The sequence below is a fragment of the Lates calcarifer genome, linkage group LG20 (assembly GCF_001640805.2).
Source record: "Lates calcarifer isolate ASB-BC8 linkage group LG20, TLL_Latcal_v3, whole genome shotgun sequence".
NCBI lineage: Eukaryota > Metazoa > Chordata > Actinopteri > Centropomidae > Lates > Lates calcarifer.
In genome coordinates this window covers 3,606,935-4,114,827 of record NC_066852.1, presented here as the reverse complement: position 1 = coordinate 4,114,827, position 507,893 = coordinate 3,606,935, and the positions used below count along the sequence as shown (strand labels likewise).

The following is a 507,893-nucleotide window of genomic DNA, read 5'->3' as shown; positions in this document are numbered from 1 at the left end:
CCACCACTGCACCACCCTGCCATCCTTTGACCCTTGAAAAGGAAAAGGTTAACCCAGAAACCCCTTTAACAGGGAAACAACACAACATTTCAAAAAATGCAACAAAATTTCACGAAACACAAAACCGTTCACAAAACACAAATATTTAAGAAAATGCAACATTTCAGAAAACACATCATTTTGGAAACAAACACAACATTCAAAAACCCCAACAATTTTAGATTATAAGAAAGGGTGGGACAACTTATTGCTTGTGATTGGGCAGAAAATCAATACCAAACCCAAATCAATAGTTTATTTGTGTATGACATCAGCAAAATGCAGGAAGTGATTTACTACATAGGAAGAACTATCAAAGGCTCTCAAAATGCCCGTAGTTTGTTTATGGTTGTTCATATTGATCAAACCAAGAAACCACAAGGAGCTTTTATCGTGTACCAAATTTTTTTGTTCATAAGAGGAAAATACAAGAAATTGACACAAAAATGGCTTGTGGACCTTAACCTGTGGTTGGGAGAAATAAAATTGGATAATGCTAGTGTGTGCAGTGACTACTTTATCAAAGGTAACATAACTTATATGGCTATGTTTATATAGCTAAGTGTGTCCCTACCTTGAAATTTTTGACAAAGTGGTCACTGCACACAGGACCACTGTAGTAGTGCTGTAGGTTACAAAACTAAACTGACCAGAGAGTACATGTTTAGCTGGGTAAAGGAGGTAGGTAGCAGTTTCAAAAGCCAACACTAGCATAGATAGAGTGATTTGAATTTGTTTAAACCGAGACTATCTGCGATTCAACATAAAGCTCAGCTAGTTCTGCAGAAGAGGCCAATTTTGTATCAAATCTATTTTACCACCGAAAAAGTTGAAAAATCACGAGCCATAAAGCTCAAGCAGCTAAAAGTGGGCTTCTTTTGAATAGATTTAGTTACAGTGTCAAAAAGAAATCTAGGATTGGATTTATTAATACTGATTAGTGCTGAGAATATGTTGCTATAGCAGGGGACAGAGCACACTTTTATTTCAGTATACGCCAAACTCAGTTTAAAATTATTGATATTTTCATTGTTTTCAATGCTGGTTTTTACTGACTTTTAAGTTAACTTATCTACAGTTCAGCATTACTCTTGAACTTGCTGGACCTAACTCCAACAGTTGAAACTGCAGACTGTAAATCACTTATGCACTTCATGTTGGAGATTGTACCTGCTAACCAAGGGTATGTAGTGCACGAACAGGGGTTAGGCAGGCAGAGTAAGAATGACAGAGGCAACATATTACAAGTCAGTGTACCATCAAAATCATTCTGAAGTTGTTGTCTTAATGTAGCTTTGAGTCACAGGGCCTACAGTGAATGATTATCAACAAAACCAAATCCCTGCTCACTATAGTACCAAGTCAGCCAGTGCAAGCCATCTGTACATCTCATCATTATCCTGCATGAGTAAGGCACCAAAGATAATTAATCGATTCGGACTCATTTTTCTGATAAACTCAGGCATGCTAAGCTTTCTTAGCAATTTGGTGACGACATGGATTATAATATTACTCAAGTAAGTGGTGGAGTGTGGCTGTGTTCCCTATTTCTCCTTATAGCTCCCTAAGATAAGTCTCTATGTCAGAAGATCTGGCTCCAGGTAGACAGTAAACAGTGAATGGCAATACATCAAAACTGTGCGTGATAGAGTCCCTTATTTCTGGCATGTATTGTTTAATCCTGTCGCTAAAGGGGGAGACAGGCTACAGGACTACCAGTAGAATCAGGAGTTGGACTGCAGATCAGGCAGCAAACCAAATTAGTTTAGATATTCAATTCAATTCAATTTTATTTATATATCACAACAAAAGTCATCTCAAGGAACTTTTCATATAGAGCAGGTCTCGACCATACTCTTTAAAATAGGTAATTATAGAGAGAGATATAAACTAATTAAATAATAACAACTGAATAATAAAATGAAATGCTAACTGGTTAACTGAAATATCAAAGTTAGTCAAATTTGACAAGGGGCTATGAGATTAGCTATTAATGCAAGAGCTGCCACAAAGTGCTGTTTCATTTTTTCAGTGTTCATTTTGTTTTGATCAATGAATCAAATTATTTCACACCATATGCCAACACAGTGTACCTTGGGCCTTTGGGCACCCCGAAAATCTAGGGTCCCAGGGCAGTTGTCTACTTTACCACTTTGTCCTGTTAGAACTCCAAATCCAAATCAATGTCACAAACCAACACAGTCTCAACAAAACAATAAGCACAGTGGCAGCACAGTGGCAGTGGAAAAGTACAAACTCTTTGGGTATCACATGCTTTTTCTGGACCACAGGACCATCACAGCCCATGTTCAATGAACATATTGTCCTGCCCCAGGGTTGGGTATGCCTGCCACAGAGAGACACAACACGGCAGGACAGGACCACTTGAGCCAGTTTCTTCAACTGCTGGACTATTGTATATTTTGTTGTTGATTTGATTCAGTTTCTGTCACCACAGAATTATGTTCCTTTAGTGTCATTGAAACAATGACTTAAATTCTACTTTACTGAGAAATATTGACACCCTGTCACCTATGCATTGTAAACAATGGATTAAAAAAAAGAATTTCTTCTGTAAATTTTGTGTATCAAAACTGATGGCAGTGCCTACACATAAATCAAAACTCTCAACAAAAACTCTCAGAGAGCTGTCTGCTCATGAATGCTGGGCCATGACTGGCTTGCTCATCAGCATTATCATATCATTAATAAGTATTTGGCCAATTAATAATCTGAAATGTTTTATTTGAAAAACTTCTGTTGACCAGCTGTATTATAATAATACAATAACAACAGAGTAGGAGGCGTGTATTGTCATTACAGTTGTTGAGATAATAAGATGTCACAAATCAAAACAATCAGCTGCAGTAGAACGTTTTTGCCATGACTATGAAGTCCTGTTAATTATATCAAACATACACTGTAATCAGAGCTTTTGGAATCATGTATAGCTTCATGTCTCCATTCTCTACCCCTGCATACACTGAAGTGTTAATGTCACTCAATTTGTATCACCACTCAGTATTTAGAGTGTGTGTCTCAATGTGTCACCACTTTGTAGATCATCTTATTACAAAACAGAGTTAGTCCCAAGAGTGCTGAGACATTCTCTGTTACTGCCTCTAATGGTCTCATCACTCTTGGCAAAAGCATGCATACATGACTATTTATTTCATCACCACAAAGCTCATTCACACCAAGTCCTATTTAATTCTCACAAGCAGTGAGTCAATACGTAAGGGAAATATGCAGTCACCCGATATGTGAAGGTGGTGATATTTAAGCACTTGAGCTTAGACACTTGCACCATCATAAAGAAAATGTTTACTTATTTAGTTATTTAATCATTTAATGCAATTATAATGATGATAATAAGAAATATAGTTTCAACATTATAGTTACAGTTAATCTTATAGCTAATTTCAGCATACGATGCATATGATTTACTGTAGCCATTTTTAACAGTTTTCCTTTCCTGTAACAGCTATACTGCTCAGGCAGATAATAAATCCTCCTTTGAAGAATGTATTTGACATGTATATAATGGCTATGTCAACAAGGAGGACAAGTTTATACATGGATACTCTCTGAGGGACACTGAAAATGATGCAAAGACTTGGCTGCTTGTATGCTTGCCAGGTGATGACATTTTAGCCAACAAAAGCAGAGAGCCTTGCCCTTTCATTTAGTCAAAGACGCAAAATTATTTGTGTGCCACTCAAAATGATAAAGAGAACTCGGTGTGACAGCATCCAGTCTAGATTGATTTCACCCTAGATAAAAGATGCTCAGATCTTTATTCTGTTGAGAGAGATCGTCACTGGTTTTTACCATAGTATTAACCAAATATCACAGCTTTGTTGTCCTCTGTGACCTTATTCAAGTGGTATACTTAATTTGTCAGCCACAAGGAATATGAAACATTTTGAACTATACATCACACCTTATATACAAAAACTCCCATGTGAGGCATCATGCAAATATAATGACAGCTGTATAATTGTATGTATGCATAATTATAAACAATAAATAGTATATTCAGGATTTAGTTTTACATCTCATTGAGGTGGCAAAGTGGCATAATGATTCTGAAATATATCAGTGATTTAGTGTCAAACTAAAAAAGTCCATTTAATATACACGCAGGAATACCTAGAATTGCAGTTGGATTCATCATTTCCTCCAGTGCAGTTTTACTTCAGAAAAGTAATACAAATAATCTCTGTGACTTTGACCATGGCATGATTGTTGGTGCCAGACCAGCTGATTTGAATTTTTCTGAAACCACTCATCTCCTGGGATTTTCCCACACAACAGTCTCTAGACCAGAGGTGTCAAATTCAATTCACATCCCGGGCCACACCAGCACTGTTGTTGACCTCAAAGGGCCAGTTGTAACTATAAGACTATATAAATGTACCTGCTCAGCCATTACATAATTGCCTTTGCAATCAATTACTATTAGTTTTTAAAAATAATCAATAACTAGCTTTGAAAGGTATGTTATCAGGGGGGCGTGGCAGTTACTTTTTTCCTCTTCCACCAGTCCAATCAAGCCAGTTCTCTAACCACCACTGATTATAAGCCCCACCAACTTCTCCCAATTTCATTTTACTTACGTACTCCACCTCACTGAAGATGTCCTTCTCCCTTGTCGTCCCATGCATGGTGGTCACATTAAGAACTCCTCACTGACAGACAAGTCTGTCTTAATGCTATATAAAAATGGCTAAATACACTGTGTCAGTATTGTCAGTGCTTTTGTAAGCGGCTAATGAAAAAGCCAGATAACTGTGCACCTCCTCAGTCAGCAGTGTCGTCAGATGTTCTGCTAGTTCCCTGACTCTGCACTGTCATAGTATTTCGTGACAAGCTAACATTGTTAAAAACCTTTCTCTGGTCACATGCCTTCAGCATACACTGCTTTTAACATGCACCTTCTGAAAAACAATTTGAAGCTCGGGTGATTTCTTTAGCCACAATAAAGCTAGTTTTCACTGCTGCATCATTTTTTTGCTGTAACTTTTGCTAACACATTCTTCTGCGAATTCAGGCTGCTTCTTAATTCTTAGAGCTTCAGTTTCTTTTTCTTGGTGGCTAAGGTTAGCATACTTAGCTCCGTGCTTGGTGTCTAAGCGTCGACGAAAATTGTATTCCTTGGACACTGACACTGCCTCGTAGCAAAGAAGACATGCCGGCTTGTCTCCATTAAGCACAAACATGTATTTGCTTTCACAGCTCTTATTAAATTACCTTCCATCTGCATTAACTTTTCTTGGACATTTAAGACTACGTTTTCCCCCAATTCCATAAGTGACTAAAACAACTGCTATCTGGTTCATAGTGAAACACTGCCATCCAGTGGCTAGATGCTGCCCCCAGCATGATAACGCATGATACTTCAGTGGCCTCCTTAGTGGCCTCCATAGTCCTTAGTGTATACAGACACACACACACACACACACACACACACATATATATATATATATATATTCATTGACCATGATAACATCTTGGTGGACCATCAGCTCTTCAAGAGGTAAGAGGTAAACCCTTGTCAGCAATCACTGCCAACAAGCGATCATGGTAGTTCACAATGAGATTTATGCATCTGGTAACAGGTATTTTGGCCAATTCTTCCTAAGCAAACTGCTCTAGCTGTCTCAGGTTTGAGGGCTGCCTTCTGCACGCTGCATTTTTCAGATCTTTCCATATATGTTCAGTAGGATTAAGATCAGGGCTCATAGAGGGCCATTTAAGAATAGTCCAATGTTTTTTTTTCCCCAGCCATTCTTGAGTGCTTTTAGCAGTGTGTTTTGGGTCATTGTCCTGTTGGAGGACTCATGACCTGCGACTGAGGCTGAAGTTTCTGACACTGCGCAGTAAGTTTCTCTCTACAAGGCCTTGATAGTCTTGAGGTTTCATTGTGCCCTGCACAGATTCAAGGCCTCCTGTGTCAGACACACACCGCAAAGCAGCCCCAAAACATGACTGAGCCTCCTCCATGTTTCACATTAAGAATGGTGGTCTTTTCTTTTAAAGCTTCATTTTTCCTTCTGTGCACATAAAGCTGATGTGACTTGCCAAAAAGCTGTTTTTCTTTCAATAATGGAGTTCTTCCATTAAGCCCATTGTTGTCTAAAAAGCGATGGATGGTGCAATCAGATGTACCTTGATCTTGGAGTTCAGCTTTGGATGTTTTCCTTGGCTCTTTGTCTACCATCTGCACTATCCTTCTGATCAATCTAGGGTTGTATTTCTTCTTGCAGCCACATCCTAGGAGGCTGACTACAGTCTCAGGGACCTTATATTTTTTAATGTTTGCAACTGTAGTCACATTAAGATCAAGTTGCTTGGAGATGGTCTTATAGCCTTTACCTTTAAGATGTTTATCTACAATTTTCCCTCTGAGCTCCTCAGACAACTCTCTCCTTTGCTTTCTCTGGTCCATGGTCAGCCTGGTGCACACAGTGATACCAGTGGCAGGTTTACTCACTTTAAATAGACTGATTGGCTGATAAAACGATTGAAGACACCTGTGACACTAATTAAGGTTAACTAATTAGTTTGAAACATGATTAGAATGCAATGATTCATAATCTTTTTTAGGGGTACCAACAAATCTGTCCAGGCTGGTTTAAGCATATCTTGGTAAAAACAAACAATAAATCATTTCTTTTCACAATTTTAGCAATTTTCTCAATCACATACTATAGACAGGCAGGTATATATGAGACTATTGCTTTTAATCGAATCACCTTTCAGGAGTAACAAAGCATTGTTTCAAAAAGCTGTAAGGATACCAACAACTTTTGTCCTCGTCTGTATGTGGCGCTTTCACTTGGTTTTTATAAAATCTGTATTTGAAAGACAACAGTGTTTGCCTGTCAATGATGGAGATGGGTTGGACAAAGTGTAAGGGAAGGACCACTGTAAAATGATGTTCCTAAGGAAAGTGTTTGGGTGAGGAGATTAAAATCACAGTGCTATGTTGTTTGCCAGTTGCTTTGGTCAAACTAGGGAAGAATCTCAACAATGATGAAACTAGCTATTAGCTAGCTCAAGTTGTCTATGAGTTATTCTGTCATCTCTATTCTGTCAGTGCTTTTGTCAAGAGAATGTATCATCAGAGCAGTGAAGGAATACGAATGAATGTCTTGAGGAGCAGAGAGTCACTGTTCAGTTGTTTGCGCTGGCAGTGTCAACAAGGTGTTTTATACAGAAAAACCCCAATGGTCCAAATCCAGCATTCAAAGGTGTTGCTTGAACACACCTGAATACTGGATTTGATATTAAATCATAGTGGCTGCTGAAAATTTGAAGAACTGATGAGAGATCTCTCTTCATGTGGTGGGAGTCCTGTGACCAGGAATCAAAGTTGAGGGATCAGGTAGAGGGCCGGCAGCAGCTCGCAGCTCCACCAAGCAGATTGCCTGCTGCTGTGCTGACTGAGGATTGCCACACACAAAGCATGAAAAGTGTGGATTCCCGGGGCTAAGGGTCCGTTTGGTAGGGTTTGCACTCCCCAACCAGCCCGGGGAGAAAGGAACAGCTCAGTCAGCAGGCCAGGGCCACTGGAGCGATGAAAAGATAATTCTCCCCCCCTCACTACCGCTGGACCTCATGCAGCGACAAACCATTTGTGAGCAGTGACAGAGCCAGATTGGACCGAAAGGATATGAGTGGGAAACTTCAAAACCTGCTCATGTTTCTGCGGATGTGAAAGGATTTGTATAACACATTCAGATTTGATGGACTTTCCCATGTTCGCTCCGGACAGCCCTTTTTTGTTGACATGTTCAAATAATGAATCTCTTATGTGTGGGATCCCTTTTCCCCCCCTGCTCCTGAGTCTTGTTTCTAGTTGTCAGGTAGTGATGCTGTGTGGACCATTCCATCGTCTGTCCCAAGCTTATGGAGTACCGCTGACTTGCTGGCTTCCAGGAACCAGGGTGAGTGGTTCTACTCCTGCCTTTTTAACTCAAGCTGTCAGGAGCAACACCATGTGCTGTCAGAACTAGCTACAAACTTGGTGCAATTACTCCTTTAATTTAGCTGTTTCCTCAGGACTAAGAGTCTGTATATGTGATTGACAACAATTATGCGATAAGAGGATTTTACAGGACAATGACGTGTGCACACAGAGATAAGCCATTATACTTTATAAAAATGATTGCAGTTATCATTGCATCATCCAGCATAATTTCTCAGCACTTTGATACCAAAGCTGCAGGTGTTCAAATATAATTCAATGTGATATTTGTCTGCTTTGATTCTGTTTAGCAGGCATTTGAAATATCACTGAACTCTTCTGGGGAAATCTTCCCCCGTCACATTAGCACATTTGCAGAAGAATATCATGGGTTTTTCTTGGCAAAATAATTAAATATATGATGGATTTCATTTTCTGTTTTCCCACTTCTCAAAGCTTATAAGTGACAGATGAACTGCATTGAATGGATTTCTTACATTCAGTTCTTGCTTTGTTTCAGGTGCTGAAATGGAACATATATATTTGATTCTTTTACTGTTAAGCACAGTGTTATCAGCTGGAGCTCAGTTCAATGGATACAATTGTGATGCAAACTTTCACAGCCGCTTTCCCGGTGAGGAGCTTAAAGAAACTGACACAGATTTACACTTTTTGTCTCTGAATTACAGGGTGGAAATTATATATGAATATCTTATTGAGGGAAAGAGTGCCTCAGATTAGACACATATTCCAAAGAGGAGATAATAATTTTATTTCCATGCACCAGTTCATAACTGAGTATGATTTGAATAAAAATTTGGTTCTAGAGTGTAACCCCAGATCTGCACTAAATTAATAAATTAAATGTCCTAAAACATAATTTCACTGAGACACAGTTTTAGAAATAAAACCTAATGTGACCTCATAACTCACTCAGATTAAAGATTAGTAATTTCTCTAAAAGTCTATAAGAGAAAATGACCTTGGGACGCATTTTACTGCACCTGTATCCACCTGTCTTTGTGTGTGTCTCCTGCAGCGGAGAGGGACATCAGTGTGTACTGTGGGGTGCAGACCATCACCCTCAAAATCAACTTTTGCCCTGTTCTCTTCTCTGGCTACACTGACACTGACCTGGCCCTCAATGGTCGCCATGGAGATGCCCACTGCCGCGGATTCATCAATAACAACACCTTTCCCACTGTTGTAATCTTTAGTATCAGCCTGGCATCACTTGAGTCCTGTGGGAATTCCCTGGTGGTAAGAATAACTGAAGTGGTAGAAATAATTGTTTCACTCATTTTACAATACTGTAAAAGTTTACTGACAAATACAGGCAGAAGTACAAGTACGAGCTGAAGCTGAAAACTTTAAAAGCAGCAAAAAGGCTCCCAGCAATTCCTAGTAAAAAATCTGATGTGTCTTTTACTTTAGCAGGCTGTCTCAGGGCTGCTGTGGAATCCTAGAGGCCCTGTCAGGATGATTAGTGAAAAAACAATTCTTAAAACAGTTTAAGGGGAGTTTGAAGTGAATCTTTGCTGAGCAAGCTGTCACTCACACATATTTTGCTCCAATTTTGAGCTGGATAGCGCTGGACATTTCCTGATATCAACCCCTGTGCCCACAGTAAGCTAATGGTGGTCGGTTTACGAGTCAGAAAGAGGATTGTTACTCACACTGATGTTGTTCACTGCAGGTCTCCACGGCTCAAGGACCCAATGCTTACGGTAACATGTCACTGGTGCAGATTGGGAACATATCAGGGTATATTGACACGCCTGACCCCCCAACCATCATCAGCTACCTGCCAGGTCTGCTGTACAAGTTCAGCTGCAGTTACCCGCTGGAATACCTGGTCAACAACACACAGCTTGCCTCGTAAGACTCACTTATATGATCATTTCCACTTTTAACTTGGTTTGAAAGTGCTTTAGTGGGGGACTACAGAGAGCCAGCAAGCCTTAAGATGAAATTGGTAGAACTACATGTTGATGCTCTTAGTTTTAGAAATCTTGCACTATAGTCTGCCCAACATGTGGGGCTAGGTAAAATTTTGGAGCGACATTTTGACAACTAATTCTACAGTATAATGCAATGCAGTGAAAAAGGTGCTGTGATAAAGTCAAATTTTGGTAAGACAAATAATAACAAATGTAAGAAGAATGTAAGAAGAAACACAGCAAATAATTAATGGTGTGCAACACACTACTGAATATCTGTTATTTTGTCTCCCCAGATGGACAAAATATTTTATAAAAGTTTAATACATACAGGGACATCACCACCACAACATGCGGCAAAAAAATAAATAAATAAATAAAATAACCGTGGTGCTGAATCAACATGTCTCTGACAAAAGAATTTAATAATTTTCATTTGATATGTTTTTAATTGTGACTGCCTTCTGTATATAAAATTTCTAAAACCCCCCACTAGACATGATGGGAAAAAAAAAATCACTGTGAGCTAAACTAAATTTGCAAATATTGATATGGAAACAGAGATTTTTGAACAGAATTTCAAGTTGACGATTATAAAACGTTACCTAATCTCGGGACAGTGTGATTCAGCTATGATGTAAAGACGATGTGTATGTCAACCACATATATTAGCAATAAAGCACAGTGAAAGGTTTTAAGGAACAAGTCGGTACTTCTTTATTAATGCTGTGAACATTAGAAAGTAAATTAACATTAGTGCTTAGAGAGTCATTTTCAGACTCAATAAAATATTGTAATGTTCAAAATGTTCTGATTATTTTTATCGTTACTGAAGGTCAGCAGCTGCAATCTCAGTGAAGGACAGCAATGGTACTTTCATCAGCACACTGAACCTCCTGCTTTATAACGTAAGTTCACATCATTCCAGTCTAAATATCTGTTCCTTGCTGCACAAGGGAGCTGAAGCTGTTGTGGTAGAGACAAAGTCATATAGCTATACTTAGTCAGAATGCATCAAAGAGCATGAGAAGCTCTGCAGCTAAGTAGTGTTAAATCTGCACCTTTTACGTCTGTAATTGCAATGATTTCTGAGAATGATGATCCTTGTGCAAAATGGAGAAGATACCAAAAGCTTAGAAACCCCTGTGTGCAGCTCAAGTAGGCAGCAAATTACCTACTAATCCTGTAATTTGAGAAGATTAAACTGAATTTACCCTCAATTCATTTCAAACCTTCCACTAAATTAACTTGTCAATTTGAACCAAACACTAGTAAATAGGCTTATGTGGAAACCAGATGATAGACATGCTGGTATTCACAAAGTGTAGTAAAACTGAAGAAATCACTGCCCAAATTCTTTTGTGGTTTATGTACAGGACTCCTCGTATATTCAGCAGCTGTCCATCCCTATGGCAGGACTGACCCTGAAGACACGGGTGTTTGCAGCTGTAAAAGCCACTAACCTGGACAGGAGGTATTGTGTCAACATCTAGCTGTGTTCCATGTTTATTTTACACCAATGCTACATTTGGTTTCCTGAACTTAGGCAGACTAGTTTATCATTATCACTTTATGTTGTCCATTATCATTTGTCTTATTTTAACCCAAACCCACAGACAGTGTCAAGTGGGGCAGGAAAGTAAAAACGACACATTTGCTACAAGACAAAATGAACACCAACACCACTGATTCATAATTAGGCACGTCCAGATCAAGTGATTATTTTTTATTCTTATTTTTAAGAAAACCAGTGGAAAAAATGGCTACACATGAGTATGAGCTTTGAAATCAGCATGATCTATAAAAACTCTGGAGACTTAGGAGGCATTAGGCTGTTAATTGTGCCCTTTTGCTCACCTGAGTAGGACCCTTTGTGTTCTACAGCCGGCTGCTCCTATTGATGATACATGGCAGGGCTGAACCATGTGAAAGTCTAGGCTGTGTCCCAGAAAGTGGGTTTAGTGAAAACTCTCTTGTTAACCCTGAGACGAGGGGAACTCTGGGTTCTCTGTTTAGAAAAAATGTACGAGAGAGTTTCTCTCTATCTCCTCCTGCTGAGCCTGAAGAGGCTGTCCAACATGGCTCTTCATTTTCTCATTCGTACAGTAAATATCAAAGCACACATTGGAGTGCAGAAGTGTTTTTTTTTCATGTTGGGAGAAGATTAAAATGCTGATTGGACATTAGCTTGTTACCCAAGCTAATCTCTTACATTCAAATATTCCACACAAAGGCTTCATTCTCAGCTCATAATAAAATCCATACAGTGTCAGTCTTTATAGCAGTGTGACTGACTCTGTGGGCCATTTTCTCATCTTCTGCTGCATCAGGAATTTGTCCTCATCAGGTTATAGCTGAATAAATATATTTATACATTGAATCTAACAAACAGTAGGATTTCAGCACACAAATTCTGCTAAAGTCTGTTAAATAGGCTAATGCGGTCTACTAATGCTAATGCGGTGGACTCTGCTGAGTAAAAAGTAATAGTGTTAACTTATTGACTCTTTTCTTCAACTCAGGCTCTTTGGCTGCTGGTGCTCTTGTTTTTTAAAGATAAATGTGCACTAATGTCACACATTAATATTTCTGGCTCCACTGGATTAAAATGGAGGGTCTGCTCTTTATTTACCTGTTGCCAAAGTGAATGGCAGTATCAGCGCTCCATGATGGCTTTTTTTCATTCACCAGGGGCATGTTCAGTCTCAAAACAACGTATATTGTTTTGCTATGGTTTCTGGGCTGAATGATATGTTTCCTTTAAATTATGTGAAATGGACTTAGAGGTATGTTTTCTCATTTGATTGTGTCAGAGGTTTTACTCAATCAGCAGTAACAAATCACCATATTAAAAAGGAAGTGTACGTGTGAAACACAACAGGGTCTTAAACACATCACCTTTTGTGAAAAAAAAAGATTTTGCTGCGTTTTGTCCAGGCTGAACATGCCCCCGTCATGTATTTAACTCAGAGTGACCATCCTCAGAGTTGACTGAACTAACACTGTCCAGCTGTTCTGGAACTGAAAACTCTGTTTACAGTCTCTGTTCAGGGTTAGGCTCAGAGTTTGTCAAACCTGTTCTCTAGAACAGGCCTCAGGGGCCTGTACTATAAAGCATGATTTGGGGTCAGTGAAGTAACTTATGGTTTAACCCTGGGTTTTCAGGTTTATGATGGTGGTTCACTTCTTACAGGGGTAAATCCCCATGGTAATTTATGTTGCACATCTTTCATCTTTTTTTTTACATGAGAGAAATGGATTCTGATTGGAGGGAATGACTTCACTGTGTCACCTTATTGGGCCATATGTTGCAAGTGTGATACATTTGAGTTGTGCACATGCAGAATGTATTCATCGCCTTGTGTTACTTTGCTACGGGTACTTTTATATACAGTGCTATGAAAAAGTATTTGCTCCCCTGCAGATTTCTTCTGCTCTTGCTTTTTTGTCTGTGATTAACCACGTTTTTTGGAAAGCTGAGTTAAATTTCACTGTAGAATCAAGTTATCACTTAAATAGAAGCTGTCTGACAACATGAAGTAGGCTAAAAGATCTCAAAAAGCAAAACATCATGCCCCGATCTAAAGAAATTCAAGAACACATAAGAAACAAAGTCATTGACATCAGTCTGGAAAGGGTTACAAAGCCATTTCTAAGGCTTTGGGACTCCAGTGAACCACAGTAAGAGCCATTATCTACAAATGGAGAAAACCTGGAACAGTGGTGAACATTCCTAGGAGTGGCCGGCCTACCAAAATTACTCCAACAGCACATTGACGACTCATCCAGGAGGTCACAGAACCCAGAACAACATCAACAAAGCACTGCAGGCCTCACTTGCTTTAGTTAAGGGTAAGACTGGGCAAAAATGAAATCCATGGGAGAGTTCCAAGGAGAAAACCACTGCTGACATAAAAGAACACAAAGGTCTGTCTCACATTTGCCAAAAAACATCTTGATAATCCCCAAGACTTTTGGAAAAATATTCTGTGGACTGACGAGACAAAAGTGGAACTTTTTGGAAAGTGTGTCCTGTTACATCCGACACAGCATTTCAGGAAAAGAACATTATACTGACAGTCGAACATGGTGGTGGTAGTGTCTGGGGCTGCTTTGCTGTTTCAGGACCTGGACGACTTGTCGTAATTGATGGAACCATGAATTCTGCGCTCTACCAGAAAATCCTAAAGGAGAATGTCCAACTTGGGTTATGCAGCAGGACAATGATCCGAAGTCCACCTCTGAATGGCTTAAAAAAACAAAATGAAGGTTTTGGAGTGGCCTAGTTAAAGTCCCTACTTAATGCTTGAAAACCCACCAATGTGACTGAATTAAAACAATTCTGCAAAGAAGAGTGGGTCAAAATTCTTCCACAGCAACGTGAAAGACTCACTGCCAGTTATTGCAAACGCTTGATTGCAGTTGTTGCCGCCAAGGTTGGCACAACCAGTTATTAGGCTTAGGTGGCAATTACTTTTTCACATAGGGCCAGGTTGGTTTGGATAGGTTTTTGTTCCTTAATAAATGAAATCATCATTCAAAAACTGCATTTTGTATCTACTCAGATTATCTTTGTCTGATATCCAAATTTATTTGATGATCTGAAACATGTAAGTGTGACAAAAAAAACAAAAACAAGAAATCTGAAAGGGGGCAAATACTTTTTCACAGCACTGTGTATGCTGTGGGTAATGCAGAGGGGCAACCTGTATTATTGCAGAGGACACAGCATGAGTTCAGTCCTGTGGAGGAGGGCCCCTTCCTGTCTTCATTGCTTTTTTTCCCCCTGTTGACTGCAAGCAATGTAAAAACATTTCACTGTAATTTCTTATACAGATTTTTCATTCACTCTCACATCTGTTTGAAGACACCAGGGTTGCAGCTGAGAGAATGACTACAATTGTCATGCAGATCATCAGAATACATCTTAAGCAACACATTTCAAAGCTGTCCTTCCTGCATTTGGCAGCTGCAACTGTGTTGCTTTTGGGCTGGATTATATAAACTTAATTGTATTTGTTTAGTGTTATAGTTGCTCTGAGTTTGTAAAATATGCCACTCTACTGCCAGTGGACATTCCATGTTTGCATTTGGTCATATGCTGCAAACACTGCCCCTTTTTATGTGAATGTGTAGGGTTGACATACTGAGTTGCACCCCTCACATTCTAATAATAATCACAGCAAAATGAACAGAAAAAAATACTATGACCACTATGTTTTCCCTGTGTGTCTTATTAATGTTATTTTCTCTAAATCAAGCAGCAACACATTTCTGGGAAATCACAGAAGCAGCAACTAAACTTAGCCCATGCTCATCTCCAGCCCTGTCTACTGGCAACCAATCCAGGGTGTACCCTGCCTCTTGCCCAGTGTTAGCTGGGATTGTTTCCAGTTAATGGATAGATGAATGAAACTGAAATTGAAATGACATTTTTCTTAATTATTTAATTAATTCTTTATTAATCTACACTCAATTATCCATAAAGACAATGAGGATCAATGAGAATGAGGAAACAGACAATGAGGAAAAATCACAAATTCTTATTTACAAAAGTATTCAGATGCTTTGCTGTGCATCCTGATTGCTTTAATTATTCTTAAAATGTATCTAGAATTTGAGTCCTGCTGAAATCCAAGTGTGCAAACCTTGTAGAGACTTACTGACAAAGACTCATAGATGTTATTACTGCTAAAGGGGCTACAAAGTAGTGAATTAAGGGTCTGAATATTTTTGTAAGTAAGAGATTTTGTCTTTGATTTTAATGAATTTGCAAAAAATCCCAGTCCTTTTCATTTTATCATTATGGGTTATTGAGTGTAGATTAATGAGCAAAAATGTTATCCATTTATCCAATTATACTGACAACAGAATAGTGCAAAAAGTAAAGGGATCTGAACTGAAGCCATGGTGTATATATTGCTTCTTGCACTAGAAAAATATTGCCAGGGGACATAATACAGGCAACCACTACATTTCCTTACAAAATGTGACTGGGAAAACAAAGCAGTAGTATATACATGTAATTTCTAGGTTGTAATGCCATGATAATTCTATTTCTTGAAAACACAGAGGTAATTTTGGTGGCAATCTTCACCTACACGGAGAGGAGATTAATATGCCACCAAAATGTATGATTATCCATTTACATCTACATGACTAGATTTGCATTTTAAGTCCCTGAACTCTGGATTTACTATTCCTTAATGTTAAATAGATGGAATGTTCTAATGGACTACTGTTACACCACGCCCTCTGGAAATCCTAATGATGACCTCCGCTATGATCTTTTCTTTAGGTAACTCAAATTTGAAAAACAGATTTGTGATTTTGTTTAGTTTTGGTGTTTCTCTTGCTCTCCTTTCTAATAATCCTTTCTAATTTTCCTTCCCTGGCCCAGCTGTGAAAAAGACCCCCAGACCACTGTCTTCGAGAATGGGAAGAGCCAAATGGGCCGCTTTGCCTTTGAAGTATTCCGATTTGTAAAGCACAAAAACCAGAAGATGTCCACTGTTTTCCTGCACTGTGTCACCAAGCTCTGTCGAGCGGATGACTGTCCGATGCTCATGCCAGTGAGAATAACTCAGTGCACTTACAGACCTAACTAGGCAAACCATCAGGATAAAATGCAAAACACATATTTTGTCAGTAGCTCTCTTACAGTTGTGCTTGAAAGTTTGTGAACCCGAATTTTCTATATTTCTTCATAAATAGGATCGAAAACATCATAGGATTTTCACACAAGTCTTAAGAGTAGATAAAGAGAACACAATTAAACAAATGAGACAAAAGTAGTATGCTTGATCATTTATTCTTTAAGGAAAATGATACAATATTACCTATCTGTGACTGGCATAAGTATGTGAACCTTTGCTTTTAGTATCTGGTGTGACCCTCTTGTGCAGCAATAACTGCAACTAAACCTTTCCAGTAACTGTTGATCATTCCTGCACATCAGCTTGGAGAAATTTTAGCCCATTCCTCCAAACAGAACAGCTTCTAAAACATTCTTCTATAACTATTGTTTGGTAGAACAACTTGTGTGCTTAAGTTCATTGTCTTGCTGCATGACCCACTCTCTTGAGATTCAGTTCACGAACAGATGTCCTGACATTTTCCTTTAGAGTTCACTGGTATAATTCAGAATTCACTGTTACAGCAATGATGGCAAGCCGTCCTGCTTGTTTCACAGATGGGATAAGGCTCTTAAGTTGGAATGCAGTGTTTTCCTTTCTTCAAACATAATGCTTCTCATTTAAACCACAAAGTTCTATTTTCATTTCATGCACCCGTAAAACATTTTTCCAGTAACCTTCTGGCTTGTCCATGTGATCTTTAGCAAACTGCAGATGGGCAGCATTGTTCTGTTTAGAGAACAGTGGCTTTCTCCTTGCAACCCTGCCATACACACCACCGTTCAGTCTTTTCCTTATGGTAGACTCAAGAACATTAACATTTGCCAATGTGAGAGAGGTCTTTAGTTGCTAAGAAATTACCCTAGATTCTTTTGTGACCTCATCAACTATCAAACACATTGCTCTTGTCATGATCTTTGTTGGTCAACCACTCCTGGTGAGGATAACAGTGGTCTTGAACTTCCTCCATTTGAATACATCTGTCTGACTGTGGATTGGTGGGGTCCAAACTTTTTAGATATGGTTTTGTAACCTTTTCCAACCTAATAAGTGTCAACAACTCCTTTTCTTTCCTCAGAAATCTCCTTTATTTGTGCCATGATACACCTCCATAAAGGTGTTGTGAAGATGAGAGTTTGCTAGATAGATTTTTTAAAATAAAACAGGGCATCCAGTCACATCTGATTGTTACCCAATTGATTGAAAACACCTGACTCCATTTGCACCCTCAAATTAACTGCTAATCCTAGAGGTTCACATACTTTTGCCTTTTACAGATACATAACACTAGGTCATTTTCCTCAGTAAATAAATGATTAAGCAAGTCTCATTTGTTTAATTGGATTCTCTTAATCTACTTTTAGGACTTAGGAAATCCGATGATGTTTTCTGTCATATATATATGGAGAAACAGAGAAAATCCGAAGGGTTCACAAACTTTCAGGCACCACTGTAAATCCATCTACAACTTCATTTCATGAGGTAGACACAAAACTCCAGATTTCACTTATATTTGTTGTTCAGCTCTCACATATTGAGTATTTTTATTTCCTGTAACTTAATACTTCTACTCCACTACATTTTAGAATATTGTACTTTTTAATTATTCATCTGATACTACTTATTATTGAGGTACTGATTTTGTTGCAGATTAAGATATAACACATAAAACATTTTACCATCTCATTAAAAATAATGTATTTTTTATTTTTTTAGAAATTAAACTGCCAAACAGTATTTAAAAGCATTAGCTCCACCTTGACCAGCTACTATTAAAATTATTTTTAAACAATAAAAACATAGATTCACATTATTTCAATCCTTCAAATAATAGCCAGGTGCCCATATAAATGATGAAACATGTTTTGCTAGCTGTTATTATTCCTCCTTTTCATACTGATCCTGCTTAAAGCAATTTCAGTATAAATGATGCTGGACAAAATCCTTACACTACACTCCAAAACTTAAACTAATGTGAGGCTTCAGCAATCTGAAGTTCAATCTTTAGTTTTAGCACCAAATTACTTCTTTGTGTTTCTGTCCTTCTACCACAGCTCAGGTTCACTGTCCAGGAAAACAAACAGTAAGAATTCTGTACTAAAAAGACAGTAACTTTGGAAGACACACAATTGATCTGTGGAAGCACATTATGAAGGGAATACAACAAGCAATCCAACAAGTCCTCCACTCTAAACAACCATGTAAGTCATTTGTCCCTACCCTCAAATACAACCCACAGGACTGTACCTTTATCAACATGATCATGATTATATATTAAGGCTGTGGAATGGTCACAGTACATATTTAGTGTTTTGGATTTACGTTGAAATGATACTGCGAGACAATCCGACCACTGAATGGTTCAACTTGAGCAGCAGTTCCCCGGTTTGACACGGGTGACTGGGCAATTTACTGTGTATCATTCCCCTGCTCTCTCTGCCCACTGTTTCCTGTCAAACATCACGTCAACTATCAGATAAAGACAAAAGTATATGAAGTGGGGTGGGGGATTCTGTGTTGCAATAAGCTGCTGCAGACACGACCAGTGGGCTTGTTTTTTATAGGTTGGTCTCAGCAAAACCTGTTTCATTGTACATTTGGGCACCTGACTATTGAAAAGTTGAAAAGTCAGAGCAGTTGCATAATACAACATGTGATCAGATTCTGTTTCTCTATCTTCAGTCATTATACTCTCTGTAAAGGACACAGCACTGTTCCCTCATTCCTATCTTATTTTTTTCTTACAAATCATTAAATATGAATAATTTATAGAGTAGAACATGATTCAAATCACAATGAGACACCCAATATTTACTATTTAAAATCAAAACACACATTCACAGACAACATGTTATGAGTCACATAAACTGTCCAGGTCATGTGTCTTGTGAATAACACATCATGTAAAAGTGGCAGCATCAGGGAGGGTTCCATTCTGCCACCATATCTCTCTGCCATTTTTTCATAGATCTGCGGAAGCAGGAAAAAGAGAGACGTCTCAGAGGGAAAAAAAACAAACAAAGCATCTGGAAATGCTGTCCTGACTGCCGGGCCTATCATCACTCGGATTGGTATAGTTTGATAAGTCTCCTCCTCTTCAGTTATTCCCTCTCCTCAGAGTCTGTTTTCCACCAATCAACCTCCTCCTCCTGACTTTATCCAAACAGCACTGTCACTGTCTGAAGAACATTTTCCTCCAACCTAAAACATACCATAGTACTGTACACAATAACATAACACAGCTCTGCTTTGGAGCTGTGTTATGTTATTGTAATTCTTTTACTCTACAATGTTTCTGTTTTTCTGTGATTAACAACAGTTCTTCATCCTGTTTAAATCTGCAATGATTCTCATATATGATAAAAGGTATTTCAATATATCAAACTCGATATTTGACACTGAGATGGTGGCTGATGGTAAAAATTTGTCTGGGTGATCTAGATAGTCAGAGGGAAAAGGCATCCTGTTGATTCACATGCTGTACGAGAAATGACATGCTATTCGACAGTAAGGTATATTGTATGGAATATAGTGTATTGCTGTTACCCTTATATTCCCTTGTACCTTTTTTGTTATTTTCTTTAACAGATGAAACACCAACCAACAACTCTCAACTGGGTAAGCCTTCATATTTTGTCAGTCTGACACTTTTAAATGTGATATTCCTTTTCAATCATATTGAGGGAAAATGTCTCATATGCTCTTCTATTCTGTCTTGTTATCTTGTGATGTTCAATGTGTGGCAGGAGTTAGGTAGTACAATTTTTACCCCACCTTTTCTAATTGCACTTCAGTGGGTTATTTTGCTACACAACAGTACTGAAACAGTTTGAATGGAATGACTGTTGACAACTCCCCCAGAATTGCATTTACACAGGTGGAGAGAGCAAGAGAAATTGATAGCAATTAAGCGTAGTATGAGAGCATGTTATTTATTTGAGAAAAAGCTGTAAATGTAGCATGTCCTGTATATTCTCTATATGTATATTCTTGTCTATTTGACTCTAAAGTCAGTGAAAAGATCAGTATCTCCTTTGTTATGATGGATTTTTCCTTTCCCCTGATTGTTGAATGTTGATGCTCTCAGGCTCTTGCTGTTTTGGATTGCTGAATCATTTTCACTTATCAAACACTAATGTAGCATTAAACATTGTGCAGTTTTTCTCAGGAATAAGAAAAACAAACCATCAAATAAATTGGACTGAGAAATGATCAGTGCATCCGCTGTAGCTCTTACTGTATGGAGGATTTGATTGTTTATTTTTGCTTGTACTGCTTTAGCCCATCTGAAAGCTCCAGTGTTTCAGATGAACACAGTGACAAGCGCACTCATCTCAGGCGTGATCATCTTGGGCATCATGAGCGTTTGTTTCTTCATCTTCTCCCTAACTCTCCTCAAAGGCAAGAGTGCTCCTGTAGGCACCCTGTCTGGAATCCGCAACCCAGCTTTCAACTAAGTACCAGAACTCAACTCACTGCAGACACTGCATCAATGTTATAAGCGAGAGGAAAACAACAGATGTGACACAATGTTTGTGCATGTAGTCATTTTACAGAAGAATAAAGCTAAGTGTGATTTAGATAACTGTTAACAGATCTGTACAATGAGCATTAGTGTAGAAGTAAAGCAGGATTTTTTTATATGTTGTTTTGTGCTTGGTGTTTCAACCATGTGGCAGGTCTGGCCTCAGCCTGCATGTGATCATTCGGCATGCAGCTTTAACACAGACAGTGGAGACACTTTTAATTCAATACCTCTGCTGTATAGCTTTCAGTTGCAGGTAAAGGATTAATTACAAAGCTCACAGATTATCACATTATGACATTCTGTAATCTGCTGGTAAAAGCACTTCCTGCTCAGAGGCTGAAATACAAGAACACCTATAACTTAAGAGCATGAGAATGAATTTGACTGTATGAAATTGAAAGTTAAAACTGTGGTTAAGTGAGCCAACAGAAAGCCTCAGGGTTGGATGTTAAGCTTAAATTCTTGAAATAAAATCTAAGAGTATATTGATATAATAATTGGAATATTGAATTTTTGATTCATTAACATTGCTACATTCTAGGGTAGTAGTTTTATGACCCATCAATTGAAGAGGTCTGTTCCACATAAATATCTAATTCACTCACTCACATCAAATATTCTATGCAATGTGGAGGCCAAAAAAAACCCATTTTCAGTCTACACATTCTCACTCCTAACTCATCACATTAGGGTGCTTGGTCAGCAACCCTTAGAGTCATTTTTCAATGTGTAGGGTACACTACAGCATTATTGATAGTTTTTATGGTTATGTTTAAGCACTCACAGCACTTGGTTAAGGTTAAGGGAAAATTGTGGTGTGGTTTAATACAGAAAAAATTCACAGTGACTTAAACCATAAAGCAGTCTCACCCTGTATAAGTGTTGCAGTTTGCTTGATTCGTGTCATTCAAACAAAACATTGGCAGTCTATCTGACCACCCTACATGTTGAAAAATCATGCTAAATGGGCATCAAGGGCCTTAAAATGTGATGGCAAGAGGTCCTGACCAACAATCTGTATGTGATGAGTTGGAAGTGAGACTGTGTTTGTTTGTTAAGTCTCACTTGTATATGTACCCCCTGTAATTGTGTATAAACTGAAATGTATTCTTAAATTTCTGTTGATGATCTGTAAGTGAAATCTACAAAATGTGTACAATGGCGCATATTGCAAATATTTGTCTTCCACTTGTGTGGTGTCATATTTCTAAAGATACAGTGTGAATTTCTTCTTAAACTTGACTGGAGAAGTTCAGTCAACAAAGGGGAGCTGACAATGAAGTCTGTTCTTTAATCAAAAAAGAAAAAATGAAGATGCAGTTATTTTGCTTGCATTAATCTAGCAAATAATTTATTATCATGATAGAAAAAATGGTTGTTGTGCTTAATAGCAATTTGGCATTGGACTAAATATTTAGTTTCCTTAATAGAGAGACATACTTAATGACTCTGTCATTTTAACTGCAAAGAGCTCTTTGCGTTATCTTCATTATCATCTGATCTTTAAATAAAAAAGACACTGACTTCTATTTTTACCCAAAACGAATGCACAGCAGGTGACAATGCTTTTCTTATCCCTGAGTGAGGCCTCCTCTCAGGCAGTAAACCTGTAGCAGTAAAGGGCAACTGTTGCCTGAGGGGTGAAACCCAGGGAAAAATAATTTCACAAATCACTCACTGCTGTTTGTAAAACTTAATTGCTGGACACTGTATCAACATTTTTATGAACTACTCTCATCAAGATCATTGACATCTGTACAGGACACTGTTGGTAAAATGAAATGGTGGTAAACCTCATTTAAATGTTTTGATTGCCACTACATTCTAAAATAAGCACTCTGAACTCATACCTAGATCACTCTTTAAGTGCCTTCCAAATGGCCCCATGTGACGATAACAAGAATGATTTCATATGAGCTTTACCTAATGGTGTAAAGTTTGGTGGCTTGGTTAAGTTTAGGCAACTAATTTACTGTTAAGCAACTTAATTAAGATTAGGGGAAAACTGTGATCATGTTTTCTGACAGTAAGAAACAGTAAGAAAAAGGATTCAAGCAGGAGTCTCCTTTGTAAATATCATACAGTTTGTATCCTCAACCATACACACCAACCTCCCTCTGAAGAGCTATAAGAAAATCATGCTATTTCTGCTTTAACTTCTCAGAGACAAGAGTCATTATTTGCACAACAAATGGTTTGGTGGAAGCATTTTACCCAACATCTAATCCTAAATCTAACTATACTGAAGCCAGACAAATTTATCTTAAACAATGAATAGTCTCCATTTAATATATTTCTCATTGGCATGTTACTTAATCCACCTTCGAGTGTGTTTTGCATCACATTACCAATTATGTCAAAATTCATTTGTAGTGAACAGTATCCAATAAGAATTAGATACACAATATCATATTATTATTCTCTTATGATCAAAGAATTAACAGTTGGTTTCAGAAAAAGGATTAATGTATTCTCACTGCAATTAAGAAAAACATGGTGTCACCTCCTAGGCTACTTTGTTTTTCATTGGCACAGCATATAAAGACTATGCAGAGATTTAGACTAATAGGCATACACTAGGAGTGCCCTGGTGGCCTTGGGGTTAAGGTAGTGACCACAGACCCAACTTCTTAATGTCTAGCTGGGGACCTTCATTCCTCATCTCTCTCTCTCTCTCTCTCTCTCTCTCTCTTCATCTCTCATCATATTCAGACTCTTTTCTCTGACATTTACTTAGCTCAGGTGCCTCCCAATTCTCTGAATCAGAGATCCCATCTGGAGATGGGAGAAACTTCCAGAGGGACAAGCATCATGTACAGTTTCCTCCAGACATGATGCTTAGAATTGAGGCCAAACTGTTCAATCTTAGTTATATCAGACCAGAGAATCTTGTTTCTCACAGTCTGATGGGCCTTTAGTTGCTGTTGTGCAAACTATGATGTAAAATGTAAAAATAATTCAGCATAAGGCTGCAACATAACAAAATGTAAAAAAAAAAAAAAAAATGAGGGGTTCTGAATATTTTCAGAAAACACTGTATTTTGCAGTGCTGTGTAAACAGTTTAAAAACATGACAAAAGCTCGGCCACAAAAATTTGTAATGATACAGTCATATCAAAAAAAAAAAAAACTGAAAAAGAAAAAACTCTTCAACATCAAGAAGTGGAGAAATCAAGCCAACCATTTGAATCTATCTATTCCAAATATAAATCAGAAAACTGAATCAGCTGCCTATGAAATAACACCATAACAGAGATTTTTGTGGTGTCTTATTTGCTCTGCTTCAATTTTGAAATTTCAATAAACATACACAAAGAAATTAAATATAATACCCTCGCAGATCTGAAATAATCTGGTGGTATTTCTTGTGAAATCATACAGTATTGATATTTTTCAATTTGCGAAACTTGTCTCAGCTTCACATTTTTGTTGAACATTGCATGTGTAATTTAGGCCCAGGGGGAGAATGGTTTTAGATTCTGTTTTGAACATCCTCCCTTTGTTGTGTATAAGGTAACTCATCTCCACCATGTTCTTTATACATATGATATATCAAGTTCCTCCATGAAATTTCAAAGGTTATATAAGTACTGTGTTTACAACATATCTGTTTGAAATTTCTGTGAAACAGTAAAATCTTTTTGAGAAGCAGAATGTGTGTGCCTTGGAAGTCCGTCCTCCCACCACCACCACCAGTTTAAGAATGTATGAATGGATTTTCATGAAATTTGGTGATGACAGGCAACCCTGTCTCCTAAAAATTACATGTTTGTATGACTTAACTGCAACAGCTAATTCATTTTGTAGGAAACATAATTGCGAAATATTGTTAATTTACCTATTTGGTAAATTAATGTATCATTACATATTTATTTTCCACCAAAATATCTTATCTTGCAGCACAATATTCACTTATAACTAACTAGTAACACAAGTGTTCATGGAGATTGTGCTGTAGGAGTTCATTAAGGTTTGTTTTCATAATTTGAGAGAGTCAGAAAATAACTTCACAATTCAGAACAGTCACAGGATAACTTCTGGGCAAGTCATCTGCAAATTACAGGCTGTCTTCAGGTGGTGGGCAGAATGTGTGTGCCTTGGAGGTACATTATTATATACAACTTTGTCAAAACCACGAGACCAGTAGCAGGGTAATGGTCTTATATTGATCAGCAATCTCTAACGCTGGAGAGGAGGAATAAGCTAACCAGAACCACCTTCTTTCTCTAACCTTAACCAGAGGGCTGTTGTTGCCTAAATGTAGCCACAGATAGGACTGTGAATACACACTTAATATATAATAAAGTTATATGTGACAAAAGAATTTCAGAGAAGCCCCCATTCTGATAAAATAATTCAAATTTGCATTTTGGATCATGTGAAAAATGTCTTTGCTCAGGCTGTACTGAGCAACCTTAATCTCAATAAAAGTCAGACATGTTTCATGTTCCATTTATATGAAGGAAAATGTGAAAAGATGCACTGAGTAATTTGACCCTCAATTTCTGTTGTTGAAGATAATAGGTGGGTGTAGCTCATATGTGTGTAGCGCTTATGTTAGTGACCCTACCAGCAGATAGGTCAAACCAATTCAGTGTCCTGTTCTTCTGTGGCCCCATGAGGACTGCTGTCACTGCATGTTCTGTAAAATATTGGATATTTTTATTAACCTGACTGTATAGTTAAAACCATGAATGTTATTATATTTATTCAGTTACTCCAACAGAATAAAAGTCCACTAAATCTACAAATAACATCACAGCTGAATAATGTTCATATTGTCTTAACTTTCTCTCATATGTTTGAAATACCAGACTTCACTTAGTCAGCCATCAACTAAAGAGAATACTCTTAATTGGTGTAGTGACTGTGGTGTATTAGAACTTGTGAAGTGATCTAATCCAACAAATGATGTGTCCAGATTGCTGAAGAAAAGTCAGTTTATACAGAACAGCAACATGTAATACCATTCTTGGTCGTCTACCTTCCATTCTTGCTGTCTCCACATTGTTTGATTGTTCATCTGACACATATGTGATGGAACATATGGCAATCCAGTTGTCTGCAAAGGCAGCATAATGGCTTGTGTTTTACTTGCGCTTTACACATGTCATTGGAAGCATTACAAACTCAACGCAAAAGTCAGTTTCTTCTGATACCAGCTCTCATACGTACTTGCTGTCATCAACACTACTTTTGTCTCCTGGGCATTTCTCTCTGCCACTGTCATGTTACAACATATGTACAAGTTGGCTGGAGTTATTTTGATTGAAATTATTTTCAGAACATATAAGAAATCTCAAATTATGAAAGCAAACCTTAATGTATTTCTATAGAGCAATCTCAGTGAATATTAACATTCATGTAACATTCAAAGACACTCAAGTCACTGGAATTCCTTTCCCTTTATTATTCCTTTGTTGTTTTTCTTTGTTAGACAGACAGGAAAAACTGTCTGTCTCATCTCCCAATACCTGTCTCCTTAGTTTATATTAAATTAAACTGCAACAACAAATATGTTGTGTAGGAAACAAAATTATCATCATGATCATCAAGTAATGTCTGATTTTTGTGGGTGGACATACAACAAAGGTCCCCAGCTGGAGTAACACAAATACAGTATCAAGTACAAGCGTCAAGTGACATGTGTCCCAGATCACTAGGTCTTCATGCAGCATACTTTCCTCTGTTACCGCCGCATGAAGACCTACTTACTTTGGAGATACAAGCACTGTACCACTCATACCAGTAACCCTGGTTAAAAGACCCTGCTTACTTTGTATGACTGATTGTAAAATCAAACAGTGGTGGACATCCTCCACCCTGACAATGTCAACAGCTTTACAGCCTTGACATATGGTCTCTCAGTTGTGGTGGTGTCACTGACGGAAAACAACAAACAATGAGTCCATAGCAGTTGTTAGTGACATGGAGCAACAGTCAGTCAACATTAGTTTTCATTAAGGGTTAATAATCTCAGAATTAAATCCTGCAGTCTGTGTTGAGCATAAATGCAACATTTTAATTTAACTTTGTGTTACTCTTATTCCAGTGCAAGATATTGGTGAACCACCAGTTAGAGGTCCATAAAGATTCTTCCAACGAATGTAAAGTGCAGCTCTCTGTGGAACATGGAATTATCCTACAGAATCTTCTTTGGGTCATGATAAGGGATAATGCCATTATTGTTAATACACAGACTCTCACCTAAAAAGGTCATTCAAGTATTGAGTTTGATCCCCAGGGATTTAACACTTACCTCATTAAGTCTCATGTTAGCATTCCGAGGGAATCTGTATCTTACAGAAACTATTATTTCTGGTCCCTCATAAAGAGTCTCTCTGTGTAGGGTTTCACTAATTCTTTTGTACAGGGATTTCCATGGCCCATACCTTAATACCCTTAAGGTATGGTCCATGGAAATCCCTGTACAAAAGAACTGTTCCCACACTGAGAAGTTAAAGTAGACACACCAAACTACATTGACCTTGTTTCTGTCCAATCCTAAGAAAGAGTCGTAGTCATATATAAGAATCTCCAACAACTCTATACAGTGTTCAAAGCAGAGAAAGTGGACAATGATGGTGAGTAAGTTAATAATAATAAAATTATTGTACAGAAACTTAAGTGTCTTTTAATTCATACCTATATCTTCTTATTACAGGTGTGTCCATACCAAGGAAGGAAAAAAATGAACCTTCCTAGCTTTCTCATTTTGGTAACAATGGTGGCGAAAAGCAGTCAATTAACATGCCAAAGCAGCTTTCGACGTCCAGGTACAGTATGCCTGTTTCAGCTTTTTCTGATGTGTTTATCTTACTTCTCAACTTACTATGCAGGTCATGAGAAGACATTTATGTTCTCCTCCATGATTTATGTCAAATATTTAATTTTGACCTTAGGAACTCTAAAAGGAATGCACACAGGTGTAAACAGCAACACAAGAAAATTGAAATAGCACATTTAGAACTTGTTTTTTTTCCTTCCAGACATGAAATGTGATTGTGACCGAATAAGATTTCAAGTGACAATTGCAAAGAAAGCTATGTGATGTACCTTTCACTCTTCAGAATATACTGACATCTCAGTTGAATGCGGCACTTCCTCAATTAGCCTGGCTATCCTAATCTGCCCTGTCGTCTACACTGGCTACAACGAGTCTCTTCTCATCCTCAACCATATATTTGACAAGCCAGAGTGTAAAGGAACCTTGGATGAATCGGTCACCCCACCTGTTGTCAGGTTCACCTTTCCCCTCAACATGACCAATGCTTGTGGCAGCACATTTGTGGTTAGTAGAGGTTGGAGGAGGGGTAAAATGGGGGAGAATGCATAATGTCAAATCATGCTCTCTTTTTTTTCTCTGTGCTTGACTCTACCATTAATGTTGCCTCCAGACCACCAGTGCAGCTGGCACGGGGATCTTTGCTGACTTCTCCAACATTCAGACAGTTAATGTCAGTGGTGTCGTGCGCTCTTATGATCCAACCACGGGAGTAGTCACCTACAATGCTGAGCTCAAATATTATTATTCCTGTGCTTACCCTCTGGAATATCTCATCAACAACACCCAGGTGGAAGTGTAAGATTTGTTTGTATCCCTCCAAGGAATTTTTTGAGATATTTACCTTACATAACCAGACATGTTGTTCCATGAGGAAAGTGACAGTAACCATTTAACCATTCTCACTGTAGCTCACTGAAGTTGTGCTTCATAAGAAATTTTACCAACAACTTACTGCTGTTTTTCCAACTTACTGCTATTTTCAAGCAAAAATCTAGATGCCCCTTTTCTTTTTTGAGTGTGGTTTAAAAGCATATTAAATATGTAATATCAAGGTAGGCTTAATCCCTGGTTGTGTATATGAGCAAGCCATAGCTCTTGTTAAAAAAGTAGGGAAATAGACAATCCACACATAAAAGCTGGTTATTTTACTACTATAGCAAAGAAAATTGATAACAACACTTCCTCCTTTTGTTTACATGGATATGACACAGCACAAATAGGAAAAAGCTGCAAAGTTCTTCAAAAACCAATGTATTTTTTATGTCTCACTGTTGTGGCCACTAACACAACTGTAACCCAGTGTGTGATACTTGCCTGTGTTGATATACATCTGTCCTGATCAAATTCTCTCAGAAAATAGGATTGGTTGGATTTTCAAACTGTAGCTAAGAGTAGCTGATTCTCCCCTGTTGGTGGAAATAATCCTCTGGTGTACAGTAACAAGTGGAATGCAGCTAGATGTCTTTCATTCAGCTAACTCTGCTGCTTTTCCCATCTAGGTCAGCATCTTCCATTGCAGTGAGGGACAACAATGGAAGCTTCATCAGTACTTTGAGCATGGAACTCTTCAGTGTAAGTTGAGACAAGATACCCTGTTTGTTAGGGTGATGGTTGTAAAGTCTGTCTAACACTGCTTTGATTCATTAAAACTGTTGTTTGTTTTGTTCGTCTTGTTCTATCTGCAATTTCCCAGTGTAACTGATTATATCTACATTTAAGAAGTTGCATTTCTTGTTGTTTAATATTTATAGAATCCAGTGAATTTTGTTGCAGATGTTAAAAAGAGTGGCATTCATGAAAAATATTATACTGTGAAATCTAAGTGCAAACATTAAGTGTAAAAGACATGTAGTTAATTCTGGCTCATCTATTCAATTCAGATGAATTCAATTCACTTTAGTTCAGATTAAATCTAGAATAAAGCTCGCCAGAATCAGCCAATGAGGCCTGACAAGCTTCCCAAATAAACAAAATGGGAGGAATAATCAGTATTTACAGCTAGACAACTAAGTTTCTGTTTACAGGATGTCAACTACACTACTCCTCTGGTCATACCTCCACTGGGATTAGAATTGAGGACCAATGTCTATGTCCAGGTCCAAGCAGCCAACCTGACTGATCAGTAAGAGCATCCATTCACTGACTCTGGTCTTGTGTGTACAACTAGAGATATCACAAATTTCATGGAACATTTTCTTTACCAGAATCTCAGATGTTCCCACTCCAGGGACAAAATGAATGAATATAAAATAAGTACATGGTCTTAAATGTAAAGTATTGTAATACCGCCTCTGATGCCCCTTGTTCTTCTCCCACCAGGTATCACGTTCTCATGGACCGATGCTATGCTTCCATCTCTCCTCATCCCACAAACTCCACTTTCTTCAACCTGTTTGTCTCGTAAGTCTTCAAATCTCATTCTAAAGAGATAGTTGATGTTAGGTCAACACTTTTTTGTGATATCAAACAGGTGCTCTAAGGACCAGATGACCACCATGCATGAGAACGGGGACAGTCACCACGCCCGCTTCTCCTTCCCAGCCTTCAGGTTCCTTGAACAGCAGAACCAGACGGTGTCCACTTATTATCTTCACTGTATCACCAGGCTTTGTGAAATCAGCACCTGCAATGATTTTAAGGTGATGAAGGATCAGTAATGAACAATACAATCAGCATGTTTTATCCCAGGGAATTCTTTAGTTAATAAGTTCCATTTTTTCTTCCATCACCTACAGCAATGTAACAACAGGAGGAGAAGGGATGTTCATTCCACTGGTATATCAGAAGCCACCACCCTAACCACAGCTGTGCCTATAGTCACAAGAAATGAGAATTGTAAGTATGACTGTTTGATAGCATCAGACATTCAACATTGATTACAAGGCATTACAGAGCAATCTGTTAAGGCACTAGTCTTTACTGAACCCAAATGCAACAGCAGATTAGTGGTTGAAAGCATAATTTATTGTGACATTGAGTCTGGTAGCACTAGGAGTAGGGCTGAGGAAACAGGATTCCACAAATCCAGGGCAAGTGAGTCTGGTAATGGTTTGATGAGCACAGTTAGGGGGTCAGAGGCAGATTCTGGAGACAGAGGAATCAAATAGGTTTGAACAAGTTTGAACAAGTTTCAAAATATAAGCTGGAAAGAGACTGACTGTTCACTGAGTCATTTACAACTGAATAGACTGAGGATGGAAAGCAGTGGCAACCTGGCGACGGTGCACCTGAGCCCCCTCCTGTAATCAGCAGGAATCAGCAACAGTAAAAAGCTGACAAACACAACCACAGAGAGAGAGAGAGAGAGAGAGAGAGAGAAGGGGAGGCTCAACTACGAAACTGATACAGAGGGACTGATGTGATCAGCAGATCAACAAAAGTAAAATAAAAACAAAAATATATTACAACAGCACTTTGGGTGTTAATGTAAGGTGGTAGGATTAAAAACATGCCATGGACTACATCACAAAGTAGATGCAATTGTAATTAACATACAGGTAATATTAACTGGTAATCATTTAAAGTTTATAACACTGGGCTTCCCTGTTAATCCAGACTTCCTAATTCTGGCTATTCACTCTTCCTAATTCAGACCCATAATATGAAATATAGTGTTATAACAAGGAAATATTGTGTTATTATATCTTGTCTATAAAGCGATTGAAGAGAATCAATTCAAGTAATAAATCTTTAAAGTGCTGAAGGCTTTGGCCTGGGTAACAACCTCTGTCACTGAGTTTCCTAAAGGTGATTTATACCACTACACTTAACTTACTAGCTTACTTACTAGTGTACCTCAAACTTTAACTAAGTCTAACTTAAATGTACAGAAGAAAAGGAGCTACTTTTCTGGTACAGTGTTATTTTTCATAGCTCAGAAATGGTAATTACAAAATACTGATTGCTTTTCTTCTTGGTCTTTCTTTCAGTACTGACATCCAAGGAGGAAGGTATGATATTGTTTCATTCCTTCTGACGTATTTCTTAGTAGTTTATCAAATTATGAAATATATAAATTCCAAATCTAATCCACCTAAGCATTATGACTATGGCAGTGAAATTCTTTACTAATTAGTGAGATTATCAGTTGTATTGCCTCAATGCTATATCTGCCTTATGGTGTGAACAGTGCTTTGTGAATCGAAGTGTGATAACCATGTTTGTACTCTGGTTATGTTGTGAGCAGCTATGTCCAGCAGTGACTCGGACTCCAGGATGGGTCTTGGAATAGCTGTGGGTGTCCTTGCTTTGGCTGTCACTGTGGTTCTAGTTGCAGCAGCCATCCTCTACAGGAGGCTCAGACACTTTTAAAGGGGAGGAGACCTGTCTACACGAGCTAAATTGCTGGACAAATTGGTATAGCAACTTGTGGTGTAGAACTGCGCTCAGCATAACATCTGAAATCACTGTTAATGTGTTTTTTCTCATGTAGCATATGTATGTGCACTTTAGTGGTCTTTTCCCATGGCTGCAGTTATACTAGAAATGTACTCTAGAGACTAATTTGAAGTGTAAAGAACTTCGGTAAAAGAGTAATACTTTGCTTGTCTTAGCAGAATTGTACATTATGATGAAAAGGTTAAATGTTATACACTCATGCGCTTTGGCTTTGGAAAAGCATAAAAGGGTAGTTTGTATTAAGGATAACAAAATTATTTAGGCCCTGTAGAGATATTTTATTAGCAAGCACCAATGTACTAGTACAAATCTATGAAAAAACTGTAATGTATATAGTGTTCTACTGAGTTTTATGAAAGTCAAAATAAATCAGTTCATCATTCATTGTTGTAGGCTCACACAAATGTTACAGTTTTTTACAGTTTGATGTGGAAGATTGTTTTGAGTTTTTAGGGTGAAGCCACTGTTGCATGATTTTAGATTAAGTTACAAAGGAACTGTAGTAAGACAGCAATGTGGGTGTACATAAAACAGAGAATAAAAAGTTAATCATGTTGTCTCCTCCTCTGCCAGCTTCTCTGAAAGTGTATTTTTGGTGTTATATCTTTTATCTTTTATGAAAAACAAGACAAAGAAAAACCCATTTCAGCATTGGCATTGCCATTATTCCACTGCAAATGATGCAGTGCCAGGGAAACTGATTGAATTTGATGAACAACCCCTCCTTTTAAAAGAAATGCATTTTTAATATTATATGAATTGTGGACTTTTCTGAATGGATGAGTATTTGCTACATACATTATATGTGTGGATTAATATAGAAAAAACAAAAACCATATCTTACATTTGCCTGAAGGAAACCCTCCTTCAGAGAAGTGAGTCATCAGTAGTTGGATGATGCAGAATGACAACAGGTTAGGACTCTAGGGTTTGTTCTTGAAGAACTCGTTGAACATGTTGGCCCCTCCATGCTCCTCCATAGTTAGCTCAAGTCCATGCAGCACTTTATGGCTTTAAGTTAGAAATAAAAGTGAGTCAGTGAATCACACTTGGCGCTACAAAGTCAACATGGCATGTTGTATTGTAGGGTATAGATTTAATCAAGGCTCCTTCACACACTCCTTGTGATGTCTGAGATTTCAAACCTTCAGATTTCTGGAAATTCTTACTGTGGTGAGCGATGCAACACAACAGTACTAAGTTAGGAGTGTTTTACATAGGCCAACAGTCTAGCACTATACCACAGATGTGACATGAAAAATGCTGGAAATTTATAAAGTGAACACAACTGAGGCACCAGAGAAAACTCAGTCTGAACAGAACAGAGAAGTGGTTCTACCAGAGCAGCTTTACCAGCTCCTCCAGCTCTAACTAATGTTAGCATTCTTTGCTAGGCTAAATAACATCAGACCACAGGCCAGCTACAGCTCAACAGCAGCTGTATTATATTAACAATCTTTTCTGATTTCCAATTCAGTTTTCCAAGCACAGGGACTGGTCAACCGAAATTAACGTTTTGGCTCTAGGTTTTGGTAGTGGTAATGAGCCATGGCGTTTGGAGACATGCATCTGACAAATGTTAATGTAGCACAAAGTAATGTGAGCACGAGAAGCTCACTCTGTACTGTGGAGGATCAGTTCAAACTGCTGCTAAAACAGGTATTAAAAAGTCCCCGTTATATTAAACCAGAAGTGACTAACGTTAGCTGACAAAATACTGTGTGTATCCTCCTGCAGTATTTTAGTGTGTCAGCTTAGCATGTAACATTAGCTAAACAATCCTAAACATAAAGACAGGTTAATGAGTCAAACAGTTATCTTGCTGTTACGATCTTTTCAGGACACAGTAGGAATTGACTGGAGTTGTGATGTATTTTTTGTGAATATTGACATGTGGGTGTGTTCATGTCAGGACTCTCATCATCACTGTGAAATTTGGGGCTGATTGAACAAAGCATGGGTGAGTTACAGCAACTTAAATGCAACTTCCTGTTTCATGGTGAGTCATCAAAATATGAGGTGCCACCACGGCCACACCCTTCGACATCAGCAAAATCTTTTGATAACTTTTAATCACAAAGGCCTCGAGAGTATACTGACCGAGTTTGAGGTCGATATGATAAAATCTATAGGAGGAATTTGATCAAATGCAACGTCCCCGATCAAAATGGCCGACTTCCTGTAGGTTTGAGGCCATGATGTCAAGAGACATGTTACATCATGCCTCTGAATTTTGTTTACCTCGGACAAACTAAGCCCAATGGCAGGGAGGTTTTGAAAATTTCTGGGGGGCACTATGGAGCCATTTTTTGGCAACAATGAACAAGACCCCTATTAGATGTAAATTTTCACCAGTTCTGATATGTGTGTAAGTTTTGTGAGTTTCTGAGCATGTTTAGGCCCTCAAAAAGATGATTGTACCGTCATGAGAATAATAATAATAACTCTTAAAATTACAATAGGGCCTTTGCACGCTAGTGTGCGGGCCCTAATAATAATAAAAATCCTAAAGTAATAACCATGAATGATGTTACAAACCAGAGCAAGTCAGAGTGATTGAGGACATGTATCCATTCTTGTTTGTATTATCCATGACCCCATTAAAACCTAACCCTTTAAGGCATACTTGTATAGAGGATGTATTTAGTTTTACAGCAGGCCTAAGACCACAATGGAGGTTCACATATCATTGAAACCAGACTCAGTCACTTTCTATACAATCTGCTCGTTAACTTAACCTTTGTGAAAACTCATTAACACAAAAAAATCACATACAATGAATACACTTCAATACTGTTTTTTTTTTTTTTTTTTTTTTTTTTGGAAATTGAATACCACTCACTACAACAACAGCTATTCAAACAAAGATGGTGGGAAAACCCTGAATAAAAGACCAAAAGATCACCAAACCTCTACCTCTGTTTGGAAACCAGAGCAGCAGTCTGCTAGTGATAAAACATACCTTTAATTAGTGCAATTTAATGCTGAGCATTCACACTATAGTTCTTCAAATCTTTATTATCATTCTTCCGTACGTTTTTCGACATCTAACTTGTCCCGCATACTTGGTGCTATTAAAACCATTCAGGTATCAAAATGTTCAGCTCATTCAGGACATTCCTGCTTGTATACAATTTATTTGTACTATTATAATTTTTGTAATATTTAGCTTTTTCTGCAAAATTCTTCTCATTCAAATGAATGGACGGAATGTTCAAATTCTCCAAAACTTCAGCCTCTTTAAACCTTTACTACGTCAGCATACTTTAACATAGAAACTTCATTTAAACTTTAAACTGGTCACAAGAATGCGAAGCATTCACACGCATTTTCCGCAGGAAATGCATTTAACTTAAATGCACAACAATGGTACTGGGCATGTTTAGGTGCTGATAGTTGTGTACTTTTTTGTGGCTCCACATTAGAATACAACTGACATGATGGTAACAGATAATGATAACTATGGAGGGAGGCTGCCTTATCCATGAGCAATCAAATGAATACACAGAGAGAAAGCTACTAAGTGACAAACTACAATTGAATGAATTTTGATAGCACCACTGATCTGAGAGTCTTTAGTCACAGCAGTTGTGCTCCTTAGCTTCATTTCAAGAATGACTTAATGGGATGATGTAAGGATGATTTCAGGTATGTTATTATATAGTATGAACAAAACATGTGATCTCAGTGACTTGACTGTGGCAAGATCAGACAGACTGAGTATTTCTGAAATGGCTGATCTCCTGGGATTTTCACATACAACAGTCTATAGAGTTTAGTCAGAATAGTTCAAAAGACAAAAAAAAAAAAAAAAAAAAAAAAAAAAAAAACATCCAGTGAATGTCAATTCTATGGACAGAAATACCTTGTTGATGAGAAAAGTCAGAATGGGAGACAGGTAGCTACTGACAGAAAGGCTACTGTAACTCAGACAACCACTCTTTACAACTGGGGTGAGCAGAAAAGCATCTCAGAATAACAACTCATTGGACTTTAAGATGGGTGGGCTACAACAGCACAGGACTACATCTGTTTCTAGTCCTGTCAAACAACAACAGAAATCTGAGGCTGCAGTGGCCACAGGCTCACCAAAACTAGGCAGCTGTAGACTGGAAAAATGCAGCCTGGTCTCTGTACAAAGTCGTCTCAAGCTGTCGTCACATGACAATCCCCCAGTCATCAGATCTGAATCCAACAGAACACCTTTGGGATGTGGTAGAACAGAAGACAGCATGAATGTGCAGCTAAAAGATCTGTGGAATTCATGCCATGAAGAACTGATGCTGTTTTTCGACCAAAGAGAGGCCCTACCCAGTATTAGTGAGATGTTCCTAATAAAGGAATACAGGAAACATTTGTGACAGACTGTGTTTGTGTTTGTGTATTTGATTGTATTTTCTGACTTTGCTGATTTTTTTCTAAATATGTTGTAAAATTGGTGAGGATAGTTCTTTGTTTGTGTTTTGTCTATTTGCATGTGATTTTTGAACTCGCAGTGCATTGATCTGTCAGGGCCACCACAGACTGCAGTATTATTCATTTTTTTATGGTTACATTAAGGTAACAAAAGCACTTGGTTAAAGTCTCTAAAGACTCTGCAACTGATCCAAAATGCTGGAGCACAATTATTGACAGGAACTAGGAAAAGAGACCATATTTCTCCTGTGTTAGCCTCTCTACATTGGCTCCCAGTCAAATCCAGAATAGAATTCAAAATCCTCCTCCTCACTTGCAAAGCCCTTAATGGTCAGGCTCCATCTTACCTTAAAGATCTCATAGTCCCCTACAATCCCACTAGGACTCTGCGTTCCCAGAATGCTGGTTTACTGGTGGTTCCCAGAGTTTCCAGGAGTAGAATGGGAGGCAGAGCCTTCAGTTATCAGGCTCCTCTACTGTGGAACCTTCTCCCAGTTTCGGTCCGGGAGGCAGACACCCTCTGTACCTTTAAGAGTCGGCTTAAAACTTCCCTCTTTGATAAAGCTTATAGTTAGGGTTGGCTCAGGCTTGAACCATCCCTTAGTTATGCTGCTATAGGCCTAGACTGCTGGGAGATCTCCCATGATGCACTGAGCTTCTCTCTCTCTTTCTCGCTCTCTCACTCTTTCTCTCTCCCTCTCTCTCCACTCAATATGGATTCATATCCCATAAACATGTTACTAACTCAGTATCCTCTCTTTCCTGTAGTATTGTGCTCTTCTGTCTCTCTCTCCTCTTCTGTCTCTTTCTGCAGGTATTTCTGCCTCTGGAGCTGTAGAGTCTGATCTGTGATGACAAGTCTCCTGCTGCTCCTACAACTCCACTCAACACCTGCTGCTATAAATTGCCTGTACTGCTATTAGTTTTATTGCTATGTTATCAGTTAATGGCCGCCCACCCTGAGTCTGGTTCTGCTCGAGGTTTCTGCCTCTTTAAAGGAAGTTTTTCCTTGCCACTGTCACATAGTGCTGCTCATGGTGGATTTGTTGGGTCTCTCTCTGTAAATACCTATTTTAAAGAGTATGGTCTAGACCTGCTCTATATGAAAAGTGCCTTGAGATGACTTTGGCATTGTATAGATAAAATTGAATTGAACTGAATTGAAAGATCCCCATCTGATGGACATATACATACATTTATACATACAGCATTCAACCAAAACTACGATCTTTCCTGCACCCACCATCCACCCCAACTACCTCCTGATAACTCTGCTGCCATTAATAAATGTAGTAGTAGTGTATAAAAGTTGATTCTGAATGTAATCAAGCCAGCGATCACAGTACCACCACAACATAACTGGGAAAACAGTTCAGTAGTATGTACACATAATTTCTAGGAGACAAGGTTGAATATATGTTGCCTGACAACGCCACCTGGGGAACCGTTGTCAGGGGAGGAAATAGTTAAATAACTTAATAAGGAGCAGGTCAAAAATTACCACAGGGCAAGAGACGGTTAGAAAGGAAATACTCAAATTAGCATTAAACAAATAAAAATAATGCCACGGGGGACGAGTAGAACCAGAAAAAAGAAAGAGAGAGATGGCGCACAAGGTATGACCACTATATATGTGGGCACAGCGCCGTTTCGGCAATCAGTGCACCAGAGGACTAGCACAGCGCCTACTGGGGGCGGGAGTGAACACTATGTTTTTAAAAAGTCTTTTGATCACTGATTGTATTATAAAACCAGGAAACATATTTGTGCTGATGACATGCAACCGGAACGAAAGGGATTCTAGGTTATAGTTACAGCAGTAGATAGACTAGATTGTGAGCCCCTAATTCAGTGCAGTGAACTGTCCAGACTCAACAAACAAATACAGCTATTAGCTGACAGTATTTGACCTTTGAGGCTAAATGCAATTACATATAAGACAAATTTAAGGAAAACAACTTTTTTACAAGTATGTATATTTGAATTATAAAGTGTTTTGACACTGGGTTGCTAACGTCAGTCAACCGGGTCCTTGTACTTGTGCTGTGTTTGCAACTGACTTTCATCTACATGACAAGCATTGTTTGACTGTCTGGAAATAATAGGATGGAATTTCATTTTCAGTTCTGCTGAACTGCACCATGGATTCAAAGGGAAACTCAATCAGCAAGATGCTCAGTTACTAAGAGGGAGAGAAACTGGAGTGCTGTATCACAAAGACAAGAGTATCACTGAGACTTTGAACATGTCAGTAAGCAGAAGTGGGCAGCAGTGAGGCTTCAAAGAGTACTGGCTGTTACACAGACACACACACTGCATGCAAATAAACAGAAAAAGTATCAGTTCAGTTATTATCATTATTATTCAATAATGTTTGGCATCCTCAAGATCTATCTATCTCTATATATACAGCGGTGGAAAAAAGTTTTCGGACCTTAGAATTTTACACAATCTCAAATATTATCATGAAAGGAAGAATCTTTTTTGTGTTTCAAAAGGTTAGACAGACACAAACAAATACAAATTATATTTTTTTTGTTTATTGTTTACAAGAAAAACTAACAGAACTAAATTCTTGACAGTTTCAATATGTCAGTTCTCAACGTTGTCTGTATCAAGGTCAACAATTAACAGAGAATGTGTTCAACACTGAACAAAAAATAAACCATCACATCATCAAATTAATATTTAGCAGTCCTGCCATTAGCACGCAGTAGAGCTCTAATCCTGGCTGGCATGTTCCCCACGAGCCTTTCACACTGTTGAGGGGTAATCTTGTCCCATTCTTCTTGAATTATTGCTTTTAATTCTTCTACATTCTTTGGTTTACGCTTTGAAACAGACCTTTTGATAATCCACCACAAATTTTCTGAGCTGGGCTGGCCACTCTAAGACCTGGATACAGTGCTCCTACAGCCAAGTTCTCCTGGCCCTGGATGTGTGGCAAGGGGCATTATCTTGTTGAAATATCCAGGTTTGACGGACTGCATCTGTACTTCCTGGCTATACCCTTCCTGTACCCTTCCTGGCTGAGAATCTGTATCTTCAGGCCTGTTTCCTGCGTTAGGTTCCTTGTTTTAGCCATTTTTGTCTCTGAAGAACTTTCAAATGTGCTGGCTTCATATAGACATGAAGCACGGCAACAAAAATTGTGTCTTTTAATAAAAAGCACGACCTTCATTACTGGATCACTGATACCAAAATGACCCAATACTCAAAATTTATTTGTATTTCTATGTATTTTTATTGAACCAATCAATTTTAAGTTATTAATGGCTTTTTTGGGATTTGTTTAGTATTTTGGCTGTGACTGTACTCAAAGAAATTGCACTTGAACACCTAAGAGTGATTCTTAATGCAGTATTTCACAAATGCATGGTGTGCACTTTTTTCCACCACTGTATATGTCTCTTAATTATTTGGACAGAAGGATGTACTGTATGTGATTCATGTATAGACATTTTTTTTTCTTTTATTGTAATTCCTCAAATCAGCCAGTAAGAGGCACTTTAATCACTTGCCTCTGTTTTGACCCTCTATGATTCCACACCTGCTGAATGAATAAGTCCCTAAATAAGTGTAATCAATACACAGATTTATTAGTTTCCAAATATAAACAATTATATTAGACTCCAAACTCATATAAACATCAAAATCGATACCGTAGCCTTACCACTAATCATGTTTATCATGAGTGAGAATACTATAAACTACAAACACTTCTTTGGTCACAGTTATGATTATAGGGTTAAAAAATGTTAAAGTTTGATAAAAAAACATACCTTTGCTATTACTACGGTCATAAATTTATGTGTATTTCCACGATATGGCTGTTTGATCCAGATAAAAGCAGCTCAGTTCATCTAACCAGTCTCTATTAATTTATCCAGCATCAATTGTAAAAATATTTTACAAGTTTCCAACTTGGAATATTTCCAAAATTCCCCAGCTTAACTTCCCCCAGCTTAACTTCTGGAAATTTACCCCTCAATATGTGATGTTTGTGTTGTCTGCATACGGTAACATTTTTGATTCTGTTCCTGCAGGGGATGTTATGTTATGTTATGTCCTGATCAATTAATAAGGTGAGGGGTTTGGCCGCCAAGCTGTATATTTGGCAGGAGAGGGGACAGCCCTGCGTCACTGATCTTTGAATCTGAAAATTGCCTGTAGGATGACCATTGCACTTAATGCAGCTGTATGTATATTATGCATTGTTGTAAAGTCATTTGATCCAGTTGATGAAGTTATTGCCAAATCCGAATTTCCATAATACTACCCATAAATAATTCTGCTTTTTCTAAATCTATTCCATAGGTAAATGCCTCCCTGTTTTGTCATTTAATTAATCGTTTTTTTTTTTAACTGAAACGATTGTGTCTGCTATGTCCCTCCCTGGAATACTGCAAGCTTGTGACCAGTTTACTATAGATATTATGACTGATTTTAACCTGTTTTCTAGTGCTTTTGCTAAACTTTTGTGGTCTGTATTTAATAGCCTTGGAGTGCAACCTCTACTTTCCATGTCTTTGTATATGTTGAGTACGATTGGAGCCAATGTGTCCTTAAATTCTCCAGTTATGCCGTCTGTTCCTCTGTTTTTGTTTTTATTTAAGTTGTTTATTGCATTTCCATTTTCTTTTACAGTTAGAAGAAAGTCACACCACTCTTTACCCTCCACTGATATTTTGTATGCTGTCTATGGTCCTTTTCATGTGCTCTTCTTCTATTTTGTTACCAGTGAATAATATTTCTCGTAATCTTGCCCTGTCTCTAATATTTCTTATTTCCTGATGTTTCCTTTACAGTCATCCCCCACCCCCCGTTTTTTCAATTTGAGCTGGCACTGGATGACTCGTAAAATACAGGTACAAAACAAGTCCAGTGTCAACCAGAGTTACAGAAGCAGCAGTTCCTTCTGCTCATGAAAGATGGCCATAAAAAACTTACGGCACCTGGTATTCCCAGGCAGTCTCCCATCTCTTCAAATCAGGCACAGAAATATAGGCTACCATAGACTAAGCACATAACATTAGCTTACATTACAAATCAAACATTATTTATTTTCCATCTAACATTTTGATGATCCCATTCTTCACATCTCATCAAATCCATTACCTTCACATATAAACTTAAGTTTTACATTGCATTTAAGTATATCCTTAAACAAAGCACACACAGATTCACACACTTCAGTTCATAATAGATGGAATTTCTTCTGATCATAATCGTCATCCTCACACAACTAAGAAAAAAAAAAAAAAAAAAAAATGACTATGTGTGTGTTCACTTTATTGCTCCTTTGAGTTACTCCACACAACATAAGCTTTTACGGCACAGCAGTGTTTCCAATGTGTGCTCCACATTTATCTCTTAGCACCTCCTTAATTTTTTCAAAGAAATCTGTCAGCTCTCAAAAAATAAGTGCCTGAACTTCTCTGTAGCCCTCTTACACCTGTCACACACTCTGGTGATACTTATGTTAATATCACTACTGAACCATTCAGGTCAGATGAATTTCTGATGTAGATTACTCAATATTTGATTTTGTGAGATGTCACCATAAGCATTTTTCCAGACTAAGACACCGGACACTTTTAACCACTATTCACTATTCTTTTAACCTGTAGCCAGTACAGATGTTTTGTTTTCAAGTCCCCTAGAGGTTTTTTTCTGCCATTCACCATCAAGGCAAAAACTACATCTTTACTACCATTTATATCTTCAGTTGACAGTAACTGATTCCATGTCAATGGTAATCTCTCATTGTCTTTTTCACAAATATCTTTAAAGTCCTACAACTCTCTTGCTTTCTTAAACAAGCTATCCCCATCCACCAGACCCTTACCATTAATAATATCCGTGATTTGACACAGACCCCAATCATCCAACTGCTTGCTTACAATAACTCTTCCATTTTATGTTATTTTTGGATTCCTGAAGATTTTCCAATCATATGGACTATATCCTCAAAGACAGAAGTCAGAAATGTATGAATGAAATTAGTTTTACACTCTACCAGGTATAATTTCACAATGCATGATTAAACCTGCAAGCAGCATTGATCAGGCCCTCGCAACTCAGCACATCGCCTGTCAGGTTGCTGACGGGAGCCAGACAACGCAGCCGTGCACTTTCGTGACCATCGTGACATCTAAATATCAAATGTACCTCTTCACAGAAAAGAACAATCAGCTTTGATTGATGCAGTCTTGATGTGTGTGTGTTTAACTAATATGTGGAAACATCAGTGAAACCACACATGTGGGCCACTTGTGTGAAATGACAAACTTTGTTTTGGGGACAAGGGAGGCTGGTCTGTAAATGCACTTAACCTGTTGTAATCCTAAATATTTTTAATGGGCAACAATGCTTCTGTCAAACACCAGCTGTCATTGTTGTGAACTGCTCACCTCAGTCACTGCTCAGTGCCACTTACATAGCTCCACATTAAACGTACTGATGTGAAACAGACAGAGGGGAGGTTCTGAAATCTTTCAAGACGTCTCCAGTGATAAACTGACACAGAGACTTGGGTCAATGGGTCCCTCCCTCCTCCCTCCCCAGTTGCACAATGTCCTCTTTAATTGAATAAAAATGTAACTATTCTTCTTTTATGCTTGCCTGCTTCATTTTACCTAATGTCTTAGAGTGGATGGGAATGATTGACGCAGCAATGCAATTATGCAACTCATAAAGAATGGAAGTACTTCCGACACGGCCGCTCACCTCACTGCACCAGCGTTCAGTCAGGGGGTAATGCCGGACTTTATGGCACAGTGGTCAAAAGGTGTTTTTGTTTTGTTGAACAGGAGGTCTCACTCTGACCCCTTTTGAGAGACTCCGCATGAGCAGAAAACTTTGCACATGAGAACTGAGAATGTTGTGGGAGCGGGCAGTAGTTAAATGGACACTGTGTCTGGGTTGTGTGCACACTGGCATTTTTATATAATACCCTGTGGGAATCATTGAAGTATGAATGCTGTGTTTCAGGGCTTGAAGTTTTCTTGTGTGTGCTATCCAATTTGATAAGGGGGTGAGAGACTAGACTAACTCCTCTGTTGAGGCTGCTGGTGTACTTGTATTCTACGGTGGCCCTGAAGGTTAACGCACAACAAGAAGTCACAAAACACTACAACATTTGGACGGCTTTCTCCCCGAAGCATGTAGTGCGCAGCACCCAGGCTGCTTATAATATCAATGTTAAGTTGATTATTAGCTAACAAGGCAGCACGAGTTGCAGTAACTACATTAATTATATAGCCATTTATTAGTCATTAATAATGAGAGTGTAAATCAGTCTGGAAACTGGGCAACACCACCACAGAGAGAGCGAGACATACAGGAAAAACTGGCCTTCAGCACTCATGCGCTGGGCGTTGTGAAGCAGTGAAAGGTGATGCTTCATGTCTTACGATGAAGTATAGTCTGACAGTTTCAGCTGACAGTTTTGAACATTAAAAACTAGTGTCACATCCGCATCACATGTTACAAAGCTGTGTGCGAGCTACAACACGAGCAACACACACAATTAAGCGTCATGGCTGCAACAACCTGTTGGGCTTAGGTTATATTTATATTATGTCAATTAGTTAACAGAACATAATATGAAGGCCAGTTTCCCATGCACATGCCCTCTCTCTCTCTCTCTCCAGCTGCAGCAGTTTAGCGAGTTATAGACACACAGATAAAGTGTGAGAAAGCCAGTGTATAGACTATAAACTTGTGTGCACAAATTAATCAAAACATAGGAACGTAATAAAACGTACCCTCACTGTATAGCCTATACACTAATTTTTTTCCTCTGTGATCATTCTGACGATCGTTTCACTTCTATCAATTCTATCACCCACCGATTGTGAACACATCACTGGATAAACTCTGAACTGACAGGGATTCTGTCCAATCACAAAGAAGAGCTATTGTCCCTACCCTTTCCATTTTGTGAAATGTTGTTTTTTCTGGAATGTTGTTGTGTTTTCTGAAATGTAGTGTTTTGTGAAATGTTGTAGTTTTTTCTCAACAAACACACACTCAGCAAAAGCATCATTTATTCAAATCAACTTCTCAATAATCTGGTGTGTCTGAGTTGCTGGATTTGTTGGCTCTCTCCTGGGCGACACTCCCCTCTGCTGGGAAGGGGGATCAACTGCAACTTCCTCCCCTTCTCCCCTCCACTCCCAGCCAAGGGGTATTGCCCTCTGCTGGCCAGGAGGCTCAGCTGCAACCTTCTCCTTCCACAAGCATGGAAACCCCACCTTTTCCTGAACAACAGGAGAAGGAAATGGACAAAACAAATCTGACATTACTGGATATAGATCATGGACCTCTGGCCCCTCTACTGTCATAGCATCTAGATAGCACTAACATACATTTACAACACTGAGGACATGAAAGTTTTGTGAAGAAATTCTGAATACCAGTTGTAGTATAATATTGTTGTGATGTGATGTGATGTGCTTGCTGACTAAAGGGCAGTAGAACATTTGAACATGACTGTCAGTACTTACAGGTGGTGGGATTTTGGCAAATGTCAAATAAAACAATTGTGTCTACATTATATTATGTCACTAGGGACATTACCTGGTCTATGAAAGCACTGGAGACAGAAATTGTAGATTTGAAATTTGGTAGCTTCTACTGGAAATCAGAGGAGGCTTAACGTCTAAAAAGTTGCTTGAGTCAGCCTGCTTAGTGTTACAGCACAAGGAGCTCTGCCACAACTTTCTGTTGTTGAAGATGAAACTCGAGGTCCTTGGAGGAACTGCACACTGCTCTTAAAGGTCTGGAGAACAAGAAGGCTCCAGGCGTAGACGGGCTATTTGTGGACTTTTATAAGGTTTTCTGGCCTGTGGTGGGTGAGGAGAGACCTGCAGGAGTTGAAAAACTGGAGAGTGCTTTGCTCTGACTATAAGATCCTCTCCAATGTCCTGGCCTCTAGACTGAGGGATGTGATGAGCTCAGCCATCCATCTGGACCAGACTTACTGTGTGCCAGGCAGGTTAATTAGTGATAACATCACTGTGATTCAGGGTGTTTTGGTGGTCTCTGGTTCATTGGCTGTAGGTACTGGTCTGATGTCTATGGACCAGGAACAGGCTTTTGATCAGTCTGGGTTCAGCTCAAGTTTCATATACAGGTTTAAAAACATGCTTTAAATAACTAAATCACAACATAATCACAACAACAACTAACTAACAACAAAAACAAGGAGAGTCGGGGCATCTTCACTCGTCCTTCCCAGCTGTAATCTGACTTACCTTTCTCCCTTTTGTTGTAACTCTTATAGTTATACATAGCCAGTTTCAAGTTTGGCATCAAATGGCTCCCATAAACCATCTTCAACTTTGACCATGTCGCCATCCTCTGTCAAAAGTGTGCAGATGCCTGGATGCTCAATGACAAGGTTGACTGTGAGACACTGATGACGTACGGAGGAGAGTCACTCGTCAGAGTGTAACAATAATGTAAGAGTGGCCCTCCTTTACTTTACAGGCTAACTCCTCAAAATGTGTACATTTAGACACAGAGCTGTCACCAGTCACTGCCACCACCACTGTTTTTCTGAAAAGTCCAAGATAACACCCTGCTCTGCTCCCTTACTGCTGAGGTAGTGGCTTAAAAGACACGGTGACGGTGTCTGGAATCCAGCCAGTGTCTGGAAATTCCTCAGGGCCATTCTGAAATGATAAATACACAGACAAAGTTATACAGATCAAGGCTAACATTCGGCCTGGATGCCACATCCCATCTGCAAACTTCTCTCCCTAATACCATATTTCTGTACATTCTTGTCATTAAGACAGTTTTCTGTTTTCTTGCCTTTTTGGACTTCCTTCACAGACATTTATTGGACCACTGGCCTTTAGTTTCATGCTCATGCTTTCTATTTACTGTTGCTTAACCGTCTAACTAAAGTAATCCAGCGGTTTTTGAAAATGAATTACAGTTTTTCTGAATTGCCAAAACACATTTTGTGAAATTTACTCTCCTTTTCTCAAAACAGCAAACTCCAAAATTCAAGCTACACTCACAAAGCCTTTAACTTGTCTTGCTCAATCAAATAAACAAGCCTCCCTGGCTTTGTTGGCAGCTACAGTGTTAGATTTAGCCTCTATAGTATTAGATTTGCTTCACTCCTCTTCGGTGAAATACGATGCTCTGGCCATTATGGCACACCTCTCTGCTTGCATTGCAGAACATGTCCGTTTTATACACACGCTAATGCACACACAAACTTTATTTGTACCGAGGATGAGCTTTTAGATTGTAATCGTGCCTGTCAGGGAGTGGTGGGGCGGTGGAAAAACCCAGATTAAGCTTCTCTGTCAGCAGCACAATCTCAGTGTCACATGTGACCTCACCAGATCTGTGAGAGATCTGGACACTGAACTAGCCTCTTCTTTGGCTTGAAGAGGACACACACACGGAGGAGGCTGATCCACTCTCTGCTGTCAGGCACAGGGGCTGAGCTAGGCTGTGGATTTTTACTCCTCACTCTTCCGGGCTGAGTACCAAGGGAATGAGGAGCTGCGGGAGGAGTTCTACAGTGGACAACTCCCAGTTAGAGCACTCCCTGTTCAAGAACTGCAAACCACCCTACAGAGCATGCAGGGTCAGAAAGCCCCGGGCATCGATGGCCTCACTGTGGAGTTTTAGAAGACTTTCTGTAACATTTTATCAGAGGACCTGTTGGATGTCTTTAACAAGCCATCATCACTCTCCTGCCAAAACTTAATAACTGGTGCCCCGTGTCTGTCCCCTGCACCGACTACAAAATCTTCTCCAAGGCCTTGGCCATCTGTCTGAGAGGAGCTATGGAGCAGGTCATCCACCTGGACCAGATATACTGTGTGCCCGGCAGCTCTATGGTAGATAACATCTACCTCAGGACCTCGGGACAGTTTGGAGTCCTCAAGTTCATTGGCTGTAAAAACTGGACTGATCTCATTAGATCAAGAAAAAGCATTTGACCGTGTTGAACACTGCTTCCTCTGGAAGACACTAGAGAGGTTTGGGTTCAGCACTGGTCTCATTTTAAATAAGCTGGTAGCTTCTCTGCTGTGGCACTGACTGGCCTGTCTGGATCCTCCATCAGGTCTGTTGTTACAGATCCCAGAAAAAATTGTGAACTTCTTTGGTTCTGATTTTATGCAGAGCTGAGGGGGCCAGGGCCTGGTCCACCTGGTCTGTAGAACAGCCACATTCAGGTTACAGTTTATCCAGAGGTTTCTGAAAGGTGTGGAGGAGTTTGGCCTCCTGTAACCTGAGAGGTAAGCTGGGACTGGATGCTGCTCTGTTTTTAAGCAGCCACCTAGGTGGGCTGACTCTTTTTATCAGGGTGTCTCTAAATCCTGTTCTCTTTTTAATTGGAAAAACTCTCAGAAGAGTCACTCTGCACTGGTTGTGGATGGAGCCTTTAATCTGCAGGGTCAGACTGGATGTGAGCTGCAGTGCTGGCCTGGGCTAATGGGGTGCTGTGTAGGTCAAGGATCATATCTTGGAAGCAGCTAGTAGATGCAGTGGAGCTGGCGCTCCCTGATGAAGTATTTTTAGAATTAAAAAATCTCTCTTCCATCTACAAAGCATTTGGAAAGTATTCATACCCCTTTGCTTTTTTCACATTTTGTTAAGTTGCAGCCTTATACTAAAATAAATAAAACACATCTGCACTCAATACCCTATGATGACAAAGCAAAACAGAATGTTAGAAATGTTTCAAAATGAATTTTAAAAAGGAAAAACTGAAATATCACATTGACATAACTATTCAGAGCCTTTACTATGACACTCAAAATTTGGGTCAGGTGCCTCCCATTTCTTTGGCTCATCTTTGAGATGTTTCTACAACTTCACTTTGTTATTATGGGATACTGACTGTAGATTTATGAGGACATTTTAAAATGTTTTTTTTAATAAGGCTGCAACTTGTTTCTGTTTACATACAGAATCAGAATCAATAACTTTGAAGAAGTAATGACCCACCATGACAGGCTCCTCAAATACAGAACAACCGCAGGCCTGAGAAAAAACAAAAATTTAAAAGATGCATTGGTCAGGGCCAAAGTCTGTTAGACAGGAAACTAAAGATGTCAGTGACAAACACTGGGCCTTTAAACCTAGGAAGTTCCAATTTAAGCCACATGGTGGAGCTGGTGCCCCAGGTATAGATAATATTTCCCTCTCAGGTCAAGATCTAGTTTGTCATGTAACCTCTTCTAGATAAGCAAAACAGGATAAAACCCTATAAACAGACTGAAACAGCACCTCTGTGGTACTGGGGAGGGCAAACTGAACACCCCACCGTTGCAACATTTTCAGACTCACCTGGTCCAACATCATTCTATCACTGTTCACTCCAAATGAACAGATTGTGGACAGAGGGCCATCAAAGGATACAAGAGGGTCTATGGATACAAAAACTTAAAACTAGAGTCAAATAGTTATAAAATATGTTCAAGTGTTTGATTCTCCCACAAAGAAAAAGAAATAATAAATAAATGAATAAATAAGCATACCATGTAATACTTACCTGCTGATCTGAACACTACCACATCTGACCATCTCACTTGGGGACTCCTCTGGATCCTTTGAGACTCCACCATCCACCATGTGACTTCAGGCCCACCAAGGCTTCTTTACTGTCCACTGCCCCTCAACTGTGGATGTGTGCATTGTCTGGAGAACTCTGTGGTGACATGTTGGCCCATGCTTAGCCTTTGGCTCTTCCCGCCAAGTCATGTCAGCAGATGTCACAGGGTCAGTCACACTACCCCTAATGGCTAACACCGCATTTGGTATATAGTCCTTGAATGACTGAGACTGAGAAATTATAACAGAACTGAACAGTTCTGTTATAATTTGGCAAAATCAGTCCAAAACCATGGACACCATCAATCAGAAAGCTTTGCAGAGGGCAGGGCTTAGCATTAAACCTGCCACACACTTCTGAAAATAACAATAAAATCAGACATACCATGCAACCTGGATCAAGCTGAAAAGAGCTTAGCATTGAAATAGCATCTTCCACTGTATTTATTTATATTGTATTTTATTCACTTTTTATAATTCTTTTGGGAGGAAAATATGAACAAACAGCAGTAAAATGAGCAGTAAATGTTTTTCATCAGACTTGTCAATTGTAGAAGCCAGCCCTCTATTACATATCACATGTCATTATTCTCTGTAAATTCAATTCCAAGATCTGCCCTGCTAATCCACAGTAGTCACAGCTGATTAGGAATAAATGTGCTGCAAGCACTTATACTATTGGAGCTCAGCTGAAAGGCAATCATAGCACTTCAAATGAATTTCAGTTCGAAAAATAAAACCCCCACATGGTGCCTCACAGGTTCATCTTTTCCTCACACTGAGACCTTCTTAGCCAATACATGATAGCACTGTGGTGAACCGTAATTCTGAAGTGTCGATATCTTCAGGAAAACCAGTGTAGGTTTGCAGTTGTGTACTGTGGTATCAAACATGATCTGACTGAATAATACATTATGCTGCTACTACACAGAGGCTGTCTGTCTGGAATCCCTCTGTGAATGTCACTCATCATGCTGAAGTTTGCCTTATTTTTTGCTCCTCTAATATTGCTGCCAGCTCTGTAACAGGCAGATCTTGTGAAACAAGGGTTAAGCAGCATCGTGGCTTTCTGCCAGCTAGCCTTCATTTAGCCCCCACACACCCAACTCTGAGAAGGTCTGGACAAGCAGTGTTTTCAACCCTGTAGATTTGGGAGTTACCCTTCCATTTTCATTCCATGCTGCACAGCTTCTTAAATGCCGTCTTTCCATCTTTGTTGTCTGAAGAAGCTGATTGAGGAAACCAAATGAACAGGACTGAAGTGAAATCAAAGTGAGGCTTATTCATCACTAAGCAGTGAAGCTGTCTTGCTCTCCATCCAGTGTGTTTGATGATCACAGAGGTGGTTGTAAAATAGAGTGTCAAACCAGACTTACTCTGTGGAGGAGGAATTACCTTTGGTGAGAAAAAAGTAACAGTAAATTTTTAAGAAAAAAGATTCTCTGCAACTGACACAAAAGCTCCACAGATGTCAACATTCAGTCAAATATTAACAGTAAAAACTTCAATCCGCTCTTTGTCAATAATAAGTGTAACATATTTCTTCTAAGCAGTGATTTCCTCTTTGTGTTGAAATGTTTTACTTGACACTTTACAAATATTATTTTTTACAGCTCATTTTCCACTCCTCAATTCAGTGGAGTGTCTTTGAGCAGCAGAATCTGGAGGCAAACACACATCAAGAGCTGTGTGGAAAATGTCAAAGTGGACAAACACATCTGGGTTTTTCCAAACCAGAAACCCTGAATGATGAGGGACGTTCAGATTCTGATCAAGGCCTGCAACTTAGCCTTCAGAACAGGAGACAGCTTGGAGTACAACACTGCAAGAGCCAACTTGACAAGAGGCATTCAGCAGGCCAAGGAGAGCTATAGAAGGAAGACTGAGGGCCACCTCACCAACAACAACCTACGGTAGATGTAGAAGGGCATCCAGGCCATCATCCACTGTAAAGGCCACAGCCCATCAACCACCAGTGGCAGCAACATGCTGGCAGAAGAGCTGAACAGCTTCTTCACCCATTTTGAGACTGACAGCCACAAGCACACATTGCCCCTCTCTAACTCTTCCCTACACTCTTCTTCTACACTCTTCCCTCAGGAGCATGAAGGATGCTGAGGGCAGTGAATCCCAGGAAAGCTGCCGGACCTGACGGCGTTCTGGGCATAGTAATTAAAGCATGTGCTGACCAGCTGACAGGTATCTTCACCAAGCTGTTCAACCTCTCCTTGGCATGTGCCACTGTCCCTCCATGCCTGAAATCTGCCTTCATTCCCATTCCCCAAAAACCTGCCAGTAACTGCCTCAGTGATTACAGACCCCTCACGTCTGTAGTCATGAAGCGCCTTGAGAGGCTGGTCTTAAAGTACATCAGAGACTGCCTCCCTCCATCTTTTGACTCCCACCAGTTTGCTTACAGAGCGAATCGATCAGCTGAGGACGCCATTGCCATAGCTCTTCACACAGTCCTGAACCACCTGGAGCAGAGGAGGAGCTATGTGAGGATGCTATTTGTGGACTATAGCTCTGCATTTAACACCATCACTGTATTAATCAACAAACTGTCAGATCTACAAATCCCCTTCCCTAATTGTGCCTGGATAAAAGACTTTCTTACAAACCAGTTTGTCAGACTTAGCCCTCATCTCTCCTCCACCCACACACTCAGCACAGGTTCTCTGCAGGGCTGTGTGCCCTGAACAAAGTTCTCGGATAACACCACCACCGCCATTAGGCTCATCTCACATGGAGATGAGACTCCCTACAGGGACGAAGTGGAGAAGTTGTCTACCTGGTGTTCAGAACACAACCTGATTCTGAACACCAAAAAAACAAAAGAACTCATAAGACCCCGCCCCTGTGTGGAGATGGTCACCTCCTTCAAGTTCCTGGGCACCCACATCTCAGCTGATCTCTCCTGGACCACAAACATCAGAGCCATGGTGAAGAAGGCACAGCAGCGGCTGCACCTTCTGTGAGGTTTTAAGAAGAAGAAGCTGTAGAAGAAGCTGCTGCTGGCCTTCTACTGCTCCTCTGTGGAGAGCATACTTACATACTGCCTGTGTGTGGTGTGCAGGTAACATGGTAATATTCTATTCTATTCTATTCTTTAGGTCATAGTGATGGAAAGAAAAATACCACGAGAAGATTATTGAGGTAATGAAATCATACTCAGACACCTGGTCGTAGCCATGGCAACAGAAAACTGATGAGTCTAATTAAAATAAAAGCACTGTCTGTGAGTCCCATCAGGCCCCTGAGAAGATGACGTCAAAGACAGGACTAAAGTTGAGCACAGTATTGACCAGCACCCTCTGCTAAATGAGCCAAGTTCAGGTGAACACTCGCTTCACTGTACGAATGCAGGAAGCAGCTGCTTTAAATAGTGCAGCCACGGGCTGGTTGCTGGTATTTCCAGCTGTGAGGGTGGCGGAGCACAGAGAATAGGATCCATTTGGAGTTTAGTGGCTTCTCTATGACTAGTATGAAATTCAATTAAATCTCTATGCAGTAACTAATCCATGAAGAAGTGGGTTAGAATAAGCCTGTTCCATGCTCAAGGCTTAAACTGGAGCTTCACTAATGCAAGTGGGGATGTCTCCAAAATGAGCATAAAAAAAAACTCTGTAACTGTAACTATGTCAATGTTTGTCTGCAGTCTGTATGTCAGGACCCCTTTAAATCCAGAAACCAAAAAGAGATGTTTTAAATATTTTCTTATGTGGCATCTATGATTACAAAGTCTGACAGTTAAATGAATGTTACCAGTTTGACTCTAACCTCTGACTTTTTAAATGAAGAACCAGGACTAAAATCATTTCTAGCTCTGCTCACATTGAATAACTCATTAGTTATTGCATGTTTTCAAGTTTCAGTGAAAAGACAATGGACAGCATCATCTTTTAGGGAAGATTAAGATACAAGGTTATGACAATGACATTTTGTTTGATTAGAACAGACAGAGCAGATTCTAAGACCACTGAACAGCCTTGTTCTTCCATGAGATGAAACTGTTATTTCCATGTTTAAACAGATTTGTAACAGAAGCCTATAGAGGATACAAAGGACAGGTATTAGGATCATTTGTACATAGAAAGCTCAAAGTAAAAGAGACCTTCTACAAACACCCACATACCTATCCATAAACCCCCTCAGGATACCACTGTTTGCATCTGTTTCCCCGAGATAAAGACCAGCTCACCACGTCCCACAAGCTCAAAGTTGGCTTGTTATAATGTGCCAATCCAGGAGCACAGCAGCAGGAGAAAACAAAGGATGTGGAGGTGGTGGGGTACGGCTCAAGTTGTCTACTGTGCTGTCTGAGTAATTTTTCAGTGTCCTAATTACACCAGCTTTCTATGGCATTTTACGCTACACTTTGACAAGCACTATTGTGTGATATTTATCAGAACAATCCAATCCACCAGCAGTTACATCTGTAAGAGTGACACTTTGCTTCCTGTGTTAGACTGCATGGTAATTCTTCACAAATATAATTGAATTTGGAGGAATCTCCCTGAACCCTGTTGGAGATCAGTGAATTACCTCAGTCATTCTCAGATTTCTCCTCATAGAAGGTGACTTCTGGCTTTTGCGAGCTCTCGCAATGTGTGGTGGGGAAAAAAAAGGACGAAGCGGTGTAGACCGGTGTTGTTTAGTTGTGTCAGAGCCCGGTTCACCTTTGGTAAAAAGAGAGTCATGGAGGATGATTTGGAGCGTTTCCTGCATTTGAGAGAAGTCCCAAATGAGGACATTATGTGGATGAAGAGAGACAAGTTGGGCATAAAATTCATTCAATAACTTAATGTAGCAACACAGAGAAAACAATAACTTTCATTTATTTTAAATTTGCACCTGCTTGACTGTAATTAAAACATGTTTGACCTGAGCTTTGTTGCCAAGTAACATGTTAGTGCAGGAACTTTGAGTGAATCATTATCATTAATGTTCAACTTGTCGACTGTATAATGTTTTAATGACCATACATGATCATGTTAAACAATATGTAATGACTAATTACTGACTTTTACTATTATTTGAAATCAGCTCCCTGAAACCTTCTTACTTTTGGAAAAATAATACTGTACTGTAACCAAAGACTAGCTGACCCTGCTTGTCAAATAATAACAGTATACCTCTGTAAGCATGTCATGTAAATGATTAAATCCAGTATCAGTCACTCATTTCTGCAATATCAAAATCACACAGCACAAATGTATATTTTTGGCATTAAGTTTTAACAGACTTGCTAATAATTTATCACAAATTACAGCCAGACCTTACCTTCCTCTCTCTCCTTACTGCTTCTCTGTCTCTGCTTCATGCATAGGCTATAGCTTCTATTTGGAGTCAACACTCTTGCTAGAGTAGAGAAACATCTATTCTTTTCCCGTCAGTATGTTGTATGTAATTACCTGAATTAATGCAATGAAAACATTGATTGTTGTTGAAAATCAATTGTGGCATTTATACTGGGACACAGCTCATTTATACTGGCACGTGTGCCCCAGTAAAGGGGTCTGGCAACACCTGCCACTGCCTGTGTTTCATATAAGGAAACCCACCCCCACCCCACCCCCATCATCATTATAGACTTAGTTTATAGACTAAACTTTTTTTACAATTATTATTCTTTTATTTATTATTACACTTTATTGTATTTATTATCAGCTGCATATGTGTGCTTGACTTTTGTGTTATAGAATGGATTGTTTTATTGGATTGATTGATGGATGTTTCATGGATAGTGTTAAGGCTTCCTCCTCTTGGGTGTGGGTGCTTCTCTGCAGGGGCGTGATGCTGTGCTGGTTGCTGGTCTCACCTGTTCTCCATCAGCTCATCACGTCTGAATGTCTACCCCAGCTCTCCAGTCACAAGCTGCCAGATCATCCCAGTTTACCATGTGGTAATGCTCCTGGCTGCTTTGTTTACTGATCAGTAATCAGAGTTTAGTCTAGCGTTTTTGATCTTCCACTTACTATGCTTTTGTTTCCCCGTGTTCTGTCGCCAGTCTCCCCGGTCTCTCTACAAGCTACCTTGCTCTCCCCGGCTCCTTGGCCCGGCACTCGGCCAACCCCACCTGAATCTCCGCCCTGACTCCCCCCCTCGTCACCCAGCCTGATTCCAACCCTCCTCCCTTTCTAAAAAGAAACCACGTGGATCAATAAAATATCAATGTTTCCTCACCTGAACTGTGTCTGTATCCTGGGTCTGTGTTTTGGGGTTCAGTTCAGTGTTAAGCTCGATCATGACAGATAGCACTTTACATTTTGTTGTACTAGTTTTACCATGCATGATGACAATAAAAGGATTCTATTCTATTTATGCTAAACACTGTATGCAAATGAATTAGACAAATTAGGGCACCAAATGGTCACCATGTCTTTATGATTTCATACCATTTCATCAATGAAGTGCTACAATGAAATGTCATGTTACATTACTACAGTTCTGTTGTCATCATCAGAATTAAACTAGGTGCAGACATCTTCCCTCTGACCATGTGCTCGATATATTAAAATAACATGCCAATCATTTGTGAACAGTGTGACTGTTGTTTAATCAGACACTGCTTGGACTGTGCTTGTTTAAAATTATGTCTGGTCATAAAGGCTGATGTGGATCCAGAGCTGGGCCCAGACTTTTGTCTGGCCCCGTTTGTGTTGTGGTTAAGGTGCGGTGTAGCACACAGCTGAAGGGGGACATGGTCCACCATCCCCCATCTCTCTGCATACACTGACACATGATGTTAATAAAGCTCAGTCAGAGTGCTGCCTGCTTTCCTGGGGGAAATCATCAGCTACTAATGAATGTAATTCCTGAAATATACTACTTCTTCTCATCAGCAGCACATTAGGTGTTGGTACACTCATGGAAAAAGCATCTAGAATCACTTCTAAGCTCATGAGGCTTCATTTGGTCAAACCTCATGAAGAACAGTCCAGAAAGATGTTTTATCATCAGTTTGGATGAAAGTCATGGATTGAGATGTTAAGACTTTCTGGGCAAGTGTCATCAGTTTCTCTCGGGATGGCTATTGGAGAGGAAGCACAGCATCTTCTCTTTGGTGAAAGAAGAAGTAGTTATATGGAAACAGCTCTAATCTTTGTGCAGTAGTCCTGGTTCCCCTTCAACAGCCACTATATGCTCATTTTACTTTAAGATCACACATGAATTTGGTGAAGATGTAAGAAAGGCTTTTAGATTTGGACAGTAACAAAGGTGTAACTGAATCCTCATCACTAACTTAGCAGACTGTTATCTCGTCTGTCTCTGCTGAAAAGCCTCGTCATGCTCCAGCTTTGAAAACAAGTCAATTTTATAAATACAGAGGGCAAAGAAAGAGGGAGTGTTTTTACTGCTACAAACCTGGACATGTTGTCACTAACTGTCCAAACCTGAAACACAAAGAGCAGCGTAAGTCTACCCAGAGTGCACTGCAGCCAAAAGGCTAATTAAAGCTGAACCGTGTACAAATGATTGTCTTGGTCATAGTGAAGCTCCAGATGCTTGTTTCATTGTTTAGTATTGTTAACTGGTGAACCTGCAGATCAACACCCGGAGACACTGGCGGTTCACAGTCCATAATCCCCACTGGAATTGTTGGATTACCCTCAGTGCAAACAAAAATGATGATGTCCCTTCATCTGACAATGTGCTCATGTCAGCCTTTTCAGAGGAAGCTAGAATGGATGAAAAGATGGAGATCACTGCTGCGTCTCCCCCTGATACTGCTGCCAAGCTGGTGAGCTCCATCAACCCAGACACATCATCCTCTGACTGCACATCTCTTCTGGTAACCTGTAAACACCTGTGCACCCCTCAGAAGGCTGACATGATGCTAAAGAAGTACCTCTCCAGTGTGCCCAGTGTTGACAAAGCAAGTGGTGAAAAGGTAGCCTATTGCCTTGACAAAGATATTTTGGTGCGTTAATGGTCTCCTGCAGTTGCAGTGATTGGAAAGCTGTCTACCAGATAGATGTTCCCTCTGTTAAACCATCAACAGAGGAACAACTGTGTGTCTGTTCTCTTTTTTCCCACATTTGATCTCCTCCATGTCATCCAAGCTGACTAAGGCATAAATTTTCAGTCTAAACTTTTTAAACAGGTCCTCAAAACACTGAAGATACATCACAGTTTCCAAAGTGCACCATCACACAAGGTCACAAGGTGCCTTAGAACAGTGGCACTGGACCTTGAAATCCATACTCCATAAGCACTGCCTCAAAACTAGAAGAAATTGGGATGAGGGAATTCTGTTGGTGTCTGCAGTCTAAGAAGCCATTCAGGAGTCCCTTGGATTCACTCCAGCTGAACTCATTTTTGGACACGCCTGTCTCATATCTTTGCAAGATAAATTCTTGTCCTCTGAAACTTCTGCACCCAGTGTGTTAGATTATGTTAGAACGTTCATGAGCGTTTGTATCAGGCCAGCTCACGTAACAGAGAGTCTCTCTTCCTCTCAGATGGTAATGAGGCATCAAATTGACCGCTCAGCTGTCACACGACTCTCAGGTGGATGATAAAGTTTTGATGTTACTGCTAAAAGGTTGTTTCTGGCAGCTCTATGCTGACTGTATCAGAGACCCCTAGCATGTCTGACGGTGATGATGATTTATTGAGGTGTTATTCCTCACATCACAGTGCTTAGTTACCAGATTCTGAGGCGTTAAAAGTCACTGCTGCTGTAGTAATAAATTAGTCCATTTTGCCTGTCTCTTTAATGATGTCCCAACTAGAACCACTGTTCTAAAGCATGAAATTAATGTTAAAAATGTGAGACCTATCAAATAGCATCCTTATCGTCTTAATCCAACAAAACATGCACCAATGACAAAAGAGACAGAATACCTTTTACAACATGGTTTAGCCATATCCAGTTCCAGCCCCTGGAGTGCTCCACGTCTTCTGGAGGCTAAATCTGACAGTTGCCCTCGTTTCATAAGTGACTTTCCTAAAGTTAATGCAGTTACCATCCCTGACTCATATCCTCTGCCACAGGTAAGACTGCAGCAGTAATTTGGGCACCGCCTAATACTAGACTCTCAAAGGCTTTTGACAAGTACCATTAACAGACCATGCCTACAAAAACCTCTGCACTCGTAATTCCAGGGGCCTCATTCATAAACACCGCGTACATACAAAAGGAGGTGTACACCATTTTCTAAGTAAACTGATTCTCTAAACACCACAGTTCTCTTTTCCGTTTTCCATTGATGTCAAGGAAAAGCGGTAATGACTCACATAACAACAGAGTGGGTTAACGACTCTCAAGGGCCATCTCCTAGAAGGTAAGTACCTGGGACTCCCCAACTAGTTTTCAAAACTGAGGAAGCCTTTTGGCACCTTTTGACCTGGATGACTGAGAACCTACACAGAGATATGGTGGTGTGTTGACTGATTGATGATGAGATCATTGTTTGTGGCTGTGGCTCAGGAGGTAGAGTGGGTCACCCACTAATCGGAAGGTCAGCGGTTCGATCCCCGGCTCCTCCAGTCCGTGCTGAAGTATCCTTGGGCAAGATACTGAACCCCATGTTGCCCCCGATGTTTGTAACATCGGTGTGTGAATGTGTTAGAGCGTTTTATAATAGTGCAAGCGCTGTGTGAATGGGTGAATGTGATGGGTAGTGTAAAGTGCTTTGAGTGGCCGATATGACTAGAAAAGCACTATATAAGTACCTGTCCATTTACCATTTGCTAAAATATGTAAAAAGATTTCATTAGTTGATATTGGTAAATGGACTGTACTTATATAGCGCTTTTCTAGTCTTTTCGACCACTCAAAGCGCTTCACACTACAGATCATATTCACCCCATTCACACACATTCATACAGCACATGTTCTATATACAAAGTGCTTTTCTATACACACATTCACACACCAATGCGATGCACACATATCGGAGGCAATTTGGGGTTCAGTATCTTCAGTACCGACCTTCTGATTGGTAGGCGACTGCTCTACCTCCTGAGCCACAGCCGCCCACCAATTAGAAGGTCGGTGGTTCAATTCCCGGCTCCTCCAGTCCGCATGCCGAAGTATCCTTGGGCAAGATACTGAACCCCGCCCGCCACTAATTTCAATTAGTATGATCAGAAAATGTAAAAGATCTGATGAAATGCATATATTATTTGATATTAAATAAAAAATTGAAAAATGTATAAATCAAGTGAAATTATGCTTGCTTACTTGATGAGTTTACAGTATTTAAAATGTATGAATGCATATTTTTCTGATGTGTATATGAAGCAGCATATATGGCAGTGTTTAAACCTTAAGGAATAAAAATAGAAAAAAGGATGAGCTGTTTTGTCATTGAGTGAAATCCAGTTTTAAAACTCTGGGTAGATGAACAGTCCCTTTCAAGTGGGGAAGCTGCACAAGGTCATAGCACATGGTATTATCATTAAGCAAAACAAAGACAGACTTGTCTTCTGTTAGAAAGAAATGGTTGCTAAGCAACAACATCCTTTGTGTTACATCCAATCATCATAGCTGTTTGGAGTTTGGTGAATTAGACAGATGTAAGACTGACTCACAGAATGTGTTTTATTCCCATGGAATTGTTCCTGTGAGTTATTGAGGAACTCTGCTATATTCAGATTCAGTTTTTGAATTGTTTGGTTGTTTTTTGTTGTTGTTGTTGTTTTTTTTTGTTTTTTTTTTGGTTTATTATTATTATTATTATTATTAGTAGTAGTAGTAGTAGTATTAGTATTATTTATTAGTTAGTTAGTTCTGCATCTTGGGAGGCCAGCAAATAAAATCATCACACCATATTATCTTCACATATGTTTTTTTCTTCTCTTTCCTCCAGTAGTTTTGTTTTTTGGAGGGACTGGAGTAGATCCCTGTGGCAGTAAGTGATGCAAGTGTTAGCTCTTAGCCGTACTGGGGTTATAGGAACCTGTGCGGTGTCTCTCAACAATTCACAATGTGCAGATGGAACTAACTGTTGTATAATGTGGATTAAGAATGTGGTAGATGTGTATCAATCATGCTGTTCAAACTGGGTGAAGGTCAGTAGAGGGGCCTGATAGCTGAAGGCCCTTCATCCCATTCTACTCCTGGAAACTCTGGGAACCACCAGTAAACCAGCATTCTAGGAGGGCAATGTCCTAGTGTCAAATCATAAGACTTGATATAGGCTTAGGTTTGTATTGTCTAGTGTCATGTCATATTGATTACATGTTGTGAGACATTGCTGTCACTACTGTGTGAAACTTCACAAAACAGAGGTGCACATTACACTTTATACACATCACTTTTGGTGTTCCTGCGCACCCAGCAACCCTGCATCTTAACTTGTTGTCACACATTGTTGGCCAGTGTGATGTATTGTCCGAGCGGACATCCTGATTTGTCCCTGCTTCTTCTGGTTCTCCTCATACTTTTCGGAAATCCCTTCACTGGTTCACTCTCTCTTCTGGCTTTCTTTTTTGGATCGAGCAGCCTGCATGTCGCCACTGCCATGTCTATCAAATGAAAGACAAGGCACTTTTTTGACCTGACATTGATGCAATACAGTACAATCAGTAAATGCAACAAGTCAACTTCAAAATTGTGTGGAATGCTATCTGATCTAGCAAGGACTAATATTTTAAAACCCCATTTTCTTGGTTTACTGGATACGTACTGCTTGAATTTGCTTTTGCCCTTAAATGGCACCATTTTCTTGTACAGCTCATCATAATCACCCATGTCTCTTGTGGGCTGGCAACTGTTGTTGTTAATATTGAGAAATCTTTTGATGGGCTCCCACCATGCAAGCGGCATCACATCAGCAACAAGGAACTGTTCAAGTTCTTGAACAATAAGATTGAGTGGTTTTACAGGATTGCACTGGATGCTATACAGGTTTGACTCATGAACAGTTAGCTCAAGGAGGTCATCAGAGAGAAGAGCTTCAAAATACTGTTAAGGAGACAGAATTTCACTAGCTGATGGAGCAATATGTGACCATTCAGGCTGTACTTGGAAGGCAGTGCTGTAACATGTTTTCCATCAAGGGGTTTTGAAAGAACTGCTGTCATCTTCATACGGATTGTCATGGTTATCTTCTTGTTCATCTTCACTGTCATTGTTATCTTGAGTGTCTATAAAAAATATATAAAAAGTAAGCTCTCAATGCTAATGAAAATACAACCAGAACAACTACAGCTATTCTGTCTGCTTTATGAAATTAAAACCCTATTTTTCTGTTCTGCTCAAACCTTTCTCTCCACTCCACTCTTCGTCGCTGTCATTGCTGTCTATGTCACTGTCCTCACTGTCAGATGGGATTTCCCTAACATGGGGATCCTGCTCTGTCCTCCCGCAGAGCAATCTTACGTCCATTTTTCTGTCAAGGGAATAAAAATACTATTGCATTTATAGAACATGAAATAATACATGATTACATTCAAACACACTGTTAGCAAAGTCTCCCTCAAGAAGACAATGTTGCCCTGAGGCAACGAAAAGAAAAACTGAATTTCTGAACATGCAAAATAAAAAATACTTCATAAAACCTGACAAAAACCCTCTCTACAACTTCATGCACACACATGTATTTTTTTTATTTACAGTTGATTGAAATGTGATACTTTTTAAAACACTCTGATTGGTTGGCATTGTGGTATATTAGATGGACAAGAGGCATGCTTGTATATCACCATAATCTAAAACTGCCTTCAAGTCTTTACAGATGTCTGCACTAGAAATAGTTCTAAAAACAAATGGGTCCCTACGTGAGTCAGAGTAGGATAAGGGAGTCATGGACTTAGAGCTCCTTCGCCCCATTGCATATGGCCAGTGATATCATGTTTGTTCTTAATCGCAGTTGAATTTATCAGTTACCAGTTTACCAGTCCATAGCATCAATGCCTGCTGACACACTGCAGCCACATGAGGCCCAGCATTGTCATGCATCAGAAGGAACCCAGGGCCCACTGCCCCAGCATAATGGTCTCACAATGGGTCTGAGGATCTCATCCCAGTACCTAATTGCAGTCAGGGTACCTCTGGCTAGCACATGGAGGGCTGTGTGACCCTCCAAAGAAATGCCTGCTGGAGGATGTTGCAGGCAGCAGAACATTCTCCACGGCATCTCCAGACTCTGTCACGTCGGTCACATGTGCTCTGTGTGAACCTGCTCTCATCCGTGAAGAGCACAGGACGCCAGTGGTGAATCTGCCAATCTTGATGTTCTCTGGCAATTGCCAAACGCCCTGCACGGTGTTGGGCTGTAAGCACAAGCCCCACTTGTGGACGTTGGGCCCTCATACCACCCTCATGGAGTCTGTTTCTGACAGTCTGAGCAGAAACATGCATATTAGTGTCCTGCTGGAGGTCATTTTGCAGGGCTCCGGCAGTGCTCCTCCTTTTCCTCCTTGCACAAAGGAGGAGGTAGCGGTCCTGCTGCTGGGTTGTTGCCCTCCTACAGCCCCCTCCATGTCTCCTGGTGTACAGGCCTGTCTCCTGGTATCTCCTCCATGCTCTGGACACTGTGCTGACAGACACAGCAAACCTTCTTGCCACAGCTTGCATTGATGTACCATCCTGGATGAGCTGCACTACCTGAGCAACTTCTGTGGGTTGTAGACACTGCCTCATGCTACCTCTAGGGTTGAGAGCACTGACAAAATGCAAAAGTGACCAAAACATCAGCCATAAAGGATGAGAACAGAGAAATGATCTGTGGTCACCACCTGCAGAACCACTCCTTTATAGGAGCTGTCTCGCTAATTGCCTCTCATTTCCACCTGTTGTCTGTTCCATTTGCACAACAGCAGGTGAAATTGATTCACAATCAGTGTTGCTTCCTAACTGGACAGGCTGATTTCACAGAAGTGCGATTGACTTGGAGTTACATTGTATTGTTTAAGTGTTCCCTTTATTTTTTTGAGCAGTGTATATGACATATAGAGCAGGTTTAGACCGTACTCTTTATCTTCCCAACAATTCCCACCGATGAGCAAGCACTAGGCGACAGTGGCAAGGAAAAACTTCCTTAAGAGGCAGAAACCTCAAGCAGAACCAGACTCGGGGTGGCCGGCCATCTGCCTCGACAAGTTTCATTATTACATATTTTTCCAACAGGAAACCATATTTAAAACATAAAACTATATTTCTGACTGAATATTATTTACTCTGGCACGGTCACTCCTTCTTTATTGTTACTTTAATGGCTCAACTTTCTCAACTTATTTACTTGTATATTCCTTTCATGTTATTATATTATTATTACACTTTTATTATAATTATTATTATTATTATTATTGAACTGTAGCCTACAGCACTGAGTTTGTCGATGTCCTCAATGTGTTATAAATAAGGTGCAGTCAGATTCTCTAAATAAATAAATAAGTTCTCTTTCCTAGTTCCTTATCTGTTCTCCTTCACATCTTTCCTTGACCTCATGATGTTTCCATCAAGGTCAAGGAGAAGTGGTTAGGAAAGGACTGCAGCCTTGGTGAGGATGACATCACTGAATACTCTGACCTGGCTGGAGCCAACAACTGTCCAGCACTGTCAGACAGAGTCAGTTCCATTATGTCACACATATTGAGAAGAACTGTGCAGCACATCTCAGGAGTAAAAGCTTAATAAAGCTGCAGCTCCACTAATTGCTGAGCTCTATTTCCTGTTCAGTGCATAGCTCGTGAATAGATGATCTGTCTGTCCATTCAGCATCTGCATCATCATTAATGTAAAACAGCAAAGAATGCAGTGAGGTAAATGAGAAATCCGAGCATACTCGGTATTTAATAGCTTCAACAGTTAAACACAATCATCAGCTGAATTGACCTGCAGCAGGGTCAAATCATATGGCCCCTGTGTTTAATTCAGCTACAGTATCTGTCCTCCTTTTCTCTCCCTCCTTTCCTCTCCATTTACTGTCCTAACAGCACAACAGAGATTTGTCACAGCAGATGGATCCTTTGATGAAATGCTGAACTACACCATTTGTTATTGAGTTTTAAGTTTGACCTATTCAGTATTTCAGTTGTGTGTGTTTTAATTTTAAGGACTTACAGGTAATAAAGTAACAAGGAGGCACACTCATGCCAAGATCAATGATAGAGGTCTAGCTGCTGCAGCATTCCAGTTTCCAGGTTCATCATGCCAAACACAAGCCTTTAAAAGGCAGACTGTGCCAGATGTAATGACTGAAAAGGGGCACAGGTGGATTCTTTGGGTGCAGGCTTTCAGCGGAAGGCTTCATTAGTGATTTTAGATAAGCAGTCCACAGCTAAACTTATTTTATCTGATGACTGTGGTTTCATCTGCTGTAGTGCCCTTGATTATTAACAGTGACACCAAAGTGATTGGGCTTCATTGGTCTGCTGTGGTTCATTGGACCATGTTGTCTGATTGGCACTTGAGCAAATATCAGATGAGAAATGTAACCTTGTAGTAAAACATTGTTATTAGTCTTTACTCTTTAAGCAAATCATCTGCTCTTTAGACAAGAATCTCAATCTGAATCCTGAATCTTAATGTTAAATCATTATTCATGAGTGATTCTTTTATCATCCATTCTTTTATCATTATGTTCATGCCATTATTTCCCTGTGTATCACCTTCTAATCTGAAGCACAATTTCAATATGTGTTCTATAAATGAATCATGGATCATCCTTCTGACCTGTAACAATTTTGATTGGGAGAGTTGACATAAACCTGACTGCAACAAAATCTCTACAGAATTACAATACGAAACATTTCATTCAGATTCAGATGTTTTGCTGTGCTTTACACCTGTAGCTGTTTATTCTGAGGCTGTGACTGCTTCTAAAACACAGGTGACTACAGCTCAGTGCTGTGCCTGAATGCCTCCTGTGCAGACACACACACACACACTAGACCTGCTGCTGCTGTGCTAACATGTTGCTCACACTGCACCTTCTGTGTAGACAGTGCCTATCTGCTCCTTGTGAGATGAGCTTTACTATCAAGCAGGTCCATGTTGAGGGGACACAGCCATAAGATGAGTTTCTAATCTTGTCCTTACATAAATTCTCTTATCTATGACCTGCCACTCTGCTGCTCCCTTACCAAACAGACTCTGTGTCAGATCAGATTCCTCTGTATGCAGGAGAAATAAGCCAAACATTTCTGCTGGTATTGTGTAGAAGGATCCATGTGCCATCATTTATGGGGTATGTTTTTCTTTGCCAGCAGTTTTGTCCTGTAACTGACTCCCACAGGTAATAGACAGTCTTCAGGCTCTCAGGCAGATCCTGGAGATCCTGGAGACAAGAGGTGAGAACGAGGGAAAATAGACAAAGGAGTGTAGTGTTATTTCAACTCAACTTAATCATTACTAATACTAATCATTACTACTACTGCTACTCCAATGATCTGATGAGTTTGGGATTCTCATAAAAACTGAAGAAGATGCAGGACTTGATTGTGGTCATTCCACTGGATGCTGAGAAGGCCTTTGACTGGGCTGAATGGGAGTTCTTATTTAGCAAATTAACACAATTTGGATTTGGATCAACCTTTATTAAGTGGATCAAAATACTGTATGAAAACCCAAGGGCAGCTTTAATGACCAATGAGATGATTTCATCTCTCTTTGACCTCACCAGAGGAACTAGACAGGGCTGTTCACTCTCCCCTCTATTGTTCAACATTGTACTCAAGCCACTGGCAATTGCCATTACATCAGATGCAAACATCAGGGGAGTGGAGGGAGGAGGGAAAGAGCATAAATTATTACTACACATGGACAATATATTTAACAGTGATTAGAGGCCTTTTGAATTCTTTAGCACAATTAATAACAGCAATTCAGTCTTACTCTATACTATACATTTCATTCAAGTTCAGTGTCAAGTTTCAACTTCAAATGGATGGTGAACAGTATGTCATATTTGGGTATCATCGAGGACATGCCTATTTTTAATTTTGAACCTGCACTACAAAAAGTCAAAAGTAATTTAGACAAGTGGGAAAAATTGAAACTTACATTATGTGATTAAAATGGTTGGTGTGCCCCAGTTGAATTTAATGGCTATGATGTTGCCAGTTGCCATACTGCTGCAGATTTTTAAACAACTCAATAGTTAAAGAATTTTTATGGGAAGGGAGGAAACCAAGGATTGGAGTGAGCAAAATGTGTTTCCCTAAAGATAAAGGAGTTCTGTGTCTACCAAACCTGAGGCCATATCATATTTCATTTGAAATTGCCAAACTAGCCAAACACATCGGATTGAGTTGGCACTGAAGGTGAGATGTGTTCTCCATTTACCCCTGTAGATCGTTTCTCTCCGTCTCAACATGAACCTGTCTCACTTGAAAGAGGTTTGGACCACAATACATAAGATATTACAGATACATCTTAGGCAACCTTACCTTAAGTAAATTCACCCAATACAAAATAATACATAGGTACTACTGGACCCCAACCAGACTACATAAGCCGGGATCATTAAATAATAACTTGTGTCGGAAATGTCCAAAAGAAAAAGGAACTTTTACATTGTATTTGGGACTGTTCACTTGTTTGATCCTTCTTCATGTGAGTGAGTGACATATGAGTGAGTGGCTGGGTAAGGTGCTGCCAGTGTCCCCGAGAATGTGTTTATTCGGAGACAGATTACAAGTACATAACATATCCAAGAAGAACTCTCAGTGGTTGTGACTGGGCTAACTACAGCTGCTAGAACAGTACTCAGTTACTTGAAATCAGCCAAACCCCAAGAAATGAGAGAATTGGTTAACTACATGATAAAAAAAAACATGTCATATGAATCCATGTTAATCAGGAGGACTGATAGAAACCAGACTAACAGACTAACATGGGGGGATTTTTGAAATTGTATCACGTTGGCTGAAAACCCAGATTCATGAATGTGGTTCTGTTTCTCTCTCCCTGTTCTCGCTCTTATTTATGTATATCCCTAAGTATATGGTTTCAGTATATTTACCTATATCTGCTTTTATTTAGGTTGTTGTCATTACTATTTTTTATGATCATTTTTAAAATCTCTTTCATATTATTGATTGTATTATTATTTTTTCTCACTTATTTAATAATTTGTTTATTTAAATACTTGAGAGTGATTATTTCCTGTGCCCTTCTATCTCTTGTGAAGGATCTCATGGTCCTGTAGTCAGCAGATTTTATTGTTGTTGCTGTGAGAATGGAAGATTAGCATGTTATGTACTAACCCATTTAAAACAAATAAAAATAAAGTAAAATAAAAAAATAAATAAAAACTAAAAAAGTAAGTGGGTTGTTGTAGTATTGGCTCAGAGCCAACGGGACGTCCTGTGGCCCAGACCTAGAAGTTTACTCAACAGAAGAGGGTGGGTGAGAGAGGGGACCCTAACAGCCAGCACTAAACCTGAGGACAGTGGACTAGCTGCTGCTGAGCTTTACAGCAACACACACTGTAGCAAAGTCCAAGCCCCCACATTTGCCTTGTGGAATATAGACCACTGTTGCTCTTTTACTGCATGTTACTGCACTTTGGATAAGCGCTGAGCAACTCATTCACACTGCCCCTCTGTGTTCTGTTTGCAGGATTTATCCATTATAGCATATGTGCTGTGTTTTCAGGAGATTGGTTCATGTGTTCCAAATGTACCTCTTGAATCAAAGTGCTTTGTCAGATTTGCAGATTTCTCTCTAATGGATTTGAAACAAAAGGTCTATTTTTTCTATTCCTCTCTGTCAGGATTTGGGGTGATTTTATTTTCAGTTTTTACTCTTTCATTACTGAGAAATATTGCAGCCAAGCCACTATCACTCTTTAATTTCAGAGCTTTGGGAAAAGGAAGAAATTCACACTTTTTGCCTGGAGAGCTATAAATTCACATAAAAAGGTAATGTTGGTTTAAAATAGGGCAACTGTAAATACCAGTCTGTGATGCATCAATGCATCTGGGTTCCTTGCCTGCCACCTGCCCTGCAGGGCACTCAACCCCAGTGACCATCACCAGAGGTGGTGGGCCCACATGGTAGAGGCAGCTTGGTGGCGTTGCTCCTTCGCATCAGTTGAGGTTGTTCAGACATCTTAGGATGCCTCCTGGGCGACTTCCTCTGGATATTTTCCAGGCACGTCCAACTGGGAAGAGACCTCAGGGTAGACCCAGAACTTGCTGGAGGGGTGATATTTCCCTTCTGGCCTTCTGGATGGATGGATGGATGGTTGGATGGATGGATAGATGGATGGATGGGTGGATAATTGAAGATACTTAATGTTAAAGAAAATCCTTACATAAAAGTATGTATAAATTGTATGTATGTATGTTTAATAAAAATAATTCAGTAGATTAAACAGAAATCACACCTTTAATATTTGCAACTAATGAAGAACAGTAATGATAAATGGACTGCACTTATATAGCACTTTTCTAGTCATATTGAGCACTCAAAGCACTTTTGGGTTCAGTATTTTGCCCAAGTATAGTTCAGCACATTGCCTGGAGGAGCCGGGGATCGAACCACCAACCTTCTGATCAGTGGACGACCAGCTCTACCTCCTGATCCACAGTGTTAACAGTAACAGCAGTGACAGGAGAGGAAAACGTTTCAAAGCTCATCTGCACTCTTTACTTGACTCAGTGCACATGTTAAATATGAATGCAGCTCACATTTCCTCAAACTGATCTCCACTGCTGAGACTGAGATAGAAGCAGCAGGGTATGAAAACATTTCTTTTGTTGCCTCTGTCAGTTGCTGTGTTAGAGACCACTGACAATCACAGTCTCAGTTCCTTTCATCCTCCTCAGTGCATCAAAGTGTGAAAAACAGAATGGTCAAATATGTGCAATGTTTCTAGGTGCCAAACATGAAATGTCTTTCCCAAATCAAAGCTGTGTGCTGTGCTTTACCATACATCCTTGAGGTACTGCACTGAGCTCCAACTGTAAGCCAGCATTTTTCATGCATTTAAATACTGCAGGACAACTTACCATGTAAGTGCAGATGTTGCAGTCTGACAGTGTTATACAACAACCATACCAAAAAAAAGTATGACAGAGATATATACAGTCACTGGGAGTTTGTGGCCATCAGATGAGATCTCAGCAGAGATTTCGGAGATTTCATGGCACAGCCTTTGTAAGACTTCCATTACACACATGGTTACAGTGCAGTGAATGAACAGACTGGTTCCAAATCAGCTCATTATTTCACCAGTGATCATAACTATCATACAGATGCATTAGTTGTCATACACCTCACAACACTGAGCCAAGGGCACATAGAGTGATGTTTCTAGACATTCAGTGGTATCAGTGTTTTCCATTTCTACATTTTCATTTGAATTCACAAGTTTCCTAATCTCAAAAAGTGTATTCACTTATTGACACACACAGTTATATGATCAGTCATCCTGCTCGAGCACATCCTGTTCATCACTGCAGATACAGGTTGAATTATGTTGCAGTTAAAAGATACGTGAGACCACTTTGATCACACCCAGATGTGATGCAGGTGGAAACACAGGGATGTTTACTGTACAGCTGTATCAGTGATTCAATCTTCAACCATGCACTTTTAAAGACTGTTTTACCTAAATAAACAGAACTGCTGTGGAGGACGGTCAGATACAAATATTTGTTTATTATTACTATTACAAATGCTATTTAGGAAAATATGACAGCACAAAAAAATATTGGATTCAGTGTTTTCATTGAGAGAAAAGAAAAAAAATGTAGATGTCAGATGTAAGTTGCCTCCTCTCTGAAAGGGCACAAACCAAGGTTTAGCCTCCTGCTACTGCTGCCATCATTCCAACACTGAATAATGGCACCGTACACCACACTACATGACTGGCTCTTTCTGATACTACTTCCACAGACAACGCTGCAGATTCAAGTGTGACTGCTGCATACATTTCCTGCAGAAACTGCAGGAACTGTATGGAAGAAGAAACATTCTCATAGTTTGGTAGATGGAATCAGTTTGTCAGAGCACAGGTAACAGTAGCTGACACACCTGAATGAAAAGTATGAAAATTTTCATGTATTTTTTTTTTTTTTTTTTTTGAGTTTCTGTGCACAAATTGCATATTCACCTTCAATTAAGACATTACATAAGATGAGATGTGGAATTTGATGTACTGTTACTGGGAAGCACATCACTCACAAATCTTAAACTAAATAAAGATGATTATTTGATAAGACAGAAGAATAGATCGTTTCTATCTTAATAAATGAGTGTTGATGTAGAACAGTTCTTTGATTAATGAGTAAGATGGAATAATGGATATAAGATAAAATACTGCCTTATGACCAGATGGTTCCATCACAGATACTGCATTAACTCTGAAATAAACATTTAGCATTTGCTTTTGAAATGCTGCAGAGATCCCAGACTTCCACCAGATTACCTGAAAAACATTTGACCTTCAACCTGATCATAGATTTCCTCAGCATGCTAGTTGTTGGTGTGGAATTAGAAAGAAAAGCTCCTCTATATCTGCCACCTATCACTGGGTGGCTAGATGATGGGAAAACAGGACCAGATGGGGGTTTATGCCAGAATTGTTACTTTTATTCTAATACAGTCTCCGTCTACATCTCCCCCACTAAGAACTCATTAGTCAATGATGCTAGGCCTGTTGTTGCTATAGATATGAGACTGGAAAAGGAAAGAAATTTACCAACACATTTATTAGGACAATAAAAAAAGGAAATGATGACGGAAGTAGACCACCTGATAAGCCCACTGATGTATTCTTATTTTCCTGTGATGATGATAATTCTTCTTCATTGTTGTGCAGTGATAATATAAGTCAAACACATTTGACAATGAAGTACTTTTATCTCTTCCTCAATACACACACACACACACACACACACACACACACACACACACATCATTGTGCTGTGTTTTTTTAGCAGACTTTGTATGCAGGGAGAGTGGCTGAGCTGTGGGGCAGACAAAGCACAGCTAAAATTGGCCTCAGAGTCAACCACAAGAGTCCAGATTTCTTAGGGGTTAGAGAGGGATAAAGATAGCAGGGCTGAGTGGTTCTGGCCTGCTTTTTCCTCTCCATGCCTGAGGCTGTATGAAACACATACATTAATAAATCAGCACCAGGAAAGAGGACATGCACTGAGACTGTAGGGTGCCACAGTTTGGGGGCTCCAAGCTCCATGTAACAGTTTTTATCCATACAAAAACCACCCCTCACATTCCTGCTCCCTGCCTGACACAGTTTAATGACATAACCCATGATGGGAAGAACCAGAGCACCAAGTGTCAGGTCAGACTTAAGGTTATGTAAGAAGATTAGGGACTGCCTTTAAAAACATGTGCATTGTCTGTGTTGATGTTATTCACTGTTTCTATACATATGGGCTCTTAAAGAGGGCCTGTTGTGCCTTTCCTTATTTTCTGTTCTTATTACATTTATTTTATACACACACACACACACACACACACACACACACACACTCACACACACATATATATAAAAGCAAGTAATGAGCGTTATATTTACTGAACAGAGACATAATCTTTGTTGTTGTGAATGTGTTCAGCTCCTGTCAAGGGGGGTAGGACTGCAACATAAAAGTACAAAGGAGGTTCCTAACCTGGTCCCCAAACCAAAGTCCAAACACTGATTTATGAATGAGGTAACGTCATTACTTCAAGGTAAACCAAGGCTAAAACAACTAGCAGCTTACTAACCCTAAGTGAAATAAAACCACACAAAAGACATTTACTAAACCTGGCTCCATAAAATAAAGCAAAAAAGGAGAAAAGAGATCAAAACGAAATGTCACTTCAAAACTATGACACTATATTCATGCTGTCTACTGTCATATTCCATACTGGATTCAGTCTTGAACATGCACAGGTCAATTTGAGAAGCTGTCATTTCCAATCAATCACGAGGTCTGATCACAAAGCTCAGAGACTGCACCTGGAGCAGATAAAAATACCAGATTTGAATTTGGCCACCATCCCCTTTAAAGTAGTCACTTTGTACAGTGATACACATCTCCTGCCACATTTAGAGCATCCTAAGAAAGTTTCACTGTGTCAAAACAAATACCCTTTATCTTTAGTTTCAGTTTGAGGAAGAAGTTGCACATAGTAGTCAGGTGGGGAGTGATGACTGTGTTGGTGTGGCCACAAAACCAGAGTGTAAAAACCAACTGTGAGTGGTCACGTTGTCATGATGGAGCAGCCAGTCACACCACCATTCTGGTCCTCCCTCAGTTGCCTCAGATCGGTGTTGACAGTCTAATAACAGTCTAACCCTAGGGGATAAACTCAAAGAGAACAGCCCGGTAAAGGTCAGAGAAACAGATGAGCATGATGTGCCATCTTGGAGACTTTGGGCTCTTCCACTGTGAAACACTTCCCTTGGAGAAATCTTCCCCGATTTCAAAACGCTGTCTGAGGTGGCACTGATAATTCCAGCCTCTGGAGCAGCAGAGTGCGGGTTCAGCCTTCAGGAGTAAAAGGCCATGAGAAGTCATCTGTCCAAGGCATTGTTGTGATTGAATTGTTTTTCAAAATTCAATAGCTATCAATATATTATAACATAATTTTTGTCTGTCAGAAGTGTAATGCAACCTCTGCTCTACTCATCTTTGAGTTGAAGCCATCATCAACCCTGATTCCAGTATCAAAAATCAGGGTTCAGCTTTGACATGCCTCATTTAATTGAAGTGACAACAGCATTTAATTTAAGCTACTATTGTGTATTTACAATGAGAATATGAGTCACTGGCCTGGGTTTGGACAACATTCCTCAAGTCTTGATGACTGTAAGCATTCAGAAGGTTTTTAGTGTGTGTGCGGAGTCTTGGGGATGGAGCCATCTCAGCTCTCTGACAGTACTTTTGTGCTCTCATCTCTCTCTTCCTGTCTCTTTCTGCAGGTATTTCTGCCTCTGGACACGTAGAGTCTGATATGTGATGACAAACCTGCTGCTGCTCCTACTACTACTACTATAATAATAATAATAATAATAATAATAATAATAATAATAATAATTCATCCATTATCTATACCGCTTATCCATAGGGTCGCAGGGAGGCTGGAGCCTATCCCAGCTGACACTGGGTGAGAGGTGGGGTACACCCTGGACAGATCAGCAGTCCATCACAGGACTGACATATAGAGACAAACAACCAGTCACATTCACATTCACACCTACGTATAATTTAGAGTCACCAGTTAACCTGCATGTGTTTGGACTGTGGGAGGAAGCTGGAGAACCAGGAGAGAACCCACACATACACAGGGAGAACAGACAACTGTCTGCCTTGGGTCAACGTTATCAGTAATAACAGCAGCAACACTAACAGCATCAATTGATAATAATATTACTACTATTACTAATAATAATAATCAATTGAATAATGATGATGATGAGTGTTGAGTAGTGTTGACAGAGTCAGAGAGAGCTGCAGAATGAGGACAGAGAGGAGAGGCACTACAGAAGAGAGAGAGAAGACACCAAGTTAATGACATGCAGTAATGTGGTATAAATGCATGGAGAGCGAGAGAGAGAGAGAGAGAGAGAGAGAGAGAGAGAGAAGTGCATGAAGACGTGTTAAATTCTAATTTGTGAGACAAGCAAAGCTCAGGGTGCTATTGTGATTCTTGGCAGTAAGATTACATTTACTGCTGTGTTGTGTTTGCTGACAGCTACTAACTGGAATCTGATGTGAAAAATAGACAGCGCCTCTATGTCATATTTCAGTGATCACATTTGCAACTGTTTCACTGACTGATGAAAGCCATAGTATTTCTATATTATAAAAGGTGGTGAAATTGAGGAGTCTGCATTGTAAGTAATGGCAAAGAGCAGAAAGAATTGAAGACATTCTATCTGAGGCAGCAATATAGTTTTTATTCAATGCATTCAACTGACATTTCTGCGGTCCTCCAATCTGTCTTTAATTATTCATCTCAGGGCATTTGTTATTGTATTCACTGGGAGTCCCTGCCTTTCCCTTCTCAGCTCCATGGAAATTGAATCTTCTCTCTGTTAATGCGCGCAGTTCAGTTCCTAATGGATTGAGTGCATATTGAATGCTTCAGCTGCTCCTCAGGGTAGGTGCAGCTTAGTGAAGGAATTAGCCCAGTGCCTTGAAAGGTGAGAAGGCAGAATAGTGCCCAAATAGAAAAACTCCATCTTTGTTCCTTCCAATATTCCTCCCTATTTTCTTTGGCAATTTCCATCTTTTCATGTCTCTCTTTCCTCTTTATCACCGCAGCCTTTCTACACCACTCACTTGCACTTGCACTCAGTTTTAGTGTTGAAGGACTGTAACAGGCTCATAGGACTGCATTTAATCTAAAGAGTATGGTCTAGACCTGCTCTATATGAAAAGTGCCTTTTGTTGTGATTCAGTGCTATACTGTATAAAAATGAAATTGAATTGAAATGAATTGAATTACACTGCACCCATGGAGAATATAGCAGAGGTCAGGATGGATCTATGCTTTCATGTAATTTATACCACCTGGCATCTGCTGTGGTCTTCTGCTGCTGTAGCCCATCTGCTTTAAGGGGGCTTGGTCTGCAACAATTAGAGATGTGCCGATACCATGTCAATTTCATGATATTGCGATAGCAAAAGCATCTTATTAGGTGCATTTGACTTTATACACTATAGTTTTAACTTCCAGATAGAAGCTGTCCATCAGTTTCGTTCACGAGTTTGTTATTGGAGAAGTAAAGCCCTTATAGATCATCCATTATATTCCACCTCTTTATGCTCTCCTGGCAATGTGGTGGCCCGTGATTTTCTTCTCAAGTCTATGGTTCTTAATGAAACAGAATTTGAAGTGATCTCCCCAGAAGCGTTGCTCTTCATGTGTAACTTTTCCCCCATACACCTGAACACATCGCCGTAGATGTTTCATTATCATTAACATCCTAGATGTTACTTTTATTTTTCTTCTTGATACGTTTCTTGAACGCACCTATCATCAACTGCAGCTGGCTGCACATGACTTCCAGCTGACTGCTGGGATATGACTGCAGTCAAGTTGGACACACTTGTTGTTCTGTACTTTTTATTTAAAAATATGACTGTTCCCCTCAACATGTCAGACTGTTGTAAAGCTATATACACACTGTTTACTCAGCCAAAGATATGTTGTTCTAAACATTTGAGGTCAAAAATGTATGAAGAAGAAAAATAAAAGTATAAAAACATCTAGAGCGATGTGTTCAGGTGTATGGGGGAAAAGTTACACATGGAGAGAAACACTTCTGGGGAGATCACTTAAAAAATTCTGTTTCATTAAGAACCACATACTTGAGAATAAAAAACACAGGCCACCATATCACCAGGAGAGCAAAAAGAGGTGAAATATGAAGGATGATCTATAAGGGCTTTACTTCTTCTCCAATAATAAACTCCTGAACTAAACTGATGAGCAGCTTCTATCTGGAAGTTAAAACTATAGTGTTGGTGCACAGATGTAAAACATGAGCTGTCAGGAAGAGGAGATCAAATAACTTAGATCAACTTAGAAGAGAAAACCACAGGAGATAACTGCTCTGAAGTTCTTAGCATTAAAATGTACTACATGTCATGTTGTCAATGAAGGTTTGAGCCAATCAGAACAGTGCTGTCATCACAGAGGTGGCTCCATGTCAGTGCAGCTGGAGAAAAACAGGCGCAGCCAGCCGCAGTTGATCTTGAACACACCTACTCCTAACAACATCCAGGTGAATGAAAGACCTGTGAAATCTGTTTCAGTTGGAATTCATGAGGTCAAATTACTTGATTTTAATGTGTGACTGTATTGAACTTTTTGGGTAGTAAAAAACCTTTAAGCAAAACTAATTTTACCTGTTATGTTTGTCTTAGATCTTACAATGTAATTTGTACATTTATATGTCTATTTCAGCTTGGCTATTTGACAAAATCTATACTGAACAATTAATGTTCAAAAACCAACATTTACTGCTCTGCCTTATTCAAGACCTATATGGAAACTACTGCCAACTGCCATTTCCAAGGTCCTTCATTCAGCAGAACATTGTTGAAATGTAGCTGTCAGTGGTTTAATGTTGTGGCTGATCGGTGTGTGTTGTGGCAGCAAATGGTGTGCTGAGGGTTATCAAGGGCTGCTGGCTCTTGGCAGTAACTCAACAGTGACAGAGTCCAGATTCAGGTTAAATGACCATGCAGGTGATGCTGGTCCTGTGGAGAAGATTCTGGTCTAGAGGGGACCTTCCCCTTCTCTGAAGTTGGGTTCTAGTTGCAGGAATAAAATTTTCAATTAAAGAAAAAAAAAAAAAAATCAATCTACCATGAGACATTGGCCCTGTTCAGATCAGGCATTAACACAGACTCAGACCACATTCAGAGGTGGTCTGGGCCACAAATGGCCACATTCTTTAAGTGAAGATGTGCCCTGGGCCACATCATCCTGTGGCCTGCTGCAGTTATACTGAGACAAAAATATTTTTACTCCTCTCAGTATTTCCCATACAGTGATTTATTTGTGCCAGCCCCCCATCATATCTTTGCCACATGTTGATTTTCTATTCTTTGTATGAGTAAAATCTTTTTTCACTGTAGAGCTGTGTGCAGCGCTTTGATTTGCTCAGATACCCATGGACACACAAACACACTGACCACAGTGAAAAACAAACAAAAACAAAATGTGTCTTCACTGAGTTCCTGTGGGTTTACTCTCTGCCACCTCCCAATTCCAGTCTATTTTTATTATGAAGAAAATCTCCTTTGCTGAGAATCAGGAAGAGGTCTGTTTTGAATACCAGTAATCCCAAATGCATGAAGCTACTGAACTAATGTAAACTGATTCAATATGTCTTTGTTGTACGGAGACTAAAGGATAAGAGGCATGTAGGAGAAGAAGCAGGAGACCTGCCTACACAGGTGTCCAAGTGTGAGCACAGAGACCTTTTTGTTCCCTCTGTGTTCAATCATTTGGCCTTTGTTATTAGAATGAAATTCCTTTTATTTCTTGGGGGAGATGAGAACAAGGTCTGGCAACCTGTCAGGGACTAGATATTTAATCGCTGGCCTTGAGTAAGCGAAAGGAGTTTTAAAGATGTTTTAATGACCTGCCTTGTCGCTGCATCGTTCACCCTCTGACTGTTGGAGCCAGGGAGGACAGCAGGCTAATTGAAGTGTCACTCAGTAGAGAATTGTATTTTGTCGGCCTTTCTCTTTTTAGTTCCTCTCACTTTCACTGTGGACACAGGAAAAAATCTCTGAGCTTTTTAAGAGACATCCACTAATTATGTGCAATCAGAATTCAACTTATGGAAGGAATATCATCCCAAGGATGAAACATCATTAAGGTACATTATTACTCATGTGACAGCCTTTTATAATTTCCTTTGAATGAACAACTGTCTCTGGCTCAGTAATGTTTGTGTTCCATTTGGAGAATTAAACGAAGAAGTTCACAGTCTACCACAGCGGAAACCAAGGTCATAGCAGTCTTTGATGACATAGAGACTAAGCATGTAATTTTACAACAATTGATACTACAATTAAATATTGTTACATGTTACACAAGTACACATATTTTAGACTCATTATATTTGTTAAGGAACCAAAGAATTTCCACAGTACTGATAACTGATTAAGACCTCTGTCAGGTAAACATCACAGGTTGATCTACACCTGCTCCTGGCCTGACATGGCAGGAAGGTGTTCAAATTTGTAAGCTACAGACACTTAAACCAAAAGGTCTTGATGAGGGCCATTCCTTCTGTCACATTCTATAATTGATGAATAGTTGTAGGTGAGGCCTTTCTTTCACTTTATTTAGTAGTATACAGGAGTCAAAAATCATCAAGCCTCTGGATTATCTAGATGATGCTGACTTTAGTGATAAGGTCAAGTAAGGTTTGCCTTTACCTCATAAAATACAACTTGTTCTTGTAACACAACCAAGTGGTATCTTAATGAGGAATCAATCAACAATGCTGTGTATACTCATCTCAGTTTAGTTCACTTAGGTTTGTCAGTTTTTTCAATTGTTTTGGCTGTTCTTTGAATGTGGGAATGTTATGTACAGAGATGCCATCTATACAGGACCCCAAAGACAGGTTAAAGTCACAGATATAATAATGACAGGATAGGGACAGAGAAACTAGCGTAATTCAGCCTAATACAGATAAGATGTTGTGTATACTCTTGTCTTAGTGTAGCTGATTCAGGTTTGTAGTAAAGGACAATCTGTGAAATCTGTTTCAGTTGGAATTAATGAGGTCAAATTACTTGATTTTAATGTGTGACTGTATTGAACCTTTAAGCAAAACTAATTTTACCTGTTATGTTTGTGTTAGATCTTACAATGTAATTTGTACATTTATATGTCTATTTCAGCTTGGCTATTTGACATAATCTATACTGAACAATTAACGTTCAAAAACACTTACTGCTCTGCCTTATTCAAGACCTATATGGAAACTACTGTCAACTGCCATTTCTGAGGACTGAGTGTCTTTATATTTGCAGCATTTTCAACTTCACATATGCTCACATGCCCAGTAACACTGATCAGTATATGGAAAATATTAAAACAGCAAAAAAATAAACCTTTGCTGTTAGGTGCCAGCACAGATCAAACTCTAACATTTGTCAGCACTTACAATCTCAACAAATTCCATAGAACCAATTGTTCAAAGCCAGGAACAACACATGTTCATTTTCTGGACTGATGCACCTCAGAGTTCACTGTAACATTGTACAATGATGAGAACTTCCAAGTATTGTGTAGTACACACCAAATCCACTTCTTACTCCAAACAGACTTTATGCATCACACACAATATGATATGAACCAATGATTTGAAATTTTGACCTTTCTTTTCCATGGTGTTCTCATTTGTACAACATTTATGTTGTTTTTTATTTTTGTTGTGACGTATTAAATGTACTACTTTGGATGCAAACTTCAGTTGGAATAAGAAGATTGCAGATTGAAAATCTGCTTAGTGAATACTTTTACACAGATTGACAAAGCATTTGAAGAAATACAGTGTGTTACATGTTGAACAAAGTAGCAGTTACTTTACAGTTATACAAGATGCTTAGCCAACACAAATGTGATGTGATGATATTACATTAAAGGCTCAAACTGGAGCTAAGTGGAGTATCAGAATATGACTCCACAGACAATGCAGTAAAGTGGGATGACAAAGAAAAAAAGCTTTGAACACAGTTTAAAAAAGCAGGAAAACAGATGATTCCACTGATTAGTTCTCCTACCTGTGGGACTTAGCAACAGTTAGGTTAGTGCATGCTGGAAGGTTAGTACTAGAAGGGTCACCCACCACCTGAATGCAAGTAAAAAAAATCATTGGCTACCAACCTGTCATGCAAGAAAAAATGCAAGAAATCTAGTCAGAAGAGTAATCCAAGAGCCAAGGACCACTGGAAAAAGAGCTCCAGAGAGATCCTTGCATCCATCCATTATCTATACCACTTATCCGTTAAGGTGCTGGAACCTATCCCAGCTGACACTGGGCAGTGGGGTACACCCTGTATGGATCGCCAGTCCAACACAACAAAAGAGACAAACAACCATTCACACTCACATTCACACCTACGGGCAATTTAGAGTCACCAATTAACCTAACCTGCATGTCTTTGGACTGTGGGAGGAAGCCAGAGTACCCAGAGAGAATCCATGCAGACACAGGGAGAACATGCAAACTCCCTGGGCTCGAACCAGGCATTAAACCCTTCTTGCCTTCTTGCTGTGAGGTGACAGTGCTAACCACTGCACCACTGTGCCGCCCACTCCAGAAAGATATGTAATGTAATTAATGTAATTGTAACAAAACTTTCAAAACAACAAAAAATTCAGAATCAGAAATACTTTCTGTTTTCCACATGGTATGGCACAAAGTACAGTCATTCTGAAGAATACCTAAGCTCTGTAAATTCCATTTCCGCCCTTTAAGCATTCTATGCTCACAAAAACAAAATTACCCATTAATCAAAATTGTATAGAAAATATCTATGAATCACATGGATCAAGATTATTATTATTAGCAGATTCATTATTACTGTCATATATGAAGGATCAGTGTAACACAATTATGTGTGATTGCAACAAAGCATAGAATAATGAACTATCAACTTAAACATCATCATCATAATGAAATGGAAACCAAAATATCCAGACATTTGACTGCTACTTGCTATGCTGACTGCACTCTAAGAAACCTACAGAACCTAACTAGTGATCTTTCTCTGTGAGGCATTAAACAAATCCCTGGTTGCAAATCACACACAGTCCAGTCTTCACTGTGATCCAACATCCCCGTATTACTCTTCATGTTTGAAATCATATGCAGCTATTGTCCAACAATTTTGTAAACCAAATAATTTTATTAAATTTTTTATTTAATAATTTTATTATTCAGTGAAAACCTGAGATTTCTATGATATTCCTAAGATGAAATGTGCAATAATAATAATAATAATAATAATAATAATAATAATAATAATAATAATAATAATAATGTGAGGATTCAGTCCAAACATCTGTCATAGAACCGTACTACCATTTAATGCTGTTTGCAGAGTTTGCAGAGGTTTTATTTGATGGCAAATCTAACACATTCAGTCAGATTCAAATTTCTGTCTGATCCTAGACACACACTTTTTGAAACAGAGCAAAGCAAACTGAGGTTGTGCAAGGCACCAGTTATTAAAGTTATAGTGTTGTCATCAATATTATTAATGTCCTGCTCTGATACCTTATTTACTGCATTCCTTAGATCACAAAACAAAACATTTCATGAAATTCACTGACAATTTCCAAGGTTCCTAATTTGGAAACAAGCAAGACTGCTTGCATACACAGAAGTAAAGATGCAGGACTTTCCAGAATTTTTTCAGTGGTATCATCATTCATGGTCACATTATCCTGAAGAAGCATGAGAACATCATTGTCAGTAACATTTGACTCCAATTCAACAGCTATTTCACATTCTGCCAATACCTCATTTCCTCTTTATTGGACACTAAGCTACTTAAAATCTGTTATAGTAGTATTTGAGATTTGTGTGATAGCAAACCAAAGAAAATGTATAATTTGAAGGAAATTTCTCTGATCTTCAGATGGTTACCTAGATTAGCAATATATGCCTTGAGCTATCTTATTAAAGTCACACAAGGCACAGTTTACTTGAAAGCCAACAAGACCACCAGAAATCCTCTATGACCCTGTGATCTTTCAAATGGACCATCAGGGATTGCATAGATCAGAAATACTATGCACAGTCTGTATATATGCAGGGAAGGGATGATTTCTTCTGTAATATCTGTGGCTATTTCTGCAATGTTCATTGATTCTCTTACAATGGATGGAGCTCTATTCAACAACCCAGCTGGCCAGCTTTGTCCCTCCTTAGTCCACCTACTGGCCTCTATCTATTGCATCTGTAAACAACTCCTCACTCCACATGTTTTCACCACCTGACCCAGTTTCACCAACTGGTCTTTACTAAGCCTGGTCCTAAATGCTAAGTTGGTCTTTGTTAAGACCAGTCTTTACAATTGACTTTAGGTTAGGTGGGCCAACAGGCGTAGGTAAGCCTCATCTTATCTTAGCCACACATTCACATTCATTCATTCACACATTATTGCTGTTGTCTTACTACAATAATTATTTCTCATTTTCAGTTATTATGAAAGTGGAACTGACAGCAGATGGATTTGTGGATGCAGATCATGTCTCCAACTGGGTTTTGAAATGTCTCATTTGGAAAAAAATTAATTGCAATTAACAGCACAAGTGACAAGGCTGCACTGTGATCCAACACAAAATATAAGTATTAAGTTGTAGTCAGAACAGCAAGTTATACAGTTAGCAGTGCTGTACACCCAAACTGTACCTGCCTTCCAGTGTACCATCAAGCTCCCTCAGGGATGATGCTATCTACATTTTACCCAGCTAACATTACATTGCCACACCCAGGATCTCAGCTAGTCAACCCAAATGAAGTTCTGCCAGTGTACCAACCACAGCTCCGAGAGTCAACTGTAGTACAACAGCTAGGATATCAGTCCACTCCAATGACTCAGACAGCCCATTTATATTGACTGGATTGGTACCTTAATCCAACAAACATATCAGCTTTCTCTGATGCCAACATACTGACACCAGCTCCATTTATTGGTCCCCCCAGGACTGCTGGTGGAAAACATAACAGGAGATGTAGCCATACAAGCCACATCACAGAGGAATACACACTAAAGAAAACCTATAGAGAAGGCCAGAAAATACACAGTTCTTACTGTCATCAACAAAGCAGGTTCAGAACCACCATTCACTCCATCCAAGCAGGGTGGAAGGGTTTACCAGTAATTGTGAGCCATAGAAAAAAAAAAACTACATACTCATGCAGTCTTGGACAATGGAGCAGAGTGAACCACCATCCATAGTATACACAAAACAAAACATAATGGTCAGATAATCATGAAGTAATGAGGGACTACTCAGTAACTACTCAGTGTGATGTGGTACTACTTAGAGGTGCAGAGAGAGAATAACTAATGATGAAATAATGAGTTGTGGATGAGTCATTAGCTGTTGAAGTTCAATGGCTGATTCAGAATTAATCAGAGACGACTTATGAGGAGAGTGGCCATCAGTCCATTTCACAGATAATTATGAACTATTCATTAGGCTAATGATTCATTAACATTCTGTCTACCTGCCTGTTCTGTTTGTAATATGTATCTTTGTCACCAGACTGAAAGGCAGCTTCTTTTGGCTCTGGATAGAGTCTTTGTCCGTACCATGTCATCAACACATTTACCCATGTATGATTTCACTTCAAAATATGAAAAATACAATGTGTTTCTAAAGTCTCTTTCTAAACTCTTGTTTAGAGTGTCCAGCTTGGTTAAATTGTGGCTGATCTGAGCTGTGGCTCAGAGAGCTCAAAGAGCTTGTGCTGATGTCAAATATCCATGATACTATCAAAATGCCTCTCCTTATGAAACCCGGTCTGGCCATCGTTGGTTGATCGCAGACCTTCATGCGCCTCCTTGCAGCCATGCAACTATCTCTGACAACAGGAGTGACTGTAGCCAAAAGATTAATTCTGAGGGAGTGGAAGTCACCTTCTCTCCCTTCCTTTCAGAGGTGGATGGCCGACATGACATTGTTCATACAGATGGAAAACTCAGACTCTTGAGAACCAATATGGATATATTAGAAAACTGTAAATACTATTGACTTGACATAAAAGCAGTGTATTTGAGTTCTTGAATAATCAGCATGTTTGTGCATTCTGAAATGTGTTTGCTTTCACTTTGATAAATTAGTAAATAAATAAATTTTCTCCAGATGGGAAAATAAACTTTAGCAGGAGATCTAATACTAACAATAGGCTTTTTATAAATTTCTGTATCACTTTTCACTGTGTGTATCAAATTAAATAGAATCATTTTGAAATGCAGCTTGGGTAAAACCTGATCTGGGGACACACAGACAGACTGGAGTGTCCGAATTTCTTTCTTTGGCTTTGGTTTGTTTATCCTTAAGGAGAATTTCCCTCCTTTTCCCCCAGTGTCACTTAATACTTTTAATTATTTATTTGTGATCATTTATTCATCTCATCCAGTCAAACTGTTCGTATTTAGGAGCAGATGACAGATTGACAGACATATATTGCACAGGACAACTGTCAAGCTATTCCTGTTATGTGTTTGGTCTACATATGGTTCAGATGGTCTTTTCCAGCTCCAGAAGGAGAAACAGTGTAGCTCCACTATCTATCCACTTTTCCGACATGTTGAACAGGCTGCACAATACAAGTGATCAAGATTGTCAAAAAATCACAATTATCATGAATCATACTACGTACTACATAACTACACTGTGTGTGTACTTTTCCTTAAAACACACAAAAAAAAACACAAATATAATAGTGAGTAGGGATGTTTCAATCAGAGTAGCCATGTATCAGTTTCTTGAAATCTAAAATCAGGTCATTAAAAAGAAATGTCTTATTTAAATGGGATCTGACATTTAAAAGTACCATGTTGAGGGTCCAAAGTTTTCTTAAGGGAAACACAGTGATTTATGTGTTCATATGGATCTGAGATTATTGCCTCTACTCTCTTTGCAAACTGAGGAGAGCACGAGTCCCATCCCCCATCATGTGCTCCTTCTACTGGGGCACCATTGAGAGTATCCTCACTGGCTGTATAACTGTGTGGTATGGAGGCTGCACTGCCTGCAACGCACTGTGAACACAGCCAGCAAAATCATTGGTGCCCCTCTGCCCTCCCTCACAGACATTTTCCACACCCGCAGAGCCATCAGCATTGCTGTTGACACCTCCCACCCCTCACACTCTCTCTTCAGTCTTCTGCCCTCAGGGAAAAGGTACTGGAGCCTCCAGGCCCGCTCCTCCAGACTGCTAAACAGCTTCTTCCACCAGGCTGTCAGGATACTAAACTCTGCTCACCACCTCCCCCCTCTGCCCCCTGCCCCTGTACTGTAACATGCCCATTACACAAGGTCAGCTGCTACCATATTGCACTACTGCCTCTGTTGTATATAGGTTGAGCTACATATTTTGTATATTCTATTTTTTATACATTTTATGTATTTTTATTCTTATTCTATTCTATATATGTTATGTGTATATATATATATATATATATATATATATATATATTCTATTCTTTCTACTAAGTGAGAGAGAAACATTTTTTTCAATTTTTCTGTATGTCCTACACATAGAGAAAATTGACAATAAAAATATCTTGAATCTTGTCTTGAATCTCTTAAGTCATTATTAGATTATTCATTCGTTAAATTCATGCTATAAGTGTGTTTGGTTGTTGCTTGGTGTTATGTTTGGTTGTGATAATGACAAATCAAAAAATCAGTTGGTCCAATTCCAGCAGAGCATGTATTAGTGATATAGTGGTAGTGTGGTGGTGTAGTAGTGTTGTTGTGGTAGAAATAATGAATGGGACCTGACAGACTGGTTAGAGAGTTATTTATCATGTTTCCTCTATCTTAATGTTATTAGATTCCCTCTTACTTATACATGGCTTTAGTGCTTCTTGGGAGCAGCACAGTTGGTATACATATGATGAGGAGATGGGTGGTGTGTGATCGACTGTGGTGGGTTACTCTGGCTGGAAATGCTGGGGCATTTTTTTTGTCCCAGTCCAGCCCTGAGGCTGATGTTAAAAACAAAGAGAAGGACTGTGAGTGGTCAGCTCGAGGTTTATCTTTCTCCACATCATTTAGGACACAGTACGATGACAGCTGAAATAATGTAATTTAACCTCAGCATCTGGAAAGTGAATGTGTGTATATTCAGTTCATGCATGTGGTTCAGCCCACAAGCAATGGCTCTGCAAAGGTGGTACTCTGTAGCAACACAAATCATTAGAATTGTAACTAATGAATATTTTCCAATGTTGACATTCAATCCACCAACCTGGCCTGCACAGGCTTATGAAAGTGATGAGGGCCATTATTTTACTGTAATAGGTTTATTAATGTGGAAGCTCTAGAATGTTCACCTTTGATATCACTGATAATTCTGAGATTTATAATTCACAAGAAGAAGAAGAAAAAATATATGTTGTCTTTGGATTGACCAGGTGCAGGAACTCAGTTCCACCTGCGTCTTATTATCATATGACATTTAGTATTATTAACATTATTTCAGAAGCAGATGCCAGACTTAAAAAGATTAAGTCTGGCATCAGGAAATTGTAATCGGTCAATCAGCAATTTGACTGATTGCAATTACAATTATCCATTTTGTGTTCAAGTCCACAGTGAGGCTGGATTCTATTGTGCCATGCATTGTGCTACAGGTAACTTCTATATCTCTAACTTTAAAGTTTCAAATACATACAGTGCATCTGATCCTTGGACATTTGGCAAACAAGCACATCCTGAAGTTTCAGGTGCATATGCTGATCCACAGAACAGACATTGTACAAAAAATAAGAAAAAGATAGAACAAAATTCTTGATACTGGATGTTTGCTTATGCATGTACAAGGCTGCACTTTATTCAAGTGCTCAGTCAAAGTAAAATAAATCCAAAAAAGCTTTTTTCCCCCTGAGACAGTGAAACTGCTAATAAGTGTCAGCACTGACTAACAATAATAGTGTTGTGCTGTTTTTCCTCTCGTTTGAGAGACAACAAACATCGCATGTGATCAGGGAATATGCTTCAGCTCTCTCCCTTTGATGTTTCTATGGCTGCTTGTTAAAATGCTGCTAAGCTACGAGTAAAAGAATGTTGTTTTTAAGTGGGTACACTCACTATAACAACAGCTGTCGCTCTGCTCCTGTAGGTTCATTAAGCAGCATTGTTATACTGTAAACAACATACACTTTTGCAGTGTATGACCAAACCAGAGACTGGGAGGTTATGAGTAATCCCCTGGCTCTACTGAGAAAGAACTGGAAGTCAGCAGACCTGTGGGTAGAAGGCATCAGTCATGCAGAACAGCCCAGCCTTCCCAGGGACATCCACAGTGTCTGGTGTGCAGGTTGATGAGATGACCTTAGCCCTGCACTTAACTACGCTTTCTGAAGGCATCAGAATGCTGACTGATGTGCCTTCTCTGCAACAGAGAGCAAAGCACTGTTGATGAACTCATTTCCCTTCTTTGGGTTAGTGTGGCACACCATCCTCATTAGATGGTTTTCACAGAGGTTTCCCTGATGAGCTGTCCATATTGTAGGCTAAAGTAAAGGAAGAGTTAAGGACAGGATTTACTTGTGAGATAAATGTCAGGGCCTGTCCACACATTTTTGTGATTTACTTTATATAAATGCTGATGAAAACACAGAAACAGTAACTGCCCCCTGCAGGACTGAGATCATGCAGTGATGCAACCAAATGGCAGAGTTGACTGTTTGAGGCTAAAAAATGATTTAACAGAATGTCAATAAATTGTACACAGCATGCACACTTTTGGGTGTATCCTATTACAGGATACAGAGATCTAACACTGTCGGTCTGACCTCCACCAGGCAGATTGTGGCTGAATGGGTAATAATCTGAGTTGGCGAAGATGAGTTCCTCAGTGTCCCCTGGAGATGTGGACTGATCTAGTTCCAGACAGGTGTACTTTTACATTGTTAAGTGTACACAGTGATTGTTCACTCATTCTCAAAGTATAGATCCTTTTTTGCATCACTCACTGCTTCATGATTTTCATGATTTTTACTTTCCTTCCCTTTTCACATTTCTTGTCTCTAAGCCTAATAGACTGTGGGAAGTAAGCTTCCCTCCAGAGAGATTGCAATGCTGCCCCTTTGGTTTGCCATATCAGATGACTATAGTATGCAATCATCAGTAGTCTGACAACACACAATGATAACAGAGTATTGTTGCACTACATTCTTAACTTTTGCTCTGTCTGTGGCCACTTCATCGCACACACATTCCACAGTGTTATGTTATGAGTTATGAATAATATCCTCTGCAGTTGTACAGATTGAATGATCTACTTTTTCCAGGTGGCTCCATATTGAACTGTTGTTGACAATATACACTGTTGAAGAAAGTTTCCCTCTGGGAAATCTGCTGCAGCCAAAACTCAGTGGGTCTTTTCACACCTCTGCTGAGTGTGATTTTGAGTTTGTACTGGAGAACAGAGTGCCCTATTGTTTTCATACAGTATCTTCTGTAAGAACATGCACATACCCCTTCACTTTTTAAAGATTTTGTTATGCTTTAGCCTCCTGCTAAAATTTTTTACATTCATAAATGCATAGTGAATAAATGCACTAAATAATAATTAGAAAATCCAATTTACACTCGTTGAATGGGACACCATTGTCAAATTCTGTCACGTAAATCAGGGATATTAATTTTGACATCAATATTCTTTAATAATATCCACACAGTAAATTTTAATCAGTCTAATATCTAAGATCGTGAATCCTCGATTCATTGATCCAGCTCACAATTGCAAGGAAACACACAAAACTGCTGGGTCTACAGGTGTATTTACAATTTACTGATTACTAAGGTGAAGATATATGCAGTGAAAACATGTGAAATAAAATATAAACAGAAATGTAAGGATGATCAAACTAGCATGATGAAACAAAGATAGGTAAAATGAGCAGAGTGATCTGGTGGAAGCAAATCGTTATAGTCTGTAAACTACAATCTATTTGTATTAAATTTTGAGATGTCTATCAATGGTGGAAATTAAAGTTTACTTATTTTATCATCAACCCTTGTCACGAGCAGAATGTTAAGACCAGCGTACTGTGAGTTGCGGCAGCTGCAGACTTGGCTGGAATCTAAGCGCCCGAGGTTGCGGTGGTAACCATGGAAACGCAGGATCCAGGTGGATTCTCCCAGAGGCTGTGTCTCGGGTTAACATGTTGACGGATTCTGCCAGTGTCTCAGCGGTTCAGCATTAGTTGAGTTTACTCGCAGACTTTCTGTCTCGGCAAACTTAGTTTCTTGCAGGTTTCTTTGCAGGTGGTCATGCAATCTGCGGGCCTCTCTCATGGGTTGAGGAAAAATAAGCTCTTACATAGTCTACTTAATGTTTTCTGGATAATTTACTCTTCAGAGTAAAACTTATTATTTAAATTAAGTTTTTAGTATTCAAATACTTTTGTTACTTTGGCTTAACTTGACGTTGCTTAGTTTAAGAAATAGAGAAAGTTACTTGCGTGTCTAGTTTAGAGAAAAAGTTACCTGCAAAGCACGTGGTGAAAAAGAGAACAAAGGAACAGAGAAAATTAAAGTGCAGTGGCGAGTGGCTGTGTAGCTTGGAGTTGATTTCAACCAAAGCCGTTGTCTTTTTGCAACGCCAGAGTTTTTATTCTCTTGAGGATAATATCAGGTTTACAGATGGAGTGAGGTGGTCTCAACCAATCATGGTTCATTGTCCTCACTCTCTTTGTCTCAGAACGAAATATAATCTCTTAATAAACTCTAAACTATTAATCTGAAATACTCGTGCGCATATTGCATAAATGTCTTCCACCATGATCAATTATGAGATTGTATAAGATGAGATATAACTTGTGGCACTGATACTTAAAGAAAAACAATGCGTTAATGCACACATTACTGGCAAATCTTAAGACAATTTAGCTGATTAAGTGATAAAGCTGTTAAAGAATAAATTGTGTTCATTATTAGCAATAAATGAGTGTCATTACAAGACGTGAAGCATAATGATTTGATTCTAATACCTGAAAAGCATTGCGTCTAACTTCTATAGCTAAGCTAAGACATGGTCAGAGGATGGAAGTATGGTTCCATGGTGAATATTTGAATTAATTCCTCATATTACTATCTTAGCTTAACAACATCGTAGAGAACTCAGATTTTCACTGAATTACTCGTTAGCATTTGATTAATAGAATGGTGTGCCTTACAAAATGGTCAGACAATCATTTCATATAGCTTCAAACTAAGGGAAATGTGGACAACTGTTCTGGAGATAATACAGGAATGTGACATTATTTCTGACCTCTATCTGGTGCAGAGAAAGATAAACAGTGGAGGTCTGTAGATCACAGAGAGTCCAATCTGCATAGTTCTTTGTCAGGTTACTTCCTTGATAAAGCACAGTTGAATGTTTAATGCAGAGACAAAGTTTGTTGCAATAGAATGAAGATTTGAAGTGTTCATTCATAAGTTCAATATCAGCTGCTGTCCATTAGAATAGATTCGGGGCGGCTGTGGCTTAGGAGGTAGATACTGAACCCCAAGCTGGCTCCGATGTCATCAGTGTGCGAATGTGTGTGTCTGTGCTAGAAAACACTATTGTATAGAAGTGCTGTATGAATGTGTGTGTGAATGGGGTGAATGTGATCTGTAGTGTGAAGCACTTTGAGTGGTCGAAAAGACTAGAAAAGCGCTATATAAGTACAGTCCATTTACCATTTGAATGGGCCATTTGACCTTTGACCCTGGCTGGGAGGAAGAGTTCTGTATCTGCCTCTTATCACAGAATGTTGGGGAGGCTGAAGAGAAGATGGGGGTTCAGGTTGTAATTCTCAGTGACCATACTTTACCTTGGTGCAGTTCTGGGAATACATTCCTGTTTTTTTCTATGAATTGTGTGATAGTCTGATAATAGGTGCCAGACTGACGTCAGGCTGATGCTCGATGTCGCTACAGAAGTGTTTAGCCTACTTGAGCTGTCTTCTCAGCAGGAGCCATACTGACTCTACAGTCAGTATGGCTGACACTCTACAAATAATAATTATGTACAGTACCAATCAAAAGTTTGGACACACCTTTTCATTCAGTGAATTTTCTTTGTTTTTATTTATTTTCTACATTGTAGATTAATACTGAAGATATCAAAACTATGAAGGAACACGCACAAACAGAATATGTTTTATAGTTTAGATTCTTCAAAGTAGCAGCTGCAGAGTCTTTAGAGACTTGTTGGGGCAGCCTGATAATAATGAATTACAGTAGTCCAGCCTGGAAGTAATAAATGCATGGACTAGTTTTTCTGCATCTTTTTGATTCTTTACAGTGGAGCTGGGAGCCAGGGCAATGCCGTCTAATGGATCTAAATCATTAGAAAATTTATTTCTGATGTGTTCAGGACCAATTATAATGACTTCAGTTTTATCTGAGTTCAGTAGTAAAAAGTTGCTTGTCATCCAAGTTTTAATGTCCCTAAGACAAGCCTGGAGTTTGGCTAGCTGATTGGTTTCATCAGGCTCCATTGACAGATAAAGCTGTGTATCATCTGCATAACAATGGAAATTTATGGAGTGTTTCCTGATAATATTGCCCAAGGGAAGCATATACAAAGTGAAGAGGATTGGTCCAACCACTGACCCTTGTGGAACTCCATGTCTAACTTTTGTGTACATGGAGGAGTAGTTGTTAACATGTACAAACTGAAGCCTATCAGATAGATAGGACTTAAACCAGTTTAGTGCAGTTCCTTTAATACCAATAAAATGCTCCAGTCTCTGTAAAAGGACGTGATGGTCAATCGTATCAAAAGCAGCACTGAGATCTAACAAGACAAGTACAGAAACAAGTCTGTTGTCTGATGCAATCAGGAGGTCGTTCGTAACTTTTACAAGCGCTGTCTCTGTGCTGTGATACAACCTAAATCCTGACTGAAAAACCTCAAATAAACTATTGTCCTGTAGAAAGTCACACAACTGTTTTGCAACTGCTTTCTCTAGGATTTTGGAAAGAAAGGGGAGGTTAGATATAGGTCTGTAGTTGGCTAATACGTCTGGATCTAGAGTGGGCTTTTTTAGAAGAGGTTTGATTACAGCTGTTTTATATGACTGTGGCACATAACCTGTTACCAAGGACAGATTTAACATATCTAATACAGGACTGCAAATTAAGAGCAGAGCTTCCTTAAGCAGCCTAGTTGGGATGGGGTCTAAGAGACAGGTTGAAGGTTTAGATGCTGAAATAATTGATGTGAGCTGGGGGAGGTCGATGGGAGAAAAGGAGTAAAGGTTAGGTTTTAAAGCTGAGTCTATGGATCCTGTGTTTTGACATAAATTAGTGCTGGTTGAAGGCAGGATGTGATTAGTTTTATCTCTAATGGTAGAGATTTTATCATTAAATAAGTTCATAAAATCATTGCTACTGAGGGTTATAGGGATGTGTGGATCTATAGAGCTGTGACTCTCTGTCAGCCTGGCTACAGTGCTGAAAAGACACCTGGGGTTGTTCTTATTATCCTCTATTAATGATGAGTAATAGGCGCCTCTTGCATTATAGAGGGCCTTTTTATATCTTTTGACACTATCCTGCCAGGCTAAGTGGGATTCTTCCAGTTTGGTGGAACACCACACTCTTTCAAGCCTATGTGTTGTTGAACCATGGAGCTTGCCTCTTTCTCTTTATTATTTTCATTTTTAGGGGGGCAATGGAGTCTAAAGTTGTACGTAGTGAATCTGCAAGGGGGGAGTAGCTTCTGCTAAATTAAGATGAGGCACTGGACTTAAATTAGTGGGAATCATCTCCTTAAATTTAGCTACTGTATTATCAGAAATATTTCTAGTCAGGATGTTTTTTGCTGATAATACATAATCCAGCAATATGAATTCGAAAGTGATTAAAAAGTGATCTGATAGAACGGGATTCTGTGGGAAGACTGTTACATGTTCAATATCAATACCATAAGCTAAAACAAGATCGAGAGTTTGACTGAAACAGTGAGTGGGTTTATTTACACACTGAGAGAAGCCAATACAGTCTAGTATTGAAGAAAAAGCAGAGCTAAGGCTGTCATTGTTGACATCAACATGAATATTGAAGTCGCCTACAATAATAACTTTATCTGTTTTAACAACCAAACTCGACAGGAACTCTGAAAATTCAGATAAGAAATCAGAGTATGGACCAGGAGGACGGTACACTACAACAAATAGAACTGGCTTAAATGTTTTCCACCTTGGGTGGGACAGACTGAGAACAAGACTTTCAAATGAATTATAATTGAGTTTAGGTTTAGGGTTAATTAATAAAGTGGAGTTGAAAATGGCTGTGACTCCACCTCCACTGGCCAGTGTCTCGGGGAATGTGAGTATTAATATGACTGGGGGGGGGTTGATTCATTCAGGCTAACATACTCATCCTGACACAGCCAGGTTTCAGTCAGACAGAATAGATCAAGATGGTGATCTGATATCAGATCATTAACTAGTACAGCTTTGGATGAGAGAGATCTGATATTGAGTAATCCACATTTAATTATTTTATTTTGCTGAACATTTGAGGTGGATGTGCTGATTTTTATTAGATTATTGTGACTAACTCCTCTTTTGTTGATCTTTGGTTTAGTTAATTTAAATGGTCGGGGGGCAGACACAGTCTCTATGGGGTAATGGAGGGGTGACTGCTCTAAAGGAGGCACAGAGAAGCGTGTAAGACTGCAGCTCTGTCTCCTGGCCTGAACTCTGGATTGTCAGGGCTTTGGCTTCCTAATAAACTCTGTCAGATTTCTAGATATGAGAGATGCTCCATCAAAAGTGGGATGAATGGACAGTCATGTAAACTGTACACAAGTGGGGGCAATGAAAAATACTTCTAATGCTTATGAGACCCTGTTGAAGACCATAGATGCAGTTGACATGCTGGTATAAATACAACAGGTTTAATATACTCACACAAAAGGCTACTTTTTGGTATGTTTTGGGATACTGATTTATTGATTATTATTATTAGATTCCCACATACCATGGTAAGTATCACCAGAGACTGAGGTTGGTGGAAATAATAGAATATATGCTAGGTAACCCAATATGACTATTTAAACCTAAGTAAAGTAGAAGCAATTAGTAGTAGCAATATAAGTAACCAGCCAGAGTCTTCTCTTTTGGGTAAAATTATATTCAGGAGCAATATACACGCTCTGGTTGTTTAACCAGTAACATAGCCACATGTAACAATGGCAGCTCCCTACTAAAGGTAAGAAGTAGTGCAGTACTGTTATTTATTCATGTATTTATTGTTTGGGAACGACACATATTAAATAGCAGTCGACTCTAAACACCAGAAAAAGAAGAGAGGACAAGAGAAGAAAACAACACACATTTTCAATAACACGTATTTTTAAAAAATAATCAACAACTCCACTTTGATATAGCAGTGTTCATGCTGAGGGATAACTCTTGGTATGACTGATTCTGAAACACTTGACGTGCCAAGGATGTTTTCACTTTATGAACATTTAACTGAAACCACAATCTTTCCCTTACCTTAAATATAGTGCTTTTGTTCTCTAAATGTAATTACACGCAGGACTTGATTTGCACTTTGTAAACACACCATCCATACTGACCACTTTCCTACCAATTCTGTGCAGCAGAAGAACTTGACAATTCTCACTAGGGAACTGAGGAGAATGTGTATTCACTTAACACTGCATTCTGACAGCAATACTACTGTGAGGACTGTGTGCCACAGCACTCTCCGATGTGCTCACCAGTTGCTCTCACCAGCAGGATCAGCACCTTGGAGATTGCCACAGCACACAGTTCTGACAAAACAGGCCCAGCACCAGGATGAACATGCAGTATTTAGGTAGGCCTCAGGAAGGCTAAATACCAATGACATGAGTGCTCAAAAAATAATTCTAAATCAGCAGGGGAGGGGCACTTCTTTACTAGCATTTAGAGTGAAAAAAATACACTCAAGTTGTCAAATCAAGTGTAGCAGAAAGATAAAACAAAAACATACAATCCATGAGAAACATTTCATTTATCACATCAAGAACCCAGTGAACTAGTTCTGCATTCATCAATTTCAACTGAAGTGGATTTTAACACCTGTAAATAGTTTAATGGTTAGAAGAGAAAACAAAAATAATCTCAAAAGAATTTTCATATTTCATATTTCTTTATGTACTGATGATGCCTCTTGCCTTCGTTGAATTTATTTTATATTTTACAAATTTAAATTTTGTAAATTGCTAAACATTATGTTACTGTCTCATTAAATGATAACATATGGCCAATCATTCAGCAGTTTTTTTTTCCTTCAGTCTAGACCATCTAAATGGCAGAGGCAGATGAGCAGGCAGACAAAGGGAGGAGTCAGCCTCTTAGGCTCTTTCCTCACAGACTGTACCATAGAGAGAGAGAGAGAGAGAGAGAGAGAGAGAGATGCAGGGAGGAGAGAGGGAGCCAGTGAACCAGAAGGCAGAGTCAGAGCGAGCGAGCATGGGAGCCGGAATAGTAAAGCAAGCCTGATAACTGCAGCATGAACGGTGAGGAGGAAAGCAGTAGGAGCAAGAGAGACGCCCAGCACTGAAGACTTAGGACCAATTCCCAGAATCAAAGGAGACACAACAAGATATAGTCAGACTGAATGAGGAGCAGCTGAGGGAGGAAGCTACAGTGTCCCAACTCCACACACTCTTTCTACCCCAACTGTTTTTTCTGCTTCAGTGCCAGCATCTGACAGGAGAACACTGGCATACTCATTTGCAAAGATGAATTCCTGGCTGCTGCTTCTTCTTCTCTGCTGCTTTGCCAACACGGGTGAGTGAGCAATGCTTTTGTTCTTCCTATTTCCCCTGTCATGGTCCACAAGTTTGGATGCAGGTTGAAGCCTCTGTGCTGGAGCTCTGAGCAACAAGCCATTTTTCAAGTCTTTGTGTTTTGTGGCATGATGTAATATCAACTAAGCTATTGGTGAAGTGGTCATGTGTCCTTTTTTTCACTCTTCCTCTCTTGTCCTGCTCAGATGCCCTCTGGGCTGAAATGTCTCACTGGATTCTGTTGCATCTCCTTTTTGGAAAGTGATGTCTCAGTTTGTGTTCAATGGGGCTTTATTGGGAAGTTGTTTCATGACCCCCAAGTTTTATTCACACTTCATGAATGCAATTGAAATGTAATATATATTCCTCAGTCCCTGATGATGCATGTAATTGCTACTCATGGCTACAGTGTATATGTGTGTAAAATTCTATGAATATTAGATCATCTAGTTTGTCCTTTTATTTACACCAAATTGCATTTACATTATACAGTTAGTCTGTTTGACTGTCTGTGCTATGTTGATGCTTCAGATTGTAAAACAAAGGAGTAAATGAAGTGAGAGTTGAAAAGTGCTGATTGGAGAAGCTTTAAAAACTCTGACTGATCTTATTGATTTTTGTTGGCTCTGTATGGCTGCTAGTGATGATTTTACATTTGCCACTTCTCAAGTCCATTCAATGTATCTGAAATTACTGGATTCATAGCTTTCATCTGGGTTTACACTGCAGAATTTTTCAGAAATGTGACAGAAACATGTTGTGACAGCTGTGATTATTGTTGCTCTATGTACTTGTTCAGGAATCAGAAAAGATGTAAATGTTCCTGGACATTAATTCCTTTCTATTATTTTTGTCTGCTCTGCAAATGAGCACAATCTGACTTTGTCTTAGTTACTGAAAGCTGCAAGTTACAAACAATCCAGTACCAAATACTGATAGCTGTGGCTTCCCTGCAGCTGTGTGGTTGTACAAAATGTACACTATGAGATTGAAGAGGAACATTTCTAAGCTAAACTTAATGTTATGGTTGAGTGTTTGAAGTCAGCTGTGTATAACTTGTAGTAGAAAACCTGTATAGTCAGGCTGAATCCACACACACACACACACAGAGAGAGAGAGAGAGAGAGAGAGAGAGAGAGAGAGAGAGTAGGCTGTGGCACACCATCACTAATTTGAATCTGACACTGGCAATAAAGCCTTTAATAAGGCTCTCAGTAGCTCTCTGTCAGGCACTGTACATCAGCTCTCAGGAGGACAGCAGCTTTATTGCTTAGTTTTATGAGTGTGTGAGTGTTTGCTGGTGTCAGAGCAAACTGAGTCGCCTCTGCTTCCTTTTTGTAAGTGCAAGTCTGACTTGCCACAGTTTCCAAATGACTGCCTCATCTGCAGAAGCAACACATTATAGCATGGTGCTCCCCAGTTCACCACATGGATGGGTTTTTAGCTTAAAATTCAAGCAAGTTCCCCTCTGCTTCAGCTGATCTGCAGCATGTAGGAATTCAAAGGTGAGATCAACTAGCCTCAGAGTAAGTGGTATTCTCTAATTGGAGAGGCAGCACATGTATTGCTCAGTCCTTTGGGTTGTTGGAGCTGTAATCCACAGAGGGCTGGATCTTAGGTAAGAATCATACAAGAGCAACACATCCTCCAAGCTGCAGCTGTCAGACCTTGGACAACCTCTAGCCCTGTTAATAACTCTGTCACTCTTTAGGGAGCTTGCATTGCAGGTGAGCAATCTCTTTATACATGCAGGTGGGCCCAGGGCACATGAATAAACTGCTACCACTGCTACAGAAATGATCAAGTATGATGATTTACACTTCTTCGTGGTTCATAACACATTCAAATCACATTCACCTGGTTGTAGACAATGGGACGTTGTTCTCTGATGCAGCCCCATGTCCTGACTTGTTAGAAAGAAACATTTAAATAAGTCTTGTGCAGGACTGTGTGTCGACTTTAAAGGCTTGGCTTTTAAGGAATGTCCTGAAACAGTCAAAATTGACTAAACTAAGTAAAAGAGAAGAGAATATGGGATTGTACAAAGAAAGAGCACAGTGATGGCCAAATAAATGATTCAATAGCTTTATTCACTTCGTAATTTGAAATTGGTCTTTATTTTTGCAGTCATCAAGGACAATTTTGGTTCTTCTAGCTAATGATGGAAGAGAAAAATGGAGGTGTAGGCTTACAGATTGTGTATGAAGTAAAGTGAATGGGTTTGCTTTCCTGTTTGGAGGCAACACAATGGTTTAAGTCTTTTTTCAGTTTTTAAGATGGAAAATATTAACAACCCATCATGTAGGGAATATAGTTATATAGTAATGTTAAAATACATAATCTTGACATTATTTTGCAAAATATTATCTTACACAATGTTTCTTAAGACTTCTCAGAAAGAAATTAAATACATTCAAGAGTTTTAACAGTTTTATTATGTTTTTATTAATTGCAATGGTGCACTACCTGTTCACTTATATACTCTATGGTTTTGTCACCAATCTTATCCTTAATGAAGGAAACATCTGTGTCTGTGTGATCAGCCTGCTTGTCACAGGATGACCATTGATTCTGTTAGGGTCATTATTTGCATATCAATAATGAGGATGTAAAAGCTTCACATTCATACCTAATGAACTTAATTGTCTTTCACACTGACTTTATCTTTTATCTTTTATTCTCTTATTGGTTTGAATATATAAGTTAATCAAAGTGAGATCACAAGCTCTGGCATTTTTTTCCTAATCCTTCAAAGATGAACATGTTTCAGTCTTGCATTAGGTTATTATAAACACTATTCATTCCCAGTACCTAGTGGTTGATGAGCAATCAAATGCTCATTAGCTATTCAGTTGATTATATGATGAGCAATCAGTGCTGAGTTAGGTGCCAGAAGATCACCCTGAACCTGAACCTGCCCTGTGGCTGATTTTAACAGAACATGTAAAGACAACTCCATCAACTGAGATGTGAATGAGCGTCTTACTAAATATGAAATGTTTGTGTAGTGTCCAGCAGATAGGAATGGTGGATCAGGATCTGTGATGTGGGCAAGGCTTCAAGATGGGTCTACCATTGCCTCTGTGCTCAGCAGACCCCCACAGCTTTCTTGGGGATAGAGGGACAGCTGACCATGGGATGGGCTGTGAAATCCAGGGCAGCTGGTGGGTTTGGGATGGCTGTAGAGACTCTTTGGGTGGAAGTTATGAAAATAATAATAAAGCATTTCATTAATTAATAACTCATAGAACATTCATTAACAACTAATAGAACAAAAAAAACAGACATTAATACACATTTAAAAATTAATGCACTAATCTATAACTTATCTGTGATTAAATGTACAAATTAATTATTTTATAATTTAATAAAAATAGAAGGATGAATTATAAAATGAATTCGCAAATGACGTGAATGCATCAATAGTTCTTAGTAATTAAGAGGGGTATTAAAAAAAACAACACTGCTGATTTATTTATCAAGAAAACAAAACACTAAGGTCAAAAATGCAGGGAGGCAAGGTGGAATAATTTGATGGATGTGAATGTAAACTCAGACTGTTGTAGGGAACCAAAGAAATCGGCAGAAACATTGACTCCACTCAGCAGGCAAGAGGGAGAGACAGGTGTCTTGGGCGTATGCTATTCATTAGGGGAAAAGGGGCTAGCTTTGGGCTAGTTTCCCCAAAAAAGGAGGAATATTATTGCACAGTTTGGGCCAAGAAGTGTGATGGTTCTAGAGTGAGACAAGAATGATCAAATTAGCAGTTGGCAAGTGGGGTCACTAATGGGAAAAACAGGAAGCCAGAGAAGAGAGATGAGGTAAAATTAGCCAGACTGGTAACTGATGGATCTGCAAACAAGAGGAAGTGAAGAGAGGTGACGGTAGCTGAAGGAATAACTGGCAACCAGTTGTTGGCAAGTAGAAATGTCATCAATTTGCCCAAATGAGGAGAGAGTAAGGAAATGATTGATCTGGCAACCTACTGCTGAAAAAACCAAAAGCTACCTGGAAGCCAGTCTAAATACTGGTAGAAATTGGTCGTGAGATGAGAAAAGCTAATGTCAGCATAAGGTTACTGAAGTGAGAAGAGAGTGACAGAGTAACTCTGATGGTCAGAATTATGGTCAGCCTGGTGCTGCCAGGAGAAACAGCAGGAAGCTGATGAGATTAGCCTAGTTATTATCTGGCAGTCACACTAGAAGTTAGAAGAATTTTTTAATATTGCTCTGTGGAACTCAAAATTAGCTAAAAGTAAGTCAGATTCAAGCTGCTATATTAGCTGTTTGAATCACAACAGTCCCATTAACTGTGACATGAATAGTTACAGTCTATGCAGAACTGCTCCAGTTTACCAGACTGCCATGACTTCATGGTTCATGGTGGTTAGCTGACTGTAGCTATCTCATGGTGAATCCTGAGGTCACATCTGTGAGAGGGATAGACTGAGAGAAGACTCGGAACACTCATCTGAGCTGTGCTTGTTGAAGAGGTATTATATCTGTTGCTATGAGATGCCAGGCAGTGAACAGTGTACAGATTCTACTTTATTCATCTGCCCCTGCCATGTAGCTATTACTAGCTAACCAGCTGTCTCCAGATATCAGGTTGACATCCTGTCAACACAAACAGTGCAGATGAATTATAGCAGACTTTCATCTTGCCTTGTCTGTGCTCATCAAAGTGATCATTATAGTGGATGTTACTAAGTGGATGTTACTAAGAGTCCATATGTAGCCATATTGGATAGTATCTATTTTTTAAAATATGCATACTGTGTCATATTTTAATCTTTTTTATAAATGGGTAACATGTTTACACTCTAACCAATGATCTGTATGTAACACAAGGTCACAAGTCACAGAAACAACAGTGTTGCTGACTTACTGAAGAAATATGTACAGTTACCAGGATAAATGCTTAGAAACACTTAAAGCAACATTGGTATTAAACTAATGTATTGAAATTATCATTAAAGCACTGAATTGCAGTTAACAGTTTCTGGACTTTGTGAACTTAGATTATAGAATCGGGAGACTGAGGACAAGGACTACCAATAACTGGCAACCCACTGCTGTAATGGAAACAGCAAGAAGTACCTGAGGAGAGATGAGAGTAGCTGAATGAGTAACTGTCCCGCTGGTGCCTGTATTGGAAACAGCCAAGGTTGATGGAAAGAGGAGAATAGCCAAAAGCACTGGTACTGGTAGATGAAACAGTGTGAGGAAAGAATGGCCGAAAGAGTAACTGACAACCTGCTGTTAACTGATAACAGATACAACATGAAGTTAAAGAAGTGAGGCTAGAATAGTAGAACCTGGTGCTGCCAGTGGAAACAGATGGAGGCTACTGAAGTGAGGTGTGATCAGCATTTACTAGAGACAGGAAGGGGTTGTTTGGATAAATGAGGGAGGTACAAACCTGGCACCAATAGAATTCAACAGGGAACTGAGTGAGAAACTCAAGGCTTATGGATACATTTTTGGCAACATTTTGCTGGAAGAAGGTGTTTGCGACCGTGCAGTGATGTTACACACAAGTGATTCTTATTTTATTTTGGAAAACTGAACTGTGATCTATGGGAAATAGTGAGATCACATAACTGTTTTGTTGTTCACGGTGGCACAGTGGTGCAGTGGTTAGCACTGTCGCCTCACAGCAAGAAGGTTCCAGGTGCGAGTCCCGCTTTTTAACATGTTCTCCCTGTGCCTGCGTGGGTTCTCTCTGGCTACTCTGTCTTCTGTCTTCCTCCCACCATCCAGAGACATGCAGGTTAGGATAATTGGTGACCCTAAATTGCCCATAGGTGAATGACTGTTTATATGTGTTGGCCCTGTGATGGACTGGCGATCTATACTGGGTGACAGCAATTCAAAAACCAAGAGTCCAAGAAATCCAAAACTGGGTAGGGAACACAGGAGTCCACACAGGAACACAGGACCAAAGCTCGTGAGACTGAAAACTCAATACTCAAAAATCAAACAGAGAACTGGGGAAAGACAGGACTATATATACACTGGGGAATGATTGCCAACAAGACACAGGTGAGGGCAGAAAAAAGGAGGGAAATGTAAGACAAAGACCAGAAGTAAAACCATACTATAAACCAGGACAGTAACTTCAAAATAAAAGTACACAGACAGAGACAAAGGAAAAGGAATATCAAAATAAGACCAAGGACTAAAAGGAAAAGTACTAAATGACAACAGAAACTAAGAATTACAGATGCAATCCAGATGCAGACATACCGGATAGCTCCCAGGCTAACTGTAAATAAATCCAATTTAGGAATCAACATGCCAATTAAAAAACTGAAAATAAATAAATGAATAAACAAATAAATAAAGAGTCATTAACTTTTTTATCCCTGCCCCGTGGTTAGCTGGTCAGCTGGAAGAGGTGAGTTAAAGTCTGAAGAATGAACGATCTGAAAACAAATATGGTAATTTAACTGGAAGAAGAGTGTTGGTGTGGTCCTGCTCCTGAGCCTTGGCTAGAATTCAATTAGTGGTGGTTGTTGTTGTGAATAGACAACAAGATTGGTTCAGTGGTCTGCAGGACTTGATGTCCATAGCTGTCAGACAGATGAACACAACATGACACAACAACTGAACCTTGTGGTTGCAGAGAAGAGGGGACATGCGTCACCTCTTCAGGACACAGTGGAGCATAATTGTGCTTGTTAATGCCTCATCTGTCTGAGTAATTGACATTACTGAATCAGCTTAGTCTTCTGTTTGTGTTACAGTTACTGTAAATGTTCTAGTGATTTTAACACTGAAGTAAAACAAGGGGTAAATTTACCCCTTAATCCCTTAATCTGTATTTATACAGATTATGTCACCAGTGGCCTGTTCCAGAAACAGGCCTGACAAACTCTGAACATAACATTGAACTGAATTGACCTTAATTGGAAACTCAGATTTTTTGGACCCGCACAACTGACCCAGTGGTTAATCACTACTCATCATTGTCCCTGTTTGAAAAAAAAAAAAGCAGTTAGATATTTTCTCAAAATCTTTCAGCCAAATTCTTCAAGCATATCGTTCATTGGTGACTCTACATTGCCCACAGATGTGAATGGTTGTTTGTCTGTATGTGTTGACCCTGTGATGGACTGGCGATCTGTCCAGGGTGTACCCCGCCTCTTGCCCAGTGTCAGGTGGGATATGCTCTAGTCCGCCCACAACCCTTTAACAGATGAGTGGTATAGATAATGAATAAATTAATGAATAAATGAACGTTCAGCCCTTTGAAATGAAGTGCTGTGTCAGAAAGGTCCTCTGTCTCGGCAGGAGGAGACAGAGAGAGGTGCAGAGAAACTCTGTGTCTTTTCATTATTCAGATAGTGGTTAAGGTGTCATGGCAGACCAACACCCGCTCTCAAAACAGCTTACAGGCTAAGATGTCACTGTATGCTTGTGTGGGTGTGTAGCCATATTTCCTCTTTTCCATGGCTACCACCGCTCAGGGGAGCACAGGTAGTGGCAAGGGTAGGGATATCATGTCCTGGCTTGACCAGCTGCCTGTGAGTTCACCAATTTGAGGAGGGACCCCCATCCCCTTTGCCCTGATTGCATGGTCCAAACCAGAAACCAGCTCTTTGTATCTTGGACCTTGTTACAGAGGGAAGGTTCTGTCTCACCAGTGTACCACGTGGGTGGTAGAGGCAAATTTGGAATAAGAGAGTCAAGAGTTACAGCCTGTTCAGGGGCATTTCAGTGAGGGAAATCTGCACTGCCACTAGTTGGGCATCCGCATAGGGGCTGCATGCAGGCTGAAACCGGGTTACCCTGGTAACCAAGCGATAAAATTATCCTGCTCCCTGGAATGCAGCCCAGCAGACATGTTTGTTGTTTCCGCCTTGTGGCCCAATTCCACTTCCTCTCAGACAAGATGCCCAGTGATGATATCTTAAAATCAGCTGATTAAAGAGAATCTTGAAAAATGAAGGTAAAATACAATGTGGCATTGTAATGTAATTATATAATGTGTATTCAGTGGCTACTGTATATAGGTAGTAAAAAGGTTGGTTTCATCCCAGGCTTTACTGAAACTGAACAAGCTGCAGAGTATAATCCGTCCTTATCGTTGATCAGACAGGCGAGTAACTTTTTAGTAAAATACTGTATTGGTCCAACCCTGCAGCACTGCCCATACTTCCATCCATTACTAGAAACCACAGTTCAGAGGTACTGTGACTGTGCATTTCATTAGGCTTTGAAGAGAAGTCATGTTGAAGTGGCATTCTCAACCTCAAAGCCAGTTTTATACCATTCATCATAGAGGCTCCTCCTATGAATGTTTAAAAATTATGGTCATTATGGTTTGACCATATGGAAATTATGGTCAAATAATATTTGTGTATAAATAGCCAGACACAATGAACACTGACCCTGAGGATTATCGCCCTCATGTCCTCAGCTAACCCAAATACAGTATTATTGGCAAATAGCACATTTTAAAGCCAGCAGTAAGCATTTTACAGAGCTGTTCACTGTTGATACATCCAAAGGAAAAGCACAGCTCTGTCAGTCTGTTAACACAGCACTATGCATATTCATCTCCTCCTGATTACTGATGGACTAATGACCTCAGAACAAATCCATTCATAGGAAGTTAAAGATGAGATGCTCTCAGAGTGTCTTATCACAGCCATTAACCTCTCCCTTAATGCCAGCATAGGAGTATATAATGACAAGACAGTCAGGTTATTACTTAATATCAACCTGATCAAACGGAAATCGGTACACACTGATCAGTTGATTTCTTTTAAGGGTCATTGTGATATACAGGGATGCAGAAGATTGAGCAGAAGTGAAAGTTACAGTAATTATGTGGCATGTTTGGCTTTCTGAGCTGCAGCTAATGAGAAACCCCTGGTTAATGATTGATGTTGCACAGTTGTAGATTGAAATGTACTGAAATTGGAAAAGAAGCTGAGGACAAGACGTAGACACATTTTATGGCTGTCTAGGTGGAAGGCCTGCCAACCTGTAACAATCTATAAACAGGGAGGTGCTGCTTGTTTGGGGGAGCATCATTATTCACGAGTGTTGTGTGGGTGTGTGCATGTACAAGTCCACTTGTGGGTGATCACAAAACACACTGTATCTTCTATTTTTTGTATGATTTGAGATTTTGTCTTCTGCAATGATTTCATCATTCAGTGGCCTATGCAAAGCAGTGTGGGGGTGTACAAAATTCAACATATATAATATCCTACGGTAGTGCAGACATGAATCATGAATTGCTCTCTGTGGCTGAGCTCCTTGGCCATGATGCACTTTGCAGTTCCACTGGTGTTTCCTGGCACTGCTCGGAGGCTGCCTAGGGTAAACAAATGGCTGCAGCTATTGACAGAGTTGTTGTGCACAGGCCGATGGGTTTTGTGTTGCTGGATGGTAGACATTTTGAAGAATTGAACTGTTAATTTAATATGTGGAGGCAGTGTTTACCTACATTTTCCCAGAACAGTGCTATCTACCTGGACAGAGCTGACTCTCTACACAGTTGATGGAGATATGTATATTTCTATTTTATCTCTTTATTCAGAACTTGACTCATTCACAGGGTTTCTGTTTGCATTTGTATATATGTGGACACAAGTATGCACAGGGTGTGCCTTTGTGCAGAGGTGCATGTTTGCATGTGGATCAGGCTCCACAACACCAGTTACAACCCTTTGCCTCACATTCATAATATAAACGTAAACCAGCCTTTTAACTTGTACAGACGAGCTCCTGGAGGGAGTGGGAGAGAGACATGGAGAGCAGGAACCAAGAACCCTACCTCCAGATAATGATGCTTTTCCTTACCATTATCATGCAGTCCATCACAAATGTGTTATGCTACCTCAGTAAAGTAGTACACTTCTTACTTCCCAGGGGACAGTTGCTTAGTGCTTATGTTGTTGCTGCTTTCTCCATGGTTTGCTGACTGGTCCAGCTATAGTCAGTAAAATAGCCCAGTCAGTAACTCACTTCACTGACCAGTGTCTATGTCCCAGATTTCCCGGTGGCATCGTGATGTTCTTGTCATTAATACTTTGAATTTTTCTGTGACCTGATGCCCATGAGGTGCAAACCCATCTGAGTGTGCACCATGTAATTTTCCTCCATTATTTGTCTACACTGTAAACTGGAGGTGAGGACTGGGAGCAGAGGAAATCATCCCAAGAATATAATACATGTTTTCTTCTTGTCTTCTTTGACCCCGTCCACTTCAACCTCTGCAGCTCTGGAAGGCTGTAGTCAGCGCCTACCCCTCTAATGACATTCCTTCTTAAAATGGTAAAATGGTAAATATGCTGTACTTATGGTGCTTTTCTAGTCATATCAACCACTCAAGGCACTTCCTACTACAGATCACATTCACCCATTCACACACACATTTATACAGCACTATACAAGTTAAGTGCTCTCTAACACACACACATTCATACACCGATGACACATCGGGGGCTATTTGGGGTTCAGTATCTTGCCTTATAAAGTTTGCCTCTGAAGTGTTTGGTTGAATATTGCACATGGCTTCAGACAAACTTAGCTTCTTCAAAGTCAAGCCTCCCTGGCTGTGTAAATAAAATTGATTGATAGCTGTGACATTCATCCGTCCTTTGAAAATGGTACTCAATACCTGCCTGTCTCCGGCTGGTTAATGAACAATTACTCCTGTTCTGCAGCTGCTGTCTACACATAACAAATTCCAGCAAATCCAGTTATCAGTGAAGACACAGGAGGTACTTTAATTTTTGTTGAATGTAAAAGTCCAACAGCAGTCCAAAAATATATGCTAAATTGATGGTTTGCAATAAATTAGCAGGTGCAGATTGGAGATCAACTTGTTCACAAAGGTATAAATTAGCGACTGTACTGAAGCTAACATCCATGATACTGATCCAAAATTTAATGCCACACTGCAAATTCTAATTAGTTAACTTCAAAAAAGATTTTTTTTAGGTTAACTGGAATTTACAACCTGCAGTTTCCAGCCAAAATATATTTTGGCAACATCACATTAATATGAAACTTGGTTCCATAGTTTGCCATGTCCCACTGAAGCTCTGTGCAAAAATTGGCACCAATCAGCGACTAAGTGTGATCTCCATGAAACTTTGCATGTATCAACTATATACTCACAATTTGTTAAAAATACTGATACTCCAAAAAACAAACAACCTATACTACTTTTTGGGCCCTTACCAACAAGTAGAACTAAAAATATCCACTATATATTTTGGTTTAAATAACAATATTTACTATTTAAATGATATTCTTCACTTCTATTAATCAATTATTATTATTAATAAATAAATTATAATTGTCTTCCCTGGCTTGTATCATAAAGTGAATGGGGAGAGATGCTCTGCTTCTTGTGCAGAATTCAAAATCACGGCATGGCAACCAGGTTTAGTACAGTTAAACTCAGCAGTGAAAGCCAGTGACAAGGACTGCAGACATAATTAGATTAATGTATGGCTCATGTTTTTCACCATCTCTGTATGCATCGAAAAAAAATTGGATATTTTGGGAGCATTTCTGCTTTGTTTGATAGTGACAGTGGAAAGACAGGAAAGGCAGGGGCAAGAGCTGTGGTTAGGACCCAAATGCATGTACACCTTATTTATGTGTTTTTTTCCTTGACTCATCATAAATATGCCAGGTCTAATACTTAAATGACTCGGTTTTGGAGATCATGTCATTGGAGCTGGGCTGGTAACTTCATTCTGCTTCACCCTGACAACCCCTGTAGCCTCATTTAGACACTCATTAGCAACACCTTTTTTAAGACACATAAAGACTTAAAAAATAACAAGTGAGGTATTTTCTGTCATATTTTATGTCATAGAATAAAAAGTGAAAATGTCGTAAGATTGTCTTAAAACCACAGACCTTTTTTTCAGGCATCTAACCAAGTGTTAACATGCTAACTTATTTCCAGGTTTTAGGACTCATTTCTGCATCACTCTTCTTCTTTCCAACAGAATAAGCACAGTTTAGTAGATTATTTTGTCTCCCATCAGTGTAGTAATGTGAGTGGTTCCTTTGTTGCTACTTCATTGTTTTAAGTGGGCTTCACTCAGAAACAATATGTAAATAGTTTTCTTCTTCCTTAAAGTTAACTAATTTATGTAAATCAGGGACCGTTTACAGTGTAGCAGCTATCAGCTTAAGTTATTAGAAACCCTGTCCATGAACATTATACTTTAATATCAATGATAGTACCTTTTATTGCCTATGGTAACATTAGCTGTCAGGTACAACTTACTGTGACCAGGTGCTTTCACTGTGAAACTATGAATTATAATGTTTGTAATAGAAATTAGAACAAACATCTTTGAAGCCTTTCATTTTACTATATCAAAGGATTTTATATGCCATTTATCACTTGTCCATGTCAGCATTTGCTTTTGAGTCTTCATGATGGGGTTTCCAACCTTGATATGACATTAATCAATATGGCCACCATCTGAATAAAACAAAAGGACAAATGCCATATTGCACAAATCTGTCTGACTCACTGGGCTCATTCACTTGTGCCAAGTCATAAACAACCAACATGACCCCCCACCCCCTATCCATCAGCCTGTACCCAGCAGGCACAGAGTGGGCATTAAATATGCCAACTGTTTCTTCATTAGGGGACAACATGAAAAAATTACAAACAATGGTTGCCTTACAAAGACAAGCTGAGACTTGGTCCACAGGCTTTGTCACAGTAGGTAAGTTGATAAACGAGGTTGAGAAGTGAGGCAGCCTCTCAGGGCATGCTGGGGGAGAGTGGAGGTTGATAAGCAGTGAAGTACTTGGACTGAGAGTGTAGTTTATTATACCCTTATCTAAAGGGATAATGGCACCACTGAGGGCCTAATAATGAGGGGGTGAGTGGGAGGTAACCTTATAAAGGGCCCCAGTGTCAGATCAGATAGCTTACAGAGAAAGGTGGAGGGGCACACACTCTCACTGTGAAGTGGTAAGGGAGAAAATAGCAGAGTAGATTTGGGATGGTGGGATTTGTGAAAATGATGCTATCTCTGCAGCTGTCTGGCAGCCAGATGGTGAGATGCTCTGGAAGAGCTGGGGAGACAGCTTCACTGAAAATAAACAGAGTACCTTTGCTAAAATGATGGGATGGAGAACACTTTCTCTCCCAGTCGCTATTTTCCATTTCAGATTTATGCCATTTTGTCCGAGTGTAAAGAGAGCAGTGGAGTGTTGAGGCTAAAGAAGAGTGGGTACCAGGCAGATGGATTTTATACAGATCCTGAGGCCTTCCAGTGAAGCCTGCAGCACTGCTTTTTATTCTTTAAATCTTTAGACCTCAGATGTGGTACTGGAATCTGCTGGAACCACTCTCCCAGTCTGGGGGTCACAGCCCCCAGTGCTCTGATTACCACTGACACCACTGTTGATTTTACTTTTACTTTTCAAGCTAGAAAAGATGTGGAGATGTTGAGAATTGTCACCTGTCTGTATGCACAATTTTTGTGAGGGTAAGACCTTTGTTTGATTTAGGTCTTGAATGTAGGTTGTTGGAGTCAGAAGAAAAATATTGTCTTCCCTCCAGACCCCTGCATTATGTTTACAACTCAAATGTAGGTTCATCTGTTAGGATCCCCATTTGCTGTGCCCCAAAGCACAGCTAGCACTGTCTCACATACAGCATATTAACTAGATGTCTCCATAATCACAACATTTTAAGAGATTAATTGAGCTTTTTTTTCTTGAAAAGTGCTGTTTCAATTTATCATCTATTATGATTGTTTCTCTTGGAAGTGTAGAGCCACACAGTTCTAGGTCTTGGCAATTGAGGGTTGTTTGTGGCTCTTAGCAAGGTAATTCGTCAATCATTGGAGTTTCCTGTGGTTTGCCTTTGCATGAAGCTCTGCTGGATTTCTTAAGAACTCCTTGTCATTATGTTGAGTGTCCAGAGGCATGGGCAGTGCATGGGCAGTGCTCAAGGTCAGAGCCAACCTCCATTCAAGGCTACTTCCTATAGGCCAAGTCAAATGGTTAGAATGAAAACATTTTGATGAGCAAATCCATGGCTGCTTTGTGAACAGTGAACTGAAAGAAGGGCAATCTGAAAAAGTGTGTGTGAAAACAAAATACAAAAAAAGCTGAAAATAAAAATAATATGACATAATATTTATCAACCGGCTTTCAGGTGGTATGAGTGCAGGAGAGGTACTTTGGGAGGAAAGCAACAACAAAAATGCTGCACTGCCAAGGTGCCACATTGAGTTTGTCAAGAGGAATGCTGAGTAGGAGGGGAGGGGGAGTGACAGAGCTTTGGCAGGCCTGGCATCTCCTGGGGGTGCAGGAACTCTGTCAGTCTGATCAGCTCACATGCTAAGCTAAAGTTGGGAAGGGAGGGGAACCAAAGAATCTATGTGTCTTTGAAAATCACAGTTACATAGATAGAGTGGTATATTACAATAAAAGTTTTAGAGGTGAACTAACTTTACATTGGCCTCCTATCTTTTACTACTGGGCCAACAAAACTGGTCTCATTTAAATGTTTCAATTTGCCTATATATTTCCTCCCTTCTTCTTTGTCCTTCCCCTCCCTCTCTTGCTGCCTCACTATGCCTCCCCCCTTGCACCCTGTGGGAGTATGGCACTTGTCAAGCCATGTAAAACTCAAAAGTCTTGACATAACAGACCTGCAGTGACTCACAGTCTTTGAAATCATTAACAGACAATGGCTTGGTGAGTGTAATGCCGCTTAATCCTCCCCAGTTCTGCAGTTCACAATCTCTACAGCAGGAAGTCTTTTGATTGACAGAAAACTGTGAGATGCAGGAAAATGAAGATGTCAGATGCTTGTTTCTTCACCATAGTGGAGAATGTGATCATTGTTGATAGGGCTGTGCATCTTTATTGATCCCACGATTTCACTATGATTATGATTATGCTGTCAAAGATTCAATTTGATATCACAATGCATCATGATGTGTTGCATTCCCAATTTTCCATATTATTGCATATGGCAACTTTTTCATCAATGAATAAAAGCAGTCAGATATTTGTGAACTCCCTTTTTATTATTTAGAAAAGGGCTTTAGAAATCCATGTCAACATAAATGCCTTTGCATTATAAACCAGAATAAATAAATTGTATAGGTCTAGCCAAGCTTTATTTGTGTGTGAAATTGTTCCATCCTGAAAAACCAAACTAATCCTTCTGCAGTTATTCTCCAGCTTCTAGCAGCTGTCTCCTGTTTTAAGAGGACATTTCCTGAATGTAGAGAACATCACAAACACGATGGACATGAGACAGTAACTCCTCCAGAGGAGTACTGTATGAGAAATAATCTGTCAGTCCTCTCTGATATAATGAACCATTAGACTCTGCCATGACCGAAGTCCAGGAATCACATGTTATCACTACCATGTCACAACAGCGGCGCTTCAGTTCTTGACTGGGCTGGGTCCACTGTTTCCTTTAGAGTGGCAAGTGTTAGCTTTTCAGGATGAAAACGCCTAATGTGGCTACGTCTCATGCGTCGCTAACAGGAGGTTATTTTGAACTTCAGAACTTCATTGTCCAGCCGAGGCCCAGAAACTCACCAAGTCTTCTTGTGTTCCTTGAGCCAGAGACTCAGAATAACAAAGTGCTTCACTGAATGACACAGGAGGTCCTTCCTTCCTGTGGTCATCCATATCCTTTCCTCTCTGCACATCCCCATCTGCTGTTAAACTACTGTTAATTTACTGTTGAGCTACATTATACTTTTCAGTTACTGTTGCATATTACCATTATTTCACTGTTAAATTACTGTTAAGCTACTTTGCACGTTTCCAGTTCTGCATTTTTGTCCACACTATGGTTTTACCTTGCATGCTACTTTTTACTCTCTGTAAAACTGCATTTGTGTATGTTTCTGTTCACTTACTGTGAATTTATTATTATTACTATTTTAAAGTAGTTTTTAGTTTTCTTCTTATTTACTTTCTCTTTCCTGTTGACCTACAGGGGATCAATAAAGCTTTTCTTATTCTGATTCTGATAAAAGTATCTATGTTGCAGGTCATAATTGGCTGAATGAATCAAAATCTTGATGAGACACTGTTGCAGACTCAATTTGTGATTACAGCAGCTGAAATGACTTGATGACTGAAACATTAGAAAAAAAGCTGGCTATGCCTGATGCTTTAGTTATTGCTATTAAGGTATATGTTTCATGCCTCATCATTGCAAGGTTAGTGCTGCCATTCCTCTGTCTTTTGGATGCAGAGAGCTATGCTTTTATTGATGATAGGTAAAGTAATCTTTAGTGGGTCAAGTGTATTTGACACATTGGGCCATACAGGACATAGGCTTGTATGTTATGACCTTCACAATCACCAGAGTTCCAGCACTGAAGATCTCAGTAAGATACAAGGTATCTCCTTTAATATTTCATTGGTAAACAGTGACAGATGATTTTTTTTAACTGTCATGTATCACGGCAGAAATAATGGTTATTTGGGTTTTTGTCTTTGTCTTGCTGTTTATGAGTGTGCATCAGACACAGAGGTGGTGAAGATGTTCAGTCATTGTTGGTGAGTCTAGTCACTGCTGTTTTGGTTTGGATATTCCACTGTTGACTGTTTATTGAAAGGTTACCTGCTGGTGAGTGACCATGCCAGGTGATGAGGCACTTGCAGACTCAATTTGTGATTACAGCAGCTAAAATGACTTGATGACTGAAACATTAGAACGAAAGCAGGCTATGCCTGATGCTTTAGTTATTGCTATCAAGGTGTGCGAGTGAGAGGTGAAAAGTGAACATGTGGATGCCTATATTATGAAGCCATTCTTTTCCTCCAGTCCCTGAAAATGTATTCTTTGATATCCACAACCAGCAAATGTGCTGTCATCTCATTATTTTTCCTTCCTTTTTCCATCAGGAGATACAGTGGTTGTCCTTAACAGTTGTCCTGTTATCTCCTTCTAGTCATAGACAGACCTCCCTTGCCAATCATTGGCACTGCAGACACAGTGTCAAATAGACACTGTTAAACTGAGCTTTTGAAGTGACAAATGACAAGTGTGGTTGCAGTGATCCCAGCAGTGAGAGGGAAGGTCCCTGCAGACAGACAGACAGAGATAAAGAAATTACCATCCATGCTCCACTCTGAAAACACCAGGGGAGCTTAGATTTTACTGGAAAATTGATTGTTGCTATCAGACTTCATGATAACAATGTAACCTGTTTTTACACAAAACCTACTGTGTGCTCAGGAATTTGTAGGATAACATGCTTGTAGAGCATCAGTGGAGAATTGATGGCAATTGTATTTTGGGGCATGAGGGAAAGGAGCATGAATGAACTCAGGTCCCCAAAAACCTTTTGTGCTGCTAACCAAGAGGGCATATGAATCATTGAGAAACACTGCACTCCAAAAAATCCAGACAAGCTCATAGGATGTGTGGAGGCTGCAGTTGTAACAAAGGGACTACTGCTACTTGAAAGCACATTAATTATGCACTGTTACTATAAGCTTCAGCCACTTTGGGGCAGAAAGGGAGTTCACGCCCCCAAAAACAAACCTTTTGCACTGGTCATCCAAATGCAATCAGTCCACACGCATGAATAGCTTTGTTCATTTAAGCTCATGCTCTATCAACAGAAACTGTCTAGCTGAAGCATCAACCCTCCTCATATGAAGGGTTATCAGTCACTCCTAGCTTGCTTTTCATCCAGCATCAGTGCTGCCAAAACTTCTTTTTACAATGACAAAATCAGCAGTACCAGAGACACTGAAAGTATTTTCCACCTTCAAAACATGACTCAGTCCTCCATCACATTCATCAATCACAAACCTCTCAGCTGATATTTTTGCCTCCTTCTTTACTCAAAAGGTGGAGGCCATCAGCTGCCAGCTCTCTGAACCACTTAAAATAAATTCTCAACTGGTTAAGAGCACATCACTCTCCATGGCTGGCCCTCTATGTGAGGGCAGCAGAGCCCCATTCCCACCAACCTCCTCCAAGCTCAAACAGGTCTCAGAATTCCTCTCACAGAACTCCCTCCTTAATCCAAATCAGTCTGGTTTTAAGCAGCCACTCAGAAACCCTAAGTGCAGCTCAGTCCTCAGTTCCTGCTTGCTGGACCTATCAGTATTTTATCACCTATCCTGCTATCTGTATTATTTGGATATCTAGAGCTAATCACTTTCTTTGTGACAAGAACATCATCATCCCCCCCCCCAAAGGTTGGTACCGGGGCCCCTTCTTCTTGCAATATACAGAACCTTCCCCTATTTCCTGCATTAACTGCAGTAATGCTCTCCTGGCAAGCCTCTCTTCATACATGGTGAAACTGTTACAGATGGTCCAGAATGCAGCTAGATGTGGTACATTTACTCTATTTTTATATTTATGTGTGCACATAACAGTGTGAGTGGTCAGTGCTACACTGCAGACATGTTTTCGTCAGCTCTCTGCTTGTTATATGCTTTGCATTCTTTCTCTTTTTTGCATTTTCCGATTTTCTAAATATTCTTCCAAAGACAGCTGTTACTGTTAAATTGCCCTAACAATAATGACTATAGTGGCAGTAAAGTGTGGAAATAAATTTACTCTCAGGACACAGTAGTTTCATAGTTTGGCCACAGTCTCAGCTGCAACCAAGCAGCCAAACCATCCCTGACTGACAAAAGACAATGTTAAAGCTGCTATTTCTCCAAACCCTGCAAAATCCCTGAACTGCACCAAGCATGAACAGTGGATTGAGTGGATAACCCAGCTTAAAAAGAAGATAGAAACGCTGCATCAAATATGTGAGGATGAGAAGTTCATTGACTCTGTAGCAAACTGTACAGGCACAGCCACCAAATGCTAACACAGAAAAACAGATTTGTTTACAAGGGATAACATCAAATACAGAGCATCTTGTAACAGACCTGGCTGACACACTCCCCTGGATGTGTCTTAACACCACTGGATTAGCTGTGGAGGCTTTCAAACCAGCCCTCCCCAATAACTACTCTTACTGGCACAGCATCAGCACTAAACATAAAGCAACAAACAGTGGTCTGATGTTGTCTCTGGCAAATCCATTAAGAGATCAAATAAGAGACCACCAGCATTTACCCCGCCATCTGAACTCTCACTGCAAAACAGGTATGATCCACTGACTGTGAATGACACACACAGTGGCATAGTGCAGTCATTAGCACTGTCCCCTCACAGCAAGAAGGTTCCAGAGTCAAACCCCTGTTCAACCAAGGCTTTCATGTGTGGAGTCTCTGTCCCAGTCAAGGCTCCAAAGACCCCCTCCCCCTGTTCACTGCACTCACCATACAGGATGGGTGTGGTGCAGGGTTCACTCAGGGACCTAATGAGATCGATGAAGTCTTAATAATAACCACAGACATCATCACTCATGAGATGAGACAGACCTGCTTCCTTAAACATACCAGTCTTAAACAGCTGGTGGCATGGTTCAAAAATATCTCAGCAGGATGGACAAAGTCTTCTGAAAGCACACAGCTATTTATAATCTATTGTATCTTTACTCAAATTCAGGGAATATCTCCTCACAGTCAACTAGCTGTCCCTTCTGTGTGTGTGCTGAAATAAAATCTGGTGTTTCTACACAGTCCTGGCTCTAGAATTGGGATATAAATGAAGTGGAGTGGTGCAATCCATTCCAACCAGTCATGGCGTTAGTGCTCATGCACAGGAGGTGGGAGGGTATAAGGAGGGCAGTGGGAGCAAGAAAGATGGGAATATCTGGTGCATGCTAATACCACAGAACAGAGACAGGGTAATGGCAGATAAACAGCCTAGGACATGCTCTTACAACCCTTAACTTATCCATACTACATACAGTAATAAGGATTTCCTCTACAGTACTTTGGCAGAACCTCTGGTGTCTCCTTCAGAAATTGCTCTTGATTGCTCCTGGCTGTTTAATTATTGCATTATTAATATGAACATACAAATGACAAAAAAAACTGGAGCAATTTAACTTCCCTTTGTCACTATCATGGAAATGTCAAAGTTAGTAAAGTAGTTACCAATGGCAGAGTGCAATCTGCTGCTGATAAAATAAGCACTACTTTGGCATGCCAATGAGCAAAAGAATGCATACACAACCATACATTTAATCACTGCCATTGTTCCCTACTGCCACATTAACATGATTTTGTATTCATAACCTAAACAAGGAGATGCTTTCTGCACAATAGACCTGCCCAGAAAATAGATGTGCAAATCAACTACAACAATACTTGCTTCACTCTAATCTTTTGTAACTGTTATATTAATTTTGAAATCATGCTGCTATTGAGCGCAGACAACATTCAAAGTCCTGAACATTAATTACTAAGGTAACACAGAGGATAAAATTTGCTGCTTATTGGAAAATAGATAAATACCTTACCAGTGTGGCTCCGTTTGGTATGGAGTAAGAGAGAAAAATCATTTCAATTCAGAAAGGGTTGATGAAATTAATCATCATCCTGTGCTGGTCTATTCTCACTGATTGTATTTCAGTATGAGTGCTAAAAATGTAATTTTATGACTCAGTTCAGATTCACCTGTTAAATGATTGTCATAAAAAAGCCTATAATCCTAGTCCTGCTGAAAAAGAGGCTCTTTAGTCTGATGCTACATATTCAATTTATACCAGAAGTGGAGTGATTTATACCTCTCCTAAGCCCCTTCAACACATAAAACAGCAGTGTTCATCACACACTTTTGAACTCACTAGTTCAGGTAAAGCATTCATGATTATGATTTTTCAATCCTTTATTCATATTTTGGAAATGTATATTTCTATATGTGGCGATACGAGGGGGACCCTGGGAATTTCACCCAGAGAATTATAGACTGATGATGGTAGAGTCCATAAGGTGCCCAGTCCCGTCCTACAGATAGAGACGTGGTTCCAGGTAAGAAAAATATACTTTATTACAAATAAACAAAAACACTAAAACCGCCACACATGCACTGTAACAAAGTGTGTGTGTGGGTGGGGGGACAAATCAGGGCTGAGGCTTACCGGTGGAGAGAATGGGTCACAGTGGGGGTGAGCAATCCCAAAATAAACAAAAAAAAAAACAAAAACAAAGATCACCCCAGTCTCACGTGGCAAGCTCACACATGCACCTGGTAGTGAAGGGGAAACCAGGAACCCAGGAAACGCACAGCACACAGGAAGGGGACACCACCACCTCAGACCTCAGGACCACCACCTTCAGCCCTCAGCACTGAAAAGGAGGAAAGAAACCAAGAAATGAATAAAAGGGGTTGTACCCAAAGGAAATCAAATAAAACAAAACTTACCAAAAGAAACAAACCCAAAATATAAAAAGGTGGGCGGGACCACAAATTATAACTCAAGACTTCAACAAAATCTGCTGCCCATGCCCATGCCGGCTATCGGCTGCGAGCAAAGCCGTCAGATACACAGCTATGATTGATCTGGTGCTGGAGTATATAAGTGAGCTCCTTACACCCTGCTGTCCCAGCAGATAGTCTGTGTCTGATAACTGTTCCAGAGTCCAGGTTAAAAACAAAGGGTGGTGGAGCCTTTGCAGTACTGGTCCTCAGCTCCTCGGCTCTGGAACAGCCTCCCACTGAGCATCAGCTTGACCTAACAGCTGATAGACTACACTTGACCTATTTCTTCCTTTGAGAGTTTATATCTTTCAGTTTCTTTCATTGAGACTTTTTGTGTACATATGTGTTTGGTTTTGCATATTGATTTTATTGGATATGTCGGTCTAACCATGACTGTTCCACAACCTTAACTATATCTTAATTTTTGCAAACATGGCAATGAGGGTCCTCTAACCTCAAGTAAGTACTTATTTTAACCCACAAAGCTTAGCGCTCTTGATGCCTTATGGGCACTATTTCAGGAGACGCTCCTTTTGGTTGTATCAGAGGATTGGGAGAAACAACATAAGTGGCCATTAATGCTGGAGAACTTGTTGGAATTCCTCGGGGTAGCAAATTTGAAGGAGGTAATTATCTAGGTGGTAATGTATTGGGACTGTACATCCACCACCCAATTACTCCTACTGTAAAGGAACAGATTTCTTGGTGCCTTGTTCAACAGCAAACACGAATAATATTTGCTCAAGGTCCTGGAATGTGACAACAAAGTAAGTGCAGGTATTTCACTGGTGCACAGTGGCAGAAGAGATGGGAGACAGAGAGAGGAGGGGTTTTCATGTGGCCATGGCAAGACTCTAGACATGAAATGCTGCTGACCATTTTGATGGCCCATAACTCTGTGCTCAATACACACATCACACATCACAAAAATCACCATCCTTGTTGATGTTCTGGCAGCAGGTAGTGATCAACCTATTGGTTTGTCTAAGGTTATTAGAAAATATCATGGGTTTGGGCAGGGTGGCAGCAGCATTCTCACAGAAACATCATGTGCAATAAGCTGTGATCAGAGGGCACCTTCTCCTCCCCTTCCTCTGTCACTCTCTCTCATACACACACACTGAGAGGAATATGCATCACCAAACTATAAGTTAACCTACAGCTGTCACACATCTCTCTGCACCCAGACTGTAGTTTATAATGCATTGTGCCAGGCCAAAAGAGGCAGTGTAGACCTGTACATGTAGGTTACTATTTTGTTACAGTTTGTGTGTTTGTGTGTAAATTTTGATGACCATTTGATGTGGAAGTACCCTAATGAAAAGAAGGAATTCATTTCTTACTATATTGTAGTTATGCTAGTTGTACAAAAACAGTAGGCTTGGCTGAAATTGAAAGGAACTAAAAGATCCTTTCTGTCCTGTCTATCTATATAAGCGCTGGTCCTATCAGGCTTTTTAAGGAAGAAAGATGTTTCAACTAATCTGTCAGTATCAAGAAACTAAGTGTGCAGAGTTTAAAAATATAATCACTATAATAGCTAATTAGAATTTTGAGTTGCCACTGATAGTGTGGACACAAATTTCAACTAGCTGGAAACAACCCAAAAGTATATTACAATCTCTAATTAGTATAAGTCAAGGTAAGAAAATGCAGTTGAAATACTTGAACCAAGCTATTCCCTATCAGCATATAATGGAACATATCCATTCACATTTAAACCCTGCTATTTGAGAACTGAGCTACAGAGACCAAATACCAGGAATGACAACAGGGTCAAATACCACACCACCAACAGCACTACACAGGTTAAAGCCTTCTCCTCTCCTCCTCTCTTACCCAACAATGAAGGTCAGTTCCATTTGTGCTGTATCTCTTGAAGAAGAGAATCAAGAGGAAGGTTTGGTGGTGTAATGTCATTATTTGAGTGTTTAGTGTCTATTGCTGTTCTATGCAGCCTCATTTTCCACTTTTCCACAGTGACCTCCTTCTTCATTCCCCTTTAAGAAACTTGTAGGATAAGGTAAGGCATCAATGGAGAAAAAGTGACAATGCAAAGGGGGATAACTGTGCCAAAATCACAGCCATGTGGTCTCATTTGCTACTCAGAATCCCATCTTGTTTAAATCCTCCCTATCTACCATACTCAGTCTGTAATGCCCTTAATCCCCACTGCACCCACCAACACTGCACAGCATTAGCTCTGCAGCTCCTGGCTCCTTTCTCCTCCTTCACTTCTCACCATTCACTGACCCCCACAAATCTATTGAAACGAGCAATGCAGTGAGCTTTAAGATTACTTTTTGTTTGTTTTATTATGTTTTTTTTTACATACTCCCCAATCATGGAAAATAATACCATGTAGAACAGAGTGGGAAAAGTGCGATAAGTAGGACAGTAAGCTTGGAAAATGATAGATTATGAAGCACTCTCTTGCAATTGCATCATGTTGAGGTTTTAGATACAGAATGTTACCACTTTGAATTCAGCTGCTCATTAAATTTTTTTGACAAGGGATCCAGGCTGGGTTGAAGCCCTGAACAAAATGAATGCTTGTTTACAGTAGTGAGTCTTTTGAAGCTCACATGTGGAATGTACAGAAGCATTAGTGCAACATCTTCTCTTCTAAATGGCTAAATGTGACTACACAGTGCAGAATGAAGTGCAACTCAGTCACAGACAGATGACTGCTGGCACAGGACTGCCTGGCAGTATAAGAAGATATTTTTGCTACTTTTGTAGATGTGATGCCAGTTTGATGCTGTTAGACCTGTGTGGTATCAACAGAGGTTGAAGCCAAGGTCAAAGTGCCAAGTGGCAATGGGCTCCAGAGGAAAAGGCAAACATCGTTCCAGGAAACAACAACGGAAAGAATAATTCCAGTTATTTTCAACATAGAGCTCATTATATTGGTTTCAAACAAGCTGATCACTAATCAAATAGAAATAACTGACAGTAGGTACAGTTTTGCCTGGACTGGATTTAAAAATATGAGACTGAACCCATAGGTTGTTTGTATAAGCAGCTTATTATGAATCTTGGGTACATGTTATTGGAGCTGTAGTATGATGTGAGCAAAAGAGGACATCAGGTGACATGGTGTAAAGAGGGAAGGAAGAGGGAGGGTTGGGGTGGATGGGTGGGTCAGCAAAACACAGGATTTTCACTAGTGCTCGTTTCCAGTTTGAACACAAAAGTTTTTTTTATTATTTTTATCATGAACTTTCCACAGCCGACGAGGGTCGTCTAACCTTAATAACCCAAACCAAATCTTTTCCTAAACCTCACCAAAAGCTTATTGCATTATTACTGTAACCAAAATGATGGAGGTGTGGTATACTCTGCATGTTTCTTATTGTAACCATGACAACAAAGGTCCAGTGTGCCTGCTAGTTAAAGAGACCCTCCTTATATCAAATATCATATCAAATGACAAACAACCTAAATGGTTGGTTCATGTTGAATATGTCCATACAAATAAAAAACTGCATCATTTAGCCTAATTCAATCCTGACACTATAGGTACAGACCAGCCAAAAAATAATGACTTAGGTTTTTTTTCCCAAGAAGACAACCATATTACCTTTGTCTGACTGTAGTTGGACTTTGTTGTAACAAAAAGTGACATAGCTTCATCCGTGTTGGCTGGCTATCCTGTATCATTGGATCTGAAACCAAAATATTCCCAAACTGGGAGTCATGTATCCCCGCCAGTGCTCAATGTCTCTCTCAGCTGTGTTCTGCTAGTTGTCTATATTACGACCAACCAGAGTTGGAGTATGTTGTGTAGTACAATCCATCACATTTAAAAAAGGTTCTCTGTATCACTGTGACTGAGAAATGCATGCTTTTGATGGTATTGAAAGTCATACCTCTGGAATTTCAAAATATTTATATGTATACCTTGATGCCATGATACTACCTAAGCCTGCTGTCTGTACCTGCTCAATGTATAATTTATACAGTTTTTATACAGCAAGACATCCAAGGCACCAGCCAACAGGAGAACATGAAGAACCAGATCACTAAAAAGGATAAAATAAACCAAGGTTTTGAGGATTAAAAATGTTCTAAAATTCATGCTAATAAACATTATTTGTTTGTATTTTGACATCAGATCTATTTAGTTGAAATGTATTTACCCCCCAAATAGGTAGGACATTTAAACTTTACATCTCTGGAGTGCAATTAACTTGTGTGAAAGGAGAAGATGGGAGATTGAAATCGTAGCTAGTTAGTTAGTATTTACAGAAGTTTACACAAGTAAAGCTGATGGTGAGTAAAGAGAGCTGGTTGTTAAAAAAGGGTTACTAATTCCTGTATTCAGGTACAGGTGTGCACTGTGTCATTACAATGACCCTGAAAATACTTTTTAAATCTTTGAATAGCTTAATCTTCCTTTTCCTGCTAACACCAACTCTTCACTCCAACTGAACCATTGCTCAGAATATCATGTTCTGCATCCAATTTAGCACTCTCACATAACTGCCTGCCAATCACAACTGAGGAGCCTCTTCATGAGATGTGGTGTCTATTTCTATTTTCCTTGAAAAAGCATACTGCTGTTCAACTGTGCTGCTTTCCTGAGGAGCAGTTGTGGCAGATTAGTGGGTGGTCTAAGTGTTCCATACTTTGTGGGGACCTAAATCTGTTTACAGTCATATTATGGGGACCTGTCTTCCTTATAGGAAGAAAAAACAAGTCACCATGACATAAATCATTACATTTTAAGGTGAAGATATGTTTTAAAGGTAGGGTAAGGTTTAGGGTTAGGAAAGTAGTAGTTAAGGTTAAGGTTAGAGGAAGGTTAGAAGGAAATGAATGTAAGTCAATGTAATGACCCCTGAAGTCATGGAGACAAGACTTTGTGTGTGTGTGTGTGTGTGTGTGTGTGTGTGTGTGTGTGTGTGTGTGAGTGAGGCTGAGACAATCTTTTTCTTCCTCCATTAGGCAAAGCACCCATTCAGTTCAGTTTATCTACACAGCAGGATCTAACCCTTCTCATCAGGAAAAGGAATTAAAGGGATAATCTGCAGCATGTTTTGGTAACACCTTTATTGCTATGCACTCATCACTGTGGTGTTTCAGCCACCTGCACTTCCAGATATTTCTTGTCAGTCAGACAGTATGGCCATGGTTGGATGGTATTCCCAAAAAATGAGAGATGAAATGTTTTGAAGAGTGGAAAAAAATAACTGTAACTTGTGTCACTACTGAGTTAAACTGTATATTCTGGAGAAAGACAAACAATGAGAAACAGTTGTTTAAAAGTGTCACATGTTGCTTTTAAGTGAGTCACCCAAGTTATTTCCTGCAATAATATTAATGCCTGTTCTATCTGATTAAAAAGTGAAAGTATAAATTCAGCAGCTGCTCTTTGAAAATACCTCATTTGCTGGTGTACTAAGCTGCAGAACACTTGCGCATGTTTGTGTATAAGGAAACTAGTGAGCGTGTGTATGTGTGTGTGCATGCATGTGTGTGTGTGTGTGTGCGCGCACATTATGGAACAGAGTGGAGTGACAGGAGTGGGTACGGGGGGTATTTGAAAAAAGCCAGAGTTGCTGAGGAAGTGGCACTTCGCTGTGATGAAGGAGATGAAAGCCAAAGGCACGTTAATTATGCATCTGTCTCCAATGGATAACACTCAGAGGAGACATGTCCTGATTCATTTGGCAGATTATTCTTCACTTCTGCTCTGGGATTTGAAGGAGATGATTTATTGATCTTGTTCCAACTGTGTCCTGTTGTTCTTGCTGAATTCTGATTTGCCTCTGATTATGGACTGCCTCAGCTTCATAAATGAGTGCAGCTGGAGAGAGAAGTGTGCACTGTAGGACACCAGCAGTATCTGTTTTCTTTCATTATGTTTCACCTGAAAATGTGCTTCAAGTAATCTGCAAAGATAGCAAAAATTAATCCTTAAACCCTTTTTTTTTTAACTTTGCTTGTTTCTGTGCAATTTCAGGTGTCTCCAGATCATTGACATCATCATCATCTATCATGAAACACATTGCTAAAATTCTTACTTATGCTTATTCTGCTTGAAAGCACATCCTGCTTTGCAAATCCAAAAGCCATAAACCACCACACTGACTGGTGTCTTCTTGTGTTTTAATTTAATTTCCCTCAATAAAGTCAGCTATCTGTTAAGTCTTGTGTTTTGTCTATCCTGTATGGCTTTCCCGTTGTTTTCCACCTCAGAGTCTAATGTGTCCTGTGGGGACAATATTTTATGTTTAATTTATAGTTGTGAATATGTAGTTAGCAAATATTGTGGATCATCCCAGAAGGCACTAAAAAGAACTCACTAGTGTTTTTACCACAGCTTGTCAAAGCAGAATACAATCTGGGCAGGGAGAGTATAAAAATAAAGTATGGTGAGGAAAGCAGCCAGACAGTGATGAGCAGAGATATGTTGACGGTGTTCAGAAAAGATAAAGGGGAAGCAAACTAAAACCTAGGTTTGTCAGGTTTTATCTTCAGGGAGCAATATGTCCAATACAGAACCATGATATTTGTGTCTGCATTGACTTTTTGTGAATGGTACGAGATGCAAATTAAATTTACCTAATGGCTATGCTCGGTCATTTAACTGGGGTTATATTCAGTGATATACAGCAGCACATTTATTCAGTAATCTCAAAATTACAGTTAAGACTGCCAAACTGAGATAAAGGTCAGATAAATTAGAATAAATTATTTTATTTTGATAAGTCAGGGCTGAAAGAATTCACTCTGATTCTCCTCCATTGCAGTAAAATATTGTTTTAGTTTGTGGATACAGGATTAGTGTAGTATTGTGTGTGCATCAGCCTGATATAGTCTTACTGTTTTTACAGTTCAGGTACAGCCATTCACCAAGGCAGAAAAGTGCAATGAAGGTACCTTAAAAAATGAACAAAAAGAGCAGCAGGTGAGTAAGATTGGCAGGAACAGTTGTAGGCAAAAATACACACACAAATCAGGAACATGAGGTGCAGGTGAGGAGAGACCAGGTGACTGCAGGGCTGAAACACTGGAGAGAATACACACAAAGACAGGAAGTAAAACCAGAATGGACACAACAAGGTTAGTGATTTCAAAATAAAACAGGAAACAATAAATGTGAATCCAAGCAAAGAGTCCATCAGAGGGGCAGGTCTCTATATCTGTACCACAGAGGTCTGTTGTTCTGTTGCAGTGGTTAACACTGTGCTATGCTATGCAGTAAACAGTAAATATTCCTGCAAAATATTTAGTGCAAACAATTTATTGCTTTAACATGCCAATGCATATCGTACTGGTGCTGATATCATTTCAACAATACTGAAATGAAACCTTCTTGTTACCTAAATGTTGGACTTTTTAGATTCATCTTCTGTTCCTTTCTCTTTCAGTTTGGCTCTGCTACAGTACAACTGTCAGAGCCTTCATTCATGTTGGATGACTGATGACTGTCTGCTCTTTAATAGTAGGGCTGATGATACCTCTTTTTACATCTACTGCAGCATATCTAACCAACGGTGGATGAAAATCTTCCCAGTGAATGAGGAAAAAACTAGAAATAGACTGATATGTTTTTTTCAGTTCCAATACCGATACCAATTATTAGTAGTCAAGGAGGCTGATAACCGATATTTGGAGCCGATATTCATTTGCAGTAAAAATATTGGCGTTAAATTTTGAATAATACAAACTCCAACACTTAACTTTGTTTAAATGCCTTTAAGCATATGTTTATTAAACAGCTTTTCAGATTTGCAACACGTTAAGAGTTTTTTTTTAATCTATAGACAACTTTGTTTTAACATTCTAACAAAAAGTGCAGGGAGCTCCCAGGCTCAGCAGCATGTCTTATAAAGTTAAATGAAAACTTAAACAAATAAATAGCTCCCTAAAGTTTTCTACAGTAAATAAAGTTTTCCAACATTTCAATATAACTGAAATGTTATTTTATCTTTCACTTATCTTTGTTTTAAGTTCAAACAAAAACAAAAAGTGCAGAGAGTTCCCAGGCTCAGCAGCATCTCTAAGTTAACTGAAATTTTAATTAAATAAATAAATAGCTTCCTGAAGTTTTATAAAGTAAATAATACAAAGTTAAATAAAGTCAGAGGTCAGGGTCAGCTTCCCTGACCTCTGACTTCCCTTTAGTGGGGAAAATTATCATTCCACTGTTAGAAGAAGCAGCCTAGTGGAAAATCTGGCCTGATCCCTACTAACCCCTTACCAAAAAAGCTTCTCCTCAGACCATCTGAACTGACTCCTCCTGTAGGGGTGGGGGGTGTTCTATAGGTGGTCTGACCCTCAACAGGCTGGCCATCTCTGCTGGGCCTGATGCTGACCTGCCCCACCTCAGACCCATTCTGGATCCTCAAACCAGACAACGCTGCAAGTATTTTATTTGTTGTCTGTGTCTCTTCCCCTTGTGCTTCTTTTCCCTTTATTCCTTTGGTTAATACTATCTCTACCTCTCTCTCTCTCTCTCTCTCTCTCACACACACACACACACACATATACAATCCTAAAGACTGAGAGACGTTAGAGATTCTGTCTAAAAAATCCAGTAGACTTCTACTGTGATCTGACAGGGCAGAGATTTTTTTTTTTTTTCATCCTCTGCATCAACATGTCTCTTGCATCTTGTGTTTGTATATAGCTTCTTCTTTTCCAACATTCTGCAGAGAAGTGCTTTCTTCGACACCCTGTGCTGTTTGAGTTCTGGCTCACTGAACATACTCCAAAGATACCAGTAGTATCTGTGAAATATGCAATACCTAATTAGCATAATAATTTCACTGGCTTTCCCCTACGGCACAAATCAAAACAGGGCCACTGTAATCTGGTCCTGTCATGGCAATCGCTGCTTCAGTAAATTTCAGATCAATTCTAATTACCAGGCTGCAGATTTTTCTCCACTGTTTGCAGTGATTTATGACCAGCCTCTGCTGTGTTTTTGCTTTCTGCATGAGCTGTTACTTGGCTGTGTGTAGTTGTGAACTTCATGTCTGAATACCTCAGCAGACTTTCAGTGCGCATAAAACAACTGGCCCAGAAAAATTGGGAAGAGTTGTTGTGGAATACAAACCAAACAGTAACTTGACTCTGCTGCATGACTGGGCACGATTTCATATTCTGTTAAAGAGTCATTTTTAGGTTGGCAACCCCAGTGAATGAACTTGTCAGAAATCTATTTAGAGGGTGTATATTATATGTGTATATTTGTATATTATATGTGTATATTTTTAAAAAAATGCTGCAACATTAGCAGAAATTGGAAAATGAGAGTATTACATCACGAGGGAGATGAGCAAAGTCAAGTGCAAGAATAGAAAAGATGGAATCCTCTGCCAGTTTTGTTGCCTATTTTGGTGGAAATATATGCTCCAAAAAAATATGAACCACAGGTTTCACCTGTTAGTTGTCTAAAATACTGAAAAGTGACATGGTCTAGAAGAGTGAGCAGGATAAGATCAGAAACAGAGAACCTGCAGTGAGCTGGATAGATGTCTTCGTGAGTGAATGTTACTTATTTCATCATAAAACTGGTCAATGTTAGCAGCAGTGACTTACCATACATCTTTTATATTACCCTCAAATGGAATTTGTGCTGCTCTGTGACATAGTAATGCCAGTCGAAGTAAAGCCTGCCACTGTGTTACAGAAAAATAAATACTGAAATAGAAAGCAGGTCCTGAAGAAGTCCTTTGAAGGCAAGGCTTCACCAAATGTGGCAAAAATACAGAGAACCTTCATATACAAACACTTGATCAGATCCAACAATGGTGAATGTGTGGGCTTTGTGTAAACCTCCCTGTATGTTGAGAATAAACATCTCATCATTCAAGAGGATCTTAGTGGCTTTCTTACTGTTGATTCTGGATCACTTCACAGCAAAACGACCCTTTGGAGATGTGTCTCACAGTGAATAGGAACATGTCCTGGACTGTTGCCATCAGGGTCTTCTGCAACACTGAAAACCCCAGCAGATAAACCATGTGGGAGGACAGCAGAGACAGCTTTGCAGAAAAAGCCTTTGTCTTGTACTTGTATGTGCTCATCTGTTTCAAAGACACCCACGCTGTTGAGAAAGAGTATTGTGAAGTCTAGCCCTATCATACTGGTATTAAAATATTTGCATTTGAAATACCAAGTTGAAACATAGCAAACTGAGAACTCTGAAAAACTGGAGATGAAAACCAGGGACTCGTGTTATTTTATATTTTCTGTGTACTGTGATGTCCAAGACTTACGGATTGTATATCATTGGTTATGGACAGCAGCTCCAGGGCTAGGGTTAGGGTTAGGTCACTTCCTCAGACTTATTTCCTGGTAGGACACTGTTGTCACACACATCAAAGACAGAAGCGGCGTGATTTTCAAAAATATTGAACATCAGAAAGCGGGAATTGTTTAGATGCAGTAACTGATGTAGTGGTTTACTATGCTTGTAGACTTCACACAGAAATGTGTGAAGGAGGTGGAGGTGGTGATGGAGAGCAGGACACACAACCCTGTCTGCTAGAAACTGTGTTTACATAAACTGAAAAAGTAAAGAGGTTTTGAAAGAAGCAGAATTGTGACGGACTGTATTCTTCTAATGTAAACAGCTGATGTTTAGGCACTCACAGTCAGGTCTGCTGTGGTTCTAGCTTGTTCCAGGGACAAGGTGATCTCCAAAGGCCCTTACATGCGCATTTTATAGATCCATATACATCTGTCTCAGGTCTCTCCAATAATTGATTTACAGAGGAGTCATGACCAATAATCTCATTTCAGCTCAGAGAGAGAGACCAGTGACCATAATAATAATAATATATGTGGGTGTAATGGTGTTATCAGTAATAACAGCAGGAATGATAGCAGCATCAATTGAATAATGATGATGATGAGTGTTGAGTAGTGGTGACAGATCTGGATTGTGCAGCTCCAGAGTCAGAGAGAGCTGCAGAATAAGGACACAAGACACCAAGGTAATGACATGCAGTAATGTGATATAGCAGTAGAACTAGGGGAGGAATGGTTCAGGTCTGTTCCAGCTCTAACTATAAACTTTATCAAAGAGAAAAGTTTAAGGTGACTTTAAAGTGCAGAGGGTGTTTCTGCCTCCCAGACCCATACTGGAAGAAGGTTCCACAGTAGAGGAGCCTGATAGCTGAAGGCTCTGCCTCCCACTCTACTGCTGGAAACTCTAGGAACCACCAGTAAACCAGCATTCTGGGAGAAGAGGGTTCTAGTGGGATAACAGGGAACTATAAGCGCTTTATGATAGGATGGTAATCATTAAGGTCTTTGTAAGTGAGGAGGAGGAATCTAAATTCTACTCTGGATTTTATAGGGAGTCAATGTAGAGAAGCTAACACAGGAGTTCCTGTAAATAAGTGTGCTACAGTGTTTTGGGTCAGCTGGAGTTATCATCTGGACCCTTTGGGCCCTCTGTTGACCCAGGGCCTGGGACAACTGACCCATTATTATTAAATAATGTATAAATTGACCTGGTTTGCAGCCAGTTTTCAAAGAATACATGTTGGTGTCTAACAGTGCTGGAAGATTTCATTCTTTTAAAATGACAGAAATTAGACAGAAAAAATATTAACTTCCACACTGCTAGAGGTAAAATGAGTAGGGGAATCTAGACAGAAATTTAGGGGTGGCCAGGTCAAGGCCAGTCCTGATTTTAGGATGGCGCAGAAATTAGAATCGTTTTCTGTTTTTTTTTCTATGTGGTGGGAGCTGTACAGATGATGATGTACAGATGATGTTTAGTTATGGTCAGAAACTGTGTGTCTAAATCATGATGGGTGAAGTGAGGTTGGAGCATTTTGATGTGAAACTGTGTGCCAAATGTGTGTGTCTTTGGTGGGTCTGTGTGACTGGCCACATGATATACCACAGCCAGCTGTCTAGATGTGCTTGCCTATAGACCAAGAGCAGCAATATAGCACAGTATGCATGTGTTTGTATGTTTTTTTGTTTGTTTGTTTGTTTGTTTTTGAATGTCACAAAAAGCAATAGAACACTGCAAAGATAAATCCAGATACAGTATAACTCTAATTACTATTAAATTAATCTGAGGGCCAGTTCAGACAACACAAATTAGCCCTATTGTGACACAATGTTGTTGTGGCAGAAAACTTTCCAGCATCAGAATATGAACAACACACAGGTCTTGTAGTATTAGTGCCACGTAATCAAAGAACGGTGATGTCTTCCATGTCTGAATTTATGTCCAGCCGAGTGTGATGTTTCCTACAAATGTGTTCCCTCACCTTGACCAATAGGATGACAGTATGCTCTCTGGCATAAACATGTCATTAGAGTTATATCGCCACCTGTTGGTTTGACATGCTCTTGACAGCATGAGTAGAATTCCTTGACCCCACCCTCCCCAACAACATCCATGGATGTGAATGATGATTGGTTGGGGTCAAACTATAATTGTCTGACATGGTGAGTGTTGGGAAAGGCAGTTATTCTATTAGAATTTTACTGTAACAGTTACAGCTCATACATCAATGACCATAACCTGGAGCTTTACATGTGGGCAATAATCTTTGGTGAAGCAAGAAAATCAGTATTGGCTATACTTATGAGCAAGTTACATCACAGTGATTTTAAGAGTTGCTACTTGGCTGCTAATTTCCTCGCTCTAGATGCCTGCATGTACAGTTCAACAGGTGGCACAGCGGGTGAAATGTTCTTCTGAAACCAAAACAAATTAGTAATTACATTGCTGCAGCTATACAACACTCAGTTTGCTCTGAGGTCAGGGCTCTGCTCATTCTACCAACGACAAACACAAGAAAACGAATATATCTACAGACTACAAAGCATCTGCTAATGCAATATGCTTATGTCACTAACCCCTGATTAACTCACATGAGTTGAACACAACTCCACTGTCCTGCATTGTACTAACCCAGGTCAGAAAAGCAGTCAGATGCTGAACCATTGTCACAGTAGTCAACAGGACTCTGTTCTTTTAGCTGACATCATTGGCTGTAGGAATATTATCACATTAGCACATTTTGTGAATTATGCTCTTCTGCTTATACTGAAGCTGGCATCAATGGGAAACTTCAAGGCCTGCTGGGCAAACTATGTGAGGGAGAAGCCCAAAACACACTCTGCTACAGGTGCCTATTCCACACACGTGCCAACAGGATTATGCACTTTCTCAGACTTGCATTCCTATTTTACCTGCAACCCCAACACCTAAATAAAGTAGTAAATCTAGGATGGATGACTTCATAAAACTCATTGTAAGCCCATCACTGAAGCTAAATGCACAATAAGGTTGCTTATTAGAACTGAAATACAAGGAGTTTTTTTTTCCTGCTGACTGCTGGTGTCTGATGTTTAGAGAAATTACTATGCAGATCCCATTAAGATTGTATTACTTCACCATTCACTGCATCAACTGTTGACATCTCATTAAGAGGCATTGCTACTTTTCTGAAATTGACTTCAACCGTGAAAGATAATGTTTAACATAGCTATCACTTACAGTCAAGAATCCCATTAAAATATATTTTCCCCAAAGTTACAGAAATGTATTCATCTAAATAACAGATGACATCTTTTCAACATCATTCTACCTTTTAAGAGGCAAAGGAAGACAAATTGCAGCCAGTTGTTTGAATTATATCTTTGCTCATCCACTGTTGTCAGGTTGCAGAGTTTTCTTACTACCTTTTCTCTCCCTCTTTTAATTTAGATTTACCGATGCAAAATATTGAGGGTGAGTCACACTGAAGTATAACTGGGTTTACAAATTTGGTTTTATTTTCTTTGGTTTTCACAGAGAGCGAGAAGCAAGGAAATAAAGTTGTATAAGTATAAAAAGTAACACAAATCCTTATTTACAATGAACTCAATTTCAAAAGAAGCACATGCAGTCTCTTTAACTCTTAACATTTGTATATCTGCTGCAATTGTGTGTATTATTCATGATGACAAGAAAATATATTTTAAAAGATACTCATAACTGAAAAACTGTAAACAATTTACATGATAAAATGTGTTGTTTAGCTTTTATCTTCTTTCCATTAGCTCACACACATTCCCCGCTGCAAAACAAAGCATATTGTCAGTATTAATAATTCATATGAATAAGCTGTTTCATGCATGTGCATTACAACAGTTATTACCAAGCAGGTATTAGTCTTTATACACAGGATATTCATACAACATTCAAAGTTCAGTTACAGTCTTATTGGATGTAAACTGAACTACATTTTCTTCATGAAAATGTCACTCAGTTGGCTAAAGACAAATGTCATCATCTCATTTCTCCATCAAGATTGGCTGTTAGTAAGTTTAAATATTGAGAACAGCCTTTCAGTAAGAGTAATGACCCAGCAGAGATCACAGGTGATGAGACATTACACCATTTAATAAATTTGTGGCTCAGCCAAGAGGGGAATTAAGTGTAAACAATCTCTCAGTCAGTCAAGGCTTGCAGGGTGTTTTAAGAATGCTACCCTGCCTTTTTGAATTGAAGTGCTGGGCATGTTCTGCTTGTTACATTGGCTATCAAAGCTAAGCATCCATTGTCAGTGGTGGTGCTGGATAATGAGAAATAATCCATGTGGCTATGTTTTTGCTCGGAGGATCAGAGGAAGTCAGCAGTGGATCAAATCAACTAACTGGGTATAATTGGACAGAGGAGTGTTCAACCAATCACCATCTGTGTCTAGAGTCTAGACTTTTGTTTTTGACTTTCTTTTCATCTTTTATTTGTCCTATTCATGTATATGTCTTTCATGTAGTATGTAAAGCACCTCAAATTGCTTGGGGAGCCATTGGACATTATGTTTTTTGTGTAGCTGGTAGGCAGGCTAGATGTGAATAGCTCAATAGCTGCCATGCAACTATTTTCATCCAGGGTGCAAATCGACATTCTGTTGTTTTCTGTTTCTTTGCAAATGTGACAAAATCATGAATGCTGCAGTGATAAATCTGTGGTGAAAGCTCTTCAACCTTCCAGCACTGTAGAATGTCCAGTTCACTGAGCAGCAGCGCCCTCTGTAGCCATCAGTGGAAATGAATTGTGTTGAGTTCTGAGTCCGAGTAGCTCAGTGCTCTAGCCTATCTATTGACTGGAGCTCCCACACACTGAACTGAAACACGGCCAAATGATGTATATTACCCATGATCCCCGGCTTCCACAGCAAGTGCGGTCACTGTAACAAACAGACCAAAACCTGTTTAGAATTCTTGATGACTTCTAAGTCTTATTAACTGATCTACAGTTCAGCATTACTCTGGAACTTCCTGATTCCAGCAGTTTCAGCTGCTTACTATCACTTAGAGGGAGATCGTACCTGCTCACCATAGTTACATAGAACAACAACAGGTGTTCATGTCATGAAATGGGGGTTAGAGACACAGGAGTGAGACCCAAATGCAGACATGGAGACAGGCAGACTTCTCAGGAGATTAATTTAACCAAAAACAAACTAAAAAGACTGAGAGGCAAAGTCCAATGTTCAAAAACCAAAATCCACACAGAAGGAGGTAGAAGAACACGGGGATAAACAAGGAACTTACAGAACAGAACAAAACAAATACACAAAGACTCTGACAAACTGAACAGGGGAGACAGGACTATATATACACACAAGGGATAATTACTAACAAGACACAGGTGGGGCTGAAAGAATACCAAAGACAAATCAGGACTAATAACTTCAAAATAAAACAGAAAGTACATAGACACCAGAGACATGAGGGGAAGGAATACCAAAATAAAACAAGAACACAAGAAATATAACAAGAGAAGAATTTCAGAATTTCCAAACTAAAACCATAAACCAAGAGTCACTCTGGGGACAGGTTGTAACAGTTGAGGGAGCAGAGCAGGAGTGACAGAGGCCCCATTCTCCCTGATACAAGTCACTAAACCATCACAGTGATTCTGAAGCTGAGAGATTAAGGTTAAATAGTTACATCATGTTGCTTTCATTTAAAATCTGTCACACAAAGTTAAAATTTAGTTTGTTATTGCACTAAAAGTGGATTCAAATCTGATAAAACACCATTCCACCCCCATCCCCAGAAACCAAAAGGCACTGTATTATTCAGTGGCATGGCAAGCCATTTTGGCCCATTTTCTCCAAATGTGGGTTGTGTTTGTTTCTTTTGTTGATTTGTGTTTTTCTTTTTTTTTTCTTCTGGTCACTGTCTATTAAATGCTGACTGTGTACTGGACTTCAGGATATCTGGAAGATTTGGGCTGCAAGTACTAAGGGTCACTGATTATTTGAGCTTTTGAGTAAAGTAATCCAATCTGTGTAATGTGAGAGAAACAATCAGATTTGGGACACATTACATCACAAACAGGGATGAGTCATGAGTGGTAGTGTGCCAGGTCTGAGACAGGTTGCACAGGTAAGCAGTATAATCTGATGCTGGGAACAGACATGCTTCCTTTCTTTGGTATTTAAAGGATGGTCAGTGGCTGTAGAGTTACCTCTAAAGTATTTTTAGGTGGTGAGTTGAAAACTTGTTGACCATTGGTGCCTGGAAGTTTTCCCACAGAGAGGCATGAGACAAAGGTAAAATGCAAAGCACCAATCATGGCATATACAGACACCATGAGACAAACCAACACCAACTAACACTCAAAGCAACTACCTCCCTTATATAGTTTATATGAACTGCTACAGGTAATTGGGTGGATAAGACCCCTTAGGTGGGACCACAACCATATAAAATAAGAAACATTTTCATAAAACTAACACCACACAAAAACATGCACATTTACATAAATACAAGTTCCTATTGATAAATCATCATCTTGATTAGTGCTAATCATACTTAACATTGCATGCTGGAATATACCAGTAATAACAACAGAAATTCAGAGAATGGATAAAAACTTACTGGTGCTGTTTGTCATTGGTTGAGGCTGAAACACCATTGTTCTAGAGCTATGCCTTGTTTGCTCATGAAAAGAAAAAAGTTAATTCAATGGAAATTGCTAGTATGATGCTGAGCCATTCTTTCCCCTTTACAGCTACAATAGATCCAGGTCTTTCAACTTTTCACAGTTATTTACAGGGCCACAATGATGCAGAATTTTTTGTCTCTACTTTTTTCCAACTCATAGCAAATTGAACGACAAAATAAGATGGTAGATATTCATTAACAGGCCATGCACATTTTTAATCTATCAGTATGACACTTGGTTGCTATCACTGCATAGCCAGCATTAACGTTAACAGCTGTTCACTTACCAGTCTTAAAGAAAAAACAAGTTCAGCATCAGATGTAATTCCTTTATTCACCAAGAACTGTCTCCAGATTACTTCTTCTACTGAAGTTAGCGTGCTAACCAGCTAGTCCCACTCAGCCTATTTCGTCACTTTCTGATAGCAACTAATAGCACAAACACAGAAAGGTTATGGGTGGTAGTATTTAAAAAAAAAAAAAGTGGGCAAAACTACAAAACTAACTAAATGTGCAGGTTCCATTATGTATGTCATAAGAAACTAATGAACGTAAAATGCTAAATCAGTTGTGTTGTTTTATAATTATATGAACAATGCCTGTAAATGATGAACCTGAGTGTGTGGAGATTTCAAATATGAGGTGAAAGTGAGGATTAGTGGAGGTGATGACCATATTTTTCTAAACTCAACAGAAGTTTGAAAACAGAGTACAAAGTGTGAATAATGACAAAAGCTGAGGTTTTTAATGAAATCCAAACTGCTGTATCAGAAAAGATTAGAAATGACTAGAGTGAGGCATCACAAGGTATGTTGCCAAAATAGGACAGTTGTATCAAGCAGACTGTGTAACATGCAGTGAGATAGATCACCCATCATGGTCCAAGGGCAGCTGACACTTCAAATCTGCTGTGTAGTAGAACATCAGGAGTTTCAGAGATGTGTCAGTTATGGATTCTAGCACATCCAAGTCTGATAAGACAGTGAGAATGTGGTTATAAAAAGTTATGATTGAGTCATGTACAGCAAGTCAATAAAACTATATTTACTTGTTGACTTTTTTTGCTACTGCCTGTCAGTACTCCTCCTAAAAGGAGTAGTATTTCTTCAGCTCCACAGGTTGCCTCACCCTCTCCCCCTCTTCGTGTCCTCTGTAATTTAGATGAACCTTCCTCTTGTGGGGATTGATCTGGTATTATTGACTGCAGTATATTTAGCATTTTAATCATAACTATAGTCAGTGTCAGTGTATTTTATCACACAGCAGCAAGAAAGCGTTCTATGACACTTATATCCAACATGACACATATGTATCATAGAAAAACAAGTTGTCTAATGGGAGAAAGAAAAGATCCTTCTTCCCTCCCCTCTCAGCTTCTTTCACACAGGTTATGGCCACATAATTTCTCAACCAATGCGGATGTCAGGGCTGCTACATGTTATTATGGGCAAAATGTGGAAAAGATTACAGCCATCAATATAAATTTGGATGTTACATACACCTCTGCAGAGAGATGTGTGTGTGTGTGTGTGTGTGTGTGTGAGCAGGAGGGTAAGTGTTGAGCTCAAAAGCTCTGGGCAGAGCTCAGACTGCATGGTCAGAGGCTTCTTTCTGTCAGGTCAAATGCAGACTAGTCTGCATCACTCCTCCATTCAGGTGTCTACAGGTGGCAACCTGTTCATAGCACTGACGTATCATTTATTATCATTATCCTGTCAGCAAATATTATTGATTTGCTTAGGGTGTGAAAAAGTTAGAGGTGTGTATAGGCAGGTGATACAACAATATAAGTCACCACGCACTTAGGTGAAAGGTTGCAGACAGTCCTGTTTACTTTGTTAACCCCATTATTTTCTGATGATAGTTTCACATTATGCTCCTCTGAAAAGTGTCAGTTATCTAATTTGCATTTATGTCTCAGCTGCACTAATAATATGAATCCTGTTAATGTATGAATGATACGAGCGATGCTGCATTATGTGCATCTCTATCATTATCTCTATTTCTGTCACTGTCCTAACCCAGAGGATAAGAATATTTATCAGCAGCTACAGATGGGCAGACCGGTTGGTTGTTGTCATTTAGGTACAAGGCAACCTTTCTAAGATGATATGACAATAATAGAAACTGGCATAAAACAGTTTTCTGTAAAGTATAATTATTCCTCTTGCTCTGCTTGTTTACCTCATGGTGACTACAGCTGGAGGCTATGGTTGAGCCTTTTATTTTTTCACCTCTACATGATTAATTACGTCCCAGTAAATGTGCTTTGAACATAAGCAGTGTGTGTCCCCTGAGCTGAGGAGTAAAGCTGCAGGAAGTTCCACACTTCAACTTTGATGACAGGAAGTGACAGTTGGCTGCCATTTACTGAGCACTCTTAATGTTCATGTTGTGATCAACATTCTGACTGATGTCTCTGAAGCAGACACATTGATTGGGGTCCCAACAGTCACTGAGATGAGCTCCTTAGCTCATTCAGTAGCAGCTATTTCTCTGATGTTCATGTCAACAGTAAATTGTGTGTTAGTCGAGATCTAAACACACCTTCTTCCCCAATACAGTAATTAGCCACCCACTTTTTTCGGTCTGGCTCTATTTTCCTACCAGCACCTTTCTGGAGAGCTAAGAGGTACCAGTGTGGGTATGTGAGGAAGGAAGACGACAGGGCAGTGAGAGCTGATAGTGTTAGTTATTCGACATATCGAAATGATATTAGTCGTCACTGATTTGAAATGCATCTTTGTACTGGTGCATAGCACCAGCACCAGCAGTGCACTGGTGCTGTGCATGTTATGTGTCTGTTTCCTACTCCTTCTCTAAAGCTGATGCATATTTGAATCCAAATTATATCTGGATATCAGTGCTAAAGGTTGCGTGGGTGGTGTGTGAATTTGCTGGTAAATGGAAGACAGAGCAGCTATTAGAACTCAGTTTGTATAACATTCTTTTTGCTTAGAAACCCGAAAGCATTGTGATATTATTTATTCTCACTAACAATTTATTATTTCATTCTGTTAAACAATTAGCATTTCAATCCCTGAATATGGGTTTTCTTACAGACCAAAACAGGAAATAATAAAGAGCTTATAGTAAGAGGCAAGAACTGTACTGGACTACTCATTTCAGACAGCATTGTACATAATTTTGCATGACCTAGACTAAATTATATCTGACCTGCTTCATTTACTGAATAGCTCATTGAAAATGAACAGAGCTGATAGGATTATTCCTACAATATTGTTCTCATTTGGCTTAATGACATTTAATGTTTGTGCAAATTCATCATGAGACAGGTGAAAGCCTTTTACAATTACCCCTTTTTTATTTCACAAAGATCACATTGACATATTTTACACAACATATCTATATTAGTATTTAGAAAAGTTCTCCTTGAGTAAGACCTTTATGTCATGTTGTTGCTAGAATCCTTGAATTTGAAAATATAGTCTTTGTCATGAATGATTTTGGTTTTGGAAATTATGTCTTGTGTTTATAGTGTTTTTTGCTTCCGGTTTGATTTTGTGTTTCTGGTTTCTTGGTTTTATTTTCGATATTCCCTCCCTTTGTGTCTCTGGTGTCCTTTTTGGTGTTGCTGCAGGGAACTCAGTGTGCCAGGGTCATGGTCTGAACAGGAAGATACATCAGAATGTCATCTGCATAGCAATGTATAGAAACACCATAACTACATATGATGTCCCAGGGGTAGCATGTACACCATACTCACTGAGCAAATAAACAGATGTCCTGTTTGACAGATAAGGGGAAAACAACTTTAACGTTGTACCAGAGACACTCACCCAGCACCTCAGGCTGTCTATTAAAATACTGTGGACAACTTTGTCAGGTCCAGCAGTACCAGAATGGAGCCTGCATCACAAGCCATTAGATCGCTGGTAACCTTCAAAAGAGCAGATTGAAATCTGGCTTTCATGAGTTAAGAAGTTGCTTAGACTCATTTTTTTGTTGTTGTTTTTTGAAAGCAAAAGGCAGCTTGGTAGCAATTCTCCAGGATGGTGGGATCTGGCCCAGATTTTTTAAAAGGTGGTTACACATAAGGGGCCTCATAGTTATCAGGGACACAACCAAATAAATGGTAAATGGACTGTACTTATATAGCGCTTTTCTAGTCTTTTCGACCACTCAAAGCGCTTTACACTACAGATCACATTCACCCCATTCACACACATTCATACAGCACATGTTCTATATATGTAATGTGCTTTCTAAACACACATTCACACACCAATGTGACACACACATCGGAGGCAATTTGGGGTTCAGTATCTTGCCCAGGGATACTTCGGCATGCAGACTGGAGGAGCCGGGAATCAAACCACCGACCTTCTGATTGGTGGGCGACTGCTCTACCTCCTGAGCCACAGCCGCAATGAACAGAAAGTAAACAGTCCAATAGATTCACACTGACACTGAAAACTGGACTGGAGGACTCTCTCAAGTGACACTTGAAATATAGAAGTTCATAGTGACTCCACCTTGTCAAGAAGAACTGCTGTGGACTGAGCTCAGAGAGTCGTTCACACCAGACATTCTGAGAATATATCTGAGCTGAAGCAGCTCTGTAGGAAGATTGGTCCAAACTTCCTCTTGGACATTGTCCAGGTCTGATCTGCAAATACTGGAAGAGCTGGTTTGAGGTCAGTTCTGCCAAAGGAGGTTCAAACAGTTATTAAATCCAAGGGTTCGCTTACTTTTTCCACCAGCACTGTGTGCTTAATGGCTGTGTTCAATAAAGACACAAATGATTCTAATTGTTTGTGTGCTACTAGCTTGGTGCATCTGGTAAATTCACTTTTAAAAGACACAGTTTCTGCGTACTCTGAGATTTATTAAGCATGAAGTGCACTGCACAGCCTACATTAATTAGTCATTCATTACAAGAATGTAAATCAGTCTGCAAACTGGGCCACACCACTTTACCTGTGCATCTACCTATACTACAGTTTTTTAATGTTAAAAAGCTCCAGCAGTTGCAGCAGGTGGGTGTGTGTGTGTGTCCACACCACTGGCATAGCTGCTACTGCAGCCCAATCTCTGATAATGGCCATAATGAACAGAATGTCTCTTTCTCTCTCTCTCTGAAGGAGAGTGTAATGAAATTGAATCAATCAGAGAGAGAAATGCTGGCCTGTTCTGTTAAGGCTCTGCTTCACCTTATGCTGACGAGCACCTGGTTGGCATTGGCTCTTCAGGTTCTCTTAAGGAACCTGATGATTTGACAGAGCATGTCTAGTTTTCAGGATGGCAGCTAAAGTTGTGCCATGATGCGATGACATCACTGGGCAAACTTGAATGTAATGTGTAATCAGCTTAGAATAAGCTAAATTAGAATGAACTGAGGAAGTGATGGTAGATCTGGGTTATCATAAAATCAGGCCTGTGCTACCGCTTGATTAGTGTGATAGCACAGATGACTGAGGACTGTGACTTGACACACTAGCAATAAAGCAGCTCAATTTACTTTTTATTTCATGAATTTCAAAAAATATTATCTGTGGTATGAAAATTAAGTGTCAAAAAATGCAAACAAACAACAACTTTGGATGGATCAGACTGAATTGGAAGTGAATGGAGGCCTGGCTTGTAGGTAAGGTATCATGTGTAAACAAAGATGTAATGTATGAGCTGTGATCACCCTGCTGAAGCATCATCACACAAAGTCTCTTCTGTCAGAGTATCAATTCCTGTTTCTACAACACAACATTAAGAAACTATACAGAAAGCATTATTCCAACCCATTACCAACCCAGCATGTAGTCAAAAACAAGTATACTGTGATTACACACAAAATGCAGACTCCACAGAGAACCGCACTGTGCAGTGTGGTAATAGCCTTGTCTTGACAGACAACTGCTTCAACTGGGCTGCTTTCTGTCCCATGTTTGCTCTCTGCCACCACATTAAAATAGAAACAAGTGGGAGACATCATTGTCACTTAAATGGTAAGGCTATGTCTGTGACTACACACTGAGACTCAGATAATGACTCCTCTCACTGCCACTCTTGTGTACAGACACATGGAGCTTGTTTGTACACATGGTAGCACTGACTGAGTGATTTGGGTGATCTCATAAAGTGACAAAGGTCACCCATTTTAATGCTTTCCCCATCTCCTCCAAATTCCTTCAATAAGTGTGTATTCACAGGAAGAGAAAGGTTATGCTATGCATTATATTCCATTGGAGTCACCACCTGGGGAGCTCTGCTACATGAGTACAAGTGTGGTTGAGCAGCATTATTTTATGAAAACTAAATGTAGTCTTGTTAATGGAGGTGTGCTCTCACCTCTCTCAGTCCCACAGTGGAAGTTGCTATGAAGGCTCTCAGCTGTGTTCTTATTAATCGGTTGGTTCAGTTTTTTCCCCAGAGTAGTGGTACTTCCTGTCTCAGCAGCCAGCAGATCCATGTTTGGTCAGTGGACTGGAGCACAGAACAAGACCAACAGTGGCCTGTTGGGCATTACTAGGTGTAATGCTTTATTCATTATTGTCTATCAGACAGGCTATTGGACAGCTATCTGTTTGAATGTGTGTGCATGTACATACTCAGATGATGCCAATGAGATACACAGCAATGCTGCCACTGCACGACAAAATCATATGTTTCTGCTTTATCACAGGTCTCATCTTCTGTTTCACTCATATCCCAGGATCCTACGTTTCTCTGTTATACTTCCCACAGTGAAGGGCTTCATCTGTAATATAAAGTGAATAATTCAGATTTCACCACATGGATCCACAGATGTTACAGGAAAGTTGTTGTTACCGTATTTTCCGGACTGTAAGTCGCTCCGGAGTATAAGTCGCACCAGTCAAAAAATGCATAATAAAGAAGGAAAAAACATATATAAGTCGCACTGGAGTATAAGTCGCATTTTTGGGGGGAAATTTATTTGATAAAATCCAACACCAAGAACAGACATTTCATCTTGAAAGGCAATTTAAAATAAAAATAGAATAGAGAACAACAGGCTGAATAGGTGTATGGTATGCTAACGTAACACATTCAGCTAACGTTACATGACGCATAAACAACGAACTGAGAACGTGCCTGGTATGTTAACGTAACATATTAACAGTTATTCAGATAACTATAGCATAACTATAACTATAGCATTATCTATGGCATAACTACTATAGCATAACTATAGCATTCGGCTGCATATTTCACTACTTGCAGCTTGTAATCTGCAGAATATGATTTTCTTTTCAATGCCATTTTTGTTCAGTCCTTCTCAGTTGTTTTTATAAGTTACCACTAATGTTGAAATTATCAATTTTCAGAGGTACAGAAGTAGCAGGTACAGATACACAGGCCTAGAGCGCCCTCTTGCGGTTGTCAGTGTGAAAATAACGTGAAATTATATAATAATGTGTTAATAATTTCACATATAAGTCGCTCCGGCGTATAAGTCGCACCCCCGGCCAAACTATGAAAAAAAATGCGACTTATAGTCCGAAAAATACAGTACTGCCCATTCTTCCTTTAAAGCCTCCCTTGTTTGGCAGTGTATTGTTACTTTTCTTCATTAATAGCCATCTCTCAGTCTGAGCTCAGATAAGGGATGCTTGAAATGACTTTCCCTGTGGGGTTGTCTCTCTCCTGTGAAACTTGGGCTGGAGTTTGCTCTCATTCTTACAGCAAAGCTCTCTGACCTGCAGGAGGCCTGCCTATTTCACAGTCAGTCAGAGGCTGAGTGACATCCAGACAGGCATGTGCAACAAGTGACTGATCATTGTAACTTACTCAGCACAGGAGAGCATCAATAACTAATATGTGAGTGTTTTGTCTGTGTTTGTTGGCCACAGCCAATGTAGAGTTTATGTTGTTTATACCTCTCTGCCTTTCCTGCTGCTTTATTCTGCTGGTAATTCTATAAGAAGTGACAGGCTGTTGCAGCCTAATGTTGCTTCTTAAAACCTATGGACATCTGCTGTGGTGTCCAGGTGTTTCTATTATTTTGTTCACCCTATTCATATCAATGAAGGTGGGCTCAATAACAGAAACATCTCTCTACACTACATCCTCCACCATACAGGTCAATCAACACTTCTCTAAAACAGTTTCAATATAAACTGAACATTATAACCTTCAAGAACAGGGGGTTTATTGTTAGACAGTTGTATTAGACTGCATTAGTTTTAGCTGGCTGTACCTAATAGACTGCCAACTGAGTGCATATTTTTTAAGTTATACTGTATGCACAGGCTACAAAGTGATGACTGGAATGTATTGGTTGCTTTTAGTGAGGTTCTCACCTGGGAACTGGGTACATATACTGTATATGCAGTGAAATACCAAAGCATACATGCCTGGTAGCTGTCATTTTACTTATACTTGAGTAAAATATTTCCAGTATTCTCTGCACTCTGCACGCTTGGCTCTCTAAAGGATTGAATCTGAAAGTCTTACCTTATGGAGGAAGTAGAGTAGAGAATAGCGAGAGAAGAACATAGCATAACACGGGTTCCATGTAAAAAATGTAAAGTGATACCAGTAATACAGTAGTAGTAATGATAGTAGTGATAATTAAAGTATTAATTGCAAAAGTAGCAATAACAGTAGTAGCAGTACGAGTTGTAATTATAGTGGCAGGTGTTGAGTGGGGTTGTAGGAGCAGCAGGAGGCTTGTCATTGCAGATCAGACTCTACAGCTGCAGAGGCAGAAATACCTGCAGAAAGAGACAGAGGAGGAGAGAGAGATGGAAGAGCACAATACTACGGGAAAGGGAAGATATTAAGTTAGTAACATATATCATGGGATATGAATCCATACTGAGCAGAGAGAGAGAAGGAGAGAAGCTTAGTGCATCATGGGAGATCTCCTGGCAGTCTAGGCCTATAGCAGCATAACTAAGGGATGGTTCAAGCCTGAGCCAACCCTAACTATAAGCTTTATCAAAGAGGAAAGTTTTAAGCCGACTCTTAAAGGTACAGAGGGTGTTTCTGCCTCCTGGACCCAAACTGGGAGAAGGTTCCACAGTAGAGGAGCCACTACAGGTAATGCTCATTTAGTCATCTAAGGATAAAATGCCTCTTAAATCTGCCTTGACTGGGGCATCTGATGATCAGCACAGTATGGGTAAGGTCTCCTGCCAGGCCTGAATCTTGTCCCTGTGAGAATTAGACCATGTGGACAGCATACCTATAATCACACAAGTGAGTTGTCTCCACTGGTAATTAACTGTAGAAGGGAGCAAAGACCTGTTTTTATTCTCTTTAGAGGAAATTCTCCTGAACTTTACATCACAATCCCAGAGACTGCATAGGTCCGAGGCTGATTAAGGGGAGCAGTGACAGCAGAGCAGACTGAGGGATGTGTGTATGTATGTGTGTGTTATGTGCTCCCCCCTTCTGTGTTCTCTCATCTTCTCTTGTTCAGGTGCTCCAAATCTGCTGATTATGGAATGGCCCTGTCTCCTGTTTATTTAAGAGAAAAGGAGGGGCTCTCTCAGAAACAGCCTCCTGGTATCTTTGATTAAGGAGGTCTGGTAGTTCAGCTTTCTTTGTCAGGTTAGTTTTGGTCTTTTTGGCCAGACCTCCTGACTCCCATAGTTTTGGTTTAATACTTGTAACATTTGTTAATAAAATAATTAATCTCTCTTTACAACTTAATCTGCTGGTGGCATCCTCTTTATGTTGCAGATCACTAGAGTAAGCTGAATTTGTAGTAAGCTGTAACAGTGTGTGTGTGAGAGAGTGTGTCCATGACAGCAGGTGATACCACTGAGGATCCTGGGTAATCAAATTAGAGTAATGTCCCTTCTACCCCTGTGATATGTGGTACTGATTTGGTGCTGTGGAAATTGTCTGTAACAACATGGCTGACTGGACAGAGCAGGGAGGTGTTATTGGATGCTGAGCTAAACCAAGCACAGTCAGATGGTCCATTGTTATGTACAGAATAATTCTATATTCCATTTGCAAATGAAAACAGCAAGTCATGCAGCACAATTTCTGACATTACCTCTGAAGGCAAGCAGACAAAGACCACATTCTCCTTCTCAGAAAGAGATCAGTGGTGGTGGCGGCCAGACTATTATGAAACACTGAGACACAATACTGAAACTGAGAAGGTAGTAGGGTTGTGTTTTACAGGAGGTGGTTATATTGTTTCAGAGATGTTTGTGCAAAAACTGAAACACATGTTGCAATTGTTCAAATTTCAGCATGGCTGTCATCTCACTAAGCCATGTATCATTTTGCATCAAAACTTTGAATCTGTTAAATAACTGGGGACATTGTAGAACAATGACAGATGAAAGATCAGATACAGTACTGAACAGTTCTGATAAATTAATGATACGAGTGACATGACATGAAACAATCAGATTAACTGTACTGATTCTCCCCTGGGATTTGTTGTGGCTTCCAGGTCACATCACTGGGAACCTTTAGCTTGATGTCTTCTCTCCATTATAAAGATATTAACAAAAACATTGTGGCTCTGTTGTAGCAAGTGACCCAGCTGACACCTACCTTTTTGATTTGGTCCATTAACTAAATCAGTCATTATCTGCAACACTAGTAAGCATACATAACATAAAACTACATAATGTATAATGAATTGCTTTGTTTGTTTCCCTCCTAAAATAAAATGTTCCATTTTGAGGGTTTGTGTAGAAAAAGTAAAATGAAACAAAAGTGCTAATTTATGAATTCAGTTATCTAAATCAAAGAGGGAAACAGAAGATGAGAGTATAATTACACTGTAAAAACACTGTTGTTTTTAAACACAGGTGCAATTTAATAAAAAATAATGATAAGATCAGCAGTAACAAAGACACAAATTAGACAACCAGTCTTTTCTGTTTGCATGTCCCCTGACTCCTCTGGTCAGTAGCTCACCACCTCCCTCACTCAGCAATGCAAGGCTTCAAAAAATGTAGCAGTCCTACCACATGTTCCTCTGTTTCCCCAGGTCAATGACACATCATTTCACTCATTCCCTGCCCTCACTGAGAACGACATCCTGACAGGTAACCGTCCTTCTACATGTGCACTGAATCCCATTCCCACAAATCTCCTCCAAGCTATATCTCCTACCATTGTGCCAGCACTCATGAAATGGACAACACACGTAAGAAATATTTCACTGCCATTTCCAACCACTTTCAAAGTGGTTCATGTAACACCTCTGTTCGAAAAGCCTGTTCGAAAAGAGAACTATCATCCTGTTTTGTTACTTTCATTCTTACCTGTGATTGAAAGGGTGGTCCTCAAACAGATCTCAGAATTCCTCTCACAGAACTCCGAGGGCAAGGTACACATTGTATTATTAATAAACTGTCATGTAACAGTGTTTGAACCAGTCATAGCTTTGTGTTAAATACATAATATACACACATTCATCTGTGTTGCAGTGCAGTAGTCATTTCAGGCAGGTACTTTTTAAGTTTTTTGCAAAAATTGCCTTATATAAATCTGAGCCCCTGCCTCTCTAACCCCCTCTGTGCGTCCCTGCTTTTATTTGTTCTCGCCTCAACTACCGTAATGCACTTTACTCAGGTATTAGTCAGGGCTTCTTCCACCATCTCCAGCTGGTACAATATGCTGTTGCTAAGCTTGTCAAGACAAAGAAGCATGGACACATCACCACTGTACTTGCCTCTTTACATACATTAGATTTCATACCGATTTTATAATGTCATTGCTTGTGTTAAGCAGCCTTGCTCCTAAATGCATCTGTAATCTATTGACCTAGTATGTTCCCATTTGACCACTCAGATCTGCTGATGAAGCCCTGTTACTCATAGTTTATGACAAATTATTACTGCTACTTATTACTGCTACTACAGCATGCAGAAACAGAGAGTGTGTGAGATGTGTTGATGCATAAAGGACACCATCCCACCCATGGGACACATTGGCCCAGACAAATTCTACATTATTTGAAAGTTCTATGTCTCCTGCCTCTATCTTTGCGAAACATTTTGGGATCTCCATGTGAGTGCACCAGCTGTTGACACAGAATTGTTGACAGACTTGTGGCTATGGCTACAAAGTGTTCTCCACACAAAAGGTCAAAATTCTACCACATCCGTGCCTCTGTTACTTTGGTTTGGTATCTCTAATACTCATTTGACTTTTTGGATTTAAAGAGTCACCCTTTAAGAGCAGACCAGAGCAACAATTGTAATCAGAAAGGTTGAGCGACATTAACCTTTACATTTTGGGTACATTGTTTTCAGTCTGGTAAAAAGTTAATCAAGATGTTAATCATACTGGATGAAAAAATCATGAAAAGTCCTGTTGTGGAAATTCTCAGCTGCTGGTGAAGAATGAAAGAGACTTCTGCCGACTGGTTTTATTTTCCTTGCAAAGAAAAGGTCAGTCACCACCCAAACGGTCAGAATGGCAAAAGACCCTGAACATTGGGAGATCTAGACTTTTATACCTGAGGAACGCCCCGCAAGGTGAACAAAAGCGTCATTGATCTTGTTGCCCTTTGGCATCCCTTTGTCTGCCACCGGAAGTGGCACTACACCCCTGGGGTGATCTTTCACACTTGGGGTATCCTACAGAATTTACATCTTGATGAGAATGTAAATAAGTAAGTGGACTAGATGTCACAAACTGTCACAGACAAAGAAAGGAATTACAATTACAGTCCTTACCACCAATATAATTCCTTTTTATTGGCTATGTGTATATTCTAATGCTTTTGTAATAAAAGTGATTTCTTTTGAAGAGCACGCTGTGTTGATTTTAGAAGGAAAGTGAGTGGGCACTGGTGGGATAATAGTTTCTGATAATGGCACCACCCATAATATCAATCCAATATACTAACTCATGCTTGATAAGAGTAAACTGTTCTAAACAATGTTATTCATTTATGTGTAAAGATTGGGGTGGGGTAAATATTCAGTCGGATTTAGTTGTTTTAAAATGACAACTGGCATAAAGCTTTCAGCTTTTAAGTGTTTCAGCTTCATGAAATACCAGCAACACATGAATGATTTTTCTTTGTCATCACCATCATCAGTAATCATTGTTAAATGCAGACCTCTGCTAAAAGGTTTACTTTACAGAAGTTGTGGGATTCATTGTGGTGGTGAGTGTGCACTTTTGAATTGTCAATCAAACAGTAAGCGCTGGACTGGTTTTGACAGAAAGACGGAAAAGCAGGCATCTGACAGGCTGTTTCCAGACCCACGAGTTTCAAGACATGAGACAGTATAGGAGAAAACTCAGTACAAGCATGCCCTTAGCTGAAGATGTTCATTCTGAATGCTGGGCTTCAGGGAGAAATACTTAAGAAAGTGCATTTATGGGTAAAACCTCCATAGAGCAGTCAGGCTTTGGAGGGTAGCCACTGAAAGGTGAAACACTTCAGATCTGATCAAATGAGTGAAAGTGAAAAGAATGTAGCAGAGGTGGCTCTTTGGATGGTGCCGGCTGTCCTTTTAACTTATTGTTGGAGACCGATGCATCAATGCACAGAACTAGATAAAAGAGCTTTATATCACTTATACAGAACTGTCTTTATTTGGTCCAAATAGAGGAATGACTGAGGCATGACACACATTTTCTGCCCAAATCTGGGAATCAGTCAGGAGACTTGCAATATTAAAGTATTTTGTCCACTTGGTAAATATCACACAGGGAAGGCTCTGGATATGATACATTACATCACCAGTGTTACCATGGTAATGAATGCCAAGAACACTTTTTCAGATGGATTTAAAGTTAATGTGCACTCCTGTCCCAAATGATTTTGTTATTGATTAATGATTTACATTTAATTAACAATGACAGTTGTATTGGTGATGAATGAGGATTGTATCTGTGCACAGTGCATTTGCCATCTACATACCTGGAGCAGAAGGCTGAAATCCCTGGATTTTCAGAGTAAATCAGCTGTGACTGTCTATTTTGCTGCTATTGTCTTCTCCTCTCGGATTTTGTCCTTTCATGTATGAATTTTTGTGACTTAACCAGAGATGACCCAGATGACCCAAAAATTCACGCGCAAGAGGGGAAAATCTGAATGAAGTTTTGCAAGCGCACAGGAGTAGTTTCAGTGCGAGGAGACATTTGAGTGCAAGCAAACTAAGGAGCAGACCAAATTTGTGAAGGAAGTATTTGAGAGATAGGAGAGAGTTTTAAGAGAGAGCATTATGCTCTTGAATAAAGATAGGAAAGTAACGCCCTTGCAACCCCTAAGGATAAGTGGTATAGATAATGCATGGATGGCATGTGAAAAAGCATCCAACCTCTCCTCATTTTTTGTTCCTGGTGCAGGAGAAGCTGTTTTTGCTTTCTGAAATGTCAACCCAGCCCTAAATCCAGTCAGAAAAAGAGCTATATTATACACTTTACCAAGCCCACTTACACCAGGGAAGCTACATCAGAAAGAGTAGCATCTGCAACAGGTGCATTTTCACCCTCTATGAGGATAGACAAAATCTCTGTGTGTTTCTGTGTGAAACACTCAAGAAAGATGTTAAATTTCTTAATCACCAGGCTTCTTTGTTACATCCTGGCTCAACGTTCACAGATAAAAAACTCAAATAAACAGTGAGGTGTGTAAGTAGGAGAGTAGTCAGTCCAATAAGCAATCAGAAAACCAAATAAAGGAAGATGGTTGAGGAGGGTGTAGCAGTCCAGGCTGTAAGAGACTGAGTCTACTAGGAGGGCAGTCCAGTGCCTTTTGGAAGCTCTGCCCAGATTGAATGGTATATGCAGATGACACTTCTATCCCCACCTACCAGCTAACTCCAGGTATCTGCAAAACAAGTACCAGACCAATACAAGCAATGATCCATCAGGAGTCTGCCTTTGCACTATATAAACTGAGAGGGAAACATTATGAAAAATACTTGCTCATCAGCTGAAAATACTTGAACAGAAACATTTGATCACATCTGTAAACAGACCTGAGAGGATTCTAATTAGATCTGAATTGTTTATCTGTCTCTTCATTATAGTTAAAATATTCTTTGTGAAGTTTTGAGAAAGAAATTGGGCATATTGTCAGAGAGTGTTTGTAATCAAATCCTGTGATATTATGTTGCTGCCATACATGGTTTAACAGCCGATTCCCTGCAGCTTTAAGAGCTCTATTGGTGCCATATTGGATAGAATGCAAAAGCTGTTATTGTGATGCCGAATGTTTAAAATTATTTTTATAATATCACATAAGAACTTAAAAATACCATTGTTAAACTGGGTGGGACAGGGTAACTACACATTGATGACAATGAAACTGATTTATTATTGTCCTTCACCAGATTGCTTCAGACAATCCCAGTTACCTTTGTCTGTTAGGGGGCACTGGCATTAAAGCAGGATGACACAGATTCTCCCAGAGCCCCTCTACTTTTAGGCATGGTTCATTTTTTCTTATTGATTCTGGGCTGCTTGTCCTTCCACAGAAAAGAAGCAGAGCATATTATCAAGCCAAGATTTTGGAGTACAGAGGAAAATAATAAAGTCAATCGTCTTCAGAACTTCAGTTCTGCCCCGTTACAACAATGGCAGAGTAGCCCAAACTCTGAGATCCTTTTATGGAATACAATAATGATTGTGCATTCAAATCAAACATGTTACTAATGGGTGTTCTAATCATTACACCCAAATATTTCATCCCCTCTGTTTCTCAGATAATTACAGCCAGTCCAAGGTCAGTGATATGTGTTTGGTGGTGTGGAGGTATGGCTTCACTTGTGGCACTGCCAACTGCTTCAATAATTTCTAAGATGTTTGGTATAGAATATAATGGAATCAGCAAAATGTCACCTGCATACATATTCATATACTATGCTTTTAACTAATGAAATAGGTTTATGTTTGCTTGAATCCTCCATTTACTTTGAATGAGAAATTATCACAGTTATCACCAAAAAACCCTCAGGATCTGCCAGTTTGACAGCATCTGAAATGTTGCTTACTTTCTCTTCATTAAAATTGCTCTTTAATTCTATATTTTCCTCTCAAATTTTCAAACCACCTCTGTCACTGTCCTTGAGAGGCTCTTGCAGCAGCGGCAGTGAGGACATGAGAGAGGTGAGTCCTGAATGCATGTGTTTCATGATGAATGGGCTCAGGTAAATCTCATATTTAATGGCTCACCAGCAATGTTTAGTTGTTAGTCTTCTCCTCTGCCCTCCCTCTCTTACTTTGCTAGACTACACACAGAAATGAAAGCTTGGCTTCCCTAGCTCTAGTTTGGCACCTAGTTTTGAGCATACTGTACAAATCCAGCTAAAGCATAGGAAAAGAAGGTCAATGTTAATTGATAGTTGGCTTGTGAGGGGAAAAGCCACACTGTTCTTATTAAAGCTTTTGATTATTCTGTCAGTGGAGTGAATTTTTGAAGATCTCTAGAAACTCATTTTTAAGTTCACTCAGGGCTGTACTGAGGTGAAATAAAGAAGCTGTAACACACAATATGAACCATATTACTGTGTGAATGGAAATTGTAATTGTGTGCCTCAAGAGAACACTGAAATCAATATGATAAAAATGGCACCTGTCCAGCTACAATACAGGTGAACTTTAAATAATAAGGGGCAGAGCAGGTCACCTTCTAATCAGAAGAGCAGTGGTTGGATCCCTGACTCCTTCAGTCTACAAGACAAAGTATCCTTGGACAAAATACTGAACCCTGAATTGCACTTGATGTATTATTGATGATTGATTAAACATCATTATACCTCCAGTCAATTCTCTTAATCTACTACTTGTTTTAACAAAGCAGTGAGTGTGTTATAACAATAACAGACAATATATCCAGTAATTGTCTGTTTTGTTATTCCAAAGGCAAACACAAGACTAGACTACAGCATAGTTCTTCTCTATAATTTAAATTTTTATTCACATTGTGAATTTCTGTGGTTCTGGCAGACAATTCAATTAAAGTCTCCCTAAGAAACACAAAAAAACAAAAGCAAACTGTAGAATGTGTTAAGCATATTTCAATCATGAGAGACTCATGAGAGGGACACAATTTCATGGTGCTGAATGACAGCTCAGAAGTAAGTTTGCACATACAAGGAATTTGTCTTGGTATTGACAGCTGAATGACAGAGAAAGAACACACACCCACTTAGATGTGGTGTGTGCAGGGAGATACTGACTGAATGTTCACTGAGTTCATTACATCATTTAATGTGATGTCAGAGAACTGTATACTCCTTACACCTATATCTATCCCCACTGGTAGCTGGTTGGTGCCATACTGGGGCATGATGGATTGAGGGAGGGTCCCAAGCCTTCTCATTTCTAATCAGTTTGTACTATTTTATGTCATTTTGCTCCAGTTCTGTAAGATAAATAGACACCTGAATTCTGTCTCACACTGAGGGAATGGATACCACTACACCAGTGCCCTAAATTGAGATTTAGAGCCATACCATGAGCATTGTAAATGTAATAATAAAGGCTATCAAACCATGATGGTATTAAAATGTAAAAGCAGTGCATTATTGGTTTGCGTTTGTGTAATTACCTCCACACACAGAAAGAGAGTATTTGAGGTGCATGCAGTATAAGCCTTCTGTGCAGCCTGCTCACATGAACAAGCCAGGCAAACACATTCGCAAATCTGTGTCAGTGGAGTGACAGAATCAGATTCAGTCAGTATAATATCTGTGATCACTCCCCCTGGTTTGTATTCCCAATACACATCACTCTCCCTCTTGAACTTGATGACATGTGGCAGTGCTGGCACCTCTCTGTCCAAAAGGATCCATCATGTCACAGAGACAGACACATGCATGCGCGCGCACACACACACACACATACCCTCAATGCTCTTGCATAAATTAATTTGATGTGGGAGTGATTGAGTTATAGTGCCTGAATTTATCCTCTGTGTGACATCTGGAGGACAGCTCTTCAGCTCATGGTCTTAAAGCCAGCTTTAAGACGAGCAGAAATAAAAGGTCTCAAGAATACTAAAATACTCAAACTGCACTGCACAAATTTCATTTGTTTTCCACCAAAATATCTCATCCTGCAGCACAACTTCTAAATGTAATGACTCCATTCGTTTAATACAGAAAAAAAATTAGCGAGGCTCAGGAAACAGCCCCACAAACCCCCACTACCAAGCGTTTTCCTCTCTAAGGCTAGATCGATCGTCCACAAAACAGATGAACTGGAGCTACTGATGGCAAGTTACCAGATCATTCAGGACTGCTGTGTCATGATTATCATGGAAACATGGTTGCACCCGCTCATCCCAGACACCGCTATACAGCTACCAGGCTGCTCCACCTTCCAGTTTAACAGGAACAAAAGCTCCAGTATGAGCAGAGAGCGAGGTCTCTGCATCTATGTACATACAGACTGGTGCAATAACAGTAGGGTCATACGCACTCATTGTTCCCCCCACTTAGAGACAATAACTGTTTTGTGCAGACCCTTCCATCTTACTTACTTATTGCCATCTATATACCACCAGATGCTAACATCAGCGAAGCACTAACCCAGCTATATACCACCATAAACAGCTGCAGGCTCACCCAGAGGGCACCTTCACTGTTGCAGGAGACTTTACCCAAGCTTGCCTTTAGTCTGTGCTTCCTCAAAACACACTAGACCACGTTTACTCCAACTTAAAGCAAGCATACACAGCTGTACCCCTCCCACACCTGGGTATGTCAGACCACCTCTCACTGCTCCTCACCCCAGGTTACACACCTCTCAGAGAGAAATCCAAGCCAGTCATAAAAACCATCAAACAAACATCTTGAGCTGGAGGAGTATGCAGAGACAGTCCTATTCTACATCAAGACCTGCACCGACAGTGGTACAATGAACAAACAGATCCATCTATTCCCCAACCAAAAACCCTAGATGACCATGAAGGTATAGGTACTTCTGAGGGTCCGTAACCCTGCCTTTAGGACAGGTAACAGTGACCAGTACAGAGTGGCGAGAGCAGTGGGGCAGCATGTGGAATCTGTTGCAAAAGCATGAAGTATTCTAAAATTACTTTCCCAAACTACTCCTAGGTGATACATGCAAAGTGTCATGCTCATCACACTTACAGCCTCTGTCCTGTCATCATCACAAGTTAGTTAAAAGACTTTTGATACTCCAGAGGAAAACATTATAAAGGGAAAACCTGTACTATAAAAAGAAAGTGATTCCATAACCTTACATACTGTAGGTAACAAAAAACTTGAGTCACCTGTATCAGGGGCCTGCTGGTCAGACTTGAATTGCCTCGACAGACTGCTGTCGGGTGAGGAACGTTGGACTCAATGAATACTTGCCTGTAGGTCTAGTTATTCCCCTTTCTTCCTATTCTTCTTCTTTCCCACTACAAGTATTTGTGCAGCAAAAACCATAAAAGTAAAATTCACCAAAATCTGAACTATTTTCTTCATGTCGGTCCTTCAGTTCATCTGTATCTCTGCTCCACTGATCTTCAGCTCTAAAATGCCAAGTTTCCATGCCATTATAAAAAGACTTTAAGTGAATGTAAAACAAACTAATCAAAGGCTTCGCATCTGTTTTCAATTTAATTTGGTGTAATTCATCTTCAGACAATGCTCACAAAAGGTTATCAAAGAAATTTTGATCCACCGATCTGTTTCTAAGTTACACTTCAATTAAATTTGAAGGCATGGCCCATAATGACTTTGTGACCAATACTGTATTGTATATTGTAATAGTCCAAACGTAACAAAACCGGACTTGCATAATTACTAGAACATTCTTTAGACCCATGTAATGGAGACAACGTATAAATATGTTACTTGGTTTGATATATTTTAAAAAATATAGAATGACCGACTTCAGATTTACATTTACATTTACTCATGTAGCGGATGCTTTTATCCAAAGCGACTTACAAGTGATGAACACTAATGCTTCAGTGCAGTAGGAGACCCTGAAGTAAACGTTAAGTACTAATCTATAAAACAAGGTGCAAGGAGATAAATTAAGGAAGTGCACCACAAGTGCATAGTAAGTGCTGTTTTAGCATGTTAGGGTTTTAGAGGCATTAGAAGAGGAGGTGCTCTCCGAAGAGACAGACCCTCCTGCTCTGATAGTGTCTGGTAGCTCGTTTCACCATCAGGAAACCACAAATGAGAACAGTCTGGACAGCGAATGCCTTGTGTGCAGGGATGGTGATGCCAGATGATGATCCTTGGAAGGACACAGTGGCCGAGAGGGAGCATAAGCATATATGAAGATATGATATGAAGTTCAAATAGATGGATGCAGACCCAGAAGTCTCTGTAGGAAACACTAGTGACTTGAATTTAATTGGGACAGCTATTTGTAACCAGTGGAGCTCAATGAGCAACAGAGTGACATGCTCTTTAAGGCTGATCAAAGACCAGATGCGCTGCCATATTTTGTACCATTTACACCAGTTACACTGCCTGTACCAAGAGTTGGGTGGTGTACCGAGACAGATAAGGTCTGATTTTTCTCATGCTGTATAGTGCAAAGCAGCATGACTAAGTGACAGATGCAACATGGTCAGAGAACAAGAGCGGGTCTTCAAATATGAAACCCAGGTTTCTTGTGACCTTGATTGGGGTGAGAGATGGAGAGGAGCTGCCTTGCAGTTAAGCCTGAGGGTTTTAATTGAAAGGGATATTCCTTCATCCATGTGGATATGTCTGAGTCTGTAGTTTGTACAGGGGACATATTTAGATGTATAAGTTCTTAAAAGTTATTATTAATAAGCTACTTTAATGAATCTTCACCAAATATTACACATCAGCTGAGTAAGAATGAATCCATGTAGCCAAGTATAAGATTTTGACTTTTTTTTGCATTCGTTGTGCACCCTAGAGGTTGAGATAACTGATAACTGATAACTGTCAGCTTTGTCAACATTTTATGGGAATCAGATGGACAGTCTCTGACTAGTTTGTTTTTACTTTCATTTTAGAATTTTTGAAAATGTTGGGAAATTTTGATTTAAAAATCTGATAATGTAAACTCGATTATTACAGTGTCACCCTGAGGTCAGTGAGTGTTTATTTTATGCCTGAGTAGTGGGATAATGGTTAAGTCTGTTCTTATGTTTTTTGCTGAATCAACACTTTTACTGAAGAGGAAGAAGAAAAATAAAAGGAAAAAAATGGGCTCCCACAGTGAGTGATGCTGCTTGGATTCTTAAAAGACAATAGGACCAATAATAAACCAGCACAAACACACCCTTTGGGGTTAAAACCCTAATGATCTGGAAACATCATAAATGCATTCCGTACTGGACACAGCAGCTCAGTGAATTTCTTGATGGGGAAGAGGATGTATTTTATGACCGTCACAGTCACACAGACATGATCATGTTTCAGAATCCATCCCTGGAATCACACTGGAAGTGAACCTAGGACTAAAAACATTTCCTCCTCAGAGTTCACTGTAGCAGGAGAAGGGAGCAAGAGAGTGTGACATTGATTTTATTTTTATCACACTCTCAGCAGTAGTTAAATTCATTATAGAGTAACATAATTGGCCGTATCATTTGACTCAGTATTGTCCAAGTCAGCTCCAATCACATTATTTTTACAGCTTTGATGGTGGCACTTCTTGCATACCTTGTTGTTATTTCAATATGAATATATTATTGGGATGTCTACAGATAATATGCTCTGAACAGACAGAAAAAAAACATTTAAATTATTGCAGCAATATTCAGCCATACAAAAACAAACTGACCAAAAACACAGATGTGTACTCATTACTCAAACATCCAGAGACACGTTCAACAAGCTTTCACCAGCTTAGTTGTTCAGTTTGAAATAAAGCTGACTGACATTTCTCAAGTGTTATTTTTACCTCAGGAATCAGGTATTGAGGACTTACTTTTTGTGTTTGTGTGTGTGTGTTTTTTTTTAAGTGATATGGCTCATTGCAGTTGACTTGTTTTTTTCCCATTCCATTTCTAGGACCATCAAGAGTTACACTGCTTTTATTTGGACTCATCTTAGCCTTACTTTTTTGTTTGTTTTTTAATATATCAATTTTTTGGGTCCAGGTCAGAGTACTTCAGTATAAATGTGTGTATATGTATGTAGATGTACAATTTCTGCAACTCGTGTCAGGGATCACATAGTAAAAGCAGGTCTTAAGACAACATCCGCTGTTCTTATTTTGACACTGAGGTTATTCCAGAGTCTTGGCACTTCCAGTTTTTACTTAAACAGTATCCTCAGTGTTAACAAAGAAACACAATTATTATTTCAATTATCAATTATTTCAATTATTATTAGTGTGGCAGGCTCCAAATACTGCAATAACCAGGAGCCAACAACCAGGAGCCACTTGCTATGGAGAAGAAGTCAGTCCATCAGTCAACATCATTGTTGCTGAATTCATCCAAAACTGACCCTGAAGCCAAAGTAAATAGATCTGAGGTGCAGATTACAGATTACATGGTCTGTTTTATCCACAGCACAATCTTTAGCTCTCATTCACAGTCAGTGCAAGTTTACCACCAAAAATTGGTAACTGGATATTTTTTAACAGAAAGCACCTTAGTTAACTTTTTATGTCTACAGACGTGCACCTTTGACTCTTTATAAAACAAGCAGACGTTCTCTAAACAGTTTTTGAACAGTGCATTTTGTTCTGATGATAAACCAGGAGTTTCATACACGATCCAAGCCTTTTGAAATGCTCCAGCTCTTGCTCAGCACATAACATTGTATATGGGAAAAATAAATGAGTTCATTTCTTTTTCATATGGTATCTTTATCTAAGTTGGTTTACTTAGACAGTTATCTGGGAGCTAAGAGAGGGAGAATTCACACAATCCAACCGGAGATCTCCCGTAGCCTATTGAGCTGTGGTTAATCACCAAAATGCTGCACCTAATTTGTTTATTTGCAACCCCTATAGCAGACCCCCAGTCACTTATTTCCCCCTTACCCCCATTTGCTTCCTCTAAAGCAAGCATCCACCCTTATCTGTTGTTTCTGGATATAGCAAAGTAAAATGGTAACCCTCCAACAGAGATTCCACCATTGCATCTGTACCCATGGTAACTGTGCATTAATAACACAGTATAACTTAAATTACCGAGAAATGTCAATAATTACAGACAGAGGAAATCAGCTGTGTCATGTTAATAGGGTTTTAGTAACAGCAATGAGCTTTTGGTGCAGAGTCTTCGGAGAAACAAGGAAGACATGTTGTTCCAGGCAGTGCAGCTCCTCCCTAACACCTCCATCCAGGCAGCCTGCAAGCTCCATACTGGTTGATGTGTCACCACTGAGGATTGTTTAATGAAGCAAGGGCAGGCTCACTGACAAGCACAGTTACTGAGAAACTGACAAGTGTGGTTATGACATGACTTACTAACCTTGTGGGAGAGGAGGGCAAACTGACTTTTGTTGTGTTGTGCATGTGTGTTAACAAGCATGCATACATGGTTCTGTGTGTAATTTGTGGAAAGGAATGACTAGGGAGAGGTGGCTAAAAAGTGCAGTGCTTACAAATCCTGACATTTCTGTTGAAGACAGCCTGCTCGGAACTGGCCAGGTATGTCAGGTTGAATGGCGCCTGTGTGCACCTGCTGACACTGAAAGGTCACAGCACAGCCTTGTCTCATTTCATCTCAAATAACTCAGCCTTGGACTTACTTGTGTCTGTTTATTATGGAACTGATGTGAAAAGGTTTCCATTATTATTTGTTCCCATAGCTCTCTACATTGGCCTTTTCATTAGTGGGCAGTGAAGAAAAGGTGTAGAATCTGTTTTCATTGACTTTGAAAAGACAGTGATGAAACTGAAGAGTCAGAGAGCAGACTGCAGCTGCTCACAAACAGAAAGATATTAGCCAAACAGGAGAAATGTGTACCATTTAAAGAAAAACTGACATGGAAAGGATACACTGCATTTGACTTTTTCAAGAACAGAAGCACACAGTGTAACCCTCTTGCATGGGCTGGATTGAGATTCTGATTGTATGATAACCTTAACCAAAAATATAATGGTTTCATGGTAGCTCTAAAATGAGTTATTTTGAAATGCCTGGTAAGAAAAAAAATATGTCCCTTAAGTGAGCCTAAATCTGCAACAAGCTCAGAACATAAATACTTCAATTGTTTTCTGTAAAAAAAAAAAAAAAAAAAAACTCTTGACAAATAAAATTCTAACTGCTACTAAAGACTTTTTTTCTGGTAGAGGATTGATGACAATTGATGTTTGACTGGCATTTATTTCTCCCTTAGCCACCAAAACACCATGGAAAACAAACAATTAAACATTCAAGCACACATATATTATTGTTACTCGAATACATTGTAAGACTAGAATACAGAAATATTACAGGTGTGAAATTGCTACACACATAATTTCCCAAAGTTGCCCTGATGCTCTTCACTGTTAGCGAGCAACTCTGTGTCTTCTGAGCTAGCTTCATGCAATGCTTACTGCTCTCTTTTTCATTAACAGTTGGTCATGTGAACACAGCATACCCATTCAAGGTTATTCACATAATTACCAATAGGGATCGCTATTGCCTAAGAAACTAAGACACATTTGCAATAATAGTCCTCACAATGCATGATCCACAGATACATTTTCCCTTCTGCAGCAGCAGCTACGCAGTCTTTTACATAAACACAAATATTTGAACATAAAGAGTTGGCAAAGACATACAGAGTAACATAACTTCATCAGCAGCTACAAAAATGAAAGTCTTTTTCTTAAGTGAGCCTAAACATGCAGTTCAACAATTTCTGTTCCTCTCTGCTATTCAGCGTAACGTTAGTGTATAAACTAGCTGATGCTAGCTAGTTAATTGTTATCTGCCACAGTACCAAGCCTGTAGTATTTATTTCACCAATGCTAGACATGCTAACTCTCGTAGCTATTGCATACTTTCATTTCAAGACAGCATTACCTTTAATTTGGTAGAGAATGATGGGTGGTGCTTCCGGAAATGTGAAATCAGGTTTGAAGTATTGCTGCCTCATCTGAAATATTCCCACATAGCCAACTGCTGACTGCACGCATGAACCAGAGGGGGAGAGGTTGTGTCAGGCTGTGCTGCACACGACCCAAGCGACTCCTACATTCTCTGTCTTTGGCAAGTCATTTTAATGTGGGAGGAAAATAGCTTATATCATAAGAACAGTATGACAGAAAATATTAGTGGCTTGACTTCAAGCTGTGGTATACCTTGAAACTGGTAACCAGCCCATGCCTACTTGTTACAATATGATATTTATCCGCAAAGTAGATTTGGACCAGTAACAGAAAACCCTATGAATACAGGAGCCTGGGATCCTGAATAGCAGTAAAGAATGAATTACAAAACTCTATGTTTACATGACACCTAAACTAACAGACTAAAATAATAAACTCCATGCATCTCAAGTTCTGTCAGTAGATTGATTGTTAGGGCCCAATTTGTGTCAGTGCAATAGTCTGTCCTACCACACTAGGAGGCAAGGAAGGAAATCCATCTTCAGGAAGTTAACGGTCCACTGTCCTGTCTGTCAGTGCTTGTAGTGTGGCTTGCCATCCAGTATCTGTAGATTCTGTTCTTCAGTGGACATGATCATCATGTTGGACCTGTCACCAAGCCCTCCATTATACCAAAAAAACCCTTGACCTATAGGCAGGCCACACATCCAGAAAGTCACATTCACACATTTATCAATTTCACCTGTATCTAACTACTCTTAATGTCAACACAACCTATTGAAGTTTATGTTCAAAGTTGTAGTTCAAATCTTAATTGACTGTTGTAACATATTGTCAGAATCTCAATTTCCACCATAACTTTACTTGGGATACTCAATTATAACCTTGATTTAAGGGTTGGAGAGCTGCTTCACTGTTCACACACACAGCACTGCAGCAGCAACAGAGCCACAGGCTGTAAACTTTTCAACCACATCTTGTCTTAAAATGACCAAACCACACAACTAACTTTAGAGTTACTTAATGAAAACGGGGCAGAACAGCAGTGTGATGCAGGCAGTGAGACTCGCTCTGATTCGCTCCAGTGTCAGGTGAGTTCTACCTGCCTGCTGACAGCTGCAGGCCCGCCACGAGAAACCGCAAACGTAGCATCGCGATAAGACAAGTTAAAACTAGCTGACAGTGTCTGCGGTGTTTTCGCTGTATACATTAAAGCTACAGAATACCTGGTTGAGCCAAGAGGGAGAGAGAGAGAAAGAAAAAGAGAAAATGTTAGAATTAACTAGCTAATCTTTCTTCTGCACAATCACAGAGCCATCAGTGGGGCTTTCCTCTGGATTCATTTTGCTGTTTTTATTTGTCCTAACACAACGTCTGGCCTCACACTGTTATTAGCCTCACTCTCACTCACTCGCTCTTGCTGGGTTTATTTGAGTTTCTGCTGCTCTGAATCACATTGTGTAATGACACATTGTCATTGGCTGAGGGAGATAGGAGCGTTCGTTTTGATGCAGCGGGTGTCCCTGATGAAAACGCAGCAGAATCGTTGTCATTTAGAAATAAGATCGCGTAGAGCTCTGAATCAAGATCGCGATTTTAATACGATTAATCGTGCAGCCCTCCTCATAACAATCTTTTTCCACTACATAGCATGTGCTAATCTTTTTAGCCTAAGTCTGTAGCTGACCTCACTGAATAAACTAACTTCTGCTCCATCAAGTACAAGCTAACGTTGTTAACATAATTCTATGGTAATTTACATTGGAAAAAAATAGCCTATGTTCTAGCAGACCCCTCACTCTGGATGTTTTTATCAACCTCTAACAATTCCCTTCTTACTCACCGCTGAGCATTCCGAGTGAAAGTGTCTTCCAGCAGACAGCACAGTCGAACCAGCCTATTTGTGTACTTTGATCTAACTAAAGTTTGAACGGGGTTTGTAACATCAATACAGTATCAACGAGAAAGCAGTCTGCTGCACACCTGGCTATCAGTAACTAACAAGCTGCTGAGAATCTCTTCTGATTTGCTAGGCTTTACCAGAGCAGGCCATCTAATTGGCTAAATGTCAATCAGTTGAACAGTTTTAACCCTTTGTATGCTGATTACAAGAACGTTTTTCATATTATTCTCTAGCATGGGCTACAATAGCCTGAACATTTCCTATTCACAGCAAAACCTTTGCAATTATTTACTAATTATGTTGGCATTTTCCTACGCTTATCCTCCTGTAAAAGTGCAGACATAATCAGTGGTATCATATTTCATGATATCAAACCTTCAGTGTCACCATGTCATCACAGTGCACACTGACTGCTGCGCTTGTCACCTCCAGTTTTGTTTCACACCCTCCCCTTCAACCTGTCTATGTCCCACTGTCTCAGTGTGGAGGTGACAACACAGATTGCAGTTACGTTAGTGCTAATAGGGTCAGCCATTGAGCAGCAGAGTATCTTCCCTGGCTTGACCTCTCCAACACAGATTAACTCCACACAGGACAGCCATGCAGTAGGGCAGTCTGCCACTACTGTGCTACTTTCTAGTACTGAGGAATGGAAGTGGGATACATAAAGGAGGAGGAAGCCCCTGAGCACTGATGCTCTGTGGCAGGCAGAAATAATGAAGTCACATCAATTGTGCATAGGCCTCATTCTACAGTATGCCTGGATGTGATTTATGTGTCACAATGAGCCAGTGTGAATTTCTCTACATCAGCAGAGAGCATCAACTTCACCTTTTTCTTTGCTGAATACAAGCATGTGTTTTTTTTTTACAAATGCAGTGACAAAGCCATGTCACTGTAGATAATGAAAGACATACTGTGGTTAGTATAGTGAGCAAAATTCACAGATTGATCAGACTGTGTCCAACTTTCACTTCTGACTCATATTTGAAATTGTCCATATTATGCTTTTTGGGTTTGTCTCCCTTTCATTTGGAGTTACAGCTTTTTTGTGAATGTAACAGGTCTGCTAAGTTACGCAACCCAAAGTCCACAACAAAGCTAGTTATTGTCTGTCACAGGAGACACTGTTCCTGAAAGGTTTGTACTCAAGACTTTTCCTCTGTAACTCAGTGTAACACATTCACATGATGCCTGCCTGGATTTTACCATGATGTAGAGAAATTGTGCAGTTATAATATTACATCTGATATATATAAGAGAGCTACAAAATTAACCCTTTCATGCATGAATTATGAAATCCTCAGTCAGGATTTGTTGTGTGTTTTAAGTGTTTTTATTCTCCTTTAGGCATGAAAAAAGTTAACTTTTTTAAAAACATTGTCTCAAGCAGTTTCTCACATGTCCACTCAGGTGGACTGCATGCGTTTGAGTTTTCAATTGAAGAGCTGTGTGTTAATAATATGAATTTCTAACAAACTGATGAAACTAAACTAATGTGTTCACATATTTTAATACTGTTCAGCACTATGTAAAAACATTGAACCTTGCTCCTGACTCCTTAGATTCTCAGCATCCTCAGCTCCACTGTCACTACTGTTAGCATTTGTCAATACTTCTTTTTCTGGCTGCCATTCTTCAACACCACCATTAGCATCATCCTCATCTGACTCAGATGGTATTTGCTTCACTATCCTGTAGGCCTTTCCATCATGCGCTGTACTTGAGCTCTATAAAATATGAAAGACACTAACTGTTGCTTTCAATGGAACTAATCTGCATAGAATTTTGTTTTTGTTACAAGAACTGGAAGTTACATTCTAATAACATGAAGCAGTTGATTCAGAGCCAAAACAGATGCTGCAGATGAAGTATTTTCAAGAACAACTAAGTCTGCACTTTAATCCACTGACGAAACAGCTGCTTATCAGTCACTATGCAATATTATTTCAAACTGTGCAATATTGCTATACAGTTCAATCTGTTTCTCTGTATATAGTCCTGTATATATTGTTCTTTTGTTTATATTTTTATTATATTGTCCTGAGTATAAAGTTTTTTTTGTTTATATTTATATAATATTGTTGTTTATATCTTGTTTGGTACTTTACTCTTATTTATGCCCTTTACTATTTTTCACCATTGTTACCTGGCTACACCACTGTTTACAGCTGCTCAGGAATCCTCTTGGTAAGGAGCATGACATTTGTGACACACTCTAAGACCAACCACATTAGAGTAGGCCAGAGGGCCAGTTAGAGCAGACTGGACTTTTTGGGAAGTGGGCCTTAAAGAGACAGGAACTAAAACTATGTGTTCCAGACAAGGTGAAAAGAGATGCTACAGGTGGTGCTACTCTGGATTTTAATGGGGACGAACTTTCCTGCAGTTGTTTTGCAGCTGTTTGATTGAGAGGCTCACTGCTGCTGCTAACCTGGCTACAGACCTGTCCTTAGCCTTGAAGCCTGAGTGAGCAGCTGATTGAATGTGGATATGTGTGAGAGTCTGTCTGCCTACTTAGAGTTATCTGATGATATTTACTGACATTTTGACATTTACTGAGGAGATGAGGAAGAAGAATGAGCACTTCCTGCGCCTGCCACCCAGACTAAGCATATGTTGTGCTTTGTGTCCTCTGTCTGTCTTGGTCATTGAGTGCTCCACTGCACTGCATTAGCAATCAGTGCAGAGGAAAACAGGGACAGAGGCAGCAGGAATGAGAATGAGGGAAAATGGAGAAGATGAAACACAAGTGCAGTGTTCAGAGATGAGACTATCACAGGTAACTTGACTCCTCACAATACCATCCACCAAAGATTTCACAAGTAGCCAAAATTGTTTGCCAGCTATTTTTTTTAATGTAACTTTTGCTAGTAAAGATTGCTGTTTACCACACCTACATCCACATTTTGATTCCAAGCTTGTAATTTGTTGTGTGTGTGTAATATGTCAAGCCGACATCTACACTTGTGTTCAATTAGCTAATTAAATATCTATGTCTCTTCCTCATAGACCAGAGAGAGAAAGTGTGTTAATGGAACTTTGTGCCCTTTATTGGGTCGGTGTATGTCTACTATTGTGAAATTGTGAGTATTTGCCTATAGGTGGAAGTCCTGGGGTCGGGCTATATTCTTAAATCTTAGACTTCAGGTCCTGCTCCTTTCAAGTGTTAGCACCTGCATACTTTTTTTAAACCATGATGGTGAATTGAGTCCAAATATGTGCCTGTGCTTTAGTTCACATACGCCTGATTAAACCCATGGCATCAAAATCTCACTCCAGCCAGGTAAACAAAGTTGGCAACCCCGACTTAAACACTGTCTGAAGTTTCCCAGAATACAAATGCCACTAGGTTCAGTGGCAGAAAGGTCAACCCTACTCTATTCCCCATGTATAATACCCCAGTATCTGAGTCTGTTTCACACCTTATTCCTTTAGGCCTTGAGAATAGGTTTCATTCACTTGAATATTATTCAGCATGAAAAACTGAACCAACTGAAAATCCTGGTAATTCAAAAATCCTGATTTGATGATGTTATTGTCTCATCTGAAGCATGATTAAAATGCTCTGTGAGGGACTCTGAGGTTGCCTTGAATGATTATAGCCTTTTCAAAATGGATAGAAACTCAAGAAGAGGTGGTGTAGCCATTCATGCAAAGCTTATTTCATTTAGACTCTTACACTCTTAATGTAGTTGAAAAATAACTTGAATTATTATATGCAATGTTCACATCCAGAGCCAAAGCCTCAGTTACTGTGGTTTCAGAGTACAGACCTCTTCTGCTCCCTTAAGCCAGATGATCTTTTAGCTCCATATAAAAATGTTGATTTTATCATTTGATGTGATTTAATTTGATTTAATTTAATGGGATCTGCCACTGATTATGTCAAACTTAACAGACTCCTCTAAGTCAACTTTGATTGACTTACTTTTAACGAACAGAAATGGCAAAAATACTTAATTGAGAGCTTGGTTTTAGTGATCATTGTCCAATAGCTTGTATTAAAACATTTTGTTGAACAAGCACTTCTGTCCAATCTCTCTCAAATTCACAGTTGTGGTACTTCTAAAATCCCTGATGCTGACTTAGACCTGGACCTCTTTTGTTAGACAGTCACACAGCTTTAACAAGGAAGCCTAAAGCTAGTTATTATTTGCTTTTAATTCCAAACTCATATTGAAATCCATCAAAACTCTGGAAGGCAGTTGATTCTCTTAATCCAGAGTCGGCACTCTCATTTCCTCCTGTCACTTTAGCTGACCGATCCTCAACATCAGATCATTTATGTTGCTTTTAATGAACATTTTCCTCTTTAAAGAATCTTGTACAGGACCCCCTTTGCCCACCACTGACTCTGACTCAGCTCCTCTGGCCAATGCCTCACTAGAATTAGCTTTGAAAAAATCATTTGGCAAGGATAAACTATGATCTTTTTACTTTAGATTTTTAACCTTTCTGGTTTGGAAGGTTGCTTATGTGACTCCATTACATAAAGGTGCTACACAAACATTTATAAGCCTATCTCTAAACTGCCATGCCATGGGAAAATACAAGACAGTCAAGTAAATGACCAACTTTCAATCATTCCTTTCAGCACAGTCTATGTTAAGCGCAGACAAAAGTGGACATGGTGTAAACCATGGCCACGTGGCTGTTGAGGCCTCATAAAGTTATCAGACACTGATGCTGTGGACTGCACCAAAGCCTTTCCTCTGGTAGTATAATGTGTGTCTGGGTCTATTCACACTTGCCTTTGTTGCCACCATCTTCTTTGCCATCAAGATAATGGGGAGCTGCTGTGAATATGCTCTGTTTAATGAGTTTGGCTTGGCCTCTTTCTAGACACAGAGAGCTCAACATTTTGGAGCTGATGAGTTGCAGTGAAGAAGCTCAGGAACACATAATAAACTCATCCACTTTCATTTCGAAAGCAAGCATCATGCAACGCCATGATCCGACAACAATTTGTGGTATGTGGTGGTACGTGCCAAAGTAACATCCAGATGAATGAAGGATCCATTGTAACCAGATGATCAGTGTTATACACGTCACCTGTCAGTGGTTAATGTGGCTGATCAGTGGATGTGTCTGTGCAAGTGTACGCATGCACAAACTAGCATGGTTCTGCATGTGTTTCAGATCTACTGCATTAGTTAACCATTCACTGAGAGCTGAGGCAATCTAAAGAGCTGTAGAGTGGCCTTTGGCAGTGCCATAGGCAATATTTCCCTTAAGGACAGAAGGGAGAACAGAGCATGCAAAAGAGACACAGGAGGGGGTAGATAAAGAGGAACTGTGGGAGAGAGGATGCAGGAGACAGGAGACAGGCGGAGCTCAGGGAGCTAGGTTTTCCTGCAACCTCAACTCTCCTTCTCCTCCTCATTCTCCTTTTCAGAAAGTACAAAGGTCAGACAGAAGACCCAGAAAAGAGCCCTTCCACATTCTTGTTGCCCGTCAAAAGGCCCATGACATACACGCAAACAAATGGAACACTGGAAACTCAAAATAAGCCAAGACTAGAGAAACAGACAGCCTTTTAATCAGAGAGAAAGAGGGAGAGAGAGTGACAGAGCAAGACAGCAGGTTGAGACTGTTGTTGAGAAATTGCTGATTCCATTCGCTGCATCACAACCAGGTGGGGGTCGAACTGCAGTATTTGATAAAAGCATTCAGAGGGAGCTGAGTGCCACTGAACAGGAAAGAATGACTGAATGTCCCTAAAGTTTATAGCTAAGTGAAGCTGGTGATACAGTGTTCCAGCCATTTCTCTTCTTTTTCTCATCACCTCTGCATGTGTGTGTGTACTACTGTGTTTGGTGGAACAAGAAAATGGAGTTACTGCCACAAGACACACCCATGGTGTAAAAGCAGTTGCCTTGAATGTGTTCGGGGTACATTTGTGATTTCTCTGAATTGTCTCCACCATGAACAAAGAGAAGAAAAGACATCAATAGTCAGAGTAAATTAAGAGTTATTTCATTTTTTGATTAAAATGTTTTTAAGTCTGCTGAAAGAATGTGATAGTCAACAATAAAGTAAGCTGCTGCATATAGTTGGAGAGCTAAATATTGAATTAAACTGAATTCAACAGGGATTAATTTAGTCACATAAACAATAAAATGTGTCTCTATAATGAAAACTGTAACCAATACATAGAAAACATGTAAAGAGAGCCAACTAAAAATGAGTTGTCAGTGTACTGACTGAGGACAACAAGGGAGAAAATGTGTTATTTGTCACTTTTAACAGGATAGAAATAATACCAGAGGTGATGTGCCAGACAGTCTGAGACCAAAACTTGCTTACCATTCATATGGTGCTGTAATATAACCAATTTACCTTGTAGGATGAAAGTGAACTTTGAGTCCCATCCTTTCAGTTCCAGCCCCAACATTTTATCAGTCATGCTGAGTGTTAAAGCAGTACACAATACAGCAGCACAGTGCTACATAATCATCAGTGTAAAAGAAACACCCCTGCCAATGAAACTTCATAAAGAAAAAGCAAAACATTATTCATATTTTCTGTTGTTGTTTTACAGCGTCTGTGAATATTTCTCACTCACTGCCATTCACCATTTGTTTTCATTTTTCCATCTCCTTCACTGTAAGTCAATTATGTACAAGATATTTTAGTATGAATACTGGATCTTTTTAATCACTTTGACACAGTCTGAACCATGGAGCTGAGGAACAGCTGTAGTATTTTACTTCCATGCTGTATGCTTATAGATGCACTTAAACAGCATTAGCAATGTGCACTAGTGGACACATGCACTTAAGACAAAGTCAGGGTTCAGTCATAGCCACCAAATTAACAAATCTTTGTAATGTTTTGGTAGCAGACATAGCAGACACAGACAGGGTGAAAGTGGATAAGGTAGAGGTTTCAATGTGTGTAACAGCAGCATAGGCGCAGGCAAGCTCTGGAGCACAGGAAGGCACACATTAGAAAATGCATAGGAAATTCACTTGAGATAATAACTCAGACAAGCAGTGAGCAGGCCAGATAAGATACCACACAAAGGATGGAACAATCTGGCAATGAGTGAACGATGGGCTCTTATACTGCAAACACTGATGAGGAATGAGGAGCAGGAGAGCAGGATGGCCGGGTGATCAGCACATACACACACACGCACAGAGACAGTGGAGAGAGACTAAGGAAACAGTAGGGATACTGAGAGTCACTGGGCAGCTGTGACCTGAGTGAAGAAGGGTGACTGATGGCATACAATACTCTGTGAATGCACATGATTGATTACTTAGTTGTATCTGTCCTTTCAAAACCTTGCAGGTTTGCAGTTAAATGATGTTCAGGGCCAGAAGCCATTTTAACATATATTTCATTCACAGCATCACCACATGATGTTTGTGGCTGCTGAATATCATTTAACCACTTGTTGGATGACAGAGGCATTTTTATTACAGGTCAGCTGTGTAATGTACACATGTATGTCACCTCCATCTAAACATGAGAAAAACAGTACCCTTGGTTCTACTGTGATGATTAGAAACTGAACAGGATTTATATTAACTCTCATCCAGCTTTTATCAACACAGAGTGAAAATATGAACAAGAAATGAAACAAATAATTGGATACGCCTTCTTGAGAGGTGACAGCAAAAACTGTCCAATGCATATAAAACTGTGGACAAATAATATTTGTTAGTTTTCAAGCTTTTAATTAAAGTGGCAGTCAAAAAAACTCAAGATTGCCTTGAAGGTTGCTGTGTTGTTGATGCAGTCACATTTAAACAATAGATAATGTTGTGTTTGCATGTTCACTACAAAGAACATTGTCATGGTCTGTCTTACCAGTTCTAGTATGTCTAGTTCTAGTTAACTGCAAATCAAAAATAGTCATTGAATTATTATTATTTACACCTTAATGATGAAGAGGAGGTGGCAGAGCTATTAGCAGCCCTGAATAGTATCTGCAGTGTCTTCCATGTAACCTGATGGTGAAACCCAGGGCAAAGTCTACCAAGCACTGCCTGCTGCTGCTTATACACATTCTCTGCTGTGACAGAAATAACTGAAGGTGATGTGGTTGAGCGTATCAGCAATTCTATCAGCTCCTTTGTTCTTATATCTGGATTACAGCACTGAAAATTAACCATAACTGTACAAGGGGGGAAACAAAAATAGGATTTTGACAACTCGATTTGATTTGATTTGCTGTGATATGATCCTGCTGTGACACTCTGTGGAATCCATTATAACTGACCTGATCACAGCCACTGCTTGTTAAAGCCACCTTTCAAGTTCACTTTTGGGTGGAGTATTGCTTTGAAAGAGCAGACAGCAGATATTAACTGAGAACTACGTCACATTTAAGTTGAGTTATGGCGAATGATTGTGTTCTGTTCAAAACTAAGTGGTTTCCTATTCAAAAATGGACAAATTTCATAAGCGAATGCAGGAATATGCCTGAAAAACAACTACAAATAACCTAAACGTGATCCACTTCAATCACCACCACCACCTGCCACACCCCCATCCTGCCCAGAAAGTGGAAAAAACGCACCATACACACACCTCAGTTTTGTTCTGTGCCTTAGCCTGTGCTTGCAAAAGCCTTTTGTTCACAGGAGAGGGATCAATCCATGAATCAAAGATTTTCTACATCAAAATTTAACCCTTCATCCTTGTTGAAGCCAGGGGGGACATATTTTTCAGTGTGGGGAACTGAGAAACTCAAGAGACCTGAAAGGAACGTATCTATTTACATATTGTCTTTTTCCTAAACCCAATCTGTTATCTATCAAGGCCTGTCTGCAACATACAGAGACAAACAGTTTCATTTTTCATAGGGAGACCCAGGGGAATGAAGTGCACAGTGTTTTACATTTGTAACATTTTTTTTATTCTTTGTCATTTTATAGAAGGTTAGGAGGACTCGACTGTTTCTTTTTCCCTTCTCAGCAGCTTCCAAAGCTGCACTGGTTCATATTCCTCTACACACACTGTGAATGTGTGTGTGAAATCCACTGTAAAAACCCTGATGAACTTCTCAAAGTAAGACTCTGCTTCTCATCTAACAGCAGTAATAAGGCACTGGCAGGAAGAGCATCTCCAAAAGGAGAAATGAGAGCAGCATAACAATAGATAACATTACACAGCAGCACTGCAGGATCAGGAGTCGAGAAAGATCTGGAAAGTACTCTGATATGAAAATACCCCATTACAAGTAAAAATGGGGGGAAAAAACAACTGCAAATGTTGGCACAATTTACTAAAAGTACAAAAAGTAAGTAAGCATATAGGAACATATTAACTGATTTAATTATTTTTAGGGATACATAAATGTGTAAGCAGAATTTCACTACTGTACTTGGTCAAGTTGGAGCTAATTTTAATTATTTTATATAGGCTTCTATATAAAATAATAGGCAGTGTAATCTACAGTAGTGCATCATATATTATCAGCTTATTTGTATTTAAAATGTTTATGAGACAAATGGTAACTGAAGCTTTTACATAAGTATAAAGTATAATATTCCCTCTAAATTATTGTGAAGCAGAGGTATAAACTTGGTACAAGTTAGTATCTTTGCTTTAGACTCAACTATAGTACTGATGTACAAGTTACATTCCTTCAAATCAAATGTTATGTAGTTAACAGTGGCCAGAGAGAGTGAAACAGTATAACTACCTACCAAGACCAGAGTTTTCAATATCATCCTATGACTTGGGCAGAGTGCCCTAAACAATTTGTGCAGCAGCTAAGCTGAATAAATGGAGAAACCTACACTGATAGCAAGCAGTCAATCACACTGCAGTTTCTTGAGGAAATGCACACTAAATATTAGTGTGGTTGCTGAAACATCTTTATTGTGTGATTGCTACCAATGCAGTAATCGCACTACTGTTCTTCTGCTTTTCTACATCTGTGCTGATCCTGCATTCATCAACAGAAACAATTCAGATTCAAATTGTTCAGCGTTTTCAGGACACCTATGCTAATTCTCTTAGTGCTGATATCTACAATGGGCTATTTTATATGACTTTAAAAAAAAAAATTAAAGCTATTTAAACATGAATTGGAGATCAACTCAACTTTCTTCAAACCAGCTCAACTTTTAAGCTTATAAATCTGGTATAGTGCAGCCACAGACTCCATTTATGGTTAAAATATTGCCTTATCTTTACTGTTGTACCTTTTCATCTGCTGAAAGTGACTAGTTTAGGAGATTTGTACCTTTTTAGTGAAGGCTGTTACAGCTTGTTTGAGGTTTTGTCACTGTGTCACGAGACCAGCTAGGGGACCATCAAATTTTATATTTTCATGCTTAGCTACTCAAACACTCACAGAAAATACTAAAATCACAGTTGAAGAACTTTATTCTGAAGTCAGTGTACTGCAAAGATAGGTATGTCTGTACCCTTGGTTTTATCATCATGATTAGAAACTAAACAGGATTTATATTAGCTCTTATCCAGGTTTCATCAACACACAGAGAACAAGACATTTTCCAGCTGCTGAACACTGCACACAACACAACGCTGCTTCAGTCTGTTACTTTGTTTGTGTTATTGTGTGACTTTGAGCAGTGGAGGAAGTATTCAGACCCTTTACATAAATACCACAAAATAATGCAAACTAACTAACACTTACAATAAGAATCTGAGCCTGTCAGTGGCAAAAACAAGCACTTTTGTCGATGTACTTGGCCACAGCTGTTCTCCTTCAATTGACACTAAAGCAGCAGACACAAGGCTGGTGTGTCTAACTCATCTGTAATGTACTGTGTTTCTCCATCACTGTCTTTATAGTTAGGTACATCTGCCCTACTGCCCCACAGACTCCAGTTTTAACTGACCTCTCCAACTTGTCAGCAAAAACAAAAGTGTGGCCCCTTTTGAAACTGACATTACTGGAACAAGTTAAGTTTCCAGATGCTCACAGTAAAAAAAAAAAAAAAAACTGCTTTCAGAGGATTTGACTAAAGAGCAGAAGTTCCAGAGGTGTGCTGAGCCAAATCTGGGAGTCTCACTCAGGTCAACCTAACTGGAGCTGCCTATATTTCAGTTCAATTCAATTCAGTTTCATTTCTATAGTGCTGAATGACAACAGAAGTTATCTCAAGGCACTTTTCATATAGAGCAGGTCTAGACAGTACTCTTTAGATTATTATAATTACAGAGAGAGACCCAACAAATCCCACCATGAGCAGCACTAGGCAACAGTGGCAAGGAAAGACTTCCTTTTAAGAGGCAGAAACCTCGAGCAGAACCAGACTCAGGGTGGGCGGCCATCTGCCTCAACCGGTTAGAGAGAGAGAGGAAGGAGGAGAGAGAGGGGTAGAAAATAGTGACAGGAGAAGCACAATACAGATTCAATGTAAAAATGTAAAGTGGTATCAATAATACAAAAGAGGAGAAGTTGTAAATGCAATAGTAGCAGTAATACAAAAAGCAATACTAATAGCAATACTAATCATTTCTAAATATAACAGCAGGTGTTGAGTGGAGTTGTAGGAGCAGCAGGAGACTTGTCATCACAGATCAGACTCTACAGCTCCAGAGGAAGAAATACCTGCAGAAAGAGACAGAAGAGGAGAGAGAGACGGAAGAGCACTGTCACGGGGTTCTTTCTTAAACCTCCCCAAAATCCAAAAATGGTGGAGGTAAGGGAAAGAAAAAAAGAAAAATCCCGGGAAAAACTCACAGGCGTAGTCAGAAGATAATATGGTGCTCTTATATGCTTTATTTTGCCGGCCCCCCCCCAAAGTGCAAGTAGTGATAATTTTTTTACAGTGCGAAAATTAGTACCAACCAAAGAAACAATGCAAAAAAAAAAAAACATCAAGAAAAAGTTAAGCTGAATAGAGTTCTACAGTAACTCAGTAAGCATGAGAGGAGGTTGTTACCTCCTCTGTAACCAAACCAGCACTCCCTTCCCTGGGCCACAGCAGCCCCTTATAAACCCATAGCCCCTCCTTCCAGCTCCAGAATTAATAGGAAAACACATTTTTTCCTCTAACAATGCCTCTAAAGGCTCCACAACACAAATATAAATTAAACAAAAATTAACTGTGTTTTTTATAAATGCAGTTCCTTTCATCCACAATGCAGGACTGGAAAATTTCAGAGAAAATAAACGAAGACCAGAAATACATATATCAGCTTGGTCACATGACCCCGAAACCCCGCGAGAACATGGCATATAATAGCGGCAAATGCTATGCCCCCGTTTTGCCGCCTCATGCTCCGCAACCGGAACGACTGATATGCCGCCGGTGAGTAACATGTGTAAATGTATGTTTGAAGAGACATAGAACTACCAAGTGTGCACCCCTGGTCGCTCTACTTCAACAAGAATGGGAACATGACTGACTGATTGGAAAGTTCGTTAACTAGGGAAAACGGGATGGATCAGAAGTTTTATGTGTGTGCGTGTATGTATGCCGGTACATGTGTGTGCGCTCCCCGCCGTCAGTGACGGAGCCGCTCCGTCACAAGCACAATACTACAGGAAAGAGAAGATACTGAGTTAGTAACATGTATTTATGGGATATGAATCCATACTGATGGAGAGAGAGAGCGAGATCTCCCAGTAGTCTAGGCCTATAGCAGCATAACTAAGGGATGGTTCAAGCCTGGACTGAAACTGGGAGAAGGTTCCACAGTAGAGGAGCCTGATAACTGAAGGCTCTGCCTCCCATTCAACTCTTAGAAACTCTGGGAACCACCAGTAAACCAGCATTCTGGGAGTGCAGAGTCCTAGTGGGATTGTAGGGGACTATGAGATCTTTAAGGTAAGATGGAGCCTGACCATTAAGGGCTTTGTAAGTGAGGAGGAGGATTTTGAATTCTCTGGATTTGACTGGGAGCCAATGTAGAGAGGCTAACACAGGAGAAATATGGTCTCTTTTCCTAGTTCCTGTCAGTAATCGTGCTGCAGCATTTTGAATCAGCTGCAGAGTCTTTAGAGACTTGTTGGGGCAGCCTGATAATAATGAATTACAGTAGTCCAACCTGGAAATAACAAATGCATGGACTAGTTTTTCTGCATCCTTTTGAGACTAGAGAATATGATGGACATTTAAGTCACTGTGAGGTAATACACAGAAAATGTGTTATTAACCATCCACTAAGTTTGAATGATTGAATAAAATTACTAAATATATAAAGTTAGGTATCATTAAAAAATAAGGAGCTCTCTCTGCACTGAGATGCTCAGGGTGTGTCCTGTGAATGCGAATGTGAAACCACAGCTACTTGGGGTATGTTTTAGGGTGACTCTTAAAAGTGCAGAAGGTGTTTCTGCCTCCCGGACCCAAACAGCTGAAAGCTCTGCCTCCCACTCTACTGCTGGAAAGTCTTGGAAACCACCAGTAAACCAGCATTCAACTGGGTTCTAGTGGGATAACGGGGAACTATAAGCTCTTTAAGATAGGATGGTGCTTAACCATTAAGGTGGTAGGAGGGGGTGAGGAGGGGGATTCTAAATTCTCTGGATTTAACAGGGAGCCAGTGTAGAGAAGCTAGGAGAAAAATGATCTCTTTTCCTAGTTCCTGCCAGTAATCATGCTACAGCATCTTAGATCAAAAGCATTGTGTCAGTAGTTTTCCTAAGCTTTATTTTCTACATTTCAGCTGATTTTTAATCAGTTTTTAGCCATTTACAGTTTTGCTTCAGCAACTTCCTTCAGCGCTCAGCATTCGCATTTTATTTTTCATTTGGCACCTAGCTAGTCTGCCATTCGTCATAAAAACTCAATTTGATCATCAGAACCTGTGCCCCGGTCAAGAGAAGAGGGGAAGTATATGTGTCAAATTATTTGTAAGAACTTCTGAAATACTGAACATTTTGTTGGAAATTTTCCCATGGAAATGAATGGATGTAATATTAAGACATTATGCTGGGTGACAGTGGAAGAAAGTTAAACCAGTAAAACCGTTCTGGGAAATTCTATGTAACTTGTCTTCATAGCCACAGATTTCACTTTTCACACATAATTTTTCCAGAATCCAGATAAATTTGTCTTCTTTCATACAGTAGGTCGACCAAAGCAAAGTGACTTATGGAATTTAAACTACAAGCCTCAAAGCAGGAGTACCATCCAGCTGCCAAATAGACTGCAATACAAATTAACAACCAGACTTTCAGAGAAAAACAGAAACAACACTTTATTAAACTAAACTGTTTTCCATATTTTTCAAACCAGGAAGACAAAATTGCACAGATATATGCAGGAAAGTCTTGGAGCACTCACAGATAAAAACTTTTTTTGACTGAATAGCTTGAGAGTTGCACCAAGTCAAATCTCACCAAAGTCTGAATCTCACTTTTTTTTTAGAAACGCAACACTTAAAATCACCATGGCAACCTGTGAGTGCAGTTGGACACAAACAGGTGATTGTGATCAGCTGATTAGAGACTTCTCTGATGTCTGTGGTGTTTATCAAACTCTTGACTGACATCAAAGTCCTGCGACAAACTGTCTCCACACCACATACAAGCCACATGGATTTACACATACAGTCATTCAGCTGTCAATTGCAGTTGGTGAGAAAACATATCGATTTTCAAAGTAAAATCTCAAAGACAAGTCTCAGGGCTTGACAGAGACAGGCATATAAATGCACAGAGAGAGAGAGAGAGAGAGACTTGCTCCTACACACATTAAAAGAAAATAACAGAGACCTTCATAAAAAAGCAGCAGTGCAGTCAGGAGCTATGTAAGAGCCAGCAGCAGCTATGTTCTTTGCAGTTACTTCAGGAATAGTGTAACGAAGTGTAAACATCTAACTGAGCTGAGGTTTAAACCTTACAAATAACCCACCATCACATTCTCAATCTCTGCAATAGAAACTGCAAGCTGACTTTCTCCTGCTGCAATGTGAACAGTAAAGAGAGCGTTTTAACTGTCTTCTCATGTACATATGGCACTGCTGAGTCTCTATAGAGCTCTGTGAAAGGAAGGTGCAGTCTTGTTGCCATAATGAGACTAAATTATTCTCTGCATTATTGTGCTAAATTGCTGAAACTGTTCAAGGAACACATTTCCATCACCACAGTAGATTTCTCACAAATCACCATGGCATTAAGCTGCTGAATTCCAGCTGCCCTTGTTTCAGTCTCCTTGGCAGGTAAGGGAATTAAGGGACCCTCACAAGCTTAATTGTGTTTCAGGAAATCCACAAATCAAGAATTGCTTTCTTATCACTGTTATCAATGTTATCAATGTTAGGGTTAGGGTTAGTCAAGGGGATTGCTCTTCGGTTTTCTAAGGATATGCACACATGTACTGTAGAGTTTACTTTCTAACAGGCAACCTTACTGTATTTTCCATTTTCCCCTCCGTAAACTCTACATCCACAGGTTTTATCATAACCTGAAATCATTCTCTCCACATGTACAACTCTTCACGAGGTGTGAATTCTAGCTACTGTTCTACTCTACACCTTCAATAGCATCAACTTTGGACAACAGCAAGTGATATTTTCCATTACTCTTACACAGCTGTAAACTTGAGTCACATTTGAGTACCTCTGCTTCAAGTGGCTCCTATGTTTAGTAAAAAACAATTCTGACAACTTTTATCTCTAAATTGCACACATCTAAGTTGTCATCAGTGTCTGCATCAACAACTGGAAAAGAATTTCCACACCGGTGTAACTGCTGTTTGTGTCAGCCACCTGTACAATTTGGTGGCTTGAAATCAATGTTTAATGGGAGAGACCTCCAGCTAAAAGTGAGGTGAAAATCTCAGCAAAGAGATTGTTTACTTTGATTTGACTGAGACAGTTGCCTCCTACTGAGAAGCTGGGAGATGCAATGATGAGTTTCATTTGTTCTAGTCAACCTCCCATTAGAGCATGCCCTGCTGTGCAAATATTCTGTTTGTGAAGCACAAAACAAGGTTAGATTGTCATATTACACTGCTCCCCATAGAGCTGTACAAACCCTGTTAGAATGAAGGAGACAGAACCCCCCCCACACCCACCCACACACACACACACACACACACCACTGGCACTGTTTGAATCTTCCATGATTATCATGACCTCCTACATTCTTTTTGTGTGCTGGACTCATTTTTGACTTGATTGTTCAGATGTATATTGAGAATGAAAACCATGCACAAAGCTCATCTCATTCTAATGATGCTTACTGACGTGTGGGCAGACTACTTTATACATCACCAAAGAGTATTGTACAGTGTAACATTCATTTTGCTGCAGAATAAAAATCTCTGAGGATCCACTTGAAAAAATGTTTTGGTTTTGCAAAAACAAGACAGCCACGCAGATGCGAGTCACCACCACTCTATTCCTTATGTAAAGTACCATTGAAAAGGAACACAAGGACATTGCACATTGGAACTCGTTCCTCTCCCTTTCTTTGTCTGAGTTGTAAAGAAAAATTACCTCCTATTAGTCTCTAAATTATTTAATTTGGAGTTCTTGCATGCAAATTATACAATCACCTTCCACCATGATCAGTTAAAATGTTACACAAGGTGAGATGTGGAACATGATTGTGCTATTCCTGGCAAGAAAGAATCAATGAATGAATACAAACACAGATCGCGTGTCAGCACATCACTCACAAATCCTAAGCAAAATAAATCTGATTAATTGATCAGACAGAAGAATAAAATGTTTCTAGCACTATTAATAAGTGAGTGGTGATATAGAACAGTTCTTTGATCAAGGAATATATACTACATATATTTATATATGCTGGATCAGATTGGGATCCACATCAACTAACCCTGTGTCTGTTACAATTAATCCCACCCTTGGGGTAAGTTGTAATATACACTTTCCATCATTTCAGTGGAAATAGTACATTAACAGTAGAGGTACTAGAAATCTAAGTTCAAGTCTTTTTTGCAGTAGAGATGTATGTATTGTTTGTGTAAAACATGATTATTCCAGCTTAAATAATTTTATTCAGAATAGACTTAAAAAACTGTGTCATACTCTCCCCTTCACACATTAACTCATTAATACTGGTTGCAGGGGTGGCTAGTTTTCTAACCAAGCTACAACAAAACAAAACATCTTTTTTATAATATTTTACTTTAGAGAGACAGAGCGTATTGTGTATCTTTTAAGGAAGAATCTGTGAAATAGCCTTGTTGCCTCTTGGTTGCAACAAGACTGAAATCACACAGATGTTGCAGGATATAACATTTGATGTGATGATATGGTGATTTCCATGTATTCATGTATTTCCATGTAAACTTTTTAATAATGTCCATGTGTACAGTCCTTTCTCAGTAAACAAGCTTTGGTATGTTCTTCTCAGAAAGGAGAGATTAGTGTACATCTGCATCCGAATTATAGAATAAATAAAATATGAAACACTGTGATCCCATAATTGCTCACAGTTTGATGTAGAAGTCTTTTTGATGCTGGACTGGTCCCATGTTTAGCTGATCTTTTTTTTATCCAAGGTGTCAGCAGAGGGATCGCACTGGTCATCAAATATCACAATCACTATTACATAGATTGCCATGAAATCTGGTACAGATATCAATGGCCCCCACCAGATGAAACCCAAAGAATTTGGAGAATTTTGGTGACATTTGTGGTCTCAACAAATGTTGAATGGTTCACCATTCAATTTGATGGAGATCTTCATAGTCTGTGAACTTCTCGGTTTAGTTGTCATTCACAGTGGGCGTAAGGAATAGTCAAAGATGAACCAGAGAGATGGATTCACAACTAGAGTGTGAATAGAAAGTAAATTGCATGTCCTATTTGAAGTTAATGCCATGTAAGGGTAAAGTTGCCCATTCTGAATGGACACTGACTTTTGTGTGAGTTTGTGCAGTGTTTTTGCTGATAAGATTTGTGTATACTGTTTGCTTGCTTTATGTCAGATGGTGTTGGACTGATCAGTTTACTCTTTTTTGCCCTTCCAGGAAGCTCTGCTGTATTCACCCAAGAACCAACAGACTTGGTGGTGGTGGCAGGCCAGCCGGTCACTCTGCCCTGTTCCATCCCTGGCTACCATGGAATGGTGCTATGGCTGCGTGATGGCATGGCCTTGGGTGTTAACAGGGATCTGTCAGGTAATAGCAAATTCACTTATTTGATCGTATTAACTGATAGGAATAAAATACTGATTCATCTACAAGTCAAACATTCAAGATTTAATTTAAATCATAAAGATATAAAGATTGTATTACAGATGTTGTCAGTTTTTCTACTCAAGAAAAAGACAAGAGCTAACATATATAAAGGCCTGTGGGTAATTTTGAGTCACCAATTAACCTGCATGTTTTTGGTCTGTGGGAGGAAGCCAGAGTACCCACAGAGAACCCACACAGGCACAGGGAGAACATGGAAACTCCACACACTGGGCAAACTGGGGTTCAAAACTCAGAACTCTCTATGCCAACTATACTTTTACTTACATTAGGTTATCTGCAGCAGAATGTGAAAAGCAAGCTCTCTGAGCTTTACCAGTTCATTTACATCAGAGTAGAAGGGTCCACACATCCTGTGGCCAGCTCAGTGCAGTGGATATGTGTTCAAACACAGTGAAATAAGTCTTAACCTCAGACTCAGACATAACGCAGGAACCCAAGAAATGTTTTTACTTCAAAAGCAAGTGCAGAGTCCAGTAGAACTTGAACTCAATTGCAACTCTTAACTGTTGCCTTTAATAGCTGTCTCTGAAATTCCCTTGCTCTTTGCCGCTCCTCCTTTTCTAACTGGTTGTGAGGAAAAGGAACTTTAAACCAAGCAATTCAACTTAGAACCAGGAGTGGATTCAACAGAGGAAGGATCAAACTTTGGCAGATTAACTGTTTCTCAGCCAAAAATAAAAAAAAACTAAATAATGCTTAAAGCATAAATTAACAGTTTTACTCAAATGCTTCCCAACCACCTGGTCCATAAATGGATGTGTTTCTGATAGTATTTGTGGTTCATAGTTTATAGCTATAAAAGCTTCTCCCTCAGTTTATTAAATCTGCCTTGTCAAAGCGCAGTGTCATTACACACAATCATCCACCATCTTTATCTTGATTAAATACCATGTGTATGACACGTGGCGGTTGCTAGATTACCCCACACAACTCTAAACACAGACTGGTCAGTTTGCCATGTGGGAGCCATCGAATTACCAGAGCTCATCAGTCCTGACCATTCTGACCCCTCTTTCCATCTGTCTTTGAAGTTTCAGCAGTTCATGTTTTATTCTTGAAAGGCCTTACATTGCTATACCACATTTTGCAGTTTGATGAATAAATGATGAATTTAAAGTCTCTCTTCTTCTCCTCAGCTGCATAATTCTGCAAAGTCTATAATAATGTTGCACATTGTAACAAGGAACATAAATTAGTATGTTTAACTTGTAAGTAAAGTAATCCAAACATGTAATGTGCACAATAATGAAAGTTACACTTGACTGTAATTGGCTCTGCTGTTTCAGAGCCATGAGACCAGTGGTGTGGCTGGCTGGCTTAATCACCAGACCCTCCCATCTGTATTCCACCTCATCCAGTCCTCTGCACTTGGGCTATATGAACCAAACACAGTCTGTGCAGCCAAGAGCACTATTTATTTATGGGGAAAATGCAGCTGCCTATTGGGACCATCTGAGGCAAAAATCATATGTTCACATCTGTAGTGTGTCTTGTCTTTTGGAAATGTTAACTTCTGCTGTCAGAAGGGTCTGGGGAATGGTTGGAGAAATACAACACTGTATTTAACAAAACACTGATTGTCACTGATTCTCTGTGAATTTCTCTGCAGCTGTTTTCATTAACATTTGACCATAATTTACTTTGTCAGACAACATAAAATCAAGATTTGAGGAATGTGTCAGACAGCGGTTCACTTGAATCAGGCTACTTTTGTTAAGTGGTTAGAGAAAGGAAGACATCTGTGAGTGGCACATGCTCTCATGTAATTTCTGGTTTTACACACAGCCAACTTGGTTTTACATACATGGTTTTGTGTGGACTATAAAACCAAGCTGTAAATGTCTCAAATGAAATAATTGCTTAACCTTCCTTTTGTGTTAGCCTTCTGTTACTATCTCCTATGTTAGCGGGTCAGTTTTGACCTGTGTCTTAAATCAGCCATGAAATACCCTAAAAAAAATTATTTATCATCCAATTTGTTTCTTACCTCTCTGTTACCTTGTTATGTTCCTTACCCATGAAAAGATTGGTTTAAATATTTTTGATTTGGCCCCCTGGGCCTTTCATTTGACAGCATACCTCTTGTTTTCAAATTTTGAAAAAATGGTAAAATAAACCTAAGAAAATTATTTTAATAAATAAAAGGTTGTTATGTTACCTGACTATTACTGTGGGGTATTAGAACACATCTCTTAAGATTTGTTTTATTTATTTATTTTTTATTTTTTCCTAATATTATGAATCATAGTAACATTTATGGTGTTATGGGTCAATTTTGACCCACACATATTTTCTTCAAGAAAAAGGCAAAAAAGTCCTTTTTTGTGTGTGTGTTTAGATGCATCAGTGGCAAAACGTGACACTTTTAGTGTGTTCTTTGCAGAGATATTTTTTGCACTAGAAGCATGATGTGTTTGTCTTTCTGTCCTTGTTGCTAGGGCAGAGACCTGGCACCTCTTTCTTTTAGAATCAGGTGGCCTCACTGGGGTTGTGGCTGTGGCTGTGCTGGTTGATGTTGAGGTAGGGCTGGCTGTGGAGGATGCTGGCGCTGATGCTCTTTGTGATGTTGATGGCATGGATGGAGTGCTAGGTGACTCTGCAGCTGTCTGACCAAGGAGCAGCTAGGTCTCAGGGCACCCGTTCCCTTCGTTCAATGTGTGCCTTGACAAGGGAACTTCCTAGTTCCTCGAGAAACATTCTCCGCTTGTTTTTTTTTGATTGAGTTCCACCCTTGGTGGATGTGGGTCCACAACACAAATGCATTGCATGCAGACACATCTAGCATGTTATAAAAGACAACCATTGGCCATCTCCTGGTCATCTGCTGGCAAGTGTAGGTGGCAGTCAGCTTGTCCACTCCTCCTTTGTTTTTATTATAGTCCAGGATAATTCTGGGCTTTTTGTCACTTCCTGATGACACAGCTGCATCTCTGTGAAAAGTGGACATGAGTACCACACCCCGTTTTTTTTTTTTTTTTTTTTTTTTTTTTGGACAATATGACACAATAGTGGTGGTGTCTGTAAAGGCAAATTTTGAAGACAGCGGGGCCCTGTCCTTCACCTGAGAAATTGCAGCAAGCAGCTCAGGTTTGTTTTTTTTTTTTATTGTGCCCACCATTGTAAGTTTCCTCCTAAGAAGTTCTTGTCCAAGGTCATAGCTGGTGAAAAAGTTGTCACAAGTGATATTGTGACCCTGCAGTCCTGCAGTCATATTGAGGACTACACATTTTCCTTGGTTTTTCTCAGGGATGCCACTTGCAGATTTGTCTGTGTAAATCTGGAGATTCCATGCATAGCTCATTTTTGCGTCACAGGCAGCCCAGATCTTTATACCGTATTTGCCTGGCTTGCTGGGCATGTATTGGCGGAAGGGGCATTTTCCATGGAAAGGGACAAAACGTTCATCTACTGTCACCTCTGCCCCTGGGTTGAACATCAGTGGCAGGAGCTTCACCCATCTTTCCCAAACATCCCTGATGGGAGCAAGTTTGTTAGATTTTTCCCTTGTATCTCTGTTGTCAAATCTGAGGACTCTTGATATCATATATCACATCCTTTAGGCCAGTGGTTCCCAACTCCAGTCCTGGAGTAGCCCCTGACAGAATTGTTTTGTTCCAACCCAAATGTAAGACACCTGATTCAACTAATCAAGAGCTAGCTCATTATTGTAGTAGTTGAATCAGGGGTGTTAGTTCTGGGTTGGAAAAAAAATCTGTCAGGGTGTACTCCAGGACTGGAGTTGGGAACCACTGCTTTAGGCTATTCTGATTCAGCCCTCATTTGTGGTACTCTATGAAGCAGTTCTTCTTCTTTGAGATGCAGAGGTACATATTGCACTTGAGGCACTTGATGAATGTTTTTCCACTGCATCCTTCTGCTCCGCACCTGAAAGTATTGGGGTTGTCCATCATCTGTGGCAAATGGACAGTTCCACACTTTCTCACGTGCTTATCTGGCTGGGGCCCAGATGCATCACTGGATGCATCTGAGTCAATCGGATCAGTTTGGCCTGACTGCACCTGGGCAATCAGTTCTCACCCAAGAGCAGTTTGAACTCAAGGTATTGGAGAGTTTTCTTCATGGGTCGTGCCAAGGCCTCGCTGTCTTCCTTGTACTGCAACCAGGAGTTGGTGGTGGCCAGATCAAAGAAGTGTAGGATTGTGTGAACAGTCCACTTCCTAGTGCGGTTGGACAAAAGCTGAGCTCTGCCACCACTGCAGGTCTTGACACTTGAACATGCCTTTTGTCTTTCTGTGACCATCTGGTGTAGGTATCCTGGGGCTCTATTCCATGCACTGTGGATTCCATGAGCACTGGTTTATTGTCAACCTATTTTGTCACAGCCAACTCAGCAGGCTTCCTTGTCACCATTACGGAGGATCCTCTCCCTTTTTTCTGCAACTCTTCATCAGATGTAATGTTGCATTCCATTGGGACTCTATTTTTCATCAGTGTTCCACTTGCAGGCAAGCCCTTTTCCAGCAATTTATCCAATAGTTTGATCAAGGTGAAGTACCTAGACAGACATGGATACAAAAAGTTCCATAAGTGCCATATGTATTTAGGGAATCATCATCAACACCACCAGGGTCATCGTCATTGTCATCATCATCATCATACCTCTCAAAATACATGTGAGTTCCTCTGGGAATGGACTCAGCCAAGCGAAGAACTGCATTTGCTCCTATTCCAAGTCCTGTGTCTCTGCCAATGAAGTTTTTCTTTCCTTGATAGACAAAAAAATCCAACACGATTACATTTGGAGTAGCAAGAACAAACACCTTTAATCCGGTCGGATTTGGCTTGCCGGGAACGAATTGACGGACTGGACATCGACCGGTGAAGGGAACCATTTGTTCATCAACAGAAACTTTTCCTGGCCTGAGGAGGTTTAGGCAGCCTTGTTGCACCTTCTTCAGAAGTGGGCTGACTTTCCAAAGCAGGTTTTGCTTCTTCTCTTCTTCTGCTACATTAAGATGATTGGTGATTTTGAGAGAACATCTGATCTTGAAAAAGCGATCCCTTGTCATGGACTCAGCAACTACTGACACTCTTGAGACTCCAAAGAAGGTCTTAATCTCCTCAGGTGTTGTATTTAGATTTGAGCCTGACACCTGAAGCTCTCTCTGGTTTTCCTCATAGGTTTAACTAATGCTGAATCAAAATCATAACACGTCAGTTACTGTTTGTTCTCCACCAACCACCAAAAAAAATCTGCTCCACTATGTTCATGACTGGTCTCTAACTCTGTCTGTCTACAGTGGGTTTATCAAAGCCTATTCATTGAAAAGAGCTTACTGATGCTGTTGTCCTGTCATTATGCGAGCCTAGGTGTGACTCGTTGCTCCACCCTGACCTCATGTGAGTTGTTAGGGTCACATGTCTCAAGGTGTGAATGGGGGTTAAATCACCTGGGCAAGGATCTCCGGACTGCATTATAGGTGGCGGAAAGTTGGTGTCGTAGGCCACCACCTCTGTTTAAAGATGTAGGTTCTGGGCCTCTTTTACTCCTCTCTCAATCCATCTGTCCTCTCTATCCAAAATGTGGACCTTGTTGTCCTCAAAGGAATGTCTCTTCTCCTATAGATGTAAATGAACAGCCGAATCTTGCCGTGATGAGCTGGCTCTCCTGTGTTGTGCCATGCGCTTGTGGAGTGGTTGTTTGGTTTTTCCTATGTACAGGTCCAAGCACTTCTCACAGCATTGTACAGTGTACACAAGGTTACTCAACTTGTGTGGGAGTCTTGTCCTTGGGATGAACAAGTTTCTGTCCTTTAGGCCAGTGGTGTTGGCAGGTCTGAAGTGCACTGGGATGTTTGGAGAAAATACTTTTGAATTTCTCAGACAGTCCTGCCACATAAGGGATGACAATGTTGTTGCGTCTGTTCTCCTGTTCCTCACCAGTTGATATCTGTGGCTTGTCTTTTTGCTGACTTGATGAAGGCCCACTTAGGGCAACCACGTTTTAAGTGCTGTCTCGAGGGGTTAGTGCTGCTGGTGGGCAACACTCCTCATCACATCTAGAACTCCATAGATTTCACCAACAAGGTCCGGAGACTCAAACTGGCTCCAGATGAAACCATGGTGTCTTTTGATGTCACCTCACTTTTCACTTGCATACCCACAGCCAAAGCAGTGGAGACTTTCAGGAAATGTCTACAACAAGACAACTCCCTACACAGCAGGACCAGTTTCACCCCAGACCAGATCTGCACCCTACTAGACCTCTGCCTTACCACCACATATTTCAAATACGACAAGGGTTTCTACAGACAAAAGCATGGATGTGCCATGGGTTCCCCACTGTCACCCACTGTGGCCGACCTCTACATGCAATAGGTTGAGAACAAAGCTCTGAGCACCTTCAGAGGAACAACATCCAGCCATTGATTTAGGTAAGTGAATGACAAAATCAAAACCCAGGAAGTGGAGGCCTTCACTGCACATATCAACTTAGTGGACAAATACATCAAGTTCACCAGAGCGGATACCAAGGACCATAGGTTACCATTTCTCAACTGTGAAACTGTGCTCATCGAGGAGGACGGTAGCCTCAACATTGAAGCAAGCATGATTACTTCAAATATAACCTCAGCTATAGAGATAACTATCAATATCCAATGGTAATGAAGTCACTTTGGAATTTCCATCAATTTGCGTGTGTATTTGATATAAAATAGGTCATACCAATGTATTAGTCCTGTGTGAGATGGCTTTATTCGTGAGTTAGTTTTTCCCTTTCCATTGATACCTAAGAAAAAAATAAATAAAAATGTATAAAAGAAAATATTTTATGATGTTATTTAACTAATTTATGTGTATTTGTTTCAGCTCAGTGTGAGAGGCTCCTCCGAACACTTGTAACAAAGAGTTGATACAAAAGCTTGAGTTTTATAAGTCTCTGTTAAAATGTACACACACACACACATCACACTTCCCATAACAATCATCCTAGGAGAAGCACTGCTCACTGCTGTGCTGTGGTGTTGTCAAAATCCTAACTCAAAGACATCAAAATAGCTGTTTAGTGCCAAAAAGTTGTGCAGCTGTTTTTCAACAGCCTTTTCAGTGTTTTTAATTAACTGGAGATTTGATACAGTCTACACTGGCTTGATGATGACAGTTTTCCAGGTCTTGTGAAACCTCACAGAAGCAAATTTGATACCCAAATATTGTACTTCCATTGTGTTGCAGGTTACCCACGATATGATATTGTTGGAGACCACAGTAAAGGAGAATATCATCTTTTGATCCAAAGAACAGAAATTCAAGATGATGCTTTCTTTGAGTGCCAGGCCATCCAGGCAGCTATCAGATCACGACCTGCTCACCTCACTGTGCTGGGTAAGTCAAAATTTCACACTTCATTGTTGTTGGATGATAATGTATCATTAATGTGAAATAAGGAAACAGATTCATGTAAGAGAAATAACAATACAACCAAGATTATAATAGATCAGGCAGAGATAAATCAGTAATACTGTATGTGCTTAAGTCAGAGGCTATTCACATAATGACACCCTCTGGATCTATTAGACAGGAGTAGTTTGAAGGAGGAATAATCATTTCAATCTAAAGTGTTATATTTAAAATAATTTGTAGAGACACTGACAAGGCCACCACCACTGTTTCAACCCCTAAATTGGATGAAACAGCATTATCTGTGGAACAGTCTGTTAAAAACATAAAATGTAGGCAGATATGTATATATCTATAAATAAAAGATTTATTAGAGAGAGCTCACATTGGGTTACGACGTGAACTTTCTTTACTAAATTATTAGTATTGTAATGATTTAATGAAAGACATTAGCTAGGATCTTTATTAAGTTATTAGTATTGCTATGGAAATCTCTGCAAATCACCACCATGCCATGGTAGAGGGATTTGCGTGACCCCCTGGTTGGGTCTCCCAAGGCAAATTGGTTCTGGGGGAGGGGCCAGGCTAACCCTAATGAAACGGCAGATTTGCAGTTCAGTCACTTGCCTGGAATAGGGAAACTGGGGGGGAAGCTCACTGGTGAGTGTCTGGTTGCCAGGTTTGCACCCATGGAGCCCAGATGGGCTCAGCCTGAATGAGCTACATGGAGCCAGATTGCTGCCCCAAATGATGGAGTTTAAGTATCTTGGGGTCTTGTTCATGAGTGAGGGTATGAAGGAGCTTGAGACTGACATGCCTTCATTTGGAGGTTTTCTGGGCACTCCCAACTGGGAGAAGACCCCAGACCTCCAGAACTCGCTGGAGAGATTATATATCTCATCTGGCCTGGGAACGCCTTGGGATCCCCCAAGAGGAGCCGAAAATTGTTGCTAGGGTAGGGATGTCTGGAAAACCCTGCTTAGCCTTTTGCCATCATGACCCAACCCCGGATAAATGGAAGAGAAGTGGTGATGTTGATGGTGATGATGATGTGTGGACACACATGCATTCCCCAACTATTAAAGCCCCCAAACAAGAAGTACAAGCAGACAAGCTAGCAGAAAGTCATTAAAGGATTTTCGATACATCAATCCGTTCTGATGTTATGCTTTTTTAAACTTGTGTCTAAGTACAATTTTACAAGACCATGGTCAGCTCTACCCTGTCACACAAGTCTAAGCCTCATTATCAACCCTGGAAGATGTTGGATGTGCACCATTGTGCAAAGGATGTGCAAACAGAATTAGAGGACTAATGCTCAGATTTATACTTTCATATATAATACTTTTATATTATATATTTCTGCTTTTCTAAATTCATTCATTTGTACACTTTATTATGTTGTAGATTTAATATCAAATGCATCAATTTGTCACTTTGAAGTATGGTGGTGGCAGCATCATGCTATGGCTGGGCCTCTCAGCAGCAGGGACAGCGAGACTGGACAGAATTGAGAGAAGGATGAATCCAGCTAAATACAGAGAGGTCCTTGAAGAAAACCTGCTCCATTGTGCAGGTGACCTGAGACTGGGGTGACAGTTCATGTAAATGTTTTAGCTCAAGAACTGAGGCAGGCCAACTTAGTTGTAATAACTGACAATGTACATTTTGCTGTATGTGGATGATATTGTGTTAATGGCAGAGACAATTATATTTTGAAGTATGGTTTAACACCTTAACCCTCATGTTGTGTTCATTTCATGTTAAACAATTTTGTGCTCCCGGTCAAAAATGACCGTTCCATTAAAACTCACCATAAAAACCTGTAATAATACATATTATCACTACTTGTGTTAGATTTTTTAATTAACTTAGGTTCTTATGACTATTGCAAGTTTTGAACCTCTATATATTCATAGTGGCCTGTGTACCTCATTGATCTGAGCTTATACACATGAAATCGAGTCCTAAAAAACATAATTTCCGGGTTATTTTGACTATAAGAAATAATCAGATGACACATGGTATTCTGTTAATTACAGAGTACTTTGGACGACCAAGAGTTACTTCTGCTGCAGAGGATAAGTTCATTAGAGTTACCAGCCTCAGAAACCACAAATTAACAGCACCTCAGATTAAAGCCCACATAAATGCTTCACAGAGTTCAAGTAGCAGACACATGTCAACATCAAATGTTCAGAGGAGACTGTGTGAATCAGGCCTTCATGGTTGAATTGCTGCAAAGAAGCCACTACTGAAGAAGAACAACAAGAAAAGAGTTGTTTGGACCAAGAAACACAAGAAATGGACATTAGACCATGGGGGTGGCTGTGGCTCAGGAGGGTCACCCACTAATCAGAAGGTCAGCGATTCCCAGTTCGATTCCCAGCTCCTCCAGTTCATGCCGAAGTATACTGAACCCCACGTTGCCCCCAATGTTTGTAACATCGGTGTGCAAATGTGCTAGAGCACTTTGTAGTAGTGCAAGCGCTATGTGAATGTGTGTGTGAATGGGTGAATGTGACGCGTAGTATAAAGCGCTTTGAGTGGTCGATACAACTAGAAAAGCGCTATATAAGTACAGTCCATTTACCATTTACCATTTAACCAGTGGAAATCTGTACTTTGGTCTGATGAGTCCAAACTTGAGATTTTTGGTACCACCTTCCATGTCTTCGTGAGACACAGAAAAGGTGAACAGAGGAGGTGTTATAAGCTATCATCAAAGCAAAAGATGCCTACTTTGAAGAATCTAAAATATACATATCTTTTTATAGTTTTATATCTTGTTTTCTTTATTTCTTCATATATATGACATAAAACATTATCAGATTTTCACACAAGTCCTAAAAGTTGATAAAGAGAATCAAATTAAACAAATGAGACTAAAATATTATTCTTGATCATTTATTTATTGCAAATATATAGCAAAATGATTCAGTATTAAGTGTGAACCTCTAGGATTAGCAGTTAATTTGAAGGTACAAATACACTCTGGTGTTTTCACTCAGTTGGGTAACGACCAGGTGTGACTGGATGTGCCCTGTTCTATATATAAAACAAAACAGGGATCTAGCAAACTCTGATCTTCACAACATGTTTATGGAGGTGTATCATGGCACAAATAAAGCAGATTTCTGAGGGCCTCAGAGTTGTTGACACTCATCAGGATGGAAAAGGTTACAAAACCACCTCTAAAGAGTTTGGACTCCACTAAGACACAGTCAGACAGATTGAGTACAAATGGAGGAAGTTGTAACCATTGTTACCAAGTTTTGTGACAAGCCTCCTGCTGCTCCTACAACTCCACTCAACACCTGCTGCTATAATTAGAAATTACTTACACTGCTATTAGTTGTATTGCTATGTTAGCAGTTAATACTTTAATTATCACTACTATCATTACGACTGCTGTATCATTGGCATCACTTTACATTTTATATGGAACCCGTGTTATGCTATGTTCTTCACCCACCCCCCCCTCCTTCTTAATCCCAACCAGTCCAGGCAGATGGCCGCCCACCCTGAGTCTAGTTCTGCTCAAGTTTTTCCTTGCCACTGTTGCCTAGTGCTGCTCATGGTGGGATTTGTTGGGTCTCTCTCTGTAAATACCTATTTTAAAGCGTATGGTCTAGACCTGCTCTATATGAAAAGTGCCTTGAGATGACTTTTGTTGTGATATGGCACTATATAAATAAAACTGAATTCAATTGAATTGAAATGAACCATGCCCAGGAGTGGTTGACCAACAAAGATCATGACAAGAGCAATGTGCTTAATACCTGATGGGGTCACAAAATTTCTTAGCAACTAAAGGCCTCTCTCACATTTGCAAATGTTTATGTTCATGAGTCCACCATCAGAAGACAGACGTGTGATGTGTATGGCAGGGTTCCAAGGAGAAAGCCACTGCTCTCCAAAAAGAAGGCCACCATTAAATACATTACAGCCAAACTTTGAATGACTGCTTCTATAAATGGAGAAACACACGCATGAGAATACATATAAGTAAATGAATCAGTTATTTGATTATTTCACCGAGATCACAACAATTCATAATCTTAATGGAATGATCTAGAGGAAATCATTCTGCTTGTTACCTTCTAGAGTATATTAAATGTATGAGACTTAAAATTTAATAATCATAAAATTACTTTACTCAATTTATAAACACTTGTGAGTACTACCCCTACTTTCAATAAGTTAGTTAAGTTGGGTACCTCAGAATGGATATAAACTCCCTCTGAAATATAGGCTCTCTGATTTTATCTTTTTATATGCTCTCACTCGATTCCTTACCTCCTTAAACTATTGCATTGATATATAAGTTGAGGACTACAGGAAAATGATAAAGCCTATATAACTTTTGTTTCTTTTTTTTTTTTTTTGATTAGCTATCTAAGCTAACTATTAAAGATATAGATGCAAACACCTCTAAGGGCCGCTCTTAAAATCCTGCAGCCCAAGGTCTTATATAAAGACCCTAGCACTCATGCACAGTATTATGCATGGGAAACTGTTGACAGCTACCATAGACTATTGTTGGCACCAATGGAAGTTGTGCAAAGTCATGCAAAGGCCCTATTGTAATTGTAAGAATTATTCTTGTGACACTAAAATTGCATTTTTAAGGGCCTAAACATGCTCAAAAACTCACAAAACTTTGCACACGCATCAGAACTGGTGAAAATTGACATCTGAGGGGTCTTGTTCATTGGCACCATAAAATGGCTCCATAGGCGCCCCCTTGGACATACTTAAAACCTCCTTGCCGTTGGGCTTAGTTTGTCCGAGGTGAACGAAATTCGGAGGCATGATGTAACATGCCAAGACGCACCAAAAAGTCTCTTGACAACATGGCTTCAAATCTACAGGAAGTTGGCCATTTCAATTTTAATTTTAAAATTTTGCTCATTTTTGGCCCTAAGTGTTCCCCCCAATGGACTCACACATACTCTCACCTGCATCCATCCCCACTCTGGTTTCAGGACTATCAAAAGAGACTGTCTAATGAGATTTGGATTTGTGATATCTGATTTTTTTTTTTTTTTTCTCTTTCTGGATGCTGCAATGTTGTGTTTCATTATTGATGTGAAAGAGTTGAATTAATACAAGATATATATTGCACATTTATCGGTTGGTTTTTCTACTGTTACTTTAGTAGCTAGGATGCAAGCACTCTCTAATTGAAAGTTATTCATAAAAACAAATTTGACAGGTAAAGGTGGGTTAGTTTCTACCTTGCCTGTCTGGCACCCAACAACCTTATTCATTTCTGTTACAGAGGCGCCTATGTTACAAAGTACATACAATAAAATTATGTGTTTTGCTCTGGCCAGAGGTTTGATTAGGTTGTAAGGCCCCTTTCAGTCAGTTATTTTGGTGTGTTCTGTTATTTATGGTTATGGTTATGGTCCTGTATGTTTGTTTGTCTCTAAGGTAGCAGGATCTCCCCTCACATATTTCACTTAGTTTGGGGAAAAGTTAGTCCACAAATTAATGAAGGACTGCTCAGTTTTTGATTTGTCACACTACTTTTTGTTAAATCTAATAACATCTGAATGAATTGAAGGAATTCTTAGATTTACTGGTTCTAAAACAATGCCTTATTGGACATAGCTCTAAACAACACAGACTGTCAGTTTTTCAGAACTCGCCCTACAAATTTATAATACAAAAATATTTGGATAAGGCAGAATAATTTACATAACACACACCCACTGTGAGTAACTATTAGTATCTAGGTTTTCCCCCCAACTAATCAGCATGTTCATCTATTTTGATACAGATCGAACTTTACATTCGGATTAAAAATTTATACAATCTCTATGAATATTTTAGAGAACTGTGCACGCTTGGTAGAGGTATGTGTGAGAGGTTTTTTTTTCTTATTTTTGCACCTTGCACTAATGTCTTGGTATTAGTTTTAAAACATATATGCTGTATTTCATCTGATGTTAATCAATCAAGAAATATAACAGGATCTAACATCTAACTCCTCCACAGTTCCTCCTGATGACCCTGTGATAGTGGGGGCCCCAGTGGTGAGTTTACGGGCTGGTGACTACCTTAACCTCACATGTCATGCAGACAATGCCAAACCTGCTGCGTCCATCATCTGGATCCACAACGGTCTAGTCCTGAGTGGAGCCATATACTCAAAGGTATGAGACTAACGATTAGTGGTTAGAACACTGCATATTTTTATCAGTTTAAAATTCAGATGTTACTGCAGGGCTAACCTAAACTGAATGGACTGAATTTTATGGAGCGCTTTTCCAGTCACTTAAACACACACACACACACACACACGCACATACAAAATGCCTTCCCCAAGGATACTTTTGCACACTGGCCTGGAGGAGCTGGGGTTCGAAGCACTCACCTTCTGGTTAGTGAATAACCCACTCTGCCTCCTGAGCCCATAAATATTCAAATACACTATGCAAAAGTAATATTTGCAATGTTTTTATTTAAATATTCTAATTTATATGCAGCCACATTTGAAAATTGACAATTTAAAACTAATCTTCTCAATATGTGTGGAAAATTGGAATTGGATTATGTAAGGATTATTATTGGATTATTATGAGTAAGTAATCAGACCCCTTCACTTTTTTTTTTTTTACACTTTATTGTATTAGAGATTTAATTTCCAATAGATAAAACTGCCATTTTTACCCATCAATCTAGATTCAATAATCAGTAAAGACAAAATGAAAAAAAAAGTTTTGCAGTTCATAAAAAATCAAAAACTCTAATCTGTCAGTCATGCACACACCAAAAAACAGCTCAGAGTACCTGGCCTTCCTGGAGTCTCTGGGTGGTGTCCTGGAAAGGGTTCCAACTGGGGACTCTATTGTTCTGCTGGTGGACTTCAATGCTCTCATGGGTGACAATGGAGAAACCTAGAGGGGCATAATTGGGAGGCCTCCCTGATCTGAACCTGAGTGGTGTGTTGTTATTGGACTTCTGTGTTAGTCATGGATTGGCTAGAACAAACACCGTGTCCCAGCATAAGGTGGTTCATAACTGTATTTGAAACCAGAACACCTAAAGATAATGACTGATGATCAACTTTGTGGTTATATCATCAGATCTCCTGCTATACGTTTTGGATGTAGATGGCAGGAGAGGCTCCCAGACAGACCTGGCAAACCAAAACGATTAGTGAGGGTGAACTGGGACTGTCTGGCAGAGGCCCCTGTCCGTGAGGTATTCAACTCCCACCTCCAGGAGAATTTCTTCTTCAAAGCCTCCATTGCAGATGTGGCAAGTAGAAGCTGTGGTGAAAAGGTTGTTGGTGCCTATCAAGGAGGCAACCAAAGAACCAGCTGGTGAACACCAGTGGTGAAGGAAGCCATCAAGCTGAAGAAGGAGGCCTTTTGGGCATGGTTGTCCCAAGGGTCTCATGAAACAGCAGACAGCTATGTTGAGGCCAGAGGGGCTGCAGCTTTGGCGTTCATGGAAGAAAAAACTAAAATAAGGCTATGAAGAAAGACTTTCAGTTGGCCTCAAGGGGGTTCTGACAAAACATTCGACAACTCAGAAAGGGAAAGTAGGGCTTGGCTCAGGCTGTGTTCAGCTGTGAAAGGAAACTGCGGACCTGGACATTGTTGAGCAGTTCAAAGAGCACTTTGGGGAGCTCCTGAACTCTACCAATATGTCCTCTGTGGAGAAGGCAGAGGTCTGATGACTCAGTGGAAGCCTCACCCATATTCCTGGCAGAGGTCATCAAGGTAGTCAAGAAGCTGTCTGGATGAGATCTGCCCCAAGACTCTGAAGGCTCTGCACATTGTGGGTCTGTCTTGGCTGACACACCTCTTCATTGCTGCATGGAGGTCGGGGGTAGTACCTGTGGAGTGGCTGACTGAGGTGGTGGTCCCCATTTTCAAAAAAGGGGACCGGAGTGCAGCTGATAAGATCGGTGAGTCAGGGCTGTCCCCTCTCCTCCCAGGTGTACAGCTTGGTAGCTGAACCCCTCGTATTATTAATTGATCAGGACATAACATAACTAGGGATAAACGGATTATCGGCTGGGCTGATTATCGGCGCCAATATTCTGCATTTTGATGCATATCGGCATCAGCCTTTTTTTAATCCGCCGGATTTGTTATTGGTTCCAGTCATTAGCAATAAATCCATAAATCCATAAACCCATAAACCTGTCTGGCTGACAGCCAGATGGCCAGACATTAAAACATTTTCACCCGACGGCTTGGTAAATGTTTCAGGTCACGTCACTGTCACTTTATATATTGTTATAATGGCAATCTTAAACCAGATAAGGATTTTTGTCATCTGACATCTGGATCTTCAATTATCAGAGACACAAGCTAAGCAATCAGCTGCTCTCAACGTTCCATGTCCACATTGCGGAAAAACATAGATTTTTTAATTATGAAACTGCTTTACTCAATGAGGCCTTGGTGGATAATTCAGCCCCAAGTAAAAACCTCCTGAACAATGAACACTGAGGGAATCCTGACTTAAAAACAAGCTGAGCATCTAGAAACAGTGTGAGCTAACGTTAGCGGCAGCTCAGTTATCAGCCCGCAGACCCTTACTAAACTGATTTTGATTGTGAAACTACTAACAAATTAACCCCTCACCCCCCGCCTAAGGCCATAATTTACTTCTTTTTATTGCTGATGTCTGTTCCAGCACTATGCGCAAGATGCAGCAGAGAAGAGGCACTCGGCAGAGAGAGAACCATAAACATTAGTTCCGTGTCTTTCTTCCCATCTCCACCCAATTAAAAATTGGTCAAATAAAAATTTGTTGATTCTTAAGAATAGTTTTTGACTACATTTACTGTGTTGATTAATCAACTACTCGATTATTCATGCACATCCCTATTCAATACCATCATCAACATCATTCAACAACTCAAACATGAACAAATTTCAATACAGTAACAAAGTAAGTAATATCAAATATCCCATCCATTCTCACTTCTACTAGTAGTATCTTTATTAGTAAATTATTACCAAAATTTTTAAAAAGTTTTTCAAAAAGTTTAGAGCAACCATTTCGTGTCAATCAGTACTCTAATCCAGAATTATGGGACTCGGAGAGACAAAATCCTCCACTACCAACAACACATTCCAATCCTTGCAGTTGAGCAACAACATCATGAAAATCACAAACTCAAAAAAAAAAAAAAAAAACTCAAATCAACTTATTTCCACCTCACATATGTCATTTACACAGCAACAAAATGGGAAAACGACTTGGCTCTCTCTCCCAACCCTGAATTCTGGACACAAAAACATCTTCTCTATGACTACTAACACAAGTTTGCAACTTATACAATATAAAACTATCCATATAACTGATATCACCAAAAGTAAAATGTTTAAAATGGGATGGGCTGACACAGACTTCTGTTCACAATGCACTCTGTATAACAGTAACTGAGACACTCTCCACTATCACTCTGCCTGCTGGTGTCCACCAACAGGTTCTCAGGTTGCCACTTCGACAGGCCCTGATGACCTTCTGCCCACAGCTCCTAGCTGCCTAGGAGGCCTTGAACATAGTCCATTCAGACTGTATGTCCTCGCCCCAAGGGATGTGCAAAAATTCTTCCAGAGGTGGAAGAGGAGTTGAAGATCAGATCTCACAGACAGGGGCCTCCGCCAGATGTTCCCAGTTAACCCTCACTACACGTTTGGGTTTATCAGGTCTGTCCAGCAGTCTTCCCTGCCACCTGATCCAACTCACCACCAGATGAAGATCAGTTGACAGCTCTACATGATTTAGTGACCCTAGGGGGTTAGGTTATCTCAGTAAGGGGTTCTTAGGATGTTTACCGCATTCTCTGAATCCACTTACCCAGGTTTGTCACTAAATTGTGTACTTGGAATACCCCACTATACATTGTCACATAAAAATAGCCTAATGGTTTATCTGTTCAGTAGTCTATTATACAGTGTATTGATATTATATTTTCCCGAGACCTCCTGAATAACAGATGAGGACTTGAGATTACTGCAGTGGCAGATGGGAGTACCCATCAACTACTTAGTAAACAGACCCCCTGACAAGAGAGCTGGAGGAGAAAACAATTGTCCTCTTAGATGTGGTTAAAGCCATCAGGTAAATGCAAAGGACTTGACTGAATTAAGAAAGTATTATGGTATTCCGGACAAGAGTAAAACTGAATTGATGTTAAGTATTTTAGTTACAGATTAAAATGGAATATAAACATTTACATAAAGGATTTAATGGACATTACAGTTTGCTGTAATAGAATAATTTGATTTGATTAATAGTTTGCCTTACCTTATCACCCTCAGCCTTTATCCAAACCTCAGAAATGAACTGAGGGAAATCCCCTCATTCTCAATGCGAAAGAATCAGATCACTTGTCTTTGATGATGTGTGGTTAGAAGTTGGACAGTATGCTATTGGCAATTGCTCTTTCTATACAGACTTGCTTGACATATTTTTTGATCACCTCAACATCTGTATGTGGCATCTGATGCCTGGATCTGGCAATGGAGTTAAGTTATTAAGTTGTTAAGTTTGACACCAACCTCCTCCACTTCTTCCTCAATTAAAAACCTTTGTCAGTCATCATAATTCATCTCCAATCTTAAGGTAGCCACAGCGAATAAATCCTTGCAGTAGTTCTATGATATTACACTGATTAAATATCTCCTTGTCTGAAACTGTAAATCAAGCTCCTTTAAAATAATATGCATTAGGAGAGCCAACTATGATAGCCTTACTACTAGTTTCCAGACCACTGTCCCAGGACAGACCAAGCAACACACCAGTAATGAAAAGAGGAGTAGACCTAGAGCCCACAGCATTAATGCAATACTCTGAGGACACAGGCAATCTAGTGTTCCCATGTGGTAAATCTTCATGCTCCACATCTTGGCACTTCACCAGGCAAGATCATCATAGAGAGGGGGGAGAGTACAAGCTATGGACTTTTGTAGATCAAGTGCCCATCAAAAGGCAGCTTCAATGACAGTCCCTATCTCATGAAGAAGGCAGATACAAACAAAAAATCTATTAAGTGATTGATAATTCTTGTCAAAGATTTTATCTTGTCACATTTTAAACATGTATTTGTCAGCCACTTGGAGGTATTCCAGGTATGTGGTTAAATGACTAACCTAGATGAATTAACTCAGAGTAAGCAGTAAACCCTAGAGTCCAAAGGCTTTGTTTTGTGAGGAGAATGAAGTACCCAGTTTTGTCATTAAACCATGTATTAATTGTACTGTTGTGTTCTTGGTGTTATAATAGTGTAATAGTGTAACAATCACAAATGTGTGTACAGGTTTAGATTTGTCTAATATAGTTAATCATGAACCACTGTGTTCTGATTTGCATGTAGACCTTTTTGTTGGGGATTTCTGACAGACCGTAAGATGTTCCCTTCTTTGAACAGGGGCAGGGAGAGTAGCTATGGGACTAAAATACTTGGGAGTGAGCCACCTGTTCACAAAATGCAAAAAGATATTAACGTTAGAATTTGTCTCTGTCTTGCAACCAACATTACTAGTGTTAAAGAGATACATTATTAACAACATTTCCTCAGTATGTTAGTAAAATGTAATCTGGTGGGCATTCATGATTGAAGTATTTGCTGTTGTAAAGGTAATTTCTAGGCAACAGTGTTGTCTTAAGATGAAGTATATCCAAACCTTAGACATTTCTGAGCAACTTTGCCCATCCCCAAGACAAAACTTAGTAAACTACTTTGTAGCCCTAAGCCACAAATAGCCATTCACAAAGTACCAGTAAAAAGTTGACACAATGATTGGACTGGAGGAAATGTCATGTCTGAAAAAAATGTGTTTGTTTACCTTACCTTCAATTTGTGTTGCTTGATTATTACACCAGAGGAAAGGTCAAAATTATTTTTTTCCTCCTTGATATTATGAATGTGCTCATGTTATTTCTTAAAATCTTTAATCGTTTATCAGTTTCTTATTTACAATGACAGCCTGGCAAGTGCCAGAAGACATGTGTTGGGGGGAAGGAGGGGAGGGGACACAAAAAATGTAAGACAAACAAAGGCTAAGAAGAGTGACTAATGAATCAAATCAAACCAAAGTAAAACATTTACATGTATCATTAAAATATACACAAGTAGGCCCTTTAAAAGCAGTGACTGAGATAAATGTATCCAGTCTTAGTGTTTTCTTTTTTAAACAAATGGTAATCATTAGTAGCAGCAGACTGGCATGACAACAGACCTAAGGATGTATTGTATTTAGTGGCATTTACTCTGATGAAAGAAGACTGTTTATTGTACTTGGCCACCAATATTGATTGCAATAACTAACTAAAATGGGGGATAAACCAGTGTACCAGTGTATATCATGAGGTGTATGTAGAGTGCCATTTGACCAGAGAATGCAGGAGTATGTTATGAAGGAGGGTTTCAGAGGAAATTGAAGGTTTTGAAGTGTTCCTTTGCAAGAATTGTGTCGCCACAATCACACAAGTAAAGCATGGTCATTTGAATAATTATGCATTTAACAGCAGATGTATTAGAGCAATAAGGAAAACCAAATTTTCCCTTTGCCTTTGACTGCAGCATGGTGACATGGTGAAAGAGGGACAATACACTGTCTCCTAGGTCATGTTTTCATTTATTTCCACTGTTTGCAGTATTTCCTGTTTTATTCTGGTGTCACTGACCTTCCCTCTCATTTCAGAGCCTGCTTCCTGCCCTCATGTGTTTCCTGCTGCTGTGGTTGTCTGGCCTGCCGTAATGTGTTGCACCTGTGTCTCCCAGTGTATCTAGTCTCTGTGCTCCCTTCTCACTGTGCCTGTTCATCTTTGTTCCTCCATGACAAGCATAGCAACCTTCATTCTCAGTGTTAAGTCTGGGTCATGAATGCTGTTGTTAGTTTTTTGACCTTGTTTCATCTTCCCTCTTCCCTTTGGATTTTTCTGCCTGAGTGTTTTTGACTACTTAAGTAGTGACTTGAAATGAATGAATGAAATGAATAAAGAAATTAAGTACATTTATAGTATTTATTTATGCTTCATGAACTCAAGGTCAAACAGACCATTACTAAATGTGTGTTTGTTTCTATGTTGATGAAATTGTGCTCTTGTATGGATAATACATGAATATGAGTTTTTGAATCTGTTCTCTCCTTTGTCCTTGATTCCTCAGACCTTGTTGCGGGATGGTAAGAGGGAGAGCACAGCCAGCACACTCTACCTATCCCCCTCCAACATTGAGTCAGGTCAGCAGATCACCTGTCGAGCTTCAAACAAAGCAGCCCCCAACGGAAAAGATGCTTCTGTCACAATTGACATTCAGCGTAAGTAAAAATTACCCAAATTTTAAATAATTAAATTTCCAAAAGGTGAAGTATGTTCATATCACTTAATTACTCGCTGCACGGCAAGGGCCTAAAACTGTATTTCATAACATACCTAATACCCAAAGGATAATGTGAAAACTCTCATTAAGTTTTTAAATAACCAAAAAACACCATAAGAAATCAGTGTCAGCTTACAGTTAAATCTGCAGAGAAGTAGGGGCAAGCACATGAAAACAATGGCACAGATAATTAGTCAGATGAGGATTACACATGTTACATTATCAGCCACTGACAGTGTGTAATTTAATGAAAACTGTGTGCTTTGCTCCTGCCTTTTTAAAAATTTCACTCTGCCTCTTCATCCAAACACAGGAAAGAGTGACCCCCTCTGTTAAATTGTCAGATTATTTAATCACAAAACATACATACTAAGGATTTGGAATATAAGGGTTTTGCATTTCTCTTGAATGATCTTTTATTCCTCTCTGCATTGTTTTTCCGATTCAGTTTTGCAGTCCAAAAAGAATGGAGTTCATGGGGTATAGCTTGGAGAGACTGACATTGTGAGCTAACTGATAAATGGCTGCCACGCGTGTTGTGAGAAAGACCCAAATCTTTTGTTGTGCAAAACAATGGCAGCTTAATTTTCCATAGAAAATCAAAAGTTGAAAAACAAACACTTCTGGTAAGAGGTGTGAATCCACTGACAGTGCTCCAAATACCAGGAGTCACTGAAACGTGCCTATTTCAAGAAACAACCAATCCAGTTTTCCTCCACCAAAGTGTTGGGTGTTTGGCGTAATGGCACTGCCATCAGTTTTTCACTTTAGACATGCTCGATGTGCCAGCACTAAAATGTGCTCTCTTTATTAGCAATCTGCTATATTTTTACCATTGATAGATTACTGTGATATTATGTATATGAGTGTCAACTGAGTATCTAAAATCCATAGATAAGGTTTATCACAGTGCCGAGATTTGTACCATTTTAGCACACATCACCGTAAGTTGTTTTGTTCGGCTGGATAGCTGACTCTTGCTGTCTGCAGGTTAACTCACTGGCTGACATTTTAACTCATAGGGCCATTTTAAATTTGCCATCCTCCTCGTTGGTCTTTATGAGTCCTGCTTGGGAAAAAGGCATTCAGGTTTGCTGCTCCTACTGCTCAACCCTTCAGATTTCAAACTGAAAGAACAGAAGGAGAAAATAATGATAGGTGAATTTAAAGAAATCTAAGATTCTGGAGAATTGGAAACTTCTCAGAAATGGTCATGGTTTTAAGTAGTTCACTGGTGCCTTGCTTATTTTACTTAACCATCTGCTGCATAAATGCATATAATAATCATTGGAAAATCCAATTTACACTTGTTGAATGAAGCACCACCATCCAATTTTGGGACGGAAATTGGAAATATTAATTGTAATGGAACAGCTTCGGTGATGATGGCTGGCTGTATATATACCGGCCTAATCCTCCAGTCAGAGAAGACGCAGCAACTTCTCTCCTTTAGATGAATTTCTTGACCTCTATGCAATGAACAAGACACTGTAGTACACTGTAGTATGTGTGGTTTGTGATGTCTGCAGAGGACAACAATAATAAACAATATTAATTAATAGAAATACATGAATTACAATAGACACGAATAACGTATCATACTGCAAATCACCGATATGGGTCAGTGTAGGATCATTAACACAACGGCTTGGCCCAACAGGCAGGTCATGTGACCAAGCTAAACTGAAACAGCCCCGTCGGCTACCAGTCCGGTCAATTTGACACACTAGCATCAATATGATTGTAACCTCAATGAAAAACAGCTACACAGCTAAATAGACAGTGGTGGAAGGAAATAAAATGTATGATAATTAACTGAGTTACATGCCGGGCCGTCCATGTTTCATGAGGTTCAGTTAAGACATGCTAAATGCAAGCTAACAAAGCAAAACGAGCATATTACCCTGGTAATATTAGTAGCTCTCATCACATACGAAATATAAACAATATCCACTCATCACGTAACTTACATCATCACCGACGCACACTGTTGTACAAAGGAATAAAGAAGGACACTGACGATCGATGGAAGACTCAACTAATTAACTACACAGAAAGTTTTTTGAACAGTCTGATATCTAAGATCATGACTTCTCGATCCAGGGATCCGGCTCGCCATTGCAAAGAATCTCACAAAACTGCTGGTCTACAACTATTTACAATTTATTTTGCACCATTAGCTTTTGGTTAGGCATTCTTTGGCAGTTATGCATCCTGTGTGGCTTTCATTATGTACTGAACTTAACTGAATAACTTTAGCCAAACCAAATCACAGTAAGTCACCAATTCCCTGTGTGTCTGCACCAGATGTGTAAGAGTTTACTGCTTGACTTAACAACTGCAGCACTAGCCATGTGTCCCTTAGCTCAAGAATATACAATGTTAGCAGTGACCAGGTAAATCTAAAGGTTTTCCACCATGTTCTTTGGTCATCCCTGCATTAATCTGGATTGTTCTACGGGCACCAGTCCACAAAGTCCTGTGTCAGTTTTCTGTACTCCCTGTCATCCTCATTTGTGATGAGACTGATGACTGCAGAGTCATCAGAGCAAACTGTGTCAGACACACAGTCCCATATCCTCACATACTGTGGCTGGTTTGTAAGGTAATCCAGAATGTAAGGTGCTGGTCCACCCCCATGTGTTCCAGCTTGTAGTGGGTCCACTGACTGTCTCACCAGCTGCTCCAGGGTCTTCATCAGGTGGGATATCAGCACCACCAGCCTGTAGCTGTTGAAGTCCTTGAGGTGGGGCATCTTCGGCATTCTGCTTCAACTGGTCCTCCATCCTCATCCTGTAGCTGTTCTTCCCCTCCCTGATCATCCTCCTCAGCTCCTTTTGCACAGCCTCCAGCTCCTCCCACATTTCCTGACCTAATGAGCCTGATGAGGCGATGAGCTGACCTGATTAGGGGGGTTGAGCAGCAGAGGTGCAGGGGAATTGGCAGAAACCAGGAAGCCACACCCAGCAGGACACACACATACACACAACAGACATGGACAAACAATACACACACAGGAGGGGAAATGCAGAGGGAAATGAAAAGTAAAGGAAGGGTTGAACAGCCTAACCTTAACTCAGCAACATTTTAGATTGCTAAGCATGCTGATGATGTGGCCGTAACTGGTCTCTAACTGGTCAAAAAAAAACTAAGGCCCATACAAAGGCTTTTCAAACATTGTGCCACATTAGCCAGCTGAAAATAAATATAGCAAATAATTACTTACTTGTACTAAACAAGACTTTAAAATAGAGCCAATTTCAGCAGACGGCCAACATGTTGAAACTGTGGAAAGCTTTTTCACTTTTTTTATTTCATTTATTCATTATTAAGGACAACACGTTAATCAACATTTTTGTAAATGTGCCAGTGTTAGCCCACTGGCTAATTTTCAACTGCAGTGCTTTGGCAAGATGTTTTGAAAACCATCTTGCTTTAAATATCTTGGCACAGGTTTTAACTTCTAGGCAAGTTCCACTAAAAACAGAATGTATCTTCAAGAAATACTCACAGAAATCTATCTTCTCCGATGATTCGGCAGCCTTTCTGTCAGTCGGCAAATTTCATATTAAGTGTAAAAAAAAGCTCTTGTTAAGAGTGTTTTAACTTTTTATCTTCAAGGAAATAATAAATAAATAAATAAAGGATTGTTCTGAGGGCCAGTAGAAGAGTTGGTAAACCTCAAAGGTCCCTGAGAAAGGACAACGAGGAAGGCAATGAATATCCTGGCAGATCGCTCCCACCCTCCTTTCAGTCAGTTTGAACCTTTCAGCTTCAGAAGGTGCTTCAAGAGTGCCTTTGGCAACTAAAAACAAAAACAAAATGTATTTAAGAAGTCATTAATCCTAAGTGGCATCAGTATTCTTTGCAAAGTAATGAGTGAGATTTAAGCCACTGACATTCATTGTTTTTTATGTGTAATGTAAACTTGATCGAACATGATTGTTAGCACTGACTGCTTTGTTACCTTTGTTTTGTAAGAATCACAATGCATCTGTGTTTTGCTTTTTTTGTGAATTGTAGACAATAGTCTACCCTGGTTGGGAATGAATAAATGATAGGATTACAGATTTGAAGGTAGAGTCCATATTGAACCATCAAGTTTGGAAAGACTTGTGAAAGATTTGTAAGTCTTCTGTTTGTAACCACAGCCACTGATGAATTTGAAATGTTGACTGAGCAAATGCTGCTTTGTCCTTCATCCTCTCATGATCCTTCCCTCTCTCAGACCTGCCCATTGTCAACCTCACCGTTGAGCCTCAGCCTGTTCTAGAGGGAAACCTGGTAAAATTCCATTGCGCTACTAAAGCCAACCCACCTGTCATCTACTACAGGTAAGTTTCACAATATCCATTTCACTGTAATGGTTTGTATGCAGTGTAAAAACAAACATTTTTTCTCCCTACTTACACTCATATTCCCTTTGTGTTTGTTGATTCACAAATCCAAATCCAAAGTAGGGAGCTCACAAAATAACCTCTCAAACTAACTATTGTAACTGTGCTTACCACCCCAGTATACACTGATCAGCCACAACATTAAACTACTGACAGGTGTAGTGAATAACACTTATCATTTTGTTACAATACAGTGATCTGCTGGGAAACCTTGGGTCCTTTATTCTTCTAGATGTTACTTTGACATTGTACCACACATACCACCAACATTGTTGCAGACCAAGCTCACCCCCCATGGCAACAACACTCTCTAGTGGCAGGGGCCTCCCCCAGCAGAACAGTGCTCCCACCACACCACAAAAACTGCTCAGAAATATCTTGAGGAACATGACAAAGAGCCCAAGGTGTTGACCCGGCCTCTAAACTCCCCAGATCCTAATCTGATTCAGCATCTGTGGGACCTGCCTAATATTGTGTTTTGTCTTTATTGGCTTTGACCTTTGGTCTTTTCACTTCACATACACTTAAAGGCACAGTAATTAAATATTAGCTTCAGAGAAACACAAAGTAAGTCCAATGGACTTGTTGGCCAAACACAAGCACAAAATCACTTACCACAGATGGGAAACACAGACCCCTAAAACCTTAAAATAACTTGTGGATCCACTGAATGTATATACCAGCTATAAACACAGTGCCAAACATACACTGTTATACATTACATTACATTACAGCAACAAGTCTGTGCAGTGTTCCACATTCATCATAGCAGCCACAGCATGAGGATAAGATGAAAAACAAAGAAAACAATGAAACATACTAAGACACATGAAGAACACTGGCCACCCTCCTCACAGCTATTGGTAGTCTGGTACTTGGAGTCCCGATCTTCAAAATAAATGCCTCCAAAAATGAGAATGTTGTCTTCAGCTGGTATGGGTAGGCAACTTTGTAAATCTGATAAATCGATAAAACACCACTCACACAGGCAAGGAACTGTCCACCTCCCCACTGTCCATTATAATTTCATGCATAACCATCTGGACACTGACTTAAGTGCACTCACTCAGTGGCTTCTATCACTGCTGTTCAGGATGACAGTTGGTGTTGGGCTCAGTGGTCCCTGAAACAACACATTCAGGGCTTACAGCCGTTCTCTACAAGATTTAGATGTTTTCAGATTACTATCTCAGTATGTTTTGTTCATATACCCCTGCAATTACCAATTTAATTTGTTGTTGTTGTTCAATTATTTTCTCAATTAGTTACTAAATTATTAAGATTTTATGTCTGTTTCAGCTCAAGGTGATGCTAAAATATTAAGTGTGCTATAATGTAAAACAAGGAAAATTAAAGCTTCAAGCAGTATTGAATGGGCCCTCACACCCTGTGCCCATCAGGGGACTGACAGTTACGGGGTCATTACAGGTCGTACGACATGGTTCTGCAATTACATGACCGTTGGACACAGAATGAAAGAGTTAAAAAAAAATCATTTACTGTGCCCCTCAGTTGCATATTTGTTTCATGCATGAAGGCAGTCACCTGCACAGTTTGAGCCTGAGAGGAGCTTAAGCCGCTGTCTTTCTGCCACCAGACTCGACAAGTACACTCACACACTTGGCTGGTTTTAACTGTAATAAGCATTTCTGACCTGATGTGAAATGCATCTTTGTTAACCTGCTTGAAGGAATATATTAATGTGAAACACATATCATTTCCTGTTTCCAGTAAGTGCCGCTATGACTATGGCTGAATATTGGCATATAGATGTGTTCAGTCCATGACACTTAGCAAACATGGGACGTTTGGGGCAGATTGGACAGTGCATATGTGAGTTACAACAACTTCAATATTCGCCATGCCACCACGGGCACGTCATTCAACGAAACCTGAAAAGCTTCATAATTTAACACCACAAGGGTCTTCAGATATCACAACCCAGTCTCAGGGCAGTTTGTGAAATAGTCACAAAATGTAACGTATTGATTTGTGCCCACAGACAACTTTCAGACTATTTCAGTTGGAAATAACTTTCATGTCCTCGCCACATATTTTTTTTCTGTCACTTGGGACTCAACTGTTTTGTTTTTTCTTATATGTTGTTAATGTATGTTTACATTTGTATATTCTATAGCTGTTCTCTATCTTACATTTCAGTGATTTATATCAGTTTTGTTTTGGGCTCAATAATACCCATAATCCTCAACTGTTTTGCTATGGAGAAGACGCACGTCCGCTTCGATGATTTAATATTGCCTATGCCACCAAACTCTTGAAAATATAAATTTCCACTAGCCATTATCCATCTTACAGTCACCGGCTATCAAACACCATTAGTTGTTAACAGAGACAGTAGTTTTTGGACTGCAGCAAACCAAGGGCAATTTGAAATGGAATGTAGCCCATCGACAGCGGACAACCCAAAGGGATATAGAATGCACCATGTCTACCCGCAACACAGTGGCCGTCCCCAACCCCGACCTACCTGCCTTCACACTAACTTACAGCAAATCTAGTAACATGGCCACATAAATGGCACAAAGACAGGGTGACACTATTCCCTGCAGTTCTCCCTTTTATTTAGGTTATTTCATAAAAATTAACTTTTCAATGCTACACTGCATTCGACCTCCATTATATATTTATTTGTTCATTCATTCATTCAGTCTATGCTTTATTATATGAATGTTTTGTGGGGTTTTTTTTCTGAGATGAAAAGTGATTTAGAGCAGTTGGTGACAGGCCTATGCATATCTACCCCCTGGGCATCAACCCAGCAGCAAGACTACTATCTGCTCTTTTAAGTTTATGTTTAATTGTATGTCACATGTGACTTCAGAGCAGCATCAATGCAGTGACGACAGCTGGAGGAAACCAAAACAGTCAGGCTCCTGGGGATGACATATGATATACAATATTTTCTTACACTGTATTAACCCACTTTGCCCTGCCACATGAATTACGCTCTTAGGCTACTGTAGGTGAACATAACAGTGAGAGCAGAGTACAGTTGAACGTGAGGGAAAAACTACTGAGTCTCCAGTAGCTAGCTTACACATCATCTGACTTAGCTAGTAACTCTTAAAACATGTAAATACAGAATAAATCTGTCTTGCACATAAAGACACAGTTAAACATGACAAACTATCACAGACATATTGTGTATCCACAAGTTAGCTGTATTTTAAGGATGCCAATTACCTTAAACAAAGGGAAAGAGTAGCGGGAGAAGAATGAGGATGGCAACACAGCTCTCGCCTTCACTTGTCTGTATTGAGGCAAGGAGCGCGATCCCCCCACCCCGCTGAAGCCCCGAGGCATTACCAATAGAACAACAGAAACTTAACTCACACAAATAAGGATCTGCATCATTCTCTGGCACATACTTATTCTTGTCTGCCACACACACACATTCACAAAGAAATGACTCACACTTTCAGCTTTTCTTAAGCGGACAGAAAATTAACTTTGTCCTTCATTTGTGGAAACAGTTGCTCACTCATTATCTCTATCATCAGAACAAGTGTAGATCTATTTCATTGTCTGTGGCAGAGAAACTGTTTTGTCACCAGTGTAGCCTAGGTGATGCGAGTAACTGTTAATTAAACCAAGTGGTAAATGAGGAACCGAGAGACCAAGTTCAACAATATAACAAAAGGATTTTATTTATAACCACAAACCAAAAACGAACTGCAACGCAGCTGGTAAATGAAGTAAACAAAACTCATCCCCAGGCTTGAACATCAACAGCTCATCAGTCTCTGTGATGTGGAATGAAGGTACCTTAAAAACACTGTTGTATCCAGTTTGTCCATATATGCAGTGTTATCTGCATCCAATGAGTGCTGATGGTTGGTGCAAGAATTATCTCTCCTATTTGTCAAACCGTAAGATAGAGCTGCAAAAACTTATTGTCCTTTTCAATCTTGGATCTAATGAGGAAAGTCCAGGTATCTCTCTCAGGTATCAGAAAAGTTCATTCTGTCCATAACAAAACGTCCTAAACCGTTTAACTTCCTGGATTCTCATGGTTTTGTCCTATGCAAGGCCTTGAAAACAGACTTCAGAGCAATCCCCTCAAGAAAATCAAGCATTACATCTATCTAGTGGTAGAAAGTGGTAACAAGATTTGGCATTCTATGGTCTGTTTCTTTCAGTTTCGTTGTTTGTCGAAATTTTGCGGCATTGGCGCCCAAAGGGTTAAGACACCTGTTATGTTCGTTTGCCATATCGAGCATGGCCCTTGTACCCTGATTCTTCTCTGGGGCTCCTCCAGCTTTCCAGTGTAAACCTACATGCATAGCTGGTGTTTTCATCACATGCTGCCCAGATTTTTATGCCGTATTTAGCTGGTTTGGAAGGCATATATTGCCTAAATGGGCAGTGACCTCTAAATGCCACTAGCCTTTCATCCACTGTGACATTAGGGCCTGGGTTATTGAGTAGTGGAAGTTGGTCTACCCACATGACACACATCTTCCTTCTAGATCACTCCTTTCGATAATGATTTTCTGTATTGAATCTGGCATGACCAGCTCAAAAGCTGACTTGATGTCTGCCACACGAGTCACTGCCATCCTTGTGGGCCCTGGCACTGTCTTTATTATGTTTTCTGCAGTTTTACCTGACCTGTATATTTTGGGATGAAGACCACTGTATTTCACCATTTTTGATGTGAATGTCTTGCTTGGAGGAATACGAATAGCAGGTTCTTCATTTGGCTCATAATCAGAACCATCAGACTCAGAATTGACCTCAAGATGGTCTTCATCTTGAGACACATCCTCTGCTATTTCACTGTCATGATCAAAGGTCAGTTCCAGAGCCTCCAGAGGCCTGGACTATGAAGCGAGGTTACTGGCTTATCAGGGTAACTTCAGGAGTAACTTAGTGACGTCAGGTGTAACCTCCCAATTAACCCACACTATGAAAGGTGGATAGGTTTTACCTGGGGTCTGCTGCCATGGTAATTTATGCAGCGTCTCTAAGCTGCTCCTCCTCCTAAACTGTAGGAGGCGTTATTGTCCTGAAAGACGATATAATGCGACAGGCTGTTGTAACTGTAGACTACAGACCAAAACATGCAGCATTAATGATGGAAATATGAATGTGTAGCACTTTTTAGAAGGTTTCTATTTGATCCAGGTTCAGATTTCCACTGAGGCTGGAATACTGTTAACATGAAGTTCATACTGAACGTAACAACATTACATTCATACATATACAGCCTGAGTGTTCCAGGCAGAACATCATTAACAGTGAGAAACATTTTCAGAAATGTGATCCACCTGTTGACTGTAATCCAACTATCCGAAAAATTATCACATATTTTCCGTATCTTTACATCTCATATTACAGATTAAGAATCCAGAGAACATTTCACAAGTCTCCCTGGCTTTGTTGGCGGCCGTGGTTTTACATTGCGTTGTTAGAGTTACTTTAAATTACTCACAAGCCAACAGAATTAACGTGCGCTCTTCATCTGAGAGATATGGCGCACGCCCATTTTATGCACACGCATTAACTTTGTCAACCCTGACTTTCCTTGATAACCCAGAGTTAAATCAGAGTAGGTTAAATTCCCTTAGTAGTATAGGCCTCTGGGCTGTCAGCTGTTTACTTGTGCTGCTCATTTTGTAAGGCTGTGACAGAGTATTTCACATGTAGCTGCAGAGTGTAATGTTGACAGGACTCCCTTGCAGAGAATCTTTATATGTTTTGTCCCTCCCCTGCTGAGTGTCCACTCAATGTGGGTGGAGTTTGCCCATGGGAACAGAAAAGGTTACCATCAAAATGCATAATAACACCTGCATTCATGCACTGTTGCCAACTTGGCGACTTTCTTGCTAAATCTGGCGACTTTCCAAATCCGACTTGGCGACTAGCAACAAATCTAGCAACTTTTTCTGGTGTTGTTGGAGACTCTTCTGGTGTTTTGACATGAAAGCACGTATCATTCTGCGGTTACTGTCCTCAACAAGCAGCAGGTGCTGCCATGAGTCCTGCCCCTGTGTCAGAGTACTCACAGGCAGTCAGTCTCACAGTAGCTTGGCGCAGCAGTCCCAGCTGCAGTCAGAGCAGAGAGGAGACCCATACCCAAGCTAGCAATTCCACCCCATATAGCAGTCTTTTGATTAAATTTGATATTCTAACATTTAACAATAAAGGACAAAATGAGAAGTGATGGCCTATTTCAACGGCAAAACTTGAACCAAGAATCAACAGAAGAAAGTCCATTTGTAGTTCTAAACATATTCACTTTTTGTCTCTCCCACAGCGTAATTCCTCTGTTCTACAGCATCCATCATAATTTACATGTATATTGACAATTATGCAAATTAGGCAATGATGTCATTTAGCGACTTCTAGCAACTTTTAGGACAGCCAATAGCTACTTGCCTTACTAAGGAGTTGGCAACACTGCGTTCTCGCATTTAACAGATGAGGTCAAAAGAATAGGGAGAGGGTGTGTGTGTGTGTGTGTATGTGTGTGTGTGTGTGTGTTTGTGTGTGTGTTAGAGAGAGAGAGAGAGAGATTTGAGTGAAATATGTCTCACAGCTCCAAAGAAACAAATAGTATTTGACACTTCTGACCCCTTTTTAGTAGAGATAGACCGATATGGTTTTTTCAGGGCCAATACATATACAATTATTAGTAGTCCAGGAGGCCGATAACCGATATTTGGAGCCGATATTCATTTGCAGTAAAAGTGAAAATATTGGCGTCAAAATTTTGAATAATACAAACTCCAACACTTAACTTTGTTTAAATGCCTTTAAGCATATGTTTATTAAACAGCTTTTCAGATTTGCAACATGTTAAAGCTTTTTTTTATCTTAGACAATAAACATCTTTGTTTTAAAATTCAAACAAAAAGTGCAGAGAGCTCCCAGGCTCAGCAGCATGACTTATAAAGTTAAATGAAAACTTAAACAAATAAATTGCTCACTAAAGTTTTCTACAGTAAATAAAGAAATATATCTGCTCTCCGGAGCTTCTCCACCCGGCAAAACTTTTTCTCCTCTCTACCATGTGTGAGAGCACTGTGCATGCACAGCTTTCACTGCTGATTGGCTGTTACCTGTGCCGTGGCTCTGCGTGTAATCAATCAGATGGTGCTGTGGGTGGGACAATGCTGGTCTATCCCTACTTTTTAGCCTCCACTTTGACTGCCGGGTTCAACAGTTTCTTTGGGTAAGTCAGAGTTTATGATGAACTCCACCATTTCTTGGTGCTTATTTTCTTCCTTCCTAATTTTGATGATAGACTTGTCAGCGTTAGCATAGCTTCTCATGGGTTGGTTTTCTTGTGGAACGCTGCAGGCACTAATAGTATGCCTCCATCAAAAGCCTCACCTATGTAGGCGTGCTTGTAGTCATTTAGTTCAGTTTCAACCAAATAGAAACATCACCAACTGTCTACTGCTGTGCTATTATCTGTTAAGAGAAGATGAAACTTATATGATTACATTAATATCACAGACTGATCAGCCACAACATTAAGACCAGTTAGACTAATTGGTGTGTATTCAATGGCAGCAATTAATATTAAAGTCACAATGATTCTTCTCCATATTACTAACTGAATCAATTATTTTGGTAATGATTTCTGTAAAAATAGTGATAGATAACTATTGCAAGTTTGTTTGACTTGCTGCCTTGGGACGGCTGTGGCTCAGGAGGTAGAGCAGGTCGCCCACTAATGGGAAGGTCAGCAGTTTGATTCCCGGCTCCTTCAGTCTGTGCCAAAGTATCCTTGGGCAAGATACTGAACCCCACATTGCCCCCGATGTTTGTGACATCGGTGTGTGAATGTGCTGGAGTGCTTTGTAGTAGTGCAAGCGCTGTGTGAATGTGTGTGTGAATGTGATGCATAGTGTAAAGTGCTTTGAATGGTTGATATGACTAGAAAAGCGCTATATAAGTACATTTACCATTTACTTTGTGCTGAGAATGCATACACAGCTCTCACTTTGGCTGTACAAGGACCGGATGGCTCACATCAGTGGCCCTGGTACCCCATTGTCCTGCAGTACCCTGTAGTCTCCCTCAGTAATCCTGCAAGAGTAAAAGTCTGTACCACGGCCAGGATGAAATCCACATTGTTCCTCCTGAATCCAGGGTTCGACAATCGGTCTGAGCCTCCTTTTTACACCCTGGAGTAAACTTTCCCAAGAGTAGTGTGATACCCCAATAATTGGAGCACACCCTCCCCTTTTTAAAAATGGGGACCACCATCCTGGTCTGCCACTCCCCAGGTACTGTTCCTGACCTCCATGCGATACTGAAGACGCGTGTCAACCACAACAGCCCCACAATGTCCAGAGCTTTTAGCATCTCAGGGCGAATCTCGTCCACACCAAAGATATGGCAGAGGCTTCCCCTTAGTCTTCAGGCTCTGTCTCCTCCATGGAAGACATATTGGTCAGGTTCAGAAGTTCCTTGAAAGGACCTCTAGCTCCTCCACTGTTAGAGCCTCCAGGTAGCACTAACTTACAGCAAACTCTGGCAGGGCTTGTAAAAGGTAATGAGGATATGAACAGAACAATTAATGGGCGGAAAGTGGAGCAACAAGCTAGTAGTCAGGAAAGGTTGGATACTCTTTCTGCCCTCAGACATGTTCTTTCAGGAATTGAGATTCATATTCAGGGCAGCAGTGGCTCAGGAGGTAGAGTGGGTTGCCTTCTAATCAGAGGGTCAGTGGTTCAATCCCTGGTCCCTTCAATCCATACGTCTGAAGTGTCCTTGGGCGAGATATCGAACCCCAAATTGCCCCTGATGGCAAACCATCGGTGTGTGACTGTGTGTGTATGTGTTAGTACAAATGCTATATGTAGGTGTGTGAATGGGTGTGTCATGGAGTTTCCTAGTGTTTCCTGTCCACATTTTTGTTTTCTCCCTAGTCTGTTTGTCTTGTGTCTCCTCCCCTGTATGTGTGTGTGTGTGTGTGTGTCTCTTTGTATGCGTCTGTGTTTCATTGGCAGAGCCAGGCGAGGCTGGTGGTGTCTGGCACACCTGTTTTTCATTCACCTCATTACCTTTTGTACAGGTATATCATGTCACAATGCATATCATGTGTGGAATAAGCATATGTATATGTGAAGGGAAACGTATAATTAAAAAAAATACTACAAGGAAGAGTTAAGAAGTAATAGAGTAAAAGTAAGATGTAATTCGGTTAAAAAATACAACCAAGAAGAGTCAGAACATAATGGTATAAAATGTAGAGAGACTGGGCTTAAAAAAAAAAACAGGGCATGGCCTGGGCATGACCCTGGGGGTTGGAATATGTCCAGGGTGTACTCACAGGGACTTTCCAGAAACAGTAGCATTTTTAAATGAAAAACTAATGGTGTAATTTGATGAGGTGATCAAGGATGGACAATAGACCTAACCAAAGTTTTAATGGTGTAAATACTGCAAGCCAATGAAATGATCAAATAGGCATTGAAAATCACAGCCAAAAGAAGCATAAAAGAGGGACACAGGCCTGTATAGATCAGAATACTCCCGGTGTAGCTTGAATGCACTGTTACCTGCTCTCGGGTCCTTCTTGCCGGTAATAAAGACTCTGAACTTTCCTTATTATATTTTTGAAGACCAATAAGAAGTTTTTTTCTGAACAATTGAACACAGCTAAATACTTTGAATTTTGTCCTAGTGGTAATGGACCTTGGTTTCAAGTTAATACAGCACAAGTTTCTGACAGCCTTCCTTTCAGAGGATTATATGGGTGACCTGGAGGAATGGTGTCAGGGGTCCACACAACCTTTGAAATTTCACATCTAATGAGGGGAAGAATACCAAGCCTACTTACCAACCTCCAATGACATCTGGGCCATCCACCAACCACCAATCTCATGATGCATGCAGTGTCACATCAGCAGCCACGGATAAAGGATGTCCCCTTCATTGCTTCATTGCCAACTGCTCATTACCATAAGCATTGACTTGGTGAGTGGCAGGGCTATGGTGGATTCAGGCTCATCCTACATGCTTCTAACTGAGGAGTTGTGGCAGGTAACTAAACAAGAGGAAGAGAGGTTATACTCTGGGATAGAAAACCTCTGTATTTGGCTGAGAGAGATTGCTACTAGGATGGCAGCATGCTGCCGCAAAGCTGCAGGAACACTCCTGTGCTCTGCCAGTGGTGGTGCTTTCATTTCAGAGTCTTGCCTTTCCTGCTGTCCTGGGACTGGACCTCATGAGTGTCAGTGAGCTGCAAATGGATCTGGCAATTCAGCTCTATAGAAATAAAATTGATTTCACTTGTAGTTTGGTATCACAGATGAAAATTTTATCCATGTGTAGCCAGAAATTCTTTAAAGCATCAGTATAAGCAGTAAAGCAAGTGGCTAGTTAATGTCCTATAATATTTTCAGTTTGATCAACATTATTTTATTTTATTTTATGTACAGTGTTCTTCTTATGTTATTTATTTTCTTCTGTCTCTCCTAATTTTTTCCTTATTTATTTATTTTTACTTTAATTTAGATTACTGTGCAAAACATTTAGGCATTTTGGATGTTCTTACTCTTATCCTTCATCAGCACCATCAGGGAGGTGTCTATGAATGAATGAAAATTAATCATTATTATTTTTGACAGCATCGTCACTTTTAGTGACACCTTTAGTGCTTCATTACAAAGGGAAACCTTTTTTAAAATTGTGCATATGACAATAAACACTTTGACTTCAAATAAATGTAAAATAGAAAATGCATTTCCTGAAGAAAATGCAGTATGAATGCTGAAAGCTGAATGGAATTAATGAAACAATGCTTAAAATGGCTGAAAACTCATTTGAAATACAGAAGCAAAACTTGGAAGGTGAAAGTTGAAAACAATAGCTGAGGCATTCAATTGAATGCAAAATTTTTGCAGAAAAAGTATAGAAGAAAGTATAATAAAAGCATAAATGTCCTGAAAAAGCTGAACATTTTGCTATTTGAATGGTTTTTAATGAGCTGATCACAATTATCTGTAGCATAAAGTGTAAAATTTATGATAAAAGATAATGAAGATTTGAAGAACTAGTATGAATGCTGACTCATGAAATAAATGTGCATGATAGTTATACCGCATTAGTCTGCTTTTTATTGTCAGCACGTTTGTGGTAAAAATATTAATTCTCAACTTATTTAAAGAACACAAAATCTCCAAAAATTTCCACATCCAAAGCATAGCATGTTTGAAGAAAAAAACATTGCCGATATGACTTGTGGTTGGTAGTAAACCTACATACATTTTGCTATATGCCTTGTTTCTGGATGATTTCAGATGGGCCAAAGGAGGTAATGTGATTCCTGATGTATCTGGTGACACCTATGAGGTTCTTGTGGATCACTCTTTCTTCACTGAGCCTGTTTCCTGTGAGGTCACCAACACATTGGGCAGCACCAACATCAGCAGGAATGTGGACGTCTACTGTGAGTGTTTATCAGTTTATTCATCAAAGCCTGCACTACTAAGGGAGTTCAGCCTCCTCTGATTTAACTCAAGATTATCAAGGGAAGTCAGAGTTGACAAATCCTGGTTACCTAAACTGAGGCCTGTACTACAAAGCAAGGCTACTGGTTTATCAGAGTAATATCAGGAGTAACTTAGTGACATCAGGTCTAACTTCCCGATTAACCCGTACTAGTAAAGGTGGATAGGTTTTACCCAGTGTCTGCTGCCATGGCAATTTATGCTGCATCTAAGTACTGCCCCACAGGTTGAAGACCCAATCGATACTGGCACAACGACTGAGAGAGGCTGACTCTGCAGGACGAGGTTGTCTGAAGACCGTCAGTCTCAACATTTTTTTAAATTCATGTATTTATTTCTTTGCATTCTCACTTTGCTAAAAAGAAAAATGAAAAAAGTGGTAGGTAGTGGATGGTAGAGAGATGCAGATCAAAAGATGGCATTTTATGCTCCAGTATTTCCATTACCAATTTCAGTGATTTATTTATTTTTTATCTGTTACATAATCCTTTAAATGGGGGTGGGGGTTGTAGGTTGTGCTACATACCACTGAATACAGAATTAATGATGGGAACTATTAATGCGTACCACTTTATAGAGAGATTTTAAATTTCAACCTGACTTGTTTTTCAGAATTAACATGCGCTCTTCATCTGAGAGATACAGCGCACAGCCGTTTTATGCAGACGCATTAACTTTGTCAACCCTGACTTTCCTTGATAACCCTGAGTTAAACCAGAGTAGGTTAAACTCCCTTCGTAGTACAGACCCCTGCTGTTAAGCAGTACTATAATGGTGAAGATGTCAGTCAGTTGAGTCAGTGTTAACTTCAGAGTTTGTATGTGTTCTGCAGTGCAAGCAGAGAGTTGCGGAATTATGGCTCATGCACTATATTTTTCAGATGAAGAACACGTGTTAATTCTGTCAGTTTATGAAGAATCTAAAGAGACTCTCACAGCAACACCATGGCTGCCAACAAAGCCACAGAGGCTTGTTGTCAATGTCAATGCTGACTAAATAAATTCCTAAGTGTTCTTATAAGCGCATGTTCATTCTGTCAAGCAAAAGAGAGGAAAAGAGACTCTAAAGGCAAAGTGTAAAACTGTGGCTGTCAACAAAGCCAGGGAAGTTTGTCATATGTTCTCTACAATCTACAATGTAATGTAAGATGTGAGTACACGTGACATATGTGATAACTGTTAGGATACTTGGATTATAGTTGACGCATTTCTGAAACTGACCTGTACTCATTGTTAATAATGTTCTCCCCAGAGCACTTAGGCTGTATGTGTATGATATAATGCTGCTATGTTAAATATGAACTTCATGCAGCCCCTGTGGAAAGCTGAACATGGCAACAAGTCATGTTGACATATAACAACATTCTATAAAGTGGTCTGCAGTGATAATTCTCATCCTTAGTACTGAATACACATGTGACATTAGCCTGTTGATGTGTTCAAAGTAGAGAGAGACCGATATGTTCTTTTCAGGGCCAATACTGATACGATTATTAGTAGTCAAGGAGGCTGATAACCGATATTTGGAGCTGATATTCATTTGCAGTAAAAATATTGGCGTCAAAATTTTGAATAATACAAACTCCAACACTTAACTTCATTAAAATACCTTTAAGCATATGTTTATTAAACAGCTTTTCAGATTTGCAACATGTTAAAGCTTTTTTTTAATCTTAGACAATAGACATCTTTGTTTTAAAATTCAAACAAAAAGTGCAGGGAGCTCCCAGGCTCAGCAGCATGTCTTATAAAGTTAAATGAAAACTTAAACAAATAAATAGCTCCCTAAAGTTTTCTACAGTAAATAAAGTTTTCCAAAATTTCAATATACCTGAAATGATATTTGATCTTTCACTTATCTTTGTTTTAAGTTCAAACAAAAACGCAGGAAGTGCAGGAAGTTCCCAGGGAAGTTCCCAGTTCCCAGCATCTCTTATAAAGTTTTCTTATAAACTTTCACTGCTGATTGGCTGTTACCTGTGCCGTGGCTCTGTGTGTAACCAATCAGATGGTGCTGTGGGTGGGACGATGCTGGAGGCAGAGTAGTGACTGCAGACAGAGAGGCGCGGCTGCATCAGAGCCAAAATAACCCAGTTTTAAATTGATCTTATCGCCCATCATATAAAAAAAAAAGGCAGATGCCAATATGCATCAAAATGCCAAATATCGGCGCAGATAATCAGCCCAGCTGATAATTGGTCTATCCCTAGTTCAAAGCAAACAGAAAAAGGCTGAATCCAGAAAAACTGGAGGAAAACCACCTCCTGCCACATTTTCACATACAGAGGTTTACAATAATGAAGAAAGGCCCTTAATGGAGGAGGTTGAGGGGGCAGTAACCTCTGACCCTGGTGTCCACACTTTATGTACAAGGTACTACCATATCAGTTGTTTTAATCGCCCAGTTCAAAATAATTGGATGTAGTTCACATGTCTGTTTTCTGTATAGTTCAGGGGGATAATGTTGCTTTGCTGCAGCCACCAGCATGGCCCCCCTTCCTCTGACCGTCAGGTGAGTGAGGAAATAACTGATGATTTCTGTGGACTTATCAATGCTGATATGTTGACATGAGGAAACAACTTTTCTTTTTCAGGAGGATTTGGGTGAGGACTCGTGTCAGCCATGCCTGACACACACATCCAGGTCATCCCATGTCATCATTTCTACTTTTATGTGTATTTAATGGTGATGAACACAGGCTAGGCTGGGTTACGTATGGAAAGTTGTCATGAGCTGATATTTCCAGTCATACATCTGTTGAATCAGAATGAGCTGTTAAGAGAACAAAGCTCTGGTTAGCATTCAGATTATCTCTGCCATGTTCTTTGTCAGTGTGTTTTGCTGTGTAAACTCATTCTTGAGCTTCAGTGAAAGAAAAAAATGTTTGGAAATTGAAAAACTGTCACATAAAAAGGTATACATACACCATCCTTTGATCAATGTGTTTCTACCATCTCTAACTGTTATCATTTGCCTTTTTAGGAGAGGGAGAATGCAAAGAAATAAATACATAAATGAAAAAACTGTAATTTATTTTGTCTTTTGTCTTTTGTATTACTGATACTGACAGTCTTTAAACACCAGAGCTAATATTGATTGGGTCTTCCAGATGTGGGGCGGTACTTAAATAGGATAACACCAAGTTATAACCGCAAACATAACCTGCTCTGACCAGTTTAGAGATGCAGTGTAAATTACTATGCTAACTTATCCACCTTTCATAGTACTGGTTAATCAGAAAGTTAAACTCAATGTTTCTAAGTTTCTCCTGAAGTTACCCTGATAGAGAAAGGTGACATGTCAACATTACATACTTGAAAGTGTTTATGCATCTAAGTTGCTACTTCCAGTCTTAAAATATTTTTATATGACTGATATGTTTTCCTAGTTATGAGGGTTCACTGACAACCACTTCTTGTGTAGGATGCAGTCTAAAACAATTACTGTTTTCACAGAAAAGATTTTATTTTGCTATCAGCTGATTTCTAAATGTTAAGTAAAGATAATTACAAAGTACAGGTCATTTCTGTTATCTTTCTGTCCTCCAGTTGGGCCAAGGATGGGCGCAGAGCCTCAGTCTCTGCAGGTGGATCTAGGATCTGATGCTGTTTTCAAGTGTGCTTGGACAGGAAACCCTTCTCTAACCATTGTGTGGATGAAACGTGGCTCAGGAGTGGTATGTATTATTCACCAACAAGCGCACTGTACACAGCAGTTCATTGTGACAATTTTTATAGGGCATCAGATCAGTGATCTGGAGTTGCATGAGGGTTTCTTATGAACTGAAACAGTATACCTAATAATGTGTCCCCAGGGGACCAGATACCATTAAAAACCACACACTGTAACACACATGGAGACGTATTCTGCATACACAGCTCAGTGACCAGTCTCCCATTAGTATTCATCGGGTCACTTTTTACTTTTGGCCAATTAAATTTAATGAGCAGTTTTTAATAATAATCATCATCATCACAGGAGTAATAAGAAGATCGTGGGAATTTTACATTAGCAAAATGCTCTCGCACACACTTATCTATGCTTTGAATGACATTAAATGTATAGATATACAAATAACAAAATTCCCTAGGAAATAATGTATTAATGCATTTTGTCCATGTTGAACTGGTTGCTAAATGCTTCTGTCCTTTTTTGTCATTGAAACTGGTGTTTAACTGGATAGAAATGACTACTGTCTCCTCTGAACTTTGAAACCCTCACAACACAGGTGCTTAGCAACAAGAGCACTCTGACTCTGAAAGCAGTAAAGCAGGAGGATGCTGGGAAGTATGTGTGTCGGGCTGTTGTACCTAGAGTGGGTGCTGGGGAGAGAGAGGTGTCGCTCACTGTGAATGGTAAGTACAATGGACTATCGCCCACTGAATGTGAATGGCTCTTTGATCAGACACTTGATTCGGTCTAAATGTAATGCCCTTATGAATAACTGAAACCAGGAACAGCCTAATGTGCTGAGGAGGAAGAAAATCTGAGCACGCTCACTCACCATCTGTTGTAATCATTGCTGATTACATTAATTATTTTTTATTGCACACAAAAAATGATTTGCCCTGAATGGACTAGCGATCTGTACAGAATGTACCCAATGACATTCTGCTGGATAGACTCCAGCCCCCCCTGCAAAAAAAAAAAAAAAAGGAACTGTATTTGTAACACTGAGGGATAGGGACACAGGTAAGAGAACCCAAAACTGGGATGAGGATTTAACACCTCAGGGATTAACTTTACAAACAACAACAAAAGGCTTACTGTCTGGAGGAGCACAATATTCCAACAAACAGAAGAAGGGACAAAGAACTGGAGAGACAGAACTAGAGAGCAGAAAACTTTAGGAGGATTGCTTGGAGGCTGGACAGACAGGTGAAGGCTGGGACAATGGTGAGACTACTCTTGAAGATACTGTTGGGGGCAGGAAGGTGGTGAGATAGAAGGCAAGTACCCAAAGGCAAGTAATGTGTCATGAGGGTGAAACACAGGAGTAAGTGTCTGCTGGTCAGTTGTGGTTGAAGTATTCTTTTACAATGGGGGCAGGGAACACAGGTAAGAAGTAGACACAAATGTAGACACTAGGATGATGCTTTTTAAACAAAGAGAAAACACAAGGTTTTCTGTCTGGGGAAGCAGCCAAGAGTCTGGAAACACACAAATCCAGGCAGCAGTCCAAAAACACAGAAATGCACAAATGTTTATTGCACAATGTTACCTTCAGTGAGTGGCCGTAAGAAAAGTAGTACACAAGGAAAACTGGCATTTTGGTTAAGAGATAATTACTAAGAAAGAAAGAAATACGAAATAGGAAATAAATAAGACCATAATTTAATTTAAAAGAACTCTCATTGAAAAGAACCACTTTTTAAAAATGACTACAGTCAATGTTAAGCAGTCTGATAGCAGAAGGAATGAAAGAATGAGAACAGCGATTAGTTCTCCTCAGAGGTATTGTGTAGCGCCACCCTGAGGGCATTAAGGTGAATTCACCAGAGAGGATATGATCAGATTGATAATTCCTTTTGTTTTCTGGGCAACGCATTTCTCCCAGAAACAGCACAAGTCTCTCAGCTGGACTCCAGTGATCTTGGAGCAGACCTGAACAATACTGTGGAGACTGTTTCTGTCTTTCACAGAAAGCCCTCTCTTTTTCCTGAAGTTGATTATTAGTTCCTTTGTTTTGGCTACATTCAGGCCAAGAGAGTTAGCACTGCACCAGTTAACAAAATCAGCTAAGGCACAACCATGGTCTGTCTCTGGGCTCTGACGAAGAGAAAGAAGTGCTGTATCATCTGACAATTTCACCAGGAAGCTCTTCTCTGTAGAAGACCTGCGACTGTCTGTGTACAAGATAAAAAGCAGGGGGCAGAGAACACAACTCTGAGGAGCAAAAGATCTAATTTACCACTGACTAATCATACAACCTCGTCTTTTAAAATGTTCTCAAACGTTTTCATCACAAGTGATGAAATATCCTACTTGGTGGCATTTTAACTAAGCATTTTATATAAAATGTTTTTCATTTACAAATTATCTGAAAAAGTTCATATTTGGTACAGTGATTCATAATAACATTTTCTAACTTTACTTTAAATATTGCCCTGATAACTTTATCAATGTGGCAGTCAGCAGCCAATCAAAATTCAGCAGCCTGTAATTTCTGTGAATGTCCATGAAAATTGGCAAGTAGGTTTATGATGTCAGAGTGAGTTGTTTGTAGACCTGCTTGCCAAAAGCAGTTCTAGAAATTTTGATATATCAAATCATTTTACAGAAATATACAAATACATTATAACACTATTGCTTGAACTTATAAAATGAGCTCCTTTCCTGAAGAGAAATAATCCATCTTTACCAAACTTTGCAGGTGTTACCATAAAGACAGACTGCAACATTTCAGGGGTGGATTGGGTGAAATTCAGGAGGTAATATTAAGTATGCTCAATCGAGAGGGAGGTTAGCCCCACTTCAATATGTGGCAGAGGTCCCTGCTCGAATAGGTGTAGTTATTTTAGTCTTCTGAATGAGTGGTGAAAGGTAATCCCCAGTGACGCATCTCAGTCCTTTGTTTTAGGGTTCAAATCCCAGTGGAGGCTTGCATTCATGAAAAAAACTGTTCATTTACAATTAACTAACAAGCATCCAAATGCTTCAAGTCTGCTTGGACTCCAAACATTTCCAACTGCATTACTTAATTGGTAACACGTGGTAACACAAGTGCTAACCTGAACAAATACACTGACTTCAAACAATTTAAATGAGGTGGGGTACACCCTGGATAGATCACCAGTCTATCATAGGGCTGACACAGGGGCATTGACACAGGCATAAAGCTCAGGCCCCCCAAACTGCGCTCAGTGTCACACAGTGACACAGGTGGACTATGGCTTTTATTTGGGGTCAACACTCTTGCTACGGACAATTAGAGTTAATTTAGATAAACTACCACCTCTTAAAGAAATTGACTTTAAACTGTTCTAGCAGAAGCAAATCTTTCACACTCTGTATATACTTCACAAACTTTGGGACTCCCCTGACTGTTGTCTCAGCTCTGTAAATTGCTAATTGTTAAACACCTCCCTAAGCCTCGAGAACAGCTTTCTTTAACCCTCCCGTTGCCCTCCGTACTGCCCTTCGTATTCCGTATACTTTTTATTTATTATCATTATTCAAAAACAAAAGATAACAGCTTTAAAATCACAAATGTCATGCACAACAACAAATGCTAATACACACAAACACAAAGGCACATTGTCGGCCACCAGGTCACTTTGACCCAGAGGACAACGCAAGGGTTAAGGCATCATAATCTAAATAAACATGAGCTGCTGCAGCAGCCCTCTTAGCCCTTCCTGTCAGCACACTTTGAACCGATGACGCCCATTTTCTCCGCCCGGTTACAGTCTGTACCAACCTTCTTGAATATCTACTAAAAAACATTGATAGCATCTTCACCACTAGCTAATGCCAGTATTTCATTTTCACACATGGCTGGTAGCCTTTACAGAAAGATAAAACTAGATGCTCTTTTGAAATGAAACACGCTGTCAGCTTTCCTCACTGCTGCAAGATTTTCTAACTCCAACTGGGCCAATTTCACCTTGTGCGCTTGTTCCCTCTCTCTGTCCTTGTCCTGATACACCGTGCCTTTCTCCTTTTCTTCACACTGTAATTGATCTTTTCTGTTTATCACATTCTTTCTGTATATCTGCTAACTGCACAACAACTAAGCAAGCCATAATACCCAGTTTTATAATGCCTGCAGCTTAACCTCCTCTAGGCAAGCTAAAGCAATACGTTGATCCTTCTGTAATCTCTTGAAATGGTCATGTGTAAGCTCACTGCACTTTGTGAAATATACGTTTTTCACCATATTGCTTGTAAATGTTGTGCAATTTTTGTGCAATCCTCGTCATGCTACCCCACAGAGCCCAGCAATTAGCAAATGAAACATTAACTATTGAAACAGCTTAGAAGCAAACACATCTAATGTTCACAGCTGTCCTTACAGCGAGCCATCCTTTCGTTAAAGGACATCGCAGCAGCACTGCTAATAGAGAGTTCAAAGTTAGGGCTAGACACAACTACAACATTTCATACAAACCCATGCCGTTCAATGCAACCTGTTAGCTACACTATGGTACTTAACGAGCATGCACCTCTCTACCTAAATGTGTGGCAGTGCACACTTTTTAACCAGCCAAATACAACTATATGCTTTTTACTATTTACCAAAATCCTAGACGTTAGAGCTAGCCCTCTGTGATAATCTTGTCACTTGTAACAAACTTTGTCATTGTGCTACTCATGCTGGGATACTGAGCACTAATCACTAGATACATCCATCCATCCATCCATTATCTATACCGCTTATCCATCAAGGGTCACAGGGGGTTGGAGAGTACACCCTGTACGGATCACCAGTCCATTGCAGGGCCAATATACAGACAAACAACCAATCACACTCACATTCACACCTGCTTGTGTTTGGATGATGGGAGGACGCTGGAGAACCTTGAGAGAACCCACGCAGGCACAGGGAGAACATGTGAACTCCACACAGAAAAGCAGGTGTTTGTCACTTGTCATTTGTCCAGTGCATCAGTTTCCATTCTAAAAATCAATCTTATAAAGATTGACTTCAGGCTGGTGTCAGCTGCACTGCACCTCTGCATCAACCTGAGCAAAACTAATTAAAACCAGCAAGTAAATAACGTCTGAGAGTTTTTACTGTTATGGGACCTGAGCGTGGCTCTGCCTTTGATGCTGCCCTAATCCAAACAGTTAATACATGCGCTGAAATCACTTTCTGCCTTGGCTGTGCCTCCACAGGTCCGCCCACTATCTCTAGCACCCAGACCCAGCAGGTGCTCTATGGAGAGAAGGGTCAGATCAAGTGTTTCATCCGCAGTACCCCTCCTCCCGACCGCATTGTGAGTCACTCCACTCCTCCCACTAGAAAACTCTGTTACACTTTTGTAACAACACATTATTTGCACCCTCTGCCCAAGCACTATAAAAGTTGGAAGTTAATACAGTTGTGCTGCAATTTGTAAAATGCAAAGAGTATGACTGTCACAGTTTTTACAGAAATTAAATTCAATTTAATTCTTGTTGCACACAGTAGTAGGCAGCATGAATCATATTAATGTATATGTAATGTTGTGATATAGGTGTGCTCCCACTAACACATGTATGTTATCTCTCAGGCCTGGTCCTGGAAGGAGACAGTTTTGGAGTCAGGGACATCTGGACGCTATACTGTGGAGACGGTCAGTACGGAGGAAGGAGTCATCTCCACACTGACCATGAGTAACATTGTTCCTGCTGACTTCCAGACTATCTATAACTGTACAGCATGGAACAGCTTCGGCTCTGACACTGAGATCATACGCCTCAAAGAACAAGGTGAGGAGGAAGTCTTAATTTAGCACATGGAGGTTAAATCTCACTCTGATTAAAGCTGGTTAGAACTGACCATATTAGTTTGAACTCAAATAAAATGTTGCATCAGAAAAGGTTCATGTAATGGGCTTCTTAGAGAGTAACTGTAACTTAACAATGCATCATAACAAGGCATCATAGATGTCAAGGTCACCAAAAGTCATATGGGTTAAACACCCGATACCACAGCCCAATACCACTTTACGGCAGCGTGATGTTCAGTTGGGTGGTCAGGTGCTAAGTGAGAGCACGGAGGAGCAATGTCAGCAGTGTGAAGGTATTTCAAAGTGGATGATGGTGACTAAAGTAAAGCGGACTGCAAATTATGCTCTGATAAAACATCTAAAAAAAAAAGCGTTTGCTAATAATGGCAAACAGCAACAACCAACTCTGCAGCAAACTCTGGAGAAGAGGGAGAAGATGTTAAGAGACAACCAGCGCGCAGTGAAAATAACAGAGGCTCTGACCCAGTACATTGCTCTTGATGACCAGCCGTTGTCGGTTGTTGATAATATGGGATTTAGACGTCTTCTCAGTGTACTGGAGCTGAGGTATGAGATCCCTACCCGACACCACATCACTGACACAGTGTTGCCAAAGCTACACGACTTTGTGAAGAGGCACATCCGCAGCCTGTTGCAGGACATTTCGGCCCTCAGCTTCACCACTGATATTTGGACGAACAGCGTTAGCCCGGTGTCCCTCATCAGTTTAACTGCACAGCAGATTGACAGTGATTTACTCGTGAGAGTCGTCCTGCATGCAAACAGTTTAGGGGTTCACACACCAGCCAAGCCATCGCAGGTGTGTTTGCTGACTGTGAATGAGAGGCTTTTAGCACAGAGGAGCGTGGCTGAAATAGTTGGACATTTTAAACATTCCGCCTTAGCCTACTTCTGCCTTGAAGATATTCTGTTTGTTTAAAAAAAGATGCAGTTGGGGCGCGTACCACATGGGTCTAAGTGCCCTGAGCAGCTGGTCCCCGGATCGACTCCCGGTCTGGCCGGACCTTTACTGCGTGTCATTCCCTCACTCTCTTTCCCTGTTGGTGAAAAGCCCAAAAAATAAAAGATGCAGTTGAAGCTAAAATGTCAATAACAGTACTTTAACAGTACTTGTATTTGAGTAAAATGTGTGGCAGTGCCATATATAATGGAATGTTCAAATTTCAGTCACAGCAATTTCTTACAGCCAGAGAATGAAACAATATCTGATGAAAATAAAACACGTTTTCAAGTAAATGTACGTAGTGTAATGTACTCGTAATAAGTACTCCAATATTCAAATATCGGTATCGTATCAGTTTGAAAAAAAGTGGTGTTGGAGCATCCCTAACTTCAAGAGAAGCATTTTCTGACATGCCAACCTGTAGTTAAGGTGACGTCTACGCAGCAAAATCAGCAATGCATGATTGAAGTAAAATTGGGACCCACTCATAAAGACATGGCTTCATCAAGAACTCCACAGGGTGCATTCAATGAAGAGGTTAGAGAAAGATACCCTTTACAGCCAGTTAGACAGCGGTGGGACAAGGAGTGTTGACTCCAGTGTTGAGGTCACACATGTGTCCATCACAAATACGTGGTGGGCACGAATCAATAATTACATTACCTGCTGATTTAACAGCAGAATATGTCCATACCTGGTTAACTAGACCCGTTTTATTTGAGTAATATCACCACTGTTAAAATTCCGGTAAAAGACAGACGATACTGTACACTGCACACCAAATAGTTTCACATGGAAGCATTTACTGAGAGCTGTTATTTCTTTATAGTTCTGATTCTGTTCCAGTGAAGCTAAGATTGAAACAGCTGTTAAATTCACGTCATCAGAGGCATGTGTTCCTCTTGAATGTGTTTATAATTTCATCATCTCGTGGTTAGAGGTGAGGGAGGGACAGACCTTTCCAGACTCGCGGTCCCCATGACAACCCCCCCATCCCCCCACCCGTGATGTCGTTCAATTAGCCGCGCTGCCTTACGGTCAGAAGTAAGGGAGGGACACACCTTTCCAGACTCCACCGGTCCCCATGACTACCATCTCTAACTACCCCACTCTGTGACGTCGTTCAATTAGCCGCGCTGCCCCACGGTCTTTACCAACAACACGGAGGAGAAGACGACCGGAACTGGATGAGTGAGCGAGCGTGACCGTCAGAGGAGAAAGCGATGGAAACTAAGTAAGTTTTACATAAAACGAACTGTTTTAATTAATAACGATGTTAGCCACCGTGTGTTATATTTTTGCAGCCACCTCAGTCGTTTTTTCATGATTCGACATGACATGGTTATTAGCACTGCGTGGTTTGCTAATGCTAACGTAGCTTGTCATTGTAGAGTATTAAACAATATTGTTAGCATGCCATTACAGCGTTTTTAGGCAGTAGACTGCCTTTTTGACACATACATTTGCTTGATTTACCTGCCACTCACATGTATTGGGTTGGACCCAGGCAGAAGGCTGAACGCTATGCTAATATCCAGGGTTGTGAAAGGAGTGCTTGCATCAGGAGGGTGTTTAACCCTTTAACAACCATAATAATAGATATATTTATTAAAACGCCTGGTCTTTCTTGTCTATTTTTGTCAATAATTTTGTCAAACAATGCCCTATGTGTAAATAATTTACACCCTTTTTCCAGGAGAAGTAGAGCTTTCAAAATCTGTCAAGTATTTACCATTCTCATGTAATTAAATACCTAAAACGGTGTGTTATAAGAAGAAAAGGACAAAAACAAAATTGAATTTTCTTCAACTTTCTTTTTATAAATTCTTGAAAAGTGCAGATTGAACATTACTGAGATTGCAAAAATCTAATTCAAACTATTTTACAACAACTCAGTTGTTCATTTCTGGAGCTTTCTGAGTCCATGTTACAGGCTGTTATATTGATCAACAGCCAGGCGATTTTTTCAGCAGTGGTAGTTTTTGAAACAATTCCTGTCCACCTGAAGACAGAGACCCACATGACACACATCACACATCCACGGTGTGCTTTTGTGGCACAGACTGCACTTTTTCCTTCCCAACGCTGTCTTTTGTCTGTGCACTTGTTGTTGTTGGTTGGGATAGGGAAGTGGCCTTGAGTGGGAGGACGAGGTGCGCCGGTCAGTGGCACACCAAGTAGGTGCGCACTCAGCTCCTCCTGGAAAGCCTGGCGTGTCATGGCCTTCTGCTGCTGTGCCTTGCTAAGCTCCTTGTGCACAATGAAACTATTTGTGACAGCAATGTCCAGCAGGTGCTGAAAAACAGTCATTGGCCATCTTCAGGTTTTTCTGTGCACCGAGTTTGTTCCCAACATCTAGTCAGAGGTATCCACACCCCCCATATATTTGTTGTATTCGGCCACTGCTGTAGGCCTGGGCACGGGGATCCTCTGACTTTGCCCATCATTGTCCTTCTGCCACTGCAGGACAGTCTCCCCAGTGTACACAGGATGGACAGTGGTGCACATGGACACTTCCCTGGTGTCCATCCATTTGACAAAGAGCAGCTCATTGTCATGTATCCACTGGATGGAGCCTCTTTTTCATTTTTTGTTGAGAGCATTTTCTTGGGTTGTGGGGACACCAACCCTGCCCTGGCGGTAAGTGCCACACGCTCCAAACCCTTGTTGGCTCAGATGACGAAAAAGGAGAGGGCTGGTGTAAAAATTGTCACAGTACACTATGTAGCCACTGCCCAGGTATTCTTTCTTCACCAGCCCTGTGACCACATTGAAAGAAAGCCCCTTCCCTGAAGCTGCATTGGTCTTGCCAGTGTAGAGCTTGTAATCTACAGTGTAGCCATTTACATCAGCCAGCACAAAGAACTTTAGCCCCCACTTTGTCAGCTTGTCCTTCATATACTGTTTGATTTTAATCGGCCTTTAGTGGCAACCATCCTTTCATCAATAGAAATATGCTGTTTTGGATGATAAACACTTTTGCAGCGGTTCGATCATCTCCAGGAGAGGTTTTAGTTTTTGGAGTGGGTCATACTCCTCTGTTCCCCTTTTCCCCTCATTTGCTGTATCCTCCTCTGGATCACTCATATGAAGGTTGCTGGTGATAACAGTGAACCTATTTCTGGACATCACTGTTGCTGGGAAGGCCACGTGAAATATAGTTTTTTTTCGCCAAAAGTCTGACATTTTGGGGAAGTTGCAGACCGACATATACAGCAACAAGCCCAGGTACTTTTTTAGTTCTTCAGGCGTAAGGTCAGTCCATCTGTCCATCCTCCTTCCCATGGCCTGTTTCTTCCAAACATATTTATTGGTGTTGGCACACACAACTTTGAGGACCTCTTTGTCAAAAAACAGAGCAAAGATGTCACCTGGTGCTTGGTTTGCAGTTGTTGTAAGTACAGGCTGTACACCAGGGCAACGTTTGGGGGTGAATCGAGGTGGGTGAATGTTGTGAGTGTCGGGGTCTACCTCCGTTTTCCAGCAGACTGTTTCTTGAGGCCTCAATGGTGACCGGCTACGTGCCAAATCTCCAGCAGCATGAGCCCCACGGCGTTGGCCCCGGATGTGATTCCTTCCCCTGTTGACTGGCCCTTCATCAGGAGGATTTCTAAAAAAAAATAAAAATTTCATAATACATGCACTCTTTATACAAAACAAATACTTTTTATTTCAAGAAAAATTGTTCCAAATTCATAGTACACAAATTCACACGTCATAAATAGGAGTAAGTAAGTAATAGGAGTAGGTTATAAATCTTACACAGTAAAAGTAATAAAAGAACATTTGAGATAAACCCAATAACAAAAAATATCTGATAATAAACAATGTTATAAAGTTGGAAATAAATATTGAATGTAAACAAACAGTTTTACTTACTGTGGTTGAGAAGGTGACAGAGAAGACATGGCTGACTCCTCCTGTTCATCTTCCTCAACAAGTCTCCTGGGGAGACTTGTCTTCTTTCTTGTGCTCTTCCTTGACATTTTGTGGACGGAAATGTCCACAAAATGTTGAAAAATCAATCTAGCAAGAAAAAAACTAGCTAAAACGCGGCAAAAACAGTTAAGAACTTGATCAAAAACACACAGAAATTGCAAAAACACGATAAAATCACTTTAGGAAAAATACTAAAACTATTATTTACAAGATTCGGATTTATTTACACAGAATATACCTCTAAAACCTCACTAATCTCAGAGAAACCGCACCAAAAGTTTGACTTTTTCCTCCTGTGCTGTCACACAAACGCCCCCTGCAGCTGCCGCTCATTTCGTCTCTCTCCCCACACAGCACTCAGTCATTACCGTAATGCATGTAATAGAAAGAAAGCCCCGTTTCACAGCTTTCAGGGGCAGTTTGAATGATTAAAATTGCACGAAGTAGCGAGGAGTTATGGTAACTTGAAATACACATGCTCTGCGGTGTCACCGGTGATCCCTGTGGTTGTTTTCAAAACTCCCAGTGAAAAAAACTTGTGTTTTGTTGAATAACTCCATAGTCAACCAATGAATTTTATTTTTTTCAGTGTGAAAAGTTGTAATTAGGTGTTTTGGAGCTCCATATGAAGTTTGGTGCAAATATACCTTTTCCTCAGTGAGTTACAGCTCAGTTACTTCTCCATTTACGACAGCAGGAAGTGCACTTTATCACTACAGGCCTAGTAATAGACCCACAATATACTGAGCATCAGCAACTAACAGCAAAAAATCTACAATTAGTCAGTAATTATCATATAATAACACAATAATAAAGTGTGTTATGGTGACTGTGGCTCTGTAGAAATTGCTGTGTATCACTGGAAAATAGACAATCTGTCAATATAGGGAAGACTGCAGTGACTTTTTCAAAAAATAGAATTTTAATTCATTCAACACAACAACTTTTTTGATAAAAATGAAATTATAAAACTTATCTTTAAATCTATGTACAAGGTAGATCTAAAGTTGCCCTTACAATGTAACTATGAACTGAAAAAAAGGAGGAATAATGTTACTGTAGTAACATTATGTATGTTATGTAAACTATATACATAACTATTTACACATTTACAGTTATTTGCACACCACTATTTGTGTTTAAGGTTCTGCAGCATGCTCCACTACTCCAGGAACCCTTTTGTAATGCCAGTCTGCAAAGCAGTTTCTGTGTGCCACCATACACAATTTGCGCAGCGTCTGCGTCCTTTTGTGGCCATATCAGATGACCTTCCCTGTCCTATGGTGGTACCTGAAGCACCCCCAGGTTCCTTGTCCACCGCACTAGGGTTTAGGCAGACTGGCAAACACTCTCAATCCTGTGAGACACCACACAGACCAGCAGCCAGCTCCTCCATGAACTCCAGGTGAGACATGGGCTTCTTATTTGATGTAGAGAGTCCCTGTCCAGAAGTGAACCTACTCTTGCCTGTATAAATTGTGAGTTGTGTAGCCATTGCTGGAGTCAGCCAGCACAAAAAGCTTCACCCCCCATTTTGTAGGCTTCTCCTTCATATACTGGCGCATGCAACCATGCGCTCATCGATCGCCGTTTGTTTCCTGGGTTGCCACAGAGCTTTGCACGTAGCCCTGATGTTGCAGTAGAGTGGCTTGAGACGGTGCAGTGGATCATAATCGGGACCAATGATCCCATTAACTTTTCATGTGTCTGAACATACACACAAACTCCCTGAGAATTCCTTGGACCACTGTGAGCAACATCAGACGTGCACACTGTCGCCACACCAGTATCATACCTGTCCAAAACCTGAGATCATAACAAATTATATGACTTATTAAAAGAATCAAATTACAACAGTAATTTCCGTTTTACTTACTACTTTTAATATAAGCAATTTAGCCCACTTAGAGTGAAAAAGACAAAAATCTTGTTTTTCATTAGCTGTGTAGTATGTTGTATGTCAGGTCAAGGTCCTGCTCTTGTCTGGATGGAGGTCCTGGTCTGATCTGGATGGAGGTCCTGGTCTGATCTGGGTGGGAATCCTGCTCTGATCTGGGTGGAGGGCCTGGTCTGATCTGGGTGGAGGGCCTGGTCTGATCTGGGTGGGGGTCCTGGTCGGATCTGGATGGAGGTCCTGCTCTGATCTGGATGGAGGTCCTACTCTGATCTGGGTGGGGTCCTGGTCTGATCTGGATGGAGGTCCTGGTCTGATCTGGATGGGAGCCTTGCTCTGATCTGGATGGAGGTCCTACTCTGATCTGGGTGGGGTCCTGCTCTGGAAGAATTGAGACATTTACACCTTTCAGAGATCAAATTTTGCTCACATTAAAACATTCACATTTTGCACAATGAGATGTGTGCTGTAGCACAAGCATGTCATACAGTGTAAATTCCTGTGACTCTGTCTGTAAAATATATAATTACACAGTTTTTCATAAGCATTTCTACTACTCATAATCTAGTAACAGCATTTAATGATTAATATCCATAAAAGGAAATTCCTAATAAATGACACTAGAATAAACACAAATCTGTCAAACCATTTGAACTTTTTCCCTTTCGCAATCTCTTCAGCAGCATTGATGTTTGTGTGCTGGCAGATTGTTGTCACCTCTTTGAGAGAAAAAAATTCTCTAAATAGTCTGACTGGTGGATTGTCCTCACCGATCAGGGTCTGCAGACCAGGAGGTGTTTTGGGGCAGAAACTGGGAAGCCTGTGCAATTTGTTCAGCTCTTCAACATCATTACACCTTTCTCAGTCAGCTGGGGCTTGCGATGGAAGGCGTCCATGCTCTCTCCCTCTTCCATGCCCACTCCTTCCTCCACAGCCTCTCCCCCGTCTCCGTGGTGATGTGGTAGATTGTCGTGACGATGATGCAGTTGATTTTGATGCTCCTGTTGATGATGGTGTTGTTGAAGTGGAAGGTGGGCCAGATGATACAGTGAGGGGTGCAGAGAGTTGTGGGGCAGATGGGGGCAGTCTCATCATCTAAGCTAAAGGCAAAAAATAGTGTAAAAAAAGTGCAATTCTCATTTGTTTCAATTCATAATAACATTTTCATCATTACTCATATCAGCATTTACATTAATTTTCAATTGAGTATTTTTACTTCAGCTGTATAAAGACAAAAACACACTCTTCAACATCTGCTAGCTCTACCCATGCTAGTTCATTACAGCCAAAACACTTTCCCTCTCTTTTGCGTGCACCCAGCTCAAAGTATTATTTAGACATAATTGGACTGAGACAGACAGGGAGAGATACATGCAGATTGAGAGAGAGGGAGAGAAACAGACAAAGATAGATAGATAGACACAGACAGACCTGCACATCTGCTAGCTTTACTCATGCTAGTTCATTACAGTCTGGCAACTTTCCCTCTCTATTTTGAGCGTGCCCGCGAATTGATAATCAATAGTAATTTTCCACAAAATTTTAATAAAATGGCATAATCACACACGCCAATGATGAACAAAATTGTGTTTGTCATTGTACAATGATACAAATGAATTGGTACAACATAGCCTGTCATTACATTACTTACTTTTCATCTTCAAACCGATCAATGCCCTCCTCATAGTCCTCGTCCTTGTGCCAGCTGTCAGGGTCTGAGTCGCTGTCATGTCCACTGTTCTCGTCTTCGTCAAATAAAATGTCTAAAACCTGTTTTACATTAAATCTTTTCATTTTACTGTTTTGTCTCTCCTGCGACTGCTGCGCGCTCCTGTCAAGCAAGTGATGAACTGCATGAAATTCCCACTGCAGTGATCCGGCAAGCATCTGTTGACGTACGATGCAATTATAAGCACCGTAAAGTGGCACTGATTGTTGCAAAGGCACCATTCAGGTTGCATCGGAAAACGGAAAATCTTGCGTTTCAGACACAATTTAAAGTTCGTCTCTATCATAAACGGTTGAGGAGTAATTTAATGTTTTGTAGAATATGAGCGCGAATATCGCCACCGCTACGCTCACGTTATAAGGGTTAAGTAAGGAACAGTTAATTATTCCGCCCAGTCTTATTTTTAGGCCTTGTTGAGAATTTCCTGAATTAGATTTAAGACAGCTATTCATCATTGTCACAATCTTTTAACAGACAAAAATATCATTTGTTAGTCTATAATAATGTTAACTGTAGAGTGGCTCTTCATCAAAATTGTGAAAATAATGTCGTCACCCTCTTAAAATAATTGTCTAAGTCATTTTTTCAGATTTTTCAGGAAACACAAAAAACTGAACCACTTGTTGAATATATGATATTTACTAACAATTTTAATCAAAACAGTTATAACAACAGATGCCTATTGACATACAAACCAGAAGGTCAGTCAAACATGGAACATGAGAGAATTGAATAACTTAGACAAATTAAAACTAAAAAAGTCACACTCTTGACATAGGCAATTATACTATAAGGGGTAGAATGGCACGATCTGTTTAACTGAGGATGTAGGCAATTTTACCAGAGGTGGCCAGCATCATGAGATGATTTAGGAAAAAAAATCATTTTTGTAAAAAAATGACTTAGGCAATTATTTTAAGAGGGTGACGATGTATTTGATGGTCAAATGTTACATCAGGTAGATTCACTTTTTTGTCTTTGATGTCCCACAGACAGAGTGGCCGACTCACCAGAATGAGGACACACTTACGTCACCTGAGGGGGCATTATTTTAATTTCTTGTCCAGACGCATGGAATACAAAAAATACCAAACACAGGTAATAATGCTGGCTCATTATTTTGCCATCTGATTTTCAGTTGTGATACCATAATCATATTACAATTACCACCTAAGTAATAGTCAAATAGTATGGAGAGAATCCATAGATTATTTCCACAAAAGTAAAGTGCTCAAAACAAACCCCAGCCTCAGATGCTGCAAGAAGCTTTTGCCTGTAGCAACAATGATAGAAAAAGATAATGTTGCCACTTATATCAGCAAAGACATGGCTACAATTTACATGTTCAATAGTTATTCGTTTTTAGCTCAATTCATATGAGCTGACAGTAGTTTAATAGAATAGAATATTCCATCCTGTTATTGTTACTGGCCAATTGCAATGCAGGTGTCCTCCCAGGTGATTAGAATTCATTGCAGCTCCAGTGAGATTGCTCCTTCCCCCATGTCTCTCTCTACTGCCTATCTATCTGCTTATCTATCTATATATATATATGTGTACACACAAACAACACAAACAATATAACACATATAAAAAAAAATATATATATATAATATATATATATATATATATATATATATCCTGTTTCATTTTCAGCTTACCAGAAAATACTGTGAATGGTTCTCCAAAATATCTGAGGGATCAGAGGCCTGCAGAAGCTGTATTGAAAGCACTAGTGATGACTATACTCCATCAGAGGCAGTACATGAAAGCAGCCCACAAAAACCTGACTGTCCTGTTATCAAACGTCACAGAGGACCTATCGAAGAAGGACATGGCCCACAGTTTCTTCAGAGGAGGACAAGAGGACAGGAGGCAAAAACTCTGATGACACAAACCTTTCTGTTGCCTTTTTTATGCAGAACACCAAAAGACAACAGGCACTATTAAAACTACCTCTGACTGGCAGCTTTCTCACCATAGCAGAGCACCTCAGGCTGATATGGAAGCCCATTTCCGCCAGTATAAGGAGAAAGACTGCCTGTGTTAAGTCTAAATCATGAGATAAAAAGTCTGAAGTCTTTAGCTAGTTTAAGAAAAACATTGTACACAGTGCTTTCATTATCTGCACTATCAATTAAGAGGCTGACTAGTGTGCTATGTTGCCTACTAACTGACATTATCTTGTATTAATATACTCATAATTCCTTATTTGAACAAGATCCTCAAGATCAAAGAAAGTACTGCAACCTGTTGAGTCTTACAGTGATCATCTTAAAACAGGTAGTTCACACACAAAAGATACTAGATGTCTTAAGTGTCTTTATGAAAAAAAAGTGGAATTAAAAGATAAAACTGTGCAGAATTTTCGTGCTCAGTTCACATTTTAGCAATGTTAAGACAAACTTAGAGAGAAAACATTTAATTGCTTAGTTTCTCAGTACCACCAGTGAAACAAACTGTAACACAGTGCACTGTTATGATTAGGTAATGTACAGAAGTCTATCTAGATGGCTTATATTCAGACAGTGAAGGTGTGTTATCAGTTAGCTGTCAGTATTCTATTATCAATATTCTCATAATTCCTTATTATACAGGATCCTCAAGATCTAAGAAAAGACAGCAACCTGTTGAGTCAGGGACTGGATTTCTTAGACTACATGCACTGGAATATGTGCACAGTAGTTTAACATGCTTTTGTGATAATGGTGTCAGTGTTGAAAACATGTCAATAGTTTACTGTAACTTCATAAATATGTATTTTGGGTGACTATCATTCTCAGTGACAATAAATACACCACCAGTCTTTGTACATTAATAAATATACAAATAATGGTTACAAAGAAGTTCATAGTTGATAGAATTCATATTAATGGTTATTACATACATCATTTCAGGTATTACCTTTCAGGAACAAGTTATGAGAGTCACTGCTTGATAATGTCACACGTCTTACTGTTTGCATAGCTCTTCATCAATTTATGATTACCTGAATTTGTTTTGAACATCTTTTTGGTACTCATTGTTACTATATGACACAAATATGATGGACATAGTAATAATGGAAATAGACTACCAAGCAGCAGTCATTTTCTGGTATGGTAATAGTAATAATTATTAATCATTATCATTATCATTCCTTATTTTAACAGGATCTTCAAGATGTAAGAAGGCAGTAACCCACTGACCATAAAACAGGTATTTCAAACACTACATCCATTGCTATTACTAATAGTTTTACTTAGTTAATTTAATTTAATTTAATTGATTTCCAGTTTATTCTACAGTGTAAATTATATATCAGGTTCTGTACCACGCCAACCTATTTAAGTAATGCTGTTTAAAAAAAGAGGTTACAGGTGCTGTGGTATGGTTCTATGACATTGCTGACCAACATTACATGTGAATAAGTAAGTCGTATTACTGCACAGTTAATTATAAGTAACTGAATTGCTGGTCTCCATCCCTGATTTTCTTTTTTCCCCTTGTCTTTTAGAGACCTCAAAGAGGAGGAGCTGGTCAGGTGGGGAGGTTCATTCTATAGAAAAGACCCTGAAAGCTGTCACTGAACCTGATAAAGTACCTGGCAAATCTGAGTGTGCTGCCTGCATAAAGGCCTCACCTGAAGCACTGAAAAACAGAAACTTAAAGTGCAAGAAGAATTTACAAAACAACACTGCACCTGTTCATTCCATTTGCACTTATTGTACTTACTGTGCATGTGTTGAGGATACATGTGTTGATATTATAAGTTAAGTACACTATACAGCCACCTGTATAAGAGCGCACCTGTCACGTATGAGCGAGTGGGGGGTCTTATTGTGAAGTGACTCATGAATAGCATGGTGGATGTTCATAATGTAATGCTTGTATTGTCAAGTAACATATACTAAGATAGAACTTGGGATGCATGCGAGACGCTGTTCTTTGAAGTTTTGTCAGAGGAAAACTTTTCTCCTGCTTCTGTCAACCTCTGGGAGGCTCCTCTGTGTAATGTTTGGTCCAGTGTTACCTTGTTGGTTGTGTCACAACCAGAAAACCAGTTTGTGAGTCAGCTCACTAATGCACTGTTCTGTGGAGAGAACACATGAATGGGCCAACTGTGAATCCAGTGTTTACAAAGGTTTATATATTAAATAAATGCAACTGACATTTTGAAATACATAAGTTTAACCTGTGTCTACTTTTTATACAGTTGATCTGGGTTCTCTCTAACAACTGCATTTTGGAAACACAGTGTTACCTGGAGGGGGGCGGGGGTACATTGGTCCCTACAGAGACTAAAATTTAGGTTTAAAATTTAGGTTTGGGTATTTGATGTTTCATGTGATTTTCATCTTAGCAAAAATTTATTAGGAATTTAGAGGTTAAAATAATGTCTCTAGACCACTCAGAAAGGGTGGATCCCACCGAGACCCTTCCAGTCAGTCGGTCCCACTGGGTCGTAAAAACGTGTGTGTGTGTGTGAGTGCATGTAACAGCACAGCTAAGTTCTTTTCCTCTGTGTTTGTGTTTGTGTTCAGAAACTCTGCGACTGGCTGTTATCATTGGCGTGGCAGTGGCAGCCTTCCTCGCCCTCTCCGTCCTCCTGGGGACACTTGGTGCTTTCTGCTGCACCAGATTCCACAGAAGTAAGATACCACTGGATTAAAGTTTTGGGTCAAAGATACAGGCAAAGAAAACACAGTGCTTTTTCCATTCTGTATTAGAGGTATTTATAAACAGTAGTGACAGATCCTGCTCATGAGACAACAAAAGAGCTCTAAACTCAGTCTGAAAGTTTCTTGAATGTCTTTTTGCTGCATTTTCAGACAGAGAAACATATTTTCTTTGGTTATACTCTGCTTTTTGGTCAGTGAGACATTTCACCCAAAGCTAACATTCAGACATTGACACTTCTCTGCCTTCAAGCTGAAAATGGCTAAAAGTTGTCACTACAAAAACATGAATGTGCATAGAAACAAAGCTTATACCAACAGAAATGAAAGGAACATTTGTGATATTGATCCATAATGTTATACAATGTAGCAGAGAGAAGTATATGCCAACATTAGTTGAACATCTGAATTGAGGTTCAAGCATTATTGGCCTCCAGCTCTGCCTCTGCTCACTCTGAAGGACTAGAGGAGCACTTTGGTTTGTATTTCTACAGACAGAATTTAGTTTGCCTCTGTTTATATCTGCTTCACTGTGTGAAGGGCGGGATTTCCCATTCCACATATGACTGAATGTCCTGGTAGAGCTTGGTGCCCTAATGTTGTCACTGGAACTGAGGGAGAACATCAGAGAGAACAGGTAAAGTCCTTGAGATAGTTTCTGTTAACTGCTCTGTTGTTTTTGTTCATTTCTACAGAGGATGTCCATCTGGTCATGTCTTCTCTGCCTATGTCACTTTCGCACCAGAGAGATGTGAAAACAGAGAGTAAGGCCTTTAATAAACAGTGTTAGACTGATTTCATTCTCACAGTATGACAGGCAGTGCTTGCCAATGAAGCTTTTTACTGAATTTCATGTGAAAAAGAATGTACATCCTCTTTGGAGTCTATGGTTTTATATATCAGGACTTAGTAGAAGAATCATCTGGTCCTTAACAGGTTCTAAATATATATAATTTAATATATATATATATATTATATTATATTATATATATATTCTATATAATTTAAATCTAACCTCAGGTGTGAAACAACACACAACAGTTTCCACTGTGTCATTATTTATTTAACAACAACTAGGCCAAAAAGCGAAAGCAGCGTGTGAAAAGTACACCCTTACTGCTTCCATAGGAATTAAGAGGGTAAGTAGCAGCCAGGTGCTGCTGATCAAATACCCTTGATTAACTGATCATCATGTGTTGTTGTATTTACCTAATTTTAAGACCAGCTAAGGACCAGGTGATTTTTGTCCTGATATGTAAACACCATAGCATTCAAAGAGGGTGTACTTTCTTTTTCATATCACTGTATTTCTAGGATTTTATCTCTCAAGAAATGTATCCTCTATAGCACCTTCTTACCATAGTTATAATATAAAGTTCTTTTTGGATACATTCCAGTGTTCCAGTATGATCATGAAAATGATTTTTCCCCTACAGCAGTTATGAACACTGGCAATATGAGTGTCAAAGTTATGTGAAGTAAAATAAATATGAAACTAGGTTTTTAGATCAATTTTTATCTCAATTCACATGTGATTTAGCTTTTATTCTCATTGTTTTACTGTCCTTCATACAGAGTACATATAATTCATAATGTGGTCACAGCAAGGACAAACAGCTTGTTGCCATAGTTGGAACATATAACAGTGCCACTTATGGAATAAATACTTACAGGTTTGACACAAACCTGTTTTGAAACAACAACAATAACTTTTAGTAACAAGCTGGCTACATCATTCACAGTATCTTATACCAACAATTCAGTTTAGCTACCAATGACCAATATCACATTCACAAGACATCACTGCTCATCTGCGCAAGCAGCCTCTTATGACACATAGTTAAACTACTAGGATCCTTTGACCCAGAAGCAGCCTCTGACAGCCTGTGTGATTGTGATGCCTTTAGTCGCAGTGCGAAAGCTCAGAAAAATCAACCTCCCTTCGGAAAAAAAATTTATTGTATTCACATTCTGTGTGAAAGTAGTCCTAACAAAAACAACAACTTGAAAAAATAAATTGATGTGCAAATTAATTGCACAAAAAATGTCCTCAGTGTGAAAAGGCCTTTAGGCCTGCTACACTGCATTATTAGATAACAGATATTGATCCCAATCCCACCATGGAGTTTGAGGATGAGTGAGTGTTACCAAGATTTTTCCAAGTTGTCAGTAAGTAAGCCATGGTCACACTGCAGTAGGCTGGAGAGAGCGTTGTGTAGGCACCACAGTCATTACTGCCATCGCCGTGAGATCTGAGGAAAGCTGCTGCCATGTGTCTTAGGCTGGGCTACAGCATGATCCAGGACTGATGCATCAGTCACACTGCACCATCTCTCCCTCTCCTCCAGATATCAAAGGAGTGGTTTCTGCGAAGAATGACATTCGGGTGGAGATTGTCCACAAGGATCACGATGCAGCACAGGAGAGCGAGGAGCATACGAACCTCAAACAGATAATGGTAAATGGATACAATTTAATGGTCCAATGCCTTTTGTCATCAGTTTGTTGAATACTGACATGCACTCTCTGAGGCTTTCTGTTCTTTTTATGAACAACTACATTTGACACTGATTGACCATGATGCAGATTGACCATGGTGGGTTCCAGCAAGAGGCTGCGCTGAAGCAACTGGAGGTGCTCCGGGAGGAGGAGAAGGAATTCCAGCACATTAAGGTGGGTGAACACCTACAATATTCACAGCAAATGCCAACTGCTGGGAATCCAGCAGGAAGTCTGACAGATCAGCTTCAGAGAACCAATTACCATTAATTACATTAATTACAATCACATTGCAATTGTTATATTACATTAAATTAAAAATGGTAGACAGTAGAAAATAGTGACAGGAGAAGCATAGCATATTACATTGTAATATTAACATCCAGGACATAACATTTATAGGTAAATAAGTTTCACAAAGGCTTCAGAACAAAACATTCTTCTTTTTAGAAAAATGCCAATTAAGAAATAGCTACATGTGCCTGTCTAACAAAATGTCACAGATTCAGTTTTTCTAATAGTCTGCAGGTTGGGACATACACACAAGAGAGATGAACAAAGAAAGTGATAAATAGTTGCTTCTCCCTGCTAATTTTCTGTTGATGAACCTTCTGGTTAGTAAAATTAGTAGGAAAAGGATCATGCTTATCACTCTCATTCAGTCAAGTTCTTTCTTCTACCTCAGAGTAATGTAGAGCTTAGTAGGTTAACAGGTTTTTAGCCCACATCTACACTTGCCACTCTGAAGCCCAAGCTCTTTCTATTAGAATGCTGGTAATGCTTTATAGTACAGCCTGCAATGCACAGTGTAATTACTCCAGAGTTAAGGTGTAATCTTTTGTACTTATGCTATACAAGTACAGAATGATTAATATTTATTTGTAGGTACTGGAGAACAAGTGAGAGGGTAACAAATCAGGTTCTTAAAAAGAATTTATAGAATGGTTATTACTTAACTACTGAGTACCTATTGTATTATTACAGAGAATGTAAATGTAGTAGTGTGATGTTGTTGCGCTGTTATATTAGGAACAGTGCATTGTACATTTTGAAAGAATTTGGTTTGGCTTGAAGTACAGACTTTTATATTGTGAGGAAGCATGTTAGCATTTCTGCCGTCATGTTTCAGAGGCTCTTTACATTTTGGTGATATGTCATCAGTATATTCATTTATAATTGTGTACATTAGTATATTGGATTTAATGTTAGGGTTAGATACCTTTACAAAAGGGAAGTACAGCAAATTATTGCTAATACCGCCTGCACTTTGATTGAATTTTTTTTTCCTGGTCAGACAGCAACCCAGCACCTCAAGGTGCTGACACATCAATAAATTGTTTGCAGATGATGGGTAACAATGTCTGCACAGAAGAAAAAAATATATACCTGCACACTACTTGCTTTTTTCAAGTTTTTCTTCATTTCTACAGAGGCATGAAAACATATATTGACCACAGATGGTCTTCCTTTTCATCTGCAACCATGGACATATTGTATTCCACCTTGGGTTGATAAACAAGCCATTAAACATCCACATCCATGCATTAACCGACTACTGACCTCATTTACAAACCACTTCTGGAAAAAAAAACCTGCACTTTGTTTTGTTTGTTCTTTAGATGTGAGAAACAGGTTTAAGGCTTTACTAACCTACACTTAAACACAAATACATACAAACACTGTGTCTCTAATCCATAACCCAGGTTTCACACAGAACACACAGATTTTTCTTGTCCCTCAAACAGCAGTTTAGATTCTTGAGTTGTGCACTTCTACTGTGTGAATCCAGCACTCTCTCACTGTTTCACTGTTTCAATACTGTGTTATCATATATGATTCCTAGTTCATTTTTTTAATATATATTCTGCTGCCAAGTTTACTACCCTTTTCTACACAGTAGGAGTCATGGAGTCAGTCATTTCAGCAATCATGGCAGTGAGAGTGAGGGAGAACAATGACAATGTTGTGCCATCTTACATTTGATTTGACAGATCATAAAATGTTTCAACACATCTTGCAACATGTACCACACAGATCTGGGTATTACAGAGTATAAATTAACTGAATTCATTTCCTGTATTCATTAGCCCATTCTAATCACTGTTTGCAAGTTTACTGTTGATCCTCAGTGAGAAAGAGTTAGGAGAGATGAGAAAACCAGTTCTTGTTATTCAGTGTCTGAATTTCATAGATGCACTGTGTTTCAAAGACAGCTTCTATATAAATGTAGTTGTGATTAAAAAGTATTGAATGATTAATAGGAGAAGATATAAGTTTGTTTATTGTCTCACAACTTTTAAATAAAAACAGTTTTGCTTTTTTACATTTACAAGGACCCCACCAACGGCTATTACAGTGTCAACAGCTTCAACGAGCATCATACCACCCCCACCATGTCCCTGGCCCCCAACCAGACTCCTGACGTAGGCCAAAGCCCACTTGATGGAAGTATGACTGTCGGCAAGCAGAGAGTGCCCACTGGCATGTCCTTCACCAACATCTACAACACCCTGGGTGCCGGCCCCAACCGCCTGTATGACTATAGCCAGCGCTTCGTCCTGGGCATGGGCAGCAGCTCCATTGAACTGTGTGAGCGGGAGTTTCAGCGGAGCTCACTCAGCGACTCCAGCTCCTTCATCGACACTCAGTGTGACAGCAGCGTCAGCAGCTACAGCAAGCATGATGGCTACGTGCAGTTTGACAAAGACAGCAAGACATCAGCCTCGTCCTCCTCTCACTATTCCCAGTCCTCCTCCCAGAACTCAGACCTCACCAGGCCTCTGCAGAAACGTATGCAGACCCATGTCTAAAAGCTCATGGGGCCTTGACAGAAGGGATGTTACAAGAAGTCATCTTACGTACACAGATGAGCTGTTTTTTCACAGTTTGGTATTTCAACAGGGGGACCTGACACAGTTTGTACATGCCAACTTTTGAAGCTATACACTTTGATCAAACAGCTGCAATCAACCTCTCAGTTGTTCTTCAACAAAAATCATGACAATCATTCATTAGTGTCTGTTGCAACAACACAGTGATCTGTATTTTTTTCACTCCACAGACACAGTGCAGACTGATTTCTGATTTTGATATTCTCACTAACTAACTACCATCAGAGAAAAAAAAATTAAAAGGATGGGTGATGTGAGCTGCCCTCTTGAGCACTGAAGGTATTGTTAAAATCAGAAAATATCTTTTCTTTTGAGCAGCTTGGAGGGGAAGAAAAACAAACATCTGTTGTGCACTGACAGGAGCTCTGGCACAGTGGTCAGCACTGTCACCTCAAGAAGCAGCAGGAAGGTTCCAGGTTCAAACCCTGGATCTCTGTGTGTTGTTTACATGTTCTCCCTGTGTGTGTGTGTGGGTTCTCTCCAGGTTCTCCAGCTTCCTCCCACAGTCCAAACACATGCAGGTTAACTGGTCACTCTAAATTATCTGTAGGAGTGAATGTGAGTGTGAATAGCTGTTTGTCTCTGTATGTCAGTCCTGTGACAGACTGCTGATCTGTGCAGGATGTACCCCACCTCTCACCCCTCAGACCCTTAAGGATAAGACTGTCAGATGTCACTCATTTCCTGTAAATCACTCACCAAATATTAATCCCTAGCTCTGTTAGAAATGAGCGTCTCTTCTGTATAACGTGCTGTACATTGTTTTGACTCTTTAATGGCTATTACTTTTCAGACACTGTGAGAATTTGTTTGCCTTGTGCTGTATACTTTGTATGAACTGATCACAGAATGGAAGGAAGAATTGTCATCTTGTACAATACACACACACGGGTAACTTTCAGATGCCTTTGTTCAGTCACCTGCTGCATTCAGAAAGTGTCATGTTCTGTTTCCCTCCTGAAAAGGACTGTAAGATCCTTACAGCTGTAGCATGAGGTTACTGACATCTGTGCTTTTCCCTTTCAATGTGAGACACTTGGGGCTTGTTTGTGTACTGTACCTCTGGGAAGCACTTAGCACTGGAGCTCTGTTAAAGTGATGCCTGCCAATTTCAGTGAGCCACAATGCTAGAGCTAGAGACAAAATGCTACCATCAGTTTGAAGCTTGCTGCACTCCATAATTATGATTTTAAAAGGACAAACATGTACTACCACAATTATCAGCCTGAGAACATCTATAAGGAAATTAAAATAAGCCCGGGGTGGTTTAATCAGTCAGAGCAGCCAAACAATGCAACCGTGCTGCAGCAAGCATGTGTGATCCCATCAAGTCAAGTCAGTTTTATTTATATAGCTCTGAATCACAACATAAGTTATCTCAAGGTACTTTTCATATAGAGCAGGTCTAGACCATTGTCTTTATGTTATTATATTTACAAGGGGAAACCCAACAGTTTCCACCATGAGCAGCTCCAGGCGACAGTGGAGAGAGAGGCAGAAACCTGGGTGGAACCAGGCTCGGGGTGCGGGGTGGGGGGTGGGAGGGGCACTGCAGAGGAAGACAAACAATATGGTTAAAGATTGTCTGGGACGAATGTGAATAGAGTGAAGCACAAAGAGGTATGCTGCATTGCTGCTCATGTTTTACAAATGAATATACTGGAATAGCACGGGTTGATGTAGTATCATTACTAACACAGATGTAATAGGCTCACTCTTAGTATTTGATAAAATGAATCTCATCACTGTCATGTTTGGCAGTCTGACAGAAGATTTGGGGATTTCTGCTGTGAATATATATTACTGTACAGAGAAAGATTTTATGCCAATATTGGGTTTTGATTAAAGAAAACTACAAGATACCTCAACGCAACTGGATTGGAGGTCTTTTTGTTCTGGTCAGAGTTACAGATGCTTTCATTTCTGGTGTCATTTGTATTTTTAGTTGTTAAAGGTGGAAGCTAAAACACAAAAGTTTGTGGTGATATATTTATTTGTTGAAGTAAGAGGTGGCCCTTTCAGCATGGTGGTGCCTCACAGCAAGAAGGTTCCAAAATTGAACCCCAGTTCACCCAGGGCTTTTCTGTGTGGAGTTTACATGTTCTCCCTGTGTGTGTGTGGGTTCTCTCCAGGTTCTCCAGCTTCCTCCCACAGTCCAAACACATGCAGGTTAACTGATGCCTCTAAATCACCCGTAGGTGAATGGTTGTTTGTCTCTACATGTCAGCCCTGTGAAAGGCAATCTGTCCAGGGTGTACACCAACTCTCACCCAGTGCCAACTTCAATTGGCTCCAAGCAGTATGGATGGAAGAAGTGGCCAAAATATTTCACTTGCAAAAATGCCTGAAAGGTAGAGTAAATGTTGCACTTCAGGAGCAGAGAAGAGTGTTATTGTGTTATAGTGTTATTAATTCATTAGTTGATCAACAGAAACTTAATCATTTGTGATAAATAGTGAAATGGACACACATTTTTTTAAATGGGAAGAAGATGAAGATATCACAAAGGGTCCAGGGAAATGGTGATGGGCATTATGTTATAATGCATATATACAATATATATTGTTTAAAAATCATAATCAAAAAAGCAAGCATCAACATTAACCAAATAATTGCATAATAATCATCCAATCATTATCAAATTATAAATCATTAGATTTTTTAACATAATAATTTACATAATTTTTCATTAATATACAGTAGACAACATGTTGACATTTACTGTAACAGTGTTCAAGCTGCACAATCACTTGCTCATTCACAGCTGTGTGGCTGTCACCTCACCTGTAATGTCCAGAATGTCCATGGAAAACTCCAATTCTCAAAATGTTTTGTTTTTCTGAAAACCATAAATGGTCAGTTCTCTATATAAATAAAATTGAACTGAACTGAATAAAGTCTGAATGGGATTCAAAATCAGATCAGATGAGAATCAGAATGGAAAGGATAGCACACCTGCTCTCCACAGGCCTAATAACTGGGAACATTAGATCATAAATAATGCTGACAAAAAAGATCTAAGGTAACACAAATAAGTTACTTTCACAAAAAATTCCTTAAACATTTTACTTATTTTTACATACATTTATACAAATCACTTGATAGTCCGTCCTCTATGTTTTCTGAATGACATCTGATTTAACATTCAGTTTGTTTCAGATAAATTCCACTTCTCTTGAAGTTAACAGGGACAGTTTACAGCCGTCAGAGTGATGACAGGATATCGGCTGAAATGGGTTTTTCAAATCTCCAGTTACTGCTGCTGTAGTGTCTGTGTAGATTGAAAAAATAATAATTTCCCAACTTTCTCTGTTGCGAGGGTGACCTTTCAGTAGTGATGTGTGGATCGATAATGAAATTTTGATACTTCTGATTTCAAACATTTCTTTTCTAGGATCAATTCTCAGATGAAAATGTTGATATCTAAACTCAGTAATGAAGGATTTTGTTTTGGAAACCTGCAGATAACATCAGTTTAGAACTTAAACGAATTGCTGATGAATGGAGCATAACTGAGAAGGTGGTGGCAGCTGTGACAGACAATGCGAATATGGTTGCTGCAGTGCACAAGGCTGGGTGGAGGCATTATCCATGTTTTGCCCACACACTCAATTTAGTGCTAAAAACAGTTTAAAAGCTGTCCCAGAAGTGGTGTAGGTCCTTTAAAAATGTAGCCCAATCTTCTTTTTTCACCACAGCACAAAGGCTACAGAGAAGTTCAAAGCTGTTCAACAACCGCTGAAAGCAGCAGAACACAAGCTGATTCAGTCAGTAGATACTCACTGGAATTCTGTCTTTTACATGCTGGAGAGGCTCTATGAGCAAAATGACGCTGTGACAGCAGCACTTTACCTCCTAGGCACCAGTGAAATGTGCTTAAGTGTGGAGAATTATCCCTGATGAATCAAACAGCTGATGCTCTGAGGGCGTTTGAAGAAGTAACACAGGAAATTTCATCTGAAAAACATGTCTGTCTCTAAAGTGATTCCCCTGGTGTCACTCAGTCACAGGACTGTAGCAGCCTGTGAACGTCAGGGCAGCTGCCTCGCCACACAGCACAGATTCAGGGGTACTGAGAGCATTCACTGTGTGGCTACCAGCACGTTTCTGAATGTTAGGTTTAAACACCTTGCATTTTGAGACAAAGACAATGTTGAGGCAATGGAAAATTGACTCCTCACTCAGATGCAGGAAGCCTACAAGACAGTAGAGTCAGCTCCCTCTCTAACTCCAAGCTCTACACAAGCACCTGCTGCCAGCTCTGCCTCAGTTCAACATCAGTGCCCAGCTCTCTGAGTCCTGCAGGGGAGGTTGTGAGCAAAAAACAGAGCAGACTTAAGGGGGAAAACTGTAAACATGCTATTGTTCCAAAACCGAAACCTCTGAATAAGGGAACATTTGTAAAAAAAAAAAAAAAAAAAAAAAAAAAAGGTTAAGTCAGTCATTTTCAGGGTAGTCTGATTTATATGTTTCTAAACGGCAAATGTCAATGTTGAATGTTTTCCAAAAGGTTGAGGTAAGTGTTTTCAAGAGAGCCTGATTCAGATGCATAAGTGTCAATTTAAATGCAACTGTCCTACAGACCAAAACACGTGTATCTTCTGAAAGCGCTAAACTGTGCAGTGTATTCCTCTATATTATTAAAGCAGAGTCTCTTTTCTGAACACATTGAGCTTTTGTACAATCACATAAGTATTGGTGATACCAGCCTGGGTATCTCCACTAGTTTTCAGGATGCTTGCTCCACCACCGTTACGAAACAACCGGCCCCCAGCACAAGAAATATGGTGGAGTAGAATGAAGGGAAATGAGATCTATAGATCATCTCATGTATACCCATCATCCTTTGCACTCTTCAAAACTACAGTGAAGCTGGTGGACACCGGTGTTGGAGGTGAGGGAGAACAGAGCAGGGGAGAGAGATGAAGTCTTTGAAACAGACAGGAACAGTAAGAGCTTTGTGGACACTTATGTACTGCAAGTTTGTCAAACATTGGAGCTTTTAACAGAAATGAAAGACTGTCTGTAACTGAGCAAGTCATTTCTCATCATGCACCAAGGTATTGCAGTCAGAGGAAGGCTACTGCTCTTTTTGCTGAAAACACTGCAGTTGTCATGACCTTGTGAGTTTCTTTTTTTTTTTTTTTTTTTGTCTATGTAGGCCTGACACAACAAAGCAGGTCCACAGCATTTTAGCTATCAACCACGGTGCTTTGTTCACCTGTGACTGATTCTGTGTGGACCTGGAGCATCTTGAACAATACAGGTGCAAGAGTTGAAGCATGTTAGAAAGTCAAGCAAACAGGTAGCAACAATAAAAGATGTAATGAACACACCATTTTCTAATGTCAATATGTCCTGCTATTGATGCCTGTTGGTCGTCTTCCAAACCTCGTTCACTATCTCAATACAGGAAGCGCAATCTGCTGTGACCAATCACGGAAGCTCCACTACGGCCATGTCTGTCACAGGACAGACCAATAGTCTAAGCTGTGCAATCTAGCCCGTCTCCCTTTATAATCACCTGCAGCCCCTAGACAGAATTCTCACTTTCTTCCATGAAGATCACTTGGCTCCACAGCGGTCCTGGCTATGATTGGCCTGCATCTCAGGATGATAAAGGAGAAGAGAGGGTTTTGTATGATGGTAAAATTCTACCAGTTCATCATGTCCCAGCTAAGCAACCCATGCCTGTGGTCCCTGCATGTATGAGGGAGATGAGGTGTAATCAAGGCTCAGTAGTCACGAGTGGAGAGTCACTGGGTCTCACTGACCCCCAAGTGTTGGAGCAATTGATGGCATATCATCTAAATCCTGACTCCACCCTCACTTTAGGGGGGCCCACCCTGTCAGGAGAGATGGAAAGCTTCACTGCCTCCATGTACCAGAAAGTGTACATTCAAAATCTGAATGTAGTGACTCCGCCAACAGCTTATCAGGCCAAGCTCTTGCAGAAGATGGGTCGCTTTTTGAGTAAGAGTTATTTGAGTCTGGCTGTGTTAGGGGAAGTAATAGACCTCAGTCAGTGTGTCCAGAGGTGCAGTTCAGGGCAGTGGCTGCGTCATGGGCCTGACTGTGGCTGGGAAGAGATCACTGCCAGACCAAGATAAGCAATGGACTCTGTCATGGGAACAAGTAACCAGTAGCTCACTCTGCTTCATGGTGTGTTGAGAGCCTGTCTGTGCCTGACAGGGCTGATGGCCTCAGTCATTTCTCAGGGGTTGCTGAGGATGCAGGATTTTCCGGCAGGTGTTTTCCCGACACCTCCCACAAACCTCATCTCATTTGAATGCCTGGCCCTTTGTTACTCAATAGACCCGGACGTGTTCACGGCCAGAGTCCTGTTAGGAATGGTGATAATGAGAAAAACTACAACAACAGAGGCTTTCTTGACAGGATGGGGGGCTGTGTTCGGGGGTGAACCACTTGGCTCATATAAAGTACCTGGAGTTGTTGGCAGTTTTCTTAGCTCTCAAACATTTTTTGTATTTAGACTTAGACTTTATTGAAGCCTTTGGGATGACTCCCTCAGGGAAACGTGTGTAAGTCAAGAGGGGAACTCCAAACACATGCAGGTTAATTGGTGTCTTTAAATTGCCCGTAGGTGTGAATGTGAGTGTGAATGGTTGTTTGTCTATATATGTATACATGTGTGTTTCTGTTGAATCTCTAATTTGAGAGGATGCTTTAAGAGTACCTGAGACTTGTTAAGAAGGAAATAATTGTGTACACCATTGGGGAAATTTTCAAAGGTCATTATTTTCATTTAGAGCCTGAAATCCTTTAAAGAACTTGTGGCAAAGACCAACTAGATGGCAACTTTGACAGTGAAATGTGAAATAGGAGAATGCAAAAGTTCAAGTAAATATCAATGTATATGTACAGCACTGATCCAGGCTGCACCCCTAGCTGCGTGTGGTGTACAAGGCATTAAAAGTCAGGAATACTGACTGTAAGAGAGCCTAACCGTCTTGTGGGCTGGGGCTGGGTGGATTTTGTGAGTGTATGGTAATGTCCCTTGTCCTTTGAAAACTGAGGGATGATGACCATGTCTTTTTAAACTGCACTTACAGTTTGGTTAATTTATCATTGAATACTTGTGTGGTCATCTTCATCAGGTGACACGCTTAGCAGCATGGCTATTTGCCATCTGCGCATCTCTCCACTCCGACAGTAGCAGTACAGTATATAGCAGAAATTGCTGTTTGAATGTCCTTCAGTTAGCATCCACATTTCCAGTTTTAACAGACGTGGCAGCTATTGGCTACTGTAAACACATATAACAGGATGAAAAACATAGTCTCAATAGATGTGTTCATGAGTGAAAGCAGATTTATTGTTGAAAACGTGATGAAAGTCAATTTCATTTGCCATATACCTGATTATTATTTATCAGATATTAATGAAGATCAGTGTCCCACATATACAATCAATCTAGATTAATTCATTTAACCCTCAGTTGAATATGTAAGAAGCAAATGCATGTTTACAAGCTAAAACGTCGCAGATGCACACACATTCACTCACATTCATATGACTGAGGGAAAAACACAAATAACTGTCAAACAACAAATGACTGATATGATGAATTTTATTCAGCAATCCCTATATGTGTGTACGTGAGAGGTGTGTTTCTGTCAGGGTCATGTTTGGAAACGTGTGCTCAATGTGTATTTAATGTTTCTTGTTAAGAAGGAAATAATTTGATGTTAGTAGGGTCTGGTTCCTTGATCTGAGACAAAATCCTGCCATGGGAGAAATGAAGTAACCTTTATCTTATGCTTGTGGCAAAATCATGAATTTGCAGTCAAAAACAGCATTAAAAATTATATGTTGTTTATTTTGCAAAGAGTTCATTCAGTTTAGATTGTAATTACATGTTCCCATCTTGTGAATAAGAGCTGTGAATAAGCTAACCCTCAACTCCAACGTACACTTTACTTATAATATTTTACATTTGCTTTAGCTCAAATTCTAATGCTGTACATGGCCTCAAATCCCACATACTATTCAAAAGGAGTTATCTGAGTATCTCTACAAGTTGTATGTTTACCACTGGATTTGAATCATTGTTATATTTAATAAATAAAATGGGTATTATCATCTAACTCTGCTAGTGGTAATTTCAGTAAGATTCTACAAATAGTTATGAGCAGTTTCTTCAGAGGTCATCTGAAATGATGTCGATAAGAATGACTCAAGAAAATGTTAACTAGGTATTTACTGAACATATTGTGTTACAGTAAATACAGATAATGAAGTCTAGAGTCTGATTTTATAGTAGATCTATGTTCAGTGCATTCTTCCTAACCTTAGATATTTTCATCACCTGTAAATTAGTTTTATTTTTTGACAAATGGTAACACAGTTCTATATACTGAATTCATTTTAACTTTTAACACACTTCTCTTCACGTCATGCAGCTTAGCACAACAGTAAATCTCACATCAAAAATGCAACTAAAACACTTTAGATCTCAAGATCAACACTTTCACTTTTCATTCAGAACAAAATGATCTAAAAACACTGACAACAGCATGAAATATGTATGGCTTTCTTTAAAGTATTGTTTATTTATCAATAGGATAGTTACAAATATAGCAATACAACAGTGCTAGCCCACCGTGTCCTCTTGTGGCATTTGGCCAAAAGTTCTCATCTACATAATTTGCAGTAATTGTGTGTTCTCTTAGATTTGGAATGTAAATATAATAATGTGAGTTAGCAACTGTAAAGAAAATGTAATGGTAATCATTTTGAAATACAGTAAGCAACAGTCATACAGTAATACTGGAAAACACATAACATGAAACCACAATTTAGAAGGAAAGAAATTATGTTTCTTTTTCCCTTTTTCAACACACTGGAGCAGTAGTGGTGAAGCAGCAGTTACACTGTGGGGCTGTTCACCAGGGTAATGATATTAAACTAAAGAGAAATGCTTATAAACACATGTCGCATTGACTCTGTGATCTGTACACAAAGTAAGAAACATTAAACTTGTGCTGGTAAATGGTGTCTGTGTTCTGAGGACTGAGTATGTGATGTGGTGTTTTGCTCTCTATGCAAAGACAGCATTTTCTATTTAAAGGGATCAATTCAGACAGACTGGTTCTTTGCAGTAACAGTCTCGCAAACTGAAACTCTTTTGTGACACCTGAGCCAAAGCAATTGTAAAACACCCTAATAAGCACTGAAAGCTTAATAGTTAAATTCTGTTTTCTTCTGTCAAAACAGTAAAAGCAAAAGACTGTTCTCAGCATGTACATGCTGGAAATCTCCACAACAGACCTGAGTGATGATTACAACAGTACATGACTTGTGTTTTCTATATCCCTGTAAACATGTTCCAGTTGTCCCACTGCTTTATGTCACATACAGGACATTCATCACTGACAGTGAATGTGACCATCAGAATGAATGCATGAGTAAATCCATCCATCCATCCATTATCTATACCCTTTATCTGTTAAGGGTGGCGGGGCTGGAGCCTAATCCAGCTGTGACTGGGCGAGAGGCAGGGTACAACCTGTACAGATCGCCAGTCCATCGCAGGGCCAACATATAGAGACAAACAACCATTCACACTCACATTCACATCTATGGGCAATTTAGAGTCACCAGTTAACCTGCATGTGTTTGGACTGTGGGAGGAAGCTGGAGAACCTGGAGAGAACAGGGAGAACATGCAAACTCCACACAGAAAAGCTCCGGGCTCAAACTGGGGCTTGAACCCAGAACCTTCTTGCTGTGAGGCGACTGCACCACCGTGCCCCCCCGCATGAGTAAATCCCTGACTGAAAAGCAGGATAATGTATCAGTTACAGTCGACTTAAAATCATGTGTAAAAATCAAATCATAAAATCATCATTCTAAACTTTCAACCAGTTTACACAGGTGTGGTAAATAATTAAAACTCATGCTCTCCTGTATTGCTAGGTCCACATTTGCCTGCCAGTCATTACAGATCCACGTCCTCTTCCCCAGGAAACTAGAGGAAATAGTTCTTGTGTGTTGAACTCTCTGGCAACACGGTTAGATCACTTAAGTCCTTGTCCATGACTGCCTGCCTGCGTCCCTGTTCAGGGACTGACCTGGGAAAAGAAACAGAGAGGCAGAAGGACATGGGGTCCAGAGCATCATCAGCATGCCGGGGTTCTTCTGTGTCTGGTGAGGGGGCAAACAGCGGCGAGGGTGGTGAAGTTCCATCATCTATCTTGTGTAAAGACACCACCTGCAGCGGGTTGCTGTGTGTCTTAGTGGTTCTTGTGTTGTTATCCTTCTCTTTGTCTTCTTCACTTCTAGTCTTGCTCTGTAGATGGCTGCTGCTGAGTGCTTTCACTTGATTTAAGTCTAAGCTAGGGTAGGAGGCTGACTCAGTCATGGCCTGGAGGAGTTTGCCAAGGCTGTCTGAGCCATTGTTGCTCCTGCTCTGGCTGGCCTGGGCTGCCTGGCACAGGAGATGGGTGTGCTGACGGAGCTGGGTGATTTCTCTGTCTGTGGCAGCATTCTGCTTCAGCAGCTCCTTGGTGCGTAGCGTGATGGCTAGCAGGCCAGACTGGTTGAGGATCTCTGCCGTGTTGAGGAAACGGCGCTGCCGTGTGGATGAGCTGTCCGGAGTCAGGTGATATGGGCTGTGAGCTGTGGAGGAGGAGGGGGATGAAGAGGGAGGAGAGGAAGATGAGTGGGAGTCAGAGGAAGAAGGTGGAGAGGGTGTCTGCGAGCTGGAGACAGAGGGTGAACCCACACAGTCAGAGCCTGAGTTTTGTTGCCAATGGTGGGACTTGTGTTTGGAGTTTGAGGAGGCATTGCCGGGCAGAGGACAGTGAGATAAGATGGGAAAGGAGCTGTGTCCTCCTCTGCCTTTATGCTGGGAGTAGGAGTGGACTCTCCCCTCTTGTTGATGCTGCAGTGGCTTCAGGAGGTGGTTGGTGGTAGATACAGCCTCTCTCTTCTCTTCCTCAGTACACACTCTCTTGCTCTGGCTCTGGCCTTCACTGCCACTCTCCTTAACCCCCTCCACCCATGTGGTGCCCTTTTCCTCATGGCTCTCCTTCCTGGGGTGGGGGGCAATGCGAGGGTAAGAATTCAGAATGGGCAGGTATGAGTTCTTGCTACTGTGGTTCTGGTTGCTGCGGCTGCCTCCTGTCTTAACTAGACCTCGAGGTACAGCTTGACTGGATGAAGGAGTTGGGGTAGCGGTGGAGGAAACAGGCTTTGCTGGCCGTTGGATCAATAAGAGCTGGGTGGGTGTTTTGCCACCGGTAAGGCTGTGCCAACCTCCTCCCCACGCCAGGGGGCCATGCAGAAGCTGTTCAGGTCTAGACTGTTCCACCAGGAGGTTGTGAGCAGGAGGTAGCAAGTAGAGAGCAGCAAGTAGAGAGCAGAGAAAAGGAGAGGGGGGGTGGTTAAAAGTCACAAAGAGATAAACACTAAGACACAAAAATAACTAAGGCAATGACAAGATTTCTAAGGTTTTGTTTATGACCATGGTTGGAGCAATGTCTTTTGGATTTTTTTCACAGCCTGGTTCAACTTGGGGCAATGACTAACTTATGACTCTCAACTATTAATTACACTGTATTGTAACTATTGATATGCATTCCAATTGTATGGAGGACACACTATCACAATAGCACCTGTATAAAATGGTCAAATAAATCAATATCTCCCTACTATAGTCTCAAAAAATATTCACAGCCATAATCAGTATATTTACATTGACACTGGATCAGTGAATATGAGTAATGTGTAATGATTTTTATATGGTGTTCAAAACTTTTTTCCTTTGTCACTCCACTTTATTGCACATATTTTTTTTATGGATTACAATGTTATGTTATGATTTATTTAACTGTGCTGTTTTATTGAGGTAATACCAATATCTGGTCTAAATTTCACATGAATAGCGGCATTAGAAATATGTTTAATGAAAAATATGCTATGTGTGTGTTGAATACTTATTTCCCCCACTGCATCACTGCTGATGGAAGCAGCAGGTGAATGCAGAGGTCTGCAGGAGCAGCCAAATGCATCAAAACTCATTGGTCAATTCAGCAGGATGACAATTCTAGACATGGACTATCGAAATCTTGAGGCAGTCACTGACTGCTAAGGAGTTTCCACAAAATATGAAATATGGTGATTTTATTAGTTGCATTTGCATTAGTACAACACAGTTCTTTCTATTGATGTAACCCTATGCAAACTGAAGTGGAGACTTGAGACTATAATGTAGTATCCATAACCGGATTTCAAATTGAATGTGCTGAAGCACAGTGCCTGAAGAAACAAATACTCACAGTAGAATGTCCATTCCAGGACTATTGTATTGGACTGCAGTACAAGTGTACAAGTGTTTGTGCTCACCCCCAGTGGTTGTTTATTAGCTGTATTAAGCAGTTATTAAATCAATATTTTGTGATGCAATCTGGACTGCTATTTTGCAGTTGTTATATAGTGTTAATGTAGTGCTTTTTAAATGCCAATCAATTAGTCAACTGAAAAAATCATTTGTGTTGATTTGTCAACTATTAAAGGAAACTATTAAGATACAATTCAATCATCTAGGTACTGACTCTCTACTCATTCCTTGATTGATTGTATTTGAGTCTCTGTTTCTGATACAACAAAGTAGTATGCCTGAAAAAGCTAATTGTATGTGTAACTGAACATCTCACCGGCTTAACCACCAGATTTTTGATGACATAAATAGGGGTGAGCTCCTCGAAAGGAGGCATGCTGTGACCTGAAGCATGCACACTGGTGCTGTTTGAGCTTTTGCTGCTTTCCCTGTGAGGTTCGCTCACACTGCTGTGCTGGTCGTCTACATCAGTGTGCACAGAGTCTGAGCCAGCCTCTGAAAGAGAGGGAGAACCGCGAGTAAGAAGAGACAGAGAGGACACAAGAGAGACATACAACATGTAGGAAAACAAAGCATTTTCTAGAAATTAAACATACAATATTTTTCTTTAAATATTCTATGTACATTTAACTGTTTATCCCTGTTTATAAAAAAGCATCAGGTCTTAAAATTAGGTCAATACAACCTCACACAAACAACAACACATGACATATCACACAGTGTCATTATTTATTTAACAACAACAGGAATTAAGAGGGTAAGTAGCAGCCAGGTGCCGCTGATCAAATGCTCTTGATTAACTGATCATCATCAGTGTGACCTCCTTCTGCTCTGCAGAGGTTTGCAGAGCAGTGATCTTAGAGAAGCATTTGTTGCCCCCCATCAATCTGGGAAGGGTTATAAGGCCATTTCCAAACAATCTGAACCATCATTCTACAATGAGAAAGATTTTTCACAAGTGGGAAACATTCAGGAGAGTTTCCATTCTTCCCAGGAGTGGACGTCTCAGCAAATTCACCCCAAGGTCAGACTGTGCAATGTTCAGAGAAACTGCAAAAAAACCCAAGAGCTACATCTCAGACTCCACAGGCCTCAGTTTCAGTTAGCATGTTAAATGTTAAAGTTCATCACAGTACAAAAACCTTGAAGTTATTGCTGCTAAAGGTGGTTCCAAAAGTTCCTGAATGATGAGATGTATTTAGTTTTTCACATATGGCCTCTCTATTTTGGCTTCATTTTTGTTAAACAAATAATGACACAGTGGAAACTGTTGTGTGTTGTTTCACACCTGAATAATTTTAGAACCTGTTAAGGACCAGATGATTCTTTTACTTAGTCCTGATATATAAAACCATAGAATTCACACTTTTTCACGTCTGTAAGTGTGAAAGACAGATAATAATGCATATAATGGAAATGTGAATTATGAGATCCACAAATGTAAAGAAGATTTTGCAAAGTTTATAAACAGTACACTTGTGCCAGGCAGTCTCATCTTTTGGATACAGACTCATACAGATACACAGATTGTTTCTCCATTGAAATTGTTAACATCATGACTCGTGTGAGGTCAGAGAGGGTGAGACTGAATCAAGATTGTCAAATGTACAAATGAAATGTTTTCACACCAATAACACCAATTTTGCACTCGAGAGATCCAGCATTATGTTTGTTGTGCACAGGTAATCAGGAACAAATGTGCAATTTATCTTTCACTTGAGAAATCCTGTTTTTTTGTTGTTGTTGTTTGTAAATCTTTTAAAATGTATAAATCACGTTAGGTCAGGTAAATTTGATTTATATAGCCAGATTTGCCTCAGGGGAATCCTGATTCTGTACGACATACAACACCCTCTGTCCTTAAACCCATGATGCAGACCAGGAAAAACTCCCACATTTCCTCAACATTTTTAGCAAGCAATCCAAGAATACTATTCCAAACCATAAATAGAATTTTAAATTTGTATTCAACCTTTGACTTAGTAGATAAGGCCTCCTCCACTAAATGTGGAGGACCAGTGTGTAAGATTTAGTGACATCTAGTGGTGAGAACGCAGATTGCAACCAATTCAATACACATCCCCTCACCCCTCTCTTTCCAAACATGTCAGAAAGTCTATGGTGGTCATCAGCTGACAAAATCATGTCAACTACTGCATCGACTAGTCTATCAAGTGAAGAAGTTCATTTATATAGCTTTATTTAGATATTGTATTTAGTCTGTAAAACTAAAGTAGTTTGGTTTGGTCTGTTCTGGGACACTGTAGAAACATGGCGGACTCTGTAGTAGCAGACCTACTCCCTATATAGATAGAAATTTGCTCATCCTAAGCAAACAAAAAAATGATTATTAATTTTAGGGGATTATACACTAGTAAAAACATACTTATGTACTGTATATTGTATTCCATTTCTGCCAATAGAGCCCTGTAAATGTTAAATGTTTAAAGAAGAAATATAGAATATCAGGCTCAACATTCAAACCATCACAGGAAACACTAAACATTCAAACCACTGCTCTTCCACCAAGTAGCACGACCAGCTTTTATATAATCACGAAGGAGTAAATATGACAAAATAGTCTCCATTTTGACACCTGTACCTGCTTCCTTAACCCTACTCCAGCTGACCTTTTCAAGAGAACTTTTGATATACTGTCCTTAAATACACTTTGCATTATAAATTCCTCCATAGAATCTGGCATTTTCCCAAACCCTTTTAAGACCGCAACTATAAACCCTACTCTCTCTAAGAACCTAGGTTAGACCTTCCCTCTCTTAGTAGTTACTGCCCCATGTACCTTTCCTGTGTAAGGTTTTAAGGATGTGTTTAAACAATTCAACAAAGTCTTTCTAAATATCTTATACCTATCTAATATCTTTTGGAAGAATGGTGTTCCATCCCTCCACTACAGTCCAGAGACAGAGGCTGTACTGACAGCTTGTGGTGGCCCAACACCTCATTATACATAAGCCTGGTAGAATCAGTATTGGTTGAACTTGAGTCTATGTTCATCAGCACTGACATGAAGTAAGGTTGAAAAACAATTAATATTTTTTCTGAGAAGACTTTCTAATTAATGAAATCTGTAAAGTATTCTTGGGGTCTACATCCATAAACCCAAATGGACCTTTCCTCACCTGAATACCCAGAGTCTTTTTCAGAGTCCTTCTCTGAGTCACAGCGCAGCATGTGGTTGCTCCTGTCACCCATTCCAGATTGCTCCATGTGGGAGCCACCCAGGGATGCCCGCAGGGTGGCACTATTACTTTTATCCTTGGCATTCTTTGAGGTGGTACGGGCAGGCCGCTCCCCAAAATGCCCCTGTTCCTTTGGCATTCAAGATCTCTAAATATGAAAGCAAGCATACAAACAATTATTTTTGAGATATGCTGCATTGGATATTAATAACATGTAGATTTCTAATTTTTGTGCTGGCAGTTAAGTTTACCAGGCTGAACCTAAGCATTTTGTGTTTGAAAGTGTAATGTAATTCAAGTAATCATCAGTTAGTTACATTTTCAAATAAGTAGCAAGCAATCCGTTACTGTTACAACAAAACAATATGAAACACATTTTCTCAGTCTGTTTCTTTCCTACTGCCAGCACATTAGACAAAGGTATCCAATCCTACAGCGTGTCAGTGCGCGGTGTAGTTCAGCTAGTGAGACAGTAGAGATTAAGACAGATAAAGACAGTATTATTTTGAATTTGTGGGTGAAAAAACATCACTTCCATCCATCCATTTTTATCTGGAATCGGTTCACGGTGGCAACAGGCTAAGCAGAGATTTCCAGATGTCCCTCTACCTAGCTACACTATCCAGCTCCTCCTGGTGGATTCCAAGGTGTTCCCAGGCCAGATAGGATATATAATCCCTCCAGCAAGTTCTGGGTCTATCCTGAGGTCAACTGTAGCAACATCAAGCCTGGTACCATTCACTGATGAGTTCATAGTAGGGGAGATATAAACACGACATGCACCAGAAATAGATTAAGGTAAAGTAAGGTCACTAAAAATTTTGGCTAAACTCCCATCTGGTTCTGCTTTCCCATCATCCAGTGATCAGAAGTAGATACAAAAGAGCCTCTCCTTCTTACTCCAGATCAGCCATTAGCACGTCAAGGCATATACAGTTAGTTCAGTGGGCAGATGACCAGTTTTAGGAGTTCAGTTCTGGTAGACACAAGGCCAACATAGGAATGAACAATCAAAATCTCCAGAATGAAAAAAGCAAGATAATTTGATACAACAAGCCTTCATCTCTGCATGATCTGACTGTTACATCACCACATGCTCTTCTTCACATGCTATTTTTTTTCTTTCATTTATATGCACTTGTGATTTCCTCTATTTTTCAAGCCAAGCAACAACAAAGTAAATTATCCAGCAGATAAAAATATCACCAGCCAAAATGTCCAGTGGAAAATATGCCAAATAGATAGTGACTGAAAAGATAACTCTGATAGGGACAAAAATCTTTTGACTCCGTAGCTTATTGATCAAGAACAATGCACTCTGCAACCAATACCAGACTCCATTAGCAAAAACAGTGATTTTACCGAGCAGAGCGCAGAAGTTGTTGGAATGTCACCGCCTCAATTAGTTACGTAGTTTGTGTTATTGTGTGACTCTCAGTGGTGGAAGAAGTATTCTGATCATTTACATTAGTAATAGTATCAAACAGTAACTAACAAACTAACAGAATGAGGCAGCTGTGTTATGCTTGGTTAAAATACTGTTTTTGTCAATGGAGTCTGGTTGAGATAAAGCGATGGTTCTGGTAAATAAAAAGGTCTATCTCTTTAGGATTTCTATCCATAATGTCGTCAAATGATAAAAATAACAATCTGAGCCTGTCAGTGAAAAAACGAACCACTTTAGTAGACATACTTTGATGTGGTCGAGTGCACTGTTCACACTGCAGCTGTTTGCAGTGTCTGGGTTCACCGTTCTTGATCAATATGGCACCTATTCCAAAGACTTTTGTCTCTATCAATTATTTAAACCAGGTTAAAAAATAACAGAGTTATCTCCTTTTACATATAAACATATATTATGCAAATGTTTGGTTTTACCTCTGCTGTTTCACTCACAGAGTGTTTGATCACATGACTCTGCTTGACTTGCATATTAACATTTAGCACGACTCTGACATGTCTAAGTAGACAGGCCTTTAAGGAGTATATATATATATATATATATATATATATATATATATTACTAGGGATATAATACTAGGGTTCAATCATTTAGATATGCAGACTTTGCAATTTTGTAAAACATGCACTGGAGCCTGGAACAGATGCCACACCCGCAGGAAGCAGAGATGGAGGTTTGAGAGAAATAATCGTTGACTAATCACAAAAATAACAGATAGATTAGTCGACTACCAAAATAATCTTTAGTTGCAGCTCTAGTTTTCACCTAGAACATTTTTTTGTGGTTTATCCAACACCAAGTTTCTCAGTTATTCAGCAAAAGTTCAGTATAGTAATTAGTGCAAATATTCTGTCATCAAACTGTATGCAACCTCTATGCTTCCATTCTTGACTCTATTGCACCGCCTCAAGAAATGCAAACCAAATGCATGTTTATGACTTAATTAGCATACTCACACTTTAAAAAGAAATGTTGTAAAGCAGAGAGAAAATGAAGATCAGTCTAACAAATTTGACAAACTGAAAGGCTGAAAGTTGGTGTCGTAAGCCACCTATAACGCAGTCCTGAGATCCTTGCCTGAGCAATTTAACCCCCATTCGCACCTTGTCACATGTGACCCTAACAACTTACATGATGTCCGGGTTAGGCAACAACCCACCAACGAGTCACACCTGAGCGTTTCGGATGAGAGGTGAAACGTCTTCAAGAAACCTAAAAGAAGTCCAGTCGCCTTCAGCTTTAGCACTTAAGACTACCAGGACCTGGATGACTGAGAACCTACACAGACATCCTGCATAATTGCTAACTGCATTAACACTACTTGAACCTCAACAATAACAAAACACAGGTCTTCCTGAACTCTCCATACTGTGTAGCTGAAGTGCACAAACACCAGCAGTTCTCCAGCTCCCTATGCCACACACACTGCTAGAAACTACAAATCACACTTGACTTGAACCTTTGGAAAGCACGTCAAGAGAGCTGATCAAGCTTGTTTCCTATAATTACGGACCATCTCCAAAATAAATATTTTCTGTCCTTCGGTGTTGAAGGTCATTCATGCTTTTATTTTCCAGACTTGACTATTGCAACTCTTGGTATTCCTTCCTCATTCAGAAGCAACCTTCATGGCTACAGCTGCATCAGAATTCAGCTGCCAAGCTTTCAATGGGCATTATCATTGCACTGGCTTCCTCTACATTTTATAAGTAATTCTAAAATTTTATTACTTACTTTTAAAACACAACTTGGAATGGCCGCATTGTATATAATAGATCTGTTACCATTCTATTAGCCTGAACATGGTATTGGATGACTTGAACAGTTGCTTTTTGCTGTTCCTAGGTCCACCTATGTGACCAAAGGTGATCTGGCTTGCACTGCCTACAGAAATCAAATGATCATCATCTGTGTTCACTAAAATTATTTAAAAACTCATTTCTTTCAGAGTTTCATTTTTGGAACGTTCCAATGTTATGGAACATTCTAAAAATGCGGCATGTGTACAGTATGTGTAGTTTCAAGATCCTCCTCATCACCTTCAAAGCCCTCCACAACATGGTGCCCTCCTCCTGCTGATCTCCTCCACCATCACACCCCAGCCTGAAACTCCAGGCCTCCAAGATTATGGAGATAGCTCATGCTCATGCTGCTGCCATTCTATCCATCACTGCAGACATAAGTCACATTTGCTGTAAGTTATATGGTCAAAGGTCATCCCTGACATCTAGAAGGCATCAACATAGCTGATCCAAGAACTGGTTTCCAGTAACATGAACCCTCCTACTGGAATGAACTGCAAAACAAACTGAAGTGGGAGACATTAATCTGAACAATGATATGGACTAATATGATTAAGACCAACATACTTACTGTACAATAAGTTACTCCAATAACTACAATACTAAAATAAAATTGTTTTTCCACATTAATATACAAATAAAATGTAAGATGCTAAAACACTGGATCATCCATCCAGTTACCTACTATCTATACTTCTTATCCATAGGGTCACAGGGAGGCTGGAGCCTATCCCAGCTGACACTGGGTGAGACGTGGTACACCCTGCACAGATCAGCAGTCTGTCAAATATAGAGACAAACAACCAGTCACATTCACCAATTAACCTGCATGTGTTTGGACTGTGGGAGGAAGCTGGAGAACCTGGAGAGAACTCATGCAGGCACAGGGAGAACATGTGAACTCCACACAGAAAAAACTTCTATAAAGGTCACTATGAACCCTACTGAATAGCACTTACAGTATCAGCCCCTGTGGGAATAGGATAGTGTGTGTGTGTGTGTGTGTGTGTGTGTGTGTGTGTGTGTGTTTAAATTAAACAGGAAACACACAACATTGTGCTCTGTGATGTAGGAAAATGACAGGCAGTCCGTTCATGAAAGTGGCAGTGTGTGTGATGCGTGTCTTGTGCCTCCTATGTAAACAGGACAGCATGCACATGTGTATGAGGCAGCAGCTGGAACCTGATAAGACGGTCCCTGGCAGACTGTACAGTCCCACCCCCAGCACTCTTATGTAATACACTGCTGCCAAAGCTCTGTGAAAAAAAAACAGGAGCCTGCTGTAAATCCTCTCACTGGCAACTGCCAACACTGACTTTACATCTCCTAAACACTGAAAAGCTGTGAACAGTACAGGAGAACAGCTGACCGTGACATGTAGTTACCTTAGTGCACGCCAGGCTCCCGCTGGACCTGAGCTGGTCACTGGTCAACAGTTGTGTGTGTGCTGTAAAAACTAAGCAGCTACAAACAGTTCACTCACCTGTCAGTGTTTTATCCGCGGTATGAGAAAATACTCTTCACTTTTCCCCGCTGGAAAACAGAGCATCTCTTCATCATGGCGGGAAAATCCTTCCTCCACTTCAGAGTTCAGACGTTAGTTTTGGTGAAGCTGTTGTCAGAGTGTCCTGCTCTCGGAAACACAGCCAATGTGATGGACTCAAAGCGTCCATGATGTTCATTTCCGTGGCCACGCCCCCTCCATCTGAATATTAATAAGCCTGTCGCTGTGAAACAGCTCGACAGTGACGTAACGGAGGCGGTTCGGCCAATCTCGTGCCGATACACGTGTTTAGTTGGTGACGTAGGACAGTCCACGTGAGGGGTGCATTTGCCGCTGGTATGGTGTTTTAACTGCTGTTAGAAATGTTCAGGTTAGACGATGTGAAAGTCTCAGCCCGGTCTGGTGTTCAAACACTAAACTGTTGCAAACATTCAGTACATATATTTCATTTTTAATTAATCTGTAAAGTCAGTTTATTGTGTACTCTTCAACTGCGGCTGAAGGAAAAGGCTGGTCACACTGGCTTTAGACTGTGAGAAAAGAAAACGTAAATAGGTCATTCACAGGTATGAAGGAGGGCGACAGGTCATGGTATGTTTTCGTTTTTTTCATTTTACATCTTCGGCATAGAAAGCAGTCTTCACTCTTTGATTTACAAGACAAATCAGTAACCACCGAAGTGCTGTTCCATCAAATCAATGCGGAGCTTTAAAGACGGAGTTTACTAGGATCACATAAAGGCGGCATTGGTCGATATTAACTACAGGTGTGCTACAGGGACATGACAGGTCTCGGCTCCTGTGGTTCAGGTCTGTCATTCACTGTAGACCTGCAGGTTTACAGGAGGAGACATCAGTGTAGTCTGTCATTCCCACATGTCACTGCAGACCGGGGCCCAAAAGCACCCGGGTTGGGCTGTCTGACGCTGCATTCAGGGACAGACGGAAAAACGGGTATTTCTCTAACAACACCACTATGGGAAATTATTCTTGATGGTTAAAAGACCACCCTAATAAACATGACAGTCCGGTCTGTGAAAGGTTTCACGTGTCACAAAAATGTTAATAGGCCAAATATTACCCGTAATTACAAGTTCTAACTTTCCAAACTTGATAAACGAGTGTAGAATGGAATGATCCAGCTGGTGAAGGTGAATTGTCTCCTCCTGCAGCTGAAATGTTTTATTTCTCCACTGTGGATCAGCTGATCAGTACCTCTGAAAACCAAGGACAGAGACTCCAATTGTTCGGCCATATTTCCCATAAGACGTGAACGTAGCGCGGAAGACAGTGGATGTGTGCGGCAACATGTGAGGCGGGCGGGTGGGGGCGTGGTCGCTCCCCGACAGCACATGTTCTGTGCTGGAGCTGTGGTGAAAGGGACCATGAGGCTCCCGTGTGTCTGAGCCGGAGCAGTGTGCAGCTCCGCCGCTTTGACGAACACTGGAGACACAGAGCAGCACGGGCTCACCTGGTTATATAACACTGCAACCCGTTCATTCTTTGAACACAGAAACGTATAGACAATTATTTATCAAATGCCTTTGGTTGTGTTGACTGAAGGGGAGCACAGTATGGTACAGTTTGACACTAAAAGCTCCACGTGGCCTGTGATCTGCGTGAAGGTGGACGTGGAAAAAAATCTGATTTTAATGTCATGTAACTCTTCAGGTTTAACAGATCATTTTGAATATTGTCAGAAATATTTAAGGCACAGAAAAAGTTTCATACAAAAACCACACTGTGGTGTCTGAAGAAAAGAAAGCCTTTTTCAACAGCGAATCACATGAGAAGTTCAAACCTGCAGCTGTTTAGTGGAAATCAACACGACTGTAACACTACTCATACAGACATGTTGGATAAAACACCGTATCTTCTCCAACCTTAACTGCAGTGAGGTCAGACCATGATGTCTGAGTGTGAACTGCACAAGATTTGTGTTTATACATTTTCCATCCATGTTCTTGGAGACACTCTGTTAACATGCAGTCTGACAGAACCTTTAAAGGGACTGCAGACAACTGCAGAGATAGAAAATGAAGTATCTGTGTGTACGGTCACACAGCGGATGAGCCGACACAAAATCAGATTTTCAAAGACCAACAATATTGTGAGCAGAAGACTGAAGTGAAATGTAAGTGTCTGCTCTTGTGTTCAGTGATCTGAAAAAACTATTTACACATGATCAGTGTGTACAGTATGTCAGTGTCTGTGTTTGGCCTTTAACGTGTGTTTGCAGCAAAGTGGCTTTAGGAAGACACCTGGGCCATTATTATGTTCAGTCAGTCTCCTGTGGTTGTGGCAGCAGAGAAAAGCTGCAGCAGCAGTGTGTGGCAGGCAACACCCAGCTGATCAGCTGTGCTCTCTGAGGTCAGATTGGCTGCTGATAACATCTGACTCAAGGTAAATGGTTGTTTAGCTCCCACCGCTCTGACAGGCTTCATACTAACAAGTGCTTGGTGCCTGTGCTGTGACAGACCAGGTGGAGAATCAGATCTTCAGCACCTCACAGTGCAGGGACGAGAAGAATCAAAACACAGATACCAAGATGTATAAGACAGTTAAAAAGGTGTATTGGATCATTGTCTTTCAGAATTACATTCATAGACAAATAGAAATGAACTGTTTAATAGAATAATGTAACTGAAAAACATACATTTCTTTCAACCATTATGAATTTCCTTAATTTGAGACCATCTGTGAAGTAGGTTCAGGGTAGAGGAGGGATGAGGGAAAACAGCAAGTTGAGCAGTAAAACCAGAAGATAAGACAAAAACAAAAATAACGGAAATTATTTCAAAACAGCATATGTAGATAGAAGGCTCTGTGAGCAGTGGGATGTTAAGCAGGTTTTCTGCACCAGCTCTTTATTACGAGCGACTCAACAGTATAGCACCGACATAATGTTGGGTGCATTTTCATGTACAGTATAACACCCAGTATTGCAAATGTCAACTACGCACCCCTCTTGGTTACCATTTAATGATGTTAATAAAAGATGGGAAGAACTGAAATTTAAAACAAAAACAAAAAAACAGCCTTGCAAGTCCACATTGCACTTGAACATCGCACAATGGACCATGTTCATGATATACACAGCTTGCTGGATGATTTTTTTTTTTCAAACTTGTGATATCTCCAGCAAGTTTGGTAAAAGATGGTGAGTTCAGACAGCTACAAAGACATAACAGCTACGAGAGAATTGAAATATTACAGAATTAGCTTTAAATGCCTAGAAAGGATGATAAATTATGTTTTTTTGAAAGTGCTACAAAATCAGATTGGTGCTAGGGCTGGTTATACTAAGAAATATTTCAATAGTAGTGCCAATATAACACCTGAGTTTCAGTTTAGATACCAAAATGATACTCTCTGATACTGTGATATCTTACTTTGAGTGTTTGTACATTTATTTATTATTCAACAAAAAAAAAGGGAAAAAGCCGAAGTTCTCAAATGTTAAGTGATACACTAAACACAAGAAGCTACAAGAATGATGTTGAAATGAAATATTTAAAAACTGGCCAAATGTTGAAACTATCTGATCGAAGAAGAAATCAACAGGATTATGAATCTGACCAGAGATTTGATGCCAACGTTTGGTATCTGACAGTGTTTGATATTTGTTTTATATTTTCAACAGAGACAATTTGGTGAGGTGTTTAGAAAATAATAAGCACTGACACCAATCCAGGAAACTTTCAGCTACATTATGAACATGGGCCATCTGAATAAAATGAGGTCTGTTGTGATCACTAAGTGCTTATTGAGCCTCTTAAATCACATGGCTGGTGTGTATTTGCTTATCAATAGAGATCAAAAATGTGTTAGAATTGAAAAACCTTGTTTAAATAACATATACACCTTGTGCATTAAGGTATTCCCAATTCCCATTAATTGCTGTGTCACACTTGACAGATGTGTTAACAGAGATCACAGTGTCAGGAGAGAGCACACAGCCTCTCTCAGGGTTCACTCTGTCAAAGCATTTCTCTGCAGAGACACTTGATCGCCATGTGTTAACTATTCATCTGTTGTTCCTGTTGCATATCAGACAGGTGTATAAAAACACACAGTTTGGATTGGATGCCCCCATTTTCTCAAAAAAAAAAGGAAAAAAATACAAACACAAACAAACAAAACATCTACACACACACACACCTCACAGAAAAACACCAAACAAACTGCCACGCTTCTCCCTCCCTCACACATGAACCTGTCTTATCACCAGTGGTAACAGCTAGTTCTGAAGAAGAGCACTTGGAAACGTTGTGAAGGAACTGTATGGCTTCTCATTAAAAGGAGAGCTTTAAGAATGACCAGTGGGTTATAGTCTGAAAAAGCAGCAGCAGTTGTATGGGCCATCTGAAGGTGCTACAGACAGAGTCCTGACAGCATTGTTGAATTGTGCTGATGACTATGTGAGGTACTGAAGTCCAGTTTGATACAATATAGCCAGTGTGGCCAGACTTTGTCTGTAGGGTGGATGGAGGGGGTTTCTACAGAGCAATATGGCCACCAGCTGAGGCACTTGGATCCTGCTGCGACCTCAACCTCTTTAAAGATGGAGGTTCTGGTCATGTTATAGCTGTAAGGGACGTGGCCAAGGTGTTTATGCCTCGTGTTTTTGTATATATATGTGTGTGTGTGTGGGTGTGTGTGTGGGTGTTAGAGATGCTATCACTCTCTTATGCTAGCAGAATAGGAGAACTGGGGGAAATGTGCTTGCTGGCCAGGTTCCTCACAGTCCAGACTGTTATCTGTAAGAACAAGACATCACAAGTTGTCACCTTCCAGAAAAGAAACCAAGAAACCAGACCACAGACAATGGTGGATCAGGCCCTGTCAGTGCACTTGACAGACTTGAGAGTACTGCCACAGTCAGAGGATACTTACACTTGTCTGGAGGAGTGAGCGTGATGGTCTGCGCTGTGAACTCTTCATCAAAGTACCGGGTGTCTGTCTCTGATGTCACTTGTGGTCTGAAGAGTGGGGTGAGCTGAGGAAAGAACAGGAAAGGATTGTTAAACTGTCCAATCAGTTAGGAACAATGCTACATTTATACAAAGCCTACATGCTGACATGGGTCTGTGAGATGAGGGCCTTATCATCCTTTAACGACACTAAAAATGTCTTCCTTGAGAAACTTAATTTTTCACAGCATAAATTTACACACTGACCAACCACAACATTGTGAACAGGACAGATTCAATGACTGCAGTGTAGAGCTGGGTCAGTTGCTCAGAAAGTACACCCTCTGCTGGGCCTTCTTAAGGATATGCCAGGCAGCAGGTGAACAGTCATCAACTTCTTCCACTCTGACAGGGTGCTGGACGCCCAAGGCTCACTGATGCATGTGGGGAGTAAAAGCTGGACCATGTGTGAGCTACTGAAGGAGAAATTTTTGAAACATTCCAGCTTCCTGTGTATAGGGCTGTGTAGCTGCAGACCCAAGCCGATCTCTGTCAACTGCCAAAACTGCCTACAATGTGTGCATCAGAACTGGGCCATGGAGTAACAGAAGAAGGTGGCCTGGTCTGATGAATCACATTTTCGTTTGCATCATGTGGGCGGCTGGGGACATTTGTATCATTTACCTGAGGAAGAGATAACAACAGGGTGCACTATAGGAAGAGGGTGAGCCGGCAGAGGCAGTGTGATGCTCTGCAGGGAAACCTTGGGTCCTGAATTCATGTGGATGTTACACTGATGCAGCACCTACCTACACATTGTTTCTGACCACGTACACCTCCTCACTGCAACAATATTCCCTGTTGGCAGTGGCCTCTGTCAGCAGGACAATACTCCCTGTCACACTGTAAAAACTGTACAGGGATGGTTTGAGGAACATGACAGAGTTCCAGGTGTTGACTTGGCCTCCAAATTTTCCAAATCCCAGTCTCAGTGAGTGTTTGCATGATGGCCTGAGAAATCACGTCTGATCCATGGAGGCCCCACCCCACAAGTTACAGGACTTCAAGGATCTTATATTAACATCTTAGAACCTGATACCACAGGACACCTTCAGGTCTGTGGAGTCCAGGTCTACTGGCTCCCTGCCTTTGGAAAGCAGAGTGCTCAGGGAAGCTGTCATGCACATGGCTTTCATAAAACATGAAATATTGCCATCATCAAAGAACATGTGTTGAAAGTAAATTCAGATTCAGCAGCACATTTCACAACCCTGAGAGCATCTTTCAAGATGTAAGAATTTCACCTACATGTGACTGAGAGTGAAAGTTGACAAAGTGGAAAATGATTTGGTGTCTGAAATCAGAGATATGAAGGCTGACTAAGCAGTTAACAAGGACATCCTCTGTTTTGTCTGTGACAAAAATCAAACCTCCAGTTTCACTTCCTGTAGTCTCAGAATGTCTTACCTTCTTCTGTACCACATCCTGCCAGTTGATGGTGATGAAAAATTTGTGACTCATTACTTCTTTGGCATCATTGGGACCTCCACCTAACCTGTTGGTCCAAACAAGATCAAATAAGAAGTCAGTAAGTATTTCCAAAAGGAATATACACACACAAGATGAGTCTGGACAAACACCTCTGTTTGGGGTCCTTCTTGAGCAGGCCAGCCAACAGGGACTTGGCCTCAGGCGACAGGTTCCTGGGGAAGCGGATCTCTTCCATGAGGATGAGCTCAAACAAACGCTCATGGTCCTGATTGTAGAAAGGCAGACGGCCACACATCATCTCATACATGACTACACCCAAACCCCACCAGTCCACCGCCCTGCCGTAGTCATTGTCTTCTAGGACCTAGGGAAGAACAGACATTTACTCATTAATGGCAACAATGACAGAACGTGTATAATGCATTAACATCATTTAACATCACACTTTTTTCTTTTGAATGGACCTGTGTTACATTCTTTTCTGTGACCAGTTGCAGGTGTGCATTTCTGATTTCAACCCTAACCCTAACCCCAACCCCAACCGTCCGATTCAACAGACCAGGGACAACCCAACCGTCCTGTCGAAGACTGTCACCTGTGACGAGAAGAGGGCATACAGCTACGACAGCTGAGTTCTACTGCACTGCTCTAAGTTGTCTGAGGAAGAACATTCAGCATAAAAGACCAGGACTGTTGCACAAAGTCAACTGGGTGCTCCATCATAACAACATGCCCACTCACAGATGTTTTTGGCCACACCAGAACAATCATCGCTCCCCACCCATACACCAGATTTGAGTCTTTGTGATTTTTTTTCCTCTTCTAAACTGAGAAAAAGAGTAACCACATGGAAGGTGCTGTCATGATGTTAAGCCATTTTTGCCCATTTCAGCCACAACCAATCCAGTCATGCCCAAGAAAATTTAGCAGCCAAGTGTCTAATTATTTTTTCACCCTTGCAATTCGAGTACTATGTGTAAGAGCTCCCACACAGTTCCTAATATATAGATGTCAAACCATTCAAATTAAAGCTGATACTTGACTATGCTTTATTTTATTTCAAAGCTAATGTGCTGAAGCACAGAGAGACAAATTCTAACTGTCCAAATACTTGTGGATTAAAACTATAATTCATGAAAGGAGCAAGAGTAGAAAGTTTTAAAAATAACTCTTCAGCCCCACCTTGAGGGAGGTATCTTTAGCTATAGCTTAGTGTGATTCTTAGGAGCCACTCTGAGATGGTTGATAAATACAGACACTTTGTCTGTTCAGCTGCTCCACTTTTTAATCACATACTGTACATAAAAATAAAACAACATGCAATGACAGCTGTCTATGAGTGTGAATATGCAGGTAATGTACTCATATTTGCATCAAATTTGAATTAACCCCAGAAGCAGATTGTGGTAGTAAATCTGTTTAGCAGAGACACCTGAACTTTTAACACATGCCACCCAGTTAGTCTCAGTGACTTACCTCAGGTGCTAGATATTCAGGTGTTCCACAGAAGGTTTTCATGGTAGCATCTGGAGTAATGCCCTCCTTACAGAGGCCAAAATCAGTGATTTTGATGTGTCCGTCTTTGTCCAGCATCAGATTCTCCAGCTGAGACAGAAAAAACAACACAGACAACAAATCTGACTTTAATGATCATGAATATGACAGATTCAGGGATTAGACTTCCTTTGATTAGGTTTCTGATCAGTACTGTTACAGACCAGCTCTGGTCTATTGTGTTAGGCCTAATTTTGCAAGTTCTGCAGTTATAGATATAGATAACAGAAAAGACCAAAGACAAAGACAGACAGCTTGAATATTTACCATCACAGGAAGCAGGAATGGTAGTAGGTTTGAAGCATGATACACTGTGTGTAAGTGTTAACAGAACTTTTGTATCAGTTCTGTGTTAGCACAATTCTCTGCTGCACATGAATGAATGAAATAATAAATAAATAAAATGAACATGATCAAAATATCCAGCTGCAATGGCTCTACAACTAACCAACTGGTCATGGCATTTAAATCTCCTAATGAGCCTAAATAAGTGATCTAATATCACTTCACTTCAGTAATCTGAATTTGTGGACTGCCACCTGATCTATGGAGGGGGGGGTGTAAGGACACTGTAGCAGGTTGACACTCTTTATCTTTACTTTTTGACATAGTAAACTTGGTCCATGCATATCTGCAGATTTATTTACCAAATCATAATATAATACAGGAGACACCAGGTAAAGAATGTGTTTTCCATAATTTGATGTATTTGTATTTGTGGCAACATTAACCTCCATATACTGATTTTCTTCATTCTCACTGTTTGAAACAGATAAAATCTTATTTCACTGTAGAGCATTTTGATTCGCTCAGCCCCTCCTTGCCTTGCTCTCTCTCTCACAAACACACTGACAACAGGCCCTTCCCTTCTGTGCATACTCTCAATCAAAACATGATCATGTGCTTAAGGATCATGCTGGTTTCTCTCCACAGGTAAGAGAGCTGGACGAATTCCTGAACAGAATCAATCCATTAGTATAATGAACAACTCAGGACAAATTTGTCTAAAGCTGATGTCTTCATGTAAACTCTAAGAAGTTAGTCTATCTGTGCTCTTAATGTAACGCTGTCAATCTCAGAGGCCCAATTCTTCAAGTAAGCTATCAGAAAGCATGTGAGAGGCCAGGCTTGTAAGGATAGCTATGGATGTTGACGTCATGTCAGTTTTTCAGCACCAACGTCCATGAGAAAAGTCTCCGTATGTTATACTGTATATTTGGCTGGAACTACAAATAAATAAAGCTGAGTCTGATGTAACATTGGAATTCTGTGACCACACTTGACAGATACAGACTGGTCCTGTCCTGGTGTATATGTAACATTGTTTGCCAACAATGTTGTAGAACCAGAATGTTGTGAATGATGGTAAAGTGTATACCACGACACAGCAGTGAGGACATCGTTGCTAATCTTCATTCATTCAAGGAAACTGTCCTGGGTATGACGAGTCAGCAGAAGTGCTGTGATATAAAGTCACAGCAGATCAGCTATGCTACAGGTCCACACTGTGCTGAGATATGGTAACACTGGAAGCTTTATCAATGGAAGAGTTCGTGTTCTTTACTGCATTTTTCCTTCCAGACAGCTGTGTGCAATGGTTGAATTTAGATGTCTACCTGTAGTTGATGATTATGATTATTTCAAGAGTATGCAGCAGGATTACACTGCTTTTTATAAGCACTTGGTGTAGCAAAAGCAAAAAGCAACTTGTACTCATGTTGTAATTCTGAAGGGGTGGCCAGACAGAAACTAGAAGTATTCAGTTTTCTTCATTTTTTGGTCCTTCATGTAAGACTTAACTTTACATACATAGTCTACTGTATATTTATGTAAAGTACAGTGTGAAGAAAATGAAAATAGTTTCAAATATTTTTGATCATCACACCAAAAATCTGGGGGATAAAAGATGGTCCAATCACTCAGCATGATGTATCAACATAAAAGGTCCACAAAAATACAGTTGCATAACTCATTAATGATACATAGAAACTTTCTGTCTGGTGTCAGATTATTTTTCATCTTACAAAAACCCATGTGAATGAAAACAACTTCTGCTTGGTAATGTTAAAAAATGTCTATTCCAACAGATATTATAGGTTACTTATTGAGAGTTATTATTCAACCATATATGAGAAAACAAAGGAGCATATGCATAATATCTCTGCACACTGAGATGGTTATATTAGGGAAAACTAAATCAGGCCATTCAATGAGCAACTGACTTTCCATCCAGCAGCACGTGCTGATTCCAGAGGAAGTTGCTGCAGAGGAATTATATTTCTAAGGGTACACCGAGTCATAATTTCATGGGAAAAATATATAAAAATTTACAAAAAGCTGTCCTTTATTAGTGACACAATTTTGAATCACAAAACTGAAAATCAAAACTTATTTTAAAAATTGAAAATTACTTTTCAGCTATGTTAACCTTGAATACTGGCCATCTTTAACAAACGAGATAAGTAGGAATCATTTTGACAGAAATTTTACTTTCATTGATATATCAATAAATCTGATAAACACAGCAACTTCTATTAAATGTCTCTACTTGCTTACATGTCCCAAGCCAATCCTAAGGATCAGTAATGGGCCAGTCCAAGCATATTTTAATCAGCTGTATCAGTTAAACTAACGCCAATCAAAATCTGATCCTTTTATCACTGTACTCTGCTGTGTTTTGCTGGACTCTACAATGCAGCTTCATAAGCTGGTGAAAATAAGCCTGTGTGAATGTGAAATATTATTTGGCCATAGTGGTGAATTACTCTGAGTTAGGATTTTGAGGTTGAAAAAATACACAGATTCACTAAGCTCTAATCATTAGCAAAGCACATGTTCTCCCTGTGCCTGTGTGGGTTCTCTCCAGGTTCTCCAGCTTCCTCCCACAGTCCAAACACATGCAGGTTAATTGTCCATAGGTGTGCATGTGAGTGTGAATGCTTGTCTCTATACATCAGTCATGTGATAAGACTGCTGATCTGTACAACTCTCGCCCCATGTCAGCTGGGATTGGCTCCAGCCCCCCGTGACCCTTGATAATAAGCAGTTTAGATAATGGATGGATGAATGTTGTCAGTTTGCATGTTTTCAGTCAGCACTTGTCAAAGATAGTATGTGAGAGATGAACCTCCACTCTGTAACACCTCTGTAGCAAAATCCAAAAGAGACGTGAGACATCTTCTTTCTTGCAGACTGCAGCAATTCATTGTTAGTAGGGGTGTAAATCACAAGTTTCATCGCGATATGATATATCAATTCAATGTTTGCGGATATCACAATTATTATTATTCCTGAGCTCAACCAGACGTTCACAGCATGCAACTTATCAGTTGACCGGTCCTTTCTCCAAAATCCAAAATGTTTCGAGACTGCTGATTTACTGCCCAGAACGGAGACAAAATAATCAAAACTTCTTTGTAGCTGGTTGCCATGGTGTCGTCCATATTTTGTCTGGAGCTGTGCACGCTCCGGCAGAGAAAGACGTGCCAGGGGAATTTTAAAATAAAGGCAAGTCAAACAGATGTTCGTATTGTGAGGACTATGATAATATACGTAATGTTAGTGTTAGTGAAGAAACGTTGTTAAAGCTGTTGGGTTGTAGTCCAGGGTTAATGAACATGTTTCTAGCTAAGATGCAGTGAAGCCTGTCTGTCATGGGAGCTCGGTCTGGAGAGAGACTTTCCACAGAAAAAGGGCTGAAAGTGAGTCGATGTAGGTAGTTAAGGGATTTTTGTCTGCGTTGGCTATGTATGATCGATGTTTTCAGTTTGAATCGATACTACTGGATCACTGATCATTGAATCAATATATAGATGTATCATTACACCCCTAACTGTCAGTGATGGCATTGTGAATGGCACAAGTGAATTGTCTTATCAATAAGTCTATAGACTTTACCTTTATGAAACATGAGCTTAAGTACGAGGTATGATCAAAGAGTTCTGAGACTCTTCCTGTTGCAAACAAATGGAGCATGGTATAGTAATGTGCATGTGGTAGGCGCAAGCAATAACTTTCTTGAGTCAGTATTCCATGTTACACTGCACAATCAACAAGTGATTTGTTGCATGTTTTTGTGGCCACTTAAAGGTACAAATGACCAATTTCACCATAGAGCAGAAGCAGCGCTATGTCCAAGTCTGCAACAGCTTTTTATATATTTTTTGTTTGGATGACTCAACCTTTATGTGGAGGATCTTCAGAGGTGATGAGAGTTGGGTCTATGGCTATGATCCAGACAAAAAAGCAGCAGTCTTCACAGTGGACAATCCCACACTCTCCAAGAGCAAAGGAGGTGTGTTAGGTCAGGAGCATGACCAAGAGCATGCTCGTTTTCATTCGCAGGACTGTGCATGTCAATGCCAAGTTCAACTGCAGTGTTCTAAGGCATCTGAGGGAGGACGTTCAGACAGCCTGAACTGTGGAATGATGGCCTTTAAGTACTCCATCAAGACAATGCACCCACTCACAGCACATTCAAAAAGTGCAAGTTTTTTTTAGTCGCACCTATACCATCATTGCTGCTCACCTGCACTACTTGTGGGATTTGAAGGTCCCAGAAGGTGCTTGAGGTTCTATCATCAATTTCATGGTGGAATAAAGCAAAGGGAAATGAGAACTACAGAGACCATCATCTCATGCATGCCCATCATCCTTTGCATTCTGTATAGCCTGTATACATACTGTATTTCATACATTGTTATTCCCTATGCCATACACAAATGACAGCATCTGGATCTGGGATACCTTATTTTTTAAATAAGATTTGCTCTCTGATATCTATTTAATCTATATCCTGCTCCCAGCTCCATTTGCATTATTGTTGTACATTTTGAATGTTTTTAATGGTGTCATGTGTTATGCGTAGTATGTATATTTTTTTACAATACTTTGGGGGAAGCCAAAGATTTCCACTGAAATGGACAATGAAGTCAATCAATCAAGCAATCAGCAGTTTCAGAGTTAATATATGGATATAATGAATATTCACCTTCAGATCACGGTAAACAACATCACGTGAATGCAGGTACTCCAGCGCTGATACAATCTCAGCACCATAGAAGCGTGCCCGGTCTTCTGTGAACACTCGCTCCCGTGACAGATGGAAGAAGAGCTGAGAGGGGTGAGAGCAGGTGGAGTCAAACATTTGAAAACCCATGACAGAAAGTCTGTTTGAGTGCACAACAGCAAGCTGCTGACACAGTGACATCAGTTTATCTCCATGTGACTGGGACATGTGTATGCAAGGTCTCACCTCGCCTCCGTTGGCATATTCCATCACAAAACAGAGTCGATCATGGGTCTGGAAAGCATATTTCAGTGTCTGCAGGAAGAAAATACAACATGAGATGGTGAATGGTGAATGGAATTGTATAATGTGTGAATCACCATCTGGTGTAACTCTTCTGGTGCCATCAGTGAAATCATGTGCATCATTGATAGGTGAGACTAACGTTCTTTTCAGGAGACTCCAATCTCACTAAAATTATTTCAGATGTATAACAAAACTCGAACAATGGTTTTAAACACCTCTGCAAAGTGGGGATTAAACTCCTGCTGTAAGATCTACATTGTGTTTCTTGGCAGATGTCAGATGAATTTAGAGATTTTGTAATACTTTATTATTATCTGAGCTGACTACTGGCTGCTTACATTCAAGATTACTGACGAGAATAGGGCTGCCTTTTAAGTTTCAATGATACAAACCAACAGCTGAGAAGCTCATGCTTCAAACCTCATGTTGTCAGTCCAATCATAAGCCTTTTTTTCTTTAGATACATCATTGTGTACAGAGCAACACAGAAAAACAGGTTGCAGATTAGATAAGTTTTACTAACTTAGTTTTTCTAAAACTGTACTTATCTGCAATTGTAAGAGAAAGGTGATGGAAAGGTGAGGCAGAGCAGTTTCCATAATTACTGTACGTGTGAGAGGTTTTGATGAAAAACATGAACATCAAATAATAACGTTGAAATTTTTTTTATATATTTATACATAAAAAGCAGGAACCACGGGCAAAATGAGTTTAAGTGGAATATTTAGCCCCAACTGAAGATTCAGATTCTATTTGGAAAATTCTGATTAAGGTACCACCCTTAAAAAAAACAAAAAGCACAAATAATAATTCAGTGGGTTTTGAATCTTCCAAAATGTACAATTCACTATGTTTCTGAAATTACAAACAACATTAGCCAATTAGCACTACACAAAAATTAAACCTGAGGTTGATGGGACTGATTGTATGGTGTAAGGTATGTAGTCATAAACCAAAGTACTGGCCAAACTAACATGTTGACCTGTTGACGGCTAGATGAAAAGTCAGAGGATCACTACAGTTTTTACATGCTGAGAGGAATGTGAATGTCTGAACAAAATTTTACACATTTTAAATTGCTGAGATCCACTCACCAAGTACTTAATTCGTAACACCAAACTAATACTGAGTAGTTCCTCCCTTTGCTCTTAAACAGCCTCAGTTCTTTGTGGTATGGATTCCTCCAGATGTCGGAAACTTTCCTCTGAGATTCTGCTCCATGTTGATATGACTGCACAACATCATTTCTGCTGATTTGTCAGCTGCACATTCATGCTGTCGATCTCCTGTTGTACCACATCCCAAAGCTGTTCTACTGGATTCAGATCTGGTGACTGGGGAGGTCACTGAAGTTCACTGAACTAACTGTCATATTCATGAAACCAGTTTGTGACATGGAGCATTATCCTGCTGGAAGCAGCCATTAGAAGATAGTAAAGTGTGGCCATGATTAGCAGCAATACTCAGGCTGAGGTACAGAGGCTGAGGAGTGGAACCTGACTTGGTCTTCTGCTGTTGTAGCCCATCCACCTCAACTGTGAGGTGTTTGATGATGTTTGAACATTAACTGAAACTCTTGACCTGTATCTGCACGATTCCATCATGTGGCACTGCTGCCACATCATTGGCTGATAAATGTTTAAATAAGCAGACGTACCTGTATTTCTAATAAAGAGCTTGGTGAAAGTATTTCAGTCTGGATCGAAGAGGTGAACTGACCAACACTGTCATTCCTAGATCTACAGTATGCCACCAACGTTGCTCAAACACACAATGTATGCAAACAAAACACCAGTCACGCTGATAAGCACGGTCGGTGTGAGCCAAGTGGCTGGTGAAATCATCCAGTAGGGGCTCAGCACTGAAAGCGTGACCTGAGGGCCATTTTACTCATGAACAAGAACATCTTAAGTGGGTGCAGGCAGTTCTACAGGAAAAAAAAAAAAACATACGATTAAGTGGATAATTTGAAAGTGTTCTCACCGTGAGGAAGGGGTGTCGTGTGTTTTGTAACACTCTGCTCTCTGTAACTGTGTGGGCCACCTCATCCTGCCAACAAACACATTATTATCATGAAGATTGAAAACACACAATATAAAATGTAAAGCTTTACTCAAAACAGCAACATGCATGAAGACATCGCGGTTTCACATAATCTTTGTTAAAGAACAGGCAAAGTGTCCAAATTGTCAAGCAGCTGTGGTACAAGAATGTAGCAGATAGCCCAGTGTGGAATCACTACTGCATCACCAGCACGGGATACTTAAATTGCTTTGCATTTTCATTCTAATATTCCAGTACACCCACAACCCCCAGCTGGCATCTGAGAGGTGAAAACCATGAAAATGTCTGAGAAGACGAGATACAGTAACATGCCAGAACAAACTGACGATTGATACCAAGAAACACGGAGTAATCTGCAGTAGGAAAGCAAGAAACAAACTTGTGGGGCAGTCTGCTGACAGGCTAAGGTGCACACCACATGGAGAATCAGGTCCACAATTAAACCCCTAGCCAGCTGGACCATTTACTGTGTGTGATTCACCCACTCTCTTTCCCTCATTTCCTGCCTGTCTTCACTGCAGCTATCAAATAAAGGCATGAAAGGACAAAAAAAAAAATGTGCTGGTGAAGATCAGTTTGAGAATAAATATGTTCTCCCTCTACAGGCTTTACAGGTCTGAGTGATAAGTCACATCCAATGCAGATGCAAGTCCACTGCAAGAGGCTTGAGTGTTGAGTGAGCGTGGAGTGAGTGATGTGCTGAGTGAGTGAGTTTTCTATCTCTGTTTTCTTCTTGTATTGAGTTGCATATGTGTAGATATATGTGTGATCATTTTTATTGTTTTATGCATCATTTTAGCATTTTTAAGGCACGCCCCATTGTGCCCATTGGTTTTACTGATCACTGTCTTGTTCACTGCTCAGCTGTTATCCAGAAAGTAAAAACACACAGCGCTTATTAGCATTTTGATACCAGGCTTTTACATGACAAGGTTTTTATGGAGTCTCTGAAGTATTTGTGGTTTGTACATAAAAAAGCAGAGCATCAATGGTCCGCCTGTGGAATTTTATAAGTCTTTTGGAGATGTCAATGGTGAAGACAAAAAGGGGGGAACTGCAGGATCTGAAAAACTAGAGGCCAGTCTCACTGCTGTGCAGGTACTACAAGAACCTCTCAAAAGCCTTGGATCTGTGGCTCAGAAATGTGATAGATGAGGTCATCCACAATGACCAGAGTGACTGTGTGCCAGGCAGGTTGATGAGTGATAATGTCACTCTGATTAGGCAGGTTTTGGATCTCTCTCTCATTGGCTTTAGATATTGGTCTGATTTCCACAGACCAGGAAAAGGCTTTTGACCGGGTTGAACACCAGTACCTGTGGACAACACTTTGGCTTTTGGGTTCAGCTCAGATTTCAAAGCCACTGAGTGATAAAAATTAATGGTAAAAAATTAAAATAAAAAACAAGTTGTCCTCAATTAACTGATCATAGGTCTGAAATTTGTCCCCAAAGTAGCCTGTAGATAGATAAATAGATCAATCGATAGACACAGACATACGCAGACGCAAGGCACCTCCACTCACCTTGGCTATTATGACCTCTTTGCGCAGTATTTTCATGGCATAATGTACTCCAGTGGACTTCTCTTTCACCAGAATCACCTTCCCAAATGTCCCCTTGCCAAGCAGCTTCAGGTACTCAAAGTCACTCATTGTCTGCACACAAACACACATGGCCAGGGTGTCAGAATTCATTGAGGTCATAGATACCAACTGTATAAAATATGTACACGTAAAATTAAAAACACAAGTCTGAAGAAATCTGCAAAGAGAGATGAGCTTTTCCAGCCGAGTCATATGTCTCATCCAGCAATACTTTGCTTCCTGATGTTGCTGGTTTGTTGTTCTGTAGCAATTAATACAACAAACATGTTTTTCAGAAAAGCTTGCAATAATAATTGGAATTATCTACATTTATGTATACATTTGTCTTAAATTTGATCAAATCTGCATTTAAGTTACATTTATGAACAAACGCTTGTTCTTGTCTTTCCTGAAAACATTGTTCAAACATTCACACTGTCAATGTGAACAATCAGCATGAATCAGGAGTTAATAAACCTGGAGCAGAACTGAGCAATATAGCCAAAAGCAAATATTATCACAATAAAACATGTTCAACATCAGTTGACGTTGAGAAACCCAACTGTGGTTTAAACTCTTCTTCATGCCAGAACTTGACAAACAGTCTACTCACACAGAGGAACATTTCTCAGATCTGAGGTAGAAAAACATAAAACACTATCTAATAACTGAAATTAATTAGATCAAACATTTGTCAACCATTGTTAGATTTTTATAGAGGAAAATTATATTATGGCCATAGGTTAGCAGTGTCATCTCACAGGTTCCAGGTTTGAACCTCGGGGCTTCATGTCCTTACATGTTCTCTCTGCATAGGTTCTCTCCAGGTTCTCCAGCTTCCTCCCACAGTCCAAAGACATGCAGGTTAATTGGTGACTCTGTTGTGTGTGTGTGTGTGTGTGTGTGGGTTCTCTCCAGGTTCTCCAGCTTCCTCCCACAGTCCAAACACATGCAGGTTAATTGGTGACTCTGTTGTGTGTGTGTGTGTGTGTGTGTGTGTGTGTGTGTGTGTGTGTGTGTGTGTGTGTGTGTGTGTGTGTGTGTGTGTGAATGCGAGTACTTTTTCCACCAGCACTGTGAATGTTTAATGGGTGTGTTCAATAAAGACACAAAGATTAGAACTGCGTGTGTGTTATCAGCATAAGTACATGTGTTTGTCAAGATATGTGACTTAAATGAAGATCCGATCATGTTTTATGACCAATCAATGCAGAAAAGCATGTCATTCCACTGGGGTTCACCGACTCCTTGTCTTAGTCATGCTGTTAAAACTTAACCTGTTCTGCTGCTGCTAAAGGCCAATTCAAACAAAAATCATCTCATCTGGTTTAAAAAGGTATTTCAATTTTACTGTTAAACACAGAGATGGAGAATGGAGATTAGAGCCACTTTAACTACGAAATTGTTACAGAGTCATCTCAGAGAGTTTAATGATGTTATAAACAACCTCAGACTGACAGCTAAAGGTTTAAAGGAATCACTGGAGCTGGTTAACATCTCTGTTCATCAGTCATCAGCCAAAGATTGGCTTTAGACTTGTAATGCCCCAAAATGCATGGAGTTAAATTTACATGTTACCACAATGTACCTCCACAGTCCTTACAACTTCCTTTTAATTTCTGGTAACATTTTGAAACTGACCCACAAACTGAGCAGAACACAAAACTTCATATAGTAGCAGTTTGGTTTATCAATTATGCCAAATCTGAAATCTCATGAACATGCATGTCCTCATGTTTCACTCATCAGGTTGAAACAAGTAAAAACACTAAAAGACAAAAAAGTAGAAGATGTTTAGGAGAAGAAAGTAAAATCATTATTGCATGAGGCCTAATGTCTTGCCACTGAGAATCACTCTGTTTATAATGCATGCAACTGGACAACATGAGGCAGTCAATGCTTAGCTGGCTACACAGTACTAAAATTAAACACTCCCCCTACCAAAATTCACTTGATGAATATAAAATATGGCTGTGCAGGATAAATGCTTCTCTGGGTCTGGAGAATTAATGAACAATTACTACTATAAAAATGATATGGTGTACAAAAAACCATCAATGTCAACAGAATATAAAGAGTAAAAAATGTGCACTGTTCTTTCTAAAGTTGCCCATAGAGAATCAATATTGCATCCTTATTTGTGTTTTCAAATGCCCTCACAAGTAAAAACCTAAACATCGTCCCCACCATGACCCCATCAACTGATCCTCTCACCACTTTGTTGCGACTCTTGGACATGGCCACCTCCATCTCCTCCAGGCTGCTTTCACTGGGTGAGCCGAACACATCCATTGGTTCCTCCTCCTCCTGTTCTCGCATCTTCAGACTATTTGCCACAGACTGGATTGCCCGCATCCACTCCTCTCTGAGAGGCAAAAGTCCCAGAAATTGTCAGGCCTCATATTACTGAGGCCTAAAACTGATACATCAAGTACTGGAGAGCCCCTCACACACAGAGGCCATTGGATGTCATTTGGGCATCATTTTATCAAAATCACAATATGACAAAGGTCAATATTCAAATCACAGGAGCTGCAATTTTTCGCTAAAGGTACAATGCCTACGAATTATATTCTCTGGACGTAAGAGAACATACTTGTTTGGTACAGACTCACAGACAAAATCACATCATCATCATCATCATCTTTATATTTCTGTCAGTGAAAATAAAATGTAAAAATTACCGTTGCCATTAAAATTGTGACTCATTGCAATATTATTTTTTATCTTCCAGTCCTAGGCTGCTTGATATAGTATTTTAACCTGTTTTTACCTCTCCTCATTGCTGTCCACATGAAAGGTGCGTTCAATGACAGTGGTCCACTGTAGGCAACGGATGACAAATGTGTTGGGTCGAGGTCTTTCTGTCTTCATTAACTGGCATTCTGTAAAATACACAATTAAGATGGATGTTCAGTGGAAGCTGCTGACTGGTGTCAGAACTCTATAAAAGTAAGGGTCACCAAGATAAAGCCATTTTCTGAGTTCTGTTTCAAGAGGACAAACCTGCCACTGAGAAATTGTTGAGTGGTGGTGAAGTCTGGTCATTTAGATCAGGCTTCTCCTTGTAGCCAATGAAGGAACCGTCACTCTTCAGGATAAAATACCTGGGCCTCCATGTTTTGATATATTCACCTGGGTCAGAAAAAAGATATGCAATGGAAGGAACATCACCAGCATTTTAACACTGAACCCTTTAGCTCAATCTGATTGGTATCTAGAGTTAGTAATTCTAGGTGTTTACCAGATTGAGCCATTGGGTTTACATTAGGGCTGAACGATTTATCGAAATCGAGCGATTTGAGCAAATGTAGTTTGCAAATCTCAAAGACTGCAAGAGTCAGAGGACACGTTGTTACACTTTTTTTTTTAGCTGCCTAACACAGAGCATTGCAGGAGCAGCAAAGCGACAGGCTGTAAACTTTACAGCCAGATCTTATCTTAAAATGACCAAACAACAAAACTAACTGCGGAGCTAGATACTTGATGAAAACGGAGAGCAGAGCGACAGAGCGACGCAGGCAGTGTAAGTCGCTCTAATTCTCTCCACTCCATTGTCAAGTTCTACCTCCTGACAGCTGTATGCTAGTCGAGAGAATGGACACAGCTAAAGCTGAAACTGCCGCAGATATGACGAGTTAAAAGCAGCTGACAGAGTCAACAGGCCGGCAAGAGAGATAACTGAGCTGTGACCAAGACGCCAACTTTGTCTGCAGTCTTTCCGCTATACATATTATGTAGCTGCGGCCCACCATGGGAAAATTAGTGCTGCTGATATTATAAAGTTGCAGAATGCCTGGCTGAAGTGAGAGGGAGAGAGAGAAAGAAGAGAAAATGAGAGAAAATGGTAGCATGAACCAGCGCTCATTAAGTTATGTTTGTATTTGTATTTTTGTAAATCCTGTAGTTTTTATCAGCTGTGTCTGTCTCTACTGGCTCTCTGTGTGCCTGTCAGTCTCCTGTCATTCCCTCTCAGTGTATCAGCATTTGAAAAATCACAGCAGGCAGCAGAATGACTGATGTTAAGTTACTGCAAAGAAGGAAAGAGAACGTGGTGCTACTGTTTGTTCTGTGAGAGTTGTTCTATGGTTCATTTTCTGCTGGAATAAATACATTTTGGATTTGTATATTTTCATTTTCATCCTTGGATTAGTTCACAGAGCAGTTAATACTTCAATGATCTGTTAAATGTTAACCCTCCATCACGTTTTACATGTATATAGTGAATCCTGGACTGAAGCTTGACAAGTCAAATGGCAATTGCAATATCTGTCAGAAAAATCGCAGTTGATTTTTTCAAAAAATCGTTCGGCCCTAGTTTCCATTCAATAACACTTAACACCAAGCCTTTGTCAGCATGATGATACCTTACCTCTTTTGTGGAGCCAGCCCTCTCTGACTACATTAACTTCATTCATGGTGAGAGATGTGTTTCAGAGAGGGTCAGGAATGGGAGGTCAGGGAGGGGAACAGTGGATCTCTCTCTTGGGCCTATTCAAGTCTCAGTCACAGTTTCAAATCTGAACCGCACCTGCTGAATGAAAAATGCAGTACAAATGAAATACAACCATTTTGCAAAACATATATAGTCTATCAAGCAGCCTATGAAACATATAGATTATAGTGAAAAAATGTCACTAGATCTGAAAACTTCTTCAAATGTCTTGTTTTATTTAAACATCACCACATAACGCAGAGGTTTAGTTTAAGACAATACAGAACACAGTTAAGTTAAATTTCACATTCCAGATGTGGAAACCGGAGAATATTTGTTACTCTAGCTTGATTTAAAAATTGTAATGATTACTGGAATACCAGGTAGTTGCAAATTCATCTTTTGTTTGATTAATCGACTAATTACCGAATTGTTTTAATCATTATTATATGGCTCTGAAATGTGTTAATTGTGCCATTCCGTGAATGTGAAGTATTAATGCAACCTGCTCACTCTATCTGGAAAATAAATGAATAAGATTATGTGTGGCCGCATTGTATCAGACCATTAATACTAATGATAATTGTCAGAGAGATTACCCCTCCACGTAAATCACCTTTTCCTTCAGAGAGACATCACTAACAGGAATAGTAACATGTGCATAGAAGGAGTTCAAAACTCAAGTGTTAATTAAGTCCAGAGTTTTCTAATGGTGACAACTAGTGTTGACAAGAACCTAAAGTTTTGTTATTTCTTGCCCCTCTACACATCTCAACAACCTCTCCTCATGAACTATTCAGAAACATAAAGATGCAGTGGTGTTTATCTGCATGATTCAGCCGCACATGTGAGGAAAAAACTCACTTCTGGATAGCTGCGCGTCACATTTCTTTTTCGGCATTGTACAGCAGTTCAACATTAAGCTAGCTCATATTCCTGCCGTCTTACACCAGCACTGACAACAGTGACAGCGATGGTCCACAGTGTGAATTTGAGATATTATTGAAACTAAGAGCCATATATCGAGTGGATACATTACTGAGCAGGAAACACGGAGTAAAAAGGCCTGTGCAAAAACCCCCACTAAATATCTATATAGTTAATTTCCGGGAAGCGTGTATTTTTACCTAGATCTGACCACCGAACAGAGGGCTACTGGAGCGAGAAGGGCTACATGTAAAACTAATATCTGACACTAACATTTATTAAACACATACTTGGAAATATATGGCTCAAGTGAGTTCGGGTTAAAGAAAACGTTGAATTATTAGTCACTGTAGATCAATATTCGTTTTTATCACTCGAATCACGATATTAAGCTAACTTGTAGCTAATCTCGCTCTTGCAGTTGGCTGTTAGCTAGGATGTCATTTAACGTTACTTAGCTAACGCTGGCACTACAGCGCTCAGAGCGGCTAGCGTTAGCTGTATGTAGCATACAGTGATACGTTAACTTTCAGCGAACCATTTATGGAAGACTGCGATAGGAACTGTATCTGAATCAGGTTAGCAAATAACCCCACCAACATTTGACCAAGTGTCTGTATTTACTGTGCACATGAACCACCAATACATCAAGTCATTATTTCTGAATTTCAAATACATGCCATCTAAGTTGGAACTAACTTTGCTTATGGAAGCTTAATATCACATATTAAGTTAATGTTTTACGGCTAAAACACGCATTTTTGCTATCCATATGATACTTAAAGGGAGTGTATCACTGTATCGTAATGTAACGAACGACTGCTTGACCTACCAAAAGTTGGAAATGTTTGTTTATTATTTGTAAACGCTGCCTTACATTAGCGATCATATGCCTTCTTGTACGTTACTGGTGTAGCCTTGCTAATAGCGAGGTAGTCAAACACCTATTACTATAAGCTTTGACTTACAAGCCGCTCCGCTAATTTCGCCATCCGATATATATTACACTTACTGATACAGCAACAAGATTAAACACACATTTCACTGACTATATCCCACGTTGCTCTTGTTTCAGTGCAGTTTTGACAAGCTGGATCCAGCGTAGGCCATCCACCCAGGAAAACACCATAGGCTCTCTTCTTCTTGGCATTATAGATGGTCGCTGCTCTCTGAATGTACATCACCACCTACAGGTAAGATGGCGCAAAGTCATCTCAAATGCTCCTGCTGCACAGCAATCATAATAATAAACGATTTCCCTCACGTCCGATAAAACCGGGAAATATTTCCAGTTCTGGAAAACGAGAACAACTGTAATATGTGAATGAAAAATATGGTGTCGTCCTGGAAATTGTTTTTCTACATTATCTTTTCCTTTTTGCTTTAATTATAATGGCAAGGGTGAACGTATACGAGCTACTCTTTATGTTTTGAAACGCCCTGGAGACCTGGCAAAGTTGAGAGCTTTTGAATGCACCCTGAATCCAAGTGATACCGCAATTTATGATCTGAGAGAAAGACTGTAAATGACTATATAGAGGGCCATGCTACGCTTAATATTTGATAATGAGTACCAGGCCTGAGGATCTACAGAATATCAGTATTGAGAAATGTAATATCATACAAGCTCAAGCTCTAAGAGTATTCAGTGAGGCATTCTGCCAAATTAATCTGCAAAATTAATGATAAAAGCAATATCAGTAATTCCATGGAGCAAAAGGCAGATGAGGCATGAATAAGGGACTTTACAGTGAGGCCTGTGGTATGACAGCCTTCTATTCCACAGCTGCTGCCACAACCTCATTTGGATAGATTTGCACTAGTGCTGCATAAACACAGGTTAAAACTAAAAATGCGGGTGTTCTGAATCTTTTGACTGGTACTGTACAACTTCTACAGTTGGTAGGAGAAAGACTTTGGGAGATCCAGTGATCTTATAGCATAAAGAGGTAAAGAGATGTGGGACTCGCAGGCCTCTGTAGGTACGAGATGTGGGGCTTGTGCCAACAGATAGTGATGGCTCTAGAGATCCTGTCACTGGGAGAGCAGCATTTGGGATATACATCCTGGATCACTAAATCATACAGCAGAGCCTCTGGCAGTCCAAAAGGCAGTTTGCCTGGAGATGCTAAACCAAAGATGATGACAATTTGCAGTCACTCTGGAGCATTAGAGGCAATAAATCACAGAAAGTCTAAGGCCAGGCCAAATAATAATAATGATGTCAGCATAGAGAATATATTAATTGGATGCAGTATGGGATTCATGTACACATATTGGAATAGAGGGAAAATGAAACCACAAAAAAAGCTACCTTTAAGGGCCTAGAAGTATTATTCCTGTAGAAACATATTAATCAAAAATGGAATTTCACAAATGTGGCAAAAAGTATGGAATAAGGATGAAAAAGTTAAAAGTAAGGTCTTACCATTCAATATAACCATCTGTATGTAGGATTCCCACAAACTCTCATTGTTAGTAGACAAATATTTGCTCCACAAATTCAAATGTGCTTTTCCTGTTTTGGTGCAGCCAGCTCTGGCAGATTCTCAGGTCACAGTTGACCCTTTTTCAGCTTTGACCAGACAGATGTGCTGCTGTAGCTAATAGAGACACTGCTGCACTTTGTTTGGAAATGAAAACTTTTTTCATTGTATTTAGTAGGCAACATTATCACACTAACAGACAACAAACATCCATCTCATCAATCTCTTTGCTTATTCTGTTTATACTTTGTGATTGCGCTGATCAATATTTACTCATTTCCCTCATTACAGTAACATCACGTCCATTTTTGTAAGATGTCTGCTGGTAAATTTCATTCAACACAGATGTAATGTGACCAAGTCATGAGGCTTGGCCACAGTGGATGTAGCAGTGGGCTGTTTCTGATGAAAAACCATCTTGAAGGGAATGGACCCTTCACTAATCCCTCAAATGCAGATTAGCCAATCATAGGGTAACATCAGCCAGCCAAGACCATGGTCTTATGTTAGACAACTAAGCCTATGGAACGGCACTCCATGGACTCATGCAGTCATTCTAGATTTTCTGGCCGTGCTGGTTTTGTGGATTTGGAGCTGGTTATGTTCAAACATGTGCCTGGGCCATATGTAACAGAGATGATACCTGGTTGGAGGGTAATACGTTTTTTCCCCTCTCCAAAACCAAACTAGCATTTCACTTTTTTGATTTGTAGGTTTTAGCTTCCACTTTTATCTTTTTAAGAGTTTTTGCTGAAACGATCCAGCAGTTTGAGCCACTGACTATCACTCAGAACTCATGTTTACTGTGTAGTACATTCAGCGAATGAACATGCACCACTGAATCAATGATTCAAGTCAGTGAGTCTGTCTGTATAAAAGTCTGTCCATGTGGTATTTTTATATCATACAAGACATATAACGGACAAAATAAGTATGAGTATTTTCACTTTGGAACTGCAGCGTACCAATGACAGACTCAGGAACATGGATTCAAATTACCTGAGTTTCATACACCACACGTCTGGCTAAGACCCTGCTCTGGAGGAGAGACCACTGCTTCAAGTTGATACCATGAAGCTGATGTGTTGGACGCAGAAAAAGTGGACACACGAAAAGATCTGAGTGACTTTGAGGAGGGCCAAATAGTGATGGCTACATGACTGGGTCGGAACACCTCCAAAACTACAGGTCTTATGGGATGTTCCCAGTCTGCAGTGGTCAAGACTTATTAAAAGTGGTCCAAGGAAGGAAAACTGGTGAACCAGTGACAGGGTCATGGGCAGCCAAGGCTCATTGATGCATGTGGAGAATGAAAGCTGGCCTGTGTTGTCCAATTTGATAGAAGAGCTACTGCAGCTCAAACTGCAAAAAAGTTAGTCATAATCAGAATACTTTATTTATCCTGTGCAGGGGAAATGTTGTATTACAGTACTCCTTTTCACATATACAAAAAATAAAATAAAATAAAAATAATATAACTCCCCATCTTCAAAGTATAAATAGAATTGATTGAGCTCAAGCTACTCTTGAATGCACATGGCCCCACCCCTTTTCTTCCTTTAAGTTAAAGTGATGCAGCGATATTAAGACGGTTTATAGTAATCTCGTTGGCAGGACATCATGGACAACATTTAATAATCACTAAGCTTAATTGATGCATTGAGACTGACCCAACCCGCTGAAGGTAAAGTGGTAACCAGTGAAACCTGAAAAAGAAACAGAATAAAGTGCTAACTGCTAAGGCATAGAGATGAGTTTTTAGTTTGGATTTAAAGGCCTCACCTGACTCAGCTTGTCTAATATCCATAGGGAGGTTGTTCCAGAGGAAGGGGGCCGGGTAGGGAAAGGCCCTGCAGCCTGCTGACTTAACACAGGGGACAGACAACAGCCCTGCACTCTGAGAACGCAGAGCACGGGAAAATTGTCAGAGACATGTGACAGGAGAGATAGTCAGATTAGACACCTCTATTCCACGGGAGAGAATCAAGTCTAGAGTGTTACCACCACAGTGAGTAGGTTCATGTACAGACTGTGTGAACCCGAAAGTATCAATAAGTGCCAGAAAGGCTTTATTTAGAGGGTCACACGCCTTATTCAGGTGAATGTTAAAGTCACCCATAATTAGAATGTCATGTGACAAGACATGATAAAAAAAATTCCAAATTCATCTAAAAACTGTGAGTAGGGGCCAGGTGGTCTGTAAAGTACCACAAGGTGGAGTGGTCGGAGTCTATTTCCCTGGTGATGGGGATCTGAAGCCACTGGAGAAGATTTCAATACTACAGCCTCAAAAGAGTTAGAAGTGACATTTAGAGCTGTTCAAGAATCAACACCTTCGTAAAAAGTGATCTAATATTTATAAAGCCAAATTTGAGGACCATATTGAGCCTGGAGCTGCTGGTAGCAGCCTGGCGTGGCGAGATACTTATAGATGAAGTATTAATAGGAATGAGGCATCTAGTGTTTCTATTAGGAGATTTTGGTGGGCTTTTATTTAGTACTTTATGTGAGGTTAGTAAGGTGCCTACAGTTTTCTGCTCAGTGTTCTGTAGTTGCTTTTCTCTGGCTGCACTGACTTGGAGCCTCCTGATTGGCTCAAACCTTCACTGACATGCATGACATGTAGTACATTTTTATTCTCATCACTTCAGATCAGTTATCTCCTGTGGTTTTCTCTTCTAAGTTGATCTAAGTTATTTGATCTCCTCTTCCCTGACAGCTCATGTTTTACATCTGTGCACCAACACTATAGTTTTAACTTCCAGATAGAAGCTGCTCATCAGTTTAGTTCAGGAGTTTATTATTGGAGAAGAAGTAAAGCCCTTATAGATCATCCTTCATATTTCACCTCTTTTTGCTCTCCTGGTGATATGGTGGCCTGTGTTTTTTATTCTCAAGTATGTGGTTCTTAATGAAACAGAATTTTTTTAAGTGATCTCCCCAGAAGTGTTTCTCTCCATGTGTAACTTTTCCCCCATACACCTGAACACATCGCTCTAGATGTTTTTATACTTTTATTTTTCTTCTTCATACATTTTTGACCTCAAATGTTTAGAACAACATATCTTTGGCTGAGTAAACAGTGTGTATATAGCTTTACAACAGTCTGACATGTTGAGGGGAACAGTCATATTTTTAAATAAAAAGTACAGAACAGCTGTGCAGGTTTTCCACAATGAGGTCGATATATTTGATGATTTGAAATTCGAGAACAACTGGTAAAAGTCAAATGCCGTCGCTCAGTCTCGCTGTGGGAAGGGTGTCCGACTTGACTGCAGTCATATCCCAGCAGTCAGTGGCAGGTCATGTTTGACCACTGAGTCAGGTGCAGCCACCTGCAGTTGATCTAGAATGCACCTTTTGCCCTTTGACCTGGAAGGACTTGGCAGCAAACTACACGCAAGGGTTAGTGCTTTTAATTCTTCAACTGACCTTGTATTTTACTTTTAAATTCTTCCATTTCTTTTTGGCCCACCCAGCCTCCACCTTTCCCTCCAGCTTGTGCTCCTTGATGAACATCCAGTACAAACACGACATTGGATGGGAGATAAGCATTTAAATAAAAATATGATAGTTACTCAAACCTTATCATTGTAATGTTGGGCATCAGCCCGCTCAAAATGGCAGATGAGACTAAATAGCTCATTTTGTTCCGTATAAAAAGGAGAAAATTCTGACTTCTAGCTTTTAATGGCATTTACTTTTACTCTCACTACTTACTGTAAGTACATTTAATATCAGAAAATTACTTATACACAGCATATATCACTACAGGTCACAGTCACAGATTCTTTAAGACTTTTACTCAAGTAATGTTGTAAAAGGGTGACTTTATTTTATTTTTGTCACATTTTTACCTGTACTTTTACTCACTGTGACTTTCAGTGGTTGGCTCCTTTTCACTACTGAGAATTGGACTTCTAGGTTTTTCTGATGACTCTAAAGTTATCCTGTGTGAGAATGACATCTTATTACTCATCATGTGATTTGGACAAAGTAATAATGATGTATGTTAAATATTTTCACAGAGAGGAATTTGTTAGTTTTAGGGCCCTGATCCTTATCTGACACACCAGACCTGTGTCATTGAAAATGTCATGGAAAATTACTTCCTGAAAAGAGTAGGAACTCTGTAATTAGTAGTGGGAGATTGTACCGTGGGAAATTAATTAATTAAATTGGTAAAATGCACTGCAACCAAAGTCTTTTTGACGTGGCTTTGCTCTTAACAAAATTACAGACATGTCTTGATAGTATAACGGTGGCTTATCAAAGTGTATATAACTCCCTAACTTATTTCATAGTTTCTTTTCAAAGTATCTGTATTATGTTCCCACATAACTCTGTGGCCTCTATGTATGAACTACAGCAACACGTACATTCCCTCTGAATCAATAAAGTTTTACCTTATAGTCTTAGTCTACGTCAAGAGCTTCTTCCTTTTTGCTCCACCAAACTTATGTATTTGAAAGAGGCAACCAAGAAGCAGATGAATTTTGAGATGAAGGATATTGATTTACTTGCAGAATTTCCTCAAACCATATCAGTGTAACAGTCACATTATTTCTCATGCAAACACAAACCAAGTTATTTACTAAATTTTAAACAACAAGAAAACAGAGACTTAAATGTAACATAACATTTATTACACGTACTGAAGCACAGCTGCATGTAGAGATTTCTTCTCTCATTATTTCAGATGCAACATGTTTTTGGAGCTATGGGCAAAACAAATGCCTGAAATAAATGCATAATGTGTGGTTTATATGAAGGTGAAAGGCATGAAATAAAACAGAACCAGCCAGGAACAAACTTTTGCTCAACTAATAAGTCCAAATTTGAGGCACTTTGACATCTATTTTACTTTACATAAAAATCATATAATTGCAAATACATTATCATGCATTGTAATGAATTAGACTACCCAGCTGAATACATCAACATGTGGCTTACATCAATACATCAAAAATCATCATAAATTATCGCTTTGAAACAGACCAGTACTTTTTTTGCCAATAACACCTCTGTATTTTTACTTAAGTGAATGTTGTAAGATTTTTTTAACTTTGATTAGTGAAAATTGCTCAGAGTACCTCCATTAATGGTTGTTAAACTGCCTGGTAATTATTCTCTACCGATGAATGCACACAAATGAGCTCTACAGGACAAGTTTTTTGGTATTCCTGATATGTGACTTCAGTTGAACTATACAATTGTATGTATTTAGCTGGTAAGTTCAATTTCTGCCCTTTATTCAAGAATAGTTATACACTGATCAGCCATAACATTATGACCACTGGTGAATGAAGTGAATAACATCGATCATCTCATTATAACACACCACAAAAACTGCTCAGAGGAACACGACAAAGAGCTAAAGCTGTTGACCTGGGCTCCAAACTCCCTAGATCTCAATCTGATTCAGTGCCTGTGGGACCTGCCTAATATTGCATAGGTCCCCCTCATGCTGGCAAAACAGCTCTAACATGTTGGGGCTTGGACATGGGATCTCTGAAGATCTCCTGTAGTGTCTGGCACTGGGACATTGGCAGAACATCCTTTGTGTCCTGTGGGTTGCGGGCTGGGGCCTCCATGGTTCTGACTCCATGGTTGTTCCAGATCATCAGTGCTGGGTAAGACTGGGATCTGGGGAGTCTGGAGGCCAGGTCAACACCTTGGGCTCTTTGTCATGTTCCTGGAGACATTTCTGAGCAGTTTTTGTGGTGTGGTGGGAGCTTTATCCTGCTGGGGGAGGCCTCTGACATTGGGGAGTGTTGTTGCCATTGGAGGGGTGTTTGCTTGGTTTGTGAAAAGGTAATGTCCAAATGAATGTCAGGACCAAAGGTTCCTCAGCAGAACATTGTGTTGTAACGAGATGATCTATGTTTTTCATTCATACACCAGTGGTCATAATGTTATGGCTGATCGGTGTAGATGTATGGTGATTGTTAGGGATGTACCAATATCATCAGTTTCACAATATTGCAATAACAAAAGCATCTCAATACCACTGTGGACCTGGACGGTAACAAACGACAGGTCTTCTGGCAAACTGTAGTTTTGTTACAACTGCGGTAGGAGTAGAGTGAAGGGAAATGAGAACTACAGAGACCATCATCCCATGTATACCCATCACCCTTTGCACTCCACTCGCTCCCTCTTCAAATCTATGGATGCAGTACAGTGAGACTAGCAGATGCCAGTGTTGGAGGCGAGGGAGAACAGGGGAGAGAGACGAAGCCTTTGAAACTGTGGATTCTCCAGAGTCTTTTAGATCTGACATGTGGAAGTGTTTCAGTTTCCCCGTCTCACCAAAGAGAGGAAAAGGTGACAGATAAACAAAAAACTATATGCAGAATGTTTTCTACACTTTCACTTTCAATGCATTGTTCATAACATATATATTATATTATATATATATATATTATTATATTTTTTTTTTTTTTTTATTTATTTATTTTTTTTTACCAAGTCTTGCCTTTTTGAAAAGATATTGCAATTAATATCATATCATGGACTTGTTTCCAAGGTATTATTGTATTGTGAGATTTTTATGTCATTGCATCCCTAGTGATTACAGAAACCTGAGAAACAAAAGGTATAACACAAACAAACACCAAAATGACTGCACCTACTACCCAACACAACATGACAGCAGATACAGTATATACAGTACTGTACGTCTGGAGACTGAGCTGCTCCTCCATCATGTAAAGCCACTGTCTGGTTCGGTTCTAATGTTGTGGCTCATTATGTTGTAGGTTGAACCCCTTACCAGCCAGTCTGTCTTCCTTTGTTACTGCCCTTTTCTCACCTCTCTGATATCAAAATACAACTATTTCCCACTGTACAGTATTGTTCTAATGAAGCATCAGAGGGTGTAATAACACAATTTGTTCCAACACTGCCTTTGTACAGACAGAGTGTTTGTAAGTGATCAGCATTAGTTTGGACACCCACCTGTAGGAACTGTTTGCATTGACATTCAAGGCTTCATTTAGTTCCATTGCTTTAGTTCCATTTTGGCAACCTAAACCTTTTTTTTCTTTTTCTGCTTTTTTTTCCTTTTTTTTTCTTTTCTTTTTTTTTTTACCTTGGGCAGTTAACAGCTGACGTTTATGCCATTTATATACACACTGGTCAGTCACAACATTAAAACCACTGACAGGAGAAGTGGATAACATTGATCATGTTACTTTGACATGTATCCCACCTAGGTACTGTTCAGGCAACAGCATTCCCCAAAGATCACCCAGCAGAACATTATATTTTAATGAGATGATCAATGTTATCCACTTCATCTGTCAGTGGTTTTAATGTTGTGGCTGAGTAGTGTTTATATTAGAGGTGTAATGATTCTGAAACCAATCCTGAAATCCCAATACAAATATCTTCAGTCTCGTAATGCAATATGAGAAAGTGGCATCACAATGCACCTCACCTGATCCCACTACCAGCACTGCAGGTGCAGCCTGCAGCCACGTGACACATGCAAACTGCGTATGTCATGTGTTTTGGTCCAATCATGATAGAGTGATCATGCCTGTGGTAAAAGTTAGGCTAGTCTAATTAACTCAAAATGAATATTAACCCTGAGAGCGCACAAACCCTGGGCACATTGAAGTCAACAGTGTAGGAGCATTTAAAAAACAATGGTCTGAACTGAACTGTGGATTTGGAGAATTGTCACACCCAGTAGAATGACCTGGTTTTCTGCATCATAAAACCTGATCTGATCTTCATTCAAGCCACAAGTACAGACAAACACAATGTGTTAATAACACTAACACTAAAGCTAATAACACACAAACAGTTATAATCTTTTGAGTGTTTATTGAACACTCCCATTAAACATTCACAGTGCTGGTGGAAAAAGCTCTAACCCACACCTCCAATTTTGTTTTATTGACTGGACTCCTGGTTTGTTAACTCCAGACTCTTGTTAGCTTTTGTTGATGTCATTAGCCAAGAGGTTCACATACTTTTTCCCACCTACGCTGTGAATGTTTGAACAATGTTTTCAGTATGGACAAGAACAATACAATGATTTGTGTTATTAGTGAAAATAGATTGTGTTTGTGTTTGTAACTTAGACGAAGATCGGTTCATATTTTAAATGTTGTATTAGAGTAACAAGAATAGTGCAGAGAGGAGGAGATTTTGAAGAAAAAGACATGTCAACCAAAAATGTCTGTGGATGTTATGTGTTCATGTAGGAAAATGAATATTACCAGATATATTGTCATCAGAATTTTGTTACACTTAAATATTAAAATCTGGGCCAGCCTCAAAAATCCTGCATCAGTCGGGCTTTGAACAGCACCACAGGAAAATATGAAAGAGACACAACGATATAGAGATGAATATATTGAGACTGCATATTTCAAAAATAAATTGCCTGAGCGTTGAATGATGAAGCCTTAATATCTATTCACTATTCTCCTGACCCATTCTTCAGTCTTTCAAGACTCTTCACCTTTGAGTTTTGCACTTTGTAGCTCCTTGATCAGGGCTGGAAGAGAAAAATGCACAGGTATAACACAATCTCATTTTTTGAACACTACACAAGAATTACACAAGCTAGACCTCACCTGTGATTATCTCCTCCTTCACTTTGTGAAGTTCTTTTTTCACTTCTTCGAGAATTTCCTATAAAATAAACAGATACATGCAATACCATAAGACCTTGTTATTAAAATGTCCGTACTTAACAAATCCAACATTCTAATTAAAATCGATCAGTATTTCTGTGAACAGCTTTAGAGCTCTGTGTGATAACTTGCCACAATATGGCATCCTGGACAGAAAGTTATCTGTGTGTTGTTTGATGTCATTACTCCCTGGTGCTTGCAATTCACCATGGGCTGGGAAACACATTCATAACCTTTCAAAATAACATAATTTTTACCATCTCTGCTCATTATAAACAAAAGCCACATCATATGCTACACAGGAAATTATGGGTGTTTTACATTAATTCAGTTAATATTCTGCAGTGAAAAGTCAGAACATGTAACCACTGTTGTCGGAAGAGTTGTAGGGGTGTGTTCAAATACAGATAGAGGAACAAACCTGTTTGATTTGTTCCATATCAACATCACTTCCTGCAACATCTGAGTTCTTTTTCACCACCTTCATCCTAAGATAGAAAGAGCCATGTTTACCCTTAGCCAAGCCAAACTCTTGACACAAAGACCAGAAGTAACATGTTTTGTTTACAACAAACAAACAAACAAACAAATTATATTATATTGTCAAAGGTATTAGGAAATCTTAGGAGAGTGAGAGTAAGAGCGATACAGAGAAACAGCGGTCAAAAACAGTAAATGTCATCAGTGTTTCGAGTGGATCATTTGCCATAATCCCAACAACTGTGTGTGTTTCAATAAGAGCAACCACTTCCTCAAGTCAAAACCATTTGAGCAAAGTTCCTGTGGCTAGTATAATTTAACTGCCTCCTAAATGTCCACTTCTGCTTATACTGACTGGAATTTATGGTAACATATTAGTTGGGTAGGCTCAGAATTCATGAACAAAACCTCACCCATTTTATGTTCATGCCATGAAGACAGAATTGATTCAGTTGTAAGGAATTATCATGGCACCATTTTGCAATGAAGCAAGAGGTGGAAGGTCACCTAAGCAGCCTAGAGATGACTTTCGGTCTCTTGCTATAATTACAGGCTCAGAGAGAAACCACCAAATGTCAAGTGCTTTATTTGTTATAGTGAGTGAGTCAGCGCACCACTGACGAAAACAGCAACAGAGAAAATGCAGAGCTCATTTCACTGGTTCATACTGTAGGCAGCATACAAAGCAGAACACACTGAAAAAGTAGCATCTCCGGAGAGGAAGGAACCTGCAGTGGCATCAGAAAGTATTCAGACCCCTTCAGTTTTTCTACAGTTTATTGTTCTGTAGATACACTTTTAAATAGACAAAACTGTCATGTTGGCCATCAATCAGTATGACAAAGTGAAAACATGTTTTTAGAAATATTTGTAGATTTACTGAAAATCAGTAACCGCAACCTCCCATTTACAAAAGTATTCAGACCCTTTGCTGTACACTTCAAACAGTGGTCAGGTGCATCCTATTTGCATTAGTTATGCATATTGGGTTCCAACAGTCACTCCAAAAAGCTCCAAACACAATGTCTGGCCTATACCAGGCACTGCTCATCACCCAGCTAAAACTATCCCCACAGTGAAGCATGGTGGTGGCAGCATCAAGCTATGGAGGGGCCTCTCTGAAGCAATGACAGGGAGAATGGACAAAATTGAGGGAAGGATGAAAATGATGATGAAAATACCGAGAGGTCATTAAGGGTTATTGATTGTAGATTGATAGGTAAAATAGCTGTGAGGGGTCTGAATGCTTTCTGACTGTAGGCAGCAGGGGAGGACAGTGGGTGGGGGACTGGTACCTCGGGGTAGTGGTGGAGTTAGAGGAGGGAGAAATGGAGGAGCTGGGACTTGGGTTGGAGTCCCTTTGACTGCTGGTTAAAGATTTGGGCCTGTTGCAAAAAAAATAATATATATATATTAAAAATTATATATATATATATATATATAGTATGTATGGATGACTCAGGGGGAGATTGATGTCTGTGAAATATAATCATATAGATAGTGAAAGCTTGATCAATCTCTTACCTTGGCAAGGTGGTAGATTTTTCCTTTGGCTTTTCATTGATGTCTGGTGAAATACGATTATTTGTATCACAGCACATGAGCAGAGGAAAAATCAAATGTTTTGTACTTTCTCTCAAATGTATGTCTTCATACCACATTATGTTGTGGTGTAAAGAAAATATGTTAATAAACATAACTCACTCTAACAAGCCAGTATTTTGGTTGTTGACAAAGAATAAATAATAGCACATTTTATTTTGTTGTTATCTTGAAATCAGTTGGCTTCAAATTGGCTTTATTACAGTCATGTAGAAAGGATGAAAGTCATACTCACCTCCTGGTCCTGAGGATTTTGATACTGAGGAGTCAGACTCCACCTGCCATCATTACAGACAAACCAAAGTTATCATCCACTCTTATCTTAAATCTCATTGGTCATTCTCCAAGTATCTCAGAATAATGAGAGAGAATCCAATAATGAGGAGATCAGTGACAGAGACTTACATTGCGAGGTTCTTCTTTTTTTGCAGCAGGATTGTCAGCAACTTTCCTCCTATTAATATGATTGAATTATGGGCATTCAGGATTCCCTAATATCAGATCATTGCAGACATATTTAGCTCATATATCTCTTAAATAATAACTTACCTCCTAGCAAGGATGGCACTCATTTCTCCCATGAGATCACCTCCTCCACCCCCACCTCCACCAGATGAGGATGCTGATTTGGGGGCTGGGGCTGCAGCCCCTCCCTCATCCTTGATACACAAAAACATCTCGAATCACTATTTGCCCCATTTGGACAGCCAATTCAGTCTGTCATTTACAACAACATGGACACCAAAATCATCCATTACTTGTGTTCCAAGCCACAACTTTTTATATAGTATAGAGCAAGTGTGCATCAGGGTAATTCATTTGGTGGAATACACAGAGAAAATAATATATTCAATTCACCTTGACTGTTTTACGCAGTTTGGCTCCTGCCAGAGCTGCAGCCAGATCGTTTGCTCCTCCACCTCCTCCTGCAGGGGGCGGGGGTGGTGCAGGTGGGGCCATGCCCCCAGGAGGAGGTGGTGGAGGTGCAGGTGGGCAACTTCCAGAGGAAGATGGTGGTGGGCCTGGAGGTGGTGGGGGTGCGGGTGGTGCGGGTGGGGGGGGCAGGTGGGGCAGGAGGGGCAGATGCAGCAGCAGAGGCCTGCTTCTCTCTTTCCAGACGTTCCTTCTCTTGCTGCTCCTGCCTCTGACGCTCTAGTCTAACCAGAGATAGAGATAGATAGACAGATGTTTACAAGACACTAGATGAGCTGCTGCTGATGTGAACTACTGATGTTTGGTTTTTACACAACCAAAATAAAATATTTTACCTATATTTTATTGATTACATCTTTGTCATTTTATCAGTTAATATTGATGCTTCTGCTGGAGATGATGTGTGTGGGGCAGCTGTGGCTGCAGTGTTTAGAGACCTATTGAATTGTGTTAATTGGGTTTTTATAGCATTGCTTCAGTAATGGCATTTATTCTGGCTACAGGACATGCCTGTCTGTGAGTTCTGTTATACTGCGTTTCTGTATGTTGTTGATAGTTTCTATAGCCGTGACATCATAATGATGGTATTAAGGTAGGACACCAGTAAAGGCCTAGGTGTGAAATGCACGGCCCGCCACTGGTCAAACCAGACACTGAACAGAGGAGGTGGTCTACAACACCACTTATCAGTCGCTTACAGTGCAGTCTCAAGCAAGTCCATTTGCCTTTGTACAGCACTTTAAAATACCATGATCTGGATGTCTTAGGATCTTGACCAAAAACACAGGCAAACTTTGCCTGATGCAGTAGCTTCCATTGATGTTCTATCATAACATTTTATCTATCTGTGATATCACATCAATCAGTGATGAAAAAAAACAACATTAGTTGCAGCCTTAATGTCATTTATAATGAACAGTACCTTCTCTGGTTTTCCAGCTCCTGTGCAGAGGGCCCATTCTGAGCTGGGCCTGAGCAAAAACATTGTTGTTATATATAATTAGTTAGGTAGGATGACTGAATGGAAATAATAGATAACACAACACTTAACATACTGCTTGATAATGAATGTGTTTTCAAATAAAATGTCATCAACAGCTGCATCACAAACGAGTATCTGACTGTACCAGGACTATGCCAAAAAGATTAAAGCATTAGTTAAGTCTTTCACTGTTGTGTTTACCTGTGCCCGCTGGTGCACTGAGAGCCTCTATTGCATGCGTCATGGAGTTTGCGAAAAGAGCAGCATCCTCTTTACTGCCAAAGTTCAGCCCCCACACCTGTTTGGGATCCCGCCACTGGTGGAAGTTTGGTGTGGCTTGATTATACTTCATCCCTTTGATAATGGGACAGTTGATCACCACCTAGCATGAACAGGAAGCACAGGATCATGACTGTATTGAAGATTTGAGACTTTGGGGCCATAGCTTACAATCTCATGAACACCTGTACAATGTAATGCAATTCACTGCAAAAGTTAGAGTCAGTGTGATATTAGTATAATATGTAAGGAAATACAGAGGAACTGCTCTTCCTCAGGTGATTGAGAATGTCAGTGCAGGTTGTGATCAGACATAGAGAGGGATATTATAGCAAGTCTGCAGTGCATAAAGGCCTCATTACAAAGATGAATGCACATCTGAGAATTCAGTGGTGCAAAAACCACAGGCACTGGTGTACAGAGATGTGGAAGAAGCGATACAGTCAGATGAGTCATCCGTCACTGTATTATCACCAAGTGGATTAGTAAATGTGTGGCATACGCCAAGAGAATGGTACAGGCCTGAATGATTTACCCCTACAGTGAGGGGGTCCGGTGGCTCTTTCAAGCTGTGAGGGGCATTTCACTGGTTGTGGTCAACTTATCTTCTTAGAAGGGAAGGGTCATTGCAAATCTATACCAAGTTATTCTGAGTGACCACCTTTAATCTGTGGTGAAACATTTCTATTCTGATGAGAGTGGTCTCCTCCAGGATGACAGCACAACCATCCATAAGGCAGGAGGGGTCACTGAATGGTTTGAAAGTATGTAAGTAAGTATGAAAATGATCAGTCATATACTGTGGCCTTCACTGAACACCTATGGGAGATTTTGGACTGACATGTTGGACAACACTCTCCACCACCATCATCGTCAAATCATCAAGTGAGGGATGATCTTTTGGAAGAATGGTGTTCAGACTTGGAGAATCAATGCCAGGGAGGATTGAAACTCAACATCCTACTAAGACACTTGTGTTATAGTAGTACATAGTATTATCTATATATAAAAAAGTGAGTCACAGGCAAATCACATATTTAAAAAGACTGGTGTATATGACCTTCAGTCAGAGAGACTGTACAATGTGAAGTTCCAGAACACATTTAAGTGATTATTGTGTTTTGTTGCTGTGTGTGTGTGCATGTGTGTGTGTGTGTGTGTGTGTGCACTTGTCATGTACCTGCTGGTCAGCCTGCAGTTTGCGGCCAACCACTCTGAAGGTGTTGGCCGTAGGGTTATGATAGATCTGGACACGACTGAAGGACGGACTGTCAGATCCCGCTGGTACCCAGCGCTTGTTGTTGTCATCATACAGCATGACTGTTGCCCTCACCTGGCATATACTGGACTCACTGTTGAATGGAGAGATGACGAGAAAAAAAGTGATCTTAGCTGACATTGAGTGAGAGGTGAGGTACACACTGGACAGATCAGCAGTCTATCACAGGGCTGACATATAGAGACAAACAACCACTCACACTCTCACCTAGAGTCAGACCGTGGGAGGAAGCCAGAGACATGCAAACTCCTCAAACCCGGAACCCTCTTGCTGTGAGGTTACAGTGCACCATGCTGCTCATGCCTAATATCAATATGCTGAAGCTAATGTACTATCATGTAAGGGATAGCAATATGCTATAATTTATGAAGTAAATGCATTATTAATAACAGTTTTCAAGTGTAAATAACAGATGTTCATGATGTGAGTTCTCATCAGCAGACACAGTTCATCTGTCTATTTCTGACAAACTGGACACATGAAACACAGGAAAGACCTACTCAAACCTACTTTTTGGTATAGACAGTAGATGTCTGCTTAGATCTATGTTTTTTTGTACTTCTTTTGATCATTGAAAAAGGTCTTTAAGAATTCGTGTTCTTCAAGGCATGAAAAAATGTCAACAGGCAGAGAGCCCTAATCAACACTGAGTGAGTCTTTCATTATTGAATAAGTCACTACGTTATTGTACTTGACATAGCACTGATGGAAGAAGTACTCAAATTCTTCACTTAAGTAAAAGTAGCAATACCAATACATCCCATCTTCATCATTGTTCATTCTGAATCAGCGAGGTAACTATAGCTGTCTATTAAATGTAGTGAAGTAGAAAGAAAGAAAGAAAATACTCAAGTAAAGTACAGATACCCCATAATGATACTTAAGTCTGGAACACAAGTAAACTTACTGTGTTACATTCAACAGCTATAAAAAAAAAAAACCTAAACAAAGAAAATGTATATATTTTGTGGCTCATTTCATTAAAACTAGTTGTGTGCTGTCAGAACAAGCAAAGCGAGCAGTGCTTTGCCAGTTCAAGCTAAAAATAAAGATGAATTAGAATGATACTGAAATTGAGGGTACATCTCAACAAATTACTTTAACAGTCTTTTCTTCCTGAGCTTTAACAGGCATTATCTATACTGCTTATCTGTTAAGGGTCACAGGGGGCTGGAGCCTATCCCAGCTGACATTGGGCGAGAGGCAGGGTACACCCTGTACAGATTGCCAGTCCATCATAGGGCCAACATATAAACAACCATTCACACTCACATTCACAGCTATGTGCAATTTAGAGTCACCAGTTAAGCTGCATGTGTTTGGACTGTGGGAGGAAGCTGGAGAACCCAGAGAGAACCCACACACACACAGGGAGAACATGTAAACAACACACAGAAAAGCCATGGGTGAACTGGGGCTCGAACCCTTACCACCGTGCTGCTCCAGTAGTGCCAAGTAAACAAGCAAATTACACAGTGGGTTATCATCTCAGATCAGTACAAGAGGAGCTCAGGAAAGTCAGGCCACACAAAATCATGGGACAAGACGGGGCCTGAATTTAGTTTTGACATTACTGCTGTTATGAAAAGGTATTTTTAGGTCCATTTTTCTCATTTGTGTAACTGCAACTGAACTGCACATTGAGACAATGGCTTGTGGGGTCAGGAGTAGTTGGTTCTTCAGTTCTGTTTGTTCTGCGTCCCCACATGCCACTGATTAAAACTATCTAAGAGAAAATAGAGGTTTGTCTGCAGCAGTACTGCAGATACTGATTTCTTTACTCCATGGGACGCTGTGACATTGGGTTATTATCAGTCTACTTGTTGTTGCAAAGTCTGTGGGAAATCTTTACTTCCTGCCAAAAAGGTTTTTATATTTTGACCACTTCCTGTGCTCAGTACAATGCTGCCTTATATGGACTACATGATTTCACCTGTCATATACCAACTTCTCTAAATCATGAGCCCTCCAAATCTTTTTTAAGGATTTAATAATACGTTATGTTCACAGGAGATCAAAATCATCCACCTCTTAAATTTTCATTTTATCTGCGACAACTGTAAAAACAGAACACCTGCTCGGAGCTACAGATGGCTGCAGACAGCAGGAAATGTAGTCAAAGCTAAAGAGTTTGTCAGGCAAAGTCAAAAGTAAAGTTGATAGGAAGCTGTACTGTTCAGTATGTTTTCAGTTATCCATGCATGAGACATTTGAATTTTTTGGGGAGAAAGACACAGTTTAAGTGGATTATCATCTGTAATTAGAGAAGTTACTCACCCCATATTCCAGCTGTAGTTAGTAGTTTCACTCGGTTTTCAACAATCAGTTTCTTCTCATCAACTTCTTAACTTCCGCTTCTTCCTCCCTCTCACAAGTATATTTGCTGTCTACTGAAATAAACCTGCTGTCATTCCTGCCTGCACACCTCCATTGCTCTCTGTCATGACATTGTTTAACACCAACCACTTGCACTTCTGCCTTTGTATTCTCATTTCCTAGACAGTTTTTTTCACTCTTCCTGTTCTTGTCTCCTTCACTCGTTCTCTGTAATTCACGTTTTCAAACCTCCCCCATTTTCCATCTCACTGTAGCATAGCTCTGATTTGTCTGATTTTTCCGCTCCATCACACAACTATACTTTTTTTGCTGTAGTTTTTAGTACAAGTGGTGCTGTATGTCTGTGTGTCTGTGTGCTGGCTCATGAGAGAAGACACTTGAGCTGGTTATAAGTCCTCTTCACATATTTACTCAGACTACTTCAGATAAAGAGGTGGAAGCATCATGTGCAGTGGCTCATAGCAACGTTCCCTGCAGCTTGTCTTGCATGTGGTATGGAAAGTTGCACTAAACCACTTTTGTTGCAATGTTACTGTATTTCCTGACTCAAAGAGTTGGAGTTATTAGTGTTCTGCACAAAGTACTGTATTAGTCGTATTATCCTACAGAATAACAGTGTTTAACAGAGTTAAATGTGTTAACATGTGAAAATGGACTCAAAACTAGAATAATATGTTATCTGACATTCTCTGTCACAGCACTATTACTTAGCACTTCACTTCTGCTGTGGTGGCAATGAAAGAAGAACTGCAAACTTCATTATTTTTCTGCTAAGGGACTGAATAGTTAGAAAATAAGAGGAACACATTTTTGTAAAATATGTAGATTTTACACAGACTTGGCATCTTGAGCCAGTGAGTTTCAGATGATTGTTTACTCCTAATTCAAGAATTTGACAAAAATGCTATTTGGCATTTTATGGCAACAAATTATATATCACAAAACAAATGGGTTGCTGTGTGTGTATGTGTGTGTGTGTGTGTGTGTGAGAAACGGACACCTTGTCAGTGACTAGCTGTGTCCCTTTAATAGCCATCTCTTGCCACAACTAAGTGTTGTTCATTTCCTCTTACCTCTCATGATGACTCTGCAGTTCCTCCTTGTCTTAATGTTTCTATACTATGCAGCAGCTCACAGTAAAACTAGATATCAGCTTAATATATTATGCAGTACATGTACTTACACAAAAACAGACAAATTCATCACTATTTCCTGTTTTCTCTGTAAATATGTAAATCAGTGATATCGACTAGACTTGCAGGGAAGTTTATTGAGATGCCAAGTGTACTGACCATCAGGGCTTAGAGAGGTGCCCTTTCCCCAAACATCTGCCAAATCTGTTATTATACTGGACTGTGTCTTAGTGTTCCAGCTGTTGTTCATGTCACCTGTGTAAGATTTGGCCCAGTGGTGGAAGAAGGAGGCACAGACTCAAATGCTTCACCTGAATTGAACTCGAATAAGTCAAACAAACAGATGGGAAATAAAAGGTGTAGGTGTAGACAGGAGGCATGGTGTCTCATCCTCATCACATTTGCACTGCAGGGTGTGAAAACACTCCCAAGATTCCATCAATTTCAGAGATTTTGAAACAGACACAACAATCCTATCTGCAGTGTTTCAAAGGGAACCTAACCAGCTGCAAACTCTAGCACTTCACACACATAAGCTGCATCTCCCTGAGGGACTACCACTACACCGGCTTTATACCACCGGGGCCTCTTCACGAGCTGAACCACCATCCTTGAAAAATCAATCAAATCAACTGACACTTTATTACCAGGTAAATTATTCTATGCTCCTAATAATGACAATTTACAATATATTCTCACACAGAAAAGTCCTGTTGTATCATTATTGAGGTTCCAAAACAAAAATGTCTGCATCTTAACAAAAACTCCCCTCCATACCAGCCCATACATGGTATACCCTGGATCCCCCATTTTGCTAATGTGCATGGAACTGCTGCTTCTGGTTTGGTAGTTTGTGTATGTATTGCCGCTAGCTGTAAGCTTTATATGCCTCTTGTAGCTTGCCATGCTACAATTTAGCATTAGCACTAGCTAATGGTAATCTTGGGGCTTGAACCATACAGTATTGGGGAACCATAGTGCCACAGTTATGTTAACACAAAACAAAAGATAACAACCTGTCTGCCAGCAAGATGTAATTAAAACAGATTTGTATGAGCCTTGGCTGTATATTTGGCAGTGTGCACTTTACAGAAGACATGGGGTTACCCCATGACAACCTGCCTCTCTGTTTGTAACAAAGCTTAAAAACAAGTCACTTAAATTTTATTACAGATCAAGTGTCTTATTACAGATGAAATGTCAACAATGCCATCTTGGGACTCTCATCCACCCCACCCCTTTTAGTAAAATCAGAGATGTGTTTTTTTTAAAAGTAAAATATAATTTTGAAGAGAGAAGGACACCATCCTGCGGCAGAAAAGGAAAATCAGGGCTCACTACAATTTCCAGGGGACTAATGTGGAAATTCACTGCATTGTAAAATGGTGGGTGTTAGTGTGCCACACTGCTGTTGTCCTGGTGGTTCTCCTAAGGGTAGTTCCTCTGGTGCTAGGGACTTGTACTGGTGGTCAACCAGAGGCAGTCATTTCCACTATTGGAGGACATGTTGGTTCTGTTATGGATAACAATGGGGTGGTCATGTGCAGGTGTCTTAACGATCACCAGTGGTCTATGATCATCTGCATTCTCTTCTTCAGCACCACCCCAAGCACTTGCCCTAAGACTGAATCAAATTCTTGCCATCACCTCCAGCTTGTTAGATCCATCAAGGGATGATAATGACCAACATTTTCTTAAAATTCATCCAAGCTATACCTTCCAAGGACAGAGGCAAAGGTGCTGATTCAAAAAGAACATACAGGGGATGATAAGGGCCGGTTTTAATATTTTCCTGTGCACTTGTGGGTTGGGTTATGCCGTAGTGCTATGGAATAGACTATTCCTCCAGTCTCAGGTGCTCTCACCATTTTGTAGACTGTGGCCCCCCAGGCACCCTGTCCTTTTTGTGGTTTGCCTTCAGTGATTCACTCACTCTTCTTTCCTCTGTGTGGCTGCAGTCTCCATCTGACACTTGGTTCTGGTAAGTCACTTATATGAGTCCACAGCCAAGTGGGGTTCCTGTCCAAACATGAAGAAATGTGGGGATTCACCCGTTGGCTCATGAGCTGTGCTGTTGAACACAAGTTGGGAGGGAGGTCCAGGTCCAACTCCATGATAGTGGCCACTTCATGGTGAGGAAATCATGGAGTTGTAGTCCTTCTCTGCTGGGTGAAGGCTTCAGCTTGCATAAGTTACCCACTTTGCCATCTTGCTCTTGGGACAGGTCTTCTCTGTGCTGCTGTGGCAGGCATTAACCTTAGGGATGAAGGAGTGAGAGAAATTGACAAAGGCCAAAATAGGTGTACTTACCAGCCATCCCTTTTGCTCTTAGAAGGTCCTTTTGCAGCTCTCTGACCAGTCCTCAACCAGCAATGCACTGCAAAGATTATAATTAGGGCTGGCCCAGGCCTGAACCATCACTTAGTTATGCTACTATAAGCTTGTCTTGTTCCGCTACTGGTAACTGGTTGTAGCCATTAAGTTCATTGTGGAGAATCATTTAGTTCCAAGTTCCAGTGCAAGGATTTTATTCTGGTAAGAGGAAAAGCATCCTACAGATTAAATGTCAACAACGACATCTCATACACAGGACTCTGACACTGAAGATAAGATTTATATAAACATGGGGGCAGGCAGGTGGGACTGAAAACAGGCGGGAAACGGAACAAAGACAGGAAGTAAAGACAACAGAAGCAAACCAGGAGAAGAAATACCCAGAGAAATTATAATCTTCAACTAAACCCCAGGAACCCAGGGTCACAAAGGGGGAAGGTCATGACAAGTCAGCGACATGGTTTCTTACAGAGTGTGAGGTTTAAAACACACAGAGGAACTATTAATTGATATGAAGAGGAGTGGGGAAGTGGGGAAACACCATGTAACTTAACATGCCAAATGTGGATAAGGAAGTAATTTTTTTCACACACACACACACACACACACACATATATATATATATATTATATATATATATATATATATATATATATATTCTACATAATAGATTAATATTGAAGACAGCCATCTTTTGCTTTGATGACAGCTTTGCACACTTCTGGTATTAAGTCACCTGGAATGGTTTTCAGTTAACAGATATGCTTTGAAGAGTTCATTTGTGGAATTCCTTGCCTTCTTAATGTGTTTGACACCATCAGTTGTGTTGTGTAGAGGTAGGGCTGGTACACAGTTCTATGCAGTGAATAGCCCTATTCAACTACTGTTCTAATCCATATTATGGCAGGAACCACTCAACTAAGTAAAGAGATTTCAAGAACTTTGAATGTATCTTCAAGTACAGTCATGAAAACCATCAAATGCTATGATGAAACTGGCTCTCAAGACTCACAAGAAAAGAGTTGTTTGGACCAAGAAACACAAGGAATGGACATTAGACCAGTGGACATTTGTATTTTGGTCTGATGAGTCCAAATTGCCTCCTCCTGTCTTTCACAAAGACACAGGAGGAGGACTCCATGGATTGAACTTGTTTTTTCAGCATATCCCACAGATGTGTGATTGGAATTAATTCTGGAGAATTTGAAGGCCAAGTCAACACCTGTCATGTTCCTCAAACCATTCCTGTACAGTTTTTACAGTGTGACAGGGAGTATTGTCCTGCTGACAGAGGCCACTGCCAACAGGGAATATTGTTGCAGTGAGGAGGTGTACGTGGTCAGAAACAATGTGTAGGTAGGTGCTGCATCAGTGTAACATCCACATGCATTGAGGACCCCAAGGTTTCCCAGTAGAACATTGCCCAGAGCATCACACTGCCTCTGCCGGCTCATCCTGTTCCCATAGTGCACCTTGTTGTTATCTCATCTTCAGGTAAATGATATGTGATTCATCAGACCAGGCCACCTTCTATTGTTACTTCATGGTCCAGTTCTGACACCCACTTGCCCATTGTAGACACTTTTGGTGGTGGACAGGGATTGGCATGGGACCTCTCAGTGGTCTGCGGCACACTGCGGCTAAATATTTTAGATATCCGCAGCTAACTGCTGATAAAAATACATTATATAGCTGTTTAAGCCAAATAAATACATAACAATATTTTATACTTACTTTGTGAGTTTTCACGAGACTCCAACTGCTTTCAGGTTTCAGTTTAACCGCATTAAAAGATTTTGATAACAGTAGCCAAACTCTCAAACCAGAAACTAATTTGTTGATGTTTAAGCAGACACTTACCTTCACTTATCTCACCTCAGCACCATGAGAAGTAGATGAGGCATGATGCTGCTGAACATTCTATTGGCCATCAAGCTAGTGGGTTAACTGAAAATATTACTTCATTAATATTAAGTATCATTAACCAATACCCACTCACTGTCATACAACTCAGAAAGGGAGGGATAGACACGAATCCTTTCTACTGCTTAAAGAATTTGATACTAAATGGTCACATTCTTGAAAAATGCAGATTGTCCAGCAGAGGGTGACAGGTGACTACAGACAAATTTGAAAACAATCTTAATATATATATATATTTTTTAAGTACCACTGTGCTTACACTGTGCATTCCAACCAGGGCAGTTTAAATGACCTAAAGCAGGCATTAAATGCCCTGGTCTCTCCATTTGGCTAGCTCCAGGAAGAATCCTTGTCATCCCAAACTTCCTCCATGTAAGAATTCTGGAGGCTACTGTGCTCGTGGGGACCTTCAATGCAGCAGGAAGTTTTCTGTAGCCCTCCCCAGATCTGTGCCTCAACACAACCACCTCTGAGCTCTGCAGACAGTTCCTTTGACCTCTTGGTTTTTGCTCTGATATGCATTGTCAACTGTGAGACCTTATATAGACAGGTGTGTGCCTTTCCAGATCATGTCCAATCTAATCAATTCACCTAAGACTAAGAAAGAGTTGCTTTCATTTATGGGGATGGCAAATTACTGCAGACGGTGGATTTATGAATGTGCTGCGTTCTGTGTCCAAACATATGCGGGTTAACTGGTGACTCTGGTGTTAATGTGAGTGTGACTGGTTGTTTGTCTCTATATGTCAGCCCTGTGATAGACTGCTGATCTGTCCAGGGTGTACCCTTAAGGGATAAGTGCTTGATGGGCAGTGTATCAAACCACTGATTAATAACAATAGATTTATTATTCTAAAGCACAATAATGCTAGCTTCAACCCATAATGACATCATCCTTAATTTCATTGCATTGGTGTGCATTGTTTTACTGCTTACTAACATAGACTCTGTGCTTGAAAATAATGAACTAACAACTTATAACATTTATGTACACCATTTCATTTGCATTCAAATGGATGATAACAAATTTATACTTAGCCTACCTTTTCCATTTACACACCAATGGTCGTCCTCTTAATGATACTCCATCTCCTCTTGCAATGTCTTCCTGCAATGATGGCTTGACTTTTCTGGTTAATGTAGAAACTATATAGTCTCAGTTCACCTCACCATAATTGATTGTGATTTATGTTAGGTGGTGGAATTTCATGCAAACACCACATGTTTTAATCATATTCATCTTAAAAACACAAAGTTATATCATATAAATTACATCACACTTACATTACACTTAAGTAAATGTAAAGAGGAGGAACATTCAAAGATTTCCCGCAATCCCTAAGGTCTGATGAGGAGAAGTCTGTTGTGTACTAAAATCTGCGACATACAGATCTATCAGAATAGTGAGTGCAGTTAGCTCGTTTGTTTATGGTGTTTGTTAGCTTATTAGCTTGTAACTGGCAATGGCTGTAACAGCATTAGTAGTTATGTGAAAGCAAACTCTCACTCTCTGTACTGTCAAGTCCACTCTGCACTGGAGGTTTCAGGTTTCTTTTGCACTTCCCCTTGCAGGAGATTGGTTCTTGGGTATGTATGAAACCCAGACTGTTTCAATCCATGTTTTTGAATCATGAGAAATACTCAAGGCAAATATAATGGTTCACAATGATGTGGGGTGAGAAGCCTTTTGTTGTTGTTGTTGTTGTTGTTGTTGTTGTAAACCTATTTTCTCCTGTTTATGCTAGGGAGTTAGATAAGTTCCTTATATTTTTATTGTTTGTTTTTTGTTTATTATTTTAGGTTGTGCTCACCCTGATGCCAATTTTACCTGTGATGAAATAAATCAGTCTTCTGCAGTTTCTGGACTGCAGTCAGCTGTGGCAGTGGTTATCCTGTCACTTTTATGCTTTGCTCAGGTTTCACCCTAGGCTGGGCATAACACCAGAGAATGCAGATGTTTTACCATTAGTCGAGAAGTACCTGTGTGTGTTCATCTAATCTCCGTTCTCCTTAAAACTCTGCAAAGAGTCAAGTCAAAACAAAACAAATATATGGAGAAAAAAAATCATACTGCGCTGCCCCAGAGGCTTGTAATATTAAGCAGGATTTGAGGTTAGTCATATAACTTTAGGTTTAACTCTGAGTTTTCAGGGTTACGACAGTGGGATAGAAGGTAAATCACTATGGTAACTTATGCAGAACAGCTAACCTGCTCCAGGGCAGGTTAACTTCAGAGGATCAGATCACTGGAAAACTAGAGTCATCATTCCTACAGGACCTCGACAGGGACAAAAGAATTTTGACAAATGCTAAAGATCAACAGATACTTTTATAGATCAGTGGAATCAGTTTGGTGCTCCAGTATTTTATGTCCACATTATTTTATGTCAATCATTCAGTCGTTTTTCCACTTATTTACAATAAGTCCTCAGCCTGACTTTAGTAATTAGAAATTATTTCTCGTGTTTCTATTCTACTCATGTGATCATATTGTTCACATTTCACCTTGTTAAATGTCACTTTTGGATGTCACTAAAAAACAAACCACCATGCAGCTGTCAGCATTACTTCTCATATCATATTAGGTTCCTTACTCATGGTTCCGACAACACTGCTTTTAATTCCGCCTCTTTCACATGAACGTTCTTGGGAAATCCTGGGTTGATTTAACAAGTTGATAACCAGCATCATACGACCACTTAGCCACACTGTGGTTGTTAGGTTTAGTGAAGCCAGATAATGAAAATATATCCTGGATCTGCTGAACTTCATAGTACAGGCCTCTGGTGATCTGTAAACAGAAAACAGAGACAACAGTAAGACACACACATACACACACTTATGCACAGACCTTTATCCATCTAACTGAAAGAGGCAACAAGGGTGTGGCTGAGGATGAACACAACAACAGTTAAACATGGACTGTTTGGACTGTGTGTTCGTGTTCAGACTGGTCATTTACCTAAAAAAAAAAACAGAAACCTTTGGCAGTGATTGTCCAGTCAGTGAGACATGAGGTGGTCCAACCAAGCCACTTAAATATAAATAAATATAAACATAAAATATAACGTTGTATTATGTAATGTATATGTATATACTGTATAATGATCAGCTGTATTCATTGAAAAGACACCCAGCCTTTCATTAAATACTACACTTATCTCTTGGTAATTTGTCCAAAGCCAGCAAAGCTTACTGTGTCAGTGATAAAACTAAAGCCAGTGGACAAAGAGTAAAGAATTAGACAGATATCATTGGAAGGGACTTTTTTTTGTCTTTTACAAAGTGGAGCTACCTTTTTACCATTTAATTTTCATGCTGCAGCACACTGGCTGGTGTTTTGCATACAGTTAGAGCGCAGCCTCGAAGGGCAACAACTCACAGTACAGTCAACAGTCTCCTGTAGGCTCTGTAGGAAACACTAATTCTATATATCCAGTCCATATCATCTGACAGTATTAAAAGATTTATCAGCAAAAGGAATATCTACACTTACACAGATGGATATTTTGAATATTGTGAGTTCTTTGACTTGAATTTCTGCCTAATAGCTTAGTATTATGTAAACTTGACTCCAGTGAGTCTTGAGCACCACTTTAAAGGAGCAGTAGCATTTGGTTTCTCTATTAAACAATTAGAATATTGTAACATCTCCTTGACAACATCTGACAGACAAAATGGAAGGGTTCATGTGCACCACATATTTTTTTTTCACATGTATGAAAGTGTTGTAATGCTCCTGTACTTTCTTCTTCAGTGAACCAATATCAGCAATATTGTCAATGTTTACTGTGTGAGACATACACCACATAAACGGCTAAATGTAGCTGTAAGGCAGGCACAAGTCTGTTTGTACTGCTGTACAGTACTTGAAGTGACCTCTATTGGTATTTGCATGATGGGGTTTAGGCTCAGGCTACACTTGTATTTGCCATGCAGAGTTCAGTGAAATCAGATGAAGATGCGATTTATTTTCCTCTGAAGTATACACTGACTGTGCTGACAATTAGACAAGGCTAAGCAGTTTACTTTCACAATTTGTCACTGTTCATTAGCAGAAATCTCAATCTCAACATAAAAATAATACATTAACAAGTAATATACTGTAAACAAGGTGGAGATGTGGCAGTTTCGGTTTGAATCCATCCGTTTATTTTCTGTATGACCTTTTCTGTTCAGGGTGGCAGGGGCTGCCGTCCCAGCATGCACTGGGTGAGTGGCAGGGAGTAACACAACAGGATATGTGGAATTATGTAAACAACACAGTCAATGGACAGCAAGTGCTTGACATCTTTTCAAAGTGTGTGAATGGCCTTTGTGTGTATTTTTAGAAGCCCTGTAATCCCACCATACAATTGCAACAGAAAGAAAAGAAAAGAAATAGAAAGAGCTGATTTACCTAGCAGTTAAAGCTGTGGCTCCTCTGTGCTTGCTCCTGTTACTCAGACCGTGCCCTTTGTCTGGGGCCAGGGCTTGGTCTGGGGCCAAATTTTGCATGTCAAGGGCCACTTGAATGCGAAGCTCCCCGGATTCTCACTACCTGACATGCAAAACCAGTGGGGGACCAGTTAAAATGGCGCACGCGCACAGTCAACACAGGTGTACTCCAGTCAAAACACAGACTGCCTTTTACTGCCCACCCTACAGAGCTCTGAGAACTCACCACTGCTAATAGATCAAGTAGATCAGTAGGAGAAAAAGATGCCCAGGTCTTTCCTTATTAAAAAGAAACGTGGGGCATGTGGAGCATGGCAATGGAAAGAACCAGAGCAGCACGAGTGGAAAGAAGATAATACAGAAGGTACGAATTTTAAATACTAAATCTATTTGCAGCTGTCAAAAGTAAGTAGTACATTACACATTGATTCATCCATGTTAAGCTGTATAATTTATATGTGGTGATTAATCTGACCGTTACTTAATTTACTGATGAAATAAACAATAGTTTTATCCCTTTTTAGTGAGTGAAAATGCTAAGGAGCAGATATCCTGCTGTCCTGACACCCAACAGCCTGCCACTGTGTCCCAGCCACAGGCCATTTTAGGATATGAGACACCAGCAAGAATGAGAGCGCAAGTGCAATTGGCAGGATCAGGAGGTTCAGGGTCTGATGCCAGGCTGGACTGGTCCACACTGATACTCCAGGGCTCCTTCTACCATCCCAGTACTCTGGCGCTGGTCAGCAGAGCAAAGGTAAGGCCAAACCTTTCTTGTCAAATCTATCACATAGTATCACTGTTATAATATGAAGTTATCCAAAAGAGGCGTATTGGTATTTATCCTGACAGCAAAGGAAATAAAGGGCTGCATTAACAGGGAGAAAATGTCTTTTAGGACCAGGACTGCTTGGTACTGAAGTCTGTGCAGAGTGAACAGACTTACTGAGAACAGTCAGGAAATGACAGAGGGACATTACAGAAAAAAAAATTGTGGAAGGTTGTGGGATTACTGACATCAATCCATATTACTGACATAAACCACACAAAGATGTGTTTAGTCACTTCTGATGAAAAGGTTTTATTTATATTTTATATTTTAAGATTTCAGACTTGTGATTTTACTATAGTGTAAGATGGAAATTGACCACATCTCATCCAGTGAAATTGCTTAGGATAAATTGTTGATCAACCCATTTCACAGGGGACCTACAGACCTAACAGACCAATTTCTTTTTTTTATCCTTATGGTTGTTCTTATTGCTGCGAGTGTCCTATATCCTTTTGTGTGTTATGTTATCTATGTCTTTCTTTGACCTATTGCAAAATAATTTGCCACTTCAGGGACAATAAAGATCTGAACTGAACTGAACTGAACTGAACTAACAGACCTGATGGAATTTCCCCAACAGTCCTTTGATACTCAAACTGTTCCTCCCGTTTAGAAAAATACTGTCGTCATTGTTGTCCCCAAGAAAACAAATCCAACCGAAAATACACCAGTCACATTAACATCTGTGATGTTTTGAAAAGTGTGTGTTTCCCGTGCAAAAGACAGATGTTGACAGTAGATTAACAGCATTTTACGCCTGATTTTAAAATTTCTTAAGGATCCCAGAGCCTATGCTCTGCTGCTTTTTATTGATTTAAGCTCTGTTTTAATACTGTTTAGCCTTATTCAATTCAGAACACAAACCTTCAACTATCAAATTGCATCATTCATTTGTAACAAGTGTTAACAGGTTACAGCTAAAAATCATCAGTACTAATGTGCCACATGGCTATATCAGCTTACCAGTCCTCCTCATCTTTTCAAGTAATTGCTCAAGAAAACACACACAGAACAATACTTTTAAATATTTAGATGATTCTGCCATTTTAAGTTTAGGTAATAGACAAGATGACATAGCCATCTATCATTCTGAGGGAAAGACATTTGTTGACTGATGTGACTGTAACTATATAACCTTAAATGTAAAAAGACCAAGGAGATTGTATTTGATCCTAAGGCAGTTGGTCTCCATCAACCAGTGAGCAGCCAATCATGTCCAGACCTACCAGACCGTTAATGTTCACATCAACAATACTGGATTACTTTTGTTGACCGGCTTTTCTCTTGGCTTCACCAGAGAATGCACTTTTTGGGTAGAATACGTCTTTATGGTGTTGACTAGAAAAATTATGTTGTTGTTTTATTAGGCTGGAAAATGTATGGCAGGAAAAAGGGTGTTTGAGAGCATGTGGAGAGGGTGTTAATCAGTTCTTCTTGAGTAAATCACTCAGTTGGGTGAAGTCAGATAAAGAATCTGATAGTTAGGATTACCACAAGATGTGGCCTCCAATGAGGTGACAGACCATCCAATCGAAGCCCCCTTTTTGATAGGTGGAAATGGTGCCAAGGACAGATCAGCCCATGTGCCTAATGGTGTGCCAGGGCTAGATTCATATCAGAAGTTATATTTTGACTATATGGGGTATAGATGACCACAAGATTGTGAAGTTGCTTAGGTCCTCATGCTATAGACTTGTCTATAGACTTGTTACCTTACCTTCCACATCCACTAATCAGCCACAACTTTAAACCACTGACAGATGAAGTGAAAAACATTGATCACCTGGTTACAATACAATGTTCTATGATGTCCTTCATTCATCTGGAAGTTACTTTGACACATATCGCCTACATAAATCCACCCCCATGGCAACAGCACTCCCCAGTGGCAGGAGCCTCCCCCAGCAGGACAATGTTCCCACCACACCACAAAAATTGCTAAGAAATGTCTTGAGGAACACAACAAAGAGCCCAAGGTGTTGACCTGGCCTCCAGACTCCCCAGATCCCAATCTGATCCAGCATCTGTGGGATGATCCAAAACAAGCCAGATCCATGGAGTCAACAGACACCACAGGACACCCTCAGAGGTCCTGTGTCCGGTCACCTGTCATCAGGTCAGAGCTGTTTTGGTGGCACGAGGGAGACCTACACAATATTAGGCAGGTGGTTTTAATGTTGTGACTACTCAGTGTATTTTATAATGCTGAGGTGCCATTTGTTATACCCACTGGTGAATTTTATTTACACTTCTTGTTTTCCTTTTGAACGTATGTTTTGAAGTGCAATTTCTTAAAATTGACTGAAACAGCTCAGATGTAGTCTTTAAAGACACCTCAATGTTCAGGCTAGTGACAGTCAGTGGCTAATTGTGGATTTGAATCATCCAAATCTTTGTAAAAGACAAACATAAGAAAATATCTCCCAAACACAGATATGATCCTTGTACTTGGATTTGTGTCTCTCTAAATATAGTTCTCCTGCCAAGGAACAGGTGTCACAAAATAGCTCATTAGCTTATCACAGCTTCAAGGCCATCTGTCCTACAGTTACTGGACTGACCCTCTGTTCTCCAACTTCCCAATCAGATGGTATAGGACATACTGTAGGTATGGCAAATCATAATCGGTATTCTATTTTTCCAAGTATGTTTGCATTGTTTGACTAGGTGAGGTTAGTGCATTGCAGTCGACAGCAATGAATATTAGATACATACAGGTGGGTAACAAATCAAAGAAAAAAAAAACATAGTGTCTTTGTAAGGTGTTGGGCTACCACAAGCGGCCAGAACAGCTTCATTATGTCTTGGCAAGCCTCTGAGCTCTACCAGAGGGATGAGCAGCATTCTTCCAAAAGATTATCCCTCATTTGGTGTTTTGATGGTGGTGGAGGGTGCTGTCTATCACATTGATCCAAAATCTCCCATAGGTGTTCAACTGGGTTTAGATCTGGTGACTGTAAAGGCCACAACATGTGATTCACATCATTTTCATACTCATCGAACCATTCAGTGACCCCTCCAAATCAGTGTACAAAGCTAGCCTACAGAAATATAGAAATACAGAAAAGGACAAAAATAGATAACAGATAACATCACAATTAACACATGCATGTGTGTAAAAACATTCCTTATTGTATTGATTTGTGTTGTGCACACAAGAGGTAATGATAGCACCAGAGTTACTGGTGTTGCAGGCACATCAGTGCATCTTGTGTGTGTGTGTGTGTGTGTGTGTGTGTGTGTGTGCAAATGTGTGTGGTGTGTGTCTGTGTCTGTGTATGTGAGGTGCAGCACAAAAGGTATGGCACTACACTATGAAAGTTAATTGAATACTTTATTAATAATAACATTTACGGCTCTTGAACATTTGATCAAAGTCAGGTGATCCAGTCATCATTACTAATAAATTCATTTCATGGCCATGAGAGGGTGTAACACCACCCCTCTTGTTTTGGTCTTTACTACCTTGTCAGGTTAAGCATTATTGAATAGTAGAATATTTTCTACAACTCTGCGGTCTCAGGAGAGTCTTTAGTTGAGAGTCTAAAACCAAAGGTGGAATTAGGAACTAGCTTAAAGTTTTTGGAAAGATTTGTCACACAACTGCAGTTGGTCCATCCTCTGTATTTGAACCTAAACAGGTACAATGTAGCAATAAGGGCAGGTCATGCTCTTTGCTTGGATGACTGGCAGCTTTAAGGTATGTTAGGTTTAGGGTTAAAGAACAGTGTTTTCTGTTTAAGGGCTCAGTTGATTCATGACATCACAGCCTGATACCTGCTCTAGGGCCTAATGATTGGTCACACATCATTTAACATGAACACTGGGCTTCCATAGGAAAATTTGAAAACTGTTTAATACTACAAATCGTTCCTTGTAAGCTAAAGAGAGCAGGGGAAAATCCTGATGCTGCTCATAGTTTTCCATACTGTTATATTGATTAAGTGGTTTTGTGAACTCCTCTCTTCCTACCAGCCCCGTGCCCGTACTTCCCCAGGCTCAGGCGACTTTGTGTGCTCAGTGTGCCACAAGATATTCCCTCTGCAGCGCATGTTGACCCGCCACCTGAAGTGCCACAGCCTGGTGAAGAGACATCCTTGTCGATTCTGTGGCAAAGGATTCAACGATACCTTTGACCTCAAAAGGCATATGCGAACACACACAGGTCAGGAATGAACTCGACACACAAGACCTAAAACCAAAGGTGGATTTAGGAACTTTAAGTTTTTGAAAGATTTGTCACACAACTGCATAGCCAGTCATGCTAATCTGAATTTACAAGTGCACCCACACAAACAGGCACAAAACCCCTTTCTGTCTCCCCCTGCTGCAGGTATCCGTCCCTACAAGTGTGAGCTGTGCGAGAAAGCCTTCACACAGCGCTGCTCTCTGGAGTCCCACATGAGGAAGATTCACGGCGTTCACCAACAGTATGCCTACCGCCAGAGACGCTCCAAGATCTTTGTGTGTGAGGATTGTGGTTACACCTCAAGCCGCCCTGATGAGTATTTCCTCCATGTGAGACAGTGCCACCCTGGCAGTCCCGCCCTCCGCCGGTACTACCGCCGCCAGGCCCATGAGAACAGCAGCTTTGCATCAGCAGACCGTAAACTCAATCCTTATTTGCTCTACTCAAACCCTGCATACTACATGTAGGCCTTGCTCAGATTCTTGACTACACTGTGTTGTAGCTGTACCATAAGCCATTCATAAATGAAAATAAAGTTTTAATGACATTGTCAACTGTGTAACATATAGACCATCAATGTATGTACCCTTGAGTTTACGCCTTCTGTGTTCATTCATTAGTTTCTGTTTCCAACAACAGTTTTTAATTAGCACTAGTTCTTATACCTGTTTTATTTACTCATAGTTATGACTTTTTTGTCATGTCTGTACTTTAAAAATAAAAATAAAGGATAAAAACTTATCTAGTAAATATCTGTCTGGGACTCATTTTTCAGAATAATGCTTTTTGGCATTTTGAAAACTGAGGTCAGCATTTTTACTAAAATTATGTTCTTCTGATTAAAATAGCCTATTTCTTTTAAAATGATCTTCTCACATTTCACTCTTCCCTCCTTCTAAAATGTTATCTTTCTGCCAAACACAGCGACATAGTGTTCCTGCAGTGTTAGTGCATGTCTACTATATTTTTACACACAGTATGATTGCATTAACCAGTTATACTGTGTTAGTTCGAGGTCTGTACTTCCTCCCTAAATGCAAGTTACAACACAGGGTGACTTCCAATCATCAGTTGAAACTTCCAAATCCTTGTTCCAAGCATTTAGTTCATATGTTAAACTCTGGACAGCAGGAAGTCAGCAAATTATAAAACTCTGATATGATGCCTTTTCTTTGTAATAACTATTTCAATAAGTGATTGTGGGGGTCTAGAAGTGTATCGTTTTGATTTACTTTTACAAAGCTTCTAAGCTGATGATATTTTTAAAAAAAAAAGTTTTCTGTGGTTAGCACTGTCACCGCACAGTAAGAAGGTTCTGTGTTTGAGCCCCAGTTCAATTCAATTTTATTTATATAGTGCCATATCACAACAACAGTCATCTCAAGGCACTTTTCATATAGAGCAGGTCTAGACCATACTCTTTAAAATAGGTATTTACAGAGAGAGACCCAACAAATCCCACCAAGAGCAGCACTAGGCAACAGTGGCAAGGAAAAACTTCCTTTTAAGAGGCAGAAACCTCGAGCAGAACCAGACTCAGGGTGGGCGGCCATCTGCCTCGACTGGATGGGTTAAGAAGGAGAGAGAGGGGGGGAGAGGGGGGAGAGGGGGTAGAGAATAGCGAAAGAAGAACATAGCATAACACAGGTTCCATATCAGATGTAAGATGAGGCCAGTAATACAGCAGTAGTAATGATAGTAGTGATAATTAAAGTATTAACTGCTAACACAGCAATACAACTAATAGCAGTATAAGTAATTTCTAATTCTAGCAGCAGGTGTTGAGTGGAGTTGTAGGAGCAGCAGGAGACTTGTCATCACAGATCAGACTCTACAGCTCCAGAGGCAGAAATACCTGCAGAAAGAGACAGAAGAGAGAGAGAGAGACGGAAGAGCACAATACTACAGGAAAGAGAGGATACTGAGTTAGTAACATGTAACATGGGATATGAATCCATATTGAGTGGAGAGAGGTGGAGAGAGAGAGAGAGAGAGAGATAGAGAGAGAGAGAGAGAGAGAGAGAGAGAGGAGCTCAGTGCATCATGGGAGATCTCCCGGCAGTCTAGGCCTATAGCAGCATAACTAAGGGATGGTTCAAGCCTGAGCCAACCCTAACTATAAGCTTTATCAAAGAGGAAAGTTTTAAGCCGACTCTTAAAGGTACAGAGGGTGTTTCTGCCTCCTGGACCCAAACTGGGAGAAGGTTCCACAGTAGAGGAGCCTGATAACTGAAGGCTCTGCCTCCCATTCTACTCTTAGAAACTCTGGGAACCACCAGTAAACCAGCATTCTGGGAGCGCAGAGTCCTAGTGGGATTGTAGGGGACTATGAGATCTTTAAGGTAAGATGGAGCCTGACCATTAAGGGCTTTGTAAGTGAGGAGGAGGATTTTGAATTCTACTCTAGATTTGACTGGGAGCCAATGTAGAGAGGCTAACACAGGAGAAATATGGTCTCTTTTCCTAGTTCCTGTCAGTAATTGTGCTGCAGCATTTTGAATCAGCTGCAGAGTCTTTAGAGACTTGTTGGGGCAGCCTGATAATAATGAATTACAGTAGTCCAGCCTAGAAGTAACAAATGCATGGACTAGTTTTTTTGCATCTTTTTGAGACAGAAAATGTCTAATTTTGGAGATGACGCAGGTGAAAGAAGGCAGTCCTAGAAGTTTGTTTTATGTGTGAGCTAAAGGACATATCCTGATCAAAGATGACTCCCAGATTCTTTACAGTGGAGCTGGGAGCCAGGGCAATGCCGTCTAGTGGAGCTACATCATTAGAAAGTTTGTTTCTGTTTTGTTTGTTTTGGGAGGGTGTCTCTTTCTCCCCGTTGATTATTGTGTTGTTTTGTTTACTTCGGCTGCATTGCAGTTTGTTTTTGGTTCGTAATTATAAATAAAATCCTTTTGTTATATTGTTGAATTTGGTCTCCCAGTTCCTCCTTTCCCTCAGTTTCATTAACAGTTACTCCCTGCATTGTCTGAGACCCCTGTGAGCAATGCCAGTGTGCTAGAAAGAGCAGCTCGCAGCGTTTTGATGCTTAATCAGCTCAGAATGGCCAAAGGCTGCATACTCTCAAAAGAGAAGAGAAACTAAATCTCAACAACAATGTTTATGAATATTTTTTATTGTTGAAACCCATCATTTCTTGTCGGGACATCTTTTGCCTGTTTTGAGCCCTGCGAGCAATGTGCATGAGAGAGAGAGGTTTAACGCTGTGTTTTGATGCTTAATCAGCTCAGAATGGCCAAATGCTGCATACGGTCAAAGGAGAAGATAAAGAGGTGTTCACGCTCCAGGTCAGGTCCTCCTCAATGTGGACTCCCAGGAAGCGGAACTCTGCCACCCTCTCCACACAGTCCCCGCTGATGACCAGTGAAGGAATGTCCATTTTCTTCTTCCTGTAGTTTAGCTCCTTGGTCTTTGAGATGTTGAGGAGCAGGTTGTTCTCTCTGCACCACACTGTCGACTGCTCCACCTCGTCCCTATAGGTGGACTCTTCCTGCCCAGAGATGAACCCCACTACCACAGTGTTGTCCACAAACTTGACGATGGTGTTGTTGTGGTTGGCTTAGGTGTAGTCGTACATGTAGGGGGTGTAGAGCAGGGGGCTCAGCATAAAACAAAACAAATATGGCCCACCTTTGGCAGCTATGTGGTAGAGTAGGCAATGGTCGTTCTGTAAGTGAACCAAGGCTGGTCCATATATGGTTCAGCACACCATATATGCGGCTGTGGCTCAGGAGGTAGAGCAGTCGCCCACCAATCAGAAGGTCGGTGGTTCGATTGGGCAAGATACTGAACCCCAAATTGCCTCTGATGTGTGTCACATCAGTGTGTGAATGTGTTTAGAAAGCACATTATATATATATATATATATATTATATATATATATATATATATATATAGAACATGTGCTGTATGAATGTGTGTGAATGGGGTGAATGTGATCTGTAGTGTAAAGCGCTTTGAGTGGTCGAAAAGACTAGAAAAGCGCTATATAAGTACAGTCCATTTACATGGCCCACCTTTGTTAAAACATGTTTTGGCCGAAATATGGCAAGTTAGCATTGACTAATCTGAATGTGAGCCTAAAATTCATTCAACAACATTCAACATCGCCATGTGTACAGCACAGTCTGAAGCAAGAACATGAGAACTGAAGGAGAAGATTGGTAACCTGTGCAGCTGCCCCAATTCTGAAGCAGTGGCAAGCCGCTGACTAAGTATTAGTCTTACTAAGTTAGACTAAGTATTCAAAAACACTACAGTACTATATCTGTGACACATTCAGAATGATTACTTTCTCCAGTGTCACTAACTACCACCTCACTTAGAGTTTTGTATTCTCTGCTATGTAGCAAAGAGTTGACAATGTATATATTATTATTGCACATAATATTATCAATATCATTATTTATATGATATATTATATTTATATGATTCTTTCATGTTTCTGAATATATGATGCTATGGTCAACTAGGGGTGATAGTTATAATCGATGTATCAAGATGCAGATGTGGATGATAATGCATCAGTGTAGTAGCAGACAATATTCTGTTGTAAAGGAATGGTATTGCTTGTTGGTTTTCTGGCTGCAGCTACAAAACCAAGTCTTACAGTGACGGGCAATTAGTGAAGGCTGGTTGATTCTGTCCCATGTGTGTTCAAATTTGTTGAACTGCATGACTACACAAGTTTTAGTATTGGCTGGCAGGGAGAAGATACTGGAGCACACAGTCAGTTTTAGCTCTTTTTATTTCGGTGCAACTCGCTGACATTTCAACACAGAGTGTGTCTTCTTCAGAGCAAACAGAGCATTTTGTGAATGACAGGTTTAAATAGGATACCTGCTCAATGATGCATCTCTGCTCATGTGACACCCCACAGCATGTCAGTGAGTAACAATTAAAACGACAGTCTAATACAAATCTTACCAAACACTTACAATACAACATAGGCAATCAAACAGAAGCCAAGATATAAGGCACCAGTTCAAAGCTGTCATTTACAAAACGCTCTGTTGGCTCTGAAGAAGAAAAACTCTATGTCACAACAGAGGTGGGGGCATACATAAAAAGATGGCTCCATCTAGCTGGAGACAGAGATGGTGTCAGGAGAGAGAGGAAGGAGAAAAAGCAGGCCGTACAGCACACACGCAAGTCAGCTACAATACCTCTTTTGCAATACCCCGTTTGTGTGATACTATCCCACACCAGGAATCTAGACGAAACTGTCAGCATGTGTATAGAAATTATTGCAAAGTACAAAACAATATTCTCTGATTCTTCCGCTCTCGTCTCGGCAGCACCACAACACAAATGTATCCCGTAATCTCTTGTTTATCACAGATAAGACTACACAAATACACACATTGTGACACGTATATGAGATATAACATTATCCACTGCTCCATGGAGGGGGAGCGTTAGCAAAACAGCGAAAAAGCAAGACAAACTCACATAATAAAGTTTGACTGACATCAGGTGAAATGTGAAGTTTGTCAGAGTGTTTGATGGAGCTGCTTTACTCCAGCTCACTTTACTTGTTATCAGTCCCATCTTTCATTTTTGTCTCAACAATTATGAGGTTGAGCAAGCAGATACTGGGTCAGTGATCAAACATAACATCAACTATAGCTTCAGATTAATTTTTTAAAAAGACTATGGATTTGGAAGTCTTGAAAGACATCAACACAGTATTGTGTAACTTTTATATCATTTTACAGGGGCTTTTTTGTTTATTTTCCTGATGAGGTTTTGTGTTTTGCACCTCACTGCCACCATATTCAGTAACCACAGTACTGCTTTACTGAGTCAACAAAATGTGTTCCTTTGTGCTTTCTTAAAGGGCCACAAGAAGATGATGCTGTCTGAGAGCATGGGTGCCCACACTTAGACAAGGATCACACCGCAGTTCTTCATGTTCAGTCTGCAATTACTGCTCTCATCAGCTTATCAAACCTTATTTTTGATGACAGTTCATATCTTCTCTGAGATACTCAGAAGTAGTGTGTTGGGGGGCTGAGTGATAATATAACTCATCAGTATGTACAATATATTTTATTGTACGATGATGATGATGTGCTTGCAGTTCAGTTCTTACTAATGGATCAACATTTGACCTGTTTTCCCATGTAGTATATGAGACTGTTGATTTTTCTAGGTTGGCACTGATGGGAAATATCTGGTGCGTTCATCCTGACAGGTTTGAAAAGTAAAGCATATTTTGCATTAGGGGATTTGGTTTTTAACAGTGTTGTTTTCTTTGTGAGAAATGCATCAAAAAATGGATGAGGGAAGAAGATTCTGTGGGTTGGTAAAGACAAAGACAAATTGAAAATATCACAACAGTTCTTGGGGGACATTATACAATACATATCATCTTTTAGTATAATTCATATTGGGCAAATTGTATTGTACTGTTATATCCTGAATGTTATTTCTTGGAAAACACATTCCCTGTTTTGAGAGTGAAAGTTATTCTTGACCTTAGAAATACTTTGAAAGAATGATCCTAAAGTCCCTACCACTGTTCTGTTTTTTCTGTTCACTTTTTTATGGATGTTTGAGCTTGTATTTGTATTTGACACAAGATGTTTGTTTTCACATTTATCTGCTGCACAGTGAAACTTTCTTTGTGCTCATATTAAATCTGAATCTAAGAAACTGATGTACAAGCTGATTTTGCTTCAACACAATTCTCAATCATGGTCCATTATCCAACAGAGGATGAGCCAGGAAAGTTTTTTTCAATGTTTCCAGTGTTCCACCTTTTTTACCCTCTTCAATTGTTCCAGTGTTCCACCTTTAATAATCAGAATAATGGCATGCAGACACAAATTCAAACCAGTTCTGGTTTATTCTATTTGGTCATTTGGTCAGCTGTTGGTTGATATGTATCATTATGACTAGGCTGTGGGTCATATGGTAAATGGTAAATGGACTGTACTTATATAGCGCTTTTCTAGTCTTTTCGACCACTCAAAGCCTATATATATACACTTCTATATATAAGTGCTTTCTAACACATGCACACACATTCACACACCGATGACACATCGGAGGCAATTTGGGGTTCAGTATCTTGCCCAAGGATACTTCGGCACGCGGACTGGAGGAGCCGGGAATCGAACCACCGACCTTCTGATTGGTGGGCGACTGCTCTACCTCCTGAGCCACAGCCGCCCATTTAAATTAACTAAACCAAAGGTCAACAAAAGAGGAGTTAGTCACAATAATCTAATAAAAATCAGCACATCCACCTCAAATGTTCAGCAAAATAAAATAATTAAATGTGGATTACTCAATATCAGATCTCTCTCATCCAAAGCTGTACTAGTTAATGATCTGATATCAGATCACCATCTTGATCTATTCTGTCTGACTGAAACCTGGCTGTGTCAGGATGAGTATGTTAGCCTGAATGAATCAACCCCCCCCAGTCATATTAATACTCACATTCCCCGAGACACTGGCCGTGGAGGTGGAGTCGCAGCCATTTTCAACTCCACTTTATTAATTAACCCTAAACCTAAACTCAGTTATAATTCATTTGAAAGTCTTGTTCTTAGTCTGTCCCACCCAAGGTGGAAAACATTAAAGCCAATTCTATTTGTTGTAGTGTACCGTCCTCCTGGTCCATACTCTGATTTCTTATCTGAATTTTCAGAGTTCCTGTCGAGTTTGGTTCTTAAAACAGATAAAGTTATTATTGTAGGCGACTTCAATATTCATGTTGATGTCAACAATGACAGCCTTAGCTCTGCTTTTTCCTCTTTACTAGACTTTATTGGCTTCTCTCAGTGTGTAGATAAACCCACTCACTGTTTCAGTCACACTCTCGACCTTGTTTTAGCTTATGGTATTGACATTGAACATGTAACAGTCTTCCCACAGAATCCCATTCTATCAGACCACTTCTTAATCACTTTCGACTTCATATTGCTGGATTATGTATTATCAGCAAAAAACATCCTGACTAGAAATATTTCCGATAATGCAGTAGTTAAATTCAAGGAAATGATTCCCACTAACTTAGGTCCAGTGCCTCATCTTAATTTTACAGAAGCTACTCCCTCCCAGCTTGATCATCTTGTAGACAGTGTTGCAGACTCATTACGTACCACTTTAGATTCCATCGTCCCCCTAAAAATGAAAACAATAAAGAGAAAGAGGCAAGCTCCATGGTTCAACTCCCAAACCCGTACACTGAAACAAACAGCACGTAGGCTTGAAAGAGTGTGGCGTTCCACCAAACTGGAAGAATCCCACTTAGCTTGGCAGGATAGTGTCAAAAGATATAAAAAGGCCCTCTGTAATGCAAGAAGTGCCTATTACTCATCATTAATAGAAGATAATAAGAACAACCCCAGGTTTCTCTTCAGCACTGTAGCCAGGCTGACAGAGAGTCACAGCTCTATAGATTCACGCATCCCTATAACCCTCAGTAGCAATGATTTTATGAACTTCTTTAATGATAAAATCTCTACCATTAGAGATAAAATTAATCACATCCTGCCTTCAATCAGTACAGATTTATGCCATAACACAGGATCCATAGAGTCAGCTGCAAAACCTAACCTTGACTCCTTTTCTACCATCGACCTCCCCCAGCTCACATCAATTATCTCAGCATCTAAACCTTCAACCTGTCTCTTAGACCCCATCCCAACTAGGCTGCTTAAGGAAGCTCTGCCCTTAATTTGCAGTCCTGTATTAGATATGTTAAATCTGTCCTTGTTAACAGGTTATGTTCTGCAGACGTATAAAACAGCTGTAATCAAACCTCTTCTAAAAAAGCCCACTCTAGATCCAGATGTATTAACCAACTACAGACCTATATCTAACCTCCCCTTTCTTTCTAAGATCCTGGAGAAAGCAGTTGCAAAACAGTTGTGCGACTTTCTACAGGACAATAGTTTATTTGAGGTTTTTCAGTCAGGATTTAGGTTGTATCACAGCACAGAGACGGCACTTGTAAAAGTTACGAACGACCTTCTGATAGCATCAGACAACGGACTTGTTTCTGTACTTGTCTTGTTAGATCTCAGTGCTGCTTTTGATACAATTGACCATCACATCCTTTTACAGAGACTGGAGCACTTTATTGGCATTAAAGGAACGGCACTAAACTGGTTTAAGTCCTATCTATCTGATAGGCTTCAGTTTGTACATGTTAACAACAACTCCTCCATACACACAAAAGTTAGACATGGAGTTCCACAAGGGTCAGTGCTTGGACCAATCCTCTTCACTTTGTATATGCTTCCCTTGGGCAATATTATCAGGAAACACTCCATAAATTTCCATTGTTATGCAGATGATACACAGCTTTATCTGTCAATGGAACCTAATGAAACCAATCATCTAGCCAAACTCCAAGCTTGTCTTAGGGACATTAAAATCTGGATGACAAGCAACTTCTTACTACTAAACTCAGATAAAACTGAAATCATTATAATTGGTCCTGAACACATCAGAAACAAACTTTCTAATGATGTAGCTCCATTAGACAACATTGCTCTGGCTCCCAGCTCCACTGTAAAGAATCTGGGAGTCATCTTTGATCAGGATATGTCCTTTAACTTACACATAAAACAAACTTCTAGGACTGCCTTTTTTCATCTGCGTAACATCTCCAAAATTAGACATTTTCTGTCCCAAAAAGATGCAGAAAAACTAGTCCATGCATTTGTTACTTCTAGGCTGGACTACTGTAATTCATTATTATCAGGCTGCCCCAACAAGTCTCTAAAGACTCTGCAGCTGATTCAAAATGCTGCAGCACGACTACTGACAGGAACTAGGAAAAGAGATCACATTTCTCCTGTGTTAGCCTCTCTACATTGGCTCCCAGTCAAATCTAGAGTAGAATTCAAAATCCTCCTCCTCACATACAAAGCCCTTAATGGTCAGGCTCCATCTTACCTTAAAGATCTCATAGTCCCCTACAATCCCACCAGGACTCTGCGCTCCCAAAATGCTGGTTTACTGGTGGTTCCCAGAGTTTCCAAGAGTAGAATGGGAGGCAGAGCCTTCAGTTATCAGGCTCCTCTACTGTGGAACCTTCTCCCAGTTTCGGTCCGGGAGGCAGACACCCTCTGTACCTTTAAGAGTAGGCTTAAAACTTTCCTCTTTGATAAAGCTTATAGTTAGGGTTGGCTCAGGCTTGAACCATCCCTTAGTTATGCTGCTATAGGCCTAGACTGCCGGGAGATCTCCCATGATGCACTGAGCTCCTCTCTCTCTCTCTCTCTCTCTCTCTCTCTCTCTCTCTCCACTCAATATGGATTCATATCCCATGTTACATGTTACTAACTCAATATGTCCCCTTTCCTGTAGTATTGTGCTCTTCCGTCTCTCTCTCTCTTCTTCTGTCTCTTTCTGCAGGTATTTCTTCCTCTGGAGCTGTAGAGTCTGATCTGTGATGACAAGTCTCCTGCTGCTCCTACAACTCCACTCAACACCTGCTGCTAGAATTAGAAATTACTTATACTGCTATTAGTTGTATTGCTGTGTTAGCAGTTAATACTTTAATTATCACTACTATCACTACTACTGCTGTATTACTGGCCTCATCTTACATCTGATATGGAACCTGTGTTATGCTATGTTCTTCTTTCGCTATTCTCTACCCCCCCCTCTCCTTCTTAACCCAACCGGTCGAGGCAGATGGCCGCCCACCCTGAGTCCGGTTCTGCTCGAGGTTTCTGCCTCTTAAAAGGAAGTTTTTCCTTGCCACTGTCGCCTAGTGCTTGCTCTTGGTGGGATTTGTTGGGTCTCTCTCTGTAAATACCTATTTTAAAGAGTATGGTCTAGACCTGCTCTATATGAAAAGTGCCTTGAGATGACTGTTGTTGTGATACGGCGCTATATAAATAAAATTGAATTGAATTGAATTGAATTGAATATCCATCACAAACAAATCCGCTTAGTAATTAGAAAGAAATATGCTACCTCTAACTACAGAACTTGCCTGACAATTATCACATTTTTGGGTTTCCTTCTGTATGAAAGCAATTTATTGAAAGCTGACAATACTTTCAATATAGCATAACAAATAGTAAGTGCTAATTGCGAATTCGGCGTGCTTAAATTTTCCAAAATGTAAACAAATATCGGCCAAAATGGCAGGTGTAGCCCACAGCATAACTCACTACGGTTTCTTGTTCATGTAGTTAAACAAACGACTTTGAATGTTCATTACTTTCGCTTTTTTAAACTACATATACTTATACGAAGACATATGCTTCTTTAAAATAATTGTATTTCTGGTTTATGGTTTATGGTACACGGTTCTTATTTAGAGATTATTTTCACAATTAATTTTCAAACATCTTATTGATTGTTCGGCCACAAGGGGGCAACGGAAACAAAATGGCGGACTGTTACATATTCAACGGATGCCCGTGAACGTTAGCTTTCGTTTGGCGGTGCGTTTCTGGACACATTGAAAATGTAAGTCCATTATTCACTCTCCTTTCAGCTCTTTAATATGCTGTTTCACTCCCGTTAAAATTATGTTTATGTAGCGCCACACCTTCCGTGGTTAGGGCGAGGGCAGTAGCGATAGGTGTAGCTAGCATAATTGCTATAATGTAGTTACGTACGTTAACTCTAAATTAGTATTTTCATAAATTACTACATTTGAGAGAGAAATATCGTACTTTTTACACTGTTAAATTTATGAGGGTTGTTTTTTTCACAAATAAGAATGTGCATACAAAACATACACGCACTGAGCACTTTATTAGGAACACCTGCGCACCTGCTTTTACGTGCTTTATCCAGACAACAAATCATAAAACTGCGAATAAAAATATCGAGAAAATATAGATATAGTCTCTGTAATTATAAAAGAAAGAATTTGTCCACGAATGTTTAGAAATACACCAGCAAACGTTACATTTTTTTCCACTAAGTTCTTTTATTTTGAAATCAGGAGGAGAGTGCATCCGGCCCTCCCCTCTCCTCCCGTCTGCTCCGCGGCAGGAGGAGGAGAGGAGAGAGGAGCTCTGCCAGCGGACCAGGGAGAGAGAGAGAGAGGCGAGGAATCCCAGCAGCCCCCCCTGGAGAGTGAGAGCCGGACCAGCTGGACCCCCGGAGGAGGACCCGAGAGGGAACCACGTTGCCACGGGAGAGGCCTCAGTCCAGGTAACCGTGCCGTGAACCGGTTCGTACTGCTTCTCTCGGGGGAGGGGGGCAGGCAGGAAGGCAGGCAGGTGCTTTTTTTTGGGATGGGGGGCTGCCGGAGATGGAGAGGCGGCGGTCGGCGAGGCGCACGAAACGGCTCGTTAAATCTCAGGATATCCGAGATCCTTTTACTTACTCACCGTCTGATTTATATGGCCCTTCTGTGAGCCGACAGCGGGAGGTGAGGGAGAGGGAGAGGGAGAGGATGTGTGGAAGGGTGAAGAAGAGGGGGGTTGATATTTATCGAAACATCGAATTGTACCGGTGAGAAACAGGCTTTTACTTTGCGCATAAATAGCGGCATATATCCCGTATCAGAGCTGCTGCGCTGGTCTCTGAGCTGCTGACCTGTTCTCCTCTTCAGTGGGATGCATGGGCGTTAATTGGGTTTGGCAAAGGTGGGGCTTTTATTGTTGCATTTCAAATTTTAATCTCGTTTATATTATTTAGCTGCACAGCAAAAACAAAGCCAAGCATGCCTTAAATACACATGGAAGCCATTACTGTAAAATAAACCCTCAGGACTTCTTAAAGATCCTAGTTTTCTAAGATAAAACATCATATTACTCTGATTAAAGTGTAATATCAGTTGTTTATGGTGGCTCCTCTTTAAGTTTCAGTGTCTAACAGTGTGTCTCTGTGCCTTTACTGCCTCTGTCTGATGCCGTGGAGCCTGTTTTCCACTGCATGAGGAGCAATAAATTAATAATTTCAGAAGTGTATTGTTCTGCAGAGCACCAAGAGGGGAATAAATGCACATTAATAGTCTATGCCCTGTGTGGAAGCCCCAGTTTAAAGGCTGTGTGCGAGGGCGTCATGGTCCTAAAAAAGTGGGAGTCTTGAGACTCTTAGCTTCTTGTAAAAGGGGGATCCCCTGGGGTCTAAAACCACTCTAGAGAACTTGTGAGAATGTCTGTTTTTAATAACAGATTTGAGTCTCACTGCTGTTAGCTCCACATATATAATGTAGGATGATACAGTTTAATTTAACATGAAAATAGCAGCTGTAATCTTCACAAACAGGTCTTTAAAATCCAACATTTGGCCCCAGATAACTTCAGGTGATAAATAAAGTAAACTAAACCTAATAATCTCACAGTAATATATCCCTATTGTTTGTTAGAGAGAGGAAAAACAACGTCCCACATAATTTTACCTCAAGAAAAATCTATTAAATATGAGATGAGATGAGATAATGAAACTCCACGTCTTATTTCATTCCTACAGCAAATTAAATTCTTTTATTGCCAAGACAGAGTCTGTTCTCCCTCACGTAGGACAAGTCTGAGTGATGTGCACCGTCGCTAATGGCGTTCAGATGTATGAGGGCTCTTATTGTGGCAGGGAATTAAAGAGGAAAAGTGACTTTCAGTGTGAGTGTTGTGTGTCATGGCCAAGCCTACACTTGCTGAGATACTGCAGAGAGGAGATCACGATGCTGGGGAGGATGGGAAGCTGGGATAGCCCTCCTCTCTCCCTCCCTCCCTCCCTGATGCAGGACGAGGGGGAGGTTGGATGAGGGATGGTCTGGCGCACCCCTCCCTCTTTCTTTGCCTGGTATACTGGTGCATTACTGCTCCCCATTCACTTCTCAGAGTGTAATCAGTCTGTCAGCAGCAGCAGACTCAATCAGTCACCCCCCCCACCACCACCAACAACACCAGCACCAGCATCTGGACTCGCTCCTCCCTGATCTCTGACCAGAATACTGCCAGAATCTGTTGCAGCCCGCTGTGCACATTAACGATGCAGTGCACAGTTTTGTGAGTAGTTATAATCATGGCTTCTAATAGGAGGAAATAACGTTTTTCCCTGGAGTGTAGATGTAGTTTCTTCTCCTCCTTATCTCTGATGGTGTTGTTATTATAGCCTGGAATATTCATGTGCTTTGTCTTTAGTTTTGTAGTCCTGCAGCACACGATGTGCTCAAGCTAATAACACACAAACAGTGCTAATCCTTTACATCTTTATTGAGCACACACATTAAACATTCATGTTGCTGGTGGGAAAAGTTGATAACCGGTGGGCAGCAGTAACCTCAGTCCAGCTCTTCCAGGGTTTTCCACAAGTGCATACAACGTCAAGCTGGGTGTCAGAAGTAGCTGTCAAACTCGTACGACTCATTGTGTTTCATTTTGCTGCTAATGTTAGCTCAGCTTGGTCTTTGGGTTAGGATTCCTTCAGTGTCCATCGTTCAGGAGGTTTTTACTGAGAGCCAAATTATACACACAGGTTTCCTCCTCTCCAAAACAAACAAACCAAGTGATTGAAATGAGTAAAAACACAGAATAAAGCAGTTTAACATTAAAAATCGATATTTCTCAGTGATGCTCTTGGATGTTATAGAAAGTGACAGTGACTTGAAACAGTGAGAAAGTAGTCGGCTGAAAATGTTTACAGAAAACCCTGCTCCTCCACCTGCATAATGTTCAAGAGGAAGTTTGGACCATTCTTTAAAAAAAAAAAAAAAAGCTGCTTCAGTTCAGACATATTCTCAGGATCTGTGGTGTGAACGTTTCTCTGAGCTCATTAAACAGCATCTCTGCTGAGTTTAAGTCTGGATTCTGGCTCCAAAAGCTGGATATTCTCTGTTTGAAGTCTCTCTGTAGTATATTTACTTCTTCTTAAACTTTGGAATTCATTTTTTTCTCCTGGAAGTTTGAGTGTTTTTCATAAGTCAGAGTAGCTCTAAACCACACCTCCAGTCTGGTTTCACTGACTGGACTCCATGTTTGCTAACTCCTGACCCCAGTTAGCCCTTGTTGATGTCATTAGCTGAGAGGTTCACGTAATTTCTACAACCCACACTGAACGTTTGATATATTTAATATGTGTTAGCAGTTAAAACAGGTTGTGTTTGTTCATAACTGTAACTTCGATGAAGAGCTGACCATATTTTGACCAGATTTCTACATAAATGCAGGTACTGTGCCAATGCACCCACTGGGTAGTATTTATATATTGTTTGTTGTTGAATTTCTTAATTTAAAAGTGTGTTACAGATGACTGACAAGCTGATAATAAAACAGTTCAAATGTAAAACAGTAAAATTTAAACGCAAAAAAATTGAGGCTAATACACAGGAGAAATAAAAATGATAGAAATGTAATAATAATACCAGTAAAATAGACTTTTAAAAAACAAAATCTTATCACTTGATGTTATTTGTAGTTGGTCTAAAGAAGATAACAAAGCTTCCTGGCTCACTCCTTCATGCACACTGTACATCAGTATTGAATTTGTCACTGTAGAGAAACTCAGTAGCCTAGAGTCAGTAGCAACAACATGGCCACATCATACCCAGAATAAAACTGTTAAAGTAACAGGCTCTCGCTGTAATGCCAGGGAGAGAGAGAGTGTGGAAGAAATTGTATAAGTGTCAGGACAGAACGCTGTTATCCTCTGGTGAAGCTGCCTCCATGGATATAAGTAGATTTGACTTTTTTCCCTGAGCAGTTGATTGGTGAGAAACAAGGTTGGCTGTTCAGTGCTGCAGCACAGGAGCTGTCCGTGGTGCTGCCCACACTGCCCTGTGGCTAATAACACCAGGAGCTCTCCATGGTCCTGAATTCATGACCGTGTTAGGCCTCCTCAACCTCCTCCTCCTTCTTCTTCTTAATCTTCTTCCTATTCATCCTCCTCTTCCTCTTCTCCTTCTTCTTCCCTCTCTTCCTCGTCGTCGTCTTCTTCCTGTTCATCTTCCTCCTCTTTCCTCTTCTTCTTCTTCCTCCTCTTCCTTTTCTTCTTCTTCCTCTTTTTACTTTAGGCATAAACAACGAGGATCAGACATTTACATGTATACAACATCAGATATTCTTTTTGACTGCAGAGAGCACCAGTGTAGCTGCGATCTTTTACAGAGAGTGTTGCATTATGGGTTGTTTGTAGCCTTAATATTTGGGCTAGCTGCAGTCTGTTGTTATAGTAAGTGTTTCTTTGGAGTTGGTTAGTGCGAAGTGTTTTATTAACCTTGTTTTACGTGCAGGAGTTTCTGAAGGCTGCTGTGTTTTGTTGCCACAGACATCAGCTCTGCAGTTTCCCCTCAGCTCTGTGAATCTTTACAGCATCGTTCAGCCTCAGTGTTTTGGTTTTACGCTCTTCAGCTTTACTCTTTTTCTTGTTGTTCTTGGCTGCAGCAGGCAGCTGTTCCCATCAGGTGGCCAACAAACATGAGCTGTTGCAGGTTTAAAGAAAGTTTAGGAAGCAATAACACGGTATACAGCGAATGTATAATTCATGCTCCTGTGTTTTGAAGCTCCCTGAACCTTCAGCGATGTCAGATTTCACCTCAGACTCCCTCTTGTGAAGGTTTTCTGTCAACTCTTCGAGTCTAGTCTCTAAAGTCTGTCTCTCTACATCTACACAGCATTGCTTGTTGCAGATAAACACACAGTAGTAGCATCACATTACCACCGTATATGTGTATTTTTATACAGAGAAGTGTTCTATTTTTCAGGATTCTTCCATTATACCCTCATCAAAACCCTGTGGTACCTTTGCCAGTATTGCTTCACAGTGCCACGCAACACCAGTTGAATGAGATGAATGTTGACATCTGCTGACCAGCAGTTACTCCTGCTCAGCAAGGCTTTGCATAGCAGAACGAAGCAAGGGCAATTTGCAGTCTGGACCGATGCTCGTGTGTCGTCCAGTTACAGCAGAGAAGCTGCGACCGGGATCGGTCTGTTAGGACATGAAAGTCTCTAATGCTGCTCGGTAAACAATCAGCGTAGGACGAGCTTCGCACGCACTCAGAGAACAAGCATTATGAATTATTTGTCATGTTGGATCAACACTTTGGAGTTGCGCTGCAGCTGATGATTTATACACACTGCTGGAATGCTGCATTAGACAGTGTATTATTATGTCCACAGTGTTCCCATCTGTTGGACGAGGCACTTTGTTTCCCTGCTTGCTCGCTCCTCTGAGTATTGATCATTGATTGAATGGCTGTTTCCCCCTCCAGCTTTTTCACCTCTCTCCACTGCAGGACCTGTCATTTCTGAATCCTGACTCTGTTGTTTTGTGAAGGGCCGGGCGGAGGCGGTATCATCCGTCAGTCATGAATTCTTTAACTGTCATTTCGTCCTCTCCTCCTGCACGTTTCTCCCCAGCGACAGATTATTTCTCATGCTTCACCACGTTTATTCATTCGAACTTTTGTCAGTTAAATGCCTAGCTCACAATGTTTTATCATCATTTTATTCAGTGTATTTGAATGTTGTGGTTCAGTAAGTATGATGAATGAGGGAGATGCTGTTTTGCCGACTTTCAGACAGTAAACAGTCAAACTGGCTACTTTTTTTGACTGAATCCTCCCTTTCTCCCACTCTTCATGTAGCACAGGCAGTTTTTTATTGAGTTTCATCTCTATTCCATCAAATATTCTCCCATCTGTTTTGTTTCCCCACTTGTAGAAGAGCTGAAGTCACGTCTCTGAACATCTGTCTGGAGTCTAGCAGCATTTTTTACACGTTAAAGCATCTGTGCCCCTCTTTTTAATGTGTTGCTGAAAGTTTGAGCCTTCACTTTCAGGCCTTACCTGGCTCTTGGTACAGGTCATGGTTATCTCTCTGCAGTGCCCTTGTTAACGGGCCTCTCTTCCTGCAGATGGTGCAGAATGCAGCAGCACGTCTGGTTTTCGATCAGCCTAAAAGGGCACATGTCACTCTGCTGCTCACTGACCTCCACTGGCCGCTCGAATCAAATTCAGGTCACTAATGCTTTCCTACAGAGCATGTGTCTGCTAATATTCAAGAGTGTGTTTTAAACAACCTACATTTAAAGAAAAGTAAACTGAACTCCTTAAAGAATGTCTGCTGTGACATGTCAGAGTCGTGCTAAATGCTACTATGTGAGTGTTATGTAATTATCTGACGACAGTATGGATAGAGTTATACCTCTTTATTCACCAGAAACGCTGCTTTTTATCTCAACCAGACTCCATTGACAAAAATTTAACCGAGCAGAACACTCAAGCTGCTGAGACACTGCTGCCTCCATCTGTTAGTTTGTTAAGTTACCATGTGGTACTTTTACTCATGTAAATGATCTAGTGCTTCTTCACCACTGAAAGTCACTCAATAACACAAACTAACTAGCCAGTCAAGGTTGTGATATTGCAGCAACTCCTGTGTTCTGCTAAAATTACTGCTTTTGTCAATGGAGTCTGGTAGTGATTGCCAGGTACGTTGTTCTTGATCGATTCTGCACCGATTCCAAAGATTTCTGTCCCTATCAATAATTTACATGGGAAAATAAGATCCATGAGTTATTCTTTCAGTTGTCAACATATTTTATATGTCACACAACAGATTATTTATTTGGCAGACTTTACACCGGACTTTTTGGCCGGTGATGTTTTCATCAGCCTCAGTCCAGACTGTTCTTGTTTGTGGTTCCCTCGACCAAATGCTGATCAGAGCAGGGGCGTCCCTCTCTATCTTTAAGAGAGCTGCACCTCCTCCTTTAACACCTCTAACTCACACTTACTGTGCACTTCTTCACCTGATCTCCTTGCACTTTGTCTTATTGAACAGATTTAGTACTTAGTGCTTAGTCCAAGGTCTCCTGCTGTATTGAGGTGTGAGCGTTGTCCCTCACTTTTAAGTTGCTTTGGATAAAAGCCAGTTGAGTAAATACAAATGTTAGCAGAGTTAAGATCATCAAACCTAATGTATATCAGGTGATAATTAAATGTCATGTGACTTTTGGCCTGCACCTCAGAAATGTTGACATTAGATAGTAATAAAACTGCAAGCAAAGTCTGAAAAAAAAAAAGACTTTTGTGAGTCACATCAGATCAGAAACTTCAAGCACCAATAACTTTAATTTAGAGTTATTTTTCAAGATGCTGCACAATTTGTGAGACGTGTACACAATTTAAAAATAATTAGCTCTAAATCAAGTAATTGAAACAGGAACAGTGCAGAGCAGCCGTGTCGATCTGTGAAGAATATAAATAATAGAAGTCAGAAGTTTTCCAGTAGATACTGAAAAATACCTGCAGAGAGGACGGAAATGGAGTATTATTTAATCAGATAAAGGGATACTCAGTCATTTTTTGGCCTCTGTTGAAGAGATAAAAGTATCATCTGCAGTGTACCTCAGTGATTCTGAACTCTTGATTGTGTTTTTGTCTGGTACTGGTTTTGTGTTGTGATAATACAGAGGAAAGGTTTGACATAACTTGAGTTGATCTCAAGAAAATTAATCAGATGCAGTTTTGTTCACAGATTAATTATTTTAAGGAATTTATTAAGGAAAAAATAGCTACAAATTCTCACATATGGATATTTTCCTTTTTTCTGAGTTGTCTTTCATATTAAACTGAATATCTTTGGGTTATGGACTGTTTGTCTGATAAAATTAGACATTTGAAGAGCTTCCTTTGGGGTCAGGGAACTTGTGATCATTCTCGTCTTCTTCCTTTTCTGCTGACACTTTTCTATTATTATATCCACCCCGTGAATATCAATGAAGGTAGGCTAAACAGATGATCATACAGTTGAAACCGCATTACTTTTAGCTAGGTGTACCTAATAAACTGACAGCTGAGTGTAGTGGAGCACGTAGCAGCTCAGTAGCCAGTTATTTTTCTCAGCTGTAGAGCTAAAAGTAGAGTGAATATTGGACTTATATTCATCAGATGGACAGGCACATGATTCTAAATGAATGCTAATGCTGCTCAGTGTTTTCTGGATGTATTTCTAGGCAGCTGTTTGCGAATATGTTCACCATATCAACTTTATAAGGTCGTTATATGTCAGATGTTGTGTTTACAGCTTGTCCTGCTGCACTTAGGTTGGCTAAGGCTAGAAAATTGGGTGATTGCAGACACAATTTCTTTAAAATTTTCAAGCATAATACTGTGAGTCTGACAGTTTATCATGAAAGTAACCTCTTGGCTGAAATTCAAAGTGTTGCTTGTTGTTGTTGTTGTGCCTGCCACAGTAGTGGAGGCATCCAGCACCGCGGCTTCTCAGGATTCGTTCTCTGCAGGTGATGCTGTTGGCTCGCTCCGCGGAGGCCAGATGACAGCATGGTTTTCCCCAATGCAGTCACGAGCCAAGACACCAGGCCATCTGTCGGATTTAGCTTCCAACTGCGACCTCCTCATCCCCCCCAGGAATTTACTTTATCGCTCACTCAAGAATCAACTAGCTCGTTAATTCCTCTGAATTGGAGTTACTGGATATTTTCTTTAATTCAGGTCAAAGACTGTGCCGACCCAAGGTTTATTTATTTATTTATGACATACATTTGTGGACCTTCACCACCAGTTTGTGAAGGGAAGAAGTCTCCTTTATAAACATATTTGATCATAGAGATAAAAGAATACTTGAGTGTTTAAATGTGTTACCTGTAGCACGTGAAGGCTTGAGCATTATAATTCTTCTCCACCCTGTTTGGACTCGTCACAAGAATTGGATTTCCCCTGAATGTCGGGAAAAGTTACCTCTCAGTGTCTTCAGGTAAATGCTATTTGAAAGGTGCAGTGGTCGGATTTCACGTTGCTCCTGTCGTCCCTCTGATTTGGTGTCCCTCCATTTTCTGCTCGTTTCATTTTCCTCAGATATTAGATGTCACCGAGCACCGCCGGAAGGTGAACAGGTTGACTCAGTCCAATTAAAAATAACTTTATTTTATAGTGCTGCTTGGTAGTAATGTGGCATTAAGAGACCTAAGCTGGATTTTGGTTTTATTACTTTTCTGTGCTGCAGTGTGCACACAGGAATGATTGGATTACACATTTATACCGTGTGCTACATGGACTTGTATGTTGTTGCAGGCTGTATTACTTCATTTGGTTCTGTGACTAATTTCTAATTAATTCATTATATTTGAGGGGACTCTCTGCAAAGGTAGAGAGAGAGTTCAATAGTTTAATTCCCAAAGGTATTCGGTAACTATCATAGAAGACCACAAGAACTAGAAATATTCACCTCTGAGTGGCTCTAACTAGGTAAATGTTTTGTATTTTCGCTTAAAAAACTGATCTAAATGATTGCAAACTGATCAACCAATAGATTGTGTGGCATGCAAATGAAGATCTCTTAGTAAAAAGCAGTAAAAATATGTGATTAGACAGGTTTTCTTTAATTTTATCATAGTTACTTCGGATTATTACCTCCTAGATTCAGTCTTTACCAGAATTGTTCAGGATCATTTATTAACATGTGATTTGTCCCTAGATAATGACGTGGATCGTGGGACGTTTTTAATCTACACCTGGTGTTAAGAAGCATTCTTTGTGATGTGATTTCAGTGTGCAAATTAGGCAGACAGAACTGGCAGACTTGTGGTCCAATATGGGGTGTCTCAGGTCAAGGGCAGCCATGCAGGAATTCAGTATTTTTTTTTGCCTTTGGTTCTGAGAGACAAAAGTTGTTATTGTCAAAACCACAAGAGGTCTGAGGTGGTTTCAAGCAGCTGGTCTTGTTTTTGCTGGTGACAAAATTTCTGTTAAAGACAGTTTATTGCTGAATCTACAGAACACAGAAGGAATTAACAAGAATTTGGGAATTAACGGGAATTAACTGGAAATTTAATACAAACTTGATCATATATAAACATTTTGTTTTGTCATAAACAGACATCTGTGTAAACTAATACACATTTTGAAAATGACATTTTTGAGAGAAGAACTTTAATTGATTCTTTCATTGAACAACAAAAAATATGAAATTTGAATAAAATAAATATATTCCCTCTTTGCCAACTTTGAAAATTCATAAAATTTTGCAGCTCTAACAGCTCATGTACAAAAAACATATGTCGATATGTTCTACCAATGTATCGATCCAATTCATTTTCATATGTAGAGGTCGAACCTGCTCGACTCAAGTTACGTAGAGCAAGAGCAGGTATTCAGGACGTGGACTGGGAATGAAACCAGCATGTACCAATCATAATGTTGCTTTAAGGGGTTGAAGACTGTCCTGATGGTGCGTTCCAGTTGTACTTGGCAGTAAGAATTTCAACTGGAACGCTCCCTGAAGTTGGATTTCCAACTCGGAAAGTTGGAGCGTGCACATTTGTTTTGAAGAGCAACAACAGCAAAGGTCTGTGTACCTCCGACCTCCGATGTAAATGGAAGGCACCATGATTCAAACCACTCTAAAGGTGGTTAGCAGCTTCTTGACAGTTCAGTCAAAATATAGCAGTCTGTCAAATTAACCTTGAGGACAGGAGGCTTGTATTGATCTGCATGTAGGTGTGGATTTATTGAGTCCTGACCTCTACCACCACTTAAAGATTTATAAAGGTTGCTTCTATTCTCCTCCATCCTCATCTCCACTCTGCTCCGAATTATTCATTCAAATTTAGGGCAAGTTTCACCCAGAGCTGTTTATAATATCTTGAAGTTCTCAGCCTCTTATACTTAACCTACCCAACCTGTGTCACATCAGGTCATGTTAATGTGACTTCTTTACGCTGTTAGGTTCAAATCAGGTCCTACTTTGAGTAAGAGGAATCCTATTAAAGCTCCTTAAAGAGGTTAATGTGGCATGAAAACACTGGATCTTTCTGTTGTGCGACTGAAGCAAGATGTAGATAAAATAACCACATGGATTTATCTGTTTTATCAGTTATCAAAAATCGTTTTCTTCTTACACTAATGTTTGAAAATAAATGCATTTTCCTCCTCTCCTTGTAGCAGACATGTAATTTAAGATTAGTCATTGTGTCTGTTTAACAAAAGCCAAATTACTACTGTAAACTGCCAAATATAGATCCTACTTGTGACAGATGTAAATTGTCTGCAGCTGCTCTGATTCACTTGCTGTGGTCATGTCGCCCTGATCTGCATAATTTCTTGGGATCAGTCTTCAAATCCTCCTCGGTGCTTACAACGCACAGATTGAGCCAAATCCTTTAACAGGTATTTTTTGTGGCCTGGTCTGTGAATATTTACAGTGCTGCTGCGTTCACTTGCCTTATTATTCCGTCGTCTTATTCTGTCTAATTGGAAAAATCCAAAAAGATCTTTATTGTAAAACTGGAATTGTTTCCAGTGGCTCTCAGTATTAGCAAATGTTGAGTTAGATTTATTTTTTGTTTTGAAACAACATTGCATGGATGAAATACGTTTTATTACATTTTGAACAGAACTCAGAAAACAAGCACAGACTTTACAACCCAACATAAACTGTGTATTTTATTCAGGTGTGCATGCGACCATGCTTGAAAATATCATTGTTGATGCGTTCAGTGACCCGAGAGGCTTTGAATTCCTGTAATAAATCTCCTGTCAATAGTTCTGTCTGGCAGAAAGCATTGATCATGAAATGAAATGACACCGATGGAGAAGGAAGTATGCAAATTGATCACCATGAAAAGTTCATGCATGAATAATTTTTATTGAGCATATTGACTCGTCCACACATGGAGGCTCTCTTATTGTTTATGAGATGGAAGGACTTATTGATGATGGTGCACACAAGGGGGCAACCAGTGAACATTTTAATTATCCATCCATTTTTAATCATGAAATGTTAAAACTTTCTCAGACCTTCTAGCCTTAGTAGGCTCTCACAGATGGTTTCTTTTTTCTGGAATGTTTCTTTATCAAAATCAAGATTTCATGTTTTAAACTGATTAAAAGCCCAATTAATCAATATTTTATTGATTATATAGCATGGCCAGTACTGGATGTTCTGATACCAGGCTGACAACAGTATTGATATTTGATAATTTAAAAAGTCAAGTCAGAATCACGACAAACCTTATTTCAAGGCACTTTTCATATTGACCAAGTCTAGACTCTTTATATTACTGTATTTACAAAAAGAGACTGAACAATTCCTGTTTAATGGTCTGTCAGCCATTAATTGACGAAGCATAAATCATTTTTTAAAAAGTAATTATACATTTTTAAACAGCTTTTTTAATGGAATTGGACCAAGACATATTGTAATTACAAGATTCCAAGATATATCCCAATAATCACTCGCCTTTTAGCTCCGTTTTGGTCTCAACCAACTCCTAAGAAACATATGTAATATATTTTTTTCTCATATATGTTACATGTATTTTTTTTCTCAGGAATTGGTGGAGACCGAAGACTGAGCTAAAAGAAGCTCCAAACAAACATAGTTGTGTTAAAAAAAAACATTTTTATTCGAAAATATTGCGTTAAAAGTAAGTTCTTCTGCCCCTAAGTGGCCAGAAAATATTAATGCAGCTTTAACAATTGTACTGTATTACCATAATTATCACAGTATTACCACAATAGCTCATAACAATGAACAGGCATGTATTATGAAGAAGCAACAGGGTTGAAATAAAATTAAAAGTGTAGAAAGGTTTCCAGTGTTTCAGTATTGATAATCTCCTCAAGTAGCTCCATCTTGGTTTGCCTCTGTCCCTGATTCACCAGTCCCTCTGTATGCTCTGCTGGTGCTGAGCTGATCAATGTGTACATGGCTCCTTCAATGCATGGCAGCGATAATTAGGCCCTGGAGGATATCAGTGAATTGACAGATTAATCATTTTGACCCAGTGAATCCAGTCTGTGCTCGAGGCAGCGGCGCACATCGACTTTCTATTTCCACTGAGAGCTTTCACTGTTAAGGTATTAACGTCTGCCGGGTTCTGCTGTCAGTCAGCCGCTGTACGAAATACAAAGTGAAAGTGTGCTGATTCGTTGTGTATCTGTGCTTTGGTCTGACTGGTGTCCCCTCCTTGTCAACCTGGTTGTGTCCCTCAGGGCTGCAGTATGTTCACGTCAGTGAAGGCCTTCGAGGGGCAGCAGTACTCCACCCTGAAGAGGCAGTGCTTGCAGAGTGGCCTTCTCTTCGAGGACCCCCGCTTCCCCGCCACTGACGACTCACTCTTCTACCAGGGCAACAGGATCGGACGTGTGGTCTGGAAGAGACCTCGGGTAAGATGGTTTGTGCAGCAAAATATAAAGTAGTACCACTTAAGTGTGTAGACTAACATGCTAAAGTTTTGGGCAAGTGGCCTTCATCAGAGCAATAATACGTCTTGTTTATTGACACATCTGATTGCTGTTGCTGTCGTAGCTGTTGAGTTTGACGATTAAATGATCTGCGCAGGTGAAAGAGCATTGATCTGTGTGAGTGAAGAAGTTGTGGGAGTGAAGACGATTGAGACTTTTTGTCTTAAACTGTGATTTATCCGTGCGTTTGTGTTAGCTGATGGATACTTGTTAAGTAGCTAGCGGTTGCAGTGGTGCAGGGATGATGTGTTTTTGTAGTTCAACCTGGAAGTAAGAATCGTGAAAATGTTTTGAGCTCGTGTTAAAACCACAGACCTTATTTCAGACATTTAACCAAAAACCACTGACTTTGGGAAGAGGGAACCAGGAGTGCTAAAATGCTAACTTACTTCCTGGTTAAAGGACTCATTCCTGTTGTTGTTGTTACCAAACAGCTTTAAGTGTATTGCTAACTCCCTCTGGATCGGCTCTGATGTGCATGTAGCTGGGGAAACCAAGACGGATTAACAGAAACATATGTAACCATGTTTGTGTCAAATCTCATGTGGATTTGATCAGAATACAAGACACTTGAATGACGGGTGTTACTGACTGGACTATTGACTGTACAAACAAAGCCTCAGCAACCTGGTTAGTCAGTCAGGCGGTGGTGTCAGTTCGCCTTCTTGTCAAACTCCCAGTAGAAATGTCATTTTATACAACGGTGCATAAACGGTGAGGAGTTATTGCTCCTTTAAAACACTCACATCAGGGAGCTCTCGGTGCCAGAGGTCCCTGCAGGATAAGAGTTTGATGATCAACAGTATGACTAATCATTTATAATTTACCAAATAACATTATGTCAGTGCTCATTAATCGCTGCTGCGCTCTTCGGTCTCCATGTTTGAGCCGGTATGTTTCGGTAGCACACACGATGTCGGATGCAGGCAGGGCCTCGGGATTTAGAGAGCTGCCTCCCCTGCCGCCGCCTCCTCCTCCTCCCCACGCAGCAGGCTGTGGTTCTGGATGGAGTAACCTCCTTCTGCCTGTGTGCCGCTGCAGCGACAGCCAACGTGCATTGCCATGGAAACTGGGTCACACAGATTATATGTTCTGGCCTGTGCTGATGTCAGTCATGCAGACTGAAAAACTGGAAGAAGTCAAGAGGAGGAAAAGGAGGAGGAGCAGCCTTTTTTTTTTTTTTTCCATTTTGTCTAGGACACGATTTGTATCTTCACTGACAGCGGTTTATGTCAGGAGGTTAGAAACCCCGAACAGGAACATTTTAACTCAGCATTTTTTATTTTTTTGGAAGATTTTTACTGAGGCACGTGTGGGAAGGTTGCTGTTGCTGACTTGGACTAGAAGGTGTCTATTTTTAGTGAATTACAAACACAACAAAAACTAAACTTTCCTGAGTCACTTTGTAGAAGCTGCCGTTTCTTTTAAACAGTAACATAACGTGTAAGCAGATAGAGAGGTTTCTAATGAGTTAGTTGGCATCACTTTTAAGGTCTGTTTGATTCCATGAATGCAAGTTCACTGGAAACCTTTTTTTAAATCTCGTCCTAACGTTTGCTGAAAGCTCATTGTCAGTTCATTGTTTTATTCAGGGGTGAGTGCGTGATAATGAAGTTGAACGTCAAACTACTTAAGGACAGAGAGTCGGTTTGAGAGAGTGAAATGTTCAGGACAATCAAAATTTAATGAAGTTCCCAACAAAAGCTCATTTAAAATAACACACTCACTCATACTCTCATTGTACCGTGCTTTTCTTCACAGTCAAGGTGAAACATTTGAGAGCTTCTAACTCCAAACACAGTGCAGTATAACTTTGTATTTGTGTGGGATTTGATTTGCTTTAATATCACTGAACAAATTTAGCTCAATTCCTATTAAAATATAATAACCACTTGTAGTATTACAGTGTGTTCCATTTACATTGAAGTCGGAACTGGGGAAAAAAAAAATTAGCAGAGTGCTCAGTACTGTTGATGCCAGTAGCAGCCATCTTGAATTCTTATGTTGGGGTTGGAGGGATTGCTCATACTTTCTGAGTTGGAAATCTGACTTAAGGGGGCGTTCCAGTTGAAACTTCTGATTAGGAACTCAGAAATTCCAACTTCCAAGTACAACTGCAGCACACCATAAATCTGGATATGCTTCATTTACTGTAAATCCTCCAAGAGAAGTCTCAACTTCATAGAGATCTAGGTCTTTACTTGAAACAGGCTTACATTACAGACTGACTTTAATTTTTAAGTATATTTGATGATAATTTGAGTAAAAAGCCTTCCTGTTTTCTGATCTGCTCCTGTTTAAGTTTGCCACTGATGCTGTTTCCTGTATGTAAACATGGGAAAAATAAGGCCCAGGTTAAAACATACTGGAGTTATCCTTGAAGGTTAGGTAAGGATTGTAGTCAAGGTTAAAAACAGTGTAAACTATCTGTTGTATTGTGACTAGAGGATGACGCAGGAGTGGTTTTACATTCCAGTCCCATCCCACTCCCACAAAAATAATCCCGTCCCTATTCCCCTGTTTTGTGTTTTAGGCAAGTCTGTCCTCCGACTCCATTATTATATGGCTGCGCCGTGCATTCATTCATCAAAAACTTGACTTGACTTTTATTCCCATCCCAGTCACGTGACCCATAGGATTACCCCCCAGAAAAAGTCAGCTTCTAGTTGTGACACAAACTCTATCCTGGCACTGAGCGTTTTACTAAATTTGTGAGTCCTGCAGGGCTCTCATGTGCTCATGTGTGGGTTGATAAATGTGTGAAAATGAGAGAAAGGGGAAGTGATCTGAAGTTGTCTGTTGCAGATTTGACAAAAAGGCCCCAGGGCTGCAATTAAACACGTCGCTCCTTCAGGTGCTTCCTGTCAAAACTGTCAGAAGTGATGATGATGGGCGCAGCTCTTGGCCTTGGTAACTCCAGTGTCTGTGGATGAAGATGGATGAAATGGAGCAGTGAGAACAGGTGGTCCTGAAGGACTCTTTATACAGTAAGAGTTGGACAGTTGGACTGCAGTGGTGCAGATTCCCATAAATACCCGAATGCAGACGTCCTTTCCAGTTTCCTTTCCAGCTTCAAAAGGAAACTCTGGAGAATATTTCCTCTTTAAAAGCCTGTCAGCAGCAGCCTGATATGAAGCAGCAAGTGGACGCTTATTAAAAATAAAAACAAACTGAGCTGGTAAATCATCTCAGTGGATTCCAGCTCCATGAGAGACTTCACATTTTTTCCTGAACAACCTCTGAATCTTCAGTCTCTACAAGTAAAAACATGGCAGAGATGTTTTCTGACGGGCAAGAAAACTCTTTCATCTCACTTGATTTAACCTCGAATGGACAGAAAATCACTTCTTAGTTTGATACAGTCAAACATCTGAAGGTAAACCTGAAGGCATGTTGAAACTTTTAGTCCTTTTGTCTTTGGTCTGAATTCAGGTAGCCATCCCTGAATTATACATGCACTGATATACTCATTTCAGCTGATAATTTATTCATTGAGAACCATAACCAGTGGATTAGGACTCTTTATAACTGCCATACCAGTTTATTAAGCAGCTGCTTCGTGATTTAAAACACATGCACCATTTTTTTGCTGCAATGTGACACATCATCACACACATCTTTCCTGCTCTTTATCTGTTCAGTTTTTACCAACAAGCTACCAATAATCCCTTCTTTCTTTGGTTGTAGCAGCTGTTGGTCTGTGGTTTTAACACGAGCTCAGGACATTTTTACTTTTTATTCTACAACATAAAATATGTAAGATCCTGACACACTACAGCGAGGACATTTAGATTGAAATATTTTGTAAATTCAGTTCAGTAAATCTTAATCTGCATTATCTCAAAGCATCTTTACAGAATAAGGACAAAACCTTATTATAGAGGAAACCCAATCAGTTCCCACCATGAGCTAGCAGTTAGGACTCAGGGTGGGCGGCCATCTGCCTCGACCCTTCATGAGAATTAATTCTTGGTACAGTTAAATTTTGGTTTATTTTGGACCCTGTCTTAGGGCATAGAGGATGCTGACAGTTTCCCACTGTAATTTAGTCGATTAAAAAAATGCGGAGAGGCGGTCAGTAATGGAGGAAAGAGCTTCCCTCTCTAACCACAGCTCTCAAAGCTTCTGGTAATAATATGTAGTGCCAGAAAAGCTCCATTTTTGGTTTGAAGGAAGAAGCCTCAGTCTCAACAAGACTTCCATTTTTTTTATATAGCCCAGTGTCACACAATCTGCTGAAGACGTTCTGTCCTTGGACCCTCAAACCGGATATAAAAAAACCTTTTAACAGGGGAAGCAATGTAAGGAACCTCAGGAGGAGCTGATTGGTTTTAAGCTGGTTTACAGCTAGTCAAAGAATCCATCCGTCAAGCCACTCACAGTGTGAATGCAAAGACCTGAGAGGCTGTGGTGCTATCAGTGTCAGGGTGAAGGTTCACAGGCTTCAACCCCTCCTCCACCCCCCCAGAGCCTGTTGTGCTCGGTGTTATCCTTGCTCAGATGCATCTAGGCGATATTTATGGCTGCAGTGGAGTCCCAGTGGCAGAGCATGCGAGCATAAAGAGCCAGGCTCTGATAAAATGTTCCTCCTCTCTGTCTGTCGTGCATTGTCTCTCGGCCTGTCTGTCTCTCTCCTGCTGCCCTCCTCCTCCTCCTCCTCTGCCTGCATCTCCTCCTGATTTATGGTTATTTATGTCTCGACCAGGCGTGGGTGGGGCAATGTAACGATATAGACTACTGGTCAGAATTTTTGTTTTCCAGTTTCTGTTGAATAACTCATGCATTTTTTTAGGTGTTATTACTATTGATAGAGCCAAAAATCAGGTTCAGATTGTTACATTAGATGTCTGAGAACATTATGGATAGGATTCCTACAGAGATAGACCTTTTTATTAAAGAGTAAGATCCATTTTGTTTAACCAGAAACATCACTATATGTCGATACCAGACATATACATTTTACTCTGTAGAAGGCGGGAGTTGCTGGAATACAGTTGCCTCCATAGGTTAGTTAAAGTACCACACAACAGCACAAACAAACTAACCAGTCGAGGAAGCAGTGTCCCAGCACCCCCTGTGTTCTGCTTGGTAAAATTCTTGTTTTTGTCAGTGGAGTAAGGTAGTGATGCATAGCTCTTACTCTTTAATAAACTATTCACGATGGCACCGATCAACAGTTGGTCTTGTTTGGACTGCTAGCTAGCAAACTAGCAGGTTGAAAAAATATTTTAAAAACTGACTTAAGAAAAAAAAGACTGAACTTCACTTCTTGTAGACTATGTACTGCTGGACTCCACTTTTTATTTTCTGTCTGTTTGTTCTCACGGCTGGTTGTGCGTTTGTATGTGTGGCTGATGGATGGATGGTGCGGAGGAGGGCTATGAAGCCGGTTGAAAGGTTCTCAGTAGCAGGGTAAATGATTAGGCTGTGCTCAGCCACAATATTCACATTACTTCAGTGTCTGCAGGGCCGGGCAGGGATCGATACTCTATTACTCTTCCACCTGAGCCAGTCCCTGGACGACAGGCGACCACAGGGAGCCCTCGCTGCTGCACAGACTCCACCAATCAATGCTGTTGCGGAAAGAGGGGGGAAAAAAAACAGACGTGATTAGAGATCTTAACTCGGGCACCGGTCAGACACAGTTCCACAAAACGACATCCAAACATTGCTTCACGTCGGCCGACCCACACGTACGCACATTTCAGGCAGGAAGCAGTCCAGTGCTGGTCTGTGTAAGGTGAGAGGGGCTGCTGGTGGAGACTGCAGGCCTCCAGGGAGCACTGCAGTGGCCTCTGCCTCTGATTAAAAGTTTGCTTTTGCAGCAATCAGCTTTGCCGAGTCAGCAAATTACTGACCTTGGTTGTGTCCTGTGTGTGTGTGTGTGTGTGGATGCTGTTGGCTGCCACACTTGAACATATGCCATCGTGTGTGTGTGTGTGTGTGTATATATATATACGCTGTGATCTGTATTAAAGCAGCCTTTGAAAGCTAGTACCAGTACTGATGTTTATGATTAAAGCAGGATGACGAGCTGGAGTCAATTACAGCCCACGCCGGATGGGTTGCCAAGCTATCGCAGGGCTAACACGTACACGCTAACACATTCACGCTTGTGTTCACACCTACAGATAGTGATTTTTACAAAGTACACAATTAGTACATGTCCAGCACCCAATATTCTCATACCAGCAGTGGAGGGAAATGAAAATTAAAGGTGCTATATGTGAGTTTTTGCTATTGCTACATAGCTTACGTTAGCATTAACAGCTGTGTACTCTCCAGTCTAGAAGAAACGTAGAGTTCAGCATCAAACTTTATGCCTCTCTTAACTCTTGTTTGTCTTGTAGAACCATAACGATAAAAATTACATTATTATCTTACAATCAATTTAAAACCATGATTACAAACCTGTCTGGCTTGACTTGTAGCTTTTTTAACTAATGTTATCGCTGTTTAGCTGATCTTATTTGATTATTATTGGTACTTATTTAGTTTTTGTTTGTTTGTTTTTTGTTGCCTAATGTAATCTCAGCATCATTGAAAACAAGGGCTACCTTCAGTGTATCCCAGAGAATTGAATAAATCTTGAATGAATGAATGAATGAATGAGAAAAGTTAGCATGCTAACTAGCTAGCCTATCTCATAAAACTTTGCGATAGTCACTGTAGCGTCCAGTCTGTCCTCAGCCTAAGAGATGTTGAAGAAGTAGCGATGCTCAGAGGGAGGATTATGATGTCTTGTGTTATTAACACAATAATTGCTGATGAGGAAATAGCTGTTAATGCTAACAATGACTATGTAGCGTTAGCATAATCTCGCATATAGCACCTCTAAATTGCAGCTCCTTTCAGCGACATTCTTTGCACCAAATTTGCTTGGAAACTTATGGACTTCATTTGGATACTAGAAACTTTTTATGACAAACGTAAAAGAAAACTAAAGTGTTTTAATAAAAGGTCAGTTTCCACTCTGTTTGTTTGCTTAGCCTCAGTGTGGACGTCCGCTGTGTCTGCATGTTACATGAGTAAAACGCTCACATGAATCATCTCTGTTCCTCTTTCTCCTCTTTTACTTTTCTAACCTTAGTTGAGAGCTGCAAGTGTGTAAAGATAAAGAGCTGTTAAGTGGTGCTGGGCTCTTCACCGTCTGTTGAGTAATGGCCGAGGTGCCGATCGACCCGCCAGTCCCATAAAGCCTAGAGCCGAGAACAGGCAGACTTTTCACACCCAGACCGCCACCAGCAGAGCTCTGCAGCTGCAGTAAAGATTAAGTTGTTCTGTATTTTATATCGCGCCGGTGTTAACCTTATATTAAAAATCAGATATTGGCTCGTCGCTGAAATGATGGATATGATGCAGTTTGTTTGATTTTTATTCAGTGATTATTGTAAAATCAATAAGCCTTGATGTGACGTTAACCTCAGACTCTACAGTATGTAAACAGTAACACTTTACGGTGGGGGAAAAAAGCGGTGGGGCAGCTCCTACTTCAGTCACATGACCAGAAAATTACACAATTTACACACAAATTACACCTTAACAGCTCTTTAAGGTGATAGATAATATGTCAGAGCTCTGGGTGTTTTAGCCTGTTGTGGAGTTTTTTTGCTCCCAGGTGACCAAACAAAATCGATGGCTGCAGCTTATTTAGTTCAACAGGTTCCCTCCTTTTAGTGAAGGATACAAACAAACAAACGGTTGGGAGTCACCTAACGTCTACGTCTATTGACCTTCAGCTCATCTTTTAACACCATAAATCAATTTAAACGTCTGCATGAATGCTGATCACTCCATTTCCCTCTGGATCTGCAGCTTCTCCTCGTTCATCTTGTTGCTGAGGATAGTTCTGTAAGACTCTGGCTCTATGTTTAGGGTCGTTATTGTGCTGCAGGATCATCCAAAGTGCCATATTATTATATAACTGTGCTGTAGTTGTTTTATTTTGAAAAACTGCATATCATTCTCACGTTTTTTGGCATCCCGCTCCTCATTTGTAAGATGTTTATGCTGAATTATCGCCATTGTGCGTGGACAAAAGAAGAGTAGAGGACGGTGTGTCCCTCTCTCTGTATGTGGCTAGCGTGAGCCCCACAGCCTGTAGTAATCATCCCACACATTATTACAGGAACCACAGGAAGCCTGATTGTGTGTGTGTGTGTTTTGCCGTTCAGAGATCTGAGTGTAGTATGCACATTGCGGCAGAAAATGGACCTCAGCACAGCCGCCACAGGAAATCTGATTTCACAGATGCACGCAGCCCTCCCACACTCGGGGTTAAAGATTGTGAATCCGATACGTGGGTGCGTGAGGACAGATGGTGCCTTTCTGTTTCGTGAATTGATAACCCTGTTTACCTTCCGCCTGTATCTTCAATGTTGTATTTCTAGAGGTTTTTTTTCACCCAGTACAGTATAAAATTGACAAAAAATACCACACGTTGGCACAAAATCAACATATGTATGATCAACTCCTTCACTTGTGGCAGCAACTCTCCTCCCTACCCGCCTGGAGGGAACAATCCAAACAGTTTTCTGGCCTCAGACCTGGAGGTGCTGACTCTCATCCCGACCGCTTCGCACTTGACTGAAGACCGTCCCAGTGCACACTGGAGGTCTCAACCTGATGAAGCGAACAGAACCACATCATCCGCAAAAAGCAGCAACACAATCCTGAGGTTCCCAAACCGGACACGCTCCTCACCTCGGCTGCACTTTGAAATCCTGTCTAGAATATCACAAAGAGGATTGGAGACTAGGGGCAACCTTGGCCTTGAGTCCAACACCCACTGAAAATGTGTCTGACTTGATGTGACGAGGAACTGAGCCAGAAGCTAAAGCTCTCTTTACCAGTCGATCTACGTCCCAACCCTCATCTATGGTCATGAACCGTGGGCAGTGCCTGAAAGGGCAAGATTGTGGATACGAGTAGCTGAAATGAGCTTCCTCCCTGAGGAGTCAGCTGAGGTGGTTTGGGCATCTGGTTAGGATGAGTACTGGGCACCTCCCTTTGGTGGTTTTCTGGGTACGTCCAACTGGGAGGAGACCTCGGGGTAGATCCAGAACTCGTTGGAAGGATTATATATCTCATCTGGCCTGGGAGCTGGAAGGTGTTGCTGGGGAGAGTGATGTCTGGAATACTCGATGGAAGTATGATAAAAGAATAAAAAACTTGCCTCAGCTTGACTTTAAACTAACGTCCATCATTTTCTGTTCTTGTCTTTTGATATACAGGAGCTGTGTGAGGACCCTCACCTGTTTGTCGATGGCATCAGCGCACATGACCTCCATCAGGGACAGCTGGGTAACTGCTGGTTTGTGGCGGCGTGCTCCAGTCTGGCCTCCAGAGAGTCTCTGTGGCAGAAGGTGAGTGTACATGTACATGTGTGTGATCATCTGTCGTCCAGTTCTTCTTCTTGCTTTGTGTCGTCTTTTTGAGACTGAAATGAAATGGACTCACCTGACCCTGAAACACTGAGCACAGACAAACAGTTGTGGGTTGCCTCATGTTTACTATTAAATTGCACATTTGAAGTTGAACAGTGGCTTTGACTCACTTCTGACTGGTGAGCATGAACCTTTGCGGTTTGCCAATCATTTTAGTTGAAATCACAATTTCGTTTTTTTTTACCTTTAGGCTAGTCAACTCGTCTGAATTTGAAAATCAGTTTAATAGACTGGTGCAGGGATAATGTATTTTTGCAGTCCAACCCTGAAGTTAGCATCACCCTGGTTCCCTCGACAAAAAGCCAGTGGGATTCTCCCATTGGTTTTTACTGCAGAAAATATACTGTGACCAACAAAAGTCTGTGAAATTGTTGAAATGCCTGGTTAGAAAAACAACTTTTTTTCTCCATTGAACAGTGTATTTTATTTTTAAACAACACAGAATATTTGGAACATTGATAAATGTGTAAGTTAAAATAAAATAATAATCCCTCTGCTCTTCTTTGCTCAGTCAATGTATTTATTTCACCGATGCTAGACATGCTAACTCTTGTAGCATATGTTCATTTGCAAGACAGCGTCACCTTGAATTTGGCACAGAGTGATAGGTGGTTCTTGATAGGTGACAGGTGATTGGGTAGTCGGCCTGTGATTGTTTGCTTGTGGAAGAGGAAAATCACACTTCTGTTTATGTATGAAATCACTGATTCGCCCTTTTAGACAGTGAGTTTTCTCTCAGTGATGGACTGTCTGAAGTTTGGAGAAAAAAAAGTCGATACTTTTACATTTCTAATTTAGAGATAATGGAAAAGAAAGTGTTTAATGCCTTTTCAAAAAGGAAACTCTACATGTACAGAATCGTGATTTTCCCCATTTTTATTGTTTAAGTGTCCATTAGGAACCATTATGATAAGAAGTAAGCACCAGAGGACTCATTACAGCGTTGCCTCAACAGACTCCATCAGTTGGTGGAAGCCTGATTGTTGGAGTCTCCCAGGACAGGCAGGATGCTGTAAGACTAGATGGATGGTCCTGACTTCTGTCGGCAGTGAATGTGGTTTTTATTAGTGTCTTTGTTAAGTTTCACTTTGCTGCTCAACATTTTGAAATGACTTAACTTTTGCATGGAACTGGAAGATAAAACAGTCTGAAACAAATTCCCACAATAACAACAATAAACTACAGTACAGTAATATTTTAAGTTAATTATATTATATTATATTATTTAAGTTATTTGAGTGCACAATACGTAAAAATACTGCTTAAATATTGCTTTTTCTAATTCTATATTTTAATTTTTAAATTATTATAGCTCTTGCACTGCAGTCTGACAAACATATTTAATGTGTTTCCTTCCTGAAAAGAAGAAGATACATCAGAGATTCTTAAATATACCTTAAAGAACTTCAATCTTTTCTGTTTCAGACATTTTGTGTCTTGAATTGTTGAAGTTTTTACAAACTAATTAGAATAAATGTGTTAAAGTCGCATCACAAATCCACTGTTGTCAGCTTTTCGCCTGAAAGTAGTGGTGTCATATTAAAAAAAAGGATATTATTTGAACTGTACTCTGGAGTTTTGGGTGTCAGGATTACTCTGAAATGTTCTTTGGCATCGAGCTCGACAGAGGAAACAAAGTAATTACCGAGGTTTAATAGGATTTGAAACAAGATGCCTCGGCCTGTTGTAGCAAGACGCTGGGTTGTGACAGACTGCTCAGAAAGTGTGTGTACATATGGACGTGTTTGCATGGCATCTTCCTCCCTGTTTACTCTGTTTCACTAAACACACACGTTGTTTTGACATCGGCATCTGTACTCAAGGATTTTCCTTCTTTTTCATGGAATCACTAAGTTCATCTAAGGTTAGTGTTTTTTTTTGTCCTCTGGACCAGAGTACGTCTTACCATGATGTTGATTTTAGCCCCTGCTGCGTGTTATTTCTCATTTTTCTCTACGATTGTGTCACTGGGATCTAATAATCTGTCTTACAAAAACACATAAAATGGACAAAAATTGAAGAAAAAAGTTTGTTGGCACTCTGAAGATGAGCAACTTATCCTCCCCCTGTCGTCTCCCTTGTATTTAGCAAACTGCTCTCCATATTTAGAGCCACTTGAGACTGTACTCCTGCTTTGAAGTTGCATTAAACTCCGACAAAAAAAAAACAAACTAAAATGTAACGACAGTAGAGTAACCAGATTTCCTGTACTTAAAAAATTGATGCTTCAGTATCTTGCATTTGTTTTACAACGTAAATAAAGGACTGGCTGAGTCACAGAGGAGGAAAAAGTAACAGCAGATAGTTAAACTAAAAGCTAAGTAGCCTAGCTTATATGTAGTTTAGATTGTCCAAATATAGACATACAATTTATAATGTTATCTGATTTAATCTGATTTATAATAATCTTTTTTCACTCTTTTAAAACTGTAATCCTTCCTCTGAACGCTCAGGGTTTTGCACAAGAGCATACAATATTCAGCTGGGTATCAGAGGTAGTCGGCTTCATTACATTGTTAAAGAACTCCTACAACTCATTGCATTTCATTTGCAGGTTCATATTCCTTCAGTCTTCATGGTTCAGGAGGTTTTTTTACCAGGAAGCTGAATTATCCTCAGAGGTCTCCTCTTCTCCAAAGCAAACAGTCCTGACAATTAAAATCAGTAAAAACACAAAATAAAACAGAACAAAACAATAAAATCGATGTTTCTCTATGGAAAACTCTGACCCTGGAGCATCAGAAACTTTTCTTGGATGCTTCCTTCTATACCAGTTGCTGTAGTCTACTCAGTCAGGAATGTGACCACAGACACCAGATTTAAAACTTGTATACTATGAAATGAAATACTATGAAATACAGAATACAATACCTGGCGCTGGAGGGCTTAATCAGCATTGTGTGAGCTCCTTTGGCACTAAGGTCTTTAATTCTTCATGCTCATTCATATGTAAAAGTCCCACACTCCTTCTTTAAGGCTTTCACACCTTGTAAAACTTAAAACCCTTTTGTCTCAACTTCAGTGTGAGTGTGTACTTGTTGCTGTCTGCCTTTGTAAAGCAGAATAGTCAAAGCAGCCTTTGTGCAGTTGATGTTCATCTGTTCACAGGCTCCTGTTGGCCACCAGCTTCGCTTCCTATGAAAGCAAAACAAGCAATAGTCCAGGTCTCACAGGAGCAGATACTTGTCCCCAGTGACACTGAGCGCTGGTGCTTCAAAAAAATAATTATTTTGTGTTTTGTACGTGTTAATTACCTGCAAAAAAAAAAGCCTTTAACACCCCAGAGCTGTTGTATCTTTTCATTTTGCATGTGTTAGTGCTTGTTGTTAAACTTTAAGTGTTAGCATGTGTATCTTTGTTTCTCATCACTTCATAATAACATAATCTGTTGGTTAATTCCCCCCAAAAAACCTGGTCCGTTTGTTTAACTCTTGGTTAAAAGGTGATGAGCAAGAGTGAGCAAAAGGACACATACCAATGAGGACAGTCGATAATGATTTGTATTCAGGGCTGTAGGCAACATCGATTTAATTGAGACTCCTGAGAATGTGCAGTGTTAGACTTTTATTTTTTATTTTTTTTGTCAGAGAAAGTGGGAGGTTCATCCTCTGAAGATTTGACGGTTCAGGTGGCGAGTCAGTTGCTTTGAACCGACGAGAAATGAGCCTAATACCTCCTGACGTCTCCGTTACTTTCTTTTCTCTCGCACTTCATCTGGCGCGCGTCGTCTCATTCGCAGTCACAGCCGCTGTTTTATCCCCCGTGGCAGCGAAAAGCAGCGAGGGTGAGCCTGCAGCACGAGGAGGAGGAGGATGAGAGATGAAATCCGCATGCCTCCCCTCTCTTGTTTGTCAGGGTCACCATGCAAGACGGAGATGGATGAGGCAGCAGGAACCTGCTCCGCCATCCACCGGGGAATACTCACACACTCTCAAATGAATACACACTGTCTCTATCCATTATCTCATGTGGGACTCATCTCTACCAAACCTGTCAGGGCTGGCTGTTTGTCAAGCAGGAGGAGAGGGAGGGTAACAGTTTTGCTCAACCAACAAGCACTGATCCGTGTTCAGACAGTTGTTAACAAAATGCAGATACACCTTTTTGATTCGTTAGATTTATTTGGATTTACGCCAAATATCACAGAATACAAGGAAATAAAGAAACACCTCATGTGGAGAACAGAAGCAAGTTAAATCTTAAAGAGTTCTTACAGGATGTTAGATGTAAAATTCAAGGCTTTTCCAGTTTGAGAGGAAGCCGTCCATACAAAAAAAATGCAGGGTTAACCTAAAATTAACTTTTCTTCTTCAACTAAAAGCACACAAGCACAGGACAAGTACAGAAGAAGAGTTTGTAGCAAATATCCGTCCAGGTTTTTGGTCCAAGTCTCAACTATCCACTGAGAAGGTGATGGAGCAGTCGATAGTCTCGGGGCTGCATCCTTCTGCAAATGCAAACAGGAAGTACATCACCTTCCTGACCTTAGCCAGCTCCGCGATCCTCTCTCCAAACTCGTGCGCGTCCGCCTCGAAGCACTGGACGGGCGCGTCGCGTGCGTCGTTTGGCGCCTTCCAGAAAGTCCCGACGGGCTCCAGCAGCTGACGCGTCATCAGGTTGGTGAGGTCGGGCGTCCAGAGCTGCGAGGTGGCGGTGATGGTGAGGCGTCCCACCTGCGCCAGCTGAACCGTCCAGTGTGAAAAGTGGAGGGACTGTTTGGAGAAGTCCAGCCGGTACACGGCCTCGTTGGGCCGCAGCAGGCGCTCGCCGTCCTGCCTCTTCTGGCCCCGCTGCTGCAGAGACTGAACCCGCAGCCGCATCACCTCCGTCAGCTGGTTGTCCGGCCGGAAGGGCAGCTCCAACTCCGTAGACATGCTTAAACGGCAGCTAACTTAAGCGTCGTAACTTTCTGTCTCTGTGCAATAACTCTCACTCTCTGCTCTCGCCTGCAGGCTTGTACAGTATGCATGTGTTTATGTTTGTGTAGCACTGATGGAAGAGGGTGGAGGCGGGGTACAGAGGAGCAGAGGCGCTAGGCAACCAGATCTAATGACATTTGCAACCACAACACAAGGTTTCCCTTCAGGGAGCTGTGTTTAATACTGTTTGTCACACATTTATTTGTCTCACATTTGTCTGTATCATGTGTTTTCTTGGTTATGTTCTTGACTCTTATACCTGATGTTAACAAGATCCTAGAGGCTTGTATGAGTGGTGATGTGTTTAAGAGGAAGGTGGTGCCTCGTTTGTTGGTGTCTATCAGGTGTGGGGGAGGAGGGGAGGACAGTAAGGGGGAAGCCTCTTCATCCCCCTCTGCCCCCTTTGTATTGACAGACAGCGGGCGAAGCCAAGGTGTTTCTGGTCAGCCGTCGGGTCGCTTCCCTACAAGGATTCAGTTGCTGCATAGCGACACTGGGCGTAGATGAAAGCTGAGATAGATGGAGGCTTCGCTCTCTCACTATCCACGGTGCAGAATCCAGAGAGAGTAAGCAACAGCAGGGCGGAGTGCAACAGAGACTGCGTCCCGAAGGATTACAAAATGACTCTGAGGTTTCTGTGGTGCAGTGCTTTGTTTTTTTCCCCTCTTTCTTCCTCCTCCTCCTCTTAAAGAAACTGTTGCTGCCTCACGGAGCCGGCGCTCTGGCGAGGCCAGATTCTCTCCATCAGCCGAGTGTCACCGCCTGCGGAGCGGTTTGACAGGAACTGCTGTTCAGTTAGCGCACCTTGACATCTCCAAGGACACCCGCTGGAGCGGTGTCAGTTAGTTCACATGTGGTGTCGCTCACTGCATCATTTCCAGGACTTTTTATTGCGTGCTGTATTTATGCCCCGGCAGAGGTTTCGCAGGTGCCCTTTCTGCAGGTCGCCTCGAGGTTGGGTGCTCTGTTATGACACTTGAGTCACAGCGGGCTCATGGGATTGCAGCACTTAGTAAATTTTAAAGAGCAATCACAACATGACGTAGTGCAGGAGGTGCTTGTTACTCTGCTCTCTGTGGCTGTGAAGCATGTATTACTGGACACTCTTCAGGCATTGATTTACTATTCAGTTGGTTCTGTGTCAGGAACCAGTTTGAGCAGTTATCCAGTCAAACTAGCTTCATTATTAGACACTGATGCTTTCTTAGATCATGAGATTTTATACTCAGTTTTACACTCAACACATTTTTCTTCAGATGGAGAGAAAAAGTAATCCTCTAAGTATAGAAATATTTACTACATCTATTCACTCTTGTTTTGTGAGAGGGTTCAGGAAGCAACCAGCTTCTCGTGAGCTTTTTTTTTTATGAGCAGATGTATTCCTCGAAAATCAACATTTCCTAAGAATAAAGTGGGAGACTGCGAGGGCACGTCTGCAACATTTAGCATCTCCTAATCACGATTATTTTGATCAGTATTGCTGTAGCTAGCTCTCAGTCCATCCTTTATCTGTACCGCTTATCCTTTAAGGGCTGCAGGGAGCTGGAGCAGATCGGCAGTCCATCGCAGGGTCAACACATACAGAGACAACCAACCATTCACACTCAAATTCACACCTACGGACAATTTAAAGTCTGGACTGAAACTTTTTACCCAAAATCAAACAGCGCTGCTTTCTCTCTCTGGTTTATTGCATATGATTTGCTCTTGCTTAACATCACTTTCCCTAAATCTGAAAACACTTCCAGAGTATTTTTGTTGTTGATGGTTTTTCATGTTATATTTGTCTATTTGACCGTGCAGCACACTGTTTACTGCTCTGAATGTTGCATTAAGCAGTTTTTTAATTCTTTGTTTTCAGGCTTTACTTGGATATGTTGTTTGTTTCTCGCCTCTCATGTCAAAAAAATAAATAACTACAGTTCACAAAATGGAGGCTGGGTTACTGAGGTTTCACTGGACCACAGCAAATGCAGGCAGCTGAAACACACACACACACACACTGCAGTCAAACAGTTATTACCTCTCACCCATGTCCTATTACAGCTGGATTTATGAGCGAGAGGGCCAAGGTGATAAATTTGTCCCCTGATCCTAAATGCATCAGCAGACACGAGGGTACGCGGCCTCAGTCTGGCAGCCCACTCCACCTTGACATTATTTATGCTCCGTGGACCGGCGGCTGTTTGTCTGGCTTACCTGCCCTTTTGCTTCCCCCATCTCCTCTCCCTGCAGGTCATTCCAGACTGGAAGGAGCAGGAGTGGGATACCGAGAAGCCGGACTCGTACGCCGGGATTTTCCACTTCCGCTTCTGGCGCTTCGGGGAGTGGGTGGATGTGGTGATTGACGACCGGCTACCGACCGTGGACAACCAGCTGGTCTACTGCCACTCCAACGACAGCAACGAGTTCTGGAGTGCCCTGGTGGAGAAGGCCTACGCCAAGTTAGTATCAGTGCCAACAAATATACAGATCCAGTTTTAGAAACAGAACAGAAAGTATCTTGGAGTGAAAAATGTCCATGAAGCTTTCCCTGAATCAAAAATGATGGCTTCAGATGTCTTATTTTGTCTGACCAAAAGTCCAAAACCCAAAGTTTTAATTTAGTTAATTATGATATAAAACAGAAAAGCTTAGATTAGAGATGAGGCAACCAATAAAAGTTCAGCAGTTTTGCTTCAAAAATGACCCATTAACTGATTAATCGTCGGAGTGTTGCAGCTCTAATAATCGTCACCCAACTCTTCTCTTCCCGCAGGGTTTACGGCTGCTATGAGGCTTTGGACGGCGGCAACACTGCCGACGCTCTGGTGGACTTCACCGGCGGCGTTTCAGAGCCCGTGGACCTGCTGGAGGGTCAGATGGCCACGGACGAAGCGGCGCGTAACCAGCTGTTTGAAAGAGTTCTCAAAGTTCACAACAGAGACGGCCTCATCAGCTGCTCCATCAGGGTAAGTGGCAGGTTCACGTACTGCAGTCAGTCGGACATATTGGCTGGGACTCATGAAACTCCCTCCAGTATATGTTGAGATATTAATAACTGAAAACTTTGACCTGTTGGTGGCACTGGATTAAATCTTCAATATTTAACAGAAAGCCTGTGGCAGGAAGGAAGCAGGCTGCATGACGGCGAATGTGTTATTACTCAGCGTTTTTGGAGCTTGACCCTCAACAATATTAACTCCATTTACACCAGATTGAATCTAGATACAATTTTAACCTGATTTCATTTACATCAGGTATTAATATGCGTCTCCCGTGTCCAATGTAGCTGTCACTTTTTCAAAAAATCAACATCGAACGAATTTGAAATGTCCTCCATTTACGTAACAAACCAACGCTCCGATACCATTAGCTTAGTTTACTGATAAGTCAAGTAATAGGTCAAGCTGCTAGAGCGCCCTCTGCTGGATCACTAACTACAACACCAGGTCATTACAGCTTGAATGTGAACGGCTAGCTACTTAGCTGCTATCTCTCTGGTTTAGGATTTCCACCCACATGGTTGTTGTATGTGGACTGACAACACAATTGGATTCAGTGCATCCTCAATGCGTCCTTAACCACCTCGATTGGTCACAAACAATGCGTCTTGGGTGCATTTCATCCGATCACCCAAAAACACATTTCAATACCAGGTGTAAATGGGGCAAATAAGTCATGATATCTCAGTTTCTGCTGCTTTGACTCTTTTTTGATTCTTTTTTAAATCTGGCTCTCTCAACTTCTTATTTTGCAACCTTACTTCTGGCAATTTCAGCCACACGTCAAAACCTGCTCTCTGAAAATGACCTAATCCACCAAAGCTGACCTCTTGTGCACCCGGAGCCCTCTGAATAATTAGAGCATTTTCTGCTATGATTTAAAATCCAGGGCTGAAAAACCCTCCGTCTGTCGTGACTGAGTTTCTGGAGACACAGCAGAGATAGTAGCCTCCTTTAGCGTCAAATCTCTGCATAGCATCTCTCTGCAACTTCTCAAAGGCTCCTCGATTCGTTGCAGTAATTTGTGTGAAATTACATGAGGTACACACAAATGAATAGCATGCAGTTTGTCCATCATGCAGACACACAGCCTGAGTATTGTCTTATTGACACAAAGGAGTGTTTTTGTGTGTTTCAAATCAAGCTTAATGAATTATGCTTCATTATTCAAGGCGAAGAAATCCTGGACTTATGTTTCTTTTTGTGAATTCAAGTCTATATGTTAAGAAAACAAAGCGTTCGCGGTCTTATAAATATCACCATCATTGGAAAAGAGAGAGTTTGGCCCTTGGTCTCCTGTCTCATTCCAATCTCATTCCCCCCCGACGTCCTGCTCCTGCAAGAAACTAATTCACAGTCCCTTATTGTGATTCAGAATCAGGTGCTGTTCAATTCTTAAATGATACAGCTCTTTTAAATGCATGAGCTTTTATTCTGCGGGGTCTGATATTCAACGTGAAGAGTAATGAGAGCTCGGAGAACATAACCAACACCACACACCATACAAAAAATACATTTTCCACCTTTCTCCATTGTTCTTATTATTTACCAGCCCCTATTCTTCAGTCATAAATTGTTGTTCTGGGGATGTATGAATCCTACACCTATCCTCTGAGACCCTGTGTTTACGGTTGGTTGGTAATATTCATGGCTTCATTGCATTTTCCAGCTTTCGTGGATGGATTTAAAGAAAAACAGGCAGGAAAGAAGAGGATAGAAAGACTGATGATACATGATATTGTTGCCCTGTAATTATAGCGTCCAGTAGAGGGTACAAAATGATTCAAAACCAACCGGTGGGAAACGTATGTAGACCTGATATGAATGCAAATTACATTACACCCAAGAGAGAGAGCACCAACGAAGAAGAGCAGCAATAATGTAATAATAACAAGTACAACATCATAGAAACAAATTACTAAATTGTTTATATGCTTCAAACACCTCCTGCATCCTGCAGCCATCTGAAAGTAGAAGATAAAATTATGTCATTTAATAGTCATACATTTTTACATTGACAGTCTCTCTGAAGTTTTTCCTCAGCAGGTCGGGTTTGGGTAGGTTTTCCTTGGGTCCGTTCTGTAACTGGTCCCAAAGTTTTTGGACTTGTGACGTTCATGACTTTGTCTCTAGGTCTCAGAAATTTCTTTGGTGAATGAACAGAAACTGCAAAAATAAGACCCTAAGTTGTGATAAAACAAAATTATCCACTAACTTAAACACAACCTCCTTGTGTACTTCCCTCTTTTCTTTATGATCCACCACAGCGCCTCTGCTTTCACCCACCAAATCTCCCTGTTTGTGCTTTTATTTCTTTAGGCGACCACAATAGAGGACATGGAGGCGAGGCTGGACTGCGGCCTGGTCAAAGGCCACGCGTACGCCGTCACGGACGTACGGAAAGTGCGGCTAGGTCACGGACTGCTGGCCTTCTTCAAATCGGAGAAGCTGCACATGATCCGCATGAGGAACCCCTGGGGAGAGAAGGAGTGGAGCGGGCCGTGGAGCGACAGGTGATCGCAACGCTGCCACCTACAGGCCGCACCTCATCGAGTCTTTACAAACCGGGGGTGTGACGAATAAGTAATACAAGGGCGAAATACTCACCTCATCAGTAATGATTGCAATGTAAATCTGCAAAAAAGAAACAGTCCTTTCCATGTGGTCATTATATATGAGCTATAAATTCACTGAATTTACAGAAGATGTACTGAATCGTGATATATATCGTTATAGTTTCTGTCGTGTCATCAGGGAGTGTGACTGGTTTCTCTCAGCTCCGTTGTCAGGTGTTTACCTGCCAATAACTACATGCCCGTCGCAGTAAAGGAGAAACTACTGGTGCTACAGTGAGTTAACACCGGCTGATAACACTGTCAGCAGCCCGGCAGGAGAGACATTTGTTTAGTGATCTATGTGAGTCAGATAAACAGAAACGATGTCGTCCTTTTACTTGTGTCCTTGTTGTGACCTGTTCCAATTTAACCAGTTCCTCTGATTTAATTTTAAAATGTCAAAGCTCATTGGTCCTGCTGGTCTTTGCCACAGTGGTTTCTAAGACGACAACAAACTGCCGAACAAAGACCAATTCATACATAATGCCCACGGTGTAGACGAGAAAGCTGCACAAAGGGGAAACGTCACGTAGACGATGAAAAATGGAGATGCAATCAAGCTAATGGGCCACAGGGCGAGCAGTGTAACTGAGTTCAGCCCTGTAGGAGCGTTTTTTGTTTGTTTGTTAGTTCGTCTGTAGAGAACAATATCAATCGGTGCAGATATCAGTCTCCCTGGGACCCTCCCCTAAACAAGCGGGACAAAACTGAGCCGACTAACCCTTCAATTCAAACGTCTAGGTGAATCAAAATGACCGGTTTGCACGAGGGGCTGTTCAATCAGGTGAATAAAGCTGTTTTCTCCCCAGAAAAGAGCATTTCATTCCAGTTTTACTTTCTCCTTGTTAGGGTAGGGAACAGGTACAACTGAGATAAAGCTGCTCCCTCGATGCCTCTGAATTGTCTTTGAATTGTTAGCTGCCAGACTTGTGAAACAAACAGGGAGGTGGTAAAGCCGGATCATAATGGAGCTTGAATTATAGATAAGACCAGAAAGGGAGAAAGATGTTATTAAAGCAACGTTGAGTCATCTCTGCCCCTCTCTCTCTCAATCATTCACTCGCCGCTCACTGAATACTTTATTCATGGGTTGATGAAAACTTGCTACTGTAAATGGAGTCTGACAGACTGTTGAGACGCAGACGTTTGTCAGTAAATCATCCACAGAAACACATAAACACGGAGCTAATGCGTCCAGTAAATGGCTGTGTTTCCCCTGAGCAGTGAGTACAGAGTGGACCTTGATGTTCAGACATGACTCACAGTAACAACTACACACACAGGTTTTGACTCTTTAACATAATAATACCCATGAGGGACAGATACACGATTTATACGTCTGAACTTGATGTAGTCAGAGAGAATAACATTTTACAATTTACTGATTATTAAAAGATTAACAGCTACATGTTCTACTATTAATATTCTGCTAATAAAGATAGTTATCATGTTGTTTACAGAGACAGAATTAGCATTTCTAAATAAAGTGTTTCCTCTCTTGTTTTTGTCCACTGCAGTTCGGAGGAGTGGAACAAGGTGAGCAAGAGCGAGAGAGAAAAGCTGGGCGTCACCGTGCAGGACGACGGCGAGTTCTGGTGAGAACCAAAAACATTACTGACTAATTAGCTGCTCCCCTTCCCTGGAAATGATTTATTAAGGTGTTGCAATGTTAAAAATGTTGTGAAAGTTTGATTATATTTGAACGATTACATGTTCCCCCACTGCAATGTAAACAAATGGTGCAATAGTTCAAAGTACGTCCACTAAAGTGTTTGTTTTTGCTACTGACAGGTTCAGATTGTTATTGTAAGTGTCTGAGAACATTATGGATAGGTTTTCTACAGAAATAGACCTTTTTATTAAAAAGATCCTTTTTGTTTAACCTGAAATGATGCTATATATCAGTACCAAACTCCATTGACAAAAACATTGATTTTAAAGAGCAGAACACAGGAGTCGCTGGTCTACCGCTGCCTTCGATCTGTTAGTTTGTTTGTGTTGTTGAGTGGTACATTTACTCAAGTAATCCACTGAAAGTCACAAAATAACACAAACAAACTATCAGATCAAGACAGCAGTAGATCAGCAACTCCCACAGTCTGTGTGGTAAAATCACTGTTTTTGTCAATGGAGTCTGGTATTGATTAAAAGCGGTAACTTAGCCAAGCATAAAGGTCAGAAACTGAAAGAGGAGCTAGCCTGGCTCTGCCTAAAAGTAATAAAATCACCTATCAGGACCTCTAAAACTCACTAATTAACGTTATCTTGATGCTTCATCTGTACAAAGTTGGATGTGTAAAAGCAGCTATTTCTGGTTATATGTGGAGGTTGTGTGCCAGACTATGGGAGGTGAGTGTGCCTGGTGGAAAAAATAGGCTGATGAGTTGTATCAATCCTCTCATCTAATGGCAAGAAAATACTGACATTGTTAAAAGTTATGAGGGAGCTGAATGTTTTTTGCACTAAATTCAGTCACAGTTAAATCTCATTCCATGTCAACACCAGAAATCCTGGCCTCACTTTAACATGTGACCTTTTCCTTTGTTCCTGGTTTCATCTCCTCTATTTTTACACCTGTTAAAGCTCTTCTTTCAAGCTTCTTCCCTCTCGTTGGTGTCCGCTTTCTCCGGTCTCCTCTCTCCTCTTCTTCTCCTGCCCTCCTCCCGCAGGATGACGTTTGACGACTTCTGCCAGTACTTCACCGACCTGATCCTGTGTCGCCTCATCAACACCTCCTACCTGAGCATCCACAAAACCTGGGAGGAGGAGGTGATGAGGGGCTCCTGGATCCACCGCCAGGACCCGCTCCGCAACCGATCGGGCGGCTGCATCAACCACAAGGCCACCTTCCTGCAGAACCCTCAGGTTAGCCGCTGTAGCGATGTGTGTGTTCGCAGAGAGGTGTGTGACCGGCGTTGTGGGCTCGTGATGTGATTTTTTTTTTTTTCCTCTTTGCAGTATGTGTTTGATGTGAAGAAGGTGGAGGATGAGGTGTTGATCTGCCTCCAGCAAAAAGAAAAGAGAGCCACACCCAAAGAGGGCAAAGGGGAAAACCTCGCCATCGGCTTCGATATTCACCGGGTAGAAACACGCACACAGAAAACAAACACGCACAAACGACTACACAAATACTTCAAATCTTTTCTCTGACGTATTTTTTTGTTGTTGTCTCGCAGGTGGAGCTAAATCGCAAGTACCGTATGCACTCAGCCCAGCAGAAAGTAGCGGGCTCCATCTACATCAACTCACGCTGCGTCTTCCTCAGGAAGGAGCTGAAGGAGGGCCGCTACGTCATCATTCCCACGACCTTTGACCCCGGGCAGCAGGGCGACTTCCTGCTCCGTGTCTTCACTGATGTGCCTTCAGACTGCAAGTAAATCTGTGATCTCTGTCCAGTCGTGTGTGTTTCCATCATGTGACACCTAAAGCTTTTAAACCATGTGATCAGCTACATGTTTGTTTTAAAAAGGAGGGATCATTGGAAATTTTCCATGGGAATTAACAGGAATTAATGAGAATAAACTAGAAGTTTTCTACATTTAAAGTTGGGAACTTAAATCTAGTTCTGTGCAGCAGAAACAACCAGATCCAGTTGAATTTTTACCCCTAAATGTTTAGAATGCAACTTTTTTTGGAGTGAACCATAGGAAATATATTTATTTTAATCAATATTCATGTTTTTTTGTTGTTAAATTAAAGAATAAATTAAAGTTCTGCTCACAAATAGAAGTCAAAACTGCAGTTTTTTAATCATCTTTATTATCCCCAAGGGGAGAGTTGTTGTGCAGCCAGCAGAATAAATCACAAAATAAATAAAAATCCAATAAATAGGCTGCTACAGATACTTAAATAAACATAAAAGGGTCCAACTGGTGAAAACTGTCGTTAGTGTAAAATCACAGTGAGTTATTTAAAACAATGAGGAGTTCAAAATGTGTTTTAGTTTGCATCCACGTCTGTTTATGACAAAACAAAATATTTTATATGAATCAGTTTGTATAAATTACCCCAGATCTCCTGTTAATTCCCATAGAAAGTTTCCAACCTGGAATATTTACAAAATTCCCCAGCTTAGCTTCCCATGGAAAGTTTCTGCTGTCAGACGGCGAGCGGTTGCCACAACGGTTTCTGTAATATTACACCAGTTTCTTTAGTTGATAACTCCAGAAACAATGCATCTGTCAGTTTACATTTAAGACATAATGTTGACCTGCCAGGATCCATTTTATTCATTACATGTGGCGTCTGTCCTGTGTTGTTCTGTGAAATATTCTCTACTGTATATATACAAGTTTGGTATTTATTATATTTATATATATGTCTTATTTATTTAGAGTAAAATAAATTATTAACTTTTCCTGCTCTGTGGTTACACGTCGAGCTGAAACAGTCGACAGAGCTGCTACGCCTCCGTTCAGTCGCTTCCTGCGGCGATAATGAAATCATTATTTTGTCGTTGTGAGGTTGTATGACGCTCACTGAGCAGCTAGCGCCTCCTCCATGTTTTACATCTGAAGATGAATTCAGGAGTCACACGAGGACTCTGTCTCCCCCCAGAGAGCTGACTCTGGACGAGCCTCCGCAGACGTGTTGGACGGGGATGTGTGGCTACCCTCAGCTGGTCACTCAGGTCCATGTACTGAACGCTGAGGGTCTGCAGGGACAGGACTCCAACGGAGGTGGGACCAATAAGTAACTGTATCCCTCACACTGGGGTCGTGTGGGCGTTGTGTTTGCATGTTGATAATCGTGTGAACTCCTGTAAACACCCACAGAGCTTCACTGCCTCATTCCCAACAGGAAAAGACTCCTGAGCAAAGCACAAGGTACCACAGCACCATCTGCTGAAACTAAACGCATAGTCGCTTAGTTTACTTACTTAGTTCTAGTCTGAAGTTTACAGTATTTACCTTCTTAAATCTGTTAGTGTGCACAGACTTGTGACTCTTCTTTAAAACCACCATGTGGAGATTTATGAATGATTACAGCATCGGTCAGTTTATTCTAAGATATATAAATACTGAGATAATCCCAGTGTAAACCGGTGTTGTCTATGAAGTGCTCGCAACTTATCGATCCTCTGTCTTGTCCTGGGATCATGGTGCTGGCTCCCAGTGTCCAACAGATGACGCCAAACTCACAAATCTTCATGTCCTCCTCATAGTGGCTTTAATATTTAGATTCCTTTGTGTAATGTGCAGTGGTGGAAGAACAGTGTAAAAAAATACTAAATTCATTCAACATCCTGCTAAAGTAAAAGTACCAGGTAATAGAATAGAATATATCTTTATTGTTATTGTTTAAAAAACGACAAAAGATCATGTAGCAGCTCCAGGGTCGACAGCACAAGATAAATATAGACAAAAGTTATATAAATAAAATAGAATAAACACAATGAGGTACCTCATTTTATAAGTAAGGCATCAAAAGTAAAGGTATATATGACATTATTAGATTAATACAGTGCAGCTAGTAATTTTATTTACTAAAAAAAAAAAACTACTAAAGGAACTACACGATCCTGAAGCTGTTCCAGTGATTTATTTGTCAGATTCTCAGGCAGATGGTTAAAGGATGAATGGATGATTTTTTAATATACATTAAAAAAGATAATACATAAAGACAAAAATAATGGGATGCCAGGTGATTTTCAGGGCAGGCTGTGTATCTAGACTTGTGATTTAACAGTTGGAGTGAGTTAGTACAGTTTAAGTCCAGTGGTTCTCAACCGAAGGGTCAGAACAAACCTTAGCAAGATAAATCTGAGGGGTTGTTAGATGATGATATTTTTCTACACAAGCCATCTGAGAAATTTAGAGGGGAAATGTCTCTTTGATGGATCTGAAATAACTCTTTTTGTAAGCAAAAAGTACAACATTTGCCTCTGAAATCAGTGGAACAAAAGTACAGGGTTGAGTAAAACAAAATGAAAATACATCCCTCGAAATTCTACTTTCTCCACCGCTGGTGAACAGGCTGCGAGCTGACTCATTAACAACATTTCAGTCTTCAGACCTTCACCAGATAAAATTAATCTCGACAACCGTCTGTGATATTTCTGAAATTCTTCACCTAATCAAACCGTTTAATCTGATAGAAACAAACCAAGTACACACAGCGTGATCAGTGTCTTTTACCAGCATTTAAAGATTTTATTTTTCCTGCAGCTGTCGATCCCTACGTGATCATCACCTGCGAAGGAGAGAGGGTTCGTTCGCCGGTTCAAAAGGACACACGGTGCCCAAACTTCGACATCAAAGGCCTGTTCTACCGCAAGAAACCCAAGGACGGCATCCACATCGAGGTGAGCTGTCTCTCTGCACACACATCGCTCTGACCTTCCTCTTCAAAGTTTATTAGTGGTTTTGAAACCTTGATTTTTTTCAGATACACTGATGTATGATACATCTAAGGATATATTTAATGAAGAAGCGAAAACCGCAAAATCTCTTATCTCAAATTTCTCGTTGGCACAGAACCCAGTTTCTCTCAGTGTTTTTTTTTTTTTTTTGTGAACTGAATTTCCAGTTAAAATGTAAAAATAAAAATCTGCAGACTACAGTGCAACAGAAAGGATACCATATCTTAACAACTGAACTGAACGTGGATGGTCGGTGTCAGGTGTCAGAGACGGCCGGACCAATAAATAAAATAAAAGCTGTAAAAAAAACCTGACTTCACAGCTTCCTTAATGGAGACAGGAGATACTCCTTCAAAAGGTTCATCACCTGAAACTCCTCTCAACCAAGAGTCCGTTTAATCACTTCTGATGGTGTTGAGTCGTGCAGATAGTTTTGGTTTTATTCTCCAGAAACGAGTCTCCAGGCTGCAAATGCTGCTTATAAACTAGAAACTAAACCTCCTGTTTGCTTGTAACGACTTCCAATAACATTAAAAATCAACAGCGGCAATGGAATAAATAAAAAGGAGCTTGTTCAGCTCTCTCTCTCTCTTTCCCTTTATCCTGACAACCTTTATTTTTAATGTTAATAAACATCAAGAAAAATCTACCTTTCGTCCTAATATTGATGCTAGAGTTCTCCTTTGTTTTATAAATGAAGTACGAGTTGTAGCCGCTGTCGTGTCTGTGTTTGGACCAGTCGGCGATGTTCAATCCTACAAACCTTTTCGTTCAAAGTAAATTTAATCTGCTCGAAATGCAGATTAACTTCCTGTGGTGGAGACGCTGTGACAGTCTTCGTCTCAGCATGTTCCTCACACACACCTCTACCTTTTAATTTTCATTCATCTCAGCTCCTGAGCCGAAACACCATAATTTCCTCACCTGTCTTTTCCATCCAATTTCCCTTCATCATCTCTGTGTGTGTGTGGGTGTGTGTGACGGCTAAGGAAATTTGCTGAACATCCATAACCGATCAATTACAGGCTCAATATCAGGCAGTATGTGTAAGGCCAGTCTGACTTGTTAGGGAATTGTTGGTAATGTGATGTTGAATTTAGTCAATCGTACGTGTGAAATTGCATCATGTTGTATCGTGGTGAAAGGAGGAGCTCATGCTCTGCAGGTAGACTGCTGTTTCTCCTCCGATACTTCAACTCGTCATTTTTTGTCATTTTACAAAACAGAAAAAAGCGAGTGGCAGTTGCAGAGTGGCATAGATAAAAAACAATAAAACTCTGCACCATTGTATATAGTTTAAAATATTTGTATATAGTTTTATTATGTTTCAATTTTACCTTGTTATGTTCATATTTCCAACCTTCATGGTTTTTATTGCAATAACTAATATATTTTTGTGTATTTTTGTGTTACTAAAGTAGGTTAAAGTGAAAAAATAATTATCAGATCATATAGGTGAAGTTGTGCCGAATAAAACGATGCCACACATGGGTATGGTAAACATTTTTTATGTGGTATATAAAGGCAAAATCAAAAGTATTCAAAAACTGAGTCTGAGGAGCCAAATCAGGTGAACTGGTCGAGTTCAAATCCACGAAACAGAAACTGAAATACCACTAAAGTTATTAACTTTTCTCATCTCCTTCTGCTCCTTCCATCACCTCTTGTATTTTCTCCTGTGGTTTCTCTCTTGCGACTGCTTATTGTCTTTTCTCTCCTCCCTTTCCTCCCTCTCCTCCCTCTTTCCTTTTCCGATCTCCGCCTTCCTCCCACGAGCGGCCAACAGATCTACAACAAGAACATGATCGTGGACACCTTCCTGGGTCAGGTGATCCTGTTCAGCGACCCCAACGAGCGGCAGGAGCAGCACACGCTCCACCTCCGCGACAAGGGCAACCGCCAGGACAACGACCTCCCGGGCACGCTCACTGTGCGCCTCATCACCTCCACCACACTCACCAACATCTGACGCGACCCTTCCGTTGATCCCAGCGCTCACGGCTCGCCGCTCGTCCCCCTCCGACCGTCACGGGAGCTCACTGTGTCTATTTTCTGCCGCTTGCGCTCTCTCTCTTTGCGTCTGTTTTCCCCCATCCTCTTTCGCCTCGGCGTTTAAATTCGACTTTGTTACGTGTTTTTGAAGGCTTATATATTTACAGTATTAATATCTGGACGGGAGGTGTCTTTATCTGGGGTTCGTATTGAATAACTTTTAACACATTCCTGCCAAAATCGTCCATTTTTTTAGCGTCGGCTCGAGACATTTGCTCGTAAAGTAGTCTCCGTCAACAACTGAGCTACAGCTAAACAGGTTTTTAAAGAAAGTTTTGACCCTAATCGACAAACTTCTCTTTTCCTTCTCACGTATACATGCACATACGATACATATGCAGACATTTCTGCACTCGCCATGCATGTGCCAATGTCTCCAAGGGCTATGCATTGCCTTAAGGCTGAGTCTGTCTCTCCACCTTGAGAAGACCGGGGGAGGGAGGGGTGTTGTGGTAAATCCTCCTCCTGTTCTCCATCAACCTTTCTTAGCACAGCCTCCATTTGTGCTCCTTAAAATCGTCATTTTTTTGTCTCAGTTTCCGTCTGCTGTACAAACTGACAGACTCCTTTATACCTGTGGATGATGATGATGATGATGATGACGATCCTCCCGCCCCAGACACCTCAAGTCTTCACCAGTTTTTGCCGGTGCTTCGGAGAGCATGCAGCACTGTCTGTCACTTTTTACTGTGGACTTCGACAAAAGCCAACAGCAGCTAAATCCTCTCCCTCGACTGAGAAGAGCTTTTTTTTTCTGTGTTGTCCTGTTGAGCGTGATCTTGTGTGAAATCTTGCCTCCCCTCTCCCTCGCCCTCCCCCCCGTCTTCCATCACGACTATACTCCCCGAGACGCTTTCTGCCGGTTGCTATGGACGATCTCCAAACTGCATGGCTTAAAAAAAAAAAAAAAAAAAAACAAACAAACAAAAAAACCTAAACTCTGCCTGTGCTGCACATCTGTACAAGTCGTAGCTTAGCAGCCGGTGCCTCTGATAGTGCTACCCTCCCCCCTCCTCCCCCCTCCTCGTGTACCGGAGTGCAAAGATTCACCCTGACATAAATCAAGTGCTTTATGGGACCAAAGATGAGCCAGGCCCTTTGCTCTCTTAGTCCCTGGCCTGGTCTAGTCTAGTCTGGCCTGGCCCCCTACCCCCTACCCCCAAGCCGAGCTACAAACCCACCACCCCCTGTGCCACATCATCTCTTAACGGCAACACCACTGCCTGACACTTCCTCTGACTCGAGTCTGTCGGCCCGGGCCTGAAGACTCACGCCACGTCGACCCCGAGAGAAAGCAGCTGTGCTTCTGCTGTTGGCACAGAAACAGGGGTGAGTGTCTGTGTGTGTGTGTGTGTGTGTTAAAGAGAGTGTGTGTGTGTGAGAGAGAGAGAGAGTGTGTATCCTGCTAGATTCAGCGTCGGTGTAAATGCGAGTACCTGGGAGTGCTTGGGTGAATGTTTATCTGCGAATCCACGTTGAGAAACCGGGACGATTTTTCCACGGAGAGGTGTGAAGAGCCCTTTAGGTGAAAACACATCTTGCACATTATTTAGTTTTAATGAGGTTTAAAAAAAAAAAACAAGACCCTTAAGGATGAAAGGATGAAAGAAAAGAGGAGGGAGAGCAGAGGAGACGTCCTGCCAAACAACCTGTGCCATTGCCTTGATCCTGGCTTTGCCTCCACAGCAGGAAAAACAGCGAACTGTTCACGAAGGATTTCACTACTGGTATAATGTAATCTATCTCTGACGAACCATTGCGTAGATCACGTTGGCATCCAGTTTGACCTTTTAGCACCTAGTGGGCTTTTTGTGACAGAGACTAAAAATCTCAACTACTACTTTTTTTGTTGTTGTTTTCAAAAGTGCAATATCGTTGCAGAGACTTCTCATTCCAGGTTTTATCGACTTTTCGGTCTTACTCGTTTTTATTTCCCCCGTGTTTCATAACGAGAATCAAAAATGTAAGTTACTGTCATTATCGAGACATTTCCTTTTTTGAATGTAAGACAGCTAGTGGACTAATCTCTCGAGTCCGTTCTCCTGATTTTTTTCAGCGCCTTTTTCCATTACTTGAACTGTCACACGTGGCATTTAAACCGATCACACACCTTTGTGTACAGCATCTTTATAAACGTGTCTTGCATGGGGTTATTTTCCAATATGTTCATGGCCTTGTATTGTACTGTTCAATTGTTAATATATATATTATATTTATTCTTCTATCTCAACAGTCTTGGAAATGCTAGTTTCGAGCAGTCGGCATGTCTACACTTACTGCACCTCATGTCTGATCATATCAACCGGTTTGAAACGGTTATGTCTTGTAACACAGTGATGCATTCATTATGCCTCTAGCATCAGTGAACATTAGCCGCAGTTTTTGACTACTATTTAGGTGCTATTTATCTTCTCTGTGCTCTTTTATGTTGTTTTTTTTAGTCCGACAGAAGGTAACACTGTCAGACGGCCGGTGTTAGAAACTGCACAGAAACGTAGGGGTGTAACGATACATCGATTCAATGATCAACAATCCTGTAGCATCGATCAGAAATTAACTGCTCTATGTGGATGAAAATATACGAATGCCGGTCCGTTCTCGCGGCTAGCATGCAGAATCTGAGCAACTCACACTGCCTGCGTCACGCTGTCGCTCTGCCGTCCGTCGAGTATCGAACTCCACAGTTAGTTTTGTTGTTGGCAAGAGCTGGATGTAAAGTTTACTGTGAGGCAGCTATAAAAAAAGTGCAACGACGCGTCCACTGATCTGATTCTCTGTTGTAAAAATAATCGCAGTCTGAGCGGTTACGTACATCGTACATTTTGTCATTTGTAAGACGCGCATTTATTTGGAAATTCCCACCGGCATGTCTTTCTCCGCTTGAGCGCACACCTCCAAACAAAATGCGAGCAGTGATTTAATGAGGAAAAACGTCGCCAATATCTGAAGGTGTAGTGCGTGGAGTTCTAAAAATATTTAGTTTGAGACTCTAAATAGGAGTGAAGTTTACACAATATCTGGATTTGAATTTAAAGTGAAGAGGAGGTTTTCATTTAAACGTCTGGTTGAGCTCAGGAATAAAAAAGTTAAATGTTTTTTTTAGTTGCTTGATATGAATGGAAGTGACTGTGTTAAATCAGCAGATGATATCGTCTCGTATCGATCGCCGGCTCCTGAATCGAATCAAATCAAAATCGCATCGTAGCAAACTTTGTGATATCAACAAACATCGAAACATTGTCCATTGAATCGATATAATATCGTGTGATTTACACCCCTAGTTCAACATGGGAGTGTGTGCCTGGTTTTTATTTACAGTAAGAAACCCTCCTTCCCTCTCTCACAAAGCACCGTTCAAGTGTCCTTGTGCAAGGCACTGAAGTCTTAACTGCTCCAGTGGAGCAGCTTCCAGGTGTGACTGTACATATTTGTTTAATCCCCCCCAACAGGTCGATACTGTGATTATCTACAAAATCAGCTTGTTAACGGCCGACAGAGAAGGCGTTGACTGAGGGGTTTAGAGTGAGAGATTATCGGTGCCAAAGCTGAGGGTCGATTCGTGGATTTGGTGAAATTGACAGCTCACAGATCAGAGGGTGAAACCAGACACAGTTTATGTTTGTCGTAGATCACCGTTACATTTGAGTCTCATCTGATTTTCTGGAAAATAAATATCTGGGTATTTCCAGAATATTGAAAGACTCCTCTATATAGAGACCTAAAGCTGCTGTTATAATCAGTAACAGCATCAAGGTACGGCGAGTCTTGGGTGGGTGAAAAAATACAGAAATAAATGTAAACAGAAAAATAATTAAATATAAAAGTGAGGCTTTTATTTCTTCATATCTTTTTAAATTATTATTTAATTTATTTATTTATTTGAGCCGTTTATTTATTCTAATGGAAGCTTTAGTTCTCCATATTACAACAATCTGGTTGAAAAAAATATTCTTTTTTCTACTTGATAAAAAATATTTTTAACCTTTTTTCCAAAGTTATGACATTTGTTTCCCAATCCAAACAAAAATGGCAGCTGGAAATGACATATTCCTTGCTCAGTCTGTGCTTATGCTTTCTCTGTTAACCAAGCTTAGTGTTTTGTCTATATTGGTTTTATTTTGTCAAATCAAACAAAATATCATGTTAACATACAAAGATCAACGACATACAGTTTGTAATTTCTGGTTTCCTGGGTAGAAAATACTCTTTACTGTAGCGACAACCTGAGAAACTGGTTTAAAATCTTTATTATCGTGCTGTGAACAAAATATTTTTACACATGAGGACACTGGAAATACCTTTAAAGAGAGATATTCTTCAGAAAAACAGATGTTTAAGTTGAATGTAAAGGTGACTAAAGACTAAATCTTATATCCTGCCTCGGAGTCGACATGTCGGTGTGACAGGCTGCACCCCTCCACTATCCTCTGTAACCCAGATTTTATTAATGCGGTAACAAGCAGAGGAACCACATGGGTCCCATATGGACTCCTCTATTGTTCCCCCTCACTCATCAGCCTATTTACTGACACAAACTGTGACCACATGGGGCTTCAGGATGATCGTAGCCCGAAACAGGGACTTTGTATCTGGAGTGACCCACATGGACTAGACACACATTTAAACTCCCGTAGTCGCAGCCTGCCACCAAAACATGTTGGGTTGCTACATGCTACATCACAGTTTACAGCCTTGTGTTAACTGGACTGTCAAAGACCCAATTAATGAAACAAACATGACTATAAGCTAAGCTACATGGTTCATTAATGAATACCACTGATTTCAGTCATCATGTTGGGGATCATTTACCTTTTCATCTAGCACCACCATCAGGTCAAAGTTTTAATTTGTCCAGTTTGGTTTATGATTAAATGCCTGCAAAACCTAATGACAATCCCATCAGCCATTAATAAATATTAGCATGTTAACAAGCTAAACTAAGATTACAAACATCTACAATCACTATGTTCCTGCACGTCTTTCATCTGTAAAGAAAGAAAAAGAACAGCTATTCAGATGTTTTGCTCATGATTCCAGTGAACATCGAGGTAAAGACTGAGAAAGATTGAATTAGTATTCATTAATGTGCCATGTCATTGTTATTTGACGATGAAAATCATCCTAAATTTTCCTCAACTGAAGCCACCACCTTGTTTTTTATATTCAAGTTGGGGTTATTTTGTGGCTCCCTACTTTTATGATTTGTGTGGGTGTCAGTATAAATCTAAATATTGACATATCACATTTCAGTGTCGCTGCGTCTCTCACAATCCTGCGGTGATAATAAGAGTAAGGAGCCAAAATAAGAGCTCAGCGTGAAGCCTTATCAGGTCAACTCATGTGCTGCAGCAGTGCCAAAAAGACAAATGGTCTATTGTAAAGAGAAGTTTTGTGGGTGATGAAGTTAAACTGTAAAGATGTTTCCTGTGCAAACAAATGTAAGACAGGTTAAATAACAATTATCCTCTGGGTTTTTTTTGGTACCTTTTTGTTCTCTGCTACATGTCCTCTTTCGTTTCTCTGTCCTTATAACGAAGTGATTTTCACTGCGTTGCTGTGTTTACTCATTGTAATTGTTGCACATTGTGATCCTCTGCCAAAAGTGTTACGGCTTTCACTGTTAACCACACACACACACACACAAACACTCCTGCTTCTAGACTAACCAGGCTTGGTTGGAGTGTACGGACCTTCCCTGGTTTTTTGACAGTTGCTACAAAGCTTATCAGTTTTCTGTACATATATATATATATATATATATATTTTCCGCACGGCCATGCCAAAGCTGGTTTTCAGAACACAAAACCTTTCAGATGAAGCTGAACTGCTCACAACGGTGGTGACTTTTGTACGAATCCCAAAAAAAGAAAGAAAAAAAAAAGCCAGTGCATGTAGCAAAACCGCTTCAAAATCTGCTCGCACCATTACAAATCACAGAGTATATATATTTTTGTTTCTCAGAGTGTTGTAAAAACATAATCTGCTGTTGCTACTTTGATAAACATACTGTGTGAAGTACAAGGCTTATGTTGCACACTTGCATGCATTTAAACAGTATCCAGTTTTATAATATTTTGTATTCAGTAACCTGCAGTATACAGTATGTATATAAAAGTAGCAGCAATATCGACTTATCAGTTTGTTATGGTATCCATGTTTTGATGGATGTTACACAGTATATTCTAGACATTTATCTCAAGAGGACGATGTTCTTGCTCGCTACCTCTAGTGATCAGCAAGAATACGTAGAGGAATCAAGTGAAGTATGGACTTTTCTCCATGTCCTACGATACCTTGTGTGAATTATGAGCTACGCTGCTGATGTCCTCGCTTTGTAGAGATTCTGGGGAAATAAATGACGTGGGAACGCAGAACACCTTAAAGGAAACGTTCAGCACTTTCAGAAATGTGCTAGATTGGTTTCTTGCCAAGAATTAGACGAGAAGATCGATATTATTCATGTCTGTTTGGAAAATATGAAGGTACAACCAGCAGACCGTTTAGCTTAGCTTAGAAACAGCTAGCCTGGTCGACCTACCAGCACCTTGAAAGCTCACTGAATATGTTTTACCTTTTGTAAAATTGGATTAAAATATGTATCTTAATTAGTGAGCTGCTGGTAGCTAGGCTAGCTGTTTCCCCCCGTTTCCAGTCTTTGTGCTAAGCTAACTTTACTGACTACTGGTGGTGGCTCCATAAAACATTTTCTTTGAATTGGTAAATGTGATTTTAGCACAAACTGGCTTGAATTACATAGGACTTTAAATAAACAGAGCATTTTAAAAGATTGTTTAATCCCTTTATCCATCCATTTTCTGCTGTTTATCCAGGTCCAGGTCGTGTTTAATTATTAATTAGTGATATTATTAGGAATTATTGTTATACACAGCTGAGAAGTATCGACAGAAATGTGATATATATGTCAGTAAATTCATGCACTTGGTAAATAATTCCAGGCGATATCATCCCTACAAGTTTTTGCTGATATATTTCATACTTTGGCTGGTATCAAATTACATTAAACCTGGTGAACCCTGCAGATATGTTGTCAGCTTAGACAAATATCACAAAATGGGCTCAAGCAGCTTTACGATCTGCACAGAATACAACACCTTCTATACTTAGACCCCCATATTGGGTAAGAAAAAACAACCTTTAATGATGGAAGAAACCTCGGAAACAGGAGGGATCCATCTGCAGAATGGACAGAAATAGCAAAATTATATTATGGACATCTAAAATTTATAGATAAATTCTAGGGATATATGGAGAATATGGATCTGGGAGGATGTCCAGCAACTCCCAAACAAATTGGACCTGAGATACTCGACCTCTCCACCACCTGAAAAGAGGATAGACTACACAAACACACAAGAAGTGAATCACAACATTCAAACAGAAGACACCTGTTGTCGTGTCCATAATTCACACAAGGTATCAAGAGACTAGGAACAAGGTGGATAGACCAAACTGAAAGTAAGTCAGATTCAGAGTGCTGAAGAAATTATTTCTTTTTCATTCTGTAAGAGGCGTTTTTTTTTCCTCCAGTTTATCACTTTGAGACAGAACGATGACGTCGGTCACAGTTGAGGTTTCGCTTGCCTGCTGATCTTATAGCCTCGTCAACTCGCATACTGCTGCATGTGTCTAAAATTACAAGACATTTTGTGATGGGAGTCGCAGTCAGGAGTCAACGCCAGGTATTACGTTTATCTCAATGACAGCATCACGTAGACTGTATTGAATTTGACTCAATGACATTTTTATCCGAGATCGAGTCTTGTCCACTCGAGGAATGAGCTTGTGATTCTTCTTGTATTTTTCTGCTGATGTTTATTAACTGGAGACTGGAATACTTACTGCATGGTGACACTTCTAGAAGATGCTACGGTCTTTATAACAAGTATCTTTTATCAGTATTTTATAACCTTGTTAATTTTATATATCCACTTTACCCTGCGTTCAGATCTGGTATGTTTACTGATAGCTAAGTATCAGAGAGCTGTGCTGTATGTTCTGTACCGTGTGCTTGTCCGTGTGTTACTTTACAGCGTGAGCTTTCCTTTTTCTTTCTTTTTTTTTTTCAATGCGTGTTCTTTGAATTTGGTTCTCGGTTACACTGTGGTTATTTTATAGCTACGATTCTGAAATTATTATTTTTTCTTTTGTATTTAATGTCAACTTGTGGCATGACTTTGAAATAAAACAGGAAAACCTACTCTCGAGTTTGTTGTCACTGCATGGAAATGAGAATGAAGACAAAGTAAATCCTCTGGGGACCACGAATCACTGTACAAAATTTCGTGGCAATCCATTAGAGAGTTGTTGAGAAATTTCCATCTAAAGAAAGGAGCTAGCGTGATAAAACATTAAGCTGTAGCATGTTTTTCCAGCGATAATTTCACTCTGGATAATCCACAAAACACACTGAACAGTTTTTAGTCTCCATGAAAACAGTTGATAGTGTTTTCTGCAGATTATCCAGAGCAACATTCACACATTGCTTTTTAATATTTAAATTAGTTTTTCCAGTGGTGTGAGCTCCAAGTACACAATTCTGTTCACCTCCCATTAGTGAAAGCAGAAACCAAAACTATCTGTAATGTGAAGTGAGCCTTTAAAATGACTTAGCATGTGTTAGCAACTTGGAAATCATGACCTCCCCTCTTCACCTCCCAGCTGGTCTCTGTATCTGCCACCAACAGGCTCCACCTCCCGGCTAATCAGGATCAGCAGCCATGAATGAGGCACAGCGAGAGAGTCTGGATAGCCCCCGTCAGTGACCCAGACGTCAAACTGTAACTGGGCCGCTCAACGCTCAGCGTTCAATGCTCAACCCACGTCCTGGAGGCTGGAAAGAAGAGGAAGAAGAAGAATGGAAAGCTGGGTGACAGCTGTGGGAAAGGTTTAAAAAAAGAAGAAGAAGAAGGGACTGACAGATAAAAGACAGGACTAAGAGAGAAAAACTTCATCCTCCTCCTCCTTCTGTAGTGTCCTGTCAACTCTGGGCCACCTCACGCCCTCCCAGGCAACACAAGGACTTAAAAAAAAAAAAAAAAGTGTTGAGAGGTAAGTGGGGCAGGTGAACGTGGGTTGAGGCTGAAGGCTTAGCCTGCTGCCAGGCCACAGCGCTGCTGCTCGGCTGTAGCTTTAGGCCAAAGCCTCTTACTGCTCACTTTGTCCTGTGCCAGCACTTAAAGGAGCCATTATGTACCCTTCAAGTAAATACAGTTGGCTATAGTGTGTGTGTGTTGCATAAAGTCTGAATAGTGTTTTTACTTCCAATTTAGATTCCATTTGAGATTATCTCTTCTTGGATAAGACAGCGATTTAAGTGTCTCTGTGATGAGAATTAATTCAGTGCAGAGGCAGATACAAATGGCAAATTCAGAAAAAAGTCACAACTCTTGCTTTAAAGGACGTTGAAGGAACTATAAATGTGAACAGCAGTAATCATATGAGGTGCCAAGGCAGAAATCAGGTGGATATGGAGACATATTTCGATCAGAACAAGATAAAAATGAACCTTGGCTCAACTAATGAGTGTTTTCATTAATGATTAATCTGCTGATTGTTCTTCTTGTTAATTGGCTCATTGTACAGTCTATGAAATGTCAAAAATACTTTTCAAATCTCTGGTTTTGTTCTAACAAAAGCCCAAAAAATAAAGATATTCAATTTACAGTTAATTATGACAATTAAAAGCAGCAAATATTCACATTTCAAAGGAAATTATCAAAATAGTCCACTAATAATAATAATTATATTGAGCTGATTGGCCAATCGTTTCAGCTCTGAACTCAAGAGCCACTTGTGACCATGTTTCAGTTGAAGGCTTCATAAAAACGCTGATAAATGGACCTTAAATAGTGATTTTCAAAGGTGGTTACACTGCTGTTTCCAGGGTTGAGAACAGTCATATTTAAAATGCTCACATACATATAGGTATATATGCAGTATAACAGCTGAGAGCATGGTTTGATGTAGCTGAGATGGTCGATTCCACTCTGGTAAATATGAAGCTACAGCCTGGAGACGATTAGCTTAGCTTCGCATAAAGACTAAAAGCAGGGGGAAGCTGGTCTGGCTTTATACTGATTAAATAAACAAGATATAACATGTTAAATGAGCACAAAGAAGAGCTGCTCGGAGGATTTTTGTTTATTCTAAAAGTTAACAAATAACTGACCAAACGTACTGACCACTGGAGAAATGACAGTAAATACTAAATCTCTACTAGTCCATCTTACTTTTAAACTTAAACCTGAACACATCAAAATTAAACAGTGATTAAAGCTGTTGATCATCTGTAAACAAGAATATTTCAAGATTTTGTTGAGTCATTCCTTAAATCATTATTATATTTTTACATTTGTATTTTAATGTATCTGGCTGCTGTGATAATTTAATTTCCCTCTGGGGATTAATGTAAATAACTATCTATCTTTTCAAAATAAAATGTGACTCACTTTCAACTAATGACTATTTTAAATCTGACTAAATAACCAGAAAAATAATACCGGTTCTCAAATGTCCAACTCAAGGTATTTGGCTTCCAGATAAACCAGATGTAGCATACATGTATAATTCAAGGCCAGTTTTTGGTTTAATGTGAAAGTTTCTTTTCACTTGTATAAAAGCTCATCTTTAATAGAGTTAACTTTAAATGTGGAGCCAAATTCAGCCTTAATCTTAGAGGTAACTCGTAACTATAGGTGGGAGTAAAATGTCAAGTATTTGTGGAGTAGAAGAATTAAACTGCAACAAAAACTGTACCTACTGTAGGCACATGACTTGGATAAATCTCCTTTTCCCCATTAAATCCTGCATTAACAGTGTGAATATTATAAATGAATAAACCTCTGTGTTATTATTTTTTTGCAGATAATAAACCGCAGAGCTCATGAAGACATGGAAGTGCTTCTCTCAAACTTTCCTGGTCGATGATGATTGAATCACATCCGTCTTCGCCTCTGAATCCCTGCCATGTGAGTCAGAACAGATACTGTACACATGCTCATTATGTATAGGCCACACACACACACACACACACACAGATTAGCAGCAAAGGCTTTAGCAAGATCGCTGTTGGTCGTTACATGAAAATCTTGAAGCAGGTCGACTTGGGGTCTCGTGAGGTGTGATGAGAGAGAGCTCAGGTTTTGAACTCTGAGGTCCAACAAAGCATCTTCTTGATGTTTTATTCTGACTCGTCTCAGTGTGACGGATGTAAATCAGTTCATTTGATATAAAATCTGTGAAACGGCCGATGTAGCTCCTGGAAAAATGTCATTGTTGTCAAGTACTGGTCCGTCAAAGGGATGTGAAAGACCGAAGAGACAGAGATATGCCTGTGATGCTACTTGCCCTTTGTCCTAGACTAACATACACTGTCATGATACTTTATCTAAGTCTATGGAAATGACAAATAGAGCAAACAATGCACAGTAAAATCATCCAATATGAGCTAATTATAAAACTAACAGCATGACTGAAGTGAGACTTTCCTACATTGTCAAGTTTTCTCAGCCTTTTCTGGCCCATTATCCTGTTTTCAACCATGCTAGCAGCAATGACGGTCGCATCACGTACATGTATCTCAACAGCTATTCGATCGATTATTTTGAGTGAAATATCTCAACAACTACTCAGTGGATTGCCATGAAATTTGGTGAACCCATTCATGGTCCCCTCAGGATGAACTGTAATAACTTTGGTGATCGCCTGACTTTTCCTCTAGTGCCATCATCAGGTCAAAATTCCCATCGGCCTTTCAGCCATCCCTCTGCTTAAGTACAAACTTGCAGAGCTGTTTGGCTGCAGACAGATAGTCTTCTTAGATCCCAGAGGTGTCTTAGAACAACTGGAGCTCTGTCTTTAAGACCAAACCCAACTGAGCCCACCCATCCAAGACCTGAGGCTATATTTTTCTTAATTTCTAAGGTTAATCCAACACATTGGCCTCGCTCTGTCTCTTCTCTTCTTGTGACTGTTCTTCCATTTTTAGAGCTTTTAGGGAGACCCTAACCCATCTGAATCAACAGTCTTAGGGTATTTGGGTATAGGGTCATTATTTGAAAAACAACAAAAGACCATCAACGCCTTGGGGGCAAATTTGCAGTTTGTGATTTTGGGTTGTGTAAATAAAACTGATTTGACGTGACAGACAGTTTGCAAAGTCAGACAGAAAGAATGCAAAGGTCAGCAGAGAGAGATAGAGCTATATATGCTAAAGCTATGTAAACACACATGTAGAAGCATGATGGGGTTAAATACAGGTCAGGGTCGTCCAGGAGAAGTTGAATCAAGTGCAGCTGGACTTGATTTTAGATACTTTAAGAACTCAGAAATGAAGAAGCCTCTTGGATGAGGGGCGAAACTACTTAAAGTATCTACAACTAAGTCCAGTTGGCCTCAACTTTGCTGGGATGTAAACACATGGTTGGTAATAAAGGCATTTAGGGTGAGTTTGCTAAGGTCTGAGTTAGTGATCAGTCAGAGGCTTTGGGGAACAGGGTAAGCTCTAAGTCTGGTTGTTCTGTTTTCAAGAACATGTGGGAAGAAACAATAAAAGATACCAATGTATTGATCTTTGTTTGCGTATCTTGTGACCGCACATGAGGTTGAGACCTTTAAGGTTGAGAAACTACATTTTATCCTCAACAAGGGATTAAAAAACAATCTTCAAGCTGCACAATCTGTTGCTTCAATGCAGCTACAGTGAAATGTTGCATTAGCAGGAGCAGCAGCTTAGGTTTTATCAGGTGTCACTATCACACCTTTGTTTACTCGACAGGTACTAGATGTTCAGGCTTGGTTTGAGTTCTTTGTGGTGGATTTGTTTGTTTGTAATTGATGAAATAAGGTTGTGGTGGGCAGAGGAACGGCCACATGGTGACGTTTAGTACAGATCTATAGGTCTGTGTTTGGGACAGTTGCCAGACTGGCACCCTGTGGTTCTGGATAAGAAGCTCTTTCTTGGTAAATGCTGAACATATTCGCCCCTGGAATTAAACTCCCTGCTGTATCTTTGTACTGCTGCTCTCCAAGAGGTTTTCTACCCTCGTATGAGATGAATCTTTGGATGTTTTCTTCCACATAATATCCATCTTCAGTCAGATTCATTCTGATTTGTAGCACGGTACAATCAACTAAATGTTAATCTACTTATTGGACCACTAATGGATCATTAATACACTTAGCCCCTCCCCCCTTGACATCTTCATCACTCACACCGTCTGGACTTTATTTTTAGCCACACAAGCTATTTATGTTGTTATTTTATGTTTATATTCCCTACAAGGAATTAGCAGAGTTAAAAAGGTCACCTCAGATTCATTTGACGATGGAAAGAAAAAAGAAAATTCTCCTGCTTTGCTCACAGTAGTTAAGTGGAAACAAAAAGGCTGTCGCACCTTGTACAGTAACACGTCGCTGTCATTTCGAGTGAGGGTAACAAAGGAAGGATGGCTTAGTGGGGGAGAAAATGATTCAGCAGTCATAACTGCAACAACTATGCCTCGTACTTAAGTGATGGGATTATCCCCAGGAATCCGAGTAAGCCTTTAACAGCCTCCAGCAAGACCCTTTAACCCCCTCCCAATCCCAACCCCCTTCTCCCATGTCCAGCTGAACCACATGGCTGATTGCCTCCACTCTGACCCCCCAGCGTGTACTGGGGTACACGTTGTTTTGAGTGGAAATTGTTCCTGTCGTTTGTTCTTTCAGTTGCTTTATGTCTGTAACTCATCTCCTTTGCAGAGGCCACACTTGATGACTTCTGATGTCCTGGACTCAACCCGAGGCTGAACCATGGTCATTCTGCAGCAGGTAGGTCATGTTGGGTAGAGACTGGTTTCATCTTAACACCTGTTCATTCTCACTATCTCAGGTTCTGAATATCTACAGGATTGACTGATCACTACACCTGGTTGTCATTAGCTGCTCTTGCTACATGTGTCAAGCTGATTCTGGCTCATTTCTAGTTGACTATTGGTGGAGTTTGTGGGCTGAAATGTCAGCTGTAGCTAGATAGCATAAGCTAAAGCTAATGTTGGCTGAAAACTGTCTCCTGCTGACTTTTTAATGTTTTCAACTCATTTGTTTTGAAATGAAAAGCCTGTAAAGGGTCTTAAATATGTCTGTGATGGCTACACACATGCGATAATGAATAACACTAAAAGACTGAGGCTGCATGTTACAGGCAAAACATCAGTATCCTCGCTAGCTCATGAGCCACAGAAGACATGGAAATAACAGAGCTCATTGTTCTTGTATTTCAGGGTAAAGCTAGTTAGCCCTAGCTGTACAGTATAAATAAAAATGTAATTAAAATGTTGTTTATGCTAACTCAACCCTTGGATGATTTGGCTGCTAACTACAGAAAAACAGTTAGATTTGTGTTTTAATGTTTGTATTATCAAACAGGTAAAAATGATTTAAGGATGACAAATAACCAACGAGTTTGGCAAACTTGTGATGTGTGTGTTCGAGTGTAATCATCCCTGGGAACCGTTTCCTCTCCCTCTAGAGTGTAAGCTATCAAAGTCAAAATGCCAAAAATACTAAATTAAAAGCAAAAGTGTAACTTTCCCAAAATAAAATCAGGGCAGAGGTGCTAATGTTACTCTAAATAGGCCTGTTGCCTTTGGAAATAACGCAAGGTCACCGCTGTAGATACAAAGCTAGAACATTTGCAGCTTATATTAAAGCAGATTAAAACACAGAGTTTAATTAAGTCCTTATATTTTTGCTCTTGTGTTTTGTGGTTTTGGAAAGGTGATTAGTAAACACACAACCTTAAAAACTCTTCATATACAGAGTACTTTGCTGTTACTACAGGCCCAGCTCAAGGGCCTCTGAGTATTGGCTGTTAAAGGAGGTCAGAGAGTCATTCACTTATTCTCCTCTTCCATATTTCCCTTTATGTTCTGTCTTTAATTTGGTAAACTCATTACATCGCCTGTGTAGGTGACACTGTTATTAAAAAGTCCAGATAAGCAGAAAGCAATTATAATATCAGTATACAAGATAAGATGGAACTTGATAAATAAATGAGATTGCTGCAACATCAACATTAGATGCAGCAAATAAGAAAAAAGGAGGGTTTTAAAGGGTCAGTTCACCCGAATTATAAAACTTCATATTGTGGTAGCTAGTTTTGGAGAGATGGGCCTAGGTTTTGAGATTTCTACCATCACCACAAAACAATCCAAACTAGAAACAACCAAGAGACAAAAAGGAAACAACAGGCCTCACGTGAAAGCATCCAAAAACAAAACGTATAATTGATAGCATTAAATAGTCATAGGTACAATAGAAATCAAATGAAGAAATAAGGATTTATGCATCAGTTTTACAGTCATTCATCAGTTTCATGTCCCTGCACTCTAAATATAGCAGAGGCTGACTCCGTACTCAGTCAGCCGTGGTTTACTCCATATCAGTCCATCAATAGTTTCTCTTCAATAACTAGATTCCGGTGCCTTTTTCCCTCCCTGGAGTCCTGTGGGGCACGACTCAGACACGCTGCGCTGTTTCAATCACAGCTCCGAGCCTCAGCTATGAATCTCATTGACTGAGAGACATCTGGATGTTGTTAAATGGAAGCAAAAAATAGCATCCTTAAAGTCACAGTCTAGACTGTAGGGGTGAACGCTGAGCTTTGTGCTGCAGTGTTTTCTGTTATGAGGAGATTTACCAGCAGCTTCTGTTGCGCTCAGCATCTAAGCAAACTGGAGACAAGGCTAAATCTGAGGGTGCATTTAGAGAGTAGGATGTATACAATGTACTGCATACAATTCCCTGATATTGTTTTATTAATGAGCAAAAGACACCTAATGATTTTCCTTAGAGGTTTAAATTCATCCGTCCAATGAATCCTTGTTTTAAATTAAACTGTTTAATCCAGTCTTTCCTGAAATCAGTGGTTCTCAGTGTAATTTGTTTGTTTAATTCAATCTGTTATGTAGCTGGAATTTATTGTGGCAGTATCAAGTTTCAAGATCCAGGTCAAAGACACTAAAATCAGGATTTTTAGCCGCACCCCAATAAAAGTAAACCTCAGTCAGTCTTATACACGGGTCCAAACAACATGAAGCTCTAAGGTCAGGGGTTACATCATCCCCTCTGTGAGCTGAAGGTGGTCAGCTTTTTTCAGATTAAATCTGTCCATTCACAGAGTTGGCAGCTGAAAAAGTGGGCCTAGCAACTACATTATGTAACTTTCATGTTTCCTCCTTATTCAACGCACACAACAAAATAATCACATGCACAAAACAATAAGATTGTATCCGAGCATGTGACATAATAAAGGTAATGTATAACAAAGAGCTACTACCAGCTTTTATTTGGTAATTTGGAATAAGTAACGAGAGTCAGAGGATTAAACGGTACAACAGTGAAACTGTTAAGAGAAAAGTAAAACTGTAATAAAAGCCTTTATTCACTCAGCCATGTTGGTTTAAAACACTGGCCAGTTAAAGCATCACGGATTCTTCAACATTGGGAAATAATAGAATGGACACCCAAAGTCTACTTTGTTTCGTCGCACAATTTCATGTCCAAAAATGGCAAGAAAACAACTACAACAAAATACTAATGTCATAAAAATAAAATGAAATAATGTCTCTACAATGCAGCTGCAAACACAAAAGGTACAATCAAGAAGGTGGTTAAAAGGGTTTACGTTCTGTTTCATCTTATTTTCCATTTCAATGCTCAATTTTTTGGTTCCGTTTTAATGTTTAATTATGGTCTGATTACTATTCTGGGTATAATTATCCATATTTAACCAGAGTTTTTTTATCATCCAGGGGGACTATGTGTGGTTGGACCTTAAAACGGGCCGAGAGTTTGATGTCCCTGTGGGAGCTGTGGTCAAATTGTGCGACTCTGGACAGATCCAAGTTCTGGATGATGAAGGCAGGGTAGGTCGACAGCAGTTACCCTGTAGATACTGTACAAGGCATTCGCTTGGTGCTGGCAAGTTAATGCTTGATCACTACTTGTGAACTCTTCAAAGACACAATCTGAGAAACTCAGCCAGTACTTTGGCAAGTACGAGTGTTCATCATAACTGATAGGAATGATGGTGAAAACTACCAAAATAAGACCCAAGACCAGAACCTTCCAGAAGATCTTGACCTTCTAAGCTTTCAGGGCACCATCCCTCTGATTTACTCCCTTGTTTCCCTCTCACACAGGAACACTGGATCTCCCCTCAGAACGCCACCAACATCAAACCCATGCACCCGACCTCCATCCATGGGGTGGAAGACATGATCCGTCTTGGCGACCTCAACGAGGCTGGCATCCTCCGCAACCTGCTCATCCGCTACAACGAACGCGTCATCTACGTCAGTACACCGCTGTAGCTCTTTTTCTGCATTGATCACAACCCAATTAAGTTCTTATTCAGGTTAAGCTGTTTACTTGTGCCTTCAATACCTTGGCTGCGGTGGAGTTCACTCATTACTATAAATAAAGCTGAATGTCTCCACCTCACTCTTTGACTGAGAAGTGAGTGCACTGAGTTTAGTGCATTACATTCACTAAAGGAAAAACACTTGAGACCTTATCTCGTAATTATGACTTCCATGTCTCATGATTGGAGCTGCAATGATTAGTTTAGAAAATTAATCAACAGATATTTTGATAAATGAATGGTAGTTTAAGAAATTCACGGTTTCCAGCTTCTCAAATGTGAATATTTTATGGTTTGTTACAATAGTAAACTGAATATCCTTGGCTTTTTCAGACAAAACAAGGCATTGCAGTTGGTTCTTGGGAACTTGAGATGTTATACAAGATCAATAAATTGCAATAATAACCAGTAATTAACTAATAATGGCAATAATCATTAGGTGCAGGACTTCAGTATACACGCACTGACCCAAATGAGGTTGCTGTGGTAACAGGATATAGGGAATGTAATCCTGTGTGAATTTAAACAGATTCTTCTCACCCAAACTGAGCAGATCTGTGGCATGTTGTCAGGCTTATAACAGTGGTTATTGTCTAGTAATTGTGCTTAACAGCTCAATTACCCTAAAGAACAAGCTCCTGATAATGGTGGTCTGGTTGTTCTGTTGTCTCTCTCCATATAGACAATTTGTGGGAGAAGGGTGAGTATAAAGTCAAACTAGAAACAACACGTTTTTGCGATATGCCACATTCTTTATTCTTTAATTTCTTTCTCTATGTATGTTTAGTGTACTTAACATGTCACTGCTGTCCCCAGATCATTCTTTATATTGCTCCCATTATCTCAAGATCACGACTTAAGGCATTTCATACACAAAGTCAATACGAAGTACTTTACTTATTGCATTAAAAAATAAACATAAATATAGATGTTAGAAGTCATTTTAACCTCTTGCGACCACCCTATACTTAATTTTGCTAAACTTAGACCTGCTGTCTTCATGAAGTGTCATCTGGCGTTAGCTAAAAGCACACTGCTCTTAACGGTGTGAAAACAAAATGGCGGCGATCTCCGCGAACACATCCAACGGCCGAGACAAAAGTGGACAAGGTACAAAGCCTCATCAAATTTTACGGTTGAATCTTAATTATTAACGCTTAATAACGTTTGTAGTGATATGGCGCAAAATGCTAACGAGTCTTAGCTATAGTAACAAGCTAGGACTCGGTTAGATAGGAAGTAATCATTTGAGGACGTTGGAACTGCTATACGCGGTAAAATCAGGAGTGTTCACTACTATTGATCCGACTGGCAGCCATCTTGATTTTTTATGTCGGTTTACTGTGCCTTCCGATTGAAACTTCCGACTAGGAACCCGGAAATTCCGACTACTTCTGGAACGCACCATAGTTTATTAGTAATAGTTAACATTTATTTTATTTTATTACTGCTGTGTGATACATTTTATGTAAATGATGAGACGATTTCACCATAATCATGAAAAACAAAGGTTGATATCATGAGTTGAGTTGAAGTGTTTAAGTCGTGATCTAGATTTCAAGGGAGGTAAAATGTACTTTGTTCATAGCTGCTTGGTTTCTGTTCATTAGAGAGCAACCTTTTTGCTGTATTAGCAACTGATTTTAATCTTTGCTTATATATAACTTATTTTTTGAATGTGTCAGTTTGCTCAAGTTAATGTGATTGATCCACTGGACTCTGTGTTGGCCAAGTCAATGTTTTAATTAGTGACATTAGAGCTGCAGTACAACCAAATTACAAAATAAATCCAATAATCTGTAGTTATTTAACACTAGAAATGCCAGAGTCAAAGGGATGACAAGTGCAACACCTAGTCTTTGCTGTAAAAGTTCCAATGAGACAAGTCAATATATTCTGTCTCTAAAATAAAAAACAGTAAGTGAATGTCCGTATGTTTGTGTTTTCACAGTTTAAAAACATCCCCTCTTCTGTTTTTTTTGGGTTCTTACAGACATACACAGGCTCGATCCTAGTGGCAGTCAACCCCTACCAGCTGCTCCCCATCTACACTCCGGACCAGATCCGCCTCTACACCAACAAGAAGATCGGCGAGATGCCGCCGCACATATTCGCCATAGCAGACAACTGCTACTTCAACATGCAGCGGAACAACAAGGACCAGTGCTGCATCATCAGGTAAGTGAGTTCTGTGTCGGCTACAACCACAGGTAAAGACCTAAGAGACTGTAACAGTTCTTTATGTGTGTGACAGTGGTGAGTCTGGAGCTGGGAAGACCGAAAGCACAAAGCTGATTCTCCAGTTCCTCGCAGCCATCAGCGGCCAACACTCCTGGATAGAGCAGCAGGTCCTAGAGGCCACGCCGATCCTCGAAGGTCAGATGGCAAAATATCATCTCCCACTCTGGTGTCTGTTTTCATAAATGTGTATGGAAATATAAATGTCAAATCTAGGGATGAAAGCAGTCTGATGTCAAGGTTCCCTGTGCAGCTCTTCATCATATTAAACCAGTTTGTATGGATGTTTGAATCTACATTTTTTCCATTTTATTTAAGTTAAGAATGAACTTGATGATATATTTTTGTAGTCCAGCCCTGAAGTTAGCATCACCCTTGTTCCCTTGACAAAAAACCCAAGGGATTTTTTTAATTGGAGAGAAGTAGAAACACAACAAGGCTGTAGAGGTGGAAGGTTATTTCAGACATTTAACCAAAAACCCACTGACTTTAGGACGAGGGAACTATGAGTGCTAAAATGCTAACTTACTTCCTGGTTTAGGGACCACTCTGTTACTTTATACCGTCAGGATACATCAGTATAGCTGCGTACTATCAGACTGTGCTGTTACAAAGCTCTGGCTGTGTTTGTGCTTTTCCCCATCACCTCACTCTCTGATTTTTTAAATCCACTCAGCCTTTGGCAATGCCAAGACAATCCGCAATGACAACTCCAGTCGCTTTGGGAAGTACATCGACATCCACTTCAACAAGCGAGGGGCCATTGAAGGAGCTAAGATAGAGCAGTACCTGCTGGAGAAGTCTCGAGTGTGTCGACAGGTGAGACGACACATCATAGTTTATGCCTGGATCAAATACGTCTGTAGTGTCAGTAACAGTGGGACCTTCAGGTGTTATCGATTCAACTTCGTTTGGTTAAATTTCCATAAATCAATCAAATCATGTCACAGATATATAGCTTCATTTAAAAAGTATAACAGAAATTTTATAAACAGCATTTGCTCCCCATTTGTCCCTCTCTTCTCTTTTCTCCTCCAGGCTCCAGATGAGAGGAACTACCATGTTTTCTACTGTATATTGAAAGGGATGCCTCCAGAGATGAAAGCGAAGCTGGGTCTGGGCCTCGCCACGGACTACTCCTACCTCACCATGGTAAGTCTACGGCTGTGTGACAGATAAACACTGGGACCTTTTTAACCATATAATTTTGAGGCAGTCACTGCTATCAAGTGCTTTTTGTAGCTTTTAACGAGAGGTCTCAGCATGTAGTTTATCCCTCTCTTCTTAAGCAAACAGCTCAAGTTCTCGCAAGACTCCTAGCTGGCCACTGCAGAACAGCCCACTGTTTCCTTCTCACCTGATTGTTGCTAGATTAGTAATGTTTTAAGTCAGTTTTATGTTAGTTAATCTTGTTTTATCTGTAAACTGTAGGAAAATACCTAAAAAACTCAAATAAAAGTGAGATTTATGGTTATGGTTTATGGTTTATTGAAGTGTTTATTTTGATTTTGTAAGAAATAATGTGTCAGGAATAAGAACTAAGTGGTTTGGTAAAAGGTTCTCTGTGTATTCAACCTCTCCAGGGTAACTGTACAGAGTGTGACGGCCGTGACGACCTGAGCGATTACTCCAGCATCCTGTCAGCCATGAAGGTCCTCATGTTCACCGAGACAGAGAACTGGGAGATTTCCAAGCTGCTGGCCGCCATTTTACACATGGGAAACCTGCGATTCGAGGGTACGTCACACTTCACAGTGTTCAGTTTAGAAGTGTAATGTCTGTCATCACTGTAAAAGCCATAGTCATTACTGGACTGTGTAATATTGTGAGGTGTCTCTTACACTTATCTTTCCCATGTCCTTCAGCTCGTACGTATGACAACCTGGACGCCTGTGTGGTTGTGAGATCTCCTGACCTGGTCACCGCTGCTTCGCTCATGGAGGTGAAAAACCAAATTAGTATTTATCATTGCATTGATGGAAGATGTAGCTCTTCTTATTGTGTTTTCTGTCTTAGAAAAGAATGAAGCTGCTTTAAGTTGGAGTCCATTTTCACCACTTTTTTGTGTTTTTGTTTCCCCCATTTCTCTGATGTTGCTTGTTTTTGTTTACTAGGTGGAGCCCAAGGATGTGATGGTGTGTTTGACCACACGAACCCTGATCACTCGTGGTGAAAGTGTCGCCACGCCTCTCAGTGTGGAGCAAGGCCTGGATGTCAGGGATGCCTTTGTCAAGGTATGTAGCCAATGGGCTCAAATTCAGTAATGTGACTTCAATAGTCCGTGCATGGTAGAAATTCAACTCAGTTTGCATTAAATATGGCTGTTTCTATCTAGATTATGCTGCAATACTGTTTTTTTCAACTACATTTAAGTTTTCTGTCATAAGCTAGCCTGCACAAACACAAATCTCTCATCAGAAACAACTAAAAGATTTCTGATTTTGGCAGGAAACTGTATTATATATAATAAAAGCTCAGAAAAGAAAGATTTGAAAGATGAAAGATTTGTATTTTTGCTGACTTTGGGTTTTATCTTCCAGGGGATCTACGGCCGGCTGTTCGTCTGGATTGTGGATAAGATTAATGCTGCCATATACAGACCACCGTCCTGCGAGAGTGATGTCATACGCAGATCGATCGGGTTGCTGGACATCTTTGGCTTTGAGAACTTCATCGTCAACAGGTTGTTTATAGTTTGTGGTTTGATTAGAAGCAGCGCCAGGTCTGTTTTCTTGGCTCATCCATTCATCTAGTATTTTAAAAAACTTGTTCTGATTTCCCACCGTAGCTTTGAGCAGCTCTGCATCAACTTCGCCAACGAGAACCTGCAGCAGTTCTTCGTTCGCCACGTCTTCAAACTGGAGCAGGAGGAGTACAACCTGGAGGACATCAGCTGGAAGCACATCGAGTTCACGGATAACCAGGACGCGCTGGACATGATCGCCAACAAACCCATGAACATCATCTCCCTCATCGATGAGGAGAGCAAGTTCCCTAAGGTACAACACAAGAGAGAATCTTTGGCATTAGACCAACATGTTTCCGATTAGAAATGTTTGAGTGATATATTGTTTTTCTGATATGCTGGGACAGTTTATAGCTACAATTCACAATATCATGCCAACAGGTTTCTAATTGATTCCTTGTTCTTTGTCTTTTCTCAGGGAACTGATGCTACGATGCTGTATAAGCTCAACTCACAGCACAAGCTCAACTCCTACTACATCCCTCCTAAAAACAGCTACGAAACCCAGTTTGGTATTCAACACTTTGCTGGTGTGGTGCATTACGAGACCAGAGGTGTGTTCAGTTTCATCAGTCTGTTTTTGTGCTTTGTTTTATAGCTTATTTCTCCACTGGTTTCAGCAACTTTCTGCTACTTAATTATTATTATTATGTTGTAACTTGAATATTTTTGGGTTGTTGGCTGTAAATCACAGTAAAATCTTTTGGACCAAATAATTAACTGATCAGTTGAGAAACTTACTCTCAGCCCTTATGTTATAGTTTCCCTCAATGTTCTTCCCTCTTTTTGTGCACATTTACACCATGTGTGGACAGAGACAGGCAAAAACCAAATGAACCAAACTACAGGTGTGAAATCACTCTCACAGTTTTTCTCTCTCCACAACTTCCTTCTTCTAGGATTCCTGGAGAAAAACCGAGACAGCCTCCACACGGACATCATCCAGCTCGTCCACTCGTCCAAGAACAAGTTCATCAAACAAATCTTCCAGGCTGATGTAGCCATGGTGAGACCAGAAAAATACTGTAACACCACCAGATTTTACCATGCATGAATATGTGTAATGGTGGACTAATATTTTTCACCTCCTTTTACAACTTTTGTTTTGACGTTTAAGGTGTGTCTGTCTTCAGGTGATAATGTGGGTGGTGACTTTTGCCTCCCCTCAGCTTTTCTCCTCACAGTGTTGGCTTTTACTAATGGCGTACTTGTCGTCTCTTTGTGCTGTCTCTTCTCTGTTTCCTCCGTCTTTTCCTCTGACATCAGTTTCTGTGTGGCTATCAGCAGCCCAGCACCCCTGCTCCCAAGGTAATCAACAGGCCTTTAGCTTCATGTGGTCACTCAGATCCTGTGTGTGTTTATTTAAACTGAATACAATCTAAGTATTGGTGGTGTGGTGCACCTCCATCTACAAATCCCTCTCTCTCTATCTTTAAGCTCTTCTCTTTATTCCATGTTTGTGTATTTTGTTGTAGCAGAAACAGCTGAAGAAATTTAGCATCAGATTTTTGAATGTTAATCATTTAACTCTCACACCTGACAAAAGGCAATGTTTTGTGTGCTTCAAGGGAATTAAACCTTTCAGAGAAGTTAGGGACCTTTGAAACAGGAAGTACTGTCATTTTCTGTTTAGCTTTTTAGATTTTGTGTGGTTCCCCGTTTCATTTGTCTACTGTGTGCAGTGGTAGTAATGTGTTTGCACCCTGTGTTTGTACTGTGTACCTTGTACCAATGTCAAAACTAGTCATATAAGGAGAGTAATCATTAGATTACTGGGGACAAATTAAAGGAAAAGAAACCAAAGTGTGTCAGTGATGAGATGTTCCACCCTGAGCCTCCAGAACATCTTCAGTGGTCCTGGTCATAAATTCTTCAAGGGTATTGAAATCTACTGGAGGGATGAGTAGTGTTCTTCCAAAGGACGTTTCCTCATTAGGTGTTTTACCAATGTTGGTAGGGAATGGTGTCACTGCAAATAGCATCCCCCTAAAGGCCCACTAGAAACCCTCTGAGGGACTACTAGGACCTCTCAAAGGATTACTTAAACCTTGAAAGGACCTCTAGAAACTTCTGGAGAACCTCCTCATTGGCTACTACAACCTCCTAATGTCTACCTGAACCTTCTGAACTTCTGACCTCCAGAACCTTATTGTTGACCACTAAATCCTCCAAAACTACATGTAGGATGTTCTCATTGACCATCAGAAGCTCCAAAAGAATCTCTTAGAGGACTCCTAGAACTGAGTGCGCTTGTGTTTGTGTGTTTTTTCAGGGTGTTGAGACGAGGAAACGTTCTCCCACTCTGAGCAGTCAGTTCAAACGCTCCCTCGAGATGCTGATGAGGACGCTCAGCGTTTGCCAGCCGTTCTTCGTTCGCTGTATAAAACCCAACGAGCTCAAGAAACCGATGGTGAGTGTGTGTTGGTGTCAATACAACACTTAAGCTACAAGGCTCTACACAATTCTTTGACTTCTGGTTTTCTTGTGTTTTTTCCTCAGCTATTTGACAGAGAGCTGTGTATTCGTCAGCTTCGCTACTCCGGCATGATGGAGACCATCCGGATCAGGCGGGCCGGTTATCCCATCAGATACAGCTTTGCTGAGTTTGTGGACCGTTACCGAGTCCTTATGCCCGGCGTCAAACCCGCTCACGTACAGGTCAACAAAACAGCCACTGACATCTGTTCTGAATCTGTTTCTGTTGACTCCATTAGTCCAGATTTGACCTGTTTCCTTCTCCTTCCAGGAGGACCTTCGAGGAACCTGCCAGCAGATCGTCCTGGCCCGGCTGGGAAAACACGACGACTGGCAGATCGGAAAGACCAAGATTTTCCTGAAGGTTGTACATCACGCATACTCACATAAGAAGTAGATGATGTTCAACCACTGGAGATTGCAGTTTATTGTATTTTTTTTGGTCACTGTGTCTCAGGACCACCATGACATGCAGCTGGAGATCGAGAGAGACAAGGCCATCACTGACAAGGTCATTCTCATCCAGAAGGCTGTGCGCGGACTTAAAGAGAGGTCAGGAACTTTCATGGACAGAGTTTTAGACCTACTTTCCTGTTACGCTCTAAAGCAAGGATTCAGGATACGGTTCTTTTAAGCTCTGGTTTGAAATTTAACCTCTGTCTTTGCTGTCCTCAGGACTAACTTTCTCAGGCTGAAGAACGCTGTAATTTTTATCCAGAAGGTCTGGAGGGGTTATCGGTGCAGAAAGAATTACCAAATTGTGAGTCCTTTAACATGTAGTTTGTACACTTTTCTGTGGAATTAAATATTTTGGTAGGAAAAACAGCTCCATTGCGCTACCAGTGATCAAAAACACTCCTCCTTCAAAACACCTTTCTTTCCCCCAGATGCAGTCAGGCTTCTTGCGCCTCCAGGCCGTCTACAGGTCGAGGAAGTACTACAGGAGCTACCGGACGACTCGCCTTCGTGTAACTCTCATCCAAGCCCGCTGCCGTGGTTTCCTCATCCGGCAGACTTTCTGGCGGCGTCTGCGTGCCGTGTTGACCATCCAGGCCTACACCAGGGGCATGATAGCCAGACGCCTCTGCCAGAGGCTCAGGGCAGAGGTAAAGGATTACTCTATTTACTACTGCTACTTATATTATGTTGCTAACGTGCCAGACAGAGAGGAATACTGGTGTTGAGGGCGGAAAAGTGTTTTATTTGGCTTAAAGAAACTGAGAAGCCTTTCCACATTTGTTCTTGTAATGAGGTTTTTCTTACACAACACCAACAGCTTGTTGGATTTCTGATCACCACCAGTTAGCTGACTTTAAAATACTTTCTTGGCCAGAGTTAGATGAAAAGATCAATATCACTTGTTTGTACGGTAAATGCGAAGCTACATCTAGCACGCAGTTAGCTTAGCTTAGCACAAAGACTGGAAATGGGGAAACAGCAAGCCTTGTGTTTTCAAAAGGTAACAAAATCCTTCTACCAGCATCTCTGAGACAAATAAACACATTACATCATGTTTGTTTAATATGTACAAAAGCCCAAATGTAAAAATGACGAGTTGTGATTGTGTTACCTTTGGGCAGAGCCAGACTAGCTGTTTGCCTCTGTTTCCAGTGTTTATGCTAAGCTAAGCTAACCAGAGCTGATAGAATAAATATGATTAATCGTGCCATTCCATGTTGAGCTTTTTGTAAGTCTGGCCTAAAGTATGTCACCATAAAAACCTTATACATTTTTTATCAGTTTGTTAAAACCTGGTTTCATGTCTGTAGAATCATGGAAATATTTGTTTGTGTTTTTAGCATTTTATATGCTCTTCCATTGTTACTTTTTTCTGTTATGAAAGACAATGTTTAATAAATTATTTGTTTTGTAAATGTTTGTTTAATCTCAGTTTATTATTACATTTTGAGAAATGTCAAAAAGCAAGTCTGCAGTTCCAGTGACTCGTCGATGAAGACGTCAAGTGGGTGAACTATGGGTGAAGAAGCTCGAGTAAAGATGGAAGCGGTCAATATTGTACTCTTGACCTGTACAGCTCTTTTCATTGGTTGCTTGTCACATCAGTGTATAGAAGTTTAGATTTATTCTGCTTTCGCGTAAGCCCATATAAATAGGTAAAAGTACTTTATATTGTGTTCAGCCTTAAAAAACAGTTTATATTCTTTGATTGATGGTTTTTAGTTTTGTAATTATTAGAATAATGTCTTAGAGTTGTATAACAGTCATTTTTCGTTTATACCTGTGAAGTTTCTCCTCAGTTCATCTACTTTAAACAGATAAGAAACAGATAATTAGTAAAGTGCTAATCTGTTCAACACCCTACCTGTCTCTGTGAACCCTCACCCATCTGTTTCCTCCCTCACCCCCTCCTCCTCACAGCTGCAGCATCGCCTGGAAGCCGAGCGCCAGCGCCTGGCCGAGGAGGAGCAGCTGCGAAACCAGATGACGGCTCGGCGGGCCAAGGCGGAGGCCGAGAGGAAACACCAGGAGCGACTCGTCCAACTGGCCCAGCAGCAGGAGGAGCGGGAGAGGGAGGAGAAGGAGGAGGCGAGGAGGAAGAAGGAGCTGCTGGAGCAGATGGAGAGGGAGAAGGAGCAGCCCGTCGATCACTCAGACATGGTCGACCGCATGTTTGGTTTCCTGGGGAACTCGGGGCCGCTGCCCAACCAGGACGGGCAAGGACCAGCTGGCTTTGAAGTATGTGTTCATGGCTGTTGTAGTTTAATTAACCTGTTTGACTTAGAGGTCCAATATCAGATGCTGCTGATTTAATGGCTATTAATTTGAAGCCACGCTTGAGGTTTAGCTCTACGTGTGAAGATATCTGTAAATCCACCAGTTTGGTTCAGACTGAGCAACACGACACAATGTGATACGATTACTAACAAGACAAAACAATGCAATATAATATGATACGATACAAAATGCATAATAAAATCTGATGATTTTTGTGTGGGTTATTGATGCACACCATTCACCTCTTTTAGCTTTTTTTGGTCTCCACCAGCTCCTGAGAAACAGAAGTCTGTTTCTTATCTGGGTATTATATTGATGTATTTCTTTGTGTATAATTTTCCTGCCGCCCAGGACTTGGAGAACACTCCTCGCAGTGAGGAAACCGAAGAAGAGGTGCTGAATGAAGCTCCGCCGTTACCTGAGGAAGAGGAGGAGGATTTGTCTGAGTACAAATTCTCTAAGTTTGCAGCCACCTACTTCCAGGGCGTCTCCACTCACACCTACATCAGACGACCCCTGAAACAACCTCTGCTTTTTCACGAGGACGAAGGAGATCAGCTGGTGAGACTTGTCCTCTTAATTGTTGTCATTTCTTTATTGTAATTCTGATAATATCTCCTAGTAATATCTTGCTGCTGCATCTTGTCTTGTCCTCCAGGCTGCTTTAGCCGTGTGGATCACCGTGTTGAGGTTCATGGGCGACCTCCCCGAGCCCAAGTGCCAGATGGTCATTAACGACGGCAGCGAAAAGATCCCCGTCATGACCAAGATCTACGAAACCCTCGGCAAGAGGACGTATAAGAGGGAGCTGCAGGACCTGCAGGTGGAGGGGGAGGTGAGAGGAAGTGAACAGAAAGATGGTGAAGGACGGAAACCTTAACGGTCTTTAAATATATAAAACATTGATGTTTGTGTTCACAGAACAGCTCCATAGACGCCCAGAAGAGGAACAGCGTCAGACATAAACTTGTGTCTCTCACACTGAAGAGGAAATCCAAGATCACTGAGGAGGTGAGATTCAACTTTTGATGTTATCAAAACTTTTCTGTTACTGTTAAGGTGCAGTAAAGTTGCAAAGTGCGACAGACTCCTGGTTCTGGAAGAGTTTTTCCTTTTATTTAAACAAACAAATTTAATGTTACTCTCCTGGATAGTGAGCAAGAGTGAAATTCCTCATCTACTGGGAAAGTTCCTGCGGTGGAAACACTGTACCCGACAACTGGATGACACTGGCTTACGAAAACCTCTTTCCTTCTTTAGGTAGCATTAGGCAGCGTTTGCACAGGTCATGTATGAGTAAGCAAGTATAGCAATAGTTATGCAGTAACTGTGAAGACACTGATGGAGTCAAACTGCCCCAGTGCCAGTTGCCATAGAAACTAAGGTTGTAGCACAGACCCTAGCTCGTGAAAGATAAAATAAACTGAGCCTCTGGTCCTAACAAACTTCAGCTCCTCCAGGATGGACTTGTTTTTATGGCCTAGGTGAACGTGTAAGCACTGCAAGCAGAGGAACTTGTTAATGGACGGGGTGACAGGCTTTTCTAAGCGTAGGAGTTCACTTGAAGTGAAGAGTTTTTTTCGGCAGGTCACCAGGCGGTTGACCGAGGGCGACCACGGCCTCCAGGGGAACAGCATGCTGGAGGAACGACCCACCTCCAACCTGGAGAAACTCCACTTCATCATCGGCAACGGCATCTTACGGCCCGCCCTCAGGTGACCTACGAGTAGCTGTAGAGTTTAATGTCTTCACAAAATTTACCCTTCACTGGTTTGATAAATACAAACTCTGGTTTTGTCTCTGCTGTTGCTTCTCCGTCTCAGGGATGAGATCTACTGTCAGATCTGCAAACAGCTCACCCAGAATCCGTCCAAGAGCAGCCACGCCCGAGGGTGGATCCTTCTGTCTCTCTGCGTGGGCTGCTTCGCCCCGTCAGAAAAGTTTGTCAAAGTAAGAAACCTCTGACTCTTTCCTGATGGGTCTCACAACCGAAGAAATAAAGACTGAATTATGAGTGATGAATGCACACTTAAAGGAACAAGAAAGATGTTATACATAGTGAGGAAGCCTGAAACTGCACAGCAACACTGCTCTTTTACTGACTGTCATCCCTCTCCATTGTCTGCACTTCATCGATCCCAATATCAAGAGCAATTTTTGTTGCAAAAAACATAAAACACACAATAAGAACAACTTTGTAACGCTGAGAAAATCAATCCAGACTGAACAGAGCAGAGAAAATAAATCCTTTTTGCTGTACCAAAGACAGAATCCTATTGAGGTTATGGACAGAACAAATCGATTACTGGAAACACTCAAAGTTTCAACATCTCTCTGTCTCCAACATAAAAGCTTGTGAGTCTGAGTTTGTAACAAAGAAAGAGACCAAAATCCATTAAAGATAGAAAGATCCATTAAAAATAAATATGACATTAAAGTAAACAAAATTTACTGCTTTACTTTTTCTTCTGTGCTTGTGAACGGAACATCTTTTGTTTTTTTAGATCATTGTTCAGACAAAACAAGATGGAGTCCACGTATATTAGGACCTCAGTTTGATGATTAAGTGAATGTTTTCTCTAATTCTGTCTGTCTCCCTCCTTTCCTCTGTTTCTAGTATTTAAGGACTTTTCTGAACAACGGTCCCCCTGGTTATGCTCCATATTGCGAGGAAAGGTTGAGGAGGACGTTTGTCAACCGTACACGGACTCAGCCGCCGTCATGGTTGGAGCTGCAGGTACCGAATTTGCCTCTCACTCTGTGTGTTTGTCTTAAAAAGCTCTGAATTCAGCTTCAGAAATCTAAAATGTTTTTGTTTCTGATTGTGGGCTGCTCGTTGACGTTAATTCATCTACCCATCCATTTATGTTGCTTATCCATTTTTTCAATTTACATCATTAGAAATTGCAATATACGGTTGGGAAGTACCGAAACAAACAATATAATAATTAATGGTTACGGGTCATAACGTCTCTTTTAGTCCTGATGAGTCTTGATGATGGTTTAAGCCAAATTATGCTGTATATATCAAAGCAGGCACATCCTAACCATTTCTAATACTAATAATAATAAATTCCAAATCTGCAAGTTGGGTGAGGTAATTTTATTTACTTGCATTTCATATAATTTATTCAAGAAGAATTATTCAATCAAATTGTTTTTCATTGGAAAAAAGTGGAATTGTTTTTAAAAATGTGACATTTAAGGACAAAATGTTGCGTTGCTGTATAACATTTTAATTATTATTCAACACTTGACCTTACATTTCTTTTTTTTTCTCTTTGTCCCCCCAGGCCACTAAATCTAAGAAGCCCATCATGCTACCAGTAACATTTATGGATGGCACCACCAAGACCCTTCTGGCAGACTCGGCCACCACTGCCAGCGAGCTCTGCAACGCCCTGGCCGACAAGATCAACCTGAGAGATCGATTCGGCTTCTCGCTGTACATCGCTCTGTTTGACAAGGTAAAACCAGGATCATGGATGGATTGTGATACAACGAGCCGCTGGGCACAGACATGTTTAGGCCTCCCCACCCCTCATTAATGCACCCAGACTGAAAGGGACATGACACGACTACAAACAGTAAGACTGTGTTATCAATTCGTGTGTCTTTTTAGTCACTTTGAGTTTCTTTGTAATCAATTCTTCTTTTGTGTCTCTTTGTGGTCGTTTTGTGTCTCTTTATAGTCATTTTGTGTCTCTTTAGTCATTTTGTGTCTCTTTATGGTTGTTTTGTGTCTGTTTGTGGAAATTGTGCATTTGTTTGTAATCTCTTCCTCTTTTGTGTCTGTTTGTGTTCAGTTTATGTCTCTTTGTAGTCATTTTGTGCCCCTTTGTGGCTGTTTTGTGTTTCTTTGTAGTCATTTTATGTTTTTTTGCAGTCGCTTCTTGATTTGCATCACATTGTGGTTATGTTGTTGCTCTTTGTAGTTGTCCTGTGTCTCCTTGTAGTTGTGTAGTTGTGTTTCTTTGTGGTTGTTATGTGTTTCTTTGTAGCGATTTTGTGTTTTTTGTAGTCCCCTCTTCCTTTGTATGTTTTTGTGGTTGTTTTGTGTCTCTGTGTAGTCCCTTTGTGTCTCTTCATGGTTTATTTGTGTTTCTTTGTAGAGATTTTGTGTTTTTTATGGTCACTTCTTCCTTTGTGTCTCTTTGTAGTTGTGTTGTGTCTCTGTGATGTCCTTTTGTGTCTCTTTGTGGTCATTTTGTGTCTCTCTGTAGTTGTGTTGTGTCTCTGTGATGTCTTTTGTGTCTCTTTGTGGTCATTTTGTGTCTCTCTGTAGTTGTGTTGTGTCTCTTTGTAGTCATTTTGTGTGTCTTTGTGGGAGCATACAGCCTAAAATGAGCATACAACTGAATCAACACCTGTTTGAAACAGTTTCAACAAAAACTGAACATTATAACCTTCATGAAGGTAGGATTTATTGCAGGAGTGTTTTATTAGCCTGCGTTAGTTTTAGCTAGGTGTACCTAATAAACTGCCAACTGAATGTAAAGTGTGTACATTGAAAGAAATCATCCATTTCCCAGATATGATGGAGGCTGTATATAATGGTTTTGCTGATTAGATTTGTCAAACTGCTTTCGTCAGGTGTCGTCGTTGGGCAGCGGTAGCGACCACGTCATGGACGCCGTCTCCCAGTGTGAGCAGTATGCGAAGGAGCAGGGCGCCCAGGAGAGGAACGCCCCCTGGAGGCTGTTCTTCAGGAAGGAGATCTTCACGCCCTGGCACAACCCTGCGGAGGACTACAGCGCCACAAACCTCATTTACCAGCAGATCGTCCGAGGGGTGAAGTTCGGAGAGTACCGCTGTGAGAGGGTGGGTACTGTTTAACATACGCATTTCAAGGTAGTTTATTCAGACTGTTTGAACGTAATAGTCTTTTTGTAACAAATAATTTGGTGTAATCAATGATGCCCCAACAGAAAACAGAAAAGAAAGTCAATCACTATATCAGATATTTGTTTGGTTTCCTCATACCCATCTCTTTTCCCTGTGTCTCGTCTTGAAGGAGGAGGACTTAGCGGAGCTGGCCTCTCAGCAGTACTATGTGGATTATGGCTCTGAGATCCTCCAGGATCGCCTGCTCAGCCTCATCCCCTCCTACATCCCAGACAGAGAAATCACCTCGACTAAGACGGCGGAGAAGTGGTCTCAGCTCATCATCAACGCCCACAAAAAGGTATCAGTATTAACAGTAGTCGCCAAATTTGACACTTTTCTTTTGGACAGTTTGGTTTTGTGCGACAGAAACTGACAGACTGCAACTTGTTGTGCAGGGATTACACACAAAAAGGAGGTTGAACACGCAGAGGGTGAAGGAGGACGTGGTGGATTTTCGCTCGTTTAAAGTGGCCTTTACTCTTCTCACGCTTCTACGAGGCCTTCAAATTCTCAGGTTGGTAACACAAAAGCACAAACAGTCTGCACATCCTGTATCTCTGTCACAATGAATCCTCATGGATACAACACGTTTTACGTTTACAGGGCCTAGTCTGCCCAAGAACGACGTGATCGTGGCCGTGAACTGGACTGGGGTTTACTTTGTGGACGAACAGGAGCAGGTCCTGCTGGAGCTCTCTTTCCCAGAGATCACTGCTGTGTCCAGTAGCAGGTAACAGTGTACTCAACAAACAACGGCGACACTTCATTTTAATTTTATTTTGGGTCTTGACTCTTCTACTGCGAAGACTCTTGTTTGGTCTCTGGGTCGTAGCCGTAGACCCAGCTTTCGTCACCGTTGATGACCCTCGTCATGAAGGTTGGGTCATCCCATTGAAGTCTTCAAGAAACCTAAAAGGAGTCCAGTCCAGTTTCTTGAAGTCCAGCTGCCTTTAAGTCTAGCACTTAAAACAACCTTTTTAAATTTCGTTTTCCAGAGGGGGTAAACTCCAGGGCCAGAGTTTTACCTTGGCCACCATGAAAGGAGACGAGTACACGTTCACCTCCAACAATGCAGAGGACATCCGCGATCTGGTGGTCACCTTCCTCGAGGGTCTGAGGAAGAGGTCCAAGTATGTGGTGGCTCTGCTGGACTGTCCCAACCCTGGTAAGAATCAGCACTAGTTCGAAATGAAAGCATGTTTTGATGCATTGTTTGATGGTATAATTGGTAAAACACCTGCTTTTGTAGACAAATCTAAATCTATATATGTGTATTTTATCTCGCAGCGGGGGCAGATTCCACGTTCCTGAGTTTCTCAAAGGGGGATCTGATCATCCTGGACGAACACGACGGAGAGCACGTGATGAACTCTGGCTGGGCTCACGGCATCAACGACAGGACCAAACACAGAGGAGACTTCCCTGCCGACTGCGTCTACGTGCTGCCCACCATCACCAGACCTCAGTATGACTTAGTGGTGAGTGCAGCCAGAACAACAATCAAACAAATTTTCTGTAAGCACCGGCTGTCATTAACATTAAAACATTTTCAGCCGACTGCTTTCTCAGTGTTTCAAGTCAAGTCACTGTCACTTTTTATAACGTTAAAACTAAAATCTTGGAGAGGAGGAACGGTAGAGGAAGTGTTCCAGCCCTCCTCTTTCACTTTTTCTGTCTCTACATCTCAGGCTCTAGTGACCATGACTCCTGATCAGAGGCGAGAATCCATCGGTTTGTCCCAGATGAACGTTTCCGACAAAGAGGACAAAACCAAGGCCTACACACTGGAGGAGTTCTCTTACGACTACTTCAGGTGTTTTTCCTAATCCTTTACATACAGATACACAAACTCTGTGTTATATGTTACGCAGAAATGTGTGAGTGTTTCATCATTTCCTCTAAGCCTCTCCCGCACGTTTCCAGGCCTCCTCCGAAGAGCACTCTGAGCAGGGTGATGATCTCTAAAACCCGGGGGAAGGAGCGTCTGTGGAGCTGCACCAGGGAGCCGCTCAAACAGCCTCTGCTGAAGAAAGTCCTGGCTCACGAGGAGCTCTCCCAGGAGGCCTGTCTGGCCTTCGTAGATATCCTTTAGAGGAGGGTGTGTCGACACAGCCGAGTGTGTCTTTAAATGTGTCCAAACCTGAAAACACTTTGAGTGTGATTTTCTCTGTTCTTGTTTAAACCGTGTTTTTAATGTCCTTGACTGTGCCCGCACCTGTGATGAAGTACATGGGCGACTATCCGTCCAAACGAGCGCGATCTGTCAACGAGCTCACCGATCAGATCTTCGAAGGAGCACTGAAGGCCGAGCCGCTCAAAGACGAGATCTTCTGTCAGATTCTCAAACAGCTCACAGATAATCACATCAAGTAAGTGTGAAACACACACACACACTCATTGTCAATAACTCTGTCTGTGCCTTGGCTTTTTGCACAGAGTAAAGGCTGATACACAAACGATATAATTCTGTAAGATTTGAATAAAGTATTTAACATGTGTGTGTTTGTGTGTAGGTACAGTGAGGAGAAGGGCTGGGAGCTGCTGTGGCTCTGCACTGGTTTGTTTCCTCCCAGTAACATCCTGCTGCCTCACGTCCAGAAGTTCCTCCAGGCCAAGAAACACTATCCGCTGGCTCCGGACTGCATGCAGCGCCTACAGAAAGCCTTACGGTAACACACACACACACTCTTAATGTTATATTCTTTCTTACATACACTCTCTTATACATCCATCTCTCATCTCTTTTATTTGTTGCAGAAATGGATCGAGAAAGTACCCTCCTCACCTGGTGGAGGTGGAGGCCATCCAGCACAAAACCACTCAGATCTTCCACAAAGTTTACTTCCCGGACGACTCAGACGAGGTCAGTGACGACTAAAGTCCAGAATATATTTTATTATATTAACCTGAATATTTCAGATGTGCTGTGAGCAGCTGTTTCAGTTTGTCCTGTTTGTGTTCGCAGGTGTTTGAAGTGGAGTCGAGCACCAAAGCCAAAGACTTCTGCCACAACATCTCTGGACGTCTGATGCTCAAATCCTCTGAGGGCTTCAGTCTCTTCGTCAAGATCACTGACAAGGTGAGGAGCCTCTATATTCTGTATTTTCTGATCACTTTGAGGATTGTTTTTGTCAGGTTTTTATGTTTTTCTGTCACTACAGGTTTGTAAAGTCTGATGCTTTATAGTGAGTATAAGTGTGATTGGTTTTCCAGGTCATCAGCGTGCCCGACGGAGACTTCTTCTTCGACTTTGTGAGGCACCTGACCGACTGGATCAAGAAAGCCAGACTCGTAAAAGACGGTAAAAAGATTAGCTTGACTTCAACCCAAAATAATAATAATAACAATACCCAAAATAAAGAAAAGAATAAAGTCACAGATTTCTGTGAAAAACAGCGTCCCTGACCCGTCAGCTGGTTATCTTGAAACAGGTTACTCTTTAAATTATTTTAAATGTATTCATTTCACTATAGGTAAACTTACCTGGTGCAGCTGAGCTCCATACTGTCGCACTCCCTCGCTAACATCCCTGAACATCCCACAGGTGGAGCAGTGCGCTTATAAAATGTTAGAGGTTCTCGTTCCTGTTGTAACGTGTCACCTCTGTGTCTTTGTTGTGCAGGTGTAGTGCCTTCACTGACGTATCAGGTGTTCTTCATGAAGAAGCTGTGGACCAACACCGTGCCGGGAAAAGACTCCATGGCCGACTCCATCTTCCACTACTACCAAGTGAGTAACAGCTCTCAGAAACGTCTGCACAGTTTTTAAAGAAGTCCAAAAAGTAAAAGATGAACTGTGACTGTGTTTTTCTCTGCAGGAGCTGCCTAAGTATCTGCGAGGTTACCACAAGTGTTCGAGGGAGGAGGTGTACCAGCTGGCAGCGCTGATCTACAGGGTGAAGTTTGATGAGGACAAATCCCACTTTCAGAATATTTCTAAGATCCTGAAGGAGCTCGTCCCGCAGGACCAGATCCGACACCTGTCCCCCGACGACTGGAAGAGGGTGAGCTGACATTTAAAATCAACAAAGAGTAGTAACACTCAAACATGGAGGAAATGAAGTAAATTGATAAATAAATGCTCAGAGACGGTTTCGTCTTTTTCCTGTTTCCCTCTCAGTCCATCATGACTCTGTTCAACAAGCACTCAGGGAAGACTCGAGAAGAGGCCAAACTCTCCCTCCTCAAGATCATTTACAAGTGGCCCACGTTTGGTTCTGCCTTCTTTGAAGTGAAGGTAAAGACGTTACACCCCACTACGGTTCCATGGGAATTAACGGGAATAAACGGGAAATTAGCAGGGAACTTAAAAGTAGTTGGAAAACAAACAAAAACATCTTGCAGCATAATCTTAGTTAAAACAACCAGATTTAATGCAAATTCAGCTGAATTTCTACCCTGCACAGTGCATTCCTCTTCCTTTTTTGTTGTCACATGAAAGAATTAATTATAGTTTTACTCACAAAAATGTCATTTTAAAAATGTGTATTAGTTTGCATCCATGTCTGCTTATGACAAAACAAAATGTTTATATTTATGTATGTTTGCCTCTTCTGCAGGAAGGAAAACTAACAGCAATTTTACCAATATTATTATACACTGTATGTATATTGTGTATACACTTTTTACTTTTATTTTATTTCATTTTATTTATGTCACCTTCATTTAATAGCCTCTAATAATCATTTTTATTCTGTTATTGCATTAGATTTATTACATTTGTCACTTTATCTTCACTGTTTTTTGGTACTATGCCTGGCACAAGAATTTCCTCCGGGATTAATAAAGTTCTATCTAATCTTATATGATACAGTTTGTATAAATCACCCAAAATTACCCATAAATTCCCATTAATTCCCATGGAATGTTTCCATCTTGGAAAATTTCCCCCATTTAACTTCCCATGGAAACTGTGTGTAAAGTTTTGTTTTTAATGAATTATATTTTTTGTTCTTTCTGCAGCAAACAACGGATCCAAATTACCCAGAAACCCTCCTGATAGCGATCAACAAACATGGAGTCAGTCTGATTGATCCAAAGTCTAAGGTGGGTCCAGGTTTATCATGTCGATATTTGTGTACACAAGTTTGTCTTCATGTACTTTGTCTCCTGTAACACGTGTTTCAGCGTTTATTAGATTGAAAGTCAATTTAAAATACTGTTCTCTATCTGAATTTGTAAAGGAAACTTTTCATTTGTCAGCCCTGAAGTAGCTGCCGAGTTATATATATAGTGTATATCTAAAGCACCATAACTTGTTATCATTCTTGTATATATCTGTATCTGTCAGCAACAGTGAATCTGTGCTGATCCGACTCGTCGTATTTCCTGTAGGACATCCTCACCACTCACCCCTTCACTAAAATCTCCAACTGGAGCAGCGGCAACACATACTTCCACATCACCATCGGAAACCTGGTCCGAGGCAGCAAACTGCTGTGCGAGACCTCACTGGTGAGTTCACACTAGTCAGAGTAACCAGAAAATAAGAGTCTGGGTGTGTCGCTTTCAAAATAAAAGTTCCACTATTTCTGTAACGTTACAAAACCTGGTTCTTTTCCAGCATAGCTCAATAAATAAATTAATAAATATCAATTTAGTCCAGCATGTCTGACGTTTGACCTCCCCCTCCTCACCCCTCCTCACCCCTCAGGGCTACAAAATGGACGACCTCCTGACCTCTTACATCAGCCAGATGCTGACGACCATGACCAAACAGCGAACCTCCCGGGGCAACAGCAAATGAGCAGACGGCCGGCCAGAAACTCATCGATCACGGTCAAATCAATCCTGCATTCACTCACACACACACAACTGTCCACGTAGCCAGTGTTAATACCTGTAAACAAATTGTCCCACCGAGGGTTTATTAAGACAGATGACTGATGGTTAACTGTGTAATGCCAACGTTTTCCTTTCTGTTATTATTATTAGTATCGGCCCTGTCTTAAAACTCACCCGTTGCCTTTTAATGACCTTTTCCCAGCAAACCACATGTAACATGGCTGTTTGGATGACTTTTTACTCTACAACTCCAGTACTCTGCAATATATAATAATAAGAGAGGTTTCTTATCTCTAATGAGCTTCTTTACAACTATTTTTAAGCTTGTGAGGCTTTGGTCCCGTTATCTGCTGGTATTCAGGAGAACTCCACAGGTGTGGTGACCTGTACGAGCTGCAGGAGGTGGAGGTCAGACAGAGATTAACTATAGTGTACGTTTATTTAAAAATTGTACATAATGTTTGACAATTAACACTAAAATTTTTCAATTTTCACTTTCAGCATTTTGTTCATTCTTGTGGTGAAAATACTGTGCAGGTTTTCATCACTTGATACGGAGCAACGTTTCTGATGTAAATGATAAATTTAAAGAAAATTCCTTGATCGATCATCTGGAAAATTAACAATTAATTATCTGTTAATCTTCTCTGTATGGCAGAAAGAGTCTATGGCAGAAAAGAGGCTACTGAAGAAAGTGTGTGAAATCTTCATTCCAAGAAGAAATTATAGTCCAACAACAATCCTCTGAAATAAAGCCTTTAAAGTTCAAACTGAACAAATTAACAAACCAAAGCTACAGCGCTCATCATAAACGCAACTGAGAATCTTTCACGAAAAAGTTATCAAATTACATAATATTAGGTTATTTAGTGCAGACAATTTCCCCAAAACTTCTCCTGCTCTCTTGATGTTTACCTTCGATTTCTGCAACCGCTCAAAAGCAGTACAGTTTTCTGTTAAATTTAAATGGCGCCTCCTGCTGGTTGCTACCACATAGTGAAAATCATACTGTTTCAAGGTGCACTACACAACTTCGTTGATACGAACTTATCAATTAAATTCCATCGTCAAAATTCTTAGTCTATTATTTAGCCCATCATCAGGGGTATTTTGGGGTTCAGTATCTTGCCTGAGGATACCTCTGCACGCAGCCTGGAGCAGCTGGGGATAAAATACTTTGCACACAGAGAATCAGGAGACTTAGGGCTTTTAAATCATGTATAATTTGCCAATGTTGTGTGAAGACTGAGTCTGGAACAGACTGAGACAGACCTAAGTAGTAGTAGTAGTAGGTAAGTAGTGCTACCAAGGGTTATGTCTTTGACTGACATCCATCTCCTGCAGCTCTAACAGGTTAACACACCACTAAATATCATCAGACACACTCTTAGTCCTAAATGTAGGATGCAGGTAAAGGATACAGCCCTTCATCTCTGACCATAAGAAAGATCGGGGCCTGATAACTGGGCCTGAAACAGCCACGACCAAAATCCTAGATAAAGAGGTCTGTCTTGTTGCTTTTTGATCATTTGTCTTGTAAGTAGCTTTATTTTTTCAATTTGCATCCGTATTTATACTCAGAGTTGTTCTAAGTTTACCGAACCAGTTTAAAACGTAGTCACTTTTGAATGTTTTAGTTCAAATCTCTTAAAATAGAAACCACACCAAAGGAAACCTATCATTCAAGAATGACCCAAAGTTTGTTTTTAATTAATGCAGTCAGAATTATTGGACATATTAAGAAGAGACATGCTGATGATTTTTTTATTCCATGTGTGAGGAAACAGACCATTCGTGTGCCACAACGTCCAAACACCACCTGTTTGTATGAGTTGATCCACAGTAGTTAATCTGTTTGTAGAACACGTCCATGTATCTATACACGTACTGTAGACGGTGAATGATTTTATCCTCATTTGTCTGTTTTTTCTAAATGTGTGAACCATTAGTGTTGATTTTTAAGCACCAGGAAATAATCACATTACATTTTTTGACCATGTTTATTAAGGAGCAACTGTTTCATCCATGATGTGACCACATATCCTGATGTAGACGTTAATAAATGACATTTTGCCAAAGAAATAATTAAGTTAATTTCTCCTTAATTCACCGCTGTACCCCAGTGAGTTGTAGATTGCATTGAGAAACCAAAGAACAAACAACTCAAATATCGTCGTTCTAAACCGTTGAATATTCCTTTAAAGCTTTCACCAGCTCAAAGTAAGATAAACTTTTGATTCATGTTTGATTTTTGTGCAGAATGCTGCTGACAAAACAGCTACTAAACAAAGTGACCAAAGGTTTCCATCACTTTATTTCATTGAAAACAAAGTGAAGACTTTACTGAGATCTTACAGGTTGGCAGTATAAGGCTCAGCGTTGCCAGAGGCGGATGTTAGTGCTCTGTGATGGTTGCTAGGCTTGGAGTCTTCTCTGCTTGCGAGTTAGTGCTGGAGACTGACCATATGTCGCTCATCTCTGCAGGAAAAGGTACGGATTAGTAAAATATTTCAGTCACATATAAGGAGATAATAAGGAGAAACAGCTACAACAATGGTGGTTAACTTTCCTTTGATAGGATTAAAGGTGCTATATGTAAGTTTTTGCCATCGCTATAAAGCCAACGTTAGCATAAATAGCTGTTTGCTTCAGTTATCGTCGCATTTACAAGATGTTAGAATACGTCCTCCTCTTCTTCTTCATCCTCTCATGTTGGACTGAGGTCAGACTGGACGTTAGAGCGACTCTCTATCACAAAGTCGTAAGTAGGCTGGAGCTAGCTGGTTAGCATGCTAACTAGCTAGCTAGAAAAGAAGTGACCAAAATAGAAGCGAGAGTTAACAGCTGTGTTTCTTCTAGACTGGTAAATAACAGTTGTTTGATGCTAACGCTAACTAGTCTAGCTAGTTAGCATGCTAACCAGCTAGCAGAAGAAAAGAAGTGACTGAGTTTGATCCTTTCTCTACAGTGGCTTACCTGTCTTGAACTTGCTGTAAGTGCCGTTGTCCAGAGTGACTTTATTGTCCGAGCTGAAAGCCAGTCCTCGCTCTCGCCACCTGCCAGCAAAACACACAAAATAAAAACTGTGATCGGACCTCCTCTGATAGTCCTGCAAGTCCTCCAGTTTATTCAGAATATAAACAGGTGAGATGAGCTCATTCTCCGTCACTGAGTGTGTGTGATTCACCAGTGGAAAATGAAGATGATGAGGATCAACACGAGGGACAACAAATCAGTGAGAATCCACATCAGGTTGTACTCATCTGGACTCTGAAAGACAGGGAGAAACATGACAGCGTGCAGGTAAATAAAAAGCTAACAAACAAGCTAAATTTAACTATAACTGTCTCGCTACTGGAGAACCAGGTGAGGCTAAACTTGAGCTGTAACTCAGAGTCTTGTTACCATGAGGAAGAGAGGGGCAGTCATGGAGCTGAGGAGCTGGGGGGCGTTGGTGGTGACCGAGTGGACGCCACTACACCAGGCCAGAGAGTAGAGCCACGGCTGGCTGATCACATACAGGTTGGTGGTGATGTTCACGGCGCTGTACTCGCTGGGGGGAAATATCACTTTTGTTACGTTTGGGGATTTTCATAGACGGACATTCATTTCCTGGAGATTTAATATAACCCTGACCTTAACTACTGACACAAAAATCTGCATTTTCACAGTTTTTGTCCCAAATTAACTGGTCTTTAGTCTCTTTAGTCTCAGACCTGGTGAGCTCAGCAGACATGGAGCTGTAGTGCAGGTTCAGCTTGACGATGTGGTTACTCTGCAGCTCCTCTAGAGGGAGCGGACTGCCCGCCGTCTGCTGGAGCTCAGGATCAATTTCCTGCACCAGAGCCCTCAGATCTGACGGCAGCCACAGCACCTGGTGAGAGAGAGTCCACACAACACACACAAACATCAGTCAGTAGGAACCACAGACACCATTAACTACCTTCTGTCAAACACTGATGTGTTAAATTCCCAGACTTTATAATGGAGTCTGGTGTGGCGTCGACATTAAACAAGAGAGAGCAGAACATTTATGTAACCACTCTACATATTCATGGTTTGTACATCACCTCCTGGTCCTCCTGACTGTCTCTCTCACCTGTGAGGACCGAATGGAGGACTCGTTCTGGACGACCTCCAGCGTGCGTTGGATCCAGGTGTCTCTGTACGGGTGACCTCTGGGTGGGCGGTAGAGGTCGAAGATCACCAGTTTGTCGGTGTGAGCTGCCAGCTGGAGGAAGGCCTGCAGGCTGCAGACGGACTGGTTCCCCGCCCGCCGCCGGTTCTCTGCTCCCAGAGAGCCGGCTGTACCGAACGGATTGTGCTAGAAGGGACGGCCATTGATAAACTAATCAATACTGTGACATGTAACTGTTGATCCAGTGCCAGCGCAGTGATGGCCACCATGGCAGAGTAAGCAAAATAAACTCAAACTGTGTATTTTCTGCTTTAAATAACTCCCTAAGCTCATGTGACTCACAGAGAGGAACCAGGCCCCGGCATTCAGGGTCTCCAACTCTGCCCAGGTGAACATGGCCGCCGGGGTGTTGGTCCGGTTTGGGAAAACCTCCTGGATGTTGGTGGTCCGCTGGAGGGTGCGGTCGTGCATCAGGAAGGGAACTCCATCGAAACTACAACCACAACAGGACAACAGCATCATGTAACGTATGTATATGATCCCTTAACTTAAATCTAGCTAAAATCAAATCAAACTTTTAATTTGTTCAGTATAGATAGCTTATTAATTTTAGCCCAGGGATCAATACAGCCTTATCAACCTCTGATAACTTATTACTTGATTACATGTTGTATTCTTAATCTGAATCTGCAAAGTAAATAGTAACTTATGCTACCAAATGTAGTTAGTGGAGTAAAAAGTACAATATTTGCCTCTGAATTGTAATGGAGTAGAGGTATAAAGTAGCAGAAAATGGAAATACTGACATAAAGTACATGAACAGTACTTGAGTAAATATACTTAGTTACTCTCCACTGCTGCAAATTATCTGCAAAACTTAATAAATTCCGTCTCGTTAGATTCATAAACACTATTTTTTATGCATTATTTATAACGCAGTTTCCAATCAAATTAAATTGTTGGTTAGAGTCCTCTTATAGACAAACTACTACACTTATTGATCAGTGACAATAAAAGATCAATAATGACCCAGATATGAGTCAACAGCTGACTGACCTGATAGTGACGTCCGTCTCCAGACCTTTACTTCCAGCCTCCACCGCCTTCTCAAACGACATCAGTGTGTTTTCTGGAGCGAGCTGCAAGTAGAGTTACACACAATGATAATCAATAGATGATCAATACATTGACATGAAAGGGATGCAGCAACTTGCAGCTGTGGGGAATGTGCACATGTAAAGTGGAAACAACCGGTGTCAGCTGCCCGGCAGGAGAGACATGGTGCGGTAGGATTTTATAACTGAGCTGTGAACAGACGTCTGTCACATTTTACAGCAAATTCTTGGTCTTTTTCAAGTCGCTGTCTCATTCAGTGTAAACACTGTGGAAGTGCTGTTTACAGCACAGTGTGCAGAGTTAAACCGGAAACATCGCCTCTGTGCTCCAAACAGTTCAGACAGGAAGGATGTGAGCAGGGTTCCTGTATGAAAACACCAGGCCCACACTGTATGTAGCAGATTTCACTGCTTTGCACTGGATCTGGTCTTGTATTTGTTTGGACAGAAAATCTTGAGTTCAGAGTAGTTTGAGAGATATTAACTATTATTCTGATGGTTGACTAATAGTTTAAAAGTAATTTTACGAGCACAGACACTCCGTATTCTCCGGTTTCTTTGTCATAAGTGACGGTAAATCACAAATCCTTCACTTTTGTTCACATTTTTTTGAACAACAAGATAAATCTAGAAATTAAAATTTCAAAACTAAATCTCAAAATTTTGTTTAAATTTCTAGAAGAATATTAAATTTTTCTAATTGGTTCGGATTCTGTTCAGGAAACCATGGGGAAAAAAACAATTTAAAAAAGAAAGAAAGACCAAGCTGTAGTAACTTATTTAAATTATGGGTTCCCGCTCACCATGGGCGCTCCTCGGTGGCCAATGAGGGTCGGTGCAGGGCCCAGGCTCCTGCTGCTCTTTGATACAAGGAGAATACAAACCGAGGGGCACCAGGTAGAGGGCCAACAGGATGGACAGGTACACCGCCATGATCAGGCCGCGTCTTACTGAGACACAAACACACATTAAAAGCACAAAAACATAAAGAATGAGAGGTTTGACCAAAAAAAATGAAGCAGTAGATATTTTAAAATCAGCGTGGGAAACAGATTTGGGGTTGGATATACTGAAGAAACAAAGGGAACATGTTCACACAGCCTTAATTTGTACTCATCTTAAACTTGAACTGACTATATTTTATCCCCATATTGATCGATATTTATCATGATACCTGTGAGTTTGAAGAGTTTCAGGTTTCAGGTTCAACAATGTGACAGGAAATGGGTTGTTGTCGTGTTAATGCTGCTGTGTGACAGTTTGCTAGAATAAAATGCCCAAATTGAATAAAAATGCCCCGAGCTTATCGTCTTAATTGATAAATAAACTTGCTAAGATGCAGTCTAATGTAGGTACTATATATACGTGATGGCTGCAGACATTCCCTGCCTCTCTCGCCGTCATGTTTTGTCTTTGTCGTTCCAGGACAGACGATAAGACAACCACGTCCCCTACAGCAGTGTTTGGTGACTTAAATGAGAACATCTACACACAGTTACAGCTCTACAACCCTCCCTCCTCGCCTCACCTCTGCTGTTCATACGAAAGAAATGCAAAGCAATCGGCCAGGCCAGCGCCGTCACCAGCATGACTCCACCCACATGTAAATAAGGTGCTGTTATCTGATCGGGACACAACAAACAAAACAAAACAAAGTGTGAGAAGAGGAAACCACGCAGAGGCAAAAAACTGAGGGTTGTTGGGAGGAGAGGAAGGAGAGGAGAGTGACCTGGAAGGAAAGTAGTAACGTTTCCCACACTTGACTCCACAGTTTGGACAGGGCGGCGGTGGCTGCGATGGAGAAGATGAGGCTCACCACGATCCCGATCTGACAGCAAGGCAAGAAGAAAACTGGGTAAATCCAACAACAACAGCAACATACAAATAATCAATATATCAAAACAGGAAGAACCTAAAATTCCCCCAGAAATCCTTCCTTCCTTTATCAACAAAAGAAAAACACCTGAGTGGTGATCACTGTGAGAGATGTTACTTTAACCTCTAATTATAAATAAGTCTGAATTGGCCTCAAAATTCAAAAATCCATCGCCTTAAGTTGCCTTGATATTTTGAGTTTCCTTAACTTTTTCTTTTTTACAGTGTGGTGCCCAAAGAGCAAAGGTTCAAACGTAACTGGACACCTGGAAACTAAATGTTTCCTGGGCAGCTGTGAGTCGTTTATGCGCAAAACCCGAGAGTCGCTTAGTGAAGAAAAACCTCTTTATACAAGTGGAACATTTTTCCAGGTCAATAAACCAAGATTTCATTAACACAACCTCAGAGGATTCGTCACAAGATGCAAGAAGCAGTTCTCAGAAGGAAACTCGGAAAAGTTCAATGGACTGATGGAAGCTCATGACTCCTCCTCCACCACCTCCTCCTCCTCCTCCACCTCCTCTGTCAAACATCATGGTGGTTCTGTTTTGGCTTGGTCATGCAGGCTAATTACACTTTGTAGCACAGATTTTGTGTGTTATTTCTAAATTGCTTTGTAAAAGTATAGAAAATGGCCATTAATCACTTCAAACTTTGCTTTTGATAATGAAATTCACTTATTTTCTATGTAAAAACAGGCAAATTTGCACATTTTCATTCACATATGATCTGAATAAAACAACACGAGTCAAGATTTACACGTATTTACACTAAAGTTAGACTAAAATGAACAAAAATGTGAGTCATTTTTCAGGATTTTGCGACTGTGATGTAAATCACTTTCACGTTTCAGCCCCCAAATAGTTTCCCATCATGTTTTTTGCTCAAAGTCCAGTATGTCTTGGTGGAAGCACTTGCTTCGCTCCTCGTGTTCTCCTTGAATTTATCAGGATGAACGTCGTGGATGTGGAGTTTCAGGGACATGACCCAGATCACAAAAGCATTTACTTAAACATTTTCTGCCCAGGAACAAGAAAAAAAAAAGCTACAAGGCAAGTCTCGGCCATTTTGGATTAATGTGTGATCTCAAGTTTCCTCTTACTCACTCTTTATCACCGTCTGCTTTAAGTCTCAGCTCTGTAATTATCTGCCATGGACACCATGAATAATCGTCAGTGCGCCTTTAAACTACAGTAAATTCACTGACTCACAGAGAGGAGATGAGTTACCTTGTGAGTCCAGTGTAAATAAAGCTTCTGGCCCTCCGACAGCAAACACACAGCCAGCAGCTGCACGGACGAATAAAACAAACAGACAAGTGAAATCTGATGAGTGATGCTGTGGATTAACATCATGAGCAGTCACACCACAAACCGAGCGTCACACAGTTTTACGTAAAGAAATACTGAAGGCTCGTCTTGGTTTTCAGACTTATTTAGACTCTTAGTAAACATTCAAGAATCTTGTTTAGTCGAGACTAAGTGTGTTTATTCAGAGTCTGATGTACAAAGTCCTCCTACTACCACTAACAAAACAAGATCTGATTTCTCATAAAATGCTTTTTAATCTGGAACAAAGTGTCCGGTGTGTGTTTGTGTCTCACCATGAGCACAGTGATGTAGGTGAAGAAGCCTGCAGCGATGACCAGCAGCACCACAGACCAGGGAAACCAGAAGCCCAGGTTCCCAAAGTTAAACCTGCAGGTACACAGGTAAGAAAAAAACACTATTACAGCACAAAAATAAAGTCTTTAAAGAATCTTTGAAAACACTTTGAGTAATGAGTAAAGCCCTGGGGTTTTCAGAAGCAGACTAGCAGACAAGGCGGTGGTGTTCTTGGTAAAATCGTTGTTTTTGTCAGTGGAGTCTGGTATTGATATGTAGGGGTGTAAAAGACTGTTCTGCTGGGAAACCTTGGCTCCTTAATTCATCTAGATGTTACTTTGACACCTGAACATTGTTGTAGTCCAGGCACACCCCCCCATGGCAACAGCCTCCACCTGCTACGCCACAAAATCTGCTCAGAAATGTCTCGAAACCAGGTGGTTTTAATGTTGTGGCTGATCAGTTTCTAAACAATCTGAGGCAACAAATAGAAATGAGTAAATATCATAGAGATGCTGATAGACTGTGTTTTCGGCTTGCGTAATTGAGCATCCTCTGCGGTAAATACTCAGCCTCGTATAAATGCGTAATAATCCTCAGTGTATCTGATGATAATGTCACTGTAAGCTTTCATTTCTGGTGACTTCTATGAACGACACAATCATCCCTGTATCTTAAAAGTCCCCTGTGTGGTTAAAGAGATCCAGCTGGGAAACGTTTGTTGCATCACCCTCCCCTCTCGTTTTCCTGTCACTTCTCCAACCACAGCTCTTTCACAACAGCGTGAACCCACCAGTCAAAGTCATTGTAGTCGTTCTTCGCTTGTCCCCAGAAGTAGAGAAACACCAGCGTTAGGCAGAAAGCCGCCACGAGCAGAGCGAAGCTGGCCCCTTCCAACTGCCGGCAACAGAAACAAACAAAAAGAAATATGTCTCACCGCTCCTTTAATACATAGCATGTGTTTTATTTTCCCCGTTTACGGCCTCGTCTCCATGGAGACTGATCGTTGACCTCTGTGGAGAAAGAGGAATTCAGGCAGAAAGCTCTTTAGTGGCTTCAGTGTGATTGCAAAACAGTTCAGAACCATCGAGCTCTGGCCTCGCTCTGAATCTCTGTCTCGTCTAAAGAAAATATTTCTACTTTATAAATTGATGATTAAGTCGATGCAGAGATGCTGAACTACAATAACTGTGAAGAAGGAAATCAATGAGATATAATTACACCGTCTCCCTTTAAAGAAATCACTGAGTATCGATTTGTTCTGCCGTCTTCAAACCTGTATTAATGATTTATGATCTCCTACGAGGATTCATTAGCTGGTCATTTCTGTAAATGATGAAAGATATCTTGCTAATTATGTGGCGTCTAAGACTTTAATCTGAATTCTGTCGTCTGTATTTGAATTGTACGATGTGTTGCTGCCTTTAAAAGCCAAAAAAGAAGATGTAATTGGGTCATAACCAGTTGATATCGATGAGTAGTTGCCTCAGTTAATTTACCAATTATCTAATCTACTTCATTATCTAATCTTTTCTGTTTTCAACCCCATAAAAACCAAGGAAAACCTACTTGCAGCCACTCATCAGAGCTTACATATCTCACCCAGCTACGACAAATTCAACCAGAAAATGATTTTTGTTTTTTTAATTATATTTATCTGTAAAGTTTTCCCATGAGACAAAAGCAAATGTTGCTAATCCTTTAAGCATTTAGAAGCAGTGTAGAAACATTTATCAAAAGTATTATTTTGGTTTAAGAGTTAATGTATTTGTAACAAGTCAAACAAACATAACTTCTTTTTTCTTTTCACGAGTCCTTATATTGAATCTTGTGAAAATTACATTTTTCCATCACTTTCTCCAAACGTTTACTTTATTAAAAACACTCTTGAACATCACTTTAAACATCCTGAGAAACTAAAACATCTTTGCAGACTCAGCACTAGATCCTTAAACAAGCTGATGTTTCATTATCTCTGCACTAAAACGTAACCATCATATTAAGCAATGTCTTTATTATTTCTGTGTTTCCAGGATTTTATCACACAGAAAACCTTGACAGGGGCCCAACAAAGACTTCTGTTAATCCGTCCATGGTATAAAGAAGAGGACTCTGACTGGACCAGATATGGTGAGTGTTACTTGTGTTTGGACGTTATCTGACCTTGTTGCAGCAGCAGTCTCCGGGCTGAGCGCAGCTCCTTTCGTAGCGTCTCCACCGGCAGCTGTACAGACCGGCCAGGCACGACACTAAGGGCTGGTGCTCGTAGCGCCGCAGCAGCTTCGCTCGAAGACCACGCGACCGGCCGAACTGCAGCCGGGACAACGTGGACGCCATTGGCTCATACACGCCCGGACACTCTCTCCATCCTGCTCGCACACTCCTGAAACACAGAAACACATGAAAAATCTCTTATGAAACATCATCATACTCTTACACAGACTTTACAGTAAGATTATGATGCTCTGGTACAGTATAAGTAAGTTTGACTACATTTTACATCATGTTTTTGTGCAAAAACTAAAAAGAGAAATATAAAAAAACATCTTTAAATCATGGATTCCTTAAAACAGACAACAAATCTCAGCAGGAAATCTGTCAAACCCTGATTTAACTGAGTCAAAACTGTTTTTGTAGACTTACTACACTTTGCTTTTGTTCCCAGAAAAGTAACGATTCATATTTACCCAGACCTTATCGTCCTTCACACCCAGGCTTCTTCAGATATGGCAGCTCTTGTGCAACTCAGGTGTTTTTCAGGTCATGATCTTTGCTGAGGAACAAAGGACCGCCCAGCTACAGCTGTAATGCTCCCAGAATTATGTTTTTCTGTGTGAATTAGATTACAGTTTTAATGCTGTTCATTTGTAAACACATAGTACATTGACATAATGTGTACAGAGATAGTTTTATACAGTTTAAAGCACAAATCACAAAGAAAACTCTGGTTTCTAGCAGATTTTGACTAAAACTTACTGCAGTTTATAGATTTGTGGTGGTAATTATTACTAAGATTATCAGTGTTTGTGTTCTCCTGTGGTGGCACCTGTTGTACACAAACAAACAAACAAACTCTCAGAGGAATAACCACTTAATTACAGAAATAATTCTCTGTAATAACGCACCAATAGAAGACTAGAGACATGTAAAGAGCTGTGTCAGTTGAAATAATGTAATAATAAAGAAAAACAAAACAGTTATATTGAATAATTTAACACCTAAATGCTGCCTTGCTTATCGGCATCAACAGAATGGGATTAAAAATTAATTAACTGCCTTTATGCTGATAAATTCCACTCACAAACGATCGTCAAACGTTTCATTTAATTGTAAAATTAATTTCCAGATCTGGTTTGCAACTTTATTAATGTTTTGTATGTGAGCCGAATTGAAGATAGGGTCCTAAGGATTAGTAAAAACTATAAATCAAGTGTAATCAGTCATCCATTTTGGCCAACAGGCATGATAATCTGTTAAATAACTGATTCTGACAATGCAGTTTGGTGATACTCTCCGCACAAAAGAGAGAACGGGACCTATTGAGACCTGTTTAGAGCTAAAGCGTGAGGCTGATCGTTACTGAAAACACATCGGTGTCCAAAGCAGCTTCTGTATCTCCGCTGTCACATATAAATTATTTTGATATCAACATGTTGTTATCCTACCTCCAGGGCCGGTTCTACCTCCCGGTGAACGGCAGAAGAGTGAGCCGCAGTGCGCTGGTCTTCCTCGGGTATCGTCCACAGCGAGTGTCCTCTCACGGTGAGGTTATGTGAAGCCAACCAGAGTTACTCAACACGGATAGAGGAAATAAACCGCCGTGCCTTCAAAAATACAGCGCCAATATTGTTTACACTGGAGCAGAAATTTAACACCATTGATGGTATAAACGAATAAAGTGTCATGAAATAGCAACAAGAGCATTTTAGCTTCATTTTAACCCTTTCCCCCCAGTTTAAATGGCAGATTATATTGCACAGAAGACATTTTAAAGGAAACACGAAAGCATTATTATTATTAAATCACTAAACTGCGATTCAGTATGCAAATCAATACATTATTTAGTTAGGAAAGGTAAATTTAAAACTAAATTCAACTACATAAACTGCTTTATTTTGAAAGTCAAGGCGGAAATGAATGTATTGTTAATTATTTTCTGCTTTACGTTTGTTCCTGTTGATGCCCTACAGTACACCTCTGTATCACTGACTGCCACCTGTTGCCACGGTGATGCAAGCACACTATATCACCAGGTGAGTCCAGGTAAAACAGGATTTTCAACGTCAGCCTTGAGTTCAAAACATTTATCATTATTATTATTACAAATTTAAGGAAAATCTGAAAGGGAAAATCGTGTGACAGCGCTCTGAATAGTTTTATAGCACCTGTAAATCCATATCTAAACTAGAGTTTCTCTCTGAGGGATTATAGGTTTTAGCTTTGAGTGCTTTTCGACCAATCAGAAGCGGTTGCTAGCCAGCCAATCAGCGTTTTGTCTGCCGACGTTGGCTTGCGTGTGTCGTCACAGACCCTGACGTTTGCCGTCATTGAACGTGATCTTCGGTTAGCTTGAGCCAACACAACAGCGGACAGACAATGTCGGAAAAACGAGTGAAAATACGGAGTAAAACCAACATTTGAGTCGTCGTTTCGTCGCTTTGTTTTGTTAGCACCGTGAGAAATGTACTTACTGAAGAAGTCTGGACGCTAAAACAAACTATGGAGGTGTTTTGTCAACCTCGAGTGAGGCTGGATGCTGAGCACACCTGCGGCGCGAAGGTAAGCTAACGAGCTAATCACCTGCGAGCCTTATCATTAGCACTAGCCCTCTTTTTAATGACATGTTTTGGACTTCTCTCTTTTTTTAGTCGTTTTTAAAGCTTGGGTAAGAGTCGTTGATGTTGTTAGTGAGGGTCTTGGCATGAGCTGTTAGCCCCTGACACGATGCCAGTCTGTTTACAACTCAGGCATTATGCGTTTCATAGTAATTTTGTGTTGCATCCGGGTCATTTAAAGTCCGTTTGTGGTGGTTTAGCATCTCTTGTGATCGTTTTGCGTCTCTTTTGTCTTTAAGGTTTTTGTGATAGCGTTGTGTCTCTCTGTGGTTGTTTTGAAATGTGGTTCTGTTGCGTCTCTGTGGCCATTTTTGTTAAATTGTGTCCATTTTGCATTGTTTTACGTTTCAGGCTGTTGTATTTTTGTAACAGCTTTATACCTTGGTTGTTATGGTGCATCATTTAGTGTCTCTACCTGGCTCTACCTTTGCCTCTTTATGGTTGTTTTGCATCGTATGTGTGTTATTGTGTGTTACTCTACTTTTGTGACCGTTACTGGTCATTTTACATTTCTTTGTGGCCATGTTTTGTGTCTTTATGGCGGTTTAGCATCTTGTTGTGATCCTCAGTCTGTAGACTCTCTGTGGTTCTTCTTGTATTTCTTTCCATTCCTGGTTGTTTTGCGCCTTCTTGCGTTTCCGGGATATTATGCAGGTAAAGATATCTGTGCGCTGTTTCAGTCTGTCCATGGTCATCCACTGATCCCCTGTTGTATATTAATGATAAGTAATTATTTAGTGGTTACTCGATATTTGATCAAAATAAGTCGAAATAAGTCACATTTACACAGAATCTGTCACTTTTTGTCGGTGTTACACAATATATATAATGTATACTATATACAAATGTAGTTGTATAGTTTGAAACTCATGCAACATTTAAAAAAAATCCACATTTGATTAATTTTCTGTCCCACAAACCCTGCGACATTAATTCGACCAATCAGAGGTGGTTACTAGGCGGAACAGCATCCGCCGACCAATCAGCGTTTTGTGTGCCGACGCTCGCAAACGTGCGCTGTCATTGAACGTGATCTTCGGTTAGGCAGAGCAGGACGCAGACAAACAATGTCAGAAAACCGAGTGAAAATACGGAGTAAAACCAACATTTGAGGTGTCGCTTCGCCGCTTTGGTTTGTTAACACCGTAAGAAATGTAATTACTGAAGAGGTCTGGAGGCTAAAACAAGTTTTGGAGCTGTTTTATTCGAACGCGAGTGAGGCTGGACGCTGAGCACACCTGCCGTGGAGGTAAGCTAACAAGCTAATTAGCATCGGACATTAGCCTTAGCGTTAGCATTGGCACTGGCCTTTTTCAGGCCAATTTCAGACGTTCTTAACGCGTGGGTTTGTTTGTGTTACTATTACTGATGTGTCTCTGGCATGAGTTGCTCCCCCCTAACGTGGACGAATAACACAGTGATAGCCTGTTTACGTAGCTTTGTGGTCATTTTGCCTGTCTAATTTTGTGTTACATCCGGGTCATTTGAAATCAGTTAGCATGTCATTGTGATGTTTTGCAGGTCTCCATGGCCGACTCTTTCTCCCTCTGTGTTCTTTTGGCGTCGTGTTTCGTCTCTAACTGGGTGTTTTACAGCTACTTGTGTTAAACCTTTTGCCTCTTTATGGTTGTTTTGCACTGTATGTGTGTTATTGCGTGTCACTGTAGTTTTGTGACCGTTCCTGGTTATTTTTACGCTTCTTTGTGGCCATGTTTTGTGTTATTGTGGCGGTTAACATTTCGTTATGATCGTTATGTGTTGGTTTTTTTACTCTGTGGATTTTCTTGTCTCTACCTGACCGGTTTTGCCTTTGTGGTTGCTTTTCTTCTCATTGTGTGTCAGCTCCTGGTCATTTTTCATTGCTCTGTAGCCATGTTTTGTGTCATTGTATCGGTTTAGCATCTCGTTGTGATCTTCAGTTTGTAGACTCTGTGGTTCTTCTTGTATTTCCTTCCATTCCTGGTCGTTTTGCGCCTCCATGCGTTTGTCTATTTCCGGGATATAATGCAGGTGAAGATACCTGTGCGTTGTTTCAGTCTGTCCATGGCCATCCACTGATCCCCTGTTGTGTATTTTAATGATCAGTAATTATTTTGTGGTAACTTGATATTTGATTTAACACTAGATTTTAATGCACATTTCCATCCACTGCAGTTGTGTGAATATCAGGAGCTGGTGGAGTCAGTTCTCCAGTCAAAGCAGCTTCTGTCTTTGTCTACAGATCAAATTTAATTCTTGAACTATTTCTGATTCGTCCACACACTGGTTTCTTTGTGGATTTAGTTTTTTACTTTCTTGTTTTTTGACAGTTTGAACTTCATTACCCAGAAATCCTCTGTGCTTTTAAACAGTTGCTCCTTTATATTAATGTTTGTGGTTTCTGTATTTTCTCCACATTGTTCTCATTCTTCCTCTGTCATTATCTCAGCTGCAGTTTCACAGTTTAAAACTTGTTGTCTGGAATAAACATGAAGTTCAAGCTGCAGATCAGGACTGTAACTTATCAAACCTCACAGATCTGCAAACAGAGAAGTTTTAATTACAGTTAATTAGTTTGCACAATGCAGCTGCATAGAAATATAAAACTCTTTAACCTGGTTTTATTCTGCTCTTTGCTTAAAAAACGTTGCTATACTGAGAGTACTGTATATGATTTAGGACACAATTTAAAATTTAATCTACATTTTCTACAATTTGTAATGTAGAAACACAATAGTTAAAGATTCTTAATGATGAAAGTTATTTTCTTAATGTGATGATTTGTATGATTTTTAAAATGCAGTACATTTAATGTGGAAATAGAGGAGTTTAATTACTCCTTATGGAAAAGTAAAACAAAGATTAAACATCAAACTGAAAATTTAAATGATTTTGTTCACAGCAGAGATAATGACTGGTGTTTGACCACTAGGAGGCGCTTTGTTTTACTCAGTCATCCTCATGTGCTCACAACTACTTACATTAGTTTGACTTGTTTAGATTTAAAGGACTTCATAACTCTGTGGTTTTCATTGGTTTCTGCTGAAGATGCAAATCTTTAATATCCCCCAAACAGTTTGAACTTCATTACCCAGAAACCCTCTGTGCTTTTATTTTGATGATTCAAACAGTTGCTTCTTTTATGTTTTGTTCTGCTTTGTCTCCACAGGACTCAAACTTCAACCAGGAAACACCTCAGCTCAGAGAGAAGAGACAGAGACATGAAGATCAACAGGAGGTCAGTGTTTGTTTATTGTTTTTAATCCTTTATTCTTCTTGAGTTTAAGATCAACTGTAAACAATGAACTTACAGGTTTTAATGACTATTAATCATCAACAAATAAGTATAAAACCTTTAAATGTCTGTCAATTAAGAGTAATTGGAATTAAGTGCACATAGTTTTTCATCTGTTTGAGTCAAATATAATATTATACTTACAGCACATTATCTACATTTAATTCTTAAATACTTCCAGGAACAATGATGTAACATAGAAAAACAATTGGTTAATTTTCCTCATCATACATATTGAATTCAGCAGCTGAAAGTAAAGAATATTTGGCTCCTTGTTTAGTAACATTATTTGTACAATATTAGATAGTGTTAAAAATAAAGTATGTCTAAAGAAAATAAATGAATATGTGACTCAGTAAGTTAAATAAGAATCTTTTAATGTTTTTTTTTTTTAACTTCAGTGTTCTTCCTACAATTCATCTTTTGACACTACATTACCCAGAATCCCTCTGTGCTTTTATTTTGATAGTTCAAACAGTTGCTTCTTTATATTAATGTTTGTTGTTTCTGCTTTTTCTCCACAGGACTCAAACTTCAACCAGGAAACACCTCAGCTCAGAGAGAAGAGACAGAGACATGAAGATCAACAGGAGGTCAGTGTTTATCTTTTATTCTTCCTGTGTCATTATCTGTCTGGAACAAACATCACTCAGTTAAAGCTGCTGAATTTCTGTCTTTAGATAGTTATTGTTAAATATCTGTCAAAGTAGGATTGAAGATATCTCTACAGTTTGGTTGCACAAAATCAATTATGCAAAATGTAATTAAACTAATACTAATCATATGGATATTTTTCCTTTGTGCATTTGTCTTTTATTTCCTCCAGGTGTTGTCACTTCGACTGCAGACAGAGATGGTACAGTGAAGAAGTTGTTTGAGACAGAGCGGCCTCCTCCAGGTAAATTATAAACAGCACTGACATTAAATATGTTCAGTAACTGATCTGAAGTCTCAATCATAAAACAAACATTTTGTATTAATGAAGTGTTTTGTGTTCTTCAGGTGAAGTCCCACAAAGAACTGGATTCACAGCAGGTGAAGGTAGGAAAATATTTTTATTTCTTCTTAAAACACATCAGGGGAAAAAAGTATTTAACAATTTATAAATATAATGGTAGAGTTTAACTGTTGTGAAACTTTACAGAGATAAACAGAAAATATGTAATAATAGAGGTAATATAGTAATGAAAATAATTGTAATGTAAGACTAATAATTAATGATAGAAGTAATGTAAGCATAATCAAAAGTAATCTTAGAGTAATATAGCACTAAAAAAGTACTTGTAATAACAAGTAATGTAGTGATTAATTACTAATAGAGTAATAAATAGGGACAATTAAGTTTATGAAGTGCTGTGATTAACACGTGTGCTTTCTCTGCAGGAGGAGAAGAAGAGGAGGAAGACAACGATGAAGAGGACTGGATGAAGTTCAGGACCTGAAGTGGATGAAAGAAAACAGCAGAGACATGAAGCTGTTAATGAGACAGATGAACTTTAAACACCAGACTGATAGAAGACCTGCTGCATCTTACTGCTGTCAACAGCGTCAGTCTCCTGTTTATATGGTGACTCTTTGTTTCAGCTCTCCACCTGCGTTTGACCACTAGGAGGCGCTTTGTTTTATTCTCTTTACACCTCATGTAGCTGTGAGCACATTTTCTAAACACTAACGTCTGTTTTAAGCATCTTTTAAGAACATTTTCATGAAGCAGTTAAATGTTCTTAAAAGATGCTTAAAACAGACATTAGTGTTTAGAAAATGTGCTCACAGCTACATGAGGTGTAAAGAGAATAAAACAAAGCGCCTCCTAGTGGTCAAACATCTGTCATTATCTCTGCTGAGGTTTGTTAAATGTCTGGAATAAAATCATTAAAGTTTCTCTATTTTACATCAACAAGAGTAAAATCCTACACAAAATTATTATAACCAATTATTTTACTCATTAGGTTTTAGCAGTTACATATATTTAAAGGTATTACTTCATTTTACAGATTACATTTATTAATACAAATATCTACTATGATTACTATTTAGCAGCTGTAAGTATTTAAAGATTGTGTCTATTATTACAGATTACTACTTCCTGTTATTACCGAGTTATTTAAAGCAGCTCTGTGGACTCAAAGGTTTTATTTTTACTTGATTACCTCTAGTATTAGTGATTACTTTTATTACTATTGATTAAGTTTTAGCAGCTACGTATATTTAAAGGTTTTACTTTTTTACTTCATTACTTTGATATACTTTTACTTAAATTTAAAGGTTTTATGTTATTTTTTACAGCTACATTATAATTAATTTTAATTAAAGCTGATTAAGTTCCTAAGTGATTTTCTTCCAGACAACAGGTTTTAACTGTCAAACTGCAGCTGAGATAACGACAGAGAGAGAGAAACTGAAAAGAATAAACGATCTCTGACCTTCTGAAAATGTCTTCATGTCTGTCTCTTCTTCGTGAGCTGAAGTATTTGCTGGTTCAAGTTTGGGTCCTGAAATAAAAAAAACAACAAACATCAGCAACTTTTAAGCCATCAAAATAAAAGCACAGAGGGATTCTGGGTAATGTAGTGTCAAAAGATGAATTGTAGGAAGAACACTGAAGTTTAAAAAAAAAAAAACATTAAAAGATTCTTATTTAACTTACTGAGTCACATATTCATTTATTTACTTTAGACATACTTTATTTTTAACACATCTAATATTGTACAAATAATGTTACTAAACAAGGAGCCAAATATTCTTTACTTTCAGCTGCTGAATTCAATATGTATGATGAGGAAAATTAACCAATTGTTTTTCTATGTTACATCATTGTTCCTGGAAGTATTTAAGAATTAAATGTAGATAATGTGCTGTAAGTATAATATTATATTTGACTCAAACAGATGAAAAACTATGTGCACTTAATTCCAATTACTCTTAATTGACAGACCTTTAAAGGTTTTATACTTATTTGTTGATGATTAATAGTCATTAAAACCTGTAAGTTCATTGTTTACAGTTGATCTTAAATTCAAGAAGAATAAAGGATTAAAAACAATAAACAAACACTGACCTCCTGTTGATCTTCATGTCTCTGTCTCTTCTCTCTGAGCTGAGGTGTTTCCTGGTTGAAGTTTGAGTCCTGTGGAGACAAAGCAGAAACAACAAACATTAATATAAAGAAGCAACTGTTTGAATCATCAAAATAAAAGCACAGAGGGTTTCTGGGTAATGAAGTTCAAACTGTTTGGGGGATATTAAAGATTCGCATCTTCAGCAGAAACCAATGAAAACCACAGAGTTATGAAGTCCTTTAAATCTAAACAAGTCAAACTAATGTAAGTAGTTGTGAGCACATGAGGATGACTGAGTAAAACAAAGCACCTCCTAGTGGTCAAACACCAGTCATTATCTCTGCTGTGAACAAAATCATTTAAATTTTCAGTTTGATGTTTAATCTTTGTTTTACTTTTCCATAAGGAGTAATTAAACTCCTCTATTTCCACATTAAATATACTGCATTTTAAAAATCATACAAATCATCACATTAAGAAAATAACTTTCATCATTAAGAATCTTTAACTATTGTTTTTCTACATTACAAATTGTAGAAAATGTAGATTAAATCTTAAATTGTGTCCTAAGTCATATACAGTACTCTCAGTATAGCAACGTTTTTTAAGCAAAGAGCAGAATAAAACCAGGTTAAAGAGTTTTATATTTCTATGCAGCTGCATTGTGCAAACTAATTAACTGTAATTAAAACTTCTCTGTTTGCAGATCTGTGAGGTTTGATAAGTTACAGTCCTGATCTGCAGCTTGAACTTCATGTTTATTCCAGACAACAAGTTTTAAACTGTGAAACTGCAGCTGAGATAATGACAGAGGAAGAATGAGAACAATGTGGAGAAAATACAGAAACCACAAACATTAATATAAAGGAGCAACTGTTTAAAAGCACAGAGGGTTTCTGGGTAATGAAGTTCAAACTGTCAAAAAACAAGAAAGTAAAAAACTAAATCCACAAAGAAACCAGTGTGTGGACGAATCAGAAATAGTTCAAGAATTAAATTTGATCTGTAGACAAAGACAGAAGCTGCTTTGACTGGAGAACTGACTCCACCAGCTCCTGATATTCACACAACTGCAGTGGATGGAAATGTGCATTAAAATCTAGTGTTAAATCAAATATCAAGTTACCACAAAATAATTACTGATCATTAAAATACACAACAGGGGATCAGTGGATGGCCATGGACAGACTGAAACAACGCACAGGTATCTTCACCTGCATTATATCCCGGAAATAGACAAACGCATGGAGGCGCAAAACGACCAGGAATGGAAGGAAATACAAGAAGAACCACAGAGTCTACAAACTGAAGATCACAACGAGATGCTAAACCGACACAAAACATGGCTACAGAGCAATGAAAAATGACCAAGAACTGACACACAATGAGAAGAAAAACAACCACAAAGGCAAAACCGGTCAGGTAGAGACAAGAAAATCCACAGAGTAAAAAAACCAACACATAACGATCATAACGAAATGTTAACCGCCACAATAACACAAAACATGGCCACAAAGAAGCGTAAAAATAACCAGGAACGGTCACAAAACTACAGTGACACGCAATAACACACATACAGCAACAACCATAACAACCATAAAGAGACAAAAGGTTTAACACAAGTAGCTGTAAAACACCCAGTTAGAGACGAAACACGACGCCAAAAGAACACAGAGGGAGAAAGAGTCGGCCATGGAGACCTGCAAAACATCACAATGACATGCTAACTGATTTCAAATGACCCGGATGTAACACAAAATTAGACAGGAAAAATGACCACAAAGCTACGTAAACAGGCTATCACTGTGTTATCCGTCCACGTTAGGGGGGAGCAACTCATGCCAGAGACACATCAGTAATAGTAACACAAACAAACCCACGCGTTAAGAACGTCTGAAATTGGCCAGTGCCAATGCTAACGCTAAGGCTAATGTTCGATGCTAATTAGCTCGTTAGCTTACCTCCACGGCAGGTGTGCTCAGCGTCCAGCCTCACTCGCGTTCGAATAAAACAGCTCCAAAACTTGTTTTAGCCTCCAGACCTCTTCAGTAATTACATTTCTCACAGTGTTAACAAACCAAAGCGGCGAAGCGACGCCTCAAATGTTGGTTTTACTCCGTATTTTCACTCGTTTTTCCGACATTGTTTGTCTGCGTCCTGCTCTGCCTAACCGAGGATCACGTTCAATAACGGCCCACGTCATGGCCAATGACGGCGCACGTTTGCGAGCGTCGGCACACAAAACGCTGATTGGTCGGCGGATGCTGTTCCGCCTAGTAACCACCTCTGATTGGTCGAATTAATGTCGCAGGGTTTGTGGGACAGAAAATTAATCAAATATGGATTTTTTTTTAAATGTTGCATGAGTTTCACACTATACAACTATATACAACTATATATATATATATATATATATATATATATTGTGTAATACAGACAAAAAGTGACAGATTCTGTGTAAATGTGACTTATTTTGACTGAATTTTCAGGACAGTAGTAATTAATTACAGACTATATTTGTGAAGATCTATGTCTCCATTAAAAGTGACTGCATTTAGAATTGGCAGTTCCTGTTTGCAGCATACCCATGCAAAAGTCCACACAATATCCACAGTATCTTTGCCTTTTAGACTGGACTCTACTACTACAGGCTGTTCACGTGCATATCACGCCCCCTGCTGGTCTTTCTTGGAAAACTTGTCAAACTACAGGGATCTTCTCACCTGGGGCTGAGCCTCTCCCAATCTGTGTGTACTGTCCACAAACAGGCTCTACTGCATCAAGAACTTCAAAATAAATACCTTCATTTCCTGTTACAACGTCCAAACTAAAACTTGGTATTACGAGTGTTGCACTTTCTTACTGAGATTTTGTCGATTAGACTGACACTGTTCTCGTATTTCTACCAAAGATACGAAGCTATAGTGAAGAGACAGATTGGAAAAAGGGGAAAAATCCACCCACTAGGGTAAGTATTATCTAAAAATTCCCTGTTGCATTTAAGTCCAGAGTACAGTTAACTTCCAATTCCAGATTTGGTTTAATTTGTCCAGATTATACACAGTTTATCTCTGAGATTTATTCCTCAGTAAATAAATAATGCATAAATAAATAATAGAACATTTAAATAAATGTAGTGCATGGTGTTGAAAAACTTGTGTCCAGTAACCCTGGATAATTGACTTTTTAAATTTTAACCCTTGAGTATACCTCACACGTCAAAAAACTGCTATGAAAACATTAAATATTAATATTATTTTTTTTAATCAACACCAATCCTGATCATAATTACCAACCATTAATTCATTTTTAGGATAGAAAAACAATTAAAATGAGACCCAAATGTTGCAAAAGAGTTAATTATTAATTATCACTCAACTTAATGATAAAATGGTAGCTACTTACATATAAAGATACGACTAAAGGTAGGATGTTTTTGGGTTTATCTGCTCTTTACAAAGAGCTGCCACCTTGGGCGCTTTTATTTTGAAGGGTTACTCGCCCTGTTTCCTGTTTTGCAGCGGCAGCGTGGCTGAACTGGACTTTAACGCGGAGGAGGAGGGAAGTTCAGCAAAGTTGGTCCCGTCAGGAGGAACGGTTTGTACCTCTAGGTCAAACCGTCAGTCTGCCGCTGAAGAGCCGGAGAAATGACCGACCTGTGGGTTTCCCTGGCGGTGTTGGGAGCCGCGGTGCTCCTCAGCGAGGCGGCCCGGCGGACCGCAGCGCGTCTGTTCCCGGGGGATTATTGGATTTATCTGCTGGAAGCTGCGTCCACCTTCCAGCTCTGCTGCTGCACGCATGAACTCAAACTGCTGGGTGAGACGGCCCGGCTGGAGCTGCCGGTCAGCCTGACCCTCACCTACACCATGACGGTCATCCACCTCTTAACTTTCCGGGAGGCGACGTGTAACCCCAGCGGGGCTCTGGAGAGCGTCTGCCGGGGAACCAGAACCGGCAAGGCGGCCGTCGTCCTCATAGGCTCCCAGTTCGCAGCTGCGGTCGCCGCGCAGTTTTTCGCAGCCTCCGTGTGGTCGCTGGGTCTGTCCGACATCCACACCCGGCACCAGCGGTTCGGGTACAGATGCTTCGACCCCCTCGGTGGGACTCTGCTGGAGGCCGCGGCCGTGGAGCTGGCCTGCGCGTTCATAGTCCAGGCTGCGGCCATGCATGTTCACCGAGTGGACGAGAAACTCAGAGTTCACTGCATCGCTGCTGTCATCACCGCTCTGGTTTACACAGGTCTGTTACTTACCTGTGGTGATATCATTATAGTATTTTAATTAATTCTGGTTATGCACAATATACACATACAGGGTTCTCCATGGATTCACAAACCAACAGAGCACAAAAACATATTTAATCCAACACAGAACTGGAAAACCAGCAAATATTTACACATGCTGGAGGCTAAAGTTGGAACCAATAAACTTTAAGCATTTATATAACTTTTTGTGAATCACGTGAGCGATTATCAGGCTGATTGTTTCAGCTCTAAACACAAAAAAGGTCTTGAGAATTAAACTGAAGCAGATTAAAACCGTTACTTCAGCTGACCCAAATCATGTTAGGAGCAATTACTGCTGCAAATTTTACACAAAAAAAGGTGAGAATTAATTGGAGATTTAATTATTGTTGGCATTATGACGTGACGTGATGTCATGACCGATCAAAATACTGTTTCCGGGTCCAACTTCGCCAAAGCTCTCCTGTTTTTCAAGATGTCGCAGTGCTGTGTCCTGTGTTGTCTGGATAGATCTGGGAAAAAAAAAACTACTCCGTTGTTCTTGGGAACCGTGGAGGAAATGGTTGCAGGCGAAGGTCTGTGAAGCAGGAAATAGTATTTTTGTGGGTCGTGACATCAGACTTAACAAGCGGATAGTACAGTATCAGTTGGAAGAAAGAAAGAAAGGAGAAATCAGTCATGTTAGATGCTGTTTCATGTTTCAGACCTGACCCTCCCTCCCTCTCTGCAGGTGGAAGTATTTCAGGTGCTGTCTTTAACCCCGTCCTGGCCTTCTCCATCCAGTTCCCCTGCAGCGGCCACACCTACCTGGAGTACTGCTTTGTCTACTGGCTGGGACCAATCCTAGGTACAGAGCCCAAGTGACACATTACACCCATTATATTTGTCATTTTACTTGTTCTTAATAATCCATACCTGAAATATCTTTGCTAGAGCCTGATTGGCTCCTGTTTATCCACCACAGTAACCTCCTGTGTTTTCCACATGTGGGTCCAGGTGTGGCGAGCTGCATCCTCCTGTTCGAGAAGATCATCCCTTTCCTCTCTGGAAAAAGCACCCTTGGGCTGGACGTCCCTGCTGTCCAGAAACAGAAGACACAGTAGTATTTATAAGCTTTCTATTCCATGTCTGTGGGTGAATAATACCAGTTCTTATGAAGGCACAATGTGGCTGATGACGATGAAGAGTTAAAATCCACTGTTGCCTGAAGCTCCTGTTGTCTGTTGCACTGCAGGTTTACCATTGTAATAAGTAAACATGAAACATAAAATACACATATTGGAGTGAGCAGCACTCCTACTGTAGTTTCCCCAACATATGGTAACCTAATCATGTAGCTAATCGTCCATTCACTTCATCAATTACAGCACACTGTTGAGCTGCAACGATAAGTTGCTTAATTGCATGAAAAAGAAAATAATCTGCAAGTATTTTGATAATAATTCAAGCAAATGTTCTGGTTCCAGCTTCTTAAATGTGAAGATTTCATGCTTTTCTTTGTCATAGTAAACTGCATAACTTTGCATCTTGGACTACTGATCAACTAAAACAAGACATTTGAAGATGTCACCTTGAAATTTTGACATCTTACAGACAAAACAATTAATTGACTAATAGAGAAAATGAAACCATAATGAAAATAATGGTAAGTTGCAGCCCTTCGCCACATCTAACTGAAAAACTAAAGCTGCCTTATGACATACAGGTGGAGCTTTGACTGTCAGAACACATCAGTGGGTTCAGATCTTCATGGGAATGACTGGCAAGAGGAAAAATATAAACCAGTAACTACATTATGTGCTTTAGTCAGATGCACAGATCTGCTGCTAACACAAAACATCATAATTTTGTGGTTTAAGAGGTGTTAATTCATTCAAGGATATTCTGCTATTAAAGTCGAACTGAAATTTTTCACTTTTTGTGTAAGGAAACATAAACTATAAAGCAGCTATTTTCCGTTTTTCTGGACATAGAATGTTTGTTGCAACATTGTTTCAGCTTCAGAATTCTGTGGGGCCCTTTGCCATGACAACAGTTGACTTGGGGGGCAGGTGTTGCTAGGAGACAAGCTTCATAAAATTCCGTGGTGCACTCAGGCTGCATTCACACAATATTAGCAGAGAGAGAAACTTATGATATGTCAAACTGCGGCTAACATGAACTGCTTTTCCCACTCTGCTGCAAGTTAGGCTAACTAGCTAACGTTAGCACTCGCCTTATAACTCCAGAACTTGCCTGAGAATCATTGTGCTTTTAAGTTTTCTTTCTCTTTCTGTAGATTACCTAATGATTTAGATCACAACAATAAGTAGTACCATACAAAGTCCTCAAGTCAAAGAATAGTTAATAACTGCTAACAAAGCTGGCTCCCCACATGGTTGAAGTGATATTACACACTAATTTCAAAATCAAAATCAAATTACAGTACTAAAAGTAGGCTATCAGTGAGAATCAAACATTTATGCGAAGGATATATAGGCTTAATTCTTTGTAAAATTTCAGTTCAACTTTACCTTTTTTTTGTTTTGAAGTTCTCATGACAGATTTAAGGAAATGCAAGCTAATATACCTGTGCTTAGATTTTGCCAAATGTTTTTAATATAAAGGTTTTCAGAAGTACAACGCTATAGAAGAAGTGTATGTAACAAAGTGTTACTGTTTTATTTTCACTGTATATAAGTTAACGTTAGTGCACAAAGTGGAATTTTCTCAATGCCAACAGTCCAGTGACATTCCTTGAAAATGCTAAGCACACTAGCCAAACCTGATGAGAGCCATGTTTAGCGTTATGGAAAAAATTTCACCACTCCTTCATAGTACTTTAAAATCCCAAAAAAGGAGTTGTGAAGCACAGTGAATTAAAGGTGAAGTGAAAGAGCACAAATGTTTTAAGGTTTGCTCTGTCTTAGTTTAATTTTGGTTGTACTTTGCACAATTGTCAAAGCTTTACACTTTCTGTAATAGCACCAAATTTATTTTTCTAGCACACTTGATATGTAAACACAAGTTTAAAAAAACTGGATTTCACTGTTAGGACTGTGATGGTGATATTTTTTCCCTCTTACGTTTAGAAGACCAAGGTTTTTTACTGTTGAATCTGTTTCTGTTTATCCTTTATATTGACAAGAAGTTAAAGCTAGTGTAATATTTCCTTTGGGACTATATTGATATAGTTTTGGGTTTAATTTTTTTCTGACAAAAGTGCAGACTTCTGTTTCTCTGTGAACCAAGGACATTGTCATTTACATCTTTAAATACCTCTGAGTCATAATAACTTGTTTTTATGAGAGTAAGAGTTGATGATTATATTAAGAATGTGAATAAACGTAGATTTTTCTCTGACATTTCTGACTCAGCGTCTGTTAGCAAAATGTACAGTATATTTTCAGAAAACAGATTTTTGTATTAAGCATTGTAATTTAAATGTATTTCCAATATATGGTGTTGTCGAATATGCCAGTATTTTAATTAAAGACAAACCTTTGAATGTTAATTTCTTGTGTCTATGCTGATTTGTTTGTGATCAAAAATCATCATCAATTTGAATTGCTCTATGAGTTTCCTTATTTTGCAAGTACACTGTGCACATATGAAATTTTTAAGCAGCATTATTTGTATTAATGCACTATAATTATGCACTTAGAGGTAACTGGAACGTCACAATGCGTTTAAGGGGACTGTTAACATTCAGCTATGCCTATCATGAGGAAAAACAGTTTCAAAAGTTGTTAAGGACACAGCGAGTCTGAAAGTGAAGGCTCCATATTTTTCTTATTTTCAACAAATCCCATTGAGAGACCAAAATCACAGTTTGCTAGTCTGTTTCTCACTACTTTCCCAGTCTTTGGCGCTCAGACAGAAGATGTAAATATTTAAAAATGGCTCACAAATATACAATTTCACCTTCTTAAATGGCCTCCTGTTGGGGACTATTTTCAACAGTGGATTAATACACACCTAGAGTAGCTTGTGTAGTAGCTCACTGATGTACTTTAATAGTTTTTTGGACAACAATGGAGCTCTATGGCAAAGAGGAATAAAATACTGTATATCAGGCTTTTTAGTAGGATTAATTCAATGTAGGTTTTCATCTCTTTTTGGGATCAGTGGACAATAAGAAACTACAGAATACAGTTTTTTTTTTCTTTTCCCTAATGAAAATGTTGCTGACAAATCACTTAAACCACTGAGTGTACAGTAATTCTAACAACAAAACCACTAAGTAATCTCCTGTTGTAGTCCTCTGGAAGGTCTGGATAATCCCAAAAAAGAAAAAGCCCATAAAACCCTGTCCACCTCTACAGCACCTATTACTTTGGCCTATTACATAACACGACCTTTGTGCCCTCTCTTCCCCCCCTTTTCTCACGCTGACTGACTCAACAAAATACCAAACAACAGCTCCAATGTTCAGTCTCTTGCATAGATAACATTCAACACATAAACAACATGAGACAAACATGAGACTGACTCTGTACGGCTGATTAACAGGGATATATCAGGAGGTTGTTGGTGTCATGAGACCTGCAGCAGGCTGTGTTAACACCTCACTGATGCATGCTGATGACCTCCAGTTTGAACTTTAATCATGAGTCCTTAGGGAAAGCTCAGAAAATGCATCTTTCCTCACATTTATGCCATTATTCCTAAATTGGTGACCCGACAATGTAGGGGCCAGAGGATTAAATGATCATATGCATGTGAAAGGGGATGCTCACAGCACCCAGGTGGCCGATTAAATAAATGAAAACACATTACCTTCTGAATCAAGACAGTTTCCATCCAGGTGCCGGATGAATTTATGTATGCTGCAAGCATAACAGAAAAGACAGTAAGTAAAAGCTTACAACCATAAAGTCAGTAAAAAAAAAAAGTACATATAACTGTCACAAAATAAAGGAATTATCAACACAGAACATGAAATATGCAGCTTGCTCTGTAATATATTGTAATATGTCCTATTTACTATAATGAAACTATTAATATCATTTGCTAAAGCCTGTATTTTCCCATATATCAACTGACATGTAAACAGTACAGTTATCAAATCACTTCACTAGTTAATGGCGGGTCCGACAGCTACGTGAAGCTAGCATCATTTAAGCTAGCTGTAGCTAACTACCTTATCCTCTGACATTGAGGCATTTTACATTCACAAAACGAGTGTCAAACATGGCGCCGCAAAAGAGAACCAGCTTGACATAACTGTGTATGAGGCTAGTGCATGTTTCCTACCTGTAAACATGAAAGGAAAGAAGGCTCCGTGTAAGTTTCGGGCTTCCTCTGCGTTATCCGAGCAGTTCGGCGCTACGACTGAGCTCACTTTCCGTTAGGAATTACAGCGCCACACTCAGATTCGATAGCAGATACTGCCATCTAGTGGCGAAAAGGCGTATTGCCCTACAACTATGCTAGCATGCTAACCATAGACTGTATATAAACTTTATAAACAGCAATATCAACATTTTGCATTTATGAGCAATACTTTTACTTACATCACTGTCAGTAATACAATACATAAATATATTAATATAAAATACAGCACTGTCACTATGTGGACGTTAAGATGCTGACGTTAGCATTTAGCTCTGTACTAGCATCCTCGAGCAACTGTTAGCATGCTAACACGCTGAATTAAGATGGTGAATATGGTACATACATACGAACTTAGACCGCTTTTTTAAAAACAAATTGAACCATACTTTTACTTGTGTCAGTGTTAAAACTACGAGAAATAAATATATTAGACATAAACGTATAGAAATACGTGGCAGTATTAGGGTGGGTTAGCAAGCTAGCGTTAGCATGTAGCTCAAAACAATATGTAAGTGGACAAAGCTGCTAGCGTAGCAGTAGACTACTAATTAATCAAATAATTAATCTGTTTTCCAGTATATAAGTGTTTTGGGGTTTTTTTTTTTTGTAGGATATAAAGTATTTTTTATAATTTGATTGGATTATCAGTGCACTTCCACATCCAAAGTCACACAAGAGTGACATGAGGCTTAAAACCCATTTTATTATGACAAATGTACAAGATCAGATTCATAAGAAATAACAGTAAAGTTAACAAAAATGTAAGGAGCAGACAAAACACCAACAACCAGTCTACTAGGGTCTATACACAGTGGACAGGGTGTCTTTCCTCCCAGATTCATCATGAGGTAAATAGGAAACTCTGTTAACACTTCAGTCATTGGCACTGACTTCCTCCCTTAAACCCCATCGCAGCCTTTTATTTCTCCTCTTCTCTCTGTTCCTGTGCAGGTCTTGCTACTGGTTATTTCATAACCGTGAGATACATATTAATACATTCTCCTTTTATCTCTGTGGAGAATATAAAACAGGGTTACTTTACAGCACACAGACATCCACATTTCCTGTACTCTTGACTCAACCCACCAGAACACACACTTCTATTACATTTGTAGAATTGGGTTTGCTATATTCTGTCCAACTAATCTAAAAGCTAAATATTGTGTATAGAAGCCTATGGTGCAAGCAGCACATATAGGTTTTGTCTTGGAAGTCATGTTCAGGCCGTAGCCGGTATCAAAACGGTATGATAAATAGAGTGGTTTATCCTCTGTGAAGACCATGCTGAGACTAATTTACAAAATATTTTACATTTCCTTTCTTTAATCAGATTCAGCTGTTCTAGATTATTTTCTACGATAAGTTCCCATCTCCCCGAGCGTCTGTAACATGCCTTTAGTAGGTCAGCGCATGCTTACCCTATGCAGTTTTACTGCGAATGATGAGATATCCTGCGGCGTCTACTTCACGAGTCCTTCAGCACTAAAAATGCAAGAGGTCAGGAGATAACAGACATCCTGAAAACATGCCAAAGTTTTCTGGTTTTGTTACAAAAAATGTTGTGCCAATATTAGTTCCCTACAAAAGAAAACTATTTAGAAACTCATGCAATCCCAAAGAATTGCCCAATATATTTTTTCATGATTAAAAAAATGCCTCTAAATATATTACAGCAAAAACTACAGATATACACATAGACTGGTTCCAGCAGAGGTCAGTGAAGTCATTGGTTTGTTTTTTCTTTTTCTGTCCATTTCCCTCCGTCCAAAAACTGCATCCTGACGCAACTAAAACTAATTATTCCACAAAGATTTCATTTATTTTTCACAATTTTGACCTGGGTTGAGGTCGTAAAAGGTCGGCGGATTTACCGCAACCTGACCCAAACATTGAGTCAAGATTGTGAAAATAGAGGATTTGGATAGAAACGTAGATTTTTGTACTTTAAGAAGATCCAGGGGAGTGGAATAAAAATAAAAAATGAAAAGAAAAGAGGTTTGTTTTGGAGCTGAGTGTTATTTTAGTTAATAAAAGCCAGGTGTCTGCAGGTTTTTGAACCGTCTATGAAGGACAATGTACAAAGAAAATAAGACACTTTACATTTCAGATGGGGACGACAACAGATAAATGTTAAGACGTACAAAAAAATTACATCATTATTTTAAAAAAAAAGAAGTTAACATAAATGTTATAAGAGGAAACTAGATTAGATGTCAAGATTAGGAGGGACAAGAGTTTTACTCCCAATTTTGTTTCCTCAAACAAACTGGGAGCTCACCACTGATACTGATGGCAGCACACAGAGTTAAAATAATTATATATATGTATACAATATACAAAAGCTACTCTATCAGTCAACAGAAAAGTACAAGGGGAGGGCGGAGAAACAAACGCTGGTCGACTGGTTGGTCACATATATACATTCACACCTTCATATGATACAAGGGGTTGAATATATATGTATAACGCTTTAATATCCAGGGTAAGAAACTGGGAATTACGTGTTTGTTTTCCGTCTACAACAACCAGCACACACACAGATACATGACCAAGCTGGGGATGTGTGTGTGTGTGAGAGGTTAGCTTATCAAAAATGTGATCCACGTGGACCTGATCATCCCGTCCTCTCCACCCACAAAAAACGATTAATAAATAATATCATCTAACGCTTTTGCAAATTAAAGGAAAAGAAGCCAGAATAGTTTAAAGCAAAAGTTTGACATTTTGAGAATTAACTTAGATATTATCTGCCTGTTAAATATGAAGCTACAGTCGCCTAAAGACACATGTAAAGCCTGTATTAACATGCTCACTTCTTAAATCTGTATAAAAACACAAGCATAGAAATGATAATTTGATGTCTAACGGAGAGTGATTTGACTGTTAACTGACATTTTTATACTTGTATGGATTAAACAAATGAGATATAACACCTTAGAATTATAGCCAAAAATATTAGAAAACTGTATCACAACAATTTTTAAAACCTTCCTGAAGATCTGCTATCAGTACAGTTCATTAGTTAAGACTGACAACAACCAACGCAGTTATGGTGTGAAGTGATTTTACTGTGTGTTAGTGCGGCAAAACATAAACAAAAGGAGGTTAGTTGGTTTAAGTTTTGTTTAAGACACCTGACTGGAAATTACTTAAAATGCAGCACACTAAAATTTTATTTTATATGATTTATTTTTTAAATTGGCTAAAATCATATAATTTTGGCTAATTTAGGTGGTTAGCATTAATGCTAACCACCTTGGGCTAATGCGTGAATTCTACCGAGTCGCAGTAACTGGTGTTTTAAACTCCATAATCTTATTTTGCCCACATTGTGAATGCAGCATTAGCCTCACAATCACAATATCAAGTTCCCAAAGTGTGGGAACACAAACAAAATATAAGCAGATGGCACATATTTGACCCCAAGTGAGGCTAATTCCAAGTAGTGTTCTTGTTATTAGTTGGTAGTCACCATAATTTTGTATTTTTCTTAAAGAAACAGCATAATTTTTTAAGTCTGACTTTTGAAGGCAACCTTAAGATAAAACGTCTCAGCACTAAACAGCCACAAAATACTGTTAAAAAACAATCAGCTGCTAAAAATAATTGTGCATTTAAAGTAAAGTGGTTCACAAGGACAAATCGCTAAATGCTAAGCTAGCTTGTCAAAGAAGCAGCTTTTTGCTCAAAGTTAAGATCAGGGTTTCATGACCTGAAGCTGAGAAGATTCCTCTACATAAAAGTCATTTTGATAAACACGGTAAAACTAGGTTTGCTCAGCAGATCAAATAGCTAGCATAGCAGCAGGTTGAGGACAACAGGCGTGTGTACACCTGTATTGAAGGTGAGAAAAAATAGTGAATTGTAACATTTTGTAATTTTCTGGTCTTGCATCTTTCAAAAGTAGCTGCCCCAATATTTCCTTAAACCACCACTGACTGTGGCACAGTCCAGCGCTACTGGGCTAATCAGTGAAGCTAGCTAACGGTTATTAGTTTACTGATTAGCTACTGTTAGCATAGCAAGTCGTAGCCACAGTAGCCAGACAAGCCGACTGGTTCTCTATTTGCTCCTGCGATGGCTGTGAAAGTTGCTCCCTTGTACCTAAATGAAAGTAAAATTACTCTTTGAGCTAGGCTAGGCTAAGCTAATCTAACCCACAGCTGGATGTAGCTTCATATTTAACAGATGGACATGAGAAGCAGTATCAGTCTCAGAGAGCCAAGAACCATATTCATCAAAATGTCAAACCTTTGAGGGATAAAATGTAAAGTCAAGGTTCATTTTTGATGCCCAGAACTTCACGTCAATTGTGGAATGCTTTGCTTTACTCCCAAAAAATGTTAAGTCCCAGTCTTTTAGCGTTAACAAAAAAAAACTTCAACTATTTTCTACATAACATACTATTTCAGTGCCAGATTTCCCTACATGTAGATGAGTAACTGAGAACAAATATTGAATAAAAGAAATAAAAAACAGGACAATGTGACAGGAGAAATGATGAGTGACACTTTTTTTAGAGGAAGGGGATGGTTTGGCAGTGGAGCTGGATGACGTGGGTGATCATTACCAAACGAAAGAGACTTGATAAGTTGGTGCCCTTATTCGTTACTGTACGATCCCCACAGGGACAGCGTTAGACTGGTGACGGAGATCCAGTTCTTACTGTCGGCAGAGATCAAACTCCAGATGACACAAGTAAAAAGGATGACAAGGAAGTGTTGGTGGGGGAGGGAATAATAAAGTTAAGCAATATAAAAATACAATACCACAAAAAATGAAACAGTACACCATTTTGTTTTTTTTTCTTCTTTACAATTGTTCGTTATTGCAGACGTAGTCCACTAGGTCTGTAACTCCTAACAGGTCGTCTTCGTCATCGTCCTGTGCCGCCATCTCCTGGCCGACCAGACCGTTTGGAGCGATGACGGCGGCTGGTGTGGCGCTGATGTTTTTGGGTGGCTCCAGATGTGAGATGAGGCCTGGAGCAGTGGCGGCGGTGGCGGCAGGAGGCCGGCCGATGAATCCCTCGAGGGTCTTTATCGGGCTCTGTCCGTTTGTAGGTGGCAGCTCCACCAGATTACAGTCCAATGGATTTGTTCCCTTTGACTCCTCCTCCGCTTTCTTCTCCTTTGGTTTCTCCTCCGGTTCCTCCTCCTCGTCGTCGTCCGAGTCGATGCGGTTCACCCGTTTACGGACGGGGCGGTCCTCCTCTGACGATTCGTCAGAGTCGTCGTCCGAGTCGTCGTCTTCGGACGCTCTCCTGCGTTTCAGCGCAAGACGTCGGCGTCGTTGCCGCGAGTCCTCCTCTGAGGAGTCAGCTCTCCTCTTTACCCTCGGTTCTCTTGACTCCTCCTCGGAGTCTCTGGAGAAACTCGCTGGAAAAAGAAAACAAGGAACGCCTTTAACTGTCTGTAGTTCTGTCAAAATCACTTGGAAATGTACGTTCATTGTCCCTCGACTCACACTTGATCTTAAATGATGAAGCTTTGTGTGGAATTAACTAGAATTAACTAGAGCTTTATTTCATGACCAAAACAATAAAGACTGTCGTCACATTGTCACACAGCACTGCTATTCCTACTAAACTATAAAATGTTATATAAACATTTATAGTTGGAGCTTCAGGGGCTGTGGGGAGTGCGCTAACTTCCTCGATAAGTTTGGTTTGGCAGCAGTTTGACGACTGCTGAAGATAAAATAATTACAACTGCATTTTAAATGACCAACTACTCCCTCCTCTCCATCTCCTGAATTTATAAAGTTTGGTTTCCAAAAAACTGCTCTGAAAGTTGTCAGCTGTTACTGAGATTACTCAGTAAGGGATTTAAAGAAGCACATGCCTGAGGCTGTTCACAGTACGTTTTTTATTCAGAATTATTTGTGGTATTTTAATGTTGTATATTTAGTTATAGTATCATATATTGGAGCCTGGCTTGTTAATGACACGGACAGAACAGCTACAAACAATTCTAGTGCCCATTTGTAAAAGGTGTCCACATCCACAGACCCTGACTGTGCATCTATGAGCGTCCAACCTGGAGTATGATCAAGGTTTAAGACGAGTAGTGACTCACACATTCCCTCAGTTCAAAGGTTTCATATCAAGAGGATCTGATCGTCTCTGTCCGTGGTGCTGAAAAGGTTCATGAATTATTTTCATGATTTTTAAGCAGCTTTATTATTTCATCTGTAGGAATTTCATATTTCATGTTTATGAGAGGTACCTTGGGGAGACTTTTCCACAAGACTGAGAGGGGCAGGATATTTTCTCTTCATGCCAGTACAGGGTAAAGTTACTGTTATTATTACGAACATATGTGGTATCAAAGCAAAAGATCAAGATCTTGGGCCATAGTGTTCTAAATATGTACACTGTGTGTTTCTGACTGACCGTCGCTGTCCGAGCTGTCCTGGCGTCGTCTGGGTTTCATTTTCGCCCGGTTGGTTTCCGCCTGAGACCCTTCAGACTCCGACGTCTCACAGTAGTTCACCTGTTTCTTCTGGCTCCGCCGAGACCGCCGTCGACTCATATCAAGATCACTGTCGCTGAACTCACTGGAGCCTTCAGTCACTGAACGCACAGGAAACAGCACAGGATACCAATGTTAAGGATAGTCTGGAATAAATGGACGTAAGGCTCCTCAATCGAGTCAGTATCGACCGAAACAATGAAACAAGCACGACTCAGATCTACAATGATATAAAACAGAGCCAGAGAAGTTGCCTGACTGAGTTTATAAGAAGTTACTTTAACAATTAGTTAATTATTTAAAATTCTTTTTTGTTGTTGTTGTTTCAGCTCTTAGTAAAGACAAATAAACTGAAATCTGTTTGGCCAGACTAGTGCAACGCAACGCTAACATGCCAAGAAAACAGTGAACACAGTTAATAGTCTCTCAGAACAATGTCTTTAGACGAGCTGTCCGACCATGTTAGAAATCAAAAGTCTTGCTGGAATTCAGAGGGAAAATCTGGCCGTGGTTGAGAGGGTGGGGAGAAGCAATATTGTTTAAAAAATGGGGAATACCAGTTTCTCCTGGAAGACATTCATAGTGTTGTTCACATGAGAAGTGACAGGAATGGTTGTGTAACAAAAAAAAAGTTGAGTGTCTGGCTTCTCTCTCGCCTCTCGCTGAGGTGCCGGCAGCTGTCCAGTCAGGGCGTGAAGTAGGTGTGAATGTTGGAAAGTTACAGAAATGGTCAGACAGAGACATCTGAAAACAAAAAACCTCTGTATACCTATCTCATCTTCTTCATCCTCCTCATCCGACTCGTCCTCTTCATCGTCTGAGTACCCTCTCGGTCTCCGCCGCTTTCGGGAGCTCCGCCGCCGCCTCGGTGGATTCCTGCTCCGTGAGGAAGCGCGATGCTTCCCGCTGCTGTTGCTGCCAAAGTCGCTGTCGTTGGAGTCCGCCTCCGTCTCGCCCTCCGAGTCATTGTCTGACACGACGAACTCCTCCTCTGAGCTGCGTAGAACAAAAACAAACACACACAAATAAATGAAAATGCATCCCTGAGGGTCAAACTCTACTGTCGGTGTAGCTGTGTCCGCTCTCACCTTTCACTGAGGCGAAACTCCTCCTCGCTCTCCTCCTCGTCCACCGTGCTGTCGCTGTCCAGGTCGTTGAGTCGCCGGCGTTTTTTCTTGCGCTGACCAGCGCTGGGTCGTGGTGGGCGGCCGTTCTCCTTACCCTCCTCGGCTTGAAGGATGGTGGACATATCCTTTCCTCTGTGGCCGGTGATGTTGGCCATGTCTTTCCCCCGACCAGCTCCTGTAGACAAACAGTCATCATTTTGTTATTGAAAGTGTCTGACAGCATTATGGATAGAATTCCTACAGAGACAGAGCTTTTTATTAAAAAGTAAGATCCTTTTTGTTTAACCAGAAACATCGTTATATATCAGTACCAGACTCCACTGACAAAAACACTAATTTTACCAAGCAGAGCACTGGAGCTGCTGGGATGCCTCCTCCTCCATCTGTTTGTTTGTTTGTGTTATTGTGTGACTTTCAGTCTTTGCACAAGTTAAAATAAAACACAATAACACAAACAAACTGACCGATCAAGGCAGCGGTATTCCAGCAACTCCTGTGTTCTGCTCTGTAAAATTCCTGTTTTTGTCAATGGAGTCTGGTGTTGAGATATAGCAATGTTTTTGGTGTAACAAAAAGGATTTTCCTTTAATTGATTGATTAATATGCACAAAAATAGAAAGAAAAAATGAATTACCAGATGATTTCTTATCATTTCAATACTTTGCTTTTTGCACAGATTAAATAAACAAGATACTAACATACAGTATTAATTAGAGAGCTATCGAGGTGCTGGAAGGCAGGTTTTGGTATCAATCATCTCACTTAACTCTCCAAAAGAACGCATATTTCCTAAAACGTAGAACAACTGAGTAAGATTTCACGTCTTCCTACCTCCACCCTCTGCTTCTTTAATGTCTTCCTCAATGGCTTCTTCAATCGCCTCATCAAATTCATCAAATCTGTAACAGACGAGAGTCACATTTAACAAGTGGTCGACCAGCCCCAAAGGGATGATTCAGTTATGAAATATTACCGAGTGCACAGACCTGTAGCTGATGGTTTTCTTCGCCCTCGTTGACCTTCGACCACAGCTCTTACTTCTCTTTGGTTCTTTCTTCTCCTTTATGATGATCTCTGGCTTTTCTTCCTCCACCTCCACCTGCAGTAGAGTAACAGTAGAGTTTGTCATTTATGGCGCAAAATGCCACCTGGTGAATGTTTTTCTGTCTCCATTCAAGACTGTACAAACACACTTTGTACTTACTGAGGGCGCGATGATGTTTTCAACGCTGATTCCAACATAAATAAGACGCTCTTTCCTGGAGGAGGTGACACACACAAAGATGAATTAGTGATTTAATTCAGTGTCAATAAAGTACAATATCACAAATGCTTAACTTTCCAGAAACTTTCCATAAAAAAGAAAAAATAAACTTTTCCCAATTACATTTAAATTTCCTGTTACATGCTAACCTGCAATTTTGCAAATTTCCAGTTCATTCCTCTTGATTTCCCATATTTTCTCGTTTTTTCCAACTTTAAAAATTCCTGGAATTTCACAAACCTATTTGTGGTTAAAATAATTTGTATGTCAAATATTGGCAGAGCTGTAAGACTTTTAATGTGAAGGAGCTGCACTTTTCACAATAAAACCTTTGATTAGAGTTCATCTAAATCTACAGGGAGTGGACAAAATAATCAGAACATCCAGTGTGACGCCACCAAAAAAAAATATGGCCTACAACAATGGCTCCCGACGCAGGTTATGGACTAAGAAGAATTCTTCTTAGAGTCCAGTGGTTAAAGTTTATTTTGTGTGAAACACAAGAGAGTTTTAGTTTGAATTTGACCATTTGTTCGAGTTTTACCAAGCTACAGTCATGGCCGTCAGCCAATCGGAAGAGAGGCTCAGAAACACAACGCACAACGCCCTGTAAAACTATACTGAGGTAATTTTTTGTAATTAAAACCACACGTATATGTTGTTATGGACTTTAAAGCTTCAAAATAAAACACCAGAAAAGTGTAAAATATGGGACCTTTAATCTTGTAAAACTGTTTTTCTGTCCTTGATTCCCGTTAATCATCTGGTGACCCCCTGAGATTTATCTTTGGACAGTCAACAAACATTAAACATTTCAGGAAGCTGCGAACAAAAGCTGAACTTAGGGTTTGATAAAGTGTAATTTGCTGCCTGGGTGTCACTGTTACTGCTCCTAAAGAGGCAGTCCCTCATGTCAACACATTTTCTTTCAGCAGATAAAAGTGCAAATTATCTCACCTCCTCTCAGCCCGTTCCTTCTTTTTTAAAGCAGCGTCGAGGTTTTGGAGCTGCTCTTCTAGTTTGTCACAGAGCTGCTTCTACAGTGGGGGAACGGACGACGATTAAAACATTACAGTTGTCTTCACATTTCACTTTTTTCCCCCAGTATCTTTAATGTTTGGTGCTCAGACTTGTTAACGTACGTGCTGACAGGGTGGGCAGAACCATTCTCCGTCTGGGATGATCATGAGGGGAGGCCTCAGACAGGCTGTGTGGTAGCCGCTGTCGCAGGAATCACACAGCAAGATCTACAAACAGATGTGGACAGATGTTAACAGCAAAACTTACTTATTACAAGGTTAATAACACATCTGAATTTTGACAAAGTTAATCCAATTATAAAATCCTCTAAAAATATCTGAAATGTTCCTAAACAATCATTTTTTCCCCTGAGAGTTTGGCAAATATAAATAAACTACAATACCCATAAGCCTTTGCCACAGTTACTGTGCATAAGAAGCCAGCCAGACTGAAGTATAAGGACATACTTCAGTCGCTCGCAATTAGGCATGAAGTAATTATTAACAAGAAACACTTTTTCCTTTCCACAGGGTCTCTGGTTCAGTTCACTTTTTCCTAATGAGACGGTTCCTTCAGCCTCAAGTTCTGGAGAAAGTCGTCCACGCTTTTATCACATCACATCTCCAACTCCCTTGTTGCAAAGCTTCTTTATCTCAACTCTAACTGGTCCAAAACTCTGCAGGGAGGCTTTTAACAAAAACTAGTTCACACATTAATGCATCAGTTTTAGCTTCTCTCACTTGGCTCAGTGTATATTTTAGGATTAACTTTAAAATTTTCCTCTTCGTATACACAGGATTACGTATCTACATGACTTGTTGTGTCTCAGCCTCAGGTCTTCAGAGCGGGGACTAGGTCAGAAATTAAAGTCGAGGTGATTGTGCTTTTGCTGTTGTTTTCTTTTGCTTTCTCTTGATTTTATAACTTAAATTTTTTACATTATACACTTATTTCTCCTCATTTTCTATATCATTTCCTCTATAGAGTGGTGCAGGAATGAATCCGAAAGTTCACATTTTAACACTTCCTGTTCCCTCGTCCTAAAGTCTGTGGGTTTTTGGTTTAATGTCTGAAATAAATATGTCAGAAAATATGCCACTTGTGATTTTAAAAGCTAAAAGGCAGTTGCTAACAAGTGTCTACTTTCTGAAAAGAAAATCTTTTGTAGAAGAGCTCAGAGCTAAATGAAATGACAAGTTGGAAGCTTAGTGGTGGAGACGCTGACGTCATGTGACCGTGGTGTAGTTGATTTATAGCCTAACATTAGCTTTTTACTTCTGGAGATTGTATTTCAGCCTCAAACATCATAACAGTGATGTTCATCTGTGGAGATTATCTGATCAACTAAACGTTGACGTATCACAAACTGTTGTTGGTTACAATAATAATAAAAAACCCAATGAAAAAAATTTGTTTTGCACCACTCTATGACTTCTATTGCCCTTTTCTTCCTCCTCTGAAGCACTATGTAACTTCGTTTTGAATACTACACTCTATATTTCCGAACTGATGTATCCCTGTGGTAAGGGTGAGATCTACTAACCAATGCCCTCTGACGGTCCTGCAATCTAGGCTTAAAACCACGGGTGACCACGAAGGTCCCGCCCTCCTCCAACCCTCTGGAAGTAGTTATAAAAACGCTGAGTCTTTTGATAGCTGTAAGAAGCAGTGCTTTATAAACACTGTTTACTCATTAAAGCCCGACATGCTGTGAGATCCCGTAAGTACCCACCAGCTCAGGGTGATTTGGAAGACCGCAGTGTTTGCAGGGGTCGTCATTTGGAGGTAGGTCGTCGTCTGAGGATGTCGAGGAGTCCGAGCTTCGCCTCTCTCGGTTCCGGTTCCGCCTCTTTCTGCTCCGCTCGACCTTGTAGTCTTCGTCGCTGTCGTCCTCCTCCTCACTCTCCTCCTCGTCACTGGACTCCTCGTCGCTGTTGTCGTCCTCGTCTTCAGAGCCTTTCTTTTTACGGCGCGTTCGAGTGTTGGACCATCGAACCTTCCGTCGCTTTCTCCCCTTTAAAACAAACAAAACACGTTGACGTCCTGGTCCTTTAACATCCACGGCCTACGATCATAAAAGATGTTTTAAAAAAAGACTGTAATATTTCTACCTGATGCTCAGTCTTACCTTGGATTTGGGCTGACCCTCCTGATCGGCCTTTTTCTCTCTTGGTTTCTTCTGAACAGCCTTCACCTCCTCTTCCTCCTCCTCCTCTTCTTCCTCGTCTTTTCCTTTCTCCGCCTTGTTCTCCTCACGTTTCTCAGCCGGTGGAGCAGCCTGCGATTTCTCCATCTTCCTGTCCTGGATCTCCACCGCCTTTGGCGTTGGCCTAGAAATCCTTGGCGATCTCCGAAGAGACCTCCCCGTGTTCGTATCGGACTCCGAGTCCCCCTGTCGCTCCTCTCTCTGAAGTTCAGCTTTCCTTCGGTGGGCTGGGGGCTTCATCTTCCGACGAACGCCCTTTTCTTGAACTTCCGTTGGGGCTTCGCCGCCGTTTGCCACCTCTTTCTTTGTTGCTGAGTCCTCTTCTTCACTTTTGCTTTTACTTCCCTCATCAGTGGGTTTATCAGCGGACGACTCTTTGCTTGGTTCGCCCGGCTTTTCAGTTTCAGTCAAGGATTCGGCATCAGCGTCTTTGCTTGCGTTTTGGTGCCCAGATTTCTCTGTTTTAGTTGATGTTTCGCTCTCTTTAAGAGCATCTTTCTCTTTCTTTGCTTTATCAGTTTTTGAGGGTTTATCATTTGTAGAATCCGCTTTACTTTCTTCGTCTTGACTCGAGTGTTTCTCACTGTCGTTTGTAAGTTTCTCTTTGTCTGTATCTTTCTCACTTCCCTTGTCAGCATCCTTTTGAGTTTCTGACGACGGACGCTCTTTCTCGATTTGTTCGGGCTGTTCTTCCACCACCTTTTCCTCTTCTTTGTCAGGCTTCTTATCAGTCTCTTCTTTAGTCTTCTCAGCCGGACTGGATGGCTTATCTTTCCCCTCAGTTGCTTTCTCTGTCGTCTTATGTACAACAGAGTTCATCTCGGTTTTGTCATCCTCTTGCGGCTTTGTCAGATCCTGTTTAACGGCCGCTGCCTCTACCTCCATGGGCCCTGACGTGGAGTCGCTTATCTTGGTGGCATCGTGTATCGTACTGTCTTCACAGTTGACAGCTTTCTTTACATCCTCAGGCTTTTCTGGGGCTTTCTCTGGAGTCTTCTCTGTGTCTTTTATGTTGTCATCCTTCTCTGTAGGTTTACATGGTTCTGATTTATCAACCTTTTTGATATCAGCAGACTCCACACGCTCTTTAATGTCCGACGTCTCCTCTGATTTCTCAGCCTCTGATGGTTTGTCTGTTTCTTTAATGACGGCAGAACTTTGTTTGACTTCATGTTTCTCTGGATCGACTCCATCTTTTACTGTTTCTGCCTTTTTAATGACAGATGGTGATACAGCGGTTTCAGAATCATCAGATTTCTTTGGGGGATCTTTGCCAGCAGACTCCGTCTCTGCTGTTTTAATGACTCCCAGCTTCTCTTTCGCTGCCAAGTCATTTGATTTCTCTACATTAGGCTCGGATGTTGCCGTTTCTTCAGCGTCTTTATCGCTCACTTCTTTTTTCTTCATGTCTGACACATCTTCTGTCCTCTTAGTTTCCTCAGTCTGACCCGACTCTGATGTATCTATGTCCACACAGGCTGGTTTTTCCCCTGAATCCTTTGATTCGGCTTCTTTGGATGTGACTTCATGATTTAAATTTAGCTTCTCTGACTCATCAGCTGTTAACGTTTTATCAGATTCCTTTAATGTGGTTGTCTTGTCCACAGTACAAGACTCCTCTGTGTCGGCTGGTTTCTCTTTCATCTCTTCAGGCTTTTCATGATTAGAAGACTTCTCCAGTGCATTATTTACATCTTTAGGTGAAGGTGGTGACTCTGCTTTTGGTAGCGGTGGAGACTCGTGAGCTTCTTTCTTTTCTGTTTCTGCTGCAGTGCTTTCCTTTTCTACCTGCATGGCTTGGTTTTTCTTATCTGAGTCGTCTTGGTGTAACACGACGACCTCTGTGATCTTCTTATCGCTTGAAGCTTCGTCTTTTTTATCTTTCACATCCTCGTTGTCTTTGGATGGCGAGTCATTTTCCGTCACTTCGACGGCTGGTTCAGTCATCTTTTCTTTGTCAGCGTTGGCGTCTTTCAGCGACTCGCTTAAATGACTCTGAAGATCTTTCTCTGACGAGGGCTTGATTTCGCCATTAACATGATCGTTTACACTCGGTGTTTTCTTTGTTAGGTCAGGAGTCCCGTCAGCTTTAGGAGCATCCTTGACCTGAGAGACGGAGGGATTTTGAACTATAATACCACTGTTTTTTTCAAAGTCTTCACTAAATTTCATCCCTCTTTTTTTCAAAGGGATCTTGGCCTGCTGGTCGTTCTTCAGAGCCTGCTGGATCTCCTCGGCACTGTTCCTCTTGGGCTCCGCTCCTTTTTCTGCCCTCACTGATGGCGTTTCAGAGACGGGTTCACTCGCTGCTGTACTTGTTTTAGTGTCTGACACCTCCATCGGCTCTTCTTTGATGTTCTGGGCTTTTGTACTGATACTTTCTGAATGGAGCTCTGCTTCGGCTTTGCCTTCAATGATGCCGTTCAGGGATGATTTGTCCTCAGGAGCTTCTGGTTTCAAGTTTTCTTTCTCTGTTGCTTTCTCACTGTTCTCTGTCTTTGGTGAGACGGGGCAGGAGGCCTTGTTGGAGTCTTTGTTGTCTTCATCTGAGGAAATGTCAGTCTTTTTAACTTTACCTGTGATATAAATATCAAAGAAGGCATCAAATGGTTGCTCATATATAATACAGAAGAGCGAAGGTTTGATTCTTCATCTCGCAGTTTGATTTAGGATCAATTTTTGACTCAATAATTTCCTCCAGTGCTGTACTCCAAAGCCTCTTCTCATGTTTTAACTGTACTTAATGGCAGTATGAAGCAAAAATTGTAGGTTAAGCTAACTGGTCTCTCTATGTGCTACCACAGCTCATAATGCTTCTTCTTCTACTGTTTAATGGGTGACAACTATATGTCAACTTCCTGTAATTGGGCTGAAAGTCCAAACCACCCAAGAAAGTGTTTTCACACTGCAAAAAAAACCAAACCCTGGTTTAGTTTGATCTTGACCGAGACCACCTCTTACTGTCGGACCAAATTTTGGTCCTTTGGCCTGGAGCGTGGTCCGAGGAAAGTCCAAAGGTCCAGACTAAGTAAGGCAAGTGTGAAAGAACCCTTGGTGACAGATGCATAAGATCAAAAACTCTTGATTTGATAAGCAAAACTAAAGAGTCCTGCATACAGTCCATCACTTATAATAACTTTATTAACACAATATTATATGAAACATATTTCTTTCTTTAGAACAGGATATTAACACTAGAAGACTCCGCGGTTTACAACCCAACTAAAATGCAAACCTTCAACATCCTTTGGAAAAATAGTAGTAGTTAAAAATAGTAGTAGTTTAAAAGTCCAACCTTTACCTTTTTCTGTTTTCTCTTCATCCTCTTCACTGTCAGGTTTGGTTTCCTGTTTCTGCTCTTCCTTTTTCAACAGCTCAGGGTCAATTTGTGTCTTCAGCAGAGCCACAACCTCCGCCAAGTCGTTTCTATCCCTACAGGGAGAAAAAAGTGTGGATGAATATAACCTCTCCATTTCCAGAGTAAATAACACAGTGTGCCTGCTTTCATAGGGAACATTACCATTTAAATTTCATCTCATTGCTCAGTGCCTGCAGCATATTTCCTTTTCCATTACAATAACTTTTTCCCATTTACCTGACAATGCACTTCCACGATGACCCGTCCAAGTCGTCCTGCTCCTCCACATAAACTCGTACATTGTCGTCTTGGTCCAGTTGAAACCAGTACATCTGGCCGTCTTTGTCCCGGCCAATCGGCTGCAGCCGCATTTTATCTGGGTCCTCCTCATTGATGGCGGTTTTGAATTTTACATTTTCATCAAACTGACACTCACACAAATACTGGAGGAGGGAAAAAGAAAGGTACAGAATGAGCAATTATCACTGTACATATTCATCTTTATTAGCTGAGGTAAAATGTGACGTATTTGAGCTGCGGGAGTGATTACTGGCAAGAAAAAGTGGCAAAGGTATGTCAGAAAAGGACGACGGATTGGTCCAACCAGTCCTGTAGACTTTCTGAAACAAACAATCCAACATTCAAAGCCACATCACATGATTGGTCAGCTGTATGGAGGTGGAACTGAACTTCACTCCAGCTCTATTTTCTCTCCTTACACAACTATTTCTGTCACTTAACATGTGAACAACCGAGTGCAACACCACAAGGTTTTTCCAGACATACGCATCAGTAACAAATTTAAGGAAAAACCAATATGAAGCATCTTCGTAAGGTGTTGGGCCACCATGAACCACCAGAACTTATAAGCCATGAAAGTGACTGAGCATGTACAACAACCAGGACCCTGGACCTGATGTACTTCAGTTGTGTCCATTCGCTTGTTTACTCAATAGTCCGACATTTTAGAAGATGGACAAATAAACATGTCAAAATGTCAGTAGAGAAAAGAGCCTTTTACTTTCTCTAAACTCTTTTCCAAATGTTTTTCTTTGAATCTACAATAAAAAAAGAACAACTATATCTGGGCAAAGAAACCAAACCACCAAAAACAGTGCGCTTACTTTAAGTATCCCCGTCTTGCACTCCATCGTCATCTCCTTGTACCCTTTCTGTTCGAGTTCCCAGGCCCATGTTGTATTGAACTCTTGGCATACCTTCAAGAAAAACAAGAAATTAGAAACTTATTTTGTTCAAATGTCCTTTTATTTTTTGTTATCTTGATGCTCCACCATTTTTGTTGTAGTTTAAATATCAAAACACCAACACAACAATTGCCAAGTAAAATCAACACTTCTCTGGCACCTTCAGCAAAGACTGAACAACAGAAAACATCATGTCTGAGTGTTACAGTAAATGTGAGCAGGGTTTTAATAGACAGTGTCCCCCGATGGTCTGAATGTGATCTCAGATAGAGGTCTAAAAGCTGAAATAATCAATATGTTTCAGATTAACGATGGATCAGATCACTGATGTGATGAAAGGTGATTTGTAGTGATGAACCCACAGAGAGAGAGAGAATTATAACCTGACTGATTTTTTAATACTTGTATTGTCTTAAAACATGATATTTTCTCTTACTTTTACCGGTGCCTGGTGGTAAGAGACACATTAATGCTGCTAGAAAGTGGCAGTAATGCACCAAAAACCTGTTTGCCAACCGCCATTAAACAGTAGAAGAAGAGTGTGTGTGGTACTGTGAGATTAGATGCTACTGAACAAACAGGAGAAAACTCAGGTCTGTCTCTTATAAAAACTGCAAGTTACAACCGTTTACCTTGACTAGATATTTCTCCCATCGGTCTGCTGACACCGACTTGCCGATCTTCCTCAGCAACTTGACGTGAAGATCAACCAGCAACTTCGGGACTGAGTAAACGTTCGACAGAGAAAAGTGGTGAGAGACTGTAACAAATTTTCGGACGTCAAGCATCGTTTGTGAGAGAAAAACAGGAAGTAACACTGTCAGATATCACAACCAGCAGCTGTTACTGCTAACTTAATGATTATTTCCTTGATAGTTAAAGTCTGAATTTAGACTGGCAGTTGAAACACAAGCAGAATGTGCACAATATGTACGACAAACTGACTGAAAGACAAATTTGAGGGCTGCGCTGACAGATCAGTAGCAACGTAATAAACACAGTTTTAATTAATTTATTTGTAGCTTAGATCCCCATTAGCTACTGCACTGTAACAGTGGCCGCTCTTCCCACAGACTTTTTAACAATACTCCAGTAACAGAAGATTAATCATGACCAACACCATAAAGAAGCTATAATACACAAAATCGCTTCAGATCATTATTTCATTTCTTACATAACTAAGTAAAAAATGTCTTCTCAAATCAATTCACTAAATCATCAATTAAAGTCACATCTTCAAGAATAAATCTACAAACAAATAAATCATAAACTCTTATTGATGTCAAGAAACTTCCAATCACTTGATAATTAACTGTTCTCTGTATTTAACTAGTTCTACAGGGAGGCAACAGAAAACAACTTGCAGCTCTGAAATATTCGTTTTTCTGCCGTTTAACCATTTTATATTGGTTTTGTTTGTGCTCCAGATCATCTTCAAAAACACGTGGCTGTGGATGTAAAAAGTAGGACGACAGAAAATCCAAAAAATCATTTACATATTGTATGATTTTTCCATCTAATCCAAAATAAATCTACCACTGAGCTCATCAGCAAATTCCTTTAATATCACAGTGAGTCGAACTGCATCCATAAAGAAACAAGAGAGTACCTAAAATTACATGCCTGTATAATAATAATATTAATAACACACTCCGTTTTGAGACCAAATCATTATCTAGCATATGGAATATTTACAGCATCTTTACAGTCCACACCACACTGGACCAGGTCTATGTCAAAAACCACTACACCTAGACCTAACAAGTCTGGACCACATTAACCCAGAGAAGATAAAGACTATTTATAACACAGTTTCAGATCTGTGAGACCTGTGTTTTTCCCATCCAGACCACATCTACCTCATGACTACACTGAGAATTATCAAGAGAAAGGCTGTTCAAAAACAAACAAAAAACACAAAATCAGACAATTTCACATCTTTTTTTTTTGACCATCCAGACCACATCAGACCAGGTCTGGATTAAAAACTGCTACGGTTAGACTTCTCCATTCAGAATGTAAGGACTGTTTACAACACACCTGCAGATTTGTATCACCATTATTATTTACACGAAAACACAAAAAATGCCCCTTTTCTCCACTTAGACCACATCAGACCAGCTCTAGCTCAAAAACCACCACACCTAGATCTGTCAAATCTGGACTAGATTCACAGGGAGGGTTTAAAGATGGTTTAAAAACACAGTTTCAGATTTGTAAAACCCTTATTCTACTCGAGAAAACACATTTTCCTACAATAATCAGCTTTTTCCTTACTCAAGGTCCAAGGTCCAGATTTAGACCAGGTCTAAATCAAAAACCACTCTACCTGGACTTGTCAAATCGGGACTAGATTAACCTGGAGAAGCCAAGGACTGTTTACAGCACAGCTTCAGATCTGTGAAATCTGCTAAACTTCAGCATCAGGCTGAGTTAATTTGAGCAGAGCAGATGTCAATGTGAGGTGAAAATTATGAGACACTTAGCGCATGCGCAGAGCAACAATAAATGAAAATAGTCAAGTTAAAGACAATAAGCAGAACGGAAGTAGACCGACTTTGATTATTATACAGCTACAGAAAGCTTGATCTGTGGCGTTAAGATGCAAGTAACGGTTTGAAGATAACACAAGTGTGCTTTAGATATTTATTAAATACACAGAGAATCCATATATGTGCATCATTTAGTGGCAGGATCGTGTTTTTGATACGATAACACGTTTTATTTTGAAAGTCTGGACCGGATGCCTTCGTTAATGCAGGTACCTTGACCGAGGCACAGCGAAACACTACATGACAAAATATTTTAACTGTAAATAAAGTGCACAATTTCATGTCTGTCCCGCACAACGACACCTTTACCGACAGACGGTCGCGATCCACGACCCGTTGCACGAATTAACGCCTCCTTCGCTGCCTCGCGGACACTGTTATCGCCGCACGTTAGTGTCCTGTGTTGTGTTACGAGCAGCGTTACAGTGGCAGATAAAGGCAGCTTGGAAAAAATTAAGCCCAATTCAAAAGCTAAAAAGTGACAGAAAACCTCGACTAATTCGGCGCCTTCACACTCGGATAGTCGTTAAATTACACGCAGACACGTTTTCCACTTCGAAGAGCAGCTCTGGGACGCGGTTAACTCACATTTAAGTAAAGAAGAAGGTTAGAAAACCACACAATAACACACAACTAGCTAACAGAGCTGCTAGCCTGCTAGCACGGTACCATTATCATTAAAGCGGCGGTGGAGTCTGGGGGGGTTCTGCCCCTACCTGAGGATGTGTCCTGCAAATATCTCTCCAGCTGAGGAAAAGTGAGCTCCGGTAAGTCCAGCAACGCTCCGTACCGCTCGAGGAAGGAGCAAATCACGGCGTAATTTGGACACAAACCGGGGGAAGAACTCGCCGTTGCCGCCGAAGCAGCCATCTTTTCCACACCAGTGTCAAGTTAGCCGGAATCAATCTAACTGCTTCCGGTGTTAACAAAATAAAACGTCGGACAAAAAATAAATAAATAAAACTAATTATTATTATTATTATTATTTCTGTGTACATCCCTGTAATGTTGCAGCTGATTAAGGTGTGACTAATTTTGATAATTAATTTGAATTTATTTATATTTTCTCATATCATTGTATTAATAATCTGAAATCTGCAAAGTAACCATGAACTAAAGCTGTAAAATAAATGTAATAAACAACATTTTCCTTTGAATTGTAGTGGAGGATATGTGCATGTACAAGTACCTTTAAACTGTATTTAAGTGCTGTGCTTGAGTAAATGTAATACAGCATCACAGCGCCCTCCACTGTCCAGGTTAATATGCATCCAGGTGTGGTTCATCGAGCAGCTGCCTGCAGACAGATGTGGAGTTTGGGTCCATCAAAGCTGCAATATTTCTTTTATTAAATTGTATTTAATTTATTTACAGGAGTCAATCTGTGTATTAGGTCGTTTTATCTGAGGCAGAGACACATGGAGTTCACATGGATAAACTGTGGGTTATTTAAATGAGGACAAAAAAGGAAAAACTGAACATTTGGTTCTAACAGATGAAGCAAAGTTGTAGTTTTCTGCTTGGATAATGAATGCGGTAGGAAAATGAATAATTCCTGATGACAGTGAACGCCTCACAGTGAGCAGAGACTTTGAGAGTTTCTTATTATAATGAATTACAGGATGTTTTTTGTTACATAAAACACGATTTAAGTTTAAACTGTGACACAATTACAAACAGACGCTTGCTTATTTTCATGTAAGCTATCTTTATTTCACATTTATTTGTACACAATAAATACAGTTAAACATCCACTGGTGTGTAAATATGTCGCTCGACAGCCTCTGCAGAGCTTAACAATGTAAAACGTGGGCAGTTTGTCTCGACGTGGAATCAGGACCAGTAGCAAGTTAACAAAAAAAACAACTTCTCTGTTGGGGAAAAGAGATCCTTTTTTCATTTATTTATTCATTTATTTATTCGTTAATACAACAGGGTAAATGCAAACTTCAAAAATAAGTTTGATGTCATTCAGATCTCAAGGAGATCAATGAGAACACAGCAACATGGCTGACAGATATCTCTTTTCCTCTGATCGAATCGAACTACGGTTTAATAGGTTTTTATCCTAATTCTAAAAAACAAAACAAAAATAAACAAAAAACAAAAGCTGTGCTATTATTTGTACAGATATCCATCTCCAAGCTCTCTGTAAACTATTAATATTTCAAAAACAATACAATCTCAATCTCAATCAAAGACACTACAATGGCTATTTAAGGCTAAATAACGCAAGAGCCGATAAAAGAAAAGTATTCATACCAATACAGCTGGTAAACAAAACGTCAAACGAGAAATATCGAACGAACAACGTAGCATCCACAATACTGAAAAGGAATAAGAAGACATCAAAAAGTGCTTCACTATGACAGTATAGGTTTTTTCTTTTTTTTTCCTTTTTTAAATTGGACTAGCTAGCAGCTCAGGATGGTTTCCTCCTTCAAAATAAAAGCATGTTTAAACTTTAAACTGCAACCTGCTCCTCAACAAAAACCACTTTATACTGGCAACATTTAATAACGTTTCTAAATCTTTATTTTACAACACAAGAAAAGGAGGAGGAGGGAAAAAAGTTAGACTATGTGTGTGTACGCACTATCTTTAAAGAAGCAGGGTTTTAAGAATTAACCATAAAAAGGTAAAGGATCTATTATTTTTGATCTTTTCTAGGAGATTCTCCCTACTGACACGACAATCGCTCGACTAAAAAAAAACAAACAAATTGCCACTTTTCCCTTGTTTGTGTAACCGTGTGCAGTTACAGTAGGTGTGTGTTCGAGGAGGAGAGGACCAGCCTCTCGCCCTGTGTGTTTTTTTTTTTTTACATTGTTTTTTTATTTTTATTTTTTGATCGGAGTGTGGTGGAGACGAACAGACTTTTGGTTTGTGTTGAAGCGAACATGTTCACAACATGCTGCCGTCGAATATTTAACTCTGTTGCATAGAAGGAATCCAATTGTGAAAGTTGACGGAATAAGAGGGAAGGAGCCGCACGGTAACTGATACAGTGAGATGTTTGAAATCATTATTTTATCAACGAACGTCTTCCTGGAAGCACTTTAAATTTACCAAAGAAGAAGAAAACAACTTATTAATAAGTAATAAGTAATATTTTTTTCTTATCAAGAGTTAAAGAAGATTGATCCCACTGTCATGCCTGTTTAATATGAAGCTGGAGCCTGAGGGGATTATCTCAGCTTAGCTTAGCTTAGCATAAAACCTAGCTTGGCTTTGGCTGAAGTCGATAACCACACCTGTTAACACCTGTAAAGTTCACTGGGCAATTATTTTGACAGATATTGCGATGAGTCAGGAAATTTTTAAATTAAAATTTCACTGAAAAAAAAAAACAAATGATGATGAAGATGTGATTTTTGTTTTGGCTCTGCACCAGAGAAGCATTTTCCCCTTCACATCTAGGAGACTATGACTTGTATCCTGAAGCATCTGTGCAACACCAGAATGCTTCATTTATATCAATATGTCTCGACACATTTAACTGCAGCTCCTGTGATTTGGATATTGCACACAGACATTAAATGAAACTGTGGTCAGTCACATGATCACTGTATCAGTTACTGTGAGCGACAGAAACATGATCTGAGGAGTGTTTGAATTTAAAAATCTTTTGTTTTCAGGACTGAAATTGATTCCTGTGTTGGTAGAAGAGCTGGAGAACTTGCAGTATTGGTCCTATTGATCAGTCTTATTGACTCTGGGTGAGGGAGTAAAATAGAAAACTGAACAGGAGAAGGAATCAAACAAGAAAGGCACAATATTCCTCCACAGCTCACCGACCCTGTGAGGACAGAGTGGGCGGAGGGGGTGGTGTCTTCAGGGGTGGGGGTTTAAGTTTCCTCTGGTTTTCCTTTGGGAGTGCGTTTATAGAGGCACAGAGCCGCCGAGTGCCGGCTGGTTTGAACCGAGCCGCCGCCGCCACCAAGGTGCCGCCTTCACACCAGCGTGATCTCCACCTCCTCCCTCCGCTTCACCTGCCCGCGGGGATGCTGCTTCGGGGGCGGAGGAGCGGCACGAACCTGGACACATCAGCGGCTCAGTTAGAGACAGAAATGTCTGTGCATCTACTGATACTTTAAATACAATAAAAGTTAAAAATGAGTAGAAAAAAAAACTAAATCGACCTCTGTTACAGTGAAAAGTACGTTTGGTACAGATGTTCATGGTCCCCAGAGGATGAACCCCCAGCAACTGTGACGATCGCAGCCTGTTTTAACACTGTAATCTAACTGAACGGACGTGGACAGAATTAATTCCTGCTCGTGGCTGCAGAGGGCGCTGTTACCCATTTATCTTTATTAACATCAGACCAGATATTCTCTCTGCAAAGCTGCATTCTTAGGGCCTCAGTGCGACGCAGATAAAGAACGCGAAAGTGCAAAATACTTGCCCACGAATATATAAGAGCTGAAGCTATCTTTGACTTTACCGATACAATGCTTGTGCAAGTTTTTGTTAGTGGGCATGTACACAATCACTTTGACTCCAGCCACTTCGGTCTGTCTCAGAGGGACGACGATGCGACGTGATTAACCGCTGGGTCAGAGTCAGGGGTTGTAAAAATAATCACAGCTTTTGCAGTTTGCTTATCACATTAGTTCAAATCACATTTTCAGTTAAAACTCGATGAATTGTTCAGCCCTGCTTACTGTACATGTCAAGTGTTTTTGCCTAAAACTAGACTGAAATATTTACAGTTTCCAGAGGATGAGTTCGACTCAATGTGGACGTTTGACTGGATTTAAAACCACTGGTTTACTCACAGGTCGAATGGTGCCTGAGCCGCTCTCTGGGTATTTGGGAGGTTGTGGGGAGCCTTGGGCTGGACCTGAAGAAGACACAGACGAACATCTCTCAACAACAAACTCCTGATAGTTGTCATTACAGATATCTCTCTTAACCAGTGGTTCTTACTCTGAAAGGGGCTTTTATGTGGCGCTGGTGGCGGCCTGTGATGTCCGTTGTGATAGGCGGGTGGTCGTCCGATGGGCGAGGCTGTAGCGCTGCAGGGACTTGCCAGAGGGGAGGACATGGTGGGCGTCTGAAGGGGACTGCTGTGGAGAGGCCCCGGCTGGAAGGGACTGCGAGGGGATCGGTCGCACTGGGCCAGAGTGGAGGGGGAGGCCTTGAACGCAACACGCAAAAATGTTAGCATACACTGGGCTTGTTCGGTGAATTGGGGCGCAAATTTATGAGCGCTGACGTACCTGTGCGCTGCCGTCTCTTTGTCCGTCTCCGTTCTCGCTGGCACCGGCGAGATCCTCCACCAGAACCGCGGGGAAGACGCCGACAACGCCGTTGAACTCTCCCTCCCAGAAGCCATCGTCCTCGTGGGTCTCTCTGCTCAGGATGCGGATGATGGCGCCTTCGGGGAACGACAGCTCGTCGTCCGTTTGTCCCGCGTAGTCGTACAAGGCCTTCGCGAACGACACTGCAACAAAAGAGGAGGGAAAGTTCAACAAAATGGCGCCCAAACGTGTTAATAAGGAACTGGTTTGTAGGAGCATCCCTCACCACTGGAGTCTCCGTTGACAGAGCCAGTCGGTAGTTCGGTTTCAGGTTCGGTGGAGTTGCTGGAGGAGTGGGATCGGGCGTCCAGTGCAGCCAGAGACTGCAGCATACTCAGCAGGCTGTTGGAGGACGGCAGCTGCAGGTATTTCTCTGGGACATAGCCGACCTGTCCGCTGCGGTTTCTGGCCTGGAAATACAGAAAATAAATACTGATGATGATGATGGTGAGAAATCCAACAAACAAGCTAAATTCAGCTCTAAACTCAGCACAGCTCAAATCTGTGGAGGTGTAGCTCACCTTGACCCAGTCCTCCATGTCTCCATCGTCAATGACCTCCAAGATTTCCTGCTCCTCGATGGTCAGTTCGTCTGGCTGAGATGCCTGGAAACAAACAAACAAGATCAGTCAGTTTGTTTGTATAAAAATAAGATGAAGAAAGAGCTGCATTTAATCTCCTGTAGGTCAACGACCCTTCAAACCATGTCTATTATCTTGGTCGCTGAATTCTACATCCAAGAAATATTATATTTGCTGTAATAAAATGATTTTCAGTACGTGGCAGCGGCCAGCAGGGGGCACAATTTAACTGTTGTTATGACGAGTGCAGTTCTGCTTTCTGTTAGTTCAACTTTAAAGGCTCTGGAGGAGGATTGTTGTTGAATTGTAGAATTTATTCTTGGAGGAAAAACACACTTTATTTAGCAGCCTGTTTTCTGCCATAGGCATTTTCAATATAAAACAGAAAAAAAGCAGCTGAGAATCTGGAGCCATCGAATGTTGGTACCTTGTAGGAGTAGAGCACTTTGCAGGTGAGTGGATAGTTTTTCAAGGTGCTGGAGGGACTGGAGCTGCTGTCGTCCAACACCTCACCACTGTCCTCCATCTCCTCCTCGTCCTCTCGCTCCAGATCTGCCGTCCCCTGCAGAGACGTAACAGACGTTAACTTTGTCTGACGCAGTAACAGATGTTATTTTAGTATGTGTGCACTCGTGGTTTGTGGATCTTACAGAGAGCGAGGGATCGTGGGTACTGAGGTTGTTCCAGCGCTCGTTCTCCAGCTCCTCCATCACCTGGTTCATCGCGCTCTTCAGCCACGTTTCCACGGCGACGCCCGCCTGCCTCAGCAAGTCCAGACGAGCCTCGGCTTTCACCTTCACAGTCTAAAGCAAACAAACAAAACGTTATTGACAACCAGAGACGATACGGGAACGAGCTGCAACAAAAGTCAGTATGTCCTTCATTTGCGAGACTCGACTGGTTTATTTTTTTTAATACTTTGTGTGTCGAGCTTTATTTCTGATGACAGATTCAATCCTCCAGGACATGGACGACACCAGTCTCGAACCAAACAGATTAGATGTGAAATCCTCAAAAAAAATGAATTACGTATAAATAATTTGTACTCTGAAACAGAATTTATCCCACAGTGAGATGCTTACACTCTCTCCGCTGAAATGATAAAAACCCTGCTACTCATACACTGTGTTATGGCTTTAACTAATAATTATCTTTATTTTTGACTCATCTGAATTATTTTTTCAATTAATCAATTGATCTTTTGGTCTAGAAATCACCAGAAAACACTGAAAAATGCATTGTCCTAGGCGTTAAAGAAACATCATCCTTCGTTTCTTATTTTCAGTCCAGAAAACAAGGACATTTAATTTACTATAAAAGGAATTACAAACTCATTTCAGTGCCTGAAACTATTAAATGTTTAAAATAATACACTGATTATCAAAATGGTTAGAGATTAATCTTTAAACTCTCCACTGAGCTCCAGGATTTTTTGACCCTTAGATGCCATTTCACCTTTTATCCAGTAGGTGGAGCACTGGAGCCGTTTTAAGTGATAATTGAGAAAACAGAGAAACCACTTCTTACTCAAGAACAACACACACAGATTCATACGTTACCTCTGCCCTCCGGAGACTCTGCCGGGCCACCTCCATCTTCGTCTCCAGCTCGCTGTTGTTCTGCTCTGACGACTCCTGCGTCCCGTATTCCTCCAGGGCCTGAAAACAAATCACAACAAACAAACAACAACAACCACCAGACAATTATCATCAATCATCCAAAATAAAGCACAGGGCAAAGGATGGAAACTGTCCAGCAACAACAGAGGATGTTTGATGGAGAGTGACTTACTTCCTGGAATCAGAAACATTTGATCCAGGTGTAGTGGAGACTCAACGTGACGTAGTGATAAACTCTTTAACCTGTGTTTTACTGCTTCGTCGTCTTTTCCTTCACACATGGTGGATGATTTTATTATCTCCAGGTTTACTGTTACTATCAAACTGACATCACTTGTTCCGTTACAGTAAAAGACAAATTCCATTTCAGTGACTCAAGAAACCTGTTGGTCATTAACAGGAAGTTTGGCAACTTTATAGGAAATACAACAACGCATTTTATTGACAGTAAGCCTCTGACACGTCACTGTATTTTACCCTCGTCCAACATAAACATATATAAACAAAGGATTACTTATTGAGGAGTGTGTGGGGGAGTGTTATTTATAATCACTTTTTCTATTTTAATTCAGATTTTGTGGCATATTGTGTGTTATCTGTCTTTAACATCTCGATCAAGCTTCCTGGTTTAATAAATGGGTTAGAGATTAAATGTCAGTTTTTGGTCTCTGCATACATTTAAATACCTGTAGCAGTTGATATAAACAATAAAAAAACAACACTCCTTCCACTGTCAAAGTTCATGTTACCTCAGCTTCCCTCTTGTTCTGTTCCTGGTGTATCATTTCACCGTTGCACAAGGAACTTATGATGAGGTTTAATAAATAATGAACTGATTTATGGCCTGACAGCATCCTTGGCAGGTTATTTTCTGCTCTTTACTGCTTTATACTGATGGTTCTGACTGATTTGTAAACAGGTCACTGTTTGAAAAGTCACAGACGGAGCAAACAATGTCAGTGATGTTGCCTTCAGGGGGTGAAAACTGAGTGGACCGACCAGAGCAGAGACAAAGAGACTTTCCGTTCTTGATTTAGGAAGTTTCACCCACTTCTGTTGCCTCTTCTTGTTTCATATTCAGTAGAATCCATTCTTCTTCTTTTTATTCCTGCAGTGCTTCCTGTGCACAGCTGGCTATGTCACTTATGCACATATCACATCTGCAGTTTATTTTTTATTTAGCATGAGATGATGCTTCACCCACTTTAAGCTTTGAGTTAGTGGATGAGTGTGTGAAGCACTTCATCTTGACCTTCTCTGGAGGTTTTATATTTTTGTTACTTGTGATCATATTAATAAAAAAAACCAAACCTATTGTTTTTTAAGCTCATTAAATAAAAAGTAACACTAACATTTGAAGAAATGATATTTTTTTGTCTTTTTTTCTGCAGGGTTTGTATTTGTTTACTTCTTTTCACTTCAAAAATCTGCAAAATATGTGATTTTCTGCATATTGATGTGCACTATCCCTGTTAAATAAACCAATAACTAACAAAATAAACAGATAAAGGCAGCTTGCTTCATTAAGTGTATAAGATATGGAGGCACTGTCTCTGCGTATGATGTTATCTCTTGGTTCGATCTGGTTCTCACCCTCTGCGTGTGGATGATGCTCTTGTACTCTCGGGCCACGCGGCTCGCCCATTTCCTCGCCTCTTTATCCAGGCTGTGCTCCTCCGCCGTCCCACTCTCCTTCTGCAGCTGCATCACCTACAAACACAGAAAGACAAGAGAGAGAGGAGAGCTGATAAAGGAGACGAACAGAACAATACTTAACCAAGATAACAGAGATATTGTTTATCGAGCTGCTGATATATGAGGGCTGACACTGACGGGTTTGTTCCAGTCAGCTGTTGTACAAACCTTCACAACATCTTTGATATGTTTCATGGAAGAGATTGCTTAATATTTGTTTTTGAAGGACGTACTATGAGCAATCCATGTCAGAGGGATTAAAATCCTGGGAGAAAGCAAACAGGTTTCTCTGAAAAATGACTTTATTTGTCACAATAAAATACCACATAGTGTAAATTTCCTCACACAGAAACAACTAATACTCTGAAAATAAAATGTTGCTTAATGCACTTTTAATCAATGCCATGACCCTCCACCCTCCCCCCCTCCAGAACGTCTTTCAGAGGCCCCTGTGGTTTCCTAAATACCACCAGTGTAAGTTATATTTACCATTGCTCTTACGGTGATGTGGCAACTTCCTCTTTACATATTACATGGGCCAGGTTTAAGAAGTGTATTGTAAGGAGGATATTCACAGGACTGGAGCTTGAATGGAGCATCTGTCTCAGCATCAGCACCATTAAAAAAACATGGAAATGATCCCTGAAGTCTCATAATATAAAGACACATCAGGTGGCTCTCAATTATGTAAGAAGGAGGGAGAAAAATCTGTTTACACTGAGAAACACTGACGAGTAAACAGCTCAACTCAGTCCATGAAGACATGTTGCTGGGTCAAAGAAAAACCTCACATCTCCACAGAACAAGGAAATGAGGAAAATAGTGTTACATAGTAGAGTGGAATCAGAGGCACAAGGGTTGTAGAAGTGTCCAAAACCTCAACAAAACATTGAAATCTTTAAACCTACATGTTAGCCTACAGACTGTTTATACATCCAGCAGATACGGAGCAACATTATCATTCGTTTAGAGCTGTGTTTCCAGCCAAACAAACAAACAAAGTCTAATTTAACTCTCTTTTCTTGCTCTGTTTTGGTCTCTACCAACTCCTCTAAAAAAAGGTGGAGAGTTGGGAGTTGAACCAAAATCATCTTTAAGGATTTTGTTGTTGTTGTTCGTTTCTTGTTACCATTTGCTGGAACAACCCAAACTCTTATGGACATTACTTTCATTTCCATTAAAATTTAGAGTCTCAGATCTGGTGTTGTGTTCACTGACAGCTTTTTCTCCGGGTGGAACTGGGTCAAGATTAATAATGGGAACATCATTGTCCTGTACCAGAAACCTTTAAAAAGGCCATTAAAAAGGATGACAAAGTTGGATACAAAGGATATAGATGGACAGATTGTTGTAAAGCGAAATAACAACTCTTGAATCTGCATGTTTCTTCAAGCAACTGCAGCTTCTGAGCTGACTGGAAGTGATGATGACTGGACGGATATGGGACTCACAAAACAAGGCATGCAAGGCACATCCTGAACAGCTGTTTGAAGGTGGAACAGCTTATGATGAGCCGGTGAGATAGTCGTCTATTAAACCAAGGTGGACGGGGATTAGATTCAGATTTTCTCCTTAATTAAAGATGCAGTAACTGATTTTTTGGCCACTTGGGGGCAGCAGAAACAAGCTGTGACCACAATAATGGCACATGATCATGTATAAATTGGTATGGTGCTTATTTATAGATAAGGTTACAGAGCGACATTTGCTTTCATATGGAGTCAGATTTCTAGACACCTGGCAAACTTAAGTTGGATATTCACTGTCTGTTAGCTCAGTTTTTTGTCAGTTTTTAGAGCATTTTCACTGCTGCAGCCAAAAACGACACCATGAGAGCCGTAAGAGTCAATCGAAACTGCAAATTTATGCTGCGTTCCATTTACATCGGAGGTCAGAACGTTACCTCAGAGTTGACGGCGTTCCAGTTGAAAAGTCGGAAAAATATGGATGCTCACGGAGTATAGACAAGTTCTACTGCTAATGATGCGAGTAGCAGCCATCTTTGATTCTTACGTCAGGGTTGGTGGGACTTTCTGCGCTGGAAATACGACTTCATCACAAACCTGACCTGAATAAGCTAAAACTCATTATGAAGCTCTGCAAAATCCGAGGGGAGCTGCAAGTCCAGGTTCATCGCTATGAGCAGCCCCTTTCACACGGTCATCAATATAATAAAAATATGCGATACAGCTACTTTAAGATTAAAACACATCCCTAAAATTTGAGTTGAGAGGTTTCCACATGACAACAGTAGTGTGTGTGGAAAAGGCTGGGGTGGAGAGGGTCAGTGCACTCTGATGAGGCCCACTCACAATGCCTCCTTTTCACAGATGGGCCGTTCACAGGGCCCGGCCTACCTCCTGCCCCTCCCTCCCAGTTCAGCTCTATTCCTTACCGGATCCCTCTGTCTGGTGCAAGTGGTATGGGGAGGGAGGGAGGGAAGGAGGGAGAGAGGGAGGGAGGCTAGGGCTCTCCACCACTAATGTTTTCTTTAGGAACAGGCTGCTGCTTGTTTGACTTCCAATGAAAACAACGCCAGCGTTTGCAGTTTGAACAAATTGTCCAGTGTTGTCCAGTGGAGCGGAGAAGGCCGGAGCAGAGGAGAAAAGGACCTGTAGAGCTAGAGAGCAGCTCTGGAAAGACGTATGTGTGACAAGGACTCCATTACTTTACATTACCTTACATCCACATACAGCAACCACTAATAAATCAGCAGCAGGTACGCACACCAGGGGCGTCTTAAAGGCTGATAATAAAATATTTTTGGATGGAAGTCGACATTTATGCTGATATTTAACGTTTGTTTTATAGAGGGCGAAATGTGCAATAAAAGACCAGTATGGGAGGAAAACTGTCAGAAATAGATTTGAGTCCACAAGGAGACAATAAATGCCTCGGGAACAGGTGTGCAAACGTGCAATACAGAACAGATTGCACTTGAATTAGGGCCCATGACTCAGGTGGGATTTGCTAAGGTGCGTAGGCTGCTGTAGGCTGCAAATTTTCACACACAAAACCAGACTTTTATAGCCCCAAGGAAGCTGGGAGAGCAGATTTTGATACTCCCACAGCAGGAGAATCAGGCTGTAAACAACACAGCATTAAAAAACACACATGGGGTGACTTCAGTGGGGGCCTGTAGCTTCAGATACTGGTAAAAAATGATGACATCCAATCCAGGAAGTTTTAAGTAACAGATCCCTGAATTTTAAGGCTTATCAGATGCCACAGCACTTTACTGGAGTTTATAGCACTATGAGAAAGGATTTTACAACCCTTGAAAGTTGTGACTGGGGCACTATTTCATCATGTGTTGCAACAACGGGGTGAACAGTAGTTACGTCATTAGTGTTCATGTAAACTCGAGTGTGTTTAACTGGCCATTGTGGCACTTTGCTGGATGACGTTGCACCGTTTTTTCTTTTTGGGGGGCTGCACCTTTCCACACAGTGCCAACGTCAGTCTGAACAGGATTTGATTGTAGTATATGAGCCACTGACAGTAATTTGCTACGACTGAAATCAACTCCTTCTAGATAATGATTCAAATAGGAGCAAATACTGTGTGTTTGCCAACTGGTCAAAGTTCATGTCCCGTTGTGCATGAGGTCTTTACTTATGTTCCTCTGATGCTGCTTGAGTCTTTGAGACGTCTGGGTTGTTATATTTTAACGCAGAAAAGGCTGAAAGCTTACACATAGTAAATGGATATCTACCTAGAAACTCCATGTATATTCATTTCCACATATGGTGTATTATTACTGTACAGTAAAATTTAGACAGCTTGTAACAAGGCTCAGAGTTCCACGTCTTGAAATTAACCTAAAGCATTTATGGCAAAAATGTATATAGCGACAACTACTGAGAGTTTGAGACTAAAAAACAACTGTATGTGGCACTTTCCAAGGACAATTTAAATGTAAAACTCACTATATTTCACATATATCCAACCATAATTGACATTTAACATTAAATAAGAGCAGCTGAAAAATCTATGTGAGTACTAGACTCAGCTACAAATTAAAAGCAGGGGTTATCTGTTGGACAGGTTCATCTAATTCCTCCACATTCTTCAGTCTTATGCAATCAGAGCAAAGTATAAACAAAACCCCCAAATAGTCCAGCAGTAAGGAAACAAGATGGTACATCTGTAAGAGGGAGATAATCTCTGTTCCTGTGCTGAATGAGAATACAAACTAATATTAGCACTGATGATTTTCTTGGCATTTTTGTACAGTGGAGAACAACACCAGGAGTGTACAGCCATGCTAGCAGCTGTGTGAGGCTGTTTAATGCTAACATGCTAAGCTAGCAAGTACAATGTTCACATGTTAGTTTAAGTGCAAGAAATGCTTTAGGAGCATTTAAAGTTGAGGAACTGTATTATCAAATGCATTCATCTTTATTGGCGCCTCTTGGGAACATGAATGTCCAGCTACTCCTGATCTGAATCCAAAGCAGGGATCTGTGGCCACATCCCCACTCAGTCATCAGGACGCCCGTGACCTATTTGTTCCACTTGAACTGATTTAGTGTAGTAAACAAATTAAACTGTCAACTGTTGGGCTTTGTTAACACTTCTGACAGTTTGCACACATTGACCCAACTCCTCCTCCAGTCATTGTATTGATTATTCGCTCTGCCATGTCTCTCCCACATCATTGTTTACAGAGATGTGATATTAGAAGGTTATTTTAGCAACTTAAATGCGAGACTTCCAACATAATCAGCTCTTGAGATGTAAAGCTGAGCAGACTGACAGTGGGAGAAGTGGATTTTACTGCAGGAATGAAAAACATTTCTATGGATGCTTTGATACTTGGTCACAGTGGAAAACAGCTGTTGTCCTCCACGACAGATTAAGTAACAGTACGGTGTTGTCTTTGTTGCCATTAGTGTCTCATACAAAACAAAGACAGCACACACACACACATATGCTGCCAATGTGTTGTACTCTTCACACTTGACATTTTACGCCTTGAGCCATAAATAAATGGAACAATAAGAGTTTAGGATTTACCGTATCAGAGTCGATGGGCTGGTACAAGAAGTCTGGGGCTTGCTGAAACATGGAATTCTTCTGTGCAAACAGCTGCTGGTGAAACTCCTGCAGTATCTACATGAGTGTTTTAAGGGAAAAGATAAAGGACATGTTTAAGTTTTAAGCCAAGAAGGAACAACTCTATGTGCACACGTAATTCAAAATTCAAGGTTTTCCACATGTAACTTCTTGTATTTACTGTGAAAGGTTGCTCAGTGTTTCCAGTTTCACGGCAGACCAGCAGCAGTTTATGCAAAGCTGACAAGACTGGACAGGCAGGGCTAATTAAAAATAATGATCTGTACGGGATGTCCCACAGTTTTAATGTAACTTTATCTGTAAAACTTCAACTCATTTAGAGCTGCTGGACAGAAATCTGAAGAGAAACAAAGACTTCATCTTCATAAAATAAGACAATGTGTAAACTTGGCTGCTGGAAGTAGCTTATTTAACCAAATCTAAACATGGAACTAATTATTGATTATGCCCAATATGTTTCATGAAGGCAGCAGCAGATGTGTTACAATAGTCAGCTGTGAGTTTATTATTATTTCTGTTATGTCAAACAGTAAAATCAGTGTAATATTGTAGTGACAGTGTGTCCGAAGCTTCTCCAGATAAAAGGGGGCAGAATATTCATAATGCTTTCTGTAACACATAAAAAGATAAAATAGTAGTACACTTTATCACGTCTGTTAGGAGTTTCTTATTCATTCTCATTCATATTATTTCTTATATCAGTATGATATTACAGGGACAGTCAGTGTTTTCAGTTCTTCCTTGAATCTCTCCAGATATCAGGGAACAAATGTTACTGAAACCAGTAACAATGAGAAAACACACACGACTGTGGCGTTTCTGCACGTCACCACAGGTTTATCGAAGTGAAACTAGGAGGCTACAGAGTTAAAGAATGACACACAAAAAAGCAAAACAAAGCATTTTACAAAATAAAGTGCCCTGGGAGAGATAAGTGCATCAGATCTAATTAAATCAAAGCATTATCACTATCATCAAACAGCTTTTATTCACTGCTTTGAAAACATATTAGAAACATCCAAGAGCTATTATGTTGTTCCCATTAGAGCAGTGGAACCAGATGGGGGAAATCGTATTTCGATTTTTTATTATGTCGCAAAGTGAAATAGTATTAAAGAAATAAACACATTCATGGGAACTAATCAAAATGTCACATTACACATAAGATCTGTTTTCAGAGGGAGTGGTGTTGACACAGGAAGCACATGGGCTGAAATGAGAGCTCAGCTGAAAACCACTGCTTCCCCCTCTCTAATGATTTGTTCATATTCTGGCCTGTGCAGAAACAAAATGCTCCCCTCCAGCTCCAGAAAGAGAGAGAGAGAGGAAGATGACCTGAACAAAAGCAGACTGAAAGAGGCCAGCGGCTCAGGAGCGTGTAACCCAGGAGCACCCAAGTAACTCAAACCATTTCAGTTAATTAGCAGTCGACGAGACGAGCGGAGTTCAGCTCCTCCTGCGTTCACAACGACCCTGAGAGATACTGATGGGTTAGAGATGTCCTGAGCCCACTGTAGGGTCGGTATCAAGGGCTGATCCAGGCATATTTTAATGGATCTGTATCCGCTAAAGTAAAGCTGAGCCTCTTCTTACTGTATTTGTCTTTTGCCTGTTAGAGGCACAGAACTTCTACTTTAACAGCTGGACTTCACAGTGCAAACATTACATTGCAGATGTGAGTGAAAATTAGAGTTTAAATGCAAAGAGTTACCTGAGTGCACTGGCAAGAGTGACTCTGGTGACTCAATCAACTTATCACTACAGCTCTCGTTAATTCCATGACTAAGATGATGAAAGGCCAAAGTTTAATCATGGAATCTGAAGAATCGACAGTGGATCGCTCAAATAAAAATCTGATTTAATCAGAAAATCAATATTTTGAGGACTGGTGGTCGAGTGTGTTTGCAGACTTACCCCATTTGAGCTGTTCAGGAGCTGGTTGAAGGTGTTGTGAACAGTCTCGTAAGTTTCCAGCTCAGTCTGACACAGTGACACCAGGTAATCTTTTACCTGCTCATAGATTTTGCCATCTAACACCTGCAGACCACCACAGAAACATGTTTTTAGGTTCACAGTGCACGTCTACATCTCACCATCCGCCCTCCTACTCTGAGAGTGAGTCCTCACCTTGATGCAGTCCATGAGGTCTGTGTCATAGTAGCGTTGCTGGTGAGCGTTAGCGGCTGCTAGCGTGAGAAGATAGTCGTTTCTGGCATGGGTGGCTTTGGAGTTACACTCGCTCCTCTTGGCTTTGAGCTGCAACACAAAAGTTCAGACCTGCTGACGGACTGCAGCACCAAAACATCGTGTAGGATTTTTGGATTGTAAAGATTTCATACCTTTACGCTCGCCCTCTGCAGACTGGATCTGGACTGAAAGAGACTTAGCTTGGACCTGAGGAGAAAAGACAAAGGACACTGTCTGATGTTCTGTAATAAGACTGAGCAGTGTTTATTTGTAATATTTTAAGTTGTAGCTTTATATATGAGCAGCATGGAGGACTGACTCATTTTCATGTTTTTTTCTAGTCAACAAAGTACAGACACATTCTCCAAACGGAGGGAGAAAAAAGGAAGAGGGCTCGCTGTTCACAGAGGGCTTAAAGTAACATAAACAGTTCTGTTGAAAAGACACAAAACTGTCCAGGAAAAAAGATGAACACCAAACAAGATGACAACTAAGAGGCAACAAAAAGGAGGAGGTTTACAAGAGCTTAAGTATCAGAATTACAGCCGACTTTCTCCAGTCGACTGACTGTAACATCATGTAAACGAGAAACCTGGTTCCTGTGGACGGCTTAAAGAAAACAGGATTCATATTTAGCAAAATAAAAGCACCAAAAATTAAATTTTGGACTCAAATGAAAGATTGAGATTATGAAATCTTAACAATGAAAGTTATTCATTAAATTTCTTACAACTTAACAATAAGAAAAAAAGTGAGAACACAGCTGCTGACATGTGCAGTGGTGTGATTTTTCTTTGCATGTATCAGGGGAACAATCTGATTATTTGTTAAATTCATACACTTTTCTCTGTCTTTGTCTCAAAGACACAAACAGAAAAGAGCAAAAGTCAAAAAGCAGCATCTTCTATCACTACTACTGTTAAAATATGAAAACCATGCCTCCAAAATTTCTGATAACTGACCTGCTGCGTGTAAACACAGATTTACAGCAGCTGGGTTTTCACAGTGCACGTAAACGAGTTCTGATTACCTGAGTAACCTGGTTTCTCTGAGTGACCTGATTACTTAAGTGCATGTAAAGTGCACTTATTGAGATGAGAGCATTTACAGCTTACAACACACAGAGGAAGTGTCACAACAGAGAAAACAGTGAAGTTATTTTGTGTGAAAACAGATGCATATAAACATCTTTGAGTAAAACAACTTGAACTTTACTTTCTTTCACCATAATGACCTTGAGTCACCGGCGGGTTTAATTATACAGGTATTTAGAGGGCTGGGACGAACACACCTGGAGGTTAACACACAAACAAGCCACTTCTGAGAGTCCTGTTTGTAGTATTACCAAGTGCCAATCCAGCAAGTAAGCCTTTCCAGCAGCTAAACTTCACCTGAGCTGTGCCTGGGCTCAATAATAAACTTTCCTGACGGGGCAGAAAAATGTCTGAAATGTGGTGAGTCAAAGTGCCAGCTGTTCATGTTGTGCCAGGACAAAGTGTTGAGAATGAGGGGGAGAGGAGAAACCTCCCTCAAACCAGCAACAACAACAGGAATGTTGGCTGTTTGCTGGGCTGTAACTAACGACTATTAGTCCCCCTGAACTCAAAAATATGTTTTGATTATTGTCACTTTGCTGTCTCAACTTCGCGAAGGATGAAAACTACAACTGTGCTTTCACATTCATCTTCTGAAGACGGAAAGGGAAGATTTGGGACATCACAACTAGTTTGGAAACCAGCCGAGGTTCTTACACAAATGAGAAGATGTGGAAACATGAAGCCTTCAGGGCACAAACACAGAATGGACTTTTTTGTTTTGAAATGACAAACATTTGCATATTTATAAAGTCTGGATTTTCCAATGAGGAAACCACCGCCTCGTGGTTGTATGCCTCCCTCTGCCAACCACTGTAGTTGTGGTTAATTAGCGTGTGAATTCTTGAGTTTTGTCAGGTCACAGTGACAGTGACCCATGACCATCAAAATCGAATCAGTTCATCCTCGAGTCCACGTGAATGTTTGAGCCAAATTTAAAGAGATTCCCTCCAGGCAGTGCTGAGATATTGTCTTCAGGAGAATGGGACGGAAAAACTCTAATTCAAAGCAGAGAACTTGTTTTTCTCAAAATGTTTGTGTACGGGATCTTTAATAGATTAATTACTTTGGAGTATGAAACGTCAAGAAATAGTCATGACTTAACCACCAAAAAAATCTCAAGTTGATGTTTTTAAATTCCTTGTTTTGTCCGACCAACAGTACAAAACCCCAAAGATATTCCGCTCATTATGATTTCTGACAAGGAAAAGCAGCAAATCCTCTCATATGAGCAACTAGAACCATCAAATGTTTGGCTTTTTCACTGAGACGAGTGACTGTTTCAGCTCTGTATAACGTTATTTGCTCTTAAGCACTTCCAGTGACAGTTTCACATTCAACTGATTGGTGGTAGAGCTACAACAATTAGTTGATTAACGGTTTTGACGCCAAAAAAATCATCAGCAATTGTTTCAGTATATGATTAACTGCTGTTAAGTGAATTTTTAAGTTAGAATTCCCCCGATAACGTACTTGGCGTCCAGCTCTGCCTTCTCCCTGACGGCCTGCGCCATCGTCTCCGCCTCCTGGTATTTCTTCCTGCTCTTTGTCAGCTCCTTCACCGACTCCTGCAGCTCCGCCTGGACCACCGTCAGCTGCTCAATACACTGAGGACGGCAAGTTTAGACAGACACAATTTACATGTGTGCAAATTACTATTCCCACAAATATGCAAACAGCTTTTAGTCATATCTACAGAACACGCAGCACAAGTCGTGTATAATGGGATGTGTTATACAGGAGCTATGATGGCATCTCCTAAAAAAGGGTGAGGGTGAACAAGAGCGGCTTTGTAGGGCTGACGGCAGTGGAACGTGGCCAGCAGAAACCAGAGAGCAGAGCTGGTTACGTTTCAGCACTGAGTCGAGGCAGCCTCAGAGACTTGACTTCCAGACGAGCAGCGCTCCAAAGTACCAATACTGATCATTAATGATAAGAGCAGCTGCTGAGTGTTGATCGCAGTGTTTATCAGTAACACGCTGGTTGTTTCCCACAGGAAATGGCTCTGAAGTGACACTGACCAGAGGACAAAGAGCATGTCTGCTGCTGCTGAGACTTTTACTACTAATATTAACTATTATTATGACTTTAAGTGAAGAGTTTAACTGATTTAATGACAAAAACATCATCAGCAACCATTTCAATATATGATTAATTGTTGTTAAGTTACTTTTAAAGTAAAAACAAATGTTTTATGGCTCTGCCTTCTCTAATGTGAAGATTTGCTGAACCTGCGCTAATGTAACCCTGAGTTCCTGTTTTTCTAATATGTTACGTAGTTTTTACTTATTTAGACAATATTAATGTTATGATGCTAATTCAGACGTGGGAACAGATGATTAGCTTGTTCTGCTTCTGTAAACACTGATTATTCTCTCTTTTTAAAATAAAATAAGGATTCTGTCAGTACCTGGATATGACTGCTGACTAACAGATACTGTAGGAACTGTTTAGAGCCTCCAATAAACTGGCTCGGCTGATAAATTGGCTGATATTAGCTCTAGATAAATCTGTATTAGCATATATGTCTGCTGATAAATAACAAAAGACTGCAGTACAGATACGTTTTGTAACAGTGTCAGCATCTTGTGCTGTACATTTTTTTGGTTAAAGGAAATTTTTGTTACAGTTACTGTGAAGTAAATTTAAATCAGCTTGTTTAAAGCTCTCAAAATTAGATATCAATGTCAGCAGGCTGCGGCTCAGTTACCTGACAACACAAACAGGGAAACATGTAAATAAGAAAAACCCGAGCATGAATTTGGCTGCACTGAAGCACAGTGTGGGTGCTCTTTGTTTTTTTCCAGGGATACATGAACAATACCACAAACACACAGATGACTCATGAATCACCCGGATAATCAAACGCTACAACACCTTCTGCATCATCGTATGTGAGATTTACTGGAGCTACTTTCTTCCTGTTGCTATTTATGACACAGAGAAAAAAACTTCCTACACATTCACAGCTGATTGATGGTTTCTTTGAATGAAAAGGACACAAGTGACCTGAAACCAGAGCGGGCTTGTAAGGTCGAGCTGCGTTACCTTCCTCAGCTGCTGCTCCTTCTGCAGTCTGGCCGTCTTGGCCGGATCGGCAACCTGGACTTTGTAGTTGTCGCAGGCGCTGATTCTGGACTGGGTGACCTGGACTGTGCCCTCCAAATAGGCCCTCCATACACAATACATGTTCCTAAAGGAAACACAAACACAAACACATACTGTAGCTGAACTACAGAGCTTGATGGTTCATTTTTATCAGCTGTGACTTTATCATTGACAGTCTGAGCCGACAGACTGTGAGGATCTTATCTGATGTTAGTTCCTGGACAAGGCCTCGGTGTTTTGGTGTCAGGTAACGTCTGGCTACAGGTGAGCTGTGTGTTGGTTACAATTTTCAGCATTTTTTAAACATTTCTGTTCTAACGAGTGGACAAATCAGAGCTGAAGCAATAAGGCAATTAGCTGATCAACAGAATAATCGCAATTGGTAACTATTTTGATGATTTCTTTGTTGTTTCCATTGGTTTTCAAGGAAAAACAGTGAGAAAAACTGGTTTTGTCATCTCACATGAGAGAGTTTGCTGCTTTTCATCGTCATGATTCAATGTAAACTAAATGATATTTCATGGATAATCTGATTAATGGATCAACTGGAAAAATAATCAGATGATGATCAATAATGAAAATAGTGGTAATTTGCAGCCCTGAACTCAGTTTAGCATGTTAGGCTGTTGTGTAAGAGCTCACGGTTTAAAAACAGAGGGGAGTGTGTCATAATTTCAATATCAATTCATTTGCTAATTATTTTTTAATTGAGTATTTGGTCTATAAAACATCAGAAAACAGTGAAAAACATACATCACAGGCCTGAACAACAGTCAAAAACTCAAAAATATGCAATTTACTATAATGAGGAAACAAGCAAACTGGTGAATTCTCACATTTGAAAACCTGATAACTTCTCATTTTTGCTTAAAAAATAACCTAAAATGATTAACCAATTAAAAGTTGAATAGTTGAACACTTTCCTTTCGCTCGACTGTATTGATTAACCTGCTGATTGTTCCTACTCTAAATAAAATAAACATTTGCTGGTGAGAGGTCTTTACCTGTGATCTGCTTGTTCCTCTATCAGGCTGTCCGGCCATTCCCTCTTTAGATACTGATTTGCCAGCTTCTGCAGGGCCTGGAGCAGAAGAGGAGAGAGACAAAAAGCAGGGATGACCTTTCACCTTTGACACCCAACACACATTTCCTGTGTCTCATCTTCACACAGGGACATGCTTGAAGGACTGTGACCCCCCATGACCTTGTCCTATAAACCACTGGGCAAAGCCAGAGCGTGAAGACTGAAGAATGAGGAGACACTTTATTCTCTCCTCCAGTAAAAAACAACTTTCCTTCAACACGAGATACAACAAACTAATTCAACGCTGCATGGACTCGTTCACCTGTTAGTTTAGAGGTTGGCTCGCTTGCTGGGTTTTTTATGCTGACGTAGGCTCGTTTTTAAGAAAAAATGTAGTTCATTTAGACCACATTCACCCTTGGAGATATATTAGGTTGCTCCACCTCGGGCTCAGCGGTGAGGTTAACCTTTGAAGAGCCAAAATAGTACGAGCAGGACAGAGTAAACAGCAGCAGGAGAGACAAAAAAAGGAGGAGATATCTGGTGTTTCTGAGTGTATGTTTGGTTTGTCAATGAAATACACTTCTGCTGAAGAAAAGCATTAGTACTCTTCACTTTTAAATACTTTATAAATTCATTATATTACTGTGTACCACATGAACTAAGGTCTGCGAGAGCTGTATCTTCTAAAAACATATCTTTAGGTTGAAAATATGTTGTTAACAGGTAAAACTGTTATGTCCATTACTATTATATATAGTAATAATGATGCTTTTCTACCCTATTCCCTTTTTATTGTGACATATTTATCCTCTCTAATAAATAATCAGTGAGACAGCTACTGTCCACACACACTAACAGCTAAGTCTTTATTAGACTGAAAGAAGCAACGTTTCAAAATAACAACATTAATTCAGAATAAACCAGCATTAAATGACACAACAACAACTCCATGCCAGCATTTACCCAAGTTATAAACTCAGGAGGAATATAAAATTAGTTTTGTTGCTTTAAAGTTTGTATTTAGTGAGAGTAATGGGGCTTAAACTGGATTTTTGGCGAAATTAACACAAGTCAGAGTGCTGAGTGTTGATCTAGTGGACAGATAATAACTTAAATACGAGGGGAAAATGCATTTCCTTCTCATGATACCAATTTTATTTTAAAAAGAGACACCACTTCTGTATGTTTTTGTGCCTTTGTCACTCAAGTGATTTGGTCTTTAGGCCCCCATCAAGTGCACATCAAGGAAATGAGCCCATCTATCCTTCCTCTGTCCACTGTGAAAAGACGAGCCCTGTTATTCCTGAACCCGTTGGTCTTGGTGATCCTGGTGCCAGAGCTTCAAAGCCGCCACAAACCCGGGCATTGTGGGGCTCAGATAGAGAGAGGGAATCGCCAAAACCGAGCTAGCTTAGCGGACGCGTGTGAATGGTGTGATGGGGACAAGGGAGGAGGAGGAGGAGGGATGCGAGGATGGCAGAGGAAGAGCCCTGCACAGAGGAGGACATTTTATCACACTGTGTGATTTGAATAGCAATCGGCTAATGGCTAAAGCAGCTTGCAGGTGTAAGAGACCCAGAAAAAGGCACGTAAAGAGAAGAGATCTTAAAAAAAGGAAAAAGAGGGGGTTGTAACGAAAGGGAACGAAGTGTTCCAGAGACACTCTGACCCACTTTGATTCAACCATTGGCAGCGGGTGTCCAATTGATCACATAACTAGCAGGCAGCTCAACCCAGACACACAGGACACCAGCAATGAAGATGTTTTCTTCATTCTACAGCTGCAGCAAGCATCTATCATCATTATAAGTTATTTTCTCCATGAATCTGTTAATTGCTTTGTCTGTCAAATGTCAGGATACTGAGAAAATGCCCTTTACAATGACCCACAGCCAAGATAATGTCTTTAAATATCTCGTTTTGTCCAATTAACAGTCTGAAATCAAAATATATTCAATCTGCAATGATATTAAACAGAGAAAAGAAGGGAAACGCACACATTTAAGCAGCTATTACTGGCAAATGTTTTTGTATTTTCGACTGAAAAGTGACTCAAGTGAGTAATCAACTACTACTATATCTGGTAATTACTACTTCTGGAGTTATGACAGCAACAAGTCAATTTCCAATTCCCCTACAAATGTTTTTCTTTAAATCTATAAATCAATTGTTTTTCATCCACATGTCAGGAAATAGAGAAACACACCTGTCGCACTCTTCAAACGACCAAGCTGACATATTTTATTATCTGATCGAGTCCAAAACCAGAAATATTCAGTTTACTATCATATAAGACACAGAAATGCAGCAAATCCTCAGAATTTACTGCTTTACACAAATGAATGTTTGGTATATTTGCTTGAAAAATGACAAACAATTAACTAATAATCAAAATTTTTGCCATTTATTTTTCTAAGTTTCAGCACATCTTTCATTGACCTGTCAATCAGTTCTCGACTAATCAATGAGTTGTTTGGTCTTTAAAATATCAGAAAATGGAAAATTAAATTCCAAAAACCCAAGTTAATGATTTATTTAGTTTAATATAACAGGGAACTAAATATAAGGCAAATATTCACATCTGAGAAGCTGGAACCAGTGAAAATTTGGCATTTTAAACTTATAAAACTTTAGCCAATCATTTAACTGATTTTACCAGGCTTTAAGATATGATGAAATGAGGAAACTATATTGAAATAAACTAAAAACTAAACTGAGATTCACCAAATACAAACATGATTTCCTCAAAGATCATCAGATATCATCTCATCCTGGCTCCTGTAGAGGACTCATGACATTTATTAAGGAGGTTTGGACAGAACTGTGTTTCATTCTGACAAAGTCTGAATTTAAAAACAATGGTTTGACTTGGGCATGCATATCCAATAAAACACACATGCACAGGGTTACAAAAGCTTGCCTGCAGGCCGATCCTGACCCTCCTCTGCACATGCTCGAAGTTTAGTGACTATTCTCTCTGCTGCTCCTCAAATTAGGTGACTAACAGTTAGTGGACGTACATATTTTTAAAAGCCTTTCCATTGTTTATTCTCTCCCCCGGTCGGCTTATAAACCAGCTGATAACTACAGCGACGATTCGGCTGCCAGACACATGCTCGCAATTTGAAATGGACGATGCAGCCAATCAGGAATTAGTCCAAGAGGGCGTGTACCACAAAAAAAAACAAAACGATTTTAGTCCCAAACACGGTTCAACTGATGGTAATAATTATGGATGAATTTTTCTGCTGGATCAATGAAATAATTGTTTTTACAGTGCTCTCCAGGGTTCTCTCGTGTGCACAGTTTAGTGTAATGCGTCTAACTTGTCTTTGCTTGTTCAGAGACAATGTAAATCTTTCATGCAAGGTGACATGATAACATGGCCCGAGTCCAAACATTATAAATAATGTACAAACAGGTATCAAGAGATTTTCTGCAGCAGGAGTCAGAGAGAGTTTCCACTTTTAGTTTCTCCTCACAGGAAAACAACCGTAATCAATTTAAGGTGTATGATTAACCTCATGTGTGTGAATAACCCCATGAGTCCTTTTTAGATACATGTAATGTATTTAATTTAATGTATTTAGCTCAGGGGGGTGTTTCATAAAGCAGTAATACTAATTAAACCTTCAGTGAATCTGGTTTATTTTCAGGAAACAGAGGGTAAAAGTGTTTCTGAGAATTTGTCCAAAAGCAGCGAGACGTCAGCTCGTCTGTGGTGGTGAAGCAGATATTGAAAACACTTTAATAAAACTTTGCATACAGTCCAGACTGTAAATATTTGGACAGTTACACTATTTTTTTGCTCCTCTGGCTCATTCAAAACAGACCTTTCACAATGAGCCCTGCTTATTCTGAGCCTCCTGTATGAAACACCCCCTCAGGACCTGGATCTGGACCAGGACCTGGCGTTACATTAATGCACATCTCTTGGGACTATCACCCTCACACATATGCACTCTACACTTTATATTTACATTCCTTGCTTTTTGATTTTAACTCTTACTTTCCCTTTTATCTCTCTTAGTTTATTATCACTGTTTCTGGCACCAGTGTACCAAGACAAATTCCTTTGATTCTGATTCTGATGACGTAGATGTCTTGGTTAATCATATCAACATATCATGAGTTTTCAACATGACTTTTGATTCTTTTGTGAAGGATCTGAACTCTTCTTCCACCACTGAGAGTCACACAACAACACAACAGTGATCAATAGCAAAGTCTCGGGTTAAGCAAATAGGATCTTACTCTTTAATAAAAAGCTCTGTCTCAGTAGGAATCATATCCATAATGTTGTCAGACACTAACCCTAACAATCTGAGCCTGTCAGTGGCAAAAACAAGCACTTTAATGGACGTACTTTGATGCAAACACCTGCCGATTTGATTACATTACAGTAGCCACAAAGATTTTCGTCCCTATCAATCATTTACACCCAAAACCACAGGACAATAAGACCCAGGTTCAAAAATATTGGACTTATCCTTTAAGGATTTGTGTCAAATTGTTGACGTTATAATCTGATTAACTTGGTTATCCTCATATGAAGAGTGGACACCAAACACACATGGGTAAACAGACATGTAAGGCTGCTAGTTGGGTGACTACAGACGTGCCCCCTCTCCTCACAGTGGTGCTGGAGATTCCTCACATGGCTGCAAAACCTGAACACAGCCGTGGAGGGAGAGGAGGATTTTTTTGACAAGTCGATTGACGTCTTCAGGAAGCTGCGGGTAAAAACAACACAGCGAGGAGAAACGAGCCAATGGGTCGCTGGTAGATGTCGTTTTCTCTCTCTGTTGTGGTGTTTTTTTCTGTGGCCTGTTACCATTCATGAGTTATCTGGCCACATGAGAACCGAGAGCTTTCTTAAGGCCCACATCCTCAACCTCACTGTCACATGGTGTCTTTAGAGGACAATGTCGTAAAAAAAATAAATAGATAACTGTATTTTTAGAAACACAAATGACAAGGCAGAGCAGTGATGATGTTAACAAGCACCAGTCACACTGTGAGAAAGAGTTTAGATTTACTTACCTGGGCGTAGTCTCTCTCTACAGCAGCCCTTTTTTGGCTAAAACTCCTAGGAAGAAAATGAGAGGATGTCAATGGTAACGCAGCTTAGATTCACAATACAGGATAAGACTATTAAAAAACATATCTGTTTATCTAAAGGAACAAAAACCTTTTATATAATCATTAGTATGAAAAACAGGATGGTGGGGTAACACTTTACGGGACAAAGTGATGTTTTTTCTTCTCTAACTTTATTCTAATGAGTATTTCCAAGGAAAATGTTCAACACCATTTAGATTTAGGAACAGGATCAAGATTGTTTTACACTTTCTGCATCCACGAGTAGGGATGGGGATCAATACCTGGTTCTGTACGGACCCGGTTCCAAAAAGAAAGTTGCATCATTTAAATCAAATCACTGGCACACAAACAGGCCTGCAGGTTATGTTACATCGACTGTCCAATAAAGCTTTTGAATTCAATTCCTGCACATTACGTCCTCGTTCCTGTTTACGACGGCCGAACGTGCAAAGCACTCAAAGGTTCAGTAAAGCCAAAGATGAAGAGGAAGCACTTTACCTTAATGTTAATGTTAGCCCAACAATGTTAGCGTTAGCTGAACATAAAGATACCTAACGATGTTTGCTGTCCATCTCAGTGCTTATCTCGACCAACATGTCTTCTTGTCGTAACAAAAAACAAAACAATTTTTAAAAATAATTTATGTAACGTTATATCTAGCTAGTTAACATTAGCTACGTATCTAACTTTAATATGATTACCAGCAGACAAGTATTGATAGTGGTACTGATAAAGGCCCGAGTCGTCATGAGAGTTGTGTTTATCTTCCCATCTAAAGCTCAGCTGGCAAAAGTTTTTCTGCAATATATTTCTTTGACCACTGCAATCCAGTCGTCCTTTGCTGGTTGTCATTTTTTATTCATCTCAATGTTTTTCAGGCCTTTCATTAGAGAGCCGACAGTAGATAGATCACAGAAAACATGTTCGCAGTAGGACTCAACTCAGGGATACTGCTGTTCATGGAAATAAGTTGAGCTTGTGTGTTTAAAAGCACAATCTCCAAACTGTTAAAGAAAAATACGCCCATGGCTGTTTTGTATTAACATGATAGTGCTACTATCTTGTCTGAGCATAATAACAATGCCATTATCATGAGTCATAAAACTTAACCATAAAATTTTCTTCTGTGAGTCAGCAAGGAAAAGTCCAGCCGTCTATCTAAACTAATTGTTTATATTTTCCCTTCCACCTCCCCTTGTTCCTCTCTTCCTGTTGTCCTAACAGTTTAGTATCATTTTTGTTATACTGAGGTTACAGTGGCTGAGAAGAATTTGGTTTTATGGCCTCTTTTATGGTGGATTTCCCTCTGCGTGCTTGTATTCCTGAAGACCACCAAATATGTCACTTGCATTGTTTTAAAATAGCTGAAAATGTTTGGCTGGTTTTCTTAAATGCATGTATAAATCTTGTTGTGTTTGAGAAATGTGAGGTATGTGAGTAAATATTGTTTCTGCACTGGTGTTTAACTGTTGATTTACAACAACAGGAACAAGCTAAATTGCACTGCGAGTTAAATTTACACTAAAGTCTAAGAAAAGAAGAGAGGTCAGTGCCCTGGGAAAAACTTGACGGCAGCCAAATCATCATTAAGTCATTAAACATGTCCAGACTTGACTGCCATGCTCCACCCCGACTCTAAACAATCTGGCGTACTTCCTGGGAGCTTCCTTCTCTTCCCTGGCTCCCTTCCTCCTCTCTACATTTCCAAGGCTCCCTCTCTTCCATTGCCAACCCCCCACCACCGCTCTCACTTCCTGTCATTTTCTCCAAACAGACCTTTTGCTGACAACCAGATGCAATTTCCAGTTTGCTGAATCATTTCTCGTCTAAGATCATCGAGGGGGGGGTTGACCCTTGTGAATTCTGTACCGGTGTGAGCTTCATGTCGAGTCTGGCCGGAGTAATGTTACCAAGCCTCCCACGGAGCAGCGGTTCAGGGCAGTCAGAACATCTGGCAGCTCTCTGTGACCTTAACTTCCAGCTGTTTGGAGGTTCAGAGCTCTGCCACCAACCACAGACAGGAAGTGGGGAGCCAGGAGGCTGTCAACTCGACCCAACACTAAGGCTGAAAACACAACCACAACCTTTGGCTTTTCAACCTTAAAAATGCCTGCACTGTGTTTGAGCTGTCTGTGTGTGTCTCCAACACCAGTGTCTCTCTGAAGTTAAGCACTAACACACTCTCAAACTTTGGATTTTAGCTGCCGATAGCTGTTCTTTAAATGGCACAAATCCCCGCCAAACAAACGTCACACAATCACACGACACTAGAACTGGACTAAGAAGAAATATTTACCTGCTCTTGTTTAAAATCAAAGGGCCACAGAGAGATAGTGTTGAATGAATCGGTTCTACAAGTACATGAGAAAACAAACTTCATCCGATTGTAGGCGGATAACACTAACTGTCTGGCTTTTAATTGAAAGTAGAGCATAAACAAGTGGAACCCTTTAATTAACTGTTGTAGGATGCTTTGACTTAAAGACCAAAATTACCATAATGGCTGGAATATACAACCTTTTTTGTTGACAGCAGCAGCTCCTACAGAAAGATTAATGCTTAATGCTCCTTAAAAGTGTTTAAGCGGGATACAAAGTACAAGATAATCGTGCAGAAAATCGTCCCGAATCCCCCCTCCCAATCAAAGTCAGCAAAGGCCCGAATATCTGATGGTTCTAGAGATTATCTTGTCTGATTCTCCTGTGGTGTGAGGTGTGGAGTGATTTTACCCTCCCTGATCCGCTCCTAGGATGAGGAACGACGACACTGAGGAAAACCGAGCACGCACTTTGTGGATTGTCACATGGAACGGAACGATAGCCAATCAGGAAGCAAGCTGAGCGAAGACAGAAGCACTGTCCACCATGTTTGTTTACTCTATAGTTGTGTTTAACCAGGTGTGATTTTGAGTTTTGAGAGTCCAGACTCTGGTTGTTGGTGGTGAATCTGTTAGTGTGTGGTGTGGCTGTCGGTTAAATCGGTTAAGATTTAAAAAATCTGCACACTTTAAGTGTGTGCCAGGCTTTAGTTAACCCTCATGAGTTTAACCCCTTTATTTCTGCAAAATCATTGAAGACTAAAATATGACTGAAGCATCAAACTTCTTTCAGACTTCAATAGATTAGCAAGATCAGTTGAGCAAGAATAATTAAAGACCCACACTAGCATACACAATAAAAACAGGTTGTCCCATACAGCTGTAGAACGTCAATACCAGATGCTTCCACTGGAGCAAAGAGAGCGATTTGAATCATCACCTTCAGCACAGACAGAGCAGAAAAGTCTAATTTCTTGATATCTGTAGACAGCTAGCTAGGCAGTGTTAGCTATAGAGCACACACAATCAAGGAAGGTGGTGAGTTCAGTGAGCAGGGTCTTTTTCAGTCTGTCTGAGACCACTTGATGATTAATCAATACATCTATAAACATGAAAATTACCCATCAGTACAATTATTTGCTGCTTTTTTCCATTTTATACCAAAGTAAACAGAATATCTTTGGATTCTGGGCTGTCGATTGGATACAATCAAAACAAGCAATTTCAAGATGTTACCATGGTCACCAGGAGACATTTTGACTATTTTGGTTATTCTATAAAACAAACAACTCTTTGATGAATGGAGAAAATGGTCTTCAGATAACCTGGTGATAACTGTTACTTTCAGTCATAATCATGTATCATACTCTTCCACTATAAGTAACATTTAGTAAACTTGGTAATAACTCTTAATTTAGTGACGAAGACATTTTACACATTGTGCAATAACAAAAATTAATTTGATATAGCAGAGTGATAAGAATAGGGATGATTGATGAGGGGCCAGAGAAAGTTATGAGCTTGACAGGACTTAGAGAGATCTCTTAGAAGGAGGGGGGGTTCATTTCATATTCTGGTAAATACGGTACTCTGAAATCCACCTCGTCTACTTAGCTACAGCTTGGCCTCTTGACCACTCACCTCAGGTCTTCCAGGAGGTCACATTCTGTCTGGTGTTTGATGTGTAATCTGCTCATCTGCTCTGCATGAGTGTGTTTCAGCTCCTGGGTGACCCGGACCTGAAGGAGGAAGACGACGACAACACGGCTTATTAGAAAAAGAAAGAATCTGATTATCATCAGTTTTCCCATTGGTATATCTATGACTCTAGAGGCCTGTGTTGATTCAGCTGAGCTCACACTTGGTATTAGGTGAAAATGAGCTGCACTCGTTATCGCACAGTAGTTCTGGCCAGGTAAGAGTCGGCCTCTCTGGGTTTTTAATTGGCCGTTAGATAAATTATGAAGCACAGGGACCAGGTCTCATTACTGACAACTGGGAGTGTTGTTAACAGTTGTTTTTCTTCCTTATTTTAATCATGAGCCTGATTTAAGTTAAATAAACAACTGTTTTGATGATTTATGACTCATTTTGGTTATTTTTCAAGCAAAAGTGTCAAAAATACTTTTGTTTCAACTTCTCAAATGTGAAGATTTGATACTTTTCTTTGACGTACATGAAATTAAATTGAATAAGCGCTGCCACTAATGATTATTTTCATTATCAATTAATCTACCACTTATTTTACCGATCGATCAATCGTTTTGTCTAGAACATACCAGAAAATAGTGAGAGATGCCAAAAAACCCAAATATATTGAGGTCAGTATCTTGTAGGCCAAAGAAAAGGATCAAGTCATCACATTTTAGAAAGGTGTAACTGTTCAATGTTTGGCTTTTTTGCATAAAACATTGATCAAAATATAGTACAAGCAATAAACAACAACGCAGGGCTGAAGCAGGATGATAAACGATGCATCTGAACACAAAATTAAACACGTGAACTGCTTTTGCAAATTAAATATTTGAAGTCACAAGACAACTTTGACTGATCCTCCCATGTTTGGAGCTTATTCTTATTCTGTGGTTATATGATATTTGAACAAGGCTAACCTCTATCTTATTTTCAAATCCATTAGTATTTGTGAATAATTTGAGGTCTGGCCAGGTAAGAGTCAGTCTCTCAGGGTTTCTTCTTGTTGCTGGGACCAGGTTTCATTGCTGATAACTGGTTAGTGTTGTTAACAGGAAAACAGTTTTTGTTCCTCATTTTATTTATGATCCTCATTACAGTTCAATAGTCGCATCTAAAATGAAGATGTAAAAGAGAGGAAACTACTAATTTAATATTCAAAATAATTTCCCACGCCAATGCTAGAACAAACACAGACTTAAGGCCTTATAGAGGACAATTAAAATGTCCCAAAAACACAAAATTATGAACCATTCAAAAAAACATTAGAACAGTCCACACAGCTTTTGTCATTAAAGAAACCAAGCATTATTTGATTGCGATTAACAGTGGTATATTTGCAAAACGTCCTGGGGAAGAAACAGTCAATTTTCTGTACTGTTGAGCCATGTTATTGAAATATGATCCCACATCAGCATTTTTTCGCATAGAACCAGACTTTGCTGTGATTTTTGTTTTTACGTTTATTTCCCCTCACTAAAACACTTAAAACCTATTGTTTACTCTCACAGTCAGACGATCATTTTAAGCTACAAATACTCTTTGACGACGACTGTCTGTTTCTTCTTTTCCATTAGACTTTCCTTTGGACGAGAGAGAAAAACTCACCAAACTACATACAAAAATCTGTCAATTTAAAGTTCCGCAGCGTCAAACATCTTTAAATAAAAGATCATGGCTTACTTTGATGCCTGTTTAATATATACGATTCCATTCTCAAAATCGGCATATATAAAAAAACGCATATTGCATTTAACTGGTGTAAAATCTTAACTTTTTTGCCCCCTACTGCCACAATCCTGCGCCTCTCAACTTGCTAGTGGGACCGCGGATGGCAGTGGGACCAGGGAGAACCAAACTGATATTTACTTGAACTTAAGCGTTGCCTGGTGGATCATTTGTGCGCCGATGTAACACAACACCTCGGTAACGTTACTTCTTAAAATATGTGAAGTGTTTTCTAAGCGGTACGCGCTTTGTCGACAGAGAAAACGAGTTATATAGTCAGATTTTCATGGTCTTTGGCAGGACGTTCGAGAGGGGGAACGGGGCACGTTAACGGGGCTATTCTCCCTAAAAATTGTGGCACATGGGACTTTTTAAAACAAGTTTTCTTCCTTTGCTGCTATTTAAAGAAAAAGCAGAAGCAAAATAAACTTGCAAATCAACAACGAAGTACACATTTGCAGAATAAAAAGCCCAAGTTTGTCGTTTAAACCAGCCGACCAGCAACAAAGCGTACACTTTCAACCATTAAATATGCACCAGTTCGTCGAGAACGTTTCCAGACAAGTAACGTTAGCTTAGGAGGCTACAACGGGGGAAACTCACCTTTCTCGGTGGGGGTTGCATCCTTATTTCTTGACATAAAAACTACACAAAAGACGAAAAGTTAATCTGGAAAAGTTTGTGCAAAACGTCTCGAAGATAATGATAACACAAGGGGGATATATTTTAGCCCGGGTCAAGCGGCCATGGCGAGTCCAGTAAGTAGTAAGTTGAGTCCCGTTGAAAACACTGTGGCCCCAGGGAACAGAAAACATAACCGTCAAGTACGCCACAGTGAAACGACGCACTTCCTGTCACCGTATCAAAATAAAAGCCTGAATATAACGTACTACTTCCATACACTGTATTCAAAATAAAAGCCGAGCATTCACACGAATTATTATTTTTTTTAAAAGGATAGTTTCACATTTCGCTGCTTTTAAAGAATTATTATGATTCCCACAACTGAACTGGCAACACACCACTTATTACCTGACAAAAAACATACAAATACTGATGATAATCAATAATAGTAATGATTATTCTTATTCTTATTGTCCATATTCTACATGTCAGTTAATCATTGATGGAAGTTTTTTGCTATTTCCTGAAAATTTTCAACCAACCAACCATTAATTAATCAAACAAATCAGACAAAATCAGAAAAATAATGCAGTGCATTAATGAAACAATTAGTAAAGTTATGGATTGGTTTATTGGCAGGAAAATAAAATGCAACAATTTTGATGATTAATTGAGTCATTATTTAAGCATATGAATGTGTGTCGGGTAAAGCTGGACATATGGGGATGGGATACACAGGATGAGGTTGATAGAACAAGTTACTGGTGAAGATCAAGATTATGTAGAGTCAGTGTAGTTCAAGTATTTCACGATATTGTTTATTAAATAGAATTAAATTGTTAAACATAGAGAAAGTAAAATAAGGGATATATTCACTTGTGGTCATGGTGTACCATTTTTTAAAGTGTGTCAATCTTCTCACCTTGAATCATCTTTGACAGTGAGCCCCCTAGTGGTCATGTTCTCTTAACAAACTTGGATCAATTAAAATATATTTAGGAGATTATTTTGCGTAGTCGGTCTTACTTATTATCCTCCTGTGTTTTTGGTTTATACAGCTACAGCTCACAACCGTGTGGATACACAGGCTTCTCTCTGACAAAGATTCAAACTAAAAACTACCATTTGATGAAGATTTTTATCAGTTGGAGGAGAGAGGAAAATTCAGTGTTTAAACTCAGTTTTGATGCTTAAGAACTAAACATTTTACTCAAGATCCACTTACAAGCTTAATCCCCCTGAGCTTTATCCTACATCTCCAATTTGCAACAAATACAATATAATAATTTACACTGATTTATATGTTTGTACACTTACTTACTTATTCGTTTGACATTCATAAACAAATGTATTACGAAGTCAAACACGAGCAGACTTCTCAAAGATTTGATCTCCACCTCTTCATCTTCAACCCAAATCACCAAGGAGCTGATTTCCTCCTGTTTGGCCTTTAAACAATATGTAAAACCTGCTTCAGGTTCCAGCTTCAACCCTCTCTGCCCACATTTCATTGTATGTGTTCCTCTAATTATTGCCCAGCTTCCTCCCACCCCTGCCTGTTATTGTGTTGGCATATCCTGGACTGGTTCACTTTTAAAAACAGATCAGAGATTAACAAGGGTCACTACAGGTAGCAGTTAAACTAATAAACTATAAACTATAAACTATAATATACAGTATAAACTGATGCAGGATCTACAGCAGTGGTCCCCACAGCCTCTTACCTCTTCATCAATACTCCCTCATGTTCCAAACTGGATGTTGTTTAACACTGTACACTGTAGAAGTATATTGTTACAATTTATTTTTCATAAAGTTAATGTTAAGGCTGGTTTGACCAAGTCCCAGTTGTCCACCAACCATTTATCCACTGCTTTTAGCTTTTTATTTAAAGTGTTTATCCATTATTTAACTGTTAGCTTAACTATTTCAAACATTTATCTGTTATTTAGCTATTTTGACTGATTGTAAGTCTTTTTTCAGCAATTTATCTATTATTTAAAGCTAACTATTAAAACAGATTCTTCACTTAATATATCAATCACCTTTTATTTTCACTTTTAGATAATTATTTTAATTTCAATTTTATTCATATTTTTAACATTAGCTAACTATTCCAGTGGCTTATTAGTTACTTTTAACTGAAGCTAACTATTTCAACCATCTATCTGTTATTATTGGCTAACTATTTTAATGGTTTGTCCTATTTTTAATGTTAGCTATTTCAACTGTTTCTTTATTTAAGTTAATTCTACCATTTATCTATTATCTTTAGCTAACTATTTCAAATGCTTACTCATGCTTTTAACATTAGCTGTTTCAATTTATCCATTCTTTTAATGTTATTTAAATATTTCAGCCCCCAGGGATAATACAAGTGCCCCTGGTTGGGAATATGACTTGACTTGACTATGACTTTGTAATCAGCAATCTGAATCCTGCCACACAAATATATGGATCTCTGTCTTTGTAATCATCAAATGTGACCAGTCTGAGTCTCTGTAATGCTTATTTCTAGTCCTCCAGAGGAATGAATCATTTGTAGACAGGAGTAAAGTACACACTGACTGTGAAAGATCCAAAACACATCCTAGAGTCACTGTATACAAATAACATAAAGGCCAACAAAGCAAAGTACAGAAGGATTAATTCACAACCCATTATTTTTTCCCTTAAAATGTTAAAAGAAATAATTAATAAAGAATACTTATCACAATTCTCCAAAGCCAAAGCTGACACATTAATATTGCAGTTTTATTACCCATGAACACAGCTGGAATTGCACGTCAATGCAAAATATAATGACATGTTCATTCTTGATTTGTTTTTTTTTTAATCTCATATGCAAAATGTTTGGGATCTTCCTCCTGTCTGATTGGTCCTGTGTGGTCACATGAGGAGCCACTGCCTCTGACTTTACCCAGGGTCATGTTTGCAAGAATATCACTGAGGTTTCCTGGACGGTTTTCAAAATAAAATAAATTTTCACAATGAGAGCACCATATTTTAACTTCAGCAGTTACTTTGACTCATCTGACTCATTTATGACTCCAGTCAATCCTTTTTCCTCCTGTCCAGATATTGACACATACTGATTGAAGTGTATATATGAATGTAGAAATGCTTTGTTTATTGACTTAAATGTGCAAACATTTACAGAGGAGTGTTTTTTTCTGGTTTATTCAAGCTTACTGTCGTTAGTCTCATTCATTTATTAAAAAACAAAGCATGCAATGTATCCGACTTTGTCAGCGTTTGAATGATAAAGTCCTGGATTTATTTTCATCTTTGTCCCAGGTATCTACATAGTCCACAAATCTTTATTAAGAAGGAAGCAGGTTTGAAATGTCAGACATTAATATGTAACAGAAAATAAGTATGAGGCTGAATAACTGGAGAATACAATTATAGGAACAATCCACTAATTTATTTTAAAAAGGTCATTTTGTAAGCAGTTTTGAACATGCTTTATTGGAGGAGTTTTAGGCAGGTGTCACCTTTAAGGCTCGCAAAGTTGCACATGAAATCTCTCTTGTTCCTATGTGAACATCCAATTTCTCTTTCTCTGTAAATGTTTTTTATATGCCATCAACCTGTCAGGGATTGCAGATTAATGGTCAACAAATTATCAATTTATTAATTAAATAATAAGGGTAATCAATTATGTTGTTAGGTGCAACCCCAAAATGTATCTAACAGACAAAAGGTTTAATTAAATAAAACTTGTGCTTTTATTTTGAAGGTTAGCATCTTTCAACCGGTACTGCTTCGTCTTTTTTGGTTTATTTTCTCTCAGCTTGTCATTGACCTCGGTGCCAGATTACAGTTTTGACTTCTCATGTTTAGACAGGAGATAATACAAGTTTGTCCACACCTCTGATGTTTCGGTTTGCACGGTGTTTTCGGTACCATTCGCTTAGCCGACTAAGCTAGCTAGTTAGCCCCCAGCATGTCAACGTGGCGGCGGCTGCATGTGAAGGTGCGGGCGGCTCAGGGATTACTTACCTCCTCCTCCAGACGGCCGACAGAGCAGCACACATGGCTGCAGGGTCATTTTACGTTATGTCGAGGCCTGAGCACGGGTGGACCTCTGAGAAATGACTTCTTCAAAGGTGGGGGGACATCAAGGAACATGCCTGTCAATGAGAGCCAGGTTCTTCGTTAAGAAATTCCCAAATTCTGTGATGATCGGTTTATTCACAGCTGTGTTTAACTTGTATATCAAAACTGAAACTCACTGGTTAACTGTTAGAAGCCTTTCTACAATTCGGCATGTATATAATCTTCTTTTTCTTAAAATGTAAACTTTTATAGTTGTTCCCGCTACACCTGTCAAGTTATGGCATCTATGAAAGGCTCACTTACATCTCAAAGTTAAAATATATTTTCTAATATGTGAACTACTATGTATGCCGAATTTGAGAGTGGTAGCTAAAGATTCAGAAAATATCTTGAGATGTAATTTTCTGCCTCAGACCTGGAGGCGCAGCTGGCAGCCATGAGGAAGAAGGCGGCGGACGCACTGCCCGGCAGCGGCTGGACCCCCTTTGAGATCAACCCGAACCTTCCTCCAGAGAGGGCCGACATCGTGATCGTTGGTGGCGGTGTGATCGGCTGGTCCATCGCCTACTGGCTGAAGCAGAAGGAGAGGGTGCGAGGAGGGTTGAGAGTTCTGGTAGTGGAGAGGGACCCAACGGTGAGGAGCCCAGTATTGGGATTTAATTTATAATTTAGTTTATTCCACAAAAGAAATTTGTTTTTGTCTTCCAGATGTTTATTAAGCCACAGGGAGGGCTGACAAGCATCAGTTGTCTAGCTAAAGCAGTTTGCAATGAGCAATTAAAAGGATAATTCCTATATTTTTGAACCAGGGCTCTATTTTTTTTTCATGTTATTTGGGTGTAAATGGTTGAAGAGAACTGGAAACAGCTGTTTTATCGCTCTGTTCAGAGCCACCAGACTCCATTGACAAAAACAGTAATTTTACCTTGCAGAAACTGGGTGTTGCTTATCTACCGCTGCCTTGATCATTTAGTTTGTTTGTGTTATTTTGTGGTACTTTTACTTATTAAACACATCTGAATACTTACACAACCGCTTCAAGTTTGATCTGCAAGGTTAAATTACAGTTTTTATCAATGGAGTCTGGTAGTGATAAAACGTCTGTTCCTGGTTAAACAAAAAGCCTTGGTGTTGAGCAGCACAACCTACAGGAGGCATCTTCTCCCACATCTTTCCTTATGAACTGCTTCCTCCTCCATGTGCTTCTCTCCAGTACTCCCAGGCCTCCACGGTGCTCTCTGCCGGGGGGATCCGACAGCAGTTCTCCCTGCCTGAGAACATCCTCCTCTCCTTGGCCTCCGCAGACTTCATGAGGAACATCAATGTAGGTGACAACTGAAGTCACTTGGTGTTGGGTTTGGAGCCTTCTCTCAGTCCACTGCACCCTGGCAATGAATGGCAGCCCCTGAAATCACATGGTGCTCAGGGTGTATGTTATGTTAATATGTGAGCTAGCAGCTGTGGTTTGAGTTGCTGAGATTGTTGGATTTATACTTTATTTATTAAAAAAGTACATTATACTATGAGTATATATTAAAGATACTGTAGAATCTGTAGACTGTGAATGTAGAACATGAAAACTAAGTTACTTGATATATAGAAATACAGTAGTTATTGTGTCCTACAGAGGGAGAAGAGCTGCAAACTGAGTGTTTAAATAATGTTAGAATAAACTAAATTTATGCTAAATGTAGTTCAGCAAAATAAGTCATTCCTATTATTATAATTCAATCCAACGGAATACTACAACCTATAACCTGACAAATGACCACAGGAGTTTAATCATCAGCTGTCTGACATTGTGTGAACATAACGAGCTTCACAAATGTTGAATTTGTTGCAGAGTCCAACTAACCAGTTTAATTTTCATATTTTTTCCTGACAAATACTGATGAATCCCAACTAGTTTGGCAAATGTATGTCTGGTTCAAGTGTCCAACCACTTCCTGGAGCTTTTCCACTGAACCATCTGGGACTCTCTCCCACAAAAGACTATTTCCTGGCTAAGCCATAGTTAGGCCAAGAAATAGGCTAGGTTAGTCCACTTAAGCTGACTGGCTGTTGGCTGTAGCCTTATGTTTAACAGACAGATGTGATAAATGCTGAGCTGTTCCTTTAATGTCAGATGTGTTATTTATAGGCCCACCGCTGCTACAGCTCTCAGGAGTGCATACTGTATCTGTGTGTTTGAAATAATAACTGTCTAATAATTATGGATAAGTGAATGCAAAGTGACTGTCACACCTCTGTCGTCTTCTCAGGAACACCTCGGCGTGTTGAACGAAGACCCGGTGGACCTGCAGTTCAACCAGTCGGGATACCTCTTCCTGGCCAGCCAGGAGGTGGCTCACATCATGGAGGAAAACTACAGCACCCAGAGGTGGCAGATCTTTTTCAAATCAGTAGAACTGTCTGAGAGCAGAATGATAGAAATCAATTAGTCCTGGGAAAAGTGGAAACAGAGAAGTTTCCCATTCAGAAATTCATGTATTAATCCATCTTATTATGTGATTCCAGGTATGCTGGAGCCAAGGTTTCACTTCTCTCTCCTACACAACTAAAGGAGAAATTTCCCTGGATAAACACAGATGGTGTGGTGCTCGCTTCGTACGGTGAGTTCAACTGCTATTTAATTACTTATTACAGGTGTAAAGAGTACAAGTATGTGATAGGATTTGACATATATGCATGAAATACGGGTGTGCATCAACCCATCCAACGCAGCACTGACTTTTCATTGCCTCTTGTCCCATCCTTAAGGGTTGGAGAACGAGGGCTGGTTTGACCCCTGGACGCTGCTGAACGCCTTCAAGAGGAAGGCAGTCTCAATGGGAGTCATCCCGTGCTATGGAGAAGTTACAGGTTTGTTACAGCCTCCTGACACAAAAACATCCTGATGAATGAAGCCGTGGTTAAAGTGTAATTCTGTTTATGTCTTACTTGTTTTCTTCATTCCTCCAGTTTACCAGCCTCACTGTTATCTGTTATTATAATCAGGGCCAACAGGTTAAACAACAAGTTATTTCAACACCAGAACACCAACCCTGCAACTGAATACATGTCAGAGCCTTAACTGTGGCACAAAAGTTTGTATTTTAACTACTGTGTAGCAGCAGATAATTGCACGGACGCTGCTGACAAGCATTTTCTCAGACAGTGTTGATTTGCAATTTTGAATCACACCCATAAACGGAATACAACAGAAGTTATTAACTTCAAACTTTCTGCAAAATCACTGAGTTGAGTCATCCCTCATATTCGTATGTTGATATGATGTGTCTCAGAGACACGAGCATTTTTACGTTTTAAGAAATGTGACAAATAGGAGTTGAAGTGAAGAAAATTTAGTTTGATTCTCTTTTCGACTTGTAGCAGTTTGATAAATTCAAGCACTGAGGTAAAGTGTATTTTTTGGCAGCTCTGAAGTCACTTAAATGTTACTGAATTAACACGCACAAGTCTGACAGTTTTACATTAAAGATAGGTAGAGATGTACATCTACAGGGTAGAGTCTTTTTACTGTGTGGTGTTTTGCTGCAGAATGAGCTTACTGATTTGTGTTGAACAGCCAGTGTTGAATTAATGTCTCTCTCTCTCTTCCACAGCTTTTAAATACACAATAAATGTGATGACAACTGCTGATGGAGAACAAGTGGACTTCAGGAGAATAAAATCTGTCAAAGTGAGTGTTTGTTTGTCTCCATCTTTGACAGCAGTGTAATCGGGTGCCACTAAACACCATTTTTTTTAAATGTTTAGTTGACATTTTGTGTGATTGCCAATATGTCAGGACAGTCTTCTTTATGCAGATTAATAAATAACAAAGTTAGTGAAGCAACAGGCTCCACTTGCACTACTGGTAGTAATATAATGGACGTTTGTGTTGCAGGTTTGGTTTCTGTCTATCAATAAGTTGATGTAGTCTGATATACTCCACACTCTTTCACATTCTTCTAAGCCTTTGGAAAAAGGCTCATCCTTATATCTGTTTTAATTCCAGAAAGCATTAAAAATCTTTCTGACTTTGCATATTAGTAACTTTAAAGTGCTGCTGCTACTTTGACATGAAAGCACTGCATCTTTCAACTCTGAAATATGTAACATCTCTTTGAAGTCTTCAAATTCTAGTGAGTATTGGTTGGGTTAATATGGTTAATCTGCCTCCAAAGACTGGAGAGTCCTTTGCTTTTTTACTGACACACCACCACTCTATCAGCAGTCTCTGTAAATGATGGGATGTTGAATTGTGTCGAGCAGGTGCAGATGCCCAACACCCTGGAGTACCAGCCAGTGGAATGTGCCATTGTTGTGAATGCAGCGGGAGCCTTTTCTGGTAAACTGACAGAGATGCTGGGAATTGGCCTCAGCTCTGAAGACACCATCACTGGAATTCCTCTGCCTGTTGAGCCTCGGAAAAGGTAGGTCATTGACTTAACTGGGCATATTTTCACTTTTAAAAAACAACCCAAGTGCTGTCAAAATGTCTAGTTTTCTTTGGAAAAGGCTGTCAGGGCTTCATATGGTGCAGTTCATTAGTATTCTGACAGTTTTATCTGCAGTCTGTACTCTAATAAATTAGAAAACTGTCCTAACTTCATAGTGCTGACTGTCAGCTTTAATTAGAAGGTTTTTACTTCTACATCTGATGAACTGTGGCCCCCTTTTAAACACACCCACCAAGGGTAGAAATGTGATTATTTGAACACCCTCAAACACATTAAATCAGCAGTTTAACCTGTTTTTGAATTTCATGGCTGGAGAAGAGCCAAAGCTATGACGGACACCTCACTGTCCCAAAACATCATGGTAGAGTTTACCGTCATTTTCTTCAGAGTTTCTGCAAGGCTCACCAAGATAAAGACTTTTCAAGGCCTTTTTAATACCAGAGAGTGTAATTTAATACCTGTTTCACTGGTTCTTAGCCTTTATACAAGTGCAACCCCATTTAGGATTAAAATCTTAATGATACATAGGCAAATTTAGGAGTGCATGATGCCACAGTCTGCAATTTAACACTAATTTTCAGCTAACACAATAAGATAAGGTCCCACAGTCCAGCTTTTGACACGTTGTTCTCACTCTGCAAATCATCCAAACAATGGAAAAGTATCACAGTTATCATCAGTTTGAAGTTGTCGGCTTCAAAAAAGAAAAAGGGCTGTAACTGTAGAGTACAATCAAACAAACAGTTACATTGATTGATCGGAACAGCTTAATAAATACCAATCTTATGCTTTCTTAGCATCATTTGAGATGTACAGATGTTTAATGTATGTTTGCTTGAACCAAAGGTCAACAATCGAACAGTAGTAAATTATTCGAATACATACATGTATCTGATATAGTACAAATTTGTCCTGTATCTGTTCTGAAAAGTTGTTCCCTTCAGCTTCTCTGTAAATCTTCACTAAATCCTTCCTCTTGCTGCTTCTCGGGATGATCCAAATGTTATAGTAGAAGCTTTTCCACTCGCAACAGTTAAAGAAAACCTCAGGGAAAGCACTAAAACTCTGACCGTTTTCATGCCAACAAAAAAAAACTACCACAAAAATTAAATTAACTGAATGTTTGCATGAAATGGCAGCTTCAAGGCTTCAGAAGAAGACACTGTTGTAAGAACTTGAAAATATCACTAAATGTTGAGTCCTGTACAACTCTTTTTCAGATATGTGTATGTAGTCCACTGTCCTGATGGTCCAGGTCTAGACACTCCCTTCTTGATCGATTACTCCGGAATTTACTTCAGACGAGAGGGGTTAGGAGGGAACTATATCGCTGGAGCATCGCCTGAGGAGGTCTGTTATGTCTTATGTTCTTTCCCCGATCACTTCTACGTGAACAGTTTGATAGACGATCTCATTTCTTTTTCTTTTTTCTTTTTTTTACCCTTGTCTCTCCATAAGGCAGAGGAGCCAGACATCAGTAATCTAGAGGTGGACCACCAGTTTTTTGAGGACAAGATTTGGCCCAACTTGGCCCATCGTGTTCCCGCTTTCGAGAAACTTAAGGTGAGGGTTGTGATACTTTGCTCTACTATTGGCCAATACATTAGGTTTCATTCTACAAGCACGGTAGTCTGCTTCACTTAATTATTCCTAGCATTACTGTCTTATTTTAATGGATTTTCAAAAACCAATACTAGTAATTTTTGTTGAAGCCTCAGATTTGTAGATCATATTCAGAGTACTCACTTAAAATTAAAAATGCATCTGTTTGTCTCAGTTTCAGTCCTGTATCCCACCTGTTTTTCTTGTCAAAAAAAACCCAGAGCCTTTCCAAAATGGTTGTCAGAGTAGATAAACTACTTAAACTTGCCTTTGATCTGGGGCTTTTCTTTGCTATCTTCAAATACTGTCAGTGAGTAGGTAATTGGGGCTAAAAGCTTGTAGTGTGACCTTAGCACTAAATGCAAACATAACCCAACCCTCTCCGGGCAGTTTATGTCCAGACAGCCAGATGTTAGTTGTGAAGTGCAATGTTGTTGTTTTAGCAAAGAGATGCAGCTATTTTAATCTTGTTTAGGTGTTTCTCTGTGGACAGAGTTCTCTACAAAATGTTGTTCTCACAAATGGTCATTCACATAATGTCACCAGCATGGTGTGTTACATATTGGAGTTGAGTTCTTCAAGAAGTGGTACCAGATACAGAAAATTGCGTGTGTAAAAATTACTTAAATGAATGTTTACATTGGATTTTACTTGGATGTCCTGGCAGTGGTGGCACATTTAAAGCCATTCCGCCAACAATTTACTAACACTTCTTTGGTTGTTCTTGCTAAGTTTGAGTAATTCCTTCTATCTCCAACTAGGCTAAAGATTTGTCGAACTCAATTGTTTGTAATTATGGTCAAAACAATCTTCTTCCTCCCCTCAGGTGACCAGCGCGTGGGCAGGCTTCTACGACTACAACACCTTCGACCAGAACGGCATTATCGGTATACACCCAGTGGTTAACAACATGTATTTTGCGACGGGCTTCAGTGGCCACGGCCTGCAGCACTCCCCTGCGGTGGGTCGAGGTATGGCAGAACTGATCCTGGATGGAGACTTTAAAACGCTGGACTTGAGTGCATTCAGCTTCAGACGGATTCTGGACCAGGAGCCCATGTTGGAAAGGAACATCGTGTAGAGGATCTGGAACCTACCATTCCCACTACAGCCGACACCAAATTATTACAGGTTTGTTAATAATTATGACGATCTGAGAATTGGACGATTGAGACTGCATCGGTTGTTTTTGCGAACACGACGTAACACATGTTCACTGTAACAAGGGTCATCATGGTACTGAGCTGACCCTTGTTACAGTATAAACTGTAATACCAAAACCCTAGCTTCACTTTTCAGGTTTATATTTAAGCTGGGTGCATGGTGCCATTGTGCAGTAAGTTTCTATAAATGTTAATTGAAACATCAGCAACTATTTTGTTTTCAGATTAGTTTATGTAAGTACAATACATAATGTATACTGTATTACAGTATAATTCAATCCAATACAATCTCACTTAACAGTCTATTGTTAAGTTGTTCTTTTAACGTCACTAATGTTTTGATTTACATTATTTTTGTTACATTCTGGTACTTTCATTATTGTAACATTATGCAAACTTTTTCTGATTTACTCATCAATCAACATAGATTGATAATTGCTGTGTGTTCCTGTAAATAAATGTGATCAAATTTGATTAATAATCAACATTTTTATAACAAAATGGGCCCACTTGTGTCATTATTGCAGGTGGTTTTCATAGTGCTACACTTGAAATATTACAGGTACTTCAGGGGGTTAAGGTGTTGTATAGATACTGTGCACCAGATGGAGCCATTTCTGTGGTGATGTGACATGGAGCATAACAACACTTGACATATTGAAGGCAAATTGTCTTGAGTAAAATGTGATTTGGAAGTCAAAAAGTGGTTATGTTATATTATAAGAAGAGGAAACAGATCAGGCTCCTGTACTTTAAATAGCATAATTTAACGACCGTGCCGAGAACAGATTTGTTTATTCTAAATCTAGTGAAAAAAATGTGCCTTTCAAATTGGAACAATGATGTTCTTATAGACTAGTAAAAACACCTAATTCAAAACCCTGATACCCTTACAGTATTAATGTCTTTTAAAGTTGAGGTGTACGCTGGACTAATGAGGTCTATGCATATTGAAGTGTAATACCGGTTGGTCTTAGCTGTGAGGTTTAGTGGTTATCCAATATTAGCGTTGACAAGCTTGGCTGATAAAGCCATCCTACTTTATGCTCTAACTCCTCACAAATTTATTTGGCTCGTATTTACCCAACCAAGATTTTTACTGCTCTTCCCATCAATGTAAAGAGCAAATGTCTTTGTTATTAGCTCATGAAAGCTGTGTCTTTGTTTTATATAGTCATGACTTTCTTTAAAGCCTTAAACAATGACCTGTACGAAACAGAAATATCTACTAAAGGTGCTTGTAACAAATAAGAACTCTTTTGCATAGTTGGCCATGTTTTAATGACACAAACTGTGTTGTGGTTTCTTTCTGTGACTAAACAGGAATTAATAAACCCCCCCCTTTCCCCTTCAGAGATCACACATAGTGAAACCTTAACTTCCTGCAGCAATATGCAGCGCACCAGCAATAGCCAAAAATGCAAGACTTGAGATAGTGGTAAAACCACACCAACAGTTTTACTAGAATAATATAAGCTCCCTGTGAAAGTAGGACTGTAAAAAAAAAACCTGCTACAAAGGTTAAATGAAGACTATCATTCACTGCTGCAACATTAAACAAAATATTCAAATCACGCTCTGAGAGTAAGACTTGAGGTGTCACGATAATCAAACTACAGAGCAGGTACTAAAGTGGATTATGTTTCCATTACAGAGACAATAAAAAACTAATATCTGCAGTCACCTAGCAGCACATCTGAGGGAGGCAAGGTAAACGTTCCTCCTTTCACAGCTCTGACCACAACTGCAAAACCAAACTGTCTGGGCTATAAAGACTGAAATGAGCATTACCTGAAACCAACCCGAAGACAAATCATCTCCTGAAACATTAAAACAGATTCAGTTCAGGTTATTGGTTCTTCAGATTCCTCTTTTAGGTTTTATAGACAAATTCTAAAAAAAAAAAAAAAAAAAATGGTATAAATGTGACTTGAATAAACATTTTAGCAGCTGTGGAGCAGGTAAAGTGTTACACTGGGAATTTACACTTGTACATCCAACAATAGAAGACAGAGTTTACTGAGCATATAGGCACTCCTGAAGGGGTGGTTTAAAATCACTGCTTACATTGAGCTTGTTATTGTAATTGAGTAGCTTTTAGATTTGCTTACACATTTTTAGTACAATGGTAGTGCAGTTATGAATATGGTGGGATGTACAATATTTTCCATTCTCTCTTTTTGAAGTTCATCCATACATTGCAGATACTTAAGCATCTACTAAAGTGACAGCAGAATTACTAATGTATCTGAACAAACGAGCAATATTCTGAAGTGCAGTACCTCTGCTGCTTTTTATTGTAACATATTGTCTAATACCAGATCACCTAGTCACCAATTAACCTAACTGGCACGTCTTTGGACTGTATGAGGAAGCCAGAGTACCCAGAGGGAATCCAAGCAGGCACAGGGACAACATGCAAACTCCACACAGAGAGGCCCCGGGCGACCCAGGGTTCAAATCCAGAACCTTCTTGTTGTGAGATGACATTGCATCACCATGGCCCCCATATACATTTATATTTATATAGTTTGCAGGGTGGTGCAGTGGTTATTATTATCATCTCACAGCAAGAAGGTTTCAGGTTTGAATCCCAGTTCGCCCAGGGTTTTTCTGTGTGGAGTTTGCATGTTCTTTCTATGCCTCTATGGGTTCTCTCTGGGTACTCCAGCTTCCTTCCACTGTTTGTCTCTATATATCAGCTCTGTGATAGACTGGTGATCTGTCCAGGGTTTACCCACCTCTGGCCCAATGTCGGCTGAGATAGGATACAGATAAGCGGCATAGATAATGGATGGGTGGATTTTAAACTAGTCTTAGTTTGAACTCTACTTTTTGAACTCTGCTGTTTATGATGATTAAATGCATTGTCTGGATTGCTACTCAATTTTGTTGTACTCTGAGCAATGACAATAAAAGATTTGTTAATCTTGAATATTCAATATCTCAAGAGAGAAACCTCCCTCTCAGCTCAGAGTGAAGAAGACTCAGCTATTAGCATTTAGCGATCTGGTCAGAGCTCTGGGTTTTAATAAGGTGGTGGACAGGTTTAAACAGAAACTGGTGGTGGAGCTTAAAAACAGGTTCAGTATGAGATACGTTTGTTTTTGTCCAATTGTAGTTCATAACAAGAAGCCAGACTGTTTACTGCCACTTCATATTTAGTGATATCGATCATCTCATCTAACTCTCTCTTCCCAAAATGCCAAAACTTTCCTTTAATGAGTCTGCAATAAATTATGTGCAGTTCTGTGCTTGATGCTATTCATAAACTGTTGTGTAACTCTAACTGATGCACCTGTGCACCTGACTAGAAACAGCCATTTAAGTTACTCTAGCAGCCTGTGAGATTCTTGCAGGGTGTCTGCAGTTGAATCAATACAGCAGTAACACTGTCTGCATCTTGAATCGTCCCATCTTTCCATCATTTACATGCAAC

The 507,893-nt window shown here is 40.1% G+C and overlaps 15 protein-coding genes and 2 long non-coding RNA genes across 23 annotated transcripts; 9 read left to right on the top strand and 8 right to left on the bottom strand.

Moving 5' to 3' along the window:
* Positions 1-8,539: 8,539 nt before the first annotated feature.
* zpld1a (zona pellucida-like domain containing 1a) lies at positions 8,540-22,170 on the top strand. Its single transcript, XM_051078544.1, has 10 exons — positions 8,540-8,645; positions 9,051-9,271; positions 9,708-9,889; positions 10,787-10,859; positions 11,328-11,425; positions 16,169-16,249; positions 16,352-16,523; positions 19,555-19,657; positions 20,175-20,225; positions 20,880-22,170. Exons 1-10 carry the CDS (start codon positions 8,540-8,542, stop codon positions 21,041-21,043), a joined length of 1,251 nt encoding a protein of 416 aa, XP_050934501.1. The 3' UTR covers positions 21,044-22,170.
* A 5,522-nt stretch (positions 22,171-27,692) lies between these two features.
* si:ch211-103f14.3 (zona pellucida-like domain-containing protein 1) lies at positions 27,693-32,245 on the top strand. The gene is made up of 11 exons (XM_018691022.2): positions 27,693-27,698; positions 27,779-27,890; positions 28,185-28,405; positions 28,512-28,696; positions 29,401-29,473; positions 29,926-30,023; positions 30,221-30,301; positions 30,372-30,540; positions 30,637-30,736; positions 31,831-31,851; positions 32,088-32,245. Exons 1-11 carry the CDS (start codon positions 27,693-27,695, stop codon positions 32,210-32,212), a joined length of 1,191 nt encoding a protein of 396 aa, XP_018546538.1. The 3' UTR covers positions 32,213-32,245.
* A 62,634-nt stretch (positions 32,246-94,879) lies between these two features.
* LOC108893945 (kin of IRRE-like protein 3) lies at positions 94,880-244,912 on the top strand. 2 transcript variants are annotated; one of them, XM_018692437.2, is made up of 16 exons: positions 94,880-95,248; positions 178,192-178,341; positions 185,617-185,766; positions 191,788-191,945; positions 198,935-199,085; positions 203,376-203,481; positions 214,827-214,975; positions 218,585-218,712; positions 219,265-219,391; positions 223,875-223,975; positions 224,252-224,450; positions 237,520-237,627; positions 238,350-238,418; positions 240,003-240,112; positions 240,241-240,327; positions 242,487-244,912. In XM_018692437.2, exons 1-16 carry the CDS (start codon positions 95,200-95,202, stop codon positions 242,961-242,963), a joined length of 2,319 nt encoding a protein of 772 aa, XP_018547953.1. In that variant the 5' UTR covers positions 94,880-95,199; the 3' UTR covers positions 242,964-244,912. The 2 variants fall into 2 exon arrangements, with proteins under 2 accessions (XP_018547953.1, XP_018547954.1); XM_018692438.2 differs by lacking the exon at positions 94,880-95,248 and adding an exon at positions 172,390-172,548.
* A 5,951-nt stretch (positions 244,913-250,863) lies between these two features.
* On the bottom strand, positions 250,864-263,545 carry LOC108893444 (CLOCK-interacting pacemaker). Of its 3 annotated transcripts, XM_018691474.2 has the most exons (6): positions 263,356-263,545; positions 262,558-262,652; positions 262,110-262,240; positions 258,549-258,756; positions 255,725-255,903; positions 250,864-254,370 (listed from the first exon to the last, which is right to left on the bottom strand). In XM_018691474.2, the coding sequence occupies exons 4-6, from the start codon at positions 258,745-258,747 to the stop codon at positions 253,036-253,038; spliced, it is 1,713 nt and encodes a 570-aa protein (XP_018546990.1). In that variant the 5' UTR covers positions 258,748-258,756; positions 262,110-262,240; positions 262,558-262,652; positions 263,356-263,545; the 3' UTR covers positions 250,864-253,035. The 3 variants fall into 3 exon arrangements, with proteins under 3 accessions (XP_018546990.1, XP_050934331.1, XP_018546989.1); XM_051078374.1 differs by lacking the exon at positions 262,110-262,240; XM_018691473.2 differs by lacking the exons at positions 262,110-262,240; positions 262,558-262,652 and having other exon boundaries at positions 263,356-263,544.
* An 89-nt stretch (positions 263,546-263,634) lies between these two features.
* Positions 263,635-270,821, top strand: LOC127143670 (uncharacterized). The gene is made up of 2 exons (XR_007815234.1): positions 263,635-263,712; positions 270,271-270,821. It is a non-coding gene; the product is annotated as an uncharacterized LOC127143670 (long non-coding RNA).
* Positions 265,927-286,837, bottom strand: LOC108893445 (RAC-beta serine/threonine-protein kinase). 2 transcript variants are annotated; one of them, XM_018691477.2, is made up of 14 exons: positions 286,697-286,837; positions 284,669-284,827; positions 283,303-283,431; positions 283,070-283,181; positions 282,511-282,661; positions 280,237-280,368; positions 278,631-278,696; positions 276,588-276,656; positions 276,324-276,446; positions 271,256-271,384; positions 269,929-270,143; positions 269,756-269,843; positions 268,272-268,374; positions 265,927-268,135 (listed from the first exon to the last, which is right to left on the bottom strand). In XM_018691477.2, the coding sequence occupies exons 2-14, from the start codon at positions 284,712-284,714 to the stop codon at positions 268,056-268,058; spliced, it is 1,443 nt and encodes a 480-aa protein (XP_018546993.1). In that variant the 5' UTR covers positions 284,715-284,827; positions 286,697-286,837; the 3' UTR covers positions 265,927-268,055. The 2 variants fall into 2 exon arrangements, with proteins under 2 accessions (XP_018546993.1, XP_018546992.1); XM_018691476.2 differs by having other exon boundaries at positions 284,669-284,830; positions 286,697-286,819.
* A 7,839-nt stretch (positions 286,838-294,676) lies between these two features.
* Positions 294,677-304,861, bottom strand: LOC108893446 (vasodilator-stimulated phosphoprotein-like). Its single transcript, XM_018691478.2, is given in 14 exon segments — positions 294,677-296,656; positions 296,736-296,793; positions 297,217-297,283; positions 298,571-298,660; positions 298,800-298,842; positions 299,113-299,155; positions 299,283-299,331; positions 299,427-299,536; positions 299,736-299,934; positions 299,936-300,034; positions 300,733-300,781; positions 300,994-301,174; positions 302,252-302,423; positions 304,628-304,861. Coding segments are annotated over 14 exon segments (1,215 nt in total). The 5' UTR covers positions 304,633-304,861; the 3' UTR covers positions 294,677-296,606.
* A 4,148-nt stretch (positions 304,862-309,009) lies between these two features.
* zgc:171929 (uncharacterized protein LOC100124596 homolog) lies at positions 309,010-320,285 on the top strand. The gene is made up of 4 exons (XM_018691479.2): positions 309,010-314,878; positions 315,039-315,271; positions 319,322-319,511; positions 319,680-320,285. Exons 1-4 carry the CDS (start codon positions 314,779-314,781, stop codon positions 320,000-320,002), a joined length of 846 nt encoding a protein of 281 aa, XP_018546995.1. The 5' UTR covers positions 309,010-314,778; the 3' UTR covers positions 320,003-320,285.
* A 10,614-nt stretch (positions 320,286-330,899) lies between these two features.
* On the top strand, positions 330,900-381,286 carry LOC108893553 (calpain-5). Its single transcript, XM_018691672.2, has 14 exons — positions 330,900-330,992; positions 331,477-331,688; positions 344,440-344,613; positions 353,925-354,056; positions 361,292-361,500; positions 361,815-362,007; positions 364,360-364,553; positions 366,173-366,250; positions 367,325-367,520; positions 367,614-367,736; positions 367,832-368,028; positions 369,213-369,334; positions 370,823-370,959; positions 372,803-381,286. The coding sequence occupies exons 3-14, from the start codon at positions 344,449-344,451 to the stop codon at positions 372,983-372,985; spliced, it is 1,929 nt and encodes a 642-aa protein (XP_018547188.1). The 5' UTR covers positions 330,900-330,992; positions 331,477-331,688; positions 344,440-344,448; the 3' UTR covers positions 372,986-381,286.
* ompb (olfactory marker protein b) lies at positions 358,147-359,064 on the bottom strand. Its single transcript, XM_018691677.2, has one exon. The coding sequence runs from the start codon at positions 359,009-359,011 to the stop codon at positions 358,529-358,531; it is 483 nt and encodes a 160-aa protein (XP_018547193.1). The 5' UTR covers positions 359,012-359,064; the 3' UTR covers positions 358,147-358,528.
* Positions 381,287-383,956: 2,670 nt separating the features above from the next.
* LOC108893552 (unconventional myosin-VIIa-like) lies at positions 383,957-413,502 on the top strand. Its single transcript, XM_051078542.1, is given in 50 exon segments — positions 383,957-384,056; positions 386,830-386,898; positions 389,883-389,996; positions 390,273-390,425; positions 392,487-392,671; positions 392,748-392,869; positions 393,408-393,550; positions 393,770-393,883; positions 394,315-394,468; positions 394,597-394,673; positions 394,846-394,965; positions 395,272-395,414; positions 395,520-395,730; positions 395,896-396,031; positions 396,377-396,483; positions 396,744-396,785; positions 397,750-397,887; positions 397,977-398,135; positions 398,224-398,316; positions 398,410-398,504; positions 398,628-398,712; positions 398,840-399,058; positions 400,332-400,649; positions 401,040-401,249; positions 401,347-401,523; positions 401,610-401,699; positions 402,276-402,403; positions 402,512-402,638; positions 403,306-403,425; positions 403,982-404,155; positions 405,282-405,509; positions 405,703-405,873; positions 405,971-406,027; positions 406,029-406,089; positions 406,179-406,305; positions 406,571-406,740; positions 406,863-407,053; positions 407,264-407,388; positions 407,499-407,656; positions 407,791-407,944; positions 408,089-408,244; positions 408,333-408,438; positions 408,541-408,654; positions 408,789-408,876; positions 409,198-409,304; positions 409,393-409,578; positions 409,695-409,811; positions 410,537-410,620; positions 410,909-411,028; positions 411,228-413,502. Coding segments are annotated over 49 exon segments (6,585 nt in total). The 5' UTR covers positions 383,957-384,056; positions 386,830-386,880; the 3' UTR covers positions 411,321-413,502.
* A 147-nt stretch (positions 413,503-413,649) lies between these two features.
* Positions 413,650-423,878, bottom strand: LOC108893555 (glycerophosphodiester phosphodiesterase domain-containing protein 5-like). The gene is given in 18 exon segments (XM_051078540.1): positions 413,650-413,836; positions 414,335-414,414; positions 414,546-414,628; positions 414,764-414,911; positions 415,075-415,232; positions 415,458-415,682; positions 415,839-415,989; positions 416,553-416,635; positions 417,415-417,459; positions 417,461-417,561; positions 418,140-418,233; positions 418,341-418,439; positions 419,716-419,775; positions 420,090-420,183; positions 420,884-420,987; positions 422,254-422,473; positions 422,778-422,919; positions 423,756-423,878. Coding segments are annotated over 16 exon segments (1,782 nt in total). The 5' UTR covers positions 422,428-422,473; positions 422,778-422,919; positions 423,756-423,878; the 3' UTR covers positions 413,650-413,753.
* A 5,625-nt stretch (positions 423,879-429,503) lies between these two features.
* On the bottom strand, positions 429,504-440,839 carry LOC108893558 (uncharacterized). Of its 3 annotated transcripts, none has more exons than XR_001962687.2 (6): positions 440,737-440,839; positions 440,260-440,309; positions 436,417-436,578; positions 431,258-431,326; positions 430,623-430,691; positions 429,504-429,637 (listed from the first exon to the last, which is right to left on the bottom strand). It is a non-coding gene; the product is annotated as an uncharacterized LOC108893558 (long non-coding RNA). The 3 variants fall into 3 exon arrangements; XR_001962689.2 differs by having other exon boundaries at positions 436,417-436,575; XR_001962688.1 differs by lacking the exons at positions 429,504-429,637; positions 430,623-430,691; positions 431,258-431,326 and adding an exon at positions 435,597-436,078.
* On the top strand, positions 434,643-438,994 carry LOC108893556 (aquaporin-11). Its single transcript, XM_018691676.2, has 3 exons — positions 434,643-435,497; positions 436,232-436,348; positions 436,498-438,994. Exons 1-3 carry the CDS (start codon positions 434,906-434,908, stop codon positions 436,602-436,604), a joined length of 816 nt encoding a protein of 271 aa, XP_018547192.1. The 5' UTR covers positions 434,643-434,905; the 3' UTR covers positions 436,605-438,994.
* Positions 440,840-441,500: 661 nt separating the features above from the next.
* Positions 441,501-460,913, bottom strand: rsf1b.1 (remodeling and spacing factor 1b, tandem duplicate 1). Its single transcript, XM_018692088.2, has 16 exons — positions 460,739-460,913; positions 458,103-458,194; positions 457,390-457,482; positions 456,503-456,708; positions 456,209-456,339; positions 452,830-455,483; positions 452,434-452,715; positions 450,824-450,928; positions 450,639-450,718; positions 449,622-449,676; positions 449,404-449,516; positions 449,249-449,316; positions 448,379-448,592; positions 448,060-448,286; positions 447,212-447,391; positions 441,501-446,195 (listed from the first exon to the last, which is right to left on the bottom strand). Exons 1-16 carry the CDS (start codon positions 460,890-460,892, stop codon positions 445,630-445,632), a joined length of 5,220 nt encoding a protein of 1,739 aa, XP_018547604.1. The 5' UTR covers positions 460,893-460,913; the 3' UTR covers positions 441,501-445,629.
* Positions 460,914-461,710: 797 nt separating this feature from the next.
* On the bottom strand, positions 461,711-493,387 carry LOC108893439 (F-BAR and double SH3 domains protein 2). Its single transcript, XM_018691468.2, has 20 exons — positions 493,162-493,387; positions 490,780-490,877; positions 486,762-486,807; positions 481,696-481,772; positions 480,632-480,776; positions 479,057-479,190; positions 476,642-476,696; positions 476,430-476,558; positions 476,217-476,339; positions 474,243-474,338; positions 469,122-469,238; positions 467,469-467,567; positions 466,560-466,712; positions 466,337-466,471; positions 465,850-465,933; positions 465,555-465,738; positions 465,248-465,471; positions 464,955-465,165; positions 464,804-464,868; positions 461,711-464,059 (listed from the first exon to the last, which is right to left on the bottom strand). The coding sequence occupies exons 1-20, from the start codon at positions 493,180-493,182 to the stop codon at positions 463,976-463,978; spliced, it is 2,280 nt and encodes a 759-aa protein (XP_018546984.1). The 5' UTR covers positions 493,183-493,387; the 3' UTR covers positions 461,711-463,975.
* Positions 493,388-496,966: 3,579 nt separating this feature from the next.
* foxred1 (FAD-dependent oxidoreductase domain containing 1) lies at positions 496,967-504,955 on the top strand. The gene is made up of 11 exons (XM_018691470.2): positions 496,967-497,294; positions 497,658-497,878; positions 498,458-498,568; positions 499,506-499,624; positions 499,762-499,856; positions 500,005-500,106; positions 500,850-500,926; positions 501,502-501,662; positions 502,910-503,039; positions 503,148-503,252; positions 504,118-504,955. The coding sequence occupies exons 1-11, from the start codon at positions 497,132-497,134 to the stop codon at positions 504,370-504,372; spliced, it is 1,539 nt and encodes a 512-aa protein (XP_018546986.1). The 5' UTR covers positions 496,967-497,131; the 3' UTR covers positions 504,373-504,955.
* Positions 504,956-507,893: the final 2,938 nt, after the last annotated feature.

Coding starts and splice junctions, on each gene's coding strand:
- zpld1a (XM_051078544.1), top strand. CDS start 8,540: ATGGAACATATATATTTGATTCTTTTACTGTTAAGCACAGTGTTATCA. Junction 10,860..11,327: donor TGAACCTCCTGCTTTATAAC/GTAAGTTCACAT, acceptor GTTTATGTACAG/GACTCCTCGTATATTCAGCA. Junction 16,524..19,554: donor ACTGTCCGATGCTCATGCCA/GTGAGAATAACT, acceptor ATTTTTTCATAG/ATCTGCGGAAGCAGGAAAAA.
- si:ch211-103f14.3 (XM_018691022.2), top strand. Junction 30,302..30,371: donor TTCTTCAACCTGTTTGTCTC/GTAAGTCTTCAA, acceptor GATATCAAACAG/GTGCTCTAAGGACCAGATGA. Junction 30,737..31,830: donor AGTCACAAGAAATGAGAATT/GTAAGTATGACT, acceptor TCTTTCTTTCAG/TACTGACATCCAAGGAGGAA.
- LOC108893945 (XM_018692437.2), top strand. CDS start 95,200: ATGAATTCCTGGCTGCTGCTTCTTCTTCTCTGCTGCTTTGCCAACACG. Junction 238,419..240,002: donor GAGAGATGTGAAAACAGAGA/GTAAGGCCTTTA, acceptor CCTCTCCTCCAG/ATATCAAAGGAGTGGTTTCT. Junction 240,113..240,240: donor CGAACCTCAAACAGATAATG/GTAAATGGATAC, acceptor ACCATGATGCAG/ATTGACCATGGTGGGTTCCA.
- LOC108893444 (XM_018691474.2), bottom strand. CDS start 258,747: ATGCCAAAGGAACAGGGGCATTTTGGGGAGCGGCCTGCCCGTACCACC. Junction 255,904..258,548: donor AAAAGACTCTGGGTATTCAG/GTGAGGAAAGGT, acceptor CCTCTCTTTCAG/AGGCTGGCTCAGACTCTGTG. Junction 254,371..255,724: donor AAAATCTGGTGGTTAAGCCG/GTGAGATGTTCA, acceptor CTGGTGGAACAG/TCTAGACCTGAACAGCTTCT.
- LOC108893445 (XM_018691477.2), bottom strand. CDS start 284,714: ATGAATGAAGTTAATGTAGTCAGAGAGGGCTGGCTCCACAAAAGAG. Junction 283,432..284,668: donor GGGCTGGCTCCACAAAAGAG/GTAAGGTATCAT, acceptor TTTCTGACCCAG/GTGAATATATCAAAACATGG. Junction 282,662..283,069: donor GTGGACAGCAATGAGGAGAG/GTAAAAACAGGT, acceptor TTTGCCTCTCAG/AGAGGAGTGGATGCGGGCAA.
- zgc:171929 (XM_018691479.2), top strand. CDS start 314,779: ATGCCCAGGTCTTTCCTTATTAAAAAGAAACGTGGGGCATGTGGAGCA. Junction 314,879..315,038: donor GAAAGAAGATAATACAGAAG/GTACGAATTTTA, acceptor ATCCCTTTTTAG/TGAGTGAAAATGCTAAGGAG. Junction 315,272..319,321: donor CGCTGGTCAGCAGAGCAAAG/GTAAGGCCAAAC, acceptor TCTTCCTACCAG/CCCCGTGCCCGTACTTCCCC.
- LOC108893553 (XM_018691672.2), top strand. CDS start 344,449: ATGTTCACGTCAGTGAAGGCCTTCGAGGGGCAGCAGTACTCCACCCTG. Junction 366,251..367,324: donor CAGGACGACGGCGAGTTCTG/GTGAGAACCAAA, acceptor CTCCTCCCGCAG/GATGACGTTTGACGACTTCT. Junction 368,029..369,212: donor GATGTGCCTTCAGACTGCAA/GTAAATCTGTGA, acceptor GTCTCCCCCCAG/AGAGCTGACTCTGGACGAGC.
- ompb (XM_018691677.2), bottom strand. CDS start 359,011: ATGTCTACGGAGTTGGAGCTGCCCTTCCGGCCGGACAACCAGCTGACG.
- LOC108893556 (XM_018691676.2), top strand. CDS start 434,906: ATGACCGACCTGTGGGTTTCCCTGGCGGTGTTGGGAGCCGCGGTGCTC. Junction 435,498..436,231: donor CACCGCTCTGGTTTACACAG/GTCTGTTACTTA, acceptor CCCTCTCTGCAG/GTGGAAGTATTTCAGGTGCT. Junction 436,349..436,497: donor CTGGCTGGGACCAATCCTAG/GTACAGAGCCCA, acceptor ATGTGGGTCCAG/GTGTGGCGAGCTGCATCCTC.
- rsf1b.1 (XM_018692088.2), bottom strand. CDS start 460,892: ATGGCTGCTTCGGCGGCAACGGCGAGTTCTTCCCCCGGTTTGTGTCCA. Junction 449,517..449,621: donor AAAACATCATCGCGCCCTCA/GTAAGTACAAAG, acceptor ACTCTACTGCAG/GTGGAGGTGGAGGAAGAAAA. Junction 449,317..449,403: donor AAGAAAACCATCAGCTACAG/GTCTGTGCACTC, acceptor CGTCTGTTACAG/ATTTGATGAATTTGATGAGG.
- LOC108893439 (XM_018691468.2), bottom strand. CDS start 493,182: ATGCAACCCCCACCGAGAAAG. Junction 465,739..465,849: donor ACATGGAGGACTGGGTCAAG/GTGAGCTACACC, acceptor CTGTATTTCCAG/GCCAGAAACCGCAGCGGACA. Junction 464,060..464,803: donor GCTCAGGCACCATTCGACCT/GTGAGTAAACCA, acceptor TGATGTGTCCAG/GTTCGTGCCGCTCCTCCGCC.
- foxred1 (XM_018691470.2), top strand. CDS start 497,132: ATGTCAACGTGGCGGCGGCTGCATGTGAAGGTGCGGGCGGCTCAGGGA. Junction 500,927..501,501: donor GGAGAATAAAATCTGTCAAA/GTGAGTGTTTGT, acceptor TGTGTCGAGCAG/GTGCAGATGCCCAACACCCT. Junction 503,040..503,147: donor CTGGAGCATCGCCTGAGGAG/GTCTGTTATGTC, acceptor TCTCTCCATAAG/GCAGAGGAGCCAGACATCAG.